At 45.6% G+C, this 556,898-nt stretch overlaps 4 protein-coding genes and 3 long non-coding RNA genes across 35 annotated transcripts; 4 read left to right on the forward strand and 3 right to left on the reverse strand.

Annotated features, from left to right (window-relative positions):
* Positions 1–15,036: 15,036 nt before the first annotated feature.
* FJX1 (four-jointed box kinase 1) lies at positions 15,037–17,713 on the reverse strand. The gene has a single exon (XM_013058013.2). It carries the CDS (start codon positions 17,157–17,159, stop codon positions 15,858–15,860), a length of 1,302 nt encoding a protein of 433 aa, XP_012913467.2. The 5' UTR covers positions 17,160–17,713; the 3' UTR covers positions 15,037–15,857.
* Positions 16,780–167,151, forward strand: PAMR1 (peptidase domain containing associated with muscle regeneration 1). Of its 6 annotated transcripts, none has more exons than XM_045066019.1 (14): positions 16,780–16,917; positions 18,603–18,706; positions 21,607–21,740; positions 52,309–52,368; positions 113,827–114,003; positions 119,253–119,381; positions 131,853–131,967; positions 136,249–136,466; positions 138,899–139,006; positions 157,079–157,291; positions 159,026–159,092; positions 163,055–163,287; positions 164,236–164,528; positions 165,984–167,151. In XM_045066019.1, the coding sequence occupies exons 5-14, from the start codon at positions 113,874–113,876 to the stop codon at positions 166,518–166,520; spliced, it is 2,043 nt and encodes a 680-aa protein (XP_044921954.1). In that variant the 5' UTR covers positions 16,780–16,917; positions 18,603–18,706; positions 21,607–21,740; positions 52,309–52,368; positions 113,827–113,873; the 3' UTR covers positions 166,521–167,151. The 6 variants fall into 6 exon arrangements, with proteins under 6 accessions (XP_044921954.1, XP_044921955.1, XP_044921956.1 ...); XM_045066020.1 differs by lacking the exon at positions 16,780–16,917 and adding an exon at positions 17,813–17,948; XM_045066021.1 differs by lacking the exons at positions 16,780–16,917; positions 21,607–21,740 and adding an exon at positions 17,813–17,948.
* Positions 102,149–104,855, reverse strand: LOC123387763. 2 transcript variants are annotated; one of them, XR_006602251.1, is made up of 2 exons: positions 103,846–104,855; positions 102,149–103,060 (listed from the first exon to the last, which is right to left on the reverse strand). It is a non-coding gene; the product is annotated as an uncharacterized LOC123387763 (long non-coding RNA). The 2 variants fall into 2 exon arrangements; XR_006602252.1 differs by having other exon boundaries at positions 103,511–104,855.
* A 13,677-nt stretch (positions 167,152–180,828) lies between the features above and the next one.
* On the forward strand, positions 180,829–326,035 carry SLC1A2 (solute carrier family 1 member 2). 4 transcript variants are annotated; one of them, XM_004755983.3, is made up of 11 exons: positions 180,829–180,846; positions 266,798–266,937; positions 268,712–268,864; positions 270,883–271,133; positions 277,643–277,811; positions 282,146–282,272; positions 290,536–290,769; positions 295,638–295,832; positions 299,531–299,665; positions 313,008–313,239; positions 316,580–326,035. In XM_004755983.3, exons 1-11 carry the CDS (start codon positions 180,842–180,844, stop codon positions 316,649–316,651), a joined length of 1,713 nt encoding a protein of 570 aa, XP_004756040.1. In that variant the 5' UTR covers positions 180,829–180,841; the 3' UTR covers positions 316,652–326,035. The 4 variants fall into 4 exon arrangements, with proteins under 4 accessions (XP_004756040.1, XP_044921957.1, XP_004756038.1 ...); XM_045066022.1 differs by lacking the exon at positions 180,829–180,846 and adding an exon at positions 181,234–181,874; XM_004755981.3 differs by lacking the exon at positions 180,829–180,846 and adding an exon at positions 194,444–194,736.
* A 17,024-nt stretch (positions 326,036–343,059) lies between these two features.
* CD44 (CD44 molecule (Indian blood group)) lies at positions 343,060–430,052 on the reverse strand. 20 transcript variants are annotated; one of them, XM_045066026.1, is made up of 17 exons: positions 429,796–430,049; positions 395,437–395,602; positions 391,431–391,564; positions 386,395–386,463; positions 383,080–383,310; positions 376,444–376,521; positions 375,077–375,202; positions 372,378–372,491; positions 371,794–371,910; positions 367,360–367,488; positions 364,354–364,455; positions 362,503–362,601; positions 361,448–361,654; positions 358,695–358,760; positions 354,982–355,053; positions 352,842–352,920; positions 343,060–346,155 (listed from the first exon to the last, which is right to left on the reverse strand). In XM_045066026.1, exons 1-17 carry the CDS (start codon positions 429,860–429,862, stop codon positions 345,951–345,953), a joined length of 2,061 nt encoding a protein of 686 aa, XP_044921961.1. In that variant the 5' UTR covers positions 429,863–430,049; the 3' UTR covers positions 343,060–345,950. The 20 variants fall into 20 exon arrangements, with proteins under 20 accessions (XP_044921961.1, XP_044921960.1, XP_044921959.1 ...); XM_045066025.1 differs by having other exon boundaries at positions 362,512–362,601; positions 376,444–376,572; XM_045066024.1 differs by having other exon boundaries at positions 376,444–376,572.
* On the forward strand, positions 393,056–394,407 carry LOC123387765. The gene is made up of 3 exons (XR_006602253.1): positions 393,056–393,329; positions 393,453–393,613; positions 394,224–394,407. It is a non-coding gene; the product is annotated as an uncharacterized LOC123387765 (long non-coding RNA).
* LOC106006147 lies at positions 398,962–410,060 on the forward strand. Its single transcript, XR_006602254.1, has 5 exons — positions 398,962–399,182; positions 399,986–400,075; positions 405,506–405,549; positions 407,136–407,826; positions 408,212–410,060. It is a non-coding gene; the product is annotated as an uncharacterized LOC106006147 (long non-coding RNA).
* Positions 430,053–556,898: the final 126,846 nt, after the last annotated feature.

The following is a 556,898-nucleotide window of genomic DNA, read 5'->3' on the forward strand; positions in this document are numbered from 1 at the left end:
TGGTGAATAACGCTGCTATAAACATAGAGGTACAAATTTCCTGCTTTCAATTCTTTGGTGGGGTATATACCCAGACGTGGGATTTCAAGGTCATATGGCAACTCCATGTTTAATTTTTTGAGTGTGGGTGTCTTTTTTATACCTTATTTGGGGTAGGAGGAGTGTTGAGAGGTACCCTGGGCAGTTCCCGGATGTTCCCAAAGGACTGCCCCACCATCAGTCCCAGACTAGTTCAAGGACCTACAAGGCAGCTCCATAAAAGCAGGGGGCATGCTGCTCCGTGGCCGGGGCTCTCTGTTGCCTGCCTTTCCTCCGCAGTTACAGGTAATGGATTGCCAGAGCAGGGAAGGCAATTGCAAAGATAATGGTATGCAAACCAGAACAGGGAACAGTATGGTTTAAAACTGTTTCTTGACTGTTTTGCTGTAGATACGTGTCTGAATGTGACACCTAGCCCACCCACACCCCTCCTCTTTCTGCTGGAAGAGCTAAGCCAGGCACACTAGGATGTGGTAACCCTTCCTGAACCAGCATCTGCGACTTCCTCAAAGCATACAATGTTTCAGCAGCCCTGACTCTGAGCCATGAGTTAGCTGAGAAGCTGCCAGTTACTTGATGACATCAATTGTTCTGTAATTGACAGTCGCTGAAAAAGTCTCATTATCACCAATCACGGGAGAACCCCATCCATATCACACCTGTCAAGGCCGTCAGGTTGGGTCATGTGTGTACCCAAAAAGGCAGCTGTAACATCACACATGAGGAGAATCCTGCATTCTGATGCTGCTGCTCACCCATCCAGCCCCGTAACCCACGGGAAAGCTATGGGAGATCAGAAGTCACCGCTCTTCAGAACGCTTTTTTACGTTCCTTTAACCTGTTGCTGATCTTAGCAGAGAGAAGAGCTTTTCAGAGGAAGAAGTGTTGACTTAGGGTCTGAGCAAATGGCAGGAGGTTAGTAGATCTAAAGAAAGGGTTAGGAGGGAGCCGGCTCTCTGAGTCATGGAAGTACAGTTGGTCCTTCAATGGGCACTTGGCAAAGTCAACTTCCTAAGCCACCCAGACATGGCTTTCCAGGAAAATTACTTCTGGCGACATTATCAGGGTCTGCTCAGAGGGAAATATCACCAGGATTGTATGACCTTCATGGGTTCTGGCAGCAGAAAGACTGGGGATTGTGTAATTATGTCACACGGGTAAATTACTTCTCTGTGCTTGGTTCCACATCAATGAAATAAAAAGAATGAAAAAAAAATCTACCTTGATTGGCCATTTATGAACTACATGGGCTTGGGTAGATCAACTCTCAATGAGCTAATGGGTAGACTAACTCCTGTTTCTAAAGAATTGTTGTGAGATGAGGCAAATTTTAAGACAAGTCAGTGGTTCACCTAGGTACTCAATAATTATTAGATGGGACTGTTTTGAGCTACCCTTCATCCTTTTGATGGTGGATGGGGCATAAATAATCAGAATGTGTATATAGAAAATAAAATTTGGACTCAAAAAGAAAAAAAATATCTGTGTTGAGTTTACTTGAGGATGCTATCACTGCCATTTCTGCCAGGATGTTTGGGTCTGAGGCCACCTCCCACACTAGAAGGCAGATGCCTTTCATAATCTGATTCTAACAGCCCTGTGTTATGGTTAAGTGAGATGCCCCTGGAGCCAATAATCAGGGATCAGATCATGCATGGCACCTCAGCTTCCATTCCCGATTTTGAATAATTTCTTATTTTCTTGTTTTGTCAGTCTCCTGATCTGTAAAACAGGACAAGAATTGTACGGGCCTCAGAGGTCATGATTAAATTGAAAGAAGAGTTAATACTTGTGAAGGGCTTAGGATGGTACCCAGAAGGGAACAATGGAAAATGTTGAATAAAAGTTAGTCATGATCATTACCCGGAAGCTTTTCTATGCAACCGCTGTAGCCCGAGGGGAGAGGTATAGATAGTGCCCGAGAGCGTAGATGGTAGATGCTTCGTATCTCTTCCTGACTCTTCCCTGACTTTCCTTTCAGGGACAGCACACTGCTAGCCTGAAATTGGCTGCGGTGGGAGTTTTCCCACCATGAAAATTGGTGAACACTGCAGATCAGCCTCTCTCCCTTCTTCATCCCCAAAGCGGCTCATTAGGTGTTTACCAACACACTACTGGGCACGAGGGAGCTCCTGGAGTTACTCAGCCTGCCTTTGCACAGGTCCTGGAGCTCCTGGAGTTACTCAGCCTGCCTTTGCACAGGTCCTGGGCCAGGAGAAGACAGGTCAAAGGCTGCTGTCCAATCAAGCTGGTGGGGAGAAGCAGATACTCTGTCTCCCCTGACTCTCTAGTCTTCGCCCCTACCTATCTTTGTGGCAATGTGACAGGTGCAGGTTGTCAGAGGTTATCTTTCCAGACATCCTTCTACCCCTCCTACTTTTTGAATATTCTGTTTAGTCAGGGATCTTTAATTGTAAGCCACAGAAACAAATTCTGACAGACATAAGAAAAAGAGAAGTTAGGGGCACCTGGGTGGCTCAGTCGGTTAAGCGTCCACCTTCAGCTCAGGCCGTGATCCTGGACTCCTGGGATGGAGTCCTGCATGGGGCTCTCTGCTCAGCAGGGAGTCTGCTCCTCTCTCTCCCAACCCCCTGCTCGTGCCCGTTCTCTGTCTCTGTCTCTCTGTCAAGTAAATAAATAAAATCTTTATAAAAATATCCAAATGGTAGCAAATGATACGTAGCTTCACAAGCTTCAAATGATGCATAGCTTCACAAGCTTCAAAGGGGGCTTGACAGACAGGTCCCAGGCAGCTGCAGAGAGTTCTGGAAGGGAACCCCTCCACTCTGTCACCAGCCAGAGTAAATAGGCTTTAAGCTTTTATTTGGTTCTTGCTTAAGAAGCAAAGTCTCAGGAAGGAGAAGCCAACTAACTGAGCCGAGACCATGTGCCCACTTATTGGCTATGAGGGTGTCTAGATTTAGGACTCAATCAAACCACCCACAACATGGTAGTTTCCCAAAGTAAACCAGATGCACTTGAAGCAATGGATGCCGGGTGGCCACAACCACGACAAATGATCCTACCTATCCAGTCCTTGGGGGATGAGGCAGGTGGGCAGTGGGGAACGTTTTGTGGTCCCTCTCTGCAAAAAGGAGGGTCATGCCAACTGACCTTAACATGCGCAGTCGCCCTTTCCACCTCCAATTTCTCCCGTTCCTGCCCAGGGTGACTAATACCATGATGGCTTTCATGACAGCTCCACAGAATCCCCAGGGACCTCTAATCTTGGGATGGCAACCTAAGGCTATTTGTTTCCTCCCAGAACCCTGACCATTTCTATGGGCTCCAGCTAAAGCCCCTGGGAACGTCTTTTGTAAACCTGTCAGAAGTACTTTGGAGCCTCGGTGTGCCATTTCTAGTTTGAAATTCCTTTTCCTTCTTTTCCTCATTGTGATCGATTTCACAAAGGTGGTTTTATCCTCTCTGGCTTGTGCTTTTTTGGTTGTTTTGTTGTTTGGCAGGTCTGTGGATGACGGCTTTGTTCCTTTCACACTGTCTGGATGATCTCCCTTTATCAGCAGGTTTCTGTGGCTTGTCTTTGGAGGCATGTGCTAAGACATTGGTTCAGGGGAGAATCACTAATGAACCCCCCAAGACACGGGAAACTGGCTTTTCGTAGGATGACTCATGGGAAGGGAGGGGCCGACAAGCATGCTTCTTGTGGACTACTGATGTGACAGTAACACAAACAAGTTAGATGTCTTTTTTTTTTTTTTAAGATTTTATTTATCTATTTATTTATTTGAGAGAGAGAGAGTGCACGTGAGCGGAGGGAGGGGCAGAGGCAGAGGGAGAGGGAATCACAGATTCTGCACTGAGCTCAGACTCAGCAGCGGGGCTCACTCTCTCCACTCTGAGATCGTGACCCAAGCCCAAAGCAAGAGTCAGAAACTCTACCGACCCAAGCCACCAAGGCTCTCCAATGTTATGTGTCAAACACGATTATAAAACACCGAATATTTTACTATATGAGTGGGTGGAAATGGGTAGAGAAGAAGCCATTTAATCTGCCGGTGTCTTGTGTCCTAATTCCTAATTCCTAATACTTCCTGTTTCCTTACTACATGCTAGGTATTTTTCTAAGTGCTTTTTGTGTGTTAACTTATAAAAGGTAGGTCTTTTTTTTTTTTAAGATTTTTTAAAAAATTTATTTGAGAGAGAGACAGTGAGAGAGAACATTTGAGAGAGAACAGTGAGGAAAGAAAGTCAGAGGGAGAAGTAGACTCCCCGTGGAGCTGGGAGCCCCATGCGGGACTCGATACCGGGACTCCAGGATCATGACCTGAGCCAAAGGCAGTTGCTTAACCAACTGAGTCACCCAGGCACCCAAAAGGTAGGTTTTCTTATTATCCTTATTTTCAGATGAGAAAACTGAAGGTTAAAGAGCATACGTAAGTGCCCAAAGTCACAGAGTCAACAAAATGGAGGAACCAGGGTCAGAACCTAGAGTCTCTCTGGATCCCAACCCTTTGCTTTTAAGTGTCTCCCTAAGGGGCAGGGGTCATGTGATACACTTCCTGCCTTCCGTGCCTGCGCACAGGGTACCTGCTTACTTTAGTAGCCTCAAATCCCGCAATTCTCCTTCTGTGATCACACTCTCCAATCACACTGACCTTTCATTTCTGAACAGCAAGCTCCTTCTCTCCGAGAGCCTCCAACATGCAATTCCTTCTGATTGAAATGCTCTCCACTCCCTCTTTTCCCCTCTATGCTGGCTGACTTCCACTCATTGCTCTGGTCTCTGTTTAAATGCCACATCCCTCAACCTCCAATGTGAGATTGTCCCTATTAACACTCTCGTAGGGCCATGTATTTTCCTGTCATCCCATTTATTACAGTAATGATTTGCTTAATGTCTGTCTCCTCTACCAGGTTTGACACTCCAGAAGACCAGAAACTATGTCTCTCATTTGCTGACCTGTCCCGCCCCCTAACACAATTCTTGACCCAAAGTAAGCAGCTAGGAAATATTTGTGGAATGAATATATGGTTAGTGTTGGCTTGTCAAAGAAATGAAGGCTTTGAATGAGACAGGGCAACCAAAGATAGGGCTTAGGATGACGACTCCATTGTTTCATTATACTTTATACCCAGGGGGTGTTATTCAAATTGTGTAAGAAGCAATCAGAACTTTCTGTTGGCCTTAGTCCTGGGACACTGGTCCAAGAGACTTCCTGCTGCTCTTGGTGTTCACCTGTTAGTGGCTGGATCATGGGTGTAGGGCATTGTTCAGGAGAAGGGCTGGGGTGTTTGGGAAAGTGGGAGAGGCTCTCTGGAGATTCAGGTCTGTAGGCATTTGTCAACGGACCCGGAAGTATTTCATTAGTCTGATAACCAACATAAGGGTACTGACAGATACAGAGCACATCCTCGAGCCATGAGTAATCATTTGAAAATAACCCAACAAGGATTTCACGTGGAGCTCTGACTTCTGAGTTGCTAAGTTTTAAAGGCATTACGATAATTCGTACAGCATGAGTCATGCACCTAGGATCATAGCATCAGAAAGGGTACACACTTTCTGTGGAGTTGGGTCATGAATATAGATTAAAGGGAAACCTTAGATAGGTCTCAACTCCAAACACAGGGAGGAAAACAGAGCCATTCAGCAACTTTTTGGAGGACATCTTTTATTAGCTTGATGCCTTGAGAAGTCAGAGATGCTCAACCTCTTCTTCATTAGCATTTTGATGTTGCTAATGTGTCCCTGGAGATGGTCTCACTAAATGATGAAACTGTACGAGCTGCCCCTGGAAGGACAAGGTCAAGATGCACGTGTGACGGCCACGGTGACGGCAGAGCTTGGTCTTCAGGGTCAAGCAGCCAGAGGTCAAGTGGTAAGGGCTGGACTTGGCCTGGTTGGGAGCTATGGTGGAGGCAGATGGCTGACTACAGATGGAAAGTCATTTTCCCTGAAGTTGCTTGACCTTCCTTTAATCCTGAATGTAACCGGCTGAGGCCCTAGCTCCTTTGCCTCAATGTGGCATTGCTTTTCCTGCTCTGATGCTGATTGAAGGTCAATTGGAGGGCAGGGTGTTCCAGAGGCAAAGTCTGCCCCCTGGTCATTCTACAACATGGGATTCTTTTTAACAATCCTCCCCATCCCCCTGTCTTCTTGTTCCCAATCCTTGCCATTCGTCTTCCTTTTTAATCATTTTTCCTGGCTTATATCTCACACTTGCCCGTGGCAAACAGAACCGAATTTGTTATTGACTCCTGGGTCACTTGTTTCATGGATTATTTCAGGTCAAATTCTATTAAAGTAAATGTCTCCACTGTGGGGAAATCTCTCTCAATAACCAAATAGGGCATTTACTCCTCAAGTAAGGGTTAGCTTATCGCAAGCAGCATTTGATAGCAGGATCTAGAAAGAGCACAGGTGGGCTTTGTTTCCAACAATAATGTCGAACTACATGACCTAAAAATCTTCCCTCTATAAAACTCTTATAAATGTTTTATAAAATATAACAAACATCTTTTTAAATGCATTGCTGAGCTCATAAAAATGTAGGGAAAATCCCCAGGGGTCCAAAACAAAGAAAGAATCAAAATCAGAATGATAGGTGTGAACTGAAACTGGGGCTGTCTGCTTTCAGCTGGGGCCATGATCTTGGGGTCCTGGGATCCCCAGGGGGGATCCATGCTCAGTGGAGAGTCTGCTTCTTTCTCTACCCCTCCTCCCTCTGCTCCTGTTCTGTTTCTTACTCTCTCTCAAATAAATAAATAAAAATCTTTAAAAAAAAAAAAAAAAAGGACTTGTGTCCACACAAAAACCTCCACGTGGGTGTTCATACTAGCTTTATTTAAGATTGCCAAAAACTTGGAAGCAACCAAGACCTTCTTGAGTGGGTGAATGGATTAATAGGCTGGAGAACATCCAGAGAATGGAATATTACTCGGCACTAAAAAGAAATGAGCTGGGGTGCCTGGATGGCTCAGTTGGTTAAATGTCTGCCTTTGGCTCAGGTCATGATTTCAGGTTCCTGGGATCGAGCCCGGCATTGGGTTTCCTGCTCAGGGGAGAGCCTGCTTCTCCATCTCCCTTTGCCTGCTGCTCTGCCTACTTGTGCCTTATCTCTCTGTCAAATAAATAAAAAGACTCTTTAAAAAAAAAAATGAGCTATAGAGCCATAGAAAGACGTGGAAGAATGTTAATTGCATTTTATTAAGTAGAAGGATTCAATCTGAAAAGATCACATATGTATGATTCCAACTATATGATATTCTGGAAAAGGCAAAATTATGGAGACAAGAAAATGGGGTTAGAGAGGATAGAAGAAGCAATAGAAGAAGGAGAAGGGGAAGGAGAAGAAGAAAGTGATCTCTCTCTGTCAAATAAATAAATAAAATCTTTAAAAAAAAAGAAGAAGGAGAAGTAATAAGCAAACAGAGGACTTTTAGGGCAGTGAAACTATGTATTTGTATGTTACTATAATGGTGGATACCTGCCATTATACATTTGTTTAAGTCCATAGAATGTATAACACCAAGAGTGAACCTTTATGTAAACATGTACTTTGGGTGATGATGATATATTAACATAGGTCCAGCATTTGTTAACACATGAAAACTCTGGTAGGAAATGTCTGCTGGGAAATGGAAGTGGTGGTAATGAGAATGCTATGAATGTGTCAGGGACAGGGACTATGGGAAATCTCTGTACCTTGGCTTAATTTTGCTATGAACCCAAGATTGCTCTAATTTTTTTTAAAAAACGAACTAAAAATGGGGCACCTGGCTGGCTCAGTCTGTGGAGCATGTGACTCTTGATCTCAGGGTTGTAGGTTTGAGCCCCACATTGATTGTAGAGTTTGCTTAAAAATAAAATCTTTAAAAAAAAAAAAAGAACTAAAAAGGACCTTTGGAAATGAAAATAAAGTCATTGAATTAAAAAAGACAAAACAGGGCGCCTGGGTGGCTCAGTGGATTAAGCCGCTGCCTTCGGCTCAGGTCATGATCTCAGGGTCCTGGGATCGAGTCCCGCATCGGGCTCTCTGCTCGGCAGGGAGCTTGCTGCTCTCTCTCTCTCTCTGGCTGCCTCTCTGTCTACTTGTGATTTCTCTCTGTCAAAATAAATAAATCTTTGAAAAAAAAAAAAAAAAAAGACAAAACAAAACTTCAGGGATGGATAAAATTGTTGCTTATACACCGTTGGAGAGAGAATAGGTGAACTCATAGACAGATCTGAGGAAATTACCTGGAGGGCAGGGTAGAAAGATTAAGAGATGGAAAATATATACTGGAACTTGGGCTGTGGGGGGTAGAAAAAGATGACCTCATTTATGTCCTATAATATTTCTAGAAGGAGAAAATAGAAAGAATAAGAGAGATAAAATACTTGCAGAGATAATGACTGAAATTCTTGCTAGACTGAAAAAAAAAAAACCCCACCTCATTAGATTTAAGAAACATATCATGTTCCTGTGAGAGAAAAACAAAAATAAATCTGTGTCTAAATACATCATAATGAGATTAGAGGACACCAAAGCCAAAGAGAAGATCTTCAAAGAAACCAATTACAAAAGGCCAATATTACAAGAAAAGGGGGAATGGAAAAAGAAAGGAAGACAAAAGGGAAAAACTGAAATGTACAACCTACTCTTTGGTGTTAGATCTATTTTTGAGCAGTGGCCGCATCTCTTTGATCATAACCTCTTTGAGCCTTACTTTCCACATCTGTAAAATAAATATTCCATCCAAATTTATCATTGCTAATTCTCTGTAAAATGCCCAACACAAAGACTCCTTTGTTAGTTTGTGTTCAGCAAAAAGGAGTTATTATTGACAGAAGTCATTTCCCCATGATAGAAATTCCTACAGCATAACCCTGCCCATGAACCCAATCTCAGGATGAAGAATACTTAAACGTATGTCATATTACAGAGAACAGGTGTCATCTTTGCTGTAAAAACACCAAAACAAAACAAAGCAAACAAATAAAACCACCCCTCCCCCAAAACCCTAAGCTTAAACCACCATCATGGGACTCCCTCAACCTTCCAAGATAAGCTTTAGAGATCGAACCTCCCTGCAATCTTGTCAGCAGGACATCTTCAGAATTACTGTAAAAATCTCTCCTTTTGTAGCTTTCCTTGTCTTCGAGACTCTCCTAAATTCAAAGAGAAACCCAAGACCAGCTTGTAAGCCTTCCTTGACCTCCCTCCAGAGCAGCTTACAAAGGCGTGTTACAAGGTCTATAGTACTTTCCTTTGTCCCATATTGTCTCTGCTCACATATTGTCTCTGCTCCATTATGTTCCAGCTTCCTCAGTAGACTCCAGGCAGCTTGAAGGCAAGCCCCTTACCTATCTTGCTCACCGCCAAATCCTTAGTCCATGACTTGGAACTTTTTAGGAGACACTTAAAAAGTTATTGCAATGTCAATAGAAAAGAAATTGGGATTTAGGGATGGAACTCATTTACAGAGTTGCGGTACATAAACAGATGGTATTTTTCTAGAGTTGAAAGGGATTCTAGAGAACATCAGGTCTTCCCATGGCTTTTCCAGATGGGAAAAATGAGGAGTTCATCAGTTTGTCTGAAAGTCTAGGGCTATTTATGAAATGGTGGAAATCAGACTCAAATCCAGCTTTGCCTGTTCCCCAATGGTACTGCTTATGTTCTATCCTGTTGCCTTCATGACCAAGATTAGGGCTGCGTAAGTGAAAGAAGCCAGGCACAGGAAGACAAATGATGCCCAATTCCACTCACATGAAATATCTAGATGAGGTAACTACATAAATACAGGAAGTAGATGAGAAGTTACCAGAGGTTGGGAAAGGAGGATTGAGGAGTTATTGCTTAATGATGACAGAGTTTTTTTGGCCTGATGAACATGTTTTGGAAATAGATTGCAGTTTGGCTGTACGACGTCGATAATGGAATATCACTGACTTGCACACTTACAAGTGGTTAAAATGGCAAACTTTATGTTATGTATATTTTATCACAACTAAATAAAAAAGAAAAAAAAAAGATCACGGCTGTGGTAATAACCCGCTTGCCTTGCTTCTCCAGGTCATTTGTAGACTGGGGACACATTCTTTAATGAGCATTTAAAAAAAATCATTGAGGGGTGGGTGTAAACAGGCGGAGATAATGCATGATGTAGCACCATCAAATTAAAAGTGACATTTCTCTATTATTAACCCACAATTTCTCAGCAAAAGAAAAGCTCTAAGCTGGCACTGGAAAAATGCCAGGTCCATAAGCTATTTAATTTTTCTGGATAGGGTGTAAAATAACTGCGAAAACCATAAAAGGTACCATATGGCGCCAAAGAAAGGGGAGGGGGGAAAGAGTTCTTTCTTGTTGTTGTTATTACTCAATGAACAATTAGTTCTCTATTCTCCCAAGCACATTAAGGTGCTATTAAGAGAAAAATTTCAGAAGTGTCAAGAAGACATATCCTAAATGGAAAGAAAGTTGAAAAGATAAATAAAATGAGCATTCTGTTAGCTATATTTGGTGGAGTCCCGCAGAGAAAAAATCTTCCGGCTAGGCAGCATCGAGACATAGTTTATTAATGTAGTTTTCCCCCACAGCAGGACATAGAAAGAGAAATTGGTAAAACAGTCACATTAAAAAATTATGACTCCTACATCTGATCTTTATGAATTCACAGAAAAGAAACTGTCCTCTTGAGTTGTCCTTGGGCCTTCGCAGAGATGCGAAGATTTTTCCCCCCTCCAAAGCCCTATAACAGCACTATTTGCTCATGTGTGGTTGGAACAGACTGCAAGTTACTTCCCACATTAAAGAAATCTCAAAGGTGTTTATAAACAGAACTTAGGGAAGATTTTGTGAAGTCCTTCCAATTATATTTTGAAAGAAAGCGCTTCAGTCTTCTGTTTTTAAAGAGCATGCAAAATTGAAGTCTGTATTCCCTTTGGGGAAAAATTGTAGTCATTGATAAATCGGTTATAAATGGAATTTCTCTGGAATCTTCGAGCTGGAAGGGAGCTTACCCATCCTCATCTAATCCAGTGTTTTCCAGTGGGTAGTCTATGCCCCACTCATGAGTTACGAAATCTGTTTAGAGGGTCACAGCTAACACGGGGAAGTAAAGCGAGAGGAGGGTTAGAAAATATTGAATTGAATATCAAAAGCATTTTGTATATACTGTTGTGAGAAAACTTTTGTTTCAGTTGTATGCCTGTGTGTGTGTGTGTGTGTGTCTGTGTCTGTGTGTGTACATGTTGGTTCACAATGTAAAGTGTGTGCCTTGCTGTGAGTTCTGGTCAGAAAAAAATGGGAAAGTCACCGATGTAATCCAACACTTTCTGTCCTAGGTAAGACACCTGGAACCAGAGCGGGAAATTGACTTTCTCAAGTGACATGTGAGTGAAAAGTAGACCGGACTCCCCTTTCTCCTTCACTCCTAATTCTGCCAACTTTACACCATCTGGCATCAGTGGGTCTGTGAGATGGAGCAGGTGTGTGGAGGGACACATAATCCACGCCTGGGCTTGGACGATCCACATACTGGATGGCTCAGAAGGTGCAAAATTCCCCCAGCTCACTGCAGCCTGGAGTTGAAGAGCCACATGAGAAACAGAATCACAGCCTCCCTGTGAAAAAAGAGGGGGTGCCTGTGACCGCTCACATAGAAGACATTCTCGGAAAGGAGACAACCAGCTGACAACTGTGGGCTTTAGGTAATTCCTGCCAGACTCATGCTCTCTGTCTGGTCTTCCTGAGCCAAAATAGAAGCCTGCAGAAAGTGTTCTATGACTGCAAAGCTAAAGCAGGATTATGAAAGAGGATCCTGCCTGGGACTCAGACGCCTCTGATTTTGACTTAGAGGAGAAAACTATCTCCCTCACCAAGAAACAAACTCTAACATTGCATTTACTATGAGCCAGGCATGGTTTTGAGAATATTATATTTAATACATGTAATCAACCTTTAGGTCTTTGAGGACTCTCCTAGCTACAGCCCTAGGCAGAAGGTTAAGAGTTGAGATGTGTTACAGTAATGGGTTTTTCTTCCTGATACGAAGATGGGAGGGCGAATACTCTTTTTTGGGGGGGAAGGAGGGGAAATGAGAAAGCATTAGAGGGGGAAGTTCAGAGGGAGAAGCAGACCCCCTGCTGAGCAGGGAGCCCGATGCAGGACTTGATCCTGGGACTCCAGGATCATGACCTGAGCTGAAGGCAGTTGCTCAATCAACTGAGCCACCCAGGCACCCCAAATACTCTTAATAGTGTAAAACTATGTCACTGATGGAGGGAATTAATCAATAGTCAAATCTAGGGAGAAAAGGTCAACTGCCTACTTTCTCTTGGCTGGAGGAATTGGGAGGAGGATTTTTCTTGCAAAGAGTCATCACTTTTTGATGCTTTCTAGAAGGGGTGATGAATCTGTAACAAGTCATTTACTTAAAAAATATTACCCTCCTGTATCTGTAGGATAGTTGCATCTGCTCGGGTGCAAGAAACCACAGTCTCAGGCCCATGTAGAGATCAACCCTGCGCCCTTGGCCTCATCCAGTGCTTTGCATAGTGGCGGGAGACATTCCTCTGTACTTTGTTGAATTCATTTATTACCACACTTCAAACACTGAACCTGACCTTGGAAACTGCTAGGTTTGGCTTTGATGATGAAAATTAGTTGAGGTTTACTGAGTGTAAGAAGGGCAAGAGGTTTTTGAAAGATGAAGAGGAAGTGGGTTTTTTTTTTTTTTTTTGAAGGACCCATTACATGCCCCTTATGGTTTATACGTTAACATTAAATCCCACAATACTCTGATCGAATTTCCATTTCATAGATGAGGGAACTAGGTTAAATGATTCGCTGAGAGTAAATAGGTAAGGGACAGAATTCAGAATATAGTTTGCCTGCAGAATCCATTACTCTTCACATCATGCAGCAGCCTGAAAGTTTTGGGTGTTTTTTTTTTTTTTTTCATCTGAAAAATGATTTAGCCCTAGCAGTATTCACTGACATGGCAAATCTTTAATTGATCTTTCCATGCCATAGCCTACTGAGTCTCCAAGAGGAATAGCAACAGTTAAAGCCTATTCTCTGTAATTAAGTCTTGGTTCCCTTACCAACTCCACCATGTAATTAAACTTATTTCTCGAACAGGCAGCTATGGTTCACTAAAGAATCCGAGAAGAGCCATTTAAATTATGCTTAGTTTCTTGCTTTGGGTTAATGGCCAAGTCTGGGCTTGGAACTGAAGTTTAAGAGGAATGTAGGGAATGTTGCTGGCCCAGAACGTACCAGTGTTGATTCTACTCAGGAGTCGGCATGTATTTCCTGTGCAGTCTGTGAAACTTATTCTTGCTCATTGTTTTCCTTGATGAACATGCTGGGCAAAAATGCAGGTTGCTAAATATTTATCCTTTTCTGGGAGCAGCTTGGGGTGACTCAGGCAGCAATTCTCATATAGTTATTAATCATCAGAAATGGAAAACTTTTCTTTTTGAAAGGTGTAATTATCAAAGGTCTCACATGAATTATGCCTTGAAAAAAAAGATACTGCCCCTATCAATACATTCTGTGGCTGTGCTAATGAAAAAATTCGGCTTATCCCACAAAGTTTATGGACATTTTTTTTTTTTCAGTTGAAATAAGATTTGGCTTAGCATCAGGCACTGAAAGCGTAGGAATGGTATTAAATGCTGAAATCAGGGGCGCCTGGGTGGCTCAGTGGGATAAAGCCTCTGCCTTCAGCTCGGGTCATGATCCCAGGGTCCTGGGATCGAGCCCCACATCGGGCTCTCTGCTCAGCAGGGAGCCTGCTTCTCTCTCTCTCTCTGCCTGCCTCTCTGCCTGCTTGTGATCTCTGTCTGTCAAATAAATAAATTTAAAAAAAAAAAAAAAATGCTGAAATCATACAGGCTATATTGTAATGTGAAAAATAACAGGGGATTTTGGGAAGGGGAACCCACAGAGATTCAGTTATCTTCAGGAGTCTATAAAACCCTAGGCTTACAAATGCACATCAAATAAATAACGGTTATAGTAACCAAAAGTTGAGTTAGAAGTCATTAAATAAAAATAAGATAATAGGCAAGAGCCCTTGGACCCAGATATCAAATAAAGCATCAAGATAAAACACCAGTGGGTTGTAAAACACAAACCAAGCCCTTCTCCTCTTCCCCCATGGGTCGAACAGGAGCTTTAAGACAATCCAAAAGTATTTTCTAAGTTTGCAGTCCCCACACTGTGAGGATTCAAGGGTCCCATACGAAGTATTGCTCACTTTCTTGGTCTCACCGTGACTGTTCTGAGGGGATCATGCAATTCACGCCAGGGGAAAAACCCAACACAGTCTCTTAAGAGGGCTGCAGGAGTCCAGATGTTGGAGATTATGATCTCCTGGATGCAATGGAATTTATGCCAGGAGATTTTTTTTTTTTAATGCCAGGAGATAAAGAGAACAATTAATTTATGACTTTCTCTACCTGTTTGCAATATGTGCTCAGCTTATTATGTACATATCGGGATGCATGGTAATTACCATGCTGAAAAAAATGTGCAACACGTGCCCTTTGCAGTTAGGTTTAAAAAGGGGGCATTTGTCATATTTTAGTCTGCACATCTGGTTCTATCATATTTGCCAAATGATTAATATAGAAATATATTACAATGAAATCCTTTTATATCACAGTTTTATTTGCCCGGAAATAGAATACTTTCCTTCCTTCTCCCTCCCCCACATTCTCTACTGAACTCTGAAATTCCCTGCACTAGGGGTTCATTTGAGTGAACAGGACAGAGAAACTGCTCTTGTCTTTGTTCAGTTCTGTGAGTTCCGGTAATCACAACTGGGATACATATGCATCCTTTGTTTTAAAAAGCACATCCACAAGGGAGAAACCCCAAAGCTCATTTTAAAAGCAGGTAGGGCATCAGAAATCTCCCACAGTTAAAACCACAGAAATTAAGTTCTAAATTTTAAATTCCCTTTTATTGAAATATAAGTTTGTTTAGTATATTTACAACACACTTTATGCACATATATACACAGAAGGCAAATTCTGTAAAATAAAAAAGTTTTTCTTAATAAAAAACTAAAATAAAAACAAAGTAAAGTGCATGAAACTCATTTTCTTCTGGTGGACATCATCACTGTCAAAATTTTGGTGGGAGGGGAGAGGGGAGGAGGAAGAAATTCATTACTTGATTCAGTGCATACTGCCTGTCCTGTATTTGTAGCCTTTAGGGCAAAAAGACATGTGGTAAGCAAGGCTGACAAATTGTCAGGGTTTGTAGGGCCCCCCCGGGTTCTGAAGGTCCTGCACTCTTTGTCCTAGCGGGAGCCTTCCCCCAGCTCCTAACAGTGATCTCACCATCACGGTGCTGGAACAAAGGCAGAACACAGGAAGGGGGCTCCACCAGCCTATGTCACAGCCCTGCTCCCGGGCCACCAGCGCTGCGTTTGATAGGAAATGCACAATTAGCTCAACGGCTCAAATAGAAGTTTTCCTTTTTCGGAAAGGGTATGAGGGGGCCGGGAAACGGGATGCATCTCCCACTGAGATGGCCACCCGGGGGCCAAACTCCGGCCTCCAGTTTCTTCGGATCCAAACTCCGTGCTGGCCCAGGGCAGAATCCTTTTATAGGCGGGGCGGAGGGGCTGTTAAGCTTCTCGCCCCGGTGAGTTCGTCCTCCCGGAACTTCGAAAGGAAACAGCAGGAGACCGAGAGAAAGGGGCAGGTGGGCGAAGCCGTGAAGTTTTAGCCTCCATGGCGCTCAGGCCACTGGCTGGGCGTTGGCCGGTCCCAGGCGGTGGCCCAGGCGACGGCCCTTCCCCCATCATCCATTCCCCAGGCCGGGGGATCTCCCTCTTTTCTCCGGGGGACGCTAAGTCCCGGGTCGGCGGCCGTACTTGGCTTTACAGTGCAAAATGTGCTTGGCGAGGAAGTCGAGGCGGCGCTGCAGCAGCTGAGCGTGGGGGTCGGCGAGCGCGGCCAGCTCCGGGAAGCGAGGCTCGTGGTGCCTGTAGAGGCGCAGCAGCCGGGCCGCCGCGTCCTGGCCGCGGTGCAGCTCCAGGACGCGCCGCGCTGTCCGCTCGCGGAACACGCACACCGACTGCAGCAGCGGCTCGTTATACTTGTCCCACATGCCCGCCACCCGGTAGCCGTGCACCAAGCCCGCCTCGTTGTCCAGAAAGACCAGCGCCCCGCCGGGGCCGCGGTGCAGGTTGCTGGTGGCGCGCTGCATGACGCGCGGGTCCCACTGCAGGCTGAAGAGGTTGCTGACGAGCCGGTCGAAGTTGGCCGTCAGATAGTCGAAAAGGATCAAGTCGGTCCACTGTACCAGGTCCACCAGCTCCGCCTGGCTGCGGTTGGCTAGCTCGCCCCCGGCGGCGCGCAGGGGCCGCAGCCGGCCGTCCTCGGAGCGCCAGGGCGCGGGCACCACCACATCCGTGAGGTTGGGCAGCCAGCGCGTCAGGCTCACCACGCTGCCCTCGGTCCAGTGCGCGGCGCGAAGCTCCTCCTGCACCTGCGCCCACTGAGCGCTGCGAGCCTCCACCCGGGCCAGTGCCAGGGGCGGCACGTGGCGCTGGAGGCCCAGCAGGCGCGCTAGGTAGTAGGACAGGGCCTCGCCCTGGATCTGCTCCGGGTTGATGCCGTAGCGCACACAGGCGCGGGTGCCGTCGGAGAAGCGGGCCAGCCGGTTGGAGCTGCGCCCGCAGCCGCCGCGCTCCAGGGCCACCACCCGGGCGCCGCGCACCGCCTCCAGCCAAGCCAACGCCTGCGACTCGGAGAAGCCGCGGGGCACCTGCTCCTCCAGGCCGCGGCTCCAGAAGACGCCCCCGTGCACCGCGGCGCGCCCCTCGGGCCCGGGCCGCCCGGCTGGCACGTGCCGCCCGCGCTCGCCCGGGGGCCGCCGGGGCGGGCCGTCTGCGCCGGCCGCCAAGGTGAGCAGCGCCCGGAAAGTTTTCAGGGAGCCGCCGCGGGCGTCCCGCGCCAGGGGCGGGGGCAGGGGGAAGCGAGGCGCCGGCCCCGGTCCGCCGCTCCGGGCCGGGCGCCGGGGGAGTCGGTCTTCGGGCGGCTGGGCGCGCGGCGGCAGGAGCCCGCCCCACAGCGCCAGCAGCGAGCCCAGCGCCAGCAGCCAGAGACCCGCGGCGGCGGCGGCAGCGTCCCGCATCCTCCTGCCCATGCTCCCCCGGCCGTGCCGGGCACCTCCGCCGCTTCAAGCCGAGCCCGGGCGCCCGGGTCCCGGGGGCGAGCCGGACCCCGCAGCGTGCTGGCTCCGGGGCTCCGGGCGCCTCAGCCCCATCGCGGCCGCGGGGCTCTGCCCGGCGCTCTGCCCGGCTCTGGGAACTCGCCTCGCCGCCGCTTCCCAGCTGCTTTTGTATTTCGCTGTGAGACCCTCGGGCGGGCGCGATTCACAGGCGCCCGGACCACGTGGGAGCGAGGGGGATCCCCCTCCCCCTCCGCGGCCGCCGCTCCCCGCCCCCCACTCTCCCGCCCCCTTCCCCTCCTCTTCGCCTTAAAGCGGCGATGGCTCCTTCCGAGCGGGAGAGGCGGCCCCACTTCGGTCGGGGACTTCGGGGCTGGCGGCGCCCGCGCGGGGGCGTCGGAGGGGGCGGCGCCGAGCTGGAGTGGCGCGCGGAGGGGGTGGGGACGCGTCTCTGCCCTCGGCGGGGGTCGGAGTGGTCGCCGGGTTCCCCGAGCCCGGGCAGCGCCTGGCCTCCTGCGAAGTTCGGAGTGACCCCGGCCGCGCTCTGGGCGCCGCCTGGCGAGGGTTGGGGCGGGTCCCTTCGCCTCCTCGCTTGACGGTGTGATTCACCCTGCCTTATGTAAATCCGCGGGAAGCTCTCCGAGCCACAGGGAATGTGACTCCAGCCGGGTTAGGGGAAACGTCTGTAGCCGACAACTTTGGACCGACACCCCCTTTTCGAGCGCGCCTGCCACCGCGGGTCACTGGGGGCGTGTGCGCTCTGAGGTTGGTCGCTGCGTCTTTCCCGAGGGACTCCACGGGGAATTAAACCTCGCTGTGCAAGTAATAGAACACCTAGACCAGCTCCCAGCCATTCGTTCATCCATTCAACGAAGCGTGGTCTCTGGGCGATAAAACCCGCAGACTCTCCCCGTGCTCCTGGAGCTTACGTTCCAGGGAGAGGTTCAGGTTGCTATGAGAACATTGTAACCCGGGATCCGACCTAGTGCAGGAGGGAGGGGTGTCGGCGACTCTCTCTCCAAAGAAATGACATAATTTTTGCCCAGGAAGAAACTGAGGCGGAAAAGGCTTGCTCAATACGCTGGACTTAGCAAGTGCACAAACTAAATAAAATTCAAACTCGGACCTTCTGGCAACACGCCACCTGATTTTCCCTCCATCAGGAAAGCTCATTATTTTTTATCAAGTTGCCAGCATTTTCATTTTTTAAAAAAATTCACTGTCATTTAGCTAGTCACTTTATTCTCCAAATGTGATTTTCAATTCAAAGGCGGGGGGGGGGGCAAGTCCCGATGTTACATTTGACTTGCTGGTTTAATGGTTTCAGGGAAAAATAAATGGGTGGGGGTTGGAGGAGGTAGGGAGGGTGGAGGAGAAAAAAACAAAAACAATGACAGAACAAACCACACTGTCTTCCAGCCACCTCTCCGTTCAAAGCCACCAAGAAGGCTCTTGGATAAGAATTGGCTTCCCCCCTTCCCTCTCTGCAGGACTGTGTCCCCGATCCAAACCAAGACTGCCAGGTAAGTCGCAAGATTGGGGGCAGAGATGGACTCCACCTCCTGGAAGCAGGAGTTAGAAGTCTGCTTTCTTACATGTGTTTCTTTTCTCTTTATCCCCCATCAGGTGCACATGGGGGTTTCCAACTTTATTAGCTCATCAGCTGGCACTGATTATATTTTATTCTCCAAAGAGTGAATGTTTAGAGCTATAGGGCAGACACCCTAATGTTTGTGGCTGAATGGAGGCATCAAAAGACCACATCTGGAGCCTTCTAGTGGTGACCCCATATACCCTCAAGTGTTTCCACATTGGCTGAAGTGTGGAGTCTTTTGTTGAATCTGTTTCACCCGGCACAGCTATATCATGCCTTTTATAGATCTTATCTGATGCTGTGGTCACTATGGCTCCCATATGTAGGCATCAAAACACAGTAATTCATTAAAAGATACTGTTCCTGCTCTGTATAAGCTCCTCACCCTCTATGTTAACCTAGAGGACAGGGGCTACTATTTCTTAACCTTTTATTTCTCTTATCACTTAACATAGTATATTACACTAAATAGGTGCTCAATAAATTGAATTTGATTTTTTTTATCTTTTGGGTTAACTTCTGAGAATCTTTTTTTTTTGAATGCAGTGCTTTAACTTGGGTAAACTGTAAGCAAGATCGCCACCTTGTGGGCATAATAGAATATTGTCTAATTAGAGAAATTTGTACTCGTTTTTAAGAGGATGATTCATTATTTCAGCTAGATTCTGAGCAGATGATGTAGCTTCCACAGCCCGTGGCCTGTCCTAGGTGCTGTGGGGGAATCCAGAGTAGTTGGTGTCTCTGTCTCTTTAGCTGTCAACAAAAGCTGTAAAGAACTACAAGGGATGGTTCATTGTCATTGTCGGAGGAGTCCCTCCTGTCTGTTTTTTCAGCCCTGCCTGGCACAGTGCCTGGCACTTAGTGGGTGTTCAATAACAGTTTGCTGAATAAATCATTGGAATGCTAACGAGATTTTCTGCAAGTGGCATGTATTGATTTAAAAGAACCATCTTACTACTAAAAGATACAAAATAAGAACTTTCATTTTAGGGACGCCTGGGTGGCTTGGTCAGTTAAGTGTCTGCCTTCAGCTTGGATCATGATCCCAGAGTCTTGGGATTGAGACCCACATTGGGCTCCTTGCTCAGTGGGGAGCCTGCTTCTCCCTCTGCCTGCTGCCCCTCACTTGTGCTTTCTCTCTCTCGGGCAAATAAATAAAAATCTTTAAAAGAACTTTCATTTTAAAAGGAAAAAATATCGGTGAAGTTGCCCCATAAGGTAGGAAGAGGAAACGTGTGACTTTCATTCTAGGAGGGCTGGCCTCCCACCCAGATCTCCAAATCCCAGAATCTTTCCATCATGTTCCTGGTGTTGATGAAGAAACTGAGTCTTATAGAAGTCGGCTAAGATCTTATCTCTTGGAAAATGACTGACCTTATCAGAGCTCTTTGCCTGCAGATCCCAGGCACTGTGTACCACAATGGATGCACTAATAGGATCGTGAGCAAGTGCATAGAAATCAAGAAAGGCACCAAAGGACTAAAACCAAACCAAAACCAGAAAGCAAACCCCAAGTGGAATGCCATTTTAAACACACTCCTCTCTTTTTCTTATAAGATGACAATGCTCCCACCTGCCTTAACCTCCCATCCTGGGGACACTCCCCTCCCCCACTCATGGCCAAGCCGCTGGGTCTCCTTGGGATAGCACTGTTCATGTGCAACCAACTACTGGCCCTTCGGTGCCTCTGGCAGTTGCTTTGCAAGGAGGGAAGGTGCTGCTCATCTGTCCCTACCTAGAAACCTATTTTCACCTTGAAAACTTTCTTCATATTCCTCAGAGCTTCTCCCTGTGCCTTGACTTCTAATTGCTTCAAATTTTTCCGTAGTCCTGTTGGAAGAATGGTTTGGCTCATTTAATTCCCAGTGCCTCCTGGGAAAGAGTGTGGGGGTGACGTTGAGGGTTGGGAGCTGGGTAGGAGGCTCGGAGTTGGAACGTTTCCGAAGTCTGGCTTGTCCGTGTTCTGGCTGTTTCCTTTCTGGCCGGTTGTTTCCCTTCTATGAGTTTAGGTTTACCACATCTGAGAAACGAGGCTAATAAATCCTGCCTACCTAACATGATTGTTAGGAAGGGCTAGTGAGGCATTTATAATCACTACGATGCTGGTGGCAAACACCAACCGAGAGCTTAGGATGGGCTTAGCACAGGGCCTTATCTGCTTCATCTGGCACACACACGTTTTCAACAAATAGGAATGTCCCCACTTTACAGATGGGAACACCGAAGCTTAGTCAGCGACTGGCCCCAAGTCATACAGCATGTAAACAACAGGGCTGAGATTCCAGAATGATGGAGGACAAACCCTTTGCAAGAAAAAAAAATACTGGGAGAATGTCAGATATAAAAAATTATTGCATTTAATCAAAGTAGACTCAATTCAGATTAAATTTTGCTTTGAAATGTTCTCTGGGGTTGCTGCTAAGTGAAACGGTTAAGAGAACAGACCCTCATACCAAATTGTCTGGGTTTAAAACTTCCCAGGTGTATAACCTTGAGTAAGTCACACAGCCTCTCTGTGCCTCGGTATACTCATTTGGAAAATGCCATTATAATAATCTTATTGGTGTTACTAATACTGTTAGTTACATTTATGTAACACCTAACGATTGATACTAATTAATAGTAACAAATCTTGTAGCTTATTTGAGGGTGTAATTAGTCCCCTTATTGGCAGTGCTTGAAGGACAAAGAGGTCACACTTAAAACAGTATTTGTGTAATTCTATGCGTGAAATGACTCGCTCTGTCACCCCAGGCAGCTTTTTTAACGTCTCTGGTCCAAAGTTTTATTATTTGGGTCTCTCTCCTCTCCACTCTTTGTCCCCCTCAGGTACATTATTTTCCTGCTTGAAGATCGTTTTCCTTGGTGTGTCTCTGTTAGATCACGAGTTCAAGGAATGCTTAAATGAGCCCATCCTTACGTTCCTGGCTGTCAAAGGCGGGTACCTGCACACCTTGTTTCAGGTAAATCCTACTGGATAGTTAGAAGGAGACCAGGAAGTGTGATAGCCTTTGCAACTCATCTGCCAGCCTGAATGAGTCCCATTTTTAAGACCACACTGTGTTTCTCTGTGTTTCTGGAAAGAAAGTCAGGGTTGACAGACATGTGTAATTTACGGTGAGACCAACATTTTTATGAACCTCTTTATTCCACGTAGCTCTCTTTCTGACCTGCTTTTGGAAAAGGTTCCTGTAGCCACTGGTGTTAGAAGCAAGAATCTAAAGGTCAGAGCATTGGTGAATTAATTTAGTGAATTTGAAGGCTGATGCCGACACACATCTCAGTCCCATAGTGTCGCACTCGAGTTACAGGGTGTGGGGGTAAAAATTCTGGGCTGGGCATTTAGGGATGAAAGTTTTCTTTCTCTGCTGGTAATCTAACTCAACTGCCATTTTTTGTTCATATGCGGAAGGCCAAGAACTAGACAGTAAGCGGGTCATTGGCTTTGCTCATGTCCTTAACGCCGCGTCGGGAGTTTTGGTCAATTCTCTTCTCTTCAGCCTCCTCTTCCCTTCCTTCTTTGTGCCAGTTCTTCGTCCTGCCTCCTCTGCCTTGTGCTGGAAGCCAGGCTGGACCCGGATCAGGCTAAGCCAGTCATGGGGCCTTTAGTTCCTTTGCCCGTGCTAGGCTTAGGCATAGACTTACAAAACCATTCTGGCCAGTGAGACCTGGAGTCCCCAGGGAGGTTTTTGGAAAAGATATCCATACTCTGGCCAGAAGACACAGACAAGATATGGCCCCTTTGCTTCATGGTTCAGATCCAGGTTCGAGGGCTTGGGCTTGGGATGGTCACGGCATAGGGGGGTGTGAGGGGATCTACGCAGATGCGTGGACAATGGCAGAGCAGAAAGATGGAAGGAACATGGTCCTTGGTAATGGCACCAAGCCCTCAAAGTAGTCAACTCTCACTTGCCACGTGGTTGAACGTACTCTGAGCTGGGGGTTTCTTCTGCAGCCAAAAGATTCCTAAAAGCTACCCCTCTCACAGAGAAGCTTATACACCAGAGCGGGGCAAACACATACGCAGATGTCTCCCATCACAGGGGTGCTCCTGGGCCGGCGGCATGGTGACACCTCGAGGGATATGTGCCGTGCAGCCCGGCCAAGGCTGGCACTGACTAACTGCTCCGTCTTCGGGAAGTCACTTAACCTCTCTGGGTCTGTTCATTCATTTGAAAAGGGGAGGCGGTCACCAGCTATTACGGAAATATGAACTACGCGAGAGCACAGAGGATGGAGCGGTGAATTCCCCGGGGAAAGCCAGGAAGGCTGCCCCAAGGACGCAGAGGTGAAGCTAAATCTTGAAGGGCAAACGGGGTGGGGGAGGTTTGCAGGTCAGGCTTTGGGGGAGAAGGGAATCCCCAGGGGAGCTCTGCAGCCACAAGCCCATGGACAGATTACCTTATCTTTCTGCAGCTCAATTTCCTCATTCTTAAAAGCACTTGAGTATGTGGGATTAGCTTAATCCGCTTTTGATACAAGACACAATTCCCTGGCCCCCTCCCTTGACTAAGAACCCCCAGGTCAGAGATGCCGCATGGTCCCCTTCCTCACTCACCTATGGCTTCCCCCCCACCCCCCGCCCCGTCTGAACACATTCACTCAACAAACACTTCCCACGGAAGGAGGTGTGGCTGGCTGGTTTTGTGGATTTCTTTGTTCCTCACCACCCAGAGCCTTACCTAGCGCACGATTAGCCATGCGGCTCCGGCTCTGCTTCCTTGGGCCCCAGCATATCTCCTCCGTCAGACAGAGGCTGAAGCTTAATTAAGCTTGTAAAGCTTTCTGATTTCCTCAGATGAAAGGTGGCCCATAAGCACCAGGTTTTATTTGGGTGGCTTCTGCCAAAGGTTATTATAAATAGGGCTTCGTGCGCAGCGGCTGAGCTCTTAGGCTGATAATGTGTCAAGACCAATTGAGGCTTCCGAGAGGGGCGATGTTATCATAATGGTTCCATCATAGGCGGCGGGTGTTAATGGAAGGGGCTGTGGGGGGAAAAAAAAAGGAAGAAAAACGTAGCTCAGGCAGCAAAGCCCAGATGGAGGTGGCCGCCAGTGAGGTCTCACCCGCTCCTGGGATCTCCATCATAATCATTAGCTCTATTAGCCTCAGAGCCATTCCTCTGCCATCTCTTAGAGACCAGCCTCAAACTCCAATAAAAAATGGATGCTTTAACTCCAAATGAAAATATATTCCTTCACCGCTTTTTAAAATTCATTTCCATTGAAATGATGGCCAGCAGGTGAGTCATTCATAATGGGGGGCTTGCTGCATTGCAGACAGGCATGTCGTCAGAATGGGGAGCAGCCTGGGCAGGAAAGCGAGGGACTTGCAGCCCTAGGAAAAGGGGAAAAGTCATCGCTGGGGGACTGAAAAAGGGCCAGAAGAGGTAACTAACAGATGCTTGCTGGTGGCTGGTGGGGACCAGAGAACGGAGACATAGCTTCACGTTTCAACAAGGACATGGGGTTGCTTCAGCAGCGCAACCCTGGTTAGGAACGTGCCAGCTTCCTGGGCCCCAGCTGGTATTGCCTAATCAGTTCCCTGCATCCCATAAGCAGATGAATGATAACGTCCGGTGGTGGTGGCAGCGATCGAGATGATGAGGATGATGGCCGTGGTGTGACTCTCTTGTTGGTTGAACCTTCCCTTCTTTTCCAACATTCAGTTCATCTCTATCCGGTGTCCTTTCTGTGGTTTGGGAGGGTGAAGAAACTCTCCCTCTATTTCTGAGGATCCCTGGAGCTTTGGTCCTCAAGCTTGTCCTTCTGCGTCTGCTTCCTGCTTCCCTATTTGTGGCCTTGGCCCCGGTGCACGTGGACATGGCTGCGGAGTTCAGTGTCCTAATCACCTTTCGTCCATCAAATGCACTTGGACCAAACATATGAGTTTTAGTGACTTTGCTGAAGATCTGCAGGGCTCTCCAAACTGGGGGTAGAAGGTGTCACATCAAGTTGTCCTTCCCCTCCTGCCTTTTTTCCTGGGTCTTTGTGGAGAAACGGGCAGATTTGCCCCAAGTTTCATGTAACCCAGGGCCACTCTCACCGTTCAGGTTTTCTCAGGACCTCAGGTTCCAGACTGTCAAGGTTTCCTCTCACGATCAAACTGGGAAAGGGATTCTGGTGGACATAACCTCTCCAGGGTACTTCCTACGCATAAGGAAGGGTGCTGAGCCCTTTCTGTGCACTTAAGCTTTAAGACCCACCCCTGTCCTGGAGTTGTTATTCCCCCATTTCACTGACGAGAAAACCGGAGCATTGTAACAAGTAACCCTTGGCTCAGGAGACTTCTGCTGAGTGACAGTTGACGAATTCCAAACCTGGCCTGCCAAGAATGGCTAGAAGAGAAGCTGGCTCTCATAATGGTCCCGCGGACTGTACCATTGCTGTCTCAGAACCAGCATTGCCTGAGTGCCGCACGCGAGAATTGCCCACTGTAATTTCTCCTCTCCCAGGAGCCAACTCTGAGACTGCCGCAGACCAGAAACACCAGACACCGAAACATGCTCTTGAATCTCTCTGGTTCCTATTCATTTTGACTGAGGGAAGAAGGAAGCAAGCACCTCAGAGGCCATTTCTTGCCTGCCTGAGTTTAAAGAGCGGCTGCATTTTAGGTACAATATGGGCCCAAGGAGTAGCAGGAGAAAGGCTGAGGATTAATGATGGTGATATATTTATATGGCTCCTTGTCGCTTTGCTGAGCGCGCTCTCCCATGCCAGTCTGGTGGATTTTTACGACAGCCTGTGAGGGAGGAGTAGGGAACAGGCGTGGGTGACTATTCTTTGATGGAAGAGAAAGTTGAACTACAGAGGGTTGTGGGATGAACACAACGTGAACAACTAGTTCCTGGCAAACCTGGAACTTGAGCACACTTTACCTGACTTCCACATCAGAGCTTTCCCATGGCGGTCTATCTTTGCTCGGTTCTGTTCACATCTGCAGACTCTGTCTCTATCCTGGTTTTCCACGTGGTTACCTGTTCATGTTACATGTATGTTACAATGTCTACTGAAACTCCAGGAAGGAGGGCAGAAAGAAGAACCCAGAGACGATTCCTAAAGAGCTAGAATATTTAAAAGCTCCTCTCCCCTTAAGCGATGCTTTCCATTTCTCCTGCTGGCATGTGTGACAGAAAGGAGGAGGGAAGGAACAATCAGAGGGGTTGAGGGAAAAGAGACAGAGTGCTTTGAAATCTTTTTCTTTGCTTGTCTCTTTCTGTTGGTTAAATAACTAGAGGATAAATAGGGGCTTTAACCAAAGGGCGTCAAGAGTGAAAGTGGGGGTAATCCCCAATCACTGGGTTTTTTTCTAAGTGACTTCTTTGAGGTAGGGAGGGAAATCATAGAACAACCCAGAACTGGCAAAGAAGCAATAGTATAAAACAAAAAGCTTTCTCTCAGTTCTCTGCCCCCACATGGTACCCTTGCTCACCCAGGGCAAAACCAAGCCAACGGGCTAAAGGAGCGTCCTTGACCTTGCCATGTTTTCCCACCGAGAGGGTCATTTAGTTAGGGGTGCTGACAGCTCTGCATGCCCCTTAGAATCAGTGAGGGCGCTGGTCTACCTGGAAGTCCTTCTGCCTGGGCTTTCTTATTTGTAAAATGGGGTGTTAATGCTTCGCTCACAGGGGTCCTGTGAGAATTAAATGAGATGATGGGAGCAGGTAAATCAGTAGTTGAGAAGTCCTGATATGGTTTCTGGCACATCGTAGGCATTCAGTTAGTATTACGGGACACACACCCAGCCTTAAAGAGACATGTGTGGGAGGGTACGTATAAACCGTCTGTAGCATTACTCCTCATGGTGTGTGTGTGTATTGGGGGTGGGGTGTGGAGAGAAGAGGCACATTGACTTTTTCCTGTATACATTTTTAATTTATGTGTCCTAGAGTACTTGGAGGAAGCATGTCACCTAAGTAAGGATGGGTGTGCATGGAGGGTCGAGTTGGAAGTTAGGATCAGATAGAGAAGAATACAGAATGGGACATCTTGGTACTCCCCATCTTTGGGTGATTGTAAAATGTATACCTGCTACACTTGAATCCGTTTGGGGTCCTTGGGTGGCAAGCAACGGAAATGGGCTAAGTCAAGAAGCAAAAGTGGGATCCGGTGGAAGGAGCTTGGAATAGGTCACCGACGGAAGAACCAGAAACTGGAGATTGGGAAGGACAGGAGCTAAGGATCCCTGGCTAGGTAAGGTAGGCAGGAGGTAAGGTAGGCAGGAGGGCCTTCTCCTGGACTGCAGGTGTAAGATGTCTCAGGCCCGAGCGCTGCCCTTTCGAGCCCACACAGTCCAGAGACAGTGAACCTGTTGGGTCTGGTTCAGAACCAGCATCTCCGCACTGGCTCAACCAGCTTCTACCACGTGACAGGGCAGGTGGTCTCCAAGGGAGCCCTTCTGGGCTGGACCATCATCCCCTTCACACTTCCGTGTTGTTTGACTTTTGACAAATTATCACCTTACATGACCTTTTTTTTTTTTTTTAAGATTTTATTAATTTATTTGACAGAGAGAGATCACAGTAGACAGAGAGGCAGGCAGAGAGAGAGAGAGAGAGGGAAGCAGGCTCCCCGCTGAGCAGAGAGCCCGATGCGGGACTTGATCCCAGGACCCTGAGATCATGACCTGAGCCGAAGGCAGCGGCTTAATCCACTGAGCCACCCAGGCGCCCATGACTTTTTTTTTTTTTTTAAAGATTTTTTATTTATTTGAGAGAGGGGGAGGAGCAGAGGGAGAGGGGCAAACAGACTCAGTCCTGAGCGTGGAGCCGGAGCAGGGGCTCCATCCCAGGGTCCTGACACCACGACCTGAGCTGAAACCAAGAGTTGGGGGCTCGACTGACTGAGCCACCCAGGTTCGCTTACTCTTCAAATAATAATGAGAAAACTCCAACAATGAACGAAGCAGAGTTTGGCTGCACAGTCTCACCAGTGCGTATTTTAGGCATCTCTTATCTGGAGCCAATAAAAGTCAAAACGAAGCAGAGTGATTTGTCATTCATGTGCCCAGTGACACATCTCAGGTGCCGTCTGCCTTGGGTCCGAGTCAGCGTTGACTGTGGTGGCAAACACACCCACGCAACAACTGTCCTCGCCTTTTTGACTCCCACAGTCCGCAGAGCCACCATTTCCATGAGTCTGTGCAGTGATGCCTCTCCGATTCGGACAGGACTTGGAGACCTTTATTGTCAGGGTAAAGAAAGGGAATAGGACATCTGTGATTCTCCCAATAGCTGTTATTTTACGGTGGTTGGAAGGCGGGACGATGAAGCTCATGGGGGGTATGCAGGGTACATTCCGTGTGTGGGAGAGAGAGCGAGACAGCGAGATGGAGAGAGGAAGAGAGAGACCGTTTCGTCGTCCTAGGGAGGGATGGTTTAGCCCGTGTCATATAAGGCGAGCTCAGATCCAGCCTGCATTTTCGATGCTGACCATCTGTGTTTCCCGGGAAAAGCGGCGGCCAGCCAGAGCCTGAGAGCTTTAGGGAAAAGTGAGAAGCAGGGAGGGCAGCCAGTCCAGGAGGGGCCGGAGGGATGCTTTGTGTCCTTGCAATGCCTCCTGGCAACAGCAGCACCAGAGCCTCGGCTTGGCTGCCTCCTGTGAGCCCCCTGAGCATCCTTCCCAGTGTCTGCAAATCCCCTCCCCAGCCACCCACCTGTTCCTGGTGCCTTTTTGTTTTTTCGAAGGGTGGGCATTGTTGGGGGGAGATCATCAGAAACTACTCATGTGAAGGCAGGAGCCTCATCTCTGAAAACCACGGGTAGACTAAGAATGGGTCCCACTGACCGCATCTGGTTATGAGCCAGGCAGCTCCCATATCCCCACAATCTTTTTTTGGTGGTTTTTTTTAAACCCCTGTTGATAAACAAGGAAACCAGGGTTCAGAGAGCTTCAGTATGTCCCTTGAGTGGGCCCAGTTCTTAAGCAGTAAAGCCAGATTGAAGCCTGGACCTGCATGTCACCAGGTCACTGGGACCTCCCCCCTTCCTTATGTTGGAAAACCAATAGCTCAGCCACCCATCCCTGGCTAGTCAACAGCATGAGACTGCTGAGACGCCTTAACTACAACAAAATGGGAATTCTGATACAATCTTTTCTCCCCAAGCCACCACCATCATAACATATGTTTAAGCCAAGCCTCAGAGGCTACTTTTTTGGGGGACGGTTGGGAGACCAAGGCTCAATGAACCAGCAGGGGCTCCTACCCGGCTGTGAGAGCCCTCCTTCTAAGACCCCTCCCCACCACCGTCTGCAGCCTCAGATGCTGGGTGTTCTAACCTCTAAGGTTTCTGGAACAGGACCATTAGACTGAGTAGTTTGTTTTTTTTTTTAAACATTTTATTTATTTATTTGACAGACAGAGATCACAAGCAGGCAGAGAGGCAGGTAGAGAGAGAGGAGGAAGCAGGCTCCCTGCTGAGCAGAGAGCCCGATGTGGGGCTCGATCCCAGGACCCTGAGATCATGACCTGAGCCGAAGGCAGCGGCTTTAACCCACTGAGCCACCCAGGCGCCCCTAGACTGAGTAGTTTTATTGGAATTAAAAATATTGTGAGTTTTGCGCTCACTGCCTCCGGCCATAACTGGAATAGAAATGACATTGCTTCAGATGCTACCGTGCGCTAATTAAACCAGCAGAGAACGATGCCACCAAAATACAAACAGCAACAGAAATGGGAGTTGTGGGCTTGAGAACACTTCCCCAGCAGGGCCGTTGAATTTAAATTTCCATTACTTCGCGTGAACATGGCCCTAAGGAATCACATAGGGATGGTTTTTTTTCGTGTGATGTCAGGGCATGTCCCTCTTGCAGTGTAGTCAGGTTAGTAAAGCTCTACCGTGCTTGGTTGGGGGTGGGGGGAATCTAACACATATGTATACCTAGGAGACGGTCCGGGGGAATACATATCTAACTCCCACCGGCGGGAACCTTGGGGGAAAGGGAATTTGGAAGAGAAAGAGAACTTTCCTCTTTTTCTTTTTAAAATGTTTTTAGATATTCGTGGTGTGCTTAAATTCATTCTACGCAGCACGCATTTTGGAGGCGACTGGAATGACCAAGGGGGTGCTTGAGAGGGAATGATTCATGCTTCGTGGTACTAGACTGTCAAAAGGCAGATGACACGCGCGACCGTTCAGAAGTCGCTCTGGTGGGCCAAGAATGAAGATGGGAAGGGCGTGAGCTTGGCTGGTGCCGTAGAAATGGAAAGGACGGGGGGAGGGGCTTGTGCATCAGGAAAAGCCAGGAGCCTGGGGATGGGCTAATAAGGGGTGCCCAGAGAGCTGGTGAGACCTTATTTTTGGGTGTGTCTGTGAGGGTGTTTCTAGAAGAGACTAACATTTGAATCCACGGACTAGGAAGATGCCCCTCACCGACGTGGGTGGGCGAGTTTCCTTTGGCTTGGTAGGCTAGAGAATGCTGATTGGCTTAGGCTGTCTGAGTCCGTCACGGTTCTAAGGGCAGTGGCGGTGTCAACCCCTCTTTTCTCCCACCCGTAGGGCTGCTGCACGATGGGGGCGGGGTGGAAGGGACCTTACAGAGCCGTCAGGTTCAAGTTTGGGACGCCGGAGCAGGAGGGGTCCACGTTCGTGGTGGATGGTGTCAAAAGAGGAAAATGGCAAAGGGGGGGTGTATGTGGCAGGTTTCCCAAATTGAGAAGCAGGACAGTAACTGTGAGCTCTGCTCAGGGTGGGTGGGTGGGTTTCCTCTAGAGCGGCTCCTCTGCGGCGATGGCTAGGGGAGGAGGCTGTGGAGGAGGATGCTTAACAAGGTGCTGGGAAGACAGTGCATGAAGCACCAAGGTCACGGGGGCAAGGCTAGGAGCCTCCAGGGCTCTGCTGGGCTCTGAGGGAGCGAGTCAGCCAGGGAACTGCCTCTTTCAGCGGCTCTGTTGGCTCGAGCAGGGACCGGGTGAGCGGAGCCCCAAGCAGCGTGGAGTGGTGTCACTGCACCGTGTGTGTAGGGCCGGGGACCCAGAGAAGCTCTGTGACACGGAACAAGTTCACTGACGTAGAGCAGTGGAGGGTCCGGCGCGGCGTGCCTGCCCCGTCCCTGTCAGAAGTGGTCTTAGTTTTCAGTCATTTGTGGCAGTGAGAGGCATAGCAGCAAAGGAAGCAGGAGCCCGAGCCACTCGGGACTCCTTCCTGCTTGGGAGGGACGGTTTTGTGAACGTCCCTCCTGGACCTGGTAACCCTGGGGAGGGGAGGCCTCAAGACTGTGATGACTGCGATTCCTTCCAATCTGGTGAGTGGGAGCTTGGGCAGGATTCAATTTATTTGAGCAGCGAAGACCTGTGGCATTACTTGTGTCTCACAGGCGTGGAGCAGAGGGTAGCTCCAGAAACTGTAGAATTACACCCACGCGTGCTTGATCTCAATGTGATCTCATTCCAGCCTTGTTGCACCCTCACTACCCCCTACAAGGCAGGCACGACAGAGAAGCAGCAGCTCAGCTTGCAGTTTTTCAGTCCACTGCCTGAGGTCCGGAGCTTGAATATGCTCCGGCTGGTCTCTGAGCCCAGCTTCCACATGCTGGCCCCACTCCCGGCCCCCCTGGCCTCACCACGTTATCCCATCTGCATGGGACATTTGGAATGGCTGCGTAGCCCTTTCTATCAGTCTGAGGACAAAGGCCAAGATGGCAGAGCCAAGAGAGAGCCCGGGTCCTTGGCGGTGGGTGAATCACAAAATGGCCCATCCTAGAAACCTCCAGCAGCTGGAACTGCTAATTGCCTTGCCAGTACCCACTCTACTCTTCCTCCTTAGCAACAGAGAATCTGTACTGATGGATGTAGCAACGTACACAGATACAAAATCACATTTTCCAGACTCCTGGAGGTAGCCCCAGACTCAAGGCAGGTAGCTAATGAAAGTGGTAAGGGGCCTCTGCTCTGCCCCTCTTTACTTTCCTACTTCCTGGAATGTGGACATGATGGTTGGAGCCGTGACAGCCATTCTGTGTCCATGAGGCTAACTTGAGGATGGAAGCCACGTGTGAAAGATGGCTGTGTGGAGAGTGTGGGTCCTTGCTGACTGTGGAGCTGCCATACCAGCTTTTGGCTGTTTATCTCCAGACTTCTTTCCTTTGAGAGAAATATAAACCTCTATTGTGTATAAGGCGCTGGTATTTGCATTTTTTATGCAGCTGAGTCTAATCCCAACTGAGAAACCTGTCTATTTCTGAATTTCCTATTGGGCAAGAATGACATTCCTCAATATCTAAACTTTTTCTCATTGGCCTTGTTTTTACGCGCTGTCGATACATCCTAATTGGTCCCTCTTCAAAACCCATACTGTTCCCATTTATCTTGGGCTGCCAGAGAGAATGCAGGGCTGTGTTCTTTAGTTCTCCCTTGCTTGTGGCATGAGAGGGCCTCAGATTGGGACCTTCATCATGTTCTACACACCTTTCCTGCCTCTAAGCCCCATCTTTGGGCAGTAACTAGCTTGCAGAAAGCCCAAAGGAAAAGCAGATATTCTGGCTGGCTGCCACAAGGGTGGTTCCTCGCTGGTGGAGAATTTCGGGCTGGTCCAAGTAGTAGTGTCCCCCCGCCACTGCCTGCTGAGTGGGGTGAGCCTCTGAGTCCCCACCTGCCTCCTCCCGCACCCCCACGGCCCCTCCTCCTCACTGCCTCAGCCCATCACGTGCTCTGCCTCCCGCACAAGTCCTCAGGGACAGGAGCTTTTAATAACTGGCAAAGGCAACTATTGACTCAGGTTTTGTTTGCTTGCCACTAAGTTAGCATTTAATAAATGCAGGACTCTTGGCTTAATAGGCCGGTCATTGTGTATTATCAAAATGGCAAATTAATTATTCAAAGCTGGGCTCGAGATTCACCAGCGCCGCCGCAGAGGTGGCCTCTCTCGTTCCTCATTCGCAGTGAGCGTCGCGTTTCTGGCCGTTTGGTGTGTATTTAAAGTATAATAGCTATCTTGTTAAATCCAGGCCTATTAAGTCTAAATGGGAGTCAGGGATTCCTACGGGAGGCTGGGGGAGGGCTCAGGCAGTCTGTGTTGAAGCATCCCCAACCACCGGCCTCATTTCTCCCCACCTGCCGCCAGGATGCCGCAGCCCGCTCGTAAAGCACGGCTGGATTAGTAATTGCTCCTTCTTCAGGGACAGAACCACCTATCATCCCTAGCCCGAGAAGCTTTCCCTTGGATGTAAACCTATAACATAGTGACCATAACCACAGCCCCCACTTACATATGCCTGGTCCGTGCTGAGTGTCCACGCTCTCTGTCGTCCGAGAGAGCCCAGCTTCCAGATGCGGAAACTGAGGTCCAGAGGGGTTAGAGAGTCGGCTCAAGGTTGCACATGTGTTACCTGGAAGAGGTGGGATTCAGACACGGGTTATTTGGGTTCAAACACTCCCCGTCTCTTGTTATAGAGAACTCTGAGGCTGTGTACTTTTGTGTCCCACATGGGAAGGTGCTGTCCATGGCCTCTTGGCTCAGGACCTGACTACCAGAGCTGTCTGTTTCCCCTGCTCCTCCCTTTTTCTCCAGTGAAGCCCCAGACTTGTGCCACCCGGGCACACACACCTGCCTCCTCCGTTCTCTCAGCATCTCACCAGGCCCGAGGGGAGAGGAGGCGTCCCGACCTCTCTTCGCGCCTCTCGCCCATTTCCATCTCTCCGTGCAGGACTGTAGTGTTTGTGTTCAGACTCAAATGAGAAGGAACAAAATTCCCCAAGGAGCAAATACTTTCCAGAGTATGGGAGCCACTTGTCCAGACTCTCGGTTTGGGTTGGATCTGGGTCTTCCCCGGCCCCACGTTGTGAGCCCATCTGAGCTCCTGCAAAGCTCGCCTCTGCTTTACGGCCAAGACCTTGCAGCTCGCCGGGGGAGGGACTGGAGGCACCAACAGCTGACTGCCTGGGGACTTCATTCTCACTCAAGGTGTGGGATGCCAAGATGCATGGGCTGACCCATCGTGTGATGTTGGAAGGGTTCAAACCAAGGAACTAACACAGGGTGATTCGGTGTGTCTTCTACTTAGTGGACCCAAGCCACTCATTTATGTGATTGATTGATTGATTGATTCATTCATTCATTCACTCAACACATACTTCTTGTTGGTCTCCTTTGTGTCAGACACTGATGTGAGATGGGAAGTCTCTGACTGCACCAGCAAGTTAGCAGGTGTGGGTGTGAGTTCCCAGGTTTGCCCGGGATTTCCCCAGTTTGAGCCCTGGAGGTCCTGGATGCCAGAAAACTCCTCGGCATCTGTGCGGCAGGTGGCTGTCCCGGTCTGAGCGTCTGTTTTGCCGTCTGCTAGTCAGTCAGGCAGTCTGGACTTCTCGAGGGCCGATTGGATGCCAGGCAGCGTTCCCTTGTTGAGAGAACAGTGGCAAGCAAAGCTGATTCCTGGGGTTCCAGGGGTTCCCTCCCAGTAGCAGCAGACAGAACCAGCAGAAGCGAATCAGGTCATTGAAGGTGCATCTAAGCACCACCAGGAAGATGAATCGGGTACTCTGATGTGGGTTGACTGCCAGCGGGAGGGGCTGTGTTAGCCTAAGAAGGTCAGAGAAGGCCTCCATGGCCAGTGACAAAGAGGTGAAGCCTTGGTGAGGAGAAATAGGCAGTCATGTGAAGAACTCGGAGGGAAGCTTTCTTAAGGGCAAAAGCCTTGAGATGGGAGCATCAGCTGGGTTTGAGGCCAGAAAGAGGCTTAGTGTGGATGGGCAGGGGAGGAGGGGGCAGGAAGAGTGGGGAGGGAGGAGCAGAGGCCCGATGATGGAGGATATGAAGCCCTGCACAGGTGTGTGCCCTGGGGGAAATCACTCTCAGAAGAAGAGTCAAAGGTTCAGAGAAGTCAAGGAGCACAAACAAACTTCATAGGGCTATCTTCCCCCTCCCACAAACCCAATTTCTCCATTGGATTTTCCTTCCTGGGACAAACATCACCATTCGCAGAGTTCTCTAGGCTCAGCACCTCAGCATGGCCTGGGTTCCTCCCTCCCGTCCTCCCTCTTGTCCTTGTTTGCGGAGCGTCCAGATCGTGTCAGTTCTACCTCCCGCTCGGCCTCTTGCCCTCCTCCTCCTGCTCCGTGTCCTCCCTGGCCCTACTCTGCAGCCGTTTCTCAGACCCTTATCTGCCCCAGCCTCCTTACTGGTCTTTGTGCCCTGACGGTCTTCCCTCTATTGATAGGCCAAAACCCCTTCTAAACCTCGATCAAATGGTGCCACATCCTTGCTGAAGCCATCAGTACTTGGCATATTTTCTCAGGTTGAATTTCTCAGAAGTGGACTTGGAGACTGGTGTGTAGGCCGTTGAGGGTGCCCTTGTTTCTGCCATGATGAACTCCATGAACTGATCTCCAAGGGTCAAACTAACCTTTCCTTGCTGGTATAAAACCCTCTCGGCTATGATGTATTATATATTTTTTTGTATAGTGTGGATTCAGTGTACTAGTGTTTTGTTAAGGATTTTTGCATTTGTGTCCACAGTTTTCACTTTTATCATGTACAGTATTCACTTGATTTTGGTATGCGTGGAATGCAGGCCTCCTAAAATGGGAGGTCGGATGGGGGTGGGTAGGAGCATAAGACAAGGGACTACTGATTTTCATTTGAAGATTCTTACCACTATCTAGTTTTTAATCATTTTGCTTTAGTTCATGAAAATAATTTTATAGGACACTAAAAAAAAAAAAAAAAAAAAAAAAGAAAGAAACCAAGATTCAAGCCTATGATTTTTCATGACCTGAGATTATTTTATTTGTTGGAGTGGGTCTAGAGAAAGGAATAAGGTGAGTGCAGTGGGGTGGGTAACAGGTAAAAGGTGGGATTAGATAGACTTGAACTTGAGGCTCGGGGATCATCACTGTGCATGGAGGACTTTCTGTGTCGGGAGCTGTGTTGTGTGTTTTGCAATATCTGATTTAATCCCAATAAGAGCCGGTATCAGTGAGCTGTTGCTACACAGAAAACCATCCCAGAACTTAGTGGTTTAATGCAACAAGTTTATTCTGCAGTGAATGCAGTAATGCAGCAGGCTGTCTTGCCAGAAGCCGGAAAAGGAGACAGATGGCTTAAAGATCCATCCACAGAACTTTTCCATCTGCTCAGCGACTTTCTCCATGTAATCGAACCCTAAAGGGGTGATTAGAAAGAGGGCATGTGTACGAGGCAGTGACACAGGCTCATCTCATTGGCTGGATGGTGCAACAGACAAGGGATCATCTCTACAAATGTTATGGGTTTCCGGCAAATTGGTGGGGGGTGGTTATGCTTTGGTTTTGCTTGGGGTCACTTGTGGCATTGCAGTCATCTGCCCACTAGGTTCACTAGGGTAAAATGGTCCCAGATGGTGACTCTCTGATGGTCACATCCTATCTGGTGATTAGCTGGGGCTGCAGCGGGGGCGGAATCTGGGTTCTCCTCCATGGGGCCTTCCCAGCCAGATAGCCTAGGTTTCTTAGATGGTGGTGGCAGTCTTCTGAAAGAAGTGCGCAAATACATTGTCAGCCCCTGTAGGTGTCCCGTTCAATGGTGCCCCATTGGTCAAAAGCAAATCACATGGCGAAGTCTAGCATCGGTGGGGAGGGAGATAGGCCAGGGCATGGATACAGGGAGAGGGGACTCATTGGGCGCTGCGGTGTAACAGTCTCCCACAGGATATTTATTGTCATCCTCACTTTATAGATGAGAAAACCAAGTTAAATAGCTTGCCTCATGTCTGGCAAGGGTGGGGGGGTAGCTGGATCACACACTCTTTTCTCTGACTCCCTTTGGCACCCGGTCTTGGCATTGACTTCTTTCCCAAAGTCCATTGTTCAGTTATCTTGATTGACACGTTGAGACACCTATTCTCAGGTCTGCTGCTGGTCTCCTGTGTGTCTGCGCTCAGCCAACCTCCCAAACACACACACTCAAGAGCGGTGCTAGCATGATTGGCCCATAGTCTCCCTTACATGTCTTCTAAAGGCCCAACATGGTACTTCCCCTCTCACTTTTTTTTTATGGCGCCTGGGTGGATACATGCCCATCACCGTGGTAGAGATGACCTTTAGTATCTTGCACCATTCAGGGGATGAGATGCGTCCTCATCTACAGATGTCCTCTTTATGATCATCCTTTTAGCATTCTGTTAAGGAAGGAAATGACCCAGCAAGCAGAAGAGTTCTGTACTTTCACTGCACCCATCTCCTTTCCTGGCTTTTGTCAGGGAAGCCTTCTGTGTCACTTCTCTCCCACCACTCGTAGACTGCCGGAAACAGGGGGAGTAGTATGCTCTCCCCGTCATTGCCATCAGAAATCTTGTAGCATCTGCCAGACCAAGACAGATTGCCTCTTACTCTGTGAGGCCCGTCTTGTTGATGGGGTCCAGCCTGAAGGCCCCAAGCACCATTTCAGTGTTGTTATTGGCAACATGATTGAGAGGGGAGCTGGGCCATTTGTCAACTTGGCCTTCACAGGACTATCGGATTGAAACAAGAGAGAAAATGTATTTTACTTTCAACAAGGTTCCATTTGTGTCTTACATGATCAACTCCGAGATGTCAAAACAACATGGTGTCTTACTTACCCTATTTTTAATGTACTTTGAGACTGTTAGGAGAGGTGCAAGTGGAGAACTGAGGGTTAATGCTTCTGAGGAGCGCAATGCTGCTCTGTGATTGTTATTTGTGTTAGACAGACTCCTGCTACTCCTCCCCCCACACCATAAGGATGTCCAAGTCCAAGTTCCTGGAACTGAGAATGGGTTTGTTACATGGTAGAGGGGACTCAAGGTTGTTCCTCATGTGATTTTAAAATAGGGAGAGTCTCCTGGGCCATCCTGGTGGGCCCTGAAGGACCCAAAAGGATCCTTCAGCGTGATACAGGGAGGCCAAAGAGTCAGTCATTGGGAGAAAGTCAACCAGCCACTGTTGACTTGGAAGTTGCAAGGGGATCACAAGCCGAGAGATGTGGGCATCCTCTAGTAGCTGGAAAACACAAGCAGAAGAATCTTCCCTGAGTATCCAGAAGGAACACAGCCCCTAAAATCAAGTTGGTACCTTGATTATAGCCAAGTGAGACCTATTTCAGACTCCTGACCTCTAGAAATGTAGACTAATACCTCTGTGCCATTCTAAGCCACCAAGTTAGTGTTCCTCTATTACAGCAGCAATAGGAAATGAATACACTACTTTTCATTAGCCCCTTGAGTAAAGGTCAGTTCCTAGAGAGTCCCCTTTTTGTGTTTCTGGAGGACTTCCCCACACGTGGAAGGAACAGGGTTCATCACTGCAGTGGGAAAATTACCCCACCCAGCATGTTTCCTCAGAAAACCGTTGTAGAGCCACACTACTCTTTTTTTTTTTTTTTTAATTTTTATTTATTTTTTAGATTTCTTTTCATTGTTCCAGAACTCATTGTTTATGCACCACACCCCGTGCTCCATGCAATATGTGCCCTCCTTAATACCTACCACCAGGCTCATCCAACCTCCCCATCCCCTCCCCTCTAAAACCCTCAGATTGTTTCTTAGAGTCCACAGTCTCTAAGGGTTCATCTCCCCCTCCAATTTCCCCGATTCCCTTCTCCTCTCCATCTCCCCATGTCCTCCGTGTTATTCCTTATGCTCCACAAACAAGTGAAACCATATGATAATTGACTTTCTCTGCTTGGCTTATTTCACTCAGCATAATCTCTTCCAGTAAAAAGAAGGGCCATCTGTACCCCATTGTTCATAGCAGCAATGGCCACAGTCGCCAAGCTATGGAAAGAACCAAGATGCCCTTCAACGGATGAATGGATAAGGAAGATGTGGTCTGTATATACAATGGAGTATTATACCTCCATCAGAAAGCATGAACACCCAACTTTTGTATCAACATGGACAGGACTGGAAGAGCCACACTACTCATCTGATCGGTGGGGCTGAATTAGTAATTACTGAGAGTGGTCTCTCTTCCTGCATTAGTTTATTTGGTCAAGATTTGGTGGGCTGGCAATGGGAGCAGGACTCGGTCGAAATTGTTATCTCTGTTCTCCGTGGTGTTACTGGGTTCGCTCGTGTGCCTGTGGTCATTTGGCATGTTGGTTGGGTGTTGGCTGCTCCTGGATGATGTTGCTCACAGGTTACAGTTGGGGCACACTGGTTTTCGTCCTTGGCGAAAGCTAGCTGAGGCTTCCTCTCTTGGCAGTTGGGTTCCAAGAGAGAGAATGCAGACATCTCCTTCGGTCTGGGCTCAGAAGATGCATAATGTCATTCCACTACTTTCCATTGGCCGAAGTGAGTCATAAGGGCAGCCCAGATTCAACAGAGAGTTGAGAAATAGGTCTATTTTTTGAGAGGCGCAGGCTGACCTCCTATTACAAGGGCATGTGCACACAGGGATGGGAGGAACTGGCAGCCATATTTTTCAGACTCCCACACTCTCTGTGGTTGTGTTTCTCCGGCTCGATAGCCCGAAGCTGGCGTACATCCTCCTCTTGCTCCTGCCTCTTCCAAGTGGTGAGCCCGCCGTGGCTGGCTCTGCCCTGGAAGGGAGAGGCCTGGGTTATCCACCTGTTGAGACAGTTGAAGAGAGGTCTTGGTGTGAGTCAGAGAGAAGGAGTGCAAAACTCCTCCAGCCCCAGGGTCGGTCCCCACACACCAACCCAGGTAGCCAGCCGTACGCGTGTTCTCAGGACCTCTTTCTGATGCCCTCGTGTATTTCTCCATTTCTTCAGGACCTGGAGAGGGCAAAGGCATGATTCATGAGTGCCTCAAGAACTTAGCAGTGACCACCTAGGAGCTAGAGTCATAACCCCTAGCAAGCAGGGGAACGTGCAGTAGGACAAACCCAGGCCCCTGTTCTAAAGAGAAGGTTCGGACTACCAGTATAAACGAGGAGGTGGCATGCGCAAGACAAAAGGCTTTCATCATCCTCGTGAATCAACAACAAAATGTCCGACAATTCCAATGTTTAAAAACACGGACAGAATTCTGTAGAGCCTTTGCTGGTTTCGCGTTCACAGTCTGGTTAAGTCATCTTTGCATAATAGCTGATATTTGGACAGGTCTCCTGGGACAGCGGTGGAGTTTAACACGTGCTAGCATATACATGTTTGGTATCTAGTTGATCTCTTTCATTGACAACCCAAAGGAGGGTATATCGAATAGCCACCGACACACAAACGCTATTGTTTTGATGCAACTGGTAACAGGATGCAAGAAATGAAGAGTCTCCAAGGGCGGGTGAGATTTATCCAGTTAGCCCTGAATCTGGAAGTCATTCTCTTCGCACAACAATAGTGGCAGCAAGTCTGAACAATAGGGAGGCTCTCCCCCTCTAGCAGCTGCAGCAGGAGGGAGGAAAGGCGCTTGTGAGGGGCCACAGGCAACTCTGTGGCTTGAGCAGACGTCTGGAAGCCGTGCACCACAGGGGAAGGAGCACAGGCTCTGATTAAAGATAGACCTGGGTTTTTTAAAATCAGGGGCTTGCAAATTACTCGCTTTGCCACCTTGGGAAGGTAATTTTACCTTTCTCCACTTCTGTTTCTTCTGTAAAATGGGACTCATAATACTCAAGTCACATAACCGTTCTAAGAATGAAATGAAACACATTTAAAATGTCTACTGCTGTGCCTCATACGTTGCAGGTGTGCAGTAGGGTTGCCATATGAAAACCAGATTTGCAGAACTGATGGCCGGAGTTGGGATTTAAGCTGTGGCATGGATCTGCACAGTAGCTAGGAAGAACGGAAATAGCTAGGGTGGTGGTGATGTGGGTGAAAAGCCTTCAGGTTTTAAGGACAGCATTTTTAGCAAGTACATAGCCAGAGGCAGTGTTACAACTAACATATCACTTGGAGAGAATTCTCAAGGAATGAATGGGCCTGGTCTGAAAAGCCTCAACCCAACTGAGGGGATGAGAGGTTGGTGTAGGATAAGCTGACCACGGAGTGAGCAGTGCTGAGCCACATGTGGACAGTGAGCCCTCTGGGTTGCTCTCAAGCTCTGCTATACCCGTCACAGAGACACAGCGTGAGTTCCCACTGGCAACTCTCTGGTCTTTTTTCTCCTTGTCTTGGCAAGGCTGGTTTCTCTTCTGAAAACCTCAGCTTGAGCAGTCCTTGGAATGTTCTAGTGTGACAGGTGAGGGAGCTGACAGGAACAGGAGGAAGGGCACGCTCTCCCGGTTGAGCCCCTCAGCCAGTCTTTCAACAGCTAGCAAAGACCACGTCCTAGCTCAGCTCCTTCACCCACAAACTGCGTTCCTGGGGCATCTCTCAGAGTTTCTGCAACCTGCTGTAGTATCAACTATAGATAGAGGGAGAGACTCAAACCGTCTTTTTAAATATCAGCCCTCATGCTTCTGGCTGCCGTGTTATCGTAACGATGGCTCCTTAGGGACCGTGAATCATATGCTAAAGTGACTGGTGTCCTTGGGACCCTTCCTTACTTTCTCTCTCCCGGTGTGGTGGTGGCGGTGGTGGGAGGTGGGTACTTCTCCTTCCAAGACATGGAGGCAAGAGAGACTGGTCTCTTCCCCTTCCTCTGTCACGTCTGTAGCGGGGTCAGGCTTTCTGCACGACAGCTCAGGGGTGCAAAACCAGGAAGAAACGTCCTTTGTTTTAGGAACTGAACTCCTTCTGCTCTGAAGCCATTATAAGCAAGGGGATAAAAAAACCACAAATGAAAACAAACACACAAACACATCCGTGAAAGACCTCTCAGGCTCTTCCAGTTCAAAAATAGTCCCTATTGGGTACAAATATTCTGAAGTTCTGTTTCCCATCAGGTCTAGTTTTCACTTTCCAGGAAGTTGAGTCTCTGCTCTTTTCCAAGATGGCGTCTGAAGTGGAGGGCTGGGGAGAGTGGGGGAGGCCCCGGTCTGTGTGTGGTCCCCTGAGCCACTGAGCTCCAGGCCTCGGCTTCAGGTCTCCCAGCGTCCCTGCAGGAGAGCAAAGCTGGTGGACTTGGAGGATAGTCTTGCAGTCCTGGGAGGGCAAGCTGAGCCAGCTTCCCCTGCTGTCTGCAGCGTACCCGGGAGTTTGCTGGCTCTGCTGGTTCTCTGAGCCTCTGTCATGTCTTCCTTAGGGCCCCTAGTCGTGGTCAGACCTCCCAGTAGCCTCTGCTACAGCTTTTCCGTTCTGCGTCTCAATAAATTCTTGTAGGCAGGCTTCTCAGATCTTAACTGTTAGCTACCTTTACTAACCCTTTCACAGGCTCTTGAGAACTCTCCAGATCTTCTCTGTGTGCTGCTGAAGCCAAGGGAGACTTGGGGTCGGGGTGGAAGTAGGGCTGTCCCAGGCCTGTCTACACAGGCACTGACCTGTACCTGCCCCAGGAAAGGCACAACACCCCTTTCCCTTGTAGGCTTGTGACTCCCAGGCAGTACTTGGGGAAGCAGAGCACCAGCCATCCCCTTTCTCGATTTTTCCAAACCCCCCTAGATGTCCCAGGGAGCACTCATACCCTTGTCAGCCTGGAGCTTTAGACCTGGATGGGGTTGGCGGGGGTAGTCAGGGTTCCACATCTCCCTCACCTGTCCCTCTCTCTTTACCTCTCTTCTCAGCTCTTCCCTCCTCTGGTAGTACCTTCTAGTCTCCCCTCCCATCTGCCTGGAGCCATCTCCAGGCATTCTTCCTCCCTTTTGTCTGGCTTTTTCTCTCCCTCTCCAGGTCCAAAATGGCAGAAGAACTACAGGGAAAGAAACAAGATTCCCAACAAGGGGAAATGCAGACAAAAAGCAAGATTGCCACCTAAAATTGTATGTCCTAAGATTAGGTTCTGACTCTAATAGGTCCCATGAATAGGTAGTGACTCACGCTTTATGGAGATGTTATGGTACCTTTTGTGGATTTTGAAACTTATTAGACCCTCAGGGATCTTCTGTTATGATCTAGGAGAAGCCCCCAAAACACTGGTTTGTTGAATTAGAGCCAGTCCTCCTTTGCCACACCAGGTCCGATCAACCAGTTAACATCAAAGCTAAGACATTGCAAATAAATATGGGAGAACGTAGTAATATTCATAGCCAGAGGCCCACTTCTATGGGTGAGGAGGGATGTGTTTGTCAGGGTTTTCCTGAAGATACAGAAACAACAGGAAACAGGGTGTGTGGATAACTGACTGACTGACTGACTGACTGACTAAATGAATGAATGAATGAATGGAGGGGAGAGACAGAAGACTGATTGATTTTAAATGATTAGCTCATGTGAATATGGAGCCTTGGTGAGTTCAAAATCTGATGGGTAGCCCAGCAATCTGGAGGCCCAGAGAAGAGTTGCAGTTTGAGTCCAAAGGTAGTTTTCTGGCTGAATTCCTTTTTGCTTGGGGCAGTCAGTCTTTGATCTAGTAAGACCTTCAAACAGTTGGATGAGGACCACCCGCATTGTGAAGGTTAACTGCTATGCTCAGAGTCTACCGATTTAAATGTTAATGTCACCCAAAAAACCCCTTCACAGGAACATCCAGAATAATGTTTAACCAAATATCTGGACACAAGCCAAGTTGAATGAACCATCACAAGGGAGTCTATGGGTTTTGTCCTGAGCTGGGAAAATGTTACCAAAATCCCTTCTCAGTAGGTGAAGTTTCCAGAGAATTAGGGATTATATCATATTTCAGTTTTAAGTGGCTGACTTGGCCCCCGGACATCGCATTAAGAAAAGAAGGAAGGTAAATGAGGTTAAGGAAGGGGGTAGGGATATTTCCCCACCGGCTTTATTATCAAGACACAGGAGTGTCTTTTGAAGCCAAAGACAGGAACAAAACGGGGCCTTGGGAAAGGTCTAGGATCAGGGACCAGAGCACAAGCCAGACTCTTCTTGGTTCTCTTGCTTCTGATCTCCTCTGTTCAATTCTTACTCACTAGAGTCTTGCTTTGTCTGTTTCTTGACTCATGTGGCACCTGGGACATGTCCATCACACAAGCCCAGTTATCTGAACAGAATCATACTCTCCTTTTCTTGATTCTGGTCCCAGTTCCTGGGGGTGGGGGGGACTTTGGTGGACCCAACTTGGGATGGGCCCAACTTGTGCTACCCACTTCTGGTCCAATCACGCATGGCAGGGAATTAAGATAATACTTTACAAAATAAGCATCAGACTCTCTTGCCGAGGATGAGGAGGGAGCAGAGGGTTTCATCACGAACCTGGCTGGTATTGCCAGAAATGACCCACTTTCCTGTTTCTGTGAGTGAGGATTCCAGGAAGGCAAGGATTATAGCTATGAATTGGGGTGGGGGCTGTCTCCCTCTCCCTGCCACCCTCATCATCCTCCCTTTGGAGGATGCTGGCCTCTGGGACATTTGTCAGGAGCTGACAGAAGCCAAGAGAGCCCACGGGGACTGCCAGCCTCCCTTGTGCCTTCAGCTGAGGGTGCACGGGGGCTCGTGGCTGCTAAGCGCTGTGTGGGACGGAGGGTCATGCCATCGCATCGACTGAAAAACGATCTCATTCACAATTCAGTGCATGGTCCAAGAAACAAAAATAATATTTAATGAGAAAAATCTTCTTTGTTTAATTACGGGAAATGTCAAGGTTGACTCTAAGTGCTTTGCTTAAGGTCAATTGTGCAGTGCTATCAAAAAGCATTTAAACCAGAGATACTGGGCCATTAAAACCCAGACTAGTTAAAATGAGGCGCTGTCCTTCTTCCGTGATTTATTTTCCCCAGTTGGGAGCAGTAATGTTGGAGCTGGACCAGCCCTCCAGCAGCTTGCGCACAGCTCTTCCCCGACGTTCTCTTTAAGCTAATGAGGGACTCCCTAATGAAAGCAATGCCCCAAGGCTCCCAAAGATTTACCTCAAAGGCTCAAGAATCCTGTTTCCATTAGATCAGTGGTTTATAAAGGTTCAGTGCCAGGCTTCCCTTCTGGAGTTTCTGCTTTCACAGGTCAAGGGTAAGACCTAGCACTGGCATTCTTTTAAGGCTTCTAAGTGAAATGTTTCCAATTGGTAGCGAGCTTTTGGGCAGTGGGGTTGAATGCTCAGTTTCATTAATTAAGATGCCAAAAGCCAATGCCCCGGTGTGCCCTGAGTGTTCCTGCCTATTGCACCGGCTTTCCTCTTGGAGTTCATTCAATCCAAGTTCATCATCCTCCCCGCTGCCTTTTAGTCTCCAAGCGCAGAGCTGCCTTCTGAGAGACAGTCTGTGTTGTCAGGCTCCAGAAAGGGCAAAGTTGCAGGGCTGTGCTCACCTTGTGCTTGGCAGTGAACGGGATGGAGACCGTCGGCCCAGACTTCCCAGCTCCCTACTCACGGCATTAGTGAAGATCACTTCCAAGCCAAGAAGCCACTTCAAGCCAAGAAGTCTTGGGAAGGAGGTGAGAATTCAGACGGTGGAATAAGCCCCTTCGGGCAGCAGTGTGAAAAGAATGGGATCGCAGAACTTTCCTGAGCAACGAGGAAATCTTTCTCCTGTTATTTATGCACACTGCTTCACTGTTCCTTCTTTCTTTCTTGTCATACAACAGAAATAATGATCTTGGTGCTGGACTGAGTACCACGCCAGGACAATTAATCACCCGCTGAGTCATTTATTTCCTCATACTCTCTTCCACCAGGACCATTATCCTGTAGGTAAACAGAGGTGCCAGTAAATCACGGGCAGAACACAAGTCAGTGGGAGAATAGTTGATTAAGCGTCTCCATAACTTACAGTTACATAGCACCTCTCATCCCAAAGGATCTCCAAGCACCAGACAGACTGATGCCTGCGCCACTACCCAGCCCCTATAGATGTCACTTTCCACTCCATTGCCTTGGGGGAGGGGGAATGTTTATTGCACTTGTCATATAGTTACCCTGGAAGGCAGGAGGCAAAGAGAGGAGCTTTTCACTTCCTTGTCCTTTCAGGGAGCAGAAATCAACTACCTCGGCAGGAACCCAGCAGCAGTCAGAGGGTAACCTACCCGCCCTCTTGGGCCAAATTTCTTCGGTTTAGGAAATGCTGTAAATGCTAGAAAATTCCACGTTTGTTCTTCCAAAGGGGTGACAGCAGGGCAGCCGTCGAAACTGAGCGGTGAGCTAGGACAAGATCTAAAGTCAGTGTTACCAGGGCAGAAATGTTTTAGGATCTGCTAGAATCGTAGTCTAGGGGAGGGAAGCACTCAAAGGAGGGATCACTTGCCATGATCCTTTAGAACTTTTCATGATAACTTTGCTCTTTATTTTATTTATTTTTTTAAAGATTCATTTATTTATTAGAGTGTGCAAGTGTGCCTGCTGTGCGAGTTGGGGAGCAGAGGGGAGAGAGAGAGAGAGAGAAGAAGAGTCCCTGCTGAGCGGGGAGCCTGCCAGGGGGGGTTCAGACTCATCACCCTGAGATCATGACCCGAGTCGAGATCAAGAGTTGATTTGACTGAGCCTCCCAGATGCCCCTCTGTTCTTCAGACTTTTGTAATGCGTGGGTCCCTTCGAAAGAAGAAAACAATTTTCCCTTCCCTCCCAGTGTACACTACAATTGTTTGATTATAATGGTCCATTCAACCTTGCCACTATAGCTCTGGTACCTGTATAAAACCAAAGCCAGGTTAAATTCAAGCAAATTAAATTGGGCTCAGTACACATTGAACAATGTGGGGGTTAGGCGCACTGACCTCCCACGCTGTGGAAAATCCATGTATAACTTTTGACTCCCCAAAACTTAACTACTAATGGTCTGCTATTAATCAGAAGCCTTACTGATAACAGTCGATTAACACACATTTTGTATGTGGTATGCATTATATACTGTAATCTTATAATAAAGTAAGCTAGAGAAAAGAATGTTACTAAGAAAATCACAAAAAAGAGAAAATACATTTATAGTACTGTACTATATATGTATATAAATACATAAATATAAATAAATATATATATATATATATATATATTTATAAAACCACATATAAGTGGACCCACACAGTTCAAACCCATGTCGTTCAGGGGTCAACTGTAATCCAGTTCAATACAAGTTAAATTCAGACAAAACAAAAAAGCCAATGTGGTTCTATTTAACAACATCAATTTATTTAACAGGAAGAATGACGTTAATTTGCTGAAACCAAATTACCTCTAAGTGAGAACACGATCCTGACCACTGCCTCGTTAGTTCTTCCGGCATGCGTGTCCTACTGGGTGTCATGTGATGTTTCTTTTTTCCATCATTTCTATTTGGACTGCTCCGGAAACTCCCTTCGTGGAGTATACTATTAATTTATTTGGTCTTAGGTTGGGAGCAAACCCAGCATTGCTGTGCTACATCTGTCTACATCTGTGCCACTGGGACAAACAAGGCCGTTGCCATCCCACGGCATGATTTGATTATACGGAGACATTAGACTGATGTACAAGATGGTAACATTCAATTTTAAGACCACGATCAAAAAATTCTCATAAAAATTTTTAAGACTCTCCTGGGGTCTATGGGAGCAGTCAACTCCGTATTATAACACGAATGTTCGAAGTTATTAGGTTTAGGCCAGTGAAAAATTCTGGGGGAAGAAAACCAAACTGAGATTAAGAGCTAGCATGCCAATAACACTCATTCCTTAGCAGACTCATAACACGAGTATGAGATCTTGTGACGGGCATGACAGAGACTGCTGAATGTCCAAGCTTGTCTGTCTTTTTCTTCCCCCCATTTAGTAAGAGACTCCCCGCCCCTGACCCGGCGCCCCCACACCCCAGGTGCTCTCAGGTCAGCAGGTCACAATTCCCAGCCTCCCTGGAAGTTCGTCGTGGCCACGTGGTCAGAGTCTTGCTGATGGCGTGGGAACAGAAGCATGTGACTTCCATGTCACTCCTCGAAGAGGAGATGGCGTCTTTCTACTCTCCTTCCCTCTGGCAGGTTATCTAGATGTGCTACTGCTGCGGCACCCTGAGAGGGTCCAGAGGAAGAAAGTAGAGGGAATCTGGGTCCCAGGATAACCCCATAGAAAAGAGGTGCTGTTTTCCCCTTCTTCCTTCTCTTCTGCTGTACCTAAGAGACATAACTCTTCAATCGTGTATGTCGCTCTATTTTGGGGTCTCTATGTGCCCAGAGCTGGAAAGGGAGGGCCTTACTGAGATTGCATTAGTGGTAGATCTGGGGCAAAATGCAGGTCTTCTGACATCCATCCCAGCACTCTGGCCCCCACATGCTTCCTGCTCAGCTAGTCGTGTGTCTGATGCTCAGCCATGGGATTAATTAGGGGAGAGCCTGCTGTTCCCAGAACCGAGTGTGGCCTGGTGGGCTTTTCCCTCACGTGGCTTGTCTGACCCTTGTTTGTTTAGGATTTTATTTCGTGAAGGGAAAACTCGGGATAGTCCAAGACAAATTAAGAGGAGTTACTAACCCAGAAGAAATGTGTACTCATCACTGCAGGACCAACCCGATCCCCTGTGGATAGAGGGATGCCTGGGGAAACTCACAGTATTTTAGGAATATGACTGGCCAGCAATAACAATGTTAGGGGAAGGCAGAAGTTGGAGTGAATAGTCCAGTCCCGTGTTTGTACTGGGGAGGAAAACAAACTGGAGGCGGTTTCGATGCCCCACCTCAGTGTTCCAAAATAGAGTCCAAGGGACAAGAAAAGAAAGGGGCAGAAGGCCCGATGGAACATAATTGGTTTTTCTCCCGCTCGCCCAAAAGTCATTCTTTTTCACGTCATCCTGTTTTTATTTTCCCTGAAGTGTTATTATAATTGAGATTTCTGTCTCCGTTTTTTGGTTCACACTTTTGTCATCCCTCTTCCCCAAAACAAGACATTTCCACAGAAGACTTGCTTAGCATTGATTCTCTCGCGACCTGAACAGACTCTCAAAAGTACTGCTGAACGAATAAAACAAGGAATGAATGAATGAACGAGTTGGAAGTGTGCCGACACAGAAAATGAGCTACCCAAGTCATGAAACTTGCCAAGGTTCTGCCCCTTTGATGACAGTGTAAAGACCATATTTTGTCAATGAAGACAAAGAAGAAAGGCTCCGAGGGTTCCCTGTTAGAGAGGTGCTACCATTCCAGAGCAACACCCCTCCCCACCACTTCCAGAATTTTCATTGTCACATGTTCCTGTGTGGGCCACAAGAGTGCTCCTTGGAGACCCCTAACCATATGGGTGAAAGTGACCAAGGGCCCGGCCTCCTGAAATCTGCTATGACTATGTGGATGCCACACTTCCTGCTCCCAACCAGTGATGGGCATGGTGGGGAGACTGAGTCAGACCTGGTCTTGGGAGACCCAGCATTTCCTCTAATAGATGACTTGGCCTCAAGACTCCCTGACAGCTTTGGAGAATCTTCCTTGGACTGTGGGGTGGTCTCAGACACTTCTACCCAACCTTCTCTCCCTCTCCTCTTCACTCAGGACCAGCCCCACATCATATTCTTCTGCCTCCTGCCCTGTTTTCTCTCCCTACCAAATCCTCAGATATTTAATCTCCTATTAGAGTCTGTTTCTCAAAGGACTTGGGCTAACCAGCCCTTAAGGACTGTCCTGGGGCCTGTGTTGGTTGGCAGGAAGGCTTACTGGATAATCCCAAGCACCCTTGAATTTTGAGTCTAATGTGTGCTGTCACAGACCTATCCTCCTGCTTGCCTGTTATACCCAGATCCAGCCTAAATTTGGAAGCCATAATGGGAAAGCAGAGATATAAGGCAAACACTATTTATTAGTTCATACTCTAGATATGGGGTACTGACAGAAGAGTAAACATCAGAAGAGGATTAGGAAGTTGAACAGGAAAAACAAAGACGTACAAAGTGCCTTTGAGGGCAGAGCCTTTCTTGCCATGGGGGAAGTCGGCTTTCATAAATGGTAGCATGTTTATTAAATTTTTGAAGGCAAAAGAAGGGAGAGTTCAAGTGGATAGTAGCAGCCCTTGGATTGGAGGCACTTAAACATAGAGCTTCATTGGCTTTGTGTAATTACAGAAGCAGGAGGTAATTGGACAGCACTTGTCAAAAATGAAATTTCATAGCATCCTGGGAGGAAGACAATGGACGTGGACATTTTTTCCGACAAATGGGCTTCCCAGTTCCAATCTCTGCATTCTCTGGAACACTCTCAGCCCGGCAAGACACAGAATTTTTCTGTCTCTTATCAAATTTTATCAATTTATAATATAACGAAAGAAAATGTATTGGCTATCTACTGCCATGTAACAAGCAACCCCAAAATATAGTGACTTAAAAGCCACAGTTTTTATCTTCTAGTTACTGTTGGTCAGGAATCCGGTGCCACTTAATTGATCCTCTGGCTCAAGGTCTGTCAGTGACCATCATCAAGGGATCATCTGGGCTGCTGCCATTTCAAAACTCGGCTGGGGAAGGGTGTTTCCACATGGTGGTTGGCGATCTTCAGGGTTTTTTGTGGGCTGCTGCACTGAGGGCCTCCTTTTCACAGTGATTATGGGCTGAAGGTTGCCCTGAGTTCCTTGCCAGGTGAGGCTTCCCCGGGGAAGCTCACAAGGCGTGGCTCTGGGGTTCACCAGAGAGAACAGGTGCAAGAGCTAGAGAGGATAAGGGTAGGGGAGAGGTAAGAGCCTTCGTGACTGCATGTTCAAGGTAACATCCATCTTTTTGGTCATGTTCTATTTTTTAGAAGCAAGTTATGAGGCGCAGCCCACACTCAAGGTGACGGGATTCCACCAGGCTGTGAATACGAGGAAGAAGGGATTACCAGGAGCCACCTCACAGGCTGCCTACCACCCAAACACAGCTGATGCCTAAATAAAAATGAACTTGGCTCGGGATGTCTGGCTGGCTCAGTCAGTGGAGCGTGAGACTCTTGATCTTGAGGCTGTGGGTTTGAGCCCCACACTGGGCATAGAGATTACTGGAGAATAAAATCTATAAAAAAATTGGGAAAAAAAAAAAAAAACCAAACTTGGCTTGAGAGACTAATGGGAGAAGGACATGGAAGGGTGAGAAGCTACAGGGACCCTTCCAAGGGTATCATCCTTTATAGGGCTTGATGGGCTTGATTTGCTAGAGGACCAGTGACTGGCTGGCATTCAAATTGTGCTAGATAAACTTCTCCACCCAATTCCTAATAATAACCGAATCTTATAAATGTGCCACGGGTCCCAAAGCAGTCTGTTGCAAACAGAAAGTGTCCTCACGTTTTATGCTGTGTCACAGGAGTTCGCGGGTGTTGTGTGTTCTAGGCCATAATATATGTGTTTGTTTGAATATAAAAATACAAAAACTACTCACCGTGGAGCAAAACTGATTTTGCAAGGTGAGGCCTCATGTGGATTTCATTTGAAGGGCCTGACAAAGATTTGGTGGCATCCCTTCTCTTTCGATGAGTCACCTCTGCTGAGTCGTTGTTGCCTGTTTCCTCCGTCACAAGGAGAAGCTAACTACTATCATCTGCTAATAGGAAAACATAGAGAGATTTTGCAACATGTTTTTATTCTCTGTTATTTTAGGCACCCAGCCTCCCTGTTCACTAGTTCTGTGTGGTCCGCACACGAGCCACGTTAAACACCCCTGGAGCATAGCCGCTCTCTCTGGCCTCCGGTTCTGTAACTATCTAATGCTCTCAGCCTGGGATGTCTCTTCATGCCTTGTAGCCCTTTGTGTGATTTTGCCTTCCCTTTTATATCCCACTTGGGGGGTCAGGGGAGGTCTCGAAGGGACAGTGACCATCATCTGAGTTAAGGGCTGCACCTGCCCTGTGTTCCCAGAGTCACCCTCATTTCAGTGTTCAGACAAGTAAATCTACAGTGACTATCTAATGTAATTCAACACTTCTTCCTCTCCAGGTGAGGTGCTTATGGACAAAGACTGACTTTTCTGCTTTATACACCAGCTGTGGGTATGAGGTTTACACCATTTGGCATATAGTATATGTTCAAAAATTACCTCTTGGCTAAATCAGTGGCTCTCAAGACATTTTGGTCTTAAGACCTCTTTGGGGCGTTAACATTTACTGAGATTTCTGAAGAGCTTTTGTTTGTATGGGTTTTTATCCACCTACCTTTACTGTATTGGAAATTATAACTGAATAATAAAGATAGTCGTCAAAAACACAGAAAGTCTGAGACACTTTCACAGTCAAAAGGAGCCTACGGAGATTTGACGAAAAGTGATACGGTATCTTGGATAGGATTCTGGAATTTTTTTTAAAAAAAGGATATTAGGGGAAGTATTAGGGAAAACTAAGGAAATCTGGATCCATACTTTAGTGTGGACTTTAGTTAATAATATATCAATATTAGGTCATGAACTGTAACCAGTATACCATACGGTGGGGATATATGGCACTCTCTACAGTGTCTTAGCAATTCTTCATAAATCTAAAGCTATTCTAAAGTCAGAAGTTTATATAATAAAGGAAAAAAGAAAGGATATTGATATGTAAGTGAGGAAATCGTATTAGAGATCACAAGGTGATATCCTTGCCTAAGCTTTATTTGATTTAAAGAAAACTGGAATTCTCAAACTAAGTTTTGTATTGTAAAATACACATAACATAAAATTTACCATCTCAGCCATTTTGAAGGGTACAGTTCCGTAGTATTAAATACATTCACAATGTTGTGCAAGCATCCCCACCAACCATCTCCAGAATTCTTTCCATCTAGTAAAACCCTGTACCCACTAAACAGTAACTCCCCTTTTCCTCCTCCCTCAGGCCCTGGCGACCACCATTCTACTTTCTGTCTCTATGGTTTGACTACCCTAAAGACATCGTGTAAGTATCAGTCTTTTTGTGCCTGGCTTATTTCACTTACTATCATGTCCTCCAAGTTCATCCTGGTTGCAGCCTGTGTTAGAATTTTCTTCCTTTTGAAGGCTGAATAATACTCCATTGTACATATTTACCACATTTGGCCTCTCCATTCATCTGGATGTTTGGGGTTGCTTCCATACGATGGCTACAGTGCATGGTGTTGGTATGAACAGAGGTGTACAAACAACTCTTTGAGGCTCTAGTTTCCATTCTCTTGAGGTAAATACCCAGCAGTGGAATTGCTGTATCATATAGTAATTATATTTTTAAATTTTGGGATATTATTTTCCATATTATTTTATTATTTTCCACAGTGGCTGCACCATTTCCTGTTCCCACCAGGAGTGCCCGAGGGTTCCAGTTACTCCTCATGAGCACCAACGCTTATTGTTTTCTGGGGTTTTCCCCCCCTTCATTGTAGCAATCCTTTTTTTTTTAAATTAATTTTTTTTAAAGATTTTATTTATTTATTTGACAGACAGAGATCACAAGTAGGCAGAGAGGCAGGCAGAAAAGAGAGAGAGGAGGAAGCAGGCTCTCCACGGAGCGGACGGCCCGATGCAGGGCTCGATCCCAGGACCCTGGGATCATGACCTGAGCCGAAGGCAGAGGCTTTAACCCACTGAGCCACCCAGGCGCCCCATTCATTGTAGCAATCCTAATGGTAGTGTCTCACTGCAGTTTGTTTTTCTCTTTCCTAATGATGGGTGATGTTGGGCATCTCTTCAAACACTTGTTGGCCATCTGGACATCTTTCTCAGAGAAATGTCCATTCAAGTCCTTTGCCCATTTTTGATTCGGGTTGCTCTTGTTTTTGTCATAGAGTTTTAGGAGTTGTCTATATATTCTGTATTTGCAAATATTTTCTTCCCTTCCATCGGTTGCCTTTTTACTCTGTTGACAGTGTCTTTTGAGGCATAAAATTTAAAAATTTAAAGTCTTAGTCTGCTGCGTAGTAACACCATGTGCCTGCAATTGTAGAACACACCAGTGATAAAATACTTCTCACTGGAAGTGTTTTAAGCCCTTGTAAGCCCGTGGATTCTTGTACTTCCCCTCTAGCCCACTAAATCCCCAAGGAGTGGCTCAGGATTCTGAATGTCTAGGGAGGTACCCAGATGCTATGGACTGAATTAGGCTCCCCCTACATTCATATGTTGAAGCTGTAACCCCCAGTGTGATGGGATCTAGAGATGGAGCCTTTGGGAGATGTTTAGGTTTAGTTGAGGTTATGAGGGTGAAGCCCTCATGATGGGATTTGTGCCCTTTAAAGAAGGGACACCAGAGAGCTTGCCAGCTATAAGCCAAGAGAAGACATCTCCAAACGAAATGTGCCTTGGGGGCGCCTGGGTGGCTAAGTAGGTTAAAGCCTCTGCCTTGGACTCAGGTCATGATCCCAGGGTCCTGGGATTGAGCCCCGCATTGGGTTCTCTGCTCAGCAGGGAACCTGCTTCCTCCTCTCTCTCTGCCTGCCTCTCCTCCTACTTGTGATCTCTGTCTGTCAAATACATGAATAAAATCTTAAAAAAAAAAAAAAAAAAAGGAAATGTCCCTTGACAGCACCTCGATCTGAGACTTCCCACTATCCAGAATTGTGAGAGAGAAATGTGCACTGTTTAAGCCCTCCAGTTTGTGGCATTTTGTTATAGCACCTTAAGGTGATGAAGAGGTTCATCTAGGTTTGAGAACTCTTGATCTCAGCCAGGAATAACCATTAATTAGAGTTCTTCTGCTATTTTGGTTGGGAAGGACTTTTCCTTATGGAGGCATATACTCTATCTAATTCACCAGTGATGTTTATCAAGGATGGCAGACTGCAGGGGAGGGGTGGGGGGCAATTATTTACCACAAATGCCAGTATTTGCTATTCCTATATTTCTTTACAGGTTTTGGTGTTGCTGTTTTTAAATTTTTTTAATTTAAAATTTTAAAATTTTTAATTTAAAATTTAATTTAAAATAAATTAAATAAATAATAAATAAAACAAATTAAAATTTAAAAAATTCATTTAAAATTTTAAAAATTTAAAAAATTTTAAAAAATATTTCTAAAGATTTCATTTATTTCTCAGAGAAAGAGGCAGAGAGCACAAGTGGAGGTGGGGGAGGCAGGCAGAGGGAGAAGCAGTTTCTATGCTGAGCAAGGAGCCCGATGCCAGACTTGATCCCAGGACCCTGGGATCATGGAGAAAGAGACTCTTAAGAATGGGATCCACATGCAGCACAGAGCCCACTGCGGGGCTCAATCTCATGACCCTGAGCTCTTGATGATCTGAAATCAGAAGTGGGACACTCAACCGACTGGGCCACCCGGGCACCTCTATTTCTTTACAGTTTTAACAGCCGTGTCCTTATCTCCTCGAGTCCCTTTTTCCTTCTTGGCATTGCCATACTGATAACAATGTTAGCAAATCCTCAGAAAACTTTACACCCTTCCCCTTGACTCACTCATGCTCCTTGGACAAAAACAGATGCTGAGGAGCCAAGAGTCACTGTCTACATTTACCCACTAGGCTTTCCCTTTTGACTTGTTTTGTTTTTTTCCATTTCTATTCAGAGTTCTCAAACAAGCCTTGGGAGTGATTCATTAGTCATATGTTCTAACTTTCAAGCGAAAGAATCTTTGGCATTAGCAATAGAAGATAATTAACATGTAATGTTTTTACTTTCCTTATCTTTGTCATTCATCCAGCTGTTATTTTTGAGCACCTTCTAGTCAGTCCCTGTGGTGTTGGGCCTTTGAGAGACAAAGATAAATGGAAGATAAAATCTCTGCCCTTGGGAAGCTCCAAGTCAAACATGAGGGTTGGACTTCATATCACGTCATTATAATGTGTTAAGTGCTATACTGGGAGGTGTGAAGGGAGCACAAAAGAGAGCCCATTGCTGTCTGGAGGGGATGACTGAGGGTTTATGGATGCTCATCATACTCCTTTCCTCTGTGGATTCATGAATTCATTCAACAAACATGGAGCCCCTCTCATGTACCAAGCTCTGAACCAGGCATTTGGGATACATCAGTGAACAAGAGAAAAATTCCTGCTGTGGCAGAGCTTGTATTGGAAGGGGGGGACCTAATACACTGAGGCCTCATCTAGGGACCAGCACATCGGATTTATGTGTGGGTGACATGGTATGAGAGACTGTGGTTTGGATTTGTGGCTGGGGTCACTTGCTCTTCCTTCCCTCCCACAGTCTTCGGGGGAGACAAAGGTGGCCTCATCTTGCCCAGTCTCAGGGCTGATCTTAAGAAGGGAGGCCCTGGGCCCTGACTTAGACGTGCTGACCTCAGGGAAGGAGGAAGGGTCGGGCTAGCCTGAAAGAGAGAGCCTTTCCTAATCTTTTTATTTTTTTTTTTTAAGATTTTATTTATTTATTTGACAGACAGAGATCACAAGTAGGCAGAGAGGCAGGCAGAGAGAGAGGAGGAAGCAGGCTCCCTGCTGAGCAGAGAGCCCGACGTGGGGCTCGATCCCAGGACCCCGGGACCATGACCCAGAGGCTTTAACCCACTGAGCCATCCAGGTGCCCCGTGCCTTTCCTAATCTTGACATTTGGGTGACCTACACCTTCACACTAGAAGAGTGTACGAGTTGGCGGTGGTGCTGGTGATGGGGCAAGGGAAGGAAAGAAAGACATAAGTGGCTTTCAGGAACCTAGAAGGAGGCAAGGATAGGAGAAGGGAGCCTCCTTTACTTCAGATGTGGAAAACGTGCAGAGCTAAGAAATTCAAAGATGAGGAATTGCTCACCAGGCAGGTAAGGGAAGAGGGGGTTTTAGTTCAAGCAGTAGAAGATGCTGAAGCATAGGCTTTGCCAGTAAAATCCCTGTAATATTGTTTTTTAACCCCCATTATTTAGATGAGGCAATTGCATTGGACCCTTCTCATCTTGTCCAGAACGTACCTCACTTCTCTTGCTTTCTGCTGATGGGGAGCAAGAAGTTTTCCTCTGCCCTCTTAGGTTCTTCTTCTGCAGGTCTGCGAGTTAAACTGACAGAGACAGATTAACAGAAGAAAAAATGTTATTCCCATGTGGAAGTCAACAGAAGAAGTAGCTAGCTCATTAAATGGTTAAAGTTAGAGGATTAACACCTAACTTAGTAAAGGAAAGGGTAGTGGGGAGAAGAGTTCTTCAATGGGAAGAACAAATAGATTTCTTTAGAAAAGACAAATACGTTTTTAGGAGAATGAGCAGGAGATAGGAAAGTTTGCAATAATGTTTGTTTATGCAGGTTCAAGTGGTCTTTGTTTTCTTCATGGCCATGACGCTCCCTGAGAGGGAACTCAGGGCAACCTCATTTCCCAGAAGTTGCTGCTTTTAGTCAGATAAGGGAAATCCTGACAAGGCTTCTTTCTGCCTCTTTTGATTCTCAATTGCTTTCAGCTTAAAATAATGCTCATGTCAAATAGCCTATTTTAAGGTGGCATATTGGAATCCCCTTCACCACCTCAGAACTTCTCTGAAACAGCTGCTTGGGAAGCCTGCTGGAACCCATCTGGCACTCACACATGCATGACCTGTGAGAGGATGGTAGAGAGATGGACAGTGAAGCCTGTTGAGAACCATCCCCTCTTTTGTCCTTTAGGCTTTCAACATGGCTCTGAGAAGGTATGAGGGGACACAGCTGACCAGAATGGTGACTAACTCAAGAATATTCCAGGTGATGGGTGTCCCTCTTTTCTTGCTGTACTTCTTCCAGTTTCCAATCCTTTTCCTTGGTTATTTTCCAGAATACCTGCATGCTTGAATAGTAAGCCCTTGCCCATGCTCTCCTTTGCGGCAGAACCCAATCTAAGACAGAAATTGCAGTTCAAAACTGGGTAAGGATGGGGCGCCTGGGTGGCTCAGTGGGTCATGATCTCAGGGTGCTGGGATCGAGTCCTGTGTCTGGCTCTCTGCTCAGTGGGGAGCCTGCTTCCCTCTGTCTCTCTCTGCCTGCCTCTCCATCTACTTGTGATTTCTCTCTGTCAAGTAAATAAATAAATAAAATCTTAAAAAAAAAAAACTGGGTAAGGATAGTGCCAAGATACCACAGATAATAGATGGTAGAAAAGGAATCCAAATCTGGGTTTCACTCAAAAACGGTCCTTTCTTCTTCCCGCTATGATACCTTTCTTCTCTGCATGTTTTTAGTTGCTAAACCATACTCACATTCACTGTTTTGAGTATTCTAGGCCAACAGCTAAAATAAACTAAGAGTGGAAAAGAGTAAGACATTTTGTAAAGTTTGAAAACATGAGAGTTACATCTGGTTTCTCTGGGATTTTTGAGAGTCATCGCCATCAACAGTTAAATTCAGAAAGTTTGTCAAAATACTGGTTTTGGAATGGTTTCCTAGAATTATTTGATTTTGGATCCATTTCATGTGGTTTTCATAATATATAAGTGGTTTTTTAAGACAGGACAGGGCTGTTTGGTTTCAGACTTGTTTTTTAAAACCAGACCACTTAGGCAAAATATTTTTGTAACATTTTTATACTATCTAAAAATTAAAGTGTTTTTAATCCAAACAACTTAAAACTCTTTAGAAACCTATCTGTCTCAGTACTAAGACTTCTGGGTAAGTTTCACACTATTTAACTTCAAAACATTTAGTCAAAATAGCTTGGATCTGGGACAGATTTCAAAGCTGGATACTTTCAAATGGCTGGTCTAGATAACACGCAACGATATATGGACCGTTTTATTGTCTCAAAACATTGGTTTCCCATCATATAAATAAAGCCTAAGCAATAGCTTCACATTGTTGCAAAATAAGCTACATTTTGAAAAATTAAAACATCTGTGTAATGTGCAAATGGGCTGAAATGTTTTCTTTATCAATAATACGGAAACTATTTTGCAAAACTTTCAACGCAGCCTCCTCTTTCCCTCCCATAGGATTGTGACTCTGTTGGGTTGTGCATCACTGGATAGAGCCAGGACCATGTGGCCTTGCCTTTTGTTTACTCTTTTACTGGTATTATAAATTGCAGTTTTTCAGAGCAATGCTGTGAGGTCCATATGATCATTATCCCTTTCTCAAAAAGGGCACCCAGGATCAAAAAAGGTTTTTTGTGTTCTTTAAAGTCGTAAGTTCCTCAAGGACAGGTTTTAGACCTCCTCTGTTTGGTTGTGTTTCTCAGACTCTTAGCCATGCTACTTCCTGTCTTGTGCCTATTTTCCCTCACTTGGACTCACTGAACCTCTTGCTCTGGTCTTTGTACTCCTCTTCTTTCCTTCTAGTATGTTTCAGTAGATCTCAACCAAAGAACTGCTGCGTACCTGCGTTAAGTGGCCACGTAGGTTCCAGGGTAATTTGCCATCGACCATAAATGTGGTTATGAGCAAATAATGATTTAAGTTGAGACATGAGAGTGGGTTCAGGACCATCTGTAAAGTAATGTCATTCTTACACATTCCTATTCATCTCTGACTCTTGAGCAGGGACGAGGGAGAAAAGGCGCAGTCAGAGCATATGACATTCCCTAATACAGATAAAAATAACACCTTTAGCCATCCTTCAGGTTGAGAAAGGCCCTGGGCCAGGAATTGAACATTCTCTTTACATGTGGTTACTCCAAGCTCAGGCTGGAGCCAAGGGGGGAAGGAACGCAAGGGCACTTTGCTACCAGAGGGACAGAATTTGAAAGGGTGAGGGTTGGGAGTAAAGGGAAGAAGAAATGACATTCTGCATAGTAACAGAAAGGACTCATAAATAGGGAATTGTAGGGAAAAATAAAACATTTCTCCTTTTCCTTATAGGATGACTATACTGTCTGTCAAGTTGATGTTTGTCTTTGGAAAACTCAGTGGATGTGTTTGATTTCAGTGGTTCAGAGTTGGACAATAAGGAGAAATTTGAAGTATCTCTCTATTCTGGAATATTTTTGTGGGCCGTAATTAAAATAATTTGTCATGGACAGATATATCCTTACTGCTGGTTAGGACTCATCTACCAGAATTAAATCATTTTGCCTCTGACTTGGTATAAACCTGTTAAGTGAAGAATTAAGACAATTGTGCAAATAATGTAGTCTTTGTGAAAATTAGTAACGGGAGATCTCACTCAGTGGAGTTGGGAGGCCCGCAGGATACTTGCCCATGCCCTACCATTCCTTATGGACTATAGACCCAGCAGGAAGTTAGGGACTTTGCCCTGGGTATTACTTTACTACCCGGCACTTCTTTCCAGGAAGAAAGTCTCTCCTCTTCCCCTGGCAACAGCCCAACCAATGAGAGACAGTCACAACTCAGCCAATGAGAAGCCACTATACTTCCAATTCCCAGTTTACTCCAAAGGATTATTTTGTTCACAACAGCCCCTCCACCTCCCTCTTTCCTCTATAAATAAAGAACTTTCTGAGCTTTGTTCTGCAGAAGTGCCCATAACTTGTCTGGGACTGCAATTTTTGTTATCCTGAACAAACCCATCTTTTTTTTTTTTTTTTTTTAAAGATTTTATTTATTTATTTGACAGAGAGATCACAAGGAGGCAGAGAGGCAGGCAGAGAGAGAGGGAGGAAGAAGACTCCCCACCGAGCAGAAAGCCCGATACGGGGCTCAATCCCCGGACCCCGAGACCATGACCTGAGCCGAAGGCAGAGCTTTAACCCATTGAGCCACCCAGGCACCCCATGAACAAACCCATTTTTTGCTGATAAAATAACCTATGATAAATTTAAAACATTGATTCACGAACCAGACTGCCTCTGTATAAATCTCAGGTCCGAGCCTTCCTGGCTGCAAGATCCTGGGCAGGTGAGTTCCCTAACATTCCCATGTTTCCATTTCCCCAGCTACAGACCCAGAACGACGATAACCCACTCCTAGGCTCTTGAGGGGAATATCTGATTTTCATCAGCTCAGGAACAGTATTTGGCCTCTAATAGGCTCATTATAAGCACCACATGAATGTTATCATAATTAAATATCTCAGAGACACTTCCCTTAACCGCACATAGGCCATCCATGCTCTTGCATTTCTGTGACCCCTTTCCTGGCAAAACTATTGGAGTATTATTTATCTTCTCTGCCTCTGAGGCTTTTCCTCCCATTTTCTCCTGAACCAGTGTTTCTCACACTTGCTTTTTTTTTTCATTATTGTTCCTCCCCCCTGCCCCCCACCAGTGAGTCTTTTTGGACCTGTTTTAAACTGCCTCCTCTCACCCATGACCTACACCACAGACATTCTGTGAGGTTGTTTATGTACTATGTGTTTATCTGTGCTCTGGACATAACAAGAACAAGGCTTTTTCCATCTCCCAAGAATCGATTTTCCCTCTCTGGGGAATGATATCACCCCACTGAAAATGCTTGTCTTTAATCTGCCCCATTCCTTCCTTTGTCTCCGCTACAAAACAATGCATGTTCAAGGTCAGATTGCTGACTTCCATGTTGCAGAATCCATGGTCCGCCCTCAGTTTCCATCTTAATTGACCGGTCGCTGGCATCTGCCCAGCTGATCCCTCGCTCCCCCTTGATATAGTTTCTTAAGTGGGCTTCTGAAGCATCCCGTTCTCTTGGTTTTTCTCCTCTTTCCTGGTTGTTCTTTCTCAGTTCCTTGTGATTCCTCTCTTCTTATCTTTCTCTGGATAGGGGATAGAGGGCTGCAGGGCTCAGTCCTTGATAGTCTTCTCTGAACTCACTCCCTTGGTGATATCATCTGATATTCTGGCTTTACGTTAGCTTTAAGTTAATCTCTGTACCGATGACTCCCCACTTTATGTCCCAACCAAAAGTCTCTTGCAGACTCCAGGTGAGGATAGTAACTGCTTACTTGTTTTTTTTCCACTTTGGTATTTAATGATCCTCCTCCATGAACATGTTCAAGATTGAACTTTTGGATTCTTCCCCCAGACTGCTTTATCCAAGGTCTTTCCCCTTCTCTATTTTTCTTACACACCCTAATCCTTTAGGAAATTCTGATAACAAAATAAATCCAGAATGCTCCTCAGTATTTACCCAAATGGATTTTTAAAATCTTGTGTTCATATTACAAATGAGCATGTGGATGCTTACAGCTGCTTTACTCATAATGGCCAAAATGTGGAAGCAACCGAGATGTCCTTCAGTCAGTGAATGGATACATAAACTGCGGTACATCAGACAATGGAACATTATTCAGCATTAAAAATAAATGAGCTATCAAATCACGAAAAGACGTGGAGGAAACATAACGGGTATTACGGAGTGAGAGAAGCCAACCTCGAAAGGCTACTTACTGTATGATTCCAACTCTACAACATCCTGCAAATTTGAAACTCTGGAGACAATAAAAAGATCACTGATTGCCAGGGGTCTGGGTAAAAGGAGGGATGGATAGGCAGAGCACAGAAGGTTTTTACGGCAGTGAAACTATGGTGCCTGACGCTACAGTTGTGGATACGTGTCGTTATTTATTTGTGAAAAATGTACACCACAGAATGTACAAGACCAAGAATGGACCCCCTAATGCAGACTCTGGGCTTTGAGTGATGGCGATGGGTAAGCGCAGGCCTATTGGTTATAACAAGCATACCCGTGGGGTGCAGGATGTTGACAGGGAAGTGGGTTGTACGTGTGTGGGGGCAGAGGTTTGATGGACACTCTCTGTACTTTCCACTCAGTTTTGCTGTGAACCTAAAACTGCTCCAAAAAATAAAGGATGTCTGAAAAAAAAAATCCAGAATCTGCTCCCAGCTTAGTGGGACCTAGCATTGACCATGATTGCCTTCTAACTGGGCTTTACACTGTGGCTTGTCTCTCTGTAGTCTGTGCTCCTCCCAGGCCCCCCTTTAAAGAAAACCCAAAGTCCTGATCATGGCCTTTTAGGCACTTCTTTCTGACCCTTGCCCTTCCTTTTTTCCCCTTGTTCACTCTGCTCCAGCCACACTGGCCTTGTCTAACACACCAGGCGCGCTCCTGCCTCAGGGCCTTTGCGGTGGCTGTACCCTGTGCCTGGAACACTCTTCTGCGGATCCTCATGACTCTCTCACCTCCTGCAAGCCTTTGCTTAAATGCCACCTTCTCACTGAGGCCTTCTTGTCCACCAGTTTAAAACTCTAGCTCTCCCAGGGACGCCTGGGTGGCTCAGTGAGTTAAAGCCTCTGCCTTTGGTTCAGGTCATGATCCCAGGGTCCTGGGATCGAGCCCCACATTGGGCTCCTGCTCAGCAGGAAGCCTGCCTGCTCCCCCCCCCCCTCTGTCTGCCTCTCTGCCTACTTGTGATCTCTGTCAAATATATAAGTAAAATCTTAAAAAAATAAATAAATAAAAACTCTAGCTCTCCTGCCCTGCACTCTGAACTCCTTTACCTGCTCCATTTGCTCTGTTTTTCACAGCACACTTTTTTTTTTCCCAGTGGGAGGGAGGATAGAGAGAGAGGAAGAGGGAATCCCAAGCAGGCTCCATGCTCAGTGCAGAGCCCAATGTGGCACCTGATCCCACGACCCCGAGATCATGACCCGAGCCAAAATCAAGAGTCGTACAGTCATTTTAACTGACTGAGCCACCCAGGCACCCCAACACATCATTTTTATTATACTAAATTATTAAGGGGTGTCTGTGTGTGTGTGTTTTCTTTGTCTTCCTTGACCAAATAAAAAATCCACAAGGACAGTGATTTCCATCTTTTCGTTCACTGATGTATTCCAAGTACCTAGAACAATGCTTGGCACATATTAGGTGCTCAATAAGAAATTGTTAGATAAGCAGGAGTCTCCCTACCACCCCTGACTCTAGTCTCCTCTGCAACATACCATTCCAGGGGTGTTCTATGTACATACAAGTGTATGAGATGAAAACAACCCAATTCTTGGATTTTGCTCTGCTGTAATTCTGTTGCTTACAACCTTTACTAAAAGTCTTCTACACAATGTTAGGACTACTTGGAGGGGCTGAGGAATGGGGTCTTCAGTGTGTGATAAGTGGGACAGACCGGAGAAGAGAATCAAAAGAGATGAATCACGGACTGGAAAGAAATAAATCAACAAAAACAAAATCATGGTAAGGGCCAGAAGACACATAGAGCCCCAAAGAATTCCTGGTATGCATGTGGGCTGCTTGTTTATTTTTTTATTTTATTTTATTTTATTTTATTTTAAGATTTTATTTATTTATCAGAGAGAGAGGGGGAGAGAGCGAGCACAGGCAGACAGAGTGGAAGGCAGAGGCAGAGGGAGAAGCAGGCTCCCTGCTGAGCAAGGAGCCTGATGTGGGACTCGATCCCAGGACGCTGGGATCATGACCTGAGCCAAAGGCAGCTGCTTAACTAACTGAGCCACCCAGGCGTCCCTGCCTGTTTATTTATTATTCTTTTTGAACAATAAATGAGAGAGCCACCTTCTACCAAGACGGGGAGGCTTGGCGGTATCCACACAGCAGAGGTCTTTGGTGAGGATTGAAGGAGTGTCCTGATTCTTCATGTCCTGCTGCCCAGGTCCGTCTCGCTAGGGGCAGGCTCTCAAAGAACTGGTCTGCAGTTGCTGGTTTCTTTTTTCTGTGGCTTTTATGAAATGGGGTCTGTTCTGCTGTCTGGGGCCAAAGGAGTGGGTGGGGGACGATGGGAGATTGTGAGATCAGCTAAAATTCCGCAGGATCCCGTCCTGCTGGTCCAGAGACAGGCTCTGCCCTCCCCCGCTCTGCTCGTGGATGCTGTGGTTGAAAACCTGGGGATGCAGACTCCTAAGCAGGGCTGGCCTCCTCAGTGGATTTTGCAGCACCGCAAGCCTGTTTCCTTCTGGCCCCAGTGCCTGGGATTGCTGGTCTGGAACATGTATTAGTGGTGTCACGTCTGGGGAGCACAAGGTGGTGACATGGAAACACTGCCTGCCATGGCAACAGCTGGAATAATAAACAACATCTTTCCCCCGCGAGGACAATCATGGAGCCGGGCCTTGTGGCAACATCAGGAAGGGAAATAAGTAATATCCAAGGTAGAGCTCGTGTTTCGCCCGAATTTTAGCTCCCTGGTCCAAGAGATTCGCTGAGTGCCTTACTGGGCAAATGGAGGCAATTATATGTCATTCAAAACCTCGTACGCCTTTCTAGAAACTGTTTTAAACAAGAGTGACTCAGAATGTTGGAATTGGAAAGTCAAAGTTTCCCCTCCTCCGTATCATCCCTCCTCTCTTGGGGTAACCTCTACTCTGTGTCGCTAACAGGTGGGGCTTTGGGGTGGGATTCTTGCTGAGCAGGTAGGGCTTGGTGAGCTGCAGCCAGTAGGTGGTAGGATCCCCCCGCCCCCATGTCTTACTTCAGGTGGACTCTAATGAGATCCCTTCTCAATCCCTTGAAGGCCTCTCAGATGACCTTCGAGCTCTCAGGCTGCCGGCAGGTGTTAAAAAGTCCAGGCCGGTAGAAATGAAAACTTGACTCTCCTCTCATTTGGTTTCTGTCCCCACCACGCCTGCCATGACACCTGACCCCAGCGTGGTGCTGACCTGATGGGGACGGAGGGATGGCGCTGATGTGATCTGTTCTTTCACACTTCTTACATCCTGCTGCGCTCTGTGGCTTCGGGCACCCCCAGCGTGGGGAGGAGGGAATTAGAGAGGCACCATCTTATTTGACGGGCACTGTTGTAGTCTGTTGGGCAAATGCCCAAATGCTAGGTCTCCGGAGACCCCGTGACCCTCACTCCTTAGGGAATCCAACCTCCTTCATACCATTTGATGAGTTTATGGCTCCCCAGACTTGGGCCCTACCCCTGGGGTGTGCTGCCTACGTGCTTCCTCGCCCCATTCCCTTCCAGAGGGTTCTTTTGGCGCAGTGCTGCCCCCAGATTTGGGTAAAAAGGATACCAGCCTCGCACCCCACCCTTTTGTATCCTATCCTCGGTCTGAAGGGAGGAGAAATGGGACTGTCCTCTACTCCTGTGAATTCCCTCCAAGAGATTTTCTCTCTGGCATCTCAGCCTCTTCCTGTATGACCTGGAGGTGGGTGAGTGGGAGTGAAAGGGAAGATCTCTTTGGCTACCTCATGATAAGACCTGAGTGGATGTGTCTAGAACTTCTCTTTCAAACATGTGGGGACTTTTCCTTTAGTTATTTTCAGATTTAGGCCTTAGTGGAATCCAAAGACAATCGGAAAGTCCCAGCTGGTAATCTGTTACAAATACACATCTCCTCATTTATTGTCCTAAACTGGGCTTTTTCCTTAGCATGACAGCTTATATGTTTCTTCAATACCTACATAACATTTCATTTGTTATGTGGGACCTTGCCATAATTTGTGTAACCATTCTTCTATAGATGGTTATTTAGGTGGGTTTTTGGTATCATAAGTGATGTTGAAATGAATAATCCTTTGGCATATCTCCTTGTGTCCTTAAGTAAGTATTCCTGGAAGTGTGATTGCTGATCCAGAAGGCCCACACATTTTACATTTTAACAGGAAGCCCATTCTGTATTTTACTTTTTTTTTTAAAAAAGATTTTATTTATTTATTTGACAGACAGATCATAAGTAGGCAGAGAGGCAGGCAGAGTGAAAGGCGGAAGCAGGCTCCCTGGTGAGAAGAAAGCCCAATACAGGGCTCAACCCCAGGACCCTGGGATCATGACCTGAACTGAAGACAGAGGCTTTAACCCACTGAGCCACCAAGGTGCCCCCCATTCTGTATTTTAATAGGTGGGGGCCAATATGGGAGTGCCTTTTCCCCCAAAACCCTTCCCTGCACTGAATATTGCCAGACTCATCTAATCGGTGAAAGATTATATCTCATTGTTACCTTCATTTGCATTTCTCAGATCACTAATGAGGTTCAACATCTTCTCATACATTTTCTAGTCGTTTGTAATTCTGTGACTTATGTTCATATCCTTTGATAATTTCTTTTTTAAAATTTAGATGAGTATAAAATATGTTGTAAATATTTTTCCCTGTCTGTTATTCTCAAGATGCTTTTATCATAAATAGATTCTTGAGGATAAAGAATCATTCTGTCTCGAATTGACTTAGGTTGGTGTCTGTGGAGAACAGAGTAATGAATTAGTCAAAGGAGTCTAGCTGCTGTAATGGATTATCCCCAAGTTTCTGTAGTTTAATTCAGCAAAAAGTTATTTTTTGCTTTTGCACAGTCTGGCATGGGGGGTCTCTGGTCCATTCTTTTCCAAGGTGACTCATGGACCCAGGATCCTTCTATCTTGTGGCTCTGCTCTCCTCTGGATTCTCGAAGTCTGTCATTTAGCAGGTAGCTGAGGAAAGAGAGAGCAGAACATTTCATAGGGTGTTTCATATGCCAGGCTTGGGAGTGACCTACATCACGTGTCCCGCTAGTCTCTTGGCCAGAGCATGATCAAATGGCAAGGGACACCAGAAATGAGGTCTAGCTCTGAGCCTGTTGGACTCTCTGCACTAGCAGGTGGAGCAGACAGACATCTCTGCACATATAGGTCTTCAGATCACATTGTGTTATTGAAGGGAGTCTAGTGGCTCTTGGATAGAATGCATAGTATGATCCTTGCCAAAGAATGTTCAAATCGCAGAGGGCTGTTTAAATGCCAAGAATCATGGTTCCTTTGGGTTGAAGTCTTGAATATATCTTTTCCTTGTAGAACAAGATTTAAAGTCTCCTTCAAAGAGACAAGGGCTTCTTCTGAATTCTCTTACAAGAGGAAAAGATGATGTCTCAATTCTAAAACATTTCTGGAGGTTTTCCTGCCCTTCTGAGGCTCAGAGGTTTTGAGTGTGGTGATTTGGGGTGGGAGGGGGTGATTGGGTGCAGGCAGCCCCTGTGAGGGTTGGAGCTAGGAGCAATACAGGTTGGTGGGTGGTTGGCTGACAGCCCACGGGCCAGGGTAGAGTTGAAGCAGAGTTCAAATAAACAGGTTTCAGAGTTGGGGAATCACTATGGGAGGTTGTGGGGGTATGACCTTCTGGTCAAGGGTGACCTTAATAACAGATTAGGTGCAGAGGGAGGAGAAAGACAAGGACATAACATATGGGAGCTTGGATTTCTGAACCATGTCCAAAATGGGAGGGAGATGCCAAAAGCCAAGGCTGGTGATGGAATTGCTCCCCAAAAGTGACATGAGAATTTCCAGACAAGTAGAATTTTGTGTTATCCTCAGCAGCCTTGATCTTAGGGTAGCACTTTCACACATTGGCCATCGCGATGCTCTTGAAGCCCATGCCTCTTTGTCATTAGGAAGTCGTGCTTCGCCATCTAGATGGTCACCCACCTACAGGAGTTGTCCTGGGGCTGCCATGTGGTGCTGGGGCCCAGGAAGGATTTGGCTAGTGGGAGAAATGATGGATAGATGCTCATAACTAGAATGATGGTGAGGTGAACAGCCTCTGTCTTCCCATTCATGAAATCAAGGTACTGATCTGAATGACCTTGGACATCAGCCAATGTTCATATTCCATTAGATGAGAATGTTGAGGCCAGTGAGAGCCATGATCTGTTATTTTGCCGGGGGCAGGGGGGAAGCAATCCTGGGAACAAGCAAAGGAAGACAACAACTTCTCCCCAAATTCCTCAGGCTTCCATGATGTCTCTGACCTGGGGCAAGTTACTTTTTCTCCCTGGGACTGTTTTCCCATCTGAAAAATGGGTGGAGTCTGTGGAGGGTGATTTGTTCTCTTCCCACTCTGACTTTCTGTGACAAATACAATACTGGAAAACCCGAGTTTGCAGGATAAGAGGGGTTCGGTTGCTGTGCAATCGGGGTGGCACTGAGTTCAGGGATAATCGGGTAGTCTTTATGCTGCCATCTGTTGCTCCAAGAACTTTAACATCTCCCTTGTCCCTCCCATGGGAAGATAAGAATGTCCAGGGGGGGCAGCTTCTCTGCCTGGAACCGATCCATATGCCAATCCTAGCACATGTCTGATTTCTCTTTGGTGGCCACTCCCTGTTTGCTTCACCCTCTCAAATAAATCCATGCTGATCCCTTAGCCTTAACATTTGGCTTTGCTCTGTGTCATGGAACTCCCCCCCCCCATTCTTTCTGAAACCACACACTAAGCTCACGGGTATACGTCCTAACTGGCCTGGCACAGGCTCAGAGTCCCAGACGTCCCCTGGGAAGGGACATTGGACAGTTATTGCCACAGCAGAGTACTTTGTTTTGCTGTGTTCGACCAAACTTTGGAGGGTGGCAGATGATGGTCAAATGACTTCGCTCCGAGGGGCTGAGAATTCCCTGAGACGGTCTCACGAGGAGTGGCATCCCAGTGGCTGGGGTTTACTAGCGGTCCTGGGCCATCTGCGAGAATTCTTCTGCCACAGGTTTTACTAAGATGTGAGGAGTCTGGCAATCGGATAGGCACTGTTAGCAGCCAACAGGGTCTTGGAGCTGGACAAGGGCTGGTGGAGGTCATGGCTGGTGTTCTGGTCCAGGCTTGGGCTATTTTCCCTTCAAGTTCTCCCAATGTTTGCCAATCTAGGATATTCTTTTTAAAAATTTTTTTAATGACTTTATTTGGAAATTGGGCCATTTTAAGATTTTTAAAAATTATTATTTATTTATTTGACAGAGATCACAAGTAGGCAGAGAGGCAGACGGTGGTGGGGGGTGGCGGGTAGGAAACAGGCTCCCTTTTGAGCAGAGAGCCCAATGCAGGACTCGATCCCAGGACCCTGGGATCATGACCTGAGGTGAGGGCAGAGGCTTTAACCCACTGAGCCACCCAGTGGCCCTAGGATATTCTTATCATTACCAAAAAAAAAAAAAAAAAAAAGATTCTCTGTTCAGGGCCTTATATAGCAGGTGGGGGGTAGTGAAGATGACGATACAGAATCTGGAGCCTCTGCTTCCTTGCGCCAGCAGTTCCTCCTAATTCAGCAATCAGGACTGGAGGGGAGTGACTGAGATAGGTGTTCTACTGGCTAATGAGCTTCTTCAGGATGGCTAGCTAAGCACCGGCTGATACCAGTCTCCACTCGAGCAGGTCTGTATTGCCTCTGCTTTATGAGGGCACATCTGGGAGAGGAAAACCAATCTACCAACCCAGAGAGAGTTGTGGGAGAGAAGCTTCTGTGCAGCCGAGAGAATTTTCTCATTCGTGGAAACCAGCCTGGGCTGTGGGTTCCTTGAGGGCAGGGCCCATGTCTTAGCCCCTGTTGCTTCCACTGCATGCTGGGTGGCCACATCTGGAACCCAGGGCTTCCCCCAGTATCTGTGGTGGATGCTCCTGGGGCCAGGTGCCTTCTTTGAGGAGTAAAGCCCCACAGTGACTGTCCCACAGCTTGGCACCTACTATCTTATGCTGCTGTGTTCTAAATCCCACCCTTTTTCTTACTTTTTTCATTTACCATGGTTTTTGAGACCTAGCCCTATTCCTATCTGTAAACTATGAATTATTTGGCCAGTATATAGTACTTCATTATCTCTTTATACCAAATTCCCTAAACAGAGATAGGTGTCGGTTGCCTTCAGCAACGAACTCCCAATTCCTAGCCACCACCTCGTTCAAAGTATATCCTTGTACTTATTTTCTTCTGAAACGCAATCTATCCTGTTTTGTGTTTACTCAGATAGTCTCAGACATTAATTCATTGCTTGCTAAACTAGTATGTAAATTTCCCTTGATCAGATAATCATAGCATCCATCTTTTAGGGTGGTTGTAGGTATGGATGAAGCCATGTGTATGAGGTGTTTAGCACATTATCTGGCAAGCAGAAAATTCTCGATAGATGTTACAAGCCCTCCGAGCCTAGAACACATTAGGACTTTAATAACACCAATTACAATAATGAATGTTTAATTACCTCGGGTGATCAGGGGTCTCCTTCCTCATAAAATCAGGTCCCAGAACACTTGAAACATGAGTTATTCAGGAGGTAGAAATTAGGGTAGTCCTCATTAATCTTCCCAAATGATTCCCCTTTTACAGATGAGAAAACTGAAGCTCAGAGAGGTTATGCCTCTCGCTTGCGGGTCACTCAGCGTTGTTAGCCCAGCTCTGGGGCTCAAACCGTCGTCGAGCTCCAAAGCTTTTATTTTTAGCACTCTGCTGTATTGTGTGTGCTTAGATTATTACTATTTTAGTAACAACAGCTTTCATTTCCTCCCTGTGTGCATAGCCACAGAGAGTTTAAGGTTCTGTTAATTTAAGATTCTGCCAGTGTTTACCGAGACCTAATGTGTGCCAGGCCCGGCCGAGACCATTTTTGGGTCCATTCATGTAAATTGTTGAAAGATGCTCCCTCTGGGCAGGTAGAGCTGTGGGTCCCTGGTGTGGTCAGTAGAAGCGGGGCTGGATTCTGGCCACTGCCCGTCCCCTCCCCTGTGTGCAGTATGCACACTGCCCAAGTGTCCCGGGGCACTTGCCATGACACTGAACCTGCTCCCTCACGCCAGTCCTGTGGGGCAAGTGCAGTTTCCCTGGACAGACGGAGAGAGCGAGCTTCGGAGTTGGGGCGTTTCCAAGGCCGTGTGTTCTCAAGGTGCAGATCCCATGTCCAAATCAGAGTCAAATCCAGAGATGGATGACATGTAAAGCAGAGCGATCCAGGAGGGTCCCACTGTAGGAAGGGAAAAGAAGCACAGGAATCCCTGGGCAGAACCTGCCAGGTTTGACCCCTGGTGCTCGGGGGACCCTTGTGCTTTGCCGTGGCTGCCTCTCTGATGAGTGCTGGGATACGGTCCCCTATTCGGAAGCCTGGGGGAAGCAAGGTTCCCAGTGGCCCGAAGCCCTCTGGTGCATGATCACCAGCAGGCTGGTGGCTGTGGACTGTGAGTGCCTGGAGGGCGTTAGAAGGGGCCTCAGGCTTCAGCGCACACTGCTTCTTCTGCATGCAGAGTAGTAAACGTTCCTGCATTTGCAGAATGGTACATGCTCAGAAGGCTGGAAAGATCCTTCCAGGGCTGAGTGGAGCAAGACAGGCTGTTGGGGGTTGGGATCAGGAGGCTGGCCCCCAAGGAAACCAGAGGTCTCTTCATCTTCCTTGTCCTTCTGTGATTTTTCTAGTCCTTTGAAGACTGCGTTTACGATCTAAGAAGGTACTTCAGTGTCCCCAAGTCAAATCAGGACCTCTAACTTTAGAATGCTCTACAAAATCACTCCCTTAAGGAGACGCCTGCACTCTGATATCTGTAGGAGCGTCGTTCACCGTGGCCAAGGTTGAGAACCAGCCTGAGTGTCTGCTGACAGATGAATGGATAAAGAAGATGTGTGATATATAATAGAACATTTGTTATGCAACCCTAAAAAGGAAGGAAATTCTGTCATTTTCCACAATGTGGGTGAACCTGGAAGGCATTATACGGAGTAAAATAAGCCAGAAAGACAGATAATGCATGGTATCATTGGTATGTGGAATCTTAAAAACAAAATTGTCAAACTCACAGAAAGGGGCCAGAGGATGGGAGAACTAGGGAGGAGCTGGTCGAGGGGACAAACTTTGAGTTACGAGATGAATAAGGTCCAAGGGTCTGAGGTACAATCTGGTAACCGTCGTTAATAAGGCTGTGTGATGTAACTGAACTTTGCTAAGGGAGTAGAACTTCAGTGTTCTCTCTCTCACAGACACGAAGATAAAATGTGAGGTGACAGATGTGTTAATGAACTCTGGGGGAGGCCTTTGGCAGGGACTGTGTGTAGCCAATCATCGCGTTGTACACTTTAGGTACCGCGCAATTTTATGTGCCAGTCATTCCTCAGTAAGGCTGGGCAGGGCGGACTAAGATTGTTCTAAAGGAAAGAAGGATTTTTCTGTCAGTGAAGGAGATGTCTATTTGGGGGGTGGGTGGCGGCATTCTCAAGTTATTCTTTGTAGGTGTTCCTTCCCCCTAACGCTGGGGACATTTTTCCCTGCGCCAGGTGCTAGGCATATTATAGTAATATTTCCCGCTTTGATGGAGTTTACAGCTAAAGGGAGGCAGATTAATAAACAAGCATTTATAAGCCAGCATAAGAGCTAAAAGAGGCACATTACTGGGAGAATCAGAGAGGGCTTCCTGGAGGAAGCAGTATCTAACCTGAGCCCTGAAGGATGAGTAAAAGGTGGAATGGGGAGAGAGGGCGGCAGGGAGAAGATAGAGTCTGTGCAAAGGCCCAGATCAAGTCAAAGCCAGTGTTTGAGGGACAGAAGGGAAGGTTGGGAAACAGACTCCTGGGAGGGTTTTTTGTTTCTGGTTTTTGTTTTGTTTTTAGCTACATTCACGCATTTGCATTTCTTCTGGGGCAACAGGGGGCCTGTAAGGAATTTCAATAAGGATTAACCTGCTCTGAAGTTGAGAAAGACCTCTTGAGAAGGGTATGGGGGCGGAGCAGAGGCTTTGTGCAGGGAGGGCTGTAGAAGGCTGTCCAGGTGTGGAATTACTTAAGGAGACCTAGACGCGCAAGTCTCACGGCCCATGAAGAGAGAGGCCTTCCGCCCCAGGGCGTTGCCTCTGAATCTCTGAGAATCACCGTTCTCCTGGTGCTCCTGGCTCCTTCCCTTCCAGGAACCAGGGCCTGCCCCTTGCAGCTCATCTCTCCTCCCCACATCCTGTGGCCTCCAGACCCGTCCTACATATTTCTTCCTACTCCCTTTCCTTTCCCTTCTGACTCTCCTCTGATCTTCCTTGACCTCCTGGGCTGACACTGAGATAGAGCTGTTGGCTTCTTGGCAGGGGAGCCCAGGCCCTTTCCAGCGCTGACCTGGCACTTTCCCTTAGCTCAGCAGGACCAAGGCAGCCTCTTCTCTGGTCTGGGACCCAGCGGAGGGGCAGCGAAGGAGCTCTGGCTGCTGGAAGGTCTTGCAGTAGACTTTGAAGAAAGGGAGAGGACCTGATTCGGTCTCCTCCCGTGTCTCAGGGGTTCTCAACTGTGGCTGAAAGACAGAATGACCTTCTGGGGTCTTTTGTTTTGTTTTGTTATTTATTTATTTATTTATTTATTTATTTCCTAAAGATTGTATTTATTTATTTGACAGACAGAGATCACAAGTAGGCAGAGGCAGGCAGAGAGAGAGAGGAAGAAGCAGGCTCCCCACGGAGCAGAGAGCCCGATGTGGGGCTCGATCCCAGGACCCCAGGATCATGACCTGAGCCAAAGGCAGAGGCTTTAACCCACTGAGCCACCCAGGCGCCCCTTGTTTTGTTTTTTAAAAAGGCCTGGTTTCCCACCTCTGAGATCTTGACTGTATTATCATGGGAAGAATTCAGACATCTGGAGTTTTAAAATTGCCCAGGTGAATAGCAGAGAAGACAGTTCTCTTAGCCTCACGTCTCAGAGTTACTAGGGCAGAATGTCAGCTCTGGCAGCTGTTTTGCTGGGCTTACCTTGAACAAATCACAGCCTCTCTGAGCTTTCTCGATTTCTTCCTCTGTACAAGGAAGTTAATAGAAACTACCCTGAAGATGGTTATGAATCTGCCCAAGTCAAGCATTTATGATGCTGGGCCCAGAGTTAGTGCCCAACGGTGAGCACTGACTGGTGGTTTTTCTTGTCATTTATGCCTTCCCGTTTTGCACTGTTCTTGCCCCCTAGGTCTTTCTCTGTCCTCAGCCACTGCCGTGTGAGTTAGGTGATCAGACGTCTGACACTCATTCGTGAGAGGAGATGTACTACGGGAAGGAGGAAAATGCAAGGTTAAAATTCTTGAAAATGACAAAATAAATAGTTTATCTCCGGGGCCCCAGCTCCCCTTTCCTCTCCCTGTGCGTTCAGGTTTTAGACAGGATTTGAGGCCAGTGGAAGTCCAAGTACCAAGTAGCAAGTACCAAGTATGAAGAACTTAAGTACCGAAGGACCAAGCATGTATCCCCAAGGAAGACAGAGAATTCTTCTGGGAACTTCTCCTTCTTCATGGTTTCAATGCCTCATAAAATAAGGGTTTCCATAGCTTTCCTGCCACTGATCATGTCCCTTCTGGTGGCCTGTGTGTTCTTTTCCTATGGGTGGCCACTCAGCACCCCCCCTCCCAACTTCCATCTTCCTTTGGGTGTGACCAAGGCGGCCCATACCATCTAGCAGGGTGAGGGGAGGAGGGAGCCCTCCCAAGCAAGATAGCTCTGCAGAGAACCCTGTCCCTTTCCTCCGGCATCACAGGTACGCTGTGTGGGCACAGTAGAAATGTCAGCGGTGGAGAAAAAGGTCAGGAAAACTCACCCCTCCAGGAAAAAGAGCTCACAAAACACTTTTCTTAATGAGAAGAACAATAGGTTGCTATCCAAGTATTTGAGCCTCGGGGATAGGCAGTGGTGTTCTGAAGCCGCTGAAACGGAGCCCCAGAGACTGGCTCAGAGAGGCAAGTGACAGCTGATGGGAGAAGCCCACACATCGGGGCAGTTGTGACGGAACTCTAACCCAGAGCGTACTGGGCTCTCCATGAACAGAAAACAACAGTGCTCTCAAATACGAGCCCTAAATGGATTTGAACAGCAGCTCAGCTTCTGAAAGTGAAGCTATTTTACGAAGCAGTACGTTATCCCGAAGAATTTTTAAATGCCGTGACCACCTCTGGATGTCCTATGCATCAAATCACAGAATTCAGCAAACAGGAGTCGTCCCAGTGAGTGTCTGTGTCTTTTATTTAACCACAAATGCCTCACAGGGGCAGGCCTTCCAGATTGCAGGTGTGGATTTAATGGTGTGTCCTGGAGAACTGAATGATCACTTCACTACATAAAGAAGCTTTAATGCAAAATTAAAAACCCTCATGGCTTGGTATTAATCATTAGCAATTATAAAAAAATTATTATGCCTTCAACATTAATTTTTATTGTTTCCATTAAACTTTATTTAACAATGGTTAATTATTTCTGCTGAGCTAACCTGGCAATACAGTTAGTGAAATAAAAGAGGTCAAGTGCACAGTGTCAGACATTTAAATATGTAGAAGGGAGGGGCACCTGACTAGCTTAGGCAAAAGGGTTTGTGGCTCTTGGTCTTGGGGTTGTGGGTTCCAGCCCCATGTTGGGTGTAGAGATTACTAAAGTAATAATAAATCATCATTATCAACTTTCAAAAATAAATGAGTAAACACATAAACAAGAAATGTTCGTTTTCACTTTATCATGGGAAAATCATTATTTTTCCAAAAGATAAAAAAAATATTTTTGGAAAAAGCTTTTCCAAAAAAGGAACAGGAGCGCCTGGGTGGACTGAAGTCAGTGAAGTGTCTTGACTCTTGATTTTTGGCTCAGGTCATGATCTCAGGGTCCTGGAATCAAGCCCTGCATCGGGCTTTGCGCCCGGCATGGAGTCTGCTTGAGACTGTCTCTCTGTCTGACCCTCCCGCTTGTGCTCGCCCTCTCTCTCTTTCTCTCTAAAATAAATAAATAAAATCTTTAAAAACAAACAAACAAAACCCCAAAAAGGAATAAAAATGGTACTAATCTAACGCCTAGTCTGTTCATCCAAGATTCACAGTACGCATGAGTTCGGGTCTGGATATGCACTGGTATCATCATTTTGATTGGTTTTGCCATGACCCGAATGACCAATAACTTTAGCAGCGACTACAACTATTATTATAGATATTAATATTGGTAGCAATAGTGGTCACAGTGGTAGTTGGCATCATTTATTTTTACTTGCCCGGGATCCCCACCTCACTCATGCTTTTGGTAACATTGTTTTCCTTCAGATAGCTGTCCCTCCCTGCTGGATTTGGTCTTGGATGGGATGTGAGAATGTAATCCCTCCTTTGGTGGGTGACTCTAAGACGATGGGGCTCATGGCAGCAGCACTTTGAGGATACCATCATAAGTTCCTAGCGCTTTCATGGGGGCTCTCCTGAGTCCTGCTTCCTGCTTCCTTCTAAAAGCTTGATCATTCTCCTTGTTCTTTCATTCAGTCTACTATCTCAGAGCTAACCGTTATGTTTTCTGTTCTTTCTCCCCAGACGTGATTTGCTTTGCTTAGTGATCAAAGAACTCTGCATACTGGTTGGGAAGTAATATTAGGGAACGGAGCTCTGATTGTCGCTGTGATCATTTTCATAGTAGTCATAGCAGCAATACCCACCATTTACTTACTAAGTACTGTGTCCTGGGCACTATTCTAAGTAGTATCCCATTATGCCCTCATGACAACCGTAGGAAGTAGCAGATAGACACCATTTTCACCCCTTTTTGCAGACAAGGATGCTGGCTTGAGGTCCTAGCAGTTTACCTATAGCTAACCAGTGATGCCAGCAAGTGCGGCCTCTCCTACTCTGGCGGTCACACCTTCCATCCCGACATGGCTTTGCTATGGAAAGACTCAGATGGAAGTGCCCGGCAACGTGCTGATCGCCTTAATGATATCAATCACTTCTTCAGTTTTCGCAGAAATAATCCTGATGTCTCTGTATGAGTTGTGAGTACAGTACTACTGGCAAGGAAGCAGGGGCTCGGGCGGGTTTCGTGCCTTGTGCAGGGTCACTCAGCTGCTTGCATTCCAGAGCAAAGCCGCTGAGCGAGAAAGGTCGGAGCCCATTGGGAGCGGTATGAAGGAAAGGGGCAGGTCTGCCCAGACCTAACCTCACCCCCTCTTAGCAGAACAAAAGAACCTTTAGAAGATGTGGAGAACCAGGCTTGCCTTTACAAGAGTCCCGGGAGACTTCTGCGGAAAGGGAAAACTTCCTTGTACTGAGATAACTTTGAAACCTTCATTTCTAGGCCAGTTTTTTTTTTTTTTTCTCCTTTTCTTTCCTTCTATTTTTTCTTTTCTTTTTTGTTTCCTTTCTTCTTTGGGAATTCCAAGCCTGATTAGATCATGCTCTGGACTCAAGTCAGCCAAGGGCCGTGGTTTCAATCACTGTGATCCTGATGACCTTACAAGAACATCTTAAAAGGATAAATCTATTTGTTTTACACTGAGATAATGGAAAATAAAGCAAGCCCTGCCCCTCTCCAGCCGCCCTTGCTTGCCAAGTTGGTTTTCATAACATACTTTTACAGTTGATTTATCTCCTCTGAAAAAGGATACTTAAAAACTAAAAAATAGAGAAGGCTTCAGTAGTCCTTGTGCCAAAAACCATGGTGGAAGCCAAGAGCGTCTTCATCGTGTCCGTTACCAGAATTGGCAGGTCAGTGTGCTTCTAGACATGGGAACAAAGACCCCTGAATTCCGCGGAGTCTGGGGAAACTTTCAGCAGCTGTATTTCTAGGGGAGTGAACGGTGTGGGGAGTGGCTGCAGGGCTGCTGGTTGGTCTGTCCCACTGACCCCAAATCTCACGGGCATTCTCAGGCCTCCACCCTGAGACTCCTAGCGCAGGTGGGATTGGAAACTTGACAGCCTTTTACAGCAGCGATTTCCAGGCCCGGACTACTTTGCACGCCTTTCAGAAGCACGAAAGGATGGGAATTGCCATTGACTTAATGTCTCTGTGCCTCACTCTCTTTTCTGTAAAGTGGGGGTAATTAAGCCCCCTGCTCAGGCTAGATAGGAGGATTGCATGACGTAACAATGCATGCATAGCGTGGGCACCCAGGGAATGGCGGGCTCTTACCGTCTCCCCCTCCCACCTGCTTCTGAGCGGAATCACTCTGCGTCCCCACTGGTCTGCCCCCATACAAGGGCCGTGGCCTACTCGGATCACCTCCACCTTCCCCCTGTGCTAATACTCTATTGCTCAAGGCCATTCCCCCCATCGTACAGGTGGAGAAAGAAACTTAGGCCCAGAGAGGTTGAGTGAGACTCGATCAAAGTCATGCAGTTAGTAAATCGAACCCTACTACTATGCTTACATATTAGTTAATCTGTTGCTATTTTATCGTTATTAGTTATCTGTGTAACAAATGATCCCAAAACATAGCTTCTTAAAGCAACAAGCATGTTGATTGTGCATGACACATTTTCTGAGGATTAGGGATCTGGGAGCAGCTGGGGCGTATGGTTCTGGCTCAGGACCTCCCAGGAGGTCACAGTGGTGGTGTAGACCAGGCCTACTATCAACCAAACGCTTGGCCGGCCTGTGGAATCTACCTCCCTCACTTAAGTGGCTGCTGGCCAGAGGCCTCTGAGTTCCTTGCCCAGTGAGGTTCCCCAGAGGGTGGCTCTTGGCGTCCCCCAGAACGAGTGACCCAAGAGAGAAGGCAGATGGCAGCGTCTTTTGTAATCTGACCTCAGACTTGATAGAACATCAGTACTCTTGTGTGTTGTTGGCCACACAGCCCAAGACGAGTGCATGGTAAGGAGGGGACTGTGTGTGCACAGGCACAACTGCAGGGGGGTGGGATCCGTGGACACCACGTTGGAACCTGGCCACCACCTCCCACTGACTACTATCTATAACAAGGACCAAAGTCCTTCTCTTGGTCCGCAGGGAGCCGTGTACCTCCCCGGCCTCACTGCCTCTTGCTTTCTGGGCTCCAGCTCCCCGTGGCCTCGCTCCTCACACATCCCATGTCCCTGCCCAGCCTGCCCCGGCCAGCGTTGTCCTTTCCACTTAGAACCCTGCTGTGCCACTCTGTTTCCGCGGTTTCTCTCCCTCCTTTACAGCTCAGCCAGCACGCCTCCAGGAAGCCCTCCCAGATGCCCCAGACTAGGTCTGATCTTCTGGTCATGTGCCCTATACTGGTAATAATTAAGTCCTAAATCGAAGTCATTCATTAATTGATAGTTACTGGAGCGGATGGTCTGCCGGGCCCTCCCTGGGTGACCAGCAGGGACCACAGGGTACAGAGTCAGGCCAACATTCCAGGTTTCTTCACTCAGAATCCTGGGTCCATAGTCTTCAGAGCCACTTTTTAATCCCTCTTCCTAGCAGGAGAAAAAGAGCCGTTTTGTACCATGTCCTCATACAAGGCTCTTTTCATTAGTTCTAAAAATAGAATCTTGCTGATTTTCCAGACTGAGCATTTAACCTATATTTCTGCTTCCCGGCCCCCTGTGTGGACCACAAGACAGCCCTTTCTTTACAGGATACTATTTTATTCCCTCACCAATTTGATTCTTGTCAGTAAGTACAGAGTTTTAGAAGTCCCCCGTGCTACTCTTTATCACAGGTTTTCTTTGGAGATCAAGTCCTGCTTCTAGAACACATTCAGGGGAGGGTTGGAGAGGAAAATTCTGTTTTTAGCCCATCTTATGGTTCGGCCCACTGGGCGAGCCACTTGGAGCGGAGCTTTTAGTCCTTTCCTCTCTAACTTAGAACGTGCACACTCCCACACACACTCAATCACACTCACTGACCACTTAAACTCACAAACTCAGTCTCACCCAGACATGCTCATACACCCTCACGGACTCACCCATACCCACACGCACACCCGCACATACATACCCACACACTCACTTTTACTCACACACACTCAACCAGTCATATACACTCTGATCACTCACACACTCACATAACCCTAACCCTAACCCATGCCCATGTACGCACCCAAATATACTCACTCATTTATGCTCACACACTCACACGCTCTTACACTCACACTTCTACCCAGATACACGTTTATTCTCACACTCATCACACAGACACAACCACACCTACCCACACACTCACTTTTACTCACACTCTCCCCGCACTCACACACTTCATTCACACCCACACCCACACTTGCCCACCCAAACACGGTCTTTTGTTCACATATACACACTCACCTTCTCACACACTGACTCACACATACACTCACACACACACACCTTCACACTCCTTTGGTTTATTTGCTAGGATGGTGTGAATGGAAATCACAGAATCAGAGATAACGTGCACGTGTGCATTTCTCGGGGGGCGGGCAATGGGGATGTCTCGGCGGAGCCTAAGGCAGGTTTCAAAAACGTCTGTGGCTGTGGAGGGGAGACTCTCGCGGGGGGAGTCTGCAGCAAGGCTCTCCCACCCCTCGCTGGGGGAAAGGGATGAATGGGAGGACGCCATGGGTCTGGGTCCCGGAAAAAGGAAGCTTCCAAGGCAAAGAATGAGGAACTGTTTGATCAAGACTCTGTGACCCTCAGGGGTGCCAGCAGGGCCTTTTGGAGGTCCGGGGGACCCTGTGTAACTCTGAGTGGGGGAGGGGCCCATGAACTCCCTTCAGGAGGCCTGGAACCCGTCGGCACTTGGAGGGCTGGCAGCTGGGGGAGTAGTGGCATGTTGCCCCCCTTGTGTGGACCTTGGCATTGAACTAGTATCAACAGCAGCTCAGAGGCCACCGTGTGTGCTCTCAGGGGGCTTTGGATGTGGGCAGCATAGGGGAGTGCCGGGGGGGAGGAAGGAAAATCCCAGCTGCTGTGACCGGAGGCCTTGTGTGTCTGGGCTTACGCTTGGTGTGGGAACCCCTGGGAGCTGCGTCCAGGGGCACCCCGGGGCACGAGGCTGTGATCTCATGGGCTGATGTCTTCTTCTAGGGTCCTGTGGAGCAAAGAGCTGGGGATATGGGGCAACAGCTAGAATAGGTGACCTGTTTCTAGCCCCAGAGCAGGGAGACTTGAGAAACTCAGATTTGGGTAGAATAAAACCCTAAAGCGAGAGGCTGAAAGACACCTAGAGGTCATCCCCGCCCACGCCTCGCTAACCACTGAGGAAGCGGAGCCTGGGAGATATGCGTGTTGTCCGAGGGCAGACGGCCGCGATGGAGATCTGCGTTCGAGCCTCATTGTCTCTCGCTGCCTGAGGAAGTGTGGGGAGCTTCTGTTTACCACTGTTACTGCCTCAAGACCACTGACACTGGGAGGGCTGGGCGGATGCCAGGAGGCCAAGAGGCCTCTTGGGCTGGGGGCTCCGTGTCATGTGACTGGCGGGACAGAAGAAAGCAGCACGCCCATGACGTCTCCCCTGACGGCACGCGCAGGCCTCCCTCAAGGTCATTCCTGTGGTCTCCAGACCTGTGCTGACTTAGAGGATGGGGGCCCTGGGAGGCAGCACGGGAGAGGGGTCGGAGAAGGGAGGCGAAAGTCTTCAGCAGGGGCCGAGATGGCAGGCCTGGGGGAGGCCAGGGATGGAGGTCCATGGAGAAAGGTGAGCAGGTGCTAAAACAGTGATGAACCCAGTGGAGGGCGGTGACAAAGCGGGCCATTTCCCATGCCCCTCGAGGCTGGATTCCCTGAGTCTCAGAGGGCCTAACAGGCATCAGCCACGTGCTGAAAAATCCCATGTACCTAGAGAAGTGACCTCCCAGTCCAGCCTCAGGCTTACATTCCCGAGCCTTCCTCTGCTACGCATCCAGAGGGAGAGGGGAGGAGAGGAGAGGGGGCGACCAGAGGGAAGAAAGGGAGAGGAGAGGTGGAGAGTAAGGGGGAGAGGGGAGCAGACAAGGGGACATGTATAAGGGGACACACAGAAAGGGCAGACATGAGCCATAAATTTCTTCCCGGGTGTAAGGAACCACAGACGCCCACTTCCAAGACCTTGGGGGGGCCATCGTTCAACAGCATCCAGCCGCCCACAGCAGGTGGGCCTCTCACCTGATTCCCATTACCGCTTCTGGCCTCTGGAAACCAGCATGATTTATGGGTCCCTCTGGGCTCGCAGCGAGACAGCCGCCCCTCACCCATCGTGTCCTGGCTGACCCCTTCTTGTTGCAGGTGGATATGAATCTCTAATGACTGCAGACACCTGTGTTTCCCTGAGGCACTGGCCCTGGTGATGGAGACCAGACCCAGGCCATAGCCAGGAGGAAGAGCCCAGTGGAGGAACCAGGAGAGACAGACCTGTCGGAAGCATGACATGTCACAGAAAGTGTGGACCCTGTTCGATTTCATTAACCGTTTACATTTTCCTGGCTGCATTCCACTGGTCACCTGCCCAGACACGCAATTGGAAACACAAACCTTAAATGAGATCAGATTGTCCAATGAAATATGATAAGAAAAAAAAATAGGGGGTGGTGGGGTGGGGACGGTTGGGGGGACCTGGAGCCAAATCATAGGTAACTGGGCCCAGTCCAAGCAGGGAGACATCCTTGAGGAGCTCGGCGTCCATGCAGCCCCGGCCCAGCCTGACTATCCTGAGGCTCCGGGAGGCCCACTGCGAAGGAGAACGGGTACGGCAGGTGTGCCGAGCCCCTGGCAGGCGCGCGTGGACTTGGGTTTATTGTGAGCCCCCACCAGGTCCCTCCCTGCTTCTAACCCCCTTGGAGAGTGGCATACTTCCTCCAATTATAATTCTGTTGCAGCCGCTGGACACCCAGGATTGAAAGTTTGGGGCTCAGCAGCGCAGAGGGAAGAGAAGACATCGTTACCAGTCTTACACTCCTCGAGATGCAGCAGGATCTGTGCTGCCCACCTCCAAGCTGCTTGGCAAAGAACAGCCCCTTCGTTCGTAGGAAGCGTGGTTTGAAATCCCGCTCAGTCAAGTCAGGCGGAGCTGATGGTGTCAGCTCTCGAGAGTGGGCAGTGCCCGGCAGCTGCCTCAGGAGAACGGCTGTACCGGGGGTACCTCGTGACTCTCCTTGCCAGTCTGTTGACCAGAGCTTGTCCCTCTATTGGCGGTCTAGCCTACTCTCTAACCTTAGTGGAAGGAACTTCTTTGGGTCCCCACTCCTCAGACTTGGTACGCACACCGGCGTCCTTGGGCTCGCTGGCACGATTTGGGTCCTTGTCAGACGTACAGGATCTCAGGTCCCCGTGCCATGCCTGCTGGATCAGAACAGCCCCATAGCAGGTGCTCAGCACCGGGCTTGTGAGCTAAGAGGCTGGACACCAGGAGGCGGCAGTGGTCGGGCCGGCTTTCTGCCGTGTGACCTCTGTCTCTACTACCCTGGTCATTCTGGTCACATGCCCGTCACACTCAGGTGACAAGAACGGTTAATGTGAGCTGGCTGAGTCATTTGAGCCTACTTGGCTATTCATTCAGTGCCTTCTCCACGGCGGCTGCTTTCTCGTCCACTGTGATCACATTTTCTGGTCAGGCTTGGCGCCTGTCCCCGTGTGTCCACCCAGACGCCTCTGTCCCACACCTGCTGGGGTCCACTCACTCAGTCCTTTGATGGCAGGCTCCCTATTAGCCCACAAAGCCATTTGCCACTGTCCTCGAGTCTGCATGTGTTCTCATGTCTGGCCACTTCCTCAGACAGTGGGTGCACCTCTCAAAGCTCCTCCTGTTGGAAAGATTTTCCCTCAGGCCTGTGGTTCAAGTCCACTTTGTGCCGGCTGTGACATACCCACCATTTCGTTTCAGCTAGTGCTCACATCCCAAGACGTCCCATCTGTAAACCCAGCTTGGACATTGGGAGTTGGGAGCCCCGCCCTTCACCATCTGGTCCTAGGGCAACCGTGGGGGTGGCCCAGCAGTCTGGAATTCCTGGTCATGAACTGATGTCCCTGGCCCTGCTTGGGACCCATTCTGGAGGTACTGTTTCCATCTCCAAATGGCTGCTATGGGCCTGGGTACGTTGATGGCATGGAGGGTCCGACAGAACTCAGCTTATGACGGGCAGTTCCATACTCCTGGTTACTTGATCCCCAGAATCAAACATCCCCTCTCCCCCAGGGTTCAGCAACACTCTGGGATCTGTGCCTCAAAACACAAATGCTGTAGGTGAAATAGCCTCGGTCCAGAACCCCCGGGGGCCTATGTTGTGCTTCTCCCACTGGGGCTTGATGTGAGATCCCTCCTGCACCCCTCACCCCCACCGGCGACCCTCCAACACCAGATGGCCTGGCCTATCACACACTCCAAGTGACAGAGCTACCTACATCTTGGCCTTCAGTTCCCCTTCTTGCTCCAGGCCCCAGGCAAAGCTGGCCACCTTTCAGATTTCCTGGCAGACAGACTGGAGGACTATTGTCGGATGTGGAAGGTGCTGCCCCCAGAACATGACCCAAAGAAGCCCGGCAGACCCCCGTGCCTCATTCTGGGCGGTAAGGGATGAAAATTGCAGCAATTTGCCTTGTACTTTGGACAGTATTTCTCAGCATGTCCCTGATCTCTGGACCGCTGAAAACGTGATCCATGTGCTGTACCCCTGTGTCTTCATAGGTCTTCTCTCTCACCCTCCGAGGTGACTTACATTGCACTAGCCATCTCGTCCTCTCTGTGCTCTGTCATTAATGTAGTGGATCAGTGTGATAGTGCTATGGGATGTCCAGATGGTCCAGACTTCTGACTCTGTTGTGACAGCAGGAAATTAACATAAGCCCAGGACAGGACTGTAAATGCGTATTATTGGCCATTTTACGCAAATGTAAATTGTTGCTGATGTGTCTGCTCTGATCAAGATAGAAAAGGACTCGTTGGCTGCCTGTGTTCACTGGCTCTAGTAAAGATAGCCTAACAAGGCCGCCATTGTTGGAACTACTTCTTGGCTGAGTTTGTGATCGTCTGTAGTCCTTCTACAGCATCCATCTGGCTTCTGCAGGGACCTGACTGGCGAATTAAATTGAGATCGGGAGATATGAGAAAGAGGGCCACTCCTGCAGTCATTAAGATCTTTAAGGCTGGCGCTAATCTCTGCCACCCCCCCAGAATGTGATACTGGTTTTGATTCACCATCTTAGGGAGCGGAACGCAGTTTCAGAGGCTTTTACGCGGCTTTTCAATTATGGTGGGCCAGTGATCCCACGTAGGTGTTTAATAGCTGAGTATGGCAATCCCAAAGATGTGTTTGGAGGCCAGGAACAGGACCACGGGCTGGGTCCATGGACCTACTGGACCCGCTGTAGGCTGGCTTTTGGTCAGGATTCACTTCACTGACTTGCTTCCCTGTGCCCCAGACAGGGGGCAGTGATGAAATTTCAGGTCTCCCAGAATTGCTGCCTCTCGGACTGTGTCCAGTAATCCTCGAAATGTACCAGTCTTTCCCTTTACTCGGCCCACGGTCATCTGAGTGAACGACTGTATGACTTTTTGGGGAAAGATCGAGGGGATCATTATAGTATCTACTTGCCATGGTATCGCTGATGTACGTCACTTAAAAAAAAAACATTTATATATTTATTTACTTGAGGGCGAGAGTAGTGAGAGACAGCAAGAGAGAGGAGCCGAGGGAGAGGGAGAAGTTGGCTCCCCACTGAGCAGGGAGCCTGACTCAAGGCTCCATCCCAGGACCCTGAGATCACCACGTGAGCTGAAGGCAGACGCTTAACCAATGGAGCCACCTAGCACCCCTGATGTACTTCCTTTTAGGGAACCATCCAGAATAGGTTCTGGGCATGAAAACTGTCTCAGATCCAGGACTTGAGCAAGGGTCTTGACTTCCTTCTGGAGCAACTACCCTCAGCTTCTTGCTCATCCACTTTTCCTTTCTTTCTTTCTTTCTTTTTTTTAAGATTTATTTATTAGAGGGGTGGGGGAGAGAAAATGCACAGAGGGAGGGGCAGAGGTAGAGGGAAAGAGAGAATCCCTCCCCACCCCACCCCGAGCATGGAGCCTGATGCAGGGGTCGATCCCACAACCCTGAGATCATGACCTGAGCTGTAATGAAGAGGCAAATGCTTAACCAACTGAGCCACCCAGGTGCCCCTCCATTCTTGCTTTTTTTTTTTTTTAAGATTAAAAAAAAATTTTTTTTTAAAGATTTTATTTATCTGATAGAGAGAGAGAGAGAGAGATCACAAGTAGGGAGAGAGGTAGGCGAGAGGGTGGGGGAGCAGGCTCCCTGCTGAGCAGAAAGCCGGATGCAGGGCTCCGTCCCAGGACCCTGAGATTGTGACCTGAGCCGAAGGCAGAGGCTTAACCCGCTGAGCCACCCAGGCACACCTCCATTCTTGCTTTTCCGATTGTGTATATTAAGTAGCACCCTTGTCTGCTTGTCTGCTTTGTCCCTAGGGATACCACATTCTGCAACTCCACAACTTCTTGTGGGTCAAGCCCCTTGGTTGCGCCTTCCGTTTAGTTAGCTGTGATGATAAATTGGGGGCTGCCTCCTTTCCAGTGATTCAACACCATCACCTGGAATCTGTTGCTTTGGGGTATCCTCATTCCCATTGCCCTCAGTAAGCCTGGTTCTGTGACCTGTTTCCTAGAGTCAACCCTAGACTGTGGCAGAAAGCCACCGCTACATGTCTAGTGATGCCAGCCCCCATCCTGTCAGGACATTTCTAATGGCCTTGGTGAATGGTGTGTTCCCTTAGTCCTTCCATTGGCCAGAATCTCTAATGTGTCTTTTCTCTTCGTCCAGTATATCCTACCCAACATGCCTCACACCCTGAGCTGTTTAATTCCACTATTCTCCTATGGCATGTCAGGCATTACCACTTTGGTCATCATGGGCTAATATTTTCTCCAGCTTTCTAAGACTTACCTAGCAGCAGGTTTGCCCATAGCCAGGGGTTCTCGCCAGGGCGTTAAATCCCATGACCCTGAAGAGTACCCCCAAGTAAATGAACTTTTGCGTATCTTTTCATATGTTCTGTACTCCTCCATCAAGCACCCCCAAAATCCAATCCCATGGGTCCCGCCCTAACTCCTGTGGCTACATGCTAACTCATTCTTACAGCTCCACTGGGGTTTGCCTTTCTCTTTCTTTATCAGACGCATCACTTCCTAAACTGAGAATTAAATCTAGTTATTGATCTGGCAGTCGGGACAGGTCTGGAGGCAAAGTGTTGAGGAAGACACCTGTTCTCTTGCAGTAGGGAGGCCTATGGTCCATCTTCTCCCAGGAGGGAGTTCTGGCTTTTATTAGGGACAGGTGAGCCATGTCCGTAGGCTTGGAGGAGTCAGGGGCACCTTTGGGGCATCCTTCCAGATGACTCCGTCTTAGGTTTAAGAGTTCATGTCTTTCCTGCCAGAGCACACTAGATCAACTTGGACGAAGCATTCGACACTCTTTGAAGCTTGGTGATTATAAATATTAGAACCCGAGTGTGTCCACTCTCCTGCAGGAGCTACCAAAGGGGACCACTGTCTTTCATATGTAGTTTTTGTCTGTTAATTGTTCTTTGTTTCTCCTTCTCCCTCTGTAGGGATTCAGTTCAGCTCAGTAACCAGCTCTTTCCGTTGTCCTTAAATATGTTACTCCCCCACAGTGTTCCAAGGCCTGAATCATCACCCCAGCCAGGCATTCTCCCCCACCAGGATGTTCCTTGAAGTAAGCCCCTGTGGACTTTTCAGCAATTGGATTGCCGCCTTATGCCAGGAATCATCCATGCCCCAAATACCATTTGGAGTGGAGCGTTCCTTGCCGGCCAGTGTGGTGAGCCATGCAGAGCCCACACCCTGCCTCACCACCTCTTCTTGTTGATCAGTCCTGGTACCAGTTGTGTGGGTCAGTTCTCTAAGAGGCAGAAAGCAAGCAGAGTTAGAAGTGTAAAACAAATGGTTGGTGGTAAGGCCTGTGAATGGGGGAGGGGGTTCAGAGTAGGCAGGGAGAGCCTTGGGGCTACACTGCAGGTCTGGCACTGAAAGGCAAGGGGAAACAAAGATTGAGTAGGATGCGACTGCGACTGACCTGGTTGGGGCCTGGATGAGAGCCTCAGCCTGGCACAGTGCTCAGGATCTTTTGGCCAGCCTGGTAGGGAGCATTAGGGCAAATACTGCCTACAGAGAAACCCTACATTGGGTAGAAATGGCTAGATCCCATACCCTCATGGGCCGAAGGCTGGCTGGGAAGACCATGGCTTCAATTCAGATGCCAGAATCAGGTCATTTTGGGGTAGGCTTCAGAGGGTCCGCTCATATCCCCAAATTAAGCAAGAATCAATATGTGTGTATTTTCCTAGGACCAGTAGCTTTTCCCTAAGTTCTCAAAGGATTTTTAATGCCCAGAAGCTGATGTGACTATTGTTAATCAAGCTTCACTTGATCACACCAATATCTCTCCTGGCCCCTTTCCTATGCCCCCTTTCTAAGTATGGGTTGTGTCCTTGTGCACCAGCCACCCTGGCTTTCTTTGTGCTCCTCAAGCGTGCTAAGCTCATTCCCACTCAGAGCCTTTGCCTTAGCTGTTTCCCCTGCTTTCTTCAGATGCTCCCATGGCGCTTTACGTCGAGCTCAGTGGACAGGTCACCTTCTCAAGGAGGCTTGCACTCCACAAACTACACTTCCTTCCATAGTCACTCTGCCGCACTTCTCCATTTCATCTCTAGCATGGCACTCTGGCCCTCTGATTTTCCCTCTTTGTTGGTTATGTCTTTGCCCAGTGGTATGGAAACCCCATGAAAAGAGGAAGCATTCAGTCTTGCTCACCAAGTTATTCCTGTTTCCTAGAATGTGCTCAACACATAGGAGACACTCAACAGATTTTTCTAGATTGAAGAATAATTGTTTGTCTTCTCTACCCATCAGAAAATATTATCCTGGATTCCTCTCATACATCTCCCTATTACTCCTTCATAGACCATAAGATAGAGATACCCTTATCAACAATTCAGACATACGAAAAACTTTCAGAAGATAAAAGGTATCTGTGGATTCTCCTTAAAGATAAACCGATTTTAACATTGTGCTTTAATTTCTTCATATTTTTCCTTGGCTTCCTTTATTTTTTAGCTAAAATTGCTAAAAAATATTTTGTGACGCCCTTCGTTTTCAACTTTTTTTGAAGGTAGCGTATGTCACTACTCTTGTATGTTCTAACAGGTTAATGATAGGCATTTGCATTCCTAAACAATATATGCTATTTTTATGTGTTCTGAGATTTTACATAAGTGCTTGCCTGCCAGATGCATCGCCTGGTGATTCAGCCCTGGGTATTAAACATTGTCGTTGCGTCACAGAATTAAATAACACTGAAGCCACCACACTTGTGGGACTTATTGCTAGACAAGGTCATAAAATGTCCTATTGTTTAAGCTGTGTGCATTGGGTTTGTTGTTCTGTGCAGCTAAACACCTCTGTGATCATCTCATTCTGGGGACATGTTTCACTGGAGCTCACTCGCGCTGGCTAGCAGGTGTACCGGGATACAGATGGATTGCCCAATTCTGAAACCTCTTGTATTTGTAACTGACTGCTGTGTAACAAATTCAGCAGCGTAAGACTCCACGATTTATGATCTCCTCCGGTGTCTGAGGCTCATGAGTCTGGGAGCTGCCCAGCTTGGGGGGAGGGTGTTCTGGCAAGGAGGGCTGTCTTGAGGTTGCCATCAGGTTGCCCGCTGGGGCTGCGGCCATTGGGAGGGCTGAACAGTCTGCTTCCAAGCTCATTCACACCACTGTTGCCTGAGAGTTTCGGTTCCTTCGCACGTGAGACTCTCTGGAGGGCTGCTCGCACAACACGACAGCTGGCTTCTCCCAGAGCAAGTGATTGGGGAGCAAGAACCGGGGGTGCTCCTCCAGCACACCCCCATATCCACGTGGTCATGAGCTGGAAGTCACCTCTGACAGCTCTCTCACCGTTATTCCCACATACATGAGAATCACGGATCCTATCTGGTCGACTTCCACAGCGCCTCTCATGTCTGCCACTGGTGCAGGATGTAGGCAGAGAGAGCTGAGTCTGATGTGCAAATCTGACACAGTCACTGGTCCTCGAACTGGTTCCCATCACCCTGAGAATAAAGTTCATGGTTTTCAAGGCCAGCCTACATCTCTAGCCTCTGTATTATGGGCTCCTCTTCAGCCCTTGTCCTCTCCTCTTCCTACCCTCCATTTTTCTTTAGGTCTGAAGCTCCATGTCATGCCCTTAGGGAAACATTTCTGACCCTCTACCCCGCCAGTTACATGCTTCTAGAATGTTCCTTCCTCACACATGTTGCTCTTCACATTTGCTCAGTGTCCCATTGCTTTCTGGTCTATACATCCACAAGGTGAGGCCCCACACAAGTTTTATTCAGAACTGTATTTCAAGGACCTGAAGTGAGGATGGATACGTAGCAGACATGCAGTAAATTGAACCGAGTAAGTGAGCAAATGATTTTTATCTGGTTAAGCATTTGTGCTTCCTTCTTGGCTTCCTTCGGTGGAAGAAGTCAAGTTGCTTTACATGCAAATTCTACTCATCCCAGTGAAAAATGTAGCAAGACTGAACCAGACACTCAATGCAAGGGACCCTTCTTCCTGGGTTTCTCTGGGTCCCTTGACAAAGACTGTCTCCTTAACCAAACTTGAGTCAGGCTTCTCTAAGCTCCCCCTCCTTTTTTTCCCCACTAGACCCCATCTTGAGTCTTATCCTCAAGAGCAAGAATCCCAATTTAGTGAGAATCTCCCATCATCAGTATCTGATCAGCCTGGCCTGCTTTCAGCAAGAATCCTGTCAAATCGTTTTGTCAGAATCTTCCCCTTCCTCCTCAGTCTCCTTTTGGTAATTCTCCCTCAGCGGATCCCTACCCTGTTCCGTAGCTCTATTTCCAGACTTTTCCTTGTTGTTAACCCTGATCTCTCCCTACTTCAAGGCTCCATTGCACTGGTCTCTTGAGTAAAGTCTTCCTCGCTGTCTTTAAACAACTGTCAGGATAAATTTTCCTTTAACGCTTGCCCCGGGTCCATTCAGGACAGGCCTCTCAACTTGTCTTCAAACAAGAGCACACGCTGTCCCTTGACCTCCAACGAGCAGCATAAATACAAGGCAATCTATTTTTCAGACATGAATTTGTTTCAAATTAATTTAGGACCATAACCTGACGAGACCTAAAGGAAATGGTAGCTGTTTAATTTCAGTTGAACATCTGAAGGGAGGATTTTTTGAAGGCTCTTAAGATTTGGTGTCCATACATAGTTAAAGTAGTCCACAGTGATCGAACTACCATTATGTATGCCAGCCTCTTTTAATCTTCTCACCAAAATGATAAGGTAGCTATTACCTCCTTTTTCACAGATGAGAGAAAACTACGGCTCTGAGGGGCCGGAGAACTTGCCCAAGTTCCCCTAGCCAATAGTAGTAGAGTCTTGATGCATACCGGGGTCTGGTGACTACACTGCCTTTTTTGTGTCACGGTACCCTGCCCTGTGGCCTTCCCTTAGAGTTATTCTACTTTTGTTCCCTTCTTCACTCAGAATGGCTCAACTTTACATAATTTTTGAGCCAGCCACTTGGACTGTGGTCAGAGTGCATTTTTTTTTTTTTAAAGATTTATTTACTTATTTTTAGAGACAGAGAGTGCACATGGTGGGAGGGGCAGGGGGAGACAATCCGGAAGCTGACTCCCCTCTGAGCGCAGAGCCAGATGCCCGGGGCTTGATCCCAGGACCCCAGAGATCATGACCTGAGCTGAAACGAGGAGTCCACCTCTTAACCGACTAAGCCACTCCAGCGCCCCTGTGGTCAGAATTTGTGCCAGTTTTCTTTATAAAGCTTTGCCGTTCAGTTGCATAGGCAACAACTGTGTTTTTTTTTTTTTTTAATTGCTTTATAAACACACATATGGAAGTCAAGAAGAGGTTTCCCCAAGTGATTCAGGAGCACTTTGATTCTGAAGGAGGGAAGCTCCCCAGCTTTCTGCAAGGAGCATGAAGAATGACCTAGAGCAGGAAGAATGTGGCCAGAGAGAGAACTGCAGATGAACCGACCCCCTAGGGAGCCTGGCTCTCTCTGGGAAACAGTGGAGCCGGGCCAGACCTGGAGACAGAGCGTCATTGCTCCTCGTGTAGGTGAATAGCCGGGATTCATTAGCCCTGGAGACTTCCATGGTGGACAAGTTCTAGCAGGCTCCGGGGGATGGGCCCTTTGTCTTTCCTGCAGACCTACCCCTCTCCGTTTCAGGTCCTGGTTGACTTGAATTTTTGTGTTTTGCACAGCTGATGAAAACTAAACTTAATTACCCATTAGGCTGAGATGTTTCTATCAGGTTTGCCGACCCGTCTGCCCCAATGGCAGACTGGGGCGCTGTTGGTGCACAAGACAGCCTTCCCTGCTGTTTCCTCCTGTGTGCTCACAGGCGAGCAGCCTCCCGGGTGGGACAGAAGAAGGGACAGGTTTTGCTGGAGTGCCTCATCCTTTTGAGTGAAAATGAGTGGGTATTGTGACTTGTCGTGAAATGGGTGACTTCATCTACTACAGCCAGCTGTTGATTTCTGAGTGCTGATGGTAAGCAGAGAATTCTTAATTCCAGGTATCATCCCCTACTTCTCAGCACGGCACTTGGCCCTTTTCACCCACAGCTTTCTGGTGATTTATTTCTGCCAGAGGTGGGGGTCCAAGAGAAGGGCAGGAGGGGGGGGGCAAAGGGTAATAAAAATGGCCAACATTTACTGAGTACTTGGTGTGTTATAGGCACTGCTCTGAGTGCTTGACTCCAACTCTCTGGGGGCAGGCTCCATTATTCTTCCCACTTAACAGATGAGGAAACTGAGGCCATCATGGGTGAGATTACCTGCCCAGGTGTACACGGTTAGTAAGTGCTCCAGCTCCATTCATCAGGAGCCTGTGCGGTCCAAAGCAAGTGCATTTAAGGCAGAAATGGTGGGGGAACGTCAGGGGGAGGGCCAGTCCTTCAAATATCCACTGTGCAGTTTGTAGCCTAAACATAACCTCTGTGCATACAAAGCCACTTTCCCCAAATCCAATGAATATTTTGTCAACTTCTCAATGTCAACTTATGAACACCAGTGATTGAAAATAAGTTGGGAGTTTGCAGATCCTTTTGAGACTTTGAAGAAGGCTATGGCTCCCTCTTACTCCAAAAACAATGCATGCAGGATTTTGTGTATAATTTGCGGAGGTTTAAAAACCCTCCAAAAACTCCCTCCCGAGAGACCCCATGCTATCCAGGTTAAGAACCTCTGATTTAGAACAATACTCAACTCTATCGATATGAGAAATTGAGTTGATTATAATGGGAAGAGAGGAGACTAAACTTGTGTAGGAAAATCGAAGTTTGTATAGGGCCGTTTGGCCTCGGGCAAACTCCCGACTTTCCTGTGTTGTAGTCATGACCTCCCTCTCCCTCTGTGAGCCTGGGTTTATTGTGAAGTTCAACAAGGTAATATTGGATCAGGGCTTTGTGTTCCCCAGAGAAATATGTTCTGCTTCTTTTTGAGAATTCCTTTCCAGACTCTGTAGCCCTAGGAAATTCGTAAACCCAAATTAGACAGCAAATGAGCAGGGAACAATTATACTACTGTGGGCATTCCAGAAAGAGGAGTGAGGGGCTGTTTCCAGGTTCCTGAGCCTGGAGGAACAAAGACCTGGCGCTGGGGACTTCTTTACGTTTATCACCTAGAGTCCCAGCCTGGTGGGGTATAGTTGCTGTAGGAATGAGGCTGCTGGGTGATCTGTTTTGATAAGTGGCTGAGTATGTGTGTGAGGGGGGTGGGGTCGAGGGTGGGGGGTGGGGGGATGGAGATGAGGGAAGAAGGAAGTGGTAATGTTAGCTGATGGGAGGAACAGACTCCTGAGAGGCTCTAAGGCCTCAGTATTTGGAAACTAAGTCACCACATCCCCAGGCCCATCACCAAAGGACTAGGGCTGTTTGGCCAGCAATAAAATGAACCTCCCCTCTTCTCACCTCTGACCTCCACCCCGCAGATATGTTGCCCTTTGGTATTTTCCTGCCTTTTAGAGGCTATTCTTTGTGCTAATTTTAATCAGTTTTCACCTGGATAGGGGAGTTGAGGGTGAGGAAGAAGGCCCGTGTCAGGCCATAGCGTCAGACTCAGGCCCATAGTACATATAATAATATTTATTGAGCATTTAGTATGAGGTAGGCAGTGTGCTGAGGGTCCTGTTAGGTACATAGTCTCCTTAAATTCTCCTGTCTCAAAGTTTGATGATTATTTCCATTTTACAGATGAGAAAACTGAGATTGAGACGTTAGTTAGCTTGGTTTAGGTCACTGTATTGGGAAAAAACAAAACAAAAAACAAAAAACAGACCAAAAAACCTCCCCAAGCCCCTGTCCTTCTTTCTCCTGGCATATCCCATACTCTCCTATTTCTACCCCACTCACTTCGGACACTTCTGATATGTGTGATTTCCTCCCCCCCCCCCCCACCAAGCAAGTCTTTAACGCCAGCTGGGTGTCCTACAGTTGTACTCAATTCTGACAGTTCCTGGAGAGGATGTCACATCCCACAGGTCAAGGGCTCCGTCCTACAAGACTGTCCCACTTCAGATACCAACTTCAAGTACGAGGTCCTCAAGTTACCCACTTGGCTACAATGCAGAGGGTCCCGTGACATCCTCCCCCTTGGATTCAGTGACTTGCTTGAAGGGCTCACAGAGCTCAGGGAATCTCTTACACTTGCCAGTTCATTAAAGGAGGTGATGAAGGATACAAATAAAGAGCCAGATGAAGAGATACGTAGGGGAGGTCTGACAGTCCCACGCTTCTACCCCCATGGAGTTGGGCTACATCATCCCACTGATACATGGAATGTGGAAGCTCTCCAAACCTTATACTATTGGGATTTTTAGGGAGGCTTCCTCACTGGAGACATTACTCACCATTAATTCCATTTTTAGCCTTGCTCCCTTCTCAAGAGAATGGGGGCGGGGGTAGGGCTAAAAATTCCAAGCTTCTAATGACTTGGACTTTCTATTGACCAGCCCCAACCAGGAGCCCACCTGGAGTCACCTCATTAGGACAAAGACACTTGTATCACCCGGGAAGTAGAAGGGTGTCAGGAGCTCAGTGCCAGGAACTGGAGGCAGAGACCAGCATATATCTTCTCTGATCTCACAGTCATAGAGTCAGAAAGTGGTGAATCGCAGTTTTGAATACCGGTCCTTGATGGCCGAGTTCTAGCTCACAGTCACTTCGCTGAGACGGTTGAGATTCAGGAATTTCTTTCTGAGAGGAGCACCTGTGCCAGGCCCCTGCCTATCCAGTCTGTCCTGAGCCCTGGTGGTTCTACCTTCCCTAAGTCTCTCCCACTGTTTTCCCCTTCCACTCCATTGCTTACTGCTCAGGCTGCTGTCAACGGTCTCAGGGGTGCTCTTGGTGCCAGCCTTGGCCTCCTCCATCCCCCGGTCTGGATGCCAACGTGACTTTTCTTCCTAGATCTTTGCTTCGGGCCCAGAACGCGCTGCTCCTAGACTACCGAGCCCCTCATGCCAAGACAGAGTAAAATCCAAACAGTGTAACCACTTGTTTCCTCTTTTCCTGCCCTCTGCCACATCCAAACTGTACATATTATCTATCCTCTTGCGTTGGCTTTTGTTCTGATACTTACATTCTTCTCAAAGCTGTTTAAAATGCATTTTAATGGTACACGCTGCCATGGATCCTTTGGGAACAAGAATACACATAAAATTGTAATATATACAGGTAAATACTCATCATTTCCCAGTGGCACTGGCCCAATTCAGTCCTTCCTCCTAGAAAGGCCTCTTCACACCCTTCCCTGGATTGAGATCCCCTCTCTCAGCTCCAGGTAAAGCTTCCCCAGTGTAGGTAAATTTCCCACTGCCCCAGGCCTGAATATCATCCACTTCTCCCAACTTTTGTTCTTCATTGGACAGTACAAACTGGGACCAAGCATGGCCTGAAACCCCGGCATGTCCCTGAGTTAGACCTGGTTGTGAACTCTGCTCTGGCACGTCCTGCTGAGGGACCTTGAGCAAGTCACTTCATCTCTGAGTCTGTTTCAGTGTGGAAAATACCATCACTGAACGTGTACCTGTGATTAAATGCCATAGTCACAGCATCCAACAGTCTCTACTGTTGGCTAGGACGATAGACCTTACATCTGGATTCAAACCCTGGCTCTACTACTTAGTTACACGGAGACCGTGGATGAACTATTGAAAGCTCAGTGACTCCGTTTCCCTATCTGTAAAATGGAGATGATAGCGGTTTATTATGAGGACTAAATGAGTTGATGCATGTAAGATACCTAAATGCCTGGCACGGAGAAACTGATTTTAAAAAATTGGCTATTATCTTGTAAAGCATCCTTTCTTGTTATTCAAGATTCCATTTGCTGTCCCTATGCCTAGATGGTCACAACAGAGGCAGTGTCTTATGTGTTCTTTTATCCCTAATACTCTGCTTGGCATGTGCACAGGATCTATTTATGCTGCTGACCACACCATGATGGGCATCACGGGAAGATGCCTACAGATGCAAAGAGGAGGGTTTCCAAATTGTGCTCACCTGGATTAGATGCTTGAGGTGGAAGGAGTGGAGGGTTAGTTCCCTCCTCCTCCCCACTCCAGCCCCGCCCACCCAAGCAAGACCTTAAGAGCCTCAGAGTACCATCCCAGGCAGGACTCCTCTGGGTGGGGGTGGGGCTGGGTTTCCGGCCTCACCTGAGCGGCGCCACAGCCCCGCCTACCTCTGCCCCCAGCCCAGGTGCTGTCCGCTCCCCTGTCCCAGCGGGCTGGCCTCCTGCCCTGGGCGTCCCTTCCAGCCGCAGCCCGGGGCCTCCCCGCGTGGCCACACCTCCCGGGCCCCGCAAGGGTTAAGGCAGCAGAGAGGAGAGGTTTTGGGCTGACGTCGCTCTGGCTGAAGGTGGTTCCCCTCCGAAGAGGATGGGAGAGCCTGGCGAGCTGAAACCCGAGCTCCCGCTCAGCTGGGGCTTGGGGAGCTCCGTGTAAGAGCCGCCTGCCCCCGGCCTCCCGCGGTCCCTCCGGGTCTCCGGTCCCTCCGCAGCAGTCGCTCATCGGGACACCGGCTCTGGAACGATGGAGCTGGGCTGCTGGACGCAGTTGGGGCTCACTTTTCTGCAGCTCCTTCTCATCTCATCCTTGCCTAGAGGTACCGTGAGTAGCGTTTAGGGCCCCCCTCCCAGGGGTATTTCTCTCCTGGGTCCGGTGGGGAGCATGCCTGGGGCGCCCCAAGGGATGGCGCTGGGCGGGGGGGCGGGGGTTGGGGGGACCTCCAGCTCTTCTTCTAGTCCAGTCTAATCTTGGGGGCTTGGCTGAGGGTGCTGGAGCCTCTGACCTCCCAGAGAATGTGACACCGTTCTATCATCTCAACTTGGGGGACAGAACTGCCTCAAGAAGGGGTACCGGCTCCAGCTTACTTTGCTGGTTTTCGTTTTATCTTCAGAAAGCGCAGACGGACCTCTGGGAATCTATCCCGTCTGACTCACCCACTCTGGTTGACAAAAGGGAGAAGTTTCCCCCTGGAAGGAGCCCCCCCAGAGGTGAAGCGGGGAGGAGAGAGACCAATCAAAAACAAGGCTGGCAGCAAGGGGGTCCCTCCCGGTAAAGGTTGCTTGGTGAAACGCTGCTTGTCACGCCCTTCAGGACAGAGCCCAGCACAGGAGATTGACCGGCTTAGCACATATGCACTTCCTTCCCATAAGAATGAGAAAGAAGAGAAAGCTGAGGTTAAAAGTGCAAGTCGTTTCTGGGGACACACAGAGTTTGTTTAGAAAGAGCTCTGGCTTGTGTGTTTTTCACTATCATTTTCTGAGCCGCAAACCCCATGTCGGATGGGCTCCCTGGGCGAGTGAGGCTGAAATGCAACCAGGGCTTTTGGGGGCCTCTTGGCTCAAGGAGGGGATGGGAGGCTGGTCTTGTCAAGGCTCGCTGGCAGGCAAGAAAGCAGGGACTTCTTAAGAGCATCTGTCCTTGTGGGGTTGCCTCGGGGCAAGGGGTCAGGAGGTGGGTAGGACCTCATCAGGGAAGGACAGGCTGACACGTGCAGGTGTGACAAAACAGAGCAGCTTTGGTAGGAGCAGGGAGCCTGTGAGCATTTGCTATTCGACTTCTGGCCGGTTCACCTGTGTTCTAGAGAGGGACGTGCTGTGTGGCTGCAAGTAGCTGGTGCGCGTCCCAGAATGAAACCGGGTCAAAGGGGGTGGCAAGGACCTAAAATCAGTAGACTGCTCTATGGATGGGGGCCTCGGCCATAGGCACAGCCCTTCACGATGAACTAAATTTAAGCCAAGATAAATGGGGGTGTGTGTGTGCAAAACACACACATTGACCCATTTCGGTCAATACTTTCCGTGTACCTATAGCCCGCCGGCCCCAGGTGGAATCTTCTCCCTCGCCAGCTGGAGGGGTTGCGTTTGAATTTTGCCTGCACGGTGTCTAGAGCAGCCCACAGACAATAAATAATGAAGGAAGAAGGAGCCCACGAGGGGCTTGATAATCCATAAACCTAGATGCTCACCTCGGGGTAGGTTGAGGACTTTGCATTAGGGAAGTTCTTCCTGTTCCCATCTCTACCTTCTGGAGCCAAGCCTCCTGGGCATGGTGGCCCGAGCCCAAGTCCAGGGGAGGCTGGTTCCTTCCCAGAGCACCAGAGCTCTGAGGACTAGTTTTCTCCTGGCTACAACATCACTTCCCTGCTTCCCCCTCCCGCCTTTTTTTTTTTTTTTTTTTTTTTTTTTTTTTTTTTTTTTTTTTGTTTTTTTGTAAGGTGGCAGGTGAGATGACTCAGATCCATATAAGTTAAAGAAAAAAGCTCACCTGCCCAGGATCTGGAAAAAAACCTTTACTCCTAACCCCAGAATCTCTTGTACCTTTTGCTATGGAAAAGCTTCAGGAAGGGTGACTGGTTTCTTGGCAGTCAGGCTGCTGACCGAACTGGGGAGCAACTTCCAGCAAATTCACGTGTCTATTTTTTTTTTTTTTAAGATTTTATTTATTTAGTTGACAGATCACAAGTAGGCAGAGAGGCAGGCAGAGAGAGAGGGGGAAGCAGGCTCCCTGATGAGCAGAGAGCCTGATGTGGGGCTCGATCCCAGGACCCTGAGATCATGACCTGAGCCCAAGGCTGAGGCTTAACCCACTGAGCCACCCAGGTGCCCCAACTTCACGTATCTAGTGAGGAGAGGTCGGTTGTTGTAAGTTCACCCTTGGAGGGGGAGACGGAGGAATAGAAGTGGAGAAGGAAAACAATTCCTCAAATAGTGAGTGAGTCCACTCCCGGCTGGAATGCCAAATCTGGCCGGCTCTAGAAAAAGCCCGAAAGCAGATTTCGTCTCCTTACTTTTCTCGAGAGGGTTCGCTGAGACGTAAACATCCGTAAACATCCGCTGGGATGGCACGGGAGGTTGTTGCTCACAGACACGGGACTCCTGGTGGAGGGTGAGAATGCAAACTCGAGGCCAAGTGATAACCGGGCATAAACAGCATGTGGGGGAGAAACCCGACTCCACTGACTTCACCAATAGCAGGAGCTCTGCCAGCAGGATCCTGCCGAAGAGGAAAAACTCATTTAAAATATGTGGCTCTGGGGAATGAAACCGTAATATGGATAATTTTGCAAGTGTTGCTTCCAACAGACATTAGCTTGCGGCGAAAGAACCTAAAGGCAACCAGGGAAGATAATTTGAAGCCCAGATATTCAGTGGGCAGGAGCAGCCAGCTGAGAAAGGGGGTGTGGAAAGAAAGGGGGGGGGTGGAGGAGTGGAGTGGCAAGAAAAAAATTTGAGGTTGGTTGATAATGGCATGTGTTAGCAAATTCCAAGGAGAGAGTTATGAAAACTGGGCCATCTTGGCTAGGGTGGATTTTTGTGGGAACCATGAAGACCGTGTTCCCCTGATGTATACACTGAAAGCTCCGGCTTCTCTACCAGGAAAATAATTTGATGGTGGCATCGTGGATTTTTGGAGCCGGGAGTGACTTTGGAGATCATTTAATGGGAGTACCTTAATTTCAGAGGACTCTGAGCTGGAACATATCTGGCCCAGTCTGAGCCAAATGCTGTACGTAGACATTCATGAATTCTCAGACCACACGAATAAGGTAGAGCTGTTATTATCTTCATTTTAGAAATGGGGTTTAGAGTGGTTCTGTGACCTATTCAAGGATACACAGGCACGGTTTCTCAAAAAATTAAACATTTGACCTAGCAATTCTACTTCTGGGTATATACACCAAAGAACTGAAAGCAGGAACTCAAACAGGTATTTCGTATACCAGTGTCCTTTGCAGCATTATTCCCAATAGCCGAAAAGGGGAAACAACCCAAAAATGTCCATCAGTGGATGAACAAAATATATATATGTATACAGAAATCTTAATCTGCCTTAAAAAAGAATAAAGTTCAGGCTACAGGGACACCTGGGTGGCTCAGTGGGTTAAAGCCTCTGCCTTCTGCTCAGGTCATGATCCCAGGGTCCTGGGACTGAGCCAGGAGCCTGCTTCCTCCTCTCTCTCTCTCTGCCTGCCTCTCTTCCTCCTTGTGATCTCTGTCTGTCAAATAGATAAATAAAATCTTTAAAAAAATGTAAAAAGAAAAAGTTCAGGCTACAACAGGGATGAACTTTGAAGACATTCTGCTAAGTGAAAGAAGCCAGACACAAAGGACAAATAAATACCATATGATTTTATATAAGGTACTGAGAGCAGTCAGATTCATCAAGAAAGTAGACTGTGGCCAGCAGGGGTGGGGGGAGGCGGGCTGGGGGACTGAGTGCTTAGCGGGGGTAGAGTTGCACTATGAGGTGATGACAAAGTACTGGAGATGAATATTGGTGTTGGTTACAAGGGCTACTGAATGGAAAGTGATTAAAATGGTAAATTATGCATACTTCTATTTTGCTGCAATAATGATTTAAAAAAAGAAAAGAAAAAAAAAAAAGAATACACAGGCAGATGAGCCTGGGTAAGCCCAGACCGTCCAGTTCCTGAGCTCAAGCTCACCTGGAAACAGGTTGACTTAAGCTCACGCATCTCACGGAGGGATCGATCATACCAATGCATAGGTCCACTTGGCACAGCTTCACAACACTGCGTGGTAGGGGACAGTCCTGATGGCTAACCCCAGTTTCGGGGGCACCATTGCTTGGTCTTGGGTGGCAGTGGCAAAGAGGGAGGGAGACTTATAGAGCTGAAGGTCTGGCAGTCTTTGGGTCAAAAATGCCTGAAAAAGTATTTATTGGGACATCATGCTTAAAATGTTTGGAACCTGAAAGCTTTGAGGTGGGCTGGTCCTCTCTGTGGCAAGATGCCCCACCTCTTCAGCCCACACTTAACAGCCGCTCCCTATTGGCATTTGAGATTTTGACTGCCCTTCTTGAGAGGGTGGAGTAAAAAGGGCCAGTGAAAGCGAGAAGGTGGGGGGCTGAGCGCTGAATGGGGAGAAACGGGAGAAAGGATGAGTAGCTTGACAGGACTTTTAAAAGAGGGAACGTAAATATATTTTAACGTGTGGGTTTTGTAGAACACCTGGAACCTCCGTGACCACCCACTCTTTCGGTAAAGGGTTTTATTCCCACAAGTGTCCTTGAGCGTGAGCTTTTGGTGGAAAGAGAGGATGAGGTTGGGTATTGTGTCTGGGTCAATAAGTTAGGGACAAAACATCTTTGGACATGGGAGTGTCTCGGAAATATCCCGAAGTCTTAGGCAATACCACTAGCATGGGCTGGAAGTTTGATTTCAAGTCCCCTACATCTGGGATATGCTGGCTAGACAGAAATGGCCGAGAGAATGGTATTGGGTAATCTAATGATTGGCCTTAAGTCAGAAATGATTTCCACCTGCCTCACTAGGGGCAGCCAATCCCCAAGCACGAGAAATTCCCTACCTGTCTCTCCTAAGACCAGCTCTAGAAGCTGTGCTCAATTTGAGGCATGTGCAGGCTGGGGGAGGTGTCATTTCAGTGATAAATGAGGGATGCCTGTGCCCCCCTTCCGCCACGTGGGGGAGGACCTGTCGCCCTCACTGTGGGATATGTGAAAGTCACAAGAACCCAGCTCCCTGCCCCCCGCTTCTCTCTCTTTTTATTTTAAAAGGGAGAGAAATTCAGTGTTTACATTTTCCAGTTCCTGTCCGGGGTAGAGGACCCAGAGGCCAGCTGGAGCTTCGAAAGCTACCAGATCAGTGGCAGAAAGTCTCTCAGATTCCAAGCCTGGTCTGCGTTTAAGGAATTCGGTTTGTCAGCCATCCTAAGATCTGGGCCGAAGCATTAGGTTTATGGTAGAGAGAAAACGTAAGAAAAAGCAAGCCTCATACCTGCAAACAAAACCACTCAAGGAAGACAGAGAATTCGAGTTGGCTGGAGATAGCCTACCCTCTTCATCACAGGGTCTCCCAGAACTCCCCACTCAGCTGCTCTCCTCTCATTTTTTTTCTTGGGTGCAATTATACGTGAGTTGAAGCAGAGGGGGTAGGGTTTGTACTTCAAATCCTTCACCCTTGATGATGGGTGGCCAAATGGCCTTCCATCCTATCCTAGATAAGGGACCTAACCGTAAGGTTCACCACCCAAATAATTTATGGTGTTTGTGGTAAGTAGCAGGCACTGTCTTATAGGCTTTACATTTAATTTATTTAATCGCACGTGGAAAAACTTAGGCAGAGGGTAAGCTTGCCTAGGTCCCATGGCTGGACATCCGTGTCTTGAACCCAGAGAGTCTGACTCTGTAAGCCACTCCTTGAAACACTCCGTAACACCACCACGGTAAGCAATAGGTTCAGCTCGGGTCGATCTGCTGGCTGTATTCTGGCCGAGTCATAAAGGAGCATGGTGTTAGTAGGGAAGTCTGGCTGTCTCTTGGACACTCTAGATGTCCTGAGGGAAACTGAGGCAGCGGGCAGATCAAAACTCTAACCATTTTCTGGGATAGCTGTCCCCAGGATTACGTGTCTTACTCTGATTTAGCGTAGCAAGTGAGAATTTCTCTTTCTCCTGGTCAGCCTTGATAATTAGACTCATGTGTCTGTTTGCAGAACAACAGACTGAAGGGTGAGCCATGTTTCACGTCCAGCCCTGACACTTTGTAGCTTAGTTCCTTTATGGGTTTATTCTGTCAAGATCATCTATGTGTAAACTCAGGCTGTGGAATGGGAGAAGCAGGCCCGGAATGAATAAAGGAAAGCATTTTTTTTTTTCCCCCTTCTTTTTTGGCATAACGCAGTTGATGGATCTAGCAGGGGACAGAGACACAATCCCCTTCCAGTAAAATTAAAGATGGGTTTTAACCAATTGATTTCAACCTTGCATGAGGACCTACTGTCTGCCTGACACTAATGTCAAGCAGGTAAGAGAAGTGTCCCCGTCAGCTGGGCAGCACATGAGGATGCGTATTTCTGTCACTCTTCTTCCGCCTCTGCAGTTGGGCCAATGTCCTAATTCCCGCAGGGCGGGCGTCTTCAGCCCCATCCTCTCTGAGGTCCTGGCTGCTTCAGAGGGCGGAGCTGGTGGTCTGGCAGCAAGTTTCCCTGTGAGCAGAAGTCTGGTCAGTTGGTTTGGTGATTGGAAAACCGGGGCTGTCGCCAGAAAGGAGTGAGGAACACATTCAGGCATCGTTAGCTCATGGGGAGACACAGCAATTGTCTTCATAAGCTGAATTCATGCTTGGTTAAAAAAAGATTTCCAGCCGGTTCAATGGAAAACCACTAAATGGAGGGGATGTTGGCCCAGTTTGCGTCAGATCAAATGAATCATTTGAAGACTCTGGGGAACTAAAGCGTCTGTGTTTTTCAGAGTCTCCCCTCCACTTATTTCATAGATTCCCTTTACAGGTGACAACGAATCCCCTGATGCTGGGATCTTAACTCAGAATCAACAGCGATGGTGGGGCACACCGGAGATGTCCTGGGACAAGGAGCCTGAACTTAACCTCTAGCTGGTCACGTCTGCTCCCCTCTTCCCACACGCCCTTGGCTCACCTGGGTATGAGTGGAAGGGGGGGCTTGGCTGCCAGTAAAGAATCTTTGTTGCAGGACTTCTTGGTCTGGCTTTCTGCCTCCTAGTGGGTGGTTGACTGCCTGCTTTTCAACGGTGCTCAGCCTCCCTTCTAGGCAAGCCCAGCTCCCCTGGTCCAGCCCATTGGTGGAAGAGAACACCTGAGCATCCCAAGTCTTTGTGGAAACAAGTGACAAACGGCAAGAAACCAAAACATTCACCAGGAATGGACCCAATGGATTCCTCATACCACAAAATTGAGACCCCCACAGTGTCCCAGCAAGAGATGTTTCTAACATCACGCTTTGTCAGCACTCACCTTTCCTGGGAAATCGCATGCGTTTCCTGTGCCCACATTCACGCATTTACTCAGCAGACTTGCTTGTGCCCCAGACCTGATACTTGGTGCTGGCTGCTGCCATGGTGGATAAGGCGAAGCCCGTTTCCTGCAGGCACTTGCAGTCCGCTCAAGGAGCTGATGGTCCAGTCTGGCGTTTTCCAAAGTGGGTTTCATGGAATTCTAATGTTGGAAGATCTTGAGCAAAAATAAAGAGCCCAAACCTAGGATGTTAGGATGAACAGAGTCTGGGGGAGGTGGCAAGTGGCCGTGCTCAAGGCATTTGTAGATGTTGCAAAGCCATGTAATAAAGCAAGCTGTGATTCGCATTTTACAAGGTTAAGCCCAGAACCTCTTTTCACATCCTACCTTGTACGATCTGGGGGAATGAGGGCTCCCTGGAAGGTAGTTTGGAAAACTCTGCTCTCTTGCCTGTAATGAATGCGACATTGCAGAATACCTCACCGTGACGGAGGAGAAGGGGAAAGAAGGAATCGTATCTGTGCAACGCGGGCTTCTCTTCAGACCTCTACTGCGGGCCTGGCTGGAAATCTGATGCCCTCATCGCTTACCGCCTTCTGGGAGGGCGGAAGAGCCGTGGAGATGCCCCAGTAACACGGTCAGTCTGGGATCACTGGGCAAATGGAATCTGATGAATTCGAGTACAACCGGGGAGTCCCAGGGCTGTGGCCTGACTTCCCGGCTCGATGGGATCCTTGGTGCCAGTCACACGGTCTCCCCTTCCCAAAAGAGGGCACTGTCTGAGCATCCTTCTCACCCCCAGGGGCACTGAGACCCACCACCCTTCCTCACCGTCTCTTCTCCGCTCCACCTGCCTCACTGCACACCCGGAGGCTTGTCCCCAGTTCCCCCATTATCTACTCTGGTGTTTGCCGGCTCTGGTATAACCCAGTCGCTGGGACCCTGATTTACACACACCCTGAAGCGGCCTGGGCTCTTTGCGCTGGGGCCGTATCCCACAGCGACAGCACGTGACTTGGAGTTAGTTTTGAGCTGCTCATCGACCTGTTGTTTGCTGTTTCTGGGAACTTCTTTATCCCTGCCTTTGCTAAATATTGTTCCCGTTGTCATGCAACGCGGCTTCTCCCTCGGCCCTAGCACAGCCTGCCTCCTCTCTCTGCCCTGACTTGTTTCAGACTGGATAGCCACAGGGGCAACGGGTGAGGCATAAAACCGGTTGTTCCTTCAAGGGCTATCCTGCGGAAGTGGACTCGAGTCGCCGTGACCTCAGTGAAGACTCAGCCCTCACGTTTCATAGTTGTGAAACGCACCTTTGGTACAGATGTGCCCGTGTTTGAATATACAGGCATGCAGAAGAGGAGAGATGTGGATGGGTGTGACTGTGCATATATGTGGGGTGTACAGGATTGGGGTTTCAAGTATGGGCCAGGGCTTGACTCTGTCGCTTAGGGCTGCTTTTCTCGAGCAAGTTCCTTAACTCCTTTCATGTGACCTTCCCCCCTTCCACCCTGTAGACTGAGGATAATAGTGTCTTTCAGTTTAGTGCTGGGGTTAAATGAGATAAGACTTAAAAGGCTTAGAGGAGCATCTTGCAAACAGGGAGCGCTCCAGAAACGAGAGCCACCCCTGCCTTCCACTGTTCTTCCCACCAGCTCACGTTTCACAGGGAATTGAAAGGAAATACTGGGTGTTCTGTCTGTACTAGGATGGGGGTTTCGAGGTCTTGTGTCCCTAACAGGAGATGTTGCCCCTGACCGCCTGTCGTGATTCCAGAGTGGAGTCCTCAGGCAGGAAGTTGCCGCAACCTCATCGGGTTCTAGCCTGCAGAGCTGGGGCAGGTAGCTCTGAGGAGGGCTAGCCTGCCCTGCGCTCCTGCCAGCTTAGGGCTTAATGAACCGGACATACCATAAAAAATGCATCATCCTCACTCAGCATCCGTCCACACTTGACCTGTGCTGCTGGCCAGCTGGCTTTGGTAGAAGGAAAATCTGCCTTCTGCCTGGCACAGTGACCGTGGATATGAAGTCAGTACACTAACTCTGGAAGCTATTGGCAAGGAGGTAGATGTGGCCGACCCAGACTCCTGTGTGGCCTTGACATGCTCTGATTCAGAAGGAAGGGTTTGGAAGTGTGGAAGAGGGGCTGGCAGGGGCGGGGGCTGGGGGGATAGTTTGTAGAATTCTTGGGCCCAGGGAAATCCACACTGGATTTTTAGGGGCTAGCTTAAATGTTATTGTTTTCAACTTAGCCATTCTAATGCTTCAGTTGATGTCATATTTGCTGAATTCTATTGCCAAGTACTTTTAGATGCATTATTAAATGTTTTTCGTAGTAGCCAATTCTACTAAAAAAATAAGATCCAGGCAGCTCATATTCCAACAATTGAAATAACCCAGAAGCAGCTGTCCTTCAAGGATTTCCAGCACCACAGTTGCTGAGGATAATGGCAACTGGGGATTCTGCCAAATGCCAGAGTTTAGGTTTTGTTCCCTTGGACTATGGATGTAGAATTTCTATTTCTAGAAGAGAAGCAGCAGGAGGTAAACCATGTCCTATTTAAATAGGTGTCTGAAGAGGGGTGTTAGAGATCTAGAAGCAAGGGGAGGAGCTCAGAATGCCATGATTTTAATATGAGCCTAAAAATGCCGTGTATGTGTGGGCCTCAGGAGAAGACATTATTACTCACCCCCTTCGCTCCTGTTGCCATCTGTGCCTTAGCCCGAGATGGGATGGCTTTGTATCCTGCAGAGCAGAATGGTAAATGTCTTGATAAATCTGCAGTTGTTCTTTCAAAGCCCTTTCTGCTCATTGCCTTCTTCGGTCACAGGGACATCAACAGCCCCATCAACTGTACATCTACCCACTTGCGGCTTAGGGCTAAGGCGCCTTGTCTACCACGACAGTCCACCGGCATACAAGAGGGACAGACTCAGGATTAACATCTGGGGGGTCTGATTCCCAAATATGTCCATCTCATCAGTGCTGCATTCGTGACACTGCGAGGTCAGAGGTGGGAACCCTCTAGAATCCAGGTAGCGTGTGGGAAGGAATGAGACTCTGGCCCTAGAAAGAGGTGGGTTCTGGTCTTTCTTTCAGCTGAAAACGGTGCCACCTGGGGCCGTGTACTTACCCTATTTCTTCCTCAGTTTCCTCATCTGTTAAGTGAAGAAAGTCAGACTTGCTTGAAGGCTGGTCAGGAGGATTCAACGAGCAGGTATAGGCCCAGGGCTTGGAAGCATTCCCTGGAGGTGCTGGGACCCGGGGTGCCTAGAAGGATGAAGGCAGGTTCACAGTGGAGAGCAGCCTGCTTTATAAAGGTGAGCAGGGAAATCAGGTGACAAACTGATTTTGGCCTCCCTGTCCCCCACCACGGTACGCATGCCCCCAAACCAGACTCCTATGGACTCCATTAAAAGTTTTATCACTCCTGGTACCCAGAGGGGGTGATGAAAACCTTGACTCCACAGCTGCCATTATCTCATTAACAAGAGGAGCTGTGGGAGGGGGCAGCCAAGGTCACGGAGGTGGGGAATCCAGCCAGGCTGGCTGACAGGAAGGTTCTGGAGAACACACGGAGTCTGCAAGCTTTCCCTGTCCCGTGACTCCCAGTGCTGCCTGCCTGGGCTTTGCTTGTCATCGGTCCTGATCCTGTGAGCAGCTGGCCTGACCCTGGGGGCGTCAGGAAAGTTGTGGGCTGTGGAACCGTCCTCAGTCTGGGGAGCGCAGATCCTACCGGAGGAGGGGGGCTGGGAGTGGGGGGCCCAAGCTGTCCAGTCGGATCTCCCGCTGAGGCAGACATCTTTCTTCCTCCCTCTGGTCTCAGAAGGTTTCTAGAATGCAGGATGGTAAAGACTCGGTAGAGGTGTTACTTACATGTGGTTAGCTGGGGGGACCCGGAGGTTTGGATGGACAGAAAGGAGGAAGGGCACAGAATGAAAGCACCTTTCTTTGCCACCTTCTGGGGTGGTCTTGGTCTGGGCCTTTAATCTAACAACTGAGGTCTCAATCATGCGAGGAACAGGCGGACCTTGTTTTCCAGAAGAATCCTCTGAGGTTTTTCAGATGGACCTTAATGGCCATCAGGGTCAACATATTTCCTTAAAATCTGGTGTTGAGCGCCTGGCCCTCGGAGACCACGCTCTGGGGGACGCAGTTGCTCCCCGCCTGTTGGAGGGATCCCCTGTCCGTCAGCTGGAGAGAGACAGATCAGGGCTGGCGGGCCTCCTGGCGGACTCTCAGGCTGCGGAGGAAACCCGCAACATTATGGGTGAAGATGACGCCAGCGGCTTTCTTCCAGCCCTTCATTTATTCGATGGCCGCTCTGTGAAGCCACGCCTGCCCCAGCTCCTCAGCGTGGCCGTCATGGCCTCAGGATTCCCATTGTCAAAGCAGGACCGGGGGAAGTGGCTTCCATTTTCCAAAGCAAGTTCTGGAAGAAGGCAAGTGGACCCATGGAAATGGACTCCCCCCTGGTGAGGAGACACCGGGGCGGCCTCTGCCCCATTGGCATGGCCGCTGAGAGGGCCCCCAGAGCAAAGCTCAGGACGCCGAAGACCTTTGCAACTCTCTTGCTTTCATTTGCCCCGATTTAAGAAAGAGGGAAAGGGGATACCTGCACACACAGGGTAATTATGCAGCAACTTAAAACCACTTTTGAAGACTACTCAGTGCCAAGAGAAGACATCTCTAATCTGAGAGAAAAAAAAGGCAGTTTCTTTCTTTCTTTTCTTTTCTCTTTTTTTTTTTTTTTTAAGATTTTATTTATTTATTTGACAGAAGCAGCCAGAGAGGGAACACAATCAGGAGGAGTGGGAGAGGGAGAAGCAGGCCTTTCTCTGAGCAGGGAGCCCAATGCAGGGCTCAGTTCCAGGACCCTAGAATCATGACCTGGGCCAGAGGCAGATGCTTAACCACTGAACCACCCAGGGGCCCCCAAAAAGCAGTTTCTAACACAGAACATGATTTGTGATCAGTTTGGGGAAGAAGACTGTCCACATGTGTCAGTATCTGCATGTGGGTATGTATGTCCATTGAAATAAGACAGTTTGAAGGACAGACAGCAAAATATTAACATTATTCCCAAATAGTTTGTATTCCTTTATTTATGATTTTATTTTGGAAGCTTTCATAAGAAATTATTTATATTAAAACGTGTCATGTTTGATTAAAGAAAAAATAATATTTTATCTAACGGAAGAGCTTGGGGGTGAATAAATGTGCTTGGTGCCGGAGCTCTCGGAGCTCGATTTTGTCACGGTCACTTTCTATGTGCTTCTTTCCTGGGAATCACTGATGGGACAGAACACCTCAGTTGCTTGTACAGGGCTTTGTTCCTAACTAGGCAAGGGGGGACGTGCGCACCTCTAGCTGGTCAAGCCGGGGCTCGTCCTGGTCTGTTTCCCCCTGAGCTACAGCCTTGTTCACCTCCCTAGGTGATCCTACTGGCCTCTCTTCTTCCCAGAATTAATTCTCTGGAAAGGTTTTGACATTTCTCTTTACTTCTTCTCCTCCTTAGTGCTTTTCCTTGTTTTCTTCACTGGTGAAGTGAAGTAATAGGGCTACATCCTTTAAACTTAAAAGAAAATATATTACTGGTCTCACTGGGTCCTGTTGAAGGTTGAATTGCATGAACAGCGTAAAAGCATTTACTTACACAGATGCTGAACAGCTTTAGTATACACACATGACAACATCCAGTAACTTCTGTCCTTAGGGCTTCTCTCAGGGCTAGTTTCTGGAACTGGCCTTTTGCCCCATATTGAAATTCACTGAAATCTGGACAGCTAAAGCCAAATGACCAGTATGCTCTTTCTGCAAAGATAATTCTAATAAATGGAGAAAAAGCAGTCCAGGAGGTTGCTTTTCTCTGCGTACTGCCTTTTGAAATCTCTTCAGCTGGCCAACTTTAGGTATTTCTTATAGAACATTTCACTCATCTATTTATTTCTTACACATATATTTTGGGAGCACGTTCTTTTCTTTGTTAAAGCTGGGGAGGAAGAAGGGTGATGGGCTTGCCAGACCAGACGGGACGGGCTCGAATCACCAAAACATTAAAACCATTGTCTCAGTCTCTGCCTTCGGCTCAGGTCATGATCTCAGGGTCGTCCTGGGATCTACCCTGCATTGGGGTTTCTGCTCAGCAGGGAGCCTGCTTCCCTTCCTCTCTCTCTCTCTGGTTCTCTCTGTCTACTGATCTCTGTCTGTCAAATAGATAAATGAAATCTTAAACAAACAAACAAACAAACAAACCATTGTCTCTTCTGGCTCTTCCACAGATATCTACCCGTGATCTGATTTAACCGCCCTGACCGTGTGAGTCCTCTAGATTTGGTGCTAACGTCCATCCTACATTTTCCTAATCACGGTTGGTGATGGTGTGTTTGCAGCGTCGTTTGCCCAAAGCTGCCTCCTCTGTGAAACCGTGACTTCCACAAGTCTGGAAATGGTGTCTGATTTTCTCTCCATCGGATTCCAGCACCCAGCCTCTACTGGCCCATGTGGACTCTTGGGAAATACTTGTATGATGAAAGAATGGATTCATCAGTTCACCTGTATTCTTGGGACTGTGTTCAGTGGGGAAACTCGGGTTAAATGACTTGCTGTGGGTCAGATTTTTTTGTTTGTTTGTTTGAGAAGACATAAGTTCCCAGTGGATGCTGTAACAAATTATCACAGACTTATTAGTAACTTAAAACAGCACACCTTTATTTCCTACCGTGCTGGAAGTCAGAAGTTTTAAATGAGGCTTTTGAGGCTAAAAAAAACCAAAGGTGCCAGTGGGCCTGCATTCCTTCCTGAGGCTCCAGGGGGGAATCTGTTTCTTGTCTAGCTTCTAGAAACTGCCGGCTTTCTTTGGCTCATGGTCCCTCACTCCGTCTTCAGAGCACATCAGTCCAGTCTCTGCTTCTGCTGTCACATCTCCCTTTCTGATTCTGGCCATCCTGCCTCCCTCTTGCAAGGGATCCTTGCGATGATGTTGGGCCCACCTAGACGATCCAGCCTCCTCTTCTCATCTCAAGATCCTTAAACTGGTTGTGTCTGCAAATCCCTTTTGCCATGTTAAGCAATATTTTCATAGTTCGGGGCGCTAAGATGTGGGCATCTCTGGGAGGACTATTATTCCGTATGCCACACACAGAATCCTTGGAAAGGAGTCAGTTGACCGAACTGCTAGACAGAGCAGGCTTCCCGTGATCATTCTCTTTGCATAAGATGACAATGCCCCAGACCTTTCCTGTGCAATTAATATAATGGGCTTGGGAGGGCAGAGGGGAGCTTGCTCACTGAAGTTAAAAGAAATGCCAATGAAGGCATTTTAGGGAATTAATTCCTGGGTCAAAAGGAGGCCCAGAATATTCCACAGCTAGGCCAGAAGTGAACAAGCCTGCTTCTTAGGGGGAAATGGGCTCCACTCTCTGTTGGAGTAGAGCAGACCTTACTTGGCCTTGCATGTTTAAGTATGAAGTCTTATAAAAGTTGCAAATTATTTTTATCCTGCCATTGTCCTCCTGGGAGTTATTAGCGTTTCTAAATTCTTAGAATACCTAGAAGGATGTAGTGCTTGCCCTAAGATGGACAGAGGGAGGGGGTAAGACATGAGTCACACATGTTTTGGGAGGGGAGAACACACAGGGCTGGACAACCTGGGGGACTGGAAAGGAGGGGTTTGGACCGAAGGCAGGCAACCTGGACCAGCTGTTCCAGGTCCTTCTCTAAGGATGGAGGGGGCCCAGCTCTGATTCACCAGCAATACACGAGGGTTCCAGTGGCTCCACATCTTGGCCAACTCTTGTTACTTTCCTTTCCTATAGACATCTAACTTCTGTGAGGTGGTACCTTTTCATGGTTTTGATCTGCATTTCCCCAGTGACTTGTGACGTCAACCATCTTCTTATGAGTTATTGGCCATTTGTTAAGCTTCTTTGGAGAAATATCTGTTCGTGCTACTTGCCTCCTTAAAACACTTGGGTTGTCCTTTTGTGGTTGAGTTGTAGGAGTTCTCTATGTATTTTTGATATTAAACCCATATCAAATATTTAATTTGCAAAACTTTGCTCCCATTTTCTAGGCTTTTTACTTCCTGGACAATGTCCTTTGCTGCACAACATTTTAAAAATGTGATACAGTCCAGCTTATCTGTTTTTCTTTTGTTGTTCATGTTTAAGTGTCATTTCTAAGGGTTGATGGCCAAATATGATGGAGATGTACTCTTGGGTTTTCTCCTCTTTTTTCACTTTTCACTTTCAGAAGCCATTTGCGTCACTGGGCCAACATCAGAAACCGGGAAGCTCAGCTAAGTCTGTCCTGGTGTCTGTCCTAGATAGGCCCACAGAGTAGTGGGGGAAGCAAAACTTTGCTAGTGACACGATCACAGTAATCACTCCCAGTCATTCCCAAATGCCAGTGTAAGGATCTTTGCTGGTCTGCCGAAGTTTGTGGGAAAAGAAATGAGAGCATTTTTAATATAGCTAAATTTTTTCCATTTAAGGTACTGTCCCTTATTATGCAAGTGGTTCCTTTCTTTCTTTTTTAAAGATTTTATTTATTTATTTGACAGACAGATCACAAGTAGGCAGAGAGGCAGTTAGAGAGAAGGTGGGGGAACCGAGCAGAGAGCCTGATCCCAGGACCCCGGGATCACCAATGGAGCTAAAGGCAGCGGCTTTTAACCCACTGAGCCGCTCAGGTGCCCCACAAGTCATTCCTTTCTATGAAGCTAGAATGTTCTTATGACCTGAGGCTGACAGGAGATGGTGATGGTTTCTTTAGATGCTTCTACCTGGCAGATTAAGGATGATCAACTCAGTGTCAGACTTCCAAATTTAGGGGAGGAAAATAGAAGACTAAACTGAGAAATTCGAGAGGTTAGAAGTCACCGCAGATGCTAGCGTGGGTTTATGTGGGCCTGCAAATCATGTTGGGGGATCCCCGCCCAGGGTTTTAAGGGAAGCCTTCACAGAGGAGCCAGATTCACTTTCTCCCTCAAATATCTGACCTATTTCTTCCTCAATCGTCGTCTTTGTGCAAAACTTTGAGACATGGAGAGTAGGGAAGAAAGAATAGCAAATCAAAGCTCAGTCTGTTTCTTGGATTGGGTTCCCCTGGGCAGCCGCCGACTGATTCCCCTTATAGATTTTACCAGATGGTTTTTCTTTTTCATTTACTTAAGGTATGTTTTAAAAAAGAAAGAAAGACAGAAGTCCTACCCAGAAAGGAATACTTTTTTTTTTTTTTTCTCATGGGAAAGAACACTCAGTTGTATTTGGGGACTGAATGAAGTTCTGCCAATGACTTCACCCTGGTAAAGCACTGAAATTCTCCCAAACATACTAATTAAGATACTTTTTGTCTTTTCTGTTGGTTTTCGCTTTGAAGATACGATAAAAATGGCATACTGTGAAATCGAGGAGCCAAGTTTGGAGGAAATGACATGGTCTCTATTTGGCAGTTAGTCTTGAACTTGAATGACCTAGTCTAGCGAAGGTTCTCCAAACTTGTTTGATGGTCCCAGCACCTGGGCTGTGCTGGACAATCGTTCAGCTGAATGGTTCCTCCTGGAATTGTGCAGTGCACAACCTATGCAGCTGTAAGCAGTAGCCTGATATACCCTAGCAAAAATAGAAATGAGCATAGACATCAAGAAATGTATGCTTGTTTATAAATTATTTTTGTGCATATCCACTTAGATTATATATAGATAAAACATGAGCTCTTTTCCTTGTTTTTTCTTTTTAACTTAAAAAATAAAAATGAATACTATTTTAAACAGAATTTCACCTATGCCCCAGGGGATGGTTTTGGACACCCTTCAGGGTAGGCCACCCTAGTTTGGAGACACCAGCCTAGGAAGAATTCACACGGTCTTTATCATTTGGGCAGGGTGATGCATTTGTATGCCAATTTGTGGCTGCAGAGTACTTACTGGTCTAACCCCTTCCTACCAGAATCCCTGTCCTCAACTGCTGCTTCTCATTTCAGAGTACACAGTCATTAATGAAGCCTGCCCTGGAGCCGAGTGGAATATCATGTGTCGGGAGTGTTGTGAATACGATCAGATCGAGTGTGTCTGCCCCGGAAAGAAGGAAGTAGTGGGTTACACCATCCCTTGCTGCCGGAATGAGGAGAATGAATGTGACTCCTGCCTCATTCACCCAGGTGAGTGTGGAGTGGAGGCCTCAGGCTGCCTTTGTGTTTTCTGAGGGTTGTGAATGAGAAGAGGCCGATCACTTAACTTTGGGCAGGCAGATATCAGAGGCTGTGATGCCATGATACTAAAAGTGGCATAATCCTGACTGTTCAGGCAAAGGGAGTAGAAGAATTAGGACCCTTTTTACTGTTAACATAATAAATCTGTGAATTCATCCACTCATTCATTCATTTGACAAAAGACTCAGCAGCTCCTGTGGACCATATCAGATGCTGGGAATACAATGATTAAAAAAAAAAAAGACGCATTCCCTGCATTCCCGGAGCTTGCAGCCTGGTGGGGGAGATGGAGAAGTAAGCAGGCATCTGTGGTACAGTGTGGTGAGCTGTGAGAGAGAAGCACAAGGTACTATGGGAATATTGGGGGTGTCAGAGACTTCCTGGAGGAGGTGATATGTATGCTGAGGATGGAAACAACAAACTGAAGAGGGTGGAGGGGATCTGATAGAGAGATCAAGCCATAGAGGAGAGCATGTGCTAAGGCCCTGTGGTGAGACAAAGCTTGGGGTTTTGGGAATTGCAAGTTCCTTGGTCTGGCTGAAGGTATGTGTATGAGTGTGTGTGTGTGTGTGTGTTTGTGTGTGTGTGTGTGTGTGTGTGATGAAAAATATGGAGAGTGATAGACAAAGAGAAAACATTATAAGAGAACAATCTCAAGAAGAGAACAGGGCTAGACCCTGAAAGGTTTGCATGTTGCGCTATGACTTCAGGTTATATCCTGAAGCTATTTTAGCTACATCAGAGATCTTTGAGTGAAGACATGAAAGCTGATTTTCTCTGTGGCTGCAGTATAGAGAAAGGATTGGAGGAAGGCCAGGGCAGGAGCTGGGGTGGAATAACAGGGACCTTAATGAATGTAGAAGCCCTGTGCATGGAGAGCGGTGGAAGGATTTCAGAGATACGCAAAAGAGTGGAATTGACAATTTGAGATTGGCTGCTTGGGGAAGGGAAGAGCAGAAGTCAAGCATGAGGCTCGGGCTCTGAGCTGGACATTTAGGAGGTGGTCCCAGTAATAGGAGAGCATCTGAAGGTGAGACAGGACCTTCCCAGGTCACAGCCTGCGTTCTCTTGCCTTCTTCCAAGCCACCATATCTCCACCAACCAGGGGACAGCAACTGTTCTTTCCACCTGTCTGCATGGAGGCTCGTGTGGACACTGAGCCTCAGACTAAAGGTGTTTCCAGCATGATTAGCAAGTCATGGAACAATTTCTAGGTGCTTTCCTATATGCTGCTTGACATATCTGACTTTTCTTAGGGGAGTCTTACATTTACCTTTTAGGCAGATCAAAAGGAGGAGAGAGAGAGTTTCCAACATACTTTCCTTAGGCTGAAGACTGAAAGGCTGTCAAAAGTGTATTTGTGGGAATTTCTCTCATTTCTCCCTTTCCCCTTCTTTTGCAAACACACAGCATGACGCACATAACTGCCAGGAACTTTCTTCTGTGGGAAGCTATAGAAGTAGAAAGCAAATGGGACTCAAGTAAACTAATAATACTTTTAAACCATCTTCCTTCTTAGACGAGAGCAATGCTGAATTTGAAAATTGGGAGTGACCTCAGTATAGCCTTTGTACATTTTGATTTAGAAAAGAAATCCACTGCCCGAGTTCCCTGATGACGGTGAGTGTGCTTTGTAGGGACATAGTGGAGGAATCCCTCCAAATTTTCTAAGGTTGTTTTGAGAGCTCAACCAGGATCTCCCAACTAGGGGTCCTTGTCTTGGCAGGTGTGTGGAAGTCTTTGAATAATTTTCAATATTTTCAGGAGTCTAGAAGTCACCTTTGAAGTGAGAGTGGGCTCACTATCTCACTGGAGAGAGAGCTCCAGAGGTGGTGTTTGTCCTTCTTACTGTATTGTACAGACAGCAGTCACCACCTGCCTCAACCGCACACGACAGCTTCCTGTTATGTCATTCCGGAGGCGCCTGACGTCACGCCCTTGAGCAGTGCTGGGAACCATCTTTGGATCTAAGTAGAGGAGAGCTAGTTACCCTGAAAGGGAAGGCTACCTAGAAGCTTCTTTTCTTTTTCTGATTTTCAAAACAGTGAGTTGAGATCCTAGCAGTCCCTATTGGCGATCAGAAAGTGTATGTGTGGGTGATTATGAACTCAGGTACTTTTACTGATGTGGTTTAATCCACTGCAATCATGATTCATTTTCATGCGTGCATCCCCCCCACGTCAGGACCCTGGGGAGCCTCTTGCGTCCTGAGTTCTTCAGATAAGACCACCCCAGAGTTTGAAAACTTACCTGATTTCCTACATGACCAGATGTTTCAGAATCTTCTCATGTCTTTTCTACCCCAGATCTGGAATTGGCCATTTCTCCAAGGAATTCTGGTCTGAGGCCACACTCTAGGCTCCTAACGTGTTCCTTGTTACTGGACTGTCACTGTTTCACTAGGACTATTATTTACTTATTTCAAGTGGGTGGGGCTAAGAAATGGCATTTTTTAAAAAAGAAAAAAATGAGTCAATGCTGATACTTGAGTTCAAATGTAATATTCCAAGGTTGTTTAATTAACTTTGTTGACTTTGTATATCTTTTCTGTCATGTGGACAGCCTGTTTCCTAATAATATTAACCTAATCACTTGTTGCTTGGTTTTATAGCATAATATAACTGCACAAAATAGCAATGGCACTGATTTTGTTTGCAGTAGCACCATTAATACTAATAAGACCACTGATGGTTTTGGCTTTTATTGACCTTAGAATATATCCCACTCAATATGTATAGTCAAAATTCTATGTTTTGAAGCCAACTGATATTGTCCTTTTGTCTGTGGTGTTATACCACCTACTTGATACATAGAAAGGTTTATTATTTCCATCCGTTTTCTATATTTGACAACATAAGCAAATATATGTTTGTGTATACATATATATATATATATCTTTCCCCTTCTTGCACAAAAGATAGCCTACGAGAAATGCTGCTAACTACCTTGCTTTTTTCTCTTGACAGTATCTGCTGGATATCACTCACTGACAGTATAAAGCCATTTTTTTCTTTTATTTTTACAGTTGCCTATAACTGCATTGTGTATGTTGGTGTAGTTTATGAGTATTTGGGTTGTTTCCAAGCTTTTGCTATTATAAATAACACTACAGTGAGTAGTCTCATGCATATATCATTTAGTATTTTTGCAGTGTTCTTTGGGGTAGGTCCCTGGGAGAGAGACTGCTGAGTCAGAGAGAGGGACGTATGTCGTATTGTCAACCTTTGCCTTGTCCGCCTTGCACTTGGCATTCACAGCAGCCACATGTGAGGGTACTGTTTTCCCAAAGCCTTGCAACGGAAATCGTGAATTTTCGCCAACGTCAAGGGTGAGAAATGGGATTGCGGCATGGTTTTAGAATTTCTGTTGTTTATCTCATCATGGTAGACAACTGTCTCTTTTCTGGTGGCGGTGGTTACAGGCAGATCAGCATCCATGCTCACAGTCACAGGGATGTCTGTAGTGATGTCCAATGGTCTCCAGCAGACCTGGGGCCCTCTCTGGACCAAGTCTGCTGTATATGTTCATGTGGTTCCAGACTATGTAGCTCTGAGCTCGAGCCTCTGGCTTTTGTGGCAAAGTTGTGAGCTCCCGAGTGTCTTTTTGTGATAGCCTTGCTCACCTTCATCACCGGGCTGGTTTTTCTGGCTTGGGGTCTCTAAAAGCCTTGAAGTTACCGTGCTGAGAGTGAAGGTTGGCAGGGCCAGTGGGGGCAGACTCTGAGTCTGTTTGCCTCCTCAATGGTGCAGCGGGTAGGGAACCCAAGCGGGGCAAGGGACACATGGGGGAAGATGGCCTTGGGAAGAGTAGTGACTCCGCTGGGACCCAGCTGTGGGCCACATGAGCTACTAGAACTGGGTGAATCATTTTAGCAGCTCTTTGGTGGGGAAGAAGCCCTGGGATGGGGAAGCCACGTTGGGTGGTGTGCAAGGCGAGGACCATGAGCCTCTGTCCTCCAGAAACCACACAGACATACGCTGCATGTCTGCACTACGGGTCAAGGAAAACCTCATTTCAGACCAAATCAAAGACATGTGCTCTCAGCTCGGGGAAACACCGGTTATCTCGAACAGCTGAGGAGCCCGGATTCGCAGCTCATCCATCCAGCCACATGTCTGTCTCATTCATTCACTCAAACTGTATTTACTGAACACTGGCTATGTTGCAGATATTATGTTAAATGCTGGGGATATGCTATTGAACGAGATGCAGTTCCTGACTTCGGACTGTCATAGGAAAACAGATAACAGGCAGTTAAGATTGCGCACGACGTATGCAACGGTGGGGATAAAACGAGTGGAGGTATGGGAGTGCAGGCGATGATCACAGTTCACATCTGGGGTGTATGTACTATGTGCCAGGCCCTTTATATGTGTTAATTTAATTTTTAAATCAACCTTAAGAGGCAGCTACAGTTTTTAACCCTTGTTTTACAGATGATGACATTGGGGCACAGAGACTTAAGCAGTTTGCTCAAGGAAACACAGCTGGACCATGGCAGACCCTGAACGTAGCTCTCCATTTTGATAAGTGGGATTGGATTATCTCTGTCATCACAGTTGCCCCTCCCCCGCTCTAAGAGACCATGTTATAAAAATGACCCTTACCGGGGAACCTCTCAACCCTGTCTGGTGTGACCTGCTTGGGGATAGCTCGGCACCTTCCAGGGAGAGCCCATTATTAGATGTCAGGGTTGTTCCCAGTGGCATACTTTGGTTATAGAAGGATAGGACATAGAAGAATATTTAATGGAACAGGGAGATACTCTCTATTAAGACCTGAAAAAATGAGCAATGAAAACAGAATGCATGGTATATAGTGTAAGCCTAGTTTTTTTTTTTTTTTAATTACTTTTCTATATACACAGAGAGAGTGTGTTACTAGAAGTTGTTCCCAGGCGATGGCCCTTTAGGTGTTCTTAATTTCATTCTATTTGCTTGCCTGAATTTTCTCAATAGTCCACGAGAAGCATGTGGCGTGTCCACCACCGACTTGGAACACGGTTAGGACCACCCTCCTAGACTTCTCGCTGCAAATTCTGGTGACTCTGGCATTTTCCTAGGAATGAGCATTTTTCCCCCCCAAGGGCTCTGGCGCCTTTCCAGGCGAGGCCCTGAGAAAGTCCAGCTGCTCTCGCACGCCACCCATCAGAACCTGCCAGTGCGTAATCCGACCCCCTGTGCTCACACATGTTCCAGGTTGCACCATCTTTGAAAACTGCAAGACCTGCCGGAACGGCTCATGGGGCGGCACGCTGGACGACTTCTATGTGAAGGGGATCTATTGTGCCGAGTGCCGTGCGGGCTGGTACGGAGGAGACTGCATGCGTGAGTAGACCCCGAGGCAGCCGCCCCCACACCGCCACCGCCATCCCGCCCTGGTGCAGGCTGCTTTCAAGGCTCAGCTTGCAACAGACTGAGGTTTAGCTGGTTGCAATCTGAGTTCTGAAAAGCTGTGGCCAGAGGGCTTTCTAGGTAAGACTATAAAAAACAAAGATGTGTTTCCATCTGCTGGGTGTGGATTGCGGACATCTGTTCAGAATTGGCGGCAGGAGGTTTATGTCTGCTCTTAAATCTTCTCCTTTCTCCTAAATGCAGCCAAGACATTCGGCACACAGCAGGCCTCGTGTCCATTCCAGAAGCAGCTCTGTGTTAGCAGTGGTCAGCAAGCAGTGAATAAGGCTTCAAATATGCTAAGTCCTGTGGTGTGTTTTCAATATGCTTTTCTCTTGGTGAATTTCTGGACTCCTGAGTTCAATTCCCGGAACCCACATCAAATTGTCAGCGTGCCACTTATCCCAGGAAAGGGATTCTTTCTGGGTTCGACTTCGTCTCTAAGAATTACTTAATCTTTATTAGGGTTCCCCGCTGAGTTTCAATAATCCTTTGAAAATGGAGTGGAAATCTAACCTCTCAGTTTCAAACTCCCCTCCGCAGTGCTGGGCAGGTGACTATCCCTTTGAGAGTCTAGGGCTGGAGCAACAACGTACAAACTGTTGTTTTGTTAAAGCCTATGTTACATGCTCCCTATTTGAATCAAAGCAGCCGGGGTGAGCTGACAGCCTGAGCAATTTTCCTCTTATGCATGATATTCCCAGTTGGTGGAGATGGAGGATGGAATGCTACTGGTATTCTTTGCCTGATCCAACCTGCAGCAAAATACCATGAGCATCGAGTGTCTCAGGCGAAGGTTGAGCTGTGTGGTCGGCAACCAAGGACCTGAGCTCTACCTGGAGGAGAAGAGGCATAAAGGTTATTTTCGGATGAACCGGGGAGCCACATTATCCAGAGTACAGATAATTTTCGGAAGTGCTGGTCTGGGTGGCAGGCCTAAAACTTCCATATCATTTTCAGTGGGTTCTGGGAAACTTAATTTAATAGTTGGTAGGTGATCTTATACATAGGTTAGCTTCCGCATGTAACCCTGGTCTTCCTTTGGCAGCTGTTCTCGGAAGGTGGCCTAACATAACGATCTAGAGTCCAGAATGGTGCAGACCTGGTTTACTGGTTTTGCCAGTCACTAGCGTTGTGGCCTTGGCCAAGTCATTTAACCTTGCTCAGCTTCGTTTCCTTTTCTTGACAGTGGGTGTAATGCTACCTCCTAGGGTTGTTTCAAGAATTTGGTGACATAATTCATGGGAAGTGCTTAATGCTTTGTCTGACACATCATAAAGCCTCAACAAATGCAGTAAATATGTCATTATTGTTCTGTATGCTCCTTAATTGCCAAGCTGGTGGGTGGTCCAGAAATAAAACTACTTTCAATGGAAGTTTAAGAAAGACATAATTAGAGATACAATGCGCGGTTTTAGATTTCACACTGACCTTTGCGGTATCGGAGAACTTCGGGGTTTTCTCCCCTTTGGATGTGAGAAGTCGCTCTTTTCTTGTATGAGTAAATGTGGGGGGGGTATGTGATGGGAGGAGCCATCTGCTCACTTCAGCTCAACCATGACCTTAGAGGAAGGGCGAGTCGGTAAAGAGCTGAGATGTTATTCTAAGTACACTGGGAAGCCAAGGAAACCTGTGGACTAGGGTATGGCCTAGGGCTCTGAGAACATAGGTAAGAAACAGCTAATCCCAGGGAGTCAGGGACAGGAGAGGATTCAGAAGGGGCTGATGGTGGAGCTATGCCTTTGCTCATCAGTGGGTAAGACAGGAAGATGCCGAAGTCTGTGTGATTCGAGACCCCTTGTTCTTAACCACAGTAGCATCCTGCCTCCACTGGCGGGGGCCCTCCCACAGCTCTGTTTTCATCGAAAAGTGGGAAGCAAAATCTTCGCTGAGGGTGAAGCGGATATATGGCTGCAGCTTGAGAGTATCACAGGTTTGGGACAGCCACAGGAGGACTCGGGAGAGGCACCGGCTCATGATAAATTAAAGCTTGTCCAAGCAAGACTGAGGACCCCCGTGGAGGCTGGATTTCCGCAGAGGTAATGCCGTCCCGACAAGGCTTTCGAGCAGCACGGGAGCAGAGGTGAACAAAACCAGTCATGCAGTGCCTCCGGGAGTTGGCTGAAACGTGGTTGTCCCGATTGGGACAGACATGAAACCAGAAAGAGCCTGGAGAAGGGATAGGATGAGTGGTGTCAGTGGGTTGGAAAAGCAGGCACAGTGGTAATAAAGGAGTCGAACACGGAGGCAGGAGGGGTGTTGAGGTCATAGAACAGAATTTCCAAGTGGAAGCTTTTGGGAGTAGTGGTGATAATGTGTTCATTTATATTAGTCGCTTTTCTTCCGTGTAACAAACCCATCTCAAAAGGACAAATGTTTATTTTCCTTTTTCACGGGTCCGTGGCTTAGCTGGGGTCCAGCCGATTTCTGCTGGGTGGGCCTGGGTTACACTCCAGCTTCCAGGCTCAGCCCAAAAGAGCAGCAGCTACTTGGGACATATTCTTCTCAGGGTGGGTTGCCAAAACTCTAGGGACCGAGCCAAACACACAGGTACATTCAGCGCCTCTACTTGCATCATACCCATGAACTTTCCAGGAAGAAGTCACATGGCCAAGCCCCAGATCAGTCAGGTAGGGAAGTAGACACCATCCCAAGGAAGAGGGGTACAAATATTTTCTAAACGGTACTCCAGTTGCTCTGAGTTTGTTTAGGGGACAGGGTAGAGAAGGGGAAGGAGATTTGCCTATAGAAGACTGCTAAAGCAAGCAGTAACAAGACGGAGGATAGCAGGAGCCTGTCCCAATAACACCCATTGGTTGAGTCTTGGGTTTGGCCTCCGTGTAAAAGTTGGCTGCATGTGGAGTCTGACTGGTTGGATAGTGATGGTGTCCCTATGTAAATTCAGGGCTTTCTTGAGGCTAGCAAAACTGGCTCAGGCAACTAGGAAAGAGGAGAGAGAGCATGATTCCTTTTTCTATCCATCCATTCAAAGCACATTGCCTGAACGGATGCTCCTAGGTGCTGGGTGTACAGTGAAGGGCAAGGCGGACATGGTTCCTGCTGCTCTGGAGCTTGTGATTTAGAGAGGAGAGACCAAAAAATAAAAAATAAATAAAAATAAATAAGAACTGGAATGTGGTCAGTGCTATGAGACAAACGGGATAATGGTCAGATTCCTGTCTCATTCTGCAACGGTTCCAGTACGCTTGTTAAATTTCATTATGCTTGTTCTGAAAGCCTCTTTGCACACACTGGGTGTTATTTGATCCCAGCCATAAGCATTTATGATGCGTTTCTTATGGGCTGGCCACCAGAGAGAACCGTGAGCCCTCACCGAGTTCACAGTCCTTTATGGAAACAGGGCTTGACCGTTCGAAGACATCAATATGATGGTATTAGGTTCTTATCACCAGCACCTCATATTGGCATTAAATAAATGTGATGGGAATTCAAAGGAGGAAGTAATTCATTTCAACCAATTGCTGAATGCCTGCCTGGGGCTGGGCATGTACTGCCGGCTTCTACTAGGAGGGAGCTGAACCTGGGGAGGCTTGTTGCTGGCTGGCGCAGTGCAAGCATTTACCCAGTAGATGGCACCCAAGTAATCCTTTCAGGCTCTTTAATCCTGAAGGACAGCTTCCTGCTGAGCAGCCTCTGTAGAGCCCTGGCATCTTTTCTGAAGTGCCATATAGACCCTGGGAAGAAGTGACAGGCAAACACCAGAAAGGATCAGACTATTTTTTTTTAAAGATTTTATTTATTTATTTATTTGACAGAGAGAGATCACAAGTAGGCAGAGAGGCAGGCAGAGAGGGGGAAGCAGGCTCCCCGCTGAGCAGGGAGCCCGATGTGGGGCTCGATCCCAAGACTCTGAGATCATGACCTGAGCTGAAGGCAGAGGCTTTAACCCACTGAGCCACCCAGGCACCCCAGGATCAGACTATTTTACATTTAATTCTAGAACATGTGGTACTGAGCCAGTGTTAGAGCACCTTTATCTGCTTGCTGTCCTTGACAATCTTTGTGATAATTAGCATTAGCCTAACTTATGACAGTCTTAGAACCCATTTATGTGAGAGGGTCATTTATAACTGTTGACAGGTCCTATTAACAAAGAGAAGAGGAGAAGGGCCCGAGGTCCCTGAGCCCAGGAGAGGACTTTACTCATGTCCTCTTGCCCAGGAAAGATTGGTTTAGTAAACTCAGAATATTCTGGCTACAGAAAGGAGCTGATTCTTTCTTCCTTCCCCCAACTTTTTATTTTGACAAATTTTATATTTACAAAGAGTTGAAAAAGTAGCACATTCATATACCCTTCACCTGGATCCACCAATAATCACTTTCTCACATCTGACTTTTTCTCTCTTTTATGGCGTTATGAACTCATGAATTTACATTTTTTCCCACATTTTGTAATGTGATCATCATTTTTCTTTTTGATGCTCGAATGGTCCCAGAATTGGCCAGTGAAGATCCTTCAAGCCAGCTCCACAGCGTTGTTCTTTAGGCAATTGCTTGCTTTCCCTCTGCTCGCCTCTCCCCACAGATGTTTCAAGTTCACGTTGATGGTTTATGTCTGGGTCATAGAACCTGCCATTTCACTATGAATCCTGGTTCCTTTTATGCAGAATGGTATTTAAGAAGTGGGATCTAGACACTGGTTATGAAAGGCACTGATATTTAAAGTCAAAGTCAAGGCTTCTTCCCAAAGCTTCATAAATGGAAAATTAACGTCTTAAGGGGAACCAGTCCATTGAGCTTCAGAGTGGAGCTTATTCAGTGTGGGCCTCGGGCCGAGTGTTTCAGCCTCTGAATGAGACGAGCAACGAGAAGGTCTAAGAGCTACCCAGGATAACACACTTCTAGCTCACACTGCAGTGACCCAGACTTTCAGGATATGGAGAATTTAAGGGACGGAAGGTTAGCCTGTTAACCCAGATGACAGAATATTTATGAGGAAAGATTATAGACCCTTAATACATTTTATGTTCTTAGCCATAGTTTGGATAGAGCAGAGGGGCTGGCCATGAGGCATCCCTAAAGATGTGGGGCTAGAATATCAGAGAGGGAGATGATTTGTGTAGGCTGGTCCTTGAGCCATAATGGGGAATGATCAAGAGCAAATTTTAAAGAGAGCGAGTGAGTGAAAAGCCCACAAAGCTGTGTATTACTGATATATGGAGCTGCCTTCCTACGGAACCATAGAATCATTGGGGAGGAGTCACTGAAAACTGGTTTATCTTGTCCTGGACTTATGTATCCTCACACTTCCAGGAAAGGAACAAGGCCCGTTTGGATCCAAATTGGGAACTGTACTATGTGGTGGTTAACCATGGGGTTTGGAACCAGTAGGATCTGGATTTGACTCCCTTACTCCCTCTGTAACGGTGAGCAAAGTTACTCAATCTTTGTAAATCTCGGTTTCCTCATATACAAAATGGGATAATAATGGTGGTCCTCTGTGGACGTTTGTGAGGTCTCAATGAAGTACTGTCTGTAAATCCCTTAATATGGAGCCTGGTTCATAGTAAATGCTCACTAAATGGTGGCTGCTGTTCTTATTACTACTAACCCAGAGCCATGAAGTGAGCTCTTCTTTTTCTTGTCGGAGAAGAAAACCACTGCAGGGCCAGAGAGGGAAAATAACAAAGTAGAATTCCCTAGGGACAAGACAATATATGTTTGCCATGGGGAGGTAATCTTCCCAGAACAAGGATTATATGGTAAATAACACTTTACATTTAATATAAAATTATATGAAAATTATGTATATTATGTATATCTACATACTATATATATAATATTTGTTATATATATATATATATATATATATATATATATATGAAACATATAGCTGACGCTCTGACTGCAGGGAATTCATGTCTTAGCCTTTATAGAAGATTTTATGTTGTCAAAGATCTCAATCATTGCTCAGTTTCTGGCTAAGGCGTGGGAGAACAGGAAAAAGACCTTCCTTGCTGCTCAAACAGCAAGAAATCACTTGGTAAACCAAAGAAAATTCAGTCTTCTTTAAACCAGCAAGTATCTGTGAACACGAGGTCTAGAAAAATCTAAACTCCAGAGGAGTACACAGGGTCTCCTTGTGTAAGCAGGTGACCCTGGATGCTTCACAGCGGTGGGGCCAGCTGTGAAGCTGAGGGCAGGGCAGGTGAAGGGCGGGATCAGCCAGGAAGGAGGCGGGGCCAGCCAGAGAAAGAGGAGGGGTCAGTCAGACCTGCGATGAACCTGTGGGTGGTTGGCTGAACTTCCATCTAAAGGAGACCCCAGAGTAAAGACAGTCCTCTCTGCCAAGTATTCTCTTCAGTGAAGTCGTGCTGAGCAAGCAGAGACAAGGGTAAAGCAGATCTTGGGATGATGTCATTTTGCAGGTTCAAAAACTTGGTGATTTCAAAGCCTCCAATACTCACAATTTCCCAGTCTTACCATTATGGAGGTGTAGGAAGTGGGGTGTGGATTGCGGAGAATGTTGAAACTCAAAGATGGATTTTGTTGGGTTTCTGGTGCTTGAATTTCGAGACCCCTCTAGAAGAATCAGCTTTGGTCTAATTTCATACTAGCTTAATTTCTGATTGGATCTAAAATGATCATCATCCCTGCCAAATACGGGAAAGGATATTACCAATCAAAAGAAAAAAATACATTTTCTGTTGTGAAGAATTAGAGAATATAACCTTCAGTCAAGAGAAAAAGAATCAGTCAAAAAAGAGACCATGCATGATCAAATATTGGAATTCTTCTACAAGGAATTAAAAAAAAATAGGGACACCTGGCTGGCTCAGTTGGTAAAGCATATGTCTCTTGATCTTCGGATCATGAGTTTGAGCCCCACAGAGCTTACCTTAAAAAATAAAATAAAAAATAAAATAACTTTAAAATAAATATACTATATGTTCTATAGGAAAAGGTAGAGAGGAAGATAGATGAGACATTTCAGGGTAGATTTGGGAAGTGTTAAAAAGAACCAAATGGAAATTCCAGAACTGAAAACTATGCAATCTGAAATCATAAAATATTCATTGGAGAAGATTCACAGCCTACTAGTTACAATGGAAGAAAGGATCAAGGGCCTTAAACACAGATTTAATAGAATCAACCAAACTGAAGCTCAGAAAAAAAGGACTGAAATCCTTTCTTTATGCAGAAATCAGAATTTTCTGTGCTACCCCAACCCAGATCCTCTCTTTTGAGTTGGATTAGCTCCATTATCTCTCTGCTGTTTTTTGTGAAGATTCCGATGACAGCTGAGTGGACAGACCACTTGAGGCAAAGAGGATGGGGCTTGAAGAATGGTTTGATTGGGCAGGGAGATAGGTGATTTTATCTGGCATAGTCATTCCGTTAACAATTATCTAAACACCTGCTCTGTCCCATAAAGGTCCGAACAAGACAGATAGGGTCCCTGCTCTCACATCATTGGGGAGGCAAACAATGAACTAAACCATCACTGTGAAGTACCCAGTTAATTGGGATTATAAGCCATATCATAGGGTGAGCCATGGAATTATTCATGGACATCGGACTGTCACAGGTTAAGACCTGAGCCCCTGATAAAAGCCATCTCTTAGCGCTTACTATGAAACAGGCATTCTAAGTGCCTTCATGTATTAAGTCATTGATCCTCATCAGAATCGTTTTATAGGTGAGGACACTGAGGCACAGAAGGGTTAAGTAACTTCCCTGTTGTCATACAGCTTGTACGTAGCAGAGGAAGTCAGATGGCACTTCAGAAGCCGGGCCCCAGAGCCCCGTCTCTCATCCTCTGTCTTAAATTGTGTCTCCATGTGGGAGGCACTTGAGGTCCTCACTTGAGTCCCTGCATGGTGGAATGAACCAAGTCACGTGGAAGGTGTAAGCTCCCTTCCAGCTCCCGGCCTGGGACGTGGGTCATCCCCGTGTCCTCATCCAGGCCTTTGTTTTGCCATCCATGTGCAGGCTCCTGTTTAGGGATGTAGTCAGGGCTGTGAAGAGACTCCTAGGAGCCCTGGAGCCCTGGTCAGGACGTGGGATGTCCCCCGTGAGTCTTGTGCCAAAATAGTGCCTCAGATCCAGACAAGACTCAAGAGAAATAACACTATTAGTTTACATGTAGTGCCATTTATTGAGCATTTTATGTATCTGGTACTGTGCTAATGGCATTACATAAATATCTATCTCATTTAATCCTTACAAAAATAAGAAAACAACAACATGGTAGAAGGTACTAGTATTATTCTCTATTCTCATTTCCAACCAGGAAGCCTGGGTCTAGAGAATCTGGAGAACTTGCCTGGGGTCACACAGCTAGTAAAAGACTGACCAGCAGTGCTGACCCAGCCTGGCTTCAGGAAATGCCCCTTAATCATTGTGAGTCCTGCCTCTGAGTCATCTCTGAAGGAGGAAGGGAAATGCAGATGTCTCTCTGTGTCTGAATGCTTGCTTTCTTTCTCCTTCTCCCCACTGACACCCCCAAGACGAAAGATTAAAACCAAACCAAACCCCAACCATGTCTCCAAAGTGCACTGTGTCTCTTGCTTCTCCCTCCCCACCCCCACGCTGGAGAGACCGAGACTTTTGTCTGAATGCCTGGGTGTTCATTTTTGTTGGGAACCTTCCAGCTCTCTTGCCAGTTTAGAAATTAATGGAGATTTCCCTTCAGTTCTGCAGATGCAGGGTCTGTCTAGCTGTCTTTTCTGTGTTGGCTCATAACACCAGAGAAGGGTTGGGGGGTGGTGGGGCTGGAGAGGAGTCCAGGATCTGAGAGCCCAGGGGAGAGTCCGGCCTTGCTGGCAAACCCCCCCCCCCACACACACATATACACACACACCCCACTTCCCCTGCAGCAAGACATGGTCAGGGAATCTGAGCACGTTTCTGGGCCCATTGCCTGCTCTGGTCTTTCAGACTCGGGACCACCTGCTTGGTTGGCCACCAGTACTTCCTTGGCGGGGACACTCAGCTGTGTTCACTGTTCTGCCCTAGACAGAGAGGTGCACTTAGTCTGCCCTGCACCCCGACCCGCCAACTCCCCGAGAAGAGGCGAGAGTGGACAGGGAGCTGAAGGAGCCCCTTGATGTGGGAAGGGAGTAGGGCTCCTTCCTCTTCTTCCCGGTGCCTCACACCCTTCCCCCAAGCACATTTCTGGGAAGTGGCCTCTTTGTGTCCGGTTGGTTGGAACTTGTCCACCATCTTGGGGCCAGTTCCTCCCTTCCCCCTGGAGTGAGAAGGAAAACATCATGAAAAACGGAGCTGTGGCATGGGCTTTGGAACCCTGACTACTTCTGAAGGACAGGCCAGGACCTGCAGGAACAATGGTCTAGCCTCTCACATGGCCGGGAGCCAGTGCCTGGATAGGAATGGTGGCCGTCACCTCTCCAGAAGCTGCATGAGATCCTGGGTCTGGCTAAAGCCCGATGCTCCTGCCAGAAAGACCTGACAGGGGTGGGCAGAAGCTCCCCCCCGGACACGAGGAGAGGCCCAGCTTCCCCTGTCTGAAACCAGTTTCCATTTGCTGGGAAGCGGACTGACAGCATTTCCTGCTGGTTCTAACTTGGGGTCTCTGCAGGAGGTTGGCAGTGGGAGCTGGGATTTAACACCTTGCAGGCTGGGAAGCTGCCAGTCCCCAAAGGGTGGAGGCTGAGCAGGAAGATTTCTTTTTTTGTCTCGCACACCCAAAGATCACTTCCGTAGCCAGCAGATGGGCGGATGGGGGCGATGGCGTGTGAGGTATGCAGGAAGAAGGAACGTGCACTTCAGAAACTGGGACCGGGAGTGGGGCACAGGGGGAGAGACAATGTATTTTTCCGGTGGGGTGGAAGAATCCTGCTGCTTCAAAGTGCTATGGGACGGGGCTGGGTCAGGAAGCCCCCAAGACAGCTGAGTGTACCAGCCATGACCCAGCATTGGTACTAGAATGATCCAGGTTCAAATCCCTGCTCTGCCACCAACCACCAAGAGTTTAACATTTACTAATGTCTCTTCTGAGAGCTTTCCACCCGTGATCTGATTCAAGCCTCACAAAATCATATGAAGTAGGTGCCAGCTTTATTCCCATTTGACTCGGGTTTCCTGTGGTTCCCAGAGAGGAAGTAACTTGCCTAAAGCGACGCAGCCAGTGAAGATAAAGCTGAGTCTCAAACCACCGGCTGTGGGGCTCTGCAGTCTCTGTTCTCACCCAGCGCTTTACAGCTGAAACAGTCACTTACAGTCTCTCGACCTTCCAGCCACTTCCTTCCACTTGAGGAAGTCACTAACTTCTTACATCCTTAGTGTTGCATGTCTGGGAAATGGGGGAGATGAACATTGTTCTCCTAGGTTTCTTATGAGCATTAAATGAGAGGATGTTGGTAAATCTTTCAGCCAGTGCCTGGCCTGTGATAACACTGTCATTCATTCGATAGCTCTTTATTGAGCACATGCTACAAGCCAGGGTCCATTCTAGGTGCACAATCTAGAAGAGGTCCCAGCTCCACTACTGAGAGTAAGCAAATGAGCTAGATAATTTCAGTTAGTCATATGTGTTACGGAGAAAAAGAAAAATAGAGTAAGGACAGCTACTGTAGAGACATGAAGGTCCACTGTAGCTGGGTGGTCAAGGGAGGCCTCTTTGAAGAAGGTGTAGTTGAACTTAATTCCCAAAGAAAGGACATGTGGAAGAAGACAAACCTTCCAGGCCAAGGGAATCGCAAGGACAAGGCCCAGAGTTGGGAACAGAAAGGAGGCCAGTTTAGCTGGGCAGAGGCCAGGCCATGAGCGTCATAGGAAGGTGTTTGCATAGTGGGAAGCCTTTGGAGGGTTGAATCGAGAGAGTAATGCTTTCTCGTTTGTTTATTTAAGAGGTGTCTTTGGCTTCTGTGTGGAGAATCAAATACTGGGGACATGGATTGCAGAAAGAGATGGTGGAGGCCAGGCGAGACAAGCAGTCCCAGGGGATAGTGGTAGACGGTGCTTCCCATTGGCGGACCAGGACGGCTCCCAATAAAAATCCGAATGAAGACAGGACTTGTACAACCAACCCAGCAGTAATTTCCACAAAAGTAACAAGCATCAGATCTCAAAGATTGCCAAAAGAGGAGTTTGAGCTCTTTTCCTAACATTGTATGAAGATCACCACTGTCATCCTGCTATAGAGCAGTGGCCCCTGATGTTAGTATTTTTCTTTTAAACAATGAGAATTTATATTTTTTGGGGGGGGTTATGGACTCTCACTGCATAGCTTAACTTTATGAGGTCAAACTGGATTTCGGTACAGAGCAGGGTTAGGCAAACTTTTTCCGTGAATGGCCAGAACCATTCAACTGTGCCACTCTCCATAGCTGTAGACCAACCATAGACAAGGCATTAAAAATGGGTATGGTTCTGTGCCAATAAAACTTTATGTACAAAAATAGGCAGTGAGCCACATTCAGCCCATGGATTATAGTTTGATGTTTCTGGTAAGAGATATCATCTATTTATATGGCCCAGATAATTTTTTTTTCTATAAAACCAATTTGAGACATTTCCCCCAAATTCTTCTGTAAAACTAGGGTGCATATCACGCACCTGTGCTTAACACTGGAGAATATGATGTAAGTTAATGATGACTCAGCAGCCCAGGGATTTCTTGATGATTCTTTGGAGGTAACTCAGGGAAACCAAGGTGATAGTGAGGGTAGAGGGCTTTGGACCCCCACAGCTCAAGCAGGAGAACTCCTTGGATGCATTTTTTTTTTTTTTTAATTGGCAGCTTTCAAAAGAATGTGAGCTAGAAAGCAAGCAAACAAACAAATAAAACCAGTAATCCAATTCAAATGGTTGAAGATCACGTTTCTCTTCTGGTCTCATGAGTTAGGGACACATTATTTACATAATCGCCTATAGAACAGACTGACACATACTTTTTCTAACTGGATGGAAAGGATCAGGAAGGAGTTGCTTTGGGGTCATATCTGTGGGGTAGAGGATGTTGAGGGGACACAGGCCAAGGCTCTTACGTAGTTTGAGGCTTCAGACAAAGACCACAGTAGCTACTTTCAAAGCGTCTTAGGGCAGAGCCCACAGGTAGGTCTCCGGCACTCTTGGAGAGGCAGGATGGTAGAGTGGCTTGGACTTTACAGTCAGACACAGGTTTGAATCTCTGCTCTCCTGTCTTTATTGGCGAGACAAGCTATTTCTTTAACTCTCTTGTTATGCATTTTCCCAGTTGGAAAACTGGAATAATATTACTTCCTTTTTCAAGCACTTGGGTGGATCAAATGAATTAACCTAGGCAAATTGCCTAATGCATTGCCAGGTGCTTGAGAAAGTAATTTCCTTCTCCACTCTGTTCTCAGGTGTGTGTGGGAGGGAGCTCAAAGGATCTTTGAGATCTTCTACCCTCTCTTTTCTGTTGAATCCAATTTCCATGCCCCAATCTTCTCTTCCCAGGATGTGGCCAGGTTCTGCGAGCCTCAAAGGGTCAGATTTTGTTGGAGAGCTACCCCCTAAATGCTCATTGTGAATGGACCATCCATGCCAAGCCTGGGTTCATCATCCAGCTCAGGTAAGGGGCTGCAGTCAGAATTAGGGAGTTTGGGGTTATAAGGAAACACGGTAAGAGGACTGAGCACCCTAGATCCCAGGGACCACAGGTTAACCATCTGTATTTTATTCTTAAAAGCAGGTAATGTTGGGTACCTGGGTGGCACAGTTGGTTAAAGTGTCTGACTCTTGGTTTTGGCTCAGGTCTGAAATTGGGACCGTGAGATTGAGCCCCAAGTTGGGCTCCCCACTTGGCACAGAGTCTGCTTAGTTTCTCTCTCTCCCTTTCTCTGTGTACCTTCCCTACTTGCACTCACTTGCTCTGTCTCTCTCAAATAAATGGATATATCTTAAAAAAAAAAAAAGCTGGAAATGTACACTAGAGCCATTTTTTTTTTCTTTTTTTTAACCTCTTGGCAATTCCATGGGATGAGGCCTGGTCAAAACCATAGCCAGTTATATGTTTGTCATTCACTGCCCTACCATGGTGGTGGCGTGGGGGGGGGGGCGGATTGTGGATTTAGGGAATTTTGACCCAAGCATAATACCAACAAAGCAAAAATACTAATAGCTATCTACCCAACCCACAAATCTCTACCAAGTCTTTCTAGTCACCCAGTACTGGAAGAAAGGGAAGAAATAAAAGGCACAGATCTAATCTTCAAGGAATTTATACTTCAGATTGAGGTTTACATTCATCAGCTCCTTTCACTGGTAGTCTCAGGAAACAACCACCACCCCCTAACGAATAAACCCAATTTTCATGTTTGTGTAAGAGATAAGCCATTTCTTCTTATGGAGCTTTGGCTTCCTCACAAATATTTAATTTATGCCATAGTACAAAGAACAGACCCAGTTTCATTATAACACAAGATAAACAACACAAGAGAGGCTTCTTCTATGAGAACTGTTCACTGCTGCCTCCTAGGGCCGGGAACAGCCATGTTTGATGGGGCTATACACGCCCCAGGAGCCTGAGAGATACTTGTTGTGTGAATATATGTTGAAAGAACTTCTCCCTGCCGCCAGTGTATCTCCTCTTTCCTGAAAAATATCTCTCCTTTTCCTCTCCAGGGTAACAGAGTGGCCCATTCCCCTCTGGGATTTCTAGGGACATTGTCCACTTACTTCTTTCCTTTCTACTCAGTAATGAAGTTGGCAGTGATGGAAATCCCTAAAATCCAAGGGCACATGTTTTCAATAAGTATTTTCTGGATGGATCAATGGAGTTTTCCACATTCCAGCTGGCTCCTCCAAGGAGGGGCAGCGCATGGCACTCTGCCTTGGAACAGGTCCCCTTCTCAATTCCCCTCACCAGAGCTGGCCCTCAGTGGTTGACCACCCCATTTCTTGAGGATCTGGAGTTGGGAGTGAGGCTCAGTAATTGAACTTTTCTAGAACGAGGTTGGCATAAGGAACACCCGAGGGGTCACACCGTTGTGTTAAGAGGCTTCAGGTGGGCTCTGCCAAGGATGATAAGAGCAGGTGTTAAATGCCACATATTAGTTTAGCACCTTAGGAACCAGGCCGCTGGTCCCCTTAGGGGGTCTCTGAGGAGCCCCTCCAAGATCCAAGGTGCAAAGGAAATCTCTCCGAAACAAAAATCCAAACTGGTGGTGGGATTGGACAAGCACGTCACATGCCTAGGAGAGGCCCCTAGGGAGGCTTGGCAATATACAGATTTCTTCTCCTTCATCAAACCTGGACCTTTTGGCCAATGGTAATAATAATAATAACAGAAACACATGCACATTTACAATGGTCAGAGCAAAAGCTGAGAGGTTCTTCCTGGTGCCCCCCACTTCTATCTTTCTATCTATCACAAAATCTATCTTCTTACATGTAAAATCATCTCACATCCATCTACTTTGGACTCTGATGCCGCTATCCTCCTTTTACCACCATCCTCTCTCACCTTGATTCTCTCATATCTTCCTGACTGGCTTCCATGCTTCCATACTTGCCAGCTCTGCTGTCTTCTCCTTGACAAGAATGGTCCTATAAAATCCTAAATCCAATCATGATTCTGTTGTCGAAAACCCCCTACTCATTCCTATCAGGCTTGGAATAAAATCTAAAGCCCTCCCCATGCAGGATCTGGCTCCTGCTTGCCTTGCTGACCTCAGTTCATACCACTCTCCCCTTTACACTCTATTTTGCAGCATTCCTGACCTTCTTTCAGGTCCTCAAATATGTCAAACTCATTACTGCCTCAGGGCCTTTGCACTTACAAAGTCCCCTGCCTGGACCTCTCTTCCTCATGACTTTCATATGGCTGGGTCTATTTCATCATGTAAGTGTCTGCCCAGATATCAAGTTCACAGAGAGGTATTGCCTTGACTACATTGTATGAAAAGCTTACCCTCCCTAGTCACATTTTATGCTCTTACCTGGCTCCTTTTCTTCACAGCACTTACTACTCTATGAAATTACCTTGTTTTCCGGTTTCCTTGCTTATTGTTCGTCCCGCAGATCAGAACTACTCTCTGTTGGGGCTGGCACTAGTTGGGTGGGTCTCCTTGGGTCCCTGCTGTGCTTTCAGCACCTAGAACAGCGCCCACCACAGATGGATATTAAGTACTTGGACAAATGAATGTACAGATACAACTTGCAATATCCCATGGTTTGGTTTCGAACATAAGCTGTGATCTCTGTTGTGTGGTGGCCTTGTCCCTGTGCCTTCCCTTTTCAGACAGACACCAACGTCCAGAGAAAGGGTGGATCTGCCAAGGCCCACCGCAAGCTAGTCATGGCAGCTGGGTGAGAAGTCAGGTCCGTAGATATTAGACTACTTTGCACGAGGCATGATTAATGGGCCACATCGTCCCTTACAAAAGGTTTTGTGATAGAAGTTTTGTAAAATAAATACTAGTTAAAGGGTGTCTTTTTAGGAAGACCTTTAAATGTATTCAAAATATATTGATTGTCACTGTGGTCCAGTGTTCTTTAATCCTGGCACTTGAACTTTTTACCCAAAGTTGTAGAAATAGGTCCTTGTCCCAGCATCTCAGGCAGCGTTCTGAGCTCTTCTGTCTATTCTTAATTCTTCTTCAAAACATGAGGGAGAATATATAGATGTACATTCTGTGACCTTGACACCAAAGCATTCCCTTTGGAATAATCTGAAAAGTGGCTTTTCCTCTCATTGTCTGGGATGTGGCTGCCTCCTATCCTGTCTCTTGGAATTGTATGCTTGGGGTCATCCTCTGTTCTTTGGATCTGATGTATTTAAGTATTTCCAAACCCAAGACCCTCTAAGGCAATTATAGATTTACCCAGATCTCCCCCAGTTCTGAAATTCTGATATAGTGCCACCTTTTTTACTTTTGGGGCAAGAATTATTGTTACCCAGAAGATCACTGCCTTCTCATCCTTCCATCAAACAGAGGAATGTGTAGAGATTTTGTTCTTCTTCTTCTTCTTTTTTTTTTTAAAGATTTTATTTATTTATTTGACAGAGAGAGATCACAAGTAGGCAGAGAGCCAGGCAGAGAGAGAGGGGGATGCAGGCTCCCTGCTGAGCAGAGAGCCCAATGTGGGACTCAATCCCAGGATCCCGGGATCATGATCCGAGCCAAAGGCAGAGGCCCAACCCACTGAGCCACCCAGGCACCTCTGTCCTTCTTTTGAGTTTTGCAAGACAATATGTCCTTTTTCCATCCTCCAGTTGTAAAATTAGACCACCGTATCCATCCAACCAACTATTCACCAATATTTGGTTGGATTTCTATATGCCAGACACTGTGTTGGGTAGTGTGCAAACAATGGTGGAAGAAGCCAGCTGTTTTCCCCTACACTCACGAAATTTACAGCCTAGTGGAAGAGATAGGCATGTCTGTGTGTGCCTGAGGACACACACACACACACAGACAAAATCGAGCACATAAAGTAAATTAAAATTTATATACCCATTATGAAGAAAACAGGGGATCTCCTTTAGAAAGTGTTGTCAAGGAAACCTCTTTGAGGAGAGACTATTTCAGGGGAGGCCTGAGGATAGGAAGGAACCAGCCTTGAACCCTGGGAGAAAAGTGACCCTGGAAGAGAGGCCAGCATGTGCAGAGAGAGATGTTCTGGATGGAATAGGGACTCCCTTGGCCCAGACAAGCACACACACACACCAATGTCCCTCTGCTAAAAGGAATTCACCTGACCTCACATTGTCCAGGCCCCTTATTCTGTCCAATGAGGCCAGTGGCACCGCTCCTCTAAGACCTGTTCATCATCTGACCTTGGGCTTGCTCAGGGACCGCAGGAGGGGCTGGAGCACACCTGTTTCCTGTTGTTCCCTCTCTGCCCACAGGTTCGTCATGCTGAGCTTGGAGTTTGACTACATGTGCCAGTATGACTACGTGGAGGTCCGCGACGGCGACAGCAGCAGCAGCCAGATCATCAAGCGCTTCTGTGGCAATGAGCGGCCAGCGCCCATCCGCAGCACGGACTCCTCACTCCACATTCTCTTCCATTCAGATGGCTCCAAGAATTTTGATGGCTTCCATGCCATCTTTGAGGAGATCACAGGTAGGGGCCATGGAGACAGATACAGCATTGTAAGGCTGTGCTCCTGGCAGATGTTTCCTTTCTGTGTTCCACGCCTCCTCCCTGCTCAGCCTGATTAAAGCCCTTTGTGCTGGGTTCTTGGAAGCAACCGACATGTTGAAAAGGAAGAAGGAGAGGCAGGTGTATTTTAGAAATGTTCAGCCAGAGGCTTAGCTAGTTACTATGGATGTACACATGCTGGAGCAGAGGGAGGCCAGGCCGTGTCTGGCTCCAAGGTCACCAAGAAGTTGGCTCAGCCTCGGGGGCCTTTCATGGTTAAGGGCATTAGCTTTGGAGCTCTGGCAGATGAAGCTGTGTGACCTGGGATAATTCTTCAACTTCTCCAGGCCTTGGTTTCCCAATTGGTGAGTAAGGCAGAAAGCATAGACCCTGATCCAGTAAGGAGTTTCTGGGAGACGAAGGAGATGAAGAGCTTGGCACAATGTCTGGTATATAGGACACGCTCCGTAGCTGCCCAACCACTGGGGTGCCCTGGACCTCCCCATTATTTGCAAAACAGGCATTAAAAGTGTTTCTCTCGGTGGTAAATGGCACTCACTTTGTGAGAAGCTCTAGGCCTGACTTGAACTCCTGCCCTGTTCATATCAGGAAGTAGGATCGGACCCAAATTAGCAAAATGTGCAGTCCTAGGGAAGGACCCTCAGCTCTCCCTGTTCTGAGATCGGACTGGATCTGGCTTTCCAGACTGAGCTTGGGCTTCAAGTTCTGTTTTTTCTAAAAATACCTGGTTAGCCATTGTAGTGGCATTTTGATCACTATGGCTTCCTAGGGAAGGTAGGGTACCAAAGCCTCAGGAAAGTTGGTGGCAGCCCTGGGATGGTGGGTGTGGTTGGGGTCAGCCTTCTGCAGCCTTGTCCTTTCAGCAGATGCTCCCCCCAACCCTGCCCCACCTGCCCTTCCCTTAGACTGTCTCCCGTGAGCACTCAGCCATTGCTGCTCATCTGTGGGCCCACTGTCTTCCGAGGATGTCCCCTGTGGAGCTGTGCCAGCCTGGGGGTTCTGGCGGCTGTGATGCTGTGGTATGGGGAGTTGGGTCAGCCTGTGGCTGGTCTTTGCCCTTGGGAATACAGGGCCAGCCACAGCTGGGTAAGGGCACACTTGAGGCATGGGGATCCTGGTGGCAGTCAGCAAGGCTGGCTGTCAGGGAAGCCAGGAGAAGCAGCAGTGGCTCACCAGCCTGTGACCCTGGGACTGGGGGAGGGTCAGGAGGGTCTCTTCCTCCTTGGAAGGGGATTCCTCAGCCTCCACTGGAGAACTTTGGGAAATGCTGGTCTGTGTGGTCAAGTAGAAGGTAGCACTTCCGGTTCCTCAGACACCCTGTTCGTGTGCTTATACTTGGGTTTTTACCTCAGGCTAAGGTGAACTCCTCCACACTTGCCAGCCAATCCCAGCCCTCAGGGGTGTGTGTCCCATGCGTTTTCCTCTGCTAACCCTTTTCTCTTGTTCCAGTGGGTTTTGATTTTGTCCCAGCTGGAGCATCTTAGAACACTTTTTCCTCTTTCCTGACACTAAATCTATTATGCATCAGGTGATGGTCATTGTGTATTTTTTGTCAGAAAGCTCTAGTTTGGTAAACAGAATGTCCGACTCTGGTGCCTCACACGGGGAGGGGTGGGGGGCGCCCTCTGTACGGGCTTGTGGAACTGGGCCCGGCAGTGTATTTCCATGTCAGGATAAGTGAATGTAGGGTTAGAGTGGGTTAGCACACAGACCTCTGTTTCCCAAAGTGTTCTCTGTAGAAAAATAGTCTTCTGTAAAGACGCAGTCACATGAGTTTGGGAAAGGTCAGGCGTTATGTGCAGTGCACATTAGGACTTGGAACAGTCTGAGAAGTTCTGCAGTAAAGAAATCCGGTTAATTATAATTTAATGCCAGTAGTGCTTCCCCACCATAGTTGAGTCCACAGCCCTTTCTCAGCTGAACACCTCAACATTTTGCAGGACTAATGTGTACAGAATGCATGCTAGGAAATTCTCAGGTACGTTTTCAACAGTGTCTTGAAGCTCTTCCAGTTCCTTTCCCTTCTTGCCCAGGATGCTTTCTTGAAAAAAGATGATCGAAAATTCCCCGAGGCTGCCTCCATCTCTTGGAGTCCTTATGGGAGGGTTCAAGGTGTACCTCTGCCCTAATCACATGGTGTACCTATTTGTGTTGGTGTTAGGCTTTTTGGACTATAGGACCATACTTCTGGGGCCTTCAAAAATATCAAATAACGAGATACATACCTGTTTCAGGCATTCTTAAACAATGCTAACAGGAATCCAGTAAAAAAAAAAGTATTGTAAGAGGAAGACTGGAATAGGCAAGCGAAAGACTCTGGTCAAGTCTCCGGGCTTGAAGACGTTGACCTCACCGCTCAGTGACCCTGAGGGAAATTGCCTTTTCTCTTACAGCATGTTCCTCTTCTCCCTGTTTCCACGATGGCACTTGCCTCCTTGACAAAACCGGATCTTACAAGTGTGCCTGCCTGGCAGGCTACACCGGGCAGCGCTGTGAAAATCGTGAGTATGCCTCCGGAGTGAGAGTTAGGGTGTTCGTGGGGCTGGTGTGGAGAGGGCTCTGGGAACTTGCGAAGCCTGTTGTTGGTGATTAGGTTGGTCTGTCCAGAGTGGCACATAATGTGGACAATCCCATCGAGGGTTTCTCGGGGTTGGGCAGCCTTTCTGACTCAGGGTGTCTGCAACCACCCAGGTCTTCCCATTGACATTTCCAGACCTCCCCTGCTGCTTATACCCCTCAAAAAGATATGACTTTGATGGCCTCAGATCATATTCAGAGCTCAAAAACATGGACGAAGGGCCAACAGGAGAAAGCCACCATCACAGAGGCTCCTGGGGCTCTCATCTAAACTCCCTGTCCATGGTAAGATCTGAAATTTGGAGGTCTGCCCCAGGGTAGCATTCATAGACTCTGGGATGTTGTTGCGTGGTCTGAAACCATTGGCATAGAGGACCTCAGCACTAACCGGAAGTCATTTCTCAGGGGTCTCTGGTAACCAAGCCTTGGATGTGACACATGTTCTAACAGAGATTTGAGACCTCACACAGATGTCATGAACTACAGCTCTCAGTGCAGAGGGAGATGGGCAGAAGAATGAGAAGGTTGAAAATTTGGGGGCAAGGCAAAAGAGGACAGATAAGAGCCTAGGTAGGGTTTTCCCCCAGCAGATCCTGAGTGATGAGTGTAGGTACAGGTGGTATATTAGGACTCGGTTCCAGAGAAGCTGGCAAGGGAGTGGGGAAGCTGGGCTGGGAAGGGAGGGAAGCCAAGCAAAGGTGTGATTTCAGGCAAAATCCAGCCTCAGTGGAATCTGGCTTGTAAATTACATCTCCGAGTGGGTCCTGGCTTTATAGCAAGGCAGCTGGGCTTTCATAGCCCCCCTGAGACCAGCCATTGGCCAAGAGCTGCCCTGGGTGTGTAGGAGAACATGCCTGACTTTCTATGCATGTGGGCAGAGTGGTTCCAGTAAATCCTTGAATAACCAAAGAGATCTCAGGTGAAGGCCACTGGAAGCAAAACAGTGTGGACTGGAGGATGGGGAAGGCAAGCAGCATCTGAGGGCAGATCACCAGCAGGGTCTGCTACTATCATAACTATCATACGTAGGTACTTCAGGGTCATCCTGTAAGAGACCCTGGTCTGGTAGCATTCTATACGTCTCGCTTATTTTTCAGTCAATTTCATGAGTTTGCCTTGTAAACAAGGCAGACGGAAGCCATGGTGTCACCAGTGTGTCCCCGGGTGTGTCACTGCATTCTTCCGAAAGCATCCCTTGCTTCAGCTTGGTGCAGCTGACCTGGTGTGGCTATGCGCGGTGCTTAGAAAAAGATGTTCTGCTTCATGGTTCCTGCCTTGTTTGAATCTGTGGTGTTGTATGCAAGGCAGAGAAGAGAAATGCTGCTTTCTCTTTGTTTTAAAAATGTGTGTATAGAGCAAATCTGGAATCTTGACAATGGCAAATCCTGGGCTTTACCCTTTAAAATTCAGAGGCAGAAAAAAAGGGGAGAAGGGAGAGGCTTAATTTCTTGATGAACTAACTGATTGCACAATAACTAGAGCTTTGAAAAACAAGGTGAAATTGGAGACAAGTGAAATATTACCAAATAAGCCAAAATGCTTTAAGGAGTTGGGTCAGATCAGGGCAGGGGTAAGGAATGGGGGGTGGTGGTGGCAAGGAGAGAAATTGATCAAAAGTTTGATCAATTTAAAATATTAAGGAGTTGCTTACAAGTCAAACAGACTTCTTAGCATTGTTATTCCATCCAGAGAACAAAGGAAAACAAAGCAAACACATGTAATGAAAAAGACTGTAAAATGTGTCATTATGAACTGAATCATAATCTGAGTTATGAACTGTCTCAAATCACTTTTGGTCTCAGAACACCAGCCTAGATGGACAAGAGAATTCCCTCTAGCCACTTTTTAAACTGTCACTCAAAAAACAAAATTCCCTTAGTATTTTGTAGTTGTAACTAGGTGAGGGTATTGGTGGTGGATATCTGATCATTTGCTGGCATTCATGTGGGAGATCAAATGTTTTATTATTTTTTGTAAGATTTAGATTTGTTTTTCCTTTTAGGAAATTCAGAATGAGTTCCAGCTAACTCAATGAGGGAAGAAGCATCACGAAAATTGGCTGTGGCAGTTTACCTTGTAAACTGTAAACCAAAACCTTAGTAGTTTTCTAGAGTAACCTATTAGCTAGAAAAACAAAAGGGGGGGTGATATTTACTTTGTTGTTTTCTTTATGAGTATACCACTGAACTGGAAGAAGATCCCTGGAGGAAATTGCTTCAAAATGAACAAGAAACTCGAGTATTCTGGGATTCTCTAAACTTTGAAAAGCCCAAATTGAACCCGGCATTTGTTTTACAAAATCGCTTTAAAAGCACCAAATCAAATATGAATGAGAATTCCATCTTTTATTGAAGCGGTAGGAGATCTGATGCGGGGAACCGCTTCATAGATGCTGCCTTAACGGTCTGCCCTTCCGAAGTCTTGCGGGAAGGTGGATGGATGTTCCTTTTAGCAGATAAAGGATTTAGCAGATAAAACAGAGAACACAAGTCACTGGTCCCCATCCGCTTCAAAACTCAAGGCTAGAATTTCATAGTTTCCATACTGTTCACTGCTTCCCAGACACGGTTCTCACCAGCTGAACAATGGACAAGCTCTGGGCATGTCAGTGTGTCCCATTATCTAGTCCTCTTAAAGGACTTTTCCTCACCAGGTAAGCTCTGCCTGTCACTCATTTCCAGAGAGAATCGCAATTCTCTGTCTCTTGATGTAAGCTATTCTCACTCTTTTCTTGGTATATATTTAAGAATGTGAGTGGGACTGGAATAGAAATCGATTTTCTGCTTACTTACAGAAGAAAGATATTTGTGTAAAAATAATCAAACAGTCCAGCAGTGTATCAAATTAAAAAACCACATTATTTCCCCTGACCCATCCTGGTTCCCAATGGAATCACTGTTATTGTGGTCCTGTTGGACTTTTTTCTATGATGTGCAAATCCAAGTTGTTGATAAATCAGTATCTTAAATCACTGATTCTCTGTTGGGATTTTAGCTCCTATTCTGGCCTTCAGGGGCCTTTGGCAACATCTAGAAACATTGTTGATTGTCCTCATTGCAGGGAGGGGAGGCTACCTCTGGCATCGAGAGGGTGGAGACCCCCCATGCAGACCCAGACCAGAGAGTGATCTGGCCCAAGTGTCAGCCATGCCCAATTTGAGAAACCAAGTTTCAGACAAAAGTGGATTAAAGTATACAGGCAATTTTTCAACTTGTTGTTTTCGGTCCCCGCCTCATGGACATTTTCCCCAGGCCAGTCCATGTTGGCCTACTTCATTAAAAACAAGTGATTTTCTGAGTATTCCCTTGTAGGGATGTGTATACCATCATATACACTCATCTAATCCCTTAAGATGGACTTGGTCCTATACTTAATTTATTACTCTAAAGAAAGGAGCAATGAGTATCCCAACACTGATTTCTTGATTCATGTGTTAGAGGTATTTTTGTAAAAGAAATTCCTGGATGTTGAACTGTTAGTTCAAAGGGTCCATAGATTTAAACTCTGAAGAAGAACAGCTGAAATGGTCCCCCAAAAGACTTCACTAGTTTACAAGATGAGCCATTACAATCACCGGTCCTCAAAATAAGAATCAGAGCTCACATTTGAGAGACGAGGGTCTCTTCTTGTCAAGTTGAGAATGGACTTATTTTCAAAGGAAGGTGAATGGGTCTGAGGGAAGGTCTGGTGCCCGGACTCCCTAGAGTAGTAAAGGAGGAAGAAGAAGCGACCTGCACAGGTCTGGTTCACTTGGTCATCAAGAGGCTGACTGTTCCCAGTGCGGTCCATATTGCTGCCACCCCAGATCTCTCCTCTTGGTGTTTCCCAAGGGGGAGCAAACTTCCTCTGCTCTCAGGTGACCTCCTCTGAGAGCAAAAAACAGGGAGTTGGCCCCTCCTCAGCTCTGGGACCAAGCTAGCCTCCTGCCAGCACCCTTGGTGACCCCAACCTCCCTGGGCCACCGTGTAAGGAACCACGGGTTCCCCCCCAAGTTTTTTTTTTTCTCCTCCTCTCTGAAGTTTCCTGTTTCTTTGTATAGAACACAAGGACAAAATAAGTTCTTGAGTAAATGGTGGGAATCTTGTTTTGTACCAGTGGAAAGCGAGGGATTCATTGCCCCGCTCTAGTTTCCATGTTGCCTTTGTTCCCCTGGCCCAGTTATCAATGCCTGGGCTTTCCCTTGCATCCTAATGAAGGACGATGAAACGGGCTAAATCTTGGGGCACAAAGCTCACACTGCAGGCTCTGATGCGCCTTGAACAAAACAAATCGGCTTCCACCAATTAAAGAACACTGGGGAATCCGGATTCGTTTGGGGTTTGGAGCGTCAGGTTTCCCACTAGCCTGTCCCAAGGACTGGGAAGAAAGAGCCCCAGATGAGGGGTTCACTTTATACTTTAGCTTCAAAGGGGCAACCGCATTTCTCATCAGAATAAGTGATTAGGAACTTCGGGGTTTTCATGGGAACCGTAACCCTGGCGCAGTGGGAATGTGCCGAGGCCGCCAGTGGGTCAAGATCACCTTTCCTGTTGCAGACGGGAGATGACGGGCTGCGGCGGGATGCGTGCGGATTGTCCTAAGAGCTCTCAGGAGCGGCGTTGTAAACATGAACTGTGACCTGGCTTTCACATCGTTCCAAGGTCTAGTCTCAGCCTTAATTTACGGAAGACAGGAGCCTCTTTGTCCGTAGTGGGATAGTACATCCTGGGGTGAAGAGCTAGGGCTCTCTGGGCAGAGAGACCTGGGTTTGACTCTCAGCCTACATTTACCAGCCAGATGACCTGAGCAGCCCGTTTCCCTCCCGCGGGCCTCAGTTTCCCCACTTATAAAGTTCAGAAAGATAATACCACATATTTCTCAGAGCGTGTGTGGGGAACGGAATGAAATAATCCTTACCTGTAAGGCGCTGAGTTGAGTCCCGGGAGCCATTATTTTTCTTTTTGGAGTATAGTTGACGCACAATGTTTCATTAGTTTCAGTTCAGGTGTAGGACGTAGTGACTCAGTTTCTCTCTAGGTTATGCTAGGCTCCCTGCCACTGTGTGCCACTCTCTGCCCTCTGTGCCGGTATCACTGGCTGTATTCTGTGCCTTTCATTCCTGTGATTTACCCATTTCCTACCTGGGAGCCTGGGTCTCCCAAGCTCCTTCGCCCTTTAGCCCATCCCCCACCTCCTTCCTTCTGGTCACCACCCCTTTGTTCTCTATGTTTATAGATCCATTTCTGCCTTTTTTTTTTTTTTTTTTAAGATTTTATTTATTTGACAGACAGAGATCACAAGCAGGCAGAGAGGCAGGCAGAGAGGGGGAAGCAGGCTCCCTGCTGAGCAGAGAGCCCGATGTGGGGCTCGATCCCAGGACTCTGGGGTCATGACCTGAGTGGAAGGCAGAGGCTTTAACCCACTGAACCACCCAGGTGCCCTTTGTTTTTTGTTAGTCATTTGTCTTGCTTTTCAGATTCCACATCTGAATGAAACTTTGTGGTATTGGTCTTTCTTGGTCGTATTTCACTTCGCATACTATCCTCTTTCGCCTCCCCTATTATGGCCATTGAAAGTTTGGAAGGAAGTAGGGGATTCTCCAGATAAGGGGTTGGGGAACAACACCAGTTTCTACAGACTAGATGATTATGACACACTTTTCTTGGGGTTCCAGGGTTTAGGAAAATTCTCCCCTCAACTTTCTCAGTTTCCTCCGTGAACGCATTTTGCAGGTCATGGCTAGATACGAAGTCTTGCTTATCATGGCACTTGGGTACAGGCAGGAAGGATCTGGTTTTAACAGGCAAGTAGACACTGCCAATGTCATTATCATGAGGAATCGTAGATCCCAGGAGAAGACACCCCCACTGGGCATGATGTTAGGGGAGTCTTTGTAACCAGGGCAGCCCAGAGACGGGGCGTTAAGAAATGATGAGGGAGTAATGCCCGCGAGGGACTGGATTTGGACACTCCGTGGTGGGTTGCCCAAGCATCATGTTATCTGGTCAGCCTCCCTTTTTCTCACGGGGTTTTTCAGAAGTCCCTCATTTAACATGGGATGGGCTATATGTCTGTCTCCTGGTGGTCGTGTAGGAAACTGGTGCTCCAGACTATCGCTGAGATGTTTGATTAGAGGGACATGGCACCAAAGAGAATGAGCAGACGGGCATGGGACAGCATGAGAGGTAGAGAGATAATCCCATAGAAGAGTCCTGGAGAATCCATAGCTGTTATCAAGTACTTGATAGCCCGGAGGCTTCAGAAATTGGAGGAGCCCCAAGAAGACCATGAGCTAATGGACAGCTACCTTCTCATACGTCTCCTTACACCTAAGCCTCCCCTCTACTTCCCTCCCTAGCACGGAAATGAATCTCTGACATCCTTTGTGGTGTATTTAGAGGGATGCCATCTCATTTAGGTTAAGATCTGAAAAGCAAGAGCTATTACTGAATATAGCAGAGGCTGCCTTTATACAGTTATCAAGGCATTTGTTTGTTTTATAATTCAGAGGACGCGTTGCCTTGTGGTTTGGGCCATTCCTTGCTGGGTGAGTCTGAGTCTGCCTCGATGGTGTCACATTTTAGCATTAACCCTGATGGGCTCCACGGGCCTCGATCCTCTTAACAAAGCATTGCTATACCCCATTCTGGGATGCTTGGTGCTTGGTATAGGACGGGTGCATTGGACGAGTCAGCAATCCTTTTCATTATGGACACCACCCCAGCAGATAATAAGAGGACCTGGGATGCTGCACTGTGAACTTTCCAGCCTGACTTCTCCACGAGCTCGGGACGGAGCAGCCCTCAGACTGGCAAGGGCCAGACCCACATCGTTTTACTAAGAATTTCCTTCCACGCGCCTGCCCCTGACAGGGCCCTCTTGGCTTTTGCTTTGGCAGCTGAGGTCACCGAGGCAGGACCTAACGCCTGAGGCAGATTTTATTTTGGTTCTAGGTGAAGAGGTAATCCATTAGAGCAAGGGTGGGCTGGCTGCCACCGAGGGAAGAGGCTGGAGGGTGCAGAGAGTGGGAGAACGTGACAGCAAAGCAGAACGAACTTCTGCTGGGGACAAACATCCCTGCCTTCACGGACCGTGAGACGGACACTAGCCCCTTGATCGAAGCTAGAGGGCCCCCCACTTTTCTCTAAAAGCTTCTGCCTCCTGGGGTGTCTACCTCCCTCTGTCACCCTGCTTCAGAAGAGGAAACCTTCCTCTCTACAAAACAGAAGACACGTCCGCTGGCATCCAGGTACTGAAAACAACAGTAGTTTCTACTGTCTCTGTTCCCAGTGTAGGCCAGGCTGTGTGCTTTCTGTGACCTTGTCTCATTTCATCGTTTCAGCGTCCCCGCGGGGTAGGTACTGTGACCCTCGCCACTTGACAGATCCATCTAGCCCAACAGTGTGGAGTGTCTGGTAGGCACGAGGCCCTGGGGAAATAAGGCAGGGCTATGCAGCATATTTTCTTCCTTCTATTTGGCAGAAACATAAAACAACTCCAATATCAGCCTTTCTCAAGGGCTGGGGAGAGGTCCCGTACCACGTGGTTCTTGGCCACACCTTCCTCTAGGAAAGCCTTGGTGGTGGTGATGGTGGCGCTGAGCATGACTAAGAGGGCAAAGTCTCTTGGGACTCAGATGGGCTCAGCAGCCCATTGTCTCCATCCCCAAGGCTAAACAGAACACGATTGCCTCGTTCAAGTGATTTCCATGATTTCCATGCTGCGTAGTTCTTCTATTTTGAAAAGCTGACTATAAACGCTGCAGGGGGACGTTTCCCCCAGTAGTTTAGCATCATTATCCACCTCCCACCCCATCCCCAATAGCTGACTCAGAAACCGGAGATTAGGGGAGGACTGTCACCGCCTGGTGCTCTAGGTCCTCTAGGGGAAGGGTAGCTAAGTTTCTACCCGAATACGTAGGTTACTCACTTACTCCACGAGACGAGGATGTCAGGTTGATTTTGAACCCAAGTAAAATGGCCAGTACTTTCTGAACATTTTTCAAAGTTGACCTGTCTCTTAGACACAGGCAGTGTCTGCTGTCTTAGTAAGTAGGCCATCCAAACACCGGAAAAGTGGTATCCGAAAGACACAGTGTACCAGGGGCCAAGGACAATACTGATTAAGATCAAATAGCTAATTATGAGCCTTAGCCTCCAAACTGCTGCTGGATGAAGAAAGAGCAGTGTGTGCCATCCAAGCTAATTTCGCATGGATACGGTCTCATTCGCACCCACAGGGGGCTGGGTAGCATCAGGGGACAGCGTTCCATTGGCTGGAAAGAGATAAAAAGGGTTTGTGGTGGGGACTCCTGTTGGTGTCTTTATGCCTGGTGTGTGGGGGGGAACCTTTGTGGAGGTGAAAGATAATGGGTTTAGCCCAAAGGCACTACACTCAAATATAAGCTGAACAGGAAAAGTGAGGAAGAGAGGGGGCCCATCCAGGGCTTGTCTCTGGGTGTTGTTGCTCTCATGTTCATTCAGGTTTCTAGAATGAACAAAGCCCAGTCAGAAAGTTAATGCCTTTTCCAAATAAAATGAAAATTCTGTCACAAACTGTTTCCTCGATTTTGGAGACCTGTGAGATCGGGTGTGTACCAAGAGTGTGCTAAGAATTGAGACCAACATGTCCCCATCACCCAGCCCCCAAGACCAGCTAGGTAAGGGGTCACAAATTGTGTTGACTTTGGATCTGTTTCCTTTGCCAGAATTCTCAGATAATCTTTCAGTTCTTATTAAAAAGAAAAAGGAGCACCCTGGTTTAGTTTTTTTTTTTTTTTTTTTTTTTTTTTTTTTTTTTTTATCAGGGGGCTGTCTGGCTTTCACAAGTATTTCATTCCTATGCATATCCAGAAAAGAAATGTACACTTTTTGATGTGCAGTTCTGTAAATGACATTAAACCATTTCTGAAGACAAGCAGAGTATGAGTAATAGTAATTACAAGGAATCAAAACGATTTAGAAGCAGGGCAAGAACAGAACGAGAAAAGAGAATATTCACACAAGGGTGTGAAATGGCGCTTCCACGTTTTCATCCAGTGAAATGATCGGCCTTGGCTGTCTCTGATTCTGAATTTTCTGGCAGCAAAGGCAAACAGAGAAATGCCTTAGGTGGTATGGCTCTCATTGTATATTAAGTGAAAGTGAACCCAAGTTCAGCAGGAGATGCAAATATGACCCATTTTATTACAACCCCTAGTCCTTCCTCTCTCCTTATCTGAAGACGCATGGGTGCTGGGGAAATGTTTTCCACTTCTGTCTTGTAAATAACAAATGTGACTTCTTTTTATACTAAATATTTCTAAAGGCTAGATCCTTCTACCTTCTGCTGCTCCTGAAAAAATGAAGGTAGCTGGGCTTTATTACACTTGTACCATTAACATGTATGCTGCCCTGCTGGCTTCCAACCCCATACTCCTATGCTCTGCTTCAGGGTTTTCTTGGGCTCCCAAAGCCCACTGGCTCATGTATGTGGGCAGACAGGAGGTGCTGAGGAACTAATGTCAATCCCATCATCCTTCCACAAATGATTGATCGCATTTGGTAGGTAATAGCTCCTACCCCTTGATCCTTGGGTAGGATAAGTCAGAGGCAGATTCCACTGTGTCTCCCAAAGGCATTGACCCTCCGTGGCCCCCCGTGGTAACTTTCTTGATAATGTGAACTTCCCTGTCTCACTACTATTTATTCTTCCTGGGATTCCCACCTAAACAAGCTACTTGCATTCTCTGTCTCACAGCCTGCTTCTGGGGGAACTCAGCTTGAAGTACCTCCCGGAAATATCTCTTTGAGGGGCTGACTTCATAGAGGGCTAGTACTCAGGTTAGCTAGATCAGCATTTGGTTGTTTCTTTACAGTATTAGGTAAGCCTTGGATCAGGGCTGAATAACATATATTTGGACTGCATTGTCTGAAGGACACTCAAAATAGGATTGTATTGTTGATTTTAGAAGATCCAGTGTTAGACCTGAGAATCGAAATCTTGCTCTTTCTTTAACGAGCGCGCGTGCTCTCTCTCTCTCAGTCTCTCTCTCTCTCTCTCTTTCTCTCTCTCTCTCACACACACACACACACACACACACACACACACACACACAAGTGTGTGTGCATAAGAACCAGCCCAGCTCTTTATTGGATGGAGTGGCAGAAGTGAGTGGAGACTCCAGTGGTGTTTGTGAAGCCAGCCCATAATATTTCCTGAAAGACTTGGAATCTTCTGAAGGAGTTGAGCAAACTCTGTCGCCTAGCATTTTTCAGACACGGATTAGAAAGTGTGTGGTCCCAACCTGTGGAAATATTTTTGGGCCTTCACTAATGGTCTCTTCTTTCGTAGTCATGCCCTTGATCAACTGCGATAATGAAGCGGATGGGAAGGTGGTCCACTTCCTAAATTAGGATAAAGAGCGTGGACTTCCTTTGTCATAGCCGGTATAATTGACTGATCAGAGAGCACAAAATAGTGGAGTTATTTGTGTGTACCGAAGAACCGCGTTTCCTAGAAATGTCTCCACATTATCTTGATATACTCTCAGATGTCTCCATCATCATCATACCCATTCCCTATAGACCTTCTGGACCTGCTCAGCTCGCATACCTTCTATCCAGTAGGCATCTTAGTGTACCTGTCAGGGGAGAGAAAGATGTAACTTTTCTTGCTTTATGTCAGTTTCAATCCAAGTCTAAGATCCATAATTCGGACTTGTGAGAAGTACGGTCTGTTGTTGTTGGGGCCTCCTTTGTACCTTCGGGTTGTAAAACTGTTGCTGGTTTTACCCAGACAGCACCGAATCTTCACCTGGTGGATTCTGGGTACGCGCTGGTTAGCCTGGAGAAGCTTGGTGTCACAGAGCGCCTGATCCCTGCTGGGGTGGGTTGGGGTGGGGCTGGCCAGCAGCCAGAGCACTGTGGAGGCTGCAGGCTCTTCTGATGAGATCGGATCTCTTTAGATGCCCCAGCAATCATCCTTGTCAGGATCTGCCAGGAGCCAAAAGGCATGCAGAGCTTCATGCCCGGGACTGAGAAGACCGCTCCTCTGGTGTCTTGTCACCCTGCCCCACCCCCACCAGGAGTGCCACCATGGGGAGGCCCAAGGGGCCCTGAAGCCCAGGGCTAAGAAAATAGCACTGTCCTTGCTTAGTTTGTTCCCCAGGCCAGTCACTGAGCCAAGATTTTGGGCCCAGATGGTTTCTGAAAGGAGGTTCAAGATCAACCAGTGAGGGAGTTGGGGAAGCAAGATGGGAAAGAGGAGGAAACCAAGCAAGAGTGATTTCGACTCAACTCCCAGACTCAGTCCAATCCGGGGCAGGGTGCTGGGGAGGATAAATGATGCCTTGAGGAGCAGGAGTTGAGCTATTTATACACCTTTCTGTTGTCATCTATGGGCAACCCTGGGGTGGGTGTGAGGGGATGGACATCTTGGCATCTTTCAGCTCTTCATATAGGCAAGGTGGTGCCCATGCCCAAGGGCAGTCTTCGAAGGTGGCAGGTGCCAGGTTCATGTGTAGAAGCTGACCTGGGGAAAGGATATGGATGGGACACCAATAGCTTTCACTACAGGGCCGTCTCGAAGCTCCCAGATATCTTTCAGTAAAGTGGCATCACAGCGAACCACCTCATCTCGTCACCTTGAGAAAAAAAGACAGCTAGAGAGTCGTTTTTTTAAGTGTTTATTGGAAACAAGAATGCACCCCCCAAGTACTGTTTCTGTTCATGAGAGGACGTGTAAAGGCGTGCGAAGCTTAATGTGTTGATGTCCCCGGGCTGGGTCCTGAAAGGACCAGGGCAATGTGCTATTATTATTAACCCTGGAATATTTTACTTAGCAAAGCAGCAGCTGGGTTCTCCTTCAGGCCAGGGGTGCAGCTCCTTAACATACCCACTTGGCTTTGTGTGAAAATGTCTATCCTGCTGGGGAGAATGGAAGCATGAAGCCCTTGAAAAATCAGATAGAAAGGAATCAAGGATCTGTTTAATGGGGAGACACAAAGGATTCTAAAAAGAGAACCCACAGGGGGAATAGAGAGTTTTTGAAATCTAACCCTGGGGAGCAGGCTTTGATGAGATGCAGGTGGTCTGAGGACCCAGCAGGTCAGCATCTAAACTGGAAGAGATGCAGCGCCTGGGTGACTCAGTGGGTTAAGCCTCTGTCTTCGGCTCAGGTCATGATCTCAGGGTCCTGGGATGGAGCCCCACATTGGGCTCTCTGCTTGGTGGGGAGCCTGCTTCCCCCATTCTCTCTCTGCCTGACTGTGATCTCTGTCAAATAAAATAAAATAAAATAAACGGGAGAGGAAGAGATGTGCAGAGGAAGTCTTAGAATACTGTTTAAAAACATCCTCGGAGAGTGCACAGCTTTGGCAAGTACGAGAAATAAATGAGAGGGAAGAGGAATGATGCCTGGTGGAGGTTTGATACAAGAATACAATTTTAAGGCTTCATTTTGCAGGATTAAGAGAGATGAGTGTTCAGAGACTGTGGCTGAAACTCAGAAGTCTAAGTCAACACCCTGAGTCCAGGTCTGGAAGCCCATCATGCATAGATATTACCAAGAGGCCAGAAAATAGAGTGGAATATTTGATTTATTTAATTAATTGATTGATTAATTTCTAAACTATAGAAATTTATTTTCTCACAGTTCTGGAGGCTGAAAGTCTGAGATCAGGGTGCCAGCGTGGTTAGTTTCTGGTGAGAACTCCCTTCTTCTTCTTCTTCTTTTCTTTTTTTAATATCTTTTCAGTGTTCCAGAATTCATTATTTGTTTTATATCCAAATAGACTCAATAATAGGACTTTAGATTTCCTTGTGGGTTTTTCTTTAAGGTGTATGAATTTGGGGAATTGATTTTTTTTAAAGGTTTATTTATTTTTATTTTAGAGAGAGAGAGCACATGAGCTGGGGTAGGGAGGCGGGCAGAGGGAGAAAGAAAGACGATCCTCAAGTCGACTCAGTGAGGAACCTGGCACAGGGCTCGATCCCAGGACCTGGAGATCATGACCTGAGCTGAAATAAAGAGTCAGACACCTAACACTGAGCCACCCAGGCACCCCAAGGAATTGATTTTTTTTTTAAAGATTTTATTTATTTGGCAGAGAGAGGGAGCACAAGTAGGCAGGCAGGCAGAGAGAGAGGGAAGCAGGCTCCCCACTGAGCAGAGAGCCCAACTTGGGGCTCCATCCCAGATCCCTGAGATCACGACCCCAGCCAAAGGGAGAGGCTCAGCCCTCTGAGCCACCCAGGTGCCCCGAGGAATTGATTTTTAAAAGAAGTTGGGTGCTTTGTAAAGAAAGGCAAACAGGGGAAAAGGAGACTACGTGTTATGTAAATTATTCCTCAAAACCAGCCCAGCCTGCTAAGTGTTATTATCCTGTTTTACAGACCAGAAAAACAAGGTTTGGAGAATTATGTAAGTTTCCCACACTCTGGTTCATTAAGTGGAAGAATGAATGCATTTTACCCTTTGTCCCTTCCATGACCTACTGTGTGCTTACTCTGGACACTGGGAACCAAATAATTATTTGAACCTGTGTCTTCTGATTCTGGCAGCCCTTCTTTGTCCCCCAGAGTCTAGTGAAAGAGCTCATTCCCATCAGAGCTGGAGAGAAGTTGGATTACTCTATGATGATGATAATGAGATGCCCACAGTGTGGAGGGCACGGGAACGTCAAAAACCGTGCATAGCAGACTGAAGGCTAGGTTTATGAGCTGAGTAGGGGAACCCAAACCATTTTGACTGCTACTTTAAAAAATGAAAATAACGAACAACCACAAAAACAATAAACAACAAAATTTTATGGTTACATGTTCTGATTATCAAGCAGGGGGAAAAAAGTATAAAGAGGCAAAAATCATTTTGATGTTACAAGCCAGAGATAATGACTATAATTATCTCAAAGTATGTTTCTCCCCGTCCATTTTTCTCCCAGCTTTGGCAGCTTAAAATTTTTTTCTCTGATTTTGACTTTTAGCAGTTTTGGGCAATAGGTCTCTGTGTGGTTTTCTTCACATTTCCCTGTCTTGGGATCTGTAGACAGATGTCTTTAATCAGTTGGAGAGACTTTTTCTGCTGGCTTTACCCCATTCCTTTTTCCTGGAATGTCAGGTACATGCTTTTATTAACTTTCTCACTGTTTCTTTACATTTTCCTGTACATTTTCCATTTTTTTAACTCTTGGGCTTCATTCTGAATTCTTTCTTGTAAGTTATGTTTCCATCTATTAATATGCATGAGCTGTATCTGATGTGCTGTTCTACTTACCCACTGAGCTTTACATTTCTGCCGTTGTCACATTGCAATTCTAGATTGCTCCTTTGGTAAGTTTCTAAGGTTTCCAGTGTTCTCCTGAAGTTCTCAGTTTTTTGTTTTATTTCCTTGAGCATGCTCAGCATATTTATTTTCAAGTAGTGCCTGACAACAATAGCATCTGAATCCTTTCTAAATGTCTTTCTGTGTTTCTCTTAAATTTTAGCCATATAAGTTTTTTTTTTTTTTTTTTTTTAAGATTTTGTTTCGAAGTAATCTCTACACTTAATGTGAGGCTGGAATTTAGAATCCTGAGCTCAGAATCCCATGCCCCTGTGACTGAGCCGGCCAGGTGCCCCAGCCACATAGCCTTATGTTCCATTGGACCCCAACTCGGAAGCATCATTTGGCACTAGGAAGCAATAACTCAAAATGAAATAAGAGTTCTCCATTCTAAGATCTCATTAAGTTTAGGGTGCACGGTTGGTTTAATCATAGCTTCTCTGAGAGTTGGAAGTAAAGACGTGCTGTGTGAAATGTACACACGTGACCTGATTTTAGACGTGTCTCATTAAAAAAGAGTAGGCATCTAAGAATTCTAGAAACAGGGCAGAATTCCCCAGCCTTAGGCAGACTTGTTTACATATCCTGACTCAGTTTCTCTTTAAGTTTCCTTTTAAAACCTCATCAGGGAGAAAGACAAGATAACCTGAATTATCCTAAGGCTTTGTTACCTCCAAAAGGCTTGCAAACTCTCCAGTGTTTCTGCTGGCTAAACCCATATTAAACGCAGTTAGCAACAGGATCCTCAGGAATTCTGCACTTAGGAAACATGGGGCAGGAGCCTAGAGGACCACAGAGTCCTTACTTCCAAAAGAAGGAAAGCCCACCTCTCAGGCTCACAATAGAAGGGATTGCTTACCTTCTGCTGAGGCCAGTGTGGCTGGAGTGTAGTTCATTCTCTTTCAGTATTTCGGGACTGGCCTTGAGTATCACCAGAATTTTTCTTAGCCATGAGCTCTGGCAAATAAAACTCAAAATGGAGGAGGAACTCGCTGGCATTGCACAGAGTATAGCTCTTTGTGAGGTTAACTGACCACAGAGTCTAGCACTGCCCGGGCCAGGCAGCAGGCAGGGGCTGTGGCCAAGGGAAGCCAGCAGCCCCTGGGCCAGCAGACAGCCACTTCTCAATGGCGGCTGATTATTGCCATGTGGCCATACAGACCCAGGGTTGCCAGATCTGAATTTTTTCAGAAGCCAGTAATACAGATTTTTATGAGCCATCTCCTGGTTTTGATGTTGGCAGTGAATTCCATTTTCTAAAACTTGCAGGTATGACACAACATGCTTCTGAGGTGGTTGCAGCTGTGGGCTCCTGCTGCTTGTTTCTGGGCTCCGTGTTTAGTATTCAGTGAGCCTCTGCCTAAGAAGGTAGTCCAGGGGCTCCTGGGTGGCTCTGTCGGTTAAGCGACTGATTCTTGGTTTTGCCACAGGCCATGATCTCAGGGTCGTGAGATTGAGCCTGATGTGTAGGGCTCCATGCTTAGCACGAAGTCTGCTGGAGATTCTCTCTGTCTCTCTGCTCCTCTTCCCACTCCTACGCTTGTTCTCTCTCTCTAAAATGAATAAATAAAACCTGTTTTCAAAAAAGAAGGGAGTCCCATCACTGTTTGTAAAATCTAGTATGGAATGCTTTCTCCTTTCTCTGCCTCTCCCCCCACCCCCACATCATAGGAGTTTTTCTGGAAATACAAGCACTGGGCTTTCTCAGTACACTTGAAATTTCAAAAAGTGCAGTGCCCTCCCTCGGCCATGTTGGTATTTTGGGAGACTCCCTCAGTGAAGTCCATTTTTTACAATTAAAATGGGATTCTGGAGTTTTCTCCCAGCATGGAAACTGCTCATATTAAGTAGCCCCAAAGCACATAGGATATCATTGAAATCATGGGCCACATGGTCTGTGGGCAATCATAGAGTAGACAAACCAGTAATTTGGTTAATATCAGCAGCCTTGCCAAGTTGCCCATGGGGAAATTTACTAATTTTTAGTTCTCAGATATTTTAGAAATGTTATATGGATGGAGATTCTTTTCTTGCCTGGAGGCAAGCACACACGTTGCTTAAAAGGTAACCGGGCATTTATGGGAAGAAAAGCGTGTCAGAAGCACAATCACATTGCTTGGGGACTGTTTCACAGGGATGAGACTGTATCTTAGAAGAAATGATTAAAAAGAGACCAGGGAGACTGACAGCAAGTGGTACCCAAATGCAGTAATTAATGACTGAATTCCTCAGGGGTCCTACTCTGTGTCCTTAGAGTGTAATAGTCACCATTGTGCCATAATCCATTTGAGAAAAATATGTTATCCGATGGAATCTTTTTTATAAAGATTTTATTTATTTGACAGAGAGAGAGAGATCACAAGTAGGTAGTGAGGCAAACAGAGGGGCGGGGTGGGGGGGGAAGCAGGCTCCCTACTGAGCAGAGAGCTGGTTGTGGGGCTCGATCCCAGGACCCTGGGATCTGACCTGAGCTGAAGGCAGAGGCTTAACCCACTGAGCCACCCTGGCACCCTATCTGAGGGAATCTTTCCAGGATTTGTCTAGTATCCTGTTCAGTGCTCAGAATAGCAGGTGTTGCCTCTTCTACTTTGTGTGACTGTCCAACCTGAGTTAGAGAATAGAAATGCCTTTGGGGGGCACCTGGGTGGCTCAGTTGGTTAAGCGTCTGAATCTTGATTTCAGCTCAGGTCATGATCTCAGGGTGATGGGATCGAGCCCCGGATCAGGCTCCATGCTCAGCACAGCATCTGCTTGAACTTCTCCCTCTCCTGCCCATCCCTGCACTCTAATGTCTCTCTCTCTCTCAAATAAATCTTTTTTTCTTTTAAAAAAATAAATGTCTTTGTAATGAATATTGTTAAACATTTAGAGGGAAAGTGTGTGTACTTGGAGATCAGGGGAACTTCTTCATATCTCTGAATTTCTATCATCTGGGTTTTTTTTTTTTTTAAGATTTTACTTATTTATTTGACAGAGAGACACAGTGAGAGAGGGAACACAAGCAGGGGAGTGGCAGAGGGAGGGGGAGAATCAGGCTTCCTGCAGATCAGGGAGCGTGATGGCAGGGCCCGATCCCAGGACCTGGGATCATGACCTGAGCCGAAGGCAGACACCTAACGACTGAGCCACACGGGCGCCCCTCTATCATCTGGTATTTTAGAACTATACCTTACAGCACACTTGTGTCCCTGAAGATGAAACATAAAATCTAAATTCATTTCATCTATGCAGCCTTGTCTCTAGTAAATTCTGTTTTCTGGGTACAACACAAATAGGAAACTGAGGACTCTAGTTTAATTGTCCCAGCTTTAGGGAATGAAGGAGATGATACAATGACACTGGAAAATAATCATCCCTGTGTACTGATTGTAAAATCTAGGTGTGATGTTTCTGCTGTCCAGGCCTGCCCAGCTCCCACAGCTCCAGAAAGAAATGAACAAGACCACAGGAGAGCTAGTTGTGTCGAATTTATTTATATGGGGAATGAAATACTTCTTGATTTAAGAATAGATCGTTAAAACAAGGGGAGGACATGTCTAACACATACATTTTCTGTTACGAGTTTTTTCTTGCTGATTCCTCTGGGCACCATCGCTGGCAGGCTCCACATTGCTGCATTTTTAATTCAGTGAAACATGAAAAGATCCGGTTCTAAAATGGAATGCTTCACACTTTTAATAGTTCTTTATTTCTCTCCCTTTTATTTTTTCTTTTAGTCCTTGAAGAAAGTAACTGCTCAGACCCCGGGGGTCCAGTTAATGGGTACCAGAAGGTAACAGGAGGCCCTGGGCTTATCAACGGGCGCTATGCCAAAGTTGGCACAGTTGTGTCCTTCTTTTGTAATAACTCATACGTTCTTAGCGGCAATGAGAAGAGAACTTGCCAGCAGGATGGAGAGTGGTCGGGGAAACAGCCCATCTGCATAAAAGGTAATGAATGAGTATGTGTGACATAGATGGAGTTGTTGGACCTCTTGGAAGCTCCCTACCTGTGTGTGAGCCCCTGAAAAAGATACCATTCCCTCTTAGGTTCTCACTGGCACCGTCTATGACTCTAGGTGGAAAGCCATCCCTGAAAACATATGCTTCTTTTTGGACCTCCGGAATACCTACTTCTCCTAGTCACAGCTTCTCGCTATGATCAAGAAGAGTTAGAAAATTATCAGAGCAGTTTAGAAAAGATGACAGGGCTGGGTTTTATCTATGTAAACCCAAGGTCAAAATCGAGGCCATCAGTGGGGTCCAATATAGCTACATTTATCTACTCTCTATGAAATAGGAATTTGGCACAGGAAATAAAAGAACAAAACAGGCACAATATCCCTGCTAGCCTGTGTGGCGGGAGGTTTAAGATGTTAACATAAAGAAAAACATCTTACTAAGATGGCAAGACCTCCAGCATTCAAGGCAGAGTTAGAGGAAATGAATGAGCAGTGTGTGTTGAGAGAAAAGGATGATCACTGTTGCTTGAAATAGCGACAGTTGTATGCGGCCTGTGGGGGCCAAGCCAATCTGGGAGGCGGGGAAGCGTTCACAAGAGGTGCAGAGCAGCTGGGACTATGTTCCTGTCACAGAAGACAAAGGAAAACAAAAGGTAGAGGCAGAAGTGAAAGGACCATGGTAAACTCAAAGTAGGGCCAACAGAGATTCTGGGAAGTAGATTGTAAAGGTTGGTTTGGGACCAGAAAACATGGAACGTTGTATAGAGAACCTTCAAACTTACCCCTTTGGTGGTGGGGATGCATAGTTTCTTTCTGAACCGGGTCAACAGCCCCTGTATTTTGGGGGCAGGTCACAATTATCTGGCTGTTTCCTAGGAAGAAAAGCATGTCCTTGGCCTAGATTACCCAGATAATTGCCTTAATCCTCCACTTTCCCTTCTGGGTGTTTGTCAACAACCCAAGTCATGGGAAAAGAAATGAAAGAGGAAGGTTTGTGAAAGGAATAAATCACTTTAGACTTTAGCCAGAAGCGACCTTCCTCCTCACCAACACAGACTCCGATTCTTGATTTCATTAAGTATGGAAACGGTGTTTCATATGTCCTTGGAGATTTTTGTCAACTCTTCTCTTACAAATTAATAACAACCAAAGTTCTCTAGTTTGCTAATTAGATGAATGTTGGCCGCTTGATTGGGAAAGTGAAGAAAGAGACACTTCAGCAAAATTAAGCCTGGGCTTTGAGGTGCCCTCAAGTGATCATTAGGAGCCTCGATTTCAGAGGAAGGAACTAGAGGAATCAGCTACCCAAGACTACCCAAGATGACGCTGCCATCTGGTCTTCAATGAGAGCCTTGTAGTTCCCTGTGTTGGGCTCTATTTTAGAACCTTCATTTTCAATCGTGACTCCACCTTCCATCAAGTTCACCGATGCCATTTGTGGGAACAGATAGTCCCAATCTAATGACAGCCAAGGTTTCACCTCACCCGGGTGGAGTGGCTTTTCAGAAGTGCGTCCCCCATGGCCGTTGTTCAGAGGGGGTTGTCCATTTCGATGAAAGGCAGTGAGCTCTTTTGCTAGGGAGCTTTCCACACCCACTGGCATACCTCCCCTCTGAGACCTCTGGGGGTGTCCAGAAAGGGCGGTCAGGGATGAATCTGAACCGAATAAACGTGAGCAGTTAATATGGCAAAAGCTGATGCCCTCTTGTCTCCTTCATTCTAGCCTGCCGAGAACCAAAGATCTCAGACCTGGTGAGACGCAGAGTTCTTCCCATGCAGGTTCAATCAAGGTGAGGTCGAAACACCTGGGCTCTGGCTCCAGGCAAACGCCTCGAGTGTGTCGCCTCCCACCCCTCTTCCCCCACTTGTGTTTGGCCAAAGACAGTCCGGGGTTTCTTAGGGACACTCAGTGCTGCCTGCTCATGAAAGAATAGGGCCTGTTAGAGGGAGGCTGATGAGCCAGCTGCCTTTGGCCAAGAGGTAGCAACTGCTGGAACATGGACACGGTTCACAGGATCGTGGGAAAGTAGGTGGCTGGTGGGACTTGAGACTTGATGATCCTTGAGGAACTGGGTTTTAACACTTGAGTCTTCCTGAAATTGCTCTGTGTTGACTAGGGCAGCTTCTAGGGAGATGGCCTTCCTGCCCCGTGCAATCAGCTATGGCTCAGGAAGATGTTGGTGGTAATCAACCAGATGAGGCAGGTCGCTGGTCCCCAGGAACCAGAGACAAATGACCACCCCTGATGAGGGAGGAGAGCCCTCAGATATGCCTGCCCAGACTTCCTCCTGGGAAGACAGAAGTGGGGACCATTGTGGGGGCAGAGAATTGGCCCAGTTCTATGTCTTCTCTCCTCATTTTGTAGAAGAAACTATTCTCACCTCATCTCCTACTACTCTCTTCCTCACCCTCTACTCTGGCCCCGCAGGTGGCCCAACTTGTCCCTCCCCTTCCCCCAACAACGCTGCTTCAGAGCCTTGGCTCTTCTGTCCAGACCCCACTTCTGCTGCATGTCCAGGAGGTTTAAAGCCTCGCTCTGTCTGCTCCCTGCTTGGTGTCTACCTGGCAGAGAGACCTTTTCTGACCATCCTTTGGAAAACAAGAACCACCCCCAAATGTTGTAGTACCGGTTAATGTTTTCTCCTTTTACACTTCATATAAAAAACAAAGTCATCATCAACCTCAGAGAACTGATCAATAAAAGGAAGAAAAGTAATCTTACCTGATGCTGACTGCAGAGCTGTCTTCTGGGCTCTCGTATTTGGTGAGCCTTAGGTCTCAGATTCGCTCTCAGCCCTACCTGTCTTCTTACCTACGGGTTTTTGTTGTTGTTCAATTTCTATCTCTACCTAACCTCACCAAAATAAATGTGTAAAAGTTATAAGTGCAGGAACGTTTTCTGTTTTGTTCATTTTTCTGTTTTGTTCATGTTTAAGTTCTGGGGCCAAGAGCAATGCTTGCTGCAGTGGAGTCACCCCCCCCCCCTGCCAAAACACAACCACCCCAAACAGTGAATGAATGAATGAACGAATGAATGGATTTGACAAATAATGGCTCGAGACCGGGTTTGGGCTCTCTGTATTTTGTATTCTTTGGCAAGTTCCTGATCTTGCTAAGCCTTTAGTCTCCTCTTTTGAAAACTCAGGGCAATCCCGATAACGCCCATCTCTGGGGATTGCTGTAGGGATTAGATGCGGCAGGCGGAGCGAGCTAGCATTTACCGCATGTTCGCTACATGCCCCGTTCCTCCTCTGAGTGCTTTGCAACTGTTTGTTCGTTTAATCTTTCCTGCAACCTCTGAGGTAGGTATTACTATTATTGCCATTTCCTGGTAGGGTTTCTTACCAATTTTAGTACAGATGGGTAAAGTGGGGCTTGGAGAAATTCATTAACTCACCCAAATCACATTGCGGACTGTAGATCCAGGATGCGAATCCGGATCTTCATAGTGTTCAGGGTCTTAGGCACTAAGCTGCTGCCCAACCCAATGGAAAGGCTTCAGCAGAACACTCGCACAAGTGAACAGCTGTGAGTAGCAGCTTTTGCTTTCAGGAATGGTCACAATGAATCCCAGTGATTAGAACCGACCCCAGCCAAGTGACCTGAAATACTCCTAAAGCAGGATATTCATCAATCTCTTACCTTTCCCTTGGATATTTCCTTCTATCTCTGTTCTTCCCATTTCAGGCAGGGCATTTCCTTGGGAACAGTGACAGTGGAATACAAATTCCGTCTTTTCCTGATCTTTACAATTTACCTGGAGCTGGACTCCTCACTAAGTGGGATGAACCTGTTCTTTCCGACAACACATCTTGTAGAGGAGCCCCTGAACTACTAAAAGACCACTGCACTTTGCATTTAAAAAAATTTTTTTTAATTTATTTAAAAAATAAATTTAGTAACAGTAACAGTATTCATTGTTTTTTTCACCACACCCAGTGCTCCATGCAATCCGTGCCCTCTCTAATACCCACCATCTGGTTCCCCCAGCCTCCCACCCCCCGCCCCTTCAAAACCCTCAGACTGTTTTTCAGAGTCCATAGTCTCTCATGGTTCACCTCCCCTTCCAATTTCCCTCAACTCCCTTCTCCTCTCCATTTCCCCTTGTCCTCCAGGCTATTTGTTATGCTCCACAAATAAGTGAAACCATATGATAATTGACTCTCTCTGCTTGACTGATTTCACTCAGCATAATCTCTTCCAGTCCCGTCCATGTTGATACAAAAGTTGGGTATTCATCCTTTCCGATGGAGGCATAATACTCCATAGTGTATATGGACTACATCTTCCTTATCCATTCGTCCGTTGAAGGGCATCTTGGTTCTTTCCACAGTTTGGCGACCATGGCCATTGCTGCTATAAACATTGGGGCACAGATGGCCCTTCTTTTCACTACATCTGTATCTTTGGGGTAGATACCCAGTAGTGCAATTGCAGGGTCATAGGGAAGCTCTATTTTTAATTTCTTGAGGAATCTCCACACTATTCTCCAAAGGGGCATTTTTAAAGCAATTGTAATGGGAGGCTAGGTGATAAGATGCCAGGTGGCTCACGTGGATGAAAAAGCAAGCCTATAACTTGGTTTTAAGGATCTTTCTGGAAGACAGACTGCTGGAATATGGATATACCTATCTCTAGCAGCCTGGTCACCCAAGGACCACAAAAGGCAGTGTCATCTTTCAACAGATGGACCAAAAGATGAGCTAGCTGGTTTGCCAGTTCGGAAGCTCCTTGAACCGCAGACCTTGTTATAAACAAGCTAAAGATTCATTGAATGAAATCAAAGTGGATGGAACGTTTGCTCTGAGGGAAGCACTGAACAGACTCATCAAATAGATTTCTTACGATGGCATCAGACGGCACAGTAGAGACACCAGGTTGTGAATCCTAATTGTTAAGTGCTGCCTTGAGGACCATCTTAGCTTCCTGTGTGCCCATCTCTAGTCCCGCTTCCCCCTCCGGGCTTCCTTTCCCCATTCATTACACAGAGATCAACACACTGTTTCCTAGAGGAATTCTAACTTCTCAGTGGTCGTTAGGCGCTGATATAAAATGAACGCAGGCTGTCCAAGGGGTGTATGTCTCCCCCAAGAATCCCGGAGGGGTCTCTGGGGGCTTCAGCTTTCAGGGCTCATTTGAAAGGCCTTTTCACATTTACACACAATGCTCTGAATTTCTGCCAGTCAGCGTGCTCTGAGAAAGCCCTACTCTCTGAGGTGTACTAATTACAGACACTGATTGCTAAATCAAGCTACTGTATCCACACAGTTTAGTTCAAGTCAATTTGTGATATTGCTCCATTATGATAATGTCTGGAGAAAAAAAGACTCCCGGCTTCAGATGAATTTCCTTTCCTGTTTAAATCACAGTTAATTTTTCTCTGTACGCCTGTATCGCCTACCCTGGAACAGCAGCTCTTATGCCGGATAGTATTCCCTGGTTAAAATCCTAGACAGCTGGAGGCGTGCCAGAAATGGAAATAGAGGCACGGAATGAAGGTGGAGGGGTGCGAGAGAATTTACTTGGTGGTAGAGGGGAAGTGTGTGTGTACATGCGCCTAAGAGAGAGAGAGAGAAAGATGACCAGGACGGGGAGTGGGGGGTGGGGGCAGGAGGTACAGAGATCCACAGAGGAGAGATAGCCATATTTTTTTCTGCCATGATTAGATGTCTGCCAGGGCTTGGCACGTACACAACAGGGCCATGGTGACTGACTCTTGCCCTCTCTCTCTGGGCCCTGGGTCCCCATGTAGGCAGACGCCTTTACACCAGCTCTACTCAGCATCCTTCAGCAAGCAGAAACTGCAGGGTGCCCCCACCAAGAAGCCCGCCCTTCCCTTTGGAGACCTGCCACCTGGGTTCCAGCATCTGCACACCCAGCTCCAGTACGAGTGCATCTCGCCTTTCTACCGCCGCCTGGGCAGCAGCCGCAGGACGTGCCTGAAGACCGGGAAGTGGAGCGGGCGAGCCCCATCCTGTGTCCCCAGTGAGTCAGGGCTCCTCCCGGGACAGGGGCTGGGGCGCTGTCTGTCTTAAGCTTCCTCGGCCAGTGGGCCTCCAGCTAATTCCGTAGCTTGGTTATGTCTGATAGTCCACAGCTGGACCTTCCTTCCCTTGGCACAGACTTCTAACTGTGGAGAAACTGACTCTTTAGGTCTTTGATGAATTTTTTTGGAGGGGCCATACTTCCTTGTGGATCGTTATTTTTTATTTATTTTTTTAAAAGATTTTAGGTATTTATTTGAGAGAGAGAGAGAGCCCCCATGCAGGGGAGTGGCAGAGAGAGAGAACCATAATGAAGCCCCAAGTGGGGGAAGGGTGAATGACATCAGAAGACTTCTACTTAGACTGTCTTGGATACCCTGTCCGAGCCTGTGTTCATGCTTAGCATCCCATGGTACTCAGTAGGCAGTTATTGATTAGGCGATGCGGTGTTGAGTATCCATATGATTATGGTGATAATGACTAAAGTAATACGTGGAGGACTCTGGAAAAGGGTCTTGCACATACCAAGTTCTACCTTCCCTACCCGCTTTGTCAAAAGACAGCAGTATGGCTTAATTCTTTGTGGTCAAGTTTATCATGATAGGCATCATATTTTGAGTCTGTTTGCATAGATCCTCATCCAGTCTCCACAAAAACCCTATGAGACATATGCGGTGATTAGATCCATTTTGCAGGCAAGAAGACTGAGGCTTTAAGAGATCTGGCAATTTGCCCAAGGTCCTATTGATAGGAAGAGCCTAGGATCCCAAGCCTTCCATCTTAACTTCAGACTTTATAGCCAACCATGTCAAGGTGGCTGATGACTACACAGTGGTCACGACACCCGTGGACCCACCTTTCCAGATCTGTGTTCTCTGGGTTGCGCAACACATTCCCCTTTGCATGGAAAGGTCTGAGGTTATCTTACTGAGCTGGTGTTTCTTCACAGTCTGTGGGAAAACAGAGAACGTCACTGCTTCCAAGATCCCAGGACTGCGCTGGCCGTGGCAGGCGGCCATCTACAGGAGGGCCAGCGGGGTACACGGTGGCAGCCTGCACAAGGACACGTGGTTCCTGGTCTGCAGCGGCGCCCTGGTGAATGAGCGCACCGTGGTGGTGGCTGCCCACTGCGTAACCGACCTGGGGAAGGTCACCATGATCAAGACAGCAGACCTCAAAGTTGTCCTAGGGAAATTCTACCGGGATGATGACCGAGATGAGAAGACCATCCAGAACTTACGGGTAAGAGAGGGCTATAACCTGGAAACTAGGTGTTGGCTCAGCAAACTCCGGGGGGTAGGGGTAGGGGTATCAGTGGTGGGGGTGGGGGCAGTGGCTGCATCCATCCTGACGCCTTAGCACATTAGCACCCAGCTCAGAGCCTGGCAGGGAGCAGGCGCCCAGTATTTCACATACATACTAGAAAGGCACATCTAGAAAGACTACAGAGTCTTTTTTTCCTTTCATTTTCAAAATAAGATTTTATCATATATCACTGTGGTCATCAAAAGTTAATCTCCTATTCTGTTTAGGGCATTGTACAAGGTAGGCTTCGAGGACTTAGAAAGGCTTTACCCAAGATACTGCTAAGTAATCTTTAATATTCCTCTGTCTTCTCTGCCTATCTCCCTCCCCCTCTCTCTTCCGTCCACCTACCCACCCTGCTCTCTCTCTGTCCACCCATCTGTCCATCTCTCTGCTCATTGTTGAGCTCCCACAGAATGCCAATCACAGGAATGGATACAAAACTGAGTAAGGCATGGAAAAAGGCACGGTCTTTGCCCTGAAGAGTCCACAGGCCAGTGAAGAGACAGACCAGCATATTGTGATTAGTTTGACACAAAAGAAGCCCCGAGGAAATGTACCCAAATATACTTGAAGTAATAGAACCTGCACATAAAAATGTTAGACTATATCATACATGTGAGCTCCTAGAGGCCCCCATCAAAGACAATGATCAGCAAGGGTTGGGACAATCAGCAAAGACTGTGGAAAAGTCTTGTGGAACATTCTGGGTGTAGCTTTGTTTACCTGGAGCCAGAGGTTGCAATCTGGTAGTCTTTTGGGGGCTTGTGTTTGCATAATGCTAGCACACATTTTTTTTTTAACCAGTTATTTGCCAACATTTAAAAATCAGAAGGTTCAGATGAAGATCTGGAATCTCTCTCTTTTTTTTTTTTTTAAAGATTTTATTTATTTATTTGACAGAGAGATCACAGGTAGGTAGAGAGGCTGGCAGAGAGAGAGAGAGGGAAGCAGGCTTCCTGCTGAGCAGAGAGCCTGATGTGGGACTCGATCCCAGGACTCTGAGATCATGACCTGAGCCGAAGGCAGCGGCTTAACCCACTGAGCCACCCAGGCGCCCCTGGAATCTCTTTTTTGAGAAAGTCAGAAAGTTGGCCACTTCTTGGCTTGGCAGTGGCCAGTGGAGCCCAGTGGCCACTACCCACTTCGGATGGGGTAGGCACCCCTGTTCTCGGCAGCCCCGTCTGTCACCCCACTTAGTTAACACCACCTACCAGGCGGCAGTGGGCATTTCACTCCACAACCCCCCAAATAAAGCCTGAAGCAAAGTCTCTCCAAATCTTTGTAGCTGTCTCCAAGACACTTTGTCCTGATAATTTAGCCCCGGGGCTTGCCTCTTATTCCCTGTGTGGTGGAGGGCTCACCACTGTCGTCCATCTCTTGCATTTGTAGATTTCCGCAGTCATTCTGCATCCCAACTACGACCCCATCTTGCTGGATACGGACATCGCCATCCTGAAGCTCCTGGACAAGGCTCGCGTCAGCACCCGCGTCCAGCCCATTTGCCTGGCGGCACCACGGGACCTAAGTGCCTCCTTCCAGGAGACCCGCATCACCGTGGCCGGCTGGAATGTGCTAGCCGACGCAAGAAGCCCCGGCTTCAAGAACGACACGCTGCGCTCAGGGGGGGTCAGGGTCGTGGACCCTCTGCTGTGTGAGGAGCAGCACGAGGAACACGGCATCCCTGTGAGTGTCACGGACAACATGTTCTGTGCCACCCGGGATCCCGCCGCCCCCTCTGATATCTGCACAGCAGAGACGGGAGGCATCGCCGCCGTGGCCTTCCCCGGACGGGCGTCCCCCGAGCCACGCTGGCATCTGGTGGGGCTAGTCAGCTGGAGCTATGACAGGGACTGCGGCCACAGCCTGTACACGGCCTTCAGCAAGGTCCTGCCTTTTAAAGACTGGATCGAGAGAAACATGAAGTGAGCCTCGGGCCCGGGGAGACACTGTTCGAGCGTCTGTCCCATCCAGACGTGTGTGGCACGAGGCCATGTGGGCCTGAAGCTTGACTCTGCCCGTGAACTTGGCTGAGCCAGGGCTTCTGACTTCAGGATTGAAACTCAGTGGAGAGGGAGCAGAGCTCACCTTCTGGGAGACCACTGCGACCTTGGTTGCTGAGACCATTCGGAAGACAGCAGGGCTGCTAGCAAGCACTGAGTTTCCTCCAAAGAGACTATGCAAATAGCAAAGCAGTGGTCCCCACTCCACCAGCCCCGTGGCCTTGCTAGCACATTCCAGCCGGCCACGGTGATGCGGGTCTCCTGGAAGGAGGCACTTAGGTCCCGTGGTGCCGCCAGGCAAATGGGCCTTCCCTTCCGTGGTGTCAAGGTCATGGCCAGCTCTGGTCGAGAGGCGTGGCCAAGAAGTCTGAGATTCAGGAGGTCTCTTCCAAGACTGATCACATTCCAAGGAGCCGCCTGTGGGACCGCCCAGGACACCAGAGCTCGGGTGCGGCCTTGGCTTCTGTGTACATTGCTGCAGTAAAGCGTGGTCGTTCTGTCAATCCCCTGTATATATTTTAATAAAATGAGGGTTGGCTTCTGACCTACAGAACAAACGGGCTGTTGTTCTGATTCGTACATGCTGCTTCTCAGGGCAGTGGCTTGGTGACAGCCCTTTAGAATAGATCAAGTTGTCGTTTCCAAACAGTGCGTATGGCAAAACTGATGCCGTCTTTTTCATACCAGCCCCTGATTGTGCTGGGTTATGGGCTGGAGGAGGAATGACAAGGGAGACCATCAGATGAGGCACAAACAGAGGAAAATACCAAGGATTCGATGATTGCCAGTGTCCCCTCCGGTTCTCATGTTCTCAATCTAGCACACAACTCAGCTTTGAACCTCTATCTTGATGACATGTCTTCACGGCCTCTGAATCGTCATCTCCTCCCTACTCACACTAGATTGAGATATGCCAAGAAATGGAAGCTTCCCTGGTTTCTGTAACTGATGGGATTTTCCTTTCCAGCCCCATCTGGCTCCCCCTGGATGGTGGAGGGAAAAAAATGAATTCAAATCCAGACCCCGAAGCGATCTGTTCAGGAACATTCACTTTGGGAGTCAGGGGGGCAGGGGGGGGAAACTCACTCTTTTATCCTTTCTTCTCTGCTCTCTTGGCCGGTCTCCTGCCCCCCAGATGGTGCTGGGGAGGCTGGGGGACTTCAAGCACGGGAACACAATAGGATTCCCAAGGGCCTGCTGGCTTCTTGGGCGTGTGTGGTGGGTCTTTCCGATTCCTGGCCATTCTGCTGACACTGACCATGGGCACTGTGGCTGCAACCACTGACACTTGCACTGTGTTTTCTCCGCTTCCCTGGAGCCCAGCAGTCCTCCCTCTGGTGTGGCTCCTCCTCACCCCTGGCTGACACTGGCACTCCTGAGAAGTGGGGGTGACTCCCTTGGACCCTGGTTTGCATCTCACTGCCCCAGTGAGAGCCTTCTCTGGCAGCCACCCAGCCAGACTCTCGGTGACCTCCCTGTCCTCCCTCTGGGGCTTTGCGGGAACATCTCGGTCTTATCTGCCCTTCATGAGGGCTGAGAGCCCAGGGCTGGGACAAGGAACCCTGGAAGACATTCACCTCCTATACGGCCAAGCAGGAATGCTACTGCTTCTCAGCATCTTAGAGAACATTTTGACATCTTGGTCTTTAACCCCAACACAGGAGGTTAGGACACATTTGTCTTCCAACCTGCCTTGCCATCTCTGTGTCTTTACTTAGTCCCCAGAGGCAGGAGACAGTTTCTGGTACTTTATGTTTCTATCAGGCTTTCTTGGGGCTTTCCATAGTCTGTACCCACCTCCTGTCTCATGGCTTAATCTTAGAGCAATGTACTAGTTACTGACTTCTGAGTAACAAACATCTAATGCTCGTGGGTTAGAACAGGCAGTATTTATTTTCTCCCAGATTCAGTGGACCAGGAATTAGGGAGCTGAGGTTGGTATGGGGTTTTAGTCATCTGAGACCCTAACTGGGGCTGGAGTATTGGGTTCAACAAATACTGGGTTTGACTAGATTGCTCAAAGGTTTTTTCCTTTCTTTTCTCTAAGCCTAGAAAACTTGGATCTTGAGAAGCATAGCAGAAGTTGGAGCAAAAAGATCTGAATTAAGATTTTTTATTTTTTTTTAAGGATTTTATTTATTTTGAGAAAGAGAGAGAGAGAGAACAAGCAGGGGGATGGGCAGAGGCAGAGGGAGAAGCAGACTCCCTGCTGAGCTGGGAGCCCTATGCAGGACTCGATCCTAGGAATCTCAGATAATGACCTGAGCCAAAGGCAGATGCTTAACCCACTGAGCCACCCAGGTGCTCCTAAATTTCTGCTTTTCAATTCCCTTTCTGAATGACCTTGGGTGAGTGACCTAACATCACTACCTCATTTTCACCAACTGTTAGGCTGACATAATAAAACCTGTTTTTTGTGATAACTGGGATGATCCAGTGAGGTGTCACATAAAGCGCTGAGCAGGGCATGTGGCTTAGAGCTGGTGCCTATGATTCCTGGATCCCCTACCTGGACCATCAATTCCCAACCATATACAGCTGTGGGCGGTGGTGAGCAAGTCTGTGGGAGGCTGTTGCCTTTGCATGTGGTGTTGAAACTAAGTCAATAGTGCCAGAAAGCTATGGATGGGAAGTTGACAAAGCAAGGACAAGCTGAGACCATGTGTCCCCTTGCTGTCCCCCATCTCAACGACCTTCAAGAGAAGCTGGCACCCCTTGCACGTAGCTGTACACACACCTGCTTCAGGACACTTGGAGAAGACGGAAGAGGATTTCCAGCACGTGCTAGAGGAGCTGCGGGCCTGGGTGCTGTCCCTCCCCAGCAAGGCAAGCTGGGGGATCAGTGACAATGTATACAAACTGTCCCAGTTACTCGAATGCTACCACCTTTCAGAGCGTGGGAGGTAGCTGCTCCACTCCCCTCTTCAAATATCACGTAAGTTTCTCTGGTTCCAGCCCTCGCTGCAATCACACAAGGAAGGGAATTCTGCAGAGTTCCAGCTTCCCCTAAGTTGACCTAGAACAAAAGCCATCGCAAGTCGTGGAATATGCCTGCCAGGCAAATGTCTGTCAACTCAGAATGCATCTGGGGGGAGCCTGAAAGGACTCCTGATTCATCCAGAATAGTTTGGTTCTAATTCCTTCTACAGTTGTTCTATTGTCTTTTACGCACACGCAGCCTCCAACATGGAATGTTCTATTGGCGAGGCCTTGAGGAGCTAGCCTGGTACTTGCAGCTAGGCTGTGGTGCTCTTCTGTTGAAGGTCACTGATTTCACAAAATGCTAATAGCCGTCAAGATCATCTGTGATTGTGATGATCAAGACACCAACAAGACCACATCATCTTGTCTACGGACAGACAAAAGGAAGGTCACCATACCAACTCCCGAAATACCAAGTATTCCCTTCAGTTAATATGTATGACCACTGCTTCTGCCAATTACAGTTTTAGCCTTGATCTGGTCTTCCTTCCTTTTGGATAAGGTTTATTGTTGTAGCCATTCCAGAATTGTGTCCGCTTACTGATAGGACCCAATTGAGAACAAAACCCTACTTCCTTGAAACATTCCCCAAATCACCTAAGAGAAGCTCAAATCCTACACATTCCTTCTGACACTATTCTGGTGATACACCCCAGAGATCCCCGTGATATTTACATTCTCTTATATGTCAAAAAGTAGTTAAGTCTGACTTGCTAACTGTTGGTGTGCTGCTGGCGATCTTCTGCTGGAGATCGTTGAAAAAAAAAAAAAGGTATATACTCACATATATACTTCTACGTATAAAAGAAGGAGTCTTGCCTAAATCCTATAGATCTTAAATTTTGTATATCATATGATGACATTTATATGATACATCAAATGGAAGTAAAGTCTGTATGACTTGGGCAAGACTCTTACCTTCCTTAGGAGCAGCCAGGCTTACACATCAAGTGAACTGACTGGTCGGTGCACACTGTATCCTCTCACATAAACTCCCACGGGGACTGAGACCAAGGGGCAATCCACGCTGGCCAGCATTTCCAGTTACCCTGTCTTTCACAGGGTTCTCAGTCCCTCAGCTGAGTCTTTGGAGTGGTGGATGGGAAGGAAGTAGGATGTTCTAAGTACAGAAAAAACTTGGCAAGTACATAAGTTTAAGCATGGAGAGGGATGGCCTGGAGAAGGGCCAATTATTTCCCAACACGAGCCCTTTATTACAAAGAAGGGTGAGGTTGGCCAGCCAAGGCAAGGGCAGTCAAGGTGAAGTCCATTGGTGGTGGATCTCAAATGCTAATGTTTAATAATTGGGCTTCTTATTGCCCATTGGCAAATATCAAGCTCACGGTCCTATCTCCAGGAGGGAAAGGGTAGAAGTGGAATCCTAGAAAGTCCCATCTGGCTGGATGTACGGACAGAGGCAGCGGTTAGAAGACGCAGCCTGAGGTCTAATTCCAGTTCTGACAAGTTGCACGCTATGACCTTGAGCGTGATGCTCCATCTGTCTCCTGCAGTTGCCTCGTCTGTAAAGGGGAGCGACAAGATGTGAGGATGATGCGTCCATGAATGCAGCATGTAAGATAGTGTCCGACCCATTGCACTCTGTCGACCTTGGCCGATGTTACGGTCGTCGTTATGGTGTTCTTCACGAGCAGGAGATTGGATATCTAGGAACCCGTCCGGAAAAAAAAAAAAAAAAAAAAGTACAAGGGTTCGAGAGGAGAAGAGAAGTCTTAGAATCCCAGCATGTGGAGATAAGTTGGATAATCTTTGGAGTGGGGTTGATTGCAGGAAAGGGTAGGCAAAGATAAACCGGGCCGTGGGTTAGAGGAACCGAAAAGGTTGAGAACAAGGGCGGATGGGACTGTGTAAGTGGGAGGTATCTGGATACATTTCTGAGACAAAATGCTGGAGCTTATGGTGTTTTTTTTTTTTTTTACTTTTCCCATCTGCATGTGAGTATGTGTGTGTGTTGGGACAGAGTGGGACAGAGGGGCTGGATTTATTAAAAGGGAGCGGGCTCCACTGGATGGGTAGGAATCTTTACGGTTCTTTGGGATTTCAGAATTTTCAGGTTGTCAAATTCATCACCTACTCTAAACTTCATGGGCCTTCCCCATTTACATCCTATCTCAGAATTTTAGTCGATAAAATCTCTTCCAACCTGAATTCAATAAAAAATTGGGAGTTCATTGATTTTCCACCTGCCTGTCATTCGTTCAAACGCAAAAATTAGTAGAGCCCTTACTATGGGTGAAGGACTGAGATGCTAAAGGCAGACAAAACAGGCTCAGTGTTTGCCCTCAGTCGTGTGACCCCAGAAATGAGAAATCATGGTAAGGACTAGGAAGGAGAATACGGGGTGTCGTAAGACCATACGGCAAGGGGGGGTGCTGATCTAATCTGGAGGGTGGGGTCAAAACTTGCCTCCCTGGGTTAACTACCAGTTGGGGGCGGGCATAGAGAAGAGCATTTCAGATAGGGAGAAGAGCATGTGCAGAGGTGTTGTGAAGAAGGCTTCCTGGCAGGTTTGAGGCAATTCTAGAAACCAGGAAGGCTGCAGATCAGAAAGCCTGAGGAGGGGGATGGTACAGTGTGAAGCTGGAGGTGGAGTCCCCTGGTCCCTGGCCACCTGGAGGACTTGGGGGACGAGGCGAGTGGGCACGGCCAGGATGCCCCATGTGTGTCAAACCCTGTGAATTCCTACATGTGCACTAGCAATTATTAGTGAGGTCATCAACCCGTCAAGTGTAGCCTTTGGCTTTGACTTGGGGTTTTTCCACTGCACTTCTAACCTGGACAGGAAGACCTTGAGTGTCACTGCTCTGACACAATCACATATTGTTCTAATAGAGAATGATCGTAAATGGAGGGGAGATCACAGACGGCTGACGGCCGATGCAGGACACAAAGAAGGGAGACACTTCGATTTGGGATTTCTCTCCCGCCTGCCTTGTATTTTTCTCCTTCTTTAGCATCCTGTGAAAATTTTGAGTGAAATAGTTTGGATCCCTAGGGCTTGGGGAAGTTTATCTTTTCAGGGCTGTTGGAAAGACGAGAACATTTTGGAGTGGTTTGGTAGCAATTTGTGGTTTCTCTTTGCTTTTCTTGGCAGGAGAGCTTGCTCTCCCTGGCAGGCTCTGCCCGGATGTGGCGAGGAGGCCCCACATTTTAAGAAGACGGTCTCAATGGCTGAGTTTTTTAGGGCTCACTTCCCATTTGTATTCCGATTCGCTGAGTGTTTATGCAGATGCTTGTGGACTGGGTCTGAGGGAGAGTGTTGTCAACAAAGAAAAAAAAAGTAGTAGATAAAATTAGGGAATGACTTTCTTAGGTGAAGAATAATATTAGAAATTGAAATCTCAGAGGAAAAAAATCCCACAGTGTTCTGTTCCTGAATTTATGGTTTCTAGGAAAAGGTAATTCCAGATCAAAAAGAAAGAAAGGACATCATTACTCCGCGTTTGCAAAGAACAGTGTGTGTTACGCAGAAAACAACTCCACGTGCTAAGAAATGAAACCTCCAAATGAATTGGGCGGCTTCTAATGTACCCATCTTATGCAAAGGCATAATTCAGACTTCGATTTAAAAAAAAAAGATCTCTGAATCTATAATCTCAATTTAGAAGTAATTTCCTAGTTGCTGTCTCTCATTCTATTAGTAAGGAAAATAGCTTTATAAGAAAGATACTTTTGGGATTTGTTACAAAGCCTCTCTCAGAATAATCATGCAATTTCATATAGATGTGAATGGAGAAAATAGAACGAATCCCATCACTGGATTTTCTGAGGTCACGGGAGCCTGACTTGGGTCCTTGATTGAGCCTTTTAGCCAAACCATTGTGCATTTCACCACGGTGAGCTGGTGTCAAGCGGAGAAATCACCCGAAAATAAGCAGTTTTCTCTCCACCCTTTGCGCAGCAGAAAGATGTCACTACGGAATACTGTAAAACATCCCAGCAAGGAACAAAAGGAAAGATGCGTAACTGGCATTCTTAGCCATGATTAGAAGCAACTGGGGGGTGGAAATGAAAACACAGGAATCATGCTCAGAAGGTACTTCCACTGTATATAGGAGCAAGCTACTAAAAATGAGACAGGCACTCTAATTTAGATTTTTATGGTTTTCACGGTGGGCGTAAAGAATTTGCGCCAACACTGACATTTAACCTCCAGCCATGTTGTACTAGGAGATGCTGAAGTACCGCAATGATATACCAAGAACTCACAGTTCATTCCTCTCCATTGTCTCCTTTCCCCTTTCATCCCTACTGTGAACACAGAATGAAGTCACGCTCCTCCCATGAGAATCCATCAGGAAATAAGTGTAGCTAACAATCGTTTCCGTCTTCCCGAGCTCTCTACTTAATGAGATGGTTTCTGCCTCAAGAATGGATTATATTTAGACCAAATTCTCAGTCTGAATTGAGATTTCTATGAAGTAACATCTCTTTCTCATCAGCGTAAAGAGCGAGTAAAAATAGAACTCCCTCCTCTTGGGCTAATGTGTGTTAATGAGAAAAGAGTGAATGAACTCAACGTGTGTTCGTACTGCTCCAACACCGGGGAGATGAGTGATTTCCTTTCTTCTCTCCTCAATGACCACAGTGGGACAAACATAACCACAGGCAGGCTCATCTGTCTCTGTGCTGTGTCCCTGGATAGGGTCGCCGCTATCAACCACCTTTGAGTGAGGAGAGCAGCGGACAGTACCTATTGCCGTGTGCCAGGAACAGTGCGGGGTGCTTTCTGGAAAGTTACCTCCCTGGGTTCTCCTCCAAGCCCGGTGGTGGGGGGAGGGTTCATCTCCACCCCATTTCTGGAGGATCAAGTGATTTACTCAACGTCATTCAAGATAGCAAGAGAAATGATGAATTCAACTTCAAGCTCACTGCTCCAAACATAGACAAGTGGTTTCCAGGTCAATCTAATTCTGAAGGCTACACTCTAGCTTCTGCTGTGACCTTCTCAGCATTTTCTTTTAGAGAGAGAGAGAGAGAGAGAGAGAGAGAGAGAGAGAGAGACAGCAAGTGGGGGAGGGGCAGAAGGAGGAGAGTAAGTATCTTAAACAGGTTCCAAGTTCAGTGCAAAGCCTGACACCGGGCTCAATTTCATGACCCTGAGATGGTGGCCTACACCGACCCATGAAGACTGAAACACGTAACGGACTGAGCCACTCAGGTGCCCCCTCCTCAGCATTCTTAATACACGGATCTAGGGCATTCTCTGCCAAGGGAAAGTTCTCCTCCTACCCGTTGGTTACCTCTCTAAGCCCCCTTCTCTTTCCAACATCTTTTCATGTTCAATTTCATGTCAGGCTTCTCTAGTCTCTCTAATGCTGTTGAGAATACTATCATTCCTCTAAAATAGGAATATTATACGATAATTTTCATTCATCCTAAAAATAGCTCACAAATTTGAAAAGTCAGCATACCCACATCAATTATCTGGATGAAAGGGCCCCTGGTATACCCTCTGTGTTATGTATATAATATATATATATATATATATATTTTTTTTTTTTTTTTTTTTTTAACTTAATCTAACCTTTGGGGCACCTGGGTGGCTCAGTCTGATTCTTGATTTCCCTGAGTCTTGGTTTCGGCTCAAGTTGTGGTCTCGGGGTCATGAGACTAAGCCTGGTGTTGGGCTCTGTCCTGAACATAAAGCCTGCTTAGGATTCTCACCCGTTCCCTCTCCCTTCTCCTCTGCCCCTTCTCTGCTACATTCTCTCTCTCTTTAAAATAAATAAATAAAATCTTAAAAAAAAAAAAAGTCCTTAACCTAAAGGTGTCTAGTCTTGTAGTCTTAATTAACAGGCCAAAGCTTTATTTTTTATTTATTTTTGAAAAAGATTTATTTGAGAGAGAGTGGGGGGCAGGGGAGGGGCAGAAGGAGAGGGAGCAGGACAAGCAAACTTCCCACAGAGCCCGGAGCCCTGAGTCCTACATGACACGGAGCTCCACCCCAGCACCCTGAGATCATGACCTGAGCTGACGTCAGAGGCTTAACTGACTGCCATCCAGCTGCCCCAATTATTAGGCCAGAGTTTTAAAGGACAGATCCAGACGTGCAGCTTAGGAAATTGAGGAAAGCATGGGGCAGACAGTGTGTTCCTTCAGTGTGTGACATCTGCTTTACAGATACAGTCATTGCTGCTGCAAAAATGGCTTCTATTCTACAGATGAGGGAGTTCAGTCTCCAAAGGCTGAGGTGGCCCACTTGGTGCCATGTGGGGAGGAGCTGGGCTTTAACCCGGGCCTGCCCAACGCAGCACCCACACGTGCTTTACCAGAACAACTGCGTGGTACCCAAGAAGGCAAATTGGTTCGCTGGGTGGTTGTGACGTTGCAAAGAGCCCTAGCAGTGGACGGCTCAGCTAAGGAGATGGTGATGGGTGGTTTTTTCATTCCTGAGTTCTAGGGAACATCAATAATCTTTAAGAGCATGTCTGATGAAATGGTCATTGCATTCAGGGAACAAAAGTCGAATTTAGATTTCTCAGGCATTACTAAATGGCCATCCCTTTTGGAGGGGGCAACCCCCCCTGGGTTACTTGGCTGCTATTTTTCTCTCTAGGTCACTTTCTTCTGATAAACTTTGAACATTGGAACATTTCTCCTCTGTTGTCATCATGAGAGGGAATGGGCTTATTTAGAGCCTTTTATGGGAAAATGGTGTAGGACTTTTTTTTCTTTTTTTTCTCTATTAAGAGCATTCCCTACCCCTCACCCTACACTGAGATGCAGTAACCAATCTCAAGCAATATGAAAGAGAACCAAGACGGGAAATGCATCCCTTGGAGAACCTAATAGAAGAAGGGGGAGCCTTTATCCCTCCTTTGGTGCAACTAAGCTCCAATAACGATGTAATGACTGCAGAAGAATGTTGAAAATTGTGGAAGTTAGGACGGGAAGCTTTGAGGCCATCTGGGGACTTTTTAAGCCAAAGGTAGCTGAGTCTTCTCCACTGGAAGGTCCCCTGAGTTGGGAGGTCCCTGCATGTCAAGGGGGCAGCCTGTCCCAATAACGATGACACTGTTATTACCACAAATAGCACTGCAGAGAGATTAAAAGCGAGGTTCTGCAGGAAGATTCCCTAAACTCACCTCCCTGCTCTCCCCAGCTTCAGCCATTGGTCCTGGGGATCCATCTTCCAACTTCCTCCATCCTGCTGTGCTCCCCCCAGAGGCTAGGCTTCAAGGACTGCGCCTGGAGATGCTTCAGTGTGCTTTCCAGCTTCCACCTTTGGCCGATAGGATAGGGGGACCCAGAGGGGAAGGAAGAACAGGAGGGAAGGGGGATCAAGTCAGTTATTCCCAGGTCCCCTTCCAGCAGGTGGCTGTGGCAGCAAAGGTGCTGTCCTGCATTCGGCACTCCACTTTAGGTTCCAGTCACCTTCAGGATGAAGGCAGATAATAGTGCTCTACTGTTACCAGTCCAGGGGATCTGCGCTATCCCTTGGAGTTTCCTGACAGCCTTCTCGTATCCTTCTACGTAGTCCCTTTATTACACTCTACTTAATTTGAATATGCTACCTTATTCTGGCTAATACCTTGACTGATATGACCACTCAATATCTATGTAACATTGGGCATACTCCTCAAACTCTGTTGCTCTCAGTCTTTTCCTCTGTAAAAGGGGGTTAATAATAATATCTTCTGTAGGGGGTCATTTAAAGGGTGAAATGAGGTTATACATAGTATGGCGCTTTGAAGATACAGCAAGGACTCAGTAAGTGGGTAGGGTAATACCACGAATACTGTGCAGTTCCTAGACACTACCTTGATTCAACCGTGGTAAGTCACTTCTCATAGCTTGGGTTAGACCTTAGGTAACCAATCGATAAGGCAAAAAGAAGCAAAATCCCTTATGGTAAAAATTAACTTTACAAGTCTTTCAGTCACCTATCAGAGTAGGGTACAGTGTATTTTGTGTGTGTTCGTGTGTGTGTGTTCATGTGTATGTGTGTGTGTGTGTTCAGCTCTGCAGAGTAGTTCTTATTCAAGTCATATTTGAGAACCCTTGAGCTAGATCTGAGAAAGAAAAATTTTTGTGCAAACCTCAGAGCATCCTATGCCTTCTGCTTTAGTTGTAACCATAGAGTCCCTAGAGGAGACAGAGAAGCTAGAAAATTCAAAAAGTTCCTGCTAGCTTGTAGGGTTGAGCTTTTTCTGTTCTATTAAGTCTCTATCAACTTCATGCTGCTGGCTAGGAGACTTGAAAGAGAACCATGATGGCTTCTCAACAGACTTGTTGTGAGGACAGAGGAATCTACGGGATCAGACTTCAGGTGGCTTAGCAGAGGCTAGGTTTCAAGGGAGCTCTGCAGTACGCTGTGCACACCGCTGCTCCCATGTGTGAAGGCTGACCCTTTCCTGAGCACCCAAGATGCGCCAAGCTTAGTGGTAAGCATTTGCCACATATTATCCCATTTACTCCCACAGCAATCCTGAGGGGGTATTATTACGTTCTCCAGCTTTTAGGTGGAGAAGCTAAGTACCCAAAGTGTTCAGCCTAAGGTACCTGAGTCTAACATGGGTTCAGGGCAGTATTTAATGTGAGTCCACTGGACCCAGAGTTGAGTTCTCATCTTATCTGTGGTAGAGTGGCTCACTCTCGGTGTTCCCTGTGTGCAGAACCCAAGAAGAGAGCTGTGTTTGCCGGGATAGATTTTTAAATTCCCTGTATGTGAAGAGAGGAGGGTTCCCTTGTATCATGTCTTCCTTGGTTTTGTCTTTCCAAAGGCTAAAACACCAATTACCTCCAACTGCTTCTGGGCGCCATATTGTTGAACCATCTCTAGTCCAACAGCTATGGTAGTTGATCACCTGGGGAAGTTTTTTTTTGTTTTTGTTTTTGTTTTTTTTTTAAATACGAGTTAAGGCCCCACTGCAGGCTGATGGGGCCCAAATCTCAGTTGGCCTAAGTGTGGTTATGTTCTAAAGGGCTCTCTCAGTGCTTTCTTATGGGCGGCCAGTGTTGGAAACCATGGCTCTAGTTTGCTTTAAAAAAATGAAGACCTGATGGGAATGTTGGTAAGGGCTCTCCAGAGTGAGGAAAGAGTGTTTGTTCCTCCTAGCTAATGGTTATTATCCAGAATTATCTGTGCCATGTTCCACATGATTTAATAGGCCTTGTCTCCAAGAGCATCTGAAGGCAATTGTGCCTCCAGTGTAGAATGTGATGGCAGGGTTCCCAAACATGGTCACGTATAGAGAAGTTGGAACCACTTTTCCCATGGAATTTGGCCATGCTTGCTTATTCAGGTGCATTCTCTTAGGTCCTTAACACCGAAAACCCACGAGAGTGGGTTTTCAAGTTTATTTTTATTGAGGTATAATTGACCCATAACACTGTTTAAGGTGTGCAACTTGTTAATTTGATACATTTGTATATTGCAAAATGATTACCACCTAGGATTAGCTCACACCTCTATCGTGTCACATGATTATCATTTCTTTTTTTGTGGTGAAATCTTAGCAACTTTGAATTTATAATACAGTCCTGTTGTCTATCATCACTTTGCTGTGCTTTAGATCTCTTGGTTATTTATCTACTGGTTGCAAGTTTGTACCTTAAATAACATCTTCCAGATTCCCTCACCCATTAGCCCCTGGTAACCGTTATTCTACTCTGTTTTTATGAGTTCTGCTTTTTTTAATTAAAAAAAAAATTTAAAGACTTTATTTATTTGTCAGAGAGAGAGTGAAGTGGAAGGGGGATTGCTGGGCAGCAGGCCAAGGGGGAAGTAGATTCCCGGCTGAGCAGGGAGCATGATATGGGGCTGGATCCCAGGATCCTGGGATCATGACCTGAGCTGAAGGCAGCCGCTCAATGACTGAGCCACCCAGGAGCCCCTCACCTGCAAATTATTTCTAAATACATGTACCAGATTGCCTTAACTGAATGCAGATCAATGCATGAATTTAATAATTGCAATTTTAAAAAGAAAATGCAAAATTAGAAGGGTTGTTAAGGGTCCTAGGCTGGTGAAGATCTAGATCCGGCTGGTCTGATGGGCAGGCAGGAAAAGAGGAGAGCAGAGTTTGGAAAGGGACATGTGGAGCAAGGTATGGACGGAAGAAGATGTTTGGACTCATATTGGAAAGGGGGTGAAGGGAGGAGCTGAGCAGAGATATGCTTATTTATTTAACTTCTATTTAGTTCATTTTTCTTCGTGATATTTCTCTCATCTGCCTATTCCTCCTTGGATACTGTGCTCAAGAAACCATCCTCTGGGGACTCTTAGATTTAACGGAACAATTTTTGAGGGTTTTTAGGAGCCCAGACTTAAAAGCGCTTTGCCTATCTTTTACATTTCATTTCCTTCTTTTAGCCCTGGGAGGTGGGGAATGTTACTCCCAGGCTGCTTATGGGGTGAGGAGAAGTTAAGGAACTTGCTCCGGGTCACTCCACTGGCAGGTGGTGACCGGACCCAAGCTCTGGCATACCAGTGCCTGGCATGCAACGGCGCAGCGATCCCTGCGGGACTCCGCTCCCCTGGCCCGGTCCCCGGGAAGAACCCCTACAGATTCCAGGTGGCCAGCCGCACCTGGCGTCTGACAAGTGTCCGCAGAGCCGCAGGACAGAAGAGCACCTCCCCCAGGGCAGGAAACTGCGGAGGCAGCGAGGTGCTGGGGTTCCGCGACCCCGCCCTGAGGAGCCTGGCAGGTTCCTAGCGACAAGCTAAGCCCCGCTGCCATCTCCAGGGCTCGTTTACACCGAGCAAATCTCTCTATCCAGAGAGCCTGTTTAATTCTCATCGCGGCCCTGCAAAAGGGGTTATTTTTGGTCCCATTTTCCAGACGGAGAAAAGCGAGGTTTCGCCTCCCCGACAGTCACAGCGTGCGGCAGGTGGTGGAGATGTGCCCCAAAGATAATAAAATCGGCACGGATTTCGTCATTATTATGCAAAGCCGGCGGGGAGGCTCTCCGACCCTCCCTCGCCTGAGCCCATCTGTCTCCGTGCACCGCCCCCGGGGCTCAGGAGGCGAAGGCGAGCAGGAGTGGGTGGAGACGCGTCCCCCCGCCGCTTGCCTGGGCCGTCTCCCCACGCCTTGCCAGCCAGCGCCCCCGAGGCCAACCTCCCAAGGCTTAAAAAAGACCACGGCCTCCCCAGCACTCCTCCCGCCCGCCCGCTGCCCCCCGGGAGCTGCATTAATATTAATCCCGATGAATAATTGAAGGCCAGAGATTTATTCGGGCCGCGGCGGGGGAGGGCGCGCAGCTGTGTTCGGCTGGGCCCGGCACCCGGGACGCGGGAGGATGGGGTGGGTGTGTCGCCCATGAGGGTGAGCGTGCGGGTGAGCGCGGCGCCGCAGCGAGTGTGCCAGGGAGCGAGGGGGAGCGCCGGGGGCTGCTCCAGCGAGGCGAGGACGGAGGGGCATCCCAGGTCTCCGGGCTCCGGCCTGCGCTTCGCCCGGCGCGGGGTGACCCGGGGCCACGATGGCTTGAGGGGGAACAATAGCGACTCCTTAGATCCTGGGCTCCTGCCACCGGCTGCCCAGGCCTTCCAGGCGACCAGCGGGGCCTCCTTTCTTATTTGGCTAATTTATGGCGAGAGGCCTGGGGGACGGGGTGGGGTGGTGGGGGAGGCACAGCCGAGGGGGGACCGCGTCTGGGGACGGGGGGCGAGGGGGCGGCAGTTATAGGAGTCTCCCGAGGCGGCGGCGCGGGTGATGTCAGCTCTCGACGAAAATAGAGAGGGATCGCCTGCAAATCCCCAGCTGCGGCGGGGCTAAATCTCGCAATCCCTCCCCGGCGGCGCCGAGCCAGGGCTCAGCGGCCGCCACCGCCTCCCCCCGGCGCGCACACACCGGCACACGCGCGCACGCACGCACACACTCCCCTGCACACCCGCGGCACACCCCCTCCCCGATCTCCCCCGCCACCCTCCTCCAGCCCGCGCTCGGCCCCTCGCCGCGCCTCGAGCCCCGCGGCACAGGCAGGTGGCGGCGGTCCGGCGGCCCGGGGGCGGCGCTGGCTCGGGGAAGCCACCCCCAGCCCCACGAGCGCCCCGCCGAGCGCCGCCGAGGCGGGACGCGGGCGGAGAAGAGTCGAGCCGCTGCTTAGCGCCCGCCGGAGCCTCCCGCGCGGGCTGAGGCGCTAAAGGGCTTACCCGCGAGGGGGGTGGGAGGCGGGGAGACGCTCCCCCTTAAATAGCGCGCTCCGCCACTCGCCGGCGCTCACGCCGCACCCGCTCGCCCCGCTCGCCCCGCGCCCGCCGCCGCCGCCGCCGCCGCCGCCGGACCGCGCAGAAGAGGAGGGGGCGTTCCCAGACCATGGCATCCACTGAAGGGTGAGGGGACTCTTCTGCGGACCCGTGGGGGAGCGGGCGCGCGCGGGGGGTGGCCCCTCATCCGGGACGGGGGCCCGGCGCCCGGCCTTGGTGGCTCGGCTCGGGGTGCGGGACAGTGGGGAGGGGATGGGTTTTCCTCGGCAAAGCTAGCTGCTTAACCCCTTGGAGCTGCGGGGGACAGACGACGGTTTTATTTGATTTAAAAGGGTACGGTGGAGGTGTGAAGAAGAGTCCAACGAGAAAACCCTCTTGAGGGTACATTGCTCGGGGGAGCAGCGCTTGGAGCGAGGCGCGGGGTGGAAGGTGGGGACCGGCCAGGAATGAATGAGCCGGGACCGGGACCGGGGCGGGGCGAGGACCCGCGCGCGCGGCCTTGAATGTCAGCTTTGTAGAGTCGCGGAGTAGATGCCCGGCCTGCACAGATCGCACCTTGTTCTTGGATGGCGGAATCTCCCTGGGCCGCTCTAAGGAAGAGTGGAAGAGATCTGGGTACTTCCCGGGAAGAGGCGGGAAAAGAAGTGATTTGGGGCAGGGACAAGAGTCCCCAGATGCTAGCGGGTGAAGCGCAGGCTTCACCATTCTGCCTGGGGCAGCGGAGTCCTCTTCTGCCTCGTGTGGCAGCAGTCCGAATGAGAATGTTCCCAGAGGAAGTGACAGCTGCCTTTATCAAGAGGGAGATGGGCAAGGGGCAAAAAGATCCTTTGAGTACTCACCCCTCAAAGAAAGGGTCCAGAACAACGTTCCTGGATCAGTATCTCCCAGGAAAGTTTTCTGGCTTGGTAGAACCCGAAATAGGGACAAAAGGACAGGTTGGGGAGGTCAGCTCTGGTTAGTTAAGGATATTGCACTGGCTGCTTGCAAGAGATCACTGGATCCAAGCCGGCGGTTGGGGTGGGGTGGGGGGGAACAGCTCCTCTGGGCACGGGTGAAGAATCCTTGGTCCCGGTCCTTTCCATAATTTCTCTCTAATAAATTTTACTAATGCTCCAGGCTTGATTTTGGGGAAAGGCTCTCTAAATAGGAGTAAAGTCCTGGTTCCAAAGTCAGATCTTTAGATTCCAACCTCCAAGCAAAGGAAGGTATTTGCAAAACCATCTCCCTGTGTTCAGGAGAAGGAACTCATCCCTCTCTGTCCCCGGGAGTCCCTCTGATGGAGTCTGGCACCTTGTGGTAGCGTGATATTTCTTCTCTCTTTTTATTCTAACATTTCAGCGGTGTGGAATTTTTTTTTTTTTTGGATGGTTATTTCTCCAAAAAAAGATACTCCAGAAAGACACGTGTGTACAGAGAAGGTGGTACATTGTGCTAAAACAAGGATCTAGAATTAAATATTAAGAACCCATATGGCTCAACCTCAGAGCCTTTCCCTGCTGATTCAGTCTTTCATATTAGAGAAGACATAAAGGCATTTCTGGCTGCCTTCGTGGCCCTTCTAGACTTACCCCTGCGTGTAAAGACTAGGTTCAAAAACATCTGTGAAAGAGGTGGAGAATGGTCATCTTTCAAATCTTGTACCCAACTCACCCCTTTTTTTGATAGCCAGATGGGGAAAGGAAAGGTTAAGGCAATAACAAAGCCCCCCAGAGGTGTGTATCTCACCTCTGCCCTAAATAAGAGCTGTGAAATGATGTGACATTAAATAAAAAGCAGAAGTGATTTTCAGTATGTTTTAAGATTCACACTCAATTAATGCCGTATCTGTGCACTGTGCATAGTTAAGAAAAGATGTCCCCCCCCCAAAAGAACCCCTTATATTTAGGAGATGAAAGAACTGAAAAAAATGGAAAGGCTGAGAAACATATAGCAATTGATTGAGGAGTAGTTGAGGAGCAGGTGACATTTTCAGAAGCCCTGGTCTTTCTCAGTCTCTTCTGTTCCTCCATCTTTTCTTCAAGGAACAGGTACCAAGTACTCGGGTCGACCTCACGTGGAAGGCACTCTACAGGGATACAAACACATAAGTGGTCCGAGAGCTGGCTTTTAGAGGGTCGGCTCCAATCGATGACTTTGATTAGTAAATTGTTCCTGTGGTTTGGTGAGATTCTCTTGCCTCTTCTGACATCTTTGATTAATGTGCCTAAAAACAGAAGTTCATGGAGAATCCTCAGGCCAGTTGCCTTTGTTGGCTTTTGCTTTCTACCAAGGCTGAAGATGTTGCTTTGAAACACATTGCTGAGAAGGAAGCAAAAATAGCAAAACCGTTATATGCTTTCGGTACCTGCATTTTCAGTAAAACTCTGATCGAGAATGAGACATGAGAGTATGGTAAACTGGCCATTCTGGTTACCATTCCTTTGGTGATACAGTTACTTGTCAATTACATATACCAATTACCAATTAGAAGCAATAGTGACATCTCATGTTTGTTCAGCACTCACTTGCAAATCTCATTTGTGTATATCATCACATTTGATTCTTCCAATGTCTGTGAAGTAGCTGGTCCAGGGAAAATGGACTTTAAGAATACAGGGATATAGAATGTAATGTCATCTTTCCAGGAAGATTCCAGGACTTGGCAGAATTTGGGGGTTATCACCTGGAAATGTCAGTTATCATTGATGAGTGTACTAGAAATGTCTAACGGAGAAGATTACTGGCTTTCTCTCAAACCTTTGGCATATACACCCTGCAAATTGCCTTTTGGAATATTCTTGGTATCAGCCTCTGCACTCAGTCTTTGGTTTGCAAAGTATACTCAAAAGCTGCTTTGGTTATTTGAGGTTTCTGATTATTTGGAACTGGGATTATTAGTATCCAGTTTCCATAAAAGTTAACAGTGGACTCTTTGGTAGTTCCCAGGCCCCAAGAGGTATTTTCTTGTAAAGCAACGTCTGATTTGATAGTTGAGTACCCCCCTCCCCCACACCCACCGGTTCCCCAGACATAGCTTGAGTTACGGTTTTAGGTCCCTGACCCAAATTGGAAAGTGATTATACGTAGTTGGTGGCAGACAAGCTCGGGTCAATTATGGACTGAGTTATACTGGAGCGCCTAGATGTTGTGGAGGTGGACATTTTAGAAATACGTTCTGGGGAGGATGAAAGAGTGCTGAATCTCCACGTTTGTCAGGAACCCGCAGCGATCTGTCTTCTGATCAGTTCCCAGGAGCCAAGGGGTCAGGGTGAAAGCCAACCACGAGGGCTCGGGTTTCAGTTTGACTAAGGAAGCAAATGAAACAGAAAACTGCTGACAGCAGAAAAACCCTGGCAAGGGAACCCTCTGGATTTATTATTTCAAGCAAACAAAAGCAAAACAACGATTGCCATCTCCCTCCTCCCCTGGGGAACGAGGTTGAGGTCAGTGGGAGGAAGAGCTTTCGGACTGGACTTATTGGAAAACCAGTGGAAGGCATGGGTTTCGGGTCCAAAGGGGTTTGCGTATAGCATGCCTCCGGCTTTGGTGCCGTTTTCATTTCTCATTTTGAAGAACATAAAAATCAGCCTCCTTGGGTAAAAGAGATAATAATGGAATTATGAAAAAGCCATTTCGTGTGTATTGAGACAGCCTCTTGTGAGTGACTGGAAGCTCAATTCTAACAAGAAACAATTTCCAAGTCCAAATGAAACTGGATTTCCACCAAATGAAGCGGAAGAGCCAGGCTGTTAAACAACCAAAAGACAGGTCTGCCCATCAGTATCAACGGCCCCTTCTTGTGCTCTTTTATATAACACGATTAGGTGCTGTCTCCTTTCGATTCAAATTTAAGGAGATTGTCAGACGCGGAAAAGTGCCTAAGAGGTAGTGCTTCGGTTGCAGAAACCAGCAATATTTAACAGCTCTGAGTGAAATTTCTGGGTCATTGTGCCATAAATCCTGGAGATCCCAGATTGCAAAGCTTTTCTCTGTTTGAGGCTCGACACAGGTTGATTTCAGTGTAAATTCCCCCTCTCTACCCTCCTCTATGACTGTCTGACCAATACCCAGATGTCTGGTTTTCCCCCATTTAAAGGCAAACTAAACAGTTTTCCATGCTGATTTTCCCCCCAAGGGACTGGCTAGCGTCTCAGAACTGAATCTACTCTTTGTTTCAATGACCTACGATGATTATTTTAATCAAATAAGACACCAATAATTTAAAACCTTCTAGCAATAGCAGACAGGAGAATACCGCTCTAGATAAAATTTGAGTTTTGCTTGCATTTTAAGAACTTGTCCTTGAAGTCTGAAAAAAAAAAAAAATCGAACAAATACCATATACCGCCTTGCTTGCAGACTTCTCTCCTTGCTCTTAACAGCTTGTTGGGGGCAAGCAGGATGTTTCAGAGCAAGGGTTTTAGAATCCAGATTATGGCAAATCTCTTTATTTACCAGATCCTGTGCGTGCTCTCTTCTCCCTCTGCCCGCCCCTCACCCCTCAACGCACCAAGTGCCAAGTCTTTGGAATGAGTTCATTAAAGGAGTGTTTAAAAATACCTCATTGCTCCCATCTCCATGTGTTTCATCATTGATTGGAGGCAGAGGGGCCGCATATTTGTCAGTAGAGTACAAAAGGACTAGCATCTCGTTATAAATCTGTCTGGTTGGCTTCAAGTGATGGCAGAAAGAACAATGGGCCGGCGCTATCAAAGACAAATAAATGGAGATAAGGGGAGATCCTTAAACTTTAAAAAAAAAAAAGAGTAACTCATTTTCTTTGTGTTTTGTGTTTTTTATTTTTTCTTCTCCCAAAATGGTTGTTTTCAGGTGTTGCTGTTTATTTACTTATCTCTCATCGATGTATCTATTTCATTTTCCGTGTAGATGAGCAGGTGCGGCTTCTGTCTGCTGAACTGCCACCTGGTGTTTTTCGCAATCTTGGTCGCTACTTGAGATTGTAGACTCATTGAGCAAGCGTTGTCCTTTAAAGATGGACTCAACTCTATTTTGGTGGCTGGACTTGGTCTGTGTGAATCCTGGCTCCCTCTAGGATACGTGATGGCTCATGTTAAAGACCTTGAGTGAAGTCCCTGGAGACAAGAAGGGAGATGTTTCCCTCCCACACACCCCTGTGTGTTAGAGCCTCCATTTAAATCACCGAGGGTACTTTCTTCTGTTACATTTGGTCAGAAGTGCCATCTGTCACTCGCCCTTCGTCGTCTGGCACGGGACTGACTCTCGTGCGCTCCTGCCATCCCGGGTTCCCAGGCACTATGCTCTCAGGGTCACAGGGCTGGTGGCAAGGTTGGATGGAGGCGGATCTGAGGCTCATCTGTGTCCCAAGCAATGCTCTTCCCACAACACAAGCCATTAGGTACTGGATCCCTGCAGACTGTAGGTGGCCCCCAGACAAGAATGTTTTGGGTTACACAGGATTTTCAAAACTTTAGAATTATTTCCCTATAAACCTCTTTCACCTGAAAAAGGAATCCTGATTTTGGCTTCTGGCAAACATTGGCAAAGTTGATGGCAAGGGGTCTGTCTTTTGTGTTCGTATAATTTATTGAGTGATTACAGCCTTGTGTTGTTCACAATATTTTATATACATTAATTTATTTACTCCCCTCCACAGTGTGATGCATAAGGACTATTATCATTCCCATTTTACAGGTATGGAAATTGAGACATAGAAAGATTAAGGAACTTGCCCAAGGTTCCACAGTTAAGGAGTGACAGAGGCAAGCTGTAAATCCAGCCAGCCAGGCTCTGGCACTCTGGGCCCTAACCATTAGAGGGCACTGCTTAGACATACAGGATTGAGGTCCACTGGGGCCAAGTGGCTGTCCCTTGAGATAGGGCACATGCTTTCCAGGTTGGGTGGTCTTTTCTGAGACTCCTGGTGCATGTTGCATGCTCGACCTCGTACCTCTCTAAGGCAGCCTTTGAGAGAATGAGAGTTTGGGTTCTGTCCTCCTCCAGGATGCCACTGCCCAGTGGTTGTGGATTGGGAGAATTCTTTGAAACCTATCTCTAGGACATGAACAGTAATTCCAGCTACTTTTTCTTGTTAAGCCTTTAACCACTACCTTCTTGTTATTTCCTTTAACTTTCCTCTGGGTTGTTCTCAATGATCAGTTCTTTTGCAATTATTGGTTGTCAGGACGCCAGAAACACAGTCTTACCTGGACACAGTGCTCTGAAACAGCCCAGGCTGACCACATGGGTCCCACGTTTTGGAACACTGAGCCCTGAACATGTACTTCTTAGTGGCAAACGTAGCTGAGAATGTGATGGCTCTGGAATTTATCTTTTCCTGCATGATTTCAAGTGTATTGGTTCAGGGTTGTGGCTTCACTTACCTACTTTCCTGAAACAGCTGTAATCCTGCCCTTTTAGGAGTAGGGCTGATGTTGTTGTTGTTTGTTTTGTTTTGTTTTTACAACATATGCAGACAGTGATGACTAGAGATGTCTTTTAAATCAAGGAAAACACTTTTCAGAGGTAATATTGCTCTGTTACAAGCACAGTTTGTTATCACTCAATAGGTGGCAGTAGATGTGAGCACTTCATCCAGACTGGTGGTTTGACTCCCTTTGGAAGCCCCTGGGTTCTTAGGGACTCCCAAACCCACAGTGTTCCATTCCTTTTTCACTGGAAAGAAAAAATTGTCTCCACCAAATCTATCATTTAGTATTTGTGAGCCAATTGTCCTACGTCACCAGTGTTCATAGAGATCACCATAAACAAATATAAATAGGGCCATTCCTTTGAATTTATTCCAGGTCTGTGTGGCTATACATATATGATTTCATTAAATCCTTGGAAAATTCCTATGGAATTTTATGCTCGTTTTACAGATGGAGAATCTGACACTTTGAGGAATTTTGATTTTATGTTGTTATTGGGTGCTTTTTTTTTCGCGTAATTCTAATGTGTTTCAAACTATCCACATTTTGCAGTTAATTCACATTTCATTAAAATTTCACAATCGTTCCCTATGTTTGTTTTAGCGGCAGCAGGTGGATTGAAACATTTTGGGTTAAAAGAAACAAGATAGCCGAGTGTCCTTGCAAAAAGAGATGATAAAGAATTTAAAAGACAGGGCACAAGAAAGATGGCAATGATTATGGAGATGTTAACTTCACGTTGAATGGAGATGTGACATTCAAGAAGATGCTGCCGCTAAAAAAAAGAGGGAATAAGTTTAGGCAGCTGAGAACAATGGCGAGACCCTAGCCTGTAGACATGAAACCAGAGAATTTCAAGTAGAAGAAGCAGTTGCCTTGCACGGAGGGAGATAAGGTGAAAGAAGACAAATAAAACAAGGAAAGTGTTCTTTTTCTGTTAGGTATTAGGCAAAGCCAATTGCTGCAGACCAAATGCATTTTTGTTTTTGTCTCAGTCTGTAATTAAAAGGGCAGTTGTGATCTGATAACCAGCTTGGTTGGGAAAGTGGATGGAAGTCAACATGAACCAAGCTTAATTAGATAAACTTGTCTAGAGGTGAAATGGATGGGTATCAGCTGACAACACTCACCTCAGACACTTGGAGGGGACTCACGATCCCCAGGGAAAGGGTTCTGCTCTTATTATTATTTTTTTATATATGGAACATATGGTCTGGAAAAAGTGTCAAAAATAAGTTTGGGACTAATTTCTCAGAATTGAAAAGAGAGTCATGGAATTATAGACCGAATCTATTTCCGCGGTGTTTCTCTGGGATTCAAAGTCATCAATCAGCGGACATTAGTAAAATCATTCTAGGATAGAAGCTCCAAAGGGATCATCGATCTTTTGATCATGATTAATTGCTAACATTTCAGATGAAGAGCTCATCGTTTGTTTATCTGTTAGTCTGAGAATATTCAAATTTGGCTTCTTTTCAAGACACTGATACATTGGGTTTGAGGCACTGCTGCTGGGAGGCACCCCGAGGTGGAGACTTGAGTGCATGAAGTTCATTGAGGGGAGCTGGCAGCATAAATCCCTGCGGAACAGCGAAGGGAGCAAGGAAGGGTAGGCAGGGGGAGAAATGGAAACAGTCCCATCAAAGGGATTAGCGCGTCCCACAGGAAGTTCTGGCTCGGAATGTTTCTTCAGAAAGATCCTGCATTGAGAACAGAGGTCTGGCCTTTCTATCCCTGCATCAGCACTGCCAGCCCCGGGGGTGAAGGTGGAGGGGTTGTGGAGGGAGGGGAGGGAGAATAAATCTTACAGTCCTGAAGGTGGGGAGCGTGGGAGTTTCGGCGGCACACCACAGTATCCATTAGTGACTCCCAATATAGATATTTGAGACATAATAAAATAATGGATACAGTCGCCTTCGATCGGAATATCCAGGTCTCCACAAAGCTATTACCTGGAGTAAAGTGCTATACCTTGAAAGAGTATGTGGTTGGGGGAAAAGGGTGAGGAGAAGATGGGTTCTGGTGGGCAGAGAAGGGGAGAATGAGTAGACATCACCTTACCCAGGTTTAGCTGTGACCCACGTAGCCCCCAGAGACAAATGACAGAAGCCCGTCTCTGCACTCCAGACCTGCCAGAGATTTCTGGAAGCAACAGGAGGATGGTTATCTGAAATTGCTGTCTAGGAAAGGGTTCTCAGCTCTTGTTCTTGGAAGGGTCCACAAAGAGCAATAGATCAATACATAGGGAGTCAGAGTATAGCTATTATTGATACATCCAGTGTCGACAGCAACTGTTTCTGAATTCCTACTAGTGTATTTCCCATGGAGTCCTTACCTTAAGGGAACGTGGGCAGTGAACTGGATAACCAACTGGTAATCAATTTGGTTTAGCACACTGGGTGAGAATTTTTTGTGGGAATCAGGTGGGACCTCAACAGTTGGCTAGAAGAGATTCTGGGGGCTTTGATGGAGTGGTATTTATAATCATAGTTGTAAGTGAGCTCACCCTGAGAGATTCCCTAGAAGTGCTAGGGGAAGAATCCTGGGATGCTATAGTGTCTACAGATAAGCGGGGGGGAGGGGTGGCGATTCAGGGGACGCAGGAAGCTGAGAAACAAGCAGGGAACTCAGAAGAGAGCAGGTGTCTTGGAATGGGAGTCAGGACCACATGCTATAGAGAGGTAAAGTAATAGAAGTTGAAAAGTATCATCGGGGGCGCCTGGGTGGCTCAGTGGGTTAAGCCGCTGCCTTCGGCTCAGGTCATGGTCTCAGGGTCCTGGGATCGAGTCCCGCATCGGGCTCTCTGCTCAGCGGGGAGCCTGCTTCCCTCTCTCTCTCTCTGCCTGCCTCTCTGTCTACTTGTGGTTTCTCTCTGTCAAATAAATAAATAAAATCTTTAAAAAAAAAGAAAAGAAAAGTATCATCGGATCCATCAGTTTCAAGGCAATCACTGACCAGTGCCAGAGCACGGTCAGCAAAGTAGTGGTTACTGTTACCATGTTGGTGTGGGTTGAGAATGGATGGAGAGAAGAGGAATGTAGTTGGTTTTTGTTTTTTTCAGGAGTGACAATCAAGGGGAGGATGGGAATAGGAAAGGAGATGCAGGAGAGATTACATTTTAGCTTTTTTTTTTTTTTTTTTCCAGTTTTAGGATGGATTATGCTGAGGGAAAGGTTTGATTGGTGATGGCAGTGTCTTCTTGGGTTCCTCTTGTGGAAGCTGATGAAAGAAAGTATTGCAACTAGGGGGTAATGATTGTTTGCCCTGGAGGTTCCTGCAGGGGAGGGCAGGTGGCTCTGTGGCGCTCGGCATGGTTCTTAAAGACTTCCTGTTTGCCAATCCTACAGCCCATGGCGTGGGGTAGGACAACTCAGCACAGAAGGAGAGGAAAATGTCACCTGCCTGGCCTGTCTGATCTGGGCCTCCCACCCTGGAGGGAGTGACATGGAGATCCATGGAGTGACAGATGGGGCAGACAGCTAGAGTGGGATAGATTTTAGTAATGATTGTCTTTAGTTTTTAAGATTGAACTTCTGGAAGCCATTCTAAGTCTCTCTAGCTGGGATTCTTCTCTTCCCCTGCAAGGGTTCGTTTGTACTCTTGCAGAGCTGGTGAAATTTCTGTGGACTCATTTTTGATCTCCATTTTCTCTACTTTGCATGCTCTTTGGATCACTTCTTGGGCCTTTTCACACCACAGGCATATTGAACACTCTAAAATGTATATTTCTAGCCCAGACCTCTTCTTCATGCTCTGGATTCATATCTCCTATCATCTAATTGACATCTCCCTTTGTGCAATGCATAGACATCTCTAAGTTACTGCGCGGACAACAGAACTCTTGATATCTTCTCCTGCGAATGTAACCCCATGCCTTCCCAAGTTTCTCCCTTCTCAGCAAAGGGCACTAGCATCCATCTGGCCATTCAAAGTGAGCAGTGTAGGTATTCCCCTTGTTTCTTTTATCTCTCCCATCAGCCCCAACCTACAAGCTGTCTCAGTCCCATCTCCTAAATGGATCTTTGCCATGACCCTCACGTCCACTCATGGCTCTACTGGAAACTTGCGGGCTTTCAGTGCCTCAACTACCCCCGGGTCCTGTCCACCCCTTTAGAGTTTATTATCTTTGTCTGGACCATTTCCTACCCTCCACCCACCACCGTTCTTGAGCTGGCTGGCATCCTTTAATCCTACAGCATCCCTCAGTTCTCCGTGCAAACACCATTTCCCAGAGGGGTCTTCTCCCATCCCTCCAAAACCCAGGTCCCCCTTTCTTAGCCCCATGTCATCCCCTTCCTTTGCTTCCTTCACGACCTCGGGTATAGTGTTTAAATATTGTATTTATTTACCTTTTGGCTTGCCGCTACTTCCGTCCTGGCGTGTTAACACTGGCGGCTGGTCCATCATCGCCTCCCCTAGATCCTGACACCATGCAGTCAATAAACATTTATTGATTGAATGTTCATCAGCCTCACCCAGCCCGGGGATGCAAGGAGGGCTTCTCAGAAGAGGTGACATTTAAGCTTTGTCTCTTCCGGGGAGTGTGTTCCCATTATACTTTGTTCAGCCTTCTCTTAACAGCTCTTCATGCTAACAGGGTGAGCTGTTGCCTTGTCTATCTGCTTACCATCCTGGTGTCCAAGGATCGGGCCCGTTCATTTCTTTGTGGCTTGATTTATTACCATTATCACAATGCATGTGGGTGTAATCGACTTGTCTAGCTTGGGAAGGATGCCTGCTGGGGCATTCAGAGGCCAGAGGGGATGGTTATTTAAAATTTTTTAAAAAATATTTAATTTATTTATTTGGCAGACAGATTAAGCACAAGAAGGGGGGGCCACAGAGGGAGATGAAGAAGCAGGCTCCCCGCTGAGCTGGGAGCCTGATGTGGGGCTTGATCCCAGGGTCCTGGGATCATGACCTGAGCTGAAGGCAGACACTTAACCCACTGAGCCACCCAGGCACCCCCAGAAAGGGATGTAAGTTTTAAGGGAGCATCCGGACCAATGTAGAGAGAACATGTCCTTTTGCTTCTTGTGACATGTCCTCTTTTTGAAGTTCTGCCCAGAAATCAGTAACCAGACTTTTGACTGCTAAGTGTTTCTAGGGTTCAGGTAGGTTAAAAGAATAACTAGTTGGGCAACAGCTCATCTCGTGAAGCCACAAATGTATTTGTTATAGCCGGTCATGTTCCTGTGCTCTTGTCTGGGAAAGATTACACACTCCTGTCACTACTGCTGTCTTAAAAATGCAGGAAAGTTGAATCAGGTGAGACCTATGAGCCCTAGCTCCCCATCTTTCCCGAGGACCACCTGCCTCCTCTCAGAATGATGTCTTTTTTCCCCGTTTTCCTCGTGCCTTGTGCAGGAAAACAAGGAGAAGCTAGCACGATATGATATACACATACAAAAAGAGATTTCTTAAGTCATAGGTGATGTTTAAATTGCATCAGTGAATAAAATCCAAGGCTCATTAGTTCAACTGCTTATAGAACTGATTCAGAAAAAAAAAGTTCCCGAAAGCTGACAAAGTTATTGTTAAATTGATGCTTTTTAACTTTTAAAGAGATTCTGTATGTATTTAATCAACCCAACAGAGTTCTCCTCTCTGGCTTCCTATTGGGGTTGGAAACAAGAGCGAGAAGTCCAGAAATAATACATTTTACAGTTGATGTATGCGTCTTCTGGGAACCTAAACAAAAGCATTTGGTGTTTCTCTATTTCCTGGAGTGAAGTTCTTCTCTGAAGTTTTCTGGTGGCAGGACACGTTGAGGGATATTTGTTGTGCCCTGGTGGGGTAAGAGAATGAGAACTCTGTCTGGTGTCGTCTTTCTGGACTCTCAGTGAGAATTCCGAGATTGGGGGAAGGGCCAGTTTGTGAAACCCTCTTCCCGAGCCTTATGGGAAAGTCTTCAGCTGAAACCACGCTCATCACCCTAACGGCAAATGCTGGATTCCTCCTGGATTCAGGTCAGGCGCTCACACCGCGGTGTTGGAGGTAAAAGCAGAATCAAAACAGGACGTTGTGTTTTCCAGTTTCCTCAGGCACAGAAGTCATTATTAATGGAGAGAGCCGAGCGGACACGGATCATGTTTTTACTTTATTTGCTTTCTTTTTCCCTCTGAAGACTCTCAGTGGGTTTCAGGAAAAGTAAAACCCAGATCCCACGCAATCGGCCCTTAATTGTTCCTCGGCGATCAGAAGGACCAAACGAGTTTGTCCAGAAGGGGGCACTGTGGAGCCCCATGTCGGTTCACCAGCCTGAGAGTGGTAATTTTCCTGCAGTACTGAAGCCAGAGCCAGAGGGCAAACTGTCTCTTTCCCAGGCCAACACCAGCTGTTGTCTTGGTTTTTTTAAAGAAAGGAAACCCTACTGCTTGGATTATTACATTTCAAGTGACCTGGAGTTGCTAAGTCACCGAGGGGACCAGAACTCCTCAGCCCCCAGGGTTACCCCTGGGAGGAGAGGTTGAGAGAGAGTTGACAGCGTTTCATTTACCATCCTGGTCCGGAGTCCTCCTCCCTGTCATCAGCCACCTGCCTTCTCCCTGAGAGTCATCTGTGCCGATGGAGAAAGACTCACTGGTTCCAGAGTTCCGGTATGTCCAAACTGGTTTTGTCTGGGTTGTTGACAGACTTTCAAGGCAAAGGGGCAACCATGGGGAAAGGGAGAGGCCTTTAACGAGGGAGGAAAAGACACTTGAGGGATCGAAAAGTACATTTTGAAAGGGCTGAAAAGGACATAATAAGCAACACAAGAATGGGAGTATGGCAACAGGAACCCCTCTTTTCAGAAGGTCTAAGCAGCCACCCCAGGAGGCCAGCTTGTATTCCAACCCCATTGGAAGCAGGCAACAAAATCAAGACAGGCTCGAAAACGTGGTGTGTTTGTTACAGGGAGCACTCCCTTGGGAGGAGGCCGGAGAGGGGTCTGGGACTTAGGTCCATATGCTTGTCTGAAGAGGTCTTCCCTCTCCAACTTGGAGCTAAGCTGCTGCGGCCGGCCAGTGAGATGAAGCTGGTTGCATGTTTTCAGCAGCAGGCAAATCACTGTTCTGTCCAGCTGTGACTGCAATGATGAATCAGAGGGCGTTTTAAATTAACCTTCGAAGTTCTCCTCTCATGGAACCACAGGGTGTTTGTTGAATAAACAAACGAAAGCGGTCAGAAAACTCCCCGGATGAGTTCTTTATGATATTAATTTCTTGTTCCTCCTTCAAGAGAATCTGGAATTGAGTACAAACCAAGAAGTTCAGGGATGCGGGGCCGGCTTTAGGGGCCTTCGATGGGTGGTAGCACAGGGCCTGAGCTCACAAGGGACGGAGAATTGGTTTAACCCTCCACTGTCACCATCTTGAAGTTCTTAACAAGGGGCCTCGTGTTTTCAATTTGCACTGGGCCTCATGAATGATGGGACCAGTCCCGCAGGGAAGGCACCTATGCATGGGCCAAATGAAATACTACATGTGGTGGCAGTGAACATGATGGAGAGGATGACCTCGAGAACATCTCATCTCTTGCAGTGCACGAAGACATTCCAATAATGACATCCTTTGCATAAAACAGCTTATAGAAAACCTTATAACCAGCGCTTGCACAGCGCTTGCAAGGGTGTGTTTTATCCTCGGGAAGACCCCGGTGAAATTTCCTGTTGTACCGCTTACGCGCAGTATAACTGCAGGAAAGTTAATTAACCTCCCTGAGACCCCGAGTATCTGTCTGTTACATAGAGACGATATCAGTCAATTGATAGGGCTCGGCAAGGAGTAAGACGTGTGTGCGGCACTTGGGATAGTGTCCAGGACATGGAGGACACTCCGTAGTGCAGGCTGTCCTCCTTGAACCCTGTTGAAGTCAGCGGAGGCTAGCTCAGTCTCCTGACTTTTCAAATTAGATTGTGAACACCCAGTGCATACCCACAGGCATGTTTGCTAATTCTTTCTCCTGGAGCCACAGGTGATAAGCCGAGAAAGTAGGTCCTGGATTTCTTTGATCTCACCAGTGGTGTGTTTGTGTTAGTGTAGGTTTGTTTGAAGGCTTTTCTCCTACAAGCTTTTAACCCTTAAACTCGAAGCACCTCCTACTCCAAAATGCAGGGTGGCTTTTCCAGCGTGCCTCTGTGTGACACCAGCAGGTGCTCCACGGTTCAACTCAGTTCTGACGCTACCTCCCTGGAATTAGCCTCACATCCCATAAGCAAAGGGCTCAGTCCCATCGGACTGCCCCCACTTGGATGCCAGTGGGAAGCCCACGTTGTGCTTCTCACCTACTGGATGAACATCCAAGGTCTTCCCACGGCCCCCCTTCGCAGGTCTGATAATGTGCTGGGATCACTCGTACACAACTCGGGAAACGCTTTGCTTATGTCTCCCTGTTTATTATAAAGGACACCACTCAGAACCGTCCAGATGGAAGAGAGGCATGGGACAAGGAACTGGGGACGGGACGAGGTGCCTTCTCTTGGCTTACCACCATCCCGGTACCGTGATGTGTTGAGCAACCCAGAAGCTCTTAAAGCGTCCTTGAGGGTTTTCTGTAGAAGTTTTGCTACATAGGCTGATTGAATCACTGCCCGTGAGTGCTTAACTCTGTGTCCAGCTCCTCTCTCTCCCCAAAGAGATTAATTAATATTAATAATTAATACTAATAATTATTAATATTAATAATATTAATATTAATTAACATTAATGTTCTGAAACATAAATAAATAAAACATAAAAAATAGTATGCAGCAGCTGAGCACTAAAAGATTCCTATATGGTTTTAAAGGGAAATCAAGTAGTTAGGAAGGCTTCTGTGTTTTCCTTTTTTTAAAAAAAATGTTATCTCTTAAATTTTCATGGGACTCTGATTTTTCAGGGATGAACCTATATGATTTGTGGTAGTAGTAAGCCATATGAAGGCACCATTCTGTGCCTTGGTAAGGGTGGAGTGTTTATCCATAACAAATGTATTCATTATGCAGGAAATCCATACTGGTTAGACACAAACAAGATTAAAAAAACAAAACAAAACACCTATTCTGTCACTAACCAGCGATAAGTATCTTTCACATTGGTATATTTCATTTCAGACTAAATGCATATTTGCACATGAATACATTTGTAATAAACATGGAAATGCAGTGTACAGACTGTCCTATAAAATAATTTTTGACTTGACAGTGTGTTAGGAACATCTGTTCATAAGTAAATTGATACACTTACTTAACTGCTGTAGTTTCCGTTTTGTGGATGTATCATCATCACTTTGGAAGCCAAACTCTGGTCATCAGCCTTTAGTGTGCTTCAGAAGTTACACTGTTACAAACGTCCCCGTGTGTACCCTATGCAAACCTGTCTGTCTCCTGATTTCCTCCGGGTAGATAGCTGGCGGTGGAATCGCTGGGTCAGATGGTACACACACATCCTCTCCACACATAGCTCCCAGCTGCAGCGTCTGAGCAGGGATGGGAGATTCGAATGACCGAATGCACTTGTCTTTTTTGAGTCTATTTCACCGCAGTGTCTATTAATTGTAGTTGTAATACAGAACGGCTCTGGGGTTCACTTTAATTCCTGGCAAAATACCTGAGTCTGGTGTAGACAAAGAAATGTCTTTTCTTGGCACTTGGTTAAAAAAAATTTTCCCCCCTGTCTTGGGTGGGAGTCCTCGTTCACATGCCACGTCAGTCTAGATGGAAATGAGCCCGTTCTTTTTGTTTCAGGGCTCTCGCACACAGCGTAGAACATTCTCATGATTTCCTTTTCTGTTAACTGTGTGGAGTTCATACTGCGTTCTTAAGGGGTTAACTTTCCTCTAACAAGTGCTTTCTCCAAGTACCAAGGCAGGGGGGCTCTTCTTACTGGGGTGTAGGCTTGTTCCTTTGTGCCCTGTCCTTTCGCTTCCCCTGGAAGGAGCTGAATACCCCTTCTGCTCTGACAAGCCACGTACAGCTGGAGAAAGGCATTCTCTCCAGTGTGGACATTGCCATGTTGCCTCTCACGTCCTCAACCTTCCCGTCTCAAAATCCAGCCCTGCCCCTTACCTCAGCTCCCTCCCCACCTCCGGTTGTGGTCCTCTGGATTTTGCACCCGAGTTTTATGCAGGTGACACCTACCTAACAATCAGGCAGAGAGAATCTTCTGATTTGGCTTCATTATCTGGGAAGGTCAAGCTCAAGGTGTTGGGTCCGAGTAATGAAAAGTGTTTGCTTTGGTTTCCCATCTTGGAAGATGCCTGTAGTGGGCTAAATGTCTGTTAAAGGCCAGCTCTTGACTTCCTTTCTGTTGATGGGAAGGAGTGCGATTCAGGGAGTAGGGGAAGAAGAGAGGGGGAACACATGCTAAGGGGTCAGCGTAATGGGGTTGCTCTTTCGGGCTGGGAGACACAGACTGCGGCTGAACACTTTTTATTTTGGAAGTAACTTGCCGGTTGCAAATAAATGCTCACAAAGTCTCTCCTCGAACTGGGTAGTGACCCAGGCACAGGCAGGCTCTACTGGGCTGGTGTGGCGTCCTTCCTTCCTGTCGGCAAGGCTCTGAATGGGCTCTCTCTAAAATGCAACATACTCTGTTCTTGTGGGTTTCACAGCTCCATGGAGCTAAGTAGGAGGCTACGCTTTTTAAAAAAAAAAAATTTTTTTATCTCTCTGAAGATGAGATAACTGACATCACCTCTTAGAGTCGGGTGGTGGCCTTCCCATTTATTACCTGACAAACCACAGACCCCAGGTATCTCTTTGATCAGGCTTCACTTCATGCTATGTGTGGTTGCTGTAGGCTCGTCTCCTTTGGACTGCTCACCATGGGTCGTCCTTCAAGTCTGGGCTCTGTTTCTTTGGCCGAATGCAGACCGTATTTTTTTCCATCCCTTTCAAAAGTGAGAGTGGTCAGTGCAGGTGAGATTGTACTGCAAACGAATGCCCAGTGGGCTTCAGTGGTGTGTTAAGGATAATAAAGTGCTTCTACTTGCTGTTACCGTGGACTCAGAATGTCCCAGAACATTTGGCCCAGCCCCCTCATTAGGCTGAGCCCCACAGTCAAAATAGGTTAAGGAGACCTGGGGTTTAGCCCTCCTTCTGCCACCGGCTTCTGGACCAGAAATCTATTTATTCTATCTCGTTTTTTTCCCTGCCCACGACGTGAGCTTTTTTTTTTTTTTTTTAAAGATTTTAATTTTTATTTTATTTGACAGAGAGAGAGAGATCACAAGTAGGCAGAGAGGCAGGCAGAGACAGAGGGGGAAGCAGGCTCCCTGCTGAGCAGAGAGCCCGATGCGGGGCTCGATCCCAGGACACTGAGATCATGACCTGAGCCGAAGGCAGCGGCTTAATCCACTGAGCCACCCAGGCGCCCCCGACGTGAGCTTTTTAAGGCACGTTGTCTTCTTTACCTGTGTTTTTCCCTGCACCTTGGACCTCCGGTCCCCAGAGGCTTGCTGGTCTGGGACCCCTGGGACGGTTGTCCCCTCAACACTGTGCTGCTCCCTCTGGAGTCTTGGTGGAGGGGTGAGGTGGGGGAAAGCCAAATCTCCCTTAGTTTCTCCACCCTTAATGCCCCAGACTCTCTCACATGTGTGGGGGTTGTGGATGGACAGACTTTATCCAAGATTTGAGAACAGCGAGAAGCAATGATGATTTTAAAAAAGATAACCATAAAAATCACTATTCTCAGTGCTTAAGAGAAAAAGAATCCAAAACATTTGATAGGAGATCTCCTAAGAGATGAGCTCACACCTGGTGCCAGCTTGACGTCTGAACTCAGAGGAAGAGCTCCTCTTCCGGTTCCCCTTGGGGCAAGCCCCCCTCCTGCCCACAGTGTGCTGGGTGTTGTCCTGGGACCTGAGCTGCCCTCCCTGCTCAGGACAGCTCATGATGGTTCATGGTGGTTCATGGTGGAATGTTCCTGAAGTCACTGTGAATCACCATGGAGGGCACAGCCATCAGCAGGGGAGCATTCTCTCTGGCCCCTGGGGGTGCCTCCTCCTGAGTCTCCAGGATCCCTGGGGTCCTTTCGGTCCCTATTAACCACAGCCTGTGTTCACCACCCGAAGACCGTGGGCTCCTGAGGACGACAGGTCCCCGTGGGCAGTGCACTGTACCGACCAGGAAGAGATGTTCTGCTCAAGATGCAACATACTCTGCAGCTCTGTCCTCCATGGGGCACAGAGACATTTAGCTCCGCTGTGCATCACCTTCCTCCCGCCTTCCCGGTCACGCCCATCGGAGTGGCTGTGCAATTGAGCTGGGACTCTGCACCGTGCCTGACTGCACCGGGGCCGATTGGGCCTGGTCGCTTCCATGAACTAGATCCAAATCTCCAGGCCCGAGTTTTCCTGGAATCCTGTCCTGTTTTGGCTGGTGGGATGGAGGCCTTCAAGCAGAGGAAGAGGAGTCCAGGTGTGATAGTGACATGAACTCTTCTGGAAGAGGGAGAAAGTCAGCCTACCTTGCTTGTTCTGGCTTTTTCGGCCGAGTCACCCAGTCATTTTCTACAGGTTAAAAAAAAAAAAAAAAAAAGTTTATGCTTCTTTGACTGCAGCTCAGGAATTTTTATTTTTAATTGGCAGAGTTGAATTAGCTATTCACACTCTTATGTATAGCCTTTGGCCCAAGTGGGCTCAAACCGCTAGATCGGCACGTCCAGCGTCTAAGGGCATGCACGTGGTGTGGGGCTGGAATGAGGCAGTGCTCAGCAGTGCCTGACCGGGCTTGTGTGTCTCTGATGCCCCACACCTGGGCGAGGGCCCATTCAAGGGACAAGAGTGCACCTCAGGCCTTCATTGCAGTGTTGTAATGGGGGTCCACCACTGCATAGCTGGGTGATGGCTAGAAAGATCGTTCCTGGGAGGCCTTATCTAGGACAGAGGAGTTTACCTCTCCAAATAAGACCCCTGGGGTTTGCTTGGGATTTGTTCAGGGGCTGGGGCAGGAGCTGGTGATTGAAAGGGGGTGATCTTGCAAATGACTGAGGGAGGAAGGGCTCCATGGGGTGGGCCGGAGAGCTCTGGGTCATGGTTACAGGGGACTCTCAAGGGTCATGGACCCCCTTCCAGATGTTCTCAGGAGGATAAAGCCGGGGTGGGGCAGGGGTACTGGGGAGCAAGAGGAAATCTGTAGAAACACATAGTAATGAAACAGAGTCCCTGTTCTCTCCTAGCTTTTGAGACGAGAACATTTTTTTTTTATTTTATCTTACTTTATTTTTGAAAGATTTTATTTGTTCATCTGAGAGAGAGACAGAGAGAGCACAGGCAGTGGCAGGAGCAGGGGGAGAGGGAGAAGCACAGTCCCTGCTGAGCAGGGGCTCAGAACCCCAGTGCGGGGCTTGAACCCAGGACCCTGAGATCCTGACCTGAGCCAAGGGCAGAGGCTTAAATAACTGAGCCCTCCAGACGCCCCAAGACCAGAATGCTTTAGATAACAAGTCTTTCCAATGTCTTTTAAATATCCACATGCCATTTTAAGATGCATGTTTTATTCATATTTATAATGATTTTCATATTTTTGGTTTGGGAGGGTTCACAGATTTCTAAAGGGAATGTTCAAAAGTCAGAGGAAAAGCGGCTGGTGACTTTTTTTTTTTTTCAAATTTGTAAAATATCCTTTCCATTTTATCTGAATGCTTCTTTTTGGTTACCAAATCCTGATTTGATTAAAAGCTTCGCAATGAATACCAGTTTGGAGATTATTTGTGCTGTCTCTGTCCCAGAGAGTAAGGAGCAGAAAGAAGGGAAGGGCTGGCTTTGCAGGACCAGGAAAGGGACCCCTGTGGCAGTAAGATCAGGGGCTGGACTCGCGTCTGTCTTCTACCCAAGTAGCTTTAGAAATCACAGCTCTCCTAGAACAGCACATTGACCCCTAGCTCAAGTCACAGTAAAACGTGGTGCTATTCACTGATTTAACAGATGCTCCTGGAGTGTCTGGTCCTCCACAAAGTGTGAAAGGGTGGCCTTCTGTGAGTTGGTCAGATACAGCCACTGTCTGGCAGCCACGTGGAGCCTGGGGGCCTGGCGCTCCAGAGATCATGAGACTCGGTCTTCTGCTCCCTGCTCTCTTCTTGCCCTAAAAGAAGTACAAGGCACCTGGCACCAAGAAGGAACTAAGGACGGTTGAATCTAGGACCAGCTACTTCCTGGATGAGTGACTTAGCCTCAGAGCCTCAGGATCTGTCCCCATTAGAAAGTAGAGATGAATAGCATCTACCTGTAGGGCTGTAATCAAGGTCATGTCTCATAGGCTGGGTGCTGGAACAAGTAGGTGCTCAGAAAATGGTTGCTTTTTAAAGGCGTATTATCACTCAAGCACAGTTGTGCTTTTATTTATTTGAGATACCTTAAACTGAGCCTCGAGATAGGAAAAACCTGCAAAATGTGACCATGCTAGGGATGCCCACCCACCCCAAGAACACATGTGTATCCCGCTGCTGTCAAATCTTCCAGAAAAAGAGATCCCGAGGATGCCAAGTCTGGATAGACCCTGTAAAGGTCTCGGGGTTTCCTTTGTAGATGGCTTTCCAAATACCCGCCATGGCCACTGGGAGAAGACTCAGGGAACTTGGGGGGGCTTTATTGAGCAGCTAAGAGGTGGCACTTGGGAGCTCAAACTCTCTGACGTGCCAGGCTTGCAAGTACAAGCAGAACAACGACCTCAGTAAGCGGAAATACTCTGGTCCTGGAAATTTCTAATAGTTGGTGTGGGATGACCCTGAGCAGCCGCAGAGACAGGATTCCTCTGCCCACGGTTGGTGACTTCCACCATCCAGGACGCAGGGGGGCGCTGCAGCCCCACTTTTCCTCCAGAGGCCGTCCCTGGGTTTCCCGAAGGAGCCTTTAATCTCAGGTTTCCTTTGTGCTTGCATGATTTCACATTCTCTGTGCCTTCCTAGGTGGAAATCCCCGGGGTCCTAAGAAAACACATGAAACACCTAGAAAATGTGTGTGGTTTCTTCAAGCCAGGAAACTTAAAAAATTTTTCAGGAAATATGTTTTCCTTGAAACAAAAATTTAAAAGTATGTATCAGCCCAAAAGAGTTCTATACACCCTTTGAGAATAGTCTTCAACATACACACAGACACACACACACACACACGTGTGCCAAACAGTGCAGTTATAAATGATTTTTATTTATTTACCAAAATGAGGCATCATTCTGCAAACTATTCACTCACTTGCTTTGTCACTTAACAACAGCCCCAGGAAACTTTTCAAGTCTTTCCCACACTTATTTATTTATTTATTTTTTCAGAGTGACTTTGTTTACATATCTGGGACCATCAAATCTGAGGTTTGAAGCCCTAAGTCATTATGATCGAAAAATGAAAGTATCGAACCCAAGAGAAGAGAGGCTTGAGATGTTTATGCTTTGGTCAGTCCAGCAGCATCTGAACAGTCTTTGTTTGCATGAGGGGTAGAAGGCAGGTGCATTTCCTAAAACAAAAAGAGGAGTTAACAACCTTTGAATTCCCTGAGGGCTGGTTCCCTCCTACCCCCACCCCACCATCCCGTCTCTTTCTGGACTGCCCAGCAGTCACATGGGCCAACCGGTTCTGCCAGGAACAGAGGTACAATCTAGCACTGTGTCTAGCTTGGAAGGCGTGGTTTGGGGTAGGGGGAGATGTGTAGAAGGTAGAAATGATAGCTCGGGCTTTTTGTCAGAAGGGCACAGGTGCAAATCCCAGCTGTTTCTTCCTGCCCAGCTGGGCGACCTTGGGCCAGTTACTGAAGCCCTCAGAGCCTTATTTGTAAAATATGGTGAGAAAAGTCCTCTGGCAGGATGGCCGAGAACAGTAAGTCAGTGCCATGGTAATATACACACATGGCCTGATACAAAGACTAGTCAATGATAACCGCCCCCTGCTCTCTTAGTGGTCAGCAAACTTCTCCTGCAAAGGCCCAGAGATGAATATTTTAGGCTTTGCAGGCTGCAGAGACTCTGTTGCAGCTGTTCAACAATAAGTAAATGAGGGTATGAGGACGTATTCCTACAAGAGTTTATTAACAAAAACAGATGACAGGGTGGGGTGGACCCAAGGGCAGGGGTTTGCTGACCCTGCACTGGGTCCATACTGTCCCCTGGAAATAGAATGTGAGCCTCGTCGGTAATAATTTTGCTTGTAGCCCCGGGAAAAAAAAGTGAAATTCATTTAAACGATAGAATTTATTTACTTTAAGTGATCTGAACTATGATTGCGCTGGGATGTAATCCATATGAATGATCACTGAGGAGGTCTTTTACTTTAAATCTTGGTGTTATTTAAAGTCATCGCGGGGGATCTTAACCTTAGGGCACAACCTCATTTATGGTGGTCACGTTTCACGTGTTCACTAACTCGACCGCCTGGTTCAAGGGTGGTCAGCCCAACTTCTCCACGGGCAGGCCATACCACTTCGTGCGCCGAGAAATTGACTTATTAGACAAAAGTCAAGTTCCAAATACGAACTAGAGGAGAACGGAAACCATCAGAGTCTGGAGCCTATAGGAAGGAGATGGCTCATTTCCCGCAAGTTCGTGTGTGTGTGCCTGTGAGTGTGCCGGACCACGAGGAGAAACATAAAGACGTCTTTCCTTCTGAGGCTTGTTGTCAAACATGTTTGAAATCCACAGCTTTACCTACTTGAGTGTTTTGTGTTTTGTTTTGCTTTTGCTTTAAATCAGGCTCACTGTGGTGTTTTGGTTCTTTCTTGTTCGGAACATGCTTGGAGGTCTGCCCAAGCTATCTGGTGATGGAACGAATGCATATCTGACACCAGCCAAGCCAGTTACTAAAAGTCACGCTGACCATTTTAAATGCACAAATCATGAATCATGGAGCGCTACATCAAAACCTAATGGTGTACGGTATGGTGGTGACATAACACAATAAAATAAAACGAATAACTCCTCCCAAGAATTTAAAAAAATGTACAAATCACCATCCCCAACTTTAAACCCTAGTCCACATTTCATTTAAAAAAATACTCATTTTACAGAGAGCAAAGTGAAGCCCAGACAGGTGACAGGCTCAATCCAGACCCATACCCTCAGTGGTGCTTTGGGATGAGAATTTGGAAATTTGGGAGCCTGGACTGGGGACAGCTCCTCCTGCCCCGGTGCCGCACTGCTGGGCGCTGGTTGGGGGGGGGAGTGGGTAATTCACCCAGTGTCACAAGTTTCAGTGTCACAAGTCATGTTTGCTTGGAATTTTTGAATATGCAAAACAAAGGTAAAGAGATACTGCTTTCAAGTGTTTCGTTCTCTTCTTGATTTTTTTTTTTTTCATTGATTCCGACACAGTTTTTTCTGAGCCTCCCAAAACAAAGGTGAAGAAGGTTTGGCCTCTGTGTTCAAAAGAGCTCACAGCCCGGGGGCCGGTGGGGGAATGTTGCCTTTCTGTAAAAACATATCCAGGATGATTCAGAGTGAAGCGGAGGAGTTTGTTGTTGTGTCTGGCTCTTATCTCCATTATGAGATGAAAGCAGGAAACTGATAAAACTCACCTTTCTCCCTCCTGTTCTTTAGCTACACGATGAAAGAGATTTTAAATATTTTTTATAGTGAAAAAATTTTTTAAAAATATTTTGTTTGTTTATTTGACAGAGAGAGAGAGAGAGAGACCACAGTAGGCAGAGAGGCAGGCAGAGAGAGAGGGGGAAGCAGGCTCCCCACCCAGCAGAGAGCCCGATATGGGGCTCTATCTCAGGACCCTGAGATCATGACCTGAGCCGAAGGCAGAGGCTCAACCCACCTGAGCCTCCCAGGTGCCCAAAATTTTCAAGGTGCATTTTCCTGAAATAAATTCTGAGTAAACCCCACCCTCCAACTGGATTCTGTTTTTTCCCTTTCCTGCAGGGTTGGTATGAGGGACAATACACATTTTGGAATCAAGTTCACTTGGGTATACCAGATTCTACCTGCACCTTTCCTAGGCTTTGACTTGGCCATGGTTTCTAAAGACCCAGCTTCCGCATCTGTAAATTGGGGGTAATTCTGGCCTCATAAGGTTGTGATGAAGATTGAGGGGGGAGTGCATATGTTAAGAGAAAAAAAAAAGTTCAAGTGTGGGAAAATGCTTTTCTGGATGGATTTTTGATAGGAATCAGAATATAGCAAATTGAGAATAGAGGTTTCAGAATTTTTTTCAGAATATAGTTTTTCAGAATATAGCAAATTGAGAATAGAGGTGATGTCATAGTTCACTTCCTCCTCCTTCCAGAAGGGTGCGGTATGAAGCCAAGAAATGTACTCGGCGTCCCCTATTTTCTTGTCCTGATAGTTAATGACTTCGAGACGGCATTTTAAAGCTATTTTTTATCTGCCCATTCACCTCTCACTCACATATAGACTGTTGCTGTCAGGAATTTAACATTCGTGAAAAAATAGCCACATTTTTGACACTTTTTTTTTTTTTAACAAATAAGGTCTATTGGTTGTTGCCATGACAGCCAAACACTCTGCTGTCAGCTATCAGGGTGAATTATTAAGGATCTTTGTTGAGGACATCATCAGTAAACACACCCGTCCTCCAGGGGAAGGTAACAGGGCTCTCACAGCACAAGCGGTCACAGCGCTGGGAGTGCGGGGGCTGCTTGCCTCCTCATCCTGCCCACGGGGGGAAGACCGGGATGAGCCAGCCATTTGCCTGGGATCCTCTTCCGCAGAAAAAGAGCCTATTCTTCTGGCGTTTTTTTTTCTTCAGGTTATGTAAAAGGTGTCCGAGTCATTTTCCCAGAAGCAAGAGGCTTAAACTGGCGCTTTCTTTCATTCCCAGAAAGGTTTGACCCATTCCTGCTCAGGTAATCCTGCCCACGGATGAAGACAGCCGTCTATGGCGACTGGTTGACCAGGAACAGGTTCATAGAGCAGTTCTGTGAGAGAATGGGGGAGGCCACTGAAAGAGGAGAAAGTCAGAAAGTGTATGTTTGAAATTTATGGAGATATACATGGCTAACCTCATTTTTATTTTAAAATAAGAAGCACAGGGCGCCTGGGTGGCTCAGTGGATTAAGCCTTTGCCTTCGGCTCAGGTCATGATATCAGGGTCCTGCATTGGGCTCTTTGCTCAGCAGGGAGCCTGCTTCCTCCTCTCTCTCTCTGCCTGCCTCTCTGCCTACTTTCAATCTCTCTCTGTTAAATAAATAAATAAAATCTTCAAAGAAAAAATAAGCACAGCATGTTAGTCGTGAATAAGCTTCTCAGAAAGTAATTTTAAGACAACTTACTGAACCTTTCGGAACCTCAGTTTCCACATATATAAAATGGGTTTAGGAATAGAATTAAATCGGGACACCTGGGTGGCTCTGTCGGTTAAGCATCTGCCTTCCACTCAGGTCATGATTCCAGGATCCTGGGATTGAGTCCCAAATCGGGCTCCTTGCTTAGTGGGAGTCTGTCTCTCCTTCTGCCTGCTGCTCCCCCCTGCTTGTGCGCTCTCTGACAAATAAATAAAATCTTAAAAAAAAAAAAAATAGAACCAAATCTCTGAGGGGTGGTTTTGAGGATAAATTCACAGAAAGTGTGTGGAGCTGCTCCTGGCACAGCAAGCCCCTTGCTCGGTTCACTGTTGTGATAAAATGATTGATCTCGAAGTCATGTATCAATATTTCTCCGATGTAGCCAGATCTCCTGAAATCTATTAGGATATTCAAAATACAACCATTTAAAGCTGGTTCTATTTTCATTTTCACGGGTAAGCAGTGATTGTCTTTTGCTTTCTTCTACAAGAAAGTGCTTGAAGCTGCCATCCAAGTAATACCATCTGCCCGTCTTCGCTTTTGTGTTGAGATTTGGTTGACACGAACATCCCTGAATCTCGTGGCAGTGGTGGCTGAGGGCGTCCACGTCTGAAAATATCTAGAAAATGGATACGTTTTAAAAGAGACAGTTGCTCTTCTGAGACAGTGAACGAGTGAGGCGTGAGAGGAGGCAAGATGGCTGGTGTATTCCATGGAGAGAAAAGCCTGGTGGTGTGAGAGAAATGTAGCCAGGAGCATAATGAAGGCCCAGAGAAAGTTTTCACAGGTGCTTCTACGGCTTCCTTTCTGTCTTCTCTGCCTAAATTCTTCAAATTCTGATGAGATAAATTCCTCTTCGGTAACGATTTAAAAAAAATAAAAGATTATAGAAGTCTGGTTAGAAGATGCTAAGAAGAATCCAGGGAACCAGACAGGAATGAAACCAAGCTCTGTGTCTTTGAAGGAACACACCCGGGGGAAGAGCCAGTCAGGAAAGCAGGTGGGCTGGCCTGCTTCCTGTGGAACTGGCCTTCCAAGATAACTTACAGGTCCCCAACAATGGATCTTTTTTTTTTTTCTTTTTTTTTTTTTTAGCATCTTTTTGAAAATTGTGTTATGTTAGTCACCATACAATACATCATTAGTTTTTGATGTAGTGTTCCAAGATTCATTGTTTACGTATAACACCCAGTGCTCCATGCAATCTGTGCCCTCCTTAACACCCACCACCAGGCTCACCCATTCCTCACCCCCCTCTCCTCTAAACCCTCAGTTTGTTTCTCAGAGTCCACAGTCTCTTCTGGTTTGTCTCCCTTTCTGATTCCCCCCCTCCTTTACTTTTACTTTCTTTCTCCTAATGTCCTCCGTGTTATTCCTTATGCTCCACAAGTAAGTGAAACCATATGGTAATTGACTCTCTCTGCTTGACTTATTTCACTCAGCATAATCTTCTCCAGTCCCGTCCATGTTGACACAAAAGTTGGGTATTCATCCTTTCTGATGGAGGCTTAATACTCCATTGTATATATGGGCCATATCTTCTTTATCCATTCGTCCATTGAAGGGCATCTCAGCTCTTTCCACAGTTTGGCTATTGTGGCCATTGCTGCTATGAACATTGGGGGTGCAGATGGCCCTTCTTTTCACGACATCAGTATCTTTGGGGTGAATATGGTGAAATTGCAGGGTCATAGGGAAGCTCTATTTTTAATTTTTTGAGGAATCTTCACAGTGTTTTCCAAAGTGACTACTCCAACTTGCATTCCCACCACCAGTGTGAGAGGGTTCTCCTTTCTCCACATTCTAACATCTTTTGTTTCTTGCCTTGTTAATCTTTGCCATTCTAACTGGTATAAGGTGGTATCTCAATGTGGTTTCAATTTGGATTTCCTTGATAGCTAATGATGATGAACAATTTTTTCTGTATCTGTTAGCCAGTGGATCTTTAAGGTGTTGGGAAAAGACCATTTCACTGCCAGTTATCCTCCTCTGCAGGGTCCTCTGCCTGGGAAGAATGGGAGGCATACCACTTCAAAAACTGTGGGCTTTAGAACCCAACAGACTAGCTGTGTGGCCTTGGGGGAAATGCCTAACCTCTCTGAGCCTCAATGGGCTCATCTGAGGAAAGAGAGACCATCGTATTTTCCCAACAAGGTTGTCATGAGGATGAAATGAGAACCACTCTGTGACACATCTGTCATATTGTAGGCCCTCGAGTGTGAGTCCACTTCTGTCTGTTGAACAAGCTGTCTTCTTCCTAATTTATACAGGGGAGGGCAGGGATGGCCTGAGCTGGGAGATTTACTGGCCTAAGTTATAAGTTAGAAAGGGGTGAAGGGAAGAGCTTTCATTTCTGCATATTTCTATTTCACTCTCATTAGTTTCCTCTGAGGCCCATATATGGTATGACTTGTCAGTCCTTCAGTATGTGGCTATCCTTGTATAAACCACGTATTTCCAGGACATTTAACCAAGTGCCTTTCTGTAAGCAGATAGTTATCTGTTTGGCTCTCAGTAGCGTAGGGAAAGCCATGTTGTCCTGAGACTCTGTAGCTGGGGGCTTCCTGGCCGTGGCATATCACCTTGACCTCTCTAGGCCTTTTTTCCTTGTTTCATATGTAAAATATGAGGTTGATGATTAGGTTTTTTTTTTTTTTATGGCCTTTGATCTACTTCTATTTTTATTTTTATTTTTTCAGCGTAACAGTATTCATTATTTTTGCACCACACCCAGTGCTCCATGCAATCGTGCCCTCTCCAATACCCACCACCTGGTTCCTGGTTCCTCCAACCTCCCACCCCCTGCTCCTTCAAAACTCTCAGAGGTGATTAGGTTTTAAAAATCCTTTTACATAACCCCCAATTCTTTGTATAATTTTCCAGTAGCACCAGTAGATAAATGGCCTGACTTCTGGGATGGTGTTTTTCTTCCCTAAAGTTGGTAAATCTGAACATCCAGAAGTTGGGACAGTGAAGAATGGGTCACAGTGGCCAGTATGCATCTAACTCAGCAGGCAAGCTAGCTTCAGTGAAGAATGTGGGTTCTCTAGTCCACTGCGCCCAAAGCTGAAACTGTCGGAGACTCAGGATTCTTGGATGCAACACATGTTGTCATTTCGAGTTATGCCCCGATGCTGTGCAGATGGCCTCTGGGTTGGTCTTCCTTATTCGAGAAGGAGGAAGGGCCTACTCACTTGTCTATACATGACTTTTCTAAAACTCACAGGATCCTAAGGATGAGATCAGAATTCGGACAAACCAGGAAAAAAGCCACATGGATGAGAAAAATCATATCCCACGTGGGATCTGAGGTCATCCAGAGTTTGGCAAATAAAGGTTTTAATACATTTCTGTTAAAATATTTCTGGTATGACTCTGTTGTTTCAAAGAATCATTCCCAGCTCAACAGTCATCCAACCACTGGTCCAAACTGCATTTAACAAGAGAGCTTCTATTAGTTTTTTATGTCTTGTTCTTGGATCCCATGAGATTTGTGTACCTGGCAATACCATGTTCTCCTTTTTTGTCTCGTGTGAGTGCATTTTTTCTTTAAAGCAACCAGATAAGTCCTGAGTGGGACAGTGGAGGAAGATGATGGGTTATTACTAAACTTTATTGGGTTGTGGCAATACAGTTTCTCCAAGGTCTTCCCCCCCTTTTTAAAAAGATCTTATTTATTCATTTGAGAGAGAGAGAGCATGAGAGAGAGAGAAAGAGAGAGGACAAGCAGGGTAGAGGGCTAGAGGGAGAATCAGACTCCCTGCTGAGCAGGGAGCCCAATGTGGGATTCCATCCTAAGACCCTGGGATCATGACCTGAGTCCAAGACAGATGCCCAACCAACTGAGCCATCCAGGTGCCTGCCAGTGGTCCCTTTTATCCCGTTGACTGTCAGTGCTCCAAACATGCCACTGGACAGCTGCCTTCCCTTCAGCCCTAAGAAGCTCCATGGGTCTGGTCTAGAGGGAGATGTCACTAGTGAGATGGTATCATGCGGGCCACACCTCAAAACACTAGCACTGCTCTCTGGAATCCAACTGGGCACATTCAAGCACAGTCTCTGCATCAGGCCCTTTGATAGGTGTTAGAAAGAAGTAAGATAGGGTGTTTACTTTTAAGTGGTTTGTACCATTAAGAGAGCAACAATGTGTACAGAACATACCCTACGCCAGGCATTGTTTTAAATGCTTCATGTATGTTCATGTGACATTTAGAATGACCCCAAGAGGGAGGTAGGATTATTATCACTCCTGTTCTAGATGGGAAAGTGAGGCACAGGAAGTTAAGTAACTAGCTCATGTATGTAGCCTGCGAGCCGCAGGGCCCGAATCCAGACCCAAGCAGTTGACTCGAGTCTGGGCTCCGTCCCCCAGCTCATAGGTTCCTTTTCTCCGAGGACCCCAGTGACATTATCTCCTTAATCCTTGTCATCTTTTTCTTCAGTCTGCTCTCTTTCATAACACAGGTTAGAAAAATAATGTTGCTCAAAGCAAAACAAACAACAAACACCTTTCTGTCCAGAAGGCACAAGGCAAAAGTCTAAACAAAAAGTAAAATCACTCATCATCTCATTCTGGCTCTCATTTTAGTTTATGTCCTTTCAATCTGTGCGATTTGTTATTTTGGTCGATATCTACATTTTCAAGTCTGCGCTTTCCATTGAGGATTATGTCAGGTTTTCTTTTTCTTTTTCCCACTATATTCTTTTTCGATATAACTCTCATGACTTCATTGGCTTGCGTGTTTTGAAATCATAGTTACACCAGACATTGACATCAATCCCTTCTTGCTGGGCATTTAGATTAGCAATCCCTTCTTGCTGGGCATTTAGGTTACTTCTGACGTTTTATTGTCCTAAGCCACACTGTCTTGCACATCTTTGTATATACTTTTTTTTTAATATACATTTGATAATTTCCTTAGGTGGTTGGAGGATTTTAACTTTTGTAATGTTTAGGTGCAGAAAGTAGAATCAGATTTCAGAATCAGGTTTAAATGGACCATCTAAGTTCTTTTCACTTCCAGAGAGCTGGAAATGCTCACCATAAGTGTCTGAAGCATGTGATAAGCCAGTCATTCCTCTTCTGCGTTTTTTTTTTAAGATTTTATTTATTTATTTGACAGAGGGAGATCACAAGTAGGCAGAGAGGCAGGCAGAGAGAGAGAGGAGGAATAGGTTCCCTGCTGAGCAGAGAGCCCAATGCGGGACTCGATCCCAGGACCCCGAGATCATGACCTGAGCCGAAGGCAGCGGCTTAACCCACTGAGCCACCCAGGTGCCCCCCTCTTCTGCTTTTTAAGAGAAACGGGAAGACTTATGATTTGGGGCTTTTGGAATTATAGGACATCTTCTTCCCGACAAATGGATTCATGATTCCAGCAAAGGTTAACGAAACCAAGACATAGCTGGTCTGGTTGCCTCTTCTCACCCCGCTTGAAGAATCACCCAGTGGGATGACGGAACATCAAACACATGAGGATCAGGAAGACAATAGAACAGGTTGAACAGGAACTTTGCAGACATGGAAATACAGAGAGACTGACAGGCCAGGAGGGAAAACACAGTGTGAGGTAAATGGAGGTAAAGGTCTGTCAAGCAACAGACGACTCCATGGAAGGGGCCCATTCCCAGTGGGTGACTTTGCAGCTATAGAGAGCTGAGTCTGAAGCCTTACTTTCCTTTTGAGTTGCTGTGTGATCTCACATGAGTTATTCAGTCTTTCTGAGCCTCAGTATCTTCATCTGTAAAATGGGCACGTTTTAGTTCTTGCTTCACAAAGTAGTTGTGAGTCTTTAATCAGATTGTGTGAGCAAAAGTTTAACAATTGTGTGTTGGCTGCTTTGTGCAAGGCAATGGACTATACCATGTTTGTAGGTTTGTCAGCATCAACATCACTCGGTGGGGGGAGGGGATTATGTGGGTCAGTGCTTGCACGCTGTTGATGACCATGCAAACCGTTCTGCTTTTTTGGGAAAGATAAGAATTTAAAAGGTGCCATGTGACATTTATGAGGAATGAATGTTACACTTTATCTTCCTGAAGCCCAAGGGAGGCTTGTCTTGGAATTTCCCATCTACTTTCTGAGGCAAATGAGGAGAGTTTAGGGGCCTCTGCTGAGGGGCTGGTGTCTGCTTCAACAATAGGGTGGGCATGACTGGAGAGGCTTATGGCTTCTACTTCAACATTCCTCTGGTGTTTTTTAAAAAAATCACATTTAGAGCTCGCTCTGTATTAAGATTCTTTGGGGGGCTTTCCTCAAAGGGAAAGAAGGGGGAAACTTTATTGGCTCAGGTCCCTGGGATTTCTAGGGAGTCAGTGGTCACAGACAGAGCAGGATCCGGGGCTCACATGCTGCTATTGAAACGCTGTTTCCCCTTCCCATCTCTTGGCTGGGCCTTCTTGGGCATCTTTGTTTCAGGCACCAACGTGTCTGGCAGCCCGAGGCTTACAGCATCCTCTCAGGTAATGACCCCAGCGATAACAAGTGCCTCATTTCTGCTGCTTCCAGGAAAAGGCCCAGGGAACCATCTCTTGAGCTGGATGTTGCTGGAGTCGCACCCCCATTCCTGGGCTGGCCATGGGTTGTCTGGCCAGATCTGGATCCCTGCATTCACCTCTGCAGAGCCAACAAAAGGGGGGAGCGTGTCCCCAGTGGGATGCTTGGAAGACATAAAAGCCAAGAAAAGAGGGGAAAGGAAGGGAGGGAGGGAGAGAAGAAGGGAAAAGGAAAGGAAATACAGGACTTCTACAAACTCCGACGTCTCTCGTAATTAGGTGCCTTACACCTGCGCTCTGCTGTGCTGAATCCCGGCTTTTATCCACGACTTTTTTTCTTGTCTTTTCCACCTACACCCCGACGTCTGCGTGATTTTAAAGACAAGTGTTGCTTTTCATCACCTCGGCTTCCGCGGTTGCTGTGAAGCCCGCTTCTGGAAGCTCAGGGTGTCATTAGTAGCATACCAGCCACCCCGTGCCGCTTAACGTCTCCCTGCAGACTCTAAAAATACCCAGAGGCACTCAAACAAACAGCGAGGCGCTGTATGCGCAGGCGCGGGCTCATCCCGCCGGCCAGGTCTCTAAATTGCCTTAACACCGCTGCTGTCTGGAGAGCCATCGGCTCACAGGGCTCTGTCCTTTATTTTTTACTTTTCCTTTTGGCTCACCTATGCTGCTGTTGATGCAGAGGAGAAAGAAAAGGTTAATGATGCAACAGAATTGACTGGAGGAAAGGGAAAGAGGGAGACAGACACCAGGCTTGGTCCCACTGTGTTCGCCGCTTGGTATAGACCTGAACTAGGATGTGTCAAGAGATCAGACCAGTCCAGGGAGCTGCAAAGATTAGCTGGGATTTAAAATAAAACTCTTTAACAGGAGGTCACCTAGAATAACGCTCACGTATGTATCCGTGAAGAGGCCTGCGGACCAGATCCAGAGAAGGTTAGTGCTTACAGATGAGCCCCAGGGCCACAACCTGGGGTGGTTTTTCAAAGGCGAAGCAAAAATCGGTCTCCTTTCTGTGGAAGTCTTAGGTGCAGCTGGGCTCTCCAGGGAACCGAGGTCTTTCTTGGGTCAAGGAGGGTGTCCCATTTTATGGAGCCGAGTTGGCGTCACCTGTCCTGTGTCTAAGAGTTTGGGGACCTGCCTGGTGCTGGTTGTCTTATCAAACCCATGAGCACTTGAGTTTTTTGAAACCTGGCCAAGGGATTAAATGATAACATTCGATGGGTTATGAAAATATGTGAGTCATTGCAGATGTGACCTTTTAAAGATTGCCTGCAGAAGTCAGATGTCTCCTTAACAAGGTAATGAACCTGAACCCAAAGTAAGCATGCAAGTGAAGTCTTTTGCTATTGTGCTTCAGTGGAATCTATTAGATGTCCCTTGTGATCATCATGGAAAGGTGAAAGAAAACACACAGCTTTTTACCAACTCTATGGATGTGTGCACTACAGGGAACATTTGTTTTAGCTATTGGGGACTGCCACGCGATGAATAGATTGCCCAGAAGTCGCTCTCAGAGCAACCTTTCAGCTGGCTGGTTTTATGGCAGGATTCTGGGATTTAAATTAAAAAGTTAAGCCTTGCAGGGTAAGCATGAGTAAGTTCTTGGGACAGAATGTACTCAGCATTGTTTCCATCCATACATGAGTGGAGGAAGCGTATGTACCCTGGACATATGCTTCTCATTGGAAAATGCGATCAAATGTCTCTCTCTGGACTGGCTCTCCAGGAAAGTCTTTGGCACCTTCTCAAGCCTAAAGTGAAGGCTTCTAAGCTCCCAAATTGTTAGGTGGTCTCTACCAAGGAACATGTCACAGGATCTTTGTGGGTGGGAGTTTGCTCTTTGTGGGTGGGAGTTTGCTCATCTAGGATTCCATGTCTGCCTTCTTTAAAAAAAAAACCAAAAACCCAAAACAAAAAACAAAAACAAACCTGCATTGTTTATTTCAGAGGAAATTCCTAAATGTGGCAGAAGCTTTGACTAGTTTTGTGAATCTGGGCAGCTGTAATCACAGTGTTAGTAATAATAGCAGCAGCTGTAACAAGAGCTGACATTTCTTTTTTTAAGATTTTATTAATTTATTTGACATAGAGATGGAGAGATCACAAGTAGGCAGAGAGGCAGGCAGGGGGGGCGGGGGAAGCAGGCTCCCTGCCGAGCAGAGAGCCCTATGCGGGGCTCGATCCCAGGACCCTGAGATCATGACCTGAGCCGAAGGCAGCGGCTTAACCCACTGAGCCACCCAGGCGCCCCAGAAAGACCCCTTTTGTCCTCCACCCCCAGCCCCCGCTCTTCTCAAACACATTTGAGAGCTTCTTGTTTTATGCTAAGCGATTAAACTTTATGGAAAAGAAGTGGACTGTTAAGAGCTGCTCATAAAGACACACGTGGCCCACGCCAAGTGGGAAAGGGGAGCTGTTTTGGAGAGAAAGATTTTTCCCAAACCCTGCTGGGTGTCTGACAACCTTAAACCTCTTCAGCTCCGTCAGCATTAATGTCCTCATTTTGTGGCCTTTCCTCTGTTTTTGGGCGAAGATGTGTGATAGGCAGCAGAGAGCTGCTTTAAGACTGCGGTCTTCCCCGGAGGCAGTGCCCCCCGAGTGTCCTGCGTGTCATCATCCAAACAGCGTTTCAGGATAATCAGTCCCTGAAGTAATACTATGCAAAGGCATCAGGTCCCTTCCCCTCGAGCCTGCGTCTTAGGATCTGGGGAATCTGTCCTTTCCTAAATTCACGTATTGCTTTTTCCTTCCAGACTGTGGAATCCTAAACCAGGACTGGAATGTGTTTTGGGGATTGGAGGCAGGGGTATTACTGATTATATTTCCAAGTGTGAAATCAGTGGACTCGGGTTGGATGGAGGGGAGTTTGCCTGGTTCCGTGTGGCTTTGTTCTTCTGGCTGAAATGACTAAGGGAACTTCCAATTGCAATGCTGGTTTCGTGCGCCCCTGCACAGGTGTTTTCATTTAGAAATACCCATGTCATGAAACAGCCTGGGAACTGGGTTTCTTTTCTTCTTCTTCTTTTTTTTTTTTAAATTAACATATAATGTATAATTTGTTTCAGGGGTACAGATCTGTGACTCATCTGTCTTACACAATTCACAGCCTTCACCATAGCACATACCTGTCCAATGTCTATCGCCCAGCCACCCTATCTGACTCCAAACCCCCAGCAACCCTCAGTTTGGTTCCTGAGATTAAGTCTCTTACAGTTTGTCTCCCTCTCTGATTTCATGTTGTTTCATTTTCCCTCCCTTCCCTTATGATCCTCTGTCTTGTTTCTCACATTCCTCACATCAGTGAGCTCATATGATAATTGTCTTTCTCTGATTGACTTATTTTGCTTAGCATAATACCCTCTGGTTCCATCCATGTCATTGCAAATGGCAAGATTTCATTTCTTTTGATGGCTGCATAGTATTCTGTTGTATATATATACCACATCTTCTTGATCCATTCATCTGTTGATGGACATCTAGATTCTTTCCATAGTTTGGCTATTGTGGACATTGTTGCTATAAACATTCGGGTGCACGGACCCCTTTGGATCACTACATTTGTATCTTCGGGGTAAATGCCCAGTAGTGTGATTGCTGGGTTGTAGGGTAGCTCTGTTTTCAACTTTTTGAGGAGCCTCCATGCTGTTTTCCAGAGTGGCTGCACCAGCTTGCATTCCCACTAACAGTGCAGGAGGGAACCCGGGTTTCTTAAAGAAAAGCCCACCTTGGAATAAAGGGAAGGGATGTTTGCAGTTTCCTAGATAATTTAGATCATGTGGATCTCCAAAATAGATGACTGAGGTCAAAAAAACAAAGAAAACAAGCAGAACAAGGGACGCCTGGGTGGCTCAGTTGGTTAAGCAGCTGCCTTCGGCTCAGGTCATGATCCCAGCGTCCTGGGATCGAGTCCCACATCGGGCTCCTTGCTCCGCAGGGAGCCTGCTTCTCCCTCTGACTCTGCCTTCCACTCTCTCTGCCTGTGCTCGCTCTCACTCGCTCTCTCTCTCTGACAAATAAATAAATAAAATCTTTAAAAAAAAAAAAAACAAGCAGAACAAACAAAACAAAACAGACCAACCAACAAGCAGAAACTACTCTGCTTGTCCGGGGTGTAGATGATCTGGATTTGATAAACGTGACAGGCACGATCATTGGGATGGGGCAAAACCTGCATGAATATGCCCGCTCTAACCTGTCTTTGAGGGTTACTTTTCAGGGGTCCCTGAGAGGAGGTTCATGTCGTCTTAGCTGCTGGATGATTTTTTTTTTTTTGAACCATGCATTTTTTTTTTTTTTTAAACCAGCATTCCTTGGATGCAGGAAGAATGGAGGGAGCCTGGGCTTCACCCATCTAGAAGATCTGGGCTTACATTCTGGTGTGGCTACTTAGCCTTTTGATTAGGCCACCTTTCTGGGCCACAGCTGCCTCATTTGCATACAGAGCTGTCACCACGCCCCTTTGATATTGATCAAATGGAGCCGCGGATGTAGAGCATCTGGTTGGTAGTGTGGAGAGGATTAAATGAGCTAATGCAGGAAGAATGTTTACTGCCTTGCTGCACATAGCTGGCGGGAACCATGCCTTTGTTTCTTCTTTACCCCGTTGGCTGCCAGCCCTTATGACCCTCATGAAGACCCTTACGTCTCTCTGGCCTGCCAGTTGGCCCATGTGTGCCAAACCTGCCACGTTTCTGGAAGCTCACCCCTGCCTGCAAAGTAGTTCCTTCAGCTTCCAAGTGATCCAAGCCTTTCCTGGCCAGCGGCCCTTGACGTGTGGGGGTCGAATAAATTTGTAGAATAGCATCGCTGAGGATTTGAGTCCTAGAGAAAGACAATAGAGTCACATCTTCAAGCACATGGAAGTAATCTGTTCTTCTGAAGCAGACCCAGGCTCCGAAATCGAAGTGCTGCCAGCTTTTTGGGTGGCTGTTGTTATTCACAATTTAAAACAGAGCTGATGCCGAATCAAGATGAATACTTATTTGCACAAATAGGGGGAAATAATATAAAGATCAATGCGTTAGTTTCTAAACTGAGAATGTCAGTGGTTTTGATCCTCCCGTCATTTGAAAGTTTAGTTTGTTTTTTCAACACTGAATTAAAAAAATTTTTTTAAGATAATTTTAGACTTAAAAGAAGAATTGCAGAAGTAAGACAGAAAGTTCCCAGGTGCCCCTCTCTTGGCTTCCTGTAATGGTCACATTTCACACAACCACAGAACATTGGTTAAAATCGAGAAATTAACTCTGCTCCAATACAGTTAGCGTAGAACTATTTTGGATTTTCCTAGTTTTCCCACTAAGGTCCTCTCTCTGTTCTGGGATCCAGTTCAGGGTCCCACAATGCACTCAGTTCTCTTCTCCTCCCCAGTGACCGTTGCTTAGGTCTTTCCTTGTCTCTCATGACCTTGACATTTTTGAAGAGGACTGATTGGTTACTTTGTAACACGCCTCTCAATTTGGGATCATCTGATAGTTTCTCCATTCCTAGCCTTTTAGTTGACTGTTCTGCATATACTTTGGTGTCCAGGCTGGGGATCCAGTGACAAAAATGGAAACTTCAAGTCCTAAGAAATTATCGACTCATTTCTGAGACTAGCCTGGCTGGTTATTATAGATCCTGGAGGTTAAGAATATAGTCTTCAGAGCCAGAGGACCCGAGTTCCATTCCTGGCTCTGAGACTTACCTGCTTGCTGTGTGACCTTGTGAATGTTACTTGACCTCTCTGTGCCTTGATGTGCTCACCTACAAAATGGGAATGATCTAGAATTGATTTCTTAGGGTGCGGGTGAAGATTAAGTGAGTTAAGGCACAACGTACCTAGAGCAATGCCTTGCACAGAGTGATCACTGAGCATCTCTTAGCTGTTACCATGGCTGCATCCTCAGGAACCCCACCCCAAGTCCGGGTCCAGTGACCTCCTGATGTCACTCCTCAGATCTGCACATTCAGGCATGGCTCTGACCACAGTGATGAGTTTGCAGCAGTGCCCTGGGGTTTGGGAACACAGTCTTCATGTCCCATCTAGAAAACCTGTTTCCATGATAGGATGTTGAATCTGGCCTGCCAGGGCCACATGCAAGTTCAGTCTCCAGGGCCTCCTGGCTGTGTGCTTGTTGCATCCAGATGCCCTTTCTGTCCTCTGCTTTTCTGCCCCTTTTGTTCTACATTCCCCTGGTGGCATCCTGTCTTCACCTTGTTCCTCTGAATTCACACAAGGCAGGGAGGCAGTTGGATTGTACACCCAGCTTCTCTAGAAGGACTGGCTGGGCTTAATTCCCATCCCCACACTTAAAAATTTACTTAGCTCTCTGTGCTTTATCATTATTATTATTATTATCTCTAAAAGGGCTAATGTTAGTAATTATTACCGTTAAGTTGACCGAGGCTTAAACATTCTGTGAGTCACCACTGTAAATGTTACCCCTATTGTTCTATTTAATCCTCATCACATCTGTGTGACATAACTATTTGCATGATCCCATTTTACAGATGAGGAAACTGAGAAGCAGAAAGTTTAAGTAGCTTGCCCGAGATCACAGAGCTAAGATATAGAGCAGTCGGGATTCAAACCCAGCCTGGCTTTGGAACCCAGATTCTTGCTTAGTAGGCCCATGGCCACAAGGGGTCTCAGAGGGTTTCTGCGGGGGTTAAATAAGATCATCTGTGTAAAGCACTTAGCAAAGTGCCTGGCTTAGAGTTAATGCTCAGTAAACTTTAGCTATTATTAATCCCATGATCTGATTTCTGTGGCTCCTGGTTCACATGATTCTGGGACGCAGCTTCTCAGTATTTGTTCACGGACCTGGTGCTCTGCACATTTGAGCGGTGGGCAACTGGCCCAGTCCCCAGACCAGTGTACCCTCTACCCATGCTGTTTTGGCCCTATAGCCCCCTGCATAGCCGATGGGATCATCCACAGCCCCCTACCTTGATACAGCTGAGCCTCCTGTCCTCTTATCTATTTCCAATCTACTCAGTTTCTGGTGTTTTCACTTTTCTTCTGCTTAGTTTCCCCTGGTACCTCCAACCTTTGCTTTTCTTCTCTGTCCCTGGTTTTTCGGGCTTCTTGCCCTCACCCACAGGCTGGCCTCATGCCTGCCCCAGACCCGCTGCTTCCTGTCCCCATGCTGGGTCCCTGGGATTTGTCGTGTGGCACAGTCTGGTCCAGGTCCTTGTGACTGGCCCCCCTGCTGGGTCTGCCCAACTGAGAAGGGGCTGTTCTGGAAATGGCAGTCCTTGGCCGTGGGCCTCGAGGGCTGAAAGAAGGGATTCAAGGAGAAAAGAGTACAGAAGGACAGCTGCAGGAGGGACAGGCGGGAGGCGGCCAGCATTTTGTTCTCTGGTCCCGGGACGCCCTTTCCCTCATTCTGTGACTGGAGGCCCTTCGTGTTGCCCTGCGCTCTGTGCCAGCCACTGTGCATGCGAGGAGGCCTTCGCCAAGCCCCGGACACAGCCTAGGTGCTGCTTCGATGGGTCCCGGTGCTTCTAGACCCCGCAGGCCTGAATCTCTGACCGCGCTGTGAGGCGGGGAGACGTCCTAGGCAGAGTCCGGGTGCTCCAGCCAGACTGCCTGGGCTTTCATCCCCAGCTCCCAGGTGCTAATGAACTCAGGCAAGTTCCTGAAATCCTCCAGGCCTCAGTTTCTTCATCTGTAGAATGGAGCCCTAAGGGCACCTTCCTCACAAAGTGGGACCTGAGACTCTGCATTGGCATCTCCCAGGGGATACTTGCTTAAGCGTCCTTTCATTAGCAAGAAGTTGGGCACATTAAGGGAGCTCATTGGACTTCTGACAATTCGGTAAAGAATGAAAACTACAGAAGTGATGCCTCTGGCGTCATTGACATGGTGCCTCTCCGAAAGCCCTCAAGTGAGGTCACGGAGTCTTCCTTTGCAAAGATTGCTAGGCATCTTTGCCAGATTCTGGGACTGATTTGCTGGGACTAAGAGAAACAAGGTCACAGGTTCAAATCCAGCTTCTCAGGAGACCAGGCGGCTGTGTTTGCTCCGAAGTTGTAGACTGTGTCTCAGTAGCCATCGGCCACTGTAGTCATACAACAGGGCGGGTGAGGGAATGAGACGGATCCTCGGGAGACCGAGGGCTGAGGTTTGCTGACTTTGCCACCCAGTGAGGGCGTGGTGCAGCAGGACTCAAACCCATGCTTGGCCGGCTAGAAGATCTGTGCTCTCGGTAACTGAGCCCCATGTGGTCAGGATCCAGGCAGACGATAGAGCCTCACCACAGGGGTGAGCTGGGTGCTCCATGAAATGAGAGATGATTTCAGGGGGCACAGGAGATGACTAGAGGAGCACTGATGGCAAATTCAGGGATGTCACATCATATGGTGAGAGGGTCATTTCCTTTTTGAATTCTTTAAACCTTTTTGATTAAGACAAGGCTTAAACAGGTGCTGCTGTGTTTTGCTGCTGACCCCAAACCTTTCAACTTCCCTTTAAATTTGTGTGTGTGTGTGTGTGTGTGTGTGTGTACACAGCATGCTTAGTATGGAGCCCAGTGCGGGGCTTGAACCCACGACCCTGAGATCAAGACCTGAGCTGAGCTGAGATTGAGAGTTGGATGCTTAACCGACTGAGCCACCCAGGCGCCCCTCAACCTCCCTTTTAAACAGAGAGGGGGCAGGTGGCAGAAGACTCAGCAAGCAGACCTAGTTAAAAGTCATTGAACGTGTTCTTGGTCATGCGCATTTTCGTGACCCCCCCTTCTAGTTGTCGGTGCTACTGGTTTTCCATGGATTGAAGTAATGCAGAAATTCCTCTAGGGATGCACACGTTTAAGGACAAAGGATTGGTTAGCGTTAAGCACTAGTAAGTAACGGATAGCCGAGATGGCATTCAGATATGGCAAAAATAGCTGTGTGGCCTCTGTGAGTGACCCGGGCGTGGGAAATGCTGTGACAGACCGTGAGGACGGTCCAGCCTGATGCCTGATAGCACGTGGTGCACACGCAATAAATGTCATGGACAGAGGAAAGGGGGAGGGCAACTCTCGCTTCTGACATGGGAGTAGGAGAAAAGAAATGAGCCATTTGCAAAGTGGATGAGACAGACTTTCCCTTGAGAGTTTGGGCCTGGACTTCGCTTGTTCTCGAGGCTGATGGATCCAGTAGGGGATGGAGAAAATGAAGTTGGCGGTGGTCCTCGGTGAATCAGAGGGCGAGTGCCGGGAATGGAGCATGGTTCTCAGGGTCAGATTTTGCAATGAAGGGGGCAGCTCCAGATGAGGGGAAGGGATTTTCCCCGAGGTCGCCTGGCCACTGTGTGACTAGTGCTTTCAACTGTCTCTTGGCCCTGCACAAGGCCCTGTGAGCTACAGAGGAAGAGAAAAAAGTAAATAATCATCTCCCAGTTCAAGGAGACCCAGGCTATGCTGTACGATTTTGCCCTCAGACAAGTACCATTTGGAAGGTAGATAGCCTGGGTCTCCCATGACAGAGTCAGTCAGAAAGGTCCCCCAGGAGTGACAGGCCCTGTATCAGTCAGCTCTCACCAGGTTATGTTTCTGTAATAACAAGCCCCAAATCTCTGTGTCTTGCAGCTACAAAGTCTCCTTCTTGTTTCTGTTACATCTGGTTGCAGGACACCGGTTGCAGGTGTCCTCCCTGTATCTCCCATGCGGGACCCTGGCAGAAGATGCAGCCCCGACCTGGGTTGTCCCTCTCTTGTAGCAGAGAGAGGAGAAGAGCCATGGCAGAACTATGAGAAGGTTCTCGATGCTGCTTCTGGGAGAGATCATGTGTTCCTTCTATTCTGTGTTGGTCTGGGTTCCTAGGAGAAGATTCTAGATCCTAGAAGTGGGGAAGTGGAAGGCAGCCAGGTGAAGGCAGGGTGTCAAGTCTGCTACCAGTGTGGGCAACTCCTGTTTAATCCCATGGGAGAAATTCACAGAGATGGGACAAATCATAAGCTCAGTTGAATAAGGGAGCTGGTATATTTACACATCCAAACGTGCCCATCATCGACTGAGGGTTTTAATTCCCCAGCACTTCCGGCCTGTGTGGGGGCAGAGAAGCCTGCTAGCTTCTGAGAAAGTCCACAGGCACAGAGACGCAGTGGCTGGCAGGTGGAAGGTGCTGGAGTGAGAAAGGTGGGCGGGGCCACCCCGAGCATCTGCCACATGCTATTGGCCAAAGGTAACTGCAAGGCAAATCATGTGTTTAGGGATGAGGGAGGTATACTCTTCCTTCAGAGGTGTCGCAAATATCTGGGGACCAAAGCACAAGTTGCTGCAGGTCGTGAGCCCTGTGTAGGTGTGTGGCAAACTCTTCAGTCAGCAGTGTGGGTAAGGCCGAGAGCCACCACCGAGGTAGACCAGGAGCCTGACCTCAGCATCACTGACATCTTGGGCTGGATAATTCTTTGCCCTGGAAGGGCTGTCTTGTGCATTGTGGGGTATTTAACAGCATTTGTGGACTGTGCCCACGAGGTTCTGGTAGCACCTCCTACCACTAGTTGTGACAATGAGAAGTGCCTCTAGACATTGTCACATGTCTCCTAGGGTGCAAAACTGCTCCCGTGGAGAACCCCAGACATAGATCATACACGCGTTGCTAAATCCCAAATAACTGAAATAAATTGTGGGTTCCTGGATAGAGTAGCTCACAGCCTAATGGAGGACCTTGTGTTGCAGTGGTTCAAACTATGTAAAGAATCCAGAAATAGAGCAGGAGTGGGAGCCGTCTGTTCTGCTGAGGGGAACGGATGGTCAGGGAAGGCTGTATGGAGTCAGAGATAGCTAAGCAAGGGTTTTTTTGTTTGTTTGTTTGTTTTAAAGATTTTATTTATTGCAGAGCACCTGGGTGGCTCAGTGGGTTGAAGCCTCTGCCTTCGGCTTGAGTCATGATCCCAGGGTCCTGGGATCAAGCCCTGCATCGGACTCTCTACTCGGCAGGGAGACTGCTTCCCTTCCTCTCTCTCTGCCTGCCTCTCTGCCTACTTGTGATCTCTCTCTGTCAAATAAATAAATAAAATCTTTAAAAAAAAAGATTTTATTTATTTGAGGGAAGAGTGTGGGGGGATGAAGATCAGAGGGAGAAGGACAAGCAGACTCCGTGCTGAGCTCAGAGCCTGATGCGGGCTCGATTTCACGAGTCAAAATCAAGAGCCGGATGCTCCACCGACTGAGCCACCCAGGGGGCTGCTTGAGCAAGGTTTTGAAGGATGAAGCGTTTTCCAGGCGAGTCATCACCGTACACGGAAGGTGAATACAGTCTGACGACCGGAGTGACTTGGGAATGCTGGAATAGCTGCTGGGAAGTGCTGACCACAGGGTCCTCTCACGCTCAAAGTGGGGCTGCAGGACGGTAATTAAACCAGCTTACCACGTGCTCGATCGTGTGCGAGGAGCAATGCCAAGGGCTTTGCGGCTCTTAGAGGAGGTGCTCAGTGGCACAGATACAGCTCCCCCTGAGAGAGACCAGAAAGGCCATTGCTCTATTATCTTGGTCAAGAGAGAAGACCGGGGATTCCTAGTCTCCGTTGGCTTCATTTCTTGTACCATCCACTGTGTTATTCTCAGCGCAGCGTCACACAAAGAAACTGGACACACTTTCGTTATTAGCCTCTCTGCCTCAGTTTCTACATGAGTTACATGGGGATCAGCAGGTTTTCTCTCTTGCCATCCTCATGGTCTGGCACCAACCAGACAATGAAACTACCAAGTGTTGCTTGTGAGTTCGGCTGGATCTGGTCTCAGTCCTGCTGTGTCATCCACTGGGTGGAGACATCTCTGACTCCACTTTCTCATTTTCCCACCTGTAAGATGGGCATAATACCATTATATACATATATATGTGTATATATATATTTATGTTATGCTATATAATATTATAATAATATAATGGGTATAATACCATTATTATATTACATTATATATACCATTATATATATTATATTATATATACCATTATATATTACATTATATATAATACCATTATATATTATATTATATATAATACCATTATATATTATATATTATATTATATTGTATTATAATACCATTATATATTATATATTATATTATATTGTATTATAATACCATTATATATATAATCATGGGATTGTCTGGAGGACTCAACTGTGTGATGCCTGCAGGCTCTCAACCCTGCCCCTGGCACATAGTAAGCATAAATGACGGTCATGACTGCAATTATTACAAAATAGATTGAATTTGCAGAATAGCTCACTTGTATCGAATGCATGCTATGCTCCAGGCACCGTCGGACTTAGGGGTCTGTGTATATTAACCTATGAGTACAACAGGTACTGTGATTATCTCCATTTTGCATAAGGAGAAACTGAGGTACAGAGAAATATGTACAGCTTGTGAGTGGTACTCAAATGCCAGCAGACCATCCTAGTAAGAAATTGCCTTGTTGGATTGTCCAGTGCCTGGCGTTTCCCTATAATTTCTAAAGAGATCAAGGGTTTTGTTATCGAGTTCCTTTCACCAGATTTTCAGAGCCAAGTTAGCCATTCTGGGTAAATGAACTTTTCTCCCTGTTGGCGGAAGGTCCTTAAACACATACAGAATATTAATAAGAGGGTGAGTGGAGATTTATTTTTAACCACAGTATCTGAGCTGGCTTCTCAGTGCACGTCGACTTGGGCAAATGAAGACTCACCCCCAACTGACCCCTTCCAGAAACGTCTGTGAGAGCAACACAAAGGGGAACTTTCAGCTGCTTATCTTCCCCTACGGCTCCCACCCATGGCCACCCACAGCCCCCCCAGAGGCCAGCCTCCTGCACACTGGCCCCAGAACAGCCAGGCCTTTGTCTCCTCTCCCTCTGGGTCGGGGACACCCATGGTGCTCTTGGTGTCGGAGGGAGCAGAAGGAAGGAAAGATGGGGGTGCTCCTCTTGTTCAAAGGGGGCCTACTAGGGGCCGAGACCATGGCTGTGGTTTCTCGGATCTCTTCAGCTCGGGCCCTGGTTCCAGGCCTGGGCAGCCCTGCGTCCTGGGGCATCACACTCTCCCTCTCGCGGCCGCGTCTATAAGGTGGAGATGAGAGCCCTGTGCAGAGCGGGGCTGGGAGCTCTCAGCCCAGAGCACTGGCCAGGGGCGTGCCTGGAAGGCTGGTTCTTCTGCTGGTCCCGTGCAAGTGCAGTGAGATCTGTGGGAGATGCCCCCGTGGGGACTGGCATCCTGTGGCCCTACCGCCTGAAAGGGATCCTCAGGGGCCCTCTGGTTCTGGATCCCGAATTTGTCTGAAACTCTCTGACGAGCCCCTGTTTTACAAATGACCCAAACTCCTGGCAACCCAGAAGAAGCGGTCTCTGTCGCAGCCTTGTTCTCGTTAGCGTGTCCCATGCTCCAGCTGGGCCCCCTTCCTCGCTGCCAAGGAACAGCCCGCGGCCTGCCTCCCCCTCAGACATCCACGGGGCTGCAGCAGCCTCAGAACATTCTGAGGCAGAATGGGAGCGCTGCGCCGGCTACGTCTGACTAATTGAGTGGTTGGTTGTTTGCTCCTCATGACTCTCTGGAGACAGACTTGTACCCGCCGTGCCTCCCCCAAGCCCACCCCCACCTCCCCTCCTTCTCATCCCTTGTCACATATTTGTGCCTTGTGGTGTGCCGTTTCTACTGAGGTAGTAACTCCAGGGAGAGACAGGGCTATAGGGCGGCCATGGGCACAGCAGCAGGGCTGGAGTCCGAGCTCTGCCATTGAGCCACTGTGTGAACTTGGGCAAGTTACCCAGCCTCTCTGTGCCTTCTCCTGAAAGGAAGAGAGGGGAGTCATAGTCGTGCCTGCTCTCTGGAGTTGTGGAAGGATATAAACAGGCCAGACACCTGGAAGGCCCCCCCCTCGAATGGGCCCGGCACATAGGGAGTCCTCCATGAAGGTTAGTCAGTGTTACTATCCTACAGGGATAAATGTCACCAAGACAGGATGTAGGTGTGGCAACTAGAAGGACGTCAACATAGTAGTCCAGGTTCCGAGGAGAGCTGAGATCTTGCTGTGGACTCTGCTGGCAGCTCTCAATAGCAGGGCTGTTCAGAGGACATTAAAGGCTCATAAAGGCAATGACTGCTTTGCCTAAGAAATATTCACGGGATGGGGAGCCTGGGTGGCTCAGTTGGTTGAATAACTGTCTCTTGATCTCGGCTCAGGTTTTGATCTCAGGGACATGAGTTCAAGTCCCATGTTGGGCTCCCTGCTGGGTGTGGAGGGTACCTAAGAAAAAATAAAAAAAAAAAAAAAAAGAAATATTTGTGGGACCAATCAATAATGGTGATAATAAATAATCATAGTTACCATGTGTTGCATGCATTTATATGTATGCTGACTCATTTAATTTTCACAACAATCCTATGAGATAGTATTATTACTATTTTGAATGACATATTTGAGGCTCAGAGTTGTTAAATAATCTGCCCAGCAACACCTAATTCATGAATTGAGAAGTGGCACTCTTGTCCATGGGACTGGTATTCAAATCTATCTCAAAACAAGTCGATCTTCCAATTTATGTTTAATTAGAAGACAAAATAGAGGTTCCTCAACAAAACCCATGAATAAAGTAAGCTGTAGAATGTTTAGAATTTAAGCATAGAGAAAGGATTGGAAGGCCAGAATATCTCTGGACCTTAAAAGGAGTAGGTTTCTTTCATTTACATTGGCAACTAGAAATTAAAGACCCAGTACTTTGATGGGTCTGGGTTAAATGTCCGGGAGCAAGGCTGCCAGGGATGAAGTTGTTAGTGGTCATGGGTGCCTACAAGGCTGGAAGATGGCGGCGAGGAGGTAGCCGAGAAAGGATCGTCGGATAACTCAGCAACTGGCTCAGGGCTCTGTGGGCAATCTGTTGGGAGAACTACATGGAAGCTGCTGTAGTTCTTGCTTAAGGAGAGGAAAGGGACATCCGAGAGCCAAGATGATCCTGATGCAGTCTTTGACTCCCATAATTATGCAACATTCAAATAAACACTTAGCGACCTTGAGCTTTCCAGCCAACTGACAATAGTCAGTAGGACAGTGTGTTACTCCTTTGACATCAGAACATGGGCTAGGTAAACTTTAAAGCACCTGACAGATTTTCCTCTGAGGTACAGCAGGACCGGGATGGAAGACAGAGCTGGCTGCGGCGCTAGGGGGCCAGTGCGTTCCTGGAGAGGAGATTACGGTCAGGTCAGAAATCTTGGGTAGGGTGGGGGTGGGCAGGGAGGGGCGATGGGAAGAAGGAACTCACCATACTCCTGGAGAAAAAGGAGAAATGGGAAGGTAGCACAACAGGTTAGTATAAAACATTCATTACAGCCTCCTTCGGTATGACAGTTAGCAAGGACGCCTGCTTTTCCTAAGGACTGAAGTAATGGGAGCTTCCTCTCTCGAATCAGCTTCTCTCTAGACATGTAGTTTTGGAGAAAGGAAGAGTAACCACTGGGAAGCGTAATTGATTTATCAGAAGAGCAGTTGGCTCTGAAAGGACTTAGGATGGTGAGTAAAATGCACAGGACCTTGTACCCCCATGCCCAGTAATGAACAGGCACTGGGATGCTTCTTGATGAATGTGTATTGAGTGAGTCAATGAATCAAAGCCTGATATTTATATCTTCCCATATGCAATTTCCCCCCTTGAAATCTTGTTTAAGTAACACATCCATGAGGTGGGTAGTCATGCGTTGAAAAAGTTGTCTCTTTTACCCAAATCATCAAAATTATCAAAATTGTCAAAATCATTAAATCATCAAAATCCAGATGGAATTTCATCTTGAAGAACTTCAGCACCCAGAAGTAGAGGATCTCATCCTTAATGAGTACATCTTCTGCATTCAACCCCAGACTCTGCCTAGAGGTTCTAATGGTCCCTGTGTTCAGCAATTACTGCTGAAGAAACTGGTCCAGATAAAAATCCATGGGGAAAAAAAAAACAAACAAAAAACCATGAATCCCAGCTCCACCATTTCTACCCTGTGCGAAGCTATATTTCCGTTTGCAAGTACGGAATAATGCGAATGACTTCATTAAGATGGTACTGTTGACCCTTAGCCCTGCTGTAAAAGCTCTTGGGTCCGAATATTCAAAAGCAAACATGCACACGATAGTGTACTGTTACTGGTACTCAGTGTGGTGGAAAAGCCAGCAGGCTTGGTTTGCGTGGCGGGAAGGTATTTTCTGATATTGCTAAATACAGAAGGTATTTCGTACAACATTCTGCCCTGCGAGCCTGGTAAATGTTTCTCCTTCTTGCGGCACAGAGTGTAGGTGTTACAAAAACGATCAACTTCTTTCTGTTTCTTCCCTTTGGATTATTCCTTTTTATCCCTCCAGAGTTGGAGAGAAAATGACTGAATATCATTTGTATCCATCGAATGCTCCTTGGGAACAGGTGGAGGGTTTATCCGAATTGAGATAATATTCAGATACTCTATCCTTTTAAATGTCAATTTCTGTTTTCAGAAGCCCCAAAAGATGATTGAAAAAGAGTAATAAGCCAAATGAAGTAGAAGCTGCTGATAGCAAGAATTCAGGAAATCAGAAAGAATAGATCAAGTGTGGGAGAGTTGAATTTTGAGGGGAGGGCTTCCTGCATGGGCTCGGGTCTATGGCTGTTACCAAGCTGGGCAAAACACCATGGTTTTCCTTTTTTAAGATTTTATTTATTTATTTGGCAGACAGAGATCACAAGTAGGCAGAGAGGCAGACAGAGAGAGAGGAAGGGAAGCAGGCTCCCCGCTGAGCAGAGAGCCCGATGTGGGGCTTGATCCCAGCACCCTGGGATCATGACCTGAGCCAAAGACAGAGGCTTTAATCCACTGAGCCACCCAGGTGCCCCATGGTTTTCCTTTTTTACAATAATTCTTACTCTGTCCACATTTTGGCCCATGTCTCTTTACTATTTAAAACTAATTCCTCAAAGTTCCTTTGTTTAGAGGTTTTTTTTTTTTTAAAGGTTATTGATACTATGATTTAAAAATTCTTTATGCTCATTGCAGGGAATTGCTAAACTATTTAAAAGCAGGGAAAACAGTCACCTGTCATTCCATGAATCAGAGGTCATCACTATTAAAATGTGTTGTGTTATGGTCATAATATATGACCATTGAGATCTTTGTGCATACCTTTATCCCTTATACCTGCTTTTGAGGGTATCAGCTCCTCCTTTGTTAAAGAAAAAGGAACTTAGGAGCCCCTAGGTGGCTCAGTGGGTTAAGCCTCTGCCTTCAGCTCAGGTCATGATCTCAGGGTCCTGGGATTGAGCCCTGCACTGGACTCTCTGCTCAGCGGGGAGCCTGCTTCTCTGTCTGCCTCTCTGCCTACTCGTGATCTCTGTTAAATAAATAAATAAAATCTTTAAAAAAAACAAAGAAAAAGGAACTTAAGTTACTTTCCTATGAATTCGTGTTCTAAACTCCCTTCTTATGGCCACTCATACATCGTGTGGTACCTGCTTTATGTCCAACTTTATGGACATGCGCTAGGTTGCCGTATGCGAATACGGATAAGAAATTAACATATTTTAATATCTCTGCTGTACTTTACCACTGCGGTGGCATCATTTGCTTAATCTTTTGCGATGACTGAACTGGGTTGTTTCCACTGTGTGTATTTTATAGCAGCGCTGCAAATGACCATCTCTGTCTGACTTAAACTTATTTTTCTTGGAGTTTGAAGTTCCAGGCACCGTATTCCCAAGTTGGGCTGACCAGTTCTGTGAACAGAAAGGTTTAAAATATTTGTTACTGATTTCCGGAATGAATAAATCCAAATCAGTAGAGCTGCCCATGCCCACTCGTGTCGGTAGTGATATTTAGGAAGGATTATTGAAAGGAACTTTGGATCCTCTCAGATGGGAATCAGTCATTTTTCTTCTAGCTTTATGTTCAAGACTCACATTTACTCAAAAAGCACAAAGCTGTTGAAATTCTCATTGTGCCCCTGACTGGTGATTTTTAATGGTGTGTGTGTGGGGGAAAGGCCCAATCCTGCTCCCGTGGGGGGTATAATCTAGTGGGGGACAGTGGACATTAATTCATCACACAGGTGGAATTGGGCAGTTAGACTTGGTCCTGGTAGGTCAGGGAGGCTTCTGGGAGGAAGCAGCATTGGAGCTCAGATCAGAGCAAGCAGGAGCTGTTGGTGAGGTGGTGGGGGTGCGGGGTGGTGATGGTGGCATGGCTTCTCTGCATTTGTACACATGGCTGGAGGAGTGCAGGCCTCCGCAGTAAAGAGATGAGTGAACACGCCGTCTGTGCAGCTTCAACTGCTTCCAGCAGAAAGTTCTTAGCTGTTTTTCCTCCGCCCTAAATCAACCTCAGTTACAAGCTGCCCAAACAATGTAATAATAGTTTTTAAAGTGAAAAGAGAAACACCATGCAACCCAATTACAGAAATGTAAAAATGTTAAAAATTTTTTTTTTAATTTTTTTTTTTTAATTTTTTATTTTTATAAACATATATTTTTATCCCCAGGGGTACAGGTCTGTGAATCACAATTTTTTAAAAAGGGTATCTTAGAACCAAGGAGATAAAGTACCTAAATTCAAGGGTCAGTCTGGAAATTTCACAAATCCTCTAACCCAGCTGCTTGGCTCCTGTGGTCCTTTTGTGATTTAAGTGAAACCAGCTTGAAGCCTCATCTCCCATTCAGAGAGCTGAGAGAGTCTCTTCCCCTTCCCAGGGACCCCTGGCAGCCTGCCTTTCTCCAAGGCACTCCCCATGCGGCTGTCTCTGCTGACTTCTTGTTCTCCCCAGCATCACCTGCTGTTCAGGCTGCTTTCCACAAGGCACCCACCACCCCTCCTGCCCTGGGCTCCTGGGGAACATCTTGATCACCCCCCCCCACCTTCCCCAAGCTCCTCGCCCCCAAGACTGCAGACGCTGCTGAGGTGATCCAGGTTGCGGAAGATTCCAGCAGCTAAGGGACAGGGGTGGCTCGCCAGGCAGAGCAAAGCAGCCTGCGGAGTACGAGGACAGAACGTTGGAAAGTTGGGCGTTGCTGTTCTGAGGGCAGGACCACAGTGTTAAGTGGTTGAGGAAAGAGTTGGTGTGGTGGGGCAGAGATTTTCAAAGCCCAGCTCTGCCACTTACTGTGACACTTTGGACAGACTACTTCTCTTTCGGTGCCTCAGTTGCTTCCTCTGTCGAATGGGGATAAGATAAGAGTAGTACCTTCCTGATAGGATTCCTGAGGGTCTGGAGAACGGTGGTTCGAAGGATGTCTGGAGCAAGTGAGTTGTAGTTACTATCAACATTATTATTATTACTGTCAGTATTGTGGAAGCTCCCCTGGCCACTCCTTCCAGGTGGGACAGCCTTCACTGGCCATCATTTCACTCCACAGACTCCCCTCTGTACAGACAGGACCTCTTGCTCGCTGTTCAAACCCCTCCTCTGCCCCCCCCCCAATTCCCATTTATTTTCCTGCGGTGCAGTTCATCTCCCCCTAGGAGCTCACCCCCTAATCCCTGTAGTGAACCTTGTCCATTAAGGTGCATTACACAACAGGGACACCTCACTCCTTCTGCCCCGTCCCGCACATGCTGGGACATTTCATAGCCCTAGCTGGGGGCGGGGGACACAGACACACACACATACACACACACACACACACACACACACACACACACACACACTACTTGAAGGAGAGCCTGTGCCAGTCCTTGTGGAGAAATGAGCTGGAGACCGGCTGGTCCCTCAGGAGGCAGGACTGGAGTGGCTTCTAGAAAGACAGGCTTGGCAGCGGGACAGGATGAAAATGCCTCCTCTCTGTGACCTCTGAGGCTCGGCCGGGCCAAGGCAGGAGTGGATAAAGAGCTAACCTGTCCTGCCTGCAGGCCAAAAATAGGCTGACTGCGTCACAGAGCTTTCGGTAATTAAACCTTCCCTCTGCAAAAGGCCACGCGCGGACTGGAAAGGCGCCATGGATGGGTTAAGGTAATTCACTCCCCACGCTGCCATTTTTCTCAGCATCAGAGGCAGGCTTGAAATCTGAGTCGTGTTAGATGGAGATGGAAATTCATAACCAGGGCACGATGTGGGAGCTGCAGAGTGAGGAGATCTGTGCCAATGATGAGACTTACAGAGGAAGTCGTTTTTTGTCTTTACTCTGAATTGTGTGGACTTTTTGGTGGGGGGGACGGTCCATCAGCTTATTTTTGTAACTGCTTTGGTTTCTTATTATCAAGGTTAATTTGTGTTTGTTATAAGAATCCATAAGGAAATAAAAACCATCCATCATTCTATCCCTTGACAAAACAGCCCCTGGGGACCTTTTGTGTCCTTTTTTTTTTTTTTTTTTTTGCATCTTTTTTTTTTTTTTAAAGATTTTATTTATTTATTTGACAGACAGAGATTACAAGTAGGCAGAGAGGCAGTCAGAGAGAGGAGGAAGCAGGCTCCCTGCTGAGCAGAGAGCCCGATGTGGGGCTTGATCCCAGGACCCTGAGATCATGACCTGAGCTGAAGGCAGACGCTTTAACCCACTGAGCCACCCAGGTGCCCCTTTTTTTTGCATCTTGAGGCAAAGCACCATTTTTCTAAAATTGGACAATGTTCATGAAGTTTCTGTCTTGGTTTTTAAATGTACACACAAGGTACTCACAGTGATCTTGTAGTTCATGAAGTCACTAAGCGTTACGTGCAGACCAGTCCGTTTTTAGCTTCCTCACCTCATGGCCAGGTCCGAGTGGGGTAGAATGGCTGGGCCACGTGTCTGCATTGGTAGGAAAATGCGCTAGTCTGGAGTGTTTTTCAGACAGATATCCCAGTCCCAGCAGGAACTGTTGTGCCATCTGTGAGACTGGAGATGTGCTGGTCGCTCCAGCAGGTGGAAAGGGAGTGCAGAGTTGCCCGGGCTTCCCTGGGAAAGCATTACACAGTGAGTAGAGCAAAGTTTTTCTGGTTTGCCTTCTGTCTCTGCCACTAACTGGTTGCCTGACTTTGATTAACCTTCCTCCCCTCGAAACCTCAGCTTTCCCGCCTATCAAGTTGAACTAATGCTCACATCTGTGTCACTGGGTTACTGAAAGACAGTGTCTGACTCCAAGTCAAATACTCAGTAATTGTTAGTGATTATTTGTGTATTATGGTGATTAATTTCTCAAATGAGGACTGGATCTGATTCCATTGGATGACCGTTGGCAGATAGGTTCTCTTAGGAAGAATGGATCTCTAAAAGGAAACAGAAATGTTGGCAGCCTTTAGTATGGTTTCTCAGAGAGCTGGTGGGTTCAAGATCTAAGATGGTCAAAAGAATGAAATCTTGATGCCCTCTCCATTACAGTTTCCAGCATGAGTTTGAGGGGGCCTCTAACACCTGGTAGGAGTTCACTCACCCCCAGGGCTGGATCCAGACCAGAGACTCCAGCCCTAGCCAGGCATTATCCCAATCAGGCTCGACAGGGCAGGTAAGAGTATTGGAATAAATCATCAAAAGGTTGGCTGCTTCAGCCGAGATTTTTAGAGCACTAAATCAAAAAGCTGGGATCAAATTTTACCCCGGTTTGCATTTTTGGAAGGCTCTCCAGGTGCCTGGGGTTGAGATCTGGCTCAGGTCAGGAGCTGGGAAGCCATGGAGGTGTTCTGTTGGAGAGCCAGCCCTGCATTCCCGGCAGGACCTTGGGTCACTTTCATTCTTTGCTTTCTCTCTCCATCTGGGAAGAACATTTGTGCTTTCGGGGCTGTGAGGATTAGAAAAGTTGGAGTGTCTGATGGGCCTTGCACCATGCCAGACGCAGTGTATGCTCAGGAAATGTCAGTGCTACCTTCCACCCCCCCCCCATCCTGCAAGATAAGGGCAAGGTAGAAGAAGAGAGGCTCTCTTGGTGGTTTCATCTACAAATAAGGAACCGGAACAAGGAATGTTCAGGTGACTCAAAGCCCTGCTCAGTCTCTGGGAGATGTCCTCTTATGATCTGAATCCATGTGCATTTCCTAAAAACCAGGAGTGAGCCTCTAGTATTTCCTAACATCTTGGCAAATAGTTATTGAGTTTATACCTTGTGCCAGACACTGTGTAGAGCCTGGCACCGTACTGACCCTGTTGAGGGTTTCATCTCCCAGAGGACAGAAATGGAGGCTCAGACATCAGGAGACTCACCCCAGATTTCTTAGCTGGTAAGTGGCGGAAGTGGGATTTGAACCAAGGTCTCGCTGCCTCTAGAACCCATGTTCATGTCCATCCCAGGTATGTGGATCTCTAACAATATAGGATTTTGGTCCCCTGCTGGAAAAGATAGTGTGCAAGCAGACCAGAATGGCCTTTTCAGCTGCTGAACAGTGAGCCCCTGAGTCCAAGGACTGTGTGTTACCCACTCTGTCCACTCCCAGGGGGGCAGCTGATAGGACATTGGGGATAGATGAATGTACTGGAAATCTAAGCATCTGGGTCAGGCCTCCTTTAAAATGCAGATGTGCTAGGAGGAGTATGTGCATTAGAGACTTTTCCTGCTATGGAGACATGAGGGCTTCCCTGGTCTCTGGGGGCCTGTCTGGAGTAAAGGGCACTGGAAATCTAGGAGGACCGGGCCTTGCTCCTTTTTATTTTCCCATGAAGCAGGGAGAGAAAGAGGAGCCCACCTGAGGCGGGCTCCTCCAGGCTGCACGAGAAAGAGCCACCTAAATACTTGATATCCAGATCCTGGGCATTTGCCAGACAAGGTCTGATGGTGTGGAGACCACATAAAGAACCCGTGTTTCTAAGGACTCATGGACAATGGCTGCTTTATCCATCTCTTTAGTTTCTTGTTCCTGGTGGCCTGTGGGCCTTTGATTCCCTTGGCACTTTTGATTTCTTCCGATTCTCCTTTTCACGTGGCCTCGGCTTTAATTTTATTTTTAGGGAGAGTGCGTGTATGTGGCGGGGGGAGGGGCAGAGGGAGACAGACTCCTAAGCAGGCTCCATCCTTAACACGGAGCCCAGCCCGAGGCTCGATCTGATCTCAGGGCCCCCTAGATCATAACTTGAGCCGAAATCCAGAGTCAGATGCTAAACCAACTGAGCCACCCTGGTGTCCTTGGCCTTGACTTTTAATCTTTATTTTCATCTGTCTGACCCATCCCTTATTTGGGGCCCCAGGCTCCTGCCGCATCCCCCCCCCAGTTCGTGTGTCTGACTCTAACCTCACTCCCTGCAGTTCCCAGGCTCACTTCCAAGGATGTTCCTCCTGTTGCTCAGCTTTGCCTTTCCCTTCCTGCCTGTGGGCTGCGTTCTCCGTTCTTCTGCCCCATGCCTCTGCTCCCCTTCTCTCTCCCCATTCAAAGTCAGCCTCTGGTTTCCAGACTTCCCACATGTGCTTCTCCTCTGTGACTCTGTCCCAAACTTTTCCTTCAATTTCTTTGTCTTCATAGTCCCAGTAGCAGTGATGTGTGTCTGTGTTGGTTCCTTTGGCAATTTTGTATCTCCTCTTATCCCTTCTTAGAGCTTTTGTTATTCACCTTTCTTTTTATTAACATAAAATGTATTTTTTGCTTCAAGGGTACAGGTCTGTGAATCATCAGTCTTACCCAATTCACACCATTCACTATAACATATACTGTCCCCAGTGTCCATCACCCAGCCACCCTATCCCTACCCCCCACCCCCCAGCAACCCTCAGTTTGTTTCCTGAGATTAAGAGTCTCTTATGGTTTCTTTCTCTCCCAGGTCCCATCTTGTTTCATTTTTCCCCCCCTTCTCCCCACGACCCCCCACCTGCCTCTTAAATTCTTCATATCAGAGAGATCATATGATAATTTTCTTTCTCTGACTTACTTATTTCGTTCAGCATAATACCCTCTAGTTCCATCCATGTTGTTGCAAATAGCAAGATTTTGTTTCTTTTGATGGCTGCATAGTATTCCATTGTATGTATATGTGTATATATACACATATACATACATATATATACATATATATATATACACACCCCACATCTTCTTTCTCCATTCATCTGTTGATGGACATCTAGGTTCTTTCCATAGTTCAGCTATTGTGGACATCGCTGCTATAAACATTCAGGTGCACGTGCCCCTTCAAATCACTACATTTGTACCTTTAGGGTAAATACCCAGTAGTGCTATTGCTGGGTCATAGGGTAGTTCTATTTTCAACTTTTTGAGGAACCTCCATACTGTTTCCCAGAGTGGCTGCACCAGCTTGCGTTCCCACCAACAGTGTAGGAGGGTTCCCCTTTCTCCGCATCCTCGCCAGCATCTGTCGTTTCCTGACTTGTTGATTTTAGTCATTCTGACTGGTGTGAGGTGATGTCTCACTGTGGTTTTGATTTGTATTTCCCTGATGCTGAGTGATGTTGAACACTTTTTCATGGATTATTCACCTCTTAGACCATAATATCTCATCTGTTTGCCCTCCTCCCCATCCATTCTGGTGTTTATAAAATGCGGTGTTTCAGTCTTATCCACTGAGTATCTCCTCAGTGTAGGGCATCCTGCTGAGGGCCAAGGACAGCCAAGAGGAATATTGGGTCTGCTCATCACAAGGAAAGACCCTCAGAGTGAGAGTCTATTGGCTTAGCCCAACTTTAGATGGTTCTTTCAACAATCCCAGAAAAGACCAAGGCAGGCATACATCTGCCTTTTTGTATCACGTGTCATCTTTTTGTAAAAGCAGATGTCTGAGGAATGCTTTGGCATCTGCCTGGGTCCATAGGCCCTCTCCTAGTGAGGCTCAGCATGTGCATTCCAGATTCCATTGGCTGTGTTAGTAACATTGCCTCCTGGGGAGCTGTGCTGGAACACAGTCAGGGCCCAGACCTGTCACAGGGACTTTGGCACAGGGCACAGTCAGGATGGAGGGCTGGCTTCAAAGAAAAAGGCCCTTCCTGCCGCTTCCAAATGCTCAGGGCATCTGGCTCCTTTGTCGTCAATTTTTCAGGAACAGATGAGTTTGATCATTCGCTTAACAAACAATTTGCTGAGTATCGTAATCTCTGTTTACTCAGTGACCACCTGGCATAGTGCCTAGCACAGAAATAAGTGGGACTGTCTCTGGACTACGTGAATCCACATCAAGGGAAAATCAACGCAAATTACTGGAAGCAGGGATTGCAAATATGGGCGCCTATGTGGCCACCCCTCAGGTTTGTGTCCATGGCAGGTACTGCTAGTTGATCATAGCGCTCGTTCACTTTGAGTGTGGATTCAGCTTCAGAATCCATCGTAACCCGTTGTTTGGGGCAGGGAGCCTTCATGGATTGGACTGCGCCCATGGGACGAAAGCGGATTGGAAGCACTCTTGTCCTGATGGTCGTTGACAGGCCACTGAAATAGAAGGAAGAGGGCTCAGGAGGGCCAGTGCATTGAGTAGCCACAGCTGGCCAGAGCAGACTGTGAGACTCCTTTCGTGGGGGTGCTTGACAGGATCAGTGCTGTGGGGATGTCCCCCAGCATTGCTCCTGGGGACCCCTTCGTGCCCCTTCTTCCCCCTCATGATGTTCTCCCGAGTTTCTGAGGGTTCTTCTTCCTCCTCCTTCCCCACAGAATGAGCTATGAGGCAAGATTCAACTCTCATTTCCTTTAAGATCTTTTTTTGTGTCCCTTGCCTCGGGTGGAGAGCTCAGTGGAGCGTCAAGTCTCAAGTCTCTGTCTACAGACACATCTCTCTGCCATGTCCAGATGCTTTCCTTTGGCCTCGGAGCATGGATCGGAGCCTGTTTGCCTTTCCATGTCCCCGTGGTTTCTGTTCCTTGCCTGCAGAAGTGGCATCTGCTGCAGGCATGTGGCCTTCCTCCAAGCTGGGGGTCAGTCACGTGGAGTCCTGCCCGCATGCCTGGCTCACCTATAGGCTCTTCCCTCTGCCTTGGAAGCCTCTTCTCTTCACCATCTGGTGAATATGGAGTCCTCAGCCAGGAGGCTCACAAAGGTGTGGAGGGTCTCCAGGAGGAGGAGCACCCCACAGAGAGGATAAGAGAGGGAACCTTCCCCGCTCTGTGTGGAGAACCCGGGGACAGTAGGAGCTGGGCTAGAAAGATACCCCTCAGATGAAAAGTGGTCATGGTTAAAATGCTTTAAGAACCTGGGTCTGGGGAATGCCTGGGTGGCTCAGTGGATTAAGCCACTGCCTTCGGCTCAGGTCATGATCTCAGGGTCCTGGGATCGAGCCCCACATCAGGCTCTCTGCTCAGCAGGGAGCCTGCTTCCCCCTTTCTCTCTGCCTGACTCTCTGCCTGCTTGTGATCTCTCTCTCTGTCAAATAAATAAATAAAATCTTTAAAAAAAAAAAAAAAAAAAGAACCTGGGTCTGGGTTTGAATTCTAGCTCCTCAGCTTAATAACTGAGACCTGGGGAAGTTCATTTCTCTGTGTCTTAGTTTGCTCATCTGCAAAGTGGGTCTTAAAATAATGTCACCCTTATTAAACAGTGGTTATGAGGTTTAAATGAGTACAAAGCACTTTAAAACAGTGCTGGCTGCAAGCATTGGCTGTTATTAGACATCCCAGGCTTTAACTGGTGATTCTCACTTTGGTTTTTATATCTTTCTGTAAATAAAGTGCATATTATTTATGGAATCTGAAAAGATAAAACAGAATTCTTTTTTTTTTAAGAGATAAGGAAAGAGTCTGGTAGGTAAGGGGGTCATAGTTGGCCCTCCCAGCCACTTGCCCTAGCCCCATGCACATACTTCTTTTAAAAATTATTTTATTTATTTGTCAGAGAGAGAGAGAAGGAAAGCATGAGCAGGGGGAGCAGCAGGCAGAGGGAGAAGCAGGTTCCCGAACCCTGAGCAGGGAGCCCAATGCAGGACTTGATCCTAGGACCCTGGGATCAAGATCTGAGTCAAAGGCAGACGCTTAACCAACTAAGCCACCCAAGCATCCCTCCCATGCATGTACTTCTTCGTGCATTGGTGTGGGGGTGATAAGTTTCTATGCCCCTCTCCCCTGTATGTCCCTGTTGATCTTCCTTGGTCCCAGAAGCCTCATAGCTGAGGCTCTAACCTTCCTGCGTGTTGTCATGGTTGGCACCCAACGAGTCCTGCAGGAACATTAGGGAACGAAACCAGCCAGGGTTCCTCCCCAGAGAAGATGCGATCAGCAGACAATGCAGTAGCAGATGCGCGGGCTGGGGTTCTTGGGCCTGGGCAGCGAGCTCCGAGAGCAGGACGGTGCTGTGTCTCGCCAAGGGGAGAAAGGAGAGAGGGCAAGGTTGTGCTTGCAAAAGCAGGAGCAAAGTCCACACGTTTTATGAAGTGTTTTATGGCCAAGCTGCACTTGGAAGCCTGGTGCTTAGCAAGAATTATTAGGTGTGATGGTCTTAACATGAGATCTGGGGGTGGAGCAGGAGACGCTGGTGAGGTAAGCGGCATGGAGTGGGTTGCTTGGACTCAGCAGGCTGCTTCAGTTTATTCAGTCAGCCCGTTTATTGTTTTTTTAGAATTACTCCTATTACTTTTTGTTGTTGTTGTTGTTCTTGAGGCATCCAAAACTCAGCTTAAAGATGCACCAAAACTATTTGTCAGTTACTTGCTCTCTGTCTGAAACAGAGCTGCTATGCACAATTGAATGGTTCAATTTTCTTAATTACCTTTGGGGACTAAAAGTGCCTCTAAGTCACTTCCAATTCGGGGCTCAGGAATCTGATCCAAGCAGGGTGCTTGGGACTGAAGAGACCCTTATCAGTACTGAGGGAGGGGCAGTGAGCCGAATGTGCTCCTTGGGACCCTATGTTAATTTCTCAGGCCCCCAAACTGAGGGAAGGGCCTCCCATTCTTCTGGAAATTCAGAACCAACAGATTGTCTAAAGAGGGGATGTGGTCTCCTTTTTGTCTCTTTGACCCCCCTGAGGGGTAGCAGTGAGGATTCAGCTTTCTGAAGCAACAGTCTTCTATAGTTGGAGCAGAGTAGAAATTCTTAACCAGGGACCACAGATAAAGGGCTTCATGGGTCTTGAGTTGAAAGGAAATTTTTTCTGCAGATGCATTTTCAGGGGGATCATCCTTTAATTCCATCAAGAACACACTTGTATGCAAATGGTGAAGAGATCCTTCTTGCTGTTCTTAGAAATAACTGGCTTGCTTCTGCCTCAGGGCCTTTGCACTTGTGTTCCCTCTCTCAAAATACTTTTCTCTAAGCTCCTACGTGGTCACCCTCACTTTCTTCAAGTCACTGATTAAAGTTCACCTTATGTAAAGCAGTATCCCATCGCCATCTTGTTCAACACCGTGTCATGTCATTGTTCTTTACAGAACTTATTGCCATAGGACATTAATTCTTTGTTTATTAGCTCCCGACTTAAGCTTCTGTTGTGTTCACTGCTCTTTTTGTTGCATCTAGAACAGTGCCAAGTTCGAAGTAGATGCTTGGTAGATATCTACTGAGCAGATGAGTGAATGAGCAAATTAATAACATTGACCATATTTGGTTCTTAGATATAAATAGAAGACAAGTGTCTGAGTTCTCAGTGGGATCACTTCTCGGCCATGTACCTTGGGTCCCAAATATTTGAAGTGCGGTGAAATGATCCCCGGAGCACTGCCATAGATGTTTTGGCAGGAGTCTTCTAGTGATTCCTCCATGTTGACACATCTGTCCGTTAATTTCATCAAACCTTTGAATACACCAGGTATGTGTGTGTATGTGTGTGTGTGTGCATGCATGCACACACACATACATGTGTATGAATGGAGAGGTCTCAATGCACAGATCTCACCACCTTCATTATTATGAGTTATTGCCTCCGTGCACAGATAATGCATTATCCCCACGTGCAGGTGGGCTGCTGCTATTTCTGACACATTGGTGAGCGTTCAGTGACTTGTGTGAGGCCTCACAATATGTCAGCGTTGGCAGTGCTGCAAGTCCCACTAGCAAGCTGTGGTCCCACCCTATAATCACAATATGCTGGAGAAGATGTCCCAGCGGGTGGACTTCCGTGACCAGGACCAGCTTGGGGCTAGTATTGTCTGATGCATGAGCTCCTCTGTGAATGGGAGGCAATTGCTTTTTTTCCTGATCCAGACAAAGTGGAGTTAAGACTATGAAAAGAGGTTCTGCATTTTCCTCTCAATTTAAAGGAAAGGACAAAAGGAACCACTGTCTTTTGGAAGTACATTCCTTCTGAGAGGGATAAACCCTGGTCTCTTCTGGACAGATTATGTGCTTTGCTTCTTTCTGAGCATAAACTTCATAATCATTTTGCAGAATTTATCTTTTGTTACTATCTGCATCGGGTAAGCTTGGAAGTAAATTTAGCACATAGAGCTAGTGCCTCCTGGTAACCTCTTTTACAAACAGAAGCTTCAGAGTCTCATCTTTTAAAAAGTTAGTGTTTCCTTGCATTAAAAAACAAAACAAAACACTCCTCTTCCAAAGATTGTTATTTTATTTTTTAAATTATTTTTAAAGATTTTATTTATTTATTTGACACACAGAGATCACAAGTAGGCAGAGAGGCAGGCAGAGGTGGAGGGAAGCAGGCTCCCCGCTGAGCAGAGAGCCCAATGCGGGGCTTGATCCCAGCACCCTGGGATCATGACCCCAGCCGAAGGCAGAGCTTTAACCCACTAAGCCACCTAGGTGCCCCTCTTCCAAACATTTTAGATGGCTTATTCATCATTATCAAAGGAAATTTTAATTATACAGTATAATAATACATGAACATAACATTGTTTTAAAAGTCAAAACTTACCAAAAAACCCTACACAAACATAAAAAGATCCCTTATATACTTAACTCTAACCAACTGAGCCACCCAGGCGTCCCTATATACTTAACTCTAAAACCTGATCCCATTCCCAGAGGTAAACTTCTGCAGTTTTTTGCTTCTTCCAGAATTTCTCCCCATGCATTATAAACGTGTATGTGCATGAAGAGTTCTTACTTATCTCTATTTTGGACATTTTTCCGAGTCAGTTCATATAGAAATGCATCATTCTTTTCAACAGGAACATAGTCTTCCATTGCATCAAAACGTACCCACACGGAACCAGCCAACCCCTTACTTGTTGGAAGTCTGGTTACTTCTCAGTTTTTACTGTTACAGATAATTCTGTAAAGAACAGGCAGCTCTGAGTATGCACACAGACATTTCTCTAGGACAGATTTTAAGAAAACTACATTTGCTGGGTAGAAGAGTATTGCAGATTGTTAATTTTGTTGGAAACTACCAGACCAACCCTCCTTCCAGCCTTACCGAAATAGACTCCTGCACTGAATTTTCTGTGCCCCTGCCAATCATAGATGCGATGATTTTTGAGAAAGTTTTGCTGATTTGATGTGCAAATGTGCTTTTAATTTACTTTGCTCTGATTTCTAAGGTGGTTAAGAATCTTTTTGTATGTTGCTGTATATTGGAGGTTTTTGGACATGGTTTCAAACATTTTCACTAATAGAACTGTTTCAGAAATGCCTCTCCTCCAGGGCAGATATGCAGTTGGTAGTTAAAGTGTTGAAAGACTTTCATACTTGTTGGTAAAGTGCCCCTGCCCCGAACTCAGTTCCCTGGCACGTCCCCCTGCCCCTCTGGTGCCTTGCCCGGACCTCCCAGCGAGGTAGCAATTAAGAGGTTAATATGCAACCTCACAGGTGACCTTCAGGACCCTGCTCTATTGCAAAATCAGCCTCTATGCCGACTGGCCCCCTGATACACCATTTACAAAATATTTCCATGAGTTCCTCCCAGACTCTTAACCAAATATACTCAAACTGTGTTTTATCCATTTAGCAGTTCGTGGCCTCCGAGATTCACAGTAACATCCTGCTGGTTTGCTTCTTGAACTGGGCCCTGTTCTATACGCCGATTTCCTAGGATTATGCTTACATAATTTCCTTTTGATCTTAGCCTGCACACTGTAATCCGAGAGGGCACGATGGGGGAGTAAGATGACCCTTACGTAACTTACTATGTAAGAGCCGGGGGACCTCACTCTCACTGGAGTGTCTGCAGAGTTTTCCAGGAAGTTTGAAAGTTCATTCTGGCCGAAGTTTATGCTGTCTTTCTGTCGGTTGAGTTCTTTAAAAAGCATTCTTTTATTTCTGAAAGAGCCAAAGGGAAAGGGGAAAGAAAGAAGGGCAGTATTGCTGTTAACGGGGACAGCATGTTAGAGAAATGCATCTAATTAGACTCTACAATCCTCTTTCCGTGTGTATGGATAAGGAAACAGGCTGGAGGGATCAAGGCGCGTTGCTGAAGTTCATTCAGTTAGAGAGCAGGAGCACTGACCTATAAAGCTCACCAGCTTCTGCCTCTGGAATGCACCTGTGCATGTGTGTATCTGGAGTGAGGGACATGGAGTGACTCAATCGTCTTGGACAGTCTGCTTTCTGTCCCATTCCCCTGAAGTCTTATACTTTGCCCTCTGGCAGCAGTAAGGTCGATGGGGAGCTCAGACCATTCCAAGAACTTCAAGTACCTTAGAGTCCGGGCAGACTGAGGCTAGCTCTTTGATCTCTGGGCCAGGAAAACCCTGTCCTGTCCCTGGCTGTGTGCAGATGGACCAGAGGCTTTGAGGCTAGAACTTTGGACTCCCCAGTGTGACCCTTTCACCTTTCCCTCTGAACCAGGCAGACCCAAAAGCAACAGGTCTCAGGTAACGTGTTTGCCTGGCACAAGCTGGGTTGAGTAGCTGCTTCTGTCTTAGGGAAGTGACATGTGAGCAGAGCTCACTGCTTCGTCAGTGGAACAAAACCCTAAAGGAAAAAGCTGGTCTAGGCAGCCCAGGGCAATGGGGTTCTGGTCATTTAACTTAAAGAGACCTTAGAAGGTACAGCGAAGAAGGATTTGTTGTTAAATATATTGGGGGGAATTCCCTCTTCTTTTTAATCCTCCCATTGAAAAAGTAATAAACACACATGGGAAAACACTCAGACTATGCTGAAGAGTACACAGGGATCGGTGAGTCCTGTCTCCCTAGAGATTCCTGTGTACTCATTCTTCCCCTCAGAGGTCACTATAATTAACAATGCCCTGTGGTCCTTCCAGAAATGTTATCTGTTATCTTTGAATGACAATTATGAGTGTGTATATTTCCTATGTATCTATCTATCTGTCTATCTCTGTCCATCGATCTGTCCATCCATCCTTCCATTTCAACTTGAGCTTAACTCTTATGGTTGCAAATCACTCAAAATTCTCAAGTTCACTCTCTCTTGGTTTAGTGTGTTGGGACCAGTTACACTCCTGAGAGATCGTCTTACATGTCCCCTAGGGTGTCTGCCTGAGATCCAGTCCTGATTATAAAGTCCTCCAGCTGGCGAAGGTGTACCATTGCATCACACACCAACCAAAGACCTTGCTGAGCGATTGGGTTTCCATACCCTGCACTATACTACTTCTCCTGGAGTCTGTCTTTCTCTTTAAAGCAGAATACAAGAAGATGCAGTAGAGGAGGAAAACTATTTTTTCCCTCTACCCTTATAGGTTCTTGACTGGGACCCCCTCACTCCCCATAACAAAAAGATTAATAGGAGAAAAACAAATGTAACTATGTTTGTATGTTCAGGAATCCCACAAAGCTATGAGACCCAAAGGCAGCCAGGCAATTGAGACTTTAAATACCACCATCCTGGCTAAAGAAAGATATGGAGTCTGGGGCTTCAAAAGGGGAGAAATGCAATAACCAGGAAGAGAAAAAGAGCGAATGTTTGGCAAAAATATATATATATATATTTTTTTCCCTCCCGGGCAGATAAGTCTTTCAGATGAAAATGTTATCTCTGATAGTAGTTCTCTTTCTGGTACAAACCCCCTTTCTAAATTCTTTTAGGCAGTTTAGGAGGAGGTAAAAAGCTTTTCCTGGGTCTGTTAGGTCTTGACTGCCTTCAGCTGAAAATAGTCCTCATGCCTAAGAGGAATAATTTGGGGTGGCATCATCTGCTCCTTTACAATGTCTTGTGGAATGGATAGTTTGAGTCAGGAGCAATTTCACAGAATCTGTGCTTCTTCAAAGGTTGTTGTCATTCATTCCCTGCCTGAGAAGGGTCCTGACCCACAATCTTTCTGCTCCCTACATTAAAACTGCTTATTTACATATGTTGATTGCTGGGCAACCGAGTGCTTCAACAGGAGGAGGTCAGTTTTCTCCACAGCACGATTCTTCTCTGTTAAATATGGCAAGAATGAAGGGCTGAGAAATGGCTATGATACCACTTTTCATTATAACCTCCTCCAAATTACCACATGAGAAGCCAGTACTCTGCTAGGCCTTGGGATAGTCAGAAGTAGAAAACAGGATGATCTCCAAGCAACCGCTCCCTGGAGAACAGAGATGTGGTTTGAAATGTGCCTTCCTCAAAGACAGGAAAATAGTCTGTTGGTTCTATCCTTGTCCTAATCAGATCTTCTGGAGAGCTCTAGATACTGGTTCCTTCATCTTACAGAGCTCAGTGTAGACCTAGATCCTAGTCTCTGCCACTCATGTCTATGTGATTTTGGCGGGAGAAGTCTTAGTGGAGAACATGATTATGTCAATTTTGAAGGATTGTTTTGTTTTAGTTGCAGGGCATACAAACCTAACTTAATCTGACTTAAACCAACAAGAGAACGTATTGGCTTATTGGCTAAAAAACCTACCAGTAGCTTCAGGCATAGTTGGATCCAGAGGCTAAATTCTCACCATCAAGATGCATTTTATTTTTTCCTCCATCTTTCTTTGTTTTCAAACACAGGCAAGTCATTTCTATGAAGCTTCCTTGGCAGTTCAGAACTTGCATCCTAGTAACTCAGAAATATCAGCAAAAGAGAGCTTTTTGGTCACTATCTCCAACAAAAGTCTTAGGATTGAATCCCACATTCTCACCCCTAAATCTTCATGGTCACGAGGATGAAATATCTTGATTCTCCAGGCCTGAGAGGGGCAGTAGATCAACTCCACCCAAACTATAGGATCAGGAGTAGTAGAGGAGGGGAGGGAGGTACCCTGAGGGAAGTTAGGAGACTAGAACCAAAAGAGTACTAAGTGGATACTGGGTAGGCAAGAGCCTTGCCATATAGGGGCTAAATGATGTGGGTTAGCAAATTTTTTTCTGTAAAGGACCAGATAACAAATATTTTAGGGTCTCTGCTGCACTTACTTACTTTTGCCCTTGTAGTGCAAAAGCAACCATAAGCAATAGTTAAATGATGAGCTTGGCTCACCAAGTGTTCTAATAAAACTTTATTTACAATAATAGGCAGTGGGCTGGATTTGATCTATGGCTCTAGTTTGTTGACCTATGGTCTAAAAGATTGTACATGCAGAGCATAAAGTCATCTTTTCCCACTTATTCCAGAGACTCCAACAAATAACATCTGACACATATAAAATACTGAACAAGTGCTGGCTATTATTATTACTTATGTGGTAAGTAAGGCCAATAGCAGTGATAACATTAAGGATAATTATAACAATACCAATTGCATAATGAGATATGATGAATTGTGAGTAATATGTCATCAAAATCTTCAAGGGTTGTTTCTATACAACCCTTGTTGTATAGAACAAGTGCAGCTTCCACTCTATATACTTATAGAGCTGGAAGGCACCACAGAGGCTTCCAATTTGAATACCTCACTTTATAGATGAATTTGAGGCTCACATAAGAGAGGACACAGGTATAAGTTCACAGAGAAAACTAGTGATTGTTTTGGAATTGACAGCTGTTTTCTCCAGCCCTTCCCCTGGAGCCTTGAACTACTCTACCTGAAGGACACATGGTGTGCCTAGTACATTTGAGCACACAGGTAGAGTCACAGTGTAAAGATTCATTGATTTTTCATTGCATCCGAAGTGCATAATGTGGTGACTTAGTATTGGTACCATTCTAGGCATGCTCTTAAGCCAGCAGAAGGACCTGGTTCTGGACCCCCATGAGTTTTATGACTCATGAGAACTCTCTGCTGCCGGGATGACTCAGATGTCTGTTTTACACAAAGATTACTAAACACCTCTTGCTCCGTTTGAAAACAAGGAAGAAAATGAATAGTTACTCATTGCCTTACTTACTACCCCTTTATCACTGTTTCCTTTGTCTTAGCATGCTGGCAGCCATGTAAAAACAGACTGTCTTCAATTTGTCTGCATATTGATAAAAGGCTTCCTTTCAAATCCCCCATTAGCCTGGACAGGGAGAGACAGACCTGTGGACACTTTTGTCTGCACTCTTCGGGACGGACTCATTACCCAAATTCTTCATGGTGGATAAAACTTTTGTGGATTTTGGTTAACCAGCAGTCATGCGTGATCTAGAAGGTGGCTATTTTAGAACCACAGCTCTTCAACTTCTCCCCCTGCCCCCAGATCTATTTCCAACTCTTATTACTCAGGATCACTTACATAAATCAATGAAAAGAAATATTTTCATGAATCAAAGCTGTGTCTTGGAATCCTTTGGTCTCACGTACTACAGAGACCCAAGTAAACAGAATGGAACATGTGGGGTTGATTTACCACTTTTTAAAGCCAAAGGTTAGCAAACTTTTCTGCTCAGGATCAGATAGTAAATATTTTAGGTTTCTTGGGCCATGTGGTGGGCTGTGATTCACCAACTTCAGCTCTAAACTCTAGTCATGATAAAGAACAGACCAAAAGATGGAATCTTTGAACTGACTGCTTAGTTTCTTGAACATCGTCTTTAAAAACTTGGGCTTTGGAGTTGGATAGATGTAAGTTTAGGCCTGTGGTTCTGTGCCTTCTCTGCTGTGGGCGATTTAAGGCAAGTTAGTTCCCTTGTGTTCCTTGTCTATAAAATAGAGACAGTAATAATCACCTTTGTAGACCTGCATGGAACCAGCAAAGGAAGTCACTTACCACAGAGCTGGTATGCTACCTAAAGAGAGTAGTAGAATCACTACTGGTATGGATAACCAAGCCCAGTGGGTGAAAAGAAGAAATTAATAGCATACAATTAAGGAACTGATATCTCTGGTCACCTTCAAAGGTAGGATGTTCCAAGAAACCTTTTCTGTCATCTTCTGTGGGGTAAGTCTGGGACTGTACAGATTGGCTTTTCATCTTTGCAAGGATCCTCGTGTTAACTCATGACAGACCATCTTTCCTTCTCTGAAAAATGAGGTCTCACATCAGTCAGAGGAAAATCTCAAATTAGAAATCCTTTGCTCAACATCCTCTTCAGCCATAGAATTAGTCCATGTGGTCTGCCCTGGGTCAGGATCATCACTGTCATCTGAGAACAAGGGGTGAGGATTGACTTCAGGCTGCAGGAGCTCTGGGACCTCGGTTCATTAGTTCCTAGTGACTTCATCATGTTGCCTCCTGTCATTTTGCAACTCCTGTTGCTAAGGCTGATGTTAGAAATAGTATGGATGGAAGCCATATATGTGTTCAACATCCTTAGGGAATAGAGTTTTCAATAACTAAGTTTTAGAGGGATAGATTTGGAAATATAGGTTTTTTTTGAGAATTATGAACTATGTAGTTGAGATTGGGTGTGTTGGTGAGACTGGTGAATGAGAGGTTTACTCAAGAATGGCAAAATAGGGGCTCCTGGGTGGCTCAATCAGTTGAGCACCCTGTCCTTTATTTTGGCTCTCGTCATGATCTCAGGGTCCTGGGATGGAGTCCTGCTCAGGCTCCGTGCTTGGTGGGGAGTCAGCTTGAGGTTCTATCTCTCCTCTCCCTCTGCCCTTCTGACTGCTTGCATTCTCTCTCTCTCTTTCTTTCTCTAAAATAAATAAATAAATGATAAAAAAGAATAACAAAACAATGAAAAACAGCAACCCCTTCCTTCTACACATACTCACACATATATGCATACTCTCTCTGGGACAGTTCAAGGTCACGTCCATGATGGAGGAGCTAAGGAACATCTAGGAATGTCACTCTCATGAGGGTCGAGACTCTCGTAGCCACCATGTTGCCATTAGAAAGGATTAGGTTTTCAGTACAGATAGATGGGGATGTAATTCCCCTCTTTGCCCTCTCCTAGCTGTTAGACAACAAGACCCTTACTTAATCTTGCTTCCTCATCTGTGAAATGACTAACAAGCTCTTCTCACGTGGTATAAAACGTCCATCTTAAGAGATACTGCAGATAACTGCTCTCTTCCTGACTGTACGGGCTGGTATCCAAATGGCCAAAACGGCACACCCTGCCCTCCCCCCCATGGTAGACTTGTAAAAGCAGACTGAAGTCACTCTCTGCATTTTAACACATGCTAAGTCATCACTCTAGAGAGTTATGATCCTGGAACCATCCACAACAAGGAGGTCTGCTGAGAAGACAAAGAAAGCCAGTTCTCCCCCAGCCATCCGTGAGCCAGTCCTGGATTGTTTCTCAGGCACTGTCTTTGTCTGCTCTGGGGAAGGTGAGGTCGCAGGCCACCGGCTTCATGCTTTCACGCTTGTCCTCTGGGAGACTTGGCTCCAAGTTGTAAATTATGTGACATCCTTGGTAATGATATGACTCACTCTGTTGAATCACCCTGTACCTACTTTGTAATGTGGGAGAGAAGTATTCACTCCTTGTTTGGGGATTTTATGGAAGTGCACAGGGAAAGCGCCCTTCTATAAATGGGACAGGCTGCTAACAAATGCAGTAGGAGGCAGGAAAGTATGTGACCGAAATTAGGGAGCAGTTCACTTTCCTCCTAACACTTCTTTCAGAAATACAGCGGTGCAAGCACAATGACAAATGGTATTTGGTGCTTGGCCTTGGTGTCAGGGAAGTAATAGGGACTGATGGGGTCTGTGGCCAACTGGAAAATCAGTGTTTATCTATAGAAGAATCACTTTTCAGTTCTAGGTAATGGTTGCCATCAAGAATCCAGGTGTTGTGCTATCTAGATATTCCAGGACTTTGATCTGAAATCTACTAGCTTTTAAATGTTGTGAAATGATTTAAATGAAAAACAACAACAACGACAACAACCACTACAATGACAAAAACAATCTCCTGTTGTTGTCAGACCCACAGGGAACCTTGGTGGGCAAAAAATGAAGTTGGAGGGGTAGAAAGGGTTGTGTGGACCAACATCTCAAAAATTGCATATGGAGCTATTGCAACACTCTCCAAGTGCAAAAGCTTGACTTTGTCATCCGAATTTTACCATGTTGGAAGGTGGGTAAGCACTGTTAGTACTTTCAATACAAGGTTAAAACGAAGAGCGTGGATATTCAGTTAAAATCTTAAACTGAACAATTTGTAGGGAGTTATTGTTGCAAATTAAAAGAGGACTCAGAATTAATACCCAACTTGTTATCATTAACATTGTTAAAGTTACTACTTATTAAGCTTAGCTGTAAAGAAAGTAGTAGTAGATTTGCGGACGTCTCTCTATTATTCTGGGTGTAATGGTATGGGACAAGGTCATAGGTTCTTAACCACAGGGAAGAGACATTGTGTGAACACTTGATAAGTGGGGAGGGATGGGGACCGAAACCCACCCTGAGAGCATGTGTGAGGGGCAACATCTGGGCAGCTGTTGGACAGTCCATCAGGCTGTTTTGCTGATTGGGCTAAGGAAGCTGAGAGTGAAAAATGAAGTAAAGAGAAAGGAGAGACACTTTGGGCATATGTGGGGGAAGAAGAAAGATGCCTACAATGAAATTTTATTATGTGTTTGCAGGATGATGGGTGATGGGAAGCCTCTTCTTCTTCCCCATCCTGTATAATAGTGATTTCTCAGAACTGGATTGTGGGGTGGGATCTGTTTTCAAGTCAGGCACAAAGGGCTGAATGTGGGCTGAATGCAGCCTTAGGGTAGACAGGGAGAAGGTGGGTAGAGGAGGAAGGCGAGATTGCCCACAGCAAAAGAGCCTGCCGCTTCTGTGTTCATGCAAATCTCTAGGATGTGTTGGAGTCCAGGGAAATCATTTCAAGGAATACTACAGATTTTATCCAACCCCTAGTCCCATATTTTGTCCTAGCACTTAATTTGATCTACTGGTTCTTACTGAATACAGTTAGGGTCCTAGCATTGTACGGGTCATTATATAGTGGATTCAAACAAAGACAGGACATGGTCTTGCTTTGATGTTATGATTTAAGAGACAGCTAGGGGGAAAAAAAAACATGCTTAGAAATAAATAAAAGATTTTACAAGTTGAACAAGATTGAACCTTTCTTCCCAAGCACTGGGGATGAAGGGCACTCATCTCCATCGCCAAGGGAATGGAGCCGTGTTGGTGGTTCATGGCAAACACACTGGACGACTTCCTGGGTGTCAAGGGAAGGCAGGACTGCAATGCCTTCAGGAAGTGCATAAAAAGTCCAGTTGTGTCCCCTTGAGGTAACTTGAAACTGCAGTTACTTTTGGCAAGGTCGTTGGGTGTCAGTTCAAGCTTTGGGAGACCACAGGCTAAGGAGTTTCATGCCCTCTTTCCTTGAGCTTTGTTTGGCTTCGCACCAAACCCATATCCATGGGGATGGGGGCGGGGAACATCTTACCCAGTGCCCCACCCGAGCTGGTCAGCCTCTTGCAGAGGGCACTTCCCAGATCTGTAGAGGTGAGTCCCTCTAGAACCTCCAAATCATTACCTCCCCCCAGATGCTGTTGAGCATCTAATACATATTGGGTCCCAGGGTAGAGACAGGCCCTTTCACTGAGAATCTAAAGTCTTCTGGGGAAGACATTAAGATATTGAGGAAACAGCATCACAGAGTCCACTAAGCATTCAGGTTCGAATGTGAGAAGTACTCTAATCCCCAAGCACCAAGCAGGACATTGTCTATTCAAAGCAGGGGAAGTGGGTGGGGCACCTGGGTGGCTCAGTCCGTTAAGCGTCTGCCTTTGGCTCAGGTCTTGATCCCTGGGTCCTGGGATTGAGTCCCATATCTGCCTCCCTGCTCTGCGGAAAGCCTGTTTCTCCCTCTGCCTGCCTCTTTCTCTGCTTGTGCTTGCTCTCTCTCTGACAAATAAATAAAATCTTTTAACCCCCCCCCCCCAAAACAAACAAAAAAACAATGGGAAGTTGGTAACCACAGAGGAGTGGACTACTGGTGGACCGTGCCATGTCCACGTCAGGTGCTGCGAAGCAGCTCTTTCAGCAAGTGGCCCGTGTAAGAAATTCACGTTCTCTTAGGAAGCAGCTTTCCCGAGGGGAGGATTTCCCTGCTGCTGGTGATGGGATGGCTCAGTTTTTCCCTTCTAGAATCAGCGTATCAAGCTAGTTGAGAGGTTTTGGAGCCATCGGTACGCTGAGTTGACTGGTGAAGTCAGCAGGGGCTGAATATTTTGCTAACTGATCAGTAGCCACAAATTTATGGCTTGTGAGAAGGAACCGAAGTAAGGAAAGGCACAGGTCCGGGCCGGGGGAAGTCCTGAGGTGCTTCCCCGGGTGATGGGAGCCATCGGAGATGTGACATTGGTCAGCCTTTGGTGTTTACCAGCTGGCGCCTGGCAAAGGAGAGAAAGCTAGAAAGCTGTTGCTTCAGCCTCTAACTCTTCCCTCAGAGGTGGGCAAAGGGAGGAAGGGTGTGCTGAGGGGTTCAGCCTGCTTCTCAGCTGGGGAGGCTGAGAAGTACGAATCTGGGCTCGCTGCATCTCTGGACAGAGCTCTAGAAGGTGGGGGGTGGGCCCAGAGAGGATCTCCATGTTTGTCGCCTTGTGTCTTGGGCTTATTATAAACATCAAGTAAGATAGTATAGGCAACACTGAGCCTAGGGCCTGGGGCCACATTTGTTTTCTATTGTTGCTATAAAAACTACCCCAAGTTGAGTGTTTTGAAATAATACAGATATATTGTCTTATACTTCTGGAGGTCAAAAGTTCGAAATGGATCTCACAGGGCTAAAAGCAAAGTGTCTACAGGGCTGTGTTCATTCCTGGAGGCTCTGGAGAAGAACGCGTTTCCTTGCCCTTGCCAGCTTCTAGAAGCCACCCACATAGTCCTTGGTTCACAGCCCCTTCCTCTATCTGCAAAGCCAGCAGTGTGGGGCTGAGTCTCTCTCGTGCTGCTGCCTTTCTAATTCTCTCTTGTCCTGCCTCCCTTCCACTTGTAAGGACCTTTGTTTGTGGTTACACGGAGCCTGCCTGGGTAACCCAGGAAAAAGTCTCCAACTCAGGGTTAGCAAACTTAGTTCCTTTTTGCCGCAAGTCACTCACAGAGTCACAGGTTCAGGGGATTAGGGCCTGGGCATTCTGCAGGTGGTGGGGGGTGTTTTTATGCCTACTATGGGCACATACTAAAAAATCAACCAGTGGTCCCTGTTTATTACCAGAGCTCCCTCAAGTGTGGGGTTAAAGCCTCGACTCTGGCAGATGCTGGGGTTCTGCATGCAGAGGACTAGAAAGCCTGCCTTGCCTCGCTCTGGGGAGCAAGGATGTGACCAGTCCCCACCTGGAGGGGTGCCTGGGAGGCTAGTGGATAGAGAGAGAGGCAGGCTCTGTGTATTGCTAAGTGTCGTGTTATGATGAAAAGCATGATCCTTTCGCTTGGGGAGAGCTGGCTTCCGATCCCAGCTCAGCCCCTCACTAGCCCTGGGGCACATGACTTCATCACCGACCTCCAGTTTTTTCATCCATTAAGAAGCAATAATAATAGCACCTGCCTTGTGAGAATGTTGGGGGGAGTGCACAAAATTTTGCATGAGAAACAGCTAGTACATTGCCTAATGGTCACTGTCACTGCTGTTCCTGGATGGCTCTGCAGGACAAAAGAATAGCCAGTGGGTAGAAGCCCGAGGGAAAGTGTTCTAGGTTTATCACGAAGGAAGAACTTGGTAATCGCCGAAGCTGTGCAGTGACAAGATGGTGAGGCGTGTCATGTACCGGGTCCCCTTCCCTGCAAATGTTCGGTCAGTGACTAGACATCCACACGTGCGTGGACTGCAACAAAGTCACCTGGTGCTTTGTCAAAAGCCCAGAGCTCTAGGCCCCACCCAGATGGGCTCATTTGGGATATTCAGAGATGGGGCTTGGAGATCTGTTTTGTTTTTGTTTTTATTTTTTTTTCCAGTAGCTTTTATTTTCTGAAAGCAGCTTTAGATGGACAGCAAAATGGAGCGGCAAGGCCAGAGATTTCTTACACACCCCCGGCCGTGCCCTTAAACACAGCAGATCTCGGGGCCATCCTCAGCCCCCCACCAGAGAGCTACATCTGTTACAACTGAGGAACCACCTGAGGTCCAAGATTGACACCAGGGTTCATTCTTGGTGTTGATCATTCTATGGGTTTAGACAAATGTTTAACATATATCCACTACTCTAGTATCGCACAGAGTATCTCTGCTCTAAAAATCCTTTGTACTTCACCTAGTGACCCCTCCCTCCCCCAGCCCCCCGCCCCCACTGATCCTCTTACTGGCTGCCTAGTTTTACCTATTTCAGAATGTCCTATATAGAACATGTAGCCTTTTGGGATTAGGATCTTTCATTTGGCAATGTGTATCCAAGTCTCTTCCGTGTCTTTTCATGGATTGATAGCCTTTTTTTTTTTTTAAGCTCTGAGTAATAGCCCATTGTCTACATGTACCACAATTTATTGATCCATTCACCTACTGGAAGACATCTCGTTTGCTTTCAAGTTTTGGCAGTTTCATAATTTCATAATTACAAAGTTGCTATAAACACCCATGTGTGGGCACACATTTTGGAGGTCTGTGGCTTTCACAAGTGATTCAGAGACTGATTTAGGATCCCTTGACCAGATAATCATTTGTCCTGAGGTGGATGGAGGTCTGAAAGCTTCTCCAATCCTGAAAGTCTGTGAGGATTCTGTGAAGATGGTGTGGAGGCTCTGGTTTGGATTAGACATTTTCCTTCTTCCCTGGGGATTTTGCTCACCGTAAGCAAAACTTTTTTGCCTCCTTGTTCAGTGTCCCTGTTCATTGCTAGCACAAAATTCCCGAATGTAAAGAGCGGTTTTTCCAGGACTGGAGAGAGCTGACCTGTTTTTCCAAGTTCAGGACTGCCTGCGTTCAAATCCAGACTCTACAAACCACAAACAGTGACATTGAGCCAGTAATGGAAACATCTGGTGCTTCCATTTCCCCTCCAATAAAGGTCCCGATAATAGTACGCACTTCATGAAGTTATTGTGAGAATTGAGTTCCTATATATAAAAGGCTTAGAAAAGTAAGCTTTGCATCAACATGACTAGCTATTGTTGTAGCCATCAGAATCTGTATCCTTCTTATTACCCGTTACCAGACAGTTCAGCTCTTCTGAAGGGGCAGAGGGGTGTGCTGGAGGGGAGTCCTTCCTGGTGAGGAGCCCAGGGTTATTCCACATCAACACGTGCTCCCTGGGGCCCCAGGAACAGGATGACACCTGTGCACAGTGGTTGTCCAAGGGGAGAAGTCAGTTACAAGGGTGCCCCTTGCCCACATGGTACCTCTGAGGCACCAGAAGCAAACCTTGTCTAACATATGTAACAAGGTGATGGGCTCCCGGAGCTCCTCTCACTCTTTTCCTCCCCTGGCAACATGCTCCTTTCTCTGCTTTCCTTGTCTGGGTGCTCGGCGGCATGTCTCCGAAGTTCATGTGCCTTGAGGAACTTGAAGGTGTCCGTCACTCACAGATACCCCGAGAAAGGATGGACCCCAAGAGTCCTGGCCTCCAAGGCAGATAGCAACATAGATTTAATCCCGGCCATACAACCCCCTGGCTCATGCCCTGGCTCCATTGCTTCTAAGTCTTGAGCTCTGTCAAGTTTCAGGATCTCCATTTCTGAGGTGGGATCATTCCTCCCCTCTTAGGGATGCCGTGAAGACAAAACACGGCAAGGGATAAGACAGTGTTTTATCAAGTCTGCACTTGTTGACGTATCATGAAATTACTGTTAACTGACTTCTTAATCAATTCAACTGATGGACTGTTGGTGATTGTTTATAAGTTAAAAGAGCACAAAAAGATTCTCCATATGGAAGGGACGTTGATGTGTTGAGGGATCTTGGCAGCTATGGGCATGGAAAATCAGAAGGAAGGTAAGGACCACAAACATCTTTTTTTGGTCGGCGAGAGCCCTCTCTTATAACCTGGGCCACCCCAAATCCCGCCATTTCTGTCTCATCTGAAGGAGATGATCGCATGTCTCCCATGTATAAGGTGTTCTTGGGCAAAATTAGCACCTTTTCTTTGCTGGCAAATCTACTGCTATGAAATCAGCCACTTGGGGGCCAAGAACATCATTTGGTTTGCCTGTTTATTTTAAGCCTTTGATTCAAGTCTAACGCATAGACAGAAAAGCCCACAGATCTTAAGTGAACAGCTTGATTAAGTTTCTCAACTTGAACACACATGTGAAACTAGTATTCAGATTGAAAACAAAAAGAAAAAAAGAAAAAGGAGATTGAGAGTATTCTAGAAAACCTGTTGAGGTCATGGAGTTTTAAACGCGGTTGACTTCAGACCTGATCCTAGGCACTGGTGTGCTCCTGGTCAAGGTTATATCCAATGTCCTGAATTCCTCTCCTTTTACTTGGCTCCTGGGTGTGGTTGTAGCCAGGACCCATGTCAAAGGGTCCTCCTCAGCACATCCTGTTTTTAGGGAGAGATATGAGAAGCTCCTTCACACTGGGTTGTCAGGGAAGAGGTCTCTTTTTCCATGGCCTCTGGCTTCAATCTGAGGTGCAAAGGGTGGGATTCTCAAGGATGAATTTCAGGCTCTGGAAGTCAGAAGTGGGCACCTTTGAAGACCCCCAGAGAAGCATAAAGGAAGTCCAAAAACATCTCCCCAAAAAGCATAGTGTGGCATTTTCAGGGCCAGCCTGAGGAAATCTCACTATTTGCAAGGTTGTAATGCTCACTGGTCTTCTTGTTTGGAATTGATGCTGCATTTCAAGATTGGCTGCCTGGTCTAGAAGGAGAGAAAAGGCACATAGACTGCTCTGCTCAAGACGGGGAAGGACCACACTGATGAAAAGCAATTGTGAAGTGTGACCAAACTGCCCAGGAAGTCCAAGCCACTGGCTGTGCCTGGTCGCTGCCTGGTGCCTGAAGGCCCTGTGGCTAATGAAGCGACTTAGTCAGCATCCCAGCTGCTCCCCTGCCTGGCAGGTTGGGAGGGCTCTGCTGGGAAGCTTCAGGGATTAGTAGAAGAACTTCCCATGCTTGAGGGCCAGATCCAGAGCTCTGCTCATTAAGAGTGCTTCCAGAAGAATCCTTCTGGCAAAGGAAAGAGCGGTCATGCTCTTTGGTAGAAGGACATTTTGGAAGGCCCAGATTTAGAGCTGTTGATTTTGGCAGCTGGATCCTAAGGCGTCTTCCTTCGGTTTCCCCTGAAGGCCTCATTAGCTGAGCCCAGATTGGTTCATAGCTTCGTCTTCCCACGAGGACACTGGGAGCGCTGGGGCCACCATGCCTTGGGTGGGGCAGCTGCCTCAGAACTGCCAGTGGGGAAGGGCCAGCCCTACCTGGTGTTGACCTGGCCCTTCCTGCCTAATGGAGGCCTTCCTGGGACTAGAACATGCTTTTTGTCACCCATTCATTCATTTATTCATTCAACATGCAAAAAACGGAGCTTCTACCATATACCAGGAACCGTGCTGAGTGTGAGGAAGAGTAGAACAAGGCTGAGTCCTCAGAGTTTATATTCTAGTGGGGAAACAGACAAATCACTGTGACAGTACCTCAGGAGAGGTCAGTGCAGGTCAGCACAGGTAAGCTGCAGGGGGAGCAGTGAAAAGTCAACCAAGACTTCCTCAGGGAAGTCCTTCTTGAATTGAGCTTTGAAGAAGAAGTAGAAGTTAATCTATTGGGTTGGAGGGGTGGATGGGGAGGACATTTTCATCGGAGGAAAGAATTTGCTTCAAGGCAAACTGGGACAAGGGCCAAGTTCCCTGTGGCTCAAAACCCAGAAGGCATGCCACATGAATTTCCCCGCTTATTGGAGCTGTGCGATGTTTTTCAAATGTATTTTCATGTTGTCCGATGAAACGGAGGTGGGTAACAAATACTTCAGGAGTGATGTGCCCCTGGAGACCGGGCTGGACAGTGTCCTCCCGGGTCATGGCATGATCTTTATTTTTAGAAGAGGTTCCCAATTTGAAATGATTAAACACTCCACCCCAATCCCGCTACCCAGGCTGGGAGGGTCACTGTTCCTTGGCATCTTGTGTCTCTTTTTGGCAGTGTGTCTTTCTGGAAACAGGCAAAACTGTTGTGTTGAAGCCGGCGTAGGTCCCTAGCTTTAGGAGGATATCACAAAGGTCCAGAGGTTTTATACTTAAGACGTATTCCTGATGTCCTTTGAGAGGTTGCCCAGTCATTCCACAGTGTAGATGCTTACAGAGTGGGAACCTTCCAGGCCCCTCACCCACTCCAGATCTTCTGGGACTTCCTTTTCATAAAAAGTGCAAGCACTATTTGTCGCCAAAACTCAACTCACTCAAACTCCACTGTAAAGCAACTGTCTTAATGGTCATTTTGCACCATTTTAGGCATTTAAGACAAGGGAGGGGAACTAACCTTGAATATCAATTACATGTTACATATTCCATGGTGCTTTCCTAGTATTCTCTCATGGAAGCTCTACGCTGACCCAGTGAACTGGGTGACGTTGCCCAAGAAATTAACACGTTGTCCCAGGCATGGCAGGGAAAGGACATTTTAATGAAGAACCCCATGGCCATGGAATGATGTAATTGTGTTCCACACAGTCACCAAAAGTCACCTTTTGGCACCTGCTAATCATTTGGTGGCTGGTGTTTTAATAGTCTCTTTCTGGGAGAAATGGATATTGTTTTTATTTACCTCATCAGAACCCTGTCTCCTCTAACTTCTTCCTTACTCCTTGTGTGAGGATACCCAAAAGCCCCAGTTGGCTCTATATTTGCCTTTGGTGAGGTTAGCCAGTGAGGGCCCACTGGTTTGGGAAACGGTATGAAGAAAAGACTTTTTCCTGCAATTTCTCATCCGGAATGTTCCTGTGTATGAACGAATCTCCAATTCCGTGCGAGTTGACTGTAAACGATATGGGTGATCTCTCAGGGAGTTAGGGATCAGTTTGGCGATTGGCTAGTCCCAATGCCAGTCCACCTGTTTGACTCTGTTCCTGTGACATTGACCCGCCCATCTCAGAAATCTAGGCTGAGACCTGGTCAAGGGTGTAGATGGGGGATTAAGAAGATGCCTTTATCTGGGGGTGCCTGGGTGGCTCAGAGGGTTGAGTCTCTGCCTTCGGCTCAGGTCATGATCCCAGCGTCCTGGGATTGAGTCCCCCAGTGGGCTCTCAGCAGGGAGCCTGCTTCCTCCTCTCTCTCTCTCTCTCTGCCTGCCTCTCTGCCTTCTTGTGACCTCCCCCCTTTGTCTCTCTCTGTGTCAAATAAATAAATAAATAAAATCTTAAAAAAATTATTAAAAAAAAAGAAGATGCCTGTGTCTGAATTGTGGTAGCAAATTTGAGCCCTAACCCAGCATTAGTAGTGTTACTAAATCATGCTTTTGGAAAGAGAAACACAGTTAAGGTCAGAAAGCAATGGTGGCTATTCTATCATTGGTGTGTCTCTTGTCTCTAAGTCACATGTCTGCCTCTCCCTGTGGGGACCGATGCGAAGAACTGGGAGGTCCCCTCATGGTTGGTCATGATTCATCCCTTAGTAAACTCTAAGCTTATTCAGTCCCGAGTGACCAAAAATGGAGGCTACTGAGGGTGGGGAAGATCCTCTCCCTCCCCACAGAGAATCACAGAACCTTAGAGCATTAAAGAATTTCTAAATCAGCCCTTTTATTTTATAAGTTAAGAGCTTGGGACACCCCCCCAAAATCGGCCAAAAATGATACCTAAACCCTATTGGTTTCTGACACTGAATTTGTTTTCGTACTACTTTATCTCCTGTCTCTTGATTTTCCTAAGCAGCTTTATACCCATTTTATCCCCCGTGCTATTTCTAACACAGCCAGATAGCAGCAGGCCTGGAGTTAGAACCCAGACCACCTGACTACCTGTTTTATTTTGTCCGCAGGTCCAATCCTGTCACAGTTTGGGAAAACTATATGCCATGTTCTTTAGCCAGACCTCTGGATGTCCAGGAGAAGGCCATAGAAAAGGAATATCATTGGTGAAGTGGTTCACCAACAGGTCCTTTCTAGAAAGTGTTTTTGGGATCTGAGAAATGGACATAGAAGCCCAAAGATGGACAGAAGAAGGGACTGAGGGGGATTTGGGAGTTGTAAACCTTGAGTTTCATTCATGGGGTCTTTGAGGACACAGTGGCTGTCAGAGAAAGAGAGAGAGAGAGAGAGTCTGACTTCTTGGTCAGTGAGCTTCCTTGACCCCGTTCCAGCAGGTCTTACAGGACCTAGCAAGGGGAACGGGACTGGTGGGCTGGCAACGCCCCCACTGTCTTAGAGTTTCAGTCCCTTTTACAGCAAAGATGGTATTCTTTAGGGAGCAGGGGAAATCCCGCACGTGAGGTGATCACAGCTGTAATCACCACATTGTGGTGTTCCATGCTTTGAGCTGCCGGCCCCAGCACACCAACGGCTTGAGGAAAAGCCCCTCAGTAGGCCCTAGTTCTGTTCTTGAGGCTCTAACCTAGGATTCCCCCAATAGGGCAGTTCCTGAGTGTTGTCCCCTCAGGCTCTCGGCCCTGGGCAGCAGAGGGCTGCGTGGTGATGCCCCTTGGAGGTTCTCACAACCTCTAGGCCAAAACACGTCCGTTGCTTTTGGATTCCCTGGGAATGTTCTGCTGCCATCCCACCGGGCCAGTGGAGGAGGAATAAAGAGTTTGGTGCCAGATATGGCACCACAGAAGGGTACAGGCAGGAATTCTGAATCTGACCCCACATCTAAGGAGCCTATTCTTAGAGGCTCTTGACAGAGCACGGGAAATCAAATGCTGATGAAAAGCAGGTTCTGAGAAGAGCTTGAAGCTCAGCACCAGCCTGACGACATGTTCCCTTTCAGGCCACGGAGGGAGTCTTGAGCGATGAGCTGAGCGTGCCGGCGAGCCAGCTTCTGGGGGGGGGGGGGGGTCTGGCCGGGGCAGCGACGGCCCCGTGAACAGCATTGACCTCATTTGGTAGAGAAGTTTGGGCTGCAGGAAATTACAGGCTATTTCTTCCGGTTTTCAGTCATCCAAACGGCTGTCCCATCACGTGGCCATGCTTTGCGGGGCTATGGGGAGTGATCCAGCAGATGTTGGTTTACAGAAACATCCAATGTTAAGGAATTGTCTTGCTAAATCTTCCATCCCAAAGGCCCTCAAGGAGAACTTGAAGTGGTCAGCGGTGTTGGCCAGCATCAGGCTGGGTGGATTTGGGCCAACCAAGGCACATCTGGACTTTTCAATTCCTTCTCACTTGGTTTGGGGTGCACCCCCAAAGCTGTAGGAAGGGAGGATTGATAAGGGGCTAAGAATACACACTTGAGATAACTTCCTGTGCTTATCCAGCATGTAGATGTCCAGAGTTGTATCTGGTGGGAGCTTCAAGCTCAAGTTTGGATAGACCGGTTTCCAAAGCATCTATCTTCCGCTCTTCTTTGTTCTAATGTCTCCTTGTCACAGAAGCCTTCCCTGGGCCTCTGAGGCAGAATCGCCCTGATCGTATCTCCACTTGAAATATGTGTGTTCATTTAGTTGGTCTTCCACTAAAATGCGCACTCTGTGAGAGTGAAGGATGTTCCCTCTCTGTTTATCATGGTATCTTTAGCACCTCGAACAGCATGGGGTCTGTCATATGTGTCCAGTGGAATTCCGTGGCATAAATGCAAGCCTGGAAGGAGGCTTGCTAAAGCCGGCTGCTACCAGTCTGTCCATGAAAGGGCCTTGTTCCCAGGAGAAAGCAAGGTGTCCTTTGTTGTTGCTTTCTAATTCCTCATTTCTCCACGCAAACATTCATCAATCACTTGGAGCAAGGTGTGAAAGATCACAGCCCTGCTCTCCCGGGGCTCACAGACTGGTGGCAGATGAAGATGTTGGCATTAAATCCTTTCTTTAAGATACAGCTCTGGCATCAGCCCTCTAGGGAGCCTTTCTTGAACACTCTTGTTTCACAATGCGAGGTGGGTGCCATTTTTCCCATAGCATGGTAAGCCCTGCAGAGCTCGACTGTGACTCACAAGTGAAGCAGACTAGTACTGTACAAAGGGCTTTCTGTTTCCCCTCACGTGCTCCTCAAGAGCAAGGATTGCCCCTTACTCTTTCCTGAGCAGAGTGGCTGACATACAGAATACTCAGTAAGTGGGAGGTATCCTTGCGATTACCGCTGTGACTATGTGCTTTCAGGAACCAGCATTCAGATAGCCGTGTACGTGGATAATCTCATTTAAGATATTCTGAAGCTGTATACGGCTTGGAAACAGCTCTGTACTGTTCTATAGTATGATATAATGCTGTTATCTATAATATTTGCTGTTTCGTGCTCTCCTCGTGTTGTGGGGATGCAGTGATCATTTAGGCTGCTGTGGAATCTTTACCATGAGTTCTTAGGGGACTTCGGGTTCCTAGATGCAGGCTGGGATCCTGAAGTAATTTACAAATCATTCTCTACGTGCAGATGTCATGGACTCCTATGAGCCTGGAGCATTTGTTTCATTTCAAGTGGGGGGGGAGAGGCGGGGCTGAGGACGTCATGGGAATCCTCTCAGTAAATACAGGTGAGTTCATGGCATTTTGGCGCTGCTCCTTTGATGTGGCTGGTTTTTGACTCGGGGTTGCAGGGACATTTTGTCACAGCCTGAGAATCAGACCAAGGATCATGCGCCACAGGCTCCCAAGCCAACTGCTGGACTGAGTGCATGTTAAACCAGTATCTGTCTGTTTTCACTTTGACATGGCTGTGTCGATGCCTGACACTTTTGTTATATCCTATGGAATTTGCTGGAATGTTTGGTGTAAATACTTGTTAGTTTCACTTAAATACCAACCATGTGCCCGAGTCTAACATCAGTGGCAAAATGGCTTCAGTTGAAGCAGAAGGCAGGGGAATACAGTCTCCCGGGGATGCCGCGCGTTGCCAAAGGCTGGCTGACGGATCCCTTCTCTAATTCCGAAACACACATGGTCCCCCTTCTTTTTTGGCTATTTCTTGATTTAGAGCTTCAGATGACTGGCTGGAGACGTGTTTAAAAATATCAAAAGATCCCAATGGAAACATCAAAATGTGGTCTATCCGTGTTAAAAAAGATCGTTTTGATCATTTGCCTCTGCTGTGTCATCCAAAGAGCCTTCCTGTCTGTTTCGCTTAGTGATTAGAAGAAACGCTGTTTGTTGCTTGCTGACCGGATTGGCCCTCATCTGCTTCCTGCGAGCCGTCCTGTCCTGCTTTCTGAGAGATCGTTAGTGCACACGTGTCAGCTAGTCGAGGTTGGCCCCAAACGAACCAGATGAGTAGATAATCAGGCCACTCCGGGGAGACCAAGATGCTTATATTTTGGACTAAGAGTTTCAGTTGGGTATTCTAACCAGACTGGGAAACATCATTGCTAATTTCAAAGTATTTTGGTAGCAAGTATATTAAGCAGTCTGTTATAAAAAAGTAAGTAGATGTGCTTGTGTCCTTGGTCTTCAATCTGAGACTCTGGGAGCTAAGCTCAGTGTCTTGCTGGGACGGAAGTGACAATAGGTAGGTCCTTTGAGTTACGTGTCACCCTCGTCATGAACTTGATGAAGACTGTGTGTGTCCACGCTCCCTGCATGAAGGGACCGCAGACGCCAGTGCTATGGCAGGCCCCTAACATGCATTGTGATGTTCAGTTTCCACAAGCGAGGCATTAAGGCCTTCTTTCTACACACCACACAGCTAGCAAGCGATGGAGGCACGATTTGAATCCTACGTTCCCTGTTTACAAAACCCAAGCTATTTCTATTACAACCACAGGTTTGCAGATTGATAATCATCCCCAAAGAAAGCTTTTCCAGGCTGTGGTGAGAATGTCGGGATAAGGCTCACACCCTCCCATCCTGGAAGGCGTTGCCATTTAGTCGGAGGCTGTGACCCATCTTTCTAGGTGTTAAAGATGGCTAAAAAATCTGTAATCACATGATGGTGATTGGAAATGGCAGCTGACAAAAGTGTCTTAAGTTGTCAAAGTAAAAAAAAAAAAAAAAAAAAAGGCCTTTCTATGTCAAACTCCAAGCTGAAATTTGAAATCTTATTGGCCTGGCAAATGGCAAAGCTGGAAAAAGAGGTAGGGTGCTTATTACCCCATCAAGCGTTGCATTGCAGACCCTCACCATTGTTTGGGGTCACATGGGGTTTATCTGGGAAAGGGCTGGGCTGCCTTGAAGGATGAAGGTGATCACATGCTTCTTAAAGCCATCCTTCTTGGACACTGTGTAGCATGATGCGGGCAGCTTAGCGCAGCCTTGGCCGTGCAAATGACCTATTAAAAACCACAGTCGATTGAATTTTTAAAAAACTAGGTAAACCATCCTTTCCAAAAGAGAGGCAAAGCTTGGCCTACCCACACTGATGACTTTGATGTGACCAGGATGGGGAAGACTTGAGCTCAGAGGCATTTTAATGTGGCATGATTTAGGTCATAACTCTTCTGACCTCAGATCTGATTCAGATCATTCAACATCACCTCTTTGCTATTGATCTAAGAATGGAAGAGCTCAGGTTTTGGAGGCAGACATATCTGGGTTTATATCTCCATTTCTTGTAACCTGTGACCCTGAGGAAGTTACTTTCTGGAAAACAGGACAGAGATTCTTGCCTCTCAGAGTTACCTTGGTGGGCAACTCTTAGACAAAATCCTTACCACTGCTTGTGGTAGGTCTTTTTAAAAAATATTTTTTTAATTGAGACAGACAGAGGGGTGGGGAAGAGGAGGGACAGAAGGAGTGGGAGAAGCAGACTACCAGCTGAGCAGGGAGTGGGACGCAGGGTTTGATGCCAGGACCCTGAGATCATGACATGAGCCAAAGGCAGACGCTTAATCTACTGAGCCTCCCAGGGGCCCCTTGCTGGTACGCCTTTTCTTTACCATGATGATCCAAGATGGTAGGGATAGGCATGCCCAGCACATGGGTGTTCAGTGTGTCCTGGTGTCCTCCTTACAGGCCAACTGTAATTCAGAGTACCCTGAGTTGTTCTGGTTTTTATTTTCCTACCCCTGGTTCCAGATACCCCTCTGTGTCTGGGGGGGAGGCCTGTTTGACCTGCTATTGCCCGAGCGCCTCTGACTGTATCTGGGTGGCACCCACTGAGCTCTCACCACTCTTTGTGCTTCTGTTGCAGTGCCAACAACATGCCCAAGCAGGTGGAAGTCCGAATGCACGACAGCCACCTCAGCTCAGAGGAGCCCAAGCAGCGACACCTGGGCCTACGTCTGTGTGACAAGCTGGGGAAGAATCTCCTGCTCACACTGACTGTGTTTGGTAGGTGACAGGGGCCTTCCCTCCTTCCTGGCTCTCTCCTGGCTCTGGGCGGAAGCTGGGTCACACAGCCAGCCCTGCTGCAGGATGAAAGCCTCATGCCTTCCCTAAGGCCTCCTTTGCCCACAGCTGCCTTGATGGCATAATGTTCCCCTCACCTGCCCCAGTCATGCATTTTTCTTCCTTGGGATTCTAGTGGTCCTTACAACTTCCCGTGAATACGTTAACAGGCAGATTCCCGGCCCTGCACATGTAGACTTTGGGCCATATGCAGTGAGGTCTTGGAATCTGTGTCTTAACAGACCTTCTAGGTTATTCCTAAGCAGATGATCGGCATAGCACATTTAGAGGAATACCTGCCTGAAGATAAAGGCAGCTGGTGCTGAAAACCCCATGAAGGGGCTCCTGAGGTGTAGCCTCTACACACCCTATTACCTTAGATTAGCCCAGCACGTTAGCGAATGAGGTCAGGCTGGAAGAGGGTTCTTCTCCAGAGTCTGATTCCTCTGCCTCAGACCTTCCCTGGGCTGTGGGTGTCCTTTGGTGTGACTGTTGACACAATCTTCATCTTGGGTTTTCAACCAGGGTTTGTTGAAAAGTGGGCAAGTTGCCCAGTCTTGAAATGACAACCACACCATTTCCTATCTTTATCCCTCCTTGTTCTTCAGCTCTCTCCTAGGCTACACAGAGAAGCAATGAACAACTCCTCACCTCCAACCCTTTCCCCACTCAGCTCCCTAACTTCTCCTCCTCTGAGTCTATCATCCTGGACATCAGTGGACCAGGGTCAGAACTGCGGGCTTGCCACAGTTCTGTTCACTTAATGATAGAAGACAGAAGTGTGGTAGGGGTTTCCAAAGCTTACCTTCCATGTAAAGAAATTTCACTCATCATAGGTCATCAAGAAGTATGTTTTCCTCCTGTGAAAGTAAAAAAAAAAAAAAGATCAGGCTTTTGACCACAGTGCTCTCTGCACACCCCTGGAGTTAACACCCCAGTTCATGGACCTAGGAACTACTCCCCATCTCAGCTAGTGGTGCTATGTCTGACCTGATTTGTGGTTTCTACAAGATCTTTCATATCAGCTGTCTGTTTGCAGATACATGGTTAGTCTTGTGGAATCCCCGAGCATGCAAAGTGAAAGGCTCCCACCAGCAACTCTGCCCACATTGTTTCTTCTCAAATTATACACTTTGAGAGATGCCCCCTAATCTCCCATAAAAGTCTCCCACAAAGGCGAGTCTAAAGATTATGTAAAAGAACATAGAAGTCAAGGACAAAACTTCTTAAGAATGAGCCATGGGGAAATCTTTGGGAGCCAAAGAAAATAGAAGGAGAAAGGAAACTCACAACCAGCTTGGTAGATCAAACTTTTTTTTTATCTGGTATGCAGTTAGAATACATGAAGCGCCATGCCACTGGCCAGGCTGAGGCTTAGAGAAGGGGAAGCAGTATTTGGCAGTATGTGAGGGATTATTTCTGCTGTCAATCTCTGAGGATAAAAATGAAGAGTATCCTCAAAGAAATTAGTCAAATCAAGGAGAGAAGGATCTCCTAGACCCTCCCAGTGCTGCTTGTCAGAATAGACAGAGGTTCACAATATTCTCTCCCTAGTCATTAAAATGAACTTGACTTATATAATGATATTTTCGTAACATGTTATTCATCATCCGATAACAGAGAGGTATGAGAAAGGTCAATGTTACTGAATCCCTAGAGCTATTCATTTGACTCAGGCAAAACACAAACTCAAATATTTCCCCTCTCTCTCTTCTAGGTGTCATCCTGGGGGCAGTGTGTGGAGGCCTTCTTCGCTTGGCATCTCCCCTCCACCCTGATGTGGTCATGTTAATAGCCTTTCCAGGGGATATACTCATGAGGATGTTAAAAATGCTTATCCTGCCTCTCATCATCTCCAGCTTAATCACAGGTAAGACCATCTCTCTGGTACCTGGCCACAGGGAATCACACCTCTGCTCTGGCTTGTTGATGGACCACTGAATCTCAGTTTGGTGGAATGAATAATTGGGATGATCTGTGTCATTTTATTTCAGAGCCTTGGTTTTCCTGTCTCTCAAAAGGAGATTTTGAATCCTAAAAAAAAAGTTTTCCATCTATTGATCAGTCTGACCATCTCTCTGTCTAGCAATAAAAGATGAAAGGGAAACAGCCACATTAAAAGTGATGATAAACAAAAATTAGAGGTTTTAATTTTGGATGTATACTTTTCTAATTTTCCAAATTATACTTGGCTCAGATTTTGATAAATAAAAGTAACAAATAGGAGAGGAAATTTTCTCTTAACTGTTTAACTAGGTATAGAGGGAAGTGGGTATTAAAAATAAAATAAAGATTAGATTTGAAACCCTTTGAGGTTTTTGAGAAAAGCACTCTTAATGTGTAAGTCATGTTTGCTTGTTTTGGGCTGAAAGAATTGTTTTATTTGAAAGAATTTGTTTGCTTCTATGGGCTTATACTGGCAGTTTTTTTCCTTACCAAATAATATTGCTCGAATAGGGTAAATTCATGGAGTTTAGAGACTGAGCTTGGAGTTAAGGATGAAAGCTAGGTTTTTTTGTTTGTTTGTTTTTAAAGATTTTATTTATTTGACAGAGAGAGAGAGATCATGAGTAGCCAGAGAGGCAGGCAGAGAGAGAGGGGGAAGCAGGCTCCCTGCTGAGCAGAGAGCCCAATGCGGGGCTCAATCCCAAGACCCTGAGATCATGACCTGAGCCGGAGGCAGAGGCTTAACCCACTGTGCCACCCAGGCACCCTGAAAGCTAGGCTTTGATTGGTATTTGGGTGCCATCTGGGTGACCTTGAGAAAGCGGTCCCTCTGGACTCTCCACCTTATAAGGAAAGTGAGGCCTGGAAACACCGAGAGATTCAGATGCTTAGCCTGGTTTTTCTAGAGTCTCTGGTCAACCAGTGAGCCCGGTGAATGCAAGGTCTCATTATTCAGCCCAGACTGAGTGACATTGTACTGTCCCCGTAAAGGCTTCTTTGCAAACCAGAGAAAATGTTCTCCATGCCCATTTAACAGAACATAGATAGGGCAAGCTGGCCAGGAAAGTGAGCATCTGTTGGCCAGAATCCGACTTTTGGTTGTAAGGAGAAGTGGCTCAAATGCGGGTCAGCTCAATTCAGGAAAGTTCACACCAATGACTTCCTCCCCCCACAGCAAGGGCTACAATCCCTCTTGTCTAGTAAAAGCAGAAACTGAAACCAGGAAGTAGAAAACTAGAATAAACAACTGGGAAAAAACCCAGTGAAGGTAGGAGTTTTTGTGACTTGGCTTGGAATTTCCTCCAGCAATCACAGGACCTCCCCCAGTATAGATGAAGTCCCATCTTTGTGTTCTCTAATTCCTGCACCAGGTTGGAAGATGTAGGTCTCCACCTACATTTTGTGCTTCACCTCAGAGGAAGGAGGGCTGTGCTAGATCACTAGGCTAGACTCTTGATATCAATCACCAGGACTACCAGCTTTTCTTTTTTTTTTTTTTAAGTGAGGACATTAATAACAACAATGAAGTAAAAACCAGCAGGTACTAGCACCGTCACTTCATAAAGAAAAGATGTCTTAATGCTAAATAAATGGGAAGGACATCATCTCGGAATTAAAAATGGAATATATTCAACTTTAACTCATTATTGCTCACTATTGCAGACTGACAAAAAAGTAGTTACCGGTCAGTTTATAAACTCTGAACGAGAGAGATCAGGTTTATAAACTCGGAAGAAGAGATCGTCAACTCTCCACAGTTCTCTCGAACCTCAAAAATGTCCTTGGCGGATCAAACCGTAAACTGTAGGATTGGAATCTTCAGTAGCAGCAGCCGTAATCAACCACGAATGCATCTGAGTAATACAGAGCCGTGTTACGGGGATGCAGAGATGGGCAGTTAACAGAGACATCACAGGAGTTTCCAATATCTTTTCAATGCAGGGTTGTCGGGCCTGGATGCTAAAGCCAGTGGGCGCCTGGGGACGAGAGCCATGGTGTATTACATGTCCACAACCATCATCGCTGCGGTGCTGGGGGTCATCCTGGTCTTGGCGATCCACCCAGGAAACCCCAAACTCAAGAAGCAGCTGGGGCCAGGGAAGAAGAATGATGAAGTGTCCAGCCTGGATGCCTTCCTGGACCTTATTCGCAATCTCTTTCCTGAAAACCTGGTCCAGGCCTGTTTTCAACAGGTAACCCAACGTTCCAATGCTATATGCCCCTTCAGCCTCCTAAATGAGCAAGATAGCAACTTGCAGAGTGTTTCACTGAACCAGCTCTGGGGAGTCATTTCCTTATATTAAATTATCTCTCTCTCTAGAGCTTGTTTGAGATGATTTGCCGCAGGATTTTGGGATTAAAGTCATGTTTATTTATTTATTTAGTTTTTGTTTTGTTTTGTTTTGTTATTAAACTTCTTTTTATTTTTTCCAGCTCACTTAACATTTTGCTCTGGGAATCCCCTTTCTTACCTATTTTTTTTCCTTCCTGTTACCTCTTTCCTTGTTTGTGGTTTCCCTCTGCATGTTGTCCAAAGACACATTTTTTTTTAATTACTTATTTATATGACAGAGATCACAAGTAGGCAGAGAGGCAGGCAGAGGGGGGCGGGGAAGCAGGCTCCCTGCTGAGCAGAGAGCCCAACAGAGGGCTCGATTCCAGGACCCTGAGACCATGACCTGAGCCAAAGGCAGAGGCTTTAACCCACTGAGCCACCCAGGCACCCCTCAAAGATGCATTTTTATCACTTTTGCCCACAACACTCTAGAATGCCGAGTGGATCTCAGTGTTGGTAGTATAGCAAAACTGCAAGGGGTAGATTTAAAAAATACACATGACCTACAGAGTCAGAATCTCTAGTGTGGGCCCAGGGAGAGGGTATTTTTCAAATTGTGGAAGTAATACACGAGGATTGTAAAAAGTTTAAACAGTCTAGACGCACGTAAGGAGTCAAGTCCTGGGACGCCTGGGTGGCTCAGTTGGTTAAGCAGCTGCCTTCGGCTCAGGTCATGATCTCAGCGTCCTGGGATCGAGTCCCACATCGGGCTCCTTGCTCCACAGGGAGCCTGCTTCTCCCTCTGACTCTTCCTTCCACTCTGTCTACCTGTGCTCGCTCTCACTCACTCTCTCTCTGACAAATAAATAAATAAAATCTTTAAAAAAAAAAAAAAAAAAAAAAAAAAAAAAAAAAAAAAAAGGAGTCAAGTCCTCACTTTTGGTCCTAAGAAATAGCCATGCTGGGAATTTTGTTTCCTTCTGAATATATAGTATGATGTGTGCAATATCTTTTTTTTTTCCAAGATTTATTTATTGTAGAGCAAGAGAGAGCAGGAGAGAGTGAGAGAGCGTGTGCGAGCACGGGGAGGGCAGAGGGGGAGAGAGACGCCAGCAGACTGTGCTGAGCTCGAAGTCCAACATGCGGATGGAGCTTACATCCCTGAGATCATGACCTGAGCCCAGACACGGGTCAGATACTCAACTGCATGTATGCATAATCTTAATAAAAAAAAAATCCACCCGAGTGAACTGCATTACTCATGCCGTGTTACACTTGCTTTTTATTTAACGAGGTTTAGCATTCTCTCTCTCTCTCTCTTTTCATGACCGTGTAGTATATCTAAAAAATAAATTCTTGGGCACTTATGTCTTGCCAAAGAGTTTCATATTTCAGATTTGCTGGATGTTGCAAAATGGCTCTACAAAAATTTGTATTAATGTCTATTCCCACCAAGTGCATACAGGAAGATCAATTTTTTAAAGCATTATGATTCTTAAAAAATGGATGATTCTGCTGAGCAGAGCCACCGTGAGAGCCTCCGAGGCCCCACTCACCAGTCTGTTGTCTAGCCCCAAGGTCAGGTTAGGTTAGAATATACTCCAGTTCCCAGTAACCCAGGGAGCAAGTCAACTAGAACCAAAGACCCTCTCCTTCAGTCATTTCCAGGAAAGCACAGAAAATTGAACTCAAGAAAGAGGCGGCCTGGAGGAACCGTTTCCCTTCCCAGCTGCCCCCAAAATACTGTTGCCAATCACTGGGGAGCCCAAATGACTCTGGGTTAGGATATGTTCTCCGATTTCTGATGCCAGTCTTCGGGCACCATAGCATGGCACTATGTTAAAGAAACGCATTTCCCGGATAAGGAAGATGTGTATGGGGCACCTGGGTGGTTCAGTGGGTTAAGCATCTGCCTTCGGCTCAGGTCATGATCCCAGGGTTCTGGGATCAAGTCCCGCAGTGGACTTCCTGCTCGACGGGGAGTCTCCTTCTCTCTCTCCCACAGCCCTGCTTGTGCTCTCTTGCTCACTTTCTCTCTCTCTGATAAATAAATAAATAAAATTAAAAAGAAAATAAGATGTGTATATATACACAATGGAATATTACTCAGCTTTCAAAAAGAATGAGATGTTGCCATTTGTAACAATGTGAATGGACCCGGAGGGTAGGATGCTAAGGGAAATCAATCAGAGAAAGACAAATACCATATGATTTCACTTATACGTGCAATCTAAAAAACAAGACAAACAAATAAACAAACAAGCAAAAACCAGTAGCAGACTGATAAATCCAGAGAACAAACGGATGGCTGGTAGAGGGAAGAGGATGGAAAACATGGGCCGAGGGAAGACAGTGACACAGGCTTCCAGTTAATGGACTGAGCAAGTCACAGGGATGAAGGGCATAGCGGAGGGAAGAGAGTCAGTGCTACTATAGTAGAGTTGTGTGGTGATGGAGGGCAGCTGCCCTGGGGGTGAGCATGGTCTAACAGACCGACTTGTCTGGTCACCGCGTTGTATACCTGAAACTAAAGTGATCTTGTAGTCAGCTCTACTCCAGTAAAAAATAAAAATAAAATAAAATTTAAGAAAACAATAAAAAGCAAAACCAAAAGGTTCCATTAAAAAAAAAAATGATGGGTTAAAGCCTCTGCCTTTGGCTCAGGTCAGGGTCCCAGGGTCCTGGGATGGAGCCCCTCTCTGCTCAGCAGGGAGCCTGCTTCCTCCTCTCTCTCTGCCTGCCTCTCTGCCTACTTGTGATCTCTGTCTGTCAAATAAATAAATAAAATCTGTAAATAAATAAATAAATAAATAATGATGACAAAAGTAAAAGAAATCATTTCAGCTCTGGAGGTTAGCTGGGGAGGGAAGAGCAGCGGCCAAGGAGAGGTGTTTCCTGGCACTCCCTCTGTAGAGTGGATTTGGACCTCTGCCAGCCCACTTAGAAAGATGCATTCACCTGCTTTGGAGAGAGAGACATAAGCGGGTGCCCCATCTGTTGTTAACATTCTGAAAAGAACACTGTGGAAGTATAGCTGTGGAACTGGGGAGGCAAGGATCGGGGCTTCCTTCTTGGGCCCTGTCGTGTCCATGTTCCATACAAGGACGCCCCCTTTGGTGCCCTCAATAGCGGGACACTGAAGCAGGCATGCCCCTGGAGCTGTTGTTCTGGACTGCGGGGAGCCGTGCTCGCACTCAGCGACTTGTCTGGTCAGTGGGCGGTCTTGGCTTGGAGCTGTCCATGGCAGGACCACTGAGGGCTGAGCTGTTCCCTGCCCCGCCCCCTCCCGGGACACCTCCTTCTGCCCCCACTGGCAACATTCATAAGGAATGAACCCTTCATCCCCCAGCAAAGCCCAGGGTCACTGTCCATTTGAGTTAGGATAATCAGAGGAAAAATTCTGTAGAATTTTTTAAAATGATTTATTTATTTTAGAGACAGAGAGAGCAGGAGCAGGAGGGGCAGAAGGAGAGGGAGAGAGAATCTCAAGCAGACTCCCATGCTGAGTGCAAAGACCCACATGGGGCTCCATCTCACGACCCTGAGATCATGACCCAAACCGAAACCCAGAGTCAGATGCTCACCTGACTGTGCCACCTCAGCACCCCTGTGTAGGTCATTCATCTACCTCAGGGCAAGGGAGCATGCAGATTCCTTAAGCTGGACTTCAGGCAGCCTAGAGGAAAGGGGTCTTAAACAAGGAGCCATCCATGGACTCAGGAGGACCTCGAAGAGGACCCAGAGAAAGGGACTCATCATAGGGTGACATTGCATTGCCAGAGAGAAATGATGCCTGAGGGGTGCCTTTTGTGCCGTTGGGATACAGCTGGAAGTGATGACAAAAAGCCCATCTTGGGTCTTGGGGGCCTTCACGATCAGAGTTAGACACAGGGCTGCAAAGAGGAAGGTGCACATCCCCAGAGTAGAGGCTGTCTTCCCCCAGGTGGCAGGCCCCGTGTCTTACAGAGCAGGGAGGTGACCCAAGCCGAGGTTTCCAGGACAGCAACAGGCAGTCAGTTGCGGCCAGACCACAGGAATCCGACCCAGTGACAGGGACCATGTGGGTCTTCTCTTCCTGGGAATCCAGTTCACTCATCCACTCCGCACTTGTGGAGGTGCCAGGCTCCCTACTATGCAGGGGACGCCACGGGCAACGAGACACTCTGGGTCCCTGCCCAGGGGAACTTACATTCAGGGAGTGGGGAACACAGACCAGAACAAATATCACGTACATACACAAGCTATTAAAAAAATTAAGGTAAGTGCTCTCTGAGCACCAGAGGCAGGATGAAGGGCTCTGCACTAACTGTGAGAGACACCTGAGCTGAAAGAGTGAGGGACAAACTGAGCTAGGCTGAGAATAGGGTGGAGCTGCTGGGGACTGGGGGCGGAGCCTGCCCAGAGGTGTTGCCCTCAGAGAGAAGGAAGGCCAGTGTGTGGGAGGTAGAGTGAACTGGGGGAAGCAAAGCCTAGCTCAGGCAGGACCTGGTAGGCCACGGCCAGTCTCAGGAACTTACTCTAAGAGAGTTTTAGGCACAGGGAGACAACTGTTTTTCTATTTTTAAGAAATCAACCCAGCAGCTTTAGATGTAGACAGAGCTCTGGGGAGCTGAACTTACCTGGTGTTTGCAGGTAGACTAGAAGGCCGGTGGGAATAGCAGTGAGCCGGCTTTTGCAGGTTCTAAGGTGAGAGACCCTGGTGGCTTGGACTTAGGTAGACTGGAATTGGCACCTAGATGGCGCTGTCCAACCCAGGTAGGCCCAGATCAAGAACTCAGGCAGAAACCAGGCCCATGTTCCTATATCCCTAGCAACTTGCCTGCAACTTAAACCACTGGTCTGTGCTGTTTAGAAACTGATTTTGGAGTCAGACATGCCTCACCCTGAATCCCGCTTCAGCAACTAGCTTGCCATCTGCCCTGCAGGTAGTTAGCCCTGGAGCCTTGAGGGGTTACCGTTGACAGAAGAGATGATAGATGGCAGGCTGTGCACTTGACCCTGAAAGCCACCGTTTATTTACCACTAGGGCCACTAGTCTTTTGGACTCAAGCCTTGGCTTCTTTAACATTCCAAGGACAGGTCCCCAGTTGGCTTCTGGTCTTCCCATTTACCCTGGGAGCGTGAATCTCTTGCTCGCAGAAGCCTCCCTTTGGATGGTTCCTGTGTTCTTTCTTCATGCTGACGTTGCCCAGGCCAAGGGGACCATGAGCTTCCTGTTCTCTCCTTGCATACTCAGCCTGAGCTTCCTCCTTCCCTGCACAGGCTAGAACAGAGCATATCCTGCTTTTCTCCCACTTTGGACAATGGTCAGTTTGGCATTGCTCACTGTTTGGCCCCGCCACAGTGAACTGGGACCATGGAGCTTAGGGAATAGAAGAATTCAGTGGTGTTCAGGCCCTCTGAGTTCAAGTCCCAGCTCTGCCAAGAGCTCTATTGATTGACAAGTCATTTGAGTTCCCTATGCCTCCCCTTCCGTATCTATTCAGGGTTCAGCCATCTGTTGCCTACTACATACCAGCACTGACATTCTAGGATTCTGCATGAGTTCTATTTTAATACCCTTGGAGGTATTGTTTCTCTGGGCTCTGATGTGAATTTTCACAGCACTCTGCATGCAGGGTGCCTGGCACCTTTAAAAATAGAATGGATGTCACAGATGTCGAGGAATAGCATGAGAGGTTCTTGGGAGGCCATTTCCACGGAGATTGCTTGGGAAATATTGAGCAAGGCTTGGCATCACTGTCTAGAAGGAGTGGGTGTTTTCTTTCCTTACATTTTGATCTAGAAATATAAGCCAACATCCCTGTCATTGTAGCTGCTGGCTGCTAGTACATCTGGTGATCAGATGGAGATGCCCAGCAGAACATGATTCTGGAAGGAGCCCAAATGAGTGGGTCTGTGAAGACTCTGCTAGACAGGAACCAGGCAGGAAGGAGCAAAGCAGGTGGACCATGAGGCCTCACCTGATCCCTGCCAAAACCCTTACTCTCCTACTCTTGACCAGATCCAAGACCCCTCCTAAAGGACAAGAAGGGTCATCCAATTGGTTTCGCCATTATGAAGAGCATCCATGTTGGATGTCGGATGTTGTCTCCAAGATGCGGGGCTACCATCATGGGAATGTAAGAAGTAGACGTCTGTCCCCCACCTTGAAGTGTGCGTCCCATTACTGGATCACACCACATTACATATGAAAGTTATAAATCCTGTGATTATCACGTGATGAGAACAATCATTTCCCACTATATTTGTGTCATAAAATGTCACTTTGTTAAACACAAACATATAAAGTATCCCCCAACCTTTGTAACCTTGTTTTGACAGTTCTTAATTATTTTTTCACATACTGGGAACTTTATAAACATATAAGTAGCTAGACTTTGGGTGATAAACCTCTCACGTTTTTGTTCTCCCCCACTCCGTTAGATTCAAACGGTGACCAAGAAAGTCTTGGTGCCGCCTCCATCAGATGAGGAGGGCAATGCCACCAATGCTGTCATCTCCTTGTTGAACGAGACTGTGACTGAGGCACCTGAGGAAGCGAAGGTGGTTATCAAGAAGGGCCTGGAGTTCAAGGACGGCATGAATGTTTTAGGTAGGCAACCTGGTGTTCATCGCAGGGGGAGACGATGGCCAACCCATCCTGCTTCTCAGCACCCAGCAGCCCTGCCTCCCTTCTCAGAAAACCTGTCGCTGATATTCTGTAGGTAGAGCAGGATGTTCTCTCTAGAGAGCAAGTTGAGGGTCATGGTTACCGATAGTTGAGACATTAAGGAAGAAAGAGGGCAAGAAAGACCATGAGGGAACATGGCAGCTAGGGGTTGGTTATAAAAAAAGAGGGCACTAACATTCATTGGGCACATTCCCTGACTCTCTGTGTGGTGTTGACAAATAACTATCTCTGACTGTCTATTTCATGAAGTTACACATCCTATTTTTTCATTTTTTAAGTTTTCATATTATATTATATTATTTTTTGAGCTGTTCTTGGGTGTTAATGCTGTGCTAGGCACAGGAGCAGCCTACCCCAGCTTTCATATTCTTGAAACAAACACAATGCTATCAGGAGTGTAAAGTGTTGGTGTTGGTGCCCCAAAGGAGCTTATCCAAAGGAAATGACTTTCTTTAATTTTTTGGGATTCCAATGAGTCCTTTTCCTCTAGTCTGGAGCCTTCCTAGCCTTCCATGGTTTTGGGTCTTTGGCTTGGCAAGCAGACCAGGTTTGGATCCCTTATGGACCACTCACGGGTGAGCTGACAGTGGCTGAGTTGCTCTGCTTCTCAAGCTTCATGTGTAAAGTGGGGTTGGGATTGCGTTTCTCTGGTAGATCATCATGAGTATTAAATGAGATTGCACCCGTGAGGCACAGTAGTCTATGCCTTGTGCTCTGCTGCTGGTGCAGGCTATGGTCACTATCCAAGGTGGATGGAGAGCTGAGGAGCTCAATAAGAAAACAGCTGGTAGAGAATGAAGACACCCATCACGTGGGTGACTCCCATTTGCTCAGTTTGCTCCCCATCCACCCCCTGGGTCCACCCTCCAACCTACCCCACACCCACTGTTAAACTGATGTCCCTCACACAAGAAAGAAGGACATTTGACCCTAAGCTGAGAGAAACAGGGAAGCTAGGCAGGAGAAATAGATTGATCCATGCAAGCAAGATTTCTAAGGATTTGAGGGATTGCTGGCTAGAAGGGGATAAGCTCAATGGTCCTTCCACTTTACCATCTAGGAGATCAAATGCCCTTGTCTCCTTAGTAGGGTTGTCAGAGAAAGGACTAGACGCCCAGTTAGGTGTGAATTCCAGGTGAGCAACAAATGACTTTTTTAGCGTAGGGTATGTCCCAAATATTGGAAGGGACATACTTATACTAAAATAAAATATATCCGTTCTTTATCTGAAATCCACACTTTAACTGGGTATCCTGTTTGTTTGTTCTAAACTTGCTCACCTGACACCTACCTTACCCAGAATTGTTGAGACAAAGAGGTAGAGAAGAAGGAGGATTGTCTAGGCACTGAAAAGCAGAAGCTTCAGTAGGGATCTTTTAGTTTGGCCTGGTGGGAAGCAGGTTGAGTAAGTGAGAGCATGGAGGAGAGGCAATGGAAGATCAATAAACATTGTTAACAGTCAGTGTGAGATGACAGGAGGAAAGAGAGAGGACAGAGGGTGAGTTCCTCTGAGGGGAACTTGCAAATACCCTCAGATCCACCCTGGATCCACCCCTTCTCGCCCATTGCCAGATGTGTGTGATCCTTTCAGGACCTTCCTAGCCATACTCTGTCCCTGAAGCCCCAAAGTGAACCCACAGTCCACTACATATTCTGGAGGAGGTTAAGACCATGAGTCATGAGGCCAAAATTTTGGGGTGAATCATTCAGAAGACTTTCATGGTCGTTTCCAGATTCTTGGTGGATTCTGGGAAGTCATGTTGACCCTGGGCTGTACTGGGGAGTTTCAACACAACTCACTACTCTCTCAGCCCCAGCAATCCAGTCTAAGGGGGCTTTGTTCAAGCAAAACATCCCAGTTCCAGTAAGTGACTTTAGTGAGGTGATGTTGACAGAGGAAGTGACATGGAAGCTGGACATGGGTGGGCAGCGGCAGACAGAGCTCTGGAAAGCCAAGGGAAGTTAGACTGTTGAGAAACTTCCCATGTACAAATCCCTTGGTCTTCTAAGGGTGGAGAAGGTGGCTTTTGTTTTGTTTTGGAAAGTCCCAATGATCAGGCATTGCAGTAAGTGAAGACAAAACCTTGGCTCTGGGCTCCCTCTTCTTGAGGTACTCATTTCTTTCCCCAGTAACCTCCAGACCACTTCTGAGCTCTCTCCTCTAACCCCAACCATTAAATAAATTCCTGGTAGAGTTTGCTCCTTCCAACTTCTCTCTCTTAGTGATAGATGTGGCCCAGTTTCTGCTGACCCTACAAGGGGAACTTTTTACTGCCAGCTCTTTGAGATTTCGAGACCTTGAGTTTTTTCTCTTAAAATCTCCAAATGAAATTAACTGGGTAATACTAGCTCTTCTCAGCCAGAATCTTCACAGATTATTTCGCACTACACACCTAGCAAACTCTTCTCTATGTGCTTGAGAGAAGGGCTTGGGAATAGCCCAGATTTGGTTCCATATGTGATGGGAGAGCTAGACCACTCTTCCCTGATCACTAAATTTCATGAAGCCAGTCTCTGTGGCCAATAACCCACTTGTAAGGCCCTTGCCGGTCTTTGTGGCTGAGATCTGAAAAGGACAAGTATTCACTACTGGGGATTAACATTCCTGGGTGCACGTGATGGGTTCTTTTTGGTAAAGAGAGAGGCTCCAAAGAAGGATAGTTGCACAGTCTGAGTTGATATGTGCTTGGTGTGGGGAAGTGAGTGGTTTTGGGGGAGCTAGGAAAAAGGTAAAGTCAGAGGTTCAGAGAAAAAGAATTCCTCCCCAAGAGAATCGAACTGTAATGCTATAATTTTCCCAGTATAACTCAAGACTCTGGGCAGAACTCAACAAAATAGGAAACTGAATGTAATAGAGAGGACTAGCAATTAGGTCTGCAAAAATGGGATAAGGCTGGTGTAGGGAAGAGGAAGGAAGGAGAGGGGTATAGGGGATAGGCCATACTACATTTCAGAGAAAATGTCAGATGGGTAAGCAAGGTCCTGTGGCCAAAGGGACAGTAGCATAGACTGACAGTTCATGCAAGTAGTCAGAATTGGAGCCCCAGGACTGGCAATTGTGGGTCAGGAATGGGATGAGGGCACAGCCTGACTGGGAATCAGAAATTCAGATCAGCAGTAATGGGGATGTCTGTAAGCCATGTTAGTGCCCCAGTCCCTGGGTAGGCCTGGGTGAGACTTCAGGCTGGGGGTGAGACTCTGAGGACAAGAATGGGAAGGAATGGTGAAGGGAGGGAATCTTGTGGGGAGAGAGAAGCCAGGCCTAGCTTGGAGGAACCAAAGTATATGGCGCTTCCCAGGACAGGTACTCAGGTGGAGGGAATGAGGCAAAGACAATACAGAGATAAGACCCAAGCTTAGGTGTTGGAGCTGGTTCAGGACCCAGTGCAATTTGATGGGGACAGAGTTCCCCACATCCTTACAGCCCGGCTTAGGATTGCTCTTACAGGCTGTGGTGGGGCTGGATTGAGATTGAAGTCAAGTGATGTCAAGTGAAGGGAGAAGGGGACTAAGGGGCTAGAAAGTTACAGAGTCTATATTCTGCCTTTATGATATTGCAAAAAAAAAATGCAGTAAAAAAGGAAGCATTCTACCAATTTTGACCATGAAAAGAATGATGAAGAATTAATAACAAGTTAAATCCAAATGAACTTGGTCAATTGGGGTTTCCCAACTGTTTTTGATTTCTCATTGCTTTCCATTTGACTTTTCAACATTCTTCCTCCTTCTCACATTAGGCATGTAGCAGTAGAAAAATACTTTTATGCCCAGGATTTTCCTACAGTGAAACATACCAGCCACGCATGAGTTTAGAATAACACCAAACTAACATAGACATAACCGTGGCAGGGATTTTCTTGGCTAATTGGTCTCTGCAGTTCTGATGTAGGCTCCAAAGTTTGCACGATAATCCCCAAGTTCCAACAAGCCTTCCTTCATTAATCTATGGACTATGGAATCAGCTTACCCCTGATTTCATAAGTGAGGAGAAGAGAGCGTTTTGAGTTTGGAATGAAACAGAATTCATTTCCTCCAAGGAACTAACACCACTGACAGTTCAACTTGCTGTTGTGGGAAATGTTAGGGGATGCCATAATTATCCAGGAGAAAGGTATTTTCAGTGTGAAGCCGAATGCCTAATTCACAGGGCAACAGGCAGGGGAGAAGGTGGCTCCCTATGTCGGGAATGGTGAAGGAGGAAGAAGAAACACATATTTCTAATCTGCCCTTCTGTGTAATGTGATTTCCCCCAACAGGTCTGATAGGTTTTTTTATCGCTTTTGGCATCGCCATGGGGAAGATGGGCGAGCAGGCCAAGCTGATGGTGGAATTCTTCAACATTTTGAATGAGATTGTAATGAAGTTAGTGATTATGATCATGTGGTAAGTGGGCTTGTTCTTCCTTCAGTGTGCTTGGGGTGGGGGCGTCCAGAGGTCTTGGGATCCTTGGAAGATCGTGGAGTCTTCCTAGCAGGAAGACTAGCAAAATGCTCTCCAGAAAGACTTTGAGAAAGGGATGAAAATCTCTTTCTGGGAGCTTCCCCTGGAAAATGGTTTGGAAAACTATGGTTCATCCTCAGGCCAGATCCTTTCTGCTACTCCTTTAGTGGCGTACAGGACTGGGTTTTATGTTTTTATGTTGCTGGGGGGAAAAAAATCAAAAGAGTAGTATTTTTCACACACATGAAAATTACATGAAATTCACATCCAGGGCCCATAGATAAAGTTTTATTGGCACACGGCCACACCCATTCATTCACATATTGTCTAGCATTGCTTTATGCTGAATGGCAGAGTCGAGTCATTCTGACCAACACCGTGTAGCCTGCAAAGACTTTAGTATTTACTATCTGACCCTTCCCATAAAAAGTTTGCCAATCCCTCCAGTGGGAATACAAAAACAACAACGACAATTAAAAAGAGGGAAAGCTGAAAAAACCAACTAGCAATTCTGAACCAGCAGTATCAGAAAACACCGAGGTAAGTCCAAGATACCAGAAATGATATGGCCTGACTCAGGGTGTGTGGAAGGACCACCACTCTAGTATTCTGGTGTCCAAAAGCAATGTATCAGAGACTCTTGATTCCGACAGAAGGAAAAAGAGGCAGTTTTCAGGCCATGCAAGCAAAATGATATCACAGAGGACACATTAAAATTATAAGTACTCTTGGAAATGTGGTTCTACCCTCTAGTTGTGTGGAAGAGAAGACTGTGGTCCAGAGTGACTATGTCTTAATTGTACATATCAGATAATTAGAACAATAAAACCTATCAATTCTCGATTTCCTTTTATCTGTGAAGAGCCATGATAAGTGCTTAATACTTACCTATTGTAACTCCAATAACCCTGCAAAGATGGCATCGACTCTCATTTTCCAGAAGAAGAAACTGAGGTATATTGAAGTTGAATACTTTGCTTAAGACTGTGTATCTGGGTGGGGGAGAGGAGCTGGAGTACCTATTGATTTCACAATCCTTGATGCATAGTTGGGGAGCATTTTTGTTTGAATTATCCAAGCAATACCATCTCTATTCCATTTCATGTAGGTTTATGTTCAGTGGTTCTGAACTCTAGGACAGCCCAGGAGAGTAAGAGCATCCATTCCTTTATAAAGGAAGCTATACCACCTTCAGAACTTTCTACTGCCCCATATCTCTCAGATGGAAAGATTTTCTTAAAAAGATTATTTATTTATTTATTTGACAGACAGAGATCACAAGTAGGCAGAGAAGCAGGCAGAGAGAGGAGGAAGCAGGCTCCCTGCTGAGCAGAGAACCCGATGCGGGACTCGATTCCAGGACCCTGGGATCATGACCTTGAACCTAAGGCAGAGGCTTTAACTCACTGAGCCACCCATGTGCCCCTCAGATGGAAAGAATTTTACATGCGTTTGTTCCAGATCTCTATGATGGTCTGGTATACTTGTCTGGAAAAAAAGAATTATTAGATTAAGCGACATCTGTGTCCTATCTGTCACAGAAATTCTGGATTACAGATTCCCTGTCTCTGTGTGCTCCCCCGTTACCCACCTCCCCCAATCCTCCTCTGATCTTCTTTTACTTCGGTGTGGTGCCTTCCACTAAAATTCTACCTTCTCTTTCTCTTCTTCCTCTCCTTGGCCCCTACTCCCACTTTAAAAGGGCAAAAATCTGTTTTTGACTTTTTTTTTTTTTTTTTTTGCCTCCACGGAACCAAACATTGTGATGTGCTGGTAGAAATTCTTACTGAACCCTCAGGAGTGAGTAGGCTAGCTGATGGGCCTCAGATCAAGAAGATGTACCTCGTGATTTCATGAAACATATTTACTAGACTTGGCTTGTTTCAGATCATTGCTTTTTGTACTTTTAAAACACAGATAGGATGCCGGTAAAATTGTGTGTGTGTCTGTCATGCTGATTTTTCAAGTTTTCAGGCAATCCTAGATTTCTGAATATTTCTTTTCTATGAAAATCTAAAGTCACACACAATGTGATGCTCTAAAAAAATATATGCTTAGAAACGTTAAGATCTATCTGTGGTTGTTGAGACTTTAATAGATGATAATGCCTAAAGTAGGATATGACTCTTGGTAGTAAGCATTAGGATCTGCCCTGGTCTCCTAGAATTTTTTAGAATGAGCATCCTTGCTCTAAAAATTCAGTTCATATTTCTGTATGATGATTACAGGGATGTGGGCCGTGTCACTTCCACTGAGCCCATAAAGAGAAGGAATCTAGGAAGTGAGGTCAGTCATGGGATGAAGGGCGTGCTCTCTTCTCCACAGGGATGAAGGGTGTGGATCAAGGTTTCCTGTACACTGAAACCAAAACTACTGAAGATTTAGTATCAAATCCCAGGAGATGCAGAGCAATTGTGAGCCAGGGACAAGGCCTATGGAACGATTTCTGACAGCTATTCGTTGACCTCATCTAGACCAACAGTCAGGAGGGCGTTCTATGACACAAGATGCCGTTTCTACACATTTCTTTCATTCTTTAGCTGCCTTGTCAGTGCCGGATAACGATGAGTGTGGGAAGGTTTGGGGTGAAACACTCAATTACTCTTTAACTGACCCCCTCAAAGCTAAATGATCAGTTCTTGGGGATTCTTCTCTGTGTGGTAGTCAGAATAGTATAATAGCAAAATAAAACATTGCAGAGGTGGCTATTATTATAATAGCGATTATTACTAAATTATAACTTAGAGTTATGAAATGTTTGCTATGTGCTCAACATTACCTCTTTTATTGTGCTGCACCTATTTATTACTGAGGAGCTAATTATTATTATTATAATTGTCATTAAATCGTAGCTAAGATTTGCCAAATTCCTGCTATATGCTGAATACCGTTCCACTTGCTTTACGTGCATTAGCTGACTTAATTGTCTCAGTAATACCTAGCAGAAATATGTAGTTTTATTAGCCCCATTTTCCAGATGTGAAAACTAAGCACAGAGCTTAACTTGCCCAGTGTTGCACAGTGCCTTATTAACTAACTAATTAATTGTATGGCACCTTATTCAGCTTCTGTCTGACTTCACACCAGAGTAAATCCAGGACACTCTGGTTACTAACTGTGTGACTCTATATGAGTTAGACAGATCTTAAACCCCACATCGGAATGGATTGATCATAGAATCAACCTCCTAGGGTTGCTGGGAGAATTAAATGAAATTGTGACCAACAGTTACAAAGCATTTCTCACATCCTGGGACCTACCTAAACATTGTCTATGAACAGTATTATCATTGAAGTTATTTTGTGATTATCATTACTGTTATCATTCAATCCATATCCTCTGTTTCTCTGTGTTCATGGATTCTTCAAGAAGCCTAAAAGGAACTCTGATTCACCAAAAAAAAAAAAAAAAAAAAAAAAAAAAAAAAAAAAAAAAAAAAAGAGAGAGAGAGAGAGAGAAACCCTTAATTTCAGTATGATTTTCATATCCTAATTTTTTGCAAATTTCTTCAAAGCATTTTTTTCAAATCTGAAAATCTAAACAGAAAGTAAAACTTTGCATACTCTCGCCACTATAGAAAACCAAGGCAAGAAGTGAGATCTCTTCATTCTTTCAATTTTCCCTCCCTGTTAACCTACCACCACCACCACCACCACCCACCCATCCATCCATCCATCCATGCATCCAACTGTCCATCCATCCATCCGTCCTTGCTTTTACTCCACAAATATATTTTGAGCCCCTCTTCTATGCCAATAATAATTTTAGGTGCCAGTGATACAATGGTGAATGAGAGAGGAAAATTCTAGCCCTCATGGAGCCTATATTCTTTTGGAAAAGGAGAAGAATTAAAGGAATAAAAGGAAACAAATTCAGACAGTACTCTCTGCTACAAAGTCGGTAACCAGGACAGTGGGACCGAGAGTTATGGGGGATGGAAATATGCCTTAGACGCGATCCAGAGGACCCAGGAGGGCTGTCTGGGGAAGTGACTTTTGATGAAGACCTGAAGAATGAAAAGAGGTTGCTCTGTGAAGAACCAACAGGAGAATTTTCCAGGGGGAGGAAACAGCAGATAAAGGGTTTTCAAGGGTCAGAATGAAGATCAGGAGTAGCTGTAATGTGGTTGGTTGGTAAGGAGGTAGAAAGCTGTGAAGTTGGGGAGGTGAGCAAGAGGTAGATCCCACAGGGCCTTGCTACCATGATGAGTTGGGGTTTACTGACTTGAAAAATGAAGTCCCTAGGAGGCTACAAGCCTGGAGGCTCTCCATACTGATTTTCAGCCTATCTTGATAAAAATTTCTAATCCACACAAAGTAACTCTGAGCACAGTCACTCCTTGGATAATCAGGACACCTGTCTAGATCTAAGTGGACTGGGAAAAATGGAGAGTTGTGTTACTTTTTGAGCCTGAATACAGACAACACCCTTAGGTAACTCTTGAATGTATATTTAGCTCTCTGTTGACAGACTCTCTGATTTCTTAGCTCTCCTGGGTTCTGTCCCAAACTGGAAGGCTAGTGTTGCTATTGGAAACCAATAGCATTGTGGGACAGAACCAGAGCGGCTTTACAGCAAGCCTGAGAAAGTCCCTCCACTAATTTCCATCTGAGTGTCTGATCCACCATTGGTCCTGGACTCAGAGTCCTGAATTATTTACCTTAATGGGTTAAGACTAAAGGTCTTGAATCAGTTGGAGCTAATGGAAGTGGTTTCCAGAGGCTAACTAAGTAATATCTGCATTTCATCGGTTGTAGAGCAGATTTTAGCCCTTGAAACACTGGTTTCCAAACACATCAGGAATTACCTGGAACTTGTTTAAAATATAAATGCCCCCTAGGTCAGCTCCAGGAAACTCTAACTCAACCAGTATGTGGTGGGCCTGGCGAATCCACGTTGATACCAGGCAGGCCAACTTGATTGTGAAGCTGGTGTCTGTGAATGCACAGAGACACTGAGGTCTGGGCATGTTAAATTCTGTATATGAGTTTGTGTTTATGGAGTGGAGGGCAGTCTTGGTGGGAGGGAACCTGAAGATGACAAGGGTAGAGATGCCAAGTGAATGGAGGAAAGAATGGTTGATGCAACGGGAAGAAAAAGACTTGACGGGCCAGTCTTAGATTAATCAGTGGCTTTGACCACAGTGCCCAGAGCTGCAGATAAAAGCAACCCAACGACAGTGTGAAAGATATTTTCTCTTCCTACTCTGCAGTCATGTCCTTCTAATTTAGAAGTGGGTCCAGCTATTCCTGGGCACCATTTGGCTTCAGAAACTTACTGGGGCCCTCAGTCTCTTCATGCACTTCAGTTTATGGCTTTGATTGCTTGCTTCATCTCAGGATCTTTGTGTGGTAACCTCGAATCCTGGGCATTTTCCCTTTTTTTTTTCCATGGGGTGTCATTTTCAATGAGATAATTATGTAGAAACCCAGGAGCTCAGAAACTCCAGCTCCTGAGTAGAAGATTAAACCACTCATTTTGAACACAGGTGCAGGGAAGTAATGACCCTAGAAGACACCATTGAGGACAAAGGCTCTTTCCTTCTTCGAGTTAATGCTTATTCCTGTTCTGGAGACCAAGGTGATTCATTCCTGCTCACCATATTTATTTGCCCTGAGACTACCTTCTGGCCTTTGAGTAACATTCTTGGAAACTCACGTTTCTCCTAGTGAGCTGAGTGCTCCGGAGGAAACATGTTTCCTCTCTCTGATCTGTTTGGCTCTGGCTCAAATGTGTTCTCCAGGGGGACAAGATAGCTGGTCTTGCTTGGCAAAGTGCCTTGAAAATCCTTTTTCTCCATTCTGCAAATTGCGTGTCCCAGAAGAGCAGGGAAATCGAATGTCACCCAGAACAGCTCATGTTTGTGTTTTTCTGGACATCTTTAAAGGCTGGTTGGTGCTTGGGAAAGAATTGATCTCGTGGCTTATGAAGATAAATGCTTGTTGGCTTTATGGGAAAGTGCATTGTGCTCAGTTGCTTACAACTTCCTGGCACAAAGGCCTGGCCTCTGAGACAACCCCACTCATCTAAAAAATGTTGTGACCATGGGTGCATCAGGAGAGTGTAAAATGGTGAGAAATTCAAGGGTTTAAGGACATAGCTCCTTCATGCCTGCAGAAACACCCCTCCAACATTGCCAGCCTTCACCCAGGGGAAAGATGTGGAGGCTACAGGCTGGATACTCATCAGGGAAGAGAGTTATTCTAAGGTTTTCACTAATTCTTGTCATTTACCAATCAGCTCTTTCAGAAGGTTCCTCTTGACAAAATATTTTGCTCATAAAAACATCTGCCATTGGATGGCAGTAGTCTATGCGTGGGTTTAGAAAGCCACATTAACTCAGACTTGGCTCTTTAAGAATGGTGGGGGAGAGGACATGGTGTACATGTGTGACCGCAGAATGTAGAGGATTCTTTGGTCAGCAGTCAGACTGGTGCTCACAGGGCTGGGGGCAGGACTTTGACAGGGCACACATATGCATGCTCAAATATGCAATCCTCACAGCAATTCCATGAGGTTGGAGTTAGCCTAAGCTTTGACTTGCACATCTATAAAATGGGACTAAATCACTACAAGGTCATGTGGCTGGGCAAGCTTCATGTCTTAATTGTATATATAATTGTATATATAATTCTCCTCTGCCCACCTCTCCTTTTTTTTTTTTTTTTAAGATTTTATTTATTTATCTGACACAGAGAGAGAGAGAGAGAACACAAGCAGGGGAAACAACAGACAGAAGGAGAAGGAAAAACAGGCTCCCCACTGAGCAAGGAGCCTGATGCAGGGGTTCAATCCCAGGACACTGGAATCAGGACCTGAGCCAAAGGCAGACACTTAACCGACTGAGCCACCCCAGGAACTTCTACCCACATCTTTTTTTACTCAGGAAAGGCACAATTGCAAAAAACAAAAACAAACAGATAAACAAAAAACAACCAGCAAATCTGGTTGGGCTGTCTGTCTCCCTTTGCTGACTCCGTTACCTCAGCAGGGGGGCCTTATCTTGGGACTTCATTTCCCCCAGTCTTTTTCTCAAATATGTTCATAATTCTTACTAAAGTATCAACTTCCCCCTCAAACGTTTTCTTTCCGGTCGGAAGGTGTTGCAGGCCGAACCAGTTTCTGCTTCAACCACTACCAGATTGGGCAATAAAAAAAGGCTATTGCCCAACATGGGAAAAATACACTCAAGAGGAAAAAGAGCACGGTTAGTGCCCTCACGAGTGAGGACAGCAGTAAGTTGTTTCCAAGCTCCCGATCGAACAATAATAAGATAGAAGCATGAAGGAAGTTTCCGTAGAATAAATTGGTATATGGTAAGCTGTCAGCCTATGTACAAAGAGCTCCCATTGCTCATTAAAGGAAAGTGGTTTGGCTGGGGGAGGGGAAAACAACCCTCAGAGAGTCACAGACGCTGAGACTGTTCTCCTACTTCCTGGTTTTGTGGTCTTGGACTGGTCTTAACTTTTCTGAACCTCAATTTCCCATTTGCCAAATCAGAATAATGATACTTTGACTTCAGGGCTGTGGTAAAAATGAAATGAGGTGACGTGTGCAGAGGTCTGACTGTATTGCCTGAGACGCGGGGCAGGGAAGCCAGCGTCCCTGGTAAGACAAGTATGGAAAGAAATACTTTCAGACTGACAAGTAATAAAACCACGTCTCTCTAAATGGACCCTCTGGCTCTGAGGGTTTTCTTGTCTTGGCAGGTCTCTCTTTTTTGCTCCCTCTCTGTCTCTGTCTCTCTTATATTTTATAAGCTTCCTATCGTCCAAGGTAAAAACAAAGCAAATTTACCAACGCCACCTTAGAGGTGGGTAAAACTCTCGTGAGCTATCTGGGGAGCTCAAAATGGATTCCTAGTTTTCAAGGACGAAGTTGGAGGGGAACAGGGAGACCAAACAAGATGCTCGAAGATTCTGTGACTCTCCAGTTTGGTGCTTACCTGGGGGATGGTAAAGCTTGTGTCTGCTCTTCCTGAAAATCACTGGACCCACTGATGAGATTTCAGATGGTACAGTTAGTCTAAAGTGAAGGAGAGCAGCTATCGAATCTTGTGGAATTCCTCCAGTGAAACTCTTGGTCCAGAAATAGGAAGGGTTTTCCTCAGAGGGTGTAGTACATGTAAGGCCCAGATAGAAGTCGTGAATTCCAGAAGGATGTCTTCACTGGTTTTTTTGGTTTGTTTTTCTTTTCTGTTTTCCAGGTACTCTCCCCTGGGTATCGCCTGCCTAATCTGTGGGAAGATCATTGCCATCAAGGACTTGGAAGTGGTTGCTAGGCAACTGGGGATGTACATGATCACGGTGATCGTGGGCCTCATCATCCATGGGGGCATCTTTCTCCCTTTGATTTACTTTGTAGTCACCAGGAAAAACCCTTTCTCCTTTTTTGCTGGCATTTTCCAAGCTTGGATCACTGCCCTGGGTACTGCTTCCAGGTAGAGAACACAAGAAATCACCTTTCTTTCTCTCTGCTCATTCTTTTCCCCTCTCTGCCACTTCCCCTTTGCAAAACCCTTTCATCATAAAGTTCAATGGGAATGGGTTTCACGTATTATTAAAATACTTCTGAAAAAGGTAACTGTTTTGTATTTTTGGCTCCTAGGAACTCAGGAGCCTTCTGATGAACATATTTGCTGATAAGCAACCCTCCTGGAAATATTTAATATTAAATTTCCCAGACGAATGCATGCTGTTTATCTGCCTATCTAATATGGCATATCTAGCATTGGTTTCATTTTAAATATTTTCCAAAAGGATGTATCAGGAGGTTAAGCTATTTAAGAAATTCTCCCACCTGTGATTTGAAAAACGCTATCACAAAAGATCACTCCTTTGGAGTCATTTTTCAAAAGTCGAAAAACAGCTTTTTCATGGCAAATGTGTTCAATGAGATTTAAAAAAAAACAAACCAGAAGTCAGTCAGGTAGGTGTGTGACTTCTGTATGAACTTCTAGTGGACCATTCTGCCCCAGTGATTTTGAGAAAATCGGGTTGGCGTTGATTCAACTTGACATTGACTGAGAGTCTGTTCCTTCTTCGTTAACTAAGTTCCCAGGCATCTGAGGCCAGTGAGGACTCCAGGGATACACAGAGGAAAAAAATATTTTTTTAGATATCTTCTTAGACTGAATTTAGCAAAAACAAACAAACAAACAAAAACAGATACATAAGAAACACCTGGCAATTTAGAATTTCAAAGATTAGAAGAGTTTTATTGTTTCAGCCTGCACTAGTTACTGGTATTTCTGCACAAAACTAAGGGTCATGAAACTAAGGCTGAGGCAGGTGGGAGAGAGGCAAGCCAACTCTGCAACCCCTAGCTCAGCATCATCTCTGGAGTCACAGGTGATAGTCCTTGGTGTCGAGCCTGTGACCATGGTCTGCAGTTGAGATGGCCACTCTGTTGTGACGCAGCGTGACAGTTGTCCCAAGGCTCCTGAGAAGGCAGTCATCTTTTCCCGACAGGCCAATAGTGGTGACCAACTGAGAAACCAAATATATACTTCCATCTTGTACATCAGTGAGATTTTGGTAGAAGTAGAATGTGGGATTTCAGAAGATGCTAAAAATATATATAATCCCGGGGATCTGGATTCTGCCTTCAGTTTCCCAAGATGAAGGGAAACACCCCAAAATTTCTTTTGTCCCTCTTGGTCTGATATATTTCATATGGATAAGTATCTCTATCCATAAAGATCCCCCTCTCTTTGGAGAAAAAGTAAAATCCCCCCCCACCAAACAATATGTTTAGTTTTATATTTGTTTTCTGGTTATGAGCGTAGTGTTTGCTCATTGTGAAAAAAGTCAGACAGTGAGTAGAGTTTTGAAGAAGAAAATGAACATTACCAGTTCTTCTATTGCCCAGGAATAATTAATAGTAACCCTTTTAGTTAATCTTAGTAGTTCTATATTATTCCAATTTGTACCATGTATAGGTGTTGTAAATTGCTATCATCGGTCAACCTATCATAAAAGTTCTGTCAATATGATCTTCCCACCCACTCTTTTTAAATGATATAATAATACCCTGTGGGTGCCACAACACAACCCCACCTCTCCTGTGTGATGTACATGTAAAGTGTGTTTACTAAGCAGGGCTTTGACAAGGATCCTTATAAACACTTTTCTGTAAGTTTGTCTGATGATCCACTCAGGATAATTTATAGAAGTGGAATTTCTGAGTCCAGTGGTAAGCACACTGTATGTTTGAAAACGTACCACCAGCTTGCTGCTCAAAAAAGTCTGTTAGTATAGATCCCCACTAATGGGGTGTGTGAGACTGCCTTTTCCCATCTATTCACCAGCACTAGATATTATCACTTTATTAATTTTCCAATTTTATTGGTGAAAAATGATCTTATTGATTTTGCATTTCTTTGATTATTAGTGAGGGGAAACATTTCTTCGCCTTCTTATTGACCATCCTCTCCTCCTCTATTTGACCTTGTGAATTTTTTGTGATGGTCATTTCCTATTGGGGAATGCGTCCATTCCTGATTGGCTTTAACTCTCTTCATGTATAAAAACATTAACTCATGTATCCCATGTTGCAAATGATGTTCCTCCCTGTCTGGTGCTTGTCTTGAAAATTTGTCATGTTTTTGCCCCTAGAAGTTTTAAATTTGCATGTCATTGAAGTTGTTAGTATTTTCATTTAGTATTTGGAATTTCAATTTTTTTCCTCAGGAAAATCACCACCAAAAATGATAAAATATTATATTTTCTTCCAATGCCTTTGTGGTTTTGATCTTTAAATCTTTCAAAAAATATTATTATCTTTCCTTTGAATGTCTAGACAGTTTTCCCAGTACTTTTAATTAGATAAAGTAAATCCTAAAGGCATATGGATGGCCCAAGTTCATATTTGTATTTGAATCAGACAGATGCTTGGGTTATCTGGCCAAGGCCATGAATGCTAGACCCATTTCTCCTCCTTACCCTGTATTTCAAGTGAATTAATCTTTGGTTAAACTGTGGCTTTTGCCGGGATGTGGAATATCATTTGTTAAAAGAAAACACACTTAAAGAAAAATCTGTGGCATGAGTCACATACTTAGAACTAACTCTGCCATTATGACCAGAGGGAAATAACACGAAGCCTCAGGATGGCCAGGTAACTATTCTTTCTACCTCCTTGGACCCTGACGGAAGGAGAAGTGGAAGGAGCTGACTTCCTTTTCTCAACAGGCTGGTGTCAGGGAGGACTGATGGAAGGGGGCAGCCTGGGACACTCCTCTCTGCATCCTGCTGACATCAGTCCATGCTGTTGAAACTACTCTGGGAAAAGAGAAGAAGACTGTCAAGTATCTGCTAGTTATTATTAGCAATATTTGAAAACTGTCATATGGTCATTGAGGCAGGAGCCAAAAAACCCATGTCAGAATGTCAGATGGGCAAGAAAGAGTTAAAATTCTCAAGTTCCCATTTGGATTGGTTGGGTATATATGAATTTTGAGAATATTTTCATGATTTACCAATTATTTTCTCTGATCTATTTAATTATCTGAAGACCCCTTGATGACATTTTGGGAAAGTGAATACAATAATAAAAATTGACATATTCCAGTCCTCCCAGAAATGTGCTCAGACTCCACCATTTAGAATCCCAGCCACCTACCACAGCTGCCGTTTCGGACTAGTCATGGTGTCCTGCCAACTCTTCAAAAGGGTCCGAAGAAAGGGTGGAGTGAGGGAGTCACATTAAACAGCTGGGACAGCCAACTGGGTAGAAGGTACAAGAGGTCACCAAACATTCATTTCCTCTACCTAAGACCAAGAAGGAGGCATGAGACCCCTGGCCTGAAATCACAAAGAATGTTCCCGTAAGATGACTCTGGTTTCCCTAAGATTATTATTGGGAGCCTGTGGGTCAGTGGTTTAAGAAGATGCCGACTGAGGCGACCCTAAGTTTAGAATTTCCGGTTTCTGTTTCTGAGTAAGCCCTGCAATCTGCATTTTCTATAGCTCCTCTGAAGCCATAGAAAGCTTCTCCCACTCGGAGAAACGGAGACCTCTGGCAGAGGTCTATGTTAAGCTTGGCGGGAACCCTAATTCTGACTAGTAGAAGGAAGGAACCGGGACAAAGGTTGTCAATGAATGATAGAAAAAAGTATGTCTGCCCTCAATTCAGTTTGCTAAGGTTTGAACAGAAAAAAGGCCCCAAAAGAAAAATATAAAACAGGACAAACCCTAAAGAGAACAGGCCACAAAGCACTCGCATGGCAATTCGGGTGTTCCACGTTTCTTTCCATATTACTTAAATTTTGAAGCAAATCCACCCACCCCTCCCACATGCCTCTCTCCACATGGAAATAATATTTTGGCCGTCAGTGACCCTTATCCTTACAGGTTTCTTAATTTAAAAGACACACGAACATGTCAGGAGTTCTGGCCCTTGAGGCTGGGTCATGTGGTGACGAATTCCTGTCCCAGGCCTGGCATGATAGCGGGGGAGTCACTCCGTCCACACTGAGTCCTTAATTAGCTACAGAGCACATGCTTTTTGCTCTATATTGTTGCAAAGACTGTACAGTTGGCCAGTGACCACGTATTAGGGAGTTGGACTGTCTCTGAGGGTCGCTAGTGAATTTCTAGAAGCTCAGGTTCAGGCTAAATGGTGTTTAACATGTTTGTCCAGCATTCTGAAAATTAGCTCAGGGCAATTCCCAGAGGCTGGAGGCAGCCCATGTAGTCATCGTATTGGAAAGTGTTTCCAGCATGAGATTATGGGTCATTCAAAAATCCCTCTTTCCACTTCACTGTTGACAGCTCATTGTTTTCTGACATGCTGTGTTTTTTTTTTTTTTGCAGCTCAATGAATGTGGGTAATCAGATGGTCTTTAACATTTATTTATTTATTTTTTTAAAAGATTTTATTTATTTATTTGTCAGAGAGAGAGAGAGAGAGAGAGAGTGAGCACGGGCAGATGGAGGCAGAGGGAGAAGCAGGCTCCCCGCCGAGCAAGGATCCCGATGTGGGACTCGATCCCAGGACACTGGGATCCTTGGTCTTTAATATTTAATATAAGAGGGACACACTGATCAAAGGAACAAGAATTTAAAGTTCTAAGTAGATCTCAAAAACCAACAAAAAGAGCTTGCTACTTATGAGCATCTTAATAAGACTGAATTTGAAATGCCAAACAGCTGGTCTCTAATTGGGCTCTGGGCACTGTTTTTTTCATGTCACCTTGCTTGATTGGAACAAAGAACAAACACTTTGTGATGGCATTTCAGTTTGAGTTTTATCCTGCTTCTCTAAAGCAGATATAAACTCTTGTGTCTCTCTCTCTTGGTTCCTTAGTGCTGGAACTTTACCTGTTACCTTCCGTTGCCTGGAAGAAAATCTGGGAATCGATAAGCGCGTGACCAGATTTGTCCTCCCAGTCGGAGCAACCATCAACATGGACGGCACAGCCCTTTATGAAGCAGTGGCCGCCATCTTTATTGCCCAGATGAATGGTGTTATCCTGGATGGAGGCCAGATTGTGACTGTGAGGTGAGTGGAGATTGGGTGGAGGAGGCACTGAAATGACCTTTTGTCCTCCCCCCTTCCACACTAACTCCATCTGATGGGGCCGCTTGAGTTTCAGGTCCCCTGGTGGAAGAATGATGAAGGAAATAACACGGAATGGGAGTTACTGGCAGTCTCAAAGGGAAAATATTGTGACAGGAAAGAAGCAGGCTCATACTTAGGCCTTCTATTTGTATTGCACATGTGAAATTGGTTTGGAAGTTTGGTATGACGTAATTTTTAACAATCCTGTGATGTTGCAAGGCAGTGATTTCTACACCCATTTAATAAATTGGGAAGCACAGGCTTCCAGCCGCAGGGTGGTTGATGAAGGCTACCCCATTAATGAGCCAGGAGGGCTGTAACAGGGGCCAACATCAGCTGACTCTGACTCCACTTTTCCTTTCTTTAAAATCTGTTCCCTTCAGCATTTCAGAGGGCGATGGCAGAAGTAACGAAACACTGGAAGGAAGGGGTTTTTCAATACAACAGAAACCATTTTATTACAATTAACTAGCAAATTTAGATACCTGTGTTTTACTAAATCTATTTTTACCCTATGTATTCATCCTTGAAAAAATTTAGGAAGACCGCTTTCCCAAGAGATCGTTAACAATGCATTGCTTCTCCATAAACTTACAGATCACACTTATTTGCATATGCTAATTTCTCGAATGCTTATAGCCACGCTGTGAGGCACGGACTTGTCTTAGCTCAGGATGCTATAGCAGAATACCACAGACCCGCAGGTGCTTAGACAACAGACATTGATTTCTCATGGTTCTGGAGACTGGGAGGTCCATGATGAAAGTGCTGGCAAACTCAGCTCCTGGTGACTGTCCTCTTCCTGGCTAGTGTTGTCCTTCTTGCTGTTTGCTCTGGCCTTTCCTTGGCAGGTGGAGAAAGAGTGAGCAAGCTTTTGTAGGTCTCCTCTGATAAGAGCTAATCCCCTCATGAGGGCACCACTCCCCCTTACCACTGCCCGCCACCCCCTCCCCCAAGGCCCTGCCTCCAAACACCATTACCTTGGAGATTAGGGCTTGGGCAAATGAATTTGATAGTGGGGAACACAACTTAGTTCATAGCAGCACTATGGGGGGGCTCAGTTTCCTCACTGGGTATATTGGGGACATCCTAGGGGGTTAAGAGTATTATCCCTGGGACACAGTCACCTGTCAATAAATGTTAGCTACTAGTATTATTGCTATTAGTGATGCTCAATAGCATTCAGTACTTCTAGAATACGAAAGAAGAATGTGACGGTGGTGTAGTGAATGCCATGATGTCACTCAGGGAAATCATGCTTCAGATCCCGGTGTCACGTCTTCTGAGTCACGTGGTCACAGAATGCACATAAGACTGCCAACGTCTCTTGCTTTAAACTCAGAGACCAACAAAAGGAAAAAACCCTCCTTTTGAAGCCAAGTGAGATGATTTCTGGTCCCTGAATTCTTGGCCCTGATGGCAGCCACACTTCCCACCAAGTTCACACCATTCGATGAAAACATAAGAGACGGGAGGACCGACTGCTGACCAATGACTGGGATTGATTAATGCAGAGTTTTCAGTGTTGGAGGGATCGGGGATGGGGGCATCAGGGGCCCACACGACATCGGAATCAAGCAGATGAGTGTCCCAAGCCCAGCAGATGGCAGCCAAGCAGTTCGATGTTTCTCCATCCATCCGGTTCGTGGTTTCCCCCATGGAGAGCAGAGGCAACCATATGTACCTTGCAGGGTTACTGTGAGGCTCTGCTGTGACAATGTGTGTGTCATGCTCTGTACCGCGTCCAAGAACCAGCCCTGGAGAAGTGAGCCAAGGAGCGGAAGGATCGGAAAAGCGGAAAGAGAGAGAGAGATGGAGGAGAGATCACTGTCCCCAGGAAGCGGTTGCAGGCTGAAGGGAGAGTAGGGGACCAGCTTCCAGGAAGAATATCCTTTATAGGCTTGTGTCTCACAGCCCAGAGGGGCCCAACCATGGGGCCGCAGCGCAGAGAGAAGTGTAAGAATGACTCATAACAGAAGCAACTGATGTAAATAAAACGGCTGAGGCCTTGACCGTTGGAACTTGGGAAGTCCCCCTTTCCTGGTGTTCTATCTGTGCCAGGGAAACGGCAGAGAATTCCCACCTTCTAACTCTCAGGGCTTTAGGGAAGCTTTTATTTGCGAAGTGGCCTCACCCTGCCCAGACTTTCTGATAACAGGAACGGTTCACATTTACTGGGGGCTTGCAATGCATCAGGCCTCTTCTCTGTGCTTTCTATTTATTAGCTCCTGATGACGCTTTCTTAAAGATAAGGAAATCATGGCACAAGGAGGTAAAGTAAGTTGCTCAAAGTCCTGTGGTTAATAAGTGACAGAGCTGGGATTCGAATTCAGGTTGCTCCTTTCCATAATCTTCATCAATACCCACTCTATACTCTAACCTCCCATGACCCAGAAGGATCCAAAAAAAAAAAAGGGGGGGGAGTTCTTTAAGCCTTGGTAGCAGCGCCACATTGACAGGGACAGGAGAAGAGTACAGATGGGTTCTGTCAATCCCACCAAGGGGAGGTGTCCAGAAGGTCACAGGCTTATACCTGGGAGGATGGCAGTATGGGAAGACCAGTGCAAACCACAGAACCTCCTAGGATCTTCCTGTCCTCAGACATATGATTAGGTAAGTTCAGGTCCCTTCCCCATGGTAAGACCCAGGATTCTGTGCTTGGTCACAGCAATGGTCTGAGTTCAGTTAAACCAGTTTAGAAGTCTGACTCTTAGTTTGGAGCTGGACGACCTACTCTAGAAACTCTAGCTTTGTCTAACTACAAATAAAGCACCCTCCTTTTCTTCACTGGGCCCACAAAAGCAAGTTGGGAATCTATATTTTCAGAAGCATCTTTCCATTTAGAAATGACAACTTTCAAAAATGGCCTCAGAAAAGAGGAGGAAAAAGCGACTGCCCTTTGCTGGACCACAGAGACCCCCTGGTGTCTAGACAGGGCACTTGAACCCTAGATTGAACCCTCTTCCAGAGACAACTTCAAGATGGTGCTGGGTGTGCTCCTGGCTTTGCAAAGGATGAGAGGCTTCAGAAGGAAAACCTCCTGTTATTGCATTATCTCTCCTTGGCGCCTTCTTTCTGAATAATGTATTTTCCAGCCCATGGTGAAATGTCCAGGCGTCTGAAGCTTAATGTCATTTGGAATCTGTTGATTTGTTCCCCCGATGTTCACTCAATCAGGTCTGGATATTTGCTATTCTGAGTTCTCATGTTAACATTGGCAGTAGCCTCCTCAGACTCTTGCCACGGAGTCCAGATGTCTCTGGGGCTCCCAGAGACATAAAGGCGTAAGCAGAAATGAATGCAGTGGTATTCCCATGGGAGGATTAGGGTGATTTGTTTTCCTTCTTTATTATTTCCCGGCCTGCTTGAGAGCCACACTTACCTTAGTTGAGCCCTGTGATATGTTAGGCTAATTGGCTCTCCTGCCGAGCATACAGCTACAATCCCTGAATTTATAAACTTCCACCACAGCTGCATAGAATCCAAGAAGACCCTAATTCCTGGGTGCTGGCACTCTAGATTACTCTGTTCTTTGAGAAACAAAAGAAATTTTATGACTGCTGGGAAAATTGAAGCCAGGATTGGCCTTGCCAAGTCCTCTTTCTCTTCCCCTGACCCAGTCTTCTCTGTTCACTCAGCCTCACGGCAACGCTGGCCAGCGTTGGTGCAGCCAGTATCCCCAGTGCAGGCCTCGTCACCATGCTCCTCATCCTGACGGCTGTGGGCCTGCCGACAGAAGACATCAGCCTGCTGGTGGCCGTGGACTGGCTTCTGTAAGTGCCTGCCGAGGGGGCTGGGCTGCGGATGTGAGTCCAGCCTCCTGGGGCTCGACCAGATGCAAGGTTGCAGCCAAGGTCTTTGCAAAACCCCATGACAACTTCTTCCCTCCCTTCCCTCCCTCCTTCCCTCTAACATTTACTGAGTGCCCCATTGGGAACCAAAGGTGAAAAAAGCATCTGAGGATCTCACAGTCCAGTGGAGGCATCAGATAAATTACAATACAAAGTGAAAAGTCCAGCAATAAGGAACCCACCACGGATGCACAGGGGGGTCCCTGGGACATTAGGCTGAATGAACAAAGCACAGAGAATCCCATTTTTACGAAGCTGCAGGAAAGGCAATATAACCTTGGCAATAAAAAGAGATCAGTGGTTGCCTGGGCATAGACGGGGTGAAGAGACTAATTGGGAAGGGGCACAAGGAAATCGTTTCGGGTGGTAGAAATGTTTCATAGGCACAGGTACACACAGGTGTCTACATTTGTCAAAACTCATCAAACCATACACTTAGCTTGAGTACCTATTACCATATGTAAATTATACTTCAGTAAAGTAGATGAAAATACCTCATGTAGGGGCGCCTGGGTGGCACAGTCAATTGAGCATCTGACTCCTGCTTTTGGCTCGCATCATGATCTCAAGGTCCTGGGATCAAGGCTCATGTCAGGCTCTGCGCTCACCGGGGAGTCTGCTTGAGATTCTCTCTCTCTCTCCCTCTGCCCCTCCAGCTATCACTGGTGTGGTCTCTCTTTCTCTCTTACTCTCACTCTCATTGTTAGTGTATAAGAAAGCCACTGATTTCTATACATTGACTTTGTATCCTGCCATGTTGCTGAATTGTTGTATGAGTTCTAGTAGTTTGGGGGTGGAGTCTTTTGAGTTTTCCATATATAGAATCATGTCATCTGCGAAGAGAGAGAGTTTGACTTCTTCATTGCCAATTTGGATACCTTTTATTTCTCTTTGTTGTCTGATTGCTGTTGCTAGGACTTCTAATACTATGTTGAACAAGAGTGGTAAGAGTGGGCATCATTGTCGTGCTCCTGATCTCAGCAGGAAGGCTGCAAGCTTTTTCCCATTGAGGATGATATTTGCTGTGGGTCTTTCATAGATAGTTTTGATGAAGTTCAGGAATATTCCCTCTATCCCTATACTTTGAAGCATTTTAATCAGGAACGGATGCTGGATTTTGTCAAATGCTTTTTCTGCATCGATTGAGAGGACCATGTGGTTCTTCTTTCTTCTCATATTAATTTGTTCTATCACATTGATTGATTTGTGAATGTTGAACCATCCCTGTAGCCCAGGGATGAATCCCACCTGATCATGGTGGATAATCTTTTTAATGTGCTGTTGGATCCTGTTTGCTAGGATCGTGTTGAGAATCTTAGCATCCATATCCATCAGTGATATTGGTCTGAAATTATCCTTTTTGGTAGGGTCTTTGCCTGGTTTGGGGATCAGGGTAATTCTCACTCTCACCCTTGCTCTAAAATAAAGAAATAAATCTTAAAAAATATATAGTGTGCAATAAAAGGATTGTACTAGAAAGAGGCACCCACCCCAGTCTTGGATGGAAGGGCAGAATGGGGGAATCAGGCAATAATGAACATGGTGACTGAATTTGCCTGGGCACCAGATACCAGCCATCAAGCATTTTACATCTTTCACTTTCTAACAACCCTGAAGGTTTGGTATTATTACTCTTGGTGTATAGATGAGGAAACTGAGGTATAGGGAGGCAAAGTGACTGAGAGTGAGGAAAGATTTGAGTCCAGTTTGGCTTGGTTTGGGAGGCTGCTACATTCTTCATCATGGCTGTATTCAAGCTTCTGAAGGCAGTGAGAGCTGAGCTGAATTGTAACTGGTAGGTAGATATAGACAGGGAAGAAAGCAGGGCATTTCAGTCAAGGCCAAGGCCCGCCTGTGCAAAGGCACCGAGGCAGCAAACAGTGTGAGGACCTATGAGTGGTTTAGTAACACTGGAGCACAGAGTGGGAGGCAGGGTCTGGTGAAAGGTGGGGCAAAATGGAAACCCGGCATGGCCACGCAGAGAAGTTCAAACTTGATTGTGTCCACATAGCTCAGCTACCTTTCCCAGTATATTTACCAGTGAAGGGCATTTTCATACTGTAAGACACTCACTGCCCATTCACAGGGCAAGTCTATCCAGATGGCCCCCAACAGGGAGATGGGAAACAATCCTTGCTAAGGACCTACTCAGTCTCTGATGTTCTGTGAGGTATACACTGATGCTTCCTGTCTAATCTTGGAGCTAAGCAACAGAGGTGGGGATGCTGTTGTTTTCAATGTCAGGGACACAGAGGTCCAAGGCCAAAGTGGCCACACAGTTTTTTTAAACTGCTCTACATGGCAGGGGCAATTTTTCTGACATCTATTGGCATAGATTTTAAGAGCCAGAAGTCACCTTTAATGCTTTTGAGTTTCCTGCATCTAAAACAACAATTCCTTCCCCCTCCCTTCGCCCTTCCAAAGGGAAAAACACGCCCGTGACTGAAGGGAAGGACATCTGGAAAGCTGGAAGGAAGACTCACCTCTCCACAGAGCTTGCCTGTTGTTAAGATCTAGGTTAGAATAGAGAAGTGCTCCCCGGACGTAATCTGTACACCTCGGGAGGGCTGCAAGGGTGGTCATGATCTTCCTGACGGGATCTTCATCACCAGGGAAATGCTCTGAAAGTACCTTTAGAGGGAAGGTGAAGAGTAAGAAAAATAGCCTCATTCTCTGTCCCTGCTAGCCTCACTCAGGGCCTGGGGGTGGGTCCTCTGTGCTAGCTCCGTTGTTCTGGGAGCCTGTGCTGGCCCCAGGGCAGCTTTTCTCATGGCGTCTGTCCACGAGGAGAGGCGGTCATCATGGTGGCCGAGATTCCGCAGTGGTTTATGGGTGGAAGGATTGGGAGGGAACAGGATAAAGGAGACAAAGGAGTGGGGTGGACTTTGCTGGGAGGAGGACGAAAGGGAAGTGAGGGCATTGGCAATACTTTAGGGTCAGTCGGAGCTCAATACATGTGTGCTAAATTTCACCACAGAGTTGTTGTGTGATAACCAAGGGCCTTTCCACGCAGGAAGAAAGACTGAGGAAACTATTGAAGTGACCTGTGCTTCCCCTGTGACTTTTGCTTCCTAAGTCCTGTGCTGCTTGGCTCCTTGAACCCCCTGAAACGGTGGACTACTCTTGCCTGTGTGTCTACATTACCTCGTCTCTTCTTGGGCATGTCTGAGGCCTGAAATCCACCATTAGAGACTGATCTTTTTATAAAAGATCATTATAGAGATAACCTTCCCTCATGATCATGCAAATGCCTTTCTTTGAGTGAAAAAATCTGGAAATGAAGAAAGGGAGCTGGTACTTGGTGGATTCCGCCATGTTCTTTACATGTGGTAATGATTAATCCCCAAAGAGCCCTAAGGAGTGTTTCACAGATAACGAAACCGGGAATCAGAAGAGTTAAGTGTCTTGCCTATGGGCACAAGAGAGCTTGGGTGGTCAGGTCAGGACCCTTTACCACTACCCCCATCCCCGACACAACTTCCTACTTGACCAGGCAGATCTAGTAGTGGGCAGAAAGGAGAGAGGTGCTCAGTCAGAAAGGTTTAGGGAAGACAGACCTATTAGGGTCACCCCCAGTTCCACAGAATAGCCAGGGAATTTTTCGTTTGACCTGTTTTTTTTCCTCCTCCCCAGACTAAAACAAAACATCAGAAAAGCCTAAATGGGGACAAATGGGGTCCAGTCAAGGTCTCTGCTACTCCGAGAATTCAAGCCCTCCAGCCATTGTGGGCTCTGGGCTTCTTGGCAGTCATTTGCTTCCAAGCCTGTTGGATGAGAGCCATTTCATGAAACGTCTAAGACCCTACCCACTTCTGACCTAAATACTAGCGAATGGAATAGGAGGGCTGGGTCCTCCCCATCACCCCACACCAGCGCTCACATGTTCGTACTTGCGCCGAGAGCAGGGCGTCCTAACTCCAGGGCAGGAACGTGCCAGCAGAAGGGAGTTGGCTGAACCCAAAACTGATGATACATTTGGATTAACTATATTGATGAAACTCTATATGAGAAAACTCAATCCCAGGCTGGCGTGGGAAGGAAGGTACAAATGAAGAGCTGTCTTCTAGCTCTGGGGTTGGATCTCAGGTGTGGGAGGGGCTGGGGGTTCTGTGCCCAGAGAAAAGAAAGCAAACAGCCAGGAGCCCTGGATCTGAGCTCTGCACTTACTCTTTGTGCGACTTTGAGCAAGTTACCTTCCAGACTTCAGCTCTGTCATGTGAACAGTGAGAATAATGACTTGTCAGCTTAAAAGCAGAGTCTATACCCCATGCCCTTGAGTGCCCTACTGGTTTTAAGACCTGGACTAGGATTCTGCGGGTGATGGATGTTTGTATACAAATAAGCCTGAACGTTCCTTTTAAGAAGAGGGAAAAAAGGGAGGGTGGAGGAGCCTGGGAAAATGTGTGTAGGGGTCTGTAGCTAGGTCAGATCTGCTTTGAATTAGTAATGGTGGCACATTCTTGCTCACCAGCAAGTGGAGCTCTGGAAACATACTCTTGGTCATGAGCTCTGTGGCCACTGGGTGCCTGTTACAGTGTGAGTGGGGAGAGGGGGAAGAGGTGACACAGATGTACAGGGGGAGGCTGGCCATTCCCTAGCGAAACAGTCGGTGGTGGAGGCGGGGGGGGGGGGAGGCGCGGTGAAGTAGAGAAAAAGAAAAGGTGAAGGGATTTCTTTTTTTTCCTCTCCAGGCAAAGCTTGTAAGTTCTCATAACTCTAGCAATTTTTCAATTTAAAACCAAACAAAGCCTGCAGTGACATTTAATGTGCCACAGTGTTTGCCAGCTGCTGGAGACTGGCCAGCCTCATTACTGCCCGCCAAGCCCTGGATGCTTTTCGATGGGCAGGCTTGGCTGCTCTGTAAATGTCATGGTGAAAACGAAGATTCTGGGCCCCGAAAACTGCCGGAGTCCTCAAACACCGGATGGGTGGGGCTGGTAAAACCAGAACCTTCCCCAGGGTCCAAGAAGCCCTTTGTGTCAGGAATCCTCGGCACCTATTTCTAAGAGAACTCGCTGACACCGCTGTATCTTGGAGGGAAGCAGGAAGGAACCAGTACCAGGAAGAGGTAATAAATAACCAGGTCTGGCCACAGGCGGCAAAAGGAAAGCAAAATACAGTGAAACCCAAGGGGATCCATGACCCACTTATCACATAAGATTGCTGGTGAGATCGTTTCTGGGGACAGATTTACTAGCTGGGGGACAGAGTTGAAATTGAACTTACTAGGGAGACTTACAGCCTCCCTCCTGCAGGGGAGCTCTGAAGCTCCCTGTTAGCATCCCTCCCTGGAGGGATTAGAGCAGTGATGCTCAAGCTTGAGCATGCGCCAAGATCTCCTGGAGATTCCGGAGGTCTGGAGTGGGGACCAAGAATTAGTATTGCCAGTGATTGCCAGTGATGCAGGCCAGGGACCTCACTTCCAGAAGCCATGGATTAGAGATAGGGAAGGGAGAGTAGGGGTCCCTGATTTGGGGATATCAGCACTTTGATTCTTTTTCAAGCAGGGCTTCAACTCATGACCCTGAGATCAAGACCTGAGCTGAAATCAAGAGTCGTATACTTTACTGACTGAGCCATCCAGGCACCCCTCGGTTCTTCCCTGAACACCAGTTGGCCGTTCTCGCATCTAGTCAATAAAAATGATGGAAAGGACTCAGGATACTGATAACTCATACTCAGCAAGTACCTTTTTAATATTAGACAGTATTCTAAGCACTTTACTTGGACCTGTTTAAAAGTTGCCCCAAATCATGAGGCAGGTAATGGTATTATCCCCATTTAACCATTGAGGAAACGGAGGCTCACAGAAAAGTAGCTTATCTTGATTTAGTGCATGTTGAATGGCTGATCTGGGACTCAAACCCGGATGATCTGGCTGTTCCTTGAGGGTCTGGGCCTATCCACCTGGATTCTTGTTCTCTTACTTGAGACACATGTATGCACATATACACACAGAACTGGTTGAAGCCCTACTCCGTGTCTGGTGGAAGAAGAAATGAGTTCCTACATCTGCCATAGCTCTGAAGATTCTAGGGGCGTATGTTTAAATATTTGCTTTGATTTTCCAGTCCCATGGAATTCTCTCTACGTTACCCATTCTATGTCGACCCTAGGATGGGTTGTGACCCTTTCTCCTAAGTCCTTCCCTCTCCTGACAAAGCGTCCCTGGCTCAAGGTGGTGAAATTACAGATCAGGGGTGCGGTGGGGGTGGGGTGGGGGTACAGTCATGCACAGCAAAATCACTTTTTAAAGTATCACAAAAGAAATATGGAAAAACAAGGGGAGGCACAAAGCTCAGGAGAGTGATAAGATGAAAAAGGGAAAATGTCCCTTTATCTACAATTGAATCTTGAGTTTAGTTTCACTGAAGTAATCACTTAATAATTTCAGGTAGCTTGGAAACAACAACTTAATATGAGGCACCCCTTTTCTTTTAAAAGAAGTCCTTCAGTGCCCACCACCCCCCTCCTGGTCTCCTCTCCCTGCTCTATTTTGCCCTTCGGTCCCTGTTTCTCTGTGCCTTGCTCTTCCTTCCACCTCTGTGTTCGCCCCCAGCAATCAGGACACCTCTGTGGTTTTTGTAGGCAAGGTAATTTAGGCTGTCGGCATCTCCTTCCTCCTCCCTCTACATCTTGCCCTGGCCCCAACTTCTCACCACCAAGACAGCCAGCCAGATATTTGCCAAACAAAAAGATACTTCTCTTTCTAGAGTTTTTCCATCCTCTTCAACAACCCATCCCTGCCCTTTCTCCCTCACATGCCTGCCCACCCGCCTCCCTCCATCTTGCCCATGTCACCAACCGAGACCACGTGGTATCAGCACTCAAGGAGCTGGTGGTCTAGTAATGGGGACAGATGTGGTCAAAAAATCCCAGCCGAGTTGTGCTAAGTGCAAAAAGAGGAGTGTGCAAGACTTGGTGGAGGAAACAAAAGAGGAAGTGGTTTACTCCCCTCTTCACTTGGACTCCTGAGGAGGAGAAGGAGGAGAAGGAGAAGGATGAAGAGCCCGACTGGGTTTGTGTCCCATGCACTGTGAGGCCTTTTATATGCAGAGTTTGGCAGAGGCCCCCTTGATGACACATTAGCGTTCAGGACACATTAGCACTTACTATCTTCTCAACATGCTTGGAGGGAGGGGTTATTTCCAAAACTGACAAATGAGAAAGCTGAGTAGGAAAAGCTACGTTTCTTGCCCTGCCGGAGCTGGGATCGCAGCCCGGGCTCCCATCCAAGGTTCACGCTCTTCCCCAGTGCTTCGGCAGGCCCTCCTTCCCTTCTCATCCCCATGTGGCTTTAGCCCTCAGATGGTTCGGGTCGTGCCAACCTTCTTAGGTCTGGGGCCTCAGTGACCCCTCTGCCACACTGTGCGCTCTGCATTCTAAGAGGCAGACATGGTGGTTTGTGTCTGAATGCTAAGTTGAATCACATGAAATTGTCAATGTTTGGCTTTAGGGAACTGTCGAAATGGCAATTTCATATGGCTCAGTCCAATACAAGGAACCAGATAGATTTTGGGTGACCCTGCTCCCTCGGCTCTGTTAGTTCATGAGAACCAGGACTGTCCAACAATTCTAACACCCTCCTGCCAGAGGACTTAGATCAAGAGATAGAAAAGAGAGAAAAAGGACCGTGGCAATTGTCTTTCTCCCAGGGAACCAGACCGGGTTTGTCAGTATGAATAAGGAAGGCAAGCCCCTCTCTCATCTTTGGTGGCCCCAAAGCTAGGGCACCTGTGGTGGTGGATCCCCTTCAGCGAACAATTCTGACCTCCCCTCCGTCTCCTCTTCATAGTTCTGACACACAGTGTCCAAACCCAAGGATAGCATCAAGCACTCTAAAATTCTTTTTACCAAGTAGCCTTGAAGTACTTGAGGTCAGCAGAGTTTCTTGAACAGTCAGGACTAGTTGTGAGACAAAACGAAAGTATTCGCCTGTGGAGAAATTTCCACGTGGGAACCGCAAACTCCCATATCCTACTTTTAGCTAGACTTGGACTTCCCCAGAGTTGGTCAGACATTCCCCTGGTGGCCTCTGCAGCAAACTAAAAATCCTATCTCCTGTCTCCCTCCATCTCCCTTTCCCTCCCTTCACCTTCTCAGTCAGTTGCCTCGAATACGTTGATAACAAATAATGGCGCCACTTTCTCTTTCTCATTCAGTTTTCTATCCATGGTGAGCCATCTTCTCTCTCTGCCTCTGGCTTGTACCTGCCCTGGCTGGATCAGTAATGGGCTTCTTTGTCACTAAAACCAAGGGGGCACTTTTACTCTTCTTACCTGACCTCTTGGCTGTAATTGATATTCTCTACTACACCCTTATTTTTGAAACACGCTTCCCCCCAACTCTTCCATTTTTCTTCCATCCTTGCAGACTCTTATGCCTGTGCACATTTTTTGACTCTTGGTCACCCTCAGGGTCCAGACAATACTGCCTGCTCTTCTCACTCTCCATTCCCTCCAACGATAAACCAAACACACTTGTGGCATCCACCCATCGCCTCTTTAGGTACCGACTTCTAACTCTCTATGTCTCTCCTGATAGTCCATATTCCCAACCACTTGTGGGACTTCTCTTCTTTGCTGGCTCCCAGATTTCAGGCCCAGTATGTTCCAGCTGTATTGAGAACATTTCTCATCCCAACCTTTCATATCCCATACATATGGTGGCACTGTTCACTGGTTGCCCAAAACCAGAAACCTGAGAGGAACCCTTGACTTTTTTCTCATTTATTCTCTATAACCAGTCAGTCCTCAAGTCCTGTAATTCTGTCTTATAACCTTCCACCACATCTTCACTAAGTGGGTTTTGCTCTTTCAGACTTGTTCTCCTTCAGACCGTTCTTCATACTGGAACAAGCATGGTCTTGCTCTCCAGTGGCTCCTCATCAATCTTGGGATAATGACCTGACTCTTAAACTTGGCTGACAAGGCCATACATGATTTGGTCAGTTCTTACCTTCTGCCTCTCATCCCACTCATTTGCCTCCTAAATGCTCTTAGGTGTTCTTATCCTAAGAACATTATTTATTTCACATTATTTATTTCTTTTCTGCCGCTTTGTCTCAGACTTATCCTTAGAACCAAAGTTGAGATACTTCTACTCAAGTCTTTCCTGGGGCCCAAGCATAGTTAAAATGTCCTACCTACAAAATCCCATAGCACCCACCACTTATTCCTACAAGAACATTTATCTCACTCTATGGGGGACACAGAGAAGTAAAGAGAGTGTGGGTTCCAGGGGGAAGAGGAAGCATGGGAAGGGCTTTTTCTTGTTCTTTGTTGCCAGTGCACTGGACATAATGTCCTGCCCACACTAAGATGCTCATTGTACATCTGTTGAATAAATAAAATGAACAAGCAAAGAACTCAACAAGTATTAGAGTCTGCGTTCTCTTCTTATTTCCACAAAGCCATTTGGATGCTCTTGTGCTCCTGTAATCAATCTTTAATGAGTTCTTAAGGCATGCCGGATGTTTCTTGAGAGGTGGTTTGCTCTAGGTAAGAGAGTCAGAAGATCTGGGTTAGGGTTCTAGCTCTAAATCTAGGGCCCTTCCCATCCTGATTTTAGTGTCAGACATCAGCATGCTTTGGTTCTACTTGATCCCATCTTCATTCATTCCTGGCCTGATAGCTATTTCCTCTGGTCAGTTCATTTTCCAATTCAAGGAGGCCTGAGGGTATGGGAGAGAATAGATTTTCTATTCTGAAAAGTCGATTCAGTGGCTGCTCTGGAGAGTTGGGATCTGATGTCAAAGAAAGTCAAGGGTTGAGGAAATGAGAATTTGTAAACTTATATCACCCATTTGGGTGGCAATGGATTTGTTAAACTGAAAATTCATTAACCCTTGAGCATAGTGTCTTGTGTTTTTGCCTATATGATGGGGGTGATGGCTCTTCCCAAAAGGGGAAAGAGCCAGCATATAATGAATATTCACTATGGGTCAGGAACTGGTTATATCTTCTTGAAATCCTATAAAATAGGTATTTTGCCTGCTTGAGAAAAATTCTGGTAGGGGAAGTGACCCAGGTTTTACAGTTAGGAAGTGGCGGAGCTGGTTTCAAAATCAAAGATGTCTGGCTCCAGGGCACTTTGCATTGTGGATTCTGGAAGCTCAGTGCCTGTGCTTGAATTTGGTTCTGTGACTTTATTAGGATGTGTAACTTTGCAAAGTCCCTATGAATTTTCATTTCTTAAATATGAATACTAAGTTTAGAAATTCCTTAAGAAATTGAAAATAGAACTACCTCTGACCCTGTAATTGTACTACCAATATTTACCCCAAAGATTCAGATGCAGTGAAAAGAAGAGCCATCTGTACTCCAGTGTTCATAGCAGCAATGGCTACGATCGCCAAACTGTAGAAAGAGCCACGGTGCCCTTCAACGGACGAATAGATAAAGAGGATATGGTCCATATATACAATGGAATATTATGCCTCCATAAGGAAGGATAAATACCCAACTTTTGTATCAACATGGATGGGACTGGAGGAGATTATGCTGAGTGAAATAAGTCAAGCAGAGAGAGTCAATTATCATATGGTTTCACTTACTTGTGAGCATAAGGAATAACATAGAGGACATTAGGAGAAGGAAAGGAAAAGTGAATTGGAGTAAACTGGAAGGGAAGACAAAGCACAAGCAACTGTGGACTCTGAGAAACAAACTGAGGGTTTTGGAGGGGAGGGGAGTGGTAGGTTAGGTGAGCCTGGTGGTGGGTATTAAGGAGGGCATGTATTACATGGACACTGGGTGTGGTACATAAACAATGAATCTTGGAACACTGAAAAAATTAAATTAAATTAAAAAAATACTTCTTGCAACATTTGTAGAGAGATTAAACAAGGTAATACCTGTAGAGCATATTTCTAGACATATTAAATGTGATATATCAGCTGTTGTCCTCATCACCACCATCACCATCATCAGCATCATCTCTACCACCCCTGCCTTCAGTTCATCTGCTTGCCAGTAAGGTAGATCCTTTTGGGCCATGATATAAATGGGTACTCAGAGAATTCCTCTTCACCTGAATGCTCTTTGGAATTTAACAATTGGTCAAGGATGTTGGGTTCATGGCTCAGGACACATGCCGGGTGGAACTGAAAGTAGAGTTGAAACACTGCAAAGGGGACCAACGCTATGTGATGGATAAAGAACTCAGCGGGTTAGCTGGGAGGCCACCGTAAGGATTGTCCTGCAAATAGAGTTAATGTTTCTAGGGGGAGATGGTAGCTTAACTCTGCATGGTTGGGCATTCTACCCAAGTGCTGCCAAAACAGACTTCAATTGACTAGATAAGATTTATAGTAATATTTAGAGTACACATCATCGTGTAATAACTAATGTTTTGTGAGCTCTTGCTAAATGTCTCAGAGAATTCTGTGCTAAGCACTTTGTTATCTTATTTAATCTTTGCAACAACCCAGTGTTGCAGACATTTTTATTATTTTGATCTCACAGGTGAGGCCACTAGGGCTCACAGTTAAATGTTAAGTATGATCAGTGTTGTCCAGCAAGTAGAAGGAAACGCTGGCATTTGAATCCAGGCTGTCTCCAGACGTATATATCTTTTCTTAACTATCATCATGAATACCTTCTCATCCCTTCACTCTGGGTCTTCTTACCAATCTTGGCTTTATGGTACTTAATTTTGTGGAGGACCTCAAGCACCAGTATTCATTTGTGTTCAGACTCTATTACCCTGAGGCAGATTCTCCAAAGCAAAAGGGAGGAGAGGAGCATTCTCAGATGGAAATATGCTCCTGAGAGCTGAAGTCGGGTTCTGATCTTTATTTTTGCAGGAGGAACATCTTTCTACTTGAAATCAGAGGCTGGCAGGCTCACAAGCTCCTTGCAAGGAAGCCAGGCCAGATTCCTCCTGGAGTGGCTTCATTTCTCTAATGAGAAATAGATTTAATAGTAGCAACTAGAATTTATTTTAGGACTTTGTTCTAAGAACTAATTAAAACTTCCACTTTGCCTTGAACTAATTTTAGGATCCTTATAATTTTTTTAATTAAAGGCTAGAGTGTCCTCAACTATGACGTCTTTAGCAACATTTTTGCCTAAATTCTTTCCTTTTTAGAAAAAAAGGTTTTGATTTTCCAGCATCCTTCTCTTTCAGACTTCTAGTATCTCATACACAAGGTTAAAAGGACTCTTAATACCAATTGTACAAAAGGACTAGAGAACACAATTTATTCCTAACAACTCTGTTTTCCTGGGGTTGACTTTCTAAGAAGGAGAGTTCTGGACCATCCAGTTTTTTCAAATCAGAACTTGGGAAAAAGATTTGAGAAAGGGGTTTTCTTGACACTTCCTGATTCAAGAGGCACTCTGGAAGATTTTATTTTTTTAGGTTAATAGAGAGAGCATAGCAAAGTATTCTGGTTTTTCCAGGACCCACAGCCTCTGCGCATATTGGTTAGGGAGAAAATTGTGGCTGGTTTTCTCATCCATTAGCTGTGTCCGTGTGTATGTATGCGTTGTGGGAAGAGTGAGGTGCTCTGGGAAAGGTATTGTTAGTTGCAATCCTTACAAAGAGATGAATTCTCTACTATAGGAGAATTCACAGGTAGAATTAATAAGTAACATAAGAGGAGGTAATCTGGAGTCTTGGAAGAATGGTTTACATCAGGAAGAATTGCTGGACACCACTAGTAGTGTCCTCCTACTTTCCTTCTACTTGTTGGAGCCTGGGTGCCAATTCCGAGATCTGAGAACTATTTTCCTCCAATGCTTCCTTCTCTCCTTTTTTTTTTTTGCTATTGTTTATTGGTTTTTTTTTTTTTAAAGATTTTATTTATTTATCAGAGAGAGAGGGGGAGAGAGCGAGCACAGGCAGACAGAATGGCAGGCAGAGGCAGAGGGAAAAGCAGGCTCCCCTCTGAGCAAGGAGCCCGATGTGGGACTCGATCCCAGGATGCTGGAATCATGACCTGAGCCGAAGGCAGCTGCTTAACCAACTGAGGCACCCAGGCGTCCCCAATTGGGTTTTTTTTTTTTAATCATCCATCAGAGATTTTGCTAAACCCTTTATATACATGATCTCATTTAATTTTCATACAAGCTGATGAAGTATGATTGTCATCTCCAATCAACCAACAAGGAAATCAAGGCTTATAAAAATTAAGTAACTTGCCCCAGATCAGACAAAGGGAAAATCAGAGCAGTCCTAGGTTTCTCTGGTTCTAGACCTTGGCCTCTTGGCCACCATGTCACTGCTCCTTCACTAAATGTTTTCTGTTCTTTTTTCTCAGGGACAGGATGAGAACTTCAGTCAATGTTGTGGGGGACTCTTTTGGGGCTGGGATTGTCTATCACCTCTCTAAGTCTGAGCTGGATACTATTGACTCCCAGCATCGAGTGCATGAAGATATTGAAATGACCAAGACTCAGTCCATTTATGATGACGTGAAGAACCACAGGGAAAGCAACTCTAATCAATGTGTCTATGCTGCACACAACTCTGTCATAGTAGATGAGTGCAAGGTACCTTTCCCCTTCATGGATATTGAGACCTGTATATAATAGTGCATGCTCGATTTCCTAAGGCAAGCAAAAAAATCCCTGCATGTATTATTGTCACATTTATTTCTCTGAAGGATCATGTAACCCAAGCTTCTGTGAGTCCCAGATCATCTAACTCTGTGTCTAACATACCAGGAAATCATCAGGTCTTACAGTGGGAGAGCTGATCACTTGCTTGGTTTGTCTGTGTGATGTAAAACAGTCATTCTGATGCCCCCTCCCCCAATCCAATGACTCCACAAATGTGATTGGTTTTCTTGAACATTTTGCCAAAGAATTTGTGGTTTCTAAAGCTTTGCTGGATTTCAAATATTCTATTCCTTGAATGAAACACCAAGAGAAATACCCAGAATCACTTACTTTACATAGCATAACTATTCCTTCTTGCTGTATATTAATTACATATTGGTCAAAAATACACCCACCCAACTTTGCACAACTATCTTTCCCTTAATTATTTTTGTGAGAAGGTGAGTTTTGAACTGGCAGTCATTTTGCTCCAAGAATGGGGGAGCTATTTCAAGTAAAGGACAACCATACTTCAGGACAATTATTCATAGATAACCACGTTTCCTACAGTGGCAGCCCTATCTTTCCTGAATCATGGATGTTCTGGCCTCTTTCACAAGCTACTGGGTACTAAGTCTTCAAGCTTGATGGGCTCTGTCTAGCCTTCATTGTAACTAACTTGACATTGTCAAAGACAGAGTGTCATGACCAGAGTGAAGCAAATTTGGAGAAACCCTGGCAGGTGAGCAGAGTCAACTCTGCGGGCTGGGTTACTAATATGGTTCCGGGAAGCAACTGAGGGAATCTGTACCCTGTACAGATTTCTGATCCTTTTTTGACTCCTGTTGACAAGATCTCATTTAATACTTAATTTCTTCCTGGGTTCCTTCTGGGTCATTCCAAGTATAAACCATGGCTTCTGCTGGACAATTAAGGGTAGCATAGGAGTGATTCTCTTAACTGGACTGTAACATAGATCCAGAAATCTAATGGACCAGCAACAGTCTTTTGCTCCTCTCCTCTATATCAGGTACAGGAGTGGATGAGCCGAGGCTCTAGTTCAAATTAAGGAAGGACTCGCCCATCAAGAGACAACTGCAAAAATTAATTGACTCAATGAAAATGATTCAAATTATTAGAAATTCAGATGTACCTAAAGCACATATTCCATTCTCCTGGAATGTTAGTGTTTCCCACATCTAAATGAACATGCTGGGTTATTCTCCATCAAAATGTTAGTCTGGGCCAACAAGGGTCCACATTCCCGTGGAATGGCTTTATGCTCAATTTAACAAGTATTTATTGTGTGCCTTGTGGGGTTTCGCTTAGCACCTCCATCTCGTTCCTATGACCTCCTCTATTTTCATCATTCATCAAATGTTTATTGGGGGTCCATTATCTGCCAAGTCCTGAAATGGGCATGGAAGGACAGCAAAGCGAATGTATAATTTTGTAGTAAAGGCTTAAACCTCCTTCTGGTCCATTCTCTGTCTCACTATTTTTAAACAAGATGGGACATCAATGCTTCCCGCCAGTCCCCCACTCCTTCTTGCTTTCTGTTACCCAGGTGGCTGAAGGAGACAGAGATGAGATGGACTGGTGAGTGGAGCCCTAGCTTCTTGGCATCTTTTTTTTTTTTTTAAGATTTTATTTATTTATTTGACAGACAGAGATCACAAGTAGGCAGAGAGGCAGGCGGGGGAGGAGGGGGGAGCTCTCTGTAGAGCAGAGAGCTCGACACGGGGCTCAATCCCAGGACCCTGGGATCATGACCCGAGCCAAAGGCAGAGGCTTTAACCCACTGAGCCACCCAGGCGCCCCGTGCCCTAGCTTCTTTGAACCCAGCCAGAAAAAGAAAGAAATGTTAAAAAACAAAAAGCTGCTCTCCCAGCCACTTTGGAAACACAGGCCCCAGTATTCAACCATGATGACAATAACAGGCCCAACCCTGAGTGCTGCCTGGTGTTCCAGAGGCACCTGAACTTGACCTATGATTCTGGACAGCTCTTGATCTTGTTCATCACTCAAAGGCAACTAGGCACATTCAAGGTGAGAGTGAACAGACCGCTTTCTCCAGGCAGATAGTTTGTTCCTGGCAGTCTTTCTTGACAGTTCACTGAAGGGGAAACAAATTTGCTGCAGCTCTGGTCAAGATGTTAACCGCTTCAAGCATCGTCGCATCCTGTTGGCCTCTTCTATTTTCAAACTCTTGCCTTTGTCACCGTAGTTTGAAGTTGTGCATGAACTTTTACACTTTTATCAGAATAACTGCATGTAGGATGGTCATGGCTTGTTGCATGGTCTTTCTAGAGGAATATAGGGGGCCTTCCGGGGTTCGGAGGAGGAACGCAACGAACAGCTTTTATCTTCACACGCTTGGTTTCGTTTTCTGTCCCTGGCATGTTGTGTGTGTTTCTAACGCGTGCGTTTCACTTCCACTCGGGTAAGAAGAAGCTCGGATTTCTTTCAAACATTGCTGCATTTGTCATATTTCCATATCCTAATGCTTCCATAAATCCAGTCTCTCCATTATGTGGAATATCAGTCGTGGGTTTAAGTTTGCACATGACGTTGAGGACAGACAGACAGAAGGTAAGCTAGGAAATGACTTAGAAGCGGAGGGGAACACCTCCTGTTCGGTGTAAGGGTTCAGTTCACTTAGAGCCAGGGAAGCCCTGATACAGACAGGCTGGTGGGGATACCTGATTATGGAATGTCTGCGTTGAAATCATTTAGGTCCACTTGTCACGGATCTCTGGCTTTTAATCCCTTATTTTCTTTTTTCACATTTAAAGCCTGGATAGCGTATCTGGTATCCAGACCCTCTCGATCTCTGATTTTGCAATTGGGCACGTATAAACCGACCTGGCCTCCTTGGGACTGAACCTTTCACACGCATGTGTAGAACTAGCTGTCGAGTTCCGGGGGGTTTTCTCTGGTTGTATGGAGTAGCACAAGGACACTGTTTTGTTAAGGGCTGCATTCTTAGATGATGGGTCTGTGTGCAGCTTGACACGCCCCCAACCCTAAAATCAGAGTGGAAGTTATTCTTCAAACTGCAGATTGTCTCTAGCTCCTCCATACTCCCCAAGGCCAATGTGGACTTTTCAGTATTTACAAATCCATCTTGAAAAGCAAGATGGGCTCCCAATCTGCTGGGAAAGAATGACATTTCAAAGTAGTAATGAGGTTGTAGAGCGAAGCTTGGATCTGGTGCTCCTCCGTATAACCCGTGGGGGAGGTTCTCTGGTTCACGGCCTGTTAGCTGGATGCTGATGATAATTATTTTCAGGTGACTCTGGCAGCCAACGGAAAGTCCGCCGACGGCGGAGTCGAGGAAGAGCCGTGGAAACGTGAAAAATAAGGACATGACTCTCAGCAAAGTTTTGAACAAACTCCCCAGCGTATCTTATGGTAAAAAGAGAATATAAACAAGCTGTCTTAAAAAGGAAAAAAAAAAAAAAAGCATCTATTTCTGTGTTTACTTAATCTGCTAGCCGAGGCTTCAAGGATCTGTCGTGAGTCAGTGATAAGCGCGGTGCGGTGTCTTTGCCAAGTGATGCTTTGTAAATGCCTCATTTTCTCACCTGTGTTATTGTCTGAACGGAGGCTGCTGGAGGAATCCGTTTGAATCGAAGACACGTTCTGGCCAGCTTCCCTTTACTCTCTAAATGTAGAGCTGCAGATCCTCTTTTCCCAGGGGACACGACTAAAGCATGTGGTGCATCCTGGGGACTTTGGATAAAGAGCAGACACTCAGTGTGTGATTCCTTCAGGTGTTGTCCCTGCTTCTGCTTTGGCACACACAAGAGATTCTGTTAGAAGCCTCTAGACGTAATCCTCTTGAAATGTCTTAGGGGTGGTCCATGTGTTAATTAAAAGCAAACCCCTGTCTTTGGGAACTCTGAGAATCTACCTTCTGTATACTCTCTCAATTAAATATTTCAAAGAGAATGGTAGTAGGAACCATGCTCTTCAAGGCAGCCAATTATGGAACCCACTGAGTTTCTGCTCTGCCCTATCCGGTCCTGGGAAATCATTACTGAAATTTCAAAGGTCTCGTAATTTGCTCTCAATGATGATAATGGATTAGGATGTAATCTGCATAGCGCTGCTGTGCATGTGGACAAACGAGAGCACAGCCAACGTCAACTTTAACCAGAGTCAAATGTTCCAATTCGGTTGGCATTCACCTAGCAGAGTGAAATCGAGTGAGATGATTTGATCGATGCTTTACTTTCTTTGTTCCAGCTATAAAATTCTTTTTTGTATTTCTAACCAAAAAAAAAAAAAAGACATTTTTAATCGCAAATTATTTCAGTCACAATCTCATTAACCTAGAAGGTCTAACCACTCTACTCTCCTCACAGGTAGAGAGGACAGTTACGCTGGCTGTGCCGCTTTTAAGACCATCTCTCGATAAAAACAAAACACTGTCCATGATCTAGCACATAGAGAGCTTTCTCTTGTATTCTCTCAAAGCACTTGAATCTAGTTACAGGGCACAGTTGAAAGCAGAGTCAATCTGCTTCCCAGTCTTCTGTGTAGCAAGGAACAGGAAACAAACGTGCAAAATTCCAGAAAGGTGACATTCCTATGGCAAAGTCAAGACGGCCGTAAGCCATGAAATGGGAGCAGACGATGGCTCCTCACAACTTCAAGATGGCGTCTTCAAGGCTGTTACGTTTGAGGAGTCAGTACTGTAAGGGGATTAGCACCGTGCCTTGTAGGCCATAGGCACCCAACGAATCCCAGTGGTGGATTGTGCACACTAAACTTGTCAGTTTCTCTACTATCCTTTTCTGTTGAATAACTCACAGTATTTTCCTAAGGTTGCAGGCTCTGGGAGATTGCTGGGAACTTGAACCTGAATCACTGAGAAATAAAGTACATTTGACTGACTTTGAGGAGTGTGTAGAAACTTGGTCTACATATAGGAGTCAGGTGGTCATCAGAGACCGGCAGATGGGTGCTGGGTACACATCAAGAGTTGTACTGTCCAAATGCTCTGAGAATAGGTTGTACATAGACATTACGGACCCTTTATTGCCCATTCCTAGTGACTTTTCTCTTCCAAACCAGACACCTTCGGAACATATGAGAGACATAAGATTCTGATTGCTTTTGTCTCTCAGACCCTTATTATTTTTGGATAAGGACCACCGTTGAGCAGTATTAAGCAGCTTTTTGCCTTTTTTTCTTTTTAGTGTCATTGGTCTTCTTCATTTTCATTAGATGGACAGTTAACTGGGTCACCAAGGACTTGTGAAATGCAGTAGTGGACAATAAATACACCCTTTAGAGCTGATACTGTGGGTCAAGAGGACAGGTCCTGGATTTAGCTGTGAAACTCTTATGGATTGTCTTTAAGTGGTGCTCCCAAGAGCTTTGTGATAGAGAAGAGAAGGATCTAGACGAGGCACCAAGGAGTTTGTGGGTTTTGCTGTTTAAGGCCAGCTTAGCACTTGTAAATGCTGACGTGTTTCTCAAAAGAGTGGTCTTGGGATTGTCTCCCCAAGACTCTGCCTCAGTGTCTTCCTGCTTTGCTTTGTCTTCCTAGTTATTCTATAAAATATATAAGGGGACAATGTGTTCAGAAGAAGCAAGGTGTACAGCTTAACAAAACATGTTTTTCTGGTTTTAGACTACCTGTAATACATTTCATGAGAATGTATTTAGGAAATCACTTTCATCTGGAAATTCACATCATATTACAAATGAATAATCTGTTAAAGTCAGAACTAACCCGAAAATCCAGGATGTATGTAGAGCTGACGTATGACTGTGATCTCTATTTTTTTAGGTCTTGTTCATTCTTCTTATGCCATGCCCACTAGGGCTTCCCTTGGCCAGCAAGAGTGCCATAAACAGGACAAACAGATCCAGAGTATACCTCTAAGGACCCTTTTCTAAATAAGATACCCATAATCTTTCCGTTATGTGCACAGATTTATATTTATAGGTTCACCACAGTTGTAAATGCTTATAACAGTCCATTAATATTTGATGATGCATAAGTTATATATGGACACAGGAGGCCAGATCCACACGCTGCATCCCATAAGGTCTGTAAGTCAGGGCTTTGGCAACACCATTTTTTGTTACTAACTCATTCACTCTTTTTAGGAATCCAAATCATTTTGAGAAAAAAATCAATTAAACAGACTTTCATCCTCCCCTTTATAATTTTTGCCCACAGCAACCCAAGTAGAACCACCATTTGATTCCCAACTACAGTTCAATAAGCCAAATTTAATCAGCAGGAAGAATGGCTTCTCTCTCACGCTAAGGCTTTACCTTAGGTCTTTGGGAATATGCCTCCCATGCGGAGCATCAAAGAAATCAAGGCAGTCTTCTAGACCACAGAGGTCCAGGTCTTCAGGTAATAAGATCTGAACCACATAGACATCAGATTCAGTTCTTTATTTCCTGCTGGGTGTGGAAACACAGCCTGTAGTCTTATTGCCTGAAGAAGTTACCTTGTCCGGTAAAAGACAAGTATTCGCTTCTCCTCTGCAATATTGGTTGGCCGAAAGAAAGGGTGCCAAATGCCTCAGTCTTGGATTCAGACTTGTGGAAACTGAAAAAGGCTTAGGGGAAATTCAATGTATGGGGATATGTATTCCCGGTAGGAAATCTGAGGAATCCCAATGACTGAGTAGAGGGCCTCAGGCCACTTCCAACCTTGCATGGGGAAGTATGTCACTTGCAAGTGTATCTAGTCAAGAAAACCTTTCAGAGTTGGGTAACTCATCTACCTGCTCCCTGAAAGGAAATCCAATCCTTCCATGTTTTTGCAAATACCACACTTCCTTTTATTCCCAAAAGCAAACACTATGACAATATTTTACTTTTGTCAGAATCAAGGAATCTATCTGTACTATAGTTTCCCATGAAATACAGCAGTAAGTCGGAACAAGTACACTAATGCTCAGAGAGAATTTTTCTATGGTTCAAACCCTTAATGGGAAGGTCTTCGTACCTCTTGCTTGGCTTGATGGTCAAAAGTGCTCAGCAGTTATACCCAATGGAGGTGGCTCTTCTTCCCTGCTCTTTGATTCTTGGGGCCATACAGTTGTCTAGGTTTCTGTTTTTGCCTTTCTTATTCTCCAAATAAATTCATCCCTAGGCAAGCAAAAGGACCAAGCAGATTTTTTTCAGTTGTCGTAATACCCACTTGGACTATCAGGGTCACGCTAAGTGTCTTCTTCATCCCCTTCACCTACTTCACCCATCCCTGCCACCCACCTTGCCTCTGGCAACCGGCAGTTTGCTCTATTTTTTCATTTTGTCTTTTTATCTTTGCTCCTTTGTTTTGTTTTTTTAAATTCCCCATATGAGTGAAGTCATATGGTATTTGTCTCTGACCAGCTTATTTCACTTAATTCTATATACCCTCTGAGAACCTAAAAAGAGTAAGTTTAAGCAAATAAGCTGAAGGAATCCTGAAGTGAGAGTTTTGTAAATCTAGTTGCCAGAAATGAGTGGCCTCAGGATCTCTGGTACTTTCTGGCTGGAATCTAGAATAAGGGCCTTCGAGTGCCAACCCGGGCAGACACCATAGGCAGATTGTTCTCTTTAGGTCAAACGAGTCCAAAGCTGCTCATGCTATAGCTGCCCATGGTCTTCCCAAAAGGAAAACCCATGTTCCCACTCTTCCTCCTCCTTTCCCATTCCACCTGTCATTGTTGCTGCTTGAGAGACCATTAGTAAAGCACTGCATGCGTTAGGGCAAGGGTTGTTTCTAGAAAAGACGACAAGGAATCTTCTTTGAGTATTATCTCATTTCATAGCAGAACACAGTGAATTCACATGATGACACAGGGAGGATGAGAAATAATGCCATTGGATACAACAACCGTTTGACTTAGACTCTGCCAATGTTGAGCTGTGTAACTTAGACAAGTCACTTGATGCCCAAGCCTCATTCTGTCCCATACTTAAAACAAAGTGGTTGGATTAAGCAATTAAAACCCTCTTGGGGCCCTAAGAATCCATGATATTACAATTTCTGCTTGAATTTCTTTTTTCATAAGAGGCTTACTACTGTGAAGTATGACCTGCTTATATTTTAAGTCAGAGTGGCCCACAATACAGAATAATCAATTTGGATTTTTTTTTTTTTTGTCCCCTTGGGATGATATTAAATTCAAGTCTTTCTCTTCCTTTGATGTTTTCCAACAAGCTTGGAAGATGGCCACGTTAATCTGTAGTTTGGTTTTCTGGGATACAAACAGACATCCTTTGACAAAATGGCCCTTGGCCTCACTCACTGTCTTAGTAGAAGTAGCCATTCAGCTCAAAGAAGACGGTTGCCAGGGAGGCAAGGGGAGCGTAGCACCTCCCTCAGGGGCTGAGAATGTTCCTGCTGTAGTAACAGAACCCACTCTGAGCCCAAAGCACACAGTTTTCTGCACACCGTCTTAACTGCCAACCCACTATGGGACTTTGGGAACCTTTGGCAAATAAACTTGAACCCTCTTAGGAGATTTGGTGCAAGACTTACACACTAATACCTTCCCTCCCTGCCCACACGCAGATGCACATAACCGAGCACAGGCTAATCCTGGGCTAAGTCCCTTCTCTGCAGGGATATTTGAATTCATTTTCAAATGGTCCTCTTGGTTTGTTTTCATCGTGGGCATCCTGTCCCAGCTAGAGAAGCTCTATCTTACAAGAGTGGAGTTGGGCTGGTTTCTAGGGTAGATATAAGGCACGGTCTGTCTGCAAGGTGCCGGCCACCAGCTCAGTTTTGGAACACACTCTTGCACTTTGTGGTATGGCTGCAATGGCCCCCTGCTTTTGTCCTTGCCCTGTGCCCATGCTTCTGCTAAATATGGAATAGGTTTGGTATTTACTTGGTTGCCAAAGAAGCCCAATTTTTTAGATTTGGGGAAGCAAGACATAAATGTAAGACAGAAAGGACTAGGCCAGGGTTTTTGTTGTTTGGTCTTCGAGTGCAGAAGGCCTGAGGCAAAGGCAGCAAGACAAAGGCTAATTCTCCACTGACCCATGGAAGAACCTGTAGACAAGCAAGAGAAGCCCTCATATTCTTACTTGATTCACTCAACTTATTATTAAATTATTACTCATGGTTTTGTTCATTTGTTTGTTTTGTTTTTCCCTATGTCCAGCCTGGCTTCACCTTCCTACCTCCAGACCAAGTATCTATTTTGAGATTTTTAAAGTCCTTCTGATTGTCACACAGGGCCCTTTTGTGCTGAGACTAAACCCTGCTATAGAAACAGAACCCACTCTTTTGCAGAGTCAACACATGACTTAGAGCATGGGTCATCACAGGTCTCCAGTCTCTCCGGAGACACCCCCGATCCCTGGGTGAGTGTTGGAACATAACAGCTGACCGTGACCCTTGTCATTCCTGGTGGAGACGGGAATGATGCTGTCAGGGCCTTGCTCCCTCTGGGGCTCTGCTTCTCTCCACGGCATCCATTCAGCCTGCCTAGAAATGGCCATTGCCTATGGTAGGAGAGAATTGCACGCACTCACCGAGAAAGCTGGTCTAGCACAGCTCTGAGGTTTCTCATGCACGCAGCGAATCCTCTGAGATGTGTGATCGGAAAGCTGGCCCACTGGTTGCTTACTTACTACTCCAGGAGAGTAATTGTCCTTACTAGGAACTCAACCTTGGGCATCCAGATCTTTCCATAAATCACCTTAACTTCCTCTCTTCTTCCTCCTCCCCCTGGGGAACCTCAGCATTGCATTCCCATGTTGCACAACACAGATCAGATTATCTGGTCGCTCTAGAGATTTGTATATAAAAGACTACTTTTGTGAGGATTTTTGTATATTGTTTTTCTATTTGTTTTTTACGGCTTAAGGAGAGAGCTGGCAAACTGTGAATCTAATTTGATCTTGCTGCCAGCAGATACATTTTGGCTTCCTGGTAAGAACCGACGTTACCAGGGACAACCCATTGCCCTGTGATCAGTATCGCACCCAGCGAAATTCCTCCAGCCCTGTGTTACATTCTTTTTTAAACAAATCCCTGGACTTCTTTACTATTATTTATAAAGAGCATGAGGAAATGTATTTATAGTCCTGGATATTATATGTTTAATATTGATTTAGCCTTTAATAATGTTATAGGTTTGTATCTATTCTTCATAAATCACAGAGAGCTCAGTGTAGACTGAATTAATCTATTTCGTATCTGTAATTTTGCAGACAGATATTTTCTTATGGTATTTTCTATATAACCACATAGGTAGAATTATAACTAATTAGAGCACAAGACATTTCTACGGCAACTCAGAGCCTATCAGTTGTTTCCTGAGCATATAACTGCGTTCAAAAAATTTAAGAATCTTGTCCTTCACGCCGCAATGAACAAAATGACCATAAAGAACGAGGAATCACTTCAGTCTCTTAGCTGGTTAAAATACGCATTTAAACAATCAGTTTTTTCAACTTGAGGAATGGTGCTAATTCCTTGTTTTTCCAGCTAAGCATTCAAATTTCACCAAAGTAAGAAGACGAAAAATAAGGTGATGAGCATGGGATCATTTCTGTATCAGATCTTCCCCTGCCTCCCCCCAACCATGTATGTCAAAATTGGCTTTGGAAAACCTTGAGTAGAGAGCTTGAGGATGAGTGCTAGGAAGCAACTCGGGACAGATTTGTTGCAGTTCATGCTTGCCAAGCAAATTGCTAGTAAATGTCACACTGTTATGTGAATTGAGCACATATTTTTAAGAAAAAGGTTATTAGTACTAGCTATGAAGCAATACCCTTAATCACTGGGGCTGGAGGTGGGAGCTTAGAGTCACACTGAAATAGTTTAGAAGGAGCCCAGGTAGATTCTGTCCTCAGGTGAATAATGATCTATGTAATTCCCCCAAAAGGCAAATCAATAGCCACTGCGAAGACCAGGGGGTCTTCCTTCTGCCAAACACACTTTCTGATATGGTCGTAGCGCTAGTATTTTTGCCATGTTTAGAGAAGATTGTCAATTCCATAGAAAGTGTTCTGGTATGTATTTGAAACTGTTCCTCATTCAGCAAACAGATGAGAAGTGCCCTCAACTGGCAATGATTGTATCTGTGATTTTCGAGTCCAGAGAGCTGTTCAAGGCATGAAGTTCTTGTGTGTCTACAGTAACACTTGGTTCGTGCATGAAGAACAGTGCCTGTGCACTTTGTGTAGCTATAATGTAGGTAACTATGCGTAATTTCAGTGAAATGGTGTATAGATGTATTTTAATTTAATTTAAATGTTATCTTTAGCTTTTCATCTAAATGTGGTAGGCATGTTGATTGGGTGTTTTGGAAAACCCTATTTTTCCCTCTTAGATAACTAGTGAAGCACTTCTCCTCTTTTTAAATGTGATCTAGCAGTACGTATCAGTGAAGAACTTCTCTATGAATCCTTTGTACCAATGATTCTGTGAAAGTCTGGGCATCCAGCATCTTTGTAAATACGCAATTCTGAGCAAGGGAGGGTTGGGTGTGTGTCATGATTCTTAGTGAAAGGTCATCAGACATCTGTCCAATGCATGGCAAATACAGTTGCGGAGCTTCTGATGATCTAGGCCTAAGTCGGGGTAGAATGAGGACACTTATCTACAGCCTTCCTTTGCTTGGTGGATTGGACTCAAGAAAGATAAAAAGTTAGCCTGCTTATGTACATGCTCATATCCTGTCCTTAGGTAAAGGTATGCCTCTCTGGTTGCCAGATACTGATCAGGATGCTCATGACTTAGAGGTTCTGAAGAACCTTGTCCCCCTTGGTTTCTCGAGTCATGTTAACTAACTGCCATGTAGGCAAAACCCCATAGAAGCACAGTTCTTGTAGTAAACTGTACAGACGTCCATAGAAAGAGCACTAGAGGCCCAAGAATGGTCAGTATAAAGCTTCAGGGTTACAAAAAGACAACTGATGAGGCACAGATCCCACAGATGTGAAGGAAGTATGACCTCTCCCTTGTAGGCTCCGTGTGCATGTTTTGAGTGATTGGAGATGAGATAACTAATGCAAATATCCACTTGCCTCCTAAAACACACATTCTGTCTCATGATCACTACCTGGAATGCTGTAGCATCGACAGTTCCCATCACCCCCTTTCTCCTCCCCAAGGACAGAGGAAAATGGCCGTGCACAGTTGGGAACATCAAGTGCCTCTGTCTTTCACAAAAAGGAGGGGAAGCCTGCACAATCCCATGAGGGCACAAAGCACATTAATTTTCAGTGGCTTCTCCAGTGATTGGAGTGAGGGGGTACAGATGGCAGAACAGACACATTTTTCCTGGAAAATGTGGCCTCTTTAACTCCTGTCAGATTCCGGGTAGAAACCCTACTGAAGAAAAAGCCAGCCTTTAGGTAAGGTTTCTTCAGAAGGTTCTTGTGTGTCCAGAATGAAAGATAAGAATAACTGTTTCCCTCAACTTCACCATCCCCATTGGTCTAAAGTCATGTAGCCCAGAGCACTGATAGCACATATGTGTTTAAAGACTAATGAATGAAAACAGATAAAAATTTCAACTAATTTTGGGGATATTTCTTCAATATGGTACTAGGCAATGCCTCGTTGGCAAAGCACTTCTGGGGTAGTTGAGATCTTTCGTTTTCACCTTGAGCTTTCTTACCATGTGGACTGATTACTGTTAACATTTCATGTGTAAAATAACTGGATATTCTTTATATACTGGAAGCAATCTGTGAATCCAATATTTCACTAAGTGTTTTAACTTTTGTGTATATATCTCTCATCAATAAATGTGCATTCTGATTTCTCTTGGTCGTTGCCTCTCCTTCAGTTCCCATTTTAAACTAGCATTGGTTCCATAGTGGGGGAGGGGGGTCTTTCCAGAAGTGTTTCTTCTGGAAAAACTGTGGACTGAAAAGTACAGTGTCCAAATGAATACTTTCCAGAATGCCTAGTTATCTAATGGAGTCATGTCATACCTAAAGTTAGTGAAGTGGACAAAAATGGGATGTAATCCAAATTTTCCCTGTGAATCACTTGGTCTATCTCCCAAATCTTGGGGTTTGATCCAGGGTTTATTTCTCAGTTATGTGAAATGCCCATCACAAGTTGCCTCAGGGACTCTGTTGTATACCATCTTTGCTGAGGGAGTCTGAGAGAGACTTCATATCCATATTTCTGCAGGTGCCAAATTCAGAAGATACTGAATGTGTCAATGTTACCCTGAGTCTTAAAGCTTCCTCCCACATGTCATGGACCTCACTTGTGTTCACAGTTTAAGGACCAGGGCTCTACCTAACCTCAAGGGGTCAGGGAAATGCAACCATAACAGGAAGAACACTGGAAATAGTTGGTGAATAGCTCTTGTGACTATTGGGCCAAAAGAGTCCTTAAATCATTCATAAAGGCTAAAATATGAACATATCATCTTTCAGTAAGTCCAACTACACGTTTTTTCTCTAGTGCTGGAAAAATCATTGCTATGAAGGTGAGTAGCAAGCATTTGTCAGTCATGTTGTAGAAATAAAATGCATGGTCTTCAAAAGTAAGACCGGGCTCAGCGTAATGAGATTCTCGCACAATGAAAGGTATATGATGCATATCATATATATATATATATGAATGGAGGTCCACCAAGAGAATGGCAGGTTCTTTTGACACATGGGGCGCCAGAATACTGAATAGAATGGCTTAGATTAATAGAATTTTCTCTCTCATTTTTTTGGGGGGGGATGAAAGAAGGCAAATATTTTAAATGAGTGAAATAGATGGATGGGATACACCACAATTTTATGAATGTCAGCGATTTCTTTAAACTGCTCGTGAAAATGGACATTTCTTTTTAAGACACACTTTTCCTTCTTCCCTGGGAATCAAATATATCTCACATCACAGCCATCTTCAGAATGTTATTAAAATTTTATTTACAGAAAATACGCTTGTCAGTAAGTTTCTGGGTGGCCATTTTAAGACCAATTATATGTGATTATTGTAATTAATAATTATAATTATTACTCATTAATATTATTTTGGGGGTGAGAATAGAAGGATGAATAATGGACTCAGGGTTACAAGACATGAGTTCTTTTTCTTTTTTTTTAAAGACATGAGTTCTGATCTCCATATAGTCACTAAAGAGTTGAGTAAAAATGGTCAAGTCCCTTTGCAATTTGTAAGTATTTTGGCATATTTAAAATTAGGGGTTTAGATGAGATCAATTATAAGCTTTTGAACTCTGAAATTTACCTGTCGTCATGTCACTAGTGAGAATACTGAGGCAAGTGAAACCAGAACGTTTTTAGGAAGTGTGAATTTAAGTTTAAACTGAAGCGGGTCACCTGGGTGGCTCAGTTGGCTGAGTGTCTGTCTGCCTTTGGGTCAGGTCATGATCTTGGGGTCCTGGAATTGAGCCCCACATCAGCATCCTGCTCAGTGGGGAGTCTGCTTCTCCCTCTGCACCTCCCCCTCTCATGCTCTCTCTTTCTCCCTCAAATAAATAAATACAATCTTTTTTAAAAGGTGAAAGCTGAAGCATTCTTTCCCCAGACTCACATGGTCAAGCCTTTAACACGGCTCCAAGATCAACTAGACAGGACCCACCAGATCTTTCCTCTCTTCTTTACGCACAATGCAGTGGGCCCAGCAAGCTCCGCCGGATGTTAGCAGGCTGTTTGCTATGATGCCAACCGTTGTTTGAGAGAAGTTACAGGAAGTCACAGGAAAACTCCCCACCTGCCCCTCAAACTGTTAGCAGCCCTTGGAGCGTCATGCTGTGGTCCCACGATGGTGGACTGTGGAATCGTACGGGGCAGTGTGTCTGAAAAGGGCGGCTGCGTGGCTGCCACCCGAGGCCCCCAAACCTTGGCACCTCTTCTTCTGGGCACAGTGACCTAAAACAGGAAGCCAGGACTTTATACTTTAAAGAGCCACATGAGACAGAAGGTTCAGGCACCTCCAGGAAAGCTTTCATGAGAACGGGAAGGCATGGGTGGAGATGCCCACACGTCTGACGTGGGCTGTGCAAGAACAGAAGAATGTGGAGTCCCTGGGAAAAAGGCAGATTTTTTAGCTTAGTACTTTTCTTGCTGGTAGTTTTTAAGGTTCAGTTCATTCATCCTCCCACTGAGGCAGGGAGAGGCAAGAGTTAATTCCTGCGTCACTGTGAGAAAAACTGAGCCAGAGTCAGGCTTCAGCTCGGGAGTGTTGGTTGGGTCCGTGTCGCTTGTCCAAAAAGAGTGTAAAGAGCGTAAAACCATCCAATGTAAATTCCATTCTTGCTCACAAACATTGAAAAGCAACAACTTTAAATGCTTCTGAATGCCATAAATCAGACAAATAAATTGTTACTCTGTCCGTTTCCCCCTTCCCCACCCATGCTCTCTCTTTATCAGGTCAGAATAAATACACAGAATCCCAAGATCTATTTTGGTTGGTGATTCAGGGTAATCAGAAGTTAGCCTTCCAAATATTGTCTGGAAAAATCTAGTGGCCTCCAGTGAAGGAAAAAAGGGCAAATATAGAACTACAGTCATCTGTGGTAGACTCCTTTTGTTGCATGACTTGGTTCTCCTGGAATTCTCCAACGGCCTCTGTCACTTCTCAGATGTTTTCCGGGCCTGGACAGCATGCTGCTCATGGGAGGAGGGGCCCTGGAATTTCCAAATTGCCTTCATCTGAGTGAAAAGTTCAGATGGAATGCAGTTTCCCTTCTCCAATTGCTTTTCTTCTCATCTCAAACTTTTCCCTCATCTTGGTGAAGAAGAGAGAGACCATGACAGACTGTAAGGCCAGAAAGGACCTTAGAGGGCGAGTATTTGAAGGCTAGCCATGCCTTTCTCAGATGAGGAAAATGGCCCCTTCATTTAAAATGAACTAGAGGTAAATGCAATGAGAACCCAAGGTTAAATCCTCGTTATGTGCCTCTTCTAGCTCTGGTCTGTGGACTGTTTGCTGCCCCTTCTTCATCTGTGGAACGGGGCTAACCCTGCCCATGAAATAGGAGATCTGATGAGAGGACAACCACAAACTATTTGGCACAACACTTGACCCATCAATGATAGCCATCACCACCATCAAATGCATCATCTTCATCGTCACTATTGCCACCCTTAGCATTATCAATTATAACTCCTAGTGGCTAAGCTGTAGGAAACCATGCTTCCTCTTTCCCAATCTGGCCCCTTTTCAACCATATCACATGGACACAAGCGTTTAACCCAGAACTCAGAGCTCATCTTCCAAACATCTGAGCTCTGTTGATAGACCATGACCTCTCGTGACCCGGGCTTTATTCCTTTACTCAGAGTTTTCTTGAGGATAATCATCCTTTACTTCTAGAGAAGCTTCATGACATCACGAGACGGTACTGCCTGGTGTTCCAGAAGACCCTCTAATACTTTCTTTTGTTACTTACCAAAGCTATGATCTCTAGCAAACACCCTAGATTTTTTTTCAGGGAAAGGAAGTCTCAACCTGGCTAAAGAGGCCTCTCACCGGGACAAGAGCCTGTGATGGCTTTTCCAATGGGAAACAGGACATCCAGGAATAAGTGAATTCTTTCTTTACTGGAAAAGCCCCTCAGGGAGTCCCTAGCTCACAGCATTGTATATACTGGCAGAGCCTACTGTCATGAGAAAGGCCATTTCTGTGGAATGTGCCCAACTCAGCAGCACCCTACAAAACTCCCTTGGCTGGGTCTATTCTCAGCAGTTTTCTTCCCATCACCCCTTTCTCCTTTGCCTTGTCTTTTTCCACAAATGATGTTTGCCTTCTCCCCCAACAGTTTCAAGAACAGAACCTGGAGCCTTTTGGAGCCTCTTGGTTTGGGGAGCTCATCCATCGCCATGCTAGAATCATCTCAAAATAGTGGCCCCCTATACTTTTCAGCAGCTTCAGGGCATGACCATATCTTAGGAGCTTGCTATTTATGATTGACCGTAGCTACTGTCTGAGGTGGGATCCCTAGAAGCAGAACCTGAGACAGGATTCAAATTTCCACGATTTTTCTGAGGGAGTACTTTTCACAAAACCTTATAAAGAACTGAAGGAAACAGGAAAGGGAAGAGAAAGAGTGGAGCAAGAAGATAGTCTCAGGAAAAGTCTGAGTTGTCCTTTAAGGGGACTTTGAGTACCCAGATCCCTCAGTCATTGGCTGCAGGCTACTTGTGGAAGAGGAGAATAGTCTCCAGGATGAGGCAGCTCCCATCTGCTGAGAACCATTTTCTAGAGAGGGGAGTGGCTGTGAGTTGTTAGTTGTCAACACAGCAGTTAGGGGATGGATGCACCAACCCAAGAAAGGGATCTGAGTCGAGAACCAACAGCGTCATCTAAAACTTTCATCCCACGCATGCCTACCATGTGGCAGGCTCCTGTGTACCTCAGCTCATATGGTTCCCACAACAATTCTGTGAGGTGGGTAGGTGTTATCAACATCCCCCTCCCCCTCATTTTACGGATAATACCACTGATGTTCAGAAACATACATCTAAAGAAAAAGCTGTCCTGGAGGTATTTCTAGTTCCAATGCCTTTCATATACTGGTTCTGTTTTCTCAAATAACTCAACAGAGTCTACTGCTATGTTATGAATGTTTTATGGCGTTTGAATCTCTCTGCTCCGCATAGTACTCCTTGGTGTCTAATCTTGAAGCCCAGTCATGCATTCAAATGAGATTGGCCATGCTTGTCATCCTGTATGGTCCTGCATTACCTACTTAGTTGCCCTCTGCAGTCATGAAACCCACATTTAGAAAAGAGGAGGTCTCCAAGGATGCCCGGAGCCCCAAGCTACATCCATACGAGTTGGCCCAGCTGGTCAGAACAGATTATTCTCTTCCTTAAAGTGTTTGCTAAATCTACAGGACAGTGAGCGCCATCTTGAGTGTGAACTCCAATCAGCTGAGAGTGAGGGAGACTCTTCCTAGAGTGTACTCGCTAGGAAAGAATGACATTGATTATCAATGACTGCAAAGAAACTGGGAAGAGGGAGAGATTCCTGTCTGTCTTCTCTATGTCATTCTTGATTGTATGGGTCAGGATGAGTTGTAGGGCAATGGTATCAGCAAGATGAGCTTATTATGGGCTCACAGCATAGTTGCACCATGGGTCTGCAGGGGTCATTCTCCTCCATGTACTTTCCCAGGAACCCTACATTGATAAACCAGCTATGACCTTAAAGAGGTTTGTTGCCATGCCGGAGGGAAAGACAGCTCAAGGGAGGTTCTCACACAGTTAAAGGTCACCTCAGCTCACAACTCATTGGCCAGAATGAGCCACATGGTCCCGTGCAGCTTCCAGGGAGAGTGAAATGCAATCCTGCCTCCCTCCATTCTCAGGATGGAGGAGATCCAGAAACACTTGTGCCAATATGTTACCATAGTCTCCAGTCACCCAATACTTCGTGCAAAATGTACTCAGAGCCCCTCCCCCAAGGGGGCCTACACAAAGTCTCATCCATTCACGGCATCAAGCTCAAAGTCCAGGATCTCAGAGTGTCACGTGGAAGTTACTATATACAGTTTAGAGGTAGCTCTTGTTGCCCCAGAAATCGGTGAAAACAAAATGCAAGTTCTCTGCAGCCCCACCCCACCCCTCCCCTCCATCCCTCACATACAGATGTTCCAGTGGTCGAATAGGGACAGTTTAATTACCATAACATACTCCCATCTGGAAAGGGGACAAATGAAAGATTGAGTCACTGAGTCATGGCATTCAGAAATCCTGGTGGGCAGACATTAGAGGGCCCCCTTCGCATAAGGGACATTTCTTGATTAGGTCCTAATCTGGCTCCCTGGGAGGGCTTCCCCAACTCCCCCCTTCCCCCCACCCACCATGACATTTCATTCCACCCTCAGAAGCCCCTCCTTCTCCGTCACACTCAGTTGCCTCATGTGAGGAGAGCAGATAGGAATAATGTCTCTTGCAGCAACAGCGTCTGCTTTCTGTTCATAGAAAGTTAGGGTTCAGGGCTCCTTTTAATTCTCCATTAGGTACAGAGTTTTCTAGTTGAAGTCCACAGTGTCTTGGGCAACTTGACTCAAAATCTTCATGAGCTTTATAAGTTTGACACTACTCAGCCTCACATGCCAAGAGCCACACCCTTAGCCCTCCTAGAAACACATCCTTTTCTCGTAATTGTGGGGACCTTGAGCCAATCAGGCTTGAGGCAGAAAGCCCTGTCATTAGATTTCTTGTTCTCTGAGCCTTTTTTTTTTTTTTTTTTTTTAAGAATAAAAGGATATGCTGGATGGCCCCATTAGCTCCTGCAGTGGTTTTAGCAATAGATAGGATGACCATGTCCTCAAATCGATTTTGTTTCTGAGACTGAGTTAGGGCATAACATGTCTATTTTATCTTTAATTTTTGGATTTCAGAAGTAGTTGTCTTTTTCGGCTCTACAAATGTTCACATTTCTAGAATATCTAAGTAATGAAAATATTTGAGGTTGTGACAGCACACTGACCCATTTGGGGTCTCTGAGTGTCAGGACCTGTGATGGCCACATAGCAGGAGGGAGAGTTCAACTTTGTCATCTGTGGCCACAGAAAATTTGCAGTTGTCTGTACTGCAAACAATCACCTGAAATATTAGAGAAACGTATCTCCTACTCTGGGGTTTCGGCTTAGATGTTTTCTCTTTGTGGCAGCCTCATTTGGAGGCAAAATTAAACCCTCCTTATGAGCCAGTTACTACCTGATGATGCCAATGGAAAGGATATATGTTTGTCCGTCCTGAGGAAAGGGAACTCAGTCACCAGAGAGGCTTCTGAAGGCAGGCTGGAGGAAAAGACAACACACACCAAAGTTGTCTCGGCTGACACAATCTAAGAGTGTCATTTTTCTAAGGTCAAGGTGTGGAGAGTTTAGAAATTACTCTTTTCCAAAAAAAAGAAAAGAAAAAGAAAGAAAGAAAGAAATTAATTCTCTTTTCTGCACCAATTTCAAATTAGGGGTGAGGGTTTTTTTTTTTTTTTTCTAAACAGCTGTGTTACTGAAAGCTAAATGATGAAAAAAAAAATAACCCAAACTGATACATTATCTTTATTTCTGCCCCCACGGAATGGGTGTCCAGCTGTTATCTGAAGAGATGAGTCAGGAAGATGGACTTTTTCCTTGGTCCAGCCAGAGTCTTGCTGTGGGGAAAAGCTCACGCTGCCTAGTGGGGGACCCACTGACTGCATTTCACAGATGAAGAAACTGAGGCCCAAATATGTTAAGTAAGGGGCCCTCAGGCATAGTATCTATTCAGTTGTTGGGTATCGGGAAGGGGAAGATATCCCACCTCTATTTTTCTCTTGGTATTTAGAGGCTAGGAGGCAGATTAAGTTTATAAGGACACTGCCATCAAGGCTTCCCTTGCCCAGCTCCACTACCGGACACAGCTGCCACGTTCCTACAGCTGTGAACCTGTCTCCACTTCTCACTTATCTGCGTGCTGTGTACTCAAGATTACAAGTCCTGGGGGTCCTTTTCACCAAGCTCGTCTAGCTCAAGTTCAAATCATGCTTTTGTGCTCCTCAGTGCCACTCTGTCCACTTGCTTAGTCAGGAACCAGGCGTCTCCTATGGGACATGGGTTCTGCGGAAACTCCTCGCAGAGACACCCCCACTGGCTTCCAGCTTTCCACACTGGCGAGACCAGGAATCCTGCCACCATTTATGAGCCTTCTTCCCAAATCTGCTGAACTCTCTTTTTCTATTAATGTGCTTTCTTTCCATGCTTTTTGTGTTTGTAGATCTATACTCTTCCAATACATTGGCTATCATTTGAATGAGTCTTAGGAAGGAATATACATAAATGAAAAAGAGACATAAATGAGTCTTAGGAAGAAATACACATAAATGTTGACTCAACCCGAAAGTCTGAGATGGAAGATCCGTTCTCGAATGGAGCCATTGTGCATGCTGCACCCCCTCCCAGCAGACGGGGCCAAGCCCCACTACACTGACTCGAATAGATCCCTTGTTTAGATAGGGCATCGTGGAAGAAACTCTAAGGTGCACCGTCGCCCACTAGCTGGCCAGCTTCCCTTTGACATCTTGGTGACATCATGCTAACCCTTTAGCAGCCTGCCTGGTTGGTAATCCCAGCTTAATGCTAGGTTGTGACTTGGTTTGGAAGTAATCAGATATCATTTTCTTAGGCAGATATTCTGGAAAAGCTTCCAAAATATAACCAGTGAATCTGGTTCCTCTTTTTCTCTCATATAAGATGTGCCTCTTTCTATGATTCATGTGGGTCTTTAATCAGCATATATCATTATGCACCTACTGTATGCCAGAGCGCTCCTCTAGGTGCAGAGGCCACTGCTGGAAACACGAGGCTTACTAAGAAGGTTATACAACCAGCTCCCAATTATCTGAAAGTCTTACACAATTGTAAGAATGGAGTGGGGAGAGGGAGATGAAATATTGTGGACTTGATCTACCTTCCTGTTTTCTTGTTTCATATTTTAGTTTAAATTCTAGTTAGTTTACATATAGTGTAATATTGATTTCAGGAGAACTGATCTACCATCCTTATTCCCAAACCATATAAGCCGGTGTGTGTGTGTGTGTGTGTGTGTGTGTGTGTGTGTGTGTGAGAGAGAGAGAGAGAGAGATAGAGAGAGATAGAATTTCATTCTGGGGTGGGCAATATGAAATGCAACTTTCTAAGATTTTCTCTTTATCTCTCTTCATTCCTGTTCCTTATCTCTCCTCCATGAACCCCATCTATTTCTGATATCCCCACAATCCTTTCTCCTGGTACCTGACAGCTCTGCCCACAGAAAAAATCAAATCTCTGCCCCTTTCAGGTCTAATTCTCTCAGCGTTCCCAACCTTCGCTGTTGGATGTCAATTGATTTTCTCCTGCAAGCTATAATTGCACCACAGGGAATGGTGGGCTCTGTCTGCATGTCCTCTGCATTCTCCAGAAATGAGCCTTTGTCTCTGAAATCTGGAGGAATGGAAGGAAAAACTTGGCGAGAAATTGCCACCCTGGGTGGTGGCTGGATTTCCCCTCGATTACCCAAAATCAAACATATCTCTTCACTTCCGGGCTTGATTTCCTTCAGAAACCCCTGTCCTGACCTAAATAACAAATACCAGTTTCTCCATTCATCTTGACAGTTCTCTTAGCAGAATGAATACCCTGGACTTAATATGCCTGAGGAATATTTGCACCTGCCTTACCACTAGTGTAATTTACCAGACACCTTACTCTTACTGGACAACAAAGAACATCTTATTCAAATCATGTTTCCCTAAATTCTAGGAGCAGGAAGAAATCAGTTTATCCAATTGTACTGATATGTCTTGAAATTCAACTCATTTGTGTAGCTAGTTACCAAACTTAGAGGATACTTTTTGGGAGAGAAAATATTTCCAGCTTAAAATTTCAGGATAAAGAATTTTACAGAAAATAGATGTTTGGCTGTCTATTTACCTTTTTCTAGAAATGGAGTAGATCATTCATTTTGTACTTTTTAAAAGATTTTATTTATTTATTTATTTGCCAGACATAGAGAGAGAACGCACACAAGCTGGGGGAGCAGCAGGCAGAGGGAGAGAGAGAAGCAGACTCCTGGCTTAGCAGGAGCCCAACTCAGAACTTGATCCCAGGACCCTGAGATCATGACCTGAGCCAAAGGCAGATACTTAAACAACTGAGTCACCCAGGCGTCCCTCATTTTGTATTTTTTAAAAGATTTATTTATTTATTTCAGAGAGACGAGAGAGGAAGAGAGAGAGCAAGCTTGAACTGGGGGAGAGGGAGAGAGAGAATCTTCAAGCAGACTCCTAGTCCAGCTTGCAGCCTGACTCAGGGCTTGATCCCACGACTCTGAGATCATGACCTGAGCTGAATTCAAGAGCTGGTGCTCAACTGACTGAGCCACCCAGGTGCCCCTAACTTTGTATTTTTTATGTTAAATTCTTTTTAAGGAAAAATAAAAGGCTCCAAATAATCCAATCTCTTCTTTGAGTAGCCCTGGATTCCTCTAGTGAATCCATTTAACCAAAGGGATAATTCCAAATCAAATAGAGACAAAATCTGGTATAGAGTTGAACTCATCCCCAAACACCAAATAGCTTAATATGTGCTGCGTTTAGAACCAAAATCATCTGGGACTTCAAAACGGTTTAAAGTCCGTTTTGAAGTCCCAGATGATTTTGAAACTCATTTGAAACTCATCAACACTGAAGCCAGCCCTCTCTAGGAGCTGTCACGAAAATCATTCCTGTTAAAAGGATCGGTGTGTTGGAGCAGAAGCAGTATGGTGTAGGGGCTCAGAGGCAGCCCCGGCTCTGTGCTGTTCATGTTGGCATCCTACCAACTTCCTGAGTGACTATACTCTCTGTGTCTTAGCTTCCCCATCTGTCAAATAAAGATAATAAAGTACTTTATTCCATGTGGATCTCCTGAGTCTTGTTTTCCAATTGTAGCACATGCTTATGGAGCGCTCTGGGTTAGGCTTTGCTCTAAAGCCCAAGATGTTGATTAGTTTAGTTTGTTAACTCTATGGACTGTGTTCTATCATCTCTTTAACCACAGAGAGGTTAAATCAATTAATTGGGTTACTGAGCTCAGCAGGTTTTAAACAGTCTCTGGAAGGTAACAAGTGTCTAGTCAATGTCCACTATCGCAGATGGCCACCCTCTTCTCCATCCCCATGCCCCCCCTCCGCCCCATCGTGGAAGGTACTACAACACTTGTTTGTGTCTCTCAGGCGAAGGTGTATAGCCCAGTACACATCATGGTTTTCAGCACGTAGAAGGTATTTGGTATTATGATTAAAGGGCTGGTAATTAATATTTCCTTCTCTTTATGATCTTTTGAATCCTTTTCAAAACACAGGTATTGGGCACCTGGGTGGCTCAGTTGGTTGAGCGATCAGGTCATGATCCTGGGGTCCTGGGATGGAAACCAGCACCAGGCTCCCAGCTCCACGGGGAGTCTGCTCCTCCCTCTGACTTTCTCCCCTCTCATGCTCTCTCTCACTGTCCCTCTCAAATAAATAAAATCTTAAAAAAACAAAAACAAAAACCACAAGGTATTGATTAAAAAGAGAAAATATGGACCACCCGTGTACCCTGATCCTTTGTCCCACCATAAAGGCAACCCAGTCCACTCCCACTCTACACTAAGATTTTAGTGCAAGGACATCCTTCAGCCTCTTCTTTCGGGTTTTACTTGGAGGAGCCAAGGACCAAAGTCAGGTGGCAGGATCCAACGTCTTCATGGACCGGAGGAATGTTCTGGAATGTCCACTAGGGGGCACATTATCAACGGGCCAGAGAAGGCCAACAAGCTGGTTAAATAACAGGGAAAGAACAATTTCTCAAAGGACATGAACCTCAATGGGAAAATTGCCATTGATCCCATCCTTGGCTTGCCAGGTGAACATGCAGAACTTTTCTTGATTGGGTTTTACATAACGCTCGAAATTGTGCCGGAGGAGAAAGTGATCTACAACAGAGGGTCAGGGAGTTGAGAGATGTCCTCTTGAGAGATGTCCCAGCTCGGTGCTGCCCTGAGACAGAGTCCAGTGACTCTGCCCCCTAGGCTAGACCATGTGGGTGATGCAGATGCTGGGTCCCAGCACCCAGGGAGACTGGCTTAAGGGGGTGGAACAGCAGGCAGGCCAAGTGTGGCCAACCCAACCTGCACTGGACTCAGTAGCCAGCCAGCCTCACTGGGAATTAGAAGAGAGACGCTGTCCGTATTGGGACTCATGGGGGATTTTCTCTCTGCCAAATACGAAAGGCCTTATTAAATGAGCACTAACTTGCTTTTACTACCTTTGTTCAGGTCTTGAACTTCTTCGTATTCCTCTTACTTCTATTCTTGTCCTTCCGATAGCTTTTCCTGCCTTTTCTTTCTTCATTCCTTAATGAGATTTAAAGAATCCTTGGAGGAGGAGAAAATAAAATGTACCGTTCTTTTTGAACTCTAGTAACCTCGCTTGAAGTTTGAATTGCCTGTAAGCCTTTACAGCTGAAAACCTGTCTCTCCACTTCTCCATAGGAGGGTTCCCAGTGTGGGCTAGGTCTTGGGAGTGAGGCCCCTAGAATTCCAACCCCATCTCCTCTCTCTCCTCATCCAAAAGCTGAAACAAAAAACATTGAAGATGGGAGGAAAAATGGGGAAAAAAACCCGTGTACATCTGCTGTACCCCACGCATTTTGACATATATGAACTCATTTAATCGATCATCTGTCTTTCTGGTAGTAATGGCGGTTCCCATTTTACAGATGAGGAAACCGAGGCTCAGAGCCATTCAAAAACTCATGTAAGGGCACATAGGGAGTAAGGGGTAGGGTTAGATTTGTACTCAGAATTTTCTTTTAAAGACAGCCATTTTCTAATTCAACTTGAGCTGCCTTTCCTGAGGTTCTTGCCATTCTTCTGTAGGGAGTGAGGAAAGAGGAAGTGGTTTGGACTAGACTTCTGGAAAACAGTGGTCATCACATGATGAGGCAAACAGTCTGGAAGCCTGAGGGCGTAGGTTGAGGGGGCGGGTTATGGGGAGCCCTGACGGGCAAGCTACCGGTGTTGAAGCCCAGATGTCAACACAGGCAAGAAATGGGGCTGGAGGCTGTAGAGCTGGTTATTGAGAAAGAAGGACGGCTCAGCCAGACCTCCTGCTCCCCTGACCCTTTGCCAGGCAGCATGGCAGAAATCATATTGACATAGGACCTGCTTCTCTCCCTTCCAATAAACACAGCATCTATGAGGTTGTTTACAGTTTCCGAAGTTAATTCTATCACCAATGTGGCCTAAATGGTGAGTGTACCTTCACCTACTCATTCCCAAGCCCTTCCTGTGGTTTTTGGAAGCCTCCTTCAGTCCCACCAGACCCAGAGAATGAGGGCACACTGACCTGGTTTGCAGCCTTCAGAGCTGACCTCTTAACTTGGACAAGTTCAATTTACCAAACTTTAGACTACGGGCAGCAAAGCACAGGAGGTCAGAGGCTCTGGACAGAGCTGAGCTCCGTTCCAGGCTCTACCCCTTTCTACGTGCGTATCTTAGGGACAATAATTAACTCCTTTTCAACCCCCAGGTGCCTCACCTGTTAAAAATAGGACACGAATTCTCCTTCATGGGTTAATAGGAACGACTCAGAGGAGTGTGACTCCAGGAATATGTAAGCACTCCGTAGAGGGCTGTTGGGGCCATTATTGATCTCGGCCTTCTGATGTGCACTCAAGATCCAGAGCCGGATCCTGCCCTCAAGCTTGCTCCCTTGTGGAAAAGACAGACCCAGGAGCCAATTAATTAGGTGGCACAGTAAGACGTGTGTTGATGACACCCGGACAAGGTAAAGGGGTGGCACTGGGAGAGGAAGGGACTTGGCCTGCGGAGGGATGTGGTGAGGCAACTTTCTGGGAATCTTGATCCAAGCTGTGGGTGGAACCACCAATTTGGTTAATCCACAGCCACAGCTTGAATGGCCAAGATTTCATCAAGGGATGCCTGCTACTCTTGCTTGCTAGACTCCTTGCTCTTTAGCCTGGCTTTGGAAGCAGAAGACCTTGCTGTGAAAATAGAAGAGCCTTGGAGCCCAAAATATTCTGGTTCCAAGCATCCTAAGTTAAGAGCTTAAAAGCTGATTAGAGCTCTGGAAACCAGAGAGGATGGTGAAGAGAGAGGGTAAGTGCCTACTGTGTGCATAAGGGACATGAATTGATATTCACTTAGGAATCAGTATTTTCGAGGACCTGATGGAGGCCAGACCCTGCCAGGTGTTATGACTTCATTTAATCCTCAGAGTGGCCCTGTGGAATTTTCATGGTCCTTCTTTTACAGATAAGAAAATGAAGGCTCCAAGTATTTAGGATGTGTGGACAGGGTTGAAGTTAGCCGACAGAGTCAGTCTTAAAACCCAGGTTTGTCTGATTTCGAAGCCCATGCTCCTTCTACTGTATTGGATAATCTCATGAATGTAGATTCACACAGGACGCTGCTTCTTCCTTTTCCAATAAACACGGCATTTATGAAGTTGTTTACAGTTTTCTAAATTAATGCTCTAGCCAACATGGCCGAGAGAGTGCGTGTACTTACGCGTAAACATGAGAGGTGCCTCCAAGCACCAAAGCAACTTTCAACATATCACTCAAGGACCTATTACACTAATGACCCTGATCATTGGCTCCTTGTAACCACACTTTTTGCAATGTCACTTTGCAGCTCCTCCCATTCAGAGGTGAAACCTCTTTCCCACCTTTCAAGTCTGGGCTGCCCTTATGCTCTGTCTGGTCAGTAGAACATGGTGGATTGATGGAGATCCAGTTCCTGGTTTAGGTCTCAAGAAGCCTTATGGACATCTATTGTCACTTGGATTGCCGCCAAGGCTCGATCAGGCAGCTGGGGGCATGTGAGGGACACACAGGCAGAGACCACCCTCCTATCTTCCCAGCCATGCCAGATGAAGCCATCAGAGATTCTAGTTGACCTGTTGTTAACCACAGACACATGTGTGAGTACAATCACAGCCAGCTGAGCTCTTCCTGGGTCAGCAGGAGCACCCAGTCAATGGGGACACTCCTGAGAAATAATAAATGTTTGTTGTTTTAAGTTACTGCATTTTTGGAGTGGTTTTTAATGCATCGGTAGCTAACTGCTAGAACCAAAAAATTAATTTTCTTCTTAATTAGAGCTCTATTCATTTACTGTCAGTACTTCAGTTTGGACGGATTGGTCCTCGTGCAGCTGCCATCTTGGGATCTCCCCTTGTCATCATTGTAGGAATTCCCTTTACTTTGCTCTGAGTCCCATGCCCTCCTCTTTCTCAGTTAACTCCCTTGTTTTGATGGAGTACATCCTGTGGGAATTGCCTGAAAACGGGTGGATAGGTTTGGAGACAATGCATATTTGAAATGCCTTCATGCTGCCCTTTCTCTTAATTTGTGGTTTAGCTAAATTCAAGTTCCAACTGGGAACTATTTCTCTCACAAATTTGAGGGCACTGTTTCATGGCCTTCTATGTGGCTCTTGAGAAATCTCATTCTATTCTGATTCTTAATCCTCTGTATTATCAATCTTCCCTCTCCAGAGTTATATTAAAAGATCTCTTTGCCTCGATTGTGATGAATTTTTAAGATGATGTGCTTTAATGTGGGTCCGTTTTCACCCGTTGTGCCAAGCACTCACCTGGTTGTTTTAGTCTAGATATTTGTGTTCTTCAGTTCTGGGAAACCTTCTTGATTTATTCTTAAATGAATCCTTCCTCTTCATTTGCTCTTCCTGAAACTCCTATTATTCACAAGGTAGATTTCCTAGAATGGTTCCCTACTTTTATCTTTTCTCCTCTGCTTCCTTTGCTTTGTTTTTTTCTCTCTTTTCTGGGATATTTCTTTAATATTATTTTTCCAAATCTTCTATTGAGTTTATTTTTCAATTTGCGGTTTGGAGTTTAAATTTTATTTTATTTATTTTTAAAGGATTGTATTTATTTCTGAGAGACAGAGAGCATGAGCATGGAGGGAGGGAGATAGAGGAAGAAGCAGACTCCCTGCTTAGCAGGGGACCTGATGCAGGGGCTCCATCCCAGGACCCTGAAGACAGACACTTAACCAACTGAACTAGCCTGGCACCCCTAGAGTTTAAATTTTAAAGACCTCCTTTTTTGTAGGTGTTCGTTCAATGTTCCTTTTCATATTAGCGTTGTGTTCTTGTTTCATTGATATATGATCTCCTCTTATCTTAAGGTGGTTATTTATGATGTTTTTTTAAAGTTTTCCTCTCTATAAATCATCTCCACTTCTGATGTGTAAGAGGGAGCCAAAGGAAGCTAAGAGCTCTGTGTCCCTGGTGGGGGTTGAGATGTGATCTCCATGACAGCTTGGTTTGCTGGGCCATTTCCTTGGCAGAACTCTCATGTTAGTATCTTCAGAGTTTTCTCTCAATCTTATCAGACTCCCCAGAAAGACTGAACTTCTGCCTGATGGATACATGCTTGGCTGCTGGCACTCTGGAAGCCAGGCTTGGGGGGAGAAGGCAAGGGAGTCTCAACATTCCTTATGTATGTTTTCACTTCTCAGGATGCTATTTCTAATGTCAATGGGATATAACTTGTTGCCCCTCATAGACCTTCTGCTTTGCCCTCTTCAGAGAATGGATTTCTGGTCATTGGTTGAGATTCAGAAAGAACAGACTTTTAGCTACTTGGAGTGAAGAGGGAGATCTGGGGTTCTAACTGCATCTTAAATAGACCTCAAAGCCATCCTCCTATTTTTAACCCCATCTTCTTCAGCACATCCCAGAGGTAGCTAATGCTGCCAATTTCTGAGCCTTTCATGGGGGTTCTGCATCACACATGAAATTGACCCGTTTTCACTTCCCCACTGCTGGCTTAGGATTCAGCTTCTCCAGATTTGCTGTTACCAATGAACTGTCACTCTCCAGCTTCAAATTTTTGTTCCTATTGTCTCTTCTTCCATTCTTTTTGATCCCCCTGGTTTACACCTTTTTGGGATATCTCTTTATTGTCTTTTCAGAGGTTTGCATGAGAGAATGGAGGTGAGTATGTTTACTCTTCTCTCTCTGCGTGGGAGTCCAGTAGTACTTGGTTTTTAAAGAACTAACGCTTCAAGATGTCTTATTTAGTCTGAGCTATGTAGACCATACATTTTCTAGAGAGAATTAAACTTTCTCCCAAAGAAGACTGACCCTCAAGTGGTAGAAGTCCATGTGATTTTTTTTTTTTTTTTAAGAGAAAATGAGAGTAAGGTTTCAGACACTTCACAGACTTTTAACCTTGTGGTTCTAAATTACTGAGACAGCCAGATCACCACAGCTCTGCCCCTCCAAGGCTTCCATTCTCTTTAAATCAGAGACTCTCGAGTCCATTTCCTTTAGCCTTTTAATAGTAGCCTTTCGGTATTTTTCCAATAAGTACTTTCAACAGGGCAATATACATATCATGCTTTCCTCATTACTACTGGTCCATCAGTAAGTATACAAAAATCAGGGGAAGGGTGTGCTGTGACAAATCAAAGTAACAATGGTCACTGTACATGCATGAACAATGCGCTATTCTTTGAAAACTCAACAAAAGTGATTTATAGAAAGGCATACCTATTACATAAAGGTTAACGGGCCACGTTATTTTTATTCTTAAGTACAACACGTAACATTTCTAGGGAAGTCAGAGGTTCATTTCTCCCACTCCTCGGCTGTACTAGTATTGAATGAACACTGGCTATGGAATCAGTTCTTGGCATCATGGTCTCAATATAAAACTTTGAGAGGTTCTGCTGGAGAATTCCATTCTACTAGGCCAGAATCTACAAAATATCGATATAAAAGAGTCTCTTGCCCCATTTCTTTTTTTTTTTTTCACGCAGTGCTAATTTAAAGACAAACCTCAGGAGACACAAAAGATTTACAATTATAGGAAAAACTGCATCTTAAACTCTCAGCTTACTGGAATTACATCATTATTTCAAATGGAAGAGAATACCTCCTATTCCATGAACTCAGGGCAATATTGGAGGGCTATTACATTCAAGGGCTGGATGCTCTGGGCCTACAACAGTAATAAAAGGAAAGATTGTATGAAATTCTAAAATAAAATAGAAAACAATCACCTATCTCAGACTGTTTATTGAAAATCTCTAGAAAAAGAAAACCATCCCTAACTGTGAGACTTTTAAGACTATCCATGACCCTGAAAGGAATCTGGGGACAGATCAAACCTGGAATAGCCCTCTTGAAACAAATGCTAGAGTGGCTAAAGAACCAGAGTGAGGGTGTCTGCAGCAGACCAGGAAAGCTCTTGGAAAGCAGGGAGCACTTGGACATAGCAGCTGTGAAGGGGAGTGGCTAGATGTCCTTTTCTTTGCTATCCACTTGAAAATAAAGAGAAACCCGGACCGCTGGATATAGAACTGGCTGAGGAAGTTCACAGAAGGAAGTTTTCAAAGATGATGATTGAGAGGTGGTCATGAGGATGGATAGGGGAGAACAGAAATTGGAAAGGACTGCAGAAAGCAGGCCCCTCTTTTAAAAATAGTTCCTTCCTAATCACCCCATGTATAAGACCAGCCCTGACTAATGTGGGACTCATTTTCTTCTCTTCCTCCTCCTCCTTCTTCTTCTTTTCCTCCTCCTCCAACTCTCTTCCTCTTCAGTCTTAGCAAACCTATCAGTTTAGGCACAGATGACTTTTTGTGGGGGCATAAGGAAAAGGTCTCGTTTCATAAGAGTCCTTACTTTATAGATTCTATTTCTTCTATTACAAATCATCTTTGGAAGTTCCAGGACCAATGGGACTTCTGAACTAAGGAATAAAGACCGAGGACTTGCCAAGCAAGGCATAAAGCCATTGTTCTCTCATTTGGTCATAACCCTCCCTATCTGCTGCCGAGACTCCGATGGCGGGCAGCCCTGTAACCTTCTGAGGGACTTCCCAGGTACTTAACTTACCCTGAGAAGCAACTGCATCGGGGACAGCTGGCTTGTTAAAGTATAAACAAATACGGTCATAAAAACACTCAAACAGGATCGACACAGCTGCTCCCCTCCTCCCCAATCTGTGGCAACCGGTTGGCTACGGTCTATGCTCTCTTTCATTTCCATTGGCTTCTCTTTTTATTACAAGAGGTCAAAAGATTCTCCCATAATGTTTTTTGGACATGACTTAGCAGGGTCAGCGTCTATGAAATGGGACGCCCCAAATGGTAGCTCCTGCGATGTAATGTGGCTTTTCAGAGCCTTACAGGGCAGAGAACTGGTGGTCATTCTCATGTAAAAGCTGCTGAGGCTCCTCCCCCTCGCAGTTCAGGTGCTAAGACGGGACAAAGTCTTTGGAGACTCAGAGATAAAATAGTGCTGTCTTCCTCGATTCTCTTTGGGATTTGGTTGAGTGAGCCTGAATGGGGGCTTAGTGGCTCTGAGATGAAGACTTTCGAGGAGGGCCTTCTCACATCTTCCTGATGAGTTTTTGGGAACCAGACTTGGCTGGTGAAAACAAGTGAAGGATCACAGCACCAAGGGTTAAGGTGGAAGAAGTACAGATGTTTATTATGAATCAGCTTGAACCCTTTATGCCTCTGACAAAGTAACAAAAAAAACAAAAAAAAAATCATACTAATCAAAGGACCTCCAGGGTTTAATATTTCAAAAACACAGATAAATAGCTTCCTACAGATAAATAGCTTCACCTTTTGGGTATTTCCCAGAAGCACATGAAAAATTTCCAGGGGTTCTGTAGAAGGGGCTTTGTAACCAGTACATTCTGACCCCTAGCCCACTGGAAAGAAATGCCCAGGGATGGGCTGCAGGGAGGGGGGGCGGGGATGTGGACTGATTCAAATATCCTCCCAGGGACCAACCCCTCTTAGCTCTGGGGGACATGTATAGCAGGTGGTTGCTGCCTGGGAGGAGGAGTGGAGGGATGGCCGGGATCAGGAAGACGTATTTGTGGCTTTTGTTAGAAGCCATCCAGAGCACGCCCTACGGGGTGGAGGCTTCTAGGTGGGACCTGAAACAGTCAAATTCTTGCAGGTTATCAATTGGGTCCTCATTTCAGAAAGCAATGCTGTTTTTATAAACTGGACCTGACTTTAAAAAACAAAATGCAAAAAACCAAAAAGGAGTAGAAAATTTTATACTAAAAAAAAAATCCCCAAATGAAACAATCAGTAGCACGTCACATCTGTGAAGTGTCCCAGCTCCTTCTTAAGGTGATGTCTCCAAGTGCTATTTCTCTCCAAGGTCACCACGGCATGGGTGTTACACCCCAATCTTCATGTCCACGTTCTGCAGGTTCCGCGTCTCGTCGGCTGTCATAAACTGATCGGGGGTCTCCGAGGGCTCCTTGTTCACCAAGTGCACCATCTCCTGAGACTTGCTAGCCTCTCCGTTGATTCCGCTTGGCTTCCTGTCCCCCACCGCTCCATTGCCATTATTAATCACCAGCTTCTTCTTCTGCCCACACCTAATGATTGAGAAAAAAGCACATGAGAAGGCGCTCTGATGACACAGATCATCATTGTCACCACCACCCTCAAGGTCATCACGACAGGTTTGGATGGTCCGACTGCATTTTTCATCCGACCGATGGTTAACCCTCCAAAGTGAGTCCCTGAACCAGCAGCAAAAGCATCACCTGTGAACTTGTTAGAAACACACATTCTCAGCCTGACCCCAGAGGTACCGAGTAGGAGAAGTCTCGGAGTGGGTTTAATCTCTGCTTTTACAAGCCTGCAAGGGGGTTCCGATGCACAGCTAAGTTTGAGAAACTGTAGTCCCAACTCAGGGACGCCAGGGCTAGTATTGTACTCCAAAAATTCAGTAAGTTGCCCCCGTTTATTTGGCAAGTAATAAAAGAACTGGAATTCAAGCCTTTTGGTGTCTGACTCCTAAGTTCTAATTCTCCTTCCTCATCCTAGGCGATGGCAATGTTTGCCTTTTTTAGGCACTTCAGCAGTTCCTGCAGACTTAGATAAACCATGGACATGAGGACTATAAATCATTCTGATTTGTGTATTCAACCAAGGGCCCTGACTTCCTCTCCCAGTGGACATTTTGTTGGCTTTATCAGGGTTCTGACTGCATGGCCTGAGAAAAATGAAACATTATTCTGGACATGTAAGGCCGTATTGATTTTCATCAGCTAACATTGGGTAACTTCCATATAACTCTGCACATAGGAGGCTTAATTAACTATGTAAAGAAAGCTCTTCACCGTTACTGCAAGGGTTCTCAGTAACATTGCTCAAAATTCGAGCTCAGGAGGTCTTCTATGGGAGAGCATGACCTTGATGGTATCTCCAGGTCATAGCTGTGGCACTGTCTTGGCCCACTCAGCCTGATGCAATGCTTCCTCTGTCCCATCCCAGGCCTACGGCTGCACATCTAGAAGTCAGATTGCTTAACAGAAGCAAAGCTGCAGAGCCTCATGGCAACAAGGAGGTGGGGAAGGGGGAAATGGGCTAGCATTTATTGGACACCTCCTGACTGCAAGGCACTTGACATATAATTTCATGAAATCCGCAGAATAATCATGCAACGCAGCTGTTATTCTAGTTACACAGCAGTGGAAACTGAGGTCTGGGGATGTTTGATAACTAGCTTGAGGTCACACAGCTAGTAAGACAGAGTCAATATTCAAATCTATGCCTTTATGACCAGAAGCCTGGGCTCTGCCCAGCTCTATTCATGCTGCCAGCCATCTGGAGATTTGGAAACAGTGTGAAGTCGGAATTGTTCACTTTGCCGCTGGATATTTGGAGTTGTAGAGACAAAGCCTCTATTATTCACGATTATGGGCCATTCCCTTTAGAATTGCCAAGGCCATAAACTTTAATCTCTTATTTGGGGAAGCAGAAATTATACCTCCTCAATGGGAGGTAGATCCTGTCCCCGCTGGCATGATGTTGAGGAGGGGTGGAGGGGGTCGTCGCTTGAACTTTGGAGCATGTCCGTGGAGCTGGGACTATGGGTGCAGTCCGCACAGTTAGGGGTAGGTGCTGGGAAGGCTTGGGTTTTGAGAACTTCTTGCTGTGTGGCCTGGAGCAACTCATTCAACCTCTCGGATTCTCAGGTTTCTTATCCATAAAATCAGGCGGGCAAGAGTACCAGTCTCATGGGATTGTGGAAAGCCCTTGAAACACAGCCCAGCACTGACACATGAGTGTAACCGCAATTACCACGTGTTGCTCTTTCTCAGGCGGATGGGGCAGCCAAGGCCTTGGAGAAGCACTTAGGACAGGATCTGGAACACAGTGAAGGTTCGAGAAACGCTGGCTGTAGTTCACAGAACCAGAGCCATATGAGTTGGGATTTGCTTGTGTTCTGGTTGCTCCCAACCAGTCATTATATTTCCTATGAAGATGGCCCAGAAGGCTGAAGGCGGAAGTCTGCTTGTATTTTTTCAAGTTCTCCAGTGGGTATCTCAGGTGTTCTTTGGAGGGAAGGTGCCTTACTAAAGCAATTCCCATTTGCTGACCTAATGGATAGTTTAGAAGTTGAATGGCACATTGTAGGAAAGTGATTCATAATCACAAAAAATGTTGGTGCATGGGTGGGGGATAGGGACTCTTGCTATTTTGTCTAATAAAGCTGATTTTATTTAATTATTTTTTAATATTTTATTTATTTATTTGACAGAGGGATAGATAGAGAGAGAACACAAGCAGGCGGAAAGGGAAAGGAAAAGGGAGAGGGAGAAGCAGGCTTCCTGCTGAGCACGGAGCCCCATGCGGGGCTTGATCCTAGGACCTTGGGGTCATGACCTGAGCCAAAGGCTTAACGACTGAGCCACCCAGGTACCCCATAAGCAAAGCTGATTTTAAAAGTGGATAACGTTGAACCCATGGGGCACCGAAATACTGTGCTTGGGTTTGTCCTGCCCCCATTTCCTTTTGGATTTCTGTGTCTGTGCTCTGAGTTTCTTCAGGAGGACAGGATGAGTCCCATAAATAACTAGTTCAATATTTTTACTCCAGGCACTAGTTAGTAAGTCCGTCCGTCTGTCTGTCCATTCTTCCTTCTTTTTTTTTTTTTTTTTTTTTACTTACTATATCACTGTCTTATTAGAAAAGGTAATAACCCAGGAACAGCCCGATGGAAGAGATGCACAGGGCGAGGGCCGAGGAAAGGGTGCGGAGTGGCCTCGTCCCTGTGAGGGCACCGGCCTCCCCAAAGCTCCCCATGGTCACCAGGTCAGAAGTGTTAATAAGTACCTTTGAAAAGACAAGTTATAATTTTTTTTCATTCTTTTTAGTTACAGAACTTTCAGAGAGAACACAAGAGCTGAGGGGACTTCAGAGGTCGCCCAGCCAACCTCTTCATTACGTAAAACCAGAGACAGAGTCCAAGAAGCCAAGGGTATCATCTGAGGCTACACAAGTTACGGCAATAAACAGAGTATCTGCAACTTAGACTTTCAGACTCCAAAGGGCAGACAGAGATCTCTAGCAAACTGTACCCCTTCTTAGGCTCCTTTCTCCTCAAATCTTAGGCATCAGTCAGCTGAGCAGTGGAAGGAGCCATGCGGGGGTCTCAACAGGTCTCCAGAGTGGGCAGCCTGGGTGGGGCGAGAAACCAGGTGGCACACATTTAGGGCATGGAGGAATTTATCCTGAAGGTTTGGGGGAGAAACTTAACAAGGGCTCTTCTGTCTTCCGCCACCCCAACACTCCTTAAAGATACTTAGAGATTTATTTTGCATTGTGTCCGAGCTGTGCCACCCAACATGACAGCCACTAGCCATGGGCCACTATTCAAATTTAAACCAATTAGAACGGAAGAAAGTTAAAAAGTCACCTCCTCAGTCAAATAGCCACATTTCAAGTGCCTAGGATCCACAGGTGGTTGTGCGTTAGTGCAGATGTGGAACATTTGCATCATCGATGAAAGTTCTATAGGACAACTTTGTTCTGGAGGACAGAACAAGGTTGGGTGAACAAGGCAGTGAGCTTGACTGTAGCTGAAGAGAGAAGGAAGGTGGCTAAACCATGGAGCTTTACAGAAGGGGCTTACCAAGCAGAGGGGGGACCACTGCCCTCTGGGAAGCGGCAGCACAGAAAAGATGACTATTCCCCATCAGACTGACAGCTGGTGAAGGCTTTTTCTGCATAGCCATATAGTGACACCCTTGAATCATTCCAGCTTTGTGAAATCTCCTCTTGTAAGGTGCTCACATTCCCTCCCTCCATCTTCATACAAATCAGATCACATCCTTATGGCAGAGGCACTTAACCCCTCGTGGGCCTCATCTGATACCTACCAACCCAACCGACCCCTAAGATAATTGTCTGCTCTTAAGGAAATGGAATGAAGTAGGATTTTCACTGGAAAGTGGAAAATCAAGGACTCTGGTTATGAACAGCAAGGGAAGATGATGTGGGGCGTGGCGGGGATGGGAAAAGCTAAAGAAACAACAGGGCCCTTCCATCCGCATCTTTACGATGCATGACTCATGGGTCACTTTGTCCTGGAAGCCCGTGGGCAAGCCTTGCCCATCAACTTCAGTAACTGCTTTTCCCTTTCGTCTTTTAACCAAAGTTCATACACCAGAGCCCAGCCCAGAGTATGTTCTCAGAAAGATCAGCTGAGTCAGATCCAGTAAGTCAATGCTGCTGTTAAACCTCAAGGTTCTTCTGGGCTGGGATGGCATCTTTTCCGTGTTTCATCTTTTCTCCCTCACCAGTGCAGATCGTAGGAGCCGCTCAAAAGACGTTTGCTGGACAAACGGAAGCTGGCCTTGAGTCCTTATTTTCCACCAAACTATCTTTGATGAAAATAAGATTCTGGATCTCTCTAAAATGTAATGTTCAAAGCAAAAAGGCCCCAGCCTTTTAAGAGGATTAGAAATGGGCTTTCGGCTTTAGAAATGCAGCGCACATGAAGGGGCCCAGGGAGCCGTTAACCACCCAGTCGCTGTGTGGCAAATCTGTTTCCGATTATCAAATCGGGACATGGTGATTTATGGCATCCAAGCAGCTGCTTTCCCTGTGAGATACTCGCTGTGCCGGTCTGCGTGTCCCTGTTTGCCTGTTGCTAGGGTGACGGCTGGTGTTGGGATGGGGCGGGGGTGGGGGAGGAAGGCAGCCGTTGGGCCCCTTTCTGCGACTGACAGTCTGGGGAGCGCCGTACGAGCTAACCAGCCCCACTGGGCAGACTCCAGCTGCTCTCAGGACAGCTGAGATGCTTCTCAGAGGAGTCTCCCACTTGGACAGCCTCTGGGGCCAATGTTTCTATGGCGACGTGTGCAAACCTTATGGACGGTGTATGTGAGCAGAGGGGGTGCAGTCTAGAGCCTGGAACAAAAGGACTCATTTCCAACAATAGGAAATTCATCTTTAATTGGGCAAAAGTAATCTAAGAGAAAACAAGAAGGCTGAGGGAAAGTATAAAGACGCTTTGTAAGGGCTCCCTCAAGTCACGTTATTTAAATTCAGCAAACAAATTCTCTTTCCATTTAGTCATAAGAGCCTCCTAAGAGGTCTTTCAGATTTCCTTTTCTAGTTTTTGTTCCTTTTACAGTTGGCTATCATGAGTAATTTTTTTTATCATTTTTTATCAATGACCATTTTTTAATCAATTTATCAATGATAAAAAATTACTTCTTTTTATCATTCTCTCAAAAGGTACAGATAACAACAGCTATTTGACTTTAAGATAGCACTTTTATTAACTTGTACCAGCAGGAAGTGACATCATCTAGTTTCCTCAGATAACCAGTAACCTCAGAGATACTGCACATGCACTGCACATGGCCACACAATTAGCAGTTGCTTTCCAAAAGCCAACAAGAAAGATTCTAGCATGTTGTCCGGATCCTCTCCTCAGTCAAGAACCCCTTCTGGCCTGTTAGATGATCTGTTGATACAATAAAGGGAGCCCTCCTTAGAAATACAATTCTTTTATCTCGTCAGAAGCAAGCTCCAGGGACATTTATAAAAGGTGGAATATTCTTCTGCATATGCTCAGAGGAAGACAGGGCACATTTAGAGCCCTGGAAATTGAGACTCACACTTTGGAGGGCCCTGTCAAAATTCGTGTTGCTAGAATGAAGTTTTTCCTTCATTTCAATAAGGTGGTATTATGTCTGAGACTAACACAGCTCAGTCAGGTACAGGCACTATTTAAGTAACTTCCGACATGACAGGTCTTCTTTGGGGTGAAGAGAGAGAGGGACCTCTGAGAATATGACAGCAGCCCACATGCTGTTTGATCGACTTTATTCAGACTTTTCGAAGGAAAATTCTTCATCATTTCATAGACCTCTTGTCAGAGAGTTCTTCCTAAGCAATAACCTGAATCCTTTCAACTACAGTTTCCAGAAAATACAAAATAGTATCATTACAAACAAAACAAAACCAACCCAAACAGCAAGAAAGCCACAGAAACCCAATGCTTATTTTAGGTAAAGGTTCTAGAAGGTTCCATGGGCCATAAGCAGGCTAAAGGGAATGCCCAATTCCTAGATCTTTTTACAGTGTTTTTGTGCATGGTGAGTGCACTTACTAAATACTATTTAATTAGTCAATGAATAGGTACATACTTTTATGCCTTCCAGGTAAGATATTTTATAAATTTCATTAGATAGTGTCTCCATGGGTTTAACTCTGAAGTATTTAAGAACCTTGAAAGATTAAACATTACCTAAAAGTGATGGTCCAAATAAACACAGGGTTTCTTTTATCTAAAGAACGTGCCAGAGCAGGGCTTCTTAAACTGTACCATGCACATGGGTCCCTGAGATCTTGTCAAAAACCACAGATTCTGATTTAAGAGATCTGGATAGGGCCTGAGATTCTGCATTTTTAACAAGTTCCCAGGGTGTTGAGCCTGCTGGTTCCAGGGGCTACACTCTGGAAATTCATGGAGCCCACACATAAGTGACGTCCTTTCATTTTTTTCTTTTCTTTTCTTTTCTTTTTTTTTTTTTTTTAAGATTTTATTTATATATTTGAGAGAGAGAGAGAAAATGAGAGGGAAGGGGTCAGAGAGAGAAGCAGACTCCCTGCCGAGCAGGGAGCCTGATGTGGGACTCGATCCAGGGTCTCCAGGATCATGACCCTAGCCAAAGGCAGCTGCTCAACCAACTGAGCCTCCCAGATGCCCCATAAGGATCTCCTTTCAAAGCAAAGGCCCCAAGGTGCATCCCCTTACCTTCTTCGACTATTGACAGCGATGCAAACGGCAAGAATCAAAGCCAAGGCCAGGAGGGAGGCCAAGATGATGAGCCATTCTGGTGAGAGTGAACCAACAGACAACCATGAGCTTGGGAAATACATTTGGTAAAAACAAAAATGCACTTTATAAATTGATCTGGTCCAAACAAGAGCTATACTCAGTACCACAGGTGAGTTCAGCCAAAGGGCCCTGCCAGCTGGCAGATAACACCAGACCAACTCTGCTATAGGTGTCTGCCCAACAGGCCTCTTATTTTGAACTCTGACCACCAGTCAGAATTTTCAAGTTCCTCCAGGAGAAGCATGTCTCCAAAAAAAGCATAGACTGACCTGTAGAAACCTGTAAATGCCTTTGGCGCAGTGAGATTAAGGAGACTAAAGGAAATTTATGTTTCCCTCAGAAGGAACTTTCCTCTTCTATATAAGAGCCTCCACCTTGTGTTTTATTAAGAAACACAAATGGGAGCCATGCCCTAGTTGGTGGGAAGAGGCTGAATTTCTGCACATTCAACAGGTCAACGGTGTGTGTGTGGGGGGTCATTTGGTAAATCTTATCCTTCAACATGTGCATGCCTTTGATTCAGCTTTTGATTCCTGCTTCTGGGAATTGATAGGACCTCAAAATCCATTTTGAAAGATGTTCATTGCGTGCTGTTTCTAATAATAAAATTTGGAAACAACTAATGTAAGAGTAAGGGGTCAGTGACCGGAATTCGGTCATACCCACTCTATTCTGCACAGTGAGAACAGGAGAAGAATATTTACTGACAGTGGAAAGCTGCAGGCAACCTGTTGGGAGTGGCGGTGGTTCACTAAACAGTATGCGTGCTGTAATTACATTTTTGTAGATAAATTACATTTTAAAATGATGGGAAGGACATCTATGAAAATGGGAACCGTGGCATTTCCAGACGGTGGGGGAGCTAACAAATGATTTACATTTTTGTCCTTTGGTTTCTATTTTCTCAAATGTCTCCACGTATCACTTGTGGACCGTTAAGATGTTATATATGGGTTTTACAATCAAATTTTAACGGGATAAAAATGTGACTTGACAACTTAAATACGTTCTCTTGCCACATGGGTTGTATATCTGTGCAGTGAGATAGAAGCTCAGGACCGGAGAAGGATGGGAAGTCATGGACTGGCCACTCCCCCTTGGGAGTCTTGGTTTTCCTCCCACTTCCTGCTCAGGACGCCCCTGCCTGGCCTCCACCTGGTTAGGTGAGGGTGGGGCGGGAGATGGAGTCAGGAGGTGGGCACGCCAACAGGAGGCCTCACTTCCGTTCTTTTCTCTGGTCTCTCCTGTTCAGACTCACTAGAGCCTGGAAGAGTACTGCAAATCGCATCTCCACCGCCCCTCTTCCCAGGGAGCCCACTCCCTCTCTCAACTTGCTCCTGTCCCAGCTGTGCTCAGGCAAGCTGAGGCAAGGGGGCAAGGTGCACCCTGCATTCTTCCCTTTCCCCGAGGGAGGCTCAGCTCAGAGGCTTCTGAAGAGGCGAAAGTTAAAAAGAGAATTTACAACCCTAGGAGAAAGCTTTCTTCTTTGTAACCCTACTGCCCCTTAGAAATGCTCCATTTTGACCCCAAGTCAAATAAAGAATGTGCCTTGAGTGCCTTAAACCTCGATGCCCAGGAGAGACAGGTGTCCTGGCCCTCTTATCACATGATATGACTCATTTGGACACTTCTGTCTGGATCAGGAAAGACTGTCCCTCGAGAAACAGTCATTTAGGGACCGGAAGAATGTTTTTACTCCCCCTACACACATGGCACTCATGTCTCCCCAGTGTCTGCAGTGTGAAACTTATATGCTGTCTTCCAATCCCAGACATAAAGCGGAAATTGGGCCGGGATAGGAAGGACCTGGGTATGGGACAGGTATGACCCTGGGTGACAGATCACTCATGTGGGAAGGAAGCTTTAGTAGCTAACGTGTCCCTTCTTTGGGACAGGCCAGGAACAGGTCTGAATCTTAGCTCATTCTATTTATGGGACCCGGAAAAAACAAAGTTCCATTTTTTTCCCTACCAAGTGCTCTCATTCACCTTTTAGCTTGCAAAGAATGATTTTTTTTAGTATTTATTTATTTTTTGCCACACAGCTTGAAACTTACCTGGAATTTGAGGTTTCCGCATAGGACCCGAGGTCGTGTTTGCCCCACCTTCTTGACTCCCACTTGAGTGTCCTAAGGGGGAAAAAACAATATCTCTCAAACAAAGTTTGGAATGCCTAACGACGAGCTCCTTACAGAGCAGCACGCACAGCAAACCTCTCTACCTCCTGCATCACTGTGAAGCTATTTATAGATTCAAGCCACAGACATTTATAAAGTGTTACATGAAAGATTTCTCGCCAGAAGAATTGGTTTGATTAAATCCAGCATCTGGAAATGTCACTGTTCATCAAGAACATGAGAAATCTCACCAGCAGTGCTGTGCAGTGTATAAGACCTTGGGTTCCCAGAGCCTGGGCAGCCCTAGATTCATGTCCGCTTCTGTCTCTTGCTAGTGATGTCTGCTGAGTCAAGCTACCCTCTCCAGGTATTTTCTCACTCAGAAAATGGGGATAAGGATAAAAATCCATCGCTTCTCGGCCTTTTGGCTAAGATCAAGTGAAGAGTAAAAATCTACTTCATCACAATTTCACAGAAGTTTAAAGAAGTACACAAGAAAGGGAATTGTGGAGAAAAAAAAAAAAAAAAAAAAGAATGGGAATTGTGTGTAGTTGCTCCATCCTATTTCTGATTTAGGACCTTGCTACTCAAAGTGTGGTCCCCGGACCAGCAGCACTGGCATCAGTCGGGAGCCTGCTGGGAAGACAGAATCTCAGGCCTCACCCCAAACCTACTGAGTCAGGATCTTCATTTTAACAAGATCCCTAGAGGACTCAAATGCTCTAGGAAGTCCAAAGCAAATCTAATAATCGCATCCAGTGTCTTCACAGACACGAAAATAAACATTAAAAAATAAGGGTTTAGGGGGCAATGGCCCTTTCTGTCTGGGAAAAAATCACCCTATTAGAGGTCCTGCTAATATTTTATTGAAACATGCTTGTTTTCAGAGGAATGAATATTTTCTACCACTACAAAACAAAATAAAGAAACAAAGCATCTCAAACTGGAAGGAAACGTCTCAAGACAAAGAACCCACAACTCTAATCACTGAACATGACATCGTAAACTAATGATGTGCTATGTGTTGGCTAACCGAACATTCGAAAAAAAAAAAAAATCCACAGTCTTCCCGGGAGCCTGGCTCATCAAAATGAGGGAGGCGTCGTGTTTTAAAAGAAACTTCTAACCCTCTCGTGAAGAGACTCACCTAAGTTAAAGCTTTGTCTTTTGTGTTTTATGCTCCCTCCACTGCTTCAAAACATAATTTGAAAATATCCCACAAAAGTGAACTTGCTCCCTCCTACCCATGGGGAACCCACTGCAATATTCTCAGGTCTACCAAGGGAAGGAGAAGCAAATCAGAGCAGTCCGTCTGGCTAAGCAAGGGATGAAGATGCCCAGGGGTGGAAGAAAGGATGATGTCTGCGAAAAGTCAAACTTTAGACAGTGGACAGTGAAATTTTGATGATGGTGGTTGTTCTGGAGAGGATGACTCCCGTTTATGCCATCTGATGTTTTTGTTAAACTCAAAATGGAACAAAGCAAATTCTTAACAGACCTCTGGCCATTCAACACACCTCATGCCACTAGGACAGTAGCCTTAAACTTTGCAAACCTCAGGAATCCAAAGTGCTTTTCCTAGCTGCCCCCAGCCCCCAGGGCTCTTGGTCATTGGCATGTCTTAACCCACACGGGTCATGGGATGTTGGCCATCTACACTGGAGATCTTTGGGCTTGAAAGCCCACTAAGCAGTATAGTCTCTCTCCCTGGTCTTCCTCTGACTCATAGCGGCCTTTGATATTTGAAAAGGAGGCCACTAATGGATCATAATCTCTTTATTTTGGTTTTCAAAAAAAGTGCTCCCAGCAAGGAAAGATCTGGGTGTGTGTACAACAAGATGAAACCTCCCACTTGAACAATACACACCTGCACAGGAGTCAAACAAAAGAGACCGCTCCCGCCCACCTGATTCTCACTTCAAGCGAAAACCAGAGAAGATGAACGAGATAGAGCAGGCCTCACCTTGCACCCTAGAGGTCTGCAAATCCAGCCAGAGCAGGGCTGGCTGGGAAAGCAAACTCGGCCAAGACGGACACTTGACACTATAATTTGGAGATGAGATACAACCTGAGACGTGTGCACAGAGATAATTCAACTGGCCTTGACTGTGAGAAAAACAGTCTAGGACAGAGTTTCTCAAACTTCAAGGCACATACAAAACACCCAGTGTTGGGGGAGGCCTAATTAATAAAATGCAGACATTGATTCAGTAGGTCTGAGATGGCTGAGGATTCTGCATTTCAGCAAGCTCTGGTCCAAGGACCACAATTGGATTAGCTCTCTCTTGATTTCAGAGAGCATGGTTGTAATAATAACTCCCTGTCATTTCTCAAAATTTTTCATTTTCCTGATAGTTGCCATTCTTCAAAAAAAAACTCTGGGAGGTAACAGGGGCAGGTGTCCTGATCCTCTTTTTTACTAAAAAGGAAAACTGAGTTGGGGAAAGGCTAAATGGCCCATCCAAGGAACGTAAAGAGCTTGGGACTTTTGTCTTTACTTTAGAAGCATTTCTAATGAACCCTTCTATCCCGTGCTCTTGTATGAAAGCTTATTACCAAGCCACCTTGTAAATAACCGTCTACATATTTGCTTTAAGTGTGTGAATCTTTAGGCCCAGAGGCAACTGCAGCCCTGACTTGGGCATGAGGGGAAGACCATGGTCCAGATGGATTCCCTGGTTTTCATGGGGTCACCTGGACTAATGATATCAGGGTCACCGGTATTGGAAGAACCTTTCAGTGGTCCCAGCATTACCAGTCACAAGTAAACCTGCCTCATGTCAGACTTTGATGCCTGCAGTAATGTTTCCAGGGCTGTGATCTGAGTCACAGCAAACATGTATCCATTTAATAATATGTGCCTGGCAGTAATTATGGTCATTATGGAGTGTTTTCTCCAGAACATACTTATAGAGGCAATATGAGACCCCAGGGCTTGAAACCCAGTTCCACCACTCAACTCACCAGTCATGTCAACCCAGCCAAGGTACTTGCCCTCTTGGGGTCTTAGTGTCCTCGTCTGGAATATAGGGATGCTAACCATACTTTCAAAGGTCACAGGGTTTGTAGGATGAATAATCACCCTATTATATTATAGTATATAGTATTATATACTATATAGTATATATTAGTATATATATATAGTATACATAGTGCATACTATATATAGTATACAAACAATACCCTGTGACAACTATTATTATCTTATTTTTAATTATTAGGAAACTGAGTCTCAAATCCCTTAAGCAACATCCTTAGTATATGCAGGAGCTGGGGTCAAGCCCAGGCCATTCATACTCCAAGACCCACGTTCTTAATCAGGCTGGAGCAGTATAATGCGAAATTGAGACCCTGCCTGAATTCTTCCCGATCCTTCCACATGGAAGACTTCTCTCCAACACAGTCGTTCTCAAAGTGCGGTCCCCATCCCTGCAGCACCAGCAGCACCAGGGAACTTACCAGAAATAGACCTACCACATCAGAAACCTGAAGAATGGGGCCCAGCAGTGAGATTTAATAAGCACTCTCCATGATTGTGATGCGTGCTAAGGAAGTCTGAGAACCACTCTTCTCGAGACACTGACTCATGCTTTATTAATCATCAGCAGGCTCAAAGATGATAATAGCAAATGACTACAGTAGCGCAAACTCACCAGCTGATTCTGATCCATGAGTGGTATGGGATGTTCCACTGGGGTGAACCGATGAGTCCTGGTCTTCTGTAAGGAGTAATCAGAACAGGCTCATTACTGGGTGTTCCCCACTGCAGTCTGCATTTCCTCACTTTTGTAATTTCAGACATCCTATCACCAAGTTTAGTGTTTTAAAGGTCATCAAAAAACCAATGGCAAGGAGCCTTGAATGGCTCTATGGTACTAATTACTGTTCATTGCTGGATTCACTGGTGAGTAGGCTAGGGATTTTAATCAAAATGAAAGAAACTGGGACAGCACAAACCATCCAGGATGACCACAGGAAGTGTGGTTTTGGTAGAAATCTAAGAACATAACACTCTAACAAAAATATTATGATGTCTTCACAGATCTGAGGTTGGAACTTGATACTGTGTCTTTGAAATAAAGACTATATGCTTTGAATTACACAAATGTGATTACTGGGAGTATGTGTACTCTCTGACTCAGAGTGTGAGCCACTTAAAGAGCTTTCTCAGAGGCAGGAAATAGAAAATGGTTTTGGTGTGCAGTAAAGGATTTTGGTGTTGAATTATGTAAAAATTCAAAGGGAAAGGTCAACTGCTTATTTAGGGGAAAAGAGCCTGAAGATAAGTGAAAAAGGAGTAAGATGATGAGAGCTAACATGTAAAAAATGTGGACCTGGCTATTAGACTATGTTTTAAAAAATAACATTTTTCAAAATTTAAATTTGTATTTTCAACACCAAGAGTTAATATAATCCCATCGTCCCAAACATCTATCACCAAAAGATTTTAGATTGAGACAAGCTTACGAACTACTCAAATCAGGGTCCACAGGTCAAATCTGGGATTCAGCCTATGGAAACCCCTCCTCTTCTCCCTCTTCCCCACATATTTTCCAACATGCTGGAATCTTAAAACAAAACAAAACAAAACAAAACAAAAGCAAGACAACAACAAGACAAACAATAATAACAACAAAAAGGGACAGTGGTTTCATAAATGGCTATAGTCACCTCTTATGAAGACCTGTAAGGAAAATACAGTAATCTGATCATCACCATTTCCTTGATTAGAGAAGGCAGAAGTAGGCATCCTGTCACCTCTCATGTAACTGTATAGAGGAGACAGCTTGTTTTGTTCCTTAGTTAGAATACTCAAAAATAGCATTTGTTAAAATGCCAACACCAGTACCCCCAATGCCACCACCACCACTGTCACCACCATTGTCACCACCACCAGCACAATGGCAAATGTTTTAGCTCTTAACATTAAGCATCAAAACAGAGAAAAATGTATGGGAAGAAATAAGCTTTATCTGAGTGGCTTGGAAGAAAACCAAGGATGACAGCTGAATCACTTACTAATCATTTAATCCATGAAGAACCACGGAAAATCTGTTTGACCATGGAACAGAAGGAATCCACATATGTGTGTATCCATTTTGTAGAAAGCATTTTATTTACTAACAAATAGGCTATGTAGCCGTTTCGCGATACTATTACTTTGAAAATTGCCATTTGAAACTTAAATTCATTTGATTGAAGCACAGTCCTTCTGCCCAGAGAAAAGAGCAGTGCTCTAAGATTCATTTCTTTGGAAGAAAACGGACAATGTTACTTGGGATGTTTCCTAACTGAGGGCAGAACCATGCTGAATAATTAATCAAAGGGTGTGAGGAACTTTGTCTTGCCAATATCACCAAAGTGAGTACTTTTAAAAACTGCTTTTCTGGAAGCTCTGGGTGAGCACCACAGAGGAAAGAATCCAAGCACTTGGCATTCTGAGTCTTCTGTCCCCATTTCAGTTAGAGCATCACAGATGTCATCTGTTTTATATACTGGGTTCTTATAAGACTTATTCATTTTGTGGGCGGAAGAGAGGCAGACCTTGCTACAGATATAAATATATATATTTAAAATCACAAATCTTTAATAGAATTCAATGGTTGAGTGGCAGGAAATACTTGAATCACTGAATCACTGTCATGAGGAGGAGAGATTTCAATTCTCATTTCTTAGTCAGAGTAATATTTCTAGTTCTTTTTTCTTCAATATAAGTTTCTTAATGCAAATGAGGGAACAAAGAAAGGGAGAAGTAGGGAGACTGGTTATTTGAGAAGTCTCACTTTCCTTTTAGGTCCATGTCCAACTTAATTGAATAAGTCATCTTTAATCACCCCTTTGTCATTGCAACAAGAGAAATCATGTCTATTTATTATTAGTAGATTAAATCATAAAGTTTGAGGTATGAATCATAAGTAGGTTTAGCCACAAGCCCTTCACCGAAAGTAAAATTCACCAACCCATCACCAGTAAAGATAATAATTTCAGAGCAAAGATATTAGCATATGTAAATTATTCACATGTTGGGTAAAGCCGTAAGAAACAGGTAGCATATCTGAGTTGAATCAAATGAAATTGCTAATATTTAAAGACTTTGACCTACAAAAGTATTGATTTCAAATGGCTCAAGTCAAGATATCACAAGATTAGGAACAAAGAAAGAAATTCTACCATAACAACCAAGTCACAAAAATAAACAGAGACTATACTGGCAAATAAAAGCATTATTTATCTAAAATAAATCTAACTTTATTGGCACTAGAATGATGACCTGTGATAAAGGCCATCCCCAAATCACAAATCGGTCTAATCACAGCCCACAGAAAAAACATCCTCCTGTAGTATGAGAGTATGCGCTGTTTCTCTCTGTAGAGAAATCAAACCGGATGACAAAGGGCCAAGTTACCTGAAAAGAAATGAATAATGTTAGAATTGGGATCTCCAGCAATAATGACTTCAGTAACTCCAGGCGACCCTGTGTTGGCAGGGGTCACTGGGATGAGGGTCCTGTATTCCCCCGTGGCAGGTGAGTGAGAAGTAGAGCCTTCCACTGAAGTAGCTGAGTCTTCAGGAAGATGTCCACCTCTTCTTCCGCCTCTGCCATCAGTTCTATCTGTGTGGAGGTGGGACCAATGGTAAGCCCATGATTGTGAGGCCAACCCCCATCGGGGGCTTTTCTTCAGAATGTGCCAGTGCTGCAAAAGCTTTCCACTTGTTATTCATGAGTATGGAGCAAAAGACAGTGCAGTTCGTTCCTACTATTGAACAGAAGCGATATTTTGCCATAAGCACCACCTGGACATGATTCAGTGGAAGAGATTCTGGTGATCCCAATACCCAGAAGAGGCATTTGTCACAACATCTGCCTGGATTGTTAGCCACCACAACTGTGACCTTGAAGTCAACTCAGGTACTAGATAGTCTTGAGCTCTTACTCAATTGGACCAGGCTTTGATGAAGTGAAGAAAACACATCATTGAACTAACAAGTAAACTGCTGCTGCCTGCATATGGAACCGTAATTGCCAGGGCTCAAAACCGTGAGGCTTTCATTACTCGTTCCTTTGCCATAAGGGCTCTGCTTCCTAGTCACCAGCACCATGGGCATATGTCCAGAGGATGAAGGCAAAATAACATGTTGATGAAAGGAAAACAGAGAGTGACAGAATTCAGACCTTCACACCAATTATAAATCATATATAAGTGATTTTGAAACCATGCCACTAACTCTAGAGTTTAAGAAACCTGACCTTTAAGATTAAGAAATACACATTGCACTGAATGTACAATAGCTTCTAAGAGACCTACAAAGCAGAAAAATCAAAGAACCATCACCAGCCGTGCCTTCTGATCAGAAGTAACAGCACAACAGCAGCCACCTAATGTACCTCCACCAAAGACACTGCAGAAACATCCATAATTTACAGATTTTTATACAGAGATGAAGGCTGCAGGGCTTTACCATCCTTACTGCTAGATGTTGGAGCAGAAGTCACTGGCTGGTCTTTATCTTCTTCCAAGCCTCCGTGTGAGGTAGAGAAGCTATGAGTCTGACTCTGCTCTGTTTCAAGGAGGGAGGAATCCAACGTTAATTTGGAGCCATGAAATAAAGCCTCTGCCAGGAGGGAGGAACTGGCTAGAGCTAGTGTCCATGGGTGGGTGCCTAAGAATGCCCAAGTTTGTGTCCACCATTCTCCTCTGATAGCTAGAAATGTACAATGGAATTGTTTTGTGTCTAATTGGCTCCTAAGAACCTCTTTTTCAGTACAGTCAAGAGAGGTAAAGTGCCAAGGTGAAGTCTGAGCCGACACTCTGTCCCCCCAGATCATCCTGGCCCGAGGGTAGCACTTAGGAAAACCAGGGAACACAGAGACAGGGAAAAGGGAATGGCTGACTTCTGGTGTTCCTGTACACAGTTAAGGGCACCCAGCTGTGGCTTCAGATGTGGGACTGCAGGGAAATAAACACCAGGATAGCAGAGAGCACACTTCTCACGACCAAAGGGAAAGAAGCTCTAGAATCTAGAATAACCTGCTCAAGTAACTCAGATCAAATTTACACAAAGAAATCTTAAGTCCCTTCTAAAGAAGATTAAATTAAAGTTAGTGTTTTATTCTGTTATTAAGTTTTTGATCTTGTCTATGAATGAGGATTCTCTTCACTGCACCGAAACGTCAGGAAACGCTTGCCTGGGCAAACACAGGGCCCCCGCTGACATATACCAATTTGAGGTTGAACCACTGCCCATATCTGAAATCACTTTGACTGTTTTGAGTTGATTTCTCATGTGTTCTTCTAAGGAAGGGACTGACCTCTGAGTTACAGGTGCAAGCATTCCATAAGGCACATCCATAAGCCACGTCCACCACCAAGTAAACATGACAACCAGGAGAAAGACGGTCACCAAATCCCCATCCCAGTACCAGAATAAAAGTCAGAAGGGACATAAAGTAGAAACACAAGGCCCTCCACTGGAGGGGACCTTTTTAGTCTTCTCTCCATCTCCTTTGATTCTTAACACTGTGCTACCTACATTCTTGGTGATCAAGACATGCTTGCGCTCACATGAAGGAGTCTGCCCAATATGTGCATCAAGCAGTGAAATGAAGCCCTTAATTCTGGATTTCTTTCTTACTCTGTCAGTATGATCTCTGTCAGGCTTTCATACTCTTTCTTTCATACTCTGTCAGGCTGATCTCTAGGATAGCCCTGTCCATACAGTGGCAATTAAGGCCACTAAGAGTTTAGCATTGCTTCTCCCAGATGTTTAGTAGTAGGAAGAAATATTAGGAAATGTTCCTCTTTTGTTCCCGGGCCCTGGCACCTTTGTTAATATTCACAGCATGTCTTGCCCCTATTCTGTGGGCTGCTAAAATTTCCCAATTTTACATGATTATCTGGCCCCGAAATGTCTTTTTACAACCAAGAAAGCGAACCTACTCTTCTTCTGTTTGATTGGAGGAAAGATGGGAACCAAAAGGAGATGGTTAAAACATAGAGAAACCACTATCTTAGGCATGGTTTTGGGTTTCACTCATGTAACTATTTAGGGAAGGAAAATCAAGTGGGGTAGAATCCCACAATCTTTTTCTTTTTCTTAACATAAAGTCATGTGTCTGGAAATCACCAAGAATGTAGGCAAAAACCAGATTTAAAGAGCCCACCAAGAAAATACAGATAACGAAGACCCTTTTATACTCCAGGGTTCAACCTCTCAACTGCACCAACCTACCACCAAGCTCTGCTTCCAGGCCAGTGGGAACAAGAACTGAAGCGGGACTACAAGCCAGCAAAGGGGTTATTATATCCTTACGAGCTGTCACTGAAAGAGGTCCTGTCCTGTCCAAGTCTTCCACCAAATGTGTGTTTGGATCTGCAGAAGGCTGATGTGTTGTACTATGGCTGGAGTCCATATCTGAAGGAATCAAACCAGTGTTAATGCTCGATTTACTAAGCCACTCCCTGAGGGTGGTTCATGGTCTCTAGACAAACTATTTTCAAATCCAAACCCGGACTAGAGGGAAAAAAGTACGTACTGATTCATGTCTCCAGAACTGGAACAAATGATGACTTCTTTAAAAAGTATTATAAGAAGTAACTGGCTTTCTTTTAAATACTAAGTGTACAAAAGGTGCAATTTTTGTTTATTTTTGCTGAGTCTGGAGGGACACTAAATAAGCATATGATGTGGCTCTCAAACCTTGCAAAAAAACCAGAAACAAAGCCTGTACGTGACTTGTCCCATGCCATACATCTTGCCTCCCTTACAGACACATGTGATCTGGATCATGGAGAAAAGATAAAGTGTACTGGTTCAGCACCATTTTTTCACACCTTCTTCCCTTACATGGCAAAAGAACTTTTCCTTCTTCCCTTTTTTTTTTTTTTTTTATAATCCTCTTCTCTCTTTTGGTCCTTTCTGCTTCCCAAAGTGAACGTGCATATAACGCATAAAATTATCATCCAAACTACTTATGTGGAAGTCACGGGAAGCATTTAGGGGCAAGAAATAAGCAGTAGAGGTCAGTGAATCATTCTCCCCATAAACACAAGTATGAGGTCTCTCTGGAATTTAACATGTACCATGTTGAATGATACACAAATGTCACTGAAACATTTAAATGTGCTGTTTCTAGTAAATATCACGAATCAGTGTTGCGGGAATAACAAGTCCTGAGGGAAACAGTGGCCAAACAATCCAAGAGCTCCATCACTGTTGCTGGCTCTCTAGCTCAAAGTTCACCCACACTGCTACATCCGGACAGACTTAATCAGGTCCAGATGACTCCAGAGGGAAACGCCAGAATACTGGGCACTCGCATATCTACAGTGAAACCTTCACATACAAGAAAAGATCTTTGTAGGACAAAACGGGGCTGACTGTATTATCCCAGGTTTCAACAAGGAGGCAAGGCTAGTTAACCCAAATCAAAACCCCAAATGGATATTCTCCCAGAAAAGTCCTGTCTGTTGAAAGTCTCTAAACACTCTTGCTCATCTTCCCTTTTGTAAATGAGACTCCTACAACACAGTTTGCACTCTTCTATGGTTAAAGCCCATTGTATTGAAGCCCATTGACATGTTCAGTTCAATAGACTCTTTCTATTCATCAGTATGGAGGCTTACGATTGATCCAGAAGACATTTTTTTACTGGCTTGGCTTTCCACCATGGATATACCAGAACCCCGAGCAGTCATGTCCATGGACATGTATGTTGGGTTCGCATGTGGTACTTCAACTCTGCAACCTACTGGCTATGACCTAGCCATTCAGACTCATCTTCCATTATGACAAATGGACCCAGTCACTCTGAAAAATTCATTCCTTGGTTTCCCTTCCTTTATCCCTCTCCTTACATGAGTCTCCTTCCTATGAAATATTCCCCAACTTCCTTTCTCTGACTATCCATATTTCTTTCCATTTTTTGAAAAACCCAGGTTAGATCCATCTTTCTCTGACACTCTCTGGAGGGTCCTCTGAATATATGTGTTTATTGTTGGCAACATTCATTTGCCATCTATTACCTATTGTCCAGTATTGTTAGATATATTCTGATTTATCATCGATGATAAGTGTTTTATTTTCCTAGCTTTATTTTAAATTAGTTAAGGGCATGGAACATGGTGTATCCACAATGCACTGCACATTAGAAGATATTTAATACAACTGTAGCTTAAGGGATATCTAATCATTAATATTGGGGTATAGCATAGTATGTTTTAAAGAAATGAGGCTATAGAAACTGTGGGATTCATTTTGGAGATAATTTTGTTCAATTCAATGTCAAGGGACATCATCATTGTGCTCTTAGAACCCATTTCAATACAGTCTCAGTTATGCATACCCTTGGCTGTTTGGATCTAGATAATTTATTCAATGCTATGACTGAGAATATATTCAATGCTATGACTGAAAATTCACATCCTTCTATTGACTCTTTTGGTTTATCTCCCTTTTTTGGAATGTGACATTTCTGTGATCAAGACATCTTGTCAAATAATTAAAAAAAAAACTTGAGTAACTCAATTCATGGGTATAGTAAGGAGCATCAGTTCTTCAGTCTGGTAAAGACTGAGAAAAGGGATGGTACCACCTGCTGCCAACGCCTACAGATTCTCTCAGGAAAGCTGTCATCTGTTCTGATAAAGAAAGAATTCCTTTGGAATATGAAAATTAGTCAAATATAACCACAATCCTCCATTCTTGCAGAACTATAGCTAGTATCGTTTTTACTTTCTTTCATTTCTGTTTTTAACTGCTTATAGGTAAATAAGAATGGTATTTAAGGAAATGGGGATTCCATCCTGTATATAAAAGTTGTCCATTCATTACGTTTGAAAACATTTATTGAGGGCCAAGGGTGGTCTAAATCCTAAGTCACTGGGTGCTGTATTTCTCTCTAAATGTAGAAAGAGTGAATAATAATGTTTTCTGAGTTTTTCAGTTACTTGTTTGAAATGAGTACTCGCCAATTTTTGACCTCCAATATTTCTCTACCAAGGACAAGTTATGTCTTTGGGTCACTGAATTGATGTAAAAGAAATCTTAAGACTGCTCCTTCTTCAGAGAAAATAACTTCCACTCCCACCATCTTAGAACTAATTCTTTTTTAACCTTCTGGCCGAATTCTTCAGTCTCAGTCTAGGATTTCATATTCAGATGAATGTCCATATCACCTCTACTGAGAAAACTAATTTTTAAAGAAACTTCAAGTTCCTTAAGGAAGCAGACTGATCTAAAACCAAGGGCACATTTCTAGGTAAATAGCTATTGGGTGGCTTTCAAAAACAGCATATAAAAAATCTCAGAGGCTATTACCCATCCATCTTTCTGTTTGATGACCTCGTCCCATTGGATGTGAGATGGGGTCAAAGAAATACGTCCAGGAGCTGTCTTCTTGACTCTGCGTTGTCGTTCTTTGATCTAGATGGCCGTCTTGGGCTGGGGCTGTTTTGAACATGTAGTTCAAGCAAGTGTTAAAGTGTTAGTTGACATCTGGCCAGGGATACATACACTGATAGTGTTAAAAAGACTTTACTCTCTAGATAAGACAATGAAAGCATCTTGCTGGTATAGAGGGTCAAGAAGTTGTGTAAACACAGACTGTTTTATCAGGTATGGATTTGTTCATGCTCATTTACTTAGCATTCAGCATGTGAACCAAAGGCTATGAAAGCATTAATGATCCCTGCATGAATAGAGGATGAGTTATAGTCATCATGTGAAGATAAAGAAGTAGTTCTTGAACCACATGCCATATGGTCACCATCGCCTAAAGGAGAAAGTATCTGAGCACATGATGTCATTCTGAGACAACCACATCCCAGGGAAATGCACATTAGGCTGGCAGTGATTTGGAGGAGGAATCAGGCTTCCCACCAGATAAACCTGAAATAAGTAACATTCATCTCAAAAGCATGAATGGAATCCATTAGAAGCATTACCTTCTAACAATGGGATTCACAGCTCAAGGGACATAAAAGAATTCAGCACATGCTTTTGCTTCATTCTGAGCCAGCGGAGATAAATACGTAGAGAAGAGTCCAGTTCTAGCCCCTTAGTACCAACCACTAGCCACTCACTGAATCCACATCTCTGCCAGGGATGCATTCAGAAGCTGCCACGCCCCACAAGGACATTCTGCATTACCTTCTATGTCGCACATGGAAACAGAGGACTATTTTGATACCAAGTGAGAATACGGAATTCATATTCTTTTACAAGACAGGATGCATCTCCATGTTTCTGCCACACAGACAAAAGAATCATGCACAGCAGCTTGCAAAGCCAAAGTCATCTGGCACCACTTAGAGATGATGGCAGAGCTCAAGTCCAAGTTCCACAATCCCACCAACAACAAAGAAAGTGTGCTTCTAAATGTAAGAAGAAAGCATGGTTCTTTGAAAGAGAAATCTCCAAATAGATAGGACCAAAGTGCTAAATGACATCAGACAGGTATTTTCCTAATGATCTGGCTCCATTTCTTCCAACATTAGGATTCTGACCAAATGTATTCTAATGTGCCCAGTACAATATGTGCCATGTTGTAGATTCTGTCACAAGACAAGAGGGAGTATTTGGTCAGATCAGAGTCTCTGCCACAATCTCACTGGGAGATGCCCAAAACGAGACCTGAAAGTGACATACACAAAAGACATATTCTCTAGGTCTCCTATGTATGCTATATCCATTCCTGTTTCAGTGATTTTTTTCTGCGCATCTAAGGGTTGGTTCTGTATTGCCCGTATTATAATTTATTAAGGAACCTTAATATCTTGTGATAATTCCTTAAATGTCTTTCTATTCAGTGTCCTTAATGCTCAATATTCAACCCAAGAGGAAGCTTCCACCCAAGTCTACTAGTTAAACAATCCATTACCAGCTGCCCCTGCTGCTGAATGAGAGTCTTCTTTAGGTGATTGGGAGTATTCCCCATGCCACCCTTTCTCCATCCACTGCTCTTTGGGGGGTAGCTCTTTCTTCCATTGTACTACTAGGGATTCCCTGAGCTGTGAGAAGAATGTCAGCTGGGAGCCATTATTGTTCAACTTCTTTACCAACACATATTTTAATACTTTAAGGCCATATACACATGGGAGAAAAGGTAGAAAAGCAAAGCAGCATGGAGAGAGATCACTGATATTCTGAAAGAAATATTAGAAATCAGTGGCCCAATCCTTCAATTTTTCAGATAGGAAAACTGGGATCCAAAGTAGTTTTGCTCATAATCTTAGAGCCAGACTGGCACACACAAAGTTAGGACTGGACCACAATCTATGAATTTCCAGTACGATTCTTGGTTTACCATACTCTATGGCCTCATATATCCTTGTCTGAGAGCACTGTGTGTTCACAGAATTAACCTTTTTGCTCCTGTGATTGGGGGGGGGGGTGTATTACATATACCAACTGATGACAAAATCAGCATGGTGGGAGGCCTTCTCAAATGGTGGTCACATAATCCATGATCACATGCACTGGAAATGCACCAGCTGTGGATTTACTCAGCATGAAATAGGTTGACAATGATGGGCACATTATGAGGTTATGTCTATGTGGGATCTAAAACCGCCAAAATTACTTTTTAATGAAATGAAGTCAATGGAATAAAACTATTCTAGCCAATGTTTGGGATTATATAAACAATAGGAACGTGTGACAAGCTAAAAATTTCAACCCCTCGGTGTTTTAACTGCTCAGTTTTAAAAAGAATAAATTGAATGGAATAAAATTGTGTCAGGGTATCTTTGGGAAAAATCAGAAAGCCAGGGTCATTTTCATTTACAGCAACTAACAGCAAATTTTTAGTTCAACAAGAAAATGAGAGCCTATAAACTTGCCAAGCCAAAGTATTTTTTGCAACTGGTAAGGCCGGTTATATTTCATAATTTTAGAAAATGATATGTGTGATTTGATAATAAGAAAAATCTTTAAAAAATACAACTTGTGTCCTCATTTTACCCTTGCATTGGCCAGAACATTCCTGGGGTTAACTGGTTATCCAGAGGGAAGAAAAAGAAGTCTCAAATCTTCAGTTTTACCTCCCACTGACTAAATCACTACCTCCTGACAAATATTGAAGTTAGAAAAACTACGAACTTAATTACCAAAAAGGGGGAAGTAACCCAAACATAAACTGTCTATTCAAAATCTTTTAGAAAAGAAAAAGACAGAAATATCTGTGTGCGCGCGTGTGCGCGCGCACACACACACACACACTACACTATCTTCATAAACATAACACTCCTTTGAATATCCAGTTTAAATACCCGCTGTTTTCAACATATGGATTAGCAGAATATAGGATTTCCAGTGTAAAATATGAAGGTTGAATCTCTTCTAGAAGTTGTAATGTCCTTTGATAAAGCCCAGAGGTCACCAACTAGAATCTGTTTATGTTTGCAAGTACAAATGAGAGAATTGCAAGTACAAAAGCAGTGGTTACTGCTTTCCCTTTTCCTCTGTGAGGTTCTGTCACATCTGGATTTTCAACCACCCTCCAGGAATGATGTGCCCCTGCCAACCCCCCCACAACCTTCTGACAATGGGCTTATTAATTCCAAGCCTCTCATGTAGCTATCTTCTTTTTTAAGTACAAATGTCTTAAATTCTAAGATGTACTTTTAGGTTCCAAGGGGGATTGGTACAGAATCCCATTCCGAAGAGACTTCTGCTTCTCATCTCCTCCTTCTATCAGAAGACTCTTGTTTGTTCAGTCCATAGTCCTCACACAAAAATAAAATCAGGTGGGATAAGTAATGAGATGCAGGCCTATTTGATGTATTCAGTACAGTGACCAGCACTTAAAACCTATGTCCTAGTTGATGTCTGAAATGTTTCTTTTGTTGTCTGAAGGCCTCCCTCAAACTCTGGGGTCTCCCTTTGGTTTCTAAGTGGCTACTTCTTACATTCTTGCTTTAAGAGTATCCAAGAGTAAGGGAATGATAGTTAAATCATAGTTTTAAAGATGCTACAAGCTGTTATCCTAAATTAAAGCTTCTTTTATTCCAAATACGATGGGCATATTGCCAAGAGAGAGATGAAAGAAGAAGTGTATATAGTTCTTATTTTCTTTGGTCCCGTCCTCAAGACCTGTAGTGAGACTTGAGATTGTTTGGGGAAACCTGAGATGTTGGCACTTAAGTAGGAATAACAGCATCAAAGCCTTCCCCAAGTTACTCTGGGCTTAAAAACAGAAAAAGAACAGTCACAGAAATTCAAACATAGTCTCTATGAGCCACTGACCTTCTTGCAGAGAGTACAAGGGATGCCTTCCTACAGTGCAGTAAGAAACAGAATGTAAAAAAAGAAACTGGATTCATCAGAGATCTTCACAGAAGAGAAGGATTCCAAAGATCATTGCACTTGTCAAGCTCTTTCCAGACCCCACTGCCTGGCACCAAAAGATACACTCTTCCTCACACATTTCTATAAACACACACAAATCGCCCAAATGGAACCTTGAAGAATCTCTAACACACACAAAAATATGTATCTCAGACCTTTTAAAAAAAAAAAAAAACAACAACATTTTAAGCTTTCCACCATTTTGGCCCTTCATGCAACCTGACCAGTTGGTGTCTTTCTCCCAATTTCTTAAAACTAGTGTGTAGATTTGGCAGCTTTGCATGCTCTGTGGATAAAAGAAATGACAGAAGATGTGGCTAATGTCTAAAACAAAGTCTTCCCTATTCTTTGGAAGGACTTCACTAAGTCATGGACACCAGCACTGCTGACCTCCAGCCTCCTTACTTGTGCTTGCAGGATGCTGGGTCTCCTCTTTATCGTGATGCTCATGGTGAATGAGAGGAGAGTGTGGTTCTCGGGGCCAGTTCTCTCCATTGGCGCTGGTGCCACTTTGGTCCACATCTGCCGTGATGATGGTTATATATGCTGTGACTTTTTATCAACCAAACTTTGGTGTTGTGTTCTTCCATTGAAATGCACGCTATTTAAGAGTGCCATGCCTACATAGGACCTCCGAGCATCTATGCCCAATGCTTTTGAGTGACTCCACTCATCTCTCCCAAGAAAAAAATCAATGGGTGGGAAATTTCTTAATGATTACCTGTTGTTCCACTATGATCACTTTGTCAAGGGCAGCATCATAAGCTGAGCTAATGTATTTATTTTTATAATAAAGCAACATAAAGTATCTTGTGCCCAGACAGTGACTGACGAATGACTCCTAGGTTGAACTGAGTTTCCTCATGAAAGTTAAGAATTTGTGATGAGACATGAACTACTGTTCCCACCGTGTCCTGATGACTGACCTTTGCAGCATCATAGACTTTGAGAGGGAAAAAATCTTTAATGAAGTATGCAAAACCCATTACCAGTCATCCTTGTAGTAGTCTGAAGTAATACTTCTGGATTCGATTCACCGGGGCTCCGCGAAGTCCAATCCTGGTTCTGTTTTGGGTGGCTAAAAAGCCGTGGTGTGGTTGGAACTGTTATAATGATGATTGAAGCAATTAGGAAAATGTTAGTTCATGAGCCTTCACCACTGGTTCTGCACATCTCTCCCTTCTTTGGTCTACACAGTGAATCATCTATACCAGCTCATATAGATGGTTGAGTGGAAACGGAGGGAGAGCAGAGAGGACTTCAGCTTGGTTCAGCCATATTGTTAAGCACCTCAGTATCCTCTGCCTTCTGTCATAGGAGACGCTGGGGTCAGAACATGAGATTTTCTGGAGAAAGCAGCCAAAGGAGTTGCAGCAGAAGGAAGAACAGCTTTGCAAACACCAGCCCTCCACCGAGGAGAACCAAGAACATCAGAGTTTTGACCCATCCATTCAGTCCATAACGGCCCTGTGCACTTGAAAGCCCAAGGGATTGGTATCATTGGCAAGTGTGCTAAAGCAAGACCCTCAGGCTGAAGAGGTAGATTCCTGAAGATTATACCATGATGATATGATCACTTTATTTATTTCGCTAGTTTTAGTGGGGAAAGGTGTACTCTGAGCAGCCACGGATCTCCTATAGATGGTTCTAAGAAAGAACATCTACCTTTAACAGTGATATGATTTAGCTGTACATTTCTGAATGTGTAGCAAACACCTATGGTATTCTCATCAAATACAAAGCATTTCATGAGCAAGCCATTCATAGCCAATGAGAGAAAAACAAGATTCATACATTCAGTAGAAAAGCACCATAGGTCACCAACCACCATGAATGAAGCTCCCCGAAAAAAAAAAAAAAAAAAAAAAAAAAAAAAAAAGAGGCATACATCCACCAGAGGCCTGATGCATTCACCCAAAATGATAGAGCTGGAGTAGGAGATGCACTTGAAAGAAGGATCCTGACAAAATTAGGATCGGTTGCTTTAGTGAAACTATCATGTGCAAACCCATCCTAATTCTTCCAAACTCAACTTTGATACCCAACTAAACACAAAATTCCTTTCAGAACTGTAATACTCTCAGCTTGATTTCGCAAGTGAAATTCTCAGGTTGCTCTGTTTGTGTTGCCACCCAAGAAAGCTATGTTTCTCGAGTATCAAGACCACATGGTCCCACCTGGAAGATGGGGCCACATCCTGAACCCAGAAGACAGTGTGATAGTAAAGCTCCAGTGTTTTTGGTTATTTGGTTTTCTTTCTGAAGTTATTAAGAAGAGTTTACTTGTTTTATAGGCCAGACTCTGCAGAGATGTCTGGGCTAAAGAATGTGCCATTTAAAAGCTGAGATATAAAGTGTCTAGTTCATTTTGAGTATTTGTGGTATTGATGCCATATACTCAGGTGCCTCAAAGCCCAAACTATTATTTTGGACTCCTCCATTCCTGGGTGTTGTCTATGTGGGGACAATCCTCTCAGGTTTCAGTAGGACAGTGAGAACTTCAGTGACCTAAAAGGGTCCAGTCACACTGCAAAGGTCCACCTTCTCTAAGAACAGGTGATATGGTGGCATCAGGTTCAGAATTCTCATCTCTGCTCAGCAACATTTCACATCATTACGATATATCTAGGAAACCCAGTCATTGGCTAAATGTTAGACTGACCTTTGCATATTTTTTTAAAGGATTTTGGGGGCACATGGGTGGCTCAGTGGGTTAAAGCCTCTGCATTCAGCTCAGGTCATGATCCCAGGGTCCTGGGATTGAGCCCCGAATCGGGTTCTCTGCTTAACAGGGAGCCTGCTCCCTACTCTCTCTCTCTCTCTCTGCCTGCCTCTCTGCCTACTTGTGATCTCTGTCAAATAAATAAATAAAATCTTTTTTAAAAATGAAGGAGGTTTTTCAAGAAAATAAAAATTAAAAAAATAAAGGGGGTTTTTCAGCTCAATTTCCATCTCTGTTATCAAAAAGTTTTATAACTGTCACAAGTTTGGATACTATTACGCAGTGTTTTCACTATTCATTTTTAATAATAGGCACTGTTTTAGTTAAAGCTCAGCTGACGTTCGTCCTTCCCTTCAATGTCTTTCCGTTGTATTTGTGCCCTATTTGTTAAAACTAGATTTGTTCCCTTGGTCTCAACAAAGTTTTGATTAGGATGATTCCTGAATTCTGTACCCAACTTTTAAGCCTTTTTAGGGCCATCTAAGTCTTTAATGTAGAATCACCTGCAAGTTTTAATTAATATCCTTCCACTCACATTCTATTGCTTCAGTAAGCCAGAGTTTGAAGGCAAAAGCTCTGACATTTTTCATCTTTGTGTTGCCAGCACCTAGCACAGTAGGTAGACAATAAATACTTGTTGTAATGTTTTAATAAGCCATTCTCTGTCAAAGCTCAATAATTCAAGAAGAATCTGCAGCAGCAGACCACGTAAGTAAACAAAACAGAAAACCTGAGGCATTAGGAGTTTTATAAAAGATATTTTCCACATTTCTCCTCCAAATATGTTTTGGCTTCCATTTTTTTAAAAAGTCATTTTTCTTCCTTCATACTCTTACCAAGGTGGTCATTCATAGGTTTATGCTAATTTTCCACAAGAACTATTTCCCAAGGTAGACACTATTGGGCATCACTCAGTTTAATTAGTAAGCCTTGCATAAATGATTCTACTGTAATTGATTATTCTTACTGGTGCTGGAGATAAAATCTTCATCATCATCAATGCCTGATCCAGAATAACTGGGGTGTTTGTCTCTTTCATCTTCATTTTCTTCAGTTGGTTCCCAGCCTGCTGAGATGATATTTGAATCCGTACCTGTTGTGGTGACTTATGTTAGTGGCTGAACTGGATGCCAAGCAACCCATTTGACAAAGGAAGAAAATCAGGCACAGAATGTATAATGAGTTCCCAACACTTTAAGAAGAGAGTGAGACATCTTATTTGTGTAGTCCCAGATTGTTATATCCTGGTCTCTGAAGCTAAGGCATAGATCTAAAAACAATTGGCTATGACCTTTACAACAGAACGATCTCCTTAAGGAAGTCGAAAGAATAAATATAGACATAACCCCACCAAAGAAACAAAAGAAAAACAGGCCAATAAACACTGCCCCCACCCCATGCTCTCAGATTATTAACTTATCAAGCATGTGCCATTAAAGCAAAGGTGTCAAGACTAGAATGGAAAGGTGTCACATGTGCCCACTTGTTGTATCAGCCACCTTCAGAAAACTTTCAGAATCTAAACGCATGTCTACCATTTTTTAAATCTCATAGATGTATTCATGATTTGTTAATTCATCTGCTGGCCTTCTCCAGCATCACATCACCAGAGCTCTGAACACAAGCTGAGCTACCATCCCAACAACAGTGCAGCATCCAGTCCCAGCAAAGTTAGTCAATTCGCAGAGAAATCAAGCCTGGCATTTCTCAGTCTACCAAAAGGGTGGACTAAAGTGGACTGGAGCCAAGATTTTGAGAAATTCTCATGTTTTCCCTTCCGGACACATCAGAGGAAAGAAGATGGTGATCCTCTGCCTCTTCTCAGTGGTTGCTGTAGATGTCTCTTTCCTGAAAAGGGGTTTCCTATCATTTGACTGAGAGTCATGCTATCTTTTGGAGTGACCATTTGTCTTTTCTTACTACCAGTGGCTGCCCCAAGAATAGTTCCACTGATGGAGAGTGTCTCTATTTTTCTAGTTCTAGCTATGTCATTTTATTTCCTCTTGGAAAGTCAGGAATTTCTAATGACTTTTGTCTCTTTGGAATACCCTTCAGATCCAAAATTTTGTTCTGTCATCAAGAAAGACTGGCCCCTTTTCATAGTGCTCTTAATAGCCTTCTCCAGGCCTATATTAATTCTATAGAATAAAAGAAGAAATCTGCTTATTAGTGTTATCAAATCAAACATATGGGTCTCTGAGCTCATGACCCTTTGAAAGTCATCAAAAACATGTGTGAAACTGGAATGCATTTCAGACTCAGTATCCCTGAGGTCAATGAACTATTGTAAACTGTCAAGAGATCTTATGAAATGAGATAATAATAACTCATTACCAGTCATTATCGTTGTTGTGTGAAGATGATTCTTGGACTCTGATGGTTGAAACCACCATGAAAGCCAGTCCTGGGCTTCTCGCCTCTTGGTTGCTGTTTTGGGACTTGTACCACTAGTGCTCATCAAAGCTGTTGTAACCACAATGGAATTGACGGTTGAAAGGTTAATTATCAGCCCTTAAGAAATAGCACTGTATATGCTTCTACTCTTTTATTACTCAAGAGAGTCATCTATATTTCATATAGATGGTGGGAAGAAACAGAAAAAGCACAGAAGTTCCACTTTATTTTCAAGGCCCATACTGCAGGTCATAGAATGTCAGAAATGGAAAGACCTTAAATATCATCTTGTTCATAATTCTCATCTTAAAGAGGAAAAAACTGTGCTGGATAGAGCTTGCCTTGTCTGTAGTCAGAAAGGCCAAATGAGGGGTGCCTGGGTGGCTCAGTGGGTCAAAGCCTCTGCCTTTGACTCAGGTCATGATCTCAGTGTCCTGGGATCAAGCCCCACATCAGGCTCTTTGCTAAGCGGGGAGCCTACTTCCCCCTCTATCTCTGCCTGCCTCTCTGCCTACTTGTGATCTCTGTCTGTCAAATAAATAAAATATATATAAAAAAAGAAAGACCAAATGGCAGAGAGTGTGACAGTAGTCTTTGAATTTTAAAAAACTGTAATGTAGAAGTGGGATTAAATTTTTATGTGTGCTCCCAAAGGCCAAACCAAGGCCTGTGGTGATTCATTTTAAGTGGAACAAATATTTTCCCAAATGTTGAATTTAAAGGTTATAATCTGGACTATCCAACAAAGAACTTCTTCATAAAAGTTGTGTTCCTCACCATCAGAAAGATCACTTAGCAGGAAAATTATGTAGATCAAATCACTGGAAGTGTTGACTGGGCTAGACTATTGAAGATGCTCTCCAAATCTGAGAGTCTATGATTCTGAAACCAAGCTCTCCAGGGTCCTAGCCCTTCATGTTCTATCTTGGCCAACCAATATCATTCTCTAAGAATTTAGGGTATGATATTTCTGCCAGCAGTCCCAGACACTTAATCCCAGCAATCCCCAACCCACAAAAGAATGCCACATGAAGGGGAAGCTGGAAAAAGATGGCTTTCCACCTTTTTCCAGTTAGTGTCCAGATCCTCCAGCAATTTTGCCCATGGTCACTTTTTTATATCAACATTATATTTTGCAAAGCAGAACAGGACATTTTGAGTCCATTTTTGAAAAGAGGTAATCAGCTAGGAAAGATGGACAGAAATGAAGTGACCCAAGGATCTCACGAATAAGATCAGAAGTAAAGAGTCCTGGTTGGAAAACTTCCCCAAACCGCCCTTTCTGCCACCATAATGTGCACCAGAAGAATATTAAAGAGTGGACAAAAAAAAAAAAAAAAAACAAAACAAAACAAAAATAAGTTGAAGCAGAGAGGCTGAAACCATCGTTAAATCCCCCAAAACAAAAGTAAGGTGATTAGATTTCTTTTTTTCAGCTATCAAGAAAGCCCAGAAATGGCCCAAGATACAGCATTGACAAGAAGACTTTTTCTTCCCAATGTTTGTTCTATGAAGATAAACATTGTAAACATTTAACATTTAAAAGTAGCATCTTCTTTATTCTGCGTCCCCCCTCCACCATGACCTTTATTGCCATGATATGAAATCACAACATAACATCAGCAATATTTCCCTTATGGGAATATTTGTTAAAATAAAATATACTTTATTCAACTAAGCTGAATATTTGTTAAAATAAAATATACTTTATTTGACTAAGCAAGTATTAAGGACCATTTTTATTATTCTTCTGCAGAAAGAATGCCCAATTATTTTAAAATATGACCATATCCTTAATCAACAAAAGCTAATAAATGAAGATATGCTTGTAATCTCCCATTGTTCTGGACCTGGATTCTTTTTACACATAAGCTCTCAGTCCAGAATACTTTGCAGGGATTTAGAGTTAATGGTCAAACATTCAGGCAGTCTAGATTCTCATGGAAAACAACAGGTCACCCCTCCACTTTAGAGCTGAGGACTGAGTGTCCAAACAAGTACACAGAACCTACACTTCCCATCCATAAGTCAGTATTTCCCTCTATTATTACTGACTGTGATAAGTAGACCAGCAGAAAGTAGGAGAATGCATTTTCTAATAGGCTTCTTTCAAGAGGATCTGTTCTGAATGAATCTCCTGGTTGAAGTTCCTGAAGGAAAGCTAATTCTGATTCTACAAGCATGCTGCCAAAAGAAAATCAAATGGAACACAGAGGAGTACCTAACCGTATCACCAGATCTATAGGCCCCTCTGATAAACAAAATGGTATCAGATACCAATTCCTTAAGGATGGAGACAGGACATCAGTCCCAAACTTGGACATGATCATGGATACTCTTCTCCTTGATGCTGAAAAACTTGGCATTCAGGACAATGAATAAGCAGAAGACAGAGCAGTTTACCTGTTGTTGCTGCTGTTGTGTGATCCTGAGTCTTAGGCTGTGAGTTACCAAACCAGGACCACATCCAATGCATTTGCTCCTGAACTGCTGCTTGGCTGTTTGAGTGCATAGCTGAGGTAACTGGATCAATTATGAAAATATCATTTAGTGAGATCTTTCTACAAACCTTTATTCTCCACTCTATGTATGTGTGACATCTGTCTCTATTGTAGAGCAAAGATTAGAAAAAGAAAGATTGAGGCCTGGCTTTATCTTTCCAATCTCCTGAAGTGTCTTGGAATCTTAGAACAACATGAGCGATGCAAATTCTGGATGGGTGTCAATTCAGAGCTACTCAAACTTCAGACGGAACCCTCTGAACATAGGCTCAGAGCAAAATAAAGTAGGAACTTAACAACCTGTGAAGGAAAATAGATTTTATGTTTACTTGATGAGGTGACCCAGCCATGGACTGAGGGTCTTTGATGCAACATTTCATAAAGTTGCTTTCATTCATCTGTGTTTGGAGTGTCTTCAGAGATGCTGGCTTGGGTCTTCTGGGCCTATCCCTTCACGCCAGTAGCATATGATAACAACTGGCATTTCAAAGATACACACACACTCATTAACTTCAGGTCAAGCTTAATGCTTGAGCAGGAACTTTGCAAAGGGTGTGTATACAAAATGTCAAAATCAGATAAGGCTTTGTCAAGTCTCCCTCCATCACCTTCTGTCACTTGTAATTCTTAATTGGGAATGTGTTTCCAGCAAATAAACAAAACTGCCCAAGCTAGAGAAATTATGGACACTACTCAAATTTGAGAAAGGACAATCAGTGATATTTTGCAATTTGAAATCTCCCATTTGCCTCTCAAGTAGGACTTGGGTCCAGAATGTTTGCCTGTGGAAGAATAGCAAAGGTCATCAGGATTAAACCTAAACAAGCTGAGGTTTTTAAAAGCCATTTTGAGCTCTACCTCCCTTTGAAAATCTGATCTAAGTTATGACTTCTGTCCTCAAAAGACTGATGTGACACATACACATTCTTAAAATTTTGTATATTATTTCAGGTTCTTGAATGCCTTAGGGCCCATCATTGAGCCTACTGGAGGTCCATGAACACCAGGTTAAAAACGTTGACCCTATATTCACCAAATGTCAATAACCTCTGCAGTATGTTCTGTGCTAGCCAAGAACTGGCTAAGAATAGAGACAAGACACAGGAGCCAATTTCACCAACAATGTCCCCAGATCTACCTGAGCATCCTCCCTGAAAAATTCTCAGGCACCCATTCTGCCCTCAGAAACTTTATTATAGAGTTCCTGCCACCTTCACCCTATAGAAGGCCAAGAAGAGACCAACAGGAAGTAAACATACAAGAGCAAGAAAGAAATAGGAGTTATTTCTACTTTCCCAAAAGGAGTCATATAAGATTTGGGGAAAATGGAAGGATCTACTGTCTAGTCAGCAGAGTTTCCAATTTTCCCCACCCACGTAGGCGATGCCAGACCAAAAATATATATGTATATATTTCTTTGACACCCAGAAGACAAGGAAATGGAGTGTTCCAAGGTAGGAGTCTCTGCTTCCTGAATTAGTGTAGGTTTCTGGATTCTAGAGAATTCCAGATCACCAATAAAAAAGAGGCTGATGACATGCCCCCAGAAAGTCTCTTCCAAAAATAACATTTATAATAAAAAGCCTGCTGGAAGTCAAAACCTACCCAGATGCTTGTTCTTACTGGCTTTTCCTATTGCCACCCACCAAGGACCCTTACGGAAGGAATGAGCTGCCAAGCTAAAGATGCACTTCTCTGTCCTCAGCCAGACCTCCTCTTGACATCTGTCCTTCTGCATGCATTAGGGAGAATTTGCAATCACTCCTCCCCATCAAGACCCACCTTTCAGTCCAACAGTCATGAAGCTTTGGGAATCTCCACACTGGGCTCAGAAACCGGGGTCTATTCAGGAATTTACCAGTGGTAATCTTTTCTAGTATGCCATGGGTTGCTTTCAAGTTTCCACCTGATTTTTTTTCCCTTGGACACTCTTCTTTGCATGAATGGATTTATCTGGAGCTGCCACTGGCCATTTGGATGTTTGAGCACTTCGGTGACTCTCAGGTTGGCCCTGGACTCACTCTTTTGGACCAGTGAGTCTCTCTGTTTCCAAACTACTAAGAGAAACTTAGCTAAGTGCTTTGAAAAGAGGAAAGTAAGATTCTTTTCTCAACCCAAATCCCGAACTATGCTTTCGTGAAATCTCAAAGCACTCCTTCTCCTTGGTTTCTGAACAGTGGATGGGCTCCACGAACGTCAGTCCAACTCTGAGCCCCCAGTAACTAGGGCAAAGGCACAGAGAAGACCTCAAATATTGGTTAACATTTGGCAAATATTGGCTACTAGCTTACTGATCCTTATTTCCCTTCCGTATTACTTTCTAATGGTACTTACCACTGGATCCCCCAGCATTAGAACAGGCTTGGTACATAGTAGGTCCTCAAAATAAGTATGCTGACTACCTAACTTGGGCAGGAAATGTGCAATCCCTAAAAGATCTGTGGACTATTCATTAAATGTCCTTGTTGCCTTTCTAAAGTACATGTGTAATACTCACTGTTTGATATAGACTAATAATGACTTCAATGTGAATTTCATCTAGTTCCTCAAAGGATTGCCATGATTTTCTTCTTTGGTGGGAACTAGTACTTTGGAATAGACTTGATCTTCCTCTTGCTGAGACCACTAATTGTTATGTTTGCCAACATCTGACAAAATTGCATGCTCTGATGATAGGAGCCTTCTGCATGGTTACTTTAACTGGGCGGGGAGCTCAGGGGCAGCCAGCCCTCAGCATCAGGGCCTACTGGGTTTACAGAAGTTCCTTTCCAGAAAGGTTGTCTGTGGGACAATAGGAAATGAGGTGACCCAATCTCCAGAGAGCCAGTAGTCTGGGAAGGCATCAGCCATTTGAGAACGTCTGCTTCCTGAAAATGTTTCAAAGGATCTGCAGAGAACGACCAGACTTCAGGCCCATTGGTACTGCTTCCCCACCCTTAGCAAGCTGCTCGTAAAAATTTAAAACACTGTTGAGCAAGTAGCCTTTGGCTAAATCATAGTGCTCTGAAGGTCGCCCTGAGTTCTGGGTGACAAGGCACAGAAAAAGGCCCTACGAGGCGCATTCCCAAACCAGTGAATGTCGGCCACACCCTTGGGAGAGTAGAGTCCTGCCCCAAAAGAGCAAGAGCCTGGACAAAAGAAAATCCACACCATAAGAGGAAAGCTGCCCAACACGCTGATGCCCTACTTCAGTTCGAATAATCCTCCACAGAAGGAATGCAGCCAATCTGGAAACCCGTTTTAAACCACAGGGAAAAAGCCAAGTGAAAAGCAAAGAAGGAGGCCAGAGGGAGATGCAAACACTTTCCAAGGACAGTGGAGCACGAAGGGCAAAACCCCAAAGAAATCGAATGCAATGTTGCCATATTTCCACTCTCGCAGTCCCCAAGTAATGAATTATCCATGTTACCAAGCAAGTATTAACAGCTTTCCCCTAGAGGCTTCAAGGAGACAACTTTTAAGTAGGTTGAGTGTGATCAGGTAACTCCTTTAGATATGCTTCCTTAGACTGAAACCAAAGGAATTGTTTAGTAAATCATGGATGAATAGGACAGAATATCGCACCGTCAATAATACCGCATAAATCAAGTTAAAAGATAAAAATGTAGAGTTAAGATGAAGAAAGCAAATGGGAGGGTATGCATCTGTTAGGATCCCAACTTTATGAGAACAATCTTATCCAAAGGTGGAAAAGAACAAGAAGGAAACATGTAAAAGTAAAAACAGCTTCTGTAGCATGCTTGAATTGTCACCACATCCCTGGGACAAAAGAACAAGAAAGTCTTCTAAAAAATCTTCCAGTATGGTGCTTCTTACCCTGAGGTAAGCAAAACAGAGGAGTAGATGGAAACAAAACAAAACAAAGCAAAACAAACAAACAAAAAAACCACTGTAGACAGCAGGCAATGACTACAGGGCACTGGTTACCATAATATCCCTCTTCCCCAAATAGTGTCCCCAACTTCTAGAGACAGGAGACAATCAACACACAAGGGAATGCTGATCACCCAGGAAGCTCAGAGACGGTTTTGTAAACAAATCACCATGGGAAAGTACAGTGATTCATTCTCCTTACTGGTAATGGGGGTATTCTCTGGGTTGTCAGACACCCCGGTACTGTCTTGGTTCTGGGTCGGGTACACAGTTGGAAGGAGGGTGTGGAAGACGTAGCCTCCCGAAGTGCTCCTCTCGCTGGAGGAGCCACTGCTCACGTCATCGTCAGCGGGGGTGCTGGGGTTGATGTCTTCAGGGTTCGTTCTGTATTCCCCCGTCTGGCTGTAGCGGGTGCCATCACGGTTGACAATGGCTGGGGGAAAGAGAAGGCACTTTCAGAACTTGGCAGCTGACGTTTGCTGAGTATAGGAAAGACTGTGGGTTATCACATAAGACAGGGACTTCAAAGCTATTTTTCTTCATTATCAAGCAAAACAACACCTAACTATGTATCTAAGTGGCGGGGGGGGGGGCAGGGAGCAGGGGATGCTCTAAGAAAGTCTATCCTCCCCTGCCTACCTGCACCCGCTGGAAATGGGGAGGGAGCATGAGGGTGTGTTTGGAAGTCCCCATGTTTGAATCCCAGCTATGTGTGCCCTTAGACAAAGCTGGTACTGAGCTTCGGTTTTGTCATTGGTAAAATGAGGATGCTACTCCCTTTTGCTCAGAGCCCTATATGATACGTGGTATGTGAAGTGCTTAGCACAGGATCCTATATTGAGTTGGTCTCAATAAACGATAGTTCTCCCACTGGTTCCTTTTCTCCCTTCCAAGTACATATAAAATCTGTTGCTGTTAATTCCATCTACTTCCAGAAAGGATTGGAAGTAGGACATGAAGAGGTTAGCAGTCTCAACAAGAAATATATATTTGCACATCCATGAAGAAAGAGGCTTTTCTTCTAAGGAGCAAATTTTGTCAGTCTACGTGAACCCCTACTCTGGCTAAGAAATCAGCATGCCTAAATGATGACTGAGCCTCCGCCCATCCTCCGTGAGATTCGGTCTTGAAATTAAGAGGCACGGAGGTATATAAAGATCAGAATCTTTGATTTAAACAAGGAAATGTCTAGAATGGACAGGTGAAGGAAAAGCAAAGCAGATTCATTCTTTGCTCCTCCCTGAGAGGATGTGCTGCCTTCCAGTCTGGGCCACTCACTATACAAGTGTGCATTTAGCTAAAATTATCCTCTGCTATATTGCACTGGACTAAATGTTCCTTTTGTTTACCTATCTGGCTTGCCCAAGTAGAACTATTAGTAATACATACATTAGAAAATATTGCAAGAGTGCCTATGTGGCTCAGTCAGTTTTGGCTCAGATCATGATCTCAGGGTCATGAGATCGAGCCCCACGTGGGCTCTGTGCTCAGTGGCGGGGGTTAGGGGGTTCTGCTTGAGACTCTTTCCCTCTGTCCCTCCCATTGCTTACTCTCTTTCTCTCTCTCAAATAAATAAATAAATCTTAAAAAAAAATTGCAAAGTCTCAAAACATCCTGATAATCTCTCCAGATGTAGATCTGATTTAAAGAGAGAAGGGGGTTGGGGTAAATTGGAAGGGGAGGTGAATCATGAGAGACTATGGACTCTGAAAAACAATCTAAGGGGTTTGAAGTGGCAGGGGGGGTGGGAGGTGAGGGTACCAGGTGGTGGGTATTATAGAGGGCACGGATTGCATGGAGCACTGGGTGTGGTGAAAAAATAATGATACTGTTATGTTGAAAATAAATAAATGAAAAATATATATATATATGACCAAATTTGTACAGATCTGTACTTTGAAAGGTATTGGTGAGGACCAAGGAAATGGGAAGTTATTGAACATGACTATGGTCCTGACATGCATTGGACATACTATTTTTCTTCATTTTCATTTCACAGGTTTTCCATTATCCAGATGAGAAAACTGAGGCTCAGAGAGACAAAGTCACTCTTTTGAGATCACCCAGGTGGCAAGGGACTAGGATTCAAACCAAGCCTGACTGAGACAGCATATCTGAACTTGTGAGCCTCCCTTTCCATGAGGCACAGGTCGGGGACAATTTTTGGCCTAACACTATGGGGCTGGATTTGCGTGGCCAGGATGATTCTCATCCTTCTGTTGCCTGCCACCTCTGTTCCCTTGCATAGTAAGGGGTCTGTCTTTAGGAGGCAGAAGTCAAGCCTCCTCAACATTATGATACTTCTCAAAAAAGGTGAGGTTCAGAGGCCATAAGATCAGGGTTAATAAGTTGACCTCTTTGAAAATTTTGGTTGAGGGGCACCTGGGTGGCTCAGTGGGTTAAGCCACTGCCTTCGGCTCAGGTCATGATCTCAGAGTCCTGGGATCGAGTCCCGCATCGGGCTCTCTGCTCGGCAGGGAGCCTGCTTCCCTCTCTCTCTCTGTCTGCCTCTCCGTCTACTTGTGATCTCTCTCTATCAAATAAATAAATAAAATCTTTATAAAAAAAAAAAAAAACAAGAGTGAAAATTTTTGTTGAGATTTTTGTTCTCATATAGTGCCAGACGCCTACATCTTGGGATCATCAAGATGATTTCAGGTGGACGCGGTATAAGTAATGTTGAAATTAGAATTAGAATTAGAATTAAATTAGAATTAGAATTAAAATAGAATTCTCTTCCAGGACACAAATAATCAAACAGAAAATTTAGGGGGCTGGAATGCATCTCCCCCTCACCCTTATTAATCCCTCTCCATGAGAGAGAACATGGCTCAGACTCAGAACCTTCCAGCAGCTAGAGTTTAAGAAGACTATTTAATTTGTCCTACATGTAAGTGTATTTTTAAGGATACCCTCTGCTTATGACTGGGGGTTTTGTTCTCCATTTGTAGGGGATTGTTGGTTTATTTTATTTTGTTTTGTTTTTTGAAGATTTATTTATTTGAGAGAGAGAGAGAGAGAGCATGAGCAATAGGGGCAGAGAAGGAGGGAGAATCCCAAGCAGACTCTCCGGTGATCATGGAGCCTGACATAGGGCTCGATCCCACAACCCTGAGATCACGACCTGAGCTGAAATCAAGAGTCACTCAACCAACTGTGCCACCCAGGCACTGCTGCAGGCTTTTTTTTTTTTTTTAAATAAACTTATTTAAAGCGGAAAAGAATAGGCCAATTAAGTGAAAAATATCAAGTAAATGATTGTGCTGTGTACACAGAGGTGCCCAAAAAGATGAAAGAGGTTTTCAAATGACTGCAGTTTGAGGAACAATGTGTTGTGGTCAACGGAATAGCAGTTTCAAGCCACTGCAGGAAAAGGGGAAGGGACAGGGAATCACACCCAATGTCCCTCGCCTGGGGGAAATGACTGCTCTTCTACTCAAGTATGAAACACAGAAAGTACACCTGATTCCCTTCCCAAGAATGGGAACACCCCACTGAAGTCAGAAGAGATACGTACTTATGGTAATTGGTCCTTCAAAGGCATTGGGCAGGTGTGTGACCGATGTACAATCTTCTTCGGGTGGAGCTGTGGAGCAGCAAAGAGAAAAACCATGAGAACTTTAAAAACATAGGAGCAAAACTGATGTCCACTTGTATTAGTCAGCATGGGGTTTTATTAAAGCTCTATTTGGTAACTAGACCTTGTATTGAGATCTAGACACTCAGAGAGCTTTCAACTGGCTTTGCTGTTGCAGGGAGAATGGATCCATTTGTGGATAACTTTTATACCGTGTGTGTGCGTGTATGTGCATGCACTCCTGTGTCTCTGCGCAAGATGGCAACTTATTTCTTAGACTGATTTCTCTTATTGTTGCTTCTTGTCAAAGAGGAAGGGAGAAAGGGATGGATGAATGAATGGATGAATGGATGGATGGATGGATGGATGGATGGAGGCAGGTCGGCAGACGGCTATCACAAGGAAGGCTGTTACCACAAGCATTTTAGGTGTTCTGCCATAAATCGCGAGGTCCTCATAACATTGGACAGAAACATCAGTTCAACAAAACAGGGCTTTGTTGCTTCCCAGGTCCCAGAAGCATCTTTCCTACAGGTAAAGGGCATGTCCCTTGACCTGCCTATTTCTTTGACTCATTGTGAAAACAACCGGCAGCTTTATTTATTCACCTGGAGAAAACCAGGTCTTAAGAAAAGCCATTCTTGCAAAGGCTAAGTAAAAGACATCCCAGAAGAGAGTCTCAGAGAAAGTCACCTCCTCAGTAAGTCCTCTCCTCACCAACCAATCTCAACCAGCCCCTTACCAATCCCCCACACATATCACCATCACATCTTTGCTTACAGTTCTCCTTCTGACTTACTGCTACCTCACACTATCTTGTTCATTTTACATGATGGCTGTTCATGGCATCTCTCAACCCTTAACCCCTGCTACCCAACCCCCTCACCTCCAAAGAGCTATAGAAGTTGAGTAGCGATGAATAGTGACCTTATTCATCTTGGCCAGAACATTTATGTGTGATGGGGTCAGAAAAACACTCGACAAATATTTGTCGAATGAATGAAAGAGGAAGTTCCGATATGATTCCCACAGGCCCATGCTTCCAGGAAACATACCTATGATGTTAACCACCTCCCCAAAATGGTCTACAGTGATGAATAGGTCAAGAAATGTTTAGATGAACCATGAATGGAAATGCCATAAGAAATTCTGTTTTAAAAAGTTTAAGATATATCAGTTCATTTATTCATTTTAAGCATTACTCATGAGACAGATTTTTTAAAAAGGAGCAAAAAAGATGAACATGTTCCTGTTTCTACTTTTAAGGAATTCACAAGGTCATGGATGACAATAACAATTAATATTTCTTTAGATTTTTACAGTTTTCAAAAAGTGTTCCCAATAATTTCCTCATTTGAAAAGCAGGGTAGATAGCCTGCCTCCCTGGGAGATCGTGAAGAGTATCTATACTGTCTGCTTGGTAACACCACCAGAAACCCGCCTGATCCATGAAAAGCTTCCGATACTTTATGTTGCACAGGCCCCAAAACAGGCCTTGGATTATGACTTCTTCGTGGCAGGGGTGGAACCACTTTCCCTGAATTCAGGCAACAGTAGTGCCCTGGGAAGAAATTTCTAAGGGTTAGGTTGTAATAGAATGGGATACAATGTAAAAACACTAAGACAGTTTTGGAAATCATTAGAGCCTTTGTTCAAATGGACCTTCTTCATGCTCCAGTTCCCCTTAACTTTTAAAAAGAACACCAAACCTGGCAAGAACAATATGATGAATGGTGACCCAATTGTGCAATTAATATATTCAGGCTCCCATGTCAGACAGCAGGGCCTCACTGACAATCTTTTATTTTAATGATTTAATGTTTAATGAACACAGCACTGCTGGGAGCATAGGGCCTGGTGAGCTTTTCCTGAGCCTAAGGAATTGTTAGAAAGCCTCTGAGGTGGGCTTCCTAGTGGGCTGCACCTCTAAATTGTAACTCCATTGCCCCAAAATAGCCAGGAGCAATGTTAATTACTCAGTCTAGCCAGTGACTCTGTGCCAGATAGAAAGACATCTTCCTCAATGCCTGTGTATTCTAGGTATCCAATAAATATTTGTCGAGTAAATGAGCAAATGAGTAGACAAATGAATGTAACATCTTCTCCTAAATTCCACCTTCAAAAAAGAATGAGGCATTTTACTGGAGGCAAACTCCAAAAATGAACTAATTCAAGCCAGTTCTCTGGGCTCTTAACACAGAAGTCACCAGGCTCGTGCTGGGCCTGAGACATGAGGCAATCAAAATAAAAATCATGGGGCCTTTCCAGGGTCTGCCTTATTTTCATCTATAAGCCACCTGTTACTGCTGAAACTGTAAGCATATGGAACCTATCTGCTAAGATTGTGCTGGCTTTGGTCCCTGTAGACCAAAAGGATTTGGAGGGGGTCACATCATTGGGTCTTGACCACCTGCCTGCAACTCTCAGTTGGATCTTTCCGATGGGATGCTCTGCCTGGAACAGAAGGTTATCCAGATCCATAGTTTGCTTAGCACCTCTCTCATCACCAAGACATTCAGAATTTATTTATCCTTAGATAAACACTCTTCTCCAGCTTCTTTATTCTTTTGTTTCATCATTTCAATGAGATTACCTCCCAAGACAAGAAATATGGCCACTGGTTCTTTCTCACCCTACTTCCCCAGCAGAGCCCTGACTGCATATAATTGATCCAAAAGTACTCTTTTTAAGACTTAAAGAAAAACTTATAAAAGCAGTTTATCTCCATTAAGTAAACTTGAATAAAAGAAAAGGTAAAAATCTTCTCCTTAAACTACTTTAAGCCATTTGGGTATGAACACACCCCCCCCAGAAATTCTCCAGCTTTTCAGCTGCTTTAACACCTCCCCGCAAAGAAGAGGAAAGTTAATCAGGAGGATTCACTTCCTTCTCTGAGGCTAGACCCGACCCTGCAGGGACAACTAAGAGGTAGGGAGACAAGTCTCAGTAGTAACTTGTCCACATGGTTGCCATTCCCGGTAAAACGGTGGGAGCTTCTAGTTTTTGGAGTTAAAGTTCTTTCCAGGAAGTGATACTAACTTTTAAAAGAGGGGAGACAATGTGGATTCACAACAACATAATTTATTGTATCCATGCCCTCAGCAAGATTCAGTGGGGGAAGAAAGGGGTAGTACCCAGACAATCTCAAGTGTGCGTCCCACACTAGCCCAGTCTCATGAGACCAGCCCCTTCCTCTAAAACACAAAGACTTCCCAAATACCCCCTCTGACCTCTGGCACTAAGATAAGCTATTGAAACCACATGCTGCTCTATGTCTACTTCTCCTTTATTTGCATGTGGTCTTCCTCAATATCGTGTCCTTAGAACAGACATTCTGGGTATATGGGTATGGGAACTGGATGGGGGCCATGTACCATTTTGCCTCATGGGGATTCTCCTCTTTTTGGCTAAATTCCATTTGCATTCCTTGCTCATATACCAGGGACTAAGAAATAATCTATAGTTTTCTTCTCTTTGTTGTGAGCTTCCCTCCAGAGGTTTAGGGACTTGCCTATATTTGACATAATGTATTGGCTTCAAAACACACCATTTCAACTATCAACCCTGAAACTTTCTCTTTCTCCTCATCTCTAGATTTCTCTTCCGACTTCCTACTTCCACCCCTACTTCTCATGCCACAGTGGGTGGCCGGCATAGCCGAGAGCTACTGACGTAATCTCGCAATTACTTTGATGCCTCCACTTGCACTGAAAACCCCGTGCAGATTTCATACTCTCCCACATGTGATATCTGTGTTTTTCTCATGCAAACAATGCCTTAAGTCATCACTGAATAACATCTGTGTTGGTCTCATACAACATTCTTTAACCACCTTTCAGCTAATTTAATACCCTCCTTCCCATCTCTAAGGAAAAGAGATATGCCAGGAAGACGTGTCCAATTTACCTCGTGGTTCCATCTTCCCTTCACACAATCTCAGACCTTCCTGAGGAACAGAAGCCCCAGTTTGAGAAGGAAGTAGTCAAACAACATTTGATTGTTGGCATTCAAAAGCCTGACATTTGTGTGTCTGACCCTTCTCAAGAGACCCTGAAGATACACAACGTGGAGAATTCTTGAATTCTGCTGGAGCCTGAATTAGACTAATAAACATGAGTTTCTAGGGCAGTGGTTGGAAACAAGTCCTCTGACAGGCAGAGGGGCCTGGCCTGCAGCCAAGCACACACATTTTAACTTGGTTTTCTTGTTCTCTGGTTGTCAAGGCTCTCAATTGTTGGGAAAGGAAACTCAAGAAGGTCAAAGGCCTACTGTATATCCTCCCAGCTTTCTCTCCAGGCCCAACATAGAATAAATACTTCTAAGCCAAGCCACTTGGCTTGTACCCCAATACCATCATTAGGTTCATGTCACTTCCTGATTCAAAACCCTGCAGTGACTTCCCATCCCACTGAGAATAAAATCCACACTCTCTACCATGGCCTACAAGGCCCTATGGGACCCGGGTCCTGCTCACGTCTCTGACGTCGTCATTCCTCGGCATTCCCCCTTCTGATCACTGGGCTTTATCCACCCTGGCCTCCTCGGTGTCCTCAGAATAAGTCGCAGTGCTCCTCCATGCCTGGCTTGGCACTGCTGTCCTCTCTGCCCATGGCTGTTCTCCCTGACACCGGTTGGGGCTCTGTCTCAAATGGACCTGCTCACAGGCAGCCTCGCCGGCCACCTTCTCAGAGAAAAGCTTCCCTAGCGCTCAGAAGCTTCTTCTTTGGCTTTCTTTTTTATAGCACTCATCACTTTCTGACTTCATATGAGGTATTGACTCTTTCTCTCTTTCCTGTTGGCCTCCCTGCCTTGCAAGTAAGCACTCCGGAGAGAGGAAGCCTGTCTCTGCTGCAGCTGTGGAGATATTCAGTGAGCATCTGTTATGTGAATGGAAGCTGCATGACTCCCTACTTAAGCCAAGACTGATGCATGTCCAAGGCCACCCCAGATGCAAAGACCATCCCCTTGGAACCAACCTGAAGCATTGAAGCAGTACGTGTCATACTGGGAGGTGTTGGATGTGAGGATGTACACCCCTGTGTTGTTGGCCGCACAGATGGAGTTAGGGTGGATACGGGGGATCACCACATGCCCTTCTATGAACCCGTACCTGCAAAATGAAAGCGAGAGGTTATCGCCCTGTGAGGCTGTGATGGGGACTGTGTGACATGCCATCAGATGACATCTCACATAGCACCCGGGGTCATTGGTTCACCTCTGGGGATGATACAGGTTTGAACAACTCGTTACATGAAATCCAGAAATAAGAGCTGAGAGAGAGAAGGAAAGGGATCAACACTGAGGGTGGCAAGGTGATTTTATTTAGAGCTCTGTAAAGAGCTTTAAAAGAAAAAAAAAATTCATGGAAGAAAAAACTGGCTTTTTAAAAATAAAAAAGTTTTATTTAAATAATCTCTATACCCAGCGTGAGGCTCAAACTTACAACCCCGAGATCAAGAGTCGCACACTCTACTGACCGAGGCAGCCAGGTGCTCCAGGAGAAGAAAACTGGTTTCAAATAAATTATGTGGGCAGCAGTGTCAAGTCAGTTTGAACATGTGGAGGGAAGCCTGAGTCACTGAGGTGAGATCCACTCTGGCTCTCTATCACCTTCACATTTTCCAGAAAATACATCAGACGACCAGTTCCCATAAGCTAGGGCTAGGTGGCTCTTCCTTTCAGTCCACACAGGTCTGACCTGCCTATTTCCCATCCTCTACTCTTCCTTTTTTGTGTCACCTTTCCCTGTGATTCCCTCTCTCCTGACTCCATTACTATAAACACGAAGCCTTGTTTATATGCTAGAAACACAGTATATTTTCTTCATGAGCATCGCAGGCATAATTTCATTACCAGTGGAAGTAAATTGACTGTCATTAAAATGGGAGTAATAGTGATTAAGTAAGTAGATAGCGGTGCCTCATTTAGCTCAGGAATTTTCCAGAGGCAGCTCAGTCGGCGAAGTGTGTAAGCCCCCTCTGCCCTCACCAAGATGTTTCTGGGAGCATGATGGAGCCTGAGGCCCTGTGGGATACAACAGAGAGTGCCCAACCTCTTCAGTCCGCATCTCGGAAGCTAAGTACTCACTCACTGCACCATGTCTCCTGAATATAAAATGCCTCCAAAAATAAGATATGTGCGGTGAAGGGGTTGGTGGCAGGGGTACGGTAGAGAGGAGCAAGCTAAAGTTTGTTTAGAGGACCAGCAAGTTTCTGAAAATGCAATGCTGGCTAAAATGCATGGCGGAGAGCCTTTTTAATCTTTGCTACCAGAGGTAACAGTTCACAGTTCATCATCCTGCAAGACCCACGGAAATGGCTGTGAGTTTGAAATTTCTAAGCACAGGGAACTCATCAGGTCTGTGTCGCAACTGTAGCTCCCATGACTAATTCCTCCTCTGAAAGGACAGACTGGTTTCTCCAAAGACTCCTTAATTTGGTGGGGAGAGAGAGAGAGCAATTAAATGTTAATAAGTTTCCATCTATCTGGGAAATGCTACTAATCAGGGTGGGGCAGACAGAAGAGAGTGGCTGCTAGGGTTTTCCTGGGGCCTACAAGCCTCAGCCACCTGTCTTCTGGCAGAGATCTGATTCACAGCCGCCTGAGTGAAATTATGGAAATGCGTTTTGCAACACTTAACGCCCGCTATGGGTGGAACGATAGATTTCTTTGGCACCATTTTTCTTTTTCTTTCTTTCTTTCTTCTTTTTTTTTTTAATGGCAACACTCTTTGGTGAGCCTACTCCCTACCCCGCCTGCATCACACTGGGAGATCTGTGTCACACTGACATTCTAGAATCTACATTCCCTTTTTAAGTTATGCCCAAGTTGTTGCCACCATGAGCCAACTGCCGCTTGTCGATGTCCCACCACACGTGAGTTGGGATATTAAAATTTATATATGTGTATATACTGCCCCAGCAAGTTGCTGTTCACAGGGAGGAAGGAAACGCTGAGCAAATCCACGCATCATGCTTCTGTCTCCTCCTCGCCCTCAGACCCTCGGGAGGGTCATGAAATTCTTGCCCTGGGCTCAGATGAAGCGGGATTAGCCTCTGGACCCCTCCTGGTGCAAGCGACATGGCCCTGGGGGAGCTCTGGCATGTCTGCAAGCTTCAGTTGCTTCATCCATGAAGTGCAGAAATCAGATCAATGCCAGGTGCGTCCAAGGATAGAGGGGACGTGGGCAAGTGGACAGCAGGGCGTGTCCCACCTCTAAGTGCACGGAGCTTAGCCCGTGGGAGTCTGAGGAACTCCCCTTGCTTTCAGCAGATGGGAACATTTCTGTGTTTCCTAAGTATGTCTTGTCTGTATTTCACAACCCAAATTCAGTCTAGTAAGTCTACTTTCTTAGACTATTGGCCGAGTCAGGGCCATATTTAAGCAATTACCCTTGGGAAGGGGATGCATGGATCTGCTCCCTGGCCCGCGCTGGGAGCAGCGGACAGAGCTTCTCCCTCTGCTGCTCTCGGGTTCTCCCAGACCTAGCTCTGAACGCACGCGGATGTGCGTGCACGTCGGCCCTTTTTTTCAGAGCAGTACCGCTGAGTAGATTGTTCTACAGGAATGGAAATGTTCTGTCTAGAATCTACGCCCTCCAATCTGGCAGCCACTCATCACCTGGGGCTTGCGGAGCAACCAAATGTCAACAGTGTTACCGAAGAACCAAAGCTGAATTTTCTTTGTCATTTAGTGCAAATTGCCACATGGGGCTAGTGGCTACCTTCTCAGTGCCGTGTGGGAGTAAAGATTTTTCTTTCCGTTTTCAGGCAGAGAGACCCCGCTGCCACTCCTGACGTGTGTGCGTCCTCTGCAAGCAAGGGCCAGGGTAGGCATGTTGACATTACATTTCATGGTCTGAATAAAGCCTTCCCTGATTTGACTTTGAAAGAGCAGCCTGTGGGGCGCCTGGGTGGCTCAGTGGGTTAAGCCTCTGCCTTCGGCTCAGGTCATGATCTCAGGGTCCTGGGATCAAGCCCCACATTGGGCTCTCTGCTCAGCAGGGAGCCTGCTTCCTCCTCCCTCTCTCTGCCTCTCTGCCTACTTATAATCTCTGTCTGTCAAATAAATAAATAAAATCTTTAAAAAAAAAAAAAAAGAAAGAAAGAGCAGCCTGTTTTTGCATGTGTGTGTGTATGTTTAAGAGGAAGGGGAACCACTTTATCTAATGACATTACATTGCAAAAACAGGGGGGAGCTGCCAGCAGGCTGGAAACTTCAGAGCAGTTGCTCGGATTACCCAGAGCTCTTCTAGTGAAAACAAACCAACCAAACCACTTTGCCGTGGCTGTCACCACTACTAGGTCTTAGTGTCTCCCGCTCACCACAGGGTCAGAGGAAATTTAAACACACAGGGCCGCTGCCTGCTGTGAGTGCCCTGAGCAGCATGGCATGAACTGGGGTCCAGGGAGCTCTGTGATGTCCCATGCAAGGTCTCTCAGGAGGTCTCCTGGGTCCCTCTGACCACTTCCCTCTCGCTTAGAATAACACATCTTAATAATTTTCATGTCCTTTTATTTCTGGTCAAGCCAGAGAAACACAGAAGAGAAACAAACACACGCGAGACAGAGAGACAGAGAGAGGGAGTTGTTCGAAAACGCTGCTTTGAGCCAAGTCTGCTCAGCCAAGACTCCACCAGGCACATATTTATTTTAAACACTGTTATTTGGTTTATGTTTTCTTGTGGTTCCGACAATGATATTGCATGCTGCTTCAAAGCTGGGAGAGCGCTGTGGAAGCACTTTAGGCAAGAGGATTCCAGCTGCTGACCCTTAAGGGCCTCCTCTGGGCAACCCCACTATGATTCACAAACGTGTCTTTAGCTGGCTTTAAATTCCTGTTGTCCTACAGGTTCCAGGTTGACTTGGCCAAATTGATAGGTGGGGCCCACCCTTCAGGCAACCATCCATCAGCTGTCAGGGAGGAGCCTCTGAGGCCTAGGCCCCGCCCCCAATGCCCCACCCCCGGCTTTTCTCCTCCTACCTGCAGGTCTCAAACCCGACTTTCAGGGCTTTCTCCATCTGGTCCATGGTGGGCAGGCTGCTGTTGAAAGCCTTGCAGAGGTCAGGAGCCTCCGTCTTGGAGATGCTGTAACGACCATTCTTCTCCACGTGGAACACACCTGCATATCGGCAGGTTATATTCAAATCTGTGGGATGAAACAGAAATGGTACATACTTTTGCATAACTTATTTGGGAAGGATTAAGAAGTCTGTCTGATGGTAAATTCATTAAAAACAAAAACAGCCCATGGGGCTAATAATACAGTGTATGTTAATTTTTTAAAAGGTATAAATAAATAAATCTTTAAAAAAAGAAAAGAAAAGAACAAAACAGAACATCTCCATTGGCCAGAGCCTTCAACATTCACTCCAGCATTCCAAAGCACTACACACTAAGCTCAACTCTGAGCTAAGACACAGTAAAGGAGCATCACTCTGGCATTGTCTCCATTGGGTGCTCTACAAACAATTTTTAAGATTTTGTTTATTTCTTTAACAGAGAGAGAGAGAGAAAAAGAGAGAGTGACCGCACAAGCAGGGGGATTGGCAGACAGAGGGAGAGGGAGAAGGAGACTTCTACAGAGCAGAGAGCCCCCATGTGGGGCTTGATCCTAGGACGCTGGGATCATGACCTGAGTTGAAGGCAGACATTTAACTGACTGAGCCACCCTGGCATCCCTATAAACAAGTTTTTTTAAAAGCATATGACTTTTTTCTGATTCCTAAAGTAATACAACTTGTAGAAAACTGACAAAATTCAGGGAAATAATGAAGGAAAACAAGGTTATTACTACTGCCAATACTTGAAACATTTTGTTTTATCTTCTTTCAGTTTTCTGAATGTGTGTGTGTGTGTGTGTGTGTGTGTATACTTCTGTACTTATATAGTTAAAACAGTATTAAATGTACAGTTTTAGATTTGGGCATCCTTTTTTCTACTTTATCTTATACCATGAGCATTTTCCCACAATCATGTGCTATCCCTCCCTTACTTGTAACCTCTAATGCTTCTGGTTGCACCCAGAATAAATGTCCTCTTCATGGCTGACAAGACCTACAGGAGCTGGCTCCTATCTCCCTCTTGAACCCTCAGCAGCTCACTCTGCTCCAGGCATAAACTTGCCTTCAGTTCCTTCGGACATTCTGAGCACTTTGCCACCTTAGAACACATTATCTACCTGCCCTCTGTCTAGAGTGTTCTGTTCTCAGATCATCACGTTTTGTGTTTTAGCTCCACATCACTCCCTCTTAGAGGTCTTCCCTGAACATTGTTACCCAACCCACGCATCTCCCTCACTCACCCTGCTTTGGTGTCCCCACAACAACTTGTTTATTTATTTGTGCATTCAGTTATTATCCATCTGCCCTTCCTGTCATAGAAGCTCCAAGAAAAGCAAGGACCCTTTACCTGTTTGTTTGGTTTCTCTAATTCTTAAAATAGTGTGATGGACAGTAGATGTTCAATAAATATTTACTGAATGAATAAATGGCTCCTTAAAATTTCCTACAAAACACACCTTCCACATATTGACAGATAGAGCCAAGATCAGTGGTTGGCTCCCAAGAGTTAATGGCATTTAAAACGAAGCCTAATGGCTATCAACTGCCTAAAGCATGATTTAATCCAAGGGCTCTTGTGAATTTTGCAGACATGAATCTAAAATCTCAATAAGGAGCTGAAGAATTATCTGCTTCTACCTGATTCTGTGACACCATCTCACAAGGCTTCTAAACCATTACTAGAAAACTCCTTCTTTTTCTGGGGCTGGGTTATCATCCCTAGTTGGCACTCCAGTGAACTCCAAAATGGAAAGGTGATGTCATTGAAACTGTCCTGGAGGAGTGTGATTTCTCCTGACCACGTCCTTGAGCCTCAAGTGCAGTCCTTGGCTGACAAAGAAGCTCACTGACGTTTCTGCTGGGCCTACCATACGGTGGACCACGGGCCAGGCCGGGCACCATGTTGGTAGTTAGAAGCCAGCTCTGGATTCAGACAGAACTGGCTTTAACTGACTCTATCCCTCAATGGGGCAGGTCCAAATAAAGTCAGAAGATCTTGCTTATGAATCAGTGAGAAAACTGAAGCTCAGAAAAATGAGTTACCCCAGGAAGTGAGCACTTCTATCTAGAACCTGTAGTTGATTTCCTGAATCTCAGCTGCTTTGTTCCTCAGTTCTGAGCTGATAGCCAGGGGAGGGGAGGCCTGTTACTGCAATGTCCTTGGGTCCCCAGCACCTCTGGGGTTCTGTGGAACCCCATCTTCCACGAATGCCAAGCAGTGAATGTATGAATGTGTGTATGTGTTATTTATAGGCAAAGAAACGGAAGCTCAGAAAAATTAATTTCCCCAAGTCAGCCAATGGCAGAGCTGGAATCCCATCTCCGGTCTGCATAGCACTGAAACTCAAACCACTCCAAACCACTTTGCTGTGGACTGGGATCCTTCCAGGTCATTAGAGCAAGCATCGGCTCTAAAGGGGAGAAGCGCTCCAAAACAAGGGCCATAGAAGGACAAACACTCGGCTGGTGCTGCTGAACTGAATCGACAACAACCGCTTTCTCCTTTCCGCGCAGGAAGCAGGTTCTAACCACCAGGAAGCGGTGTCTGATGATTTACAAAATAAGATGATGAGAGAACTGTGAAACTTCTGTATGATCTTCCTCGCCTCGGAAAATACTAAATGAAGAAGAAGAAAGGGAGCTTCGATAAGACAGAAGCCTCCATCAGTTGCTTCTCTTTTTGTGTCATTAGCACGTAGGTGCATTTTAAAAGCAGCAGGGGCGCCTGGGTGGCTCAGTGGGTTAAGCCGCTGCCTTCGGCTCAGGTCATGATCTCAGGGTCCTGGGATCGAGTCCCGCATCAGGCTCTCTGCTCAGTGGGGAGCCTGCTTCCTCCTCTCTCTCTCTCTGCCTGCCTCTCTGCCTACTTGTGATCTCTCTCTGCCAAATAAATAAATAAAATCTTTAAAAAATATATATATTTAAAAGCAGCAGTCCTGAGGGGCCTGGGGAGCGCGTGTTTTTGCCTGATTCATTCCTTTTGGGGGTGTCCTCCAGCAGCTCACACAATGCCTGGCTGATGAGGGAGGAGGACAGCCAGGAGGGAACTGCACAAGGCTCTTTTGAAATACTGTTTGTTCTCACTGACATTTTCAGTTTTGGCCTTTGTCAGCCAGTCTTCACGAGGTGGGAAAACTGTCAGGCCGGGTGACGGCCCTTCCGGCGGCTTTCCTCGGCCAGCATACAAAAGGAAAACAGCCTCGCAGGCAGCTTCTCGGAGGCGAGGCTGCTCAGGGGAGGCCGCGGGAGCGGGGTGATCGGCCTGTCACTGTGTGGCCAGGTGGCCGCTGTCACTCCCGGGTTAAAAATAAAGTCTGAGGCCCAGACGGTGGTTTGGAGCCGAACGGCAGTTTCTGTCGTATTAAAATTCATTCTCGTTTACCAGCTGGCACCCAGAACATGCAAATGCAGAAGGAACCGAGACGTTTGAATAAAATGCCTTGAGTTCCATAGGCAGCCGCCTGCGTGACTGCAGAGACCCGACGCGCATGTGCCGTGTGAGCACGCCAGCCCGCGTGAGCGGCGGGAGTGCGTGCGTGCGTGCGTGCGTGGCTGCGCGTGCGTGGCTGCGCGTGCCTGCGGTCAGCCGGGACAGCAAGGATCAGGGGACCTCAACCTGCGGCCGCCCTCCGTGGGGCGGCTTACTCAGGGCCTGCGACATGGCAGGTAGCTGGCAGGGGCTGCCCAGGGAATGCGCAGTTCTGGGCAGAGGGGAAGCCCCACGGTTCACGTTAAGCTTCATTCAGCGAACGAGGCCAGATGGAAGTTCGCCACCAGGGCATATGCAAAGATGGCGCCCGAAACTTGCTGCCAGTCAGCTCTCCTCACGAGCCTTCTGAGTTCCTCCCTCTGCCTCCCTCTTGCCTTTGAGAGGGACCAAGCCTTCAAGGCTGTGTAGCCTTTCATAATTTATGAAGACTTTCCAACACGCTTCCTTCACACTGACGCAAACCCGAATTATGACTCCAAAGGCTACTAATGATACCAGCAGCAATAATAATAGCAAATACAGACCAGGCAGACACCCCTCTACACACTTCACAAGTACTCACTCATTTTATCCTTAAAACAACCCTATGAGGTAGGTGATATTATTATCCCCACTTTACAGATACAGAAACCGAGGTACAGAGAAGGGAAGAAACATGCCCAGGTTCACAGAACTAGTGATGATGAAGCCAGGATTCAAATCCAGTCAGTCTGCCGCCATGCATGCAACACACTTACCCACTGGGCTAATACGGCCAACTCCAACTGAAGTAACTTTTAATGACTTCCCAGCCTCCCCGATGCATAGTCTTTCCAGAATATTTCCAAGGTTCAGGGAAAGTTAGAACAAGATCGAGGTGTGAGTAGCTGTGGACCACAGATGACTGGACAGACACCAGCATCTCCGGCCAGGGCCACGCCACGAACCCCTTCCAGAGAAGCAGGGCTTAACACGTGTGTGTCTTTCTCCTGAGAAACAGAGGCTTCTGTGATTCAGGATCTGTGGTGACTCAAGAGGGCTAATACAGCATGGCCAACTGCATGTCTCACACAAGCATTTCCAGCTGAAAGTAAGTCAAGAATGTTTTCCGTTGAGCCCTCTGGTCTCCCATAAATCTCCTGCGTCATGTAACAAAGAAACGGTCCCAAGTCCCTCCCTCTGAGAGACCCAACAGGCAACATTAACTGTTCAAAGCCACTTTCGCATTCAGGGAGGAGTCTCTCCGCGGGGAGAAGGGCCACCCAAGCCATTGGAGTGCTTATGACTATAGGAGGGACAGAGGGGTCATGGGGTCCAGTGTTCAGGGTTTCTCAACAAGAGGTTTGCCAGGGACCTGTCAGGAAGTCTAGAACAAGGTGCTCTCCAAGAGTCTAACCTAATCCCTGGCACCAGACTTTGGCATACTGAGGACCTCCCACATCTGGGTTCGAATCTTGACACAGCCCCTTGCTCTAGGCTACACAGCTAGGTAGTTCCTTCCCCTCTCTGACACTCAATTTTCTCAATGGATGATGATACCAACTGATCCCGGTTTTTTAAAAAATTATTTTTATCTGACACAGAGAAAGAGAGTAATCACAAGTAGGCAGAGAGACGGGGGGAAGCAGACTCCCCACTGAGCAGAGCGCCCAAGGCGGGGCTCCATCCCAGGACCCTGAGATCATGACCTGAACTGAAGGCAAGGCTTAACCACTGAGCCATCCAGGCACCCCCCCCGGATTCCGGTTTGATAGGTGATTGGCAATTAATTAAAGTCAATGGTTGCATACCTATTAGGCAGCTTATATACTCCAGCTAATTTAATTCCCACAAAAAGTGCTATGAAGGAGGCACTTCGGCCAAACCCTTTTAGAGACAAGGGAACAGAGGCACAAATAGATTCAATAACTTGACTCCAGTCATCCAGGTGGGAGAGGCAGGGATCTAACTTCAGTGCTGGGCTGCCAATTAACTATGCAGGGTTCTGGGGTAAACTAATTCTTACTTGGATAAATCCTAGCTGACCCATATAATACCATTAATCTTACCTATATTTTCCACTAAGCCACAGATCAAGGAAAATAGGTCTCTCTAGTAAAATCGGCCCAGCACATTTCAAAACCTTGCCAAGCAAGATTGCAAGACCGAAGAATGGTTTACCCAAGTCACTCCCCCCAAGTGGGAGAAAATCACACCATCTGCTGAGAATAGAGCACTGTGTAATTTTTCCCTAACATGCCATTATCTATATGCCTGCAAACCTTCCTGAGAGGTGAGTGGAGCAGGGGTGGTCTCACAGTTGACTAGCAATGGTGCTAGGTGACAAGAGGTTTTCCACCTTGAATCCACCAGTTGGTCTTAAGGGGGTGTCCATAAGCCTGCGATGTTGTGTGCAAGCCTATGTGTGTATGTACATCTTGGTGTGCACTTGTGTACCTGTAGAGGGGTTTGGGTGGGACAGACTCCCTAGGTTTCACTGGTTTCTCAAAAAGGTCTGTGAAATGAACAGGTAAAGAATTACAAGGAATTAGGATCACCCCAGGTTTCTTCAGTAATGAGAGATTCCAGGATTCTGGAATTTCAGAACTTCCTCGTAGCCTTGTGACAGCCCAGGCTGTATGTCTCCCTCCACACTGTGTCCCCAGTACTCAGCACAGTACTGCCTAGAGTAGGCACAGGTTGAACAAACAAATGACTAAATGAGTGAATGAATAAATGAATATGGAGATACTCTAGCCTGCTCCCCAAAACTCAGGACAGGCAGACTTGGGAGGTGCAAAGAACACATCTCAGGCCCAGTCCCCAAGTGACATCTAGAAAATCACCAGCTGGGCCTTGTTGTCAGACGTTTAAAACGTCTTTCCCCTGAAGCACCTGCTTCTGAGAATCTCTCCCGTTTTCCCTGGAAGGGTCTCAGAGAGCCACTTTCAGTGTTGGAAGTGGCTTTATCGGTCTGAATTCTGGCTGTCATCTCTGCAATGGGCATCCTGTCATAGGACCATTCCTGCAGTCAGGTCTGGGAGAGGATGACAGTCATGCTTCATGGCAGGTGGAGGCCAGCAGAAGATGACACACAGTCATCCTATGCCCAGAGCCTCCTGGTCCTCTGAAACAGACTTCGCCAGATAGTCCTAAATGAATTCGTTGCTTCTCCATCATGAGTCCCCCAGATGTGCCTCATCCCTATTTGACATCTCCCCAAGAGGGATAAGGCAGAATAGGATTTTTTTTTTCCTACTAATTTGGTCTCAGAGTCGGCTATGTGTCTGGGGGAAGTGGATTTTTCCTGAAGTTGGCAATAGGGCCAGCTCCTGGGACCTGGTGCCTGGAATAGTTCCCACGGCCACAAAGACAAGCGTCATGACTCCCCCATTGCCAACACAGAGCCGTGTGAGCTTTTCAGCTTCTGCACCTCAGAATTCATTTCATTCTTGCCACCATTCCATGTGGTCGGCACCTTCATTTTCCCCTTTTAGGCAAGAGGTAAGTGATTCACAGAGAAGACAGGAGGAACCAGAGCTTGTAAGCAGGGGCTATGTTTCAGACTGGGCAGTCCAGCCAGTCACACTGAGGTGAGAACAGCACCCTCTGTGTGAAGAAAATGCTAGAACTATAGGAAGTCACTTATCCTCCATGAGGTTTCTCAAGTGCAGAGAGGTGAGCTCTATAAGAGAGCTCTGGAAAGAGGAATTGGAGCTTCCTGAATATTACTGTAAGATCAGAGGTCCCTTGATTCTGGGCCATGAGACTCAAGAGGTCAGGGCCTTTGCTCAAAAACAGGTTCTTCAAGAACCTGTTTGCTCAAGAACAGGTAAGGCTTCAGTGGAGGCCCTCCCCAAGGAACGTCCACCCTCTCCATCAGGAGGAGATTCGGAGGTCTCCCTGTTCACTGGCTTGCCCCAACTGTGGGCTGCCTACCTCTTACTGATTCTACCTGTGCTGGTCTTGTGATCCCCTTGGGGGCTGAGAATTCAACCTGAGCTACAGCCTCAGGCTTCCCCTGCCCTTTACAGCCTCTGGCCCATCAGGCAGGGCAAATGAAGAGAGGATCTTGGGACTTAGGGTTGGCTCAGGGCTGGGACACCAGACCACAGGCTGTCCCTGTGACATTTTGAGATGTTTTCTGCCCAGCCCAGAAATCTCAACAGATCAAGCTAAAATGTCAAGCCAATCAAGCCAGGGATGGCCCTTCAGGCTAACTGTGTCTAACACCATGAGCTCCTGGGAGGAGGTGGCAGGCAAGCTTCTCGGGTAGTGGCAGCCGGAAGCGCTGGTGGATTCCCCCACATTTTTCATTTTCATAGTGTTTATCTTGAAGTAGCCAGGATTCTGTTTCTGTCTTCTGATTTGCTGAGCTCATGTCTAAAAAAAGATTACACAACTCACAAACCTAACCGAACTGATTCTGATTAGAAGCAGGGAGGAAAAAGGCCAGTTTTTTTTCCCCAAGCATAATGGTTATTTGGATCATCTATGTTTAAAGCCAGGTGGGGCAATGGCAGTTTCTAAGAGAAAATCCAGAATAACTGAGCATCGTTCCCCAGCCCGTTGTGAGAAAAGCAGGGCCTTCGAGGTCCATAACTGCTAGAATCCTGACTCCTTGTTCAGTGCTCTCACTCTTGAACTGCTCTTATAAAAGGCCTGAGCAAGCTGTTCCCAATAAAGCCACAATCTACTGTCTTAACAGGACACGAAGAAACCATTCTATTCTTTGTTTCCGTCATTGTCTTTAAAGACCCCCAGTTTCTATCCAGGAGCCTTCCTAGCTCTTAGGGCCCCTGCTGCCACCCAGGCCCGCCAGGCCAGAAGGCTGGCAGCCTTCCTGCTGCCCCCACGTCACTCGCCCCCATCCCCTGACGCCCATGTGATGAGAGCCTGGTGAAAGGATCTATTGTTCAGGATCCACTTCTGAATGAGGCCAAAATCACACTCAGTGGCCGAATCGCCTTTGGCTGCCCAGTGCAGACCATGAGTCTTGGGTGACTCAGTCTCTCCCGGAATTGCCCCCGGAGGTGGGTGAGGGTTTAATGAGCAGAGAAAATAGTCATACACTATCATACCCAGAGAATTTCCTCCAGAAATGTGTCCTGGGTTGCTTTCAACTGAGCTATTCATCTCTTGGCACTTAGAAAGGAAATGTACCCCAACTTCTTGGCGCTTGGTTATACCCCCTGACCTTTCAGCCTCTTGTCCATGGACCATAGAGCCTGTCATGGCCGCCAACACCAAACCAGCAGGGGCCCATTACCTCTGCCCTCTCAGATGAGAGTCCAAAGGGATTTCTCAGTCACTATCCTGGCCTTTCCATGGAGGCCTCCACAGGTCTGACCCCGCGGAGCTCTGGAGTTGTTTTGCAGTCTGAAGAAAGACCCCACCCCTGCCTCCTTGTAGAGTGATGGAAAAAAGGGAAGGGGACAGGGTGGAGAAAGCCTGGATCCTGGATCCAAAAGAATCTTTCCGGCAAAGGAGAGTGTGTGTCCCAACACTGTCATTTCAGTACACAATTCTGAAGGTCAAGCAGTCTTCAGTGAGTGAGTGAGTGAGTCTCCAGGAAGAGAGAGGGAGAGAAACCACAGTGTGTACACCTGCATGTTGCCATGGCGATCAGGAAACACTCAGGTCTGGCCTTGAAACCTTTGTTTTCTTCTTTTTTTGATCATATCAGTTTTAGCAGATTGACTAACACAAAGCCAGGATGTGGTAAAATGAAACGAGAAAGCCTCTCTGGGACCCACACGGGGTTTTTCCTGATGCAAGGAGGGGAAAAAAGGGGTCCCACTCTGGTAACTACATTTGCTTGTCCTGGTGTAGTTATGATTCTGGCTATATCACCTCGTTCTGGTTCAGCTTTTGCTCGGTCTGCTGCCCGTACTTTGAGGAACTGGTTGACTGTACTTAGTTCAAGGGAGGCCCTTCATGAATGCCGAGGCAGACCAAGGCTGTCACACACAGGTGGGAGCTGCATTCAGGGGGTTCGAGGGTCGCTGATGCGCTTCTGAGCCCCAGGGCCCCCACCTGGGAGGAGGAACTGGTTTTAGCTTAAATCCTGTTAGTTATAAGCTGCATGACCTTGAGTAACTCACGCTAGCTTCCAGGTTCACACCTCACCTTCCTCCCTCCCAGGACCAAATAAGGACTTAGGGAACACTTGGCGCCTGTGGGATAAAAGGTGGGGGGGGGGGCTGGTACGCACTCCAGGGACAGTACTGAAATCTCAGATATCTTCTCAAAAATCCAATATTAGTTTCGGGCGCATTTGGGCTCCAAGCCCTGGGGAACAGACAGATAGAAGTGTATAAGCCAGCCTTAGTGATCTTGCCATGTGGGTGGCTTCATTCTCCAATTCCACTTCCCAAAGCAGTTCTGTGAGGCCCAGCAGGTAAATGCCACGGATCCATTTTCCAGATGAAGAAACTAAGGAACAAGAGATTCAGAGACTCCAAGTCTTACAGAGCCTGAGTAACACCCAGACCTTGACTCAGATTGTCAACTTCTTCCGGTTTCCCCCCATTCTTGGCAGGGCTCACCTTTCCATCTCAGATTGTCAACAAGCAAAGGGAAAAGGTGAGTGCTAGAGAGAAACAATCGTTTTCAGACTGTCCCTTACCATGAAGTCTTAGGCAGAGCCACAGTATTTAGGACAGGTGAAACCAGACCTATTCCAGGGGCAGCGGGAGTGAAGGCGGAGGGGCAGACCCCAGATCCTTGACCCACCAGCTGTTTATTCTTGCCCAGCCCCCCTGCCACCCTACCAGTGGCCCTGACACCCTCCACAACGCTCTGGGAGGCTCACTCTGGAATTCTCTGGAAACCACTCATAGCAATGTTAACCAATCGGTAAGGCCAGCAATGTGCCAGCAGCTCCAAAGCATTTGGAGCCCTAAGAGGGTTAGTCACTCCTCGTGATAGCTATGGAAACACAGAGTCGGAGCGCTAAGTAATTAGCACAGGCTCACAGCTCAAAGGCTGCAGCCCAAGTGAAACGCAATTGTGTCAAAATGCTTTACAAGTGATATAGGCTTAGTATGACTATTTTTGTATTTTTTCCCCCTCAGTCTCAAGAATAAAATTACTTTGCTTTTTAAAGTTCGGCAGAGATTGTCCCAAGCCACCCTCATCTCCTCCCCCAGTAGCGAGGAGACAGCACAGTCTGATTTTCCAATGCTATTTTACAAGGATGGGATTGGTCTACAGTGTACTCCACAAGATTTCTAGAGTCAGACATGAGGGTGAACTGTTGTCCTTCAAGAGAGCGCCATTCAGATAGAGGGGAACAAGATGGCCACCAGTCCCTCGGGAACCCAACCTCACCACACAGCCTGGTGCCTCTCCAACGTGGATTTGATTTCCTCTGGCCTATCTCTTTGAGCATCTTCACAAGTGTTGAAGGACAGGTTCTGGAGTTTACAGAGCTGCTAGTCTGAGTCACACCTTAGTCCAGGAGACATAAGAGACTTTACACCTATGACCTCCCCAGACCATCTTCAAGAAGTCAAATTATCATCCCCATTTTGCAGATGAAATAAGTGAGATTCAGAGCACAACCGACCCACCTGAGTGGCAGGGGCAGTAGTCAAGCCCGGGGATGACACCTGGTCTTTGACATGAGTCAGTATTCTTGAACCACACTGGGGGCCTGAAACGCAAGTGTGCTGTAGGGTGAGGTTGGGAAATGTTTGTATGGGCAGCAGATTCAGCAGCCTGGCCCCTCGTCTCTTTGCCACTGCACTGCTTGACTCGAGGAGCTTCCAGGCCAGTTTCCAGTTAAAACCCCTCGCCAGAGAGTTTGCAGGCCACTGGGCTCATATTTATTAGTACCAGGAAGATAGAGCAGGTGGATGGAGGCTCCTACTACTGGCTCCTCCAAAGGGGGTAACTCACGGACCAAATGAGCTGGGGAGGATTTCACAGAAAAATTGGCCCTGCCCTGGGACTTAGGGAGCCCATGTCCTAAACAGAGCTGACCACCCCAGGACCAAGATAAGCTTGATGAGCGGCCTGGCTTTCCACCTGGCTGTGAGGGTAGGTCATTACCGCCACTCTTCCCGTGACAGTTCACACACCCCTTCGACTGCTAGGCTTTAACCTAACCATTTTATTAACTCTTTCTCTCTCTCCTCTCATTCCCACTGGCTCTGTCTCCCTCTCAGGTGCTAAAGTGAGAAGCTGTGGGCATTGTTGGGATGCACGCACAAGACGCAGGCTCTCCTTCCCAGTCCAAGAACCCCACTCCTGTTAATTCTTCACATGCTTTTAAGAGTAACACAAATGTCACAGAGCAGAAGCCCTATGGAGGGAGAGGCTGGATGGTAGGATATTTTAAAAAATCTGCGCCAAACAGATTTCCAGGATCGGTATAGTTGCAATTGCCCCGTGAGCTAATAGCTTGTAATTCACACCTCTTCCTGGGCTTTCCATCTGTGAAATCTCATCTGTAACCACAGATGCCAGTCTTGAATGCCAGGCTCCAGAGAACTTACTGCTGACAAGCTTTTAAATCTGACTCAAGCCACGGGGTTTGGACCAAAATCTTACCACTTCATGTTCAACTCTGGTGGGCCAAAGACAACTTCCTGCTTTTAAGGAACAGGGCCCACGCACAGAACCAGGAGCCTTGAAAGTAGAGGAAGTAACAAATGACTCTTCTGTGAAGTTGCTAAAAGAAATAGGACTTGATTTTCCTCAAAATAAATGACCGTCGGACATGGCAAGAGACCATACCTGGTGAAAGCGAAAGCTCGAGAAGTGCTCTAGAAACATCAGGGGGAGGATAACTGGGCCTCTTCCTATGAGATCTTGGCCTTCCAAATCACCATTAGTATCCCCAGGGCATGGTGCAAGGTATGAATTCAAAACACCTTCTAGAAGGTACAAGTGTTACGTACCCGATAGCTAGGAGCTAGGGAGACATACAAGGTCCATGCCATCATAAGACCTTAGCTTTTAATGTGGGAAGGCAGACAGTATATGGGTAAATGATTAATAATAAGGCAATTTGGGGTACTAATAGTGCCTCTTAGAAAATAAAAGGGGGTTCTAAAATAGTGATGTGGGGCCACTTTGTCAGGCAGTCTGTGTGGTCTGACATTTCTATAAACTTATGGATGTATTTTACTCATTTTTATGGGGCTTTGGGTGTGATCAGATATCCAGCCAAAGGAAATTACTCCCCCACAACACACACACACAGATAAAATTAGATACAGAATTCATCTTTGTCTTCCAGGGTCCACACAAGACATCCCTAGGATTTGGGCTTTCGAAGGAAGACAAGAGAAGCTTGGAAGTTCCAGTCTCCGGCAACTGAATGATTTAGTTTCTGAGATGAGAGTTCCACTGTGGTCCTAAGCTGGGGACAGAGCTGGAAGAAGGGGATGCATGAGCCCAGAATCCTGGGATCATGAACTGAACCAAAAGCAGCCGCTCAACTGACTGAGCCACCCAGGCACCCCACAGTTTCTTAATCTTTAAACCTCAGTTACTTTGCTAGTGAAGTGAAGGTAATGCCTACCTCAGGGTGATTTAAGAATTAAATAAGGGAAAGCACCAAACACTTAGCAACAGAATTGACACCTAGCAAGTGCCTGGTACTTGTCAATATTATCCAATCATAAGGTAGTTCCAATATAAGGTCCCTCTTACTCTGGCTTCATTCTTGATTAGCTGGTCAACCACCCATTGCATCCTTGGTGACAACCACTCAGGACCTCCAGTTAACCAGGAACCAGGAGCCTAATTCTCCAGCCACATGTCTCTTGCTCTACATAATCGTGTGCTATCTGACAGAGAGTCTGTCTATAAATCTTCATCTTAGGAAGGAGCCTGCCTTGAAGTGGGTTCCACTGGGATGACCCCCAATTCATCTCTGTATCCCCAGTGTCTGATATACAGTGTGGTGTCTGACAAATGTCCCTTTGGTTTCAGTGGGAGAAGCATGAGGCTGAGAATCCAGTGACCTGGGGTCTGGAGCCAGACTTCTTCCTGATACACTGTCAGTCCTGGGAGAAATTACTTTATTTCCCTGGGCCTTAGTTTCTTTATCAGACAAGTAAGAGTTTGGATCTGGTGACCTCTAGCTCCCCAGCTGACCCAGTCCCGTCTCTAGGAGAAGTCTATGCTTCTTTCTAACTCACTCCCCTGCTCCCCTGACCTTTCTCCTCCCCGACCCCCAGAACCTGAGTGGCTCCTTCTTGCCTGCAGGACCATGTCTCTGCATCCTGGAATCCAGGCAGCAGTGGTGTGACCGAGCTGCTGACAGTAATGTGTCAGGCAAGGTACATCGGCCGGCAGAAAGAGACAATAGACAACACAAGAGAGTGTCACCAGCATCCTGCTCTCCAATTACACCAAATAAATGCCTTTGAGCACTCAGAGATTAGAGCCTCCCCGATCGAAGCTGGAGGGAAAGAATGGTTTCAATTAAGAGAAACAGCAGAATTACTGATTTCCTTAGAGACACTCCTCCCAAATTACTACAAACAGCCCCAGTGCTCCCTACTGTGAATTTCAGTGTCAAGGGCCAATTCAAACCATTCTTCAGTCGTGAGACAATCCTCAAGCAAGGCACTCTCAGCAGCCCCACCTCTGCAAGAGGGAGACGAGGCACTCCCCGATCTTTGGTGGTCTCGGAGGTCCCACTACCCCGCCAAGAGGGAAGGGAGGGAAGTTCCCACCACCTCCTTTCCTGAAGATAGCTCCCAGTAGGTCTAAATTGTTTCAAGGCCCTTCCTAAGGAGCCAGAAAAACCCAGACTCTCAGGAAAAGCAGATGCTTTGAATTTTCAAGACCTCCACTTACGGGGATGGAAGAACAGGATTAACTCCCCATAAAGCGGAGTGGAAGCTCGTGGTGTAAGGTTGAAAGGGAGAGGAGAGCTCTGGACTGAATTCCAGCCCCACCACATAAGAGCTGAGCCATCTTAGGCAAGTTCCTTTACTTTGATGAGCCTCAGTTTCTCAGCCTATAAAATGGCTCTGATGAAAATCAGTCGATCATTTATTCAGTGGCTATTTGCTATGTATATACCTCAAAAAGGAGTCTGTGGGAGTTATATAATAAATATGCATGAAGCAGCAGCCTTGGGTTTGGTTCCTAACAGGTGTGGGTTTGGTTCCTAACAGGTGTGGGTTTGGTTCCTAACAGGTGCTTAGTAAATGTCAATCTTTTTACTTTTCCCACAGGGATATAAATCTTGGACGACTGGCCACAGCTTTCCCCAGTACCGTGGACATTCCTAGGCTGTAAACTATGATGTCCTGACACCAAGAAAAACCATTTGTGCTTTTATAATCTTCTGTTTCAGCCTGAACAACAGTCCATGGCCATACTCTCATGAAATTAAAAGCAAAATGAGAACCCAACAAAAATGCAAATACTCCTATTAAAAGGTGCAAGAGCCTTAGTCACTCCTCAGGTGTGGTTGGGAGTGGCCAAATCTTCTTTTCTTTAGAGGATAGCAGAATTAAGCAGTTAAAGGTAATTAAAGGCCTTTTTGGAGATGAGAGAAGCAAGCCCCCACCATTCTTACCCCCCCCCCGGGACTGATGGCCAGACACTCTATGCACCTAGAATTTTCCCTCCATGCATTTGAATTTTCCCCCCAACCACAACCAGGAAATTCCAAGCTTGGGCTTCTAGGGAGGAAGGAAACTGGGAAACTCCAAAATTTCCAGAACGAGAAGGAAGCTCCTGCATTAAACCGCCCCAAAGGGCCCTTCTCTACTGTGAGGCTGGAGAACAGCCCTGCAAGATGCTTGGACCTGAGAAGGAGGAAAATACTCCCTCCTCCTCCGGTTCCACCACCAGCTCCCAGGACCTAAGGCAGGAAGAGGCCGATCCTGCTGAGACATGCAGCCTGGGAGACTGGCTGTCATTTCGAGAGGCAAGACCAGACCTGCGGTGCATTTCCCCATTCACTTTCACCAGCTACCGTACTAGCCAAGGTTCCCGGAACATCCCATGGGGCTGGATCGACTCAGTCATGGCTGTTGCAGTCAGTTCACATGGGGGCCAGATCTCTGGGGTGCCCTCCTCACCAAAGTCAATGTGAGTCCCCTGGCCGATGTTTTGCCCAGAAATGGAATGAAAACCTTCCAAAGGCAGCTGGATGTATTTCCCAAAGGTAGCAGCAGGAACGAAGTGAGGGCTGCATGGTGGAGGGGTTCCAGGTCTAATCCTAACAATGATCACAAGGATTACTGCTGAGCGCTCCCTCCATGCCAGAGGTTCTGTCAAGGGCTTTGTGCAAATGATTGTCTTAGTCCTGACACCACTGGTCAAGTAGGTATTGTTATTCCGTTGTAAAGATGAGAAGACTGAGGCTTAGACACATTATGTAAATTGCTTAAGGCCACATAATTAATGAGCAGTAGGACTCCAACGGAGGTCTACCTCTAGCATCCATACTGCTTTCTGAGCCGCAGGACACCAGACTCAGCTTCTCCCTGGGCATCCCTGACAGCTGGCCCTTGCCCCGGGCCCTGAACCTTGGGAACTGGAGCAAACATCCTCAAAGGCAGCCTTTAGAAGCAGGTCAGAAACCTGGCTTTAAGACACAATGTTTCCTGCTGGCCTGTCTGAAGTGAGGTCTGTTTCTGAATGTCTTCCAGAAGGTATGGGAAGCTCATTTGGAGAAGAAACCAAATTAATTTTCCAGTTTTTAACAATGCAAACAATGCAGAATATAAACGTGGTTGTTGACTTTTGCCTCCCAAACAATATAAAGAACAGGAAGCTCAAACAGATAATAGGGTACATTTCCTGATTCCCGAGAAACAATCCTTTAGGAAGGCTGGGCTTTATCTGGTACCACTTGTTTGAGAGAGCCTCCCCAGATATGTCCCAGAGGGAGTGCAGAGAGAAGAATCTAGAGGACCCAAGGCTTGCTTCCCCCAAGCCTTGCTTCATTTTTCCTGTCTAAATGGAAAATGTTTCTCCTTCGTCTTTCACATCTACCTTGAGTGGCCAGACAACCCACACACTCGGCTTCCCTTTGGTGCCCTTGCAGAAAATCATGGTCAAGACTGGATGATGCCAGCCAAGGAGGGAGAGTGGTAATTGGGGTGGTGTGTACCATGAATGAGTATGTAGGAGAGAATGAGAAATGTGACCTACTTGATGACCCTCCTTTGCTTTTAAGCACTTGTCTCTTATTCTAATAGAAAGTTATTTCAATAGATGATAGATAGATGATAGAGATGTAAATAGATAAGTGACAGATACATAAATTGATGCACAGATAGGTAGGTAAGTAGACAGATAGATACACAGATAGATAGGTATATCGATGATAGACAGATACAGAGTGTTGTTGTTTAAGTTGAATTTAGAGATTACAGCTGAATCCATGATGGTAAACCATAATCCCACAAAACCACCCAACAGGGAAGTGGATACAGGCCTTCAGAAAAGAGAATTCCAGCCCCAACTTCATTCATTCAACAAAGTATCATTCAGCGCCCATGTGCTAGGCACAGGAACCAGGGCACTGAGCAAGGTAGGCAAGGTCACTGTTCCAGTGGAAGTTATGGCCCAGAGAAGAAGACAGACATTAAACAAGTCAACAACATGATACAATAAATGTTGTAACACAAGTATAAGGTGCTGAGTGATTAGTCCAAAGGGAAGCTCCTCTTCTCCAAGGTCTTTGCTGTCCCCAAGGGATGTCTCTCTAAGGAAATGCCATTTCAGCTGAGAACTAAAGGTGGATTGGAACTAGCCAGCCAGTCTCATGGTCAGCAAACCTCAGGGTCAGGAAATTCACCCTCAGAATAAGCCATAAATCATTTGGTTTAATAGAATCCATTTCCTCTAGCTCCTTCATCATTAGATAACAAAAACAAGTGGTCCCCTTCCTGTGTAAGAAAGGACCATATCCTTGAGGTCCACATTAGACATCCCTTGAGCTCCTCTTCCCTGGATGCAGTCATCATAAATTCTTTAATGATATTTACGTGGAAAAAAAAGAATGGAAAACAAACAAACAAATTCCCAAAGTTTCCCTCCCATACATACCACTATGTTCATGAGCCAGCTGCATGGAGACAAAGTACTGTCCCAGAAAGCCCTCCTGTTCATCGTTGGGCTTATTAAAATGTTAAGATGTTAGACCTTGAACTTCAGACTCAAAGAAGCTATATTAGGAATGAAATAGCCATTTCATTCCTGCTTATGAAAGAGCATTATTAATGTAAAATGCAAGAGTCGATTTCAGACTCCTTGAAAGGAACTCAGGTCCATCGGAAGCCAACACCATGTGGTGCATGGACATCAGCTCCAGGAGTAGGAAATTAGGGTTCAAATCCCAAACCTGCATTAATTAGTTATCCGACCTTCAGAAAGTCATTAAACTTATCTCCTCTACAGGAGGATAATAATACTTACCATGAAGTTAGTGTGAGGGCCAGGCTATATAATGGAGCTGAAAACACTTCACACACATTAAAACACTTGAGGAGTGTAGTTATAGAAAAGGAAAGCCAACCATCTCCCTTGGGGGTGATCATCTCATAATTTACAGGAAGAGATACTCATTCAAGGTCATAGTCATTCTTTTAAAAGGGATCACTACAGACTAGTGGTCCTCATGCATGGTGTGGCTCCAGCAGTCCTGGGATATCTTGCAGTCACGAGTTTCTAATAGTAAAGTGCTCAAGGACGCACACAACTGATTACCTCTTGTAAATTATAACAGTGTTAAGGTTACTCCCCGATATTATTTTGGGGGGAGAGAGAAAAGGATAAGGTTACAGCTATTATGATTGAGTGTAAGCTGCAGTCCATCTAAGTCTCTAAATGCAGTGTGTCCCCCACATGAACTCTAACCATTAGGTGTGTCTTCCCAAGAAAAGGCTGAGGGTGTGGCTTAGGAACACAAGAACTTAGCTTTGCTTTTTTTCTTTACTCAATGTATGGTCTCAGACCATAACTCTACCAGGTAGGTGGACACCCTCCCGGGCCTTACTCATTGTAACAGACATTGTTATTAGTGCAACAAAGTTCTCCTAATTGAATCTTGATTTTGTTCAAAATCCCTAAGTTGTGCTTCAGGGGGTGTGAGGTCCTAACTCCCACCTCCAGTGGGTGAATCACGACCGGTCTAAATCAAGGACTGTGGTCAAAGGTCTCCTAGCCAATGATTGGCTCTGCATGAGCATTTCATGGAATGTGACCCCATCCTTCCAATGAGAAGTAAAGGGAAGTCAATTAAGGACTTCTGGAAAAGCCATTCCTCCAATTTTCTAGAAGAGACACTTGTAAATAAGCATTCCTCCTTCTGCTTCTGGATACTATTATTTTTTTCAAAGGATGCTTGGAACTCTGGGAGTTAGTGTCAGACTATGAAGAGGGCTAACCTATAAGAAGGTGATGGGCATGGTGGACAGGAAAATTAGGAAAAAACTGGGTTTTTGACAACATCAGTGAGCTCCTAAAATCATCCTACCTCCATACTTCTTGTTGGGAGATAGCATTTTATGAGGGTTTCTGTTTCACTGTTCTATTCCTTCCAGAGATATTCAGCTATTCAGAGATTTTCAGATGTTCAGGTGCACTGATATGAGTACACCAAGAAATATGTGACAGATAGTAATTACATGGGGGGGACACTTCATCAGGTCATCTCCAAGTAGTTCCCAGCAACAAAGGAGATAAAGGAGTGAGGCCCTTGTAGCCACATGGTTGGACATCTGTTTCCCAGGGTTCTTGCCTGTTCCTGCTGCCCAGACCCAAGAGACACACTGGCATGACTGCTGGAGGTTATCCTGCAAATCTTCCCTATATACGTACCTGGAGGCTAAGCTCCAATCAACAAAGTGCTCTCCCCAAAAGACCAAGAAACCTCTAATAAAATCAATGAGATCTGACCCTCAACCAAGCTTAACAACCGAGATTCCTAATTATGAATTTTTTCCCATGGCTTAAAATAACTCTGACATCAAATGACACTACTTGTTTCCCAGAATTTGGGTTTCTTTGCTCTTCCAACACATACTTCCTAAGATCTCATCCAGTAAAATAAATAAATAAACTAATTAATTAATTAATTAACTAAAATGTCTCAACCAGCTTGGAGAATCCCGTGGCTCCCTTTTCACCACTATTTCTAGGAAGACATGATAAACCAGCTGCTTTCAGAATTGTGAGGAGTAGAACTTTCTTTTCTTGCTCTCTTCCTCAGTAAACCAAGTGTGAGGCAGCAGAAGAGGGGCTGCTTTGGCTGGAGTTGCTGAGGGGCTTTGAGCCCACTCATCAGAATGCTTCTTGGTCCTGAGCACTGGTGGGGTTGAGAAGTTCAACAACAAGGGCCACCAAGGAACTGGGGACATCCTGTAAACACAGTTCCTGCTCTTCATCCCCCTGGACGCCCCTGATGCTCCAGATCAGAAGAGATCTCCCCGTGATGTGGCCTCAAAGACCCTTTGCTTTCCTATCACAGCATTCTTCCCTGTCATTCACTAAGGTCATTGCTATGTATTTACTCTCCATCCTCCCAGATAGACTGGGAAGACATGTTGCTCCATGAGTAGAAACTGTGTCCCCAGTGCCTGGGAGAACACAAGGCACATGTTATATGTCAATACACATGTGTTGTATGAACAAATGAATCATTTGAAAACCACCAATTATTGACTCAGCTCACAGAACTGCTCGGGGAGGTTGGGCAAAAGCCAGGCTGGGTTGCATTGGGCTTTCTGGTTTCCAAACGCTCATTAAGTCAAAAAAGATCGAGATGAACTCCAAATATGGCTATACATGGTATGTCACAGGAAACCGGGTCCAAGTACAGTAACAGCGTGTAAACACCTACACTATTTCCCATTGTGCCACAAAACCCAGTACCCTTTTAGCCTCCTCTCTTTGTCCCCCCAAGTCTTCTTGCCAGCCTCATCTTGTTTAATGCCTTCCCCCTATCATCTCAAAGCACGAAATGGAAAGGGCACTGGACTGAACATTGGAAGACCAGGGTTTTGATCTTAACTAGTTCCGTGACCTGGGGCAAGTCACTTGCAGTCTTTGAGCTGCCATTCCCTCACCTGTCCAATAAACATGTGCTTTACAGAGTTTCTAGCATCCTTTCCCATTCTGACATGCCATTGTCTTTGGATTTGAGTCACCAGCCCATGGCAAGTTCTCATTGAGGGTCCTCTCTCCCTTTCTCCTCTTCTTCCTCCTTGGATCCACATTTTGGTGCTGCTGTAAGGGTCCAGGCCAGCTGGCACTTTCTAGGCCCCCGCAAAGCCTCTGAAAACTCTCCTACCCCTGCCTCCAGTGCTTTTACTGAGTTACCCTAGCGAGGGTACTGTGATTCACCTTGACAGGGCACCCCAGTCCCCTGCCAACCCAACTGTATCTGCACACCTCAGGCAATGGCACGACCATGAAGCCTGAGCACATACCAGGTCTTCTTAGATAAGCACTGCCCAGGAGGGGATGGCAGCTCGGAAGAGATGGGTAAACATTCCGAAGAATACAATTTCAACGATTGGGGTCAACCAGCAACGGGAGACAGAGATAAAGGCAAAAGTTACCTCCGGTAATAATAGGACCTTGTAGTTCCACACCACGTGCTTCTACCAACCAGCACAAAACACTTTCACACTAGCAGGCCAAGGTGGAGAGGTCCCGGGGAGGCAGAGGGATTATTATCCCCAGGTGGTTCACACAGTGTATTGAAGCATTAGACAGATAAAGCCAGTAGCCCAAGGTCACACAATTAGGCTTTGACATGGTGGGAATTAGAGCACAGTGTCCTAATCTCACCTGGGGGCTATTTCTAGTAGACTCCTGGTGGAGCCTTTTGTTTATACCTTGGTTCTATCTTATCTTACCTGTCCAGGTAGTGAGCTGGCTTTCTCTCTTGGGCGTAACTAGTGGGAAACTTGAGTGTCCCAGGATGGGCTTGCCGGCCTGAGCTCAGAATCCAGCCTACGTGACTTGCAGGCTACAAGCTGGACCCAGAGGGGCCAGTCTGTGGAATGCTGTTGCCGTTTGCACTTGGGAGGCACCGAAGAGCCCCGAGTGGCAGCTGAGAACGCAGAGGCTCCAGGGCTGATAAAAGTTGTAATTAACGTGCACATACAACCCTTTCATCTTCAAAGGCTTTACTCCCATTAGCTAGTTATTCCTCCTATCACTCCCATGGGTGAGGCGTCATTTTTGTCTTCTCAGTTCGCAGACAGAGAAGCCGATGTGCAGAAGGGGCCCTTTGCCAAGGAGCCTGGCTCTGGTTCAAACAGAGGAGATTCCTGGCTCCCAGCATCTAACCTCCCTTGGGGTGACAGGAAAACAGTGCAAAGGAATCCTAGAGGCTCAAGCCACCAAACTCCTCTGGGTGGGAGACTGAATTTATACTCTTCTGGAAGGAGGTGGAGTCTACAGAATGACTTGCTCACTTGATTGGAGTGGCTAACATCCTAGTGACAGGCAGCCACCAGAATGGAAAACCAGAAAAGCCTGCTGCTCTGCTGTAGTGAGACAGGAGCTGAGTCTTCCAGACCATGCTGTGGCAGACATCACTAATGGATCACAGCACCCTCTGTGGCTGAGCCAAGGTTTGGCTTCTTAGCACAGCCCTCCAGGCAGCCTCTAGCAATCAATGGGAAATGGTACGTGAGCCGAAATCTATTTGCTACCGGGGCCGCAGGGCTTGCCTGGGGTTCTTTTCCATTGCCACTCTCCAACCCAGCCAGAGCTGCTCAAGATCTATCCCAAGAAGGGCAGGAGCAGCTGCCTCACTTCTGAACTCTGTCCAGCAGCCTCCGAAGAGGGTGTCGTGGGAACTTCCCTGGGGCAGAAGAACTGGATCTTGCCGCCCGTGCCACTGACACTTGATCGCCTGGAATCTGCCCGATGTCATCCCTCACCCGTCCGCAGCTCGGCCTCCTCCTCAGACAGCCTGCGCCCTCTCCTGAGCCCCTCAGGCCACACTTCCTTGAGCCCCTTGGAAACTTCCAGCCCAAGCTCTGCACTTGCGTAGGTTGCCCCCTACTCTCTCCCTCTCTGTCCATCTTCTCTTCCATGTGCTCGTCCCCCTTGTCCTCAAATCCCGCCCCTTGCAGGAAGCCCGCAGGGTTGCGGCTCACAGAGCTGTCCGCCTTTCCTCACCTTCCGGCGCTTGGTGATACGTCATCTCCTGGAGCCCTGTCACCTGCTTGTTCTCCCCCCAAACCATAAACTCTCCAAGGACAGAATCTAGATCTTCCTCTTCCCTCACTACTTCTCACCGTGCCAGCCACACTACACTCTTTAGTGAACTGAATTAGGGAATTGATCACCGTGTTACAACTGGGGAAGCCGGCAAACTGTAAGGGAGAATCTGGCCCACAGTCCTGTGACCAAGGGGAGAAGGGCTGACATCCGTGGGCTGCACGCGGTTGTCCTTTGTCCTAGAATGCCATGTCTGCGTGGCGAGCTGGAGGCACGGTGACCAAGCCATAATGGAGGGTATTGCATGTGACAAGGGAACAGAACGCATCTGGTATTTTATTTCGGTTTCTGGTTGGTGGATCCCAGACGGATATGAGAGGGGCACACCCAGGGTGGATGTGATCTCAGTAAGGATTTTGAGAGACTGGTGGAAGGTCAGGACCCTGGCGGGGCATTTAGTCCTTGACCCACTTGGGCAAACTCTTAAGTAGTGCCATCTTTAGGACTTCCTTTTTCCTATTTTTTCTCTCTCTCCCTCTCCCTCCCATCCTTCCTTTTTTCTTTTCCTCAACAAAAAGAGCTTCTCTGGGTTTATGAAAAAGAAGTATCTTAGCAGGAATCTGGAAGGTTCTCAGTAAAAGAAGCAACTTGCCATCTAAAAGGTCTGTCGTGCCCAATGCCTTGGTAGGGGTGTGTGTGTGTGTGTGTGTGTTTATAATAGCTATAATAAATACATGCATATTTATGTATTTATTATTAATCATATATTAGTATTTGTTATATAATTATACAATATTAATTATGTGATTTTTCATATGTTAATTATATAATATATTTAATATAGGTCGATTATATAGTTTATATATATTAATTATGTAATGTATATAATACATAAATAATAAAATAATATATTTGTTTGTCTTATTTGCTTTTTTCCCCCCTCACGGTCACCCTAGTTTTTTCCATAGGATGCTACAGCTCACCCTCTACACACTGCTTTGGCTGAGTAGTGTGGTTCATTTTGTACCAACATACTGCAGCATTCCCTTAAGGGAAGTGGAACAATCCAAGTTACTCATGGAGCTTTGAGAGTAAAGGACATAATCTTTTCTTAATAGCTTGGCTTTTTTGATCACTTGAAGCAATGTCTCTTCCAATGTACAGTTTAAGGAAAAGGGTATTGCATTCAGATCCTATAAGTAATCTCGGGACTGGTTTCCTGCAGTTTTAGCCGTGTGACTCAGACATGTTCCTAACTTCTCTGGCCCCAGCTTCTGCATCTGCCCATTCCAAGGTGGTTGAGAGGATTCAGTTGAGTTCTCTGAACAAAGCACCTTGTTCCTAAGAGTCATGCTTCCCTGCCATTGGGATTTAGAGTACAACCGAGTCAACAGACTTGTTTCTGGCATGGATTAATAATTCACCTCTGACATTTAATACAAACCAGGCATCACTTTTTTTTTTGGCCCTGCATTATAGTCATGTTATTCTTTCCATTAAGTTTTATGAGGCTTAGGTGTTCGTGGCCTACAGAGTGGTGGATTTATAGAACGTGAGGTCTGGAAGAGATTTTACAGATCAACTAGAATCCAATCCTCTCATTTTATATATGGAAAATTGGAGGTAAATAGGGGTGAAATGATTTTTTCAGCAAACTAAAATATAATAAGTAATAGACATTTTTATTCTTGAGGCACCTCTATGTGCTAGACACTTAGCACAAGATACCACATGCTAAACATTGTCCAAGACATTTAACGTATGCACTGTCTGAGCGCACGCAGCTCCGAAGTGGAAAAGAGGGAAATCAGCCTCAGGTCTGGCTCTTTTCACAGCCTCTGCTCCTTCTACACAGCCCTCCTCCAAAGCCAAACCTCCTCATTCCCAGGGAACCACAAGAAACCTCTGATTTCCCACAAGTGATCTTTGGAATAGGAGGTTTTTAAACCATTGAAAAGAACAACTTCCTCTTTTTTTCTTTTAACAGAGTGACCAAAAGACAACATCTTTTCTCTAAGTGTCATCGGGAATACGATTTTGAGGCTTGGGGTTTTTTGTGCAGGAGACCAGATTTGGAAGGAAGTGCTAGGGCATAGAGGCAGACAGATTTATAGGAAATCATGATCCCTGTCCTATTGGACAAAACCTAATGAGCTCTGAACTTCCCCTGCCTTGCCTGACACGTCAAACTTCAAGAAAGATACTCACATTAGGGAGAATGCAGAGAAAAGCAATTTCAAGGAGGTTTGAGGATCACTAAAAGCGACACTAGAATAAATAAAAGTAAAATGTTTCTATAGACGAGTAAAAAAAAAAAAAGGATAAAAAAGAATTAGCCAGAATCTATAAAAAATCACCAAAGGTAAGTGATAAAGATTGCTTTGCCAAATCTAGAAATTTCACCCATTCAGTCATCCAAAATTTATTGAGCATCTACTATAATTGGGGAACTGAAAATTGGGGGCTACCGCAATACAAAAATGTACACAATGCACATAAAGCATGAACTTTTCCTTAAGGAGCTCCTCTGCTCACCAATGAAAGAGAACAGATGGCCACACACAGCTCAGAAGCATCCCTTAAACTTCATCTAACCCTCCTGGGGGGGTTACGAATTATCAGGGAGAAACAAGACAATAGAGGCGAATAAAAGTCACTCAGGGGAGACTGGAGGGATGTACTTGACCTCTAAGGCTGACATTGGGAAGACAACTTGTCCAACCACAGAAGGTCCACAGAGAAGATGAACTTCAGGTAAGAGATTTCTATGCCAGCATCACTTCTCTGGTCTACCTCTGTGTGACCAGTGCTCTGGTCAGTACCTGAATACTTGTCTTCTCCTTGCAGGAAAACGTGACCGTGCAACCAGCTGGGGTCTTGGGAGGCTGGCTCAGTGACCTCACCTGGTCTCCCGCCTGCTGTAAGACAGTGCACAGCTCTGCTGGACTCTGCTTCCTTCCGTCACATTTTGTGATGGGCAGATAAGAGATCCTCACTTATTACTTCTGGACTGTGTGAAGGCTGGGGCCAGGGACTTGCACAGAAACCACCCTCTAGACCCGAGGCAGGAGACCAGGTATGGGTTGCAGGGCATTGTGAATTTCTCCTTGGCATCTCAATTTGCATAATGACGAACACCTACAAGGCTTTATTGTCATCACCTTAATACCTCAGCAGGTTGTCTTTGAGAGAGGAGTAGTAAAAGATGCTGCCTAGATCCATGACTAATGTGTGGGCCCTAGAAGGCCCTGCAGACCTGCTCAAGTGAAATTCAAATGGGTAAGGAATCTGTGATGAGTCTCTGAGCCCAGGCCAAACACACACAGACAAGGCAGATGTCCCCAGGGGGCTCTGTTTCTACACTTCCTTGGTGGCTTGTTTCTCAAGCAAAGCACCCAGAGGAAACACTGCCCATCTCCCCCACCTCCCCTTGCACAAGTCACCTGCTGGGCCACACAGAAGCCAGGTCACTTTTAGGTGTAGGCTAGGCTCAGGAAGAAGGGCCCACTTGTAGTATTTGCTCAGGTCCTTACGCCAGCCAGAGAGTGTAGCCTGACTCCTCATGGCCTCATCTCTCAGTTCTCTCTTCCCTCATCAATTCTAGCTGGTAGAGAGAAGGCCCTGGGGCCAAGGACCCTTGCACTGAGGGCAAGCACATTCTTGCTATTTGACTGACCCCTTTCCTAGCTTTGTCCGTTCACCAGCCAAAGCCCTAGATGGTAGAGAATCCCCCATCAGCAACCTCCACCTCTCCTCCAGGGGACAAGTAATGAAGTGATGATGAACAAACAACTCAATCCACCATCCTTTTCAATTCTACTCCCTGCCCCCAACTTCCCACCATATAGAAGAGAGGAGAACTTCTCTCCAGGAATTGGAATGAACAAGACACTCAGAGTATGAATGGGGAGAAGTTTCCATGACAACTTCTTTCTCCTTCATATTTGCAATTCCATCCCCTTCCTTTGGCATCATAAGGAGAAAGGGAGGGCAAGACCAGCTCTGTGGACCTTATGACCTAACCCACACCTGATTCCCAGATGGAGTTTATGGAAACAACCAGAGTACCACCAGGCATCACCACTGGGGTTTCTGGGGGCTCTGACCGCTTGATACACTAAGAGAAGCACACTAAGGCAGTGCCTAAGAGCTTGGACCCAGTAGCCGGATCACCTAGGTTGGAATCCCAGTTCCATCATGTACCAGCTCTGTGGCCTTGGACAAGTTACTCAAATTCCCCATGGCTCAACGTTCTCATGTGTAAAACAGGGCAAACACTCACACTACTCAGAAGGCTGGTGTACGTTAGAAGGCTGGTGTAGAGGTAGCGCTGTGTAAGTATTCACTATTGTTACTGATTGTGGCGATCGTCACCTCAAAAATATCCAGCCAACTGCAAAGAAACAAGTGCACAAGGTACAGGCGCTCTCTCTAACTGTCAAGGAAGGTTGTGGGGAAGGAAGGTGAACCGACAGGCACCTCCAGAGGACACTGGCCGAGACACCAGAGCAAATGTGGAAAATATCTCCCCACTGGAGTTCCGCAACTCCAAAACTCCAAAGTCTTCCTCGAAGAAGATTTCTGGGGCCTCAGTTTTGCAAATCGCCTTCTGGTTAGTCAGCCCCCTCCCACCCCCAGGCCAGTTGGTCCACACTTGCACTCACAAGAGCCACTTGCCTCGGGTGGACACACCCAGGCAGCCGGAGCACACCACGCTCAGGAAGATCTGGCTTCGGGATGGTCTTTTCCCCTGCGACACCTGTCCCTTCATTCCCCATTTGACTCCCTGTGTCCAAGCGTCACCGGGCAGATGATCCCTGGGCTAGGGAGGCAGGACCTGCCCCAGTTATGGGCAACTCCAGACTCGGCAAGCTTCTAGGGAGAGGAGACAGAGTTTGCTGTTGCCCGTGGGGTTCCCCCGCAGACAGCAGGCTTCCCTGGAGACTTATTCTTTCCTGAGCTGCAGGAGACCCGCAGAGAAGGTGAGACGCTTCTGTGAAGCTCTTCTGCTTCTCTCCCAGCTGCCACCACCTTCCAGAAGCAGGCATGGTGGGAGGAGGAGAATCAGAAGGGTGCTCAAGGAGTCCAACCTCAGATCAGCATCTCCCAAATAACCAGACCTCCAAGTGGGCTGCTGCTGGGGAGGGTTTTATTTTGAGGCTTAAATTTGGGGGTTGGTGTCACCATCCTGCGTGGCTCCCACCCCCTTCTTGGCCCAAGAAGGTAGTAACCCTGTCCTGAAACAGACGTCCCAAGCCACAGCAAGCAGCCACCAAAACCACAAATAGACGGGTGACCTCCCTGTTTGGGCAGACCAAACATGAGCCCTGTGCTGGGCAGCTGACCAGCCCAGCGCCCTTCTTACCCCTGCCCTCAGCAAAACAGCCATCACCAACTGTTATATACACGCACAGACGTATCTGCTGTGTTACGTATGCTGTCCAGCAGCGTGTAGAGGGCCAGGTTAACTCTGGATTCTGGATATTCACTTGAGTTCATCAGTTACTGGTAACCAGGGCCAATGCCTGGATCTGGGGCCACACATGCATACAATGAATGTGACATGATCCCTGACGTCAGGGGGCTCCCACCATTCTGCAGAAGATAGATAAGACAGAGCATGTCCGGTTTGGGGTTTCCCCCCGCGGGAGAAGTGAGAAAGTCATTAGCATCCCTTGGCCCACAAAGGGAAAAAGGCCTCCCTCTGCATGATTTTACTGTGCAGCTTCAAGGCTAATTAATTTTAGCCCAGTGGGGCCCTATGAGAAGCAGATCCTGCCTTGTCAGAAGTGAGCTTCCTGGAATGGCTGCCATCCTACGACCCCAGCTTCTCAACGCGAGGTGACTTTACCCATCACCACCACCACCAATTTGACAATGTCTGGAGGCATTATGGGTTTTCATGACTTGAGGGGGACCGTGCAAGACCTGAATCTAGTATGTGGAAGCCAGAGACACACAGCCAGCCATTACCCAGGAAACCCCATACCACACCACGCGCTGGCGACTTAGGGGTGAGGACGGTGATCTTCTGACCACGAATCCCACCCCCCCCACCCTCAGTGCCTAACTGGCAGCAACAGCCAGCAGGGATGGGATAAATGTTTGTTGACACTGTGGGCTGGTTCACTAACGTATTCCACAGTGGGTAGATAAGTAGCAGGGTGATAGAGAGACACGCCCTGCTTTCAGTCCCGCTCTTTCGTAGATTCAAATCCTATCTGGTCCCTACTGCCACCTCCTCTCTGTGGATCTCTCCAGGCCTGCTTATCATGTGTCAGCTCAACAATGTCATTAGCCTGTCAGTTGGGTGCACCATATTCTACACACAGAACCACAAAGTTTTTGGCCAGAGGTGCCGATCTCATACACCTAATTCCCCCGTGGTACCCAGCACAGTGTGGGGCCCATAGAAGACACCGGGTACATGCTTAAGGAGGGGTGAGCGATACCCACATGAGGGGTAAAGGCATGGGCTCAGACACATACCGACACCCACATGTGTGCCCACACACAGCCAGAAAGAATCAAATATGTAACTTGTCTTGGTAGTTCACATATGGGGTGATCAGGACGTGGAGAGCAGAGGCATATGAAATGTTTCTCCCCTATACTTCTCCTGTTTTCAGAACCAAATATCAATTTAATCGGACCCTAAACTGAAGAAGGCATTGTCAAGCTGTGAATTCATTTATGCAAAACGCTTTGCAAAGGTTTTGACTCCTAATCACACGAAGCCATACATTTATTGGTAGAAAAATAGAGACCCTTAGACAAAATATATACTATGCGTGAAGTGGTAGAGTGTTTGCACATTTGAAATCCTGACTCTCCTGGGAAATTTGGCATACACAATCACTTTATCCATACCAAGCCAGATTCCACAACCACAGACTAGAAAACACTCCTTCCTAACTCTGTCAGGTTGGTCTGGCTTCCTATACCCTGGATGACCAGCTTTGGGGGAGGACATGGTTTTTTTTTTTTTTTTAAAGATTTTATTTATTTATTTGACACAGAGAGAGAGAAATCGCAAGTAGGCAGAGAGGCAGGCAGAGAGAGGGGGGGAAGCAGGCTCTCCGCTGAGCAGAGAGCCTGACGTGGGACTCGATCCCAGGACCCTGAGATCATGACCTGAGCTGAAGGCAGAGGCTTAACCCACTGAGCCACCCAGGCGCCCAGGGGGGAGGACATATTTTAAGAAAAATTTGAACTTGCCAAGTGAGTGGATAGTGGGGTTCGAATTTAAAGTAGGAGGCACCAGGCTACCCTGATCATTCTAAAGAACATTCGTGTACTTCCTAGTCAAGCAGAGACACAAAGGAAATTGAGTCATCAGCCTCTTGCTGTGCAATCCCCCAGAATTTCTTTCTGAAGCAGAAAAGATCCCCTCCGAGAACCATGCTTTGTCCGACAGCATCTGCCACCTGCTTCTGCTCACCCTTGCACAAGAGCCACTTCCTTTTCAGGCTCTGGGTGGAGCTGGCTGAATCGAGGTGCTAGAAAGACATAACTCGCCAGCCTGTGTCTCAGTCCTAGCCAAGACCGAGACCAAGCCCCAGCCCTGGCCCAGACCCAGCCCAACACAACCTAGCCCCAATCCCAGGACAGCCCCCAGCCCAGCCCAGCCCAGCCCTGCCCCAGCCCTGCCCCAGCCCTAGGCAAGACCCCTGCTGGGGAAGCCCAGCTTGCCTCCCACCATCTCTTCTCTGTCAGGGAACCCCAACTTAGAACCATCAGCCCAGAAGCCGTAGACAGATCTGAAATCTCACTTGGGTGGCTGCCTGTCACCTCGAGTTCCATACGGCTTTCAGTTCAAGATCCTTGACTTTTGTAGAAGACCATGTCAGCCCACCACCTAAGTCCTTAAGGCTTGCCCTCGCTGGGCCACATACAACCTGCTAAACACCGGGGGCCTCCGCGGAGCATGTGATGAGGGCCTTGCTAGGTTAATGCATCTAAAATGCTTACAGGGTTAGGGTGAGGGACTCTGCAGGGGCTCTTCTTTAATTTTCAGGCAGGAGGGAATTGCCCTAACTTGTTTCTTAGACGAGAAGCAGAGCCTCTCCCTTTTTTCCAAGCCTGCAAATGAGAGCATGTCTAGAAGGGCAGCTGAACTCTGATAAGGCAATTGACTTATTTTAGTAACAAATAACTAGGTTGGCATCTCTTGACAGCTGTGGCCAACCCTGGGGAGAAACAGTCCAGGGTAGGGCAGGGTAGGGCAGCCAAGAGTCCACAGAGCCTGCCAGGGGGGAGAAGCCATTCACACCAGGCTTCACGTTAGTTGGTCACATGGGACAGGGAAGGGAGGAGAATCACATACACACACAATTTCCCAAGTAACGAATCAAAGGAGCATAAGCATTGGAGTCTAACACTCTAATGTTAGACAATGGGAAACCCCATCCCCACCGTTTACCAGCTGTGTGTCCTTGGGAAAGTCACGCCTCCTCCCTGAGCCTCAGTTTCTTGGTCTACAAAATGGGGTTAAGAAAGTGCTAAACATATACAGGACGGTCATGAGGCTTATACGGAATAACCTATTCAAATCCCCCGGCTGAGTGCCTAGTGCAGAGCTGGTGCTCAGTAAACGGCACTTCCTTGGGACTTAGCATTCTTCTTTGCAGTAGCAGCGTGAGGCTTCGAGAAGAAATATATATCATTATTCTTCTATTAAGCTCAAAGAGGATATATTGTAGAGTAAAATTTTTTAAATGTAGTGGGTGTTTCATATAGCATTTAAGGTGTAAAACAACTGTTGTGCCCACTGCAGGGACAAGAGGCTGGGGCTCATCACTGTCCTGGATGGTACAGGTGTTTCAGAGACCCGTGGATGGAAAATGCCCAGCCCTCAGTCCATCTGCAAGAGAAAAAGTCACTCCTCCCTCCTTTTCAGGATCTGTTTCCTCCATGGGAAAAAAGGATTTTTCTAAATGGTCCTTGGAGTCCCCATTGCTGAGTCTATGACAATGAGTCAAGAAATATTTCTTGAATGAATGGAAGAGGATCTGTCATAAGTTAAGAATTTCATGCTGCCTGTGCTGCTTCTGCGTGGGGTGATTTGAAAGAAAATGGAACCTTTTCTTACTGGCTGCCAGCTTCAGACACACCTACTTGGCCCTGCGCCTTTGCAAGAAATAAGATGTCCAATGCGTATCTGGGGAGCAACCGAACTGACTGATGCTAATCTCAGCAACGATGGATTTCTTGCTTCTGCACCTGGGAAAACTCAGCCAAAGCCTTAATTCCCAGGAAGAGGGGTCTCTAACCTCCAAAGGGAGCAGAAGGGCCCCCAAGCTCCAGAGCCCTTAGATGCACCCCTTTTTCTCAACACCAGGGGCGCAATTCCCAAGCAGTGAGGAGAGGAGATAGGGGAGGGCTCGACCCCCTTGCCCTCTACCCGGGGCCACTTTCTTTCCCCTGCTTATGACACTGAGTTCAAAGTGTCTATTCTCCAACTTAATTTTTGGGTCCCGTGTTGGCCGTTTCTATACTTTTTGCTTTCTGACACGGAGGATGGAGACCTTCTTCCTCCCCAAAGCTTTGTTCCTCTCCAAAGTTTCCTCGTTGTCTTTTGGAGGCGTCCCTCCTTACTAATCCACCCACACTGTGTGTGTGTGGGGGGGGGTAACTGGGGCAAAGGTACTGCCCACACCCCCACCCCAGCTCCTCTTCCTCTTTCCCCCTCTGCCTGCCCAGGCGAGCTGCTGTTAAGTCACGTCTCCAAGTCTCAGTTCCTTCCAAACAACGTTACAAGCTCATGAAAGTCAAAGCTCTGACAGTTATTGCTACTGGCACTTTATCGTGCTTCCTCCAAATGATGCTGCCCATAAGGACCATGAAAATGCGGGGCAGGGAGTGAGGCTTCTGGTCTCTGGGAGAACCTCAAGGGTTAGGACAGCCCCAAATATTTGGGGACAGGGCCCTTCAGAAGAATCAGGGAGACCAGCTGGAAGGAGTCAGTAATCAGGATCTTCAGAAAAAAAAGCATTAGAAATGCTGGAAGGTAATACACAGAGAGATGTCTCGGGAGGTCCCAGAGAAGGCTGGGCCAGGGCTCTCCCTGCACTCCAGTTTTTCTCTTCTCTGGCACCTGGAGCGTTTTTGCCTTTCAAGGGCTTGCTGGAGCTCAGTTCACCTTAAAGTCCTCCTCAATGGCCTCTGATCCACCTGAGCCCTCTGTCCCCAAACTCCTTCCAAGGATGTTTGGACTATCCATACAGTCTAACATGTTCCCACTAAGCACAGGCTCATGGACCTGGGTTCACACGTGCACCAATCCTCCTGGCTATGTGAAAACTGACAAGTTACTTAACCTCTCTGTTTATTTCCGTCCTGTAAAACAGGGCTAGTAACAGGACACTTCTCCCTGGGCCACCGTGAGCATAAAGAAAGTTAACGCTTATGAAGATTTAGCACGGCATCTGGCCCCCTGAAAGCATGTAGCAAACGGCAGCCGGAGCTGGCATTTCTTCTATTAGTATGATTATCATCGCTATTACTACTTCTGTTTCACCAATCTAACTCTTCAATCCTCACTCATCCCCAGCCCAAAATACCCAGGTAAGACTGTGTCTTTACTTTCTTGTTCCCCCTAGAGCTGGGTTTAATAAAGACTTGCTGAGTAGAATGAACCATAGGCTGAGCTGTCTTAATGACCCAGCTGGCACTTCTTAAAAGAAAAATTAATTTTGCTAGCAATAAGCAAATCAGCCATGTAATTATCTGTACACATACAGACAAAAAGAAAGAACGCCTGGAGTTCAGTCTCACCAGAATAGCCCACCAGCCATCTTGCACTCCAAAGCCACTGAAGATACAGACCCTGTTTGGATGGGGCAGGGCAGCCCCAGCTCCAGGGTCCCTAACACGACCCCGATGCCCAGGCTCCCCTCCCTGCTCTGAGGCTGCCAGGCAGGGAATGTGAGGCACAGTACTGTCTGGATTTTCCCTAACTGATTGGCAGAAGCAGGAGGCTCGCAAGGATCCAGTAGCTGGCTCAGTCACTGCCCTTCCTCCTCACACTCCCTGCCCCAGGCTGGCACCTCATGGAAACCCAGAACCTCACAGAGCTGGTTCAAGTTCCCACAAGCGCTAGATAGGCAGTGACTGGAGCCAGCTCCAAGAGCGTTGGAACCCAGGCCCAGTGGGGAGCTCCAGGGCGCCCGCACCCCTTTCTGGAAAGCTCCTGGCCATCAGTCCTCACACCACCATCTCTAGGGCCACCTGGCCAACAGCCCCGGCCCCGCCTAGCTCTGCCCTGCCCGGCCGCAGCGCAGCCAGGCTTCCAACGCCCGTGGGCACACGAGCCTGTTGGTCCAGACACCGGTTGCGCGCACCCAGGAGTACAGTTACTTTCTGCCTTGTGCTGCAGGCACCAGCGACCTCACCCAAAACCGCGCGCCGGCAGCCTGCCCGGCCAACTTTCCTCGCTCTTTCTCTTTTCCTTTCAATCCAACGGTGCTTCCCTCCAGCACACTCTCCAACGGCTTAGCGCAAATCCTAGCTCCACTCTCCGGAACCAAATCCACGCGGTCCGCCTCCCACTTGCCTCCGGTCCCCGGTCCCCGGGACCAATTAAGCCAGGTGGCTACCGGGTCCCTCCGGGCCACCCAGGCCACTCCCTACCGCTGCCCCCCCCCCCCCCCCCGCGGCACTCACCGATCTGCGCCAGGCTCAGCTGCAGGAGGCACAGTCCCCAGGCAAAGCGCCCCCAAAACTTGTCCATGGTGTGAGCGAACCGAGAGAGTGAGCGCGGGGCGCCGGAGGGTCGGGGGCACTGGGCAGGGGCCGGCGGAACACGGGGCGAGCGGGCCGGACGGAACCTATCAGGGGCTGGGGTCCGGCTGGGCAATGAGGGCGCCTGGGAAGTTGGGTGCAGTTTTTATTCAAGGGCTGAAAGAGTGACCTAAGAGGGAGGAGGGAGCGAGCGCAGGACACACCCAAGCGAGGGGGCTGTGACTAAGCAGCCGACAGAGGTTTAAAGACGTAGCAGCCCTCCCCTGCGCTGGCCCTTCCGCCCCCGCCCCATGCTCTGGGGAGACCGTAAATCCGGGCGGCCTGGGCGGGCGCCGGGAGGGCCGGGGTGCCTGTGCGCCCCGGGACGCGCCGGGGTCTTCTCCGGGCCCGCCGGGAGGGCGGCCTCAGGACCCGCAAGGGATTGACTGGATCCCCAAACCCAGCTGCCTTGGGTTCAGCCTCCGACCCCTCCTCTCCGCTGAGTTTCTCTGGGAATCGGGCTGGGGAGTGGTGTCTCTGGGTTTCGCAGACAGCTGGATATTCTGGGAGGGGGGATGGCCTCATGGCAAGGAGGTCCTGCTTGGAGAGCTGAGTTCCGGTGCTTATGTTGGACTGGAGGGGTCTGGAGCTTGTGATTCTTCCCAGGGGAAGAGGATGAGCTCCTTCTTCTTCCCAGTGAAAGAGAAGCCAAGTTCTCCTGGCTCAGGTGGAGTTTTGCTTTTTATCAGGGCTGCTCAGAGAAAACAAAAGAGGACCAGTCTTGGGACTGCTACTTCCCTCTTCCAACCCACAAGTCATCTTCCAGCCTCAGACTGGCACGTGGATCCATCCAGCCACTCATCCATCCAGTCACCCATACTCATTCATCTTCCCAAACGTCCTTCGACCCACCTGTCTACCCAGTTATCCATCCCTTCCATCTACTTATCCAACCACACATTCTTCCTTCCATCCATCCAACCATCCATCCACTTATTCTTCCGATCACTCTCTTATACAGCTTCTCCACCTTCCCATACATCCCTTTCCAAGTGTCTTCATAAACCTCCATCCATCCATCTATATACTATCCTCTTCTCCAGCCAGTCACATTTGTTCATCAGTGTATCTATCCATTGCCATCCACCCATCGTCCACAAATCCAGCCACCACACAAACATCCATACATCCACCCATCCTCTCTTGCTCCTGTTTAGGCTCCAATGATGCAAACATTCATCTACTTTCCCTCCTCCGTCCTACCCTGTACATTTCAGGAAGAGAAGGAAGATTGTCCTGTTCTTCAAGAGAGGCATTTTGAGTTAAAAAAAAAAAAATCACCCTTCGCATTATAATTTCATATCTACCTATAGCATGACAGTGGTTTCATATTTGAAAATCAAGAGCAGTATTTATTGTTGATGTGGACCACCAGAAGTGTAACTGAATGGCCTTCTTGCCCGGTGGGGTACACAGAAAAAGATAATGCTGTCCGTGACCTTGACATGATCCTGAAGGTGCCGTGCCAGGATTTCTGACCAAAGCAATTCCTCTTTGATTTTGTTATTTTTGCGAAGAAATTGAAAAATTGGGAAAAAGCGTATGCAGCTGTCCCTGATTCACCAAACCTGTAGTGAGTGCTCAGGGATATCAAGATAAGTAAGATCTGCCCTACCTTCAGGGGCCCCACAATTTGGTAGAGAATCAGACTTACAAGCTGGCTATTAGCATGCAATAGGAAATATAGTGCAGAATCCCTGTGGGCAGAGTGCTATCCATCCTAGAGAAGAGAGTCCCACCTTTTCCTGGGGGAACCCCAGGGGGACTTCTTGGTGGAGGTGGTATATAAGCCAGGTCTTAAAGGAGGGGGAATTCTTCAGGACAAGGCATCCACCCACTGGCAGTACTCCATAGCGACTAAAAGCAAGGATTCAGGAGTCGGAATGCCTAGCTTCCTACTTGCCTTGGTGACCACAAGGTCATAGTGCAAGCAAGCACATTAGCCTCTCTGTGCCTCAATTTTCTCACATCTAACATGGGGTTAATAACGGTATCTACTTCATAGACTTGGGGAAGATTAAATGACTCAGATGTCCTGTACATATTAAGCACTAGATATATGCATAAATATGCATGCAGTAAGTGCCGTAGAAGTGTTTGTTATTATGACTAAAAGCAAACTTGTGAGTGAGTGCGGAAAAGTGAAAGCACATGACTTGTTCGGGCAATGGAGAGCAGTTTAGTGTGCCTTGAAGATTCAGCGAGACGAAGATGTTGAGAAGAGGATAGCAAACAGGAGGCCCGGCTCAGGTCACAGACTGTTTCAGGGACTTTGAACTTGACCCTTAGGAAATAGGGAGCCAATATAAGTTTAATTATTGTGGTTGCTGCTGCTGCTGCTGTTGTTGTTGTTATTATTATTATTATGCTAAGACACACCTAATGTAAGATTTACCATTTCAACCATTCCAGGACATTCTTGACCAGTTCTGGCTGCTACAGTTGAATGCCACAAACGGGGTGCTTAAACAACAGATAGTTATTTCTCATGGTTTGGGAAGCTGGGAAGTCCCAGATCAGGGGGCCAGCGGGGCTGGATTCTGCTGACAACACTCTTCCTGGATTGCAGATGTCTGTCTTCTATCCTCACATGATGATGGAGCAAGACCGAGAGGGCGGGAGACCCAGAGGGGATAGAGTGAGAGACAGGAAGGGAGAGGGTGAGAGGGAGGAAGAGACAGAGACCGAGATTGCAGGGGCAGGGGAGGGGGCAAGCCTGCTCCCAGGTCCTTCTCAAAAAGGCACTAATCCCATTCATAAGGGCTCCACCCTCCTGACCTAATAATCTCTCAAAGTCCCTACCTCCAAGTATCATTCCATTCGGGGTTAAGAGTCTAAAATATAATTTTGGGAAAAACATTCAGCCAATAACGACCACTCTCTAGTTCTGCGTAAGGTTTAGAGCTGGGGAAAGCCTGCTTGACAGCAGGCTGCGCCTCTTGCATTCCCAGGGAGAGTGTTGGGGACTGAAAAATTACTGGACCTACTCTCAACCACTATCCCGCCGGCCCCATGATTCCTGAAAAGAAGACGATGCCTCTGAGCCCCACCTGCAAAGCAGGCACTTTGAACCATGTTCCCAGTCATAGCAGAGATGTCTGTCACCAAGAGGACACCTTTCTGAGACACCTGGGTGCCCAGTGACCCCCCAGGAAGATCTTCAGACTCTAACCACCTGAGGAAGCAGCCCTGGTGAGTTGCAAGGAGCGGGCACTGGCTCAAGAGTGACCTTGGACTTCTCTGGTTAGCTCCCCGGCCTTCAGCTCTCTTTTCTCAGGAGAGGCAAATAAAATGGAATGGGTGTTCACTGCAATAATGTTTCTCGTTGGGTTTCACGGAAGTTGCAGATTCTGGGGAGACCCTTCAGGAACAGACTTAGGGGCCCAAGCAAAGGTTTCAGCATAGGCTGTGCCCTGCCCACCCCCAATCCTATCCCTATCCCAATGGTGACATCCAGTCTCATCAACTGTAGACCCTAGACTTCTGAGTGATATTTCATTCTGACAAAGTAGTTGATTTTGGAAAAAAATATATGAAGACCACTTGACTCAGTCTTCTCGAACCCTGGTCCCCTCGGCCTCTCTGGACTGTTAACAATTAGCAGATGAGGTAACTGGTGTGAACGTGCTTTACAAACTCTGGAGGGCCATGCAAATTCTAGGGGTTGTAATTAGGACTCTTCTCTCACTTACTCTTCTCTCCCAGAAGGAAATACATTTCGGGCCGTCTTCCCGGTAGTTTAGCGAGGGACTGAGGTTGCTCGCCCCCATGCCACAAGTGACTCATTTCAGACTGACAGAGCGATTGCCTGAGTCAAGGCCAACCTTTGGGAATTCCTGGACCACCTCTCTGAGAGAATCCTGTCATCATCTATCCAGCCCAGACGTCTCTGACACCCCACCCCTAAGCCCCCAGTCTCACAAAGACATTCCCTCCTCCCCTTGGAGCCTCTATAAACTTTAAATCCCTGAAGTTACTAAGTTGAGATGCCCAGTATCTGTTGTGTGTTGCATGGGTTACCTTTCTAAGCCCAACCCAGGGCTGTGGGAGACTGGAAAAGAGAGCTTGAGTTGATCTGAGTTGACCTGAGGTCACACAATTAGGTAAGAATCCAGGACCCAATCCATAGCCCGTGGGTTAAGGAAGCCCACATTTGAGCTGTGGCTCACCCTCTCATCAGCCGGGTGACCTTACTCAGGTCACTTGACCTCTGGGAGTTTTACTTATCTCATCTACAAAGTGAGGTTAATAAGGCTTGTCTCATAGCCTGCTATGACTAGTAAGGGAAAGAAGGCATCGAGACTCATGGCAGGGCTCAGCAACCCCTCAACCACTAAGCTACCTGAGGACGGGGACTTCCCTGTCTTAGGGTGTGCACCGCCTCAGTTCCTGGGGATACCCCATCTCTGGCAGGTACACATTTCTCAATAAAAAAGCATTAAATAATGTATGAACGACCTGTTCCTTTTCCTCCCCAAACACCTCAGAGGGTAACTTCAGGAATCCCATGAGCCAAAAGACAGAAGCATTGGGACGACTTGACACTTTCTAGACGCAGACACGCAGCAGGATCTGATCTGCGTGACTGTTTTCAGAAGACCCAGGGGAACCGGAGTGCGGTTCGCTCTGGCAGACTAGGATTCATTTATTTATTTTTCCTAAATGTGGGGGCCTGCTGGCTTCTGACTGGCAATAAATCTTGTTCTTCTTAAGCAAGGAAAAGTCAAATCTAGACCAAATGTGAGCAGGAGTGTGTGAGCAAGGCCGGGAGGTGGGACCAAATCATGAGATTCCAGGATTATAAACACAGCCGGCCACCAGACGCTTTTAAAGGGACAACAGTCAATTCTTGCATGGGGCTGCTTACCGCAGGAGGGGCGAGCCGCCAAGGTACAGTGAAGTGCCATTCCAGTTTGACTTTAACTTAAGAAAAAAAAATCCCTTCTTAGTTTACTCTCAACATGTGAGTTCTACACATGCAAATGAACAGTGGTTTAAAAAGCTCCTGTGAAATAATTATTAGTGAAGTCGAAATAAACTGGTAATTTGGGAAACAATCTTCATGACACATAAATGACATTGAACGACTCATTAGTCTAGAGCTAACCAGGTGTGATTACAGAGCCGAGCCTTTTGCATAACTAAGGCTTTCAAATTATGGCAAATAAGGGAGCCCATGTGGCTGGTGCACCCTAGAATCGCCAAGGAGGCCAAGGTGCCTCTGGATTCTAGAAAGGTCCATGTCAGGTACAAAATGGTCTTCTACAGAACTTTTGAAGCTAAGATAGTATGCTAATAGGTCAAGTCCCACAGTTTGGTGGTAGCTAACATGAATTTTTAAAGATGAAATTTGAATTAGTAGTGTGAGACTTTATATAGGTGCCTCATCCATTCTTTTTTTTTTTTAATTTTATTAATGTATTTGATAGACAGAGATCACAAGTAGTCAGAGAGGCAGGCAGAGAGAGAGGAGGAAGCAAGTTCCCTGCTTAGCAGAGAGCTTGATGCAGGGCTCGATCCCAGGACCCTGAGACCATGACCTGAGCCAAAGGCAGAGGCTTTAACCCACTGAGCCACCCAGGCGCCCCAGAGCCTTGTCCATTCTTAACACTTGACTGCATTCTTGCCTGCGACTTTTCTGACCTACTCTGATGTCCTCATAATATGCCCCTTTTGTTTCCTTGTGTTCACTTAAGCTGGTTTCTGTTGCAACCAAAGAGACTTGAGGAATGTAGGAGGGCATCACTCTGTTTTACAAGAGAGTAAGCAGAGGCTCAGAGGGCTGGGGACTGTGCCTACCACTGGGTCTTGAACTCAGGATTCCGCATCTAAATCTCAGGTCTTCTGATTCTAAGTTCCATGCTCTTTTCTCTACCTGACCTCACCTACGAACCCTCCCCTTTATCATCCACTTATATCCAAAGAATGCCACTGTTTCTCCTTCACTGTTACAGAAACTAGGCATCCCTCATGATCTGCCCACAGTTGCATGGCAATTCCAACGAGTGGTGGGTCTCCTCAGGCTTTCTCCAGAAAGCCCCTTTCTGCCTGAACTTGCCTCATAGACGATTTCAAAAGCAAAACCTTTCTGCTGGCAAACGGTAACAGCTGCTTCTCTTCAAAACACCCAAAGGGTAAAACTTCTGGGCTCCGATGTCAGGGCATAACATGCTGGCCAAGTCTGGATGGGGCTCAGTGTTAACTCCTGAAGGAAAGGATATAGGTACTGAACTTGGATGTGAGGCCAGGCCAAAACCCGTTTGATTGGTGGATACTGTTGCTCAGCCACAGTCGACCGCGGCTTTGCAAGGCATGGCGTGGGTGAGAAAGAAACTTGAACTTAATTGGGGGAGGAACCAGCAAGGGAAGGGAAAAGAGAAAGGAGAGACATCTTGAGTCTGTGAGTGGTAGAGGAAGGACAAAAGATACAGACATAAACCCACCATGACATGAAGGGAAATAAGCCTGCGTCTCCCTCTCCCTCTGCCGCTCCCCCTGCTTGTGCTCTCTCTCTCTGTCAAATAAATGAATAGAATCTTAAAAGAAAATAAATTCATCCATATTCCTACCTGCATCAATATCTCATGACATTTTTATTGCTGGGCAGGATTTCGAGGGTGTCATATTTGTTTATACATTCATCTGTTACTGGACTTTTGTGTCACTTCTGCTTTGGGGCAATTATAATTTGGGCATAATAATAAAGTTATAACAAACTTTCAAAAAAAATGAAGGGAAATAAAAGTCTTCTAACCATCCACCAGGAATTTAATGGACCTCTACTGTATACATTACATGGACTAGAACCAAGGAAAAAGCAAAGAGGAACAGGACCTGACCTCTCTTCTCAGAATGATTGAGGTCTAGATAGGGACTGGCCAGTCACTTCTTTGCACCAAATTCTATTCTAAGTGGTAGGAATCCAACAGGAAAAAAAAAAAAAAAAAAGTCCAGTGTTTTATTGTCACTGAGGCAGCTGGGGGAGGGAGCAGCTGGGGGAGGGTACATTTAATATGGTTGACAGGATAGTCTGTCTGAGGGTGGGACATTTGAGTCACATAAAAATATTAGAGAAATGCTTTCAAAGAAAAAGGCACAGCAGATGTAAAGGTTTGAGATGAGAATACTCTTGGTGTGTTTGAAGAAGAGAGAGGACCAGTGAGGCTGGAGGGAGAGAGCGAGCCAGCCAGTCAAGGGATCAGAAAGGAGACTGTAAAGGAAGCTGAGCTGTCGCTCTTGCGTGGCTTTGCAAACCACAGGGAGAAGTCAGATTCTGTGCTGATTTCAGTGGTATGATTCCCGTGGGTTTTCCTTCACTTTCCAGCTCTGATTAACTAGCCGGGACTGCTTAGGTCACTGTGATGACGAGGATTCTGAGGTTTGACAACTCAGTGGGTAAGAGTTCAGTGATGGGTTAAGAATATATGTCGCATGTTTGAGATGAGGCATTCAATGGTTGAATGATCAACATTCCCCATCTCGGATCTGGATGGAATATTAAGTTGTATCTGTCAGGCTAGTCCCAGGTTATGCTGCAGGAACAACATCACTAAAATCTCTGTGAATCAAGGCAATCCTCCAAGTGACTTCTTGCCATGTGAAATCTCCTGTGGGTCCAGGCACTTCTTCAAGGCAGCTGTCTTCCAGGCAGTAACTCAGTGATTCTGAGTGGTTTGATTTTACGGCATCTCCACATTAACAGAATCGCTGCATCAGGGAAAGAGAACAGTAGAGGATCTGACACCAGCAATTAAACACTTTGGCACAGAAATAATACGTGCCATTTCTGCTCATATGCCATTGGCTAAAACCAGTGACATGACCCCACCTAACTGCAAGGGAGCTGAGGGAGGGTAATTCGCCCAGGAGCGCAAAGGTGCAGAAGAACTGAGCATAAGCAAGGAGTAAAAATCTAGCACGTAAGTCAACTTTAAAGAAAGTCCAGTAACCCTCCGATGCAGTTTGACACGAACTGGCTCAGGAACCGTCAATAAAAAAGGAGTTTACAAAGTAGTGAGAGTGACCAGGTCTTGTTCCAAAAGTTTCTATAGAGAATCTTTCAACTAAATATATAGTCTTGTTAGAAGGTCACCCTCCGGCTCCATCTTACCCACTCCAAACCCATTAGATCCCACCCTTTTCTTGGTCCAACCCCATCCGCTAGTCTACAAGAGAGTCTTTGCACTTATCTGACTCTTTAAACTTATCACTTTGGATGCAATAACGTAGGATGCTAAAGAGTGTTATTCATTTGCTATGTAACCTTGGAAAATTCACTCAGGTTCCTAGAGTTCATTACTCATTTAATGCTTTATATAATTATTGTGAGAATTGAAGTATATAATGTAATGATGTATTTGTTTATCTTAACTTAGGGTTTGGAATAGGGCAGGGTCCAAAAAATTGTAGTTACTATTATTTTTAAAAAGAAAGCCATTAATTTTTATTAACAAAAAAACACAGAAAAAAAAGTAGTTCAAGGGTTTGTTCAGTAGCTCAGTCATAGCATAATAGTATTATAGACACAAAATCTGTTCATTTTTCTGTACCACTCTCAACATACCAGCTCCCTCTCTCAATGATTTTTTGCCTCATGTCACAAAATAGTTGCTGCAGATCCAGGCATTATATCCTCACTTGTCAATGTCCAAGGCTGAAGAAAAAAGGTAGGCAAGAAGAAAAAGATCTTTCATCACAGGTTTTCTCTTTTATTCAAAGAGAAAAATTATCCTTAAAATCTCATCATCCCCCAGCCAACCTCTTCATGTCTCAGGTTCTGGGTTTTCAAACCCAGATGTAGTTAACAATTATTTTCACCCTCCCTTCCTTTAAATTCTATCCTTTCTTGGCTTTATAGATACTGCCCTAGCCCATTTTTCGTTCTATGTTTCAGACAGATTTCTCTTTTTGTACCTTGTAGTCTAATTTTAGCTACTGACAAATCAACTCAGAAATACATCATGGCTCAAATACATAGAAACTTATTTTTGAATCATCTAATACTCATAAGATAGGGGTTTCTGGATAGATAGGATAGTGTGGGGAGGATGGAGGATTCAGGGTGATGGAGGCTCTGTAATTCTCAACACATGAGTTCCAAATCTGCTGGGGCATTCCTCATTCACTCAGTGGAAGGAAAAAGAGAATGGAGGAGCACTATTTGTGGGGGTTTTATGAGCCAGGCCGGGTGTGGGACCATCACTTTCATTCAGGACTCACTGAACTGGGTTCTAGCCACGCCTAATCGCAAGGTAAGCTGGGAAATGGACTCCCCCTGTGGGTCCAGGGAAGGGGGAGAAAGTGGAGTTGAATTGCGCCCTGGCTCTTCCTGTGAGCTCTTTCCTGCATTCCTTCTCCTGATGCAGACACCCTCAAGTAGATGCCTAGGTTTGTATCTGCTTCTTCACTTTTTCGCAAGGCTTACTTCACCCACGAGGCCACGGCCATGAGAAAGAAGACACCACGCTGACCTCACTCACTGAACACGCCACCATCTTCCAAGAGCCCTGCACACTTTTCTTCTCGTCTTCCCCTCGAACATTGGGTAAGTTCAACTGCAGACATCAGGAGAAGGCTTGGGGCAAAAAGAAAGAGAATGGGCTGCCCACATGGGTTGTCTTGATTCCAAACCCAGCTATCTGGGACCTTGAGCACAGTTTATAGGCAGGAAATGGTCCATGTAGTCCTGGGCTATAAACCTGTGGCTTCCTCTGCCAACTCGTTGGGACATTGTGAGACTGGTTTTAATACTATTCATAAACTGCTCTGAGACCATTTCCCAAAATATTAATTTCAAGGGTGCTCCTCAATAAAAGGCTTTTCATAAGCAAATACGTTTGGGAAACACTAGGTTGAAACAGGGGACTAGGTCTCCTCACTGTAAGTGTTCTTCCTTGTTTATTCCTGCATCACCCATTTTTTGAGCACTTGCTAGCATTGGGCACCGTGCTAGGCACTGCGGATCCGTGGTCAACACGCCCATGTAATCCCTATCCTCTAGCAACATAAAACCTAACACTAATACACACTGTAGTTCTCCAAGAGGGGGCCATGTTATTCAGCTTTTCCCAAAATTATTTGACCACAGACACTTTTTTTTTTTTAAGTAAAGAGTATAATAAATTCCCATACACCCATCACCCAGTTTCAACAATGACCAACTCAGGGCCCATTTTATCTATCTGCACCTCCTACTTCCTTCCCCACTACCTGATTATTTTGAAACAAATCCCAGACATCATATCTTATTTATATGTAAATATTTCAATATGTATCTCTAAAAGATAAGGGCTCTTTGATGTAAAGTAAGTAAAATACTATTATGTCATTGGTGATTTCAAATTTTCTCCAGAAGTTTTTATATGTAATGTTTGAAAAATACATTAAGATGCAATCTACGTAACTGGCGTATTGAGGTGCATGGGCGTGTGTGCACACGCACATGCGCAGTCACACACATGCACACCCGGAGTAGCTGTGACATCATCTCCAAGGAAACACCTTAGTCCTGAGGGCAGTCTCCACCACACACTGGGTGGACCCGTTCTGCTGGCAGTAGAGCTGGGAAGGAAGTTCTGCCCATCCTCACGGACCCCAGTCCTATGGGAAATGGGGGTGAGGGGGATGTGGTCCCTTCTTACAAGTGCTGTCAGGTGGCCTCTGACAAGTGACATGGGGGAGGGTGACCAAATCTGGGCAGTTGGAGGCAGGGCCACAATATGACATTGTTCAGACAAGTTTTTATCAGTCTTTCTTCCGCCAGCCAGCTGATGCTCCAGTGTCTACCATCTGACCTTCTACAGCCTTCTCGGTCACTTTAGCCTCTGCATCAATACATTTTGAAGACCATTCCTCACGAGTGAGTTTGGCCCAGTGGTAGTCGGTGTGGGCAGGAGCACGGGAACTCTGAGCATTCAGGAAAAGCCAGAAGGAGACCCCAGAGAGAGGATGGACCGAAGATGTATTTGGCTTTGGTGCTCATTGTACCTGATCTGGCCTCAGAAGCAACCATTGTCCCCTTTCCCAGTCTAGAGGGGTGCAATGCCAAGGACGGTTGGCACTTTTCAAGCCTTGGCTTACACTTGTTCGAGGATGGAAAAATTTATTTATTCTGGCCCAGGCTCGTGGGGCTGGGGGACTCCCAGGACAGGGGGCCTGGATCTCCACAGATAAACCCACCAGCAATGGCACTTCCGCTGCCTCATCTCGTGGGGAAAGAGCCCCATGTCCAGCAGCCGATGCCCGCTCCTCTTAGAGCTGCGTTCCTAGTCACCAGCGCTGGGCACGGTGCGTGGGGTGGGGATGTGAGCAGAATGCACAGGGGGTTGTTGGGAATCCTATCAGCTTCTCGATGCTTTTTTTCGTGTTTCTCAGCCCCCATTCTCTCCGTCTCCTTTGAACTTCCCTTTTCCTGCTGCTCGACCTCTCTCCCCTGCCTGCCTTCATTCCCGCCTCTTGACTGGCTTCGCCCCCCACCGGCCATATACATTCTCTTCCTTAAAACTTCGATCTCTCTCCCCTCACCTTGGTCAGCCCACCTGCCACCTCCTCAACCAGGGTTTGTCCCTTCTCTCTTCCCCACCCACGGAGTGTTAGTGCCTGGCGGCCCGGCTTAGACTTCTCTCGTGTTTCCATTCTCATCACACGCAATCTGGAAACTCACCTTCAGAGCAGGAGGATGGCTCCTCTTCACACCTCTCTCTTCCACTAAGAAGCAGTGACAGGCTTCTCTAGTCCTTTGTTAGAGAGAAAGCCAGAATGGCAGGAATTTATCACGTGGGGTGGGCATGGAGGGCACGGGGAATGCATTGGTGACTCAGTGATTACAGAGCCCCCTCCCCACAGGAGAGATGTGAGAACAAGGAAAGAACCAGTTATCAGGAGAAGGGTTTCTTCAGGGCATCTCTCTGAACTCCATGCTGTAGGAACGGCTGTTGTCAGGGAAAGTTAGAAAATCTGAGAATCAGAGAGGTTAAGTGACTTGCTCATAGTCATACAGCAGTGGAGCTAGCACAAAAACGTGGCCTCATGTCAAGCCCTTGTTTTGTCTACTACACTAAGGGCTGCCGCAGACTGTAGAGCCCTGCTGACGGACTGCTTTTTCCCCTCTGAACCATCTGAGAAAGTCTCTCACCATCATCCAGCACCTGAGCATTTGTTTTTCTCTTTCCTGCCCTTTACTGATTTGCATCTCATTTCCTCTAGAAAAGTTTATGGTGTCTATGTCTTTGCCTCCTCCGCTGTCCTGCCCTACCCGCTTCTCTGCCCACGTCTCTGTGATGTCACCAGCCCCGTGGGCCAATTCCAGAGAACCTCTCTACTTTGTGGAGCTTCAGGGTTCAAGCTGTCTGGAGTCAGGGCCAAAGTTTCCTGTCCTTGTGGGATGCTTACAGCAACCTGCACGGGTGACTTCGGGGTCTGCTTCAAGGTAAAGGAGACCTGGGAGCAGGAGAGGAGAATCCTACGCAACTGACCTTCTCAAGGGCAGGCTAATAAGTGCAGGCTGGATGGAGGCTGAGCCGAATTAAACTCCCCAAGATATGCCCAGTGACCCCTCTCCCCTCCAGTGTGATTCTACTTCAGTGTCCCATGCAGATCTGTTCTGCTTTTATTGACAAGGTAGTGCCTCTGCAATGTTGAAAATACTTTTGGAAGAAAAAAAGTCACCCAGATTCCACTTGTTATTAAAAGTTATTTTGCTCTTGTGTATTTTCTTTTCAGTTTTTGGATCACATATGGGCACATTAAGGTTTTTTCCTACCTATTGCCATTGTGGTATACACAGCATTCTCCTTCCTGCTTTGTTACCCTAGCATTTATTCTGTAGTGTTCATTTTTCAACACACATTCCAGAATTACCATTTTATTATTTTTTAAAGATTTATTTATTTATTTGGTTGGTGGGTAGAGGCAGAGGGAGAGAGAGAGAGTCTCAAGCAGACTCCACACAGAGCATTGGGCCCCACTGTGGCTGGATTTCACAACCTGAGCCCAAGCCAAGAGTCAGACACTTAACCGACTGTGCCACCCAGGCACCTCCAAAATTGTGATTTCAAAATTATGTCCAGCATTTCATTGATCCGATACAGCTTAGTGTGTTAAAATATTTCTTTGCTGGGTGCGTGAGTGGCTCAGTCATTGAACGTCTGCCTCCGGCTCAGGTCAAATCCCAGGGGCCTGGGATCGAGCCCCACATTGAGCTCCCTGCTTAGCAGGAAGCCTGCTTCTCCCTCTCACACTCCCTCTGCTTGTGTTCCCTCTCTCGCTGTGTCTCTCTCTGTCAAATAAATAATATCTTTAAAAAATATATTTCTTTGCTGGTGTATGTTTAAATTGCTTCCTCTGGTCACAATTATATAGAACATTCTAATGGGCATTTTTAAGCGTGTAACTTTTTGCTTCCATTGAATTATTTCTTTAAAAAGTTATCAGGAATAAAAATGGTTGGAATGATTTGATTGCAATATGGAGTTAGTATTAAGAGAGGCTTCCCCATAGGGTTAAAAACCCAGGTTTGGTCCTTGCTAGCTGAGTAATTTTGGACAAACTATCTCTCTGCCTCAGTTTTCTCAGATGTAAAATAAGGCAAGCATAGTCCCTAATCTATATGGTTGTAGGGAGGGCTGACTTAAATAAAATACCATGTATTCCATATATTTTGGCTATTACGAGGAAGTACCCCATGGTTGCTGTGACTATCCTTGTATTCACACTATTTTTCTGTTCCTTTAGACTAAGCTGACTTAAGACCATGGGGATGAAAGTGAAAAGGTTTTCTAGAGGCAAACTCAACCTGGTTTGCAATAATTGAGCAGGTCAAATTACTTTAGATCTTTTTGCTTCACCAATAATTCTCACTGTGCCACTTGCTCCCGTCAAAAATGTGTCCATCCTGAGTCTGAGACTTGTTCAAACCTGTCTTTGCTTGATCTCTTTCAAGGCCTTTGTGGGACCCTGGCCCCAGCTGACCAAACTATATTAAAACCCCCCCCTTCCCTATCTTGCTGGACATATAATTAGATGGAACAGGAGACTAGTGAATGTAATGTGAGCTTCTGTATCAAATTAAGTACATACTGGGGCGCCTGGGTGGCTCAGTCAGTTAAGTGTCTGACTCTTGGTTTCAGTGCAGGTCATGATCCCATGGGTCATGAGATTGAGCCCCACATCGGGTTCTGTGCTCAGTGGGGAATTTGCTGGAGATTCTCTCTCTCTTTCCTTTTCCCTCTGCCCCCCCCCCCACTCAAGATCTTTTTTTAAAAATTAACTACTCACTAATTGTGTGGTTTGGGTCCGATGAAGAGTGCCTTCACCTTTCTTCCTGAGTTCAGAACCAAACCGGAAATATACTCGGAAGTCAGGTAGATGGAAGTGAAGGGACCGGCTTTATTCACAAGAGCAGTGGAAGAAAAGAATAAGGTTTCACCTCGCAGCCACAGGGACTTTCCAACACTGCTCAGGGAATGAACTTGCAGCTCTTCCCACCCCCACCACCACCCAAATACCCTCAGGCTTCCTTCCACCACCTGCTGGGGAGTGCATGGGAGCCTGGAGGGACACCACCGCAGTGGGTGGGCACTTCCCGAAGAGAGGGGAAGGAGGAGCTGGGAACGAGCCAGCCTCGTGGCAAACGTTTCTGTCTTTCTCCAAACTCACTGTCTGAAAGGAGAACACAAAGGATGCTCAGAGAGGCCAAGAGTGTTTTAGCTCCGGCGCCTCCGCATGGGACTGTCAGGGCAGGGAACAACAGGTTTCCTTTTGGACCCCCTATCTGATCCCATACTGACCTGCTGGGCGTGGTGACAACAGGTTTATTCTCCCTGTTTGGACCTGTACTGCTGTCTTGCAGCTATGGCTGGACCCACTCTCTCCCTCCTGCTCTCTTGACCTTCCCCATGGCCACACACAACCCCCACCCAGAACAATCCCCGCCCCGGGGGCCTGTGTGGGCCCACAGTTGGCACCCCCAAGATTAGGGGTGCAGCTCTGGCATCGCGGCTCTTGCCTCATATTTTCACACTGGTTTTCTGTCAGTTTGTGATTCCATCTGTTATTCAGTCAGATTACATCAGTAATCACAACAACAACAGGAATCCTCAAACAAAAACCAAATTTCCTTGTTCAAACAGGCTCAAGTACTAGAGATTGATTATTTCACACGACAAGAGGGTGGTATTACCGCTATTACTCAGTGATCATGAACTCAGGGTCTTTCTCTTTTTCTGCTCTGCCAAGTTCCCGTTGACCTCATCCTAACACTGGTCCTGCTTGGGATCCTAAGATAGGTGCTGCCATTCCAGGCATCCCCTCTGCGAATTACCTCATCCAGAAAAAGTAAAGGAACCATGCCTTCTCTGATTTACAATTTTCAATGAGGAACTCTTCCTGAAAATGCCCTCCACGCTGCGCTGGTCATTACCAAACCAATCTCTAAGCAAGAGGAATAGAGCCCCCATTATTGTCTCTGACCTAATAGCTAGATGGGGTGGACATTCCAAGAAAATCAAGGCTCTGAAAAGGGGAGAATGGATATTGGGTGGACAGCCTGCCGTGTCTCATGCGTATTACTAGGTATTTGTATCAGTGGTTGTCATTTTTTAAAATTTTATTTTTTAAAGATTATTTATTTACTTATTTGACAGAGATCACAAGTAGGCAGAAAGGTAGGCAGAGAGAGAGAGGAGGAAGCAGGCTCTCCACTGAGCAGAGAGCCTGATGTGGGGCTTGATCCCAGGACCCCAGGATCATGACCTGAGCCAAAGGCAAAGGCTTTAACCCGCTGAGCCACCCAGGCGCCCCTCAGTGGTTGTGATTTTAAAGACACAGTCTCCTATTTCTGTGTTCTCAGCTCTGAACTTCTATCTCCTCTACCTTCTGCACGGGACAAGGCTGCTATGTTGGATGAGATAGTGTGCATGACGACAGAGCGCTGGTAAACCTGGCCTGCCACTAGCATGACCATCAGAACGTGAGCCTTTCCTGCCATCCCTGAGATGTGACTCCTTCCAGAACTGACTAGTTGTTTGCCAAGCTGGGGAAGTCCTTACAAGACTAGAGAGTGGAAACATCTCACCACTGCCTTAAGAGCTCCTCTTTGGCCTCCAAACAGAGCGAAACGATGTAAATGCAAACCTAAGGAGATTAAACCAACAAGCCTGAGAAGATGTTCAGTACCACTCCCTCATCGTTAGGGAAATGCAAATTCAAGCTACAGGGAAATGTCACCTCACAGCTGTTAGGATGGCTACCATCACAATTGCTGGCAAGGCTGTGAGGACACCCGCAACGCTTGTGACACCACTGGTGGGAAGGTAAAATGGTGAGGCCATTATGTAAAACAGTATGGTGGTTCCTTAAAAAATTCAAAATAGAATTACCATCTGCTCTAGCCATTTTCCTTGTAAGTATATAGACACAAGAAGTGAAAGCAGAATCTCGAAGAAATATTTGCACACCCATGTTCATAGCAGCATGAGCTGAAAGGTGGAAGCAACGCAAAAGTTCATTGACAAATAAATGAATATGCCAGATGTGGAATATACATACAATGGGCATTATTCAGCCTTAAAAGAAAGGAAAGTTGACCCAAGCTACAACATGGACGAACCTGGGGTACATCATGCGAAGCAAAATAAGCCAGTCATGGGAAGATAAATACTGTATGATTCCACTCCTGTGAGGTCTCTAGGGAGTAGTCAAATTCATAGAAACAGAAGAAAAGTAATGGTTGCCGGGGGTGCCGGGGGATGAGAAATTATTCAGTGGGTGAAGAGTTTAAGTTTTACAAGATAGGAAAGTTCTAGAGATTGGCCATACCACAATGTGTATATACTTAATGCACTGGCCTGAACACTTAGAAATGGTTGAGATGGAAAATTTTATGTTGTGTATTTTTTTTTTTACCACAATAAAGCATTTCTTACATTAAAGTTTGGTAATACACAATGCTGAATAGTACATCGAGAAATAGGCACTTACCCACACCATATAAACAGTCAGTGGGACTTTCAGTGGGTTTATTTTTTGTGGATGGTGGTTTGGAATTACCCACCGCAATGGAAGGCAGAGGAGGGAGGGGTTGGGGAGGGACATTATCAGGGTGGAGGTCCATGAGGCCTGCAGGAAGGATCAGAGTATAATAGGACCCTAAGAGGAGCAGAGTCAGCTTCCAGACTGCTGCCTAGGCTCTGCCTAGTGAGGACCATCTGCAGTCAACATCAGGAAACTGGGAAAACCGCCCCTTGCCAGTCGACGGCACACTGAACCTTCCGAGTGGTGAGAGCTTCTACTCAGTGTCTTTCTCCTGGCCATCAGGTAAAGGTCTCTTTCTTGTGATTTACGGGTCATCTTGGTAATACTGCCTTCTACCTAGGCCCAGAGATTTTGCCGAGCCCTCTCTTCACCACCCATATTAGGCAGAGATGGCTAAACAGCAAAATCAAAACAAAAACAAAACAAAACCCTTAACATTTTAGTGGCTTAACACAATAGAGCTTTATTTCTTTTTTTATAGAAAGTTCAATACAGATTTTTTTTTTTTTTTTGGAGCAGATCTCATCCAAGCTAGGGATGCAAGTTTCTTCCATCTGGTGGATTTGTTATGTCCTAAGCCCTCCTCAGAGTCTCCCCTGGAGCGGAGCTCTGCATTCAGCCAGAGAGCAAGCCTAGAGAGAACAGGGAGAATTGCACGGGCTGTTTTAGGAGCTGGGCTTGGAAGTGACATCCATCATCACACCCGCATCCTACTGGCAAGATATGGTCACATGGCAGCCCTTAGATGCAAGACATCCAAGAAGTGGAGTTTTCTCATGCAACCGCAAAGAAGATGAGATCATTGGTGAATATAACCCAATGTGTTGACAAACTTCTTCACAACAACCGAGAACACTTATGTTCCCCGAATCAGAGGTGGTGTCTGGATACCTAAAGGGAGAGTGGTGATAAGGGAGACATCACTTAAGTATGTGACATCACATAAGTGAGACATCATGATGATGTGTAGTTCAGTACAAATGATAACCCATTCTCCGATGATGGTAACAAAAATAATCATTGCTTTGTAAGGCAGAAAGGGATGAGATCTCTATGGGAAAGAAGCTGCTGCACTCATTCACATCAGGTATGAGAGACTAAGAAGGTACCAGTGGGGATGGACAAGACGATTTTAATGGAAGAAACATTCCAGACAGGACAGGATGATTGTAGGCGGGGAAAGAAAAATTAAAAACGATTCTGAGGTTGTGAATTGATGACTTAAAAAGATGGCGAGTAGAAATACGATCATCTAGGAGAGGCAGTGAAGTGATCTTGAATCCATAAATCAGATGCGTGACGAATCGCAGTGATAATAATAATGTGATGCTAATTAGTAATAAAATTAGTATTCTCGAGCCATCAGTATATGTCAGGCACCTAGCAGATAGTTAGTGAACATTTCTTCCTCTGATACATGTATGAATTCGTTTATTTCTTACAACAATCCCATATCTCCACTTAGCAGAGGAGGAAACTGAAGCTTGAAGTGGTAAAACTAAATAATCCAAGATCACATAACTGGTAAGTACGTAAGGGGGAATCAAACCCAGGCCATCTGACTTTGGACCTTGTTCTTTCAATCATTATAAGAGTAGCTAACATTTATTAAGCACCTACTTTGTGACTGTACTTTCTATCCATTCTCTTTAATCCTTGAGTCAACAGTTAAAAGGGGTAGTATTATCCCTCTTGTAAAGAAGTGCAGCCTGATGGTAAGAGGTTTGCCCAGAGCCACACAGCTAGTAAACAGCAAAGGCGTCATTCCAACTGCTGTAGGGGGAGCTCAAAGACATGCACTCTGCCTACGATACTGTGAGAAAGAGAAATGCAGCCTAGGACCCCAGGATCTACATCCCTCGTCTCATCGGTGAAATTTTACACTTCCAGTATGGGGACCAAGTCTTCCACATTTGGGGCACACGCCTGGAGGGGACCTGGCACAGAGCTGCCTGGAACCAATAGACTTGTGAGGTCTCTGGGCATGTCTGCACTCCGGAAAAAGCTGCAGCTGCAGTGGGAGAATCCCGACCAACTGAGGCATGGAACTGGGGGAGCTGGAAGGGCAGTGTGCTTACGGGGCAGGCTTGGGTGCTTACGGTCCAGAGCCCAGTTGCAGTCCTGTAACTCAGTGGGCTGGGGAGCCCTGGGGCCAAGGGTTCCACCTCTGAGCTCCAATGTCCTCATCTGTAGAATGGGGGTATTAATAGCCAGACCCCACCCTGGGGAGCTGCGTAACGGGGACTGAAGATGAAGCAAGGGAAATGCTGGGCTCGTTGCCGAGCATAGAGCAAATGTGTATGACAGGGTAGCCATGTCGCCGTGATGGTTGTTGCGATGGTGATGTTTGCAAGAGAACGTGGGAGGCCCACAGTCGGAGCCTCCGCGGGACAGAGTCTGCTGCTTGTTTGATGGCCTTCCTGCGCCTTTGAAGGCTCCACACAGCAGCTGCCTTGCCTTCCAAGCGTCATGGCGGGATCTCTCCAAACCAGACGGACAGAAGCCAGCTGCAACTCTGGAGGGAAGGAGGACAAAGAGCAGGGCAGGGGTGGGGTGATGCGATGAGGGGGTGGAGAAGGCCTGCCCACCCAAGGATCTTCCCAGATCACACCAGCTCCCAAGCATGACCCCAGGCCTGACCCAGGCTGTGCTTTCCACCCAGACACATCGTTTGTGTTTCAAAATGTAGCTGACAGCCGGTAGCCACTGGTTCCAGCTGTTACTGCCATGACCCAGAGCAGCAGAGCTGGGAGATCAGTGCTGGCCCTCGAGCAGTCGCTTCCCTCTCCACGCCGGTGGGGAGCAGGAGGGTGGAGAGGACCCGGTGGCCCCCGGAGGCTCTGGGACCCACAGCAGAGGGCACTGGCTACCGCAGAGGGGTTTTCAGATCTTTTGGACCATGACTCTCAGCTTGGCGAGTCTAGAACTAGGGGAGAAGCAACTTCCTCTCAGCAGCTAACATTTTCCAGAAGCATCTAGAATCCCGTGAGTCCACAAGTGCTTAGTCATGGAGCATTAAGGCTGGCAAAGCCCTTAATTCAACCATCCCGTTTTATAGGTAAAGAAACTGAGGCCCAGAGGGGTGAAGTGACTCGTTGAAGACGGCTCCATGAGTTAGGGTGCGGCTGGGGCAGGAACTCTGGCTGCGAAGGGCAGCAAGCCTGGGGCTTTTCCATGACGCGAAACCACAGAGCCCGCCCCAGCATTCTTACCTAAAAAGGGCTGGATCCTGAGATCTGGTTGGGACCTGTGACCCCAATCTATGGGCTACACACCTTTGAAAGAAGACTTGCCAAAAACGGATGTGGGGAAAAATGAGAGGAAAGAAAAATGTATTTTGACAAGGAAACGTGCTCACCCTACAGTGTGAAATGAAGAAGAAACAAGAGGTTCCCAAGCAGAATTGACCCTCAATCCTGTTTGGGTAAGGAGTTCACACACACACACACACACACACACACACAGAAAAAAGACTGGAAGGACTAGTAAAACAAAGTTACTTCTGGGAGGGCGGCTTATGGGTGGTTTTTTATGTGTCCCTTCTTTTGTCTTGCCCAGAGTTCCTAAGTTTTCTACTTTGAGAATGTTTATTTCTGTAACTACTGTTTTAAAAAGACACAAACTAAACAGACAAACGCCCGGGTCCCCAGTCACCCTCCCTCGAGCCGGCTCGGAGAAGCTCCCAGAACAGACTGCACCCATTGCACAAGGCGTGGTGCTTTCCTTTCCGGCGAATCCTCAACAAGATCAGACCTGAACACAGGCAGCCCCAGCTGCGGTTCTGTGGCAGACTGGGAGCCGCAGCTCGGGTTCAGGGCACCCCTGGCTGTCCGGGGTGCCCCGGGGAGGAAGGGCCAGACCTTCCTCACAGCCTCACAGCTGGCTCAGCTGAGCGTGGCTGGCGGGCTGAGGCAGACGCCAGCCTGGGGTCTGATGTGTGGAGAATGAGGAAGGGCAAGATGAAGGTCAGAGGGCCCTCTGAGGAGCTCTCCCAGCCCCGGGCCACACCCTCCAGGAAACCTCGTGGTCCAGTGTCACCTTGCAGACATGCCCATCTCACTCACAGTTTCTGCCACTTGCCCACTGTGATGTCCTCAAGACCAAGCCACTTTTCTGGATTATTCCATGATGCCATGGGGACCTCCCAAGCCTCTTGCTGAGTACAGCCCTGGGAACAGGGAGCCTGTTACCAGTGCCACAGAGCTCAGAGCGGGTATGTTTAGACAGAAGCACAGCCCCACATCTCATACCAAGTTGGGACTATGGTGGCAGCCTGGTGTCCTGGCTGGAATATGGGCTGGGAGACGCTGCTTCCCCAAAGGGCCACCACACGTTGAAGGGGCACCTCCATTAGGACAGCGCCTCCTTGTCCCAGTAAGGGTGGGTCTTACACTGTGGTGACAAATGCAGAGAGAACCCAAGCCTCTAGCTCTGAGGGCATCACAGAGCAGACGGGCAGAGCAGAGGACCTGAATTCCAGCTCTGCTCTCCCATCTGCTGTCACCTGGGCCGGTTATGGACCACTGCCCTCCCGCCCCCCAAGTCTCCCCCAAGCTTCAGTTTCCTCGTGTGTAAAATGCGTCTCAGAGCTGCAGGCGGGATGAACCGACTCTTATCTCTGCATCTGGGGTCAGCAGGTTACTGTCCTCAGGTACCCGGCCCGCCGCTTGTTTTTGTATGGTGAGAAGGGATTTTTTACATTTTGAAACGGCTCTAAAAAATAAAAAGAAGAGCCCTACCTCAAAATACATGAATATTATATGAAATGCAAATTTCAGAGTCCGGAAATGAAGTTTACTGGATCACAGCCATGGGCCAGGCCCTTTTATTTACATATTCCTGCTGCTGCCTCTGTTCCACAAGCCTAGGAGGTGAGCAGTCAAAACAGAGACCAGATGGCCCCCAAAGCCTCAAACAGTTACTCGCTGGTTCTTTCTAGAAACAAGTTTGCTGAGCCCCGACCCGACAGTCTAGTGCATGGCAGAGTGTTAGCAAGCGGGACACTCCTTTCTCATGATCTTCTTCTCACTTCTCTCTGCCAGGTACCTGTTTTTCTTGTCCAAAAGATAAGGAGTACCAGCGTTTGGGGAGGAGGGTAAAAGAAGCAGCTCTGTCCTCACTGGGGATTGTCAGGCTCCCTGAAGCTGGAAGGCCATGTCACAGAGACTGGATCTTCATTCTGCCACCAACCAGCTGTGTGACCTGGGGAAGACCACTTCCTCTCTCTCTGAGCCTCAGTTTCCCTCCTCTGTAAAATGGGATCCTGGTAACAGTGTTTACACGGTACTTGCCACAGGCGAAGCATAGTTCCCATCTCGTCAGTCACTTATTCAATCCTAACAGTTCTAGGAGATGGGTACTGTCATCACCCCGCTTTCTAGCAAAAAAAAAAGCTGAGGCAACCGGAGGTTGAGTCATCTCAGGTTTTGTAGCCGGTCAGAGGTGGGATTCAAATAGCCTCGTCACTGGGCGCTTGAAGCACGACTTAACAGGGCCCTGCGTGCTTCCCTGGTGTCTGGGGAAATTCCACTGAGATAAGAACCTGACACTTTTAGGGTTTTATGAGACCGTAAACCCTTTCCATCTTGAAGAAGAGGAAGGGGTAAAATTTCCAGATCTCTCCCCGATGGGAGAGCATGGTGGCACTGGAATGGTGGCAAGGAGACATTTGTGGGTGACAGCAAGCCCTTCCCGGATGGCTCATGTTTCCCAGCTCTCTCACCAGGGAGAGAGACGACCACGCTGCTCCAAAGGTCACAGAGATGCCTTATTCAGAGCGGACCTCAGTCGACCCATGACTGAGAAACAGGAGTCGCCTTGCTCCTTTGGAGGCTGGCAGCTGGTGGCGAGTCTCCCACCTCGGGCAGATCTTTGAGGGACTGCCCGTGGGTCACCCAGGAGTGCGGGGCCTGTCCCTCTGCCCCTCCAGGCTGGGTGAGGGCCCGCTTTCTCTGTGGAAGGCTTTCGAGGCCCGCCCTCGCCCTCGGTTCCCGGTCTCAGTGCTTCTTCCTGCCTCTCACGCCCACGTTCGATTTGGACAAGGATCGAGTGTGGAGGGTTGGGGCAGGCTGGCTCTTGCCTTTTTGTCTAATTGATCCACATGAGGATATCTTGCCCATGCTACGTACAGGCTTTCGGGCGGCAGGGAGGCAGGCACATAGAGAAGCAGCTTCCAAGGTCAGGGTCAATGGCTGGAGCTCCCATGGTCAAAATCCCTCCACCACTTCCTGGCTGTGGGGCCTTAAGCAAGTCACTCAGCTTTTCTGCGCATCTCTTACCTTGTGATCAAAGTGGGGCAAGCACATAGGTCATAGAGCTATTGTGAGCACTCAGTGGGGTGAGGCATGCAAAAAGCTTAAGGTAGTGCCTGGCGTCTATTAAGGGCTTAGCATGTATTATCAGTGGTCATTATTATTTCTCTGCCACCTGGCAGCTGCTTTAGCTTAAGTTACCTTAACAGCACGACAAAGGCCTTTTCACATGCTTCTAGAACGTCTGCACCATAATGTGTCCTTGATTTACCCGGTATGTATCGAGGACCTACTAAGTGCTGGGCACTTGTCTAGCCCTGGAGAGTGCAAGGATCTCAGAGTCAAGGGCAGCCTGACCCGTAGACAGACACATAGACAGATCTGTGCGCTGTACTGAGCCAGGGTTTGAGTGCTTTGAGACCTGTGGGCAGTGGGGAGGGATCTTTCCACTCCAGGGCTGTGTAGTGGTGGAGGGGGCAAGCAAGGGGGCAGGGAAGACCCACCAAAGGAGATAAACTTGAACCCTGTCCTGAGTTATGCACAGGACCAGGAGGAGCCAGAAGACTACTGCAGGCAGCAGAAACAGTGGCAGAAAGACACGCCCTAGCACACCCTGTCCATGCAGCCACCTTCACCAGCCTCCTTAAAGACCCACCATGGTGCCAAGAAGTACCTAGACCTTGATCCATGGGGGAAACATGAAAGTTCCTTTTAGCATCTGACATTGAAGCCATGGCTGCCAGGACTGGGCAGGAAGAGGGAAACCCTGCAAATGCCCCAGCTGGGAGGGAATGAAGGGAAAGCGAAAGTGGGGGTGGGGATGGGGGGTAAGGCCAGGCCTCACTTCCCCAAGGGTTGCTTCAGAGCGACTCCACCCTGAACCCAGGGGACAGGCTACTGAAGGTCAAGGAGGCCCCAAGAGAGCTAAAAGGCCAACCTTCCAGTCATAAGGCCAACCTTCCCAAATGGCTCACAGAGGGAAAGGAACCAGATGGGCTTGATGGAGGCAAAAAGAGAACTAGTCCAGGGAGGTGCCATCCCTGAAGGTCTTGGCCTGGAAATTCCTTCCTGAAGCCTCTGATCATGGGGGAAAACAGCGCTCTTGGCTCTCATATAAGCTGGAGAGAACAGGCAGCGGGCCTCATCAGCTCGCCGGGAGAGAACACGTATGGCTGCTCCGATGCCTGCCATCCAGCCTCCTCTCCTCTCCTCCTCCCACCCCGGTGAGGCTTCGGTTCAGTGCTGCTGAACCCCGGCAGCCAGCAGGTCTCCACACCCAGGGCAGGACATGGCCCTGGAGAGGAGAGAGCTCTCTCCTGGGAAGCAGAAGCCCTGGCCCCTAGTCCAGTCTTCGCCCTTAGCCAACAGTCTGGCCCTGGGCAACTTTCTGCCCTCTCTGGCCTTCTGTTTCTGTATCCAAATCATGAGACCATACACTTGCTTTCCCTTAGAGTTTGCTGGGAAGAACGACGTGAAAACACGTTGAAGGGCTTTAATTGTGAAGGATTGTGTTTTCTGACTCCTTCCCTGAGTGTGAAGTCCCTGGAGGGTGAGGAATTTTTCTGGCTCACTGTTGCATCCCAACATTGAGTGCACCTAACATGTTTGGGGGTGGTTCTGCTTGAAACAGCAGGACTGAAAGGGAAGTGTTTCAGGCTTCCCCCCAACCTGCTCCAACCTTGTGATCACCTGCACCTTCAAAAACTACCAGAGGAATCCCTGGGGCAACAACACAGTTACAAGGAACATGGTGCCCTCTTCCTCCATGTACACTGCACCCAGCCCCCCACCAACCAGCTGTCATAATTGACTCCCTATAGTCACTTTGCCTTCTCCTGGACTGACAGAAGTCCAGTTTAGTCTGAGTTGGTGAAGCCAAAAGCTACATTTCTTACCACCCCTGTATCTAGAATAGCCATGGGACACAGTTGTGGCCAAAAAGATAAGGTGTTAGATTGCGATTCTGTAAAACATCCAACAGGTTCATCTGGTGTTTTGCCATCTGTCCTTCATCTTCTTACTGCCTAGAATGTAGAATTGATATTGGAACTTTAAGAACCATTTTGGAACCATAAGGACATGATCCATATGATAAGAATGAAAGAGTAAGGCCTTGGTGGCATCTTGGAACCGCCATATAATCCTGGACCACTTACTTCCGGAAATATAACCTTCCCAGTTATTGAGGCTGCTGTTTTCTTCCCCTGAAAAGAGGTTAAGGTCGGTGAGTGGAGTCTTCAATCTGTAGACAAGCACTCTTATAACCAATACACCCTTCCTTCCAAAGACTAGGTCAGGGCCACCTCAGGCAATTTCTAAGACTTCACAAAAGACTTAACTGTGAGACCCAGTTACTCATATGCAACCACCACCAAACTGCAAGCTCAGGGAAGACAGGGCCCCCCACTCTGTGTTGATCACGAGTGTATCTCCAGAACATGACAATTCTTGGCAAATGTTAGGTTCTTTATATGGTTTTCTTAAATCCGTGAATAAAAGAACTCTGTAATTCTGATTCCCGGAGATGTAGCTTACTTGCCTTAGACCTAGGAACCGTTATGCCTGGTCAGTTTTGAAACCTCTGTTGACACATCTTTGAAAAAGTCAGCTCTTAAAATGGTTTGCCTAAAATACCGAAAGCTTCATAAAAAACTCCCAGCCTCCCACAGAACCATTGCTTTTCCTAACCACCCACAGACCCGCATGTCTGCCCCCAACTTGCCATTATATGACCCAGAAGGCAACTCACACAAATGCTCTGGCAGATTCTGAGGCCAAATGATTATCACAGCTGAGAAGCAGCACCCCACCACCCCCCACAACATACAGAGAGTTTGAGAGTTTGACTGAATGTACATAAATGTGTATATGAAAACCTTCACAGACATACTCGTCAGGTTGCTTTCCTATCTTAAACATCTCGGTTATTTCTAGACTTGTATGTACGGTTACTTTCTCCATGACTTCCGGAAGGTTCTGACAGTTTCCTCCTCCTCTTTCCTTTATTATGACTCTCTCTTCAAAACCTGCTATTTTTACTATGTCTCTAAAACATTCACACTTTTTCTGTATCCAAGTTATCCAACTTAAATATCCAACTGTATAACTTCTTCATCTTCCTTCTTTTTGAAAAGCAGGGAGGGGGCGCCTGGGTGGCTCAGTTGTTAAGTGTCTGACTTTGGCTCAGGTCATGATCCCAGGGTTCTGGGATCGAGTGCCACATGGGGCTCCCTGCTCAGCAGGAAGCCTGCTTCTCCCTTTCCCACATCCCCTGCTTGAGTTCCCTCTCTCCCTGTCTCTCTGTCAAATAAATAAATAAATACAATCTTTAAAAATAAAAAATAAAAAAAAGAAAGAAAAGCATGGAAAGTCCATATATTAATAATGAGAATACAAAGTCCATCTATTTCCAAACTTGGAGTTCATCAGTTCAAGATGTTTGCTGACAGTCACTCCAAGAAAATTACAGATGATGCAACAGGGCTGCCTGCCAATGACCTCTTGGTTTCCTCTTTCTGTGTTCACACCCTCCCAGGAAGGGCAGGGGGCCGCATAACCTGGGATCCTCACTCTTCTTCATTGACCAGATGAATGGGAAGAGCTCCAAAGACTTGGAGGAGGATGAAGCCATAAATGGAAGAAGCTTGAGCCTCTTGAATGGCCATGTGAAGTTGAGAGCTGCAGATCTGCACTAGGCTATCACAAACATGAAATAAATTTAATGATACCAAACGGGTGCTTTGGAACTGCATCTATTATAACAGCCAGCATTATTTATATATTACTCTTTACTTATCAGTTACCCCTTTTCTGTGTCTGTGTGCTAAAATGCTGTCTCAGTTTACTTTGTACTAAAGCTACTTAAAATCCATGGCCCTACTGAATGTAAACGCTTAGATCAATGGTTCTCAACAGAAGTAACGGGGGAGCTTTTGAAATCTCCCAGTACTTAGGCCTCCCCAAAGAGGCTGTGATTCAATTTGTTGGTGGGGGGACTCAGCCTTTGCTATTTTGAAAGAGCATCCCAGCTGATTCTAAAGGATAGCCAGAGTTAAGAACCACAGTTCTAGAATAGGGGTTCTCAAACTTGAGTATGCATCAGAATACACCCAAGACTTGTGCAAACACTGCTTTCTGGGCTCACTACTGGGGTACAGCCTGGGAATTTTCATTTCTAATGCATTCCTGCATGAGGTGGATGCTGCTGGTTCAGGGACTCCACTCTGAGAACTACCGGTATAGATTCGTAAATCCTCATCAATAACAACCATCAACACTTAGCAAAAGCTGGCTGCTAGTAGTTGAGTGTATGATTCATTTGAAGATGAAGACATGCAGGCCTTTATACTTGATATGGTGACCCTTCTTACTTTGGGTTTCAATAGACTGAGTTTGTTTGCTTAGTCGTGCAATCCAACCGGAACCCTGTACAGGACAGGAAGAGGGACTGTAATGCTTGGGTTTGAGCTGGTATGTGGAAGTGAATATGTAAGTACCTTCTATAGACATATAGGCACCATGTCGATCTCTCCCTATTTTTTTCCTTTAGTTACAGGAGATTTCGAGAAGAGGGAGGGCTTCTAGACATCCGTGACTGTGAGCAGTAGAAGGAGATGGAGGAAGGAGTGTCTGCAGGAGGAATGACCTACAGTATCAACAAACACACACACACACACATACACACACATTCAATTTTTAGGGGAAGTGGGAGAATCAGATTTGGTATCTCAAGAGGCACAGAATAAATGGTAGTTGAAGTAAGGAAGTCTGATGACCTTTTGTAACTCCTTGATCATCTGAAGCTCCTGTTTTTCTCCAAAAAGGAAATGAGAACCCTATCAGTGGTCTAAATGGAACACGTGCCATAGCCTACAGTCTTCCACGCAGATAGACCTCACTAGCCTATAATTATCTGGTTGTGATTTATATACATATGTATATACATACCTATAGAAAGAGGCACACATATGATATAAATGATCCTCATGGTAATAAAGCTTTTTAAATTGAGTGGAAGGGATGACTTTGCACTTAACATTGCTATCACTATTTGTTTTATACTTATCAGCTCCACTACTCAATCTGATAATTACTTTGATAAGGCATTATATACCTGCAAAGAGCTATCAGTGAAAACCTCTTTCTTACTTGAGATTACTTATTTGCAAAACACAGACATTGATTCTGGGTAGTATAGAAAAAGAAGGAAAGAAGGAAGGAAGGAAGAAAAAGAAAGAAGGAAAGAGAAAGGGAGAGAAAGAAAGAAAGAAAGAAAGAAAGAAAGAAAGAAAGAAAGAAAGAAAGAAAGAAAGAAAAAGAGAAAGAAAGAGGAGAAAGAAAAAAAGGGGGAAGGGGGTAATTTTAAAAGCATCCATCAGCTCACAAAACACTCCAACTGCCAAAAAACTAGGATTAAACTCTACATGGCCAAGGACAACATACAAAATCATGCCCAGACTGGTCTCAACCAGACACTTCCCTTGCCAGTGATGGGCACTTGGCTGCTTCTGCCTCCATTGCTGGGCATGGGCAATGCTGCTAATTGGGGCAGCAATTTGAAGAGACTGATGAAGCTGCCCCTAGTCCCTCCATTGTTGCCACAAGGATTCCTATTTGCTGGGCTCACTGGCCCCGTCTCTGCTCAAAGTATGGTAAGAGTGTGCCTGCTCAGCTGAGCTTAGGTCACATGCAAATGCTTTTGCTGCAGAGGAGCCTGGGAAGTCATCTCTCTGTTTCACCGAGAGTTGTAAGATGGAAAATTCTCCAAATGCAGCAAAGAGGCTGAGATGCTAGATAGTCACAGAGCAATAGAGGTCCATTTAGCTGGTGTTAGGATGTTGAACATTTTATAACTTTCATTTCCTTAAAAATTTTATTCTTGAATATTTCAAAGTCATACAGAAATTTTTTTTTAAATAATGAATTGGCATGTTAGTTCTCTGAAAGAAAGCATGTGTTTTCTTTTTATGAAAAATGCTTTCTCAAGGTCTCTGGATTTTAAGGATCCAGAAAATGGATTCTGTGGCTCTGAACATTTCAGTAAGGAATGAGTTTGTTCATGGTGGGTGTAGAAATACTAGACCTTGTCTAGACTAGTTGTCTGGATTTTGGCTCGTTGTATGTTCACTTCTGGAGACTCATTCATTCTACCTGCTGGAGTTTTGGCACAAAAGGGATGGCCACTCAAAAGGATGATTGAAGAGTTTCAGGAAGTGCTATTTACAAAGGTGTAGGCCACTTAAGTGGAAACAAACAAGGGATAGTGAAACACCCCAGGGCTATAAGGGCAAGAAGGTGTGAGGATGATTAGGTCTGAAGGGGGAAAGGGAAGAAGGCAGCCCAGGGCGGGGTCCTGCAGCTGTGAGAGTGAGAGGTGACCTACTATACCCCAGGCACTCAGTCCACTAGGCTTTAGCACCACGTGGTGGGCGGGTCCATGCACTTTACCAAGGTCCCACCTCAAGAGCAAAGAGAAACTATTCAAAGAATATCTCTGCTTCACTGCTTTTGGCTTTCTCCAAGGTCACTTAGTCAACACAGGTACATGGAAACAGAAATTCATGAAGTTTGTGTTCCTAGGAGCAATTTCAATCAGTAACAAACAAACAGGATTCAATGGATAAATGGCCAAACCCCTTGACCTCTGTGAAAATCATTTCGAGGCACATGCTAGCAGCTCCTTAGGGAGCCCCCGCGGTGACTGAACTCTAGTCATCCATGGCGATTACCCAATTATGAATAAACACTCTACTGGCTTTTCTCCCTTCCTTATGCTCTCTGGGACCAACTCCCAAGTAAATCACCAACACTCAAGTTCTTTTCTCAGGTGCTGCTTTCAAGGGAACCCAAACTGAGATGCAGAAAGCCAATCTTGGGTGGAAAGCATGATTACTACCAATCTGCAAGCTAACATGAAGAGACCTTAGGGAATAATAAGGATATTGATCTCTCTCCACCCTACCAGAGGTGGGTGAAGCCAGGGTCTCTTGGAAGCCAGAGGTGAGAAAACCCAGTTGATGTGGTCTGTAGACATCAGTCTCACAGGGCACAGAGACAGATAGGTGGAGAAAGGTAGACGTGATTACAGAAACAGATCAAAACTATTCAACTCAACCCTGTTATCCCTTAGCACCTTCAAAGTCCCTCAATAATTTGTATCATTTCAGGTGATGAATTATGTCACACTATCACCTGAGATCTAAAAGTTTAGGCCCCCACCAGAATTTTTCTTATAAGGTAGCGCAGGAAAGTAGAAGCAAAGAAACAATTGATATAAAATTAGCGTCTACAGACCCCAATTCTATACCTAGCCATTAAGTCTAAGGTAATGACTATAGTTTCCTTCTACCGCCATTCTATGTTTTCTATGCCTTCTGCCAGCATCATGTTTGCATGAAGTCCTTTACCTTTACCAAACCTTCGTTGTCCAACCTGGTTGGGATTCTCTTCATTTGGATGCCACAGTTAGTCAATGATCAGGACTAAAACACAAAGAGTGCCGGGAGATGCCTCTTGTCTTCTGTGTCTGAAATTCCCCAAGTTTCAAGCATAGTCATTCTTGACCCTCTTGTGTAGCATTAGCCCAGTTTTTCCTTACTAATACAGGGACTCTCTTCTCTTTTGGTTCAGGTGTATAAGGTTCCCATACTGGCACCAGCAAGCTCAAGTTTATAATTTATTAGAATGATAGTTGTGGTCCCTGGGGGAAGCACTCTACCCTTGGACTCTAGGATCTGCAATCCTATTAAGCTCAAGGACACAGGGAAAGGAGCCAAAAGTTCTTCTAAGTAGGTTATTCCTTATAATAGTAAAAGGGGACACATTTTACCTCCACCTCGGGTTTCCAGATCTGTGCATTCTCCAGGCGGGGACCACATGCTGACTCTTAAGTCATATACAGCATATTACCTGCCAGATAACCCCATAACTGAAGCTTCAGTGGGTTATCTTGTCATTATTTCCAGTGTGAGAGGTAGCTTCTAAAGGGGCTCCCAATGATCCCTGCTTGTAGGTATTCATGCCCTTGTGTATTCCCTTCCCCTTGAATGTGGGCTGGACCTGGTGATTTGTTTCTGATGAATAGAATATTGAAAAAGGGATGGGATATCCCTTCTAAGATTAGGTTACACAAAGACTCTGTCTTCTGTCTTCCTTTCTCTCTCTCTCTCTCTTGCTTTCCTGTTTGCTTTTTCTGATGGAATCCAGCTGTTCTGTTGTGAGCTGCTCTCTGGGGAGGTCTGCGTGGCAAGAAACTGGTATCTCCAGCCAATGGTCAGCCAGAATCTGCAGCCTGCCAACAGCCATGTGGATGAGACTCCTCCCCTAGTCAAGTCTTGAGATGACTACGGTCTTGCCCAGTATCTTGATTCTAGCTTTGTAAGCAACCCTAAGTACTCAACTAAACCATGCCCATATTCCTAATCTATGGAATCTTGGACATAATATTTGTTGTTTTAAGATGCTAAGTTTAGAGGGAATTTGTTAAGCAGCAACAGATAATATATCCAGCCAGCTCCTTCTGGATGTTGGGGTATGTGGGAACACCAGTAAATTCTATAATCATGAATGCCATGCTATACTTCCTTATTTATTTATTTATTTATTTATTTTTAGGATTAATTTATTTATTTTTATTTTCAGCATAACAGTATTCCTTGTTTTTGCACCATACCCAGTGCTCCATGCAATCCGTGCCCTCTCTAATACCCACCACCTGGTTTCCCTCAACCTCCTACCCACCCCCTCTTCAAACCCCTCAGATTGTTTTTCAGAGTCCATAGTCTCTCATGGTTCACCTCCCCTTCCAATTTCCCCCAACTCCCTTCTCCTCTCCACCTCCCCTTGTCCTCCATGTTATTTGTTACGCTCCATGCTATACTTTTGTTTTAAAATGATCCCCTTGCTTGGAGCCAATGTTATATGGGAACACCACTCTCATAAATAAAGCTCTCTACACAATCCCAAAAGACAGTGTGAGCCAAGTATTGAGGGTAAGGAAGGAAAATTCTGTAAATGAAATGGGTATCTTTTCCTATGAGGACAAAGCCTAGTCTTCTCCATAATAAATGGGACTCGATATAATCATCCTGCCACCAGGCTGGTCCCTGGAGAATGGAACCACATTACAGGCTTATAAGGGTTTCTTTTTTGGACAGAGCAGTCTTGGCAGTGGTGGTAGTTATCCCAGCCTTGGTAAGGGGACATTAATGTTATTGGGCCCATGTATGTCACCCACTCCTGCTGCCATGACCCCTTCTCGCATGGAGCAAGCACAGGGTCATCTGGAAGAAAGACTGACATCCCCCCGACTGGTCATTTTGCCCATTTGATTACTGGGAGCCTCAACTGCAGTAAATGCCCTTCAGTGAGTATATACAGGACAGCTATCCCCCCACTGTGTGCCTGTTCCCAGAGACCCATCCACATACTTCTCCCCAACCTCCTTGACCCCAGTCTTCCAATCCTGCTCTTGCTAAGTCCCTGACCTATCAAAAAGTTCTACTCAGGGTGTTGCTCGTCACCTCTGTCTCTTAGGGCCACCCTTGAGTATGTCTGTAATAGTGGCCATCCATTTCTGTTGGCGCCAGGATCTTATGTAGACCTGTCCATAAACTTGGTCCATCATTGTCTTTTCTTCTTTAACTAACATGACAAATTTCCATGAAATCATACATAGGGTTGCAAGGAGGAGAAGAAAGGAAGTGCCGTGGGGGTCTGAGCTACTTGCTTTTACAGAGCTCTTGTGCCTTTCAGACTACACAGGCTTGGCGATTTTCTTTGTGCATTCTCACTCAGATATTGAAAGATTTGAACTTGTTCTTTACCTTGTGAATACTCTTAGGGTCTCCAACATTAGTCAGCCTGCATTTTAATCTTTATAATCACCATTGTTATCAAAGTGACCTTAGTCAGCTTGGTCAGCTTAGTTACTCTTAAGTGACTAAGAACCCCAGTCATTGATCTCAAAACAGTACCCTCCACCTGCATTTCACTGCTTCCACTGCCACAGTGGAAATGATGTAAGTATTTATAAGGCCACAGCAAACCACAATAAACAACGCCCTTCCTCCCACAAGGTAGCTGTATGTCTGCTTAATAAATGTGTGAGCCACTTGATCCCGGAATCCTGTTTCAAGGGGCTGTTTCTGTGGGCTGCATCTGGTGCCGTTTATTACCATGGTCCTGGCACAATACAAATGGCACTCTGACAAGGGGACTTGTCAGAGTCCTCACTGAAGAGAATTCAGTGGGGGCACTAGTCACCCATGTGTGGCCGGGAATGTGAAGCGCTCTGGGGTTACGAATGTGGAAGCCATCACTGCTCCTCCATCTGAGACAGAGAAGAATGGAGTCATTCCCAGGATCTAGCGGGGCCTCTAGCTGGAAGAGACAGCTGGCTTCCACAGATGAGCACAGCTATTGTTGAGGCCTGGTTGAGAGGGGGTGCTGGGGAAGAAACACTCTGTCATCTTGCACTCCATGTCCCTGGCCTTGTCCGCCATTGGCCATCAACCCCAAGCCAGAGGGCAAGAGAGACTGCTGAAGCTGCCTATGTGTCAGCCTCCAGAATCACAGAGCACGGGGGCAAGGGTGGCAGGTGGATCCGGAGGGTCCCAAAGAGACCACTCAGCCCATGCCTCATCCCACTGCCGAGTAGTCCATCCTCCTGAGAAGGTCAGAATGGAGTTGGCCTAAATGTCAGGAGGCTCCTCTTCTATGATCGTCTCTGTCAATTCTTTGGTGTCCCACCTGCCAAAGGAGGAGTCTGCGTGCTCGCCAAGCTGTCCTGGTACCAGGGGAGGTGGGCCAGGGATGGATGAAACTATGCTTGAAGGTTGGAAAAACAAATCATTATTTCTTTAAAAATGTATTATGAAATAGAGCACAGTGTGTCTAATGTATTGTTGAACTACAGCGAATTTAGGGAGGTGAGGTTTCTCTGTGGAGGAAAGGCATCGTTCCCACCTGCCGCCAGGTGGGCTTTGGGGGAAACATCCAGGAAGCACTAAAGGATCCTCATGAACACCTCCATATCTCACCACCACAGTTCCTCAGGTTCAGACTTCTCCCGGCCCCTGAGCTCCCCTCCCTTCGAGCCCGGATTCAGTTTTCACATAGCCCCAAATGGAAAAGCTCAGGTATGAGAAGGCGTGAAGCGCTCTCAAGAATGCATCCGAGTTCGTGAGCCCATCACACCTCAGCCCCACCCCAAAATATCTTGAGTGGAATGCAGTGCCACCCTTGGATTGACCTCTTAGTGATGAGCAACGTTCCCTGGAGGGCTGCTGGCTTCACGGAGGGCAAGAGCTGAGTTTAAAAGAAAGAAAGAAAGAAAGAAAGAAAATGCAGGGGCAATGGTAAGCGGACACTGGCAGCCCTGGGTGTCGCCGTGGAATAAGAAAGGGACAGTGGGGGTGAGAGGTGGCAGCAGAGAGGAGCTGGGCAGTAGGCACTGAGGGTATGGATGTGACCACGGAGGTGGTGGGACTTATCTTAAGACTCGTGCTAAACTTCATTGTTGCTGCAATAAAGCAAAAGGAAATAGACCTACATCCATCTGGGTTGCCGTTGTTTATTGGCTCGGAGTCAGGCTGTGTGCTAAGAACTAAGGAGTCACTGCAGTCCTCCACTCCACCGGCTGAGCCATCGAAGGGATGAGGGCAGCACCCAGGTCAAGACAGAGGACTCTACTGGCTTGCCTGGCACTTACGTCTGTCGAGCTGGGGGAGAAGAACAGAAAGCAAGGAAGCAGATGGATTCATCAATTCGGATACTGACAGGCACTGTGAATAAAGAGGCTAAGGGATGGGCAGGGGCTGGCGAACTTCCCATGAAGGGTCAGATGGTAGCTCCATCTGGTCTCTGTTGCTACTTCTCGAGCGTAGTACTCACCCCTACTGCTGTGGTACAAAGGTAGCCACGGGCAGTATGTACATCAGTGAACAGATCTGACCCTTCGACCATAATTTGCCAAGCCCTGGGATAAAAAAGCTGGGAGGCTTGGGAAAGATGTTAAACAAGGCACCTGGGGACCTGGATAGCAATAACAACCATGATAACAACAACAACAACAACAACAACTACAACAATAATAATAATAGAGGGGACCACCTCTAGATGGGTCAGTCAGTTAAGCATCTGCTTAATCCCAGGTCATGATCCCTGGGATCCTGAGATCCAACCCCACATCAGGCTTCCTGCTGAGCAGGGAGCCTGCTTCTCCCTCTCCCTCTGGCCCTCCTCCTGCTTGTGCTCTCTCTTTCCTTCTCTCTCTCTCTGTGTCAAGTAAATAAATAAAATCTTCAAAATAACAATAATAATAATCAAAAGGGCCAGTCCTGGGTGGCCCGGGAGAAAAGCTGTCCAGATATGACAATGAGCAATTGCAAAAGCCCAGGGGTAGAGGACATAGCATGTTCCCAGGACAGAATGAAGGCTGGTGTGTCTGGAGTGTGTTAAACCAGAGCAGAAGACGTTTGAGGTGATGTCGCCAAGGTACGAGGCCACTGAGTCTGGAGTTCTTCCAAGTATGACGGGAATCCACTGAAGGGTTTTATGGAAAGTGATGATCAGAGAGGTCTGTTTCTTGTCAGAGACAAGAAAGAGAATAGTGATTTCTTATTTACAGAGAAGCTGGACAGTGTTTAGCTCACGGCGGTGTGTAATACCTTCTTGTGTATTGGTTGATAAGGCACTGTGCCTCCAAAGCCATCAAATTCAGGAATGGATGGGACCACGGGAACCCAGCTAGCACATCTCCCATATTTTAGAGATGAGTGAACTGGAGCCCAGAGAGGTTAAACACTTTGCCCAAGATCACTCAGCAAGTCAGCGGCAGAACCGGGCCATGCACCCTAAAGAGAGAGAATATCAGCAGAGAAGCTTGGCCTGATAACAAAGCATTCGTTGTAGGAAGGGCAGAATGATTCTGGATCCAAGATGGTGATGTCACTTGGCCAGATGAGTGAGCCCAGCCCCACATGGACTTCAGTGTAAGAGTTCTGTAGAGACATAAGCTATGAGCAGCGAAGATTGCCTGGTGTTATGAAGCCAAACAGCTGTCTTGACTGAGCGGACGTGGCCTTGGGCACGCTTGTTCTTCCAGTGCCTGCTGGCTGAAGAGTCATGGACATGGGACTCTAGTGCATGGGGCCAGAGCTGGACAAGAGGACAGTAGCAGGCACCAAATGGAAGTGATGAGGGCTTGGTTATGAGAGCCTTTAATAAAGCACTAAGAGAGCACAGAAATTCCTCAGTGACCCTCTGAGAAGAGCAAAGTATGTATTGGCAGGTGAGGCCAGTGAAACATGATTTATTGCTATCAACTGCATCCCCTTTTTATCACCGTGTCTGGTGTGCTCTCAGGAAACACGTGTCATGTTTCAAATTCGACTGAGAATATATATACCCATACCCTTGTTCATTCAGCAAATACATGGCACCACCTTAAATATCTATCTACTGCCTCTTCCAAAATATTGGTTTGTCTTGGAGTGAGTCCACGTGGTATTAATGACCTGTGCCAACAGCAAGCTTTGGCAACCTGGCACGCTGGTCTGGGCGGGACTATGAGAGACAGAAGGGTCATATATTTCCTGTGAAATACAGCCAGGCAGGGCAGCAGGAGGGCCATGCTCAGGGTCTTGGAGTCAGCTCTCAAGAGATGGGGCTACCCCACAAACAGGGAAGCAAGGTCTCACCAGGTTCAGACCCTGATGGCCTGCTAGGCAGGGGTTACTTTCCTGTTTTCCCCAGGCTAGGGCCTCAAGTTCTGCCTCTTCAATGGCAAAGCTAACTTTCTATTTTTAGGGGAAAAAACTGCAATGAAATGTACTTTCCAATTTTAGGGCTCTTGCCTGGGCTCTATTTCTAGTGACCCACTGGAAAAATTTCTCTCATTCTGCATGTACATATTTGAAATCTGGCCAGTGGTTTCAGAGTCCACTCCCTGGAGAGAGTTTGCAAGAGAGAATCCATTCCAAACAATGACGGGGCCATGCTTTTAGGAGAATGTCAGCCTGTATTTTCCCAGAAGACCTTAACCTTCCTAGCGCCAACACTACTACCTTCCGCCATGGGAAATTTGAATCTGTATTTTGTTTCTCAAAGAGACTCAACTATGGCCTTGGGGCTTTCTGCTGATGAAGATGATGCAACTTTAGAATGCATAAGTAGGCAAAATCAGAGCTCCAAGAAGAATCTCAGCCCTTTTGTGACTTTCTCCCAGTTGGTTCCATTTCCGGGAGGAATCATGAACCATGACAGAGGAGGGATTTCATGCTTTACTGTAAACAACACTGAGCATAAGATGTGCTGCATGGACTAGAGAGGATCTCAGCCTGCCCAGGCAAGGGTGGATGGGAGGGAGCCACAGAAACCAACATCAACTGAAACACTAGATCTTCACAGTGAGACAGGGACAATCAAGAGAAGTCAGCTCTGTTGGCCCAATAGGACAGTGACATAGCTGGCATTATTCAAAATGTTTCAAAAGTGCTTCCACTTTTAGGAGATGGAAACTGGCCTTTCTTTCCAGGCAGGGTGACTCATTTTTAACTGACGGTACACTCAATGAGACTGGGCAGTGCCTCTGGGAGGACCCAGAGCTTCTCAAACTGGAGTACCTGTTCCTTGGGACAATGACTAGTACACGAGGTTTAGGAAAACAGGGCATATGTTTCTGGAACATTGCTTTTACTTGCAGATCAGCAACTAAAAAATAATGTGAAATGTTACAAATAATGTTATGCATTATGTATGTATAAATAATGTTATGCATTAAAATAATGTTAAATAATGTTATGCATCAATGAGGCCCACTGATGACCATTTCCTATGTTCTGACAGTCTTTCTCAATTGGGACAATGTTTTCTACTGAGAGTCCCACTGGAGTTCACTCTTCCATCTTCTCTTGTAGCAAGGTTATGGTCTGTGTTTTGGGCCCTGACACTCACACAAGATTTCAATTTGGCAGAAAGCCATCCAAGGAAGGGGTCTTGAGGAATCCACCTTTGGGCAACACGGTGGCAGAGGCATCCTTTTCCACATGGGGAGTGCTGGGTATTTGGTGTCTTCTACAGTGCAATCAGAAAGAGAAGCCCCATCTGGAATGAGCTGTGGTGTTTGTGTTCAAGGCTGATGCCACTGGGGATTCACTGGGGCAGCCCCAGCCAGCTGGTTTGAGGAGGTTTCCCATGTAAGGAGAGCATGACGTTCTGATCTGCCTTCCCAATTCATAGTTGCCCTCAATGTCTGGTTCTGCTGTAGCTAGCAAAATGGGCTCTACTGTTTCAGCCAAGAAAGGGCACTGCTGCACATGCACAGTTCATGGAGCTGAGCACAAGTTCACCATCCAATGCCAATGATATCTCACACTTGTATGGAGCATTTGAGGCTAAATCCTTTTTATTCTTTTTGGCAGTTAGGGGTATTTTGGTGGAAATGACTTGAAAATCCCTAGCCTAAGGTAAAGTATGGGGAAAAAAGGAAATAAATGAGAGGTGGGAAGGAGGCAGTAGAGAGGAAAAATGAGGCACAGAAAGACAAATAAGCAAAAGAAATATTTGTGTATATAATTGCCTGCCTTAAAAACACTGAGACATACACTACCCTGTATGTTCTGCCCATCACCCTTGTGATGGTCCCCATTTTACAGATATGGAAGCTGAGGCTACTCAGAGAGACTATGGGATTTGCCCAAGAATATTAGGCAGAAGGCAGCAGAAGCAAGTGTTGAAGGAGGGACTTGTTCACCAAATCCTGTGCTTTTCCCACTCAGCCACACAAAGGGCAAGATACTCTGTTTCCCTGTCCTGTTTTCCTCAACAGTAAAGGAAAGTAAAGCCAGAAGGCATCTTTCCTACCCTTCTCTCCCACAACCTTTCTCTCTAAAGCATGTCCCCCAACACCCTGTCTGTGCCAGGTGACCAGATCATGGTGGCCCAGAGAGGCAGTCTGGTGGTCGTGGCTCTGCCTGGGCACTGTGGCTTCGGGTACTGGAATCCTGCTCTGGGCAGCAGGCACTGTCCTCAGGGAGTGTAAATAGTCCCTGTGGCTTCCAGGGTGCTCTTGGCTTTGACTGGAGTAGAAGCTCTGTTTCTTCGTCCCCTGCAATCCCCCTCATTATGCAGTGTCACAATGGCCTGGGCCTTGCAGACACATGGCTTTGTCCGATGTGACACATGCCAAAAGAGGCCTGGAAATGGGAACTGGGCCTCCGAGAGACAGCATCTCCTTCTGGAAACATCCACACAGCCCCAAGGCTTGTGTTGGCAGGATGACTTGAGGCAAGGCTGAGAAGAAGAGGGGAGATCCAGGCCCACTGAGGGCCCTTTCCCAGAGCTTCAGGTCACATGGAGTTTGGAGTCCAATCCCACTTGTGAGTAGAAAGGAGAAGGCATAAAGGGGGTGCAGGAGACATCCAAAAGAGCCCAGAACTTCACTGCTAATAATTATGGCTATCATTTTCTGAGTACCTAGTATATGCCAGCCATTCTACTGAGCCCTTCCCATACTCATTCTATTTGAACAGAAACCCTGAAATAGATATTATTATTATTATCCCTGTTTTTCAGACAAAAATGGGTTAAGGGACTTACCCAAAGTTAAGCAGAACAGAGATTTGAGGACAAGTCTTGCAGACTATGAAAGCCATACTCAATTATACACTCATTAAGTACCTGGCCTTTTGAGTTCTAGATGGCTCACAAAACAAACAGACCTGTAGGAACAGTGAATTTAGTAGTAACTTATAAACCTTTTGTCTCCCTTACAGTTATCTAAGGATTGTACATCCAAATCCAGGCTGAGCTGCTCAGCTAAGCTACTGGGACTCTTCCACAGTGTTCATGAAATGCCCACAGAGAGCTCTGGCTGGCACTCTCCTGTTCCTGCAGCTTTCCAATGATGTCAAGAGATTAACCACATTCATACTGAGTAAATACAAAAGACTTGACTCTAGGATGTTCTTTATTTTGTTGCCCATATGACACCAAGTCAGTATGGGCTGGTAATATTTCAGTGCTTATTTTCAAGGCTAGGTTACAGTCTCTGACATCTACAAAGCCTTTATCACTCCGCTGGAGGAAGGTAGCATAATTTTTGACACTGTGCATAGGTATTCACTCCATAATTCATGCCACCTCATCCCCATTTGGGGGATTACATTTCTTTTTTATTTTTTTTTAAGATTTTATTTATCTTTTGACAGAGAGAAATCACAAGTAGGCAGAGAGGCAGGCAGAGAGAGAGAGAGGAGGAAGCAGGATCCCTGCTGAGCAGAGAGCCCGATGCGGGACTCGATCCCAGGATCCTGAGATCATGACCTGAGCCGAAGGCAGCGGCTTAACCACTGAGCCACCCAGGCGCCCGGGGGATTACATTTCTGACTTGCAGGGAGGAGCAGAAACAGATAAGAGAGAAAATATCATGCCCCCTTTTTTTTTGTAAAAGAAGAAAGCTGGCTCACCATATCCTCGGTATCCGTTCAGCCCCTTGTCACCCAGCTAAAGCAGGAACAGGAAGCGACAGAAGGATTTTTCACATAATACAAGCAAGAGGCCTCGTTCTGGGTTGATGGCTAAATGTGACTATGGAGCCAGGACAGAAAACTCAAACAATGGGATGACCAATACCAGGCCAAAGCAGAAACTGCTAGGCAATCACAGCACTCCTTGGAATCAGGATGTGACCCCTCAAATGCTCAAGAGAATGCTCTTAGCAGCCATTATGAATCAATCAGAGCACACAAGGGAAGGCCTAGTTTTAAATGTAAACCAGTCTGCGTGTTCCTTACGGGGAGGGACCCTACTTTACGAATGCATTCATCTCCTTCGATGTAACCTGATTGGTATAGTCTAGATAGCCTTCAGTGTTTGTTGAATGCATAAATGAATGAAATAGTGAATTAAGGTAGCTATTTAGAAAGATGTGACTTAGTCCTCTTCAGTGTACCCTATCTTTGATGGAGGTGCTAGAGTTTTCTGGGTACCAGACTTGTGCTTTGTTCACGTAGATCCTCTCCTGCTACTTTAGTTCTACAATATTCCACGCTGAGCCCAAAGCTGGGGAGCTTGTACTTCAGTGTCCTAGGATGTGTTAGTGAAATAATCCTTTGCCTACACCTTCCATGTACCCTCCACCATATAAATCAGACAAGACTCCGTTGAGCTTAAACCAGAAGACCCAGTAAGATAATAGATACTGGGGTGGATTTTCTCAGCCTCTGATGACTAAGCCTTTGTTCCCAGGCCAAGCTTCTCTGCTTGACTTGTTCTTCCCTTGGGATGAATTCCCCCCTGGGAGGTACTTCATGCAAATAACCTTTGAACAGACCTGCCCTGTTAGTTCCTCAAAGTTTCCTAGTCACAACTGAATTCCAATAGCTTATACCTAATCTTTTCCTGTCCTTTAGCGCTGCATGTGGGAGATCATATGTAACAGTTAGTTATTGCTACATAACAAACCACCCCCAAATTTGGCAGCTTTAAATAATCATTCCTTACTCCTCACAAGTCTACATGTCAGCTGGGTGGTTCTATTGGTCTGGGGTGGGCTTGGCTGATGTGGGCTAGGCTCACTCATGTACCTATGGATAGTTTGTTAGGTGACTGGGGGTATCTGGTCTAGGATGGTCTTAGCTGAATGACTTGGCTCTCTTCCATGTATTCCTGACTCACTTCCAGTAGCTTAGCCTGGGTATGTTCTCATTACGAGGGCCAGGGTCAAAGAGGGTAAGCAGAAATGAACCAGTGCTTTTCAAGCCTCTGTTAGGGTCAAAGTTGATTACATGACCAAACCAAGAATCAGTGTGAGGGGACACTAATAAAGGGGGAGATGCAGGGAGGCATGAAAATGGGTCATGAATGCATCAATCCTACCACACTATGGAAGAGGATGTAGCCTTCACCAGTGGGAAATATTCGAAATAGTGCCTGGATGTGATCCTTATTCCTTTGCATGATGGGAAAAGTTTCAAATCAGTGACAGTCATACTTCAGATGACTATCTTAGGAACAAAGACCTCAACTGAAACACCCTCTGGTGTTGAGCAGGCTTTGGCCTTGATTGGTCTGCTAGGTTTCCCTCAAGGACCTCAAAAGATGAAGTAAAAATAAAAGACTTGAATGGAGAGTCAAGGGTCCCCAATCACTTCCCTTCTGTGTCCTGAAAGTACTTCCTTTATATCCACATGGCACAGAAAACCAGCTTCCTATTGCTCCCCATCCCTTGGCTTTTGTACCAAGATGGGCATCCTTCCACTTGTTTAGATTTCTACAGCAGCTGTCATCATCTGGTGGTTTGGATGTAGTAGGTGTCAAGAGTGGGGGTGAGGACTCATTTTTTGGTGCTTCCAGAAGCTCATTTCCTATCTGGTTCCAGTGGCAACTCTTTAGCCAAAGCAACTTCTCAATCTCAACAGGGAAAACATTCAGGAATCCTAGACTGATTATGCCTTGCTGAAAGTTAAACTCCCTTTACTCCCATCTTCAACTAGCCAAGTCCTACTGCAGATTTGATCCATTTTCATGGGCTAGACTAAAATGCCTTACAAGGATTATTGAACATATCAAGATTGAAAGCTGGCAACCACCTTTTAGGGATCATCTCAATTAGAGAGATCTGAAAAAAGCAGGGTTTTTTTGTTTTTTTGGCAGGTTTTTCACCCTTTGATGAGGTTTCTTCTTTAGGAATGAACAGCAGGATTTTAAAGTCTTCTGTTCCTTGATTGAACAGACACATGACAAGCCCCTATTTCTTACATCCTGTACCCTTCAAAAAAAACCTGGTCCAATTCCAATCATCTTTCCCATTAATCTTGGATGTCAACTCACAACCCTTTTCTGTGCAACACTCTGGGCAATCACTCCCATTGATTAGAGCTGGCAACCGAAATGAAAAAGATTTATCATATTGAGTAAGGATGGACCAAGGATTCTAAGGTAGAAAAGGTAAAACAGGCTATTACTATGGGTTGAATTGTGTCCCCTAAAAATTTATAGGTTGAAGTCCTTGCCCTTAAAATGAAACTTTATTTGAAAATAAGCTTATTGCAAAAACAACTAGTCAAGATGAGGTTATATAGTTATGATGAGTTTATACTGAAGTATATGACCTCCTCTATTAAGACTAGTAACCTTAGGGGCGCCTGGGTGGCTCAGTGGGTTAAGCCGCTGCCTTCTGCTCGGGTCATGATCTCAGGGTCCTGGGATCAAGCCCCGCATCGGACTCCCTGCTCAGCAGGGAGCCTGCTTCCTCCTCTCTCGCTGCCTTCCTCTCTGCCTGCTTGTGATCTCTCTCTGTCAAATAAATAAACAAAATCTTTAAAAAAAAAAAAAAAAGACTAGTAACCTTATAAAAAAAAAAAACAAATTTGCACATAGAGACACTCAGGAAAACACCATAAGAACATGAAGATAGAGCTGTATAAGCCAAGTAAGGTCAGAGATTACCAACAAACCACCAGAAACAAGAGAAGAAACACGGAGCAGACTCTATCACAGCCCTCAGAAGGAGCCAACCTGCCAACACCTTGATCTCAGACTTCTTGCCTCTAGAATTGTGAGATAATACATTTCTGTTTAGTCTACTCAGTTTGTCATACTTTGTCACAGAAGCCCTACAAAACTCATACACAGGTCAAAGAGAATCTTGCCTATGAACACAGATTTTTTCTGGGAGGTTCAAAAAGACAAACAATTTTAAAACAGGAAACCAAATAGACAACCTCTCTCCCCTCAACCATAAACCTATTTACAAATAAACCAAAGCTCAGAGACATTGTGGGGCTTAACTAGAGCCACTGAGCCAGCTCATTAGTGCTGAGATTTAAGATTAGGTCTTTTGACTGTCACTCTCCCATGCCTGATTTCAATGCATATTTTATTTTGTCATTTGCTTACATATACACCTCCTCTAATTGACACCTTGAAAGGAAGGACTATATTTTTGGACTGCAGCGTGGTGCCTCACATGTAGCAAGCCCTCAAAGATATTACTTATAGCTAATATTTCCAGGGTCTTCCACAGGGTAATCTTCATGTTGACCCAAGAAATGGTGCTTTTCCAAAAGCAATGTTGATGTTGGAGAGAGAACAGAAAAGAAGGCTCTCTATGTGTCAGGCTGTGGACAGCAACTCCCAATGGCCTGTAAGTGATCAAGCCCTATCCACAGTCAGCCTGGGCCAGGAGGCTTCTGCTGACAATATGGGGCTCAGGGTGGAGGAAGCTGCTAAGTAGGACCTGCCAACCACCCATAAGATCTAGGCCAGCTCCCTTCCACAGCTACAAATTTATGTGTCTTCCCCAGCTGATACACTTCTTAGATGCAAGGACCCTCTTACTTTTCTCTACTGCCTCCTCATTGCCCATAGCCTGGGGTTGGACTCCTATCACAGCAGATTCCCAGTGAGCATGTGTCAGCTTGGACAGACCTTCTATACAGCCGCCCAGCTGTTGAGCACAAGAGGAAAATTTACAAGGTGTTATTTTGCTAAAAATATACCTCTGAGGAGAATCTTATGCCTTATTTGTAACTCTTCCTTTCCAAAGCCAGAAGAGTGTTGAAAGAAATCGTCATCAAAATGACACTTTTCAACACTTAAAATGTCTGCCCAAGTTTTGAGAACAAAGCTTCAGTCAGTCCAGTCTCTGCAGGAAAATCTCCCACAAGGCACACGTATGATGTCAATTGTACATTGCGCTTGATTTTCCATAATAAACAAGGGCTTGTAAGCGTTTAGGATGTGGAACTCATTTTATACACATCATATAATAAGATCATACATTTGAGATATATTACAAATCTCAAATATATTAAATGTACTTATGAGGTGACCTCATAGGACTCACATTTCACTTTTATAATTAGTTTTGGTATTTTTATGGTTTAAATGGGTTACGGTTTAAATGGGAACAGAATCTAATTTGCCATAATTGAACTGGTAGGAAGTCAGGATTGGCTTTTTTAATTATGGCGATTCAAGACCTTCTTGGACTGTGTACAGCAGGGAGTCGCTGGAGTGTGTTTGGTCTGGCTACAGAATTGTGGTGTGGGGAAATGAAATGAAATTAAATGAAATGCACCTCCAGGCACCAGTCAGGTAAGGTCTGGGTCACCAGTGGCTGGAGGTGGGGTGGAGGACCACAGGTGAGCTGAGTGCCATTGTCCCATCAGACTTCACTTATAAAACACAAAAACAGAGATGAATTAAGAAATGCAAGACCGCAGCAACATCTTGTGTGAAACTCAAGCAAAGCACCTTGAGCATGAGTCTCAGACAACCGCTCCAATTACTTTCCCACGAATCCAGCCCTACCTGGGACATTTGCTTAAGGACTTTCTTTTTCACATGGGCTTTAATAAGTGTGTGGGTCCCACCTTAAGCGTGTAATGCTTTGTTCAATGCTATGTAATAGCTTTGCTAGACTAGCTTGTGAGACCGTTGGGAGTCATCTTAATCCTTGTTCCTCCCAGAGCACACAGACAGTGTTTTTGACACACGAGTCACTAACGGACACCACCTAAGTCATATAAGTCACAAACTTGAGTGCTGAGAGTTAAAATATTCTGTCACACATATGTGGAGTTGAATTACAGTTTCCATCATGGCGACGTAGACTTCATTCCTGCCCACGGATTCCCAGGCAGCGTTTGAGTTAGAAAAGGGGGAAGGGGCAATTTCAAGGCACAGTGTGGAAAAAGGGATGGGGGAGGGAGGTTTCTGAGAAAGATGCTGTTTGCTGGGTCAGAGCCTCAGCTCCCATCACTGTGATACACACATCATAAAGAAACACTGACTCTTCAGGGAGAATTAGATAATGATGTGCACTGGAAACCATAAGAAAAATGGAGACACGCCTTAAATGTTGTGGTTAGAAGCTGGAAACCACAACCTCTCAGCTCCTTGCCATTGAGACTTCTTAATAACAAAATCCCTTCCTGACTCCATGCATAATTGACTGGAAGAGGGAAGCAGGAGATGAGGTCCTTCCATCCTGAGAGGCCCAAACACCCGTTGGACTGATTCACTGGCTCCCTGCTGTTGGAGACCTTCATGCCAAACGGCTGCTGGGAGGAGAGTCATGAGGACAGGGGATGGAAATAGCGTCGCGCGCTTCGAGTAAAGAGGATCCTGGAGCTCTCTCTTCTTGTCCTCTTACAAATACCAACCAAGCATTTTTGCACCTCAGCCAGTTGCCATAGAGACCGTGTGGGGAACACATGTAAATATTGGGCATGTGTGAGACACGCTCAGGTCCTCCAGGGCAGTGGTTCCTCTTCCACTTGGCTTTGGTCTCTCTGGCCAAGAGCAGCAGTTTGCAGCTACATTAAGGCACTGTGGTTTCGGGCCTCAGACTTTTGCAGCTCATCTTTAAGGAACTCATCTGCTGGGAGGGACCTGGAAACACCCCACATTTAGATCATGAGCCCTAGGCTTGCAAGGCTTTCCTGCCACTTTTTGGTAGAACGAGGTTGCTCCACCTCTGTCTTCTCATCTGTAAAATGGAGAACATGAAGCTCTGATCAGGTGGAGAGGATTAGGAGAATGAACCCAAGCATTGTAAAGAGGAAGGTGTGCTTAGCAGCATTATTTTGTCAGTGCTGTGTACTCTCAAAGGCCTGTCAGATCGGTTCCTGATAGGTCAGGGTTCATGAGAGTTGGCAGTTGGATGGTAGTGTCCCTTCTCCGAGTCTAGGGTCTCCACGCCATGCACCTAGTTCTCCTGAAGGCGGACTCACAGGAAGAATCCCCGGTCCCGGGGCTTTGCCCCCACCTCTCTCCTTCCGATTTCCCAGGGCCTCCATGGTGATCAAGGGCTGATCACAGCCTTACAGCCACATGAGACCAGAAGCGCTCAGCCATTAATCTCTTCTGACCCTTGAAAAACACCAGGTACCTTCTTATACCACAGACACACCCCCAAAGCTTCGAGAACTCCACAGATCTAGCAGCAAGAACCTCTTAGTCAAAGGACACAAGGACTGGAGTATAGATGTGGGCAAGTTCTGGTTGGAATTCCAACCAGAATTCTGGTTGGAATTCAGCTCTTCGAATTCCAGCTCTTTGTGTGGCTTTTGTGCGAGGATGGGAGGAGGGGCGGAGCCACGGAGCAGGGTGTTGTCCTCGATGACTGACTGTCTGCTGCCACCCACGCTCTGGAGAGCTTCTTTCTCATCAGAACGTTCCTATCTCCTTGACAACCCGACACGGTGCTGTGGTGACAAGAGGAAACAGTGCAAACAAGTGAGCCAGCTGGGTGGGGCGGGGCCAGCCGGGTGAGGCGGGGCTTGCTGGGCAGGACGGGGCCAACTGGGCGGAGCTGGGCCTTCTATGGTACCCACTCTCCTTTCAGGGTTCTAGATTGTAGCATTCATTCCGTCTAGTCTCGCAGCGACCCTGAACTGAACCCTTGGAAGCACAGCCTGGCAGATGTTCGTTATGCTGCACAGCCAGTCAGCATGGGGAAGCTGGGACACGGAGCCTGGGACTCAGCCCTCCGTGCCCAGAGGTGCAGTCTGAGGACGCCAAGAGCTCACCACACAGATTGGAGGAAGAGTTGGGCAGCAAGGACGGAGGGGAGACTAAGGAAGGGGCGCTGAGGGAAGAAAGACCAGCTAGGCCAAGAGCTTCCCACATTCTTTTCCCTTGACACTCTACAGCCCAATACTCCCATCTGGAAGGAAAAAAAATACAGAGAGTCCTGACTTAGGATGCTATTACCGAATGATTCTCGACTTCACAATGGCACGAAAATGACGCACATTCAGTAGACCCCGTACTTGGAATTCTGAATTTTGATCTTTTCCCAGACTGGGCATATATGGGATAATCCCGTTTGGTCCTGCTGGACAGGGTGGTCAGCTCCCAGCTCCCAGCTCCCAGCTGGCCCTGCGATCGCCAGAGTCAGCAATGATAGTTACAGCCATCCAGGACCCGCATAGCCATTCTGTTTAACACTTTCAGTACACTCTCCATAAATTACATAAGAGAATCAACACTTTATTTTAAAATGGGCTTTGTATTAGATGATTTTGCCCTACAGTAGGCTAAGGGATGCATTCCAAGCACGTTTAACTTAAGCTAGGCTAAGCTACAGTGTTCCGTAGGTTAGGGCTGTTACACACATTTTTTTCGACCTAAGATATTTAAAATTTATTATGGGTTTATTAGGACATATTTTCAATGTGAGTAGGAAGATCTACTTTATACGCACACACACATATATAAGTAATACATATATGTATCAGAATTCTCATGAAATTGAGAAGGGGGGAACAGTAGCATCTTGTGGGGGTTCTTTGGTTGGTGTTTTGTTTGCATTTGCTTTGCCAGGAAAGGAAAGAATGAAAAAGCGAGGCATTGGGAGAGGGAATGCATGCAATTGACAATAACAAGTAGCTGAGAACTCATTTATTCAACTAATAAATGCTTTATGAGCATTCACTATATCCCATATATAGCCTGTTTAAGGAATTGGGGATACAGCAGTACACAAAATAGAAACTCTGCCCTCATTGAGCTCATGTTCATGTGAGAGAGGCAGGTAATAAGAATGACAAATTCTTCCTCTCTGGTTTCACTTTGTTTCATTTTTCCCTCCCTTCCCCTATGATCCTCTGTCTTATTTCTCAAATTCCTTGTATCAGTGAGATCATATCCATAAGAGACTCTCAAGCTCAGGAAACAAATTGAGGATTGCTGGAGGGGAAGCAGATGGAAAGGATGGAGTGCCTGGTTGATGGACATTGGGGAGGGTATGTGCTGTGATGAGAAAAAAAATAGAGAGATTGTGTAAGAAGTGGGTCCTGAAACTAATATTACACTATGTGTTAACTAACTGGAATTTAAATTTAAAAACTTAAAAATAAAGTGTTATTAAGACAAACCAAAAAAGAATGACAAATTTCTAAAGAAATGACAAAATTACAAAAAAAAAAAATTCCCGAATAAGTAAAATACATTGTATGTGCACACATGCAAAAAGCAGAAGGAGAGGAGAAGAGATCTTCGAGATTTTCCATCTAGGATAACATAACCGGGGGGTCCTCACTGCCAAAGGGGCATCTGAATCAAGTCCTGGCAGATAAAGATGTGAGCTATGCTGGTATCTGGGGCAAGAATATTCGAGACCAACAGGAGGCCACTGCAGTGAAAGGAAGGGGATGCATGGAGGAGAGAGGGTGGGGTACGGCTTAATGTCAGGTCAAGCAGGGCCATGGCACCACTGAAGGAATTTGGGCTTTCCCTGTGAGTGAAATGAGGAGACATCAGAGGGTCTTAAGCAGAGAAGGGGCACAAGCTGACTTCTATTGAAGGGTCATGGGGCAGTCTCATGGGGGATAGACTGGGTTTGGAAAGGCCTCTGATACCGAGTCTGAAGTCTGCTCTCACTTGGTTAGGGAGGGGAACTGGAAAGTGTTCAAGAGGTCAAGGCAGTAACACCACCAAAACTTGCTCTTGCGTGATCAGAAGGGCTGAGAAACTGGAAACGAGATACTTTGGGTGTGATTCAGTGCTAATTGATGGTATTCATGCACAACCTAAAATCATCTTGATTATCACCAGTGGTTTATCTCCCATCTCTTGGAAAATGTGGTCAAGAGAGCAGCCAAACATTGACTGTACATGGATCTGTAATGTATCCAGTCCATGGACCTTCTCTGCAGGATGCTGCTGTCCAGATATGACTTAGGAGAAGCTAAGGCTGACCTCTCCTTAACTTCATTTCTCGGGCTAAAATTAAAAATGTAAAGTGTTTTATTCAAGTGCAATGGGGTTATCAGTTGATTAACACACAGACATGTGAAACTCTCTAGCTTCTTTGTTTTATATTAAAAAAACCAATCCTACAGAATTTAGAGGAAAAGACTAGACTTACACACTCAGTCAGCACATCTTAGACTCTTCCACTCTTCCCAAGTCTCCTAACATAGTGGCTAGGTCTCTGGTTGGTGGAGGTGTCATTATCATGTGGCTATGGGGGTGGGAAATAGCATGGTGAACTCTGGTGTTCTTTCACCAGAGTTTTGGGCTCCCATGCTGGGTTCCTGGGCCTGTTTAGTCTGTGCTAGTGTCCCTGGTTGCCCTTGGCCAAGCTTGTTTTATGATATGCAATGGCATGGGACATTGAATCTGCCCTTGACCCTAGCAATCACACTGCCTGATCTCACTGGTCTCCATTTCCAAACCTCAGGCTTCTGCATTGCCAATGATCCCTGACCTTCAGCAGAGCACACTGGAATACCGAGGTCCCATTTGTTAATGCTGCCCTGTCCCACTCAAGCCATGGGAGATGTGGTGCCAAGACAAATGTGGGGCTTCTCCTAGGTGCTTTCAGACTCCTCCAGCTTATAGAGAAAGTAGGTCACTTGCCCAAATATTGTTAGTCTCCCCCTACCTTTCTGAATACAACCTTGGTTCACCTCCCATCAAGGCTTGACCCCAAGGAGGAGGTGAGGCACCCTAATATGTAAAGGTCTTACCCTGCCTCCACGTCTCTTCTCATTTCCATACTGTCCTTGGCAGGAAAGAGTATGGTTTTCCCAGCCTTCCTTTCTGGTAAAAATGTTACCCTCGAAATATCTTTTCCTTTGCTAGATTGCCACCTGGCCTGCCCACCTGTGCCCAGAGCAGCAGACACTGGGACAGAATTAAGAAGGTAGGAAGTTTCTTGGGTAGTGATCCTTCTGAAGATAAAAGGTGGAGAAAGCAAGATTGGACAGGGAGAGCCTCAGACCATTCTAAGTTTTGGCCAGCTCAATGGGGAATTCCAGAACACAGATCACTCATTAGAGGAAGCCCATACTGAAAAGAAATGGCCAGGCCTAATCCCCACTATCACTCAGCCATTGGTGGGGGGATGCCCCGGGAAGATCATGGCCCTCCTGCTCAAAATTGAAGCAGATCCTAGGGTGCTAATATCTGGAGGCTATAAGCTAACTACATACCTTACAGCTGACCGGCAAATTCTTTCTTGAAGGAAGACCCAAATGGCATCCATTACTGCCATCATGGTGGAAGGGTTGCTAGACATATGATCGATGGGGGGGAATGGTAACATCATATCAGTTTAATATTTTCTACAGCTTACATATTACCCAAGCTCCTAAAGTCATCATGGAGCATAATCTTTGCCCACATCCTCTTCACTGCAGGTGAGGTTTACCCACTGGCCACAACATAGTGCAAATCACACGGATTTAGCTTCTCCTGAGCCTCTCCCAAGAACATCTGCACAGAACACAATGTTCACATACTAGCCCTCAGAGAGCCTTCTGCTTTTTATCTGAGGATTTCAGAAAAAAGACAAATCCCCCAAATGCCCATTTTAATTCAATGTTTGGAACCATCAAGTGCTCAGCAGTTAATCTAAATGCCCATGTTTTGTTTTGTTTGTTTTATCAAGACAGCATTGTGTGTGCTGTGGGGGAACTTCAGAGGTTTCTCAACAGCAAACTAATGGTGATGGGGGCCTACAGATCATTAGCAAAAAAACTTTCTGTGAGTCAGAAGCCTATCATTCAACTGTCTGTTCACCAGGTTTCCTTCCTGTGAGTCACGTTAAGGAGCCTGACTTCTTCTTTCTCAGTTTTCAGCCCTTTTTCTGGTTCAATCAATGTCAGTTGAAACCATATTATAATTCTTGGAAGTATTGACCCTCTCTCTCAGGCAGCCCTTGGAAAGGAAGTGGTGTAGCGGAACTAGGAAGAGGCAAGGAAGAAGTCTGTATGTGGACAGAGGGAGAAGCCAAAAAAAAAAAAAATAAAAAAAGACTAGAGGAGATACTGAAGGACTAGAAATTTCTTGCTGCCCCAGAAGTCAAAATATTTAGTTTAGTCATGATTTATCACAAATTGGTGGCCAGTTTCCTAGGAATGAATGATGTTGCCAGAAAAAACACAGGATTCCTGTTAAATTTGAAATCCAAATAATTTTTATTATAAATAGGTCCACTGAAATATTTCAGACATATGTGTATTAAGACTTTTTTTCATTGCTTATCTGAAATTCAAATTAAACTCAATGTCATGTATTTTTATTTTTGAAATCTGAAACTCAAATTAAACTCAATGTCCTGTGTTTTTATTTTTGAAATCTGGCAATCCTACCCAGGAGAAATTTCAATCTCATTACCTTGGGTTGATGAGGGTGACAAGTTACCATATTAAGAGGAAATAGAGAAGATAGCACCATGCTCCTACTTTTTAGAAGAAAGATCCAAATTATTTGGACTTGATGGTTCCTTCTTTCCGGGACAGCCTCTGCTTTCTAGCTTTGTGGAGCACTAAACACCTGAAACTGGCCATTGGTTCAAACCTCCCAGCAGGTCACTGAAATTGGACTTGCTGCCCTAGACTTGGTATCTTCCATAACTAAGGTAAACTTGAATCCCAAAATTCCACTGAGCCTCATTCCTGATTTAATTCCCACCATGTTGTTCCTGTCAACTGGAGAGATTTGCCTTGGGTTCTGCCTATACATGAGGTACTAAACTCTAGAACATTCGGTTGTGGTTTTGACATCCAGTCTACACCTTACCATTTGACTCTTTTCCCTCAACCCATGCCTAGGGTGTGTCTTTAAACCAAACACATCAACTGGGTCCACAATGCTGACTCCAACCCTCATCGTCTTGCAGAACAGGAGTTGCCAAACATTTTGTGTTAAAAGGCCAGATAGAAAAAATTGGGGCTTTATAAACCCTACATTCTATGTCAATTGTACTACTGTAGCATAAGCAAATAAATGTGTGTTCTAATAAAATTTGCAAAAACAGATCATGAGCCAGATTTGGCCCACAGACCATAGTATCTAGAAAATCCTGTGATCTTGCTCCTCTTGCCCAAAAGTTTCCACTTAGATATAGATGCTGGCCTAGGGGCTCTTTTTTTAATCTAATGCTATGTTGGTGGCTGCTCCATGCCCCCATTAGGGCGTCAGTCCTATTTTACAATCTTGGTGCCCTAGTCTTGGACCTGGCTGTTCCCAGCTTTCTTCTCTTTTCCTCCACCAGCCTCTGAGGTCCTGGCATGTCTAGAGGATGAGCACACTCAAGTGAGTCAACTTCTGCTTTTGTTTCCATGCTACAGCCAGGACCCACCCTCTTTCTTTCCACAAACACTATCTCAAAGACTTAGTTGCCTGTGCTTTGGACTGGTTCTGTCTCTTCTACCTGAGGAATCTTTATCTTTCTATCACTTCTGCATAATAAGTCAATGAAACTACAAACAAGAGCTAAGCATGGTTTGTCTTGTAATAGATATGGATTTAGAGAAAACTTTTCTCTCTTAGATAATTAAAAAAAAAACTCTGGCAGAAGCAGGGAAAAGCAGCCAGTACAGCCTCAGGGCTACCCATGAGGTGTGTCAGGATGAAGAAAAATTAACATTATAAATTGTATTGATCCTGCTATTAGAAGTAATAATATGACCTTGGAAAGACCTTATTATGGTGTGAAAATACTATGTAGATTTCATAAGCAACTCAATACATGCATGAATAAATCCACTTATTCACAAGGGTACTACTTTGGGACCTAATGAATGAATGTTAAAAATAAACTTTTAAATAAGAAAAGGACAAGAACTTTGAAAAAACTCTGCACAAAAATCTTGTCAATAATGTTGACTAACATTGGCTGCTGCCCTGGGTTAGTCTGACCACCATGTTCTACGTATCTTTTTACTTTATAGGGTAAGTATTTCTCTCAAAAATTGAGTGCAGTTAAAGGTTTTGTAAGTCAAATACTATTTTAAATAGTTCTAATTTTGGAGCCTTCCTTCCCTCATTAAAAAATTGTTTCTATTTGTTTTCTTTAATTATAACAAATTTCCAATACTTATTATATCCATCAAATTAAAACTCTCTATACTTTCTTAGGAAAGAGTAGCTTTGAATTATCTTTTTTTATTTTTTAAATTTTTAAATTTTTAAAAAAGATTTTATTTATTTATTTGTCAGAGATAGGGAGAGCGAGAAAGCAAGCACAGGCAGGCAGAGGCAGAGGGAGAAGCAGGCTCCCTGCTGAGCAAGGAGCCTAATGTGGGACTCTATCCCAGGACGCTAGAATCAGGACCTGAGCGAAAGGCAGCTGCTTAACCAACTGAGCCACCCAGGCATCCCTTGAATTATCTTTTTGATAATTATCTGAATGCCTTCACCAATCAAATGTTACAATTAATTTTTATGACTTTGGAAGAAATTGAAAATTATCAGATTACAGTTATTATTATTATTATAAACTATATAAACTATTATATATTATATATATTATATTTTATAAACTATTATAAACTATCAGATCACATCACAGTTATTCTGTGGTTTGATTATAGCTGATTGTGTCAGACAGATGCTCAACAAATACTACTTGAGCTAGAGTTCTGTAATAGTTATAATCAATGGCCAAAGCTTTCTTATCATAGACTTTTAAAAGTAGGTGTATTTTTGACAATTGTCCTACAATGAACTGCCACATTTAAAACATAGTTTGATAAACTTTGACATATATATGGATGGTATATATTTGACATATATATGGATGGATGGTAGTGATGGTTTACAAGATTAAGAACACATTCATCACCTGCAAAAATTGCTCATGTTCCTTTATAATCCCTCTTTCCCATCTTTCCCTTTCTGTTCTTCAACCCCATCCCCAAACAACTACTAATCTGACTTCTGCATTTTCTAGGATTTTATATAAATAGCATATATTATTTCATTGAGTAAAATTATTTTGATATCATTCCATTTGAAATGTGCTTCAATAATTCATTCCTTTTTGTTGCTGTGTAATCACTTCATATACCTGTTGATGGACATTTGAATTGCTTCTACTTTGGGGTTATTGAAAAATAAAACTGGTAAGCCAGAGAGGAGTCAAGATGGTGGAGGAGTAGCAAACTGAGATGACATCAGGTAGCAGGAGTTCAACTAGATAGTTATCAAAACATTCCGAACACCTATAAACCCAACACGAGATCAAAGAGAAGAAGAGCAGCAATTCTAGAAACAGAAAAGTGACCACTTTCTGAAAGGTAAGATGTGTGGAGAAGTGAACCCAAAACAATGGGAAGATAGACCATGGTGGGAGGGGCCAGCTCCCGGCAAGCAGCAGAGCAATGGAACACAAAATCAGAACTTTTAAAAATCTGCTACACTGAGGGAGCCAAGCAGGGTTGGAGACCTCACGGGAACAGTGTGGTCTTAGGTCCTGCAGGGTCACAGAAGGATCGGGGGTGTCTGAGTTAGCAGAGTTCGCACGTATCAGAGCGGGGAAGCCCCCACAGAGACAGAACTGAGGAGTGAGCTCTCAGTTGGGGGTTACCTTAAACTGTGATCCATGGCACAGTCAGACCACTGCTCTTTAAGCAGGGATCCCACAAATGGCAGATCTGGGGAAACTCACCTTCCTCCTCTGGAGGCAGGAATCTGCTAGGTTTGCAGATTCCAAACAGGGCTGTGTGCCAGAGACAGAAATGCTTGGTCACAGTCCAGGTGAGCTCTGAGTGTGGCCGGAGACCAGGGAGACAGGAGTGACTGAGCACTTTTCTCCGAGGGCGCACTGAGGAATGGGGCCCCAAGCTCTTGGCTCCTCTGCCAGAGATTGAGAGGCCACCATTTTCATTCCCATCCCCCAGAGCTCTACTGAATGCATTCAGGGAACAAAAGCTCCTGAGAGTGAACCCAAGCAGATTACTTGGCCCAGCCCCTGGCAAGGGTGGTGCAATTCCACCTCCGGCAAAGACATTTGAGAATCTCTGCAGCAGGCCCCTCTCCCAGAAGATCTAAGAACATCTAACCAAGACCAAGCTCACTGATCAAGGAGAACAGTGGAATTCCAGACAAGGGGAAAGCAAAGCATGGAATTCATGGCTTTCTCCCCATGATTCTTTAGTCTTGCAAAGTTAATTAATTTTACTAAATTTTTTTTTCTTATTTTAAAATTTAATTTTTCTCTTTTAACATTTTTTAACTAGTTTATCTTAACAATACCTTTCTTAAAAAATCTTCTTAAACCTTCATTATTGTACTTGTATCTTATCCTTCATTGTATATAACTTTATTTTTTGTACACATATAGGGTTTTTTCTTCTAAAAGTTGTTTGGGATACAATTTCTTCTAATAGATCAAAATATGCCCTAAATCTAGCACAGGGCTTTGTTCTAGTCTCCAGCCTGAGCAAATTCCCTCCACTTTCTTTTTCCAACTAACTTATCTTATCAATTCCTTTTTTAGAATTTTTTAAAATTTTCATCTTTAAAGTCATATTCCATCCCCTCATCATGTTTTTCCTTATTTTTGTATATATATAAGTTTTTATTTCTTTAAAATTTTGGAAGGTAGTTTCTTCTAAGAGACCAAAATACACCCAAAATCAAGTGGGTGGCTCTGCTCTGTTCACCAGTCTAATATATATATATATATATATACATATACATACATATATATACATATATACATATATACATATATACATACATATATATATATATATACATATATATATATATATTTTAATTAAAAAATTTTTTTAAAACTTCTTTTTACCCCCTTTCTTCTCCCCCCAATTTGGGGTCTCTTCTGATTTCATTAGTGCACATTTTTCTGGGGTCTTTGCCACCCTTTTAGTATTTTATTCTCTCGTTCATATAGTCTTATCTGGATAAAATGACAAGGCAGAAAAGCTCACCACACAAAAAAGAACAAGAGGTACTATTGAAGACTAAGGACCTAATCAATATGGACATTGGCAATATATCAGATCTAGAGTTCAGAATGACTATTCTCAAGGTGCTAGCCAGGCTTGAAAAAGGCATGGAAGATATTAGAGAAACCCTGTCTGGAGAAATAAAAGCCCTTTCTGGAGAAATAAAAGAACTAAAATCTAACAAAGCTGAAATTTAAAAAGCGATTAATGAGGTGCAATAAAAAATGGAGACTGTTACTGTTAGGATAAATGAGGCAGAAGAGAGAATTAGTGATATAGAAGACCAAATGATGGAGAATAAAGAAGCTGAGCAAAAGAGAGACAAACAACTACTGGACCACAAGGGGAGAATTTGGTAGATAAGTGATACCATAAGACAAAGTAATATTAGAATAATTGGGATTCCAGAAGAAGGGGGAACAGAAAGTATATTGGAGCAAATTATTGTAGAAAATTTCCCCAATATGACAAAGGGAACAAGAATCAAAATCCAGGAGGCACAGAGAACCCCCCTCAAAATCAATAAAAATAGGTCTACACCCTGCCATCTCATAGTAAAACTTACAAATCTTAGTGACAAAGAGAGAATCCTGAAAGCAGCCTGGGACAAGAAGTCTGTAACATACAATGGTAAAAATATTAGATTGGCAGCAGACTTATCCACAGAGACCTGGCAGGCCAGAAGGAACTGGCATGATATATTCAGAGCACTAAATGAGAAAAACATGCCACCGAGTATATTATATCCAACTAGGCTATCATTGAAAATAGAAGGAGAGATAAAAAGCTAAAAAGCTTCCAGGACAAACAAAAACTAAAAGAATTTGTAAACACCAAACCAGCCCTACAGGAAATATTGAAAGGGGTCCTCTAAGCAAAGAGAGAGCCTAAAAGTAGTAGACCAGAAAGGAATAGAGACAATATACAGTAACAGTCACCTTATAGTCAATACAATGGCACTAAATTCATATCTATCAATAGTTACCCTGAATGTAAATAGGCTAAATGCCCCAATCAGAAGACACAGCGTATCAGAATGGATAAAAAACCAAAACCCCTCAATATACTTTCTACAAGAAACTCATTTTAGACACAAAGACACCTACAGATTTAAAATGAGGGGCTGGAAAGCATTACTATGTTAATGGACATCAAAAGAAAGCTGAAGTGGCAATCCTCATATCAGATAAATTAGATTTTAAGCCAAAGACTATAATAAGAGATGAGGAAGGACACTATATCAGACTCAAAGGGTCTTTCCAACACAAAGATCTAACAATTTAAAATATCTATGCCCCTAACATGGGAGCAGCCAACTACATAAGCTGATTAATGTAAAACCAAAGAAACACATTGACAATGATACAATAATAAGTAGGGGACTTTAACATCTCCCTCACTGAAATGGACAGATCACCCAAGCAAAAGATCAACAAGGAAATAAAGGCTTTAAATGACACACTGGACCAGATGGACATCACAGATATATTCAGAACATTCCATTCCAAAGCAACAGAATACACCTTCTTCTCTAGTGCACATTTTCCAGAATAGATCACTTCCTGGGTCACAAATCAGATCTCAACTGGTACCAAAAGATTGGGATCATTCCCTACATATTTTCAGACAACAATGCTCTGATGCTAGAACTCATAAGAGGAAAGTTGGAAAGAACCCAAATACATGGAGGCTAAATAGCATCCTTCTAAAGAATGAATGGGTCACCCAGGAAATTAAAGAAGAATTGAAAAAAATTCATGGAAACAAGTGAAAATGAAAACACAACTGTTCAAAATCTGTGGGACACAGCAAAGTCGTCCTGAGAGGAAAATATATAGAAATACAAGCCTTTCTCAAGAAACAGGAAAGGTCTCAAATACACAACCTAACCCTAGACCTAAAGGAGCTGGAGAAAGAACAGCAAAGAAAGCCTAAACCCAGCAGGAGAAGAGAAATAATAAAGATCACAGCAGACATCAATGAAATAGAAACCAAAAAAGCTAGTAGAACAAATCAATGAAACTATGAGTTGTTTCTTTGAAGGAATTAATAAGACTGATAAACTCCTGGCCAGACTTATCAAAAAGGAAAGAGAAAGGACCCAAATTAATAAAATCATGAATGAAAGAGGAGACATCATAACCAACACCAAAGAAATACAAACAATTATAAGAACATATTATGAGCAACTATACACCAGCAAATCTGACAGTCTGGAAGAAAAGGATGCATTCCTAGAGACATATAAACTACCAAAACTGAACCAGGAAGAAACAGAAAACCTGAATAGACCCATAACCAGTAAGGAGATTGAAGCAGTCATCAAAAATCTCCCAAAAAACAAGAGCCCAGGGCCAGATGGCTTCGCAGGGGAATTCTATCAACATTTAAAGAAGAATGAATACCTATTCTCCTGAAACTGTTCCAAAAATAGAAAAGGAAGGAAAACTTCCAAACTCGTTGTATGAGGCCAGCATTACCTTGATCCCCAAACGAGACAAAGAACCCATCCAAAAGCAGAATAACAGACCAATATCCTTGATGAACACAGATGCAAAAATTCTCACCAAAATACTAGCAAAAAGGATCCAACAGTTCATTAAAATGATTATTCACACAAGCAAGTGGGATACAATACATTAATAAAAGAACAAGAACCATATGATACTCTCAATCAATGCTGAAAAAGCATTTGACAAAGTACAGCATCTTTCTTTGATCAGGGAGATTCAAATTAAAAGCACATTGAGATACCACCTTACACCAGTTAGAATGGCCAAAATTAGCAGGACAGGAAACAACATGTGTTGGAGAGTATGTGGAGAAAGGGGAACCCTCTTACACTGTTGGTGGGAATGCAAGTTGGTCCAGCCACTTTGGAGATCAGTGTGGAGATTCCTCAAGAAATTAAAAATAGAGCTTCCCTATGACCCTGCAATTGCATTCCTGGGTATTTACCCCAAAGATACAGATGTCGTGAAAAGAAGGGCCATCTGTACCCCAATGTTTATAGCAGCAATGGCCATAGTCACCAAACTGTGAAAAGAACCAAGATGCCCTTCAACGGATGAATGGATAGGAAGATGTGGTCCATATACACTGTGGAGTATTATGCCTCCATCAGAAAGGATGAATACCCAACTTTTGTATCAACATGGATGGGACTGGAAGAGATTATGCTGAGTGAAATAAGTCAAGCAGAGAGAGTCAATTATCATATAGTTTCACTTATTTGTGGAGCATAACAAATAGCATGGAGGACAAGGGGAGATGGAGAGGAGAAGGGAGTTGAGGGAAATTGGAAGGGGAGGTGAACCATGAGGGACTATGGACTCTGAAAAACAATCTGAGGGTTTTGAAGGGACTGGGGGAACCAGGTGGTGGATATTGGAGAGGGCACGGATTGCATGGAGCACTGGGTGTGGTGCAAAAACAATGAATACTGTTATGCTGAAAAGAAATAAAAAAAAAAACTCTTCAAAGTGTAGGGATAGAGGGCACATACCTCAATATCATCAAAGCCATCTATGAAAAACCCACAGCAAATATCATTCTCAATGGAGAAACACTGAGAGCTTTTCCACTAAGGTCAGGAGCACGGCAGGGATGTTCATTATCACCACTGCTATTCAACATAGTACTAGAAGACCTAGCCTCAGCAATCAAACAACAAAAAGAAATTAAAGGCTCCCAAATCAGCAAAGGAGAAGTCAAACTATCACTCTTTGCAGATGATACAATACTTTATGTGGAAAACCCAAAAGACTCCATTCCAAAACTGCTAGAACTCATACAGAAATTCAGTGAAGTGTCAGGACATAAAATCAATGCACAGAAATCAGAAATATTGCATTTCTATATACCAACAGCAAGACAGAGGAAAGAGAAATTAGAGAGTTGATCCCATTTACAATTGCACCCCAAACCGTAAGATACCTAGGAATAAGCCTAACCAAAGAGGCAAAGAATCTGTACTCAGAAAACTATAAAATACTCATGAAAGAAATTGAAGAAGACATGAAGAAATGGAAAAATGTTCCATGCTCATGGATTGGAAGAACAAATACTGTGAAAATGTCTATGCTACCTAAAGCAATCTACACATTTAATGCAATCCCTATCAAAATACCATCAATTTTTTTCAAAGAAAAGGAAAAAATAATCCTAAAATTTATATGGAACCAGAAAAGACCCCAAATAGCCAGAGGAATGTTGAAAAAGAAAGCCAAAGTTGGCGGCATCACAATTCCAGACTTCAAGCTCTATTATAAACCTATCATCATCAAGACAGTATGGTACTTGCACAAAAACAGACATATAGAAAAATGGAACAGAATAGAGAGCCCAGAAATAGACCCTCAACTTTATGGTCAACTAATCTTCATCAAAGCAGGAAAGAATGTCCAATGGAACAAAAACAGTCTCTTAACAAATCGTGTTGGAAAAATTGGACAGTCACATGCATCAGAACGAAACTGGACCATTTTCTTACACCTCACGCAAAAATAGACTCAAAATGGATGAAGGACCTCAATGTGAGACAGGAATCCATCAAAATCCTTGAGGAGAACACAGGCAGCAACTTCTTCGAGGTCAGCCACAGCAACTTACTTTTAGAAACATCGCCAAAGGCAACAATGAACCTTTGGGATTTCATCAAGATCAAAAGCTTTTGCACAGCAAAGGAAACAGTCAACAAAACTAAAAGACAACTGTCAGAATGGGAGAAGATATTTGCAAACAAAATATCAGATAAAGGGCTAGTTTCCAAAATCTATAAAGAACTTATCAAGCTCAACACCAAAAGAACAAATAATCCAATCAAGAAATGGGCAGAGGACATGAACAGACATTGCTGCAAAGAAGACATCCACATGGCCAACGAACACATGAAAAAGTGCTCCACATCACTTGGCATCAGGGAAATACAGATCAACACCTCCTCACACCAGGTGAGATACTACCTCACACCAGTCAGAATGGCTAAAATTAACAAATAAGGAAATGACAGATGCTGGCGAGGATGCAGAGAAAGGGGAACCCTCCTACACTGTTGGTGGGAATGCAGGCTGGTGTAGCCACTCTGGAAAACAGCATGGAGGTTCCCAAAAAGTTGAAAATAGTGCTACCCCACCACCCAGTAACCACACTACTGGGTATCTACCCTAAAGATACAAATGTAGTGACCCACAGGGGCACATGTACCCAAATTTTTATGGTAGCAATGTCCACAATAGCCAAACTATGGAAAGGGATCCTAAATGTCCATCAACAGAGGAATGGATAAAGAAGATGTGGTATATATATACAATAGAATACTATGCAGCCATCAAACAAGATGAAATCTTGCCATTTGCAATGACATGGATAGAACTAGAGGGTATTATGCTGAGCGAAGTAAATCAATCAGAGAAAGAATTATCATATGATATCCCTGATATGTATGTACGTGTGTATGTATGGATTTATTTATTACCCCTGCTCTCTTTCTTTTCTTCCACAACACTGATGACATGAATGTTAAATCTTTTGTTCTGGTCTTACTGACCCTGAGGGTATGTTCTTATTTATTTATTTATTTATTTATTTATTTATTTGCATTTTCCAGGATATACCTCTGTTTTTCAGTTTGGGTAATTTCTATTACTTCATCTTCCAGTTCACTGATTCTTTTTTCCTCCCCTTCTGTCAAGCTCACCCATTGAGTTTTTATTTCAGACATCATATTTTTTGGTTCTAAAATTTCCATTGGATTCTTCATATTTTGTATTTATTTCCTGAGATTTTCTATTACTTTGCTGAGATATTCCATATTCTCATTTGTTTCAAATATGTTCCAAATTGCTCCTTGGAGCATTTTTATGAAGACTGCCATACAATTGTCAGAGAATTCTTATATCCTGTCATCTGAGTGAGGGTATTCATTGATTTTATTTTTTCATTCAGTTTGAGATCTTCCTGGTTCCTTGCATGATGAGTGATTTGTATTGAAACCTAGACAATTGAATATTATAAGACTCTGGATCTTATTGAAGCCTTCTGTTTTGTCTGGCTTCCACTGACACCTTTCTGGTAGGAGAATAGTTACTGAAAGATATCTTTCTGTAGGGTAGGGCCACTGGCCTCATTACCGTGTTTCCCACTTGACCTCTTTTGATATCCAAGGGGGATTCCTCATTATTGCTGGCCAAAGGTGAGTGTTCCAACTCTCTACTAGGGCTCACTGATATCTCCCTGGTTAGGTGGAATAGGAGTGTCTCATTACTGTTTCCCAGGTAGCCTCCATTGGTACCATAGGAAGAGTGGCCCCACACTGCCACAGTGAAAGGGCTGATTCTTCACTAGGCCTCCTCTAACAGCACTCCTGTTTGGGGGAACAGTGATGGCACCTCATTACTGCTGAGTGGGGAGGCAGGGCTAGGCTTCTTTCTGGTCTCCACTGATATTGAAATAGGGTACTAATTACCACCTGGCAGGATGAAAGTCCTGCTTCCCTACTTAGGTTTTGCTAACATCACTGAGAGGGAGTTGGGGAGTTAAGGGTATAGTGTTAGGGGGTCTTGCTACAGCCTGGTGAGGGTGGAGTCTAAGCTTTCCACTGGATCTTTACAGTAAGAGTGGGAGTGGGAGTGCTATCTTCCTAGGCTATTCATTTCCTACAACTTTAGCCAGAGGGAGTAGACTTTTGTTGTGGCTTTTTTTTTTTTGGTCTGTGCCTGTTGGCATTTCTAGGTTGCCAGCTTTTCAGCTCCAAGTCTGGGGGATATAGGAGATGAAAACTCCCCAATGTTTTCTTCCATAGGTCCTAATCAATGTTCCTAGATCATCTGCCTTCTTCTCTCCCATTTTAGAGTCTTCTTAAATTTTTTAAATATATATTCTCCAGGGTTTTGTTGTCATTGTTGTATTTTTCACTTGTTCCTCCAGGGAAGCATAGGCGAAAATATACCTACTTAATCTTCCCATAAGTGGAGTCACTCATTTGGTTTTGTTTGTTTATTTTGGAATTATTCTCAATTTTTTGTGAAAAATAATGTGTTCTAGCAGTAATATTTTGTTCTAGGTTTAAAAGAACTACATGGTACTTCGTTTGAAAGCAGATAGTCACTTACCAGTTTATTAAACCCTTCACATTGGGTTTTCTTAAAGTGTTACATGCCTGTGTTCAGAGAAATAGTTCTTTTGATGACAGTATATTCTACTAGGCAACTTAGCTGCATAATCACTCCCCAAAAGATTCTTTGTATGACAGCTGTTGTTCTGACATGGGCTCATCCCCAGAAGTGTTGCATTCAGCAGCAGGTTCTAGATGCAATTATAGTGGATCAGGAAATACAAAAGAGATGATTGTATCAAGAAAAAATTACAATAGAGAACCATCTTCATGGTCCTTTCTAGGTGGACTGGCCACTGGCTGCTGTGTTACCTACAATGGTCAGTTGATTCTTTCCCCATTTCTTCCAACCACAGATCTTCTCAGCCCAAACCTGTTCTATTTCCACCCAGTTTTCACTAAGAGGATTATGTACTGGTTAAATTTAAGAGTCAGATTCAAACTCGACTTGTGTGATTTTTCTCACTCCCACTGCAGCTGGATATATACTAGACCCTGTGATTTGGCACCTATAGGAAGTGGGGGGAGATGGGAGGGGAGAGGAAGGAAAGAGAAGGGGAGGGAAGAAGAGAGGAGAGGAGAAAAAGAAGAAAAGGAAAAGGAGAGAGAGGTATGGCTTCTCGCCAACAAAGGATGCTGAGTAGCTCAGCTGGAAAGACCATTACCCTAGCTCACAAGGGAGAGTGTTAGTCCAAGTCTGAGATGCAGAGCAGGCAGGTTGAGGACCAAATTAGTTGATAGAAAGTTTTCCCAGTGTGGGACTAGTAAGCAGCAAAGGTGCTAAGGACACCGTCAAGATGACAGTGGACATGGAAGGACTGAAAACCAGGTCAGGAACTAGACTTAAAAACATGATTCAGTCAATGTGGCATCCCTCTTATGCTAAGCTTGCTGTGTGTTGTGAGGGGAAGCAGCGCTTGTAAGAGTCCACATTTTTCAGTAGTGACAAAGAAGAAAGGTGAAGAGCTGCAGCAGGTCAGCAAGTCCTGTGCTAATGAGATCTGTGTCAAGAAGGGTCAAATATAGAGCTTTCCCTAGAAATAAAATAGAGCTAAAATAAGGGCAAGCAAAGGGCTACAGTATAGATTTTATTCTCTAAGTTCAGGAAAGCAATATAGGAAGGGAAAGTGTCAATCTACATTGCTTTCTTTGGACCTCCATAACATCATCTCTCTTAATAGGATGATATTATCCAACCTTTTTTCCAAACAACTTCTCAATGGTGAGTTTTAGACCATTCTCTCAATGTCCCAATGTCCCAAAGACCTCCCCAGACATTACATGAGATCATGGGAAAGGGGGCTGGTGAGTATAGAACAGCTATTGGGGAGACAACCTGTAGAGTCAGTTGTTGGGGCAATTGGGCCATTTCTTCAATTTATTTCCCTCATAGAGGCAAAACCACACCATTTGAAAGGCATTTCAGGAGACATGATGTGTGTTGATGAGATCACGGATAATGCTGATGTTCTAATTCAGGGCCAAGCAATTCCATTTTAAAATCCAGCTGTGATCCTCTAAAAAAGAATATTTCCTAAGTTACATGTAAAAGAGTCATTAAAACATGCAACTTGCTTTTATTTCTATGTTTAGCCTATACTTCATCAAACCCCACCCTCTGGGCTGGGAGCCCACAGATAGCTCATAACACTAAAGTGTGAAATAATTTGGATGTATTTGTTTATTTCTTTGCCTCTCCCATACTTTTACTGTAAGACTCGTCCATCTTTTTCTCCATTCTTTCTGAGGCACACAGCAACAAACCTGGGTGGTCATTCAATAGCAAGATGCCAAATGAAAAAGTGAGTGAGTGAAAATCTTGGATGCAAAAACTATGAGGTAACTCTTCGTAATAGGAAAGCTACCTAGTACTATCAATGTCTTTGGCAAATTTTTGTTTAAGATTTTTTTTTAGATTTTATTTATTTGACAGAGATGAGTAGGCAGAGAAGCAGGCAGAGAGAGAGGAAGGGAAGCAGGTTCCCTGCCGAGCAGAGAGCCCAATGTGGGGTTCGATCTCAGGACCCTGGGATCATGACCTGAGCCTAAGGCAGAGGCTTTAACCCCCTGAGCCACACAGGCGCCCCACACACAAGACTGTTTTTAATCTTGCCTCTGTGGGTTCTGCTGAGGAGTTCCCTGATACCCAGTAGGGAACGCTATGGGAGAAGAGTCAACAAAGCCACCCTCTGCACTGAGTTCCATAAGTGTTTGCAGGTAGAGTTTGGACATAGCAAAAACAGTTGCTTTCTTACCAGTTACAAGAAGCAGAGAGTGAATTATAATTTCTTTTGTGTTCTAGGACCCTGGCTAAAGGTAAGAGGAAAAGGGATTTGTCTTTCCAACTCTCCAGGGATCTCAGACTCTTCAGTTTTTACTGCTGTGTGCTGAGTTCCCAGAGCTGACTCGGAGGGAACCCCATCCTGGAATAGGTAGGCACCAGCTGCATAAACACTGCCTCTGCTTTCAGGTAGTGGCTTATTTGGACCATGGAATAGCAATGTATGTCCACTGGTCCTTTACCACTAAGAGGAAGAGAGAAGGAAAAAAGAATCAACAAAGAGTGGGAAGGAGTGGGTAGAGAAACCAGGTATATGTCAGAATCATTTAAAAAAATGACAGCTAAGGTGGGAAAATGATGGTGTCTCTAGAAAGTGAGACGGGGTGCCGGAAAGTTCACGTCAATAAATCCCATCTCTGCCACTATTATTTCTCCAACTTCCCTCCTGTGCGTGCTTTTCTTGGCTGGGGCTCCCTGAAACAAGTCCTGGGGAGTCTGAGAGGTGACAATAAAGCTGAGGAAGGGAAGAAAACTGGGAGGCACTCTGAGAGCTTCTTCCCCAACACTCCTCTTCATTTCTCTTGTCATCTAGTTTTAGAAATAAAAAGCAATCTTGGAAAGAGTTCCTGACTGCAGCCTTCCAAGGTTCCCGCCAGCCATTTCTTCTCTTTGCTCAAACCATCAAATCCTGTAAGGTTCTTACGAACTTTCTAGCAGAGGCCCTGCTCAGATGGTGACTCATTATAAGGGGAATGGAAAACATTATGAAAGGATTTTCAGTTAATGGGTAAAATGTGTAAGACGGCTCCTATCCAAACCCTCGCTGCCTTAGAGGGCCCTTCCTCCAGCCCTCAGTCTCTAGCTTAGTTTGAAAGGATGTCTTGCTTGTCCAGGGAGTAAGCACTCTTCTGGAAGAGCAGAATACCCAAGGCTAGACCTATAGACAGGCAAAGAGAAGACCAGAAGAGAAGGCCACGGGTGCTGGCAAACCTGTAATAGGATGGAGAAACTTGTCTCTAGGTCACTAGTTCAAACCCCAGCTGAACTGGGTACAGGGAGAGGAGGAATGTTAACCGGAGATGGTTGGTTGCCATTGAGTTCCAACTGTCAGGACACTCACACCAGTAATGAATCAGCCATTTGGCAAAAGGCAAAATGGGGCCAATCCCTCCAGCATGAAGATATTCCTTTCCTGCAGCTGAAGGAAGAATTTAGGGCCATTCCTTGGACGACTTCTCTTTTCTGCCTATATCCTTTCCCTAGGTGATCTCATTCAGCCTTGTGGCTTTAGACACCAACACCAAAAGTTACATCTTCAGTCCCAACTTCTCCTTTGAGTTCCAGCCTTGGTATCTCCAACTGCATCCTTATAATCTCCTCTTGGATGTCTGGTAGATACCTTAAACTAAACATGCACAAACAGCATTTCGGAACCTTTTACCTACATCTGTTCCGCCCACATGTCAGTTGACAAGAACTCTGCTCTTCCAAGTGCTCAGGGGAAAAACCCCAACTCCCTCTGTCTCACAACCCAAATGGTAAACCCTTTTGATCTCTCCCATAAAATATATACAGTTCTCACTGTCTTCACTGCTGGTCCAAGGCACTATCCCCGCTCACCTGTGTCCCACTGCAATGACTTGTTTTGCCTTTCCCCCTCATCTGTCTATGCCCTCCCAGCACTCTGAGTGACTCTTAGAATTTAAGTCAGATCAGGTCATTCTTTCCACTCAAAACCCTCCAGGAGCTCCCATATCACTCAGAGGAGAAGCCCAAAACCCTTAGACTGCCCTAGGAGGCCTCACAATCTTAGACTCCCATCTCTGCTCTGGTCTTTGCTCACTCCCCTCCAGCCCCACTGGCTCTCGACTGTTCCTCCTATCTGCACAGGCTCCCTCTGCACAGGCTCCCAGACACCCACACAGCCACTGGTCCTCTCCTTTGGATGAGAACTTCCCTGACCACCCTCCACACACAGCAAAACCTTACTCCAGACACCCACTATCCCACACCCCCTTCCTTGTTTTTCTGCATGGCATTTGCTCGTTTTTGTGTGTATTTTCTACCTCTACCAGAACAGGCCCTTTCCTCTTTTGTTCACTGCTGTATCTGCAGTGCCTAGAATAATATCTGAGTTGCAGTAGGTGCTTCATAAATATTGCCAAGTGAATGAATGCATGCATTTCTGATCCACATTCACCCTCTGATCGCAGGATGAGTATTGTTCCTGGACCCAGCATTTTAGCATTCTTACCTATAAAGTGAGGGAGGGCGATGTTTGGGGATTTCATTTGAAGGTACTGTTTTTTAAAGACCTTACAAAGACATTGCACTTAAAAAAGAACCTGTGAAAATCCATTCAATTTTTTCCATTGTGACTGACTCATCTGGTGAGAACAAGAAGTCCACGAGGTGGGGAATGTGGATGGGGGAGTGATGTTGGAAACAAGGAGGGGAGGAACATTTTGTCATTTATTGAAATGAGTGTTGCCCCTCAAATTTCATTTCTTTAAATAAACCATCTCTTCTAAGTAGAGCATCCATACAGAAAAGCACGCAAACTTTAAGTAAGTTATTGAGGAGTTATTGCAAAAAGAACACACCCATGTACCCACCTTCCAGGTCAAGAAATAGAACATTACCAGCACCCAGAGTTCACCTCACACCCCTTCCCATTACTGCCTTCTTTAAAAGGATCACTATTCTGATAACACCATAGAGGAATTCTACTAGGTTTTGAAGTTCATATATTATGAATAACGTTTCAAAGAACGTTTTTGTTCAGGTCTTTGATAAGCTCTCATTTCTGCCAGATAAATATCCGGGAATAGATTTGACAGGTTTTGTACACATTATGTTTACATTTAGCAGATATGTCAAACTTTTCCCTAAATGGCTGAATCATTTTAAATTCCCACAGGCAAAGTTTGTTTTCTAGTTGACCCATATCCTCCCCTACACTTGGCATTGTTCATCATTTTAATTACTTTCACTCTTGTGGGTGTTTAATGATCTCTCAATATAATTTTCAGTTGTGTTTCCCTGATGACAAGTGGAGCACCATTTCCCATGTGCACCGGCTATTCTATTTTTGTAAGGAATATTCTCATGTCTTTCTTTCGTTTATTTTCAAATGAGCTATCTTTCATTTCTTTTGTAGGAGTTCTTTACATACTCTAAATTTGAGCCTTTTATTAGTAATCAGAATATTTTTCTCACTCTGTAACTTGACTTTTTAATCTTTATTACCTTCTTTATAGTATCTTTGGATGAACTAAGATTTTTAACTTTAATAAAGTTCAATATAGAAATACTCCTCTTTATGGTGAGTACTTTTCTGTGTCCTACTTATGGGTATTTAAGAGCTATTCTTCTATGTTATTCACCAGAAGCTTTCATATACAATCGACATACCACAAAGGGTTGATTTTTCCCTAGTATGAGGAAGTTGAGTTTTTTGTTTTAAAGATTTTATTTATTTATTTGACAGACAGAGATCACAAATTGGAAGAGAGGCAGGCAGAGAGAGAGGAAGGGAAGCAGCCTCCCCACTGAGCAGAAAGCCCGATGCGGGGCTCGATCCCAGGACCCCCAGATCATGACCTGAGTCGAAGGCAGAGGATTTAACCCACTGAGCCACCCAGGTGCCCCCAGAAGTTGAGTTTTATTCTTATTTCTCCATTTGGATATCCATTGGTTGTAGGACTATTTATTGATAAGATTGTCCTCCCTCCACTGCTCCGAAGTGCTACTTATTTCATGAATCAAGTGCCTGTATGTGCATGGCTATGTTTCTAGACTCTGTTCCACCCATTTGTCTATTGTTGTGCCAATGCCATACTGTCTTCAGTACCATCACTTTATACAAAATCTTGGTGTTTAGCTAAGTTCTCCAACTTTGCTCTTCTTTGAGGTGGTCTTGCCTATTCTTGGCTCTTTTACCCCTACTTTAATTTCACATGGGATAGAAAGCATTTTTTAAAGTAAAATGTCTTTCCATTTTGGTGGAGCCTCCCATAGCCCAAGCTACCAGCTCTGAGCTGCCATCCTAAAATCTGTCACACACTTCATTCCACAAGTTGCTTCTAGTATGATCTTCACTGCCATGCCAGGCACAGCCTGATCCATCCTTACTTCTCCCACCCCCCTTTTTTTTTTATCCAAATGGCACTTTCTTGTGTGTCTAGGGAGCAGTGCAGCACACTGTTCTGCAAGTTTCTGCTATTAATACTACTCTATTACTTCTAATAATAAATGTTCTTCCTATTACATCAGGCACTGTGCTAAGTGCTTTGCATGCGTCATCTTAGTCAATCCTTCTTCTCACCATCATCTCAAGGATTCTACTTCTCTCACTTACTGTTCCTTCTCTGTCAGCTTCAGTGTCTCCACAGGACATAGTTTTTCTGAGCTAGAAGGAATCCAAGAGATAATTAATTTGACAAATGAGAAATTAATGCCCAGGGAGGGAACAGACTTACCTAGGGCCTTCTTAGCTGGCTAATGGCAGTGAAAGGACTAGAACTTAGGTCTCTCGCATCCCAGTCACAATGCTTCTCCCCCACCCATATGTTCCAGCTCTAGCGCCCAGCAAGCAGACTGCCGGACTGTTACCCACTTTACTTCTTCCCCGTTTTCATGTAAATTTCTTCAAAGACTTGTCTATTTCCACTTCCCCATCTCCCTCTGTCTCCTCAACCCACTCCAGTCCTACTTCCTCACAGAAACTGCTCTCCTCAAGCCACCTGCCACTTCTATGGCTCCTAACCCAATGGTCTCCTCTCTCACACACACTACTAGACCGCTCAGCTAGTTTTGACCCACCCAATTATCATCTCTTCAGATTTTCATCTACCTCATTGACTATCCTTTCTCAGTTCTCCTCAGCTGGAGCACCCCCCAACCCCCGAACATTAGGCTTTAGAGTGCCTCAGGTTTGCTCTTTGACACATACTTCTATCCACACACTCTCTCAATGTGACTGCATTACTCCTATGCTCCCAAATGCTATATACTTCTGATGTTTCCCAAGTTAGTCATTCCAATCCTAACTTCCTTCCTGAGTTCTAGACTTTTAACTTCTTAGCTGACATCTCCACTTGGATGTTGTCTTAATTGAGTCCCTCATAAAACAGAGCCCAAGGGAAGGATTAAGATTCTGACAGTTTAATAGAGAGGTGTAAGTCCTTGGGTATTGGGTGTAGGAGAAAAAAAAAGGAAAAAGGCAAGGGTGTGATATGATGTGTTGGGCTGTATTACCATCCTCACTTCCACCTCAGAATGCTGCCAACACACCCAGCAGGTCATTCAGAATTTGTATTCACTTAGCATATGGTCCTTCTCTGGAAGAGGTGTCTGAAGATATTGTATCCTTGAGTAGTCTATAGGAGAGGGAAAAATGAAGAGTTTGACTGATTCCTTTTTAGCTTCCATTTCCCCTAATTCATGGTTCACTTTCAGGTTGCTAGCTCCATACTTTCGATATGCATAACCTAAACCCTGGCTGGCATGCAGGAAGACACCTTGCAGGGTGATACACCATTCAAGACTGGACGTGGGGGAGAGACATAGAGCTAATGGAGCACCGGCTGGGATTAAAGAAAAGGAGGCTGTACGATGTTTGTGGCCCAGTGTACCACATCAGATATACAAAGATGAGCATAACCAAACAGAATTCTTAATTTCTTTCTTCCAATCAAACCTAGTCCCTCCTTCCTCACAGGCTTTCTCCTCCCAGAAAGCATGGTGCCATTGTCTCCATTGCTAAACCTTATGAGGAATCCACCACCCAAATGGCCTGTGAAGTGGTCACTTCACTTCTATTCTTGCTTTCCTTTCAATGTATTTTTTACATTGCAAGAGTGACCTTTCTAGAAGTAATACAGCACTGCTCTTCTCCCGAGCTCTAGGGTTCTGTTCCATCATTTAGCTCTCATAAAAACACTCACTAGGAAAGGCTTTTCCTGACTTTCCTATCAAAAGAGTCTCACTCCCTTAACACTGTCTGCATTACCCTTTCTACTGCATCTTTAGCAGCACTCCGTGAAATGATCCCCTTCTAATGGAGCTCCATTCAGATCAGACAGAGTCTAGTATCTGTCTTCTTGTATTCACAGCACCAAATACAGTCCTGAGTACATAAGAGAGACATAAATGCTCATTGAATGAATGAATGTCCTAATAAACAGTAGGTGAACTGAAGACTTCACTGTGTGGCAAGGAACACATCCGTCTGCGTGACTTCTCATCTGGTTAAGTCTTCCTATGACTAGAAATTCCTTGAAGCAGGGAACATGGGAAAATTGAAGAGCATTATTTAGGTCTTGCTAGAGTTCAAGGTGAGTCTGAGGATAGTTAACCATCTTTCTCCTGTCTCCTTTTGTTTTAAATTAAACTTTAATTTGGAGATAATCACAGATTCACATCCAGTTTTAAGAAAGGATAGAGTTCCCTTACACTCTTACTCAGTTTCTTTCAGGGGAACACCTCGCAAAAACTATAGCATAATATCGCAACCAGGATAGTGACCCTGATAAAGTCAAGGCACAGAAGATTTCCAACACTGTAAGGATTCTTTGTATTATATTTTTGTAAATATACCACTACTTGTATCTTGCTTCAACCACTTCTTTTTTTTTTTTTTTCAAAGTCTTGGAACGACCTTTAAGATGATAATATCCAGAAAAACAACAGTGGGGATATGGTTAGATATGTAATAGAATTTTGTTTTACAAATAATACATATTGTTTTCAGTGTTTGTGTAATTTTTTAAAATTTATTTTTTTTTCAGCATAACAGTATTCATTGTTTTTGCACCACACCCAGTGCTCCATGCAATCCGTGCCCTCTCTAATACCCACCACTTGGTTCCCCTAACCTCCCACCCCCCACCCCTTCAAATCGCTCAGATTGTTTTTCAGAGTACATAGTCTCTCATGGTTCACCTCCCCTTCCAATTTCCCTCAACTCCCTTCTCTTCTCCATCTCCCCTCCATCTCTCCATGCTATTTGTTATGCTCCACAAATAAGTGAAACCATATAATTGACCCTCTCTGCTTGACTTATTTCACTCAGCATAATCTCTTCCAGTCCTGTCCATGTTGCTACAAAGGTTGGGTATTCATCCTTTCTGATGGAGGCAACCACTTCTTTAACCCCTGGCAGCTCCTAATCTGTTCCTCATTTCTACTATTTTGTTATTTCAAGGATATCACGTAAATAGAATCACACTATATGTAACTTCTGGGGATTGGATTTTTCACTCAGATGCTTCTCTGGAAATTCATCCAGGTTGTTGCTTGTGTCAATATAGGCATATCTCATTTATTATCATTAGCAATATTATTATTATTACTACAGGCTTGTGACAATCCTGCCTTGAGCCAGTCTATCGGCGCCACTGTTCCAACAGTATTTGCTCACTTCATGTCTCTGTGGCACACTGTGGTAACCCTCATACTCCTTCAATCTTTCCCATTATTACCATATTGAATTGCTGCAGTCTCAGAGTAAAACCTGAATGGACGAGAAGTTCCTTTATATGCATGAACAAAGAAAGTGATCTCGAGATGGAACCCACTCCCAGGGAAGATGCTGTGGAGATTGTTGAAATGACAACACGGGATGTAGAATGTTACATAAACTCAGTTGACAAGGCAGTGGCAGAGCTTGAAAGAAGTTCAGCTGTGGGGAAAATCCTATTAGACAGCATCACGTACTAGAGAGAAATCATTTCTGAAAGGAACAGTCAATAGACGCAGTAAAATTATTCATTATTTCCTTAAAGAAATTGCCACCTTGACCTTCAACAACCCCCATCTTGATCAGTTAGCAGCAAGGCCTCCTCGATCAGCAAAAAGACTATGACTTGCTGAAAGCTCAGATGATAATTAGCATCATTTTTAGCAATACATTATCTTGTCATTAAGGGATATAGATTGTTTTTATAGACACAATGCTACTGCACATTTAATAGACTATAGTGTACTATAAACATTACTTTTATATGCACTGGGAAGCCAAAATGTTCATTTGACTCACTTTGAGGCATGCCTGCTCTTTGTTCCTTCTTTGGTGCTAAGTAATATTCTATGGTGTGGCTACACCAAAATTTGTTTAACCATTCACCCACTGAAGTACATCTGGGTGGTTTCCAATTGGGGATATGACCAATAAAAATGCTATAAACATTGGATTACAGGTTTTTGTGTGGAAGTTAATTTGTCATTTCACGGGGATAAATGGACAAGAGTGCAATTGCTGGGGTGCAGGGGGTATGGCAGTTGCCTATTTCTTTCTTAAGAACCTGCCAAGCTTATCAGACACATGAAAAAATGTTCATCATCACTAGCCCTCAGGGAGATTCAAATTAAAACCACATTGAGATACCACCTTACACCAGTTAGAATGGCCAAAATTAACAAAACAGGAAACAACATGTGTTGGAGAGGATGCAGAGAAAGGGGAACCCTCTTACACTGTTGGTAGGAATGCAAGTTGGTGCAGCCTCTTCAGAGAACAGTGTGGAGATTCCTCAAGAAATTAAAAATAGAACTTCCCTATGACCCTGCAATTGCACTCCTGGGTATTGACCCCAAGGATACAGATGGAGTGAAAAGAAGGGCCAGCTGTACCCCAATGTTTATAGCAGCAATGGCCACGGTCGCCAAACTATGGAAAGAGCCACGATGCCCTTCAACGGACAAACGGATAAGGAAGATGTGGTCCATATACACTGTGGAGTATTATGCCTCCATCAGAAAGAATGAATACCCAACTTTTGTAGCAACATGGACGGGACTGGAAGAGATTATGCTGAGTGAAATAAGCCAAGCAGAGAGAGTGAATTATCATATGGTTTCACTTATTTGTGGAGCATAACAAATAGCATGGAAGATATGGGGAGTTAGAGAGGAGAAGGGAGTTGGGGTAAATTGGAAGGGGAGGTGAATCATGAGAGACTCTGGACAATACAATCTATGGACTATAGACAAAAACAATCTGAGAGGTTTGAAGTGGCGGGGGTGTGGAAGGTTGGGGTACCAGGTGGTGGGTATTATAGAGGGCTTGCATGGAGCACTGGGTGTGGTGAAAAAAATAATGAATACTGTTTTTCTGAAAATAAATGAATCAATTTAATTAAAAAAAAAAAAAAAAAGAACCTGCCAAGCTCCCTTCCAGAGTGGCCATACCATTAGACACTCCACCAGCAGTGTATGAGTGATCTCGTTTCTCCACATTCTCACTGCACTTGGGAAAATCGAGGGGGTACTCCTTAGATTCTGCTAGAGTCTGCAGATTCACTAGCCCACTTTTTTCCTGTCCTAGTCTTCTAAAAATGTTCTGTCCCAAGTTTGGCTCAGTTAGAGATTAATGATAAAAGCCTACTGTCATCTAGATAGAACAGCCTACCAAGCATTTTCCTTTAAGAGAGGCTGACAAGAAAGGAAACTTTCACGTTTCCTGGCCTCTCCACTCCATTTTAAACAGCATCAGAAATTATGACTATCACTTGAGGCTTTGGAGGAGTAGTCTTGAGGCCGGATTTCCATCAGGACCTTGATAAGCCATAGGAAATCATGCACTCAGGCCAAATCAAGTGGGTAGAGGACGCCTTGCCAAGTCCTTTCTAGATTCCGGGTAGAGAGCTCTGTGGATGGCAACAGCATGGTACCTCGCCTGAGCCCACGGGGATGAAAAAGCTGCTTCTAAGGAGGGGAAAACTGCGCCTTCCTAGTTGGGACTGGGGCCATGCTGGGATTTTCTCTTTGGCGGCCTGCCAAGACAAAACAGAAGGACAAAAGTCTGCTGTCTGCTCCTATCATGACTGCCTACACTGTCATACTCCGGGTTTCTCAGAGACCCAGCACCCCTTCGCCCTGCCTTGCCTTGCCTTGCTCTTGCCTTCTCCAAGTCATCTGTTTTACCACCTTAACTTTTTGTATTTTATTCAGCACATACTTATGTAGTGGTTCTTATTTTTCAGGCATGGTTTTGTGTGTATTAGCTCCTTTAAAACTCTTAGCGACTCCCTAAGGTAGGAATCATTAATGTCTCAATTTCACAGATGAGGGTACTTAGATACAAAGAAGTCCAGTAACTTGCCCAAGGTTGCAAAGCTCGTAAGTGACAAAAGTGAGATTTGAACCCAGGCAGCCTGGTTCCAGAATCTATGTTCTTAATCACCATATTATGATGACTGTCTATTATTGACAAATATGCTTTGAATAATTCTCTTTCTCAAGGCCATTGGTATTTCCGTGAAGAATGGCGTGCCTGGCAGTCTCAGTCCATATAGCATGTGACTTTTGATCTCAGGGTCATGAATGAGCTCAAGTACCACATTGGGCATAGAGCCTACTTAAAATAAAGATTACAAGATAATAATAAATAATAATAACAAATTAGATTGGGTATATCAGTAAGGAAAAAAGCTTTCTGCCAAAGGAATGAAATATTTAGATGTGGGGCTTCAGACAGTGAGTGAAGGAGACATCTGGGGGCACCACTGCCTTCCAGGTGCTCTTTATCCAGATCATTACCTGTCACCCAGGCTAAGGCATGTACAGGATCCCCACAAGGAAGACTATATTGCATATTGCAGCATGTTCTTCTGGAGGTTATTTCAAAGAACTACAACTAACATATATGTGGCGTTACTATATGCAAGAAACTGGGCTAGGAGCCGTACCTACATTGTATCAACAGCTGTGTGGGACAGAGGATACTCATTCCCTTTTTAGAGATGAGAAAATTGAAACATCCAGTGGTGAGTGGCTGAGGAGTTTGCTGGAAGCCCCCCCACAAAGTTGCAAAGGGCAGTCCTAGCTAGGTCTGTCTGCACCCAGTCCTAGTTCTGTCTGGTATACAGACAAAAATGCTATACAAAATGACTATACAAAAATGACTAAAAAGTTAAAACTACTACTTTTGTGTTATTTTTGGCCACTGTGTCAATTTTGGCAACTGAAGGTAAGAATAAAACCTTCCATTTCCCCGCCCATGAATCAGTTACAGCCCCAGGTTTTCACATCATAGAATACGGCACAGCCATTAGCCTACACGCTCAAATAGGAAACCCAGCACTTGGCCTTTGTGACTCCCTTGTCCTACCTTCTGTCAATTCTATCTCCAAAGTGCATCCTGAGTCCATCCACTCGTGTCCATATCCACCAGCAGCCCGTGAAGTCCAGGCTACCACCATCCATTTCCTCAACAGCACCTTCTGAGCACGTGACCTGCAATCTACCCCCACGGCGAAAATGTACATGGTCTTCTTGCGATAACGATTTGCTCTTGTCCCTCTCTGGCTGCTTATGCTTTCCACTGGATTTGACAGCATGTTCCTGCTCTCTAACCTGCAGCCACAGCAGAAGAGGCCTTATTCCTCCATACTTGGGGCCCGTCACCCATGCCAGGATGGTCTTCTCCCACTCTTCCTGCGGCTGCCACCTCCCCAGAATGTCCCATGGGATCTGCACTAGACATCCTCCCTCTGCTAAGATTAAACGTATCAGTCCATCCACCCGAAGACTCAGACCAGCACCTGGCATGGAGTAAGCACTCTGTTAACAGTAGTTCTTGTTACTGCTTTGATCACTGTTCTAGCAGACACTTTAAAATGCAGGCATAGGTGATTGGCTAAATGAAGTAGGAAAGAAGAATGACCTCACCATCTGGGCCCCAGGAGCTCCTAGGAGAGGAAGGTCAGATGTTTTTAGAGGAAAAAAGAATGTGGGCTTGTAAATTCTTTTCTCTGCCTTAAAAATGAGTTATTACTGCTATTGCCACATACACAATTGCTTTGTGCCTAACGGAAACGGTAAAAACAATAGCACCGTAAACTGTTTTGAGAAAATACAAGAGTGCTTAGTATATCGTTAAAGGCAATATCTAGACTTGTCTGATTTTCTTACTCAATCTCACCCCAGCTCTTAAAGTCCCGCATCACATGTTTTTCTATGACTTAGTAAGAAGTACCTAAAACACAGGTTGTCCTCCTTTTGATTTTCTGGCATGCCTGCTAACAATCCCGGAAATAACTACCAGACACCTGAGAAGAGGGAAAAGAGTGAAGAAAAATTGGGTTGAAACACCCTATGAAATGCATCATTAGACTTTGTTCAATTAAGAACTGCTTTTTACCAGTGAGAGCAGGGGACAGTGCGGAGACCTCACACCCAGCAGGTGGCTTGGCCGGACTCTGCTTCGACAGACGGTGCTCTGGTTTATGCACAAAGAGTTCTGTCACAGCGGTCCCCGTAATGCATCATGTCCACGGCCGGGCCTGCTTCCACAGGGCATGGAAAAGCCATTTGACGGAATATTATAAAGCCATGTCAGTGACATGAGCGAAGAAATTCCAAAACACGGGGAATGCCTCACATTACAATTAAGCGCATAAAGGACACACATGAACGGCGTGCATGAAGACCTGTCATCATGGTAGCTGTCCCTGTGACACTTTTACTTCATCTGGGGCACCCCCGTTCCCTCTGTGCGAGCAGATAGGACAGGAAAGGAGTCGCGGTGGGCACCATGCCATTGACCTTCCTCCTCATTTAAAAGCCAGGATTGGAGACATGGTGAAATATTAACATAGCACATTAGTGCTATATTAGTTGCAGACTTGTTCTTCTTTGTTCCTCTGTATTTTGCAAATGTTCTAACACTTTAAAAAAAAAAAAAAACACTTTTTTCTCTTTTAGTTTCCCTGGAAACTTCCAAAAGGCAGCAGCTGTGGTCTCACATCATACCCTCTCCTCCGCTCCCCCAAGTGTGTAAATAAAGTAACATCTCTATGTCTTTAATTTATAACAGGCTAAACTTTCCCCTGTAAGCTGATACTCTGACCAGAAGTCTGTGGGTGGGACGGGTGTTGTGTGTGTGTGTGTGCGTGTGTGTGTGTTTGTAGTTGTAGCTTCTTTTGGCTGATAAACTAGCACTTAAGTGTTTCCCTTTTCCAAACCCCCAAATGACAAGTGTCTTTGTGGTGAGGTGGCAGCCCAACCGTCATTGCCAACATGAGCGGTCCTGGTGACACTTATTTTTAGTTTGCTGTTTTAAACAACGGTTAGGTGGCACAGCCAGGGCCCTCAAGGCCCAAACTTCTATGATCCAGTGTGGGGAGCTATTAAAGAGAAAGCAAGGCAAGGTGGGTAGCCCTCTTCAGGAAGGGCTGAACACTGGCTCTCTAGGTGGACTGGAGAGACAAGGCAGAGATCTTTTCTTGGGTGAGAAGACTGTCATCTACTTTTTACATGGGCGAGTTTTATCAAGGATGCTATGAAACAGAAACACATTGACTCCGTTTGGACGAATGCAAATCCAGGCAGCCTCGGGGAACTAATTACAGTGACGAGGCTGATGAGACAAAGCAGAGACCGTAGTAGACATCTGCTCTGTGGCCTGTTCAGCATTCTGTTCACCCTCCTGACAAAGCCCAAAGCAAGGTGTCTCATCTCCTGCGGGTCAAGTAGTTGGCATGGCATCAAGCGAGGCCAATTAACTCCCCCCAGGGAAGAGGACATAAGGAACCTCTGGCTAATGGGGAATCCATTCATTTCTCCAACCTAAGTTTCCCAGCTTCCTGTCCTGTGTGACGCCAGAGTTCTCTGCTTTTTATTTGACTCTGTGGCTTTCTAACATGTATGTGTACATGTGGTATGATATGTATGTGTGCATGTGGTATGATATGTATGTGTGGTATGATATGCATGTGTGTGTATTTTTTAATTTATTTTTGATTAAATAGCCAAAATCGGTTTTTCTATGCTTGGAACAAAAGAACTCTCCCTCAGATGAGAACCTCAAATATTTTACTATATATGCAAATCTCTGTCTGGCTCTGGACAGTTCAATTTCTCCCTCCACGTCCTCCACCCCAACACCCCATCCCAAATAATCTCAATTTAGGGGAAAATGAATCCTCTCCCTTAAACAGGAGCTGTGACATGCTGGGTTTTATGAAGGTATCAGTGATTTTTTTCCCCCTTCCTTTTTCTACAAATGCAAGCTTCCTGCTATTTCCTAACCAGGGGCAGCCCAGCAACTCATCTCAAAAGGATTGTTCAGATAGGAGAGGGTGGGAGGGTCTGCACATCCCCTGGGTCTCTCATATTGCTGCTGTAGGACCTGGCTTTGCTTGTCCTATGGTCCTTGAGCTGGAAAGCAAGTTCTGGCACTGGCCTCAGCGGTTAACCACCTCTAGAAGAAGCACTTCGGACTCCAGGAGAGAGGTGGTGAACATCAAAAGGCAGTGCTCTCAGCCACATGGGGTTCTGTCACAGGCAAAGCAGAAAGAACTAGCCCCACACATCCCAAGAGAATCTGGCTCCTCCATCACCGTACAGGCAGAGGCAACATTCACATACGTGGCATGGGATGGACAACGACGCCCTCCCACTGCCATGGCTACTGCTGCTATTCCTTTGCCCAGCCTGGACAAGATCTCCCACCCCCACAGGATATATTCATGTTTCAAGCCATCTCTTATTCCTTAGATGCATCTCAAAATCCCATAAGGTAGGAAAAGCCAGCAACCTTGGTCCCATTTTATGGATATGGAAACTGAAGTATGGAATGTGCTGGTATGTCACATTCAATCTTGTAGGATTATTACTGACAGTAACAACGACGGTCATAGGTGTTGAGTATCAGACTTCTCTCCCAGAATCTCTTTACAGCACAACAGAAACAAGAGCAGCTCATATTTACCGAGTGCTCCCTATGGACTTCAAATTTATTGAAGTAGATGCAACTGTCCTTATTTTCAAGATAAAGGAAGTGGGGCTCAGGAAGATTAAGTAATCTGCCTACAACCACATAGTTGGTAAGCGGTTGAGTCAGCCTAGGGACTCAGGCAGTCTGACTCCAAAGTCACGCCCTGGACCAGAAAGTCACATGCCTGTTAGTCCATTTTTAAAGGAAAAAAAAAAATCTAATAGAGTCAATTGGCCAGACCCTTAGGCTTTGTTCTGTTCTAATCTGACCCCCATTTGTAATACTTTTTAGTCTGAGAGTAAACATCCCATATCCACTATGGGCAGAAGTGGTTCTTCACAAATATTTTTAGCTCAGAGTGAAAAGGTGCAAGAACTTAAAGGAGATGTTCAAGTCCATCCCCTAGACCCAGATGGCTTACAGGATTTGGGTAAACACTCAGCTCAAAAATGCTAACAAATTTCCCAGCCTTGGCTGTTGACCTCAGCCTGTGTATGCCAGGCCAACAGAAGTAGTAGCCTGGAAAATGTCAAGGATCTAATCAGTTCGTGCTGAAACTAAACTTGACTTCCTTCTGCAGTGTGTATCTCTGCCATGTCAGTCTGCACAGCCCGGCCAACACCCAAATGTGACTGGAAACCCAACAGCCTAGGCTAGTAACATGTTCTTTTCAAAGCGGTGTTCATAGGCTAGGGAGGGAGGGCAGGTCAGACAAGCTCTTACGAATAAAATAAGATCAAAGGTTTGATAAGACTTGGTATCATTCAGATGACACCCACAGACGTTGGAAAGGTGTCTCACATAGGCACCCTGGGGCAAAATGATGAGTGCAAGAAAATTGGTCATCAGCAGCTCTACTGTCTCTCAGTGCTGCTTCTTCTCTTGGAAAGTCTTCTTCAGACACTCACCGCTCTCAACTACCATGCCTCCCCAGAACCAGGGCCTCTCCAGTGTCTTCCACAGAATCCTGTCCTGCCTGGCCAGCCCCTGGGCTGGTTTTTAAAAGAAGTGATCTTAAAGTGTGTTTACCCCCTAGCTGTTCATTCCTTCAAAGTACTAGTGACTAAACCAAGGCTGATAAGCTAACTCATAATTTATATGCTATTGGGTAATAGTAACTTAAACAAGACTCATAGGGAACTTTTGAAATTCACCCGAATAATAACTAATGGAATTTTCTGGCATTCTGGGAGGTTGGTGCGGTAGTGCTCTTTGGTGCTTGCTTTTATGCAACCCTCCTGGCCTTTCAGACAGGGTCATGTGACAGCAGCTTCTACATATGGATGAAGGCATTTAATTCTCAGTGAGAGACCTTCCAGCATGCTCTCCCTCTGCTGCAGGAACTGTGAGTCATTTGTTGAAATGGAGGTGTCATGAGAGTAAAGCAGACTGGATCCCTGAGGCACCATATGATGTCCCAGAGAACGATCCAGACCTACAATGGATTTTGGGTGAAAGGAATAATCTTCCTTCATGTTAATCTACTAATATCTTTGTGATATCTGTTATAGCAACAAAGTCCAGCATATCCTGATTGTTACAGCTGGTAACTCTTGACCACTTTCAAATCTCAATCCATTGTTTGCCTCCCATCTATCGTTAAGAAAGGTGTTGGGGCACTTGGGTGGTTCAGTCGGTTAAGTGGCTAACTCTTGATTTTTGGCTCAGGTCATGATCTTGGGATCCTGGGATTGAGACCTATGTCAGGCTCCACGTTCAGTGGGGAGTCTGCTTCAGGATTCTCTCTCTCCCTCTGCCCCTCCCCCGGCTTGCTCACGCACACGCGCTCTCTCTCTCTCTAATATAAATAAATCTTAAAAAAAAAAAAAGATGTGCGTTACTTACCTGTGTGATTTTGAACAAGCTAGTCTCCTTTCACAGAATGAGTCTCTGTATTCTGTGTAGTATAGGATGGCTGGTCTTTTGCAGAGGTAAGGTTTTACCCGAATGGCAATCCATAGTCGCGTTGAACCTGTTTTCTAAAGATAACCATGGTGTGTTAAGGCATGGTGATCTGTCCCAAAACAAACAGAAATGTTTAACCCAACCCAAATACTTTTTGCCTGGTTGTCTCTGTAAGCAGCAGGATCAAGATCCCAGGTTGACGGTACACAAGCACAGTTTTAGGAGGCTTAAAATTATACCTGAAGGCCACACGATACCCCAGTCCCCTTTAGAACTGGTCATGCTCGCACCCCTCAGCTATCTATATTTGTCAAACTAGAGCTGCTCAAATGAAACATCAGGCATATTTTCTCCAAGTTTACTTAGAAGTTATGTGAGAACTTCCCAGTAGAGAAGGCCACATCATCTAAAACAGTATTTCTCAGTCCTTTTCATGAGGACTCCTCTGCAGTACAAAAAGTTTCCCTCCCTCAATGTGTGTGTGTGTGTGTGTGTGTGTAAAACTCTTGGTGTCCAGTGATCTAAAAATGCACTATTTAAAAAAGTAAGTTTTAGTGTATTGTTATTCATGTATTTGAAAAATAGCACATATACTATTAAGAATATTTAAACATATGATGTATTTGGGCCCCAGGCACGTATGTGTATTTGCTGACCCCTGGGCCATAACTCTGAGGCTCCCCTGGGGCTATTCCCATGCAGGGGCTGGGAGCTATAGACTCAAGAAAGCTAAGGAAATGTTGTAATTTGTATTTGGTTCTTATTTTCTTCACCAGTCCCCACCCCCAGTCTCCAGTTCTCTAGGAAGAAGAGATGCTAAAACAGAATTAGAAGTGCATAAGGTTTGGGCGGGGGTGAGGAACAGCACCTGTGGGAAAGTGTGAGGAAGCAGGAATGGTCGTGAGAAAGCCACCTGATTGGGATACTGCCTCTGTTGGCCCAAAATGTTGCTCCAGGGCAAGATCACCTGTGGGATCCAAGTCGTCATCTGGCAGAAATGGCCAGGTCTCTTTTCCATGGTCCTGATCATTTATTGACTGGGGCACAGAATGTGGCTTTGGCTCAAAGGTGGCTCACAGAGGAGGCTGTGAGCTAGCTAGCTTCCTAGTAGCTGGGCAGGGGGCCCTTTCTTGAAAGGGGATCAGGGTAGCCTGTCTGTATCTGCCAAACCCTACCTTTCCCCCTAATTCTGTGAGGCAATTTTTGCCTCTCACAGTTATTCATGAGGGCAGTATGATTCTATAAATGACAGTGTGAATTGCCCTTGGGAAATAGGCCATCTCTACACCAGCAAAATTAGAAGGCAATCATAACCATACGTAAGCATATTTGAATCAGCTAAAAGGTGAGATGCCCCTAGGATATGGGACTGTGTTTTGTTTCAGCAGAATCTCCTCTGCAGAGGGAGCTCATTGCAAACCTGAAAGAAGATCAGAGAAATGTTGGCTGCAATAAGCTGGTCGTCCTCTGCCATGAACGTGAACACTCGTGAGTCTGTGAGTCCTGACTGCTTACTCAGGGGAAGTCCCTGTGCTAAGACAGACAAAGCGGTCATGGGATGGTGGGAAGCGGCCTAGGGAAAGCTCCCCTGGAGGGATTCTATTCTAAGTGTCCGTCCCTTCACTTAGCCTGGCCTCAGAGGGGGTGTTTAGCATACGGCATGAAGAACAGACTAAGAGGGACGCAGTTGGTGGGAATGATCTCCCACATCAAACCCTGTTAGTTCAGTTTCAAACATGGAACACTAGACCTCCAAAGATTCATCTTTCAGAAGCTGCCACCGTGGTTTCCAAGTGAGAGTTTATGCAGATCAAGGAGAGCAGAGGGAAGATGGAGTAAAAGGAAGGCTGGGCCATGCCCTGCCCTTACTTCCAGCCTCCTTCAGAAGATGGGGTCCCATCCTTATCTGTTGTACATGTTTGGATTTTGTGTAAGGTGACGTTTAAGAAAAGGTTCCTTAATGAAGATAAATGAGTCAGATAACTACAGTTTCCTTGGCCGCCCCTGAAAACTACTGAAATAGAATGTCCCAGGAATGTGTTCTTCCAAAATGCTGCTCAAGGTACCTCCTGATAGGATGGATAGCTGGAAGGCAGATGACATAGATGACAGACAGACGGATGGTTAGCTAGAATAAATTTACCAATATACACATTGTACCAGACATACACAGGTAGAAAATTTTAAATAAATATAATAGAGGCTCTAGTATTTTCTTCTTGTCTCCAAGGGATCATCTTGATTTCCCCTGATGCAGGCATACTTTGCACTGGAGCATTCTCATAGTCTTGTCTATGACAGCAAGAATGTGTGGGACACAAGGGGATAACCTACCAAACTTTTAATGGTCTCTGAGCCACTGAGATAGGGATTGGTATGCTCCATCCTAACCCATTCCTTCCTCTGTTCCAAGGCTAGGGCCCGGAGATAGATAGAGTATATGGTGACTGTAGTTGATGACTACAAGGTGGGAAAAGGGGACATGTCTTTTTCTAAACCAGATGGATTCTTCTTCCCTCTTCCCTCTGAGCACAGGTGAAATCCAATTTAGGCAAAGTGGGTATTTCAAAACTGAGCTCTACTCCATCATCCATGTTTAGAACAGTAAGTGGAGCTGCTGACATGTTCGTTGCTGGAATGCCCTGTAGATCACCTCTGAAAGTCATTCATAGACATGCAGTCACCCACAGCTAGGACAATGACTAGAGGAGGACCAGTGTGTGGGGCATTGTCGCTGGCCAAGGTGGTTGGATATCAATGGAGAGGAGAGTGCAAGGTCTGAGCAGGCAAAGTCCGGGCTCTTCAACAGCCTGGGGTCTAAGGAGGCGTGAGGCAGGCACCAGATGTGTTTCTGTCCCTTCTGTGAGTCAGCTTCTATTTTAGCTACTGCTAAATAAAAGACTGTTTCCAGGTATGCTATGTTTGGCTGAAACCTAAACTTGGACATTAAGTATAGCCCTGAGGTTCCCAAGACTACATTGCTCTAAACCACAATTATTCCACACACGTTGGATTGAAAAGAAATTAAAATTAGAAGCATGAAGAAAATGAAATAAATGCCTGTGGGTTTCCCACACAACCTGCAAATCTCCCTTCACTATCAATACAACACGACAGTTCTGCTTCTGTTTTGACTGCTCTTTCCACCGTGGGGACCCATTTTCAGTACTATTTCCCCAATGTGGTTCCCCCCCATCCCGTTTGTTCATTCACAGTCTCTCCCCCACCACACACCTTTCCCTCCAAATTCCCGGGTGCCCATCTGCTTTTCCAACTCCACCTCCAGATGCATGTACAGGCTTTACCCCAAAGCCTCCCTAGTGAGCAATATCACTTTCTGGGGATAGTAAGCACTGACTCATTGCCTCCTGCTTACCACAGTTTCCAAAACACAGTCTTATTTCACCCTTGTCTCTACCCAGATCTCTGTGAGTTTGGGCCACCACGTACGTAAACTGACTCCTAATGGGGGATTCCCTGATCATCTTCTCAACAACACTCTCACTCCCCATCCCTCCTCTGATGACTATCCTACCAAAAGTCTGAAGAGAGCAGACCTTAAGGAACTAAGACTCCTCAGGATCCATCCTTCTCTGCCTCTCAGACTTTTGGTCCACAGAGGAAATAGGCTTCTGCTGTTAAAATAAGACTTGGGAGATCCTTAGAGAAAATGGCACCACGAAGACAAGACGGTACCTCCAGTAAGTTCCATCTGAGCATCAACACCTGTGCCAGAACAGTATAACCTAAAGATGAGCCATGATGTTCTCTGAAGTGGGCAACTACGTGAATTTGACTCTTGTTCTCCCAGCCCCCATGAGAAAGAGCAAGAGACTGAAATGCGAGTAGTTGAAGATGAAAGTTCTCCAATTTTTATGTTAAATACAAGTATATTTATCTCTCGATCAGATCCAAGCAAAGCAGCTCCTTGAGGACACTGATCTGAGGGGTGCCTGTTCACAAGGAGAACGACGCCATGCAGCAAAATCCATCAGACTGCCCTCTTAAATGTTCCCAAGCAGAAGCAGCATGAGCTGGGTGTTCCTACCTCTTTCAAGCCTCCCTTGCTGGAAAATCGGTCTCCTGGTGACTCAGAATTAGTTAAGGATACTCCCCCACACCCTTACCGTCAAGATCAAGCCTGTTCCCTACTGATTTCTAACACTGATCCCACATGCCCTCAGGTCTTCTCTCTGCAAAGGTGTGCGCAGCTTTTTATCTGGGAAACAGGAGAAGCAGCCTGTGCCTTTAAAAGTCCTCAAAGCTGATGAACAGCTCTGCCTAGGCCTTCCTGGAGGAATTTATGGAGAAATTCTTTAGTCCACCACACCTTCATTTTCCAGAAGAGGAAATGCCTTCTTGTCCTCTGGAAGTCCTGCCTGTCTTGGCTTAGATTTTAGAGAAAGTGTGATCTAGAACACTTAGAAATATGCTCCTTACAAGATCACTGAAACAGAGCAAACCAAACCAACAAATACAAAAAAGAGGGTATGTAAAATGTCCCATGAATATAATGGGGTGTTGTCCCCAAATTCATGCTAGCTAGGCGGGGCTGCCGCTGGGACAAGGTCCCCACAAGGAGTCTGCTCACCTAGTCACCAGGTCTCAAAGAAGAATTTACATTCCACAGAACCTCCAGATGGTGCATTGCAGATGATCTCATGTTCCTTCTGCAATATGTTCAGTCATATTTGGGAATTAGCATCCAGCTCCAGAGCTTCCCAGTAGTACGGAAGCCTGTTTCAGGGCTGATCCATGAATATGACACAAGCTCAGGGCTGGGCAGTCACAGGGTTTCAAGTAACCGGAGGAGAATCCATCTCTCTTCTGCTTTCGTCTGCCTCCCAAATAGGGTCTGTTGCTGCCTCTGATCCCTTTTCTAATGTCACTCTTCCAGAACACAAGAAGGAAGCAGAGCTGAAGGAAATCAGGACTTCTAGAATCCAGTTCTCTCCTGCATCTCCAGGCAGTGATCAGATGGCGTATTCGTGGTGCCAAGAAAGACTCTGAAGTTCTTGGTAAATGGTATCATAAAATTCACAGCAGTAGGTACAGTCATTTCCAACTCCAGTTCTTCACCTGGGCAGGAAACTCAAAGATGAGTTAAATTGCTCTGAAGAATGATTTCACTCATTCACGCATTCATTCAATTAATTTTATCTTTGTGGTCATGCAGATCTGAGGATGAACAGCCATTGGTGCCCACAACTCCTCTCATCTCCTTGGAATGCATAGATCATATAGGCACGTCTCTGGCTTTTTATTTGTTTGCATTTTAATTTTTTTTCCTAAGGCCAGTGACTTAGCTGTGCCATTGAGAATTGAGGGTTAATTCACCTCCCCCATATTGTATGATCCAGAATTCTTGAGCATGAACAACCAAGATTAACTGAAGCCAAGAAGACATTTGTTGGGAGGGTTTAGGGATGTTCACAGAATTACCAGGAAGGCAGGAGAGTGAGGCTTGGGGAAATGCAGAAACTAGAGCAGCTCCAGGGTTACAAGGAACAGTAAGCACCATCAAGGGCAGGTCTTAGGAAGAACTCGTCCAAGACATGCTGTGGATACTAGTGGTAGTGTAGGCATTGCCTCCTCCTGCTGTCACTGTCACTTCTGCTGAGAAACATATTTCTGTGGGTCCCTGCAGCCTACGCCATGATCAAGAGACTCCATGTCTCACAGAGGGGCAGCTGGTTGGGTATGTGGAGGTTATGAGCCCACGCTGCCAGAACTCACAAGTTCCCTCTCTCAGCTTCTATAGGACGGGCGGAGGGCACTGGGATCTACAACACAAAATATCAGGGTAGGGAAATCCGCCCAAAAGGGGATAGGAAGATGGAGAGCCAAAGGGGGGAAAAAAGAGAGAGAGAGAAAGGAAGAAAGAAAGAGAAAAAGAAAAAAAATAGTGAACATCTACCATATTAATATCAATCTCCTCCAAACACACACACACACACACACACACACACACATCTATATTCACTTCTTGCATAGCTCTCTCTCTAATTAGATCTTTTAAGGATCTGATTTTACACATTAAAAAAAAACCCTTATCTTGAAGAACTCAGACAGGGAGACAAAGCACGAGAAACTCTTGACTCTGGGAAATAAACTGACGGCTGCAGAAAGGGAGGTGGGTAGGGGGATGGGGTAACTGGGTAATGGGCATGAAGGAGGGCACGTGATGTGATGAGCACTGGGTGTTGTACGCAGCTTGATGAATCATTGAACGCTATATCAAAAACTGGAGGTGTACTAAATGTTGGCTAATTGAATTTAAATTAAAAAAAAAAAAAAGAAAGACAAACCCTTATCTCAAAGGACTCACTTTGGGCTATAGCATATAGCTCGTATCTCACATTATTTGTTCTCTTCTGCCAAATTCTGGCATTGTAAATACAGTTTATGCTCATATCTATTATTCCCTTGGACACTTCCAACAAAAATTTGATGTGGTCCACATAATTTAATATGTTGTAAAACGCGCCAGTGAAAAATAAAAACAAACCAGGTGGGACCCCGTGTGGTGGCCTCTCCTCTCAGTATTTCCAGGGAAGGGGGAGGCTAACCAAGGAAGATGGGGTCTGTCTGGGCTCTTGCATTCTCTTGATGGGTCAAGGGGAGGCGCTCTGGGCTGATAGACAAGGTTTCAGAAAAAGGGCTGAGGGGTTGGTTGAGTCCACAGGTATGGAGCATGGTTCATATGTGTTCAGAACAAACAAGAACTAGGCTAGGGAAGGGGGCAAGAGTCATGGTAGGGATTGACCAGTTGGCTAAAGCAGGACCATGGATAATGGGCTGCAGAAGGAACCCCAGCAGGCCTGCTGGTGGTTAATAAGTCATGGCTGAAATCAACAGGGTATGTATGCAAGGGTTCAGGTGAGGTTGGAGGACAAGGCTGGGATTTCACCAGAGACAGGCTTCCTCTGGGAATGGGCCCTGACATGTGCTGCTCCTTGGAGGGGAAGCTCCAAGTGGTTCTTCTGAGGGCTAACCCAATCCCAGAGTGTTCAGGATAGCAGTTCTGAATCTTCATGTACATATTACTCTTTAATCAGAAAACACACACACACACACACACACACACACACACACACCACACACGGTATACTTTGAAATGAAATTTCCAGATATGGTAGAAGGAGACCTGACTTTTATCTGAACCCAGCTCTTTCACCAACTAACTGTGCGACATGAGGTAAGTCAGATATTTCAGGGCCTCAATTTCCTGTGATTAAATGAGAAGATGCAGCTAAATATTGCTTAAAGATTCTCCTAGCTTTAGATATGGCTAGTCCATTTTCAGGTGCCTGGTACACACAGGCACGTGTGTGTGCGTGTGCATGTGGCACACACACGCACACACCCCCCAGGCATGATGCTGCAAGTGTGCTCCCAGAAGGAAGACTCCAAGCGCCATCCTTGCTGTGTATCTCTACCCTGAAGCTGGCTCTGGGAGAGGCGGACTTCCTCGCAAACCACAGCTGTTGAAATGGCTCCAAGGGAGTTGTACTTAATTCCTGTTTCCTAACATCCTGGCTGCAGGTCCCAGCAGAATCAATAATGGGGTACTTCCCCCAAGTTACTAACCACAAACTGAAAGGGGGAAAACCATGCTACCCAAGGACTTAGCCAGTAGTGGGAAACTGGGGCCAGAAATAATAAGGCTGACCTGGGACCGACCAGTTCACAGCTCGAGAAATCACAGTGGTAGCCCAGCTAGGATTTCCTTTTTTTTCCAAGACAAATCATGTCAGCTCTGATTAATCTCCTGGTTGTGGCTAAATGCCACACATCAGGTTGAGGCTAAATCCCTCACATCAATATTCCCAAGATTGCACGGTGCTCCACCATCAGGGGTTTGGGGGAAGTCTTTGAACTTAGTCCACCATTCTAACCGATGTGCATTTATTAGCCTCTCTGAGTGACTGGCTTTTTCTGTGCCAGGCTGTGCTGGGCATGAGGATCACCTTAGTAACAAGACTGACATGGCCTGTGCCTTTATGGGACCTAGAGTCTTACAGGGGAGGTGGAAAACATACAAATAAATACAAATCTCCAAATTTCCCCCCCAATTTGATTAGAAAGCAGTAAGACATTTTAAATAATGATTATCTTATTTCCATTTTCTGTTTGTTTGGGGGACAAAAAAATAAGAAGACAAATAAAATTTGAAGTAAAAGTCCAGGTAGGAGATTATTATAGCTCAGTGAGGAAAAGGTGAGGACTTGGACTCAGTTAGTCGATTCAGTCCTCCAGGGGACACTTGGCAGTTGTGTCTGGAGACATTTTTAATGGTCATGACAGGGGTGGGGGGATAGGTGCTACTGGCCTCTAGTAGGTAGTGGCCAAGAATGCTGCTAAACATCCTAAAAAAGCATATGACAGCCCCCCCAAAACAATTATCCAGACCCAAATGTCAGAAGCACCAATGCAGACAAATTCTGGAGGTCATGGCTGGAGAAATGAAGAGAAATCATTGGATTCAAGATGTACTTTTAAGCTGAAATGACAAAGAATTCCAAAGAGATTAAATGTGGAGCTCAAGAGAAAGAAATAATGCAAAGATGGCTTTCAGATTTCTGTCTTGAGCAATGTATCATGAAAACATGTTGAATGGATAAATATCAAAATTTCTGTCTGGTAGATAAAATCTACTGCACAGTTTAAAACTCCAGGTCTACTATTTGCCAATTGGGGACTGCAAAAGACACAAGCATTCTGTCTCCATCCCCCTATCAATAAAATGAGGATTACAACATACCGACTCCAAAGGTATGTGATGAAGATCAATTATTCCATCACATAAAGCATTTCAGAAAGGCCTAGCATGTGGTCAACTGTTGGGTTTTAGCTACTTTTTTTGTTGTTAATATTGATAATAATATTACTACAGTCTAGATCTCATGAGACTTATCCATCCAAATGGGACAAATGAATTTGGGAGCCATCAGCATAGAGATGATTCCACCAACGCAGACAGCCTCTAAAGCCTTGAGATGAGTATGTCCTAGGGAAGGTCCAGGGTTGACCATGGATACCTGTTGTTAGAATACTGGGGGATGAGCCAAAACCAGCCAAGGAGACTAAGAAGAGTCAGACAGTGAGGTAAAAGGAAAGTCAATGAAAGAAAGCATTTCTAGGAGTGGGTGCTCAACTGGGTTAAGAAGAGGATAGAAAAGTACCTCTTGAATTTCAAGGTCATGGGTGACTATTGGTGAAGATAATTAAGAAGCCATGACTTCGACTGACTCATGAGCTGGATCCAAGCAATTGGAGGCTCCTCACCCTCTTCCCTGTTTGTGGAATGTGAGTTCCACTTGCCTTTCCTGCTCCCAGAGGCTGCTCCAAGGACACGGGCATAAGATGGTGATGTGGTGTTGAGAATGGTATATGCATGCAGTATTTGTGACTGAACCCAACTAAGGCCTCTTTATAAACTTAGAAGATTGGCAGCAGGGATCCATTTGTTTTGCTGCTGCTCAAGTAAGTCCCCTTTGCTTTTTAAGACGCCACTTTTCACCATGGAGTGGTGGCCTCTTTCTTTGGTTTCTCCTACCCTCTGCATAGGGGGGCCAGCTTCAGGTTACACCTAGGGAAGCTCCCAGGGGGGAGGCTTACAGACTGACAGTGACTTTGACAAAAATGACATCAGTTAAGAAGTGGGAATGGAAACCAGTCTGGTTTGAATTGAAGCTTAAGTGGGAGAAGATATGCAATAGAGTGTATGGCAGTTTGGGGAGATTTTGGCTAAGAAGAGCAGAATCAGTGGGGGGCCTGTTAGGCTAATGAGGGATTGTTGTTTCTTTAAGATAAATACTATTATATTTATGTACTGATGGGAATAACATGGCAGAAGGGGGAACATTGGGGATGCAGGAGGGAAGGCAGTAGGTAGAAAAAAGTCCTTGAGAGGATAGGAGGAGGCAGGAGAGTGTGGTCTTTGGGGAGATGGGAGACAATTCGTGTTTTGAAACAGGTGGTTAGCAGGAAGTGGGCACCGTGTAGACAGGTTTGTAGTTTTTTGGTTAGGGGAATGAAAGTAGGGCATGTCTGGTCACTTTTATTTTCTTCGTGAAGTATGGGGCAGGCAGGACCCCCAGAGCAAAGTAGAGGAAGAGAGAACAAAACAGTCACCTGGGAACTACAAAGGTCAGACTTCTAGAAAAAAGTGGGAGTTCTGTTTTGAAACTTTGGATTATGAATTTTAAGTGACACCAGGAAACTTCATTCCTTGACTTCCTCCTGCAGTGTCCAGTTGTTCAGATAGAAGTGTAGAGAAGGTAGGAGGTAGAACATTGGATTCATTGGCAAGTTGGATTTTTGCCAGACAAATAGGGCACCGGGGAAGGTGGGGGGAGTTGAGGGTATTTGCAAGGGAATGATTATAATGGTGGACCCCTGAAAATAAGCTGAGATAAAAGGAGATGAGAGAGAGATTGTCTTGGTTAGCAAGACAATCTTGGTTGGTTAGCAAGAAAGCACACATTGTAAAGCGGCAGAAGAGAATGAGGGAACACTTCCTCCCCAACCAGACTGAAGCACATGGGGTATGAGCCAACCAGCAGCCCCTGGTTGACAGACCTGAAGTGAGTGGTGGAGCTGTGAGCTGCCAGGTCTTAGGGCAACACAGTGGAGTTCAGAGAGGTCAAGCCAGCTTCAACCCCTATTTGCTCTGTACACAGCAAAGTCTTACACAATCTGAGGTCCAAGCCTGCTTGGTTAAAGCCTCTTCACTCCCATTCCCCCATTCCCCATTTCCAGGGCAGGGGCAAGATTTTCAAAAGTTTGCAGATTAAAAATAATCATAGAGTAAGCTAATGAAGCAGCACCAGTGGTTTAAACAAAAGCCCATACCTAGCACCAATGTGGATTAGGTAGAGGTTATTTTTTTTGAAATCCACATTGTTTCGATAGCATTCCCTTTACACAGCATTCAGTTCAAAGCATACTTTTAAGTTTTGTTTTCAATACTCTAGGTTCAAAATGCCTTATAGATAGAGTCAAAAACAAAAAGAGAGAAAAGTTGCCCAGTTAACACCTTATTTGCTATGGCCTTTTATTTTTATTTAATTTTTATGAATTATTTAAATTTAATTTTGTTAACATACATGGTATCATTATTAGTTTAAGAGGTAGAATTCAGTGATTCATCGGTTGCATATAGCACCAGTGCTCATTACACCATATGTCCTCCTCAATGCCCATCACCCAGTGACCCCATCCTCCCTCTCACCTCCCCTCCAGCAACCCTCAGTTTGTTCTCTATAGTTAGGAACCTCCCTCTCTGTTTTCATCTTACTCTATTTTTCCTTTTAAATGTGATCCTCATCCTTACATATGGCAGACACCCCAAAGCATTTCATGGTCATAGTCCAAGATTAGGGATACCACTGTAATTATTGTTAACAGTTATTTGGTGTTGACTATGTCCCAGGCATTGTTCTAGATCTTGTTCCTTTGTTATTACATTTGATGTTCACATTTATGGCTTTTTGTCCTATTTTACAAGTCAGGAAAATGAGACATTGAAGAGGTAAGTAACTTGTCCAAGGTCACCCGTCAGGAGGGGTAGTGATGAGAAGGTCTGCAGAGTTTGTGTTCTTAACCATTTGGCAATGCTAACATATACTGCAAGAATACAGCATTTACTCTTCTTTTGTTATCCAGGGCAGACACCCCTGGCCTGTCACAGAACCATCCCACAAAGCTTGGTCCCTAATCTGTCACTCTGGAATCTCTAATTAGCTGATGAGTGTTGATACCAGAAAGGAAATCTATCTGCTCTTCCAGGCCTAGGCCCTTTTCCCTTGGCTGTTCCTATTCTCCCACAAACTGACCCTCTATACTCAGCATAGGGTCTTGGTCTCTCACAAGTCTGACTCAGGATGAGACTTGTTCCTGGTCCTTCTGCCTATCTTCTGGTCCTTCTTCATCCTCACCCCATCACGAACTAACCCAGGGAGTGATTTGATAGGTGTTGATAAGGCATCTGTGGTACAGAGGTGAAGTAGAGGTAATAGGCAGGACAGAAAGGGAAAGGGCTCAGTGCAGATTCATCCTCTGACTCCTGAGCTCCAATCGTGCTATAAGAGTTCTGGGAACTCTAGAGATCCAGAGCTTTAGACGTGGCATCATGTTCTGAAGTTCCTACAGTTGGAAACATACCACTGAATTATCCTTTTCATATCTTCTTAGATGGCCCCAAGATACTCCCTCAACTTCAGTCAACTGAATTGCAAACATAAGAAAATCTTTTAATTTTGGAGGAAAAACTTGGATATTTTTTGGATATTGAAGGTGTTAATTAGGGGGCTGAAAAATATTGAGTTCTAACTACCTGTGCAATGTTGGAAAATTGCTGGGCCTCTCTGAGCTGCAGTTGGTCCATAAAGCAGGCCAATTAAGTCGAGGACCTCTCAGGTCCCTTCCAGTCTCAGCATTTTGTGTCAATACAGAGGCCCTTGTGTTCTCCCCCATTTACTCCCAAGGCTCACCAAAAGATGTTCCCCATATACTGGTGGGACTTCTGTCAGTTTCTGCAGGTCTGATGATATCTTCTCCCTCCTGCTGTGGCTCTGCCCTTTCTTGCCCCCATAGCTATTGCCTTATGGTGTTCCCTGAGTTGCAGGTTCTGTGGGGTTTAAAGTCTATTTACCTATCATCCCCATTATGGCCATGGGGGTATTCATGTCCTCATGGTGCCAAAGCTCTTTTAGGACTTGTACACTCTAGTGAAGTTAGTCCCCTTTGAAACCTGAAGTAGAACTGATGAGGGAGCAGGAGGCTGGCTGAGGACAAAGTAAAAGCTGGCACCTTGCACCCCTTCTCTACCCGCTCCCCTCGGTAATGTGTGTGACATTCCTCAGGCACCCCTAACTGCCATAAACAAGAAACAAATAGTTAACTTGCAGAGATCACAATCCTGCAAGACAGAGTCTCCCTTGGTTTACAAATGTCCTAGAGATCTACAAAGAAGTTACCTTATCAATAGCACAATTTCCAGAAGCAAATAACTCAGTTCCTCAAGCCCCAAATAAAGTTAAATTTCTTCTAAACCCAAATCTCACTAACAAGGACACTTGATAGGAGAAATGTGAAACTTTATCTCTAGATCTCCAAGATAGTGTCGAGAATCATTGCCAAGTATGTGACCCATTGATATACATCTAAAGGGTCTCACAAGAAGATTTTTACTACTAGTAATAAATAACCTTTCTCCCAACAATAGCTAGCCCCTCAAGGTCCTGGAGACCTTGCTTCCAAAATTCCTTAGAGACTAACATCACCCCCTTTGTTCTCACCTACCCAACTCCTGTGTATATAATCAGCCACTCCTCAGGATAACAGGGCAGCAGCTCTTCCTGCCCATGGGTCCTGTCCCCTTCCTGCCCATGGGTCCTATCCCCTGTCCCGTCTCAAGAATTCTTTCTTGGTCATCAGCTCTGGACCTCAGCCCACCGAACCTCACCTAGGTTCTAGAACTTCATCAGAACTACCAAAATCTACTGCTGACATCTGAACCCTGGGCACACCTGCTAAGAGGTACTGTCAAGTTACTGTGAAAACTTTAGAGGCAGTGCTCAAACTCTGGCCTGCATGTTAGTCTCTCCTCCACTGACACAAAGAACAATATGAGTTGGCTAAACACCGAAGACTCACAAAATACAGGATTGATCTAATCTGTCCCTGGAAACCATTGAGACAAACCCATTATCTGAGGAGCCAGGACAAGTTATAATTAGAAGCCCAGTGAGTCACGGCTCGTGGGAGTTAGCTCAGAGGCTCTCGCTCATAAAATGACACACTAGTTTGACGTCTGTTGGGCTCATCCTGGGCATCAGAATTTAGCCCAGTACAAGGACTCAGAGACTTTATTAGAGATAAGTAAAATTTTGGAGAACTAGAATATTCATGCTGAGTCTACAGTCTCTAATGGATTGTGTCCCCCTCCAATTTCCCCCAAGTCACTCACTCTGAGTGGTTTTGGAAGGAAGGAGAATGGAGAGTTAGGTGAGCTTGGTGGTGGGCATTAAGGGGCACATGTATTGCATGGAACACTGGGTGTGGTGCATAAACAATGAGTCTTGGAACTGTAAGGACCTATTTAGCCAGGGCTTCCATCAAGGTTAAAACAATAACGTTGTTTAACCCTAAAACTATCCCTGCTCCCCTTCCCCCCAGGAACTTACTTAAAAACAAGTCCCAGAAACTAGCCCCAGGTAACAAAGCCCAGATACAAGGGTGGTTCAGGCCAGGTGGAGACATCCGATCAGTGGGGGGTGGCATACTATCTCCCTAGCTACCAAGGAGTATGGGCCCCACCCTTTGGAGGCCTTTTGGGTGCCAATTCTAACCAAGGTGTGATAGGCTAGGTCAAATGTCTACTATAGGGTAAATTGTAATTCAATTGGTCACCTAGCATCACTGTGCAGCTTTCGCTGTGTGTTACAATTTCATTGGCCACCTACGCATGGCCAGGCCCAACCGCATGGCCTTTGCCCTTAAAAGCTAGTCTGTGAAACAGAGAAGGGTTACCCTCTCTTGTAAGAGGTGCGACCCCAAACGTTTGGTCTGATTCTTGATGCTTGGTGTGGAATAAAGCTTTGCTTGAACTTCGCTTTATATCAGTCTTGCTCCTTTAATCACGAACCCATTTTTGGGGGACCTAACAGAACACTGAAAAAATAAAATAAAATTTAAAAAATTCATACATTAAAATATCTATATTTTATAGATATTTCAGGATTTAGAATTTTTCATGATAGATGTGGCCTAGTAGGCCAACTTTAATTCAAATGTCTCCTTGTTTATGCATCTTGCTGAATATTTGCATTTTTTTTTCAGATGGTAGAGAATTGCTTTTTCACCTCTGGTAATTTTATTACCATGATTGGATTTGCTATAACCTCAACCCTAAGCAAGAGAATAAAGACTTCAATAATGTAAAAAAAAAAAAAAAAAAAAAAATCATGCTGGGTCCAGTCTCATCAGGAAGACAGAGCATCAGACTTAGAAGTATAGACAAAGTGATAAAAAAAATATTGGCTAAAAAAAAATTCCCTTTACCACATATAATTTCTCTTTAATTTTTCTTAATGAGGCACAGTTGCTAATTTAAGCCCTTCACATATTTTCCCAGCAGTGAAGTGAATTTATGAGTTTACTGTACATCCTTCCAGGCCCAGTGGATTCAGAAGGAGAATGAAATTTAAAATCCCAGCTCCATTACCTACTTGCTATCTTTGTGAATATGAACAAGTCTGTCAATTTTTCTACACCTTTGTCCCCTTATTTATGAGGTTTCTATGAACATTAAATAAACAATAATGCATGCAGAGCATCTGGCTCAGGATCCCACACATGGTGTTCAGTCAGTGTGGGCGTCCTTCCTCATGGAAATCACCAGATGATATGAGCTCCAGGTCTTCTGTCAGACACAGAACACACCCATGCAAAGTGCTAATGCTGGTTCAGCTCAGCAGACACCTTGTCTCAGGAAAGCCATTAGAAACCCCCAAAGTACTATATTTTTCTCCTGGTAAGTAGCTCACTTCCCACAACTTCCCACCACTTTATATTAAGTGAGCCCAACAAATGAGTCACGCTACTTACAGACGCAAATTTGGGAGCCACACCCAAAACAGAGGCATCTTGGCTTTTCACAAGAAGCTGTCAATCCCACCAAAAAGAAGGCCTAGGGGACCCACAGTTAGAAAATCTCAAACTCCCAAGCTACCTCTGAATTCATATGCAAATCCCAAACCTTAGCTTGTTTTTCTTGCAGTGAGTTTTAATGACAGGTGAGAGTCACTGGAACATTCAACCTTTTGCTGAACTTGCTGTTTGAGGGTGGGTGGTGTGGGTACAGCCGGTTCAGGAAGATAGGCCATTCACTTTCCCTCTTAGGTAAATGGCAATACCAAATTAAATTTAAAATAACATCCTACTTGTTGGATCATTTAGAAGGTGATTATTTACTTTTTGAAAAACATCTACCATAGCAGTTAAAGGATGACTGTTTTCACGAAAATTTTCAAGAGTTTAATCTACTGTATAAAAATACAAAAACAGATCAAGGAAGCTTGCCATGTGCCAACATCAGAGTTGAAGAAAAAAGTTATACTTGAGATATAAAGACTCCCAGTCTATAGAAAACACAGGTGTGCTATTTGAATTTATACCTCTTGTGTTGGATGAAAATCCTACCCAAGGAATTAGCATAAAACTGGTATAGAACCACTGAAAGCCCCAGAAGCAGAAACTAAAACAGACATGGGTCTTCTCCTGAAAGTATGCTCACAACATCAAAAGAGGAAAAATGATGAACTATGTGAGTAAGTAAATACCATTACAGAGAGTCATCAGGTTTCATAAACAAAAGAATTAGCACCTCAGGTGTTGGATTTGATAGAACGATCTAGAAGGGACAACAAAATAAGTGTGTTTCAAATAACTAAAGCATTTTAAGAATGGAAAAAGGAAAAAATAAGATCCATAGTGAAAGCAGAGGGCAGTACGACAAAAGAAAAGACAGATTTGCAAAAGAACCAAAAGAAAATTCAGTCAATAAAATGAAGATATTAGAAGGTTATTAGAGCTGCTCAGAAAATTAGTGAATTGAAAGGTAGAGCTGAGGAAACTACACAGATTATATCACAGAGAACAAATGGCAAATACAAAGGAACAGATAGGAAATATGAAAGCTAAATTGAGAAAATCCTACAGATATAAAATCAGGCTGCCATGATGAACAATTCTAAAGGTTATTCCATTCACTAGGAATCCAATATGAACAGTGTTTTTTTGATTTTTACAACATATCAGTCTTTATTTAATAAGAACTCCAGAAGGTAGGAATCGAAAAGAAAGAAAATGGGAATAAAGTGATAATTTAAAAAAAGATAATAGATCAGAAATTTCCAAAATTGAAGAAAGACATAAGTTTTCAGTTCTCAGAAAATGTACACAAAAGTCTCAATCAGGCTAAATAAAAATAAATGTATGCCAAAACAATTTGTGAAGAAAATGAAAAATGTTAAAGACAATGAAAACAACCAGAAAATAAAAGAGATTGCCTGAGAAGTAATGAGCAATCAGGATTATTGTCTGTGTGATCGTGAACAAACCTGTTGAACTTTCTAAACCTTGGTCCCCATATTTATAAAATGGGGTTTGTACAATGACTGAAAAAAAACAATGTATGCAAAGCACCTGGCTCAGGATTCTTGATTTTTTTTTTTTTATCAGCAATGATGCATGCCAGGAAATAATGATATATCTTTAAAATGCTGAGGTATCAGTTCTTTTAAAAATTCTAAATACAGGGGTCCTTGGGTGGCTCAGTTGGTTAAGCATCCAACTTTTGGTTTCAGCTTAGGTCATGATCTCAGGGTCACAGAATCAAGGCCTGCATCAGGCTCCTTGCTCAGTGGGGAGTCTGTTTAAGATTCCCTTTTCCCTCCTACCTCTGCCCACCCCCCACCTGGTGCACACACACTCTCTCTCTCAAATAAATAAATTAACAAATAAATATTTTTAAGAAATTTTAAATCCAGAGACATTTCATTCAACAATAAAGCACAATTTATTCACACAGTGGAAGCTCACAATGGAGAGACCATGATAATACATTCTTAAGAAACAAAACAAAAAAACACCCAAACAAACAAAGACAGAAAAACTTTTGTTATAAAAGAGGGAAAATGGGTATATCCTCAGTTTATAAAATACGGGAAGGCTACCCAACAAATGAATATACTTGGTTAGGCGGTTCCACAGTGTAGTGGTGAGCATTCTGGATTCTGAATATACTTGGTTACCTGTGGAGGAAGGGGGGAGCTGAATGAAAGCAAAATTTCTCACCTCTTTAAAATTTGTATTTCATAGGAAAATTCCTGAAGCACAGAACCTATCAAGATTGAATCATTAAGAACAGAAAATCTGAAGAGAACCATAACTCCAAAAAAGAGACTGAATTAATAACCAAAAAACTTACAATAAAGAAAAGTCCATGGGGGCGCCTGGGTGGCTCAGTGGGTTGAGCCGCTGCCTTCAGCTCGGGTCATGATCTCAGAGTCCTGGGATCGAGTCCCGCATCGGGCTCTCTGCTCAGCAGAGAGCCTGCTTCCCTCTCTCTCTCTCTCTGCCTGCCTCTCCATCTACTTGTGATTTCTCTCTGTCAAATAAATAAATAAAATCTAAAAAAAAAAAAAAAAGAAAAAAGAAAAAAGAAAAGTCCAGGGCCAGGTGGCTTCATTGGTTGATTCTCCCAAACACTGAAAGGAGCATTAACATTAATTTTCCTCAAACTCTTCCCAAAAAATGGAAAAAGAGAAAACATTTTCAAGTTAAATCTATGAGACCAGCATTATTCTGATAACAAAGCTAGATAACCCACAAGAAAAGAAAACCATAAACCAATATCAATTATTCATCCAAAAATTTCCAGCAGAATAGCAGTAAACAGAACCCAACAGCATACTATAGAATTTTAAACTATGATATCCTAAATCCCCAAACTATAGGATTTATTTCTGAAGTGCAAGGGTGGTTCAATATATGAAAAACATCAGCATAATCCACTACATTAACAAAAGGAAGGGATTAAACCCACATAATCTTCACAAATAATACAGAAAAAGCCTTTTTGAAAAATTTTTTTAAAATCACCCTTTCATGACAAAGAAAAAGCTCTGGACAAAGTAGAACTAGAAGGAAATGACCTCGACATAATAAGGGGCATGTATGAAAATCCCAAAGCTAATACCATCCTTGATGGTGAAAGACTGAAAGGTTTTTTTTCTCTAAGGTCAGCAATAAGACAAGAATGATGACTTTTGCCACTGCTGATCAACACAATATTAAAAGTCCTGGCCAGAGCCATTAGACAAGAAAAAGAAATAAAAGGCATCTGAATTGGGAAGGAAGAAATAAAACTATCTTTGTTTGCAGATGACATGATTATGGAGAAACCCTAAATATTAGACACACAACTGTTGGAACTAATAAACAAATTCAGCAAAGTTGTAGGATACAAAATCAACACACAAAAATCAGCTGCATTTCTATATACTGACAATGAACATTTCAAATGAAATTAATACTTCCACTCACAGTGGCATGAAAAATAATAAAATACTTAGTAATAAACTTAAATATGGAGGCAAAAGACATACACTGAAAACTACAAAATATTGCTTAAAGAAATTAAAGAGGGCACTGGTAAGTGGAAAGACATCCAGTGTTTATGAATTAGAAGACATAATGTTGTTAATACCACCCAATGGAACGTCCAATGTTCCATTGAATCCCTTTCTACATTCCAATGATGTATTTTCCAGAAATAGAAAAATCCATAAAATTCATATAAAATCTTAAGGAATCTCAAAGAGGCAAACAATCTTGAAAAAGAAGAACCAGGCTGGAAATTTCACATATCCTAATTTCAAAACTGATTACAAAGCTACAGTAAACAAGATAGTATGGGGTGGGCATAAAGACAGACATATAGTCAAAGGAATAGAGTTCAGAAACACACAGAATATAAAATGATTTTTGGCAAGGGTTTTCAGACCATTCACTGGGGAAAGGGCATTCTTTTTTTTTTTTTTAATTTATTTTTTATTTATTTTCAGCATAACAGTATTCATTATTTTTGCACCACACCCAGTGCTCCATGCAATCCATGCCCTCTATAATACTCACCACCTGGTACCTCGACCTCCTACCCTCCGCCCCTTCAAACCACTCAGATTGTTTTTCAGAGTCCATAGTCTCTCATGGTTCACCTCCCCTTCCAATTTCCCCCAACTCCGTTCTCCTATCTCCCCATGTCCTCCATGCTATTTGTTATGCTTCACCAATAAGTGAAACCATATGATAATTGACTCTCTCTGCTTAACTTATTTCACTCAGCATTCTTTTCAATAAATGGTACTGAGAAAACTGGATATCCACATGCAAAAGAATGAAACTGAACCCTTTTCTTGTATCATCTATTTAAAAAAATCCCTCAAAATGAGTCAGAGACCTAAATACCTAAATATAAGAGCAAAACTTTAAAACTCTTAGAACAAGGGGGAAGGAGCAAGATGGTGGAGGAGTAGGAGTCCTCAATATTATTGGGTCACAGGAGTTCAGCTAGATAGTTATCAAACCATTCTGAACACCTACAAACTCAACAGGAGATGGAAGAGAAGAGTAACAATTCTAGGAACAGAAAATTGACCACTTTCTGGAAGGTAGGACTTGCAGAAAAGTGAATCCAAGGTGATATATGGGAAGAGAGACCGTGGAGGTAGGGGCTGGTTCCCGGCAAGTAAGAGAGAGGTGGAGCACAAAATCACAACTTTTAGAAGTCTGCTTCACTGAGGGGCATCACTCCAGAGGCTGAGCAGGGGGTGGAATCCTCGTGGGGACAGTATGGTTTCAGGTTCCTTGGGGTCAAAGAAAGACCGGGGATGCCTGACTGCGGCAGACCTCCCAGATAACAGAGTGGGAAGCTGGCTACAGAGATCTAGCCAAGGAGGGGGCTCTCAGCTCAGGGTTACCTTAAACCATGATCCGAAGCTCAGCCAGGTCGCTGTGGGACCTCAGTAGGGACCTCATATGTGGCAGATCCAGGGAGAGACACTCCTTCCTCCTCCTTTAGGCGCAGGGCAGGAGTGTGCAGCAGAATCTGCTGGGTTTGGAGACTCCAAACGGGGCCATGTGACAGAGATAAAAACTCTCGGTCACAGGCTGGGTGAGCATGGGGAAGAGCCAGAGACCAGGGAGATGGGAGGGATCAACTGCTTTTCTCTGATGGCACACTAAGGAGTGGGGTCCTGAGCTCTCTGCTTCTATAGGGCCAGAGATTGGGAGGCCGCCATTTTCATTCTTGTCCTCCAAAGCAGTACAGAAAGTGTTCAGAGAACAAAAGCTACTGAGAATGAACCCAGGCAGATTGCTTAGCCTGGCCCTTGGCAAGAGCAGTGCAATTTCACCTCGGGCAAAGACACTTGAGAATCCCTGCAACAGGTCCCTCCCCCAGAAGATCAGCAAGAACATTCAGCCAAGACCAAGTTCACCTATCAATGAGAACTGCTAAACTTCAGAGCTATGGGAATACAGCACATAGAATTCATGGCTTTTCCCCCCATGATTCTTTAGTCTTTCAAAGTAAAATTTTTAATTTTTTTCTTATTCTATTTTTAAACATTTATCCTCTTTCCTATTTTAATGTTTTTAAACTATTTTACCTTGTCAATACCTTTTTAAAAAATCTTTTAAAATTTTCATTGATATATTCCTATTCCATCCCTTCATTATATTTAAACTTATTTTTTATATGCATACAGGTTTTTTTTTCTTTAAGATTTTGGGATTAGTTTCTTCTAACAAATCAAAATATACCCTAAATCTAGCACATGGCTTTATTCTAGTTTCAGCCTGATCACATTTTTTCCTCTTTTTTCAGTCAACTTCTTATCAATTCCTCTTTTAGAATCTTTTTAAATTTTCATCATTACAGCCATATTCCATCCCTTTATTGTGTTTACCCTTATTTTTGTATATATGTAAATTTTCCTTTCTTTAAAATTTTGGGACACAGTTTCTTCTAACAGACCAAAATACACATAAAATCAAGTGTGTGGCTCTGTTCCATTCACCAGTCTAAAATATACATTATTTATATATATATACACACACATACTGCTTTGGAGGATAGGAATGAATATAGATATATATATAATATACTTATTATATATTATATATAAGTATATACTTATACTTATATATTATAATAATGGTTTAATAATATATACTTATTATATATTATATATAAGTATATACTTATACTTATTATATATTATATATATCTATATATGTCTTTATATGTAATATATTTTATATATATATATATGTACTTTTCCCTTTTCACCCCCTTTGGTTTCCCTCCAGTTTCCAGTCTCTTCCAATTTGGTTAGTGTCTATTTTTCTGCGGTCATTGCTATCCTTTTAGTATTTTATCCTTTTTAGTATTTTGTTCTCTCATCATCTATTCTTATCTGGATAAAATGACAAGGTGCATAAACTTACCTCAAAATAAACCAAAAAACAAAAAATAACAGACAGTACTGATGGCTAGACACCTAATCAATATGGACATTAGTAAGATGTCAGAACTAGAGTTCAGAATGATGATTATCAAGGTGCTAGATGGGCTCGGAAAAAGCATGGAAAATACTAGAGAATCCCTTTCTGGAGAAATAAACGAACTAAAATCTAACGAAGTTAAAATTAAAAAAAAGCTAGTGATGAGATGCAATAAAAAATGGAGGCTCTTACTGCTAGGATAAATGAAGCAGAAGAGAGAATTAGTGATATACAAGACCAAATGATGGAGAATAAAGAAGCTGAGAAAAAAAGAGGCAAACAACTACTGGACTACAAAGGGGAGAATTTGAAAGATAAGTGATACCCTAAGAATAGGGTATTATTGAAATAGGGTATTATGAAACAATATTAGAATAATTGGGATCCCAGAAGAAGAAGAGAGAGAGGGGGGCAGAAGGTATATTGGAGCAAATCATAGCAGAGAATTACCTAATTTGGCAAAGGGAACAAGCTTCAAAATTGAGGAGGCACAGAGAACTCCCGTCAAAATCAATAAAAATAGACATCTCCAGATTTAAAGTGGGGGGCTGGAAAACAGTTTCCCATGCTAATGGACATCAAAAGAAAGCTGGAGTGGCAATCCTTATATCAGATAAATTAGATTTTAAGCCAAAGACTATAATAAAAGATGAAGGAGGACACTACATCATACTTAAAGGGTCTGTCCAACATGAAGGTCTAACAATTTTAAATATCTATGCCCCTAACAATGGGAGGAGGAGCCAATTATATAAACCAATTAATAACAAAATAAAAAAAACACATCAACAATAATATAATAATAGTAGGGGACTTTAACACTTCACTCACTGAAATGGACAGATCATCTAAGCAAAGATCAACAAGGAAATAAAGGCTTTAAATGACACACTGGACCAGATGGACCAGATGGACATCACAGATATATTCAGAACATTCCATTCCAAAGCAACAGAATACACCTTCTTCTCTAGTGCACATGGAACATTGTCTAGAATCGATCACTTCCTGGGTCACAAATCAGGTCTCAACTGGTACCGAAAGATTGGGCTCATTCCTGCACATTTTCAGACCATAATGCTTTGAAACTAGAATTCAACCACAAGAGGAAAGTTGGAAAGAACTCAAATACATGGAGGCTAAACAGCATCCTAATAAAGAATGGATGGGTCAACCAGGAAATTAAAGAAGAATTGAAAAAATTCATGGAAACAAATGAAAATGAAAACACAACTGTTCAAAATCTGTGGGACACAGCAAAGTCATCCTGAGAGGAAAGTATATAGAAATACAAGCCTTTCTCAAGAAACAAGAAAGGTCTTAAATACACAATCTAACCCTACACCTAAAGGAGCTAGAGAAAGAACAGCAAAGAAAGCTTAAACCCAGCAGGAAAAGAGAAGTAATAAAGACCACAGCAGACATCAATGAAATAGAAACCAAAAAAGCTAGTAGAACAAATCAACAAAACTAGGGGTTGCTTCTTTGAAAGAATTAATAAGACTGATAAACCCCTGGCCAGACTTATCAAAAAGGAAAGAGAAAGGACCCAAATTAATAAAATCATGAATGAAAGAGGAGAGATCATAACCAACACCAAAGAAATGCAAACAATTGTAAGAACATATTATGAGCAACTATACAGCAGCAAATCTGACAATCTGGAAGAAATGGATGCATTCCTGGAGACATATAAACTACCAAAACTGAACCAGGAAGAAACAGAAAACCTGAACAGACCCATAACCAGTAAGGAGATTGAAACAGTCATCAAAAATTTCCCAGGGATGCCAGGGTGGCTCAGTTGGTTGGACGACTGCCTTCGGCTCAGGTCATGATCCCGGAGTTCTAGGATTGAGTCCTGCATTATGGCTCCCAGCTCCGCGGGGAGTCTGCTTCTCTCTCTGACCTTCTCCTCGCTCATGCTCTCTCTCACTCTCTCTCTCTCAAATAAATAAGTAAAATCTTTTAAAAAAAAGGGGGGGGGCGCCTGGGTGGCTCAGTGTGTTAAGCCACTGCCCTCGGCTCAGGTCATGATCTCAGGGTCCTGGGATCGAGTCCCACATCAGGCTCTCTGCTCAGCAGGGAGCCTGCTTCCCTTCCCCTCTCTCTCTGCCTGCCTCTCTGCCTACTAGTGATCTCTCTCTGTCAAATAAATAAATAAAATCTTTAAAAAAAAAAAAATCTCCCAAAAAACAAGAGCCTAGGGCCAGACAGCTTCCAAGGGGAATTCTACCAAACATTTAAAGAAGAATGAATACATATTTTCCTGAAACTGTTCCAAAAAATAGAAATGGAAGGAAAACTTCCAAACTCATTGTATGAGGCCAGCATTACCTTGATCCCCAAACCAGACAAAGACCCCATCCAAAAGCAGAATTACAGACCAATATCCTTGATGAACACAGATGCGAAAATTCTCACCAAAATACTAGCCAACAGGATCCAACAGTACATTAAAAGGATTAATCCCCATGACCAAGTGGGATTTATTCCTGGGCTGCAAGTTTGGTTCAACATCTGCAAATCAATCAATGTGATACAATATGTTAATAAAAGAAAGAACAAGAAACATATACTCTCGATGGATGCTAAAAAAGGCATTTGGCAAAGTGTAGCATTCTTTCTTGATCAAAACTCTTCACAGTGTAGGGATAGAGGGTACATATCTCAATATCATTAAAGCCATCTATAAAAAACACACAGCGAATATCATTTTCAATAGAGAAAAACTGCGAGCTTTTCTGCTAAGGTCAGGAACATGGCAGGGCTGTCCACTATTACCACTGCTACTCAACATAGTATTAGAAGTCCTAGCCTCAGCAATCAGACAGCAAAAAGAAATTAAAGGCATCTGAATTGGCAAAAAAGAAGTCAAACTCTCACTCTTTGCAGATGATATTACACTTTCTGTAGAAAACCCAAACGACTCCACTCCAAAACTGCTGGAAGTTATAGAGAAATACAGTAAAGTGTAAGGATATAAAATCGATGCACAGAAATCAGTTGCATTTCTATATACCAACAGCAAGACAGAAGAAAGAGAAGTTAAGGAGTTGGTCCCATTTACAATTGCACCCAAAACCACAAGATACCTAGGAATAAACCTAACTGAAGAGGCAAAGAATCTGTACTCAGAAAATTATACAGTACTCATGAATGAAATTGAGGATGACACAAAGAAATGGAAAAACATTCTACGCCCATGGGTTGGAAGAACAAATATTGTGAAAATGTCTATGCTGCTTAAAGCAATTTACATATTTAATGCAATCCCTAACAAAATACCATCAATTCTTTTCAAGGCAATGGAACAAATAATCCTAAAATTTATATGGAACCAGAAAATTGACCCCAAATAGCCAGAGGAATGTTGAAATAGAAAACCAAAATTGGTGGCATCATAATTCCAGACTTCAATCTCTACTACAAAGCTATCATCATCCAGACAGTATGGTACTGGCACAAAAACAGACATATATGTCAATGGAACAGAATAGAGAGCCCAGAAATGGACCCTCAACTTTATGGTTAACGAATCTTTGACAAAGCAGGGAAGAATGTCCAATGCAAAAAAGACAGTTTCTTCAACAAATGGTGTTGGGAAAATTGGACAGCACATGCAGAAGAATAAAACTCAACCATTTCCTTACACCACACAAAAATAGACTCAAATTGGATGAAGGACCTCAATGTGAGACAGGAATCCATCAAAATCCTTGAGGAGAACACAAGCAGCAACCTCTTTGACCTCAGCCGCAGCAACCTCTTCCTAGAAACATCACCAAAGGCAAGGGAAGCAAGGGAAAAAATGAACTGTTGGGACTTCAAGATCAAAAGCTTTTGCACAGCAAAGGAAACAGTCATTAAGACCAGAAGACAACCCACAGAATGGGAGAAGATATTTGTAAATGATGTATCAGATAAAGGGCTAGTTTCCAAAATCTATAAAGAACTTATCAAGCTCAACACCCAAAGAACAGATAATCCAATAAAGTAATGGGCAGAAGACATGAACAGACTTTTCTACAAAGAAGACATCCAAATGGCCAACACACATATGTAAAAGTGCTCAACATTTCTTGGCAACACGGAAATACAAATTAAAACAACAGTGAGGTGCCACTTCACACCAATCAGAATGGCACAATTAACAAGTCAGGAAATGATAGGTGTTGGCAAAGATGCAGAAATAGGGGAGTCCTCCTACACTCTTGGTGGGAATCCAAGCTGGCGTAGCCACTCTGGAAAACAGTATGGAGGTTCCTCAAAAAGTTGAAAATAGAGCTATCCTATGACCCAGCAATTGCACTACTAGGTACTTATCCTAAAGATACAAATGTAGTGATCAAAGTGGCACATGCACCCAAATGTTTATAGAAGCAATGTCCACAATAGCCAAACTATGAAAAGAACCTAGAAGTCCATCAACAGATGAATGGATAAAGAAGATATAATGGAATACTATGCAGCCACCAAAAACCTGAAACCTTGCCATTTGCAATGACATGGATGGAACTAAAAGGTATTATGCTAAATCAAATAAGTCAATCAGAGAAAGACAATTATCATATAATCTCTGATATGAGGAATTTGAGACGTAGGGCAGGGGGTCATGGCGGGTAGGGAGGGAAAAAATGAAACAAGATAGGACCGTGGAGAGACACAAATCATAAGAGATGCTTAATCTCAGGAAACAAACTGAGGGTTGCTGTGGGTGTTGGGGGAGGGATAGGATAGCTGGGTTATTAACTTTGGGGGAGGGTATTGCTATGGTGCTGCTGTGAATTGTGTTAAGTCTAAGAATTCTCAGACCTGTACCCCTGAAGCAAATAATTCATTATATGGTAAAAATAGCAGTAATAAAACTCTTAAAACACAGGGGGGAAGCTTTTAAGACATTGAATTTGGCAATGATTTCTTGAATGTGACACTAAAGTCAGAGACAACATAAGGAAAAATAAGTGGGACTACATCAAAGGACACAATCAACAGAGTAAGAAGGCAACCCAAAGAATGGGATAAAATATTTGCAAGTTATATAACTGATAAGGGGTTAAGATGGAGAATATACAAAGAATGCCTACAACTCAAAAACAGACAAACAACACAATTAAAAATAGGCAGAGGACTGGAAAGAAGAGATTTCTCTAAGGAAGATATGCAAATGCCCAATAAGCACATGAGAAGATGCTCAGCATCTTTGATCATTAGGGAAATGCCAATCAAAACTACAATGAGATAACACTTCATATCCATTAGGATGCTACTATTAGAAAAAAAAAGATGACAAGCGTTGGCAAGGATATGGAAACATTGCAACTCTGCACTGTTAGTGGAAATGCAAAGTGGTGCTACCACCAATGAAAACACTATTGCAGTTTCTCAAAAAAATCCAAAATAGGGGGTGCCTGGGTGGCTCAGTTGGTTAAGTGGCTGCCTTCGGCTCGGGTCATGATCCCAGGGTCCTGGGATCAAGCCCCGCATTGGGCTCCCTGCTCAGCAGGGAGTCTGCTTCTCCCTCTCCCTCTGCCTGCTGTTCTGCCCACTTGTACTCTCTCTCTTTCTCTGTCAAATAAATAAATAAAATCTTAAAAAGATCTATTTTAAAAAATTCAAAATAGAATTACCATATGATCTAGCATTTTCACTTCTGGGTATATACCCCAAAGAACTCAAAGCAGAGAATCAAAGAACTATCTGTACACCCATGTTCATAGCAACATTATTCACAAGAGTCAAAAGGTGATAGCAACGTGTCCATGGAGAGATGAACTGATAAACAAAATATAACAAATGCTTATACAATGGAATATAACTCAGCCTTAAAAAAGGAAGGAAATCCTGACACATGCTCCAACATGGATGAACCTTCAGGAAATAAGGTAAGTGAAGTAAGCAAGTCACAAAAGGACAAATACTGTAAGATTCCACACATAGGAGGTACCGAGGGTAGTCAAATTCATAGAGACAGAAAGTAGGATGGTGGTTGCAAAGGGCTAGGGGTGGGGAGGGAAAAATGGACAGCTATCTAATCGGCACAGTGTTTCAGTTTTACATAACAGAAAGAGTCCTGGAGATGGAGGGCGATGGGTCGAGATGGATGGAGATAGATGGAGATAGATGGTGGTGATGTGGCAGAGCACCCTCAATGTACTTAATGCCACTGAGCTGTATGCTTAAAAATGGTGATATGGTCAACTGTCTGTTATGTGCCTCTTACCACAATTTGAAAAATTATCCAAGTATGCTCAACAGAAAAGTAATTCAAGAGGCAGAGGTTAAACAAAAGATCAACATAAAGTATTTCTGCCCAAGTGCGAAAAAAAATGTTTTTTATTAAAAAGCATTAAAAATTTTTTTGAAAATTTACAATATGGCACAAGAAACAAGTGTTCAATTTTAGAAAATTTAAAAACATAGGCAAACAAAATAAGACAATACATAAAAGATCTGTGGTTTGCCATCCAAAGGTAACTGCGGCTAACTTTTTTGTATGTCTCCTTTACATATGATGTGTGTGTGTATATAAAATATACCAATGAGAGTTGTTATGTGTGTACAGATGCAGCTGAACAGACAATGGGGAGTCCTTTCTGTCCTGCAAATGAAAGCTACTTAATCTCCCAACATTTTATGAACATTTTAAAAAATTTATTTATTTGAGAGAGAGATAGAGTGTGAGAGAGAACATAAGAGTGGGTGGGTTGGGGTAAAAGGGAGAAGTAGACTCCCTGCTGAGCAAGGAGCCTAATGTGGGGCTCAATCCCAGGACCATGAGATCACAACCTGAGCTGAAGGCAGACACTTCACCGACTGAGCCACCCAGGTGCCCCTGAACATTTTCAAACAAATAAGAAGTTGAAATAATTTCATAGTGACCACCGTATATCCACCACCTAATTCTTCCATTAACATTTTATTATGCTTATTTTTTCACATATATATCTATTCTCTCCATCCATCGATCTTCCTTATTTTGAATGTTGCAGATGCCAACTTCTATCCTATTACCTCCAAATACTTCTTTGTGCATATTGTTGTTTTGACATATAATTTATATACAATGAAATGCACAAATCTTAAGTGTGCATTCACTGAGAATTGACAAATACATATAGCCATTTAATCCAGACTTATCAAGCTATAGTCCATGACCATCACTCGAGAAAGTTCCCTCCTACCCTTTCTCAGCCACCACTGCCCTCACTCCCCAAAGGCAACTCATGCTCGGATTTCTTTCCACCATAGGTTAGTTTTATCTGTTGCAGAATTTCATGCAAGTGGAATCAGGCTTCTACACAATATAAGTAATATGTCTTATTCAAGAGCTCAGATAGAGGGGATGAGGGACAATTTAATTCCTTCTGGTCTCCAGTGAAGGTGGGACACCCATTTGATGCTGCTGCCATTCCTGCTGGCTACTTAATGTAGCAGCTAGCTGTGCGCAGGACTTACCACAGTCTATGAGATGGATGACTGTGCCAGGCCACCATTCACTGGGGTCAGAGGAAAATGGAAATCATGGGTTAGGTATTTACAAATGAAGTGTGGGAAATAGCAGCTGCCCAATTCTACTGGAGAACATCTATGGAGTAGTCATAATGGCCTTGTGCAGTGATTTTATCATTAATTATACAGTATAAATCTACAACCATTTATTTTATTATTTGGCAATACTTTAATTTTGCAATAAATTCTTTTTTAAAGATTTTATTTATTTGAGAGAAAGAGTATGTATGTGTGTGAGACAGAGAGAGCATGAGCAGGGGGAGGAGCAAAGGAAGAGGGAGAAGCAGACTCCCCACTGAGCAGGGAGCCTGATGTGGGACTTGATCCCAGGACTCTGGGATCATGACCTGAGCCGAAGGCAGATGCTTAATGGACTGAGCCATCCAGGTGTCCCTGCAATAAATTCTTCAGGTAACAAGAAGTAATACATTTTTAACTAAAATTAAAGTGTATATTTAGTGAAAGATTAAATACTAAAATTCTGGGTCTCAAGATAATTGATGATGATAAGGTGCACAAAATACGTTTGGCATCTACCCTCCATGAAGTGTCACAGCGAAATCACCAACCACTTGGAAATGGGAAGATACAACTGCTGCTGAAGCCCCAGCTACTACATAATCCTAAGTGGGATTTAAAGGAGAATGTGCCCATGTGGAGAGATAAAAGGCTACTCCTCATCTACACTGCATGTGCAACAACATCGGCTGAGATGTGCCCACTGCTCTGGGCAGGGGTAGGAATTTGAACTTCAGTTGTGATTTTCATGGGCTGAGAGTCAAATCAAAGCCCAGACTACTGTGTTGCACTGAACTTGGAAGGAAGCATAAGTTAAGATATGCCCTGCATTGAACAAAAGCTGCTGGAATCTGGAAGACTCCTCCTAAACAAGGATTGCCTTTGAGGTTCACTCCAAAGACCGAACAACCACTGGGCACAGCCGGTCTCATAATTTTGAGTATGTAAAGCGCTGCGATTCCAGTCCATGGGGACTAATGCAATTTGTGAAAACAGTACACCCACAATTGGCAAGGAGTTCAAAACTTAACAAGATCCCGGGGCGCCTGGGTGGCTCAGTGGGTTAAGCCTGTCTTCAGCTCAGGTCATGATCCCAGGGTCCTGGGATCGAACCCCACATCGGGCTCTCTGCTCAGCGGCGAGCCTGCTTCCTCCTCTCTCTCTCTCTGCCTGCTTGTGATCTTTCTCTCTGTTAAATAAATAAAATTAAAAAAAAAAAAAACTTAACAAGATTTCTTTTCTACTAGATGCATTGTTGGCTAATTGCGCTCAGCCGTTACCTGGAAGAGACACACGGGAAGAAGCCTGTGGAGGCGCACAGAGAACCAGGTGATTTAATTTTTTCTCACATTTCTCTTTCCTTGGTAGTTAATTAGCCAAAACTCTTTTCTCTACCTCATCTCTTTGTTGAGGTCGTATCAGCAAATATCTGGTCCAATTTGTGCAAAACTACCTGATTAATTCATAATGCAGAAGAGCTTATCAGCTTGCTTCTATCTACTGTTGCCCAAGAATGATTAGCAATGAAGTATTTCAAACATACAGAAGAATAGGTCAATAAAATCACCTAGGTTTAACAGATGTTAATACTCCACTATACATGCTTATTGTAATATTTTTAACAAAGCTCTTCAGTCATTACTGCCCTATTACAAGAATGTTTGGCCTTTTGCGATAACATGTCGTATGAACACATCCTTATGTGAAAGTCAGTCAGATTTCTCTGAAGTACTTGCCTCACTGTCAGCCCCGTGGTCTTTGCTGTTCCAGTATGGCCCCCTCTCATCTCAGGGATGAGACCAGGTGGTGTAGTGGTTGCAGCGTGGCTTTAGGGCCACACAGATCTGATTCCCAATCCCGGCAACCAGATTTCCAATCGGGTGGGCAGATGTCTGTACCTAGTTTCACATTTACAAGATGGGACTAATACTACCTATGTTGTAGAGATGCTGTGAGGTGATGTTGGTAAAGCATGGGAAGAGTACCTAGAACAGGGTAAGTGGCTGTTACCAGCTTGTGTATCTGTTGTATGTGCCAAGCAGCCCCATTCTTCTTGGGTCCATCTCTAACTGAGGTGGTATTTACCAGGAACCAGCCAACCACCATCCAGATAATTAACAACTTCTTATTTGTGGACTAATGGACACCAGCTTTCCACATGAGCCTGGATTTAGCCAGTAAAATGGCGGTCCCTTTTTTCCTTTTCCTTTTTCCTTTTTTTTTTTTTTTTTAGCAGTTGGAGGTGACTTTGCCCCAATGGTATGACCTCAAAAATATGATGGAATTTTAAAAAAGATTTTATTTATTTATTTATTTATTTGACAGACAGAGATCACAAGTAGGCAGAGAGACAGGCAGAGAGAGAGAGCGGAGGAAGCCCGCTCCTCACCGGGCAGAGCGCTCGACATGGGGCTCGATCTCAGGACCCTGGGATCATGTCCTGAGCTGAAGGCAGAGGCTTTAATCCAGTGAGCCCGGGCATTATTTATTTCTGTGAGCATCTTCTAATCTTGTCCTTAGTGTATCTATTATTTGTCATTAAAGCAAAATGGCTTTAAAAGACTACATAGTTTGGGTGCTGGGTGGCTCAGCTGGTTAAGCGACAGCCTTCAGCTCAGGTTATGATCTTGGAGTCCTAGGATCAAGTCCTGCAACCGGTTCTCTGCTTAGCAGGGAGTCTGCTTCTCCCTCTGACCCTCCCCCCTCTCATGTTCTTTCTCTCTCTCTCATTCTCTCTCTCAAGTAAATAAAGTCTTTAAGAAAATAAAAGACTACATTGTTTAACATAGTGGTTCTCAACCAAAGCTGAGCCTCAAAATCATCAGGTTTTTTTTTGTTTTAAATCGTTCTATCTATCTATCTACTCCAAGGTCCCCACCTAAAACATACTGGGAGTCTCTGAGAATGAAATCTTCATCTCCTGGATGAAGTGGAAGGGATTAATGTTCCACCCAGGTGAGGATGTTATAAACCCAGGGTTGAGAATCACACTGGGTTAACTACTTGAAGTGGTACCTATTTAAAGGGTAACTGAAAATTTTGGAATAAATCAGGAATTAAAAAAAAATTTTGCAAGCAAGATGCTGCTATTCCAAGTCTTCTGTTGCAAATGACATCTTCCACAGGAACGAAGCATACACATGGTCCATCCAAGAACAATGTAAATCAAAACACATGTCCACAGCTGGAGCAAAAGTCTTAGGACCGTCTGACTGGATTCCATTGGAATGAGTCTGCGTGACACCATGTCAAAGTAATTGTGCACAATTCCCCTAAAGAAAGCTACATGAAGGATAGCCAAAGCACAAAAAAGTTGGATTTAACTCAATTAAAAAAAAAGGATAATGCACACACTATCTTTTGCAAACAAAAGCACATCAAATGTCAGAAAGTGATATAAGACCACATCATTTTCCAGACTTATATTGACCAGTGCTTCCAATAGTCACCTTTCCTCCCTCCTTCCCTTATTCCAAATAGCTGTCTGCTCTCTCAGGTAATTGGGCAGAGAAGTGCATCTAAAGATGGAGGCCATTAGGAAATCAGGCTTTCCTTTATTTATTAGTTTCCATGGCAAAAACAAAATAAAAGACAATTGTGTTTCAAAGCAACAACAGTAAAAGAAGCAACATTTCGCTCAGGCAGACAAACGTCAGAGGGAAAGTAAAAGCTACACTATTCTCCATGCCTTTCCCCAAACCAAGGGGCATGATTTCTAATGGCACTGGCCACAGGTAGACACTAAGTCCAGACACCGAGAAACTACTCCTGGAAGCTACTAATTTTTGTATTTTCCTTGGGGATTCTGTTGCTAAGCTTCTCTTTCATTTGACTCCCAGAAATCTCAGGGGCTTTCCAGGCCACCTAATTCAAAGTAATCAGGAACCAGAGTAGGGTCAGGATGCTGGCTAACTTCTTTCAACAAACAGGGACCTAGAATGCGGTCTACTGAGGTATTTCACAGCTCTATCCCTCAAGACACAGTCAGCAGGTAAAATGCCCCAGAAGATTGGGTTTTGTAGTACCCGAAGCAGGGAACTCCACGGCTAGATCCCTCTTCCTCTGAGCAGCCAAGGCCACCACATTCATTAGTAACACAGTGGTCTACTCCTGCACTGCAACCTCAATCTTATGGGTCCCCTGTGCCTCAAATTCAAGTGCCTAGTCCAGATCAACTGCAGCAGTTTGCTTTCCTTTTCTAATAAAGTCTCCAGTATCAAATTGTTAGTTTCCTCAACCACCCAACACAATGACAGTATTCTTCTTGATGAGCCTCCATGGTCCCCTGTTAGAAGAGTGCGATATCAGGCAAAGGTAAAATGGTGAAAGCAGTAGTTTCTAACCCTCCCCCCCTTTTTTTTAAAGGAAGGAAATTCCCTCAGTGGATAATCCACTTAGAGCAAAAAATGATTCTCACCCTTGGGCTTGCCCCTACATTCATTCATGTTGGTACTTTTTATTTAGGTTTTTATAGTAGGTAGGTTCCCCTCTGCCTAAAAACCCAAGGGAAAACACCCAATTCTTTAATTTACTCACTCCCCGCTGCTATGCTTTCTCAGGCTACTCATTTCCTTACCCAGCTTCATCTTCAGCTTCAAGAAGCTGGAGTTGGAGGAAAGGGGGAGGCAGGCCAATTAGAGGTTGTCCTGACCTCAGGGGGAGAGGACCCTGGTCATCAACACCAGGGCTGCCCTAGGCTATTTCAAAATGTCAGCAGGTTCAATTCCAGAAGAAAACACCATTTGCTTCCCAACAGGCTGGGGCTCAGTGAGGCATAAAGAATAAATTAAGTAAATTAACCGACAAAATTTGGCAATTGCCACTTCCTGAGAACTTGAGAAAGAAACGGTAAGAGGTATTCTCAACCTTCAGGGCCATGAGGAGACTGTCTTGATGTAGTAAAAATAAAGGAATGACGTAGTCTACAGATTTGGAGAGGTCTTCCTCTCTGGTCCTGGGGGTGCCCATGTCCCTGGCTCTAGGAGACTATCCAACCCGCAACACTGACAGCTCAGAAAAGGAGTGTTGCTCTTCCCCACTTACCACTTGGGGCTGTGGACTGCTTTTATTCTAGCGGTGATTTTAAATGCTTCTCTTCCTGCCATGGCTGTTGTACACAGTGACCCATCTCGATCTGTATATCCAGGTTTGATTACATGGAAATGCATTCTGAGCATCATCAAGGAGCCACAGATGGAGGAAGAGGCAGTAAAGGAGGGCCAGAATGCCTACTTTGGTTGACAAGGATAGTCATGATCTTGGGGTGGGCTGGGGGGATTTTGTGTAGACAATATGTGAGACAGGACCATAAAATAAAGGCACCCATGTCACTGGCTGGCTAGAGAAACCATCTTCACTACTGGGCCACCACACTGTATATGCTCATGAGCCATACTGTATATGCACATGAACCACAGGTCTTTTTTTAAGCTCTTGCTGGCAAATCCACTTCTAGCTCCTCGTAGGCAGGCTTCCTTGGTCAATACTGAGCCATCAGTTATCTCCAAAGCAAAGTTCCCTGGCCCTCAAAGTACGGACCTCTGACCACTTGCTATTTGTAATATTGCTCCCTGAAATCTGTCTCCTTCTAGCTCACAATGCTTGGATTTTGGCATTATATTCTTAAACTATTAAGTCCCCCACGTTATGGCCATTCAGAAAGTCTAAGCAGGCAAGACTAGTTCTTTTAGTAAATGGCCAAATTAGTCCATGGAAATCTGTTCCTTTCATTGCCTAGGACCTGTGGATAGCTAGTTCTTAGTCTCTCCCTAATAGCCATTTGACTTCAGGGAAAGACTTGCCTTTTCTCTGGATTTTAGTTTTCTCCTCTTAACAAATGAGAAGCTGGGTAGATAGTATCAGTCATATTTCCATCAGCTGTATATTCTATGCTTTGTAACCCTGAGATTGAAGATTGGAGAATTCACGCATTCCCAAAGAGCATAAAAAATAATAGTGCCTAACACACACTTTCCATGTATTAAGTCATTTAATTCTCTGTAGAATCCTATAAGAATTATGACTCCTCTATTTGTTGGGTGAGGAAAAGGCCTAAAGAGGTTGAGCAGCTTAAATTGTGTCATGAAGTAGCAGTACAATGGGGTACGAACTCAGTCTGGCTCTAAGATATGTTCTAGAAACCATGTCAGATACGGGGGAATAGGCAGATTTAAGGACCGATCTTTCTTGATGTTTCTGTCATTAGGTGGGAATCATAGTTATCTGCCAGTCGGTAACAGTTACAAGAGCAGAGCTAGTCAGCATCCTCTCTGGCACCTGCTGGATTTTCCTGCATTATTTAGGGCACACATTACCATAGACAAACACAAGCACTTTGTGGCAGTGGTGTAAATTAGGATGATCCTACCAGTGAAAGCCTAGAATCATGAAGATAAAATGACCAGCTTGGGATCTCTGCCACCTACTGAACTGTCAGTGTACTGATGCCATTTGGGGTAGAAAATATTCAGAAGATCCTCGATGAAAAGGGAACACAAGAGACCAGGCAAAGAAAGCCACTCCAAAGACTAGTTCAGGGAAATAAATTGTGTGTCTAGGGGTCTGGAAACACAGCCACTCTGAGGTTCTGACTGCCCTATTCTGATGTCCTAGCTGTCCTCCTCAAAAGCAAGGAGCCTTAGCACCTTTCACAGAGGTCAACCCCAGTCCAGGGAGATCTTTGCACAGGAAAGACAACAGGCTCACTCATTTAAAAAATAGGTCCATTAAGAACCCCAAACTCAACAAGACTATCTACCAGGAGAGTTCTTGCCAGTTCACTATAGGTTAGTAATGAAAATTATAAGGCTGTCTTGATTCTAAACTCATTGCCAGTAGGAACCACGGTCTTGAATTGGGCCTCTTTTCAATGCTTATTTAAACATTGCTGAATGTTGAGTGTTGAATGTTCTTTAGTTCTGTGCCCTTCAGGTCTTTTCCATCTTTAATCCTCTTGGAGCAGGGTGGGGCTGAGCTGGGAACTAGTGTAAGTCAGCTTGCAACCATCCTTGTGCAATCTAGCACATCCACAAGGTAACAATGCCTTTTGGGGGAAACCAATACAATGGTGCTGTTTGATACAGCTTCTGGCTGTTCATGGTCACTGATAGGTCTATGGCCAACTGGGAAAGAGTTCTATACATTTTTTTTTTTTAAAGATTCTATTTATTTATTTGACAGAGAGTGAGCACAAGTAGGCAGAGACACAGGTGGGGGTGGGGGGGGTGGGAAGCAGGCTTCCCGCTGAGCAGAGAGCTCGATGCAGGGCTCCATCCCAGGCCCCTGAGATCATGACCTGAGCCAAAGGCAGAGGCTTAACCCACTGAGCCACCCAGGCGCCCCAAGAGTTCTATACATTCATACTTTCTTTGACCTTATCTACCAAATGGCTATGTGGCATACACGCTATCATGCGGAGCGAAATCCCTTTCTTTCCCTGGAGCTAAAATCACACTATTATAAGAAGCTATGTATTCTTGCCGCCATGTCATGATTTACCTACTGTACTTTGTAACCCAGAACTATGAATCATCCTTCCTAACTTTTCAGCTAAGAAAACATGTTCCTTTAGATACAATCTCTTCTTTATCTAGGTTTATTTGTTCTGAATCCTGATGCATTCTTACGGCATTATTTCTTACCCAAGGCAGCCCTCCCTCAGTGTTTGTTTAATGATAATTTTTATTTCAAGTTCTTCATGAGTAGTAGGCTTGTCCTTTCTCAAGGTTTTATATTCGTGGGACTCTCTGAGTCAGTTGTCCGATTTCTGGTATCTGTCAAGAACAGGCAAGGGGGTCATATTTCCTTGCCTCTCTTTCATGGGTCACTGAACAGTGCTAAAATTCTGAATTCCTTGGAAACAGAACTCAGAAGAGTTTCATTTATTCCTCCATTCTCTTATTCATTAGTTTTAATTTAATTTCTAAGCAATGGAACAGATCATTTATTCATTCCAACATGAGTTGAAGAATCATCACGTGTCTGGGGACACAGAGATGGCCGCTCTCAGGAAGCTCACAATATGGTGAACACAATCAGGTCATGATTAGAAAAGCAGTATGTGCTCCAAGGTCTGCAAGGCATTTATAGGTGTGCAGATCCCAGAAAATCCATTCAAAAGCCAAGAGGTGCTGCTTGACCTGAACTTTGAAGGACAAGTAGCAGTCCTTTTGGAAGAGTCCAAGCAATGGGTAGAATGATATGCAGCAGAGGGACAGAATTAAGGGACTGACAGGAGAGTCACAGCCAGAGCATGAAGGGCTTTGTCCTTTGGGCTAAGAAATTTGAACTTTATCTTAAAAAAGAGAAGGAACCATTAAAGGGGAGAGGCAACAGAACTGTAACATAGAATGGTATTTTGTATGAATGAGAGCTCTAAGTTCACAAAAGTTAGTAAGATTCTGTGTCCCCATGTACTTGATCTGACACTGCTCCTTGGCCCCTGGGATGGCATACAAAGCATGTGGAGACTAGTCTGGGCTCAGTGCCAGTTCATGGTGCCAGTCTGCCTCTCCAGGAGATTTACAACCATGACCTTCTTCCCACTCTGAGAGAGCTGTGCTTGTTCTGTCCTCGGCCCTGTACAGTGATCGTCTGGGAAGCCTTACTGGAACACGGCCTGTTTGCAGAAGGTCACGGAATAAGGAATCCAGACGGTGGACAGCAGTGCTAATGGCACTTGGGGACAGGAAGAGAATGTGTGTGCAGAGGCGGAGACAGTCAGCAAATACAGGGAGGCAGGGGGAAGAGGTGGGGAACATGGGGAAAGGGCCAGAAGGCCCACTGGTTCCCTTCCAGGAGAGTGGTGCTGCACGGAATATGAACCCATTTCCAAGTAGGAGAAGCTAAGGTTCAAAGAGAGAGAGCCTGAATTGTCTCAGCACAAAGGTGAGGCAGGAGCAAATGAACAAAACAAATCACATGGGTTTGCTTGCTTCTTTTGCCAATCTCTGTTCTCCGGACCCAAAGCCGTCTGCCTGTCACATCAGGTTAAACATTCTCCCTGGGAAATCATGCAGTTGCAGAGCTTAAGGAAGTCCACAAATGGAAATGTCATTACTTAATAAAAAAAAAAAAAAAGAAAAGAAAAAAAATAAAAAAGGCCCAAGTCCTGCCCTAATCACCTCCTGTTGCTGTTCCTGTCTATAGCAGTCCGCGTGTGCTAATGCATTCCAGGCTCACGAGGGGCCTTGGAAAATGTTCAAGGGAACAACCGGATGCCTAATGATCCCTGGAAAATTCTTCTCACGTTTTTCTCTGGACACTGACTTTTTACATTTTCCTTGAGAAATTCTGGGTATGGCTAATGAACATAAACGTGATGGGTGCGCAGAACTGTTTAATCTGGTTTCGTGAACACTGGCTCCCTGTCCACAGCCAGCCATGGCTTTTTTCCTCTCACTAATAAGCTTTATGATGGATTGATGATGGATTTAAAAGAAAAGTTGAAAACTTTCACTTGAGCTGAGGTTCCTCAATTTTCATTTGTAAGTTCATTGGCCAGGATGGGACAAGAGTGATTTCAAGATTGCGGGCCCCGTGACTCTCAGCGTAGCAAAGAAGAAAGTGTTTTGTGTTGTTACTGTCCTCAAATATATCCTTTCTGCTCGGACGTCACCCCTAGTTCCTCTCCTTTGGGCCACATTTCCTATTTCACAGCTACAAAAAGACATGTTCTGGATACTGTCTTAGGTAGTTTCCTATGTGTAATGCAATAGGTTCACGTCTACAAAACATACGTGAACAAGGGTTTTGGGAGCACCATTTAAAACTATGTGAAGGGTATTTTCTAGGGAACTTTCTGTGGATGTTTCCAAAAAACAAAAAGCCCTATGGAAAAATATCCATCTCTAATTCATGTGGATTTCAGGTTTTCATGGACTAATTTCAAAAAACTGAAGGAGGCCACCCATCTTTCTCCTTTATCAAGCAAGCTCCACATCGACACGAGAGCCAATCATGCTTGGCTGTTAAGCTTTGCTAAACAAAGATATTTGCAATGTGGAGTACTGAAACAGAAAACTTCCCCATGAGTCAGTAGCCAACCCCAGCAAAAGACCTCATGGTTCCAACTAACCAGCCCACAACCTTTCGTATCCAGTTCTGCTTTTTCAGTGGTTTCTACAGTCGAGTTTCTAGTTAGGAACTGAAAAACTGGTTTGGTTTCAACTTCCGTAGGATAGTGGTGCTAGCCACGATACACTGGGAGATCCAGGATCTCAAACACGTGCATGCTTCCCCACCTGAGGCCCCCACTCTAACCTCTGCCCCACGGGGTTCCAAAGGGATATCACATATGAGCAGAGAAGGAGGCCAGGCAAGAAAGACATCTTGTTTGTGGGACTCCTGGCTCGAACCCTGGGCAGCTCACTTGGAGAACAAGCACTCTCACCAAAGGAATAGTTTCCAATTCTCCTTAAGCATCTTAATCACCTGGGGAGGTCTGGGTTTTGTGGTTTCAAGTCTCGCCCTGGACTGGTCTTCAGGGGTAGGGCCCTGGATTCTGTATTTTAAAAGGCATGTTGGTGTATGTCTCCCCTGTTCCCACCACCCCAGGCATGAAGAAAAGACAGGCCAGAGTTGGAAGGTGGAAAGCCAGGGGTGTGGAAAAGCTGCCTTGTACCAGTTTGGGAGAGCTGACTGTTAAAAACAGCAGACTGTTTCAAAAAATTTTGCAAGCCCTTACTAAATATTAAATTATATAAGCTTAACTATTAAATAATTATCAAAACCAAAAATAATATCCACAGCTCATCACCTCCTACTCATTTCCTATTATCTATGTTCTTGAGGTTTTTCACATCTATTGTATCTGTACTAATGGTGGGAAATGCTACATAATGGTGCACAGCCACGTGCCTCTTCCCTGCTCTGCGTTCAATGACATCACATTGGTAGCTTGAGATCAGAGCATTTATATAACAGGCGAAAGCTAGATATCAAGGCTTGACTTATTGTTATGTCCAGGCTTAAGATGGAAAGTGTAAATAATGCAGATTAAACTTAAAGATATGTCACAGGTAGAGGGTGTCTGGGTAGCACAAAGTGACTGACTCTTGGTTTTGGCCTAGGATGTGATCTCAGGGTCGTGATATCGAGCTCCTGTCCCACCCGGTACTCAGCAGGGCATGTGCTTCAGATTCTCTCTTCCCCTCCCTCTACGCCTCCCACTCGTGCGCACTTCCTCTCTCTCTCTAAAATAAATCAATCTTAAAAAACAAATGTCACATCTATAGCTGGTATATTGTGAAGAGCACAAAATTTGAGGAAATATTCTTCCAGTATCTGAAAATGGTCCGATTTCAGTAAAGAAGTGACTCTCTTCTTCATTGACAAGTGAAATTCCAACATATGTCTGTTGTGCTTTCATCTTAGTCTTTCATGTCAAGGAAAATACCAACCAACACTCATGCTGGGAATCATACTTCTTCATCAATTGCAACCATAGTTTGGCTACAGATAAAAGAGTTCCATAAAATCAACGAATGCATTCTGTGAGAATCAATGAAGCGGACTGTGTATTCTATTATTATTTTTGAACTGTGTATTTTATTGCACTGTATTATTAATGTATTTATACACTATTGTATTTAACAGTACTACATATTCTATTCAATTTGTTAATTGTATATTTAATTATTTGTACCTTAGTAAAATTCATAATAGACTTACATTGGGTTGTATGTAACTATACGTTTTCTCCCAGAGAGCCATTGTTAAACATTTCCCAGTATACTGCTGCCTAAGCCAAGAACAAAAACAGGTTGAACAGCTTCCTTGGCTTCTATCTTATAGGTCCACACCCTTATCTCAGCCGTTTAGTTTACCACCCTCTCATGTCAAGAAAAACACCAAGAACTGTACAAGAACACAAATCAAAAGGTAAAGAGATTTTCCTGAAGACTCAAAGCAGCTAATTTAATCTGCCTAATCCAACGCTTCCTAGGAAGGCTGCCTTCCAAGGAGGGACAGCTTTGGGTTTATCTGACTACACTTGCCACTGGAAAAAAACAAGCAGACACTTCTCCAATGAAGACATACAATTGGCTATCAGACACATGAAAAAATGTTCATCATCACTAGCCCTCAGGGAGATTCAAATTAAAACCACATTGAGATACCACCTTACACCAGTTAGAATGGCCAAAATTAACAAAACAGGAAACAACATGTTTTGGAGAGGATGTGGAGAAAGGGGAACCCTCTTACACTATTGGTGGGAATGCAAGTTGGTGCAGCCACTTTGGAGAACAGTGTGGAGATTCCTCAAGAAATTAAAAATAGAACTTCCCTATGACCCTGCAATTGCACTTCTGGGTATTGACCCCAAGGATACAGGTGTCGTGAAAAGAAGGGCCATCTGTACCCCAATGTTTATAGCAGCAATGGCCATGGTCGCCAAACTATGGAAAGAGCCACGATGCCCTTCAACGGACGAATGGATAAGGAAGATGTGGTCCATATACACTATGGAGTATTATGCCTCCATCAGAAAGGATGAATACCCAACTTTTGCAGCAACATGGACGGGACTGGAAGAGATTATGCTGAGTGAAATAAGTCAAGCAGAGAGTGTCAATTATCATATGGTTTCACTTATTTGTGGAGCATAACAAATAGCATGGAGGACAAGGGGAGTTAGAGAGGAGAAGGTAGTTGAGGGAAATTGGAAGGGGAAGTGAACCATGAGGGACTATGGAGTCCGAAAAACAATCTGAGGGTTTTAAAGGGGCGGGGGGTGGGAGGCTGGGGGAACCAGGTGGTGGATATTGGAGAAGGCACGGATTGCATGGAGCACTGGGTGTGGTGCAAAAACAATGAATACTGTTATGCTGAAAATAAATTTAAAAAATTAAAACAAAAAACAAGCAAGGAACCTAACAGATGGCAGTTCGGGCACTCTAGCCTAATAAGTATCTTCCCCCTTAAAGCCTTATCAGATGGTTCCTTGGGAGCAGAAGTAAGGGGACTACAGTCATCCAAGTAAGGAACAAGAGGAATTTGAATTTTCCCATCAACTATAATACACGTTTGGGGTACATAACAAAAGGATCAGTGAGGATTTCCACTTGTCATCAACCGGAGTACACAGGCACACCATGACTTCTTCCATATTTAAATTGTCATTGCTTGTGATATAAAAATGTCTTTCTAGGGGCCCCTGGGTGGCTCAGTTGGTTAGGTGGCTGCCTTCGGCTCAGGTCATGATCCTGGAGTCCCGGGATTGGGTACTGCATTGGGCTCCCTGCTTGGCGAGGAGTCTGCTTCTCCCGCTGACCTCTCTCCTCTCATGCTTTCTCAAATAAATAAAATCTTTAAAAAAATGAAAAAAATAAAAACGTTTTTCTAAACGTGAATTAAAACTCAATTACCAAACCAAGATGTACAGAAATTTTAAAAATTCTGTTACTTGGGGGCATCGGGGTGGCTCAGTCAGGTGAGCATCTGACTCTTGATTTCAGCTCAGGTCATGGATTGAACCTCGTGTCTGCCTCCACGTCACACTCTGTGTTGGGCATGGAGTCTGCTTGAGATTCTCTCTTTTCTCTTCCCCCTCTCTCTGCCCCTCCCACCTTCATACATGCTCGCTCTCTCTCAAAAAAAAAAAAAAAAAAAAAAAAGAATTCTGTTACTTGGTAGTTTTATAACTACCAACATATAGTACATCTTTAGTCTCAGATGTAGTGTTTAACAATTTATCAGTTGCTTCTGAACGTCTTGTATATGGTACTGCAGATGTAAATACAGAGACCTTTTTCGACCTTCAAACAGAAGAGGACTCTGCTACCAGATACATATCCATCCACCCGAAAGGGAGACTGGTCTCAGAACTCATCCTCTAGAGAGCATAATATTATGGGTGAGTCTTGCAGAATGTTAACATTTTTACTTCGTCAGTATGTTCTTGAAACCTAGGCGCAGAACTGCTCCAACCAGATTCCCCAAGCCCTTAAAAAAAGGAATGTTTGTTGAAGGTCAGACCACACATTTGGGGATTGGGAGGAGGTAAGACGTGAGAAATCCAACCAGTCAAGAATCCTATAACATGTCAGCCTATGTTCTGAACTAACAGCCTTGAAAGCGATCATAAGTATGAGGGGTGCTGTGATAATACTTCAAACAAAAACAAATCCAAGACACTTGCAAAACAATCTGGGAAAAATCAAGAGGTTTCTACTTACCTGGTATCTGGCATCTTATCTGGTATCTGCATTGAAAAAACATGCACTTTCAAGTGCAAAGACATTTATTTATTTATTTATTAAAAAAAAAAAAAGATTAAATAGTTCTTTTTCCT

This window comes from Mustela putorius, unplaced genomic scaffold, assembly GCF_011764305.1.
Source record: "Mustela putorius furo isolate JIRA1106 unplaced genomic scaffold, ASM1176430v1.1 tig00003859_pilon_pilon_pilon, whole genome shotgun sequence".
Lineage (NCBI taxonomy): Eukaryota > Metazoa > Chordata > Mammalia > Carnivora > Mustelidae > Mustela > Mustela putorius.

Coding starts and splice junctions, on each gene's coding strand:
- SLC1A2 (XM_004755981.3), top strand. CDS start 194,705: ATGGAGAAAGACTCACTGGTTCCAGAGTTCCG. Junction 290,770..295,637: donor GCCCTGGGTACTGCTTCCAG/GTAGAGAACACA, acceptor TTGGTTCCTTAG/TGCTGGAACTTTACCTGTTA. Junction 295,833..299,530: donor GGCCAGATTGTGACTGTGAG/GTGAGTGGAGAT, acceptor CTGTTCACTCAG/CCTCACGGCAACGCTGGCCA.
- CD44 (XM_045066024.1), bottom strand. CDS start 429,862: ATGGACAAGTTTTGGGGGCGCTTTGCCTGGGGACTGTGCCTCCTGCAG. Junction 386,464..391,430: donor GTACTGCTTCAATGCTTCAG/GTTGGTTCCAAG, acceptor GCTGCTCCACAG/CTCCACCCGAAGAAGATTGT. Junction 362,602..364,353: donor ACCTCTTTCAGTGACAGCTC/GTAAGGATATAA, acceptor TCCTTGAAACAG/AGCAGAGTCAGACTCATAGC.
- FJX1 (XM_013058013.2), bottom strand. CDS start 17,159: ATGGGCAGGAGGATGCGGGACGCTGCCGCCGCCGCCGCGGGTCTCTGG.
- PAMR1 (XM_004755986.3), top strand. CDS start 96,619: ATGGAGCTGGGCTGCTGGACGCAGTTGGGGCTCACTTTTCTGCAGCTC. Junction 159,093..163,054: donor CCCATGCAGGTTCAATCAAG/GTGAGGTCGAAA, acceptor GTCCCCATGTAG/GCAGACGCCTTTACACCAGC. Junction 163,288..164,235: donor AGCCCCATCCTGTGTCCCCA/GTGAGTCAGGGC, acceptor GTTTCTTCACAG/TCTGTGGGAAAACAGAGAAC.